Source organism: Ursus americanus, chromosome 8 (assembly GCF_024610735.1).
Source record: "Ursus americanus isolate L20-20 chromosome 8, mUrsAme1.1.p, whole genome shotgun sequence".
Classification (NCBI taxonomy): Eukaryota; Metazoa; Chordata; class Mammalia; order Carnivora; family Ursidae; genus Ursus; species Ursus americanus.
Window position 1 is genome coordinate 37,626,764 of NC_142134.1, and position 576,716 is coordinate 38,203,479.

The following is a 576,716-nucleotide window of genomic DNA, read 5'->3' on the forward strand; positions in this document are numbered from 1 at the left end:
GGTATGACATTTACTTGAATTATCTCACTGGCTTCATGACAACCCTAGAAGACACTGTACATTTGAGTGGCTATTATTATTCCCTTTTACGTATCAGAAAACTAAGGTACAAAAGGTAAGCATGAAAGTACAAGAAGAAAAGTTATTTTTTTCAAGTACATAAAAATTGGTGAAATGGGGATTCAAATCCAAGCTGGGCATCAGAGTCTTGGTATGTTTATATGTATGTATGTATTCACTTAATTATTTACAGATTTACAGATTTATTTATTTATTTATGTATTTATTTATTTATTTAAGCAAGAGAGAGCTAGAGTGTGTGCCTGCAAGGAGGGGTAGAGGGAGAAAAGCAGACCATATATATATATATGTATATATATATATATGTATATATATATGTATATATATATGTATATATATGTACATATATATATATATATATATACATATATATATATACTTTTTCTCAGCCTCTCTTATAAGATACACTCCCTGAGTATAGGAATAAAAATGGAAAAGAAAGATATTATTTCTCAGACGAGTCCTACTTACTAGACGCAATTCCACCCAATCCTTTCTCTATAGTGCTTTTAGTAAAGCATTTACATGTTAAATATTCTCTGGAGCTGTATAGGATAAAGGGAGTGGTGCAAGCGGTTTGTATGTGGTTCGCAGTAATGTGCCCAAAAGGAAAGAAACCGTGCAAAATCAGGACACACAGAAGATGTAGGTAGAAGAAAAAAGGTAGCATTTCAATTTATGGTTGAAAATCAAAACCCTGAAATCAGTAATCTATGTGACATTTAAGTGGATCAAGAGCTTAAATATTCTTACAAAACATATGCTAGTTCTACAGTCTAACAGGAATTTTAGGGATAAATACGGAGAATGCCTCAACTCCTTCATTAAATAAAACCTAATTCCATTTTATTTAAGGACACTAGAATAGATTGATATTTTTTAAAAAGAGAGAAAATATATATAATTGGAGCACTTTTTTAAAAATTTGATATTTGGTATTTATTAGAGTCAAGGTAGGAAAACTACTCTAAATATATTTATAGAAGGAAAAATCTTCTGTTCATTTCCACTAGGTGTATTTTTTTTTTTTTGATGAATCATAAAACCTATTCTCTTCTTTCACAGAATAAACATAGAGTTTTAAATTGTAATGCTTTCTTCTCTCTTATTATCCAACTGTGAAAACATGTGTTTGTCTTATCCACATAATGTAGGATGAGGGAACTTTGTTTAACATATAGTGATTACATAGTAAAACATTCTGCCTCCATTTAAACAAAAGAGTAAAGTTGCCAAGTCATTTCCCAAAGACAACCAGAGTCACTAAATGAGAAACAGCTGGGGCAGACATGTAATCATCATATGCCACCACTAGAAAAGGAGGAGACGAAAGAGGAGATTAGTTTAGAAAAGTGGTTGATCCAAAACAGAAAGGGAATTCCAGAAAGGATAGCTTACTTTTAAATAGAGAAGGGCCAGTTATGAAGACAAGAAAGCACAGGAGCATGTATATTTCGGGTACCTTGCTTAGGACACAGCTTTCCCATGCAGTAGTAGAGTTGTTTCAACATTTCAGCAATGGAATTTTTATTACTTTTGTTCTAAAATAGAAGTTACAATAGAGATTCTAACCTTACTAAAATCTACAAAAATAACTACAAAATAATATATATTTAGTACATAATTTATATTTATTTTGATTTGATTCTTTGCCCTGCTTCATATTAGGGAGTTTATAAAATTTGAAAGAGAATTTGTTACTTTCTATTTTAGTTATACTAAAGTTATATTTCCTTATATAATGGTAGGAGGCATAATATGGTATATTCCTTGGGTGTTCATTTTTCCATGCTCCAAGTAGTTATTGCCTAAAGTAAATTATGTCATCCATGATATCACAACCTAATACTACCATCAGTCACCTTGTAACAGAAAGTAGCTGGCAATGGATTTGTGAACACAGTACTCTTTGAGATGCACTTTAGGACCTCGGTCTTAGAAAGGAGCATCACATTTCCATCATCTGAGATTATTCTAACTCTGAACAATTGAAAACTTCTTCAGGTTGATCTTACTTTATTTGCTTCCTCAAATATTTTCTGCATGCTTAAGGATGTGCCAAGCACTATGCCCTATCTACATTTCTCATTGCTCTTGAACTTTTATAGTTCATGAAAAGAGGCTGATCTTATCCAATAGGCAGGGTGATAAGCATTGGGGAATATATTAAGCTACATTATTACAAGAGGATAATAACAACAGCTAGCTCTTTTGTTAAGTGCTTACTATGTGCCCAGCATGATTATTAGTGTTTAACATCTATTAACCTATTTAATTCCTATAAGAGCTATATCTGTTGACTGAAACAGTTTAAATAACTCGCCTACTTATATAAAAGGTGACAGAACTAAGATTCAAAAGGTGTCAGTTTAGCTTCAATAGATCATAAACTATGTTATATTCTACTCATTCCTCAGTAATCAGTCAAAGGCCTTGGTGTCCTATTTTGAATTTAACACCAATCCACTGTGATGAGCTATCATTGTACATACACAAAAATAGAGTAAAAACTGACCAAAGCATAAGTCACAACTTTGAAAATATATTTATTTCAATGCTAAAAAAATTTCAAGTACCTGACTTACTATCCAAAGTCTTAAAAAACAAATAGAACAGTGGAGTTAAAAATGTGGCTTATATCAAGTAAGTTAGATGCACTCAATTATTTCCATCACTTCTGATGTCAAAGAATAAAAAGAAAGCACAAGTTAAAATACAAAGTTTAATAACCCAGCTCTAGTGAAGCAATTCACTAAGAGTTTATTGATAGAAAAAGGCAGGATTTTTTTTCTTTTTTTTAGTACTAGAAAGGAATATAATAGTCAAGTTTGTAATTCTAACTAAGGATTGGAAACTCTATTCAGATAGGATAAAATGGGTGCACAGGTCTGTGTTCATTTGATTAAAACAAATTCCACTATTTATTGATCAGGAAAATGTTTCCAGACATGTCCAGTAATAGTATGATACACTGTTAGCTCAGAGTTTAGTCTTATTATCAGATTCAACTGCTCACCCAGGTGTGATAAAATATAACATTAGTTATTTTTGTATCAGTTAGGCAAGGGCTGTTATAATCATAAAATGTCCTTTTACACTCTCACAGAGTTACAGACATAACCTACAAAACCTTAATTTGGGGTAATTGTCTTTCATTGTTGGAATGTTTTAATGACAGTTGTTTGTTTATACAAGCACATGATTTTTACTTCTATGTCTTCCTGAAGACTGGGACTGCTGCCATGTCTTCAGATTGTATAATTGTGTATTTACTCCTAATTTTATTAATTCATTTTTCATTCAACCATTCTTTAACTCAACACTTGAAAACATGGTGTTAAAAACTGGTGAAACTCATATCTTGTTTTTGCCTTCTAATTATTTTATTCAACCCCACTTCCACCATTTAGAAAGAAGGGTATTAGGACCTGGGGGGAGGGAGGAGGCATAGGATTTTTTCATTTAGTCATTTAAAAAAAGATAAAAAACTATAATAGTTTGGCCAATTTAGATTGGCCAATTAACCCTTCCCACCAGTGGTCTTAATGTATTTTGATTGGCCAATTAACCCTTCCCACCAGTGGTCTTAATGTATTTTGGCTTCATTTAGATTGGCCAATTAACCCTTCCCACCAGTGGTCTTAATGTATTTTGGCTTCATCGTAATGACTCAAATATAAAGGGACAATGGAGTGCTCTACTGGTAGGACATGAATTTTGGATTGATGTTTGGTAGACCAGTCTTCATTCTTGCCTTCTGCAAAATAAAAGTACTATTCCCTGTGACTTTTTTCATGAATTACACCAGATAAAATATATGTTGATCTTTATGGTATGATATAGAGATCATATAGGCTAATCTTAGTGAATCATCAAAAGTAAGACATATAACCATAATTGGCAAAAACAACCATTACCCTAAAAGATATGGTTGGCACATTATGGTACTAAAATTATGAGACCTTTTATATTATGTACAGCACAATTGTTGGTTTTATATTTTCATTATCAGGCATGTTCATAGATACTATAATAGAACACATTAATTCATTCTTAGGGATTGGCCTAAGAGAACTTCAACAAAAATGTGAAGTGGATATGCAAAATACCTTAAATTCTTTCATAATGGCACAGAATGTACTGCTTAAAGACCTCTGATTCAAGGTGGGCACTGGAGCACATGTTTAATAGTTCTCTCTAAAAATAATGGTGAAAGCAAGGAAAATACTAAGAAAAAAGTGGAAAGAAGAAGAAAATGGAAGAGGAAAAAGGGGAGATTAGGAGAAAAAATTGAAAACTCAGCTTCACGCTGGAATAACTACCTTCACAGCTATGATAGCCTACCCCATCTCAGTGCCTCTTTAGAGAGAAGACTGCAGGTTGACATGTTCTGCTGCTTTTTAGAGTAGGCAAATGCAGGAAAGATATCTAGTGAGGAAACAAATCTGCACAACTGTAGAGGAAAACAAACACTCCAAACTCTCATCCTTTGACACACGTACAGATAAGAAGAACAAGGGAGGCGCCTGGGTGGCACAGCGGTTGGGCGTCTGCCTTCGGCTCAGGGTGTGATCCCGGCATTATGGGATCGAGCCCCACATCAGGCTTCTCCGCTATGAGCCTGCTTCTTCCTCTCCCACTCCCCCTGCTTGTGTTCCCTCTTTTGCTGGCTGTCTCTATCTCTGTCGAATAAATAAATAAAATCTTAAAAAAAAAAAAAAGAACAAGGTCCAATATACATGTAATAGGAGTTCAAAGAGGACTGAATCAAGATCATGGTAAGTAGGATAAAATAATAATAAATATTATTTATTTAATAATAAAAAATAATTTTTAAAAAATCCTGCGGTTTGAATAAAGTCTTTGCTTTTTTGCTTCAAAAAGCTCTGTGAAATACTAAGCAATGAATGTCCTAAAAACTCATATTCAACTAAACCCTAATGTTATAAAAATCAAAAGAAAATCTTAAAAATCAATAAAGATAAAAGGGAAGCTCATATGACTCAAATACTATCAACAGTAGATGCTAGAGGACCACAAAACAATGTTTGTCAAGTTCTGTTGAGTGATTTTGAACCTAGAATGTAGAGCCAATCAAACTTTAAGAATGAAGACAGAATTATAAAATTTCTAACTTGCATGTTTTACTATAATGCATTTTCAGTGTATTCTTTCAAAACTAAATTGATCAGATATACCTTCTTGTAAAATATACAAAAATAATAAAATTAGAAATACGAGACTTAGCAATAAAATGAAATTAGAAGAGGATGTCAAGGAGCTCTGTGAAGAATGGCTTCAGAAATTATAAATCATCTTGCAAGCTTAATAAACGATCTGGAAGTACAAATAAGTAATATATTAATGAAATGAGGGTACATAAGTCTTCTGATACATTAAAATGTATATTTTAAAAAGGAAGACAAAACTTTGGGAAGAAATGTGGAATAAATAGGTCATGGTGATTGATAACTTTGTCCTTATTGATATTCTTCCTACTTGATCTATCAATTACCAAAAGAAGGGTGTTGAAATTTTGTTTACAATAATGGATTCATATATTTCTCCTTGAAGTTCTGTCAGTTTCATGTGATAGATTTTGACACTGTTGTTAGGTCCATACACATTTAGGATTGTCATACTTGTTAGAGAATTGGTGTCTTTATCATTTTATAAAGCCCCTATTTATCCCTGAAAATTTTCCTTTTTCTGAAGTCTGCTTTGTTTGAAACTAATATAACTTACTCTAAGTTATTTTTGATTAATGTTAGCATGATATATCTTCCATTATTTCTTTCTTTTATTCTGAGTCTATAACTTTTAAATATATATTTTACCCACTGGGACAGGCTGTCTTTATTTGGTATATAGAGACCATTTTTGTTTTCTTGTTTCTCTCTCTTCTTTAGTTTTAAGTGAGTATTGAGTATTGTACTAGTTTGCTTGGGCTACCATAAAAAATACCACAAACTGGGTGGCTTAAACAACAGATTTGTCTTCTCAAATGGTTTAAAGAGGTTAAAGATAAGCCATAGAATGGGAGAAAGTATTTGAAAAGCACATGGTTAATACTTATATTCACAATATACAAAGAACTCTTTTTACTCAACAATACAAAACAGCACAATTTAAAACAATGGATTAATAAATCTTTACAGACATATCACTAGAGAAGATATAGAAATAGAAAATAAACATATGAAAAGATAACCAACATTATTTATAATCAGAGAGTTGCAAATTAAAACAACATGACATACTAATAAAAGGGCTAATACTGATAATACCAATTGCTGGTGAGAATGCAGAGTAACAGAAACTTTTATTCATTGATGGTAGTTATTCTAAATGGTTAAACCACTTTGAAAGACATTAACAGTTTATTACAATGCTGAGCACAGTTTTACCACATTAAGTAATTATTCTCCTGTATATTTAAATCATTTGAAAATGTAGGTACACTTGAAAATCTTCACAAGAATGTCATTAACAGCTTTATTCATAGTTACCCCAAATTGGAAGCAACCAATAAGCCCTTCAATAAGTGAATGGATAAAAACATCTGTGATATATCTGTACTGTGGAATATTATTCTTTAATAAATATAAATGAGCTGTTGAGCTACAGAAGACATAGATGCATCTTAAATGTATATTTATAAATAAACCAGTCTGAAAAGAATATTTACTGTTTGATCCCATTTATATGACATTCTAATAATGACAAAACTACAGAGATGGTAAACAGAGTAGCGGTTGCTAGTGGAAATAATAGGTAAGGGTTAAATACTTGAAGCACAGGAGATCTTTTAAGGAAATAAAATTATGCTGAATGATACTGCAATAGTCAATAAATGACATTCTATTTGTCAAAAGAATTTTAGAGCATGAAGAGTGAATCTTAATGTATGTGAATTTAAAAAATAAATTAGGATTGGGGGTAACCTTGTTTGGAATGAAGAAAGGGCAACAATCTGTTTTAAATGTTCAGCCACCTTGAAGAGGGTGGGGAAAGAAGTACTAAAATAGATAACTTTAGAAATGAGTGAAGTTTTTAAGTCTCTAGTTGATTAAGCTATTTCTCATGATGTATTGGTCTCGATGCCGCTATTGACATGTGCTGGGTACATGTGAGATGACGAGGTCAGGTTTCTCACTGCTGAAGTGGGAGTTTACAGAGAAGAAATGAGAGGAGGCTAGAATGGCCCATGAGGTAATGAAATAGAATTGGAGGTATCAGAAGGAGGAAACCACGTTTAATTTAATATAGATACAGATGGTTATATATAGAAGTATTTATATATGTGTGCGTGTCACCAGGGTAGTATATACATTTCCTTGTTCTGTCACTGGAAAGGGCCTGGAAGCAACAACACGGTAGTAGCAACAAACACACCTAGAGCCCAGAACTTGGTTTCTAATAACATTCTCCAATGAAAGGGAGCGGAATTCTTTGGGAAAATGACTGATTTTAAAACTAAAGCAGAAAATACACAAGATGAGCCCAGAGTATCTTATAGGATCAGAAAGCAAGATGATATTCATAAAATAACTCTATGTTGATGTGAGTACATCAAAGGGAAACAAAAGGCAATGGAAAGAGCCTCAGTGCCAAAGCCAGGACAATTTGAGCAACAAAATAAGGTAGTATTAGATTATAACCTATAGTTTAAAATAAATATCCATGAATCCATACTGATATAAATGCTTGAGTAATTAAATGGGGAAATAAATAAATCTCATGTGCAAAAGAATTCCACGTAGCTATTTTGCCCTCAAATTAGATAGAATGAGTTCTCTATGAGGTGCAGTCTCCTTGGTCAGAGAATTGGGTAAGGTGTTAGATACGGAAACAAACTCAGGTGACAAGGTGCCTAAGGACTCCCACAAAAGGAAAGATTTAGTCTCTGACTGGTTAAGTTTTCTCTGTTAGAGGAAACCTCCAGAGAACACTGAGGGTTCTTAGCTCCTAACTCCCCACAGAAACCAGTCTAAAGATGAGCTAATCCTGGACTTTCTTGGACCAATGTTTAACTTTGTATTGATAAAATGCTACTTTTATTTATTTACCTTTCATTGAGTAAAATTAATACAACATAAAGTTAACCATTAAGCATGTTAAAGTGCATAATTCAGAGTTGTTTGATACATTCATATGTTTGCAACTACTACCTTTATAGTTCCAGGATATTTTTATCACCCCACAAAGAAACCCCACACCCATTAAGCAGTCACTTACCATTCCTCCTTCTTCCCCATCCTATGCCCCAGCCACTGGTAACCACTAGTCAGCTTCCTATCTCTATCAATTTACCTATTGTGGATATTTAATATAAATGAAACTGTATAATATGTGGATGAACTTTTAGGTCTAATTTCTTTTACCAACTTTAATATTTTCAAGGTTCATTGACATTGTAGCATGAACCTGTAGTGCACTTCATTTTATGGCTGAATAATATTCCATTGTATGGATTTACAACATTTCATTTATCCATTCATCTGTTGATGACATTTGGGTTGTTTCCACTTTTTGGCTATTGTAAATAGTGCTGCTGTAAACATTTGTGTATATGTATTTGAATATTTCTTTTCAATTCCTTGAATGTAAACTTAGGAGTGGTACTGTTGTGTCATATGGTAATTATATGTTTAACTTTTTTTAAAAACTGCCAAACTGTTTTCCAGAGTGGCTATACCATTTTACTTCCCCAGCAGCAAGGTACAAGAGTTCCGATTTCCCCACATCATGACCAATACTTATGTTCTTTAAAAAACATATATATAGCCATCCCAGCCACTGTGATATGGTATCTCATTGAGGTTTTGATTTGCTTTTCCATAATTTGCATATTCCATAATGAATATCTTTCATGTGCTTATTGGCAATGCGTGTATCTTCTTTGGGGTACTGTGTATTCAAGTCATTTCCCATATTGGACATTTGTTTTTGTTATTGAGTTGTAAGAGTTCTCCATATATTTTGGGTATTAGACCTTTATTAGCTTTATGATTTGCTATCATTTTCTCCCATTCTTTGGGTTGTTTTTTCACTTTTTTAATAGTGTCATTTGAAGAGCAGTTTTGTTTTCAATTTTTATCAAGTCTAATTTTTATTTTTTCTTTTTCTGCTTGTGCTTTTGATCTCATAAGAATATTTTACTAAATCCTAGGTCATGAAGATATACTTCTATATTTTCTTCTAAAGGTTTTATAGTTTTAGTTCTCACATTCATGTCTTGGATCTATTTTTAATAATTTTTATATGTGGTATGAGGTAGGGATCAGACTTCATTCTTTTGCTAGCTTTGGATTTACCTTGCTTTTCTTTTTCTAGTTCCTTAAAGTATACAGTTAGGTTATTGGTTTGAAATCTTTTTTCCTTTTTCTTCCCCCCCCCCATAAATGTTTATAGCTCTACATTTCCAAATGAGCACTGCCTTCACTGCATCCCAAAAGTTTTGGTGTGTTGTATTTTTGTTTTTATTTGTCTTAATGTATTTCCTAATATCCCCTGTGATTTCTTCTTTGGCCCATTAGTTAAGATTGAATCTCAAGTGTAACCCAAGCTTATTTCAAATTTATTCCTTGCCCCAGACTGCTGTAACCATCTGTTAGTTTAAATGCTTCTGGCAAAAGCCACTTAGGAAGTCATCCCAGCCCTGGGAATGCTTTAAGTTAGGTGAAATAAGTGTTTTGTACTGGTCATTGAGAAAGGTACCAGATGTATGGAGACCCATAAACACAGTTCTTTGACAATAAGGTCCTTGTTGCTTTCTCTAGTTCTAACAGTTTGCGCTGGAAGTGTAGCTGCCGATTTTTAGTTTTTTGAGGAATCTCCGTTCTGTTTCACATGGGGACTGAACCAATTACATCCTCATTAAGGGTGCTCAAGGGTTCCCTTTTCTCTACATCCTTGCCAATACTGGATAGCTTTTGTCTTTTGGATGATAACCATTCTAACAGGTGTTAAATGATATCTCATTGTGATTTTGACTTCCATTTCCCTGATGATTAGTAATATTGAATATTTTTTTTATCCATCATCCTGGCCGCTGTATGTCTTTTTTGGAAAAACGTATATTCAGGTCCTCTACCCATTTTTTAGTCAGATTTTTTTTTGTTTTGTTTTGTTTTTTTGCTATCATGTTGAATGAGTTTTCTATATGTTTGGATTTAACACCTTATCAGATACGTGAGTTGCAAATATTTTCTCCCACTCCATAGGTTGCCTTCATCTTCTTAGTTACTTCTGGGGAGGGGTGGGCGGGATTCCATACTCACCATTTTCAGTGATGTCGCTCTTAAAATACTGTTTTTATAGCAGTACTCCACACTGAATCTAATTTCTCAGTTTGCTTGCATTTCCATTCATTTCCTCTCTCTCTCTATTTCTCTCCTTCAGTGAAGGACCTGAAAGCAGAGAAGAACACATTATTTTAGTTTGTTTACAAAGGAACTAGTCAAAAGTCAAAATGCAACACAGTTGGGAAAGGAATTTTTGATAGCTATATATCCTGAAGAATACGACCTAGCCACAAATAAATGGACAGGATAAACTAGATGCAAAGATACAGCCAGAGAGAGAAAGTAAATTACTTCTAAAATTATTCAGCACCCAGGAATGTAACTTCAGTCTTCTCTCCTTGCAAATGGCAATATAAGATAGTTAATTTTTTGAAGCAAACAAATCACCTTAATTGAACACAGTTTTCATTTTAAAACAAGTTGTAGAGCTTAAGGCTGAAGTCCTCCAGAGAAAATAGCCTTATGATTTATATCAGCACTGCTCAAACTCAAGGCAATTTGTGAGGTTGCATATGAATAATGCAGGGTGAGAACAGCACAGGAGGAAACCATTGAAAGAAAGTAAATGAAGTCCCTTTAAAATGGAATATATAGGAAACTATTTAATTTGAATTATTCACCAACACTTGTGATATTACAGGAATAACCATAGATCAGTGAATATTTCAATTTTTAAGATAGGGTCATGCTGTTCCTTTTATGTATTAAAAAAAAAAAATCCCAGAGACCAAAAATGGTAAAGTGAATGAGAAGTGCATTACAGCCTACAGCCTATGAATATGCACGGACGTGCTAGAGTTCACCTGAAAAGAGGGGAAGAAAGGCCTTCAGAACTCTGTGACACACAGCTAGAGCTGTTGACTCAAGATTCACAAAGGCAGTTTCTGCTAGCTTGAGAGAGTGTTCGATGATCAGCAGAAAATGCACCTTTTAGATATATTTTAACTATTTATGACTCTAATGATGAGCTGTATGTTTTGGAGAAATTCCAAGTACCTGAGTAGTACATTATTTCCTTTATATATGAAATAAGGATGAATGTTGCTTCTTTTTTCTTTTGCTTAATCCTAAATGTATAGTGTTGAGTGGTTTAATATGTAATTATTTCAAGAGAGTCAAACAGGAAACTAAAAGGGTAGATTGTTCAGTAATGTTGTAATAACTGCACAATTAAAATACCATATAAAGCATTTGGTATTTACTCCATTAAAATCAAATAGAAAACCTTACCAATTGTCATATCAATTAATCCTATTTAATGTTACAGATTATTTTTAGGCATAGCAGTTCTTTGGTAATATACTCACTATGTGTATTGACACTGTTTTAGAGTCACAGAGGTGAAAAGTCACCTGATCTATAGAAGTTTAAAATCAATAGTCTTAAATTTAATAGTGTAAGAATTCTAAATGATCTGGGAAAACAGCCAGCTGACCAATATTAGAGTAAATGACTAGGCCTGGTATTTATATGGAATATCTTTAACTAGAAGTCAAGTAACCATGGTTAAAATCATTTAATTCAAAGAGATGCTAGGCCATGTTTCATAAGGAGGTATGGAACAGCCTGAAACCATCTAGTCTATCCAAATATTTCTGTAAATCAATAGCTGCTGAGAGGCCCTAATGTTCCATAGCTGGAAAAATAAAACTGTAAAAAAAATTTTATCCTTTTGAGCAATATCATAGAGAATAACATGAATTTGTATAATGCAAGCTAAATGATAGAGGGAAATGAGAAACATTCAAATCATTCAACTAGATAGGGCATTTATATTCAGGCCAAGCCAATATTTGATTTCAGATTCTCGTGAACACTACTGATCAATAAGAATAAACGAAGTTCTTTCACTTTGAATGTACAAGTCTGGGCTGTTAGGATAAACTAATTTGATTTGGCTGCTTTTAGCATCGACTTTAATTTCAGGCGTGTGTTGTAATTGGCTAATGTTTGGTTAGCATTCTGTATAGGAACTTCTTCCTCATGTTCATATTTTAAGGTCTCTCTGTGTGTCTTGGTACACCCTTCCAATTCACTAGAAACTGTATTTTGTTTACCTGGATCTGGACATTTGGAGGTGGCGGGGGGTAGGGATAGGCATTGGGGAGAATTTATAGAGGACTAGTACAAAAGGACCATTATATTTTAGAGCTCCTCTGAATGCTTTCTAATGACCTGAGAGGATTCTGGATTCTCTTAGACCTAGCTACAAAACATTCTCAAATGTTATGAAAATTCTTTAATCATCCATTTTTTTCTGAGAGTAACTTCAGTTCTCTGATAATTTCCATTAACATGAATGCTGCGCATCTTTCTTTGTCCAGTAATAACTCTTGAATAGGCCACCTATGAGATATGTACAAGACTACAGAGAAGTGATATTTTTATTCAGTTTCCATCTGCTTGATATTAGCATTAAAGCAATGCTCTGGCTAGGCCAGTTGGCTTTAGCATAGTTGTGAAGCCTGGCAATTCCCCATTAGTTCTGTTTCCTATTATGTCAAAATGCAAGAAATCATGTTTAATGATAAGAATCTAAAAATGTCTATCTGTCTATCTACCTATCATCTATCCATCCACACACATGCATATATACACGCTTATTTAGGCATAAATTAATATACATATGTATATATATATTATACTTACACCTAAAATGAAAGAGTTTTTTTTAATAGATGAGATTCTTCACATATGGTAGGGTATATATTGAAAACATGATCTTTAGTACATATAGTGTGCAGAAGACATCTTTGTATACAAAATATTATATATTAGAGTGGCAATTAAATTGATAAAATCACCTTCAAATAATAGAGAATCTGTGATATCTGGATATGCTATAAAAATTAAGAATCCAATATGCTCTGTTTTTTCTTCTAATTGTATAAATCTTTCACCTTTCACTAAAGATTTCCATGGAGAGGAACAACTCTGAGTCTTCAGTCAATTTTTTGAGGGCTTGTTTTACCAGGGCTGAAAAAAAAAAAGTAAGAGCCAGGCATTAGAAACTGATTGCCCGGGTTTAAATTCCAATTCTCCAACATACTAGCAGCCTGATCCTGTGAAAAATCGCTGAATATCTGTAAAATATGATAATCATTATACTTATATTGGTGTCATTGAGATGAAATAAAATAATTCAGAGGTTACTATCACTGTGCCTAGAACATAATAAATGCCCAGAAGATGTAGTATTTTTAGCATTAGCTTCTATTTCTGGCATTGAAAATATATAATAATATTTTAAATTTTCAACAAGAATACTGATTTCCTAAATACTTTATCGAAAATTATTGAAAAGTTCTACCTACATTGTAATCAACTTGCTTTATTTATTTATTTTTTTATTACACTCATGCTTTCCACATCAGTCAGTTATGGCTCAATAATGCTACATGGCAGAACTCCTCAAAACCGCATGACTTAAGATAGCTGTCATTTGTTCTCTCTCACACATCGGCAGCTCACCTGTGCATCAGGTCACCTTGGCTACACTTACCTGGGAGCCCAGCTTTATGCTGGGAGGCAATGGGCCTTGGCTCCTCTGTATGCATTGGCCTCAAGTCTGCTCTATGTGAGGAAATTCTGAGGCCCAAGTTGAAAGGAAAACTCCTCCCAGGGCCAAGACAGACTCACAAATGCCCTACTGCACAAGCATAGTTCAAACCTTAATTTGCATCCCATTTGTTAGTGTCTCAGTGGCTAAAGCAAGCCATGTGGCCGACCCGGCATAATGGCAGGAAAGCGCACTTCTGTGAAGGTGAGGACAGCAGTAAATGTCTTTAAACAGCGTTCTAATCTACTATACTCTGTGACTTTGAAAACTATGTAATGGATCAATTAAATTTTGAACATGTTGATAGCTATTAGTATGATTTTAATATTAATCCCTGGTTTTTAAATAATCATTATCTCATAAATGTTCCCTAATTTTTTAATAATCATGATCTCATAAATGTTCACATCAGTCCTTGCAGGCAAGTGAGGTAAAATCGTGTACATTTTCTCCACAATAGTTGGTAAATATTCGAACAGAAATCTTTGGATCTGTATTAGCCTGCCTGGGTTCCCATAACAAAACACCACAGCCTGGGAGGCTTAAAAAACAAAGATTTATTTTTTCACAGTTCTGGAGGCTGGAGGTCCAAGATGAGGGGATTGGCAGAGTTGGAGTCTTCTGGTTGGTTTCTTCTTCTTCCCTTCTTGGCTTGCAGATGGCCACCTTCTTGCTGGTCATCTCTGTGTTCATGTGTGTCTAGTGTCTCTGTGTGTGTACCTGAATTGCTTCTTCTTATACAGATACCAGTCATATCGGATTGGGGCCCACTGTAAAAACAAAGCAAAACACAACTTAATTTTAACACAATCATGTCTGTAAAGACTGAATTTCCAAATACAGTTACATTCTGAAGTAATAAATGTTAGGCTTTCATTCAACACATGAACGTTGAGGAGGCACAATTCAGCCCATAAAAGTATTTTTTAAAAGATTTATTTATTTGAGAGAGACAGAGAGAGAGAGAGCACGTGGCAGGGAGGGGCAGAGGGAGAGAGTCTTAAAGAGACTCTGCATTGAGTGCAGATGCTGGCTCAATTTCATGACCCTGAGATCAGACCTGAGCCAAAACCAGGAGACGGACACTCAATCAACTGGGCCACCCAGGCACCCCCACAACGGGATTTAATTTTTATTTATTCATTCATTTGAGAGAGAGAACAGAGAGAGAGCACAAGCAGAGGGAGAGGCTGAGGGTGAGGGAGATACATGGGGCTGATTCCCAGGACCCTGGGATCATGACCTGAGCCGAAGGCAGACGCCTAACTGACTGAGCCACCCAGGCAATCCACAGCAGGATTTTTTAAAAGTGTCTTTTAGATAGATGTTAGGAAACCCAAAAGATTGATTGTTTCTGTTTAATATTAAATTGAGAAATAAAGGAAAGGTGTATATCCCAAGGGTCAGAGCAGTAGAGTGAGAAGAGCAATGATGGTGCCGAGATTGGGATTCAGAACTGTGCATCAGTCCAAATTCTATCACTAATTAGTAGATTTGTGTGGACTCAAGTAATGATAATCAGATTTTTTTAAAGTATAAGTAAATGCCACTAAAAGTGATTTGAAAAAAAAAATGGAGTATTTAAGCACAGACTTTTGTGTCTACTATCCATTAGAAGAAGGTCTTGATAATTAGGGAAGTTACTTAAATGGCTTCTTTGAGACAGGCATTTCACAACCAGTAATTGTTTTCAATGTTTATTAATCTAATTTTTCATAGTTTCCAAAGATCTCTGAACAATATGATCAATGTTCACAATTTTTTAAACAAAAGTAATAAACACAAATTTAAATAGTATTGTTTTTGGTTTTTTTCATTCTTATTTAGGGTAATATTAAAGTTTTTTTTTTCTTTTTGAGCTGTTTCACTTATTATCCCTTTTCTGAATTTAATGTTTTAAATGTGTAACTGAATCAGTTCATGTTCATGCAGTGATCTCTAGGGCCAAGGTAAAATGTCTACTACACAGTGTATGTCCAGCTCTCTATTGTTTTGAATTTCTTCCAAGATTTTGCATATTTTCAAATTTAACCACTGTATTAAACCTGTGGGTTTTCCTCTCTCATTTGCTTTTTCTGAGTAGAAAATGGGTTCCCAAACCTCTTCTGTACACAAGGCACAAAAATGATAGGTTTTTTCTCCATATGTCCATCCTTCCTTTTCTCCCTTCCTTCCTCTCACTTTGTTTTTTGTTTGTTTTGTTTTGTTTTGTTTTGTTTTTCATTCTTTTCCATCTCTACACATTTTAACAGACAAATCAAGAGGCCTGTGAAATGTTGGGAGGCAATTAGGGAATAAAGAAATTTGAGATCAGGTATTAGAAGTTAATATTACTACTTACTGAGATTATTTGCTAAAGAATTAAATAAGTATAGCATGACTTTCTTCTTTTGTCATAATCCTATCTGAAAGGAATAGTTGAAAGAAACATCCTGTAAAGCCAATTCAGTGTAATATTTTAGATGCTTAGGAGTCAACATTAAATATTTTAGCAAATGATTTAAAATATAATTCACCTAAAGTAACCTGGTTTAAAGACTCTTTGGGGAATTATAATAATGAACCATACATTTTTTCTCTTTCTCTTTGAGGGGTTTCTCATTAGAGTTTAGGAAGTTAAACCTTAAGCTATAAGAAGGTAAAATATATGCCAAGCTTTGTCGAATATTTGATCTTGAGATAATAAATTAGAAGTGACTTCCTTATAGTGTGGCCTCCTTCCCAAGTGTTCTATATCCTCTTCTCGGTATTATATCATCTATTCAAATATCATCTATTCAAAATAAAGCAAAACCAAAACTGCTGGTAGGGGGAAGAAATGTGTTTAGGTATACATTTATATACCACCCGTCGAGACATAAACATCCTAAATGCTAAATTTTTTTGCTTGTTTGGTATGTCTACAAATAACTAGTGTATATGCTGGGCCTTGATTGATTGTTAAAGGATCTACTGTCAGTTTGAAACTTTCCTGTTTTTACTCTTCCTTTGATAATGGCTCTGCTGTGCCCAAGACTATACAGATTTATAACTCAGACCCAGAAAGTCTGAGAGGAAAAATTTGGATGAAGATGCCATGCATCAATTCTACATACTTTCTTCTTTTTAGCCTAAAACAAACAAAATAAAAAGAGAGAGAGAGAAGCAAATTAGTCTAGCAATTAAAGATATTGGTTTGTTTCAGAATTAGAGAAATTAATCCTAGCTTCCATAAAAAATAGAAAAAATTTCTCTTGGCTTACGTAAGAAAGACTTAGTTATTGCTTACACAGCCTGACACAAGTTATGTGGCCTTTCTGGGTCACTTTTATGTAGCAATGACTTCAGTTGCTAGAAGTCTTTCATTTTGTTGCTCCATTGTTCCCTAGGGCTCAATGATTCCCTACTTCAGGGTAACTGGGGATCCAAAAAGATCCATTAGGCTCTTCAGGATGTTTTAAGGGTCAGGCCTGAAAGTAATATAATCCTTTCCCCAAAATTTTTATGGGAAGATGTCAGTCACAGTGCCTAATCGTTTGCAAGAGAGTCTGACTAGTGAAAAGCAGCACATGCTTTGGTACAGTCATAATCTCTGTCATTTTGGACAAATAAGAAAGCAACTAAAATGGTAATGGAGATTGAGGTCAAAAAAGATCAATGATAAGTATGTACTAAGTGCTTTCTTATATCAATAGAGGCAGAAATGACTGGGTTTAGGGCTAAGAAGAATCTTATGTTCAACTAAACCCAATTCCTTATGTAAATGAGTAAATGGATGTCCATTCATTCATTTCTTCTTTCTTCTACTTAGCATTCATTTACTAAATGCTTTGCGTATGTCAGGCTAGGCTCTCTGTTTATGTATTGGGAATGAGATGCCATTTCTGCTTTAAAGAAGTTCAGAGACTATCACTAATAACCAATGCACTAATAAGTGTATGTGCAAGGTGCGGTGGGAGCATAAAAGAAAGAGCACCACACTCTACATGCAGGTTAGGATTCGAGACCTTAGAACTAAAAGAAGCAATTTCATGCAGTCTGTAGGAAAACTCAGACCAACAGATTTGGATTGGGCAAGGGAAGAAGATATACAGGCAAAGCAAATCCCATTTTAAGTTATAAGTGAAACTGGAATAATCAGAGAAAGGCACATCTTTCACAAAGGTTACTCCGAATCAGATAAAGTGATTTGATTAAGCTCTAGGATGCAGTTTGTAATCTGAAATTCAGTGCTGTCTCTAGAGTTTCAGCCCATTTCTCCTTCTTCTTGGAAAGATATATTGTAGGAAGGTTAAAAGCCTCGGCTGTGAAACTGGTATAAATTCTGTGTTCCAGTTTTAACTGTGTAAACGAGTTATTTGTTGAGCTCTTACTTTTTTCATCTAAAAAATGAGCATAATAATAGTGTGTATATATATGCACACACATATAATACACACACACACATAAACAGCTCAACAAATAACTCCTTTACACAGTTAAAACTGGAACTATGTAAGTTAGATTAGTTCTTAGTTTACAATAATCATTCAATAAATATTTGCATACATTAATCTTACTACCTGCTTAAGTGTATAAGATATTGACTATAAGGCCTCAATGACTTAAAGACTAATTCACTGATTCATTAATTCACTAAAACTCATTACATGGAAAACTGAAGCCAAAGTCATATTACATTGGCTTGTGTGGTTTATTGGTTAAAACAGCTTTGGTTGTTCAGTCCCATGGTTGCTTTGACACTTTGTCCAAATGATCAAAACATTTTATTTTTTTTTTAATTTTTTTTAAAGATTTTATTTATTTATTTGACAGAGACAGCCAGCGAGAGAGGGAACTCAAGCAGGGGGAGTGGGAGAGGAAGAAGCAGGCTCCTAGTGGAGGAGCCTGATGTGGGGCTCAATCCCAGAACGCTGGGATCACGCCCTGACCCGAAGGCAGACACTTAATGACTGTGCCACCCAGGCGCCCCGTGATCAAAACATTTTAAAGCTATTAAGTAGAAAGTACTATATTTACCATAAATATCATGACATGGAACATTTCAAAAACATTAATTGAGATTTAGGAGCAGAGAAGCAGTATCTTTTTCTTAGTAATCATGACTTAAGAATATATTAAAAACCTATTGTTTGGTCACACCAGAGTCTTTTTATATAGATTGTGGCATATAAGCTATTAAATAAGAGTCTGTGAGAGGCAATTCTAGAAGTGAAACAGCAGTGGGACATCATCTTTACATTACAAGTTGCAGTGAACTCACAGGAAGTGGAAATCTGTAGGGAGAAGATGGTTCATAGAGCCAGACAAATTTGATTCTGAATTCTGACTGTGCTATATGTTAGTCGTGTGCTCTTAGGGTGGTTACTTAGAGTTCTGTACTAATTTCCTCCATTTTATTTTATTTTAAAGATTTATTTATTTGAGAGAGAGAAAGAGAGCGTGCACGTGCAAGTGGGGCAGAGGGAGAGAATATCCAAGCAGCCTCCCACTGAGCATAGAGCCGGACTTGGGGCTGGATCTCACACACCATGAGACCATAACCTGAGCTGAAACCAAGATTCAGATACTTACCTGACTGAGTCACCCAGGCTCAGTCACCCTAATTATCCCCATTTGAGAAACAGAACTAAAAATTCATTCCCTGTGATTTTATAAAAATCAAGTGAATGATTTCTACATTTGTTCTAAGTACATATATTTAACATTATGACATCTCTAAAATTAGAATAGGTTCTACCATAGGTAGCATGCCATATTTTAATTGGTAATGTTTATTTTTCTTTCTTACAGATAGATGAATTAATGATGTGTCTTGCAATTGATTGATTTGATAAAGTAGAAAATATGCAGTTCATCTTAGTACTTAAGGGTGACATAGGTTTTATTTTCCATTTCTTTTTTTCTGGTTCCTCTATGTCACAAATTATTTGATCGTATAAGAACATGTCTAACAGCCTGTGCAAATAAAGTAAATGAACGATCAGGAGAATTACCCAGATTTTTAATACTAAGAATACAATTTTAGAAAAATCAAGCTGTGCAGCAGAGATGTTTAGATTTGAATTATGGAGACAAAAAGTCAGTTTGCATTATGTAATTATTTATATAAAGGAGGTAGTTAACAGATATTACCTCTTTGAGGGATGTAACAGAAATGGTAACACGTTAACATTAAAGACTCCTTGACCTTCTCAGGGAAGATTCATATTGTGCCACTGTGAATGGACTTGACTTCTTTTTTCAGCTGAGGTGTGTGTGCGTGTGCACGTGCATGTGTGTGTGTGTGTGTGTGAGAGAGAGAGAGAGAGAGAGAGAGAGAGACCATACATCTGCATGCCTAGATGTTCTTTCCCAACACCTAAGGCATTGTATTTCCCATAATTTTAAGAGAATTTTTGAAGCTATAAAGTAACTGTATTATTAGGGAAAAATCACCTTTAAAGTTAAAATTGGAAGCATACTATCGTGGCATTATTTTTCCAAATCACTTATGAAGTTTTAATCAGAGAACACTTAATTTATAGAAAATTTACTCAGAAATCTGGTATTTAACATAGATGAAAGCAGAGCTGCTCACGAAAAAGAGATTGCACGATCCAGTGTCATCTCATTGGTTCCTCCCTTAAAACGTTTTCTTCCAAGAGGAACCCAGGGAAGCTGGCCCTCTGGAACAGCCAGGATACAATTTGCAAACTACTTCCACAAGATATAGGTAGGTAGAGTATGAGACTGCGTGCTATCCTGTAAAGGTGCAACGCTGTATTGGAATTTGGACACAAAGTAAGAATGGTTTTAATTTTTTTTCTTTTTTTTATGATGATTTCATGTTTCTCATTTCAATAAAGATTCAGTTACTGCATGCATTCAGAAAAAATATAAGATGTGAAATGTTTTAGAATATTGTACCAGTTAAAAGAGTTATTATTGATTGCTCATTCACTATAAATGTAGTTATACTCTATTTTGATAATTCAGAAGAAAATATGTTGACCCTGCAGCTCAATAACAAAATACATAACAAAAGCACAAGAAAAGTCATTCATTGTTGGACTGTACTTTGATAAAGTTGATGGTATTGAAACTCTGTGCTCTTGAATTTAAGGATGGTATTAATTCTTTGAAACCTTGAAGGCAATAACCATTTTGCACTGAATTGGTAGTGATACTCTCTCTAAAGTATTAACTACAGTTACTCAATATCCAGTATACTTTAAAAAAAAATACTGCTTTATTTTAGTGGTGAGATTTCTTTGTAACAATAACCCATATACATTGAACTCTAGTAGAAAACAAACATTTTTTATGGATTTTTATTTTGTATTGGTACATGCCATGCTACACTACACACAATTAGTTATTTTCCTTTTGTCTTCAATTTGAGATTACTAACAGAATATCATTTTGTAACTTACTGCATAGGTGTTTACTAACATTATTCAATATCTACCTTTCACGTGTGAAAGAACGTATTTCTACTTAACAGCTCTTTGTTAACATTAAGCATACAAATAACATGAAAGAAACTGTTAGAAACTAGACTAGCAACAGCCAGAATAATGAAAATTTTTAAAATTTGTATAATGCGCATGATTCAGAATATTTTATGAATATCAAATGTAAAGCATTGATTTTTGAAAGTAGTGTTTGATCTATATTAAACAATATAATGTGGTATACATACACATATATAAACATATAAATATAAATAATTCAAAACTAGGTATACCATCTGGAAATATTTTTAATTGGAAAATTAATTTCCTATCACCTTTCTGTTTTAGGATAAAAACAATTTTTTCCTTTTATTGAAATAACTGACATAAAACATTATGTAACAATTGTTCTGATTTCTTTATATATTGTAATACAATTGTGATTGCAGCATTAGCCCTCTATCATGGTACATAATTATCATTTCTTGTCTTAGTGGGAATAATTCAGATCTAATCTCTTAGCAAGTTTGATGATTGTAATACAATATTATTGTCTATATTCACACTACTGTGCATTAGATCTCCAGGACTTATTGATCTAATATTGCAATTTGTACCCTGAAACAACATCTCTCCTACTCTTCCACCCCTCCCAGCCCCTGCTAACCACCGTTTTACTCTGTTTTTACAAGTTTACATATTTTAGGTTTCACATTTAAGTGATACCATACAGTATTTGTCTTTGTCTGATTTATCTCACTTAGCATAATGTCTTCATGGTCATTCCATGTTGTCACAAATGGCAGAGTTTTCCTTCTTTCTCACGGCTGAATAATATTATACACACACATGGGGCGCCTGGTTGGCTCAGTCAGTTAAGCATCAGGTTCTTGGTTTAGGCTCAGATCATGATCTCAGGTCTTGAGACCAAGCCCCTGTCCAGCTTTGTGCTCAGCGGGGAGTCTGCTTGAGATCCTTTTCCTCTCCCCCTTCCTTGTGTGAGAGGGCATGTGTGTGCTCTTTCTTAAACAAACAAATAAATATAAGTTTTAAAAATATTATACATACACATTTTCTTTATTCATACTTTGATAAGCACTTAGCTTGTTTCCATTTCTTGGCTATTGTGAAAAACACTGCAATAAACATGGGAGTGAAGACATCTCTTTGAGATAGTGATTTCACTTCCTTCAAGTGTATACCCAGAAGTGGGATTGTTGAATTACATGATAGTTCTTCCTTTAATTTTTTTATTAGTAGAAGTAAATAAATAATATGTGCATGTACATACATATATAGTGAAAGAAATTTTTTTTCTTAATCTTAGAAATACTCAGATATATGATGATAGGTGGCTGTGGGTAACAGAGTAATATGTTTCTGTATTATACTATTAGTGAAAACCTATTTATAAAAATTATGTGAAATAAAAGTAACATCTTTATATTTAGTACTGTTAAATTTACTACTATTAAAATCAATAATTTAAGTATTTACATGCATATTTACATATACATAAATAAGGCAGAGACACAAGAGAAAGGCATTAACAATTTAGAAAGAACAGCTATGCATAGACATACATATTCAACAAGCATTTTTTAAAATGGATTTCAGAGTTTATAACTATAGGGATTGTTTGGGATTAGAAAAGAGGCATTAAAATAGAATATTATAAAAGCTAAATTATATGAGGAAATATTTAAAGATTTCCCAAATTACAGACTATAATACAGTTGCTTTCTTCTCTTTATATCTGGTATACATTAACAATGTGTATTCTCACATGTTAAGCATAGAAGAGTTCTTTTCCCTTTTTTGTCCATCTAACCACTAAACTTAAATATGAATGGTTGGACAAGAAAATGTGGTCCTATATTCCCAGAGATTTTTTTTTAATTTACTTTGATTACTATTTGAAATCTCTTAAAGAATTTAAATCTAAACAATAATTATTTATTGCTGAATACAATACTCTAAAATTAGATGAGAATTTTTCAGACACCAAAATGACAATTCTTTTATTTTTGGTAAAATGCTGTGCTATTTAAAAAAAATCAACATTAAAAAAAGCAACATTAATCAGTTCTAAATATTGTGTTACTTAAACATAATTGCTTCAAATACTATTTTCCTGGAATGAAGAGCAAGCTAGCTTTTTTCTGCTGTTGAGAGATGTATCATTATCCCTACATGCTGTACACAATTCCTCTCTGAAGCAACCACATTCTTGTGGAGAAGCTGACTGGAGTTAGGGCAGAGCAGTCTTTGTTATACCTCATTTACTTAATTTATCTAAAAAGGTGTCAGTAGCAACTTTCTATTCTTACAATATATGTGAAGGGTTCATTAAAATGAATTATGCTGAATTATACTGGAGAGGTCGAAGAAACATCAAGAGTTGTATGATGCCTAACTAAATCTCGAACAAGAATAATTAGTTTATGTGGTTTCCAAGTAACATCTATTGATATAAGATTTAAGGGTTAAAAATGCACCAAACTGACACCCGATAGTAGACTTCCAGCCTTCGGAACTGTGAGAAAATAAATTTCTGTTGTTAAAGCCACCCAGTCTCTGGCATTTTGTTATGGGAGCCTGAGCAGACGAAGACAAAAGGTTATATAGCACACTAGACAAAAAAATCAGACTAACACAATAATTAAGACAACTATATACTCAGTGAAGAACTTGCTTGCTATTCCATGTGGAAGGGAACACAAGAGTGGCCAGTGGAGCCCCCGGTGTCCCAGACTCAGCTGGAGGTGAGCAGGGCAGAGCAGGAGCCCACGGCAGAGCAGGTGGCAGCCGAGAATGAGGAGGACGAGCACTCAACAGCTATAAGCCCCCTGCCCAGAAGAGCATCCAGGAGATCCAGGGGGCTAGACAAGGATGATAGGAGTCTACATAAGAACAAAGATGCCCTGTTGGGCTGTGTAGCAGTGTCTGCTGACCCCAATGTCCCCAGTGTTGTGACCTGCCTAACCCTGGTGTGTAGCCTGGCCCTGGGTCCCCTGGAGCTGGACCTGACAGGTGATCTGGAGAGCTTCAAGAAGTAATCTTTTGTGCTGAAGTAAGGCGTGGAATCCTGGAGAAAAATCTCTTTCCAGTGAACCGGGAAATTGTGTCTGGTGGGAAGTACAACCAGCACACGTACAGGGAAGGTGTCAAGATTGACAAAACCAACGACCTGGTGGGGAGCTATGGGCCCCAGGTAGAGGAGTACAAGTTTCTGACCCTCATGGAGGAGGCACCCAAGGATATGCTGGCTCATGGCAGCTACAAGTCCTGCTTCATAGGTGACAAAACTGACCACTTGTCCTGGGAGTGGAAACTTACCATCAAAAAGGAATGGAAGGACTGAGTCCTGGAGGGAGGTGAACATGCCTTCAGAGGGATGAACGGACCTGTCTGATGTGCCCCACCCCTACCACCACCACCCGCATCCCAACACCTTATCAAAGTGCTGAGAGGTCTGCTCCCTGGCCAGCCCCACCCATCCCCCCTGGCCCTCGATGGTCTTGTCTTACTGCTTCTGCCTGTACTGGGGAGGGGGCGGTAAGAAAAGGGAACTTTCAGCACAGGCCTCCACCTCCCCTTCTGTACTCCAGATTCCTCCACCCGTCCTAACCTGACCCAAGGCCCTAGCTTTTCCAAAGGAATAATAGGAATCATTAGGTTCCTGTGGGTCTTTGCAGTTGCCTTGAATCCTCTTCTTTCTCTTCCTCTGGAGTGCGGTGGGGTGCACAATTGAGGCCTCTTAGGAGCCTGCCACCCTCCTGCGTTCACCTGTTCTGGGTCAGTTCATCCATAGCTGTGGGTAACTGTCTAATCACGATGCCTTAACATGTGGAACGTGTGCTGTGGGGGCTGACATGAACCTCTAATCACCCATGTCTGCATGAGCATGTGGTCTCCTCTGGTCCCTGCCCCATTGCAATCCCTGTGGCCTGGGGAGATGTGTGGGACATACTGTTCCTGCTTCCCTGCCCACCAGGGACTAACCAACCCCCTCCCCAGGCCAAGGCTGGGGGGATGGCTCCAGGGCCTTGGGGTAAGCCAAACTGTCAAAACTGAAGTATCTTCCATTCTGATCTGGGAGGCCAGGTGTCCTCACGCCTCTGCCTTCTTTGTTCCAACGGGCAACACCAGAGCCCACAGCCCCAGCAGATAGCCCTCACCAGACAAAGCCAACACTTGAGTCTTACTTGTCTATTTGGGCTTGCCAGCCTGAAGTCGTGTGTATGGCCTGTCAGTATTTAGTCCCTCCATATGGGCAGTCCTCCAGGCCCTTTGGCCCGCCACCTCTGTCCCTAGGCTCAGTGGCACTGTCCCTGGCAGGCCCTACCTGGATCTAGCCAGGACAACTGTGGGACTAAGTGCCACAGCTGGAGCCCTTCCCTATGCCTCCCTTCCTCTTACCCCCCTTGCCTAGAATGCTCAGGAGCCTGACCTTGCTTCTCCTTTTCTGCCAAGAAATAAACTCCCAGGAAGGAAGGGGGGGAAAAAAGAGAACCTTGCTATCTCGCATGAGAATAATGGCTGTTCCAAGTGTTTATTAAGTATTTATTTACACCAGAGAACTTATAAAAGAACTAATTTAGTTTAAACACACTCATGGATAAACATACTCTTTTTTTTTCTTTTTCCAAATTTTTATTTAAATTCCAGTTAACATACAGTGTAATATTAGTTTCAAGGTATGGAATTCAAAGATTCATCAATTACATAAAATACCCAGTGTTCAGGGTACCTGGGTGGCTCAGTTGCTTAAGAGTCTGACTCTGGATCTCAGCTCAGGTCTGGATCTCAGGGTCCAGAGTTCAAGCCTTGCATTGGGTTCCACCCTGGGCATGGAGCCTACTTAAAAAAACAAAAACATACAATATTCTGCGCTCATCACAAGTGCCCTCCTTAATCCCCGTCATCTATTTTAACCATCCCCTGTGCACCTCCTGTCCAGTAACCCTGAGTTTTTTTCTCTGTGGTTAAGAGTCTGTTTCTTGATTTGCCCCTTTCCCCCCACTACCTTCATTTGTTTTGTTTCTTAAATTCCACACATGAGTGAAATCACATGGTATTTGTCTTTCCCTGACTGATTTATTTCAATTAGCATAATACTTTCTAGCTCCATTCATGTCATTGCAAATGGCAAGATTTCATTCTTTTTATGGCCTAGTAATATTCCATTGTATACATGTAACACAACATCTTTATCCTTCATTAATTGATGGGCATTTTGGTTTCTCTCCATAATTTGGCTATGGTTGATAATGTTGCTATAAACATCATGATATATATATTTCTTTGAATCAGTATTTTTGCATCCTTTAGTTAAGTATGTAGTAGTGCAATTGCAGGATGGTAGGGTAGCTCTATTTTCACTTTTAGAAGAACCTCCATACTGTTTTTCAGAGTGATTGCACGAGTTTGCATTGCCACCAACAGGGTAAAAGGACTCCCTTTCCCTATATCCTCACCAACATCTGTTGTATCCTGTGTTGTTAATTTTAGCCATTTCTGATGATTGTGAAGAGATATCTCATTGGAGTTTTGATTTGTATTTCCCTGATGATGAGTGATGTTGAGCATCTTTTCGTGTGTCTGTTAGCCATCTGTAAGTCGTATTTGGAAAAGTGTCTATTCATGTCTCCTGCCCATTTTTAAACTGGATTATTTGTTTTTTGGGGGTTGAGTTTGATAAGTTTTTCATAGATTCTGTGTACTAATCCTTTATCAGATATATCATTTGCCAATATCTTCTCCCATTCTGTAGGTTACCTTTTAGTTTTGTTGATTGTTTCCTTTGCTGTGCAGAAGCTTTGTTTTGTTTTTGTTGGTTTGTTTGGTTGGTTTCTTATCTTGATGAAGTCCCAAGAGCTCATATTTGCTTTTGTTTCCCTTGCCTCACATAAGGAAAGTTGTCACAGACGATGTCAAAGAGGTTAGTGCCTGTGTTCTCCTCTAGGATTTTGATGGTTTCCCGTCTCACATTTAGGTCTTCCATCCATTTTGAGTTTTATTTTTGTGTATGGTGTAAGAAAGTGGTCCAGTCTCATTCTTTTATGTGTTGCTGTCCAGTTTTCGGAACACCATTTGTTGGAGACTGTCTTTTTTTCCATTAGATATTCTTTCCTGATTTGTTGAAGATTAGTTGACCATATAGTTGTGGGATGATTTCTGGGTTTTCTAATATTTTCTCTTGATCTATGTGTCTGTTTTTATGCCAGTACCCTACTGTGTTGTGTATATGTGCTTTATATATAGCTTGAATTATGACGCCTCCAGTTTTGCTTTTCTTTTTCAAGATCACATTGGTTATTCAGGATCTTTTATGGTTCCATACAAATTTTAGGATTGTTTGTTCTAGACCTGTGAAAAATGCCAGTGGTATTTTGATAGGGATTTGATAGGGATTGCATAAGTACAGATTGCTTTTGGTAATATGGACATTTTAATGATATTTGTTCATCTAATCCATGAGCATGGAATGGTTTTCCACTTCTTTCTGTCATCTTCAATTTCTTTCATCACTATTTTATAGTTCTCAGAGTATAGATCCTTGTCCTCTTTGGTTAGGTTTATTCCTAGATATCTATGATTTTGGTGCACTTGTAAATGGGATTGATTCCTTGATTTCTCTTTCTCCTGCTCCATTATTGGTGTATAGAAATGTAACAGATTTCTGTACATTGATTTTGTGTCCCGTGACTTTACTGAATTTGTGTGTGAGTACTAGCAAATTTTTGGTGGAATCTTTCAGGTTTTCTATATAAAATAACATGTCTTCTGCCAATAGTGAAAGTTTGACTTCTTTCTTGCTGACTTGGATGCCTTTTATGTCTTTTGTTCTCTGATCACTGTTGCTAGGTTTCCAGTACAATGTTAAATAAGTGGTGAGAGTCGACATTCCTGTCCTATTCCTGACCATAGAGGGAAAAACTCTCAGGTTTTCTACATTGAGGATGATATTAGCTGTGGGTTTTTCATATATGGCCTTTTTATATTGAAGCATGTTCCCTCTGTCCCTACTTTGTTGAGGATTTTTGTCATGAATAGATGTGCTTTGTCAAGTGCTAGTTCTGTATCTATTGAGAGGATCATATGGTTCTTATCCTTTCTTTTATTAATGTGGGTATTCATGTTGATTGATTTGTGACTATTGAACCACCTTGTAACCCAGGAATAAATCCCACTTGATCATGATGAATGGCTCTTTTAATGTACTGTTGGATTTGATTTGCTAGTATTTTGTTGAGAATTTTTGCATCCAAGTTTATCAGGGATATTGGTCTGTAGTTCTCTTTTTTAGTGGAGTCTTTGTCTGGTTTTAGAATCAGGGTAATGTTGGCCTCATAGAATGAATTGGAAGTTTTCCTTCCATTTTTGTTTCTTGAGTAGTTTGAGAAGCATAGGTATTAACTCTTCTTTAAATGTTTGGTAGAGTTCCACTGGGAAGCTATCTGGCACTGGACTTTTGGTTGTTGGGAGATTTTTGATTACTGATTCAATTTTGTTGCTGATTGTGTGTCTGTTCAAGTTTTCTATTTCTGTTTCAGTTTGGTAGCTTGTTTTCTGTTTTGTTTTGTTTTGTTTTTTAAGATTTTATTTATTTATTTGACAGAGAGAGACAGCCAGTGAGAGAACAAACACAAGCAGGGGGCGTGGGAGAGGAAGAACCAGGCTCCTAGCGGAGGAGCCTGATGTGGGGCTTGATCTCAGAACCCTGGGGTCACGCCCTGAGCCAAAGGCAGATGCTTAACGACTGTGCCACCCAGCCCCCCCCATAATATTCTTATAATTAGTTGTATTTCTATGGTGTTGATTGTGATTTCTCCACTCTCTGTGATTTCATTTACTTGCATCCCATCTCTTTTCTTTTGGTAAATCTGGCTAGGGGTTTATCAATTGTTTTTAAATATTTTATTTATTTATTTATTTATTTGAGAGAAGGAGAGTACAGAAGAAGAGGGAGAGGGAGAAGCAGACTCTCTGCTGAGTAGAGAGCCCAATGTGGGCTCCCTGAGATCTGACATGGGTTGAAGGCAGCTGCTTAAGCAACTGAGCCACCAAGGCACCCCTGTGTTTATCAAATTTATTAATTTTTTTAAAGAACTATCTCCTAGTTTCATCTGTGTTTTGTTTTGTTTTTTAGTTTCTATTTTATTTATATACTTATTGACTTATTATTTATTTATTTATTTTGCTTCTAATTTTTATTATTTCCCTTCTGCTGCTGGCTTTAGGCTTTGTTTGTTGGTCTTTTCTAGCTCTTTTAGGTGTAAGTGTAGGTTGTTCGAGATTTTTCTTCTTGAGGTTAGGCCTCTATTGTTGTATACTTCCCTTGTGTGATCACTTTTGCTGCATCCTGAAGGTTTTAGACTGTCATGTTTTCATTTTCATGTTTCCATGTATTTTTTAAATTTCTTCTTTGATATCCTGGTTGATCCATTCATAATTTAATAGCATGTTGTTTAACCAGCATGCATTTGTGGTTTTTCCAAGTTTTTCCTTGTGGTCAACTTCAAGTTTCATAGCCTTATGGTCAGAAAATAAGCATGGGGGTATGATGTCAATCTTCTGTACTTGTTGAGTCTTAATTTGTGACCTAATATGTGATCTGTTCTGGAGAATGTCTCATATGCACTTGAAAAGAGTGTGCATTCTGTTGCTTTAGGATGAAATGTTCAGAATATATATTAAGTTCATTTGGTACGGCGTGTCTTTCAAAGCCATTGTTTCCTTGTTGATTTTCTGCTTAGATGATCTGGCCATTACTGTAAGTGGGGTGTTAAAGTCCCCTACATTTATTATATTATTATCAATGAGTTCCTTTATGTTATTGATTATTTTATACATTTGCATGCTCCCATTGTTGAGGGGTTAAATATTTACAATTGTTAGTTCTTCTTGTTACATAATCCTCTTTATTATGCTATAGTGCCCTTCTTCATCTCTTATTACAGTCTTTGGCTTAAAATCTAGTTCATCTAACATAAGTATGGCTACTCCAGTATTCTTTTGACTTCCATTTGCATGATAAATGTTTCTCCATCCCCTCAATTTCAATATGCGGGTGTCTTTAGGTCTAAAATGAGTTTCTTGTAGGCAACATATAGATGTGTCTTGTGTTTTTTTTTTTTTCCTGTTTTTTTTGTTTTGTTTTGTTTTGTTTTGTTTTGTTTAATCCATTCTGACATCCTGTGTCTTTTGATTGTAGCATTTAGTGCATTTTCATTCAAGGTAATTATTGATAGATATGTATTTAATGTCATTTTATTACTTGTTTTGCTGTTTCTTGGAGATTTTCTCTGTTCCTTTCTAGTCTTTGTCACTTTTGGTCTTTCTTTCCCACTCAGTGAGTCCCCTTTAATATTTCTTGCAGAGCTGATTTAATGGTCAAGAACTCCTTTAGTTTTTGTTTGTCCGGGAAACTCTTTATCTCTCCTTCTATCCTGAATAATAGTCATGCTGGATAGACTCTTCTTGGCTACAGATTTTTCCCATTCAGCCTGTGGAATATATCATGCCATTCTCTTCTGGCCTTCCAAGTTTCCGTGGAGAGATCCCTTTCTAACCTTATCTGTCTTCCCCTCTAAGTTAGGGGCTTCTTTTGTCTTGCTGCTTTTAAATTTTTTTCTTATATTTTGCAAAACTGACCACAATATATCTTGGTGTTGGCCTACTTTTGTTGATTTTGATGGGAGTTCTCTGTGCCTGTTCGATTTGGAAGTCGGTTTCCTTCCCCAGGTTAGGGAAGTTGTCAGCTATAATTTTCTTAGCTAAACCTTCTGTCCCTTTTCTCTCTCTTTTTCTTTTGAGACTCCTATCATATGAATGTTATTATGTTTCATGGAGTCACTGATATCCCTGACTCTACTCTCATGATGCATGATTCTTCCTTCTTCTTTTGTTCAGCTTCATTATTTTCCATAATTCTGTCTTCTGTATCATTTATTCATTCTTCTGGCTCTTCCATCCTTATGGTCATTACATCCCACTTAGTTTTGAATCTCAGTTATTACATTTTTCGTTCTGACTGATTGTTTTTATCTCTTTTATCTCTGCACTAAGGGTCTCCCTGATGTTTTCCATGCTTTTTTCAAGCCCAGCGTGTATCCTTCTGTTGTTGTTTTAAATTCTGAATCAGTCATTTTACTTATATCTCTTTTGATTGGATCTCCAGCCATCACCTTTTCTTGTTCTTTCTTTTGGGAAGAATTCATTCATCTTGGCATGTTGTCTAAGTCTCTATCTTCTTCTCTGTGTTAGAAAAGCCTGCTATGTTTCCTACTCTTAAGAGTAATGGGTTTAAGATTTTATTTATTTATTTGAGTGGAAGAGAAAGAGAGAGAGAATGAGTGGGGTAGGGAGGGAAGGGCAGAGGAAGAAGGAGAAGCAGGCTCCCCACTGAGCGGAGAGCCTGATGAGGGGCTTGATCCCAGGACCCTGGAATCATGACCTGAGCTGAAGGCAGATGCTTAACTGACTGAGCCACCCAGACATCCCAAGTAATGGCTTTATGAAGAAGAGGTCATATATTGTCCAGGGCCTAGTGCTTCGGAGAGTTTCTCTGGTGTGTGCTGTAGACACTCTGCTGCTGTGTTTTGACTGCTCTATCCTTCAGGCCAGTTGTCTGCACAGGTTCTCCTTGCCTACTGGGGAGTGTTTGGACCTTGGCCAGAGTATGGCAAGTTTTAATTAGGTGTGCTCTGGTCTGCTTGTTAAATGAGACCTGATGCTACTTGAATCAGAATTAAAGCCTTGTAGAACTCTCTGGTCTGTAGATGTGGTGCGTGTGTGTGTGTGTGGGGGGGTCTGCTGGTTTTCTGGAGAAGGAGCCTGCTGCGCTGGTCCTTAGGCACACTTTCCCAGGAAAAGCAGTACCAGCAGAGTGCAGGTGGGAGAGACTTGGTGGAGCAGGTTAGGCAGCCAGTGTTGGCACTTTGCTGTTTACCGAAGTTGGTTTATGCTGAGGGGCAGGAGAGGGAAATGGTGCCAGCCGGCTCCTTTGTCCCTGGAGAGGGGTCTCCGTGCTTGCTGCTCTCAGAAAAGTATTCCCAGAAGAGTGAATAATTTCCCCTTATGTGTTCCAAGCATTTTTCAGATCGCTGTTTTCATCCTGTTTGTCTCTGGGTTTTTTGACTGCCTGGAGCAGGACAATGTACTTTGGGCTCTATCTCGGCCAAGCCTGCTGACTTTTAAAACTCAATACTTTAGGGAAATGGTGTGACAGGGACTTGTGCTGGTCTTCTTGGGGAGGGTTTTGCTGGGCGAGGACTGATGCAGGTTTCACTAATAATGGCAGTTGTGCCGGAGCACAGGGGCATGGGATTTGGAGCAAAGCAGGCTAAACAGCCAGTGTCTGGGTTTGCATCCTCAGCAGGTGTCTTTGTGCCTATGGTAAGGGACAGAGGAGGAAAATGGCACCCACTGGCTCTTTCGTCCTTGGAGAGACAACTGTGTGAAGGCCACGTCCCACAGATGCCCTCCAGGAGAGTGAACAGTCGCTCCCTGTGTGCCTCATATGATCCTCAGATTGCGCTGTCTGCCTTCTCTCCGGGCAGTGCCCTCGGGGCTCTGTCCTAGCCAGGCACACTGACCTCTAAAATTCCAGTCTTTGAGCCCCACTGGTTGCCAAAACTTATGAAAATCAGCCCCTCTGGTTTTCCCAGCCAGTGGCTTTGGGAAAGTGTTCTCCTTGTGTGTTCTCCTGTGTACTCCACTTTCTCTCCCCACCCACACAGTTCTGTACACAATAGTTTTATGTTGCAGCATAGCAAAAATAAAGTTCAGAGTAAAATGTCAGAATGTGTATTAAAATACAATGTTCTCAATTTCTTTATTGAGTTTATATGAACATATAATTCAGGTTATCTTTGTATTAATATCATTAAAGAAGAAATTCAAAATAAAGAATCTTTTTGAAACTCACATAGTAATAAGGCAACAATTTGGGGTGCCTGAGTAGCTCAGTTGGGTAAGCATCTGCCTTCAGCTCAGGTCATGATCTCAGGGCCCTGGAATAGAGCCCTGCATCGGGCTCCCTGCTCAATGGGGAGCCTACTTCTCCCTCTGCCCCTCCCTGCTCATGCTCACACTCTTTCTTTCTCTCTCAAATAAATAAATAAAAACTTTAAAAAAGAGAAATAGGGTATAAATTTAATTGAATCTATAAATATAGTTTAAATTCCTATTTAGAAATCATTGGGGGATATTTATTTTTTAGGGGAAATTTATTTTTATATTAAAATAATAATTTCAATGTCATGGAGGAAATAATTTTTTTACCAAAATAATGCATGGATTAAGCATGTTTTGTTGTGTGAATGGCTTATATGTGATATCTTGCAGAAACAGTAGACATGAAATGAATTATGATTAAGCCATAAATTTAAAAACTTTACCAGATGAGTTGCCCTTCTCAATGACAGCAATGTAAGGGACAGAAGAGTGAAAAAAAAAAAGTGTAAGGACAACTTAGGAAATTAGAAATTACATATAGCCATTGTGGACTCCCCATATTCAAACTTTGCTCTTTGGAATAATTTTGATAACATTCAATATAAATTTGATCAATGTGAAAGTTACAAAGTGGCCCTTTATATAACTAGGATCCATACAATAATACACTGTAATTATGGATTTCCTAAAAGGTACAAATCCAGTAGTACCCAGTGGTCCAGCAACATCCAAAGGCAGTTTCAGGTTCAGGACTGATCCAGCTCCACAGAGCTCTTAATTATTAGAAAGACCAAGTTACTTATTCTGGGTGTTACCTCATGTATTTGGCAAATTTTACTTATTGTTTTGAGAAATAAAGATTCCAGTTTATAGCTAATTGAGTTCTTCAGCTAATGTTCTGCTAATACACAACATAAAAATGGTGGCTTAGAGCTAAATTTTTGTTCTTTGACTTTGGATTATGTGAGTGGGAATTATCTAATGAAATAGGATTCAGACTGACTTGAAATTACTTTAGAATTGCTGTGCCCTGGTAGGAAGATCTCTTTTGAGAAATTATTTCTCCCAGCAAAAACAAACAATATATACATATTTATTAATCTGTTGAAGGTATTTTATACTAAAATAATCAAGTGCATTCTAACATGGCCATTAGTTGCTTTATGGGTAAACCACTGTATTCACTTTCTATTTCTGCATAACAACTTGCCCCCAAATTTAACAGCTTAAAAAAACACACAAAGATATTTCACAGTTTTGGGGTCAAATTTCTGGATACATGTTAACTGAGTTCTCTACTTCAGGATTTCTCATGGACTGCAATAAAAGTGTTGGTTAGGCCAAAGTCATCTCAATACTTAACAGGATGTTAGCAGAAATCAGTTCCTAGTAATTTGTTGGACTGATGTTGCCCTTAGTTCCTTGCCAAGTGGGCCTCTCCAATATGGCAGCTTATTCATTAAAGCATGTAAGCCAATAAAGCAATAGAGCGAGACTGCTAGCAAGAGATAAAAGCCACAATCATTCCTAACCTAATCATGGAAGTTATGGCTTATAGCTACAGTGGTAGCCTGTGTAGAAGTAACTATGTCTGTTCTACATTTAAGGAGAGGGGAGTACACAAGTGGGTGAATATTAAGAGGTGGGCATCATTGAAGAACATTTTCCAAATCTGCCTACCATAACACCTATCAAATTTATGAATTTTCTTTCACATGTTGATAATTTTCATGCATTTATAGACATTAAAATAATACTACATCACTGATATTGTTATTGAAGGGGTTACTGAAATTAAAGTAAATATATTGGGTGGAATTTACACCCAATAAAAATTTTGTATTGGATTTTTTTTCAGCAAAATAATATATTAAGAGTTGTACAGAGAGCTATTTAAACTAAGAAACTGTCTCTAGCAAAGGGAACTAAATGAAATAGTTATTTTTCTTTCAGATTGTGAAAATTATGGCAATATAGATGTCTAAAATCCTTGAGGGACTAAACTTGCACTTTATGTACATTTAGAAGAACTCTACTCAGATAGATTATTCTAGTAACATGGATTCTGCTGAGGTTCTGTTAATACAGTTAGCTGAACTGGCCAAAGGTGAGGAAAAAAATACAAAAGTAACATATATTGGCCTGTGATTAATGAATTTATTATTATTATTACTTTTTAATGTAAGAATCACATACTGTTTTCCTTGTTTTGCTCTAAGTATTTTATAAACAATTGATCTTATTCAAACAATAACCCCATGAAGTAGATAGTATTATTTTTTGCATTTTACAGAAGAGGAAACTGATGCAAAGAAAGGTTAATTCATTCACTAAGAAGTGACAAAGCTGGGCTTGAACTCAAGCAATATGGCTCTAGTCTCAGGAAAACCACAGATACTGCCTTCACTTAATAACAATTAACAATAATTTATTATGTGCTCAGTTGTATTTCTGGTTAATCCCAGTATCCATATGATACAGGAACTATTACTATATTGATAAAACTGAGGCAGGGGAAGACAAGGAGCATTCCAAGGCCAGCCAATCAGTAAAACATACTAGAGGAACATAGAAAAATCTAAAAATAGAGGACCTATAAAACTGAATTGAAAATGAAATTAATTGTAATTGTTCTAACTAAGCAGTTTAAATAAAAACAATAGATGTGATAGGTAAGATTATTTTGGCCTTAAAAACAATTGTTTCTGGATTTTTAACATAAAGATTCAAATAAGAGAAAGTTTGACACATATAACTTGACCTGATTCAGTAATACCAAAATAGCTTATGAATAATTAACACTTTAAGTCAGTAGAAGCCACTGTCAATCTATTTTCATTGTGTCTATAGAATTTGCTAAGATGAAGTATATTTTGGATATATAAGTAAAATCTTTAAGAACTCAGAGTAATTCTTTAACTTATATTTCATGATTCTCATACTATTTTGCAACCTTTTATTTTATTATAATTTAAACATGCAGAAATCAATAATGCTGTGCTTGAGACTTAGTTGGAGATATTATTTTATTTTACTGCTAAAAATCTAAGAGCACATTTTCTAATAAGTATGTTTTCTTATATAACCACAACTAAAATTTAATATTTGCAGAGTTCTATTATCCCATCAATAATACTTATTCAAATGAACTATCAAGTATCAATTGTGCCAGTAATATAATTTATATATTTTTTTATCTTTGTCCCAAATCCACTCTAGGATGACATATTGCACTTAGTGATTATTTGTCTTTATTCTCCTTTAGTCTGAAACACTTTTGTTTCATGGAGTTTAAAGACTATGTTCTAGTAGTTTTACAAAGTTATTTTGTGAAATGTCCCTCAATGTGGGTTTGTGTGATGTTTCTTCATGGTTGCATTTGAGTTTTGAGTTTTTAGCAGGAATACTACAAAATTGATGCATATATCTCTGTGCATGATATCAGTATGTACATGTTGGTGTTATTATCCCAACATGGGTTGTATTAAGTGATCATTTGCATAAAGCAGTAAGTGCTAGGACTTTCCACTATAAACTTATTTTTCTCTTCATAATTAATTATTTTCACATCCTTACAAATTGTTTTCTGGCTCATCTACCAATTGATGAGAGAATGGTGTTTAAAGTTTCAAAATAATATTATTGAATTTGTCCACTTCACCTTTTTGTCAATTATTGCTAGATTATCTATATCTATATCTGTATCTTCTATGTATTTTTTTACTTTTTAATGGTTTTTTAAAAGTGAAGTATAGTTGACACATTTATGGTTGATATGTCTCTCTGAAGAATTAGCGTTCTATCATTATGAAATATTAGTCTTTAGCTGTGATATACTCCTTGTCTTCAAAGATATTTTGTCTGCTCTTATTATAGCCATTCCATTCTTATGCATAATATTTGCATAGTATTTCTATTTCTATACTCTTTTACTTTATACCTATCTGTGTTTTTGTATTTAAAGAATGCTGCTAGGAAAAAGTTAATAGGGTTTGGTTTTTTATTTTATCCTGTCAGAAAATTGCTGCATTTTAATTAACTTATTCCATTAAATGTAATTATGTTTGGGTATGTTGTTCATTTTTCTGCATGTTTTCTCTTTGTTTTGCTGGCTTTTATTGCCTTTTACTTGTCTCTAGCACTTTTGGGGCTTAATTTTTTTTTCCTACTCCCATTTGAATTCTTATACTCACTTTTTTTTTCCTATACCTCTTTGTATTACTTTTTCTCATTGCTTTAGGAATTACACCACACATATTAACTATCATATGCTATTTCCAGTCAGTGTTTTATCACCGCACTTAGAATCTAAGAATCTTGTAACAATATTGTCCCCCCCCCCCCGCTGCTGATTTTTGTGCTATTGTTGTAATGTACGTATTGGATCTACCTATGTTAAGACCCATTCTGCACAGTTAACTTTTTTCTTTACCCATTATTATTTTTTCTAAGATATTAAGAGATAAAAAGTATGGTGGATTTTATATTTACTCATATATTAACCATATCCAGTGTTATCTTTTTAAGCTTGTGGATCTAATATCCACCTGACATCATTATCTTTCAGCTTAAATAATTTTCTCAAGCAATTAAGAAAAGATAATTCTAGTATCAAGTACTCCATAAGGGATAGTGGTTAGAAGTCTTGCATACTATTTTTGAATTAAAAAAAGTGGGGTATTGCCCTTTATTTTTGAAATAGGAACTAAATTCATCATGATAAAAGGGGTATGCCATCAGAAAAATATGATGTGCAGATAATTTGATATTAGGATTAAATTTTATATTTAACATTTGTGTATAAAACCTTGGTATTGCAAAAAAATAAAAATTTAAAATTAAAAAAAAAAAAAAGCCCTGAGTATTGCACTTCTTCTGTATAAATGCAGCCTCCATTCATTAGAGTACTGGCTAAGTTGTTGTAGCAAAGAAACTCAATGTACAGTAAATTAAATATTTCATGCTCCCAATAACAGCCTAAACATAAGCAACCCATGGCTGATGGGAAATATTACTGTCCTTAAGCCATGGCCTCCAAGGTTTTCTCAGTCATTGTAGGCCAACAAAAGAATAAGAAAATATAATAAATAACTTTGCCTTTCAGAAGTGTACTTTAAATTTGCCCATATCCTTTTCACAAACATCTTTGGTTCTGAACTTAGTTATGTTACATGATTACATTTAGCTATAATACAGGATGAGAAGTACAGCCTTTTATAAGGAAGTAGTGTGTCTGGTTAAAAGTCAAAGGATCCTAGTAATAAAGAAGGAAAAATAAATAATGGGGACAAACAGAAGACTTCATCATATCTCTATATTTGCAGATTCATGTATCTGACCTTCCAGTGTCCTAGATTGGTTGTATTTGGTTATTTTTCCATTTTCTGTATGTAGAAAGAAAGGAAGCCCTGTAGTACTGTGGAAGGGTAAGAGGGATTTGGATTTAAATACAAAATTGCTGGTTCTGTATATGTATGTGCTCATGAAAAAGTTACTGAAAATCTATAACCCTTATTTTCCTGATTTTTATAATGATATATGAGAATCTAACTCAAAGATTTGTTTTGAGAATAAAACGTACCTGAATTATAATGTAAGACTTGAATTACAGTACGTACTCAAGATCTTCCTCTTTCATTTCCCTTTATCTCATCTTGGCCCACTTCTTACCTAGTAAGCATTATGAAATTTTCAATCAGAGAGGCAAAGTTTGAATTAGCTAATTTTATTATCTGTTTCCTGTTATTTATTGGGTTTTGATGATATTAACTAATTATAAGATATTTCTGTATTAATTCTCTGTCAGTTTTATAAATATAGGTAATTATGCCAATTGAGCTACATTTAATAAATATGGTTTATATCATGTTCACAGTCTCATACTTTTCAATGCAATATGAACTCTGTTAATTATATATTCATATTACATAACCACCCTTATCAGCTTTCATAAAGGTGGCATTTAATGAAGAATATGTCTCTCCTCGTATTTCTAACTCTGACGTTAGTAAACACAGAAGGGAAGACATGTTTCCTCTTTAAAGAACCTGTATTTACTATGAACAGTAGTTCTCAAGTGAGATTATTTTACCCCCAGGGAAATTTGGTAATATATGGAAACATTTTTAGTTGTCACAAATTAAAGGTGATGTTACTGGTGGGTAGAGTTTACAAATACTGCTAAACATCCCACAATACACAGGACAGCTATCCATACCCAAAATTATTCAGTCCAAAATGTCAATAAAGCCAAGGTTGATAAACCCTACTATAGGAAAATGTCTTTTGTTATTCTGTAGGATATGAAAGCAGTTTCCTGAGAAATGTAAGGAAACAAGTTTAGGGAACATAAAAATGGAAAGGCTATTATACATGTTTTGTGGGAGTTTAACACGTATTAAAATAGATGTATTTAAGAGGAAGTTTGTCAAATGTTTTGAGTTACACAGTAGTAAGCATGGGTAGTGTTTGTCACAATTGATGCAGCAGCCACTTCTGTGCAGATGATGGCTCCTAAAATACTTTGAAAGTCCACATTTCACTAAGCGTTCATTCCATTTCATTCATTCCAAGGCACAGATCATTGCTGTCTTATTTTTTTTTAAGATTTTTATTTTATTTATTTGAGAGAATGCATGGTAGGGAGGGGCTGAGGCAGAGGGAGAGAATGTCTCAAGCAGACTCCATGCTGAGCATGCATCGCATTTCAGGGCTCAATCTCAAGATCCTGAGACCATGACCTGAGCCAAAACCAAGAGTCAGACACTAACAGATTGTGCCACCCAGGTGCCCCATTGCTGTCTCATTCACCATTATGTCCTGATTACCAGTTAAGTGACTAGAAGAGAGAACAACAACAACAAAAATTGATTCATCTAAGTATGAATTAGTTCATAATAAGCATAATTTTATGCTTATTATGAACAATCACATTTACGTTTCTTAGTTCAATAAAATATTTTTACAAATGGTTAAACACAAAGGCCAAGTTAACAAGACTGAGTTACAGACTCTGGAATTTTAAGGTTGATTTATTAAGATGCTTCCCTTATGCATAGATCTTTGAATAACTATCAGCTATCAAGGAAAATTACTTTTATTCCTATGACCAAAGAACTTTCCAATGTTTCCCTGCTGGTTGGGAGGTAAAGGATAGAGATTATAGCTATTGTACTCCTTGAAAACAATACTCCCACACTGGTGGCCTTATTTTTCTATTGTCTTTTGTGATAATATAATATTGGGCACTCCTGACATTATGATTGTAGAGTTTCCTGTCATTAATGCATATGATTCCTTATCATCCAATCCATTTGTCTTCAGAATGAGCCATCAGATTCATAAGATAATGTTCTGAGATCTCTCTTAGTATATTGGTCCCTACTGGTTATACCTAAAACTATAATGATTTATGAATTTTAAGTCTTTGTGACAAAGCAGTGATTTGAAATATACCTTCCAGGCATAGCAACATATCCCCTTGTCTATTTTAACATATGCTTAAGAATGTTAAATTTCCTAGCCCCTTAATATTACTGCTAAGACATTTTCTTGGTAGTGGTTAACACAAAATATATTAAGACTCAAATTGAAAGTTTCATTTTTTTTTTACATACAATTATTTGAAGCCCTTTTTCTCTGATGTAGCAGTGTTTGTCAAATATTTTTGCAAAAGGATTTTTTTTATTTGAAATAACATCTTATTAACTACATATATACAAAGGACACTATTGTATTCTATACTATTTTGATTTAAAACATAATACAATGATTATTTAACATCATGCATTGAGAATAATAAAGCTATTTTGGCATATGTAAAATTAATATAATGGATTTAGATAAAAATTCTAGTTATATCTATTTTTGTCTAATTTATTGCAATATATCAATAAAATGTTTAGATTCACAGACTATTTGTAAAAAATAAAGTGTTTTTAAATGTTTTACTTAAACATCTCATTCTGTGGCACATTGTCATTTTCAGAAAGCAGCCATGGAAATAGTTCTAGTCCCAAAAACCCCACTCCCCCAAAACTTATTTCCTTTTCCCTTGAAAATGAACAAGATGCCTCGATCACTACAATGTAGTAGAAATGATACTGTATAACTGAAGCTAGGTCAGAAAAAATGGGGTGACTTCCACATGATATTCACTGTATTTCTTGAATATTGCTCTTGAAACCCAATCACTACACTGTAAGGAAGTCCCACTTAGTCCATACAGAGTCCCATAGTTTGAAACTGAGATGGCCAGTTACAACAAGGATCTGCTACAATTATGAGTGAACAAAACTGCAGTTGAATTTAGCCCCCGGGTTTCAATTCTTCTTTATTAGGCCCATCTATTATGAACCAAAAAGCCATTCCTGCTGTTCCTTGTCTTAATTCCTACATCACAGAGTTATTGAAACAACAACAAAAAGTTGTCTAATAAACTAAGTTTGGGATGATGTGGTAATGTGTTTGCAGTCAGAAAAACTTAAACAGAATTTGGTTCCCAGAGTAGAGAGTGCCATACAAAAAACTAAAAACATGTCAGGGGTTTTCAAACTATGGTTCTGAAGAGATCATTAAATGCAGCATGATAACCCTTGAGGAGATTGTCAGCGAGTACTTAAATGAAAGTAAAAAAAAAGAAAAAATTATTGGAAATTAAGAAGAGTTTCTTGTATGTGATGGCTAAAAGTTTAATAATATTGTTGACTGTGGTAACCTAGAAAATAAAAAATGAATTAAATAAACCTAATGATCTAACCAACAAGAATAGACAGTGGGTGGAAAGAGCTCTTTGGCATTTTCTTGCTACTTATATGAGAGGAATCAGATAAATTAAAGAAAGATCTGCTTAATACAAAGGAGCCAAGAAATGATAGGTTTGAAAACAAAACTGTCTCTTTTCCTATCTCTTCAGTATTTCCAAATTAAAAGACTTCAGGGCAAGCAGCAAATCCAGGATAGGACTATTAGATTCTTTGTTAGGATGCCAGAAAGAAATGGTGTGGTTGTGCTTCAGAGTATCATTCAGTGAGACAAGGGCCCTCTAAAAATCTTAACGTTATGACTCTCAGAATTAAAGTTTGAAATCCTAGAGCATCCGTAAAGGAGGCCAAGATAAAGAAGAGCTTATCTTGGTGAGATTTGTAGGTGTAGGAATTGTGTCTAATGGTTGTAAATCAATTAATAAGAAATACCAAATATTTTTTTAAATAATTGTATTGGAGAGAGTACAATGGGAGTAGGTATTTGAGCTCCCAAATTTCAAAGAGGAAGAAACATGTTGGGAAAATAGCTTAGTTGCAAAATGACCTACTCTTCTTATGGAAAAGGAAGTATGATTCAGATGATAGACCATAAGCCCAGAGGTTGGAGCCAAGAGCTACAATGAATCATTTGTAGGCAAGAGGACTGATCATTAGTCAAGAAACTGCCAACATATGTCCATCTGAGTGTACCGTGCATATGGAGGACAGTTCAGTGTTGTTGCCAGAGGGTGGAATGTGAAAGACTGTATTTTCAGAAAAGGGTCACAGCAATATGTCTGGCTCCTCTTGCAGAAAATTGATATTCCCCATTAAAAAATAGGATCTGTTCCTCCTCTCCTTGAACCTAGGAAGGACTTGGTAACTGTTCAGTGAAGATAATATGGTGAAACTGTGTTAGTTCAGGTTAGTCCAACAAAGGCAATACAATTTCCACGTGGTCACCCATTTCTCACTTTGGGACATTTGCCTTTGGAACCCTGTTACCATGCTATGAAGAAGCCCAAATTAGCCAATGTGAAGACATCACATGGCAAAGTCCCTGTGCAGAGTAACTAAGACTCTCAGCTGATAGCCATTACCACCCATTAGACCTATGCAGAAACAAGACATTATATGATTCCAGCCCTTAATTTTCACATCATCTACCTGAAGCTCCAGATATTACGATAAGAGACAAACTATTTCTGTTATGCCTTGTACAGATTCATGACTCGCAGAATTGTTGAGCATAATAAATTCATTTTAACCAACCATGGCTTGGTTATGGGGTAGTTTGTGACTCAGCCAAAGTAACAGGGATAAACTCCTTTAAAAGTATAATCCAGAAAGTTGAAAGAGAGAATATGAAGTTTCCCCCCTAGCTTTGTTGAGATATAATTGACATGTAACACTGTGTAAATTATGGTATACATCATGTTGATTTGATACATTTATGTATTACAAAATGTTTATCACCATAGCATTACCTAAAACCTTCTTCCTGTCAATTAATTATCATTTTTTTGTGTGCACTATGAGAACGTTTAAGACCTATTAGCAACTTTCAAGTATGTAATGCAGTATTATTAGCTACAATCATAATGTATACATTAGATCCTGAGAATTTGTTAATCTAATGACTGGAAGTTTGTATCCTTTCACCAATATCTCTCCATTTCCCCACCTCTTCCAACCCCTGGTAACCACCACTCCACTCTTGCTTTCTCTGAATTTGGCTTTTTAAGATTCCCCATAGCGGTCCCTGGGTGGCTCAGTTGGTTAAGCATCTGACTCTTGATCTCAGGGTGGTGAGTTCAAGCCCTGCATTAAAGAAAAAAAGAATTCCACATGTAAATGTTATTTATTATTTGTCTTTCTCTGCCAGACTTATTTCGCTTAGCATAATGTCCTCAAGTTCTATCCAAGATGCAAATGGCAGGTTTCCTCTTTCTTCGTGGCTTGATAATATCTGAGTATGTGTTTGTGCATGTGTGTGTATCTCACATATATATCCCATCTTTCTCCCCTCATCCATTGGCAGAAACTTAAGTTGCTTTCATATCTTAGTTATTGTGAGGGATGCTGCAGTGAACATGAAGGGGCAGATAGCTCTTCCAATGAATTCATAGCAATGTGTAAAACTGCTTACATTTCTTATTTGTTAAGAGTTTTATTTGGAACAAGTAAATAGTACCATCAGGCAGTTGAAACTTTTATTGTAAAAAAACTTTGTCTTAAACTATTTATTATCTATGTCTAGCATTTCAGAGTTTAAAAATTGTTTGTTTGTTTGTTTGTTTTCAGTAATTTCTTAGCTCTAGGGGAGCCTGGGTGGCTCATTCGTTAAACGTCTGCCTTAGGCTCAGGGCGTGATCCCAGGTTCCTGGGATCGAGCCCCACATCAGGCTCCCTGCTCCGTGGGGAGCCTGCTTCACCCTCTCACACTCCCCCTGCTTGTGTTCCTTCTCTCGTTGGCTGTTTCTCTCTCTGTCAAACAAATAAATAAAATCTTAAAAAAATAATAATTTCTTAGCTCTACATTAATTTTAGAATCAATCTGTGGACCTGTATTTGTAGTTGTAAGCATGGTAATATTACTAAAATTTATTGTATCAAAAATAGCAATAAGTAAATATAATATTATAATGGGGAAAATCTTCTTTATATTATATTAACAAAAGTGGCATTTTGTTTCATTTCAAATATTATATTCATCTCTAATTTTAAGAGAACCAGAAATTTTAAATGTGAAATAGTAAATTCTGCCATATATTTTCCATATAATAACAAAATAGAAAATTTAGAAATTTGAGCTGATGTTTGAGAGATTGTCCAATTTTATTGGATTATTAAATATTCTTTTGGAAGCTACTAGCAATCTTCTCAAAAACCACTCCTAGTACTTGAAATATGTACTAATTGCTTTACCACAGCTTTTCTATCACACACTTTTGGTTCTTTTCTTGTTCTTGCATGAGCACTGTCGCTCCAGACAGATCTTCCATAGCTTGCTGAAACCTGATCTAAATAGTAGAATATTTCTTCTCTTGTGTGTGTCCCACTTCTTTTATAATGTAATGCCTCTGCTTTATTTACCTATGTGAATATAAAACATAAAATCAAGCAATCTGAAAGAATTCATACTGTTGTCCTTTATGAGACATAAGTCACATAATCTTATTCTGTAAAATAATAAGATTTTATATATGTATTTATGTCCTGGTTGTATTTTGAGACTATGCTAGTGGTATGTTCTTAGCAACCAGGAATCCTAATCTTTGTCTTGAAATTTCAACAAATCTGGATTTGGTAAAATTTTCTCCCAATTGTGTAGTTTTCTCTTACATATTCTATTATTTATTTCATTCAATACAAAATTGTTAAGTAAATATAACTGCTGCAATAAAATTGTGTGCATCACCATTAAAAATATTATTAGAAATATATCTTACATAAAAGAATACAAGCTTTATTTTAATGTCTTCACACACATGCATATTCATACATACAAAATATTTTGCTGAATATCTAAACATGTTTCACTTCAGAATGACTTAGTGACTTATATTAAGAACCTATCAAAGCACAAGTGCATTAAGAATATTTATTTTTCCACAAAAAGTTTGTAAAATTAAGAAGAAAGGAGGTTTTAATGTAAAATGTAGAATGGAAGTTTTCAGAATTTTCAAGAGGTGTAAAAATTATAAAGAATTTCCATAAAGCAATATTTTATCCTTTTACTCTTTTATCCTATTGTACAAGAATGAAAGCATGCTCTGAACATATGAACCAAGCAGATATATGTAAACTTTGGCCAGCATTTGAGTATGATGTGTATACACACATACATACTTGGGTGATAATTGTATATTTTTACATAAATGGGCATGTGTAATTTATACTAAAAACTACTGGGCAGAGAGTAACATAATTCTTAAAGTTCACATTTATAAGAATTTCAAACGGATATATGTATATATAGTAAATTAACTTATATTTTAAAATCTGAAAGAAGAAAATTACTCCCCCAAAAGCATCATATAAAGAATTTGGTGGTCTCTAAGAATTAGTGTTTATTCGTCAAGTAAATATTAATATTTATAAAAATGCAAGGACCAATAAGGCATTTTTGGTGGTATTTTCACATTATTTTAAATTTTATGTCTAAAGTCAGACTTTCATATTTTTTACAGTGCTTATTATTTCAAAAGGGAAACTGAGCACATGTTGGAAGACATAAAAGAGTATGTTTGAAGGTGTCTTCCACATCTTTTATCTATCTATTTATAATTTTCTTTAAAAAGTGAACATTCACATGTTTCAAAATCCAGAAATATAACAAGGTCTATAATGGATAGGTTCACTTAGTGCATTATCTACTCTCCGTTTTCCTCTCAATTATCTGATTCTCTTGTCTTTCTGCTTAGTGTCCACATATCCATCCCCTCACCACTGCAATAAAACATTTTAATGTTTGTTTTAAAGATTCATTTATTTATTTGAGAGAGAAAGAAAGTGCAGGGGGAGGAGCAAAGGGAGAGAGTTTTAAGCAGACTCTACTCTCAGCAAGGAGCTGGAGGTAGGACTCGATCTCACAACCCTAAGATCACTCCTGAGCCAAAACCAAGTGTTGGAAGCCCATCTGACTGCACCACCCAGGTGTCCCCATTTTTATGTTTTGATTGCATTCTTCCTTAGATTTTTATATACATATCAACACATCCATATGGATACTTTTCACCTCCTCCCTGGTCCAGAAAGATTACTTACTGTACATGTTGTTCTATCCCTCATTTTTCAACACAGTGTATCTTGGAGATCTTCCCGTATCTGTATATAGCCAGCTCCTTCCTTTTTTTTTTTTTTTTTAATCTTCTCTTTGTCATTTCTTTAGTTGGTTGTATTATAATTTACCAACAGATCTCTTGAATGATGGCTATTTGGAATAGTGTCATTTGAGTGTTCTGACAAATAATGATGCAGGGATTGGCTTTATATTTTCTGCAGTTTGATAAACCACTAAAATGGTTAGTTTTATGTTTCAACTTGTCTAGACTATGGTGTCCATTTGTTTGTTTAAACACTAATCAGGATGTTGCTTATGAAGATATTTTTTAGGTGTCTTCCTCTCCCCCTCCCAATCTCTGTCTCTGTCTTTATACCTATATCATACCATACCATACCATACCATACCATACCATACCATACCACACCATACCATACCATACCACACCATACCACACCATACCATACCACACCACACCATACCATACCACACCATATCTATACCTGTCTATCATCTGTCTATCCATCCATCCATCCTATTGGTTTAGTTTCTCTGGAGAATCTTGATGAATACAGCCATTTGGCCAGATTTAGGATTGGCAAATTCTCTTCTATTAAGTTTTTCATTCAAGTTAAAGCACCAAGAATTTTTCTGGTTTTGTTTTTAGGACTGTTAGATTAGTTGAATTATTTTAAACATCTCTGTGTATAAATATATAAAAGAAGTGCACACGTGTCAGAACAGTGATGCTTCTGGAATAAGAGCGTGACTGATGATTTTATTCCCTAGTCTGCTCGGGTTTGCCTGTCTGCATTACCAATATGCCCTCATAAACTCTGTAACTTCCTAAAGGAAACAAGTGAGCTTTTATCTGTGTTTTGTAACACCTGTGCTTGATTATTTGGATGGATTCTAAGTCTTAGACATGATATGCCCAAAGAGAAACTGATATACAGGTGCTCAAGAAATTGCTTAAGTGAAGTCACTTCCTCATCTTCATTCATACGATATCCAAAACCTAAATAAGTCTAATTCAATATGATTTTTGGAAGATCATTTGAAGATTTTGTGAATCTGTTTACTTGATGCAGACTATACTAGGGCCTCCTGGTGTCACTTTATGGTAGTGCCAGCTTTGGTCTTAAGTGGAGGGGAAGATTATAAGCAGGCTCATCTTCTAATTATAATTATTTCTAATGTGTTCTTCTGTTTCACAGCTGGTGTACGTCCCAAGTGTATCTGAAAAGGGGACAGTACAAGAGACAGGATGTTTCTTTCCAAGGAAAATAATACATTTTAAAAACAAGCAATACAATTTACAGTACAGTCATAAAGAATTTTTAAAAAGTATGAAGGGAAAGCCCCATTTACCTAATAATTATTTAAATCAAATTTAAAATGTTAAAATATTTTTATGAACATATGACACTGAAATACAAAAAAAAGAAAAACTATTAGTCACAATGGATACACTCTTAATCCACGATCATGTTTTTGGCAGCCACGAAGAAATGAATTGTATAAGCTTAGAACGGCATGAAAGTACCATTTTAAGACTCATCTGTCACTTGTATGAAAACAATTTCACCTGTGTATGCTGGCACTAGGACAGCAGTTTGATATTGTTTGAAGTACACAAGGTTCAAGTGTACCCCTAATCTTCAGGATTAAACTTGATTCTTAAGAGAACTAGATTTCAAATGAGGAATGTTACTGTTTTATAATTTTAATCAAAGTTATTGGACAGATTATAAAATTGCAACTACAAAAGTAAACATATTAACTGGATGCCTGTGTGCTTGTAACTGCAAAAGAAACATATCTGACTAGTTTTATTTAAAAACTAAAATTCTTGGGGCTTATGGGTGGCTTAGTCAGTTAAACGTCTGCCTTTGGCTCAGGTCAGGATCCCAGAGACCTTGGATTGAATTCTGCATCAGGCTCCCTGGCCCTTTCCCCCTCTGCCCTGCTCCTGCACTCCCCCGCTCTCTCAAATAAATAAACAAAATCTTTAAAAAAATAAAAAATTGAATTCTTACATAAAAATAATGAAAATTTAAAATCAAGTGAAATATTTTCCCAGAGTTCATAATAGTAATATACTGTATTTAAAAAAAAAATATTTGTCACTCGTAGCGCTTTTTTACTTATGTAATTCCTTTGTTACTTCCAAAATCCTTTTTGATATATCTCACAAATTAATTGGCTTTTATTTGGGTCCCAAAAGATTTAGTGACTTAGCTGGTGACAAAATTTAATCCACTAATAGTATAAATTTATTTTTTAAAGTAGCATAAATTTCTTTTTTCTATATATATTTTTTCTTTCTTCATGTTATTGTTGTTAAAAATGGAAGCTAAGGTTTTATTTTGCCTAACAACAACTTCTGTGTGAACAAAATTTTCAGTCAAATTAACAAGTGGAAATTTGGAAATTTTATCAAGTTGAGGGGAATAGCTCTATCACTTTAGGTATGACAAATTAAATGTTACCTATGTAACTAGTTAGCTGACGAGAAAGGTAAGCCAATTGCACAATATAGGTTTAGTGCTAAATTATTTTTAATCAAGTTTGTCAATTCCTTTAGAATTGGAATAGTTATATTTTCTGTAACTTCTGCTCTTTAGTTGAACAGGCATTATTTCCACAACTCATGAGGGATGAAGGAGTGAGAGAGAATAGAAAGTACTGCAAACTTGCACTAAATTTTAAGTTAGTATTTTAATATACACAATTTCATAATGTAATTTTGTTTTATGTTTATTGTAATGAAAGACTAATTTTTCATTCATAGCCTGAGGCAACATAGTTGTGAAAGTTCTAGCTTTATTACTCCAATAAGTAAAATCAGATGTAAGAATGACTTACATTATTGTTCCTCAGCTTTCTAAATTATTTTTAGTTTGATCATAATAAAAGAATTATAAAACACCTTAAATGATCAATATATATCAAACATGACAAATTAGCACATTTAACACACACAAAAGCATTTTTTCTGAAACACAGATTCCTTAAAACCAATATACTTTGTGCTCTAAATGTACACATTGCTTAAAATACATAGAAAAATATTATTGGAGCCATGTGATTAAAAAAATAAATGTTAACTAACCCATTTTGTTCATAATTAACTATCCTTGGCAAATTTCATACCCCAGTTATTTTGTTTTATATTGTATCATCATAATACTAATAATAGATTTTAAAAATTAAGACTTTATTGTTTTAAAGCAGTTTTAGGTTCACAGCAAAATTGAGGGGACAGTACAGAGATTTCCTGTATACTCTCAACCCCCACACATGCACAGCCTCCCCCATTGTTAACATCCCCACCAGATTGGTACATTTGTTATAGCTGATGATCTTGCATGACACATCATAATCTTCCAAATCCATAGTTCACATTAGGGTTTCACTGTTGTATATTTTATAGACAAATGGAGAATAACATCATTTTGGCATCCATCATTATGGTATCATACAGAATATTTTCACAGCCCTAAAAATCATCTGTGCTCTGCCTATTCATCCCTTCTACATGCTCCCCATCTCCCACCTCACCAACCCCTGGCAACCACTGATCTTTTAGGTGTCTTAATAGTTTTGTCTTTTCCAGAATGTCATATACTTGGAATTATATAGGGTGTAGCCTTTTCAGATTCTCTTCTTTTACCTATTTAATATGCACTTAAATTTCCTCCATATTTTGTCATGGCTTGATAGCTCATTTCTTTTTATTACTGAATAATATTCCATTGTCTGACTGGACCACAGTGTATTTATCCAGTCACCTACTGAAAGACATCTTGATTGCTTCCAAGTCTGGGCAATTATGAACAAAGCTGCTATACACACTCATGTGTGTTTCATGAGGACATATATTTTCAACTCCTTTGGATAAGTACCAAGGAGTGCAATTGCCATACATATGGGAAAAGTACGTTTAGTTTTATAGGAAACCACCAAAATATCTTCCAAAGTGATCGTAAAATTTTCCATTCCCACCAACAATGAACAAGTGTTTGTATTGCCAACATCCTGACCAGCATTTGGTGTTGTCAATGTTCTGGATTTCAGCCATTCTAATAGGTGTGTAATGCTCTTATTATTGTTTCAATTTGCATTTCCCTGATGACAGATGATGTGAAGCATCTTTTTATATGCTTATTTGTCATCTGTGTATCTTTTTAGTGAAGTGTGTATTAAGATTTTTGGCACATTAAAAAAATCTGGTTTTCTTATTGAGTTTTAAGAATCTTGTATATTTGGGATAAGTTCTTTATCATATGTGTCTTCAACAAATATTTTCTTCTAGTCTGTGATTTGTATTCTAATTCTCTTGACATTGTCTTTTGCAAAGTAGAACTTTTTAATTGGAATGATGTCCAGCTTATCAGCTATTTAATGGATCATACCTTTGGTGTTTTACCTAAAAAGTCATTGCCTTTACCTAAAAAGTCTAAGGTTCTAGGTTTGCTCCTGTATTATCTTCTAGGAGTTTTGTAGTTTTTCACTTTACATTTAGTTCTGAGATCTATTTTTACTTCATATTTATGAAGGATGTAGGTCTGTGTCTAGATCCCTTTTTTTTTTAACATGTGGATGCCCGGTTGTTCCAGCACCATTTGTTGAAAAAACTATTTTTGTTCCATTGTGTTATCTTTATTCCTTTATCAAAAATCAATTAACTGTCTTTATGTGGGCCTATTTCTGGACATTCTATTGTGTCCCATCGATCTATTTGTCTATTCTTTTGTTAGTACCACACTGTCTGATTATTGTAGCTTTACGATACATTTTGAAGTTACGTAGTGTCAAAGTCCTCCAATTGTTCTTTATCTTCAATATTGTGTTGGTTAGTCAGGCTCTTTTGTTTCTCCATATAAACTTTGGAATCAGATTGTCAATGTCCACAAAATATCTTGCTGGGATTTTGATTGCGATTGCACTGACTGTCTAGGTTAATTTGGGAGGAAGTGACAACTTGACAGTATTGTGTCTTCTTATCCATGTACATGGAGTATTTCTCCATGCACATATTTTGTTGGATTTACATCTAAGTATTTCATCAGGGAGGGTGTTGATGTAAATGGCATTGTGTTGTTAATATATTTTTATAACAGTTGTTTATAACAATTGTGTTAGAATGGTAGTAGGTACTCCTTATTGAATAAAATGAACTTTAAATATCTTTTAAACCTTACATCAGCTTTCTCTTTAAATTTATATATTATTCGCAGTTTAGACATAAAGAATGAGAGAGAGAGAAAGAGGAAATAGGAGTGGGGGTAAGCAAGAGGGAGAGAGAGACATAGCACCAGCAGCAGAGAAAGATTGAAGTCTGCATATGTCTGAGGTCATTCAAGCAATACATGGTATTATGAAATTCCAGATTCAAAACTCTTTGGTTGTAGAGTCCATGCACTGCAATGGTTCAAAGGAATACTTAAATAATTAAAAATAACAACAGCAACTTAGAATTCATTATACTTTGAGTTAATACCACTATGGTAGCCATTACTGTGATATTATATCACACAAGAATAATTTAAAATTCTTTAAGTTTTCAAATATTGGGATCAATTTTACTCCACCAAATGAATAGCAATCATTTATGTAAAATGTGAGAGCACGTGTCTCTATTAAGAAAGTCATAGGGCTCTACAGAACTGTCACTTACTGAATTTCTATATTTAGCATTCATTCAACTTATTTTGCATTAATTTTGTAACTCCTATTTTGAATACTGGAATAAAGAGGTATTACTGCCACCATTCTGGCCATTAAGCTAATATTGTCTGAAAATTAGAAAAGATATGTCTATCTTTAATTTTAGGAGCAAACTTATTATTTCAACGTGATTTGATTTTAGAAAATGTAGATTTCTGAGAATAATTGCAAGGGTAACCATACTTATGTCAGTTTCTTTATCTATAAAAGTAGATAAAGAATATAAATGTTCCCTGGTTTTTTCTTCTACCTGTAAATTTTCTTTATCTTTAAAGTTAACTAGATTTAAAAAAATAAAATTAACTGGATAATTGACAGAAATCTAATTTCTACTGCATAGGATATATACATATGCCACTTAGTGAGAACACTTATGTCAGTGCTAGAGATTTATTGTAATAAAAACCAATAAGCCAGATTTGAAGAACAGCCAAATAGCAGTTCTAAAACTAGAAAGACAATTATCATATGGTTTCTCTCATCTATGGAACATAAGAACTAGGAAGATCAGTAGGAGAAGAAAGGGATAAAGAAAGGGGGGGTAATCAGAAGGGGGAATGAAGCATGAGAGACTATGGACTCTGAAAAACAAACTGAGGGCTTCAGAGGGGAGGGGGGTGGGGGGATGGGATAGGCTGGTGATGGGTAGTAAGGAGGGCACGTATTGCATGGTGCACTGGGTGTTATACACAACTAATGAATCATCGAACTTTACATCAAAAACCAGGGATGTACTGTATGGTGAATAACATAATATAATAAAAATATTCTTAAAAAAAACAACTAGAATCCAAATTAACTAAAATTTGGAATTGAATACATCTACTAGAGAAAAGATAAGATATAAATGAAGAGGTGTTTGGTAAACATGTAGACCAAATTAAATAAATTGTCCCGAAGGTAACATAAAACATTAGAAATTGAAAACTGAAAAGGAAGTAGAATGAGGGAAGAGTAAGAATATCTAAAATGCATCTAAATAAAATACAAGACAGACACAATAAACATAAAGTACAGGCAATACTTAATTATAAAATGGCTAGAAGCACCCAGATAGGAAAGGTATGAATCTACACATAGAGGAAACACAATATGTACTATATAGGTGAAATAAAAGGTAATTAATATCTAGGAACATTTTGGTAAAATCATAGCAGGCTTAGGACAGAAAAAAAGTATTCTAAAAGACCCTAGGCAAAAAACAAAGTATTTACAAAGAACAATAAGAACATCAACTAAATTCTTTCTGAAACTACCACCCACAGCAACAGCCAAAAAAACAAAAACAAAAACAAAAACAAATAAACAAAAACAAAACCAAACCCTCAGAAGATAAAATTTCTGGACAAAAATGGTCATTAGCATGGATAGCTAAACAAAATAAAACTTTGAGATCAAGTAAGCATTGGAGATCAAAAAAATATTTTAGGAAAAATTGAGAAATGTTTCTACTAACAAAATTTTACTGAAGGAATGCATATAGAATATGCTTTAGACAGTTGGAAAGTAATCCCTGAAGGAAGGTCTGAGCTGCAAGAAATATTAATGATTAAACAAAATAGCAAAGGTATGAGTACATTCGAACAATAAGCTCAAAACTATTTTTTTAAAAGGACAAAAAACACTGGAGAGAAGGTCATCAGATTTGAGCAAAGGTCTGAATTTTTCATATGTTATGTAATGTGGATTTAATAGAGGGAAATTTCTAGCCTAACCTGTAAAATAGAAATACAATATACATTATGTAAGCAGGTAGAAAGAAATAAATGGAATGAGGCAGAGAGAATCAATACTTCAATCACTCTAAAAACATTAAAAAGTGGACATTATACATATATAATGCACAAACAAAATAATGAGATGTTTTAAAAGTTGTAAGAATTTGGAAAGAGTAGAAGGAAATGACGTAAAGATAGATGGTCTATCTATACTAATAACATGAGAATTTCAGCATTGTTAGAAATAATATGCATCACCACTTACTGATCAAAGCTGTAATCAACTACCTAGAATGTGAAAACTCATTTTATTTACCAAAAGTTTCAATACAATATTTAAATTGTTTTTCAATGTATTTCAATACAATACATAAATTGTCAGTTCTCCAAAGGAAAGATAAATTATCAGTGCTTTAGCAAAATAAGAGACTTTCCACAGATATATGGGTCAAATCAATTAAAAAACAGTAGCAAGATCAAAAACTTACATAGCCCAATTAGAATGCTTGGTATAATGGGTATCGTGCACAAAGTGAATGGAGAATACATGTTCCAAATGTAGACAGAGTATTAAAAAATGAATCTTAAACTATGAAGTAAGCATCAAGCAAGTTTTAAAAATGTAATCATATCTATTAACACTGAATATATGTAGAAATCATATATATAAATATAAATTAAAATACCTATAGAAACAAATTTTTAGAATTTTCTAAGTATTTCATATATTAATGAATAAGCAGAAAGTAAAAATTTTAAAACTGAATGAAATGGAAATATACATTATCAAAGCATACTGTTTTAACTAATTTCAAAATAAAATTATACAAAAACCTCCAGACTATAAGTTAAAATGGAGTTACTCTTCTATGACAAAATCATGAATATTGAAAATCCTAAAGAATCAACAAAAATGATACTAAGACTAACAAGTGAATTAAGATCACAAGGTAAAAGTTCAGTATACAAAATCGGTTGTGTTTCTATGCACTTTTAATGGACAACTGGAAACAGAAATTTTAAAATGCCAATTTTAATTGTACCAAAACTCAAGAAATATCAAGTACAAACAACAAAATATGTGTAAAATGCCTGTGAAAGCTACCAAATATCATTAAGAGAAATAAAATCAGATCCAAATAAATAGGCATACAGATATACAGACATACATTATGGCTCTGGACTAGAATACTCAATATAGTTGAAATGTCAATCTCCCCAAAGGGATTAGTAGTTCATAGATCCTACATAGTCCCTATCAAAATTCTAGCAGGGTATTTAAATTGACAACTGTTTCTAAAATGTATGTCAGTAGACAAAATAATTAGAAATAAAAAAAATAAGATAACTTGTATGTCAGTAGACTAAGAGCTTATAATACTCCAAGCACATTTGAGAAAGAATAAAGCTGGAGAATTCATACTAATGATGCTTAGATTCAGTATAAAGCTACAACGATGAGGACAGTGTGGTATTATCATAAGGCAATATGGTAGATATAGCTCATAATTTATACACACACACAATGTGTACTAATAGAGTAGAAATATAAAGTATATATGTTCATCTGATTTTTTACTAAGGTGCGATACAATTAAATGGTTTAAAGGATGGCCTTCTCTATAAATGGTGCTAAAGCAATTGTACATATAAAGATAAAAAATAAATTTTGACCTTAAAAATTGTACATTATATAGATAATAATTCAAAATGGATAGGTGACTTAAAAATGTAAAAAAATATATAACATTTAGGGGAGAAAAAGAGAAAATCATCAGTCTAGAGTTATGCAGAGTTCTTAGTCTTGATACCAAAAGAGCAATCCATAAAATGAAAAAAATTGTTAATTTGAATTTCATTAAAATTAAAAACTTCTGCTCTGGTAAAGCCCCATGATGAGTGTTAAAAAAACAACTTCTAAATTTGAAAAAAAAAATTACTTGAAAATCATATAACTGACAAACGAGTAGAATCCAGAATATATATGACTCCCCCAAATCAACAGTAAACATAAAAACAAAAAAAAACTATCCAATTTGGAAAGGGAATAATATATGAACTGACTTTTCACTGAAGAAGATGGCAGATAAGCACTTGAAGAAATGTTCAACATTATTAGCCACTGGGGAAACTCAAAATGAAACCACAGTGAGGGGTGCCTGGCTGGTCAGTTCATAGAGCGTGTGACTCGTGATCTCAGGATGGTGAGTTCAAACCCCATGTTGCATGTAGAGATTATAAATAAATAAGCTTTAAAAAAATGAAAAAAAGCCACAGTGAGATATCATTCATTCTATAGCTAGCTATATAGCTTTTTTTTTTTTTTTTTTTAATGGGGGAAGAAAGTAACAATTGCAAATACTGGTAAAAATATAGAGAGACTGGATCACTCATACATTGCTGGTGAGAATGTAAAACTGTACAATGACTCTGGAAAATACTTTGGAAGTTTTTTATTTATCCATTTATTTTTTTTATATAAACTAAACCTGAGACTGCCATATGGCACAGTATTTGCATTTGGGGGCATTTATCCAGATAAGTGGAAACATATGTTCACAAAAGTGGCAAACAAATACTCAAAGCAGATTTACTCCTAATAACCAAAAAACTGGCATAAACCCAGATGTCTTTCAAAAGGTGAATGGTTAAGCAAATCATAGAGCATCCATACTGTGGAATACTACTCACCATAAAAAGGAACAAACCATTGAGACATACAAAACTTAGATGGCTTTATATTGAGAGAAAAAAATTCCTAAAGATTAAATACTGTCTGATTCCACTTATATAGCATTGTTAAAATGACAAAATTATTTAAAAAATTATAAAAAAATAGAGAAGGAATTAATGATGTCTAGGGATTAAGGAAATGGGGGTGGGATACTTGAAGGTGAGCACAAAATGAAAAATCCTTGCAGAGATGCAAGTGTTCTATATTTTGCTCTATGAATGTCAGTGTACTGGTTGTGATATTTTATTATAGTTTTGCAATGTGAAACGATTGGGGAAACTGGATAAAGCATACCTAGAAACTCTCTGTATTATTTCTTACAATTGCATATGAATCTACCATTTTCTCCAAATACAATTCACTTTTAAAAAGTAAATGTAGCAAGGTTGTAGAATATAATAGCAATATATGAAAACAGTTACATTTTTGTATATTAGCAGCAAACATTCACAAAATAAAATGTTTTTTTAAAAATCCATTTTCTATAATATAAAAAAATATTATGCTCAGGAAAAGAAAAAACAGATCAGGAGGAGCAAACAGGGACTTTAATGACTCTTCAACAGTTTCGTGCCTTGAGATAGAGTGTGGGTTCACATGCAAGTTGGTACAGCCACTTTGGAAAACAGTGTGGAGGTCCCTTCAAAAGTTAAAAATAGAGCTACCCTATGATCCAGCAACTGCACTACTGGGTATTTACCCCAAAGATACAGACGTAGTGAAGAGAGGGGCCATATGCACCCCAATGTTCATAGCAGCATTGTCCACAATAGCTAAATTATGGAAGGAGCCGAGGTGCCCTTCAACAGACGAATGGATTAAGAAGATGTGGTCCATATAGACAATGGAATATTACTCAGCCATCAGAAAGAACGATTACCCAACATTTGCAGCAACATGGACGGGACTGGAGGAGATTATGCTAAGTGAAATAAGTCAAGCAGAGAAAGACAATTATCATATGGTTTCACTCATTTATGGAACGTAAGAAATAGGAAGATCGGTAGGAGAAGGAAGGGAAGAATGAAGGGGGGGTAAACAGAAGGGGGAATGAACCATGAAAGACTATGGACTCTGGAAAACAAACTGTGGGCTTCAGAGGGGAGGGGGGTGGGGGATTGGGATAGGCTGATGGTGGGTATTAAGGAGGGCACGTATTGCATGGAGCACTGGGTGTTATATGCAAATAATGAATCATGAAACACTACATCAAAAACCAAGGATGTACTGTATGGTGACTAACATAGCATAATAAAAAAATAAAATTAAAAAGAATGTGGGTTCACGGTATATATTTTACTAATATTCTTTAAACAGTATTATAGTTAGGGGCGTTTGGGTGTTTCAGTAGTTTAGTCTGTTAAACGTCTGCCTTCGGCTCAAGTCATGATCCCAGGGTCCTGGGATGGAGCTTCATGTCTGCTTTTCCCTTTTTCCCTGCTCCTCCCCCTACACTAGTGCTTTCTCTCTCTCTCTCAAATAAATACATAAAATCTTTTTTAAAAAGTATTATAATTAGCTTTATAGGATATGATATACTTCCAAAAATTATATATTATACCACTGATTGCAAATATGAGAACCCTAGATTTCTATTTTATTCATGTTAACATTTAATTTTTTTATCTTATATAAGTGCTTAGGAAAAAAGTTCTCTAGTTTTGAAACAAAAATAAGATTTTTTGCAAAGATGCTTTTGCCACTCTCTATCTGCCTTGTTTTCCTATTTTTAATCTGAATTCCATTTATTAATGGTAACTCACTTTTGTAATGATTGTAGAAATACACAAATAAATATAACTCATTGATCATTTTAGAAAGATTTCAGTTTTTGGTTTTTAATAAAAAGGCAGATGCACTGTTATGTCCCAGTGTCCCTCGCCAAGAAATGGCAAAGGATATAATCTTCTTAAAATACTTGATCTTTCTCCAGGATGATTAAATAAAGTGTCCTCATTTGAAAACACATCTGAAAGGTTTTATCAATATTTCACTTATATAAAAAATATACTACAAATGCGATTTTTTAAGTCAGTGGTTCTTAAAATTAGTACGCATATGATCAGCTGGAAGTCTCGTTAAAAAATTATTGGACCAATTCTTACAGTTTCTGATTTAGTAGATCAGATGTGGATGGGACCTGATAAGGGTTTTTTTGTAACATTTTTCCAAAAGAACAACTATCCAAGAACATTGGTGTGAGGTATCTATGATCACTGGTATGAGAGTCCATTAAAATATATTTACTTATATATATGTGTGTGTTATTTGCATATGTATATATATAAATATATGTATTTGTACTGTATATATGCATATATGTATGCTTACTTATGTGTATTTACATGTGTGTATATGCAAATATGCATAAGGATACATATATAGATACATATACAGGCATATATACACACATGTGTATCACACACATACATGTACACAAACATAAGCACGTGCATGTACCATACACACATATAAATAGTGACTCATCCAATAAGTTATATCCCTTTTGGTTAGTTTTCAGTCAGGCTAACTTAATTTTTTCCTCTGCGTGGGCACTAATTGGGACTTGAGTGGAATTTTTTATCTGTTCAAAGAATTTACTAAGAGGAAGCAACTGAATGAATTATATAAATGACTTTTATATAAATCCTAAAAATCTTATTTTTACATATAATAGTGCATTTATAATATACAGAGAACATGTAAATCTATTTGAGTTTATAATATGGTCCCTGTCTTTCTAGTCTTTACCTCACGTTCCCTTTAATTGTAATAACATGTCTACATCCTATTTTCTCATATCATTAAGCTTTTGTAGAGTCTTTCCTGTAACTAGATATTATCAGTTACCCTATACTTTTCCAATCCTCATTCAAAAAAAATTTTTTTAAGTTTCAGCATTAAATTGAACATCTTACAAAAGGGGTTTATTCAAAAAGACCAAAACCCATGTCATCAGGAACTTCTCAGATCATCTTTTGTTTCCACTTCTCAGCTGGGGCAGCAGTGGTGGAGGAAGGAAAACCTCCTGCTAGTTAAGCACCAGCTGCTGGACAGGTCTACCAGACCTACCTTGTAGATGAGGTCCCTGATATTGATGCTGGGCAGGGCCTTTACAAAGAAACCAAGCCAGAAGGGCTTTAATGAGTGTATTTATCTTATCCAAAATATCAAGTTCTTTGTAGATGGTAGGGACACTTTCATTGTTTTTGAATGAATTAATAAAATAAATTGGTTGATATATACTGACTGTACATGGAAATTTTAAAAATGAACACTAGATTTTAAAAATCTAATTAAAAAGTTTAATAGATTGCTTATGTTCCATAAATGAGTGAAACCATAAGAAATAAGAAGATCGGTAGGAGAAGGAAGGGAAGAATGAAGGGGGGGGGTAAACAGATGGGGGAATGAACCATGAGAGACCATGGACTCTGGGAAACAAACTGAGGGCTTCAGAGGGGAGGGGGGTGGGGGATTGGGATAGGCTGGTGATGGGTGTTAAGGAGGGCACATATTGCATGGTGCACTGGGTGTTATATGCAAATAATGAATCGTGGAACATTGCACCAAAAACTGGGGATGTACTGTATGGTGACTAATATAACAAAATAAAAATTATTAAAAAAAAGAGTTTAATAGATGACCCATAAATCTAAAACAAATCAACTTTTCTGCCTAAAAACAAGTGAAGTGTTCTTGATTTTACCCCAAATAGATATCTCATGTGTCAAAAATGTATGTAGGACATCATCTAGGAAATTAAGAAAGATTTGCCCTGTTGACTATTAATGAATTTATAACCTGTCCGATTGCACTTGTTACTTCCTCTACATTCAGAGACACCAACTCCCATAAGATGGCAGTGTCACAAATAGAATATGGCTAGCATTTATGCATTTAATTCCCGGAAATATAGAATTACAAGATACACAATGCCTGGGAATGGAGTAAGGTTGAGAAACCCTTAGGGCCAGGTATAGATCTAGTAAGTTGCATGATAAACATATGTTTAGACTGCAAGAGAGATAAACTGCAGAAACAGAAAAATGTCCCCTCTCAAAAAAGCTGAGCCACAATAGATGACACTCTACTAAAAACATGGTTGAGAGCTGGGATGAAACACAGGTGTGAAAATTAGCAGCTGAAATTATGGAAACCACCTTAAATTCTGCCTACTACTCAAACTAGGGAAACTTGGTATCATTTTTGTATTAGCTGGGTTAGTTTCTGATTTACCTTATAGTGAGCTTTAGTAAAACTAGGATAGAGTTTTAAGCTTCTGCTTCCCACTGAATGATCTGCCCCCAACCCCTGTTATGTAAGCATACACGTGTATAATTCAGTCCTCCCTACTCACACATATGTACACAATAAATGGAACTTTAAGAAAAATATCACGACAAATTTCTCTGTAGTACATATGTAAAAGTCATTTCTGAAATATTTACAGAATGTTAAAGGCAAAACTTGCATTTAGAATTTCATACCTGGTTACAGAATTGATGTATTTTGTTAAGAATAAGAAAAAATATTCTCAGACATGTAATGAGTCAGAATAACAACCGCTGAAAAGCCAAAAGGAATTTAAGAAACAATCTTGATAAACAAAGGATAATTAAAATCAATAACTAAATAGTAGGAAAGAAGTAGAATAAAAAATTAGATCAATAAAGTAAAAGTGTTTAAATGACCTGGTTACAACAAATACAAACTAAATGGTTTGGTTACAAACAAATACAAACTAAAAAAATTATTAAGCAAGAATACACAGAATATAAAATTAATTATCTGGGTCTAAAATCCAATTATGTCAATTAAAACATGCAGTAGGGAGCAGAAGAAACATATTAAAGAATAAGTGAGGTAATAATTTCAAATTTCAAAGTTTAAAGATATTTACTTTTTGTCTTGCAAAATCATTTTTCTGGCAATATACTAATGTATTTTTTTAAAGATTTTATTTATTTATTTGACACAGAGAGAGACAGCCAGTGAGAGAGGGAACACAAGCAGGGGGAGTGGGAGAGGAAGAAGCAGGCTCCCAGCAGAGGAGCCTGATGTGGGGCTCTATCCCAGGACCCTGGGATCACGCCCTGAGCTGAAGGCAGACGCTTAATGACTGAGCCACCCAGGTGCCCCACTAATGCTTTTTAACCATATTTAAATATAATATATTCAACAAGAATAAACATTTCAGCATTTAAATGCTTTTTGCAGACATCATCCTCCCCAGATCAGTCACCAATATTCATATCAGTGTATATTCTTCCAATTCTTTTCCCACATATTTTTCCAATGACCAATTATATAAGTAAGTAAAATATTTTTAAGTTATTATGGTGTGCTACATAAGTGCTAGATAATGGGAAATTAAGTATGAATATGAAAACTTTAGTGTCTAAACATTGTTATCACAATTCTCATAATCATTAAGAATAAAATTGATGAATGAAAAGAGAATTTTCCTATAATATCAACAATTAATAATTTCAAAATATAAAAGGAGTAGCATCACAAAATAGTTTTTTTAAACACCAATAAAATAAAAAATAAAAATTAAAAATAAAACATCAATGAAATATACAACCATTTGGAAAGATTAAAGTGAATGTAAAGACATAGCATAAATAACGAAACACTCATTAAAAATGTTATATTCAAAAAATAGTGAATATAGATACTGTTATAAATTGGAAAGATTCAAAAATATGTGCTTTCATAAGCATATCTAATTAACATTAATTCACAAAAGGGTAGATAGTTCTTATGGGAACAATTGGGGAAAATGACAAAAATTTATCTTCCAAAAATATGCAGAGTAATCAATTTTAAAGTAGTGAAGCATTGTTAAGGAGTGTAATAAGCCACTTGTACCAGACCCATTTATATAGCTTATAATAGTAGTAACAAACTTTAAAAACATCAGAGACACACAGTATTTCATGCACTCCTGCATGAACACAAACATGCACAAATACAAATACAGCAAAACTTACTCATAAATTGAAATACACATACAAAAGTGACCTAAAATATTTGAATGTAAGTAATTCCATTGCTTCAATTTTAACATCATATTTAAGAGTGATAAAGTAGAAAAGAGAAGAAGGGAGAGGAAAATAACCACTCATATAGATACTGATCATTAAAGACTATGACATTCTTGACAAAGGCTCTTTGACTTAGGAATAGAGCTACATTTCTTACTATATTTAGAAAAATTAATCACAAAAGTGTAATCAATCCATAATCAAGCAATATTTGATCATTTCCTTTAAATTCAGAAACTTGGTATGATTGATGTAAGCATTATCACTCTACATTGTTAGGGACATTTTTTTTAAAGATTTTATTTATTTATTTGACACAGAGAGAGAGACAGCGAGAGAGGGAACACAAGCAGGGGGAATGGGAAATGGAGAAGCAGACTCCCCTCTGAGCAGGGAGCCTGATGCGGGGCTCAATCCCAGGGCTCTGGGATCATGACCTGAGCTGAAGGCAGACTCTTAACAACTGAGCCACCCAGGCACCCCTGTTTGGGACATTTTTAATCACTTTGATAGTACTGGGATAGGAAATGAGATAGAATTATTAGAAAGGAGAATAACAATTATTGGTATTTTAGATATGATTGTTTATAAATAAGTTTACAAAAGTTTATAAATAAGTCAAACATTTTAGGACTAAAAGCACAATTATGCTAATGCACAAGGAGATAACTAGAAGAGTGTCCAAAAGTTTTTTAATAAAAAAATTGATGTGCAGATATTTGTATGAATGAAATTTTGAAAAACAACCTAAATCTCCAACAGAAGGAAATAGTTGAATGAATTTTTACAAGTCATTCAGCATAATGCTATGCAGCTATTAAAACATATCATTATATATTTATAGATGTGAAAAGATATTATTTGAAGAGATCGAGCTGCAATATATGTATGACTGCTGAATTATTGAAATAAATTTGTTGATATTTTGTGATGTTTCTATAAGAAATATCAAAAACTTAGCAAAATGTGGTAATGTGTCTTAAATACTATGAGGAATAGAGAAAAAAATTAAAAGAAAAGAGACCCAGTTTTTAAATGTATTTGTTATACCAAAAAAAAAAAACACCTCATTTTATGTCATTAGAATAAAAACAAATTATCAATAAATGGTGGTGTTACTATTGACTGAGGATTTAACCATAGAAGAGATTCCTGTTACACATCATACATCAAAAAGATAGTCAAACAAGATTATGGATATAGATATTTTTTAAGTTTCAATTAAAAAAATAAGAAAATGTGAGTTAGACATATTGTTGATATTAATATAAGGAAGAATCTCACAAAATTATATATCCATTAACTAGTCATTAAATATTTGACCACATAAAATGAAAAACATCTATAGGCCAAAAAAAGGTATATGAGGAAATAAATGTGTTTGCAATGCTAATCATAAACTGTCTCAATGTATAATGTTTACACAATTCAATTTGAAATTGACAAATATGCTAATTTAAACAACTTTTTAAAAGAGATGTGAAGAAGAAATAAACATAATATGTGATCAAGTTTTCTAGAATTTAAATAGATGGGATAGGAAGTGCTTGAATGGTGATGTGAGGAGTCAGCAAATCCTCTTACCAATATGCAATGATGAAAACTGGACAAACTTATCAAAATTCACCAGTTCAGAACTCTAGAAATTAATCTATACAATAAATTGAAAAACAGTTATTCAAGAAAAACTATCAAAACTTGCTCAGAGTGGTCAGTGTCTATGGCATTTTTACATAAAAATCTTCCCATCCCTCATAGCTCTCCACCAATTCTGTGGCAGTAGCCAAAACAGCCTCCCTACCACCAGAGAGGGCTGACTTCTTTGATATGAAACTCCAAGGAAAAGCGTCATGCCCAGAGTCATTACTGAAAATAATAGCAATCTCAGTGGCAACTGGGGAAGGCTGACATCATAGTTGACTGAGTGTTCAGTACAGGTTGGGGCAAACAACAGACCGTTCAAATTTAACAGGAAGTCCTGGGAAACAAAGTATCATAAGGGGCTTTGATAAATTTTCACATGTTACTTGGGATTTGGAAGGGTTCATGCATGCAAAAGACTCTGCACTATTCAAGAGAGACTTAAAAGTGTCCTAGTTATATACACATCCCTAGCTGAATATGAAACCCTGCACAAGCAGAAAGTAAAAGCTGGGTCAGACTTGTAAACTGCCTGAAATATAAATACATGCTTCAGTCTCAAGACTTGCTGGCTCAAAGTGTTTAAGTCCAACCTCTGACCAGTCACTGGCTAACCAATGTGGTATGCTTACCCACTAGTCAGTCAAGGAAGCTAGTCTAAACATTAAAAAAAGGAATTAAATAAGCAAAAACATTAATGCCTGTACACTGTAAAGTACACAGTTTCTGCAGAATTGATTCAGAAAAGTCACTAAATAAAAAAAAAGAACAATATTTGTAAGGGGAAATCAGAATCCAGTGTTGCTATATTATCTATTTAGTTATCAGTTAATAAATACATACATAAATAAAATATCTAGTACTCAACACCAACACCAACCAAATAGCAACATGCAAAGAGACAGAAGAATGTGGCCATACGCAGGAAAACAACAAAAACTGAATCATGAGAATGTCTGAGAGGATACAGTGATTCGAACTATTATTCAAACTTCAAAATAGCTACTGTTTATATGTTCAAAGAATCAATGGAAACCATGTTTAAAGAATTAGAGCATGCTGGGCACTTGGGTGGCTCAGTCCATTGAGCATCTGACTTCAGCTTAGGTCATGATCTCGGGGTCCTGGGATCGAGCCACCCCGTCAGGCTCTGTGCTGGGCTTGGAGTCTGTTTAGGATTCTCTCTCTCCCTCTACCGCTGCTCCTCTGCCCTCCATGCTCATGCACACACTCTCTCTAAAAAAGAAAGAACTAACAGCCCAAAACTCCCCAGATTTGATGAAAAATATTCATACACATCTGAAAAGCTCAACGAGCTAAACTCAAAGAGATTCACCCCTAAACACACTCAAATGAAACCGTTGAAAGAAAAAAGTCTTGAAATTATCAACAATGAAAGGACTCATTCATGATTCATCAGGTACAAGTAAACCTCAGTAAGATTTACAGCTAATTTCTATCAGAAACAATGAATGCCAAAAGGCAGATATTACAAGAATAAGGGAAGATTATGGACAAACTGGAAGTAATGCCCCAACATTATGAAAGGAATACTTACTTTCACAGTTGTTTCAGTGAGAATTCCTTTGGCTGAAATATTTGGGTTTGTTTGTTTGTTTTCCCCCTCACATTTCAGTATGAATATTCTCTCTCCCACATCTGTTTTGCTTCTTTAATAATAATGATTAATTTTGACTCTGAAATTAAATGTTCTTCTATAAAAAATGTCTTCAAAAAAATAATTAGTGCAGATTAAGATTAAAAATATCTTTATATAAATATATGTCTAGTAGTATATTTCTTAGTTTCACTGAATTTTCTTGTTAGCTAAATGTCATCAGAACATACTAGGGATGTTAGATTTGTAACGACTTTGTGTCTGTCCACCCACCTACCTTTCAAAACTCTACTCAGGGTTAACAGCTATTGCAACAATTTCCAAGACTAGGCTGATAACATCTCCATGTAAAGAGCTAAAACATGAGAGAGGTAACAAGGAATTGGATATTATACGTGAATATATGTTTAAAAAGAATATATTATTTGTGTAAATAGGTATAAAAATAACATTTCCCTTTTTTTGGTAATCATAATAGAATCAATTAGCTCTCTATATTAGACCATGGATCATACTGGGAAAAGTAATTGCCTTATAGATTGCATATAGAACACATCTACTTGGCCTACCTACATAACTTTCTTTCTTCTATTTTTTTTTTTTTTTGTATTTATTTGTTTCATTTCATACAGGTTCTTCCATTGTTTTTCCTTGTTCTCCTATTTCAAAATGTTGATGGAACTTTAGCTCAGTTTGACTATTCTTCATTCTTAATAACTCTCCAAATAAAATAATAAAATAATTTCATATCGAAATGAGGTATATTGACAAATGAGTTTCACTGCAACTGAGAATAATTTTTGTGCTACGGAGAGATAGGACTTATTGGTAAGATCCTTTAATCTTTATCTACTTTCACTATTTAAGTGAGTTAAATTTGCCTTTTTAAAGCTTTTTTTTTTACCATAAATAAAAATACATAACATTATAAAACATGCAATATAAGTAGTAAACATATTTTATGTTAATTTTCAAAAGAAGTTTAACAATTTAACTATATTTTAAGTGAATGATGTTTTTTGGTCTGACCTGTAAACATGTCAAAATAACACATTAACAGAAGTACCAAAAAACATAGGAAGGAAAAGCAACATAATCAACAAAAACTTTTTTTTTAAGTACCCTACTATATATAAAATATGGTGTTAGGTTCCGGCATATGTAGGATAATTTTTATTTCTTCTCAATACCTGATTTAACTTTTTAAACCACAGGCTATATATAAATTTAGTATGTCAAATATTAAGGCTAAACAGCCAATCAAGTTTTCAATTATTTTTAAAACATATTCCCTTCCTACAAGAATAGAAAGTTGATGTCAGCCCTAAGTCTTGATATTTTTAAATTCATGTATTAGAGAAAATTTGTATTCAGTTTAAAATGAATGAACATTTTCTTCAGCAGAGAAACTAGAAAATTGTCAGGTGGGAAATATCACTGCAGGAGTGCTTCACAGAGCTAAGTAAAGTCCACAAAATCCCTACACCACAGCGCTACTCTGGGAATGTGTCCACAGATTCTGCAGAATGCAGGATGATCACAAAACAGCACGTGTCTCAAGTCCGGTTGAAGTGAGTCTAAGTTTAGAATTTGTTCTTTGCTCATTCAGACACAGATACGCCCAATATATCCAAAAACCATGTTGCAGATATTTACACCTCCCAAACTTGGAAATAAGAGATTTATGGGCTTCCTATGATTGGATTGAAAGTTTTGCCGGCACTAGCTAGATCAACTTGGTATTTAGTGGTGTATTTTCAGCTTCAGATCAATGGGACTTACTTACCATTTTTTAAATATTCCTGTATATTTTGTATTTCTGTTTTTTAAAAATTTCAGTACCCTGAAACAGATCTAATATTAAAGGTGGTATGTGTTATGAATGCATGTAGATTTCAACTTAGATCTAAGCTTTGGCTTATTGCTCAGAAAGAAGTAAGCGCCTGTGCCTTTCTGGGGAGATGGTGGGGAAATCTAAGCAGAAGTCCACTTGTGTGGAGGTTTGAGGCTTTTGTAAGAGAACTCACAGGAAGAGAAAAAATAAAATAAAATAAAAAAGAAGGTTGTCTGAATACACAAAAGGAGAAGAGAAAACATGAACCCGAAGAGATTAGTTATTTGGACATCGCCCCTCTAAAAGGAAAGGGAAGCCTGTGAGCAAATAGAAAAAAGCGTTTCAGCAAAATGCTACATTTGAGGACCAGAGCACAAAAATTTGGTAGTTGCTAAACAGGCTCTAACACTGAAGAACTAGTAAGACACTCTCCCATTTGTTCTGCCAAAGAGCTTGTGGGTGTTTTTGGTGCACCTGTGGCGTGATTGGAGAGACAACGAATGGAGTGGCGTGCAGCAGTCAGAAGTGCCTCTGGAGGCTTTTCTGCAGTGAACTGAACCTCAGAGTGACAGGAGTAACGGTACCCCCCACAAGTGGGAGTAGCAGTCAGAGGATGACATTGTCTGGACTTGTTCCACATGCAAGACAACCTGGGAAATCGAAGAAATTTAGGTGGAAAGAGCAGGGACCAGAAGGGAGGCCGATATTCTATATTAGCCAGTGGGGAAAGGGCCTGAGAAATAGAAATGATTTCTGTTAATGGTACCCCATGGGCTGGTGAGGTCTGTGGAAACTCTCCTCATGGCAGTGGTGCTGTTCTTCATCTGTTTTGACAGAAATATGAACGCACACATACACTTCCACCTCCTCTGAGAATTACACCCTGTGTACGGCTACTCTATATCCATACCTATTTTTATTTTACTTTGTTTTGGTCACACATCTGTATTTTATCAGTTTACACATACTAAGCAGGGCTTGTTCCATGTCCCTGTTTAACCTCTGCCTTCACATTCCCATGTTATGTTTCTGTCAACAGTAAAGCCTTTTTTTTACTCCAAAAACTATAATGTCTAAACTGTATGTTGAACCTCTTGTATTCATTTCTTCCAAATTGAAATCACTTTCAGGTTGGTTTTAACTAAATCATTATTCTGAAACAGATGCAACAAAACTGACGCAGATAATAGGCATGTCTCTAAATATTTTGTAACAGTGACATTCTTCTCTATTAGAGATAGTAAATAGATCCAAGTGTTAGGCTTAATCTACAGTTGAATGTTAAAAAACAATTTAGGTACTCAGAAATTTTCTGAAACTATTTTCAGAGCATATGTATAAGTTTATATTAATAAAATCATTTTGAAATAAATATTTTTCACATGCAGTTATTCCTATGAAGTGAACTTGCTTTTCCTGTATTCCAACTAGATTGGTCCAAATTGCATATATTTGGGGCAAAACAACCATATAGGATGAGAACTTTCAGATATTTCCAAAAGATCTATTAAAATGTGTTCCTCTTAGCATACATATAATAACATAAAATATGAGAGTAAGTTATCACAGCTAAGGTTTTCTCTGCATAGGAAGTTCAATCATTGTTATTCTTACTCTTAGCAGATGTGGTAGGCAGAATGATAGACACCCAAAAATGTGCATGTACTAATTTCCAGAACTTGTGATTATGTTTCTTTGCTTGGCAAAAGGAACTTTGTAAATGTGGTTATGGGTATGGGCCTTATGATGGGGTCATTATCCTGGATTATACAGGTGGGACCAGTGTCATTACACATGTCTTATGAAGTGGAAGACAGAGGCAGAATAGAGATGAGACTGTAGAAAAAAAAAGTCACAGAGAAATGTAAAATTGTTGGTTTTAAAGATAGTTGAAGGAGACCAAAGAATTCTGGAATTCTCTAGGTGCTGGAAACCACGAGGAAACAGATCCCCTAGAGTCTCCAGAAGGGAGCATAGCTCTGATTTCATCCTCATTTAAGCCCAGTGCCTTAGACTTTTAACTTACAAAACTGTAAGATAATAGATTCAGGTGATATTAAGCCACTAAATTTGTGATAAATTGCTTTAGCAACAACAGAAAAAATAGCACATAAAGTAATTTTTATGGAAACATTTATTTTTTTTAAAAAAGAAGGTTGGTATATGTTATCATCATGTAGTAAATATCTAGTAAAATATGCTCCCCCATACCTCCATGAATGTCACTAACTTCCAAGTTTAAAGAGGTGAACTTTGGGAAATAATCTTAATTATGAGTGTACTCAGTTTGACTTTTACTTTTCACATGACCACAAATTGCTGCTGACCTCAAAATACACTGAATTTCTCTCTATTAAACTCTTAACAGTCTTTTAGGATATTCCTGCATTGTCCCCATTTTAACTTCTCTTTGCCAAATTTATTCAATTTCTTTTTTTAATTTTTTTTCCATTGGAATAATTGTTCTTTCTGCCAGAACAGAAAACCCTGTAAGGTTGGGAATATATGTGTTTTTTTAGGGAGTAAATATTACTGTAGAATGCTGTTACATTCTATTTAGGATATATTTTATTCCTATGTGGAGATTATACTGGTTAAAAGTAACTCATATTAGACATTCAATCTAATATCTTATGTAAACCTTCATTCACTACAAGGTTGAAATTGAAAACCTACATTTCCCAGACTCCCTTTCAGCTAAGATTTTTGAATGCAAATTAGGCTTCGCTATTTGGATGCCCTGTAGGTGTAACAAGATTTGAAAGGCAAGAGTTAAGCAGAAACTCTTCTTTTGTGGCTTTTGGCTGTTACTACTCTGGAGATGTGAGGGTTCCCAACAACAGTGTTGCAGGGTCCAAACTCCAACTTTCTTCCTCATTAACAAGCAGAAGGATGCAATGGCTTAATCTGGTGTTTCATCCCGGGAGAGCATCGCGAGGAGCACGTTTTCCCGCTTCATGAGTGTTGGGCTGTGTTAGCAAAGGCAGAGATTCTTGTTTCCGGCATATTTTCAGTTGTGACCTCAGAGTTGGTGCTCCAGGAGTAGGTCGATTCCGTAGATCCGGGAGTTAGTCCAGGATACCCTGGCTGAGAAACCGTTCCTTCAGCCCTGGCAGTGCTTCAGCAACCACATAATTTCCTGTATGAAAGTTCTTCGTGTTTAAAACTGCCTACCGTGGTTTCTGTTTCCTACACTGATCTTTAGCAGAAAAGTCCATTCAGGAAATCTAAAGATATATCATCCATGGAAAATTGCTGTGCTATTTGTGACAAAAATGTGAAGTCTTCTCTATTATTAAATGGAGAATTAATTGTAAGGCAATTACAGCACCTTAATTACCAGACATCTGCATCTATAAAGTTATGAACATAATTTTTCCTAGAATTTGAATATGTATATTCATTTCAGGGTCAAGGATTATACATATGCCTGTCATCATTCTAAAGAATATATTAAATGAAAAAATAATTGTTAACAATACATCAGGTATCATTCTGCTTATATATGGGGGGAGAAAATCACAAAATTGGTACATATACATATATGTAGGAATAGATACATATTATATATTAAGTAGTGATATATATATATATATTTATCTCTATATCATTTTCTATCAATGTAGATATATGGAATATTTGTATAATTAGATGTAGAATAATAGAGTGATATAGGTATAGTAATATAACAAAATAATATGTATAGATTTAATATACAATACAGATACACAGATTTATAGAGGTAAAGCTATATAGATAAGAGATATACTAAATGTGAAATGACAGTTGGATCTGCATTTTTTCCAGTTGTGGGCCAAACAATGTAATAGCTATGTCTCTAAATTTCAAGAGAAAAAAATACTAAAAGGAGAGATGTATATGAATATTCTGGTTCAATCCACTCATAATCATTTCTGCCAGTACTTCCCAACTTTAATGGCACTTTCTTCAAGGAGTTAGTCTTTTATTTTAGTGGAGATTTATGAAACCTCTTGCATGTAGTCATTAAAATTGAGACCACCTCTCACTGCAGCCCTGTCATTTAGTTTGCTTGCATTATTAGCTGGGCAAGGCACTGTATGTGGTAATTATGTTCTCAATAATGGAACCTACTCGGCACACATTAAGTTTCCATTCAGAGTCACTCTTTTTGAATTTTAACAGGAAGGAGTTTGCAAATAGGTAGGCACAGCAATTTCAAACTGCAAAATGAAGCTTTTATTGCACTGATGATATTTTTAGATCTGAAAAACATCATGCATTTAAGCAATAAACTTTTTTATACATCTTCTTCAGCCATATGTATTTTATACTGTAGCTTTCACATCAGGGACAAAACTTATTAATTTCTGGAGAAAGATATCTTTACTCCCTGAATCCATTCCCTAACATTAAGGTATTTCACAAACCTGTCTCTATTGCCTTTGGGTAATATACTTTTTTACTAAATACTGGAGAAACTTCAGCAAGCTGTGTCCTTGCAATATTGAGAAATCCTAACAGTAAGTAGACGGAATTTTTCTATGATATAGTTAGGCGCAGGAAAGGTGGTTTTCATTTTGTGAGTTGTGTTATGTTTTACAAAAATCTTTGGTCAGTAAAGGCTGTAAATTTAAAGCACAATGTATTGATTTCATTCATTCATTTCCCTGGACAGAAGTTTTATGATATCCCCTCCCCAACCTACCCTATTCACTATAACTTTTAGTTGCTCATAGCTAATAACCCTATACAACAATTTTATTCTGTGACCAGGCATAAATTTATAACCAGACAACATTCTGGAATAATTAGAAAGTTTATTTCAAGAGAGATTTTATTAATGTACTTACACATATAATTTTTGTGTAAAGATTAGCATCTGATGTCATCTACTTTTTAAATTTTTCCAAACAAAAGTTTTGCACTTAACAAAAAGTTCTTTGAGATAGCCTTATAATTTCCTGTGGCTATTTCACTGGTTCACTTCTTAGAGAAGATGATGTGAACTTCTCTTAAGTCACAAGCCCTTCATTAGATCAATTTTATAAGAGAATGCCAAAATCTTCAACAGCTTAGTTCATTTTAGGCACATAGTAATAATATTTATTAGCACCTGATATTTTCTGAAATTCAAGAATCTGCCAGAATACAATCTCAAATTTACTGCCACTCTCTACAATAGAAATTTCAAGTAAGAGAAACAATATCAATTTTCTAAGTATCTGTTATTTTGGACATTCTAAAATCTCTCTATAGATCATTCAGATTGTCGAAAAGATTAGAATCCGGTTTACCTCTTTGGCATCTTCCATTAAACCGTGGCTTACGTTTAGGAGTAGATTAAGAATTAGCCTTGGAGCCTACTTGTTACATTTACTTTAATGGTCCCTATTGAGGTTACCATTTCCATTACCTCTTTCACAAGAATGAAACCTGAGAGAATCATTCTGGTATCCACATAAGGAACACTTATATTTGTCAGCAACTGCTTATTTTTAGTTTATGAGCTAAAAATTTAGCTTATGTAACTGAACTATTACCTACTTTGCCATGGCTCTTCATGACTTTAGAACCAAATTTATGCTCCATTACTCTTTGCCATATTTTTTGCTCTAATGTCATTTCTGACTGCTATTTTCCTTTTACCTCTCTTCCTCCATTATGTTGTATTTTTTTCCCCATTTTGTACACATATTCTTGCAAACTGTCAAACTGTTTTTGGATCAATGAACATTATGAATAAATACACATATAGGACATCAAAAACAGTACTATTTTAAAATTTAAATGTATCCTATATTCAATGTATTTAATATGGAATTATTAAGAATGTAAATATTACCGTTTAAAATATAAGGTATTTTAAATTTTTTATCTTTATGATTTCTTAATTCTTCATTTCACTTAATCTAATTTAGAGTTAGTCTCCCAAAGAACTAAAATTTAAATGATCAATTTTCGATAGTATTGTACAGTATATGCACATTCTTTAATACAGTCCTTTGGGAGCAAGGATACTTTTCTATTCTGTTTTGTTTTGTAGATGGATAAATGAGGTACGGAAAGGTTATTTGTCTCTTCTGAAGCCAAAACAATTGAAAGAAATATATGGTAATTGAAATAAAAAGATCATATGGTTTTATTTTTGCTTATATGAGTGGGCTTCTGTGCTTATTTTTTATGATTTATATAAAACCAGTAACATCCACATTCTCCTATTAAAATTAGAAACAAAAAAATTTGCTTCTACATTATCAAAAGCCTGAATGAGAAGTTATAAAACATTTTCCCTCTACTTCATGTGTTTTCTAAAATAAGAACAATAGCAAAGAGTGTTCGATTTAAGACCACCTGACTAGATATAGGAGACTTCAGATGTAGTCCAACTTTAGTTATTAATACGTAATGCTTTTTCAGGCAGTTCACTTGACCATATTTATGGTTTAATTTTTTTTCTTTTGTAATATAAGTGAAATCAACTCTTTCTTCTAGCCCTAAAATTCTATGATTTTTTTTTTATTGTGGTTGAGATCTTCCAATAATTCATGCCTGGGTAGTTTTTCAAACTCAACCATAAGAATAATTTTGTATATACTTCATTTCCTTTCATATCGTCTCCTAAAGAATTAACATTAAGTGGCAGATTTCAACCCATATTGAAAAAAATTATAAGGACAAAACACAGTGGCAAGTAAAAACACTAAGTGCCAATGAGAAAAAAAAAAAATCCGTTATCCTGTAACAACTTTTCCATTCTTCTCCCTCAGCATGCATAGTTAGTATAGATACAGTTTTGTCTTCTTCTAGTTAGTTATGAGGTTATCCAATGCTGTCACCCAGTTGGTTATGTAATTTTCATATTTTAATTACATATTATTTGATTAAATGCATCATGGCTGTATGTACTGCATAACTTAATATATGACAATTAGTAGTAGTATTACAACAAACGTCTTTATGCATGTGACTGTCATTTTTTAGTTTCATTATTTTTAAAACTAAATTTCTTTTCTTTTTTTTTAAAAGATTTTATTTATTTATTTGACAGAGAGAGAGACATCCAGTGAGAGAGGGAACACAAGCAGTGAGAGTGGGAGAGGAAGAAGCAGGCTCCCAGCGGAGGAGCCTGACATGGGGCTGGATTCCAGAACACCGGGATCACACCCTGAGCCGAAGGCAGACGCTTAACGACTGAGCCACCCAGGCGCCCCTAAAACTAAATTTCTAAGTCAAGAGTAGAATGACAGTTTCTTGCAATGATTAACACTTTTTAACAAATTGCTTAGAATTATGATATTAACCTTATTAATTTACATATAGAACACTGCATTGAGAAATTTATTTTGCAATAGCATCTATTCCAAAAGACCTACTAGTAAAATTAAATAATTCACAGCTTGTAGAAAGAACCTGGGAGAATTTGACAAAATTTGGAATTGCTACCTTTTAAATATTATCTCAACATGTACTAAAAGAGTCAGACATGTACTAAGAATCATTCTTAGTACACTAGCATGTACTAAAAGAGTCAGACAACTTTTTTTGGAAAGATTATATATTAGATATTTTAGGTTTTGTGGGTGAGATAGGCTCTCTTGCAGCTACCATTGTAGCTTGAAAGCTATTGTAGAAAGCAGCTGTAGATAATGAGTAAACAAATGGTCATAGTTCTTTTCCAATAAAAGTTTACATTACAAACATAGGCTGCAGAGTGTATCTTGCCGGGTCCCAATAAAGACAATGTCCAGTTGGAAGAGATTTGTTACTTTGTGAACACTTTTATGAGATTAAGGGGAAAATAAATTTTTATTTATTGTAAATGGGAAGAATTTGGACATAAACAAAAGTATTCATAATTTTAGTGATTTTCCCTAAAATTATTTTTCTCTTTTTCTTGTTGAATGAGATTTCTATAGATTCATTAATCACTTGTTCATTCATTCAACAAACGTTTATCAAGCTTTCCTTTTTGTGCTAAGCCCTAAACATTGAGCTAAATATTGAGATCCGTGAATAAGCCATTCACAGTCCCTACCCACAAGAACTAGAGTCTAGGGAAACATATACACATAAACAAATAGAATTTATGAGCAGTTGATATTCATGATCTATGAAAACATACAAAATTGTATGGGACTAAGTAACAGGGGCCCTACTTAGTTTAGGAATCAGTGTGAGTTAATAATGATGTAATTATCTGAAACACTGGGCTCCAGTACCTGGGTGGCTCATTCGGTTAAGCAGCTGCCTTTGGATCAGGTCATGATCTCAGGGTCCTGGGATCAAGACCCATGTTGGGCTCCCTGGTCAGCAGGAAGCCTGCTTTTCCCTCTCCCTCTGCCCCTTCCCCACCCTCCTCATGCTCTCTCTCTCTCTGTCAAATAAATAAATAAATAAAATCTTTAATTTTATTTAAATTTTATTTATTTGTCAGAGAGAGAAAGAGAGAGCACAAGCAGGGGGAGCACCAGGCAGAGGGAGAAGCAGGCTCCCTGCTGAGCAAGGAGCCTGATGTGGGGCTAGGTCCCAGGACAGGATCCTGGGATCATGACTTGAGCCAAAGGCAGACACTTAACCAACTGAGCCACCCAGGAGTCCCTATATTTGTGTTTTTATACAAAAAAATACAAACAAACTTTTCAAGAGCATAAATGATTAGGAAATGGGAGTAATATGATATATCCATTGCTTTATTTATGTGACCATTTTTATTAGAATGACATTCTTCTCCAATTACTTAATTTTATACCAGTTATTTCAGCACACATTTTGAGAAATTACAAAAGACAGGAAAAATACATACCCATATTTAAATGTATATCTACACTTCCAATCTCCTTGATATTTCCATTTGCCAGAGGTCCTTTAGGTGATCTTTAAGTAGTGGGATTGGTATATCTAAGCTCCCTTTAAGCTTGTGACTGAGTCTGACTCCTTTAACTTTGAGTAGACGCTGTTTAGCTGTTAACCTTTGTAGAATGATAAGGAACAAAAGCTGGGGACAGAAGTAACTCATGAAAAATATTTTTTTTGAAATTGCCATTTGATTATGAATGTTCCAATGGACAATTAATTTATTTATTGTTCTATAAAATTCAGTTATTTAAAAGTCCACAGGGGGAGAAAAAAATCTACGCTATAATAACACTGAAATTGTTATAGCTGTTAATAAAAAATTCATACTCACTGTGTGAGAAGAGACACTTTCATTTTTAAGATGTTTGTGTTGTTTTTCCTTGTAGTTACACTTCTCTAATCCATATCGTGTAATACTATATGTATATAAGAATTGTTGGAGAATTATATAATTTTTCATTCCCGATTTAAAATGAACCATTATACTACCAATTGCCCACTTTGTAATAGTGTCCCCGTAAATGCTATTAATGTCCTTAAATTAAGCCTCAATGGATTAAAAGCCAAAATAACATGTAAAAGAACAAGAACAAAAAACAACATCAAAAACCCCTTTAACTTCTATCATCCAGAGCAACAGGACGAGACTTCAAGCAGAGTGGAACGAGAAGGGCCCCTTACAGTGATATAATATTGCTAAGCATTCGTAAATTCAATTACTGTCAGTCAAATGAGGCAAATGGGAAAAGTAATTGTAGACTCTGTTGACACTGACTACTGTAGCAAAGGAGCCACAAACACATTTCCCCTGTCAAGAGTCAATGAGAATGTTTTTTTTTTTTTTAAGTTTTAAGTCATGTACTGTTTGAGAACTATATTTACCTGATTTCCTAAAAAAACAGAGACGTTAGAAATAAGAAACATGATGTGATAAAAAAGGCAATATCAACAAAGTAAAAACTGTTTGGTTCAAGTCTTAGATTTGCCATTTGCTAGGGGGCGTTAACACAAGGTACTTAATCTCTGTTTTACCTAAGTCACTTCAAATGGAAGGAATGAACCTAAATATATAAGAAATTTTTGTAGAGACTGAATTATATGATGAAAATAAAGTAGCTGTTATTGTAATGACAACAGTAAAATTAGTAATAAAAATACTCATAAGTTTTGTATATGTAGTAAAATATGCTTATATTTTTAAAATTCAGTTTATGTAATTTTTAGATGGTGAAACACAATATATTTTCATAATTGGTTACTCTCCCAGCCATATGAGAGAATGATAACTATTGATTAATTCAGTAATATGTTTTGTTCATTGAGTATTTACCTAGCACCTACTGGGCTTCAGACACTGGTAGGCAGTGAGATAGATTAGTCACTATTAGAAACAAAGTTGAAGTTTTAGATTTATTTTCCATGGTGCCTTTTCCCAATATTTCATTATCTTTTTTTTTTAGAATGTACAAAAAATTATAACCAATCCTCATTTGCCCTCCATCTTGAATAGCAATGTGTTACATCATTCCATAGTTGATTTACATTACACATATACATACACTCACATACACATATACACCTATATCTGAATCACTATGAAAGTAGCTTATTGGTGGCCTGATTCTTCACTCAATTTTTTCAATATGCATCACCTAAAATTTCAGCAACATACCAATGCCCAAAATGGTAGCAATAGTTCCATAATATTTTCTAATATCAAATCTACATTAAAATTTTCTCCAGTGTTCTCAAACTGCTTTTCTGGATTGCATTTTTAAAAACGAGGATCAGAATTGCTAAAAACTCAAAAAACTGGGTATAGAGGAAACATACATCAACATGATAAAGGCCATATATGACAAGATACTGTGTTTGGTATTCTCAATATCAATAGAAAAGTTTTATACTCTATATATCTGAAAACTATCTTGTACAAGTTTCACTACTTATTTATTCTCTCAGCTTACCAAAAGTGTCTCTTCCATCTTTTCAAATTGTTCTATGAATAATTTTTTTCTTTGTGATGAAAAGTTGTTCATTAGGGGATTAATCTTTTCTCATATAATAGGATAACTAGTAAAAAACTGGTCATACTGTCATAAACAGCTATGACCTTGAATAAAATACATATGGGGCCCTGTTTTCAGATTTTGAACATCTAACAGTGCAAAACAATGGTTCCTGAGAGAAGAGCACTTATGAGCTAAGTCCCAGTATTCCCATAGCCCTTGACCTGGAGATAATTACCCAATCACAATGGAAATTATGAAATATTAAGGTCAATAATAATAAAAATAAAATATATCAAAATTATAATATACAACTAAAGCAGAGCTTAAAGGAAATGTTTCACTTCAAATAATGATGATATAAAAGATGAACAAAGGTGTGTAAGATCAATGACCTAAGTTCCTACCTGTAGAAGCTAGAAAAAAAGATATGAAAAATCTGGGCTATGAAAATAGCCCAGATATGAAAAATAAGTACAAAATAAGATATGAAAAATAAGTACAAAAAATTAAATGACCCAATGCAATCTGCAGATTCAATGCAATCTCTATTAAAATACTAATCGTGTTTTTCACAGAACTGGAAGAAATAATCCTGAAGTTTGTATGGAACTAAAAAAGACCCCAAATAGTCAAAACAATGTTGAGAAAGAAAAGCAAAGCCAGAGGTATTATGCTCCATGATTTTAAACTATATTACAAAGTTATAGCAATCAAAACACTATGGTACTGGGACAAAAACAGACACATGTATCAGTGGAACAGAACAGGGTCCAGAAATAAACCCATGCTTATATAACCAATTAATCTTCAAGAAAGGAGGCAAGAGCATACAATGTGGAAAAGGGTCTCTTTAATAAATGGTGCTGGGAAAACTGGCAAACTGCATGCAAAAGAATGAAGCAGGGAGCACTTGGGTGGTTCAGTTGGTTAAGCTACTGCCTTTGGCTCGGGTCATGATCCCAAGGTCCTGGGATTGAACCCTGTCTCAGGCTCCCTGCTCCCAGGAGAGCCTGCTTCTCCCTCTCCCTCTGCCAGCTTCTCCCTTTCCTTCCGCCTGCTGCTCCCCTTGCTTGTGCTCTCTCTCTCTCTGTCAAATAAATAAATAAAATAATATTTTAAGGTTTTTTTTTTTAAAGAATGAAGCTGGACCCCTTTGTTATATCATATACAAAAATAAATTAAAAATGCTTTAAAGACTTAAATATAAGACCAGAAACCATGAAATTGCTAGCAGGAAGCATAGGTAGTAAGCTCTTGGATATTGGTCTGAGCAATATTTTTTGGATCGGTGTCCTCAAGTGAGGGCAATAAAACCAAAAATAAACAAATGGGACTACATCAAACTAAAAAGCTTTTGCACAGTGTGAAGGAAACCGTCGACAAAACAAAAGGCAATGTATTTAATAGGAGAAGATATTTGCAAATCATATAACCAATAAGGCGTTATTATCTAAAATATATAAAGAACTCACACAACTAAATATCAGAAAACAAGCAGTCCAATTTAAAAATGATCAGAGGGCCTGAACAGACACTTCTCTAAAGAAGAGATACAGATGGCCAACAGCTACATTAAAAGATAGTCAACATCACTAATCATTAGGGAAATTCAAATCAAAACCGCAATGAAATATCTCCTCACACCAGTCACAATGGCGGTATTTAAAAGACAAGAAATAACAAGTGTTATTGTGATGTAGAGAAAAAGGAAACTCCATGCACTGTAAGTGGAAATGCAAAGTGGTGCAGTCACTGTGGAAAACAGTATAGAGTTTTCTCAAAAGAACTTTAAAAAATAGAAGTACTGTATGATTCAGCCATTTGATGTTTGGATATTTATATGAAGAAAAGAAAAACAGTAGTTTGAAAAGATATACACACCTTTATGTCTATAGCAGGATTATTTACAATAGCCAGAAATTCCAGACTCAGCTGTTACACACCAACAAGGGAAGCCAGCAGATCAGCAGCACCATGCCCAAGTTTCAATAGCATCTAGCACCCTGTATCAGTCCTCCATACATTACAGCCGTGGTCAACTTAGCCAACTTTAATCCAGCATCAGAGAGGGAAGGCCATTCTGGAAAATGTAGTTTAAGTTTACCAATGTTGATACAGAACAAAGCCAATACTGCCTACCTCTTGGCAACCTCAAATCCATAACCCGCACTTCTAATTTTACTTCCAAATTAAGACAATAGCAAAATTGTTCTTCTGCATAGTGTCATACAACTATCCCAAATGAAATGAAAATACACCAACAGTTTCCCCAAAATAAATATACACTCTTTTTATCCATGTTTGCTAATGATCAGTCCTGTTCGACCTGAGTTGCATTTTCCTTTAATATACTGTACTAAAATACTCAGATGTAAGGTTGACTACTATTATTATCTTATGTTAGCAGGTAGGGAAGAAGATTTTTAGAATGTGGTAGATATGTGCTCAAATGTTGTGAGGTCCTCTACATTGAAGAACCGTACAACATTTCTGAACAAAGACAAATGAACTTCTTTCACCTACTTTAGGTTTTTCACTTCTGGGTTTTTACTCCCACATGACCAGTGGGACCAGCTCTTGACATGACAGTTGACTGACTTTTCAACTTTCAGGATTCTGAGAAAAGATCATTTTTCAGATATATCGTTTCTAACCATAGATTTAAGTATCTTGCCCCTCAAGTTACACTTTCTTATTAAACTCTGCCTTTACATTTATCCTAGGTTGTAATTGTATCTATTTCTAAATTTTCTTGCATATAATCTCTGAAAGTTGAATGTAATTTTCATAGAGTTAAAAACAGTATTTTTTTCTGGTTGAGCACTACAAATCCAGAGTTATACACAAAGACTGAAACATGATAGGTTTGCAAATATTTGCTGAATGAATGAATCCAAATTCTTCTTCTCAACCTAAATTTTTTTATTTCATATATTGTAAGCTTAAAATCTACTCACTTGATCAAGCCGTAAGTTTCATGACCTGTCCTTACTTACCTTCTGACTTTAAGACTTTAAGACTTAGTGATTCATCATCCTTACTCTCTTTTATGTTTCATTTCTCAACCTCTCTCTGCTATTGTCTTAGGTCAGACCTCATTACTTCCCTCCCATTTTATTAACTGCACTACATAGCAAGAAACTCTTCACATGCTTTTCACCTAGTGTTGCATTACCCAATGGGTAAGCTGTAGGTACCAGAAAAAAGCAACAAATAATAAAGTTTTTTGAAAAGAATGAAAATATTTTCTATATTTTTTATTTGATGTATTTGCATCAAAATGTTTAATTTGGGTGAAAATTGAAGTTAATTAATTCTTGTCAATTTTTAAAAGATTTTATTTGATAGTGAGACAGAGAGCACAAGCAGGGAAGTGGCAAAGGAAGAGGGGGAGGGACAAGCAGACTCCCCACTGAGAGTGGAACTTGATGACTGAGGGGCTCAATCCCAGGACCCTGAGATCGTGACCTGAGCCAAAGTCAGACATTTAATGGACTGAGCCACCCAGGCCTCCTCTTATCAATTTTTTTCAAATGTAATATAATAATTTAGAGCATGTTGTCAGTATTTACATTGTCTTAAGTTGAGGTCCTGATTCTGCCTCCTATTAATTGTTCTTTATATCCTCATAAATTAATCCATGTAAAACATTTAGAATAGTGCTAAGTGAACATAATAAGTGGTCAGTAAGTGTTGCCTACATTTATTTATAATTATCAGATATCATTTTTTTTAATTCATAGGGTTTTACTTCAACCTTGTATATCATGGACATATTATATGCTATACAATAGTCCCCTAACAGGTTCTCACAACACTCAGAAATAACCTCTTTCATGCTACATTGCAGTTATGTCTGTTTATTTATTTGATTCTTCACTAGATATGAAAACCTTGAAAGTAGAAATTCTCACTTCAATCAGTACAGTTGCATAAATTTGCGGTTTCATCCCAAGTATAACTAGCAATTTCATTTATATGTCCATCAGGCGGGAGTAGAGGAATCCTGAGATGTAGGATGAAAAAAAAATCAAAGAGATAAATAACATCCAGAATGGGTCCAATTTAGAAAAGGGGATCCATTTTGAAATTGAAGACCATATTAATAAATGCTAAATTCTAGAAAGAAGTTAAGCAAAAGGTCAGGAAAGAAAAGATATAGTAAGAAAGGTCCTCATATAATCTGCTAAGTAAGAATGTGTTGTTTCAGTTCCGCTATCCGTCTGACCTGTCCTCTTCTGGGCTTACCATGATTGCTAAAGATATTCTCGCTAGCTTTAGATGCCCTGAAGTATTAAGAAGCATTCCATGTGTGCAGTAGATGTTCACTAAATTTGGGGAGTTGTATTACTAAGCAGAATTGTTATTTCTCCAGCCATTAATTCCTATCCATAATAAAATAGGAAATGAATTTAAACCTTGAAAGGTGTATATCTTATATCTGTAATAAATTCTACAGCCCGTCATTAATTCTTTCACATTTACTCTGCTGCTTTTTCATGTAAGTTGCCACCTGCAGTTATTGCATTTGATAATGAGGATTCATGTCAAAATTTATAAACAAATCTGGATTTTGTAAAAAAAAAAATTGGCAGCATTTTTGAGCAGATTTTTTTCATAGAAAATTAAATTCATATAAGCCATATAAATGATTCAACATTTTAAAAAATAACATAATGAGCTATAACATATTGAATAATATGTTGACATAGTTTATATAAATACTTTTAGTAAATTAAGTTTTGAAAAAATAAATATTAACCATAATTAATAGTTTTTAATTTAGGGTTTGCTATCTTTGGACAAATTTAAGACATTACACATTTCTCATTTTTTTCTTAAGCTAGCAAGCAAGTGTAATTTTTTTTTTTATCTATATCTTGCTACTGGCTGTATTTCAACAGTTTCATGACTTAACCAAAGTTACAGAATGTATCAGTAAGGAACAATGATTAAAATAGCAGGCTTTCATACATGAAAGGCTATGTTTAATGTTTACCTTAAAGTATACATAATCTAAATCCAGTGTTCATCCATATATCCTCAAGAAGAGAAAAAAAAATTCTCCAGATATTTTCAGAGTAATTTACAGAGACTTTTGTAATTTATAGAGTGTTCAATACTTAAGTACAGATGACTGTCCTGTATTAATTTTCGTCAGTCATCTCTAATGTTAAAATACTTTCACTGGGTACACATTGTGGGGCACAGTGTTTAAACCCTAGCAACACAATTCTGAGAGAGGCATGGTTCCTTCTCTCAAGATCTGAGCTGAAAAATAAACAAAAAGAAACATTATGTACATTAAGTAAAGTAAAAATGGTCCATATAGATGTGCTTAATGCAATGTGTAAGTGAAAAGATGAAATGAGCTTGCTAAGATGATGATGGTCTAGATGATATAACAGATGAGTTTTTTCTGCTCTATTGGAAAAGGAGATGTTAAAAAAATAGAGAAGAATTTACTTCTGTCTAGAAGAATGATATGATAAAAGCCACAAAGGCAAGTATGTACTGTTCCCCGGTATATACTGAGAAAAGTATGAATATCGATTTTGACGTAATAAAATTTGGAGTATTATAGAGGGAGATAAGATTGGCAATGTAAATAAGGAACATATAAAAAGCAAAAATCATTAGAAAAAAGACTTCAGCAATGTACTGAAAAAATTTAAATCAAAGATTGATGTGAGTCAAGCAATGTTTTAGAGAAAACACTCTTAAAAGTGTATTAGATGCTTGAGGTGCCTGGGTGACTCAGTTGTTTAAGCATCAGACTCTTGGTTTTGGCTCAGGTCATGATATTGTGGGTCGTGGAATTGAGCCCTGGGTCTGGGTTGAGCTCAGTGGGCATCTACCTGAGATTCTCTCCCTTTGTTCCTCCCCCCACTCATTCTCTTTCTCTCTCTCTCTCTCTCTCAGATAAATAAATCTTTTTAAAAAGTGTGTTAGATGCTAAAATTATTCTAAAATTTTTAAAGATGTATACAATAAAAGGATGTTAACTGAACTGGATGGGAAAAGTTGGAGTCAGGACTAAGTCATTTCAGTAGGCTTATAGAAAATGACAGAAGTCTATGGCAATGAGGATGACAAAATAATCCATAGATATACTGAATGAGAGATAATGCCTTATTGTATATTAGGATGAGTGAAATAAAAATAATCTATCCTTTTGAGGCTGAGTAACTAGTAATGGGTATGTCAACATAGGATCTGGATTATGGGAGAAGATGACAAATTGAATGCTAGGTAATCCTAAGGTATCCAGGCAAAATATAAAGCTGGTGAATGACGTTAAGTTATCTCCAAAAAGGTAAGATTTCAACTCATATGAATCAGTCAGCTTTATGAGCAACATATACCAATGCAAGGAGAACCGAGTGTATCTGATACCATTTCTTGAGTGCTCCATTTACAGTCAGTACTAAGTTGAGTGATTTTTGTGAATTATTGGCAAATATTGAGTACTCATTTCACGCCTTACATCATAATTTCCCATCTTTCTGACTCACAAATGTTGCTAGATCATATCAATAGGCTCTTCAAAGCTAATTAAGTTATGTATCTATTTTAATATTAGGTAAATTAGGACTCTACTTTTACTGATTGTATATACTTTCTCAACTACCCAAAATGATTGTAGTAGGTAGGAATCATTTTACAGTATCTCAGTTCAATACCCCACTTCAAATATTAATTTTATTAAGGGTTAGTAAGATCAAGCATGGGTGATGCTAGAAACCTAAAATAGATTAAGAATTACCACTACAGTGCTCATCTTGAACTTCATAAATATGTCTTAATTATTACATTTCCCTTCATGTATTTTGAATCTCTTTTACATAATTGTAATCAATAGTTCCTGGAGGGCTTATATCAAGTCTTATTCTTAGTAAGTTTCCAATTATTGACACAATGCCTTTAAAAGAGTGATTGAGCACCTTTCTTTTCTTCTTGATAGTTAAATTATGAATGACAGGGTGGTTAATACAAAAATTAGAGTAATATTCTGGGGTTCTCACATAAGCAATTGTGGTCCAGGAAGACGCTGTTTTTACTCCTAGTCATGCTGCTTTAAGTCTCCAGCTTAATTTTCCTTGAACAACCCCTGTCTCCAATGCTAAATAACCTTCCCTTGATTTGGAATATTGTTTATCTTTTTACTTGCCTCTCTGTGTTCTAATACACTTCTGGACTAGTAAAAGGAACCCGTGCACCAGAATCTTGAGTGCTTTTGAGTCAGTGCTAAAGATTGTAAACTGCCAACAAAGTTGACTAGGCTAAAATGAGAGAATCTCTCCTAGAACCAAAAAAAAAAAAAAAAAAGCATCTGGAAAGTGGTGATATCTAGTCTGTCCTGATAATAGTCTTCTCACTCTGCTACTTCATAAACGTAATGAATATTATATCAGGAAGAGGATGAACTTAAGAGAAGCTTATTTAATATTCTGTTGGAGGGAAAATCGTGTGAGCTATATGTGTTGGGAAAAACAACAACAACAATGAACCTCATGAGACACATGTTTGAGACAAGCGTAGGACCCTGGATTGCCTATGTTCTCTGAAGGTCTATTGCTGTAAAAGGACAATAAAACCATCTATATTAACAATTGCCAGATTGAGTTTAATTCCGATATATTTCTAGGTTTAAAATGGTCACAATTAAAAAAGAAAGTGACAATGTTTCTATTACCAAGACCTATAAATATTGATTGAGTGGATAGATAAATGATGTGCATTGAGGAAGGTGATGTTATCATACAATTAAATAATCAATGATATCTAAATTCAAAAATCAATGCTTCAGAATCAGTGTGGAAAAAACAATCTTTTTTATGAACTATCTTTATGGCTCTAGATACATTTAATCTAAAACATTTAAACCACTCAGACTGGTAAAAAAGAGAAAATTAATTAATTCATACTTGGTAAATTCTTACCATATACTGAATTATTTAGACATTTGATGGCGTAGCCTCATGTAACAACTCAAAAACATGTAAATTATACAATTTTTATGATTGCCAATATATCAGCTATATCTCCACTGAAATTAATTAGCCAATAACAATATCATCTAATAAATGTCATTTTAAATAATCTAGTCAATGGAGATTCCATTATAGAATTTTTTTAATTGTTATAGTTGTCTGATAATTTACAAAATAGTAATGTAAATGCTTTCAAAATTCTGGACTCAATTTAAATTACTAAAAATTTTAAGGTATCTTCTAAAGCATTTTAACTACTTTATACAATTCATGTTAAGGCAATAGCAGTTTGTAGTCACATTGAGACTGTAGAAAATAATTAATATATTTTAAAAAACAGAGAAACACATACTTTTATCTAAAGAGATATTATTTTAACTTCATATTTACTTCTAAATGTGTCACAGTTAAAAAGAAAAGGTTAAAAAATATATAGATTGGAATACTTAAATTTCTCTTTAAACTCATGCATCAAAATACAATCTGCTTTATGCTATGGTTCACCAAAATCATATGTCTCTTAATGATCAGAAAGTAAAAGTAGGACTAGTTACTATGTTCAGAAAGCAAAAGAATTATTTCCTATTCGAACATTAAATTAAGATGTATTTAAATAATGCTTTTCTCACAGATACCTCAAAGCAGTTTAGTTATGCTGTCATCACATATTTTAGATTTCCCATTAATTAGGTAGAATGTGTCCTTATTATTTCAGGGAGCTACCTGGGTAAGACAGGACACTGTCATTGGTAACAATATTTCACCACAACTGGTCCATTCTTGTGTAAAAATTATTCTTGTGTATTTGTCCCTTTGCAACATGAATATTCTCATGTTATTCATCATATGGTTCCCTAAATTTACTAGAGGTATGCTTATTTTTTAAGATATTAAATACCATGTCTTCCTGCTGAAGACTGTAATCACTAAAAGAGTTCATTCAAGCCATAAATTGCTTATTTGTAAGCAAATGGAGCAAATTCATGATTTCAATTACTGCTGTGGAATACAAACTAAATTGAACTCATAAAATGTTCTGCTTCCTATAAAATAGAGCAGTATAAGGTTATTGAGCTGTAAGAAAAAAAAAATACTATCAAGGAAACTTAGTCCAAAATGTATTACCTATGCATTTGCACATCTGCCTCAACATAAAACAGGAATTTAGAGAAGAAGGAGACTTGATAGTGACATATATTCATGAAAAGAATTTCGAAGGTCAAAACATAAGTGGGGAGGGTGGTTCAAGATGGCAGTGTAGGAAGACCCTTCCCACTTACATCAATGGATAGATCATCCAGACAGAAAATCAATAAGGAAACATGGTCCTTAAATGACACAATAGATCAGATGGATTTAAAGGATATATACAGAACATTTCATCCCAAATGAGCAGAATACGCGTTCTTCTCAAGTAGCCATGGAACTTTCTTCAGAATAGATCATATGTTAGGTCACATAATAAGTCTCAATAAGTTTTAAGAATACTGAAATCATATCAAACATATTTTCAGACCATAATGGTATGAAACTGGAAATCAATCACAAAAAGAAAACTGGAAAAAAATCATAATATGTGAGATTAAACAACATGCTACAAAACAACAAATGTGTCAGTGAAGAAATCAAAGAAATCCAAAAATGCCTTCAGACAGATGAAAATGAAAATATAACATACCAAAATCCATGGGATGCAACAAAAGCAGTTCTAAGAGGGAAGTTTATAGCAATACAGACCTATCTCAAAGAAACAAGAAAAATCTCAAACAGTTTAACTTTATTCATAAAGGAAATAGAAAAAGAGGAATAAACAAAGCCCAAAGTTAGTTGAATGAAAGAAAAAAATATCAGAGTGAAAATAAATGGGATTGAGACTGAAAAAAAAAAAATAGAGCAATGAAACTAGTTATTTGAAAAGATAAAATTGATAAAACTTTCACTAGACTCCCTGAGAAATAGAGAGACATTTCTCCAAAAAAAGTCATACAGGGGGTCAAGAGACACACAAAAAGATGTTCAGCATCACTAGTCATCAAGGAAATGCAAATCAAAACCACAGTGAGATATTGCCACATGCCAGTCAGAAAGGCTAGTATGAAAAAGATAAGAAATAACAAATTTTGGTGAGGATGTGGAGAAAAGGGAATCCTTGGGCATTGTTGATGGGAATGTAAATTGGTGTGGCCACTATGGAAAATGGAAAGATATTTCTCAAAAAACATTTAAAAAATTGAACTACCATATGATCCTGCAATTCTATTTGAGTATTTATCCAAAGAAAAGGAAAACACTAATTTGAAAAGATTTATGCACTCCTATGTTTATTGCAGCATTATTTACAATAGCCCATACACAGAAATAACCAATTCCTTTGTTAGATGAATGGATTTAAGATGTGGTATACACACACACACACACACACACACACACACATACACACACAACACACACACTAGAATATTATTCAGCCATAAAAAAGAATGAAATTTTGCCGTTTGTGACAACATGGTTGGACCTTGAATGTATTATGCTAAGTGAAACAAGTCAGAGAAAGACAAATACCATATGATTTCACTTATATATGGAATCTAAAATCAAAACAAATAAAAACCAGAAACAGACCCATACATAAATACAAAGAATAAATTGATGATTGCTGGAGGGGAAAGAGTTGAGGATGGGCAAATGGATGAAGGAGAGTGACAGATATAGGCTTCCAATTACAGAATGAGTAAGTCATGAGAATAAGAAGTACAACAAAAGGAATATAGTCAAAGGTATTATAATAGTGTTGTATGGGGGCCCCTGGCTGACTCAGTCGATTAACATCTGACTCTTGATTTCAGCTCAGGTCTGCATCTCAGAGTTGTTGGACTGAGTCCTGCGTTGGGCTCCATGCTGAGCATACAGCCTGCTTAAGATTCTCTCTCTCCCTCTGCCTCTCCCCACCCCCGCTCGCATTCTCTGTCTCTCTCTCTCTCTCTCAAAAAAAAAAATATATATATATGATGTCGTATGGTGACAGATGGTAGCTACACTTTTGGTGAGCATAGCAGAAGGTATAGAGTTGTCAAATCACTATGTTGTACACCTGAAATTAATGTAACATTGTGCGTCAACTATAATCCAATAAAAAAAAGAAAACTGGTTGTTGTATTAAAGCCACCATTAGATTTGAAGCATGACTCCTGGTTTTACTGTTTTCCCACCTTTTGATATTTGCTACAGCTGCTTTTGTTACTTTTGTTTGTTTATATGTTTGTTCCTGTTTTTTATTTTTTTTAAAGTTTCTTTTAAAAAAAAGATTTATTTGGCAGAGAGCATGAGTAGGGGATAGCGGCAGAGGGAGAGGGAGAAGCAGACTCCCTGCTGAGTTGGGAGCCTGATGTGGAACTCAACCCCAGGACCCTGGTGCCGTGATGTGAGCTGAAGGCAGATGCTTAACTGACTGAGCCACTCAGACATCCTGTTTGTTCCTGCTTCTAGTTGCCACTGTTCACTTACTTGAGACAAAAAAATGATAGAGACATTCTATGGATATCTATATATATATTCTTCCTCTTGATGCAGAAATCTGATAAAAAATATATTTGTTTACTTGTTATATTCTTTCAATAGACCTAAAAGATGTCTCCTCCCTGCTCCTGACATCTTTTTTCATGCACAGGAAGTTTAATAACTCTCTCCACCCTGTCACTCACTCTGCATAAGAGGAAAACATGCCAGATTGGTAACTTTGGGAGAACCATTTGATCACATTCAGTTTAGCTTCCTCCTTTCTTCTCTGTGGATCCAGTCTGCTTGTAGAAAAGAAAATTTTTCTCCTTTTAGGAAAGCCCTTACCTGCCCCACACACCTACCATCACACACAGGAGACTTCACTAGTCTAGCAGTCCCTGTGATTCTGTGGGTGAATTTATATAGTCGTAGTATGTAGTAACCATTTATTCACATTATAAGCCCTTTCTCTAGTACTTCAGCATCCACCATTGTTGATATTATAACCCAACTTTAACCCTTGTGTTACTTTTCATATTGTTGTTTACTGAACCTCCTCAAATATCCATTAATTCAAAATGTGTTGTTTTAGAGATCTCACAATGTGTTAGGTATTGTGCTAAACATCATGAAATGTATAAAAATTATTACAGGCCATTCAGCATGCATTTGATAAAATTCCAGTAATCAGACACTGTGCTGGGTATGGGTAGATAGACACATGCCTAGGCAGTTGAATGAATGAATTAGATCCCTAATCACATTTTAGGTGGTGGTATCATAGTCCCTAATGTGCCAGATACTGTGTGTCATGCCAGGGATAGAATGGAGTGAAGGTCTTGCCTGGAAAGAAATCACACCACCATGGGTTAGAAACTGCACATAACAGAATGACCTGTGCTATCAGATATGCAGCAACTATGGGAGTGCATCTGAGAGGCATCTAGCATAGGACGGGGAAGGGGAGTGGTTACTAGTGAAGGTTTTCTGGAGGGTAATATCTGAGCTGCTTTCCCCAGATTTATAGGTTATGAGAAGAGAGGCTAAATGGAGAGATCATAAAATACCATGAGCAGGTTGTCTTAAAAAATAAGACAGGGGCACCTGAGTGGCTGAGCGGGTTGAGTGTCCAACTCTTGATTTCGGCTCAGGTCATGATCTCAGGGTTGTGGTATTGAGCCCCGTGTGCGGTTCTACACTCAGCAGGGAGTCTGCTTGTCCTTCTCCCTCTGTTCCTCTTCCGCTTGCACACTCTCTCTCTAAAATAAATAAATAAATAAATAAATATTTTAAAAAAATAAGGCAAATGATTTTCACATGTATGCATTTGGCAGGTTTTTTTCCTGAAGAAATTGAGATTAAGATAAATTAGTACTTATTGAGATTAGTGAGGTACTAGTTAATTACAAATTCTACTTTACATTACTCTTTGAAGGAATACAGGAAAAGCTAGTGTATATATATAATGACAAGGTAGAGAAGAATCATGAGCAACCAAATGTCTGCCATGGTAGCCTAATACAAGATAAGAGGCAACACATGCCATCTGCAAGTTTAATATCTAGTAGGCAAAAGAAAACACACAGGAAATTAAATTAGTATGGCATGATTTAAATAAATGCCATCCTGTCATCTATGATTCGTTTACAAGTGAATGGGAAAGATAAAAAGTGTTTTGGGAATTCAGAGGACTAAGAAATCACAGCTGACTGGAGATGAGGCAGAGTTTCCTGGAGAAACAGAATCTCAAAGTGGTCCTCAGCAAGACCTTGAATAGTTATTTACGTCCATGAATGCTTTTGTTTGTGCAAGTTAACAACACATTATAAGTGATTTGAGGATCAATTATACTGTCTTAAAATACACTTTGTTAGTAATATGCAATCATTAAAATTAACCTCATCAAATTAATTCACTTTTATTTGATCATTTGAATCAAGCTCTTTTCTTGGGTCATTTTGTTTTCATCTGCCACAAATTTTCACCTTGCATGTATATGTTCGTGTTTTTATTCTAAAGATCATGATGTTTCTGTAGATGTAGGGAAAAAGTCAGATCCATTTTTTCTTAGGCTGTGGTAGATAGGCATGAATGCAAGAGGGCATGTTGTTACCAGAACACTTTTCAGCAATAAACTTTTTTTGAAAGATGAATTTTCCAAAAAGTTAAAATCTACTTTTATAGTCAAGAGGAGAAGAAAATAGTGCACTTTTTTCTATTCAAATTCCATTGAGTTGTCTATTTTAACACTATTTACTTCAAAAATATTTCAATTCTGTTAGCTCCAATTCCACTATTAAGAAAACATAACTTGGATTATGTATTTTGGTCTATTCATTCTTAAAGTAATGTTATATCCATATATAGACATAATAGAAAATATCATGCTGACAATAGAAATTTCTCAGTGCCTCAGGAAAGTTGATAGATTTTTATGGGCATATTACCTTGTCACACATTCCTGTGTGCTCTATTTTTTATACTACCTTGACTGAAAACCATCCTGTCCTAATTATTTACAACACTGAAGTTGAACAAGTTATTTGATAACATCTTCTTTAGAGACACTTGGTAAATCTGAATAATTATGTCCAATAAAAAGAGTCCTTGGAATTGATAATTTACCATCAGCCATGGTAATAAAGATTAATGTCAGGAACTCATTTAATCTTAAGGCAAAACTGTCATTTAGTTTTACTGACTTCTGTTCTCCTTGTATTTACATAATGAAGTTATGGGTTAAAATCTTTGTACTGCTTTTTGTAATATTTTGAATTGCAATTTTAATCTCATGTAAAATTATTTTTCCTTAGAAAAATGAGTAAAGTATTTTAAAATAACCATATTTATTAACATAAATAATATGGAAGGAGGAATATTTGACTCTGACTTTTCCTGGTAAATGGAAAATTGGGTTTACTCCTTCCTACAATGGAAACCAACTGGCTGATGAATGTTGTAAATTACATATTCTCCCCTTCCAATGAATAAAAGTGATCTCACATAACACATTGCATTTATTCTGAGATAGAGAGGAGAATGTATTATAGTTTTTATTTTATGGCTGGGAAATTTTAAGCAAAATGCTCCTTGCTGGAGTGTATAAGATTATGTAGTCAAAACACAGAAACACACACACACACACACACACACACACACACAGACCTGATTTTCTAATTTTTATTCTGAAAAAAAAAAAAAAACTCTTGTATATAGATGACTTCATTCTTTTTCCATCTTTCTCTGTGTAGCTTAATAATATACATATAATAGGATTCAATAGATATGTTATATTTGTATATGAATTTCTTTTTTTAAAAAAATATTTTATTTATTTATTTGACAGAGAGAGAGACAGCCAGCAAGAGAGGGAACACAAGCAGGGGGAGTGGGACAAGAAGAAGCAGGCTTCGCAGTGGAGCAGGGAGCCTGATGCGGGGCTCGATCCCAGGACTCTGGGATCACGCCCTGAGCTAAAGGCAGACGCTTAACAACTGAGCCACCCAGGCACCCCATATGAATTTCTAATTAATATCATTTACCTTTGTAATGTAGTTTTATGGATTTCAATTAATTGACTATATAGGAATAGATAAAACAATATTGAGAAATCAACAAATATATGATAACTGTACTTAAATCTATATTTTTAAATTATTCATATTTTTGTTCTTGAAGCATCTGTATTTATAACGGCAACCAATACTAAAGAAGAGCAATCTAATTATTCAAAGACACAAAATCCAAAAAAGGCATTACTTCTTAATTTTTATACTTGGTCTTTTTCTACCTTGTTTTATTCCTCTTGGTAAAAGGCATTCAAAGTAGAACTAATAATTTGTATCTTCCCTTTCCAAATAGTTTTTCACAGCTAAGTCTATTAAGGGATAAAACATCTTTCAGATTGCTGCTATCTTCTCATCTAGATGCAATTTGTCTTAACTCTAATCTTTTGAGTTATATAATTGTTTCTCTTCTAACTTATGCAATGGCAAAATAACTTCTTTATCTAGATATATTACTGGGAAAAAAATCAAATTCCTATGTAAAACGTCATTCAAATTCAACATTGTGTCAGCCAAGAGACCATTTGGTTTATTACCACAGCCCGTGTTGCAGAATAGGGGGTTATATAGGTACCCACGGTTTTAGGAAGTATTTCTTGCAAATTTGAACAATAGAGATATAGTAAGAATTGGACATTGCAAAGAAGTTGCATTACTTTCTTCTTTTGTGAACCAAATCTATTATCCCTCATTTATATTATATATATATATATATTATCCCTCATTTAAATATATATATATATATATATATATAACTCACTTTATTTTTGTAGAGAAAAAAATGTAAAAATTCAGATTAAATGGAGTTGTACATACAGAGTTTAATATGTTTATTATGTGACAGATAATGTTCTCAGATCTTACATTGATTAACCCCTGAAGTCTTCATAACTACTTTATGGAATAGTCACTATTATTATCCCCATCATGCAAATGAGTAAACTGAGGCATCAAGAAGTTAAGTAATTTGAGTGAGTTTACTCAATTGTGGAGTTAGGATTCAAATCCAGAATCTCTGTTTCTAGAATCTGAGCTTTTAAACACTATGCTGTTTTGAATAAATTGGAAGAAGTTTCAAAGAATATTAAACTATTCAACTGAGAAGATATATATATATATATATATATAGAGAGAGAGAGAGAGAGAGAGAGAGAGAGAGAGAATGTGTATATATATATATATATGTACATATATAGATAGATAGATCTATTTGTGTGTATGCAAATCTCTATGTCTATATGCCTGTAGATATATACATATATGTATGCATGTACAATTACAATTACACATTTTTTAAAGATTTACATAATCACATTTTTTTAATACAAATGGGTTTGTATTTAACAGTTACCCAGAACTTTGAGTAAGAATGGCTTAGGGGATATTATAAGTATTTACTCCAGGGAATTACTTTTTCCCTGCTCTTGGCTAAAATCTCAGGGAGCATCAGTGATTATCTGGTGATTCTAAAGGAAGAGAGAGACTTATAGCAATTTTAAGTGGAAAACATTATCACAATTTAGTAACTTAAAATGTGCAGTCCTATGTAATGATTTTAAAAATTTAACATGATTTAATGTTAAACCTTTTTTACTTCCCCGCTAAGGTCTTCTGTGGTCAGGAAACCTCAAGTAGGTTCTGTAACCACTTATTGGAATTATTATTCAGTAACCAGTGGTGCCTTTGGAGCAAACCCATTTTTACCTTTGTGAATGTAAATTATCATCCTTTTCCCAGGGAAAGGAGTACGATGGGATGAAAGAAGCTTTTAGCATCCACTATTTTTATTTCTTTTTTCTATTGACTGAAAATACTAAATGATCAAGCCCTTTGGTAATCCAGGATTATGCCCAAGAGAAGGCCCAGCCAACTACAAAGAAACGCAATCATAATGCAAAAAATGTGGTTTAAAAATGTGGGTTGAGATTAATTGAGCTTTATTAATTTACTTGCATGAGTCTATGCAAGAAGCTTGCTAGAAGCTAAGTAAGGGAAGAACAGCTGAACAATCCAGTCTATCCTTGTCCTGCTTGTGTTTTGGCAATGCTTGGTGGTAGTTAATTAATCTGCCTTCAATAGGAGTGGGAACAAGTTTGGTCCTATGATTAGTTAGAACTTCTAGCTACTAGAAACAGATTCTAGGAGTTTCCATTTAGTTGGTGCTGATTGTATTAGCCTATCCAAGGAGAATTGGCTAGGTGAATACTGAGGACCCAAAAATCCACATTTAATTTCCCTGTTTCCTGATAAGAGGTTCCTGCAATTTTCCCAAAGAGCATTGCCTTCCAATCCACACCCTAACATTCCCCTCCTTTGCCTTCCCAATTCCAGTAGTTGTAAGAATTTTAGCTTGTTATCATTTGGGACATGAACATAGGCAAAAGATGGAGATCAATCCTATTCAAATATATTCCTGGTTATATCTCTGTTCTTTCATTGAACTTTACAGAATGGAAATGCTGTTTTATCTCTATCAAATTGCTTTTCAAATATGACACTTCATACATACTTACCCATAAAATGGACACATTAAGGAGTATGTGTAAAGATGACTCCTTAATGTCACTACCCATAAAATTAAAAGTGATCAACACTTCTTATTAATTACTTTTGACCTAAAGAGACATTTTGCTCTAAAATGTCCTCCTAATTATATTTCTTATTTTGGTATAGACTCGGCCATGTATTCCTATTATATTCAGAGACAGCAAGTTTTCTATGAGACTACATTCACAGAGATACAAATAAAGCATTGATTATTTTGGACATAATTATTAGATAATATTAATTTTTTAAGATTTATTTATTTGTTTTAGAGAGAAAGCGAGTGTGAGCACAAGTGTGCGAGTGGGGGGGGGGGCAAAGGGAGAGGAAGAGAAGCCAGGGTGGGGAGCCTGACATGGGACTTGATCGCTGAGATCATCACCTGAACCAAAATCAAAAGTCAGACACTTAACCGACTGAGCCACCCAGGAACCCTGATAATATTAAATTTATGGGGCGCCTGGGTAGCACAATCGTTAGGCATCTGCCTTCGGCTCAGGGCGTTATCCCGGTGTTCCGGGATGGAGCCCAGCATTGGGCTCCCTGCTCCACTGGGAGCCTGCTTCTTCCTCTCCCACTCCCCCTGCTTGTGTTTTCTCTCTCGCTGGCTGTCTATCTCTGTCAAATAAATAAATAAAAAATCTTTAAAAAATATTAAATTTTAACATTATAATTATAGATGTTGAAGGGAAGGTGTTGTATAATCCCTGTATTTCAGAGTTATAGAAGGATGTTCAGTAAGGGTATATCAGAGAATCAGAATCACCATGAATGATATAAAATAAGAAATTTATAGTAGAAATGAGACCTTACCAAATTTTTGAAGCTAGTTGAAGTCCATATTAAGACTGATGCTTTTGTGTCTGATATGGGACCTAAAGTTAGCAAGCTGGCAGTTGGATGGAAAAGGTGGACACAGAGTAAGGGAGTCCAGGGAAACACTGACATTTTGGAACTCGGTAGTTCAAATGGGAAACTACGTCTTTCTCTGGCTAACTCAAATCTCAATAATATGAATGATGAGCAGGAAAAGCTTCACCATGAAATGACATACCCACTTGGCTCAGGATTTGGAGAGCTTGAATGGTGTGACTCTGTGGGAAGTGGAGGAACTTCAGGTCTGGCTGTGGTTCCCTGGCAACAAGGTGAGCCAGCAGATCCACAGCAATACATGGAACTGCAGCAACACGTGGCTCTGACAAGTCTTCCATGCAGCCGCAGCTCCTCTAGCTTCTGTTTGCAAAGAACTCTTAAGAATTCTGAAGCTTCATTCGTATATGAATTTATTACCATCTTGATAAAGGAAGCCTCCTCTGTATCCTCTCAGTGAAGCTAGTTAGTATTAGGTTAGAGAATTTATAAATAAGTCTTATACGATTAATCCTTTATAGCTTTTCAAACATCCTAAACATTTAGATACCTTCTTCTATAAAATACCGAGGAAGTTCTAGCAGTTCATCTCCATTGGTCTCTGTCTGTAGTATGTTTTGGTGACCTAAGTACAGTGCTAGAACTGTTCTCAGCCCATCAGGATAATATCTTAACAGAATCTCTGCTTAGTATGCCCATGGAGATAATGCTAAGTGAAATAAGTCAAGCAGAGAAAGACAATTATCATATGATTTCTCTCATCTCTGGAACATAAGAACTAAGAAGATCGGTAGGGGAAGAAAGGGATAAAGAAAGAGGGGGTAATCAGAAGGGGGAATGAAACATGAGAGACTATGGACTCTGAGAAACAAACTGAGGGCTTCAGAGGGGAGGGGGTGGGGGGATGGGATAGACTGGTGATGGGTAGTAAGGAGGGTACATATTGCATGGTGCACTGGGTGTTATATGCAACTAATGAATCATCAAACTTTACATCAAAAACCAGGGATGTACTGTATGGTGACTAACATAATATAATAAAAAAGAAAGAAAGAAAGAAAGAAATCAGCCCAGTGCAACATTGTATTTATTCCACTCTGTTCCAATGCTGTTAGGATTCATCCCCATGCATATTCTCAGAATTTCTGCTAATACATATTAGCTAAAGTCATACAATTCTTTTGATGCTTATTGTACATTCCCATGTGTCATACTCTTGGGTTTACCTCTTCTGGCCTGCCAGGACTTGAATCTAACTATAAGTTCAGAAACAGTAAGAGGCGATGGAATAGGTATTAAGGAGTATCAACAGTTCACTACAAGTCAAATACTTCAGAGGAGGCCATTACAGGTATTCAAGCAAAGAAGGAGTAACCTCTTCATAAGGAAGGTGAATCCATTTTTAATGGTAAAAACATTTCAGGATAATTTATGAGGTCGAAGTCCCCAGCTTCAACAGACTATGCTCATAAGGATCCATACCAATTTTGAGGGTCCTTATTCTTCCAAATCAATACCCTAATTTTAACAAAAGACACCCATGATGTTACAAATGTAATTTGCATTGTTATTTACTCACTTGTAGGATAAGATTTAGGTTTGACTTTTAAAATCTTAATTATATGGATAGAGGAGACAAAAGTTTCATTTTAGGAGATCATAGAAGGGTTCTGGTCTCTTACCTGGACCCAAAGTTGAGATGAGATTTTAGTACTAATGTTATCAGTTTATTACCCCAAACCACTAGCATATTTAGAAATCAAGCAACCCCCTTACACTCCCTTATTTTCACTACTGGATTCTGTGGCAACAACTACATAGCCATCCAAAGACTTGCCTTCTGTAGCACTTGATTATAGGTATCTCCAGATGATAATTTAAATAACTCTTTGTCAGGGCATGCCATGAACTACTATGAACCCAATTACTACTGGAAACAGTCATTAATGTTTTCAAAACTAATAAGACTGAAGAAACAATTCTGTATAACCTACAACAAATTCGGAGTACTAATTTTTAAGGCCTGATCCCTTAAAACCCAGAATTGGCACCCAATTCTGTATAATTTCAGGTTTGACCAGAGAATAAGAACCACGATGAGTGAGATAGAGTAAGAGACTTGTTATAGGGGTTAGGTCTTACATAATTATCAGAGAAGATTAAGCAATTTATTTAAGGCTGTTGCTTCTACATCTGATATTGGACTTGAAGTCAAGGTCAGGATATGGAAAGAAATATTGGATGTCAATTTGTGAGGAAAAACAGACTGTAATTGATGAGGATAACTAGGAAACTATGAGATAAACAGGAATCCATGAGGACAAAATGAAACTCATAAAAACAAAGTAACACCCACATCTGTTGCTCATTACTTCCAGTTTTAATGATGTGAGAAACCTATGCTGTAATCTGGGCACCCTTTACCAAAGAGCTGCACATGTGCCTTGGCCATGATGTGCAGAGGTTGAACCATAAGATCTATCAAGAACCTTAGAAATCAAGGGCCCAACTACTTCCCCACACCAATAAGGTAAGCTAGTGCGCTGATGAATATTTACATAAACTGCAAAAGGTCTTGGCGCTGCTTTGACCATCAGAATATTAAAAAAAAAAAAGTCAACTATTCATTTTGGCCTTGGCCTTCCAGATATCACACAAGTTTCTCTCATGGCCGGCTTTACCCAGAACCATATGAGAAAGGGAAATCTGAGAAATTAAGTTAGCAAAATTGACACAACACAAAGTTACCACATTTAGAGTGAGATTCCTATGAGTAAGTCAGGAAGAACAGAAACCAAGTAAACACAAAATTATTTTCTTCTAGTGAGCAGTATTGGAAGACCGCTTGTCTTTCTTGTCTCTGTGACAGCTAAGTTGTAAGGAAATCTGATGAAATACCAACTCATAAATATGCAATATACATTTGAGCATAGGGCTACATGAAAAATATACAAGGAAGGTCTGTAGACCAAAATCCTTACCTTCAAAGAGCTTAAAATGTACATCATTGCCCCATCTTCAGAATTATTCTTGTACTCTATTAAGTATTTCCCACCATCATTACCCAGTGGAGTTATACCAAAAAAATGGGGGGGGGGGGAAAGGTTTTGTTTTTTTTTTTTTTTTAATTATCATCACTCTTAGCCAGTTTCCACCTGTTTACATGAAATGGCATTTAATGATTCTATTGATTTTGCTTCCATTTTTTTTGAGGTGCTAAAATATGGGGAATTACCCAAGTGATACAAGGTAAAATTTCATGCTAAATTCTCTAAGAATAGGAATCACACACAAAATTTTGTATATTTAACATATACATATAATATTAATATACATGATTGCATTAGTTAATACTTTGTTGACTATCACAGTGGTTGCATTTTTCATATGCCAGATCTTATTGACAGCAAGAGATAAAATTGAGCTAGTGAGAAGCCATGAAAAATGTAGTAAACTGGAAATATCAGACTAACAAAGACAGAAGAAAGTTACAGTGAGGCAGTTAGCCAGCATATGGCTTCTCAGTTTAGAATTCTGAAAAGGTTTCATCTTCATAAATATTTATTATCCAAGAGTCTAGATTTACTTTGTGGCAAAAGACAATCGTTGAATGTATATGATTTATAAATCTTGAACAGTCTATTCTTGAATTCACTCATCCTGCACAGCTTGTAAAATTGGTTGAAAACAAGGTCTGTGCACCAAGAAAAAGCCATATTTGCCATGTTTCAGTGAAGAAATGCCATATGTCATTCACTAACTGAATATTTAATTCAATATGTCAGGCAAACAAATCCAAAATCAACAAGCAACAGATCTTTTTTAATTATTCAAAACACATAATAGTTCTACTCATGGGTAGAAGCAGTAATAACCCAATGAAAACAACCACATACTATAAAAAGACATTGTTGTTCTCAGTCCAGTTGGTTTGCTTTAAAAAAAAATCATGTTATTAAAAAAATCTTATGATTCTGCAGATTATTTTTTAATATTGAATACAATTTGAGATTTTAACAAATCTGCTTGAGCACAATCATCAAGAGTTACAAAGAACAAATTGCAGGTCAATATATCTCTGAAATATTTTTAAAACAATTTGTTTCAATTTAAGGAAAGTAGCAAAAGAGTAAGTGAAAGCAGATTTCCTCTGCTGGCTGTGATGGAGTGTCTTGTAGTAGGCATTGCTTCTGCCAAGAATAACAAGAAAATCATAAATTAATTTAGAAAAAGTTTTGATTCAAAAGCATCATAAGGTGACAAAGCAGTCAATGCTTCAGAAGCAAGATCCTTGCAAGAAGGGAGGCTCGTGGAAGGCAGGAATAGAGAATCTGTGAAAGACTGAAGGTGAAGGATCTGAGAAGAAAGTACATTAAAAGTACAGATAAGTTTTTGGTAGCCTTATGATTTGATCAGGAGGTCAATAAAGAGGGGCCATAGTAAAAACCTGAGGCTTTCTGAGAAGACTGAAACAAAATAAATGTACACTGAGCCTTGTAAAGACAAAACACCTACCTTGACACAGGCAGTCATTGACGGGTTAAAGGTGATTCTCTCTACACTCATTTTCTGAGAGAGGATAGGGATGACAATATCTTCTTAAAGAGACTTTAATTATTTTTTTTCTAAAATCAATACAAAATTACCTACTATAACAAGAAAGTACCTTGAAGAAAAATGATGATGAAGATGAAGATGACGAAGAAGGAAGGAAGGAAGGAAGGAAGGAAGGAAGGAAAGAAAGAGAGAGAGAGAGAGAGAAAGAAAGAAAGAAAGAAAGAAAGAAAGAAAGAAAGAAAGAAAGAAAGAAAGAAAGAAAAAAGAAAGAAAGAAAATAGAAAGAAAATAGAAACTTAGCCATAGAAAATGTAGAGGTGGAAAAGTTTTCCCTTACTCCCTTCCAGGTTCTTTGGCTAGTCTAATAATTGAATTAATATAAGACAGATTAACAGGAAAAAGCAAAAGTTTAAACAATATGTATACCTCCTGCATACATGGGAGAAACCCAGGAAAACCGAGTAACTCTCCAAAACGGCCATCACCTTAAATAACATTTTCAGCTAGAGGCAAAGAAGATATTGGGGGTGAGGAGTCAGTTATGGGATGTTACCAGGAAAGCACAGTAAACAGGGTAAGGTTATTAAGCAGATTTAAATCCATGTCTTTTCTATTGATAATACTCCAGAGGGACTGAGTCATCCTTCTGTCTTGGTATAGAGAGGTTGACAGACACTCTTACAAATGGAGGTCTCTTTTATAAATATAAATGTTTCTTATAAAAGGGTAATTTTTGCTCAGTTTTCAAAGCTTCACCTGTGTCTGCTCTTTCTAAAAATAACCAACTTAAGCTACTCGATATGCCAAAGAGGTATAGTTTGGGGTAATAAATTTGCTCCCCTTTAATATTATACAGACACTGAAATTACTGTATTTAAATTGTTCAAGAAAACAAATGACAAAATGCCATATTTCACAGGGAAGTGGAATCTACTTAAAAACCAAATACATACACTAGGACTGGGAAATGAAATAAGTAAAATCAACAATTTAATATATGAGTTTATCAAGTCTATTATGCATAGCTAGAGATGACAATGTTGAAGTTTATGGAAATCCAGTGTTCCCAGAAACCAGTGAAAGTTGAGAAATCTCACTGTACTTTTGTGTTCAGAGCAAAGGCTAACAAAAAGAACCACAGTGTTTTCACATATCCCAAGACCCAAACTCAATTTTTCTCATTGACTCACCTAAGGCCCACCACTATTCTTCTTGATGACGCCTAAAAGACACACTGATGACTTCCTTGTAAATTTACCTCTAAAAATCTCTAGTTCCTCCTCCCTTCATTGAGATGGTCCTCATTAATGAATATTCTCCCTGTCTCACAGTCTGAATAAAATTATCTCCTTAACTGCCTCTGTATTTTACCTTTTATTGAGAAAACTGATGAATTGAAAAATAGATTAGGAGAAAAACAAGCATAGGAAATATCAAAAAGAATGTAAGGGATATACATGGAAATTTGATAAAAAGTTTGTATGTATTTGGGGTCCCAAAATAGGAAGAACATTAGAAAAATGAGGCAATAACAATATTGATGTAAGAGCTGAAAATGTTTCAAAGTAGACAAAAATATCAATCTACAAATCTAAAAAACAACTACAAATTTGAGCAGTAAAATTACAACAAAAACAGTGTTGACTGAAAGAAAGACAGTCTCTAAGTAGGTTAGTAAATCCTTTATTTATCGTCTTACTGTAGCCTGGGAGACCATATTTCAGATTGTTTGTTAGCTACAAAACTTATTAGCTATGGGGGATTACATGTACAAAAGGGGAAAAGGAGTATAAATGCTTGAAAATAGTTCTCCAAATACTGATGTATCACAAGGTATAATTTGTTACAGTTGTAAAAATTAAGATTTCTGATTTGCACATAGACTCAAGAAAGACCCTTAGGTTCTCTTAATACATTATGTTTCTATCGTATCTGATTGTTTAAAAATATTACTTGCATGGCTCTGCTTAACTATATTATGATTCTTCCTGTTTCTGATATCTCCTTGAGATCACTTGAGATGGTTACAGAAGGCTGACATCAGTCACCTACTGCAGTTTTAGTACATAACAGTATTGAGGCATATCATATGAAACGTGAAAATGAAAGACAAGAGGAACATTTAAATGAAGCCAGAAATTAAAACATACTACAATCAAATAAGCAGTAATTATAATTTAGCTGATTTCTCAAAAGAAAAAAATATAATCCAGATGACAATTGATATATCAGTGTTTCAAATACTGTAAGAAAAAAGTTCAACCTATATTTCTACATTCTGAAGATACATTCAAATGTGAAACAAAAATGAAGTACTCATCACTAACAGACCTGAAGTAAAAGAATACTCTAATTAGTCAGTCATGTACATTATAAAGTCTAGGGTAATCACTAAAAGAAAAGTAAAGGAATGAAAATGAATATATTAATAAGGGTGGGTGGAGTAAAAATACTTGATTAATGAATATTTGGAACTAGCTGAACTCATGGTTAAGTAAGGCAACAATGCTCCAGACTATCTAGTCTGTTCAAGACTTCTGACTCCATCCGAAAATTTGAGGGAACCAAAGCGACCTTCCATTTTGACAATTGACTAGAGTGACTCACATAACTGAGGAATAAGATATGCTAATTATTACAGTTTTATTATAGCAAAATGACAGAAATTAGAACCAGCCAAAAGAAGAGATACATAGGGCAAGAATCTGAAAAGTTTCTAAACATAAAGTTTCCATTGTCCCTTGAGCTTGACTAAACATTAAATAGGTTTCTTCTTGAAGGCTCTTGCCCTTAGAAAATTGAGTTTAGAAAACTTGTAATTGCCAGTCCTTTCTCTGTTGCTTTAAAATGCAAATCTTCTCCCAGCCTATTGTCAGTTTATTGCATAGGAATGTCTTTACGAAGCACCTGGGAGACATCTCTTTAAAATAAAATCAAGAAAGTTAATGCCCCTATCTTTTAGGTTCTGTAGGAGCCTATCTTCAATACCAATTTAGCAAACAAGATAGCCTAAACACATTGACCAGCCTCTCTAATGCCTTCCAGTACTTTTGCCCTAATTCACCCAGTGCTTAGAAATGCTTCCTCCTTTTGTTTCATGGAGCTGAGTTCAATCTCCCCTATGGCAGTAGCCTTGAACAATGTCTTCATTGTTTTTTTATTCCATTTGGTGCAATTTTTCCTTGACAAGAAGGAAAAAGGAAACATTGCAAGAAGAAAAAGTTAAAGACTTATCTCTTTTAAACACAGATGCAAAAGTCCCTAAGAAAATATTAGCTAATCAAATATGTAATTTATTGAGTAAATAATACCTGATGGCCAGCTTGCATTTATTTCAGAAATATAAATTCTCCTGGCTATTTGAAAATTAATCAATGTAATTTACTAAATTGATAGGAAAAAAAGAAAAGCATTTAAGTTTAACATCTATTAATGAAAAAAAAAAAACCTTTAGCAAGAATAGAAAGGAAATTCTTAGTCTGTTTAAAAAGTGGAAGAAAAAATCACACTTCCCCTGGTTTGCATTGCTTCAGAAGCAAAAGCAGAGGCAGGCATCCAAGAGTAAATGGGAAGTAGTTTATTTAGGTGTTGCAGGGAACACCAGTAAGAATGAGGGAAATCGATATAGAGAAGGAACTCCATAAAGAGATTTTTGAACTGGCTACTACATGGGTATTTGAAGCTTAATTCAATGGGGAAACTCTGGGAAATGCTTCAAAACACATGCCTCAGGGAAAAGTACCACTGTGATTCAATAAGTAGTTAAGGACTTCTTCCTTGAGGTGTTAATTTCCTGGCAATTGAAAGCCTACCAAATGGTTAGGCTTGGTGACTTTTAATAGAATAACTCTCCCTATTAATTATACAGATATTGGCTGTTGGAATTCTAATGGACCACAATGCTAAGGGAAAGATTGCAGGATAAGGACATAGTAGTTGCAGTGCTGGTTACAAAGTTTAATGGCAAAAACAGTGACCTTTTTTTGAAGACCAGGGGTAAGAAAAACATCTTCTCTCTTAAAAAAAAAATTATATATATTTATATATATATATATAATTTGAGAAAGAGAGAGGAGCACGAGCAGAGGAAGGGATAGAGGGAGCCTGATGCTGGGCTTGATCCCAGGGCCCTGGGATCATGACCTGAGCTGAAGGCAGATGCTTAACCAACTGAGCCATCCAGGCATCCCAAAACATCTTCACTATTGATGTTTTAATTCAACACTGACTGGATGTCCAATTCACGGAAATACATACATACATACATACAATGTAAAACACAGATCAAGTAAAAACATTATTACTTGCTGATAACATTATTTAATAAGAAAATATTTTAAAATTTTATCTTTTTAGAATTAATATGAGTCATTAAGGTGGCAGAATATGATGTCAATATTTTTAAAATTAGTCACATTTTTATAGATTAGCAATAAACTATATCTTTGGTGATATCATTTCAAGTAATATATAAACATCAAATACCTGAAAATGTAATTTTTTAAAAACATATGACAGACATCTACAAAGACAACCACAGAGTGTTACTGCGAGATTTTAAATACCTATATAAATAAAATGAATCCAAGTTCATGGGTTGGAGAAATCAAATACTATAAAATCTTAATTATTCTCAAATGGATCTTTAGATTAACTGCAATCCCAAGCAAAACCTAACCTTTTTGTCTGTGGGTGATTGTAGAGAGAGGCAAATGTCTTGTGTAGTTTTTGTGGAAATGCAGTGGGCTAAGAAATATCTTGAGAACTAACACATTTGGAAACTTTATACTAACAGAAACATTTAAGATAAGTTACATAATAAACAGATGTGGTTTTATCATAAGACTAGACAGTAGTTTAGTGGAACACAACAGGGATCCCTAGAATAAGCTTACACATATATTGATAGTTGTTTAATGACAAATATTCATCATAACTGAATTTGGGAAGAATACTGTTTTTAATAAATGGTGTTCAATCAATTAAATATTTATGAGACAGAAAACTTTTTTTTTTTTGTAGAGGAAACTCTCTACAAACACAGTCAAAAAATTTCTGATGATGGAGACATTCTACATCTCTTTGATATGGTTGCCATTAGCCACATATGGTTGTTAAGCACTTGATTATGTGAGAATAATGAGACAGAAAAACTGAATTTTTAACTTTAATTACTTTTAATTTAAATAAACATAGTATCTGTGGCTACCATATTGTATGCCTCTGTTCTACTTTGCACCATAAGTACATATATATTAAATAGGTAGTACATATAAATTGGAAAGAAAAAAACCTGATAATATAATGTAGGTGCATATCTTTATGTTCTTGAGAAAGCAAAGATTTCTTAAACAGGACAAAAGAGTATTGACTATAAGAAAAGGAGTGATACGTTGAAATATATTTAACATAAGAATTTTTTTTACCATAAGACACCCTTAAATGTGAAAGTGCAAGTCAAAGATTCACAAAAATAATCTCTAAAACATACATCTAACAAATGATTCAAATACAAAAAACATGAGACCATATCAATATCAAAAAGAAAGTGAATCCAATAAAAATGGGCAAAAGTTTGAACAGGCACTTTATATTTGAAAAGATAAAATTCAAATGGCCAATGAACATGTGACATTTTGTTCAACCACATTTGTTACCAGAGAAATGCAAATTAAAACCACATGGTATTACAATCTTAAAAGGAATGGCTATAATTTTACAAGGAAGCTTTGCCATTATTGGCAACATGTAGAATAAATGGCACATTCATATACTCTGGGTGTTAAAATTGACACAAACTACTTTGGAAAATTCTGTATCTTTTTCTATTATACTAGATTAATAAATTCCCCATGGCCCAATAAGTCCAATCTTAAACTAAAATGCGTGTGTGTGTGCACATGTTCTAAAATGTTTATAATTGGATTATCCATATCAGCCTCAATCTAGATACAACTTAAATAGGCATTCAAAGTGAAATGAATAAACATATTATATTATTGTTAGACAATGAATACTATACAGAAATGAGAAAAAATGTTGCTACCTTTAATGATCTGTATAAATCTTACAAGGTAATGTTAAGCTGTTGAAATCAAACATAAAGTATGACATAATGTAGGATTCCATTTATTTATAGTTCAAAAATATGTGAGCTAACCCATGGTGATAAAAGTCAGGAAAGTGCTTACTTTTGTGTGTAGTAATAACTCACCAGAAACACAAAGGGACTTCTTGAGGGCTGCCAACATTCAAATATTTTATCATAGTGGTGGTTTCATTGGTGTATTTATTTTGTAAAAACTCATTGAAATTTGCACTTATGATTAAACTAAAGTAAAATATCATTAAATTTAACTTAGAAACAATAAGACAATCTTGAAAAACAGTTAGTGGAAGTATGTGAAAAACGAATAACCTGACACTAAAAGATGAATATAGCGATACAGTTAGTAAGTAATTTTTCTGAAGATGGATGACTACTTTGTTTCCTTTTAAGGTGTTTGAAAACAGTGACTCACTGTGTTTCAGTATTTAGCTACTTCCTTTTTTAGTGATGTCTGTGAATCTAGGGAGAACATGAAGATAGTTTTTTTTTTTTTCTTGTGAGATACGACAAAGAGTAGTTCAGATGATGTCATTTCTTTGGTGTTTAGGATATATTTCAGGTTAGGGTGCACAAGATAAAATGAAGACATTTATGTTAGCAAAGAAAGGGTAGAAGAGTATGAGGAAAGATAACCATTTTCTTTCTGATTCTCATGTCCCTTAAGGGAGTCAAAATTTCTGAAGCTCAAGATCTCCCCTTAGAGTTTCACGACAGGATGGATAATACTCAAATTGCCTCTAGAATTGAGTGTGAAATGATTTTAAAGTAACGTACCACAGACATGGATGATACTGCATGCTGTGACAAATGATGTGTCACAAAATCTGTTTTTCTTGTTGTTTGGAGATCTATTTAAACCTTCACAATGGAAGTTAGTAGCTCCTTTTAAATAATTATAGCTACATCATTAATTCCACTATTCTGCAAGTATTAGTAAACTGTTTCCTTCATGTTATATGTGCTGCCCTATGTACTGAACATAGAGAAATACATAAATTACCACAGTAGTCAAGAGACTCATTCTCCCGAGAAGTCACATACATTGATGTTTATAGTAGAAAATGGGTGTTTTTAACCATCCTGGGGAAAAGAAGATGAGGTATTAGAGGATTTCCTTTCGAAAGATGAAGATTGGGTCTTGCAGATAATTGGAGAGTGACTGAGTGAATTCTAGCAGGGAATTGATGTGATCAAATTGCATTTCTAATATCTTGCTCTGTCAACTGTAAAGATGATGAATTTGAGTGGAATAAGAAAGATACTGGGAAAGCAGCTAGAATGCAGTTGAAATGGAGAAGTAAGAAATAAGAGTCTGAGAGATGGTAGAGATAACGTGCCTAAGTGAACGAACATTCAGTATTTCTTTATGTGGTTATTTTGAGGAGATGAATCTCAAATGACATTTGTCCTCCAGCAGACTTTCTATTATATCAGAATAGGTAGAATTGCAAGATGAACAACTTTTTCCAAAAAGTGTGATATTGGCAATGACTGTCTTAGACTAATTATGATTTTTTCCCCAAGGCTAGGGAAAATCTTGTCTTCTCTGAACTCATTTATGCCTGACACCTGTGCAACACTGAGTTCCTGAGAGCTTAGAGATGGGGGCCAGGGAGGCTCTTAGATAAAGTCACAAATATTGTCTACTGTGGCACTGAAAAGTTAATAATTTTTTAAAATATTGTCCTAAACTGTAAATAAATTCAAATTCACCTCAATGTTTGAGAAAATTTAACCATTTCTTATTTAGCTTCAACCTTTTTATACATTCATACTTGGAATAAATTGAAATGGAATTAATTTCATGCATTTAATGTAAATTCATTTTATGCCCTTATTAGTCTTTAATGTTTCTCAATTTTAAATTATGTTTAAATTAATTTTTTTCTCTGTACATGACTTCAATTAGATTAATAGCTTTCTCTCTATGTCAGAAGACTGCACGATCACTTTTTAGTTAAGCAAAATAATTTATATTCTTTATCTCAAATTACATATTTCTACCAGCCTAGAATTCCTAAGATATCAAGCAAAAAATATGCATTTTATATTAGATTACACATTTCCACAAGCCAAGAATTCTTGAGATATCAGAAAAATTGAAATATTTAATGATCTTTTCTCTCTTATTGTTTTTAATGGAAGTAGAAGACTAACGTGTAGATCTGTGGTCACTCATTCTATTTGTGCACTTGGTTCATGTCAATTTGCCTTGATGCCACTGTGGTTGGAAAAAAAACTCCCACTCCAGTGAGCCACAAAATTGACAACTAACTGAAAATATGTATTTTTGCAAGCCAGGAGTATTTTTAAAGAAAGTGTTTCTGATGAATATAAAAGAAACCTATAATGAAAACGTAGTTAACATATGGCATACCTCATGGTTCATCCAAAAATGTCCCCTAATCCATTAAATTAATTCTTTCATCCCGTCATAATTAGGACACTCAGGTGTAGCACAGAGCTTTGAACAATTTAAGCAATTCTGAGAACAGCTTCCATTTAATTTTGTACTTTCCTACCTTGAAGATTTCTTTTCACATCATACTAATCAAAACAATGACCTCCCTTCACTTTCTTTCATTTACTTTGAAGATATTTCCTCAATAATATCATCAGCAGATTGCTAATAAGGTCAGTTTCTAAATTTATGGAACACTATAGAGACGTTAGTTGGTCGGGTTATTTATTGTGTGACAAAAATTACAATTGTCCCTGGGTCATATGTGTTCACTGCTATAACAAAATGGACATCTAATACATAAGTTATATCATTTTCTCTTGCTCCTGATATATGACTTATCACTGTAAAGTTTAAGTGTGAGGAGAGATAGTCATATATCTGATTGTGCCTTCAAGATGTTGCAGAGTGTTTAACCTAAAATAGCGTAGTGAAGGAGTTGAGCTATTTTTTTTTTATAAATTCACTCAGGAAAAAAGAGAGTTAACATAAATTTTAAAAGTTAGTTTTATAACTTGTATGTGGTTACCTAATAATGTATTCACATACAATAATTATACATGTATGATATAAATGATAGGAATTTTTAAACAAAAAACTAATTATGGCAAGTAAATAACATGGGGAAGTGATATGGAAGGAGAAGAATATGGTATTCTTATTTTCAAAGAAGTACTAAATATTTCAAAATTCTATTTAAATATCATTTAAAATTTTCCTGTGAAAAGAGACATTTGCACTAAAGTTAAAATATATACACACAGATAAAGGCAAAATTAAGAATTTGAAATCAGGGCAATTTGCTACATTCCATGTCTCGTTTCATTATTCATAGTTTTGTTATGTTATAAATATTTGAAGCACTACCTGTCTGGCTTTCTCTGTGTTCTGACAGGGCCTACAAGGCTTGGGGGGAGTGTTTTTCCATCAAAGTCTCTGGTTTTAATTGATGTCAGAGTATGAACCACTGATTTATGGTATTCTTCCAAAAAGATATGTGATATGCTGACGACTTAAATCTGATACTGCTTACTTCATCCCAATAGTTATTCCTGCCATTTTCATTAGTCTTCTTATATCATATTTAATTTCCTTAATAATTATCAGGTCTTGACAAGCACGGGGCAGTTCATTGTATTAGAGGCTATAAATAACTGTTTAAAATAATTCTGAAGTTTATCCACAATGTATTGACTTATTTTAATCTGCTTCTCAGGACTCAAGAGTGTTATAAGTTTTATTTGAGATATTCTTAGATACAACTATGGGGAAAAATACATGCTCTCTTGAAAACAACACAGAAAATGACTATCTTTAATAAATTCCAGTTCATTGATGAGTTGCATATGACCATTCACTGCAGATGCTCATAATTACACAGTATATGAGTGTATTAAGAACCTAAAAATTATTGTATTTTTAGCCTATTTGCAGATAGTTGTTAGCATCTTCAGAAACCCCAACCCCTCCCTATCTCCTTCCCCCAGCACTCATCCCTAGAAGTCACACAATATGAAACTCTGGCGACAGTTAAATTCTTTCTCTCTCATATTACTATAACTAAATTCTTCATTCCTTGCGCACTTTGGCTCAGATTTAAATGCATTCTATCAAGGTCAGTATACTTAATTAGTTCAACATTTTGTTTACATATTTTTTGATGTTGGGTTAGGGATTATTGTTTGTATTTACTACTTGTAGTAAATTTTCAGATTACAATCACACTGGATAGATGAGTGGCTCCCTGCCACTTTTTCTAGTAGCGGATATTAGTAAATGGGTGAAATCCAACTTCACTTATTCACAGCAGGTCATCCATGTTCACAATTAGTCAAATGTTTATCAATTTCTTAGGAAACATGGCATTCTACATTTTATTCTTTATATGGGTTTAGTAATAGTTTTCATGAAGAGAAGGAGTTTCTGCTATAGCTAGGACTTTGAGAAAGTCTTCCCATACAGATTCATTTGTAAAAGGAAAACATTTCTTCCTGGTCACTATACTTAAATTCTCAGACCTTGTTGGACAAACCATTGTACTATGTATGTGTGATTTCAGTGTATCCTTACTGCTTGTGAAAAGCTTGGCCAGGTGAGTTTAGTGGTTTCATCAGTGGATACTGTATTTAAGTCTGGATTTATATCTAACGAGAAATTACAGTTCTTTTCTTCATTGCTTTCTTGAAATTCCATTGTATTTTATTGACACAAATTTTTTTTTTAAATTTCAGAATAAGCAAATATTTGGATATTAGCTTATTTGAATGCAAATTAACAGTGAAGTCTTTCTTGTTTGCCTAGAATTTGCACAAACAATGGCATTCAAAGAAGACTGGGATAAAAAGCGAACAACATGATGTTTCCATATTTCTGATAGTGGCAAGTAAAAGACAAAGAATGATTGCTTTCTATAAATTGAGGAAATACACGAGCAATCAGAGTGGGGAAAGAAATATTAAAACCAAACAAAAAGCAATCAAGTTCTCCAGGGTTGTAGTAGATTCTAAAGAGTCAACTAGTATACATTTCTAAACTCATTTGAGAAAAACAATTCAAAGCCTTTTCAGTCATCACTATGGACACCTTTTATAGGGCTCTTTAGTAATGTTCCCACAGATGAGGATCCAGAGGAAATCACGTTTAAGATAAAGATTAAAGGATGAGCAGAAGTTAGACTTGTAGGGTTACTATATACAAATTTTGTGGGCAGGCGGGACACATGATGCAATATGGAAATATGTGGGAAGAATTCCAGGCTGAGGAAGCAACATAAATAAGAGGTAGAATGACGCAGGTCATGCTGTGAACAAAGAGTAAATCTACTAGAATGCAAAAAGTCAGAGATGTACCTTTTATATTTTGTCGTAAATCCCAGAGAGTAAAATATAAGGATATAAAGTTTGGAAGTGTTTTGTGAATATGCAGTAGAAACACACATAATTGACATTAAATAAATGATAATTACAACAATTATGTGATTTTAATTACAATAGAAATTGCATTAGGCACTAACGCAACCAAAATTTGCAAAGACCATCTCTGTATTTGACTTCCTAGGATATTTTAGATTGTTTCCATGGCTAACTTTAGGAGTTATTCCTAGGTCACTTACATGTCTCACACAAATAAAGGCACTATGACAACAGAAGTTTAAAACAAAGAAGAAACTTTTTTTAGCATATGTGTAGAACAAAAGGAAAATTCTCCTTACCTCAGATATGCAGCTGCTCATTTTTGTCCTTGTTGTCCCATAAAAGCTCTTATTGGACTATGGATATTTTGTTTGTACTTCCTCCTGGACCATGGTTTAACTGGGTAAGTTCTGTGGTAGGCAACCACTAAGATGGCGCCCTAGGATACACCCTCCTGTTTTTTACACCCAGGTATAATACTTCCCATTGAGTAAAAGCTTGACTTATTGACCAACTTTTATGAATACTATATAGCAGAAGGAATTGGATGTAACTTCTTTTTTTAGAAAATATTTTATTTATTTATTCAAGAGAGAGACAGAGAGAGAGAGCGCACGAGCAGGGGGGAAGGGCAGAGGCAGAGGAAGAAGCGGGTTCCCTGCTGAGCAAGAAGCAGGATGGAGGAGTCGATCCCAGGACCCCAGGTTCATGACCTGAGCTGAAGGCAGAAGCTTAACTGACTGAGCCACTCAGGCACCCTGGATGTAACTTCTGAAATTAATTTGTAAAGAAAAAGTGTGACTCCTATCCTGAGTGCTCTTATTTTCTTTTGAAATCATTCACCCTAGGAGAGCCCTGGTCCCATGGTGTAAGTCATTCTGTCAAGAGGCCCCTATAGCAAGTGACCAAAGCCAGCACATAATTGTATGAATTCGTTTACAAGTATGCTCTCCTAGTCAACCCTTCACATGGACCTAGAGTCTCCGCTGAGATTCCGAATGCTGCCTCCTGAGAGGCTTTTAGCCGACGGGCTCAGTGAGGCTGTGCCCAGATTTCTAACCCACTTAAACTGTAAAATGGTAAATATTTATTGTTTATGCCACGAAGTTTTGGAGTAATGTTTAAATTTAGAAATAGATAACTGATACGAAGTTTGGTACCAAGAGTGGAGTATTGTCATAATTAAAACTAAAATATAAGTGTCCCTTTGCAAGTGGGCAGCCATATGAGAACAGGGTAAGTTGAAGCCTAAAGTACCTTGAAAAAATTGTTACTAGAAGCCTCATAGTCTTTGGTAAAGTGGCCAGTATGGGATTTCCAGAAAGTAAAGAACATCATCTTAAAAACTGGAGGAAGGGGATCATTGTTAAATAGTAGCAGAAATTTTAGCCACCCTCTTGCCTCCAGGAATGAATAAGGTAGAAAATGTGCCTTATTAACAGGATAATCTGAATAAGGGGTTTTCTTTTTTTTTCCTTCTTCTTTTTTTTTAAATTTTATTTATATATTAGAGAGAGAGAAAGAAAGGGTGCACACACACAAGTAGGGGAAGGGGCAGAGGGAGGGAGATGGAGAAGCAGACTTTCCTCTGAGTGGGGAGCCCAACATGGGGCTCAATCCCAGGATTCTGGGATCATGACCTGAGCCCAAGGAAGGCACTTAACCAACTGAGCGACCCAGGCACCCCTGACTAAGTAGTTCTCTAAGCAGTAGTTCTCTAAGCCCAACATGGGGCTCAATCCCAGGATTCTGGGATCATGACCTGAGCCCAAGGAAGGCACTTAACCAACTGAGCGACCCAGGCACCCCTGACTAAGTAGTTCTCTAAGTAGTTCTCTAAGGTATTGCCTAGATTCTTTATGCTGCTTCTAGGAAAATACGAGATGAGACACATAAATTGAGGGTTAGACTGTTAAGCAAAAAGGATGCAGAACTCAATGGTTCTAAATATTCTCAACCTCTACAGATGGCAAATGATGCTGAAAATAAATTGTTTTGAAGCAAAGATTAAATTCAAGACACTCTTTGAAAACTGTGGTCTAAAGATGAGAGGAGGTTGTGACTGTAAAATCCTTTGTTGAAATCTCAGAATGATCAAAGATGGTACCTTACAGCATTGAAACAGAAAACACCCTTTTAAGGATTTTAAGGATATGCTTCGTGGGTCTTTCAGTTAAACACTAGCGCTTCTAAAATGCTTAAGGGTGCTGTCCCTCAGCTATCTCAGGAGAAGGCAAAGTAGATTTGTGTAATGGGTTTGTTAAATGGAGTGAATACCAGTAAGACTCCCAGAATACCTGAGAAGTTTTAAAAATAATTATATCAGCAGAAACACCACCAGATTGAAAGGCACAGGTAGAAGGGCAAAAATGGAAAAGGGGCTGTTGCCTGCCCTGAATTCTACCAGTAGGTCAGAAAACTACTTACCTCCACACATGTGCTATTTTTGATGAAAAAAGGAACCATGCCTCCATGCTTCCAAAATCAGAACTAACAGCCATGGAGAATAACTCCTGAGCAGAAGAAGAATTGAGTTCTCATTAACAAATATCCAACATTTTCCTTGCTAGATTTCAAATCTGCTATGGATAACTGATTCCTGTGTGCCTACCATTTCCTTCCTTTTTTAATAGGAATGTTTCTGGTGAAAATCTTAGGCCTAGTTTACTGTGATATGTTTGTGGTGTGTGTGTGTGTGTGTGTGTGTGTGTGTGTGTGTGTGTGTGCGCGTGCGTTGTATTGTCTCCTTAGTTCCTAGGTTTACAAATTGGGAGGAATGTTACCTAAAGAACTATACTTGAGAGACTACATCAAAAAGCTACATCTGACCCTTGACCTGATTTGAAGACAAGATTCTGGGCACTGATTGACCTTATAATAAGAATACTTTCTTGTAGGACTTGGAAGTGTCGATTGAGAAGGATCCCTGGGAGGTATTAATTTTCATGATTATTCTCACTGATCACCACCTCTGTATACTTGTGTGTTCCTCTATCACACCATCCTATGGTTTGTCTGGGTGAATAATAGAATGTAACAGATGTGATGTTATGTAACTTCTGAAATTAGGTTATAAAGTCATTTTGGCTTCTGTCTTGGTAACTTGCTCTTTTTCTTTCTTGGATTACACATCTGGGAGGAATCCATTTCTCATATTATGAGCAGCTCTATGATGACTCCACATAGTAAAAAACTGAGGCCTTTTATCACCAGCCATTTGGGTGAGCTTCGAAGCAGTTCCCTAAGCCCAAGCAAGCCTTTAAATAACTACCATCTCGGGGTGCCTGAGAGGCTTAGTCAGTTAAGTGTCTGCCTTCAGCTCAGGGTTCTGGGATCGAGCCCCATGTTGGGCTCCCTGCTCAGTGGGGAGTCTACTTCTCACTCTCCCTCTGTCCCCACCGTTTGTGCTCTCTCTTTCTCTCTCTCAAGCAAATAAATAATAGCTTTAAATAAATTAATTAATAACCACAATCTCAACTGACAATTTGACTCCAACCTTAAGAGAGATCTGGAGCCTGATACAGCAAGCTAAGCTGACTCCAGATTCCTAAGCTTCAGAAATCTTTTAAGATGATAAATGTGTTTATTGCCTACAGCTAATAAGTCTTGGAATAACTTGTTATACAATGGTAGATAACTGTAATAGGATAAACAGAACCAGAGAAACAGAACCAATGGTGATATATATAAAAGAGATTTATGAGATTTGACTCATATACAATTATGGAGTCTGAGATATGCCATGATATGCCATCTACAGGCTGGAGAACCAGGAAAGCAGTTAGTAAAATTCAGTCCAAGTTGAAGGCCTAGGAACTTGGGTGGGAGGTGGGAGAGGGATGCTGGTGTCAGTTTTGTAATTTAAAGGCCCAAGAACCAGAAGCTCCAATGTTTCAGGGCAGGAGAAGATGGATATCTCAGCTCAATAGCACAGGATTCACCCTTCCTCTCCCCTTTTGTTCTATTTTGGCCCTCATTAAATGGAATAAGTCTCCCCCACCCCTCAACATTGGTGAAGGAGATCTTCTTAACACACTCTACTGATTCAAATGCTAATCTCTTCCAGAAATACCTTCACAAACACACTGAGAAATATTTTTTTATAAGCTATCTGGGCATCCTTTAGCCCAGTTAAGTTGACACATAAAATTAAACATTATAATAACCATTAGGGGTACTAATATGGCCAGTTACAGGAAAGCCAGAGAAGTAGAATTGTCTTGATTTATTATTCAAATGTACTCATGCATTTAACTTTCCTTATCTTTTCTTCTATCTCTTTTCTTCCTTCATTCCTTCCTCCCTCTCCCCATCTCTGCCCACCTCCCTCCTTATACTCCTTTTTGCTTTCCTTTCCTTTTTAAAATTTCTTTCCTTCTGAAAATATTTTTTGAGCTTCTTCCATGTGTTAGAAGCAGGAAATTCAGCAATTACCAAGGCAAAGATATCTTAAGCTGCTTGGATTCTGGCAGGGGGGATATATACAGAGGGCCTTTACCCTAGTGAAGAAAATGGAAAATAATTATCTATATACAGTAATAAATAATGTAAATTTAAATAGCAATGTGTTATGAAAATAATACAACATGAAACGTTAGTTGTGGTAGGACACCTAGAGAAGAAGTTGTAGAAAGACCTATTTTAATATGTAGCAAATAAATTCGTATCTGAATAATACAGAGGGGGAAATGTGACAGCCTTGGGAGAAAGTGCTCAAGCAGAGGGATCTGCCTGATTATAATTCTCTCCCTTTTATGTTGTTGTGGTCAACAACCTCTAGGCCTTTCTTCTGGTAAATGTGATTGGTTCAGGAGTAAGAAAATGACTTAGCCTAAATGATTGGGGATCTGTCTTCTCTTGGGCATGAACAAGAAAGCACACTACCTTATTTGTTGCTAGTAGTCTTCTTCTTCTTTTTTTTTTTTTTTATAATTTTTATTTTGTTATATTAGTCACCATACAGTACATCCCCAGTTTTTGATGCAATGTTCCATGATTCATTATTTGCATATAACACCCAGTGCTCCATGCAATATGTACCCTCCTTAATACCCATCTTTGGCCTATCCCCATCCCCCAACCCCCTCCCCTCTGAAGCCCTCAGTTTGTTTCCCAGAGTCCACAGTCTCTCATGGTTCATTCCCCCTTCTGTTTACTCCCCCTCATTCTTCCCTTCCTTCTCCTACCGATCTTCCTATTTCTTATGTTCCATAAATGAGTGAAACCATATGATAATTGTCTTTCTCTGCTTGACTTACTTCACTTAGCATAATCTCCTCCAGTCCCATCCATGTTGCTGCAAATGTTGTGTAATTGTTCTTTCTGATAGCTGAGTAATATTCCATTGTATATATGGACCACATATTCGCAATCTAACTTTCAATGCCATCCCGATCAAAATACCAATGACATTTTTCAAAGAGCTGGAACAAACAGCCCTTAAATTTGTGTGGAACCAGAGAAGGCCCCGAATCGCCAAGGAATTGTTGAAAAGGAAAAACAATGCTAGTAGTCTTCTTAAAATCATAAGAGAAACCAGGCTGGGAACAAAGCCAGCATGGTGGGCAAGCAGAGGTCATATAACACAGAAAAGCAGAGGAGAAATCTTCATGGTATTATACCCTAAGCCCACATATTTCTGACCTTCTTTTTTGGGATATAACTAATCATATTATTTTCTGGAATATGTTTGCATGTTTGCAGCCTATTTCTGTAATGTGGTCAAAAGTATCTATATGCCTGACTTATTTTGGTTTCATTTATTCCACTTCTATAAACTTGACATATGAAAAGTATTATTTCTTGAAGTATATGATTATAAAAGATATAAACAGAATACCAAGAAATAATTTTAAATATCTATATAAGCAAAATAAATACAATTATGAAAACAATTTAAATATGTTTAAAGTATAAATTATTTGACTAATTATAATTATTATTATTATTAAGAGTTTATTTTTTTAGAGAATTTGAAGGTTCACAGAAAAATTGAAGAGAATGTAGAGAGACTTCTCATATACCCCTGCCTTCACACATGCTTAGCCTCTCCATTGTCAACATCCTCACCAGAGTGGTACATTTGTTACAATTGATGAACCTATATTGACACATCATAATCAACCACAGCCCATAGTTTGCATAAGGGTTCACTCTTGGTGTTGTATATTCCATAGATTTGGGCAAATGGATAATGACATGTATGGTATCATGTATTTTCACTCCCCTAATATAATTATATTTTTAAATAGTGTTTGTATTTTTTTTAAGATTTTATTTATTTATTTGACAGAGGGAGAAAGCCTGAGGGGGACAGGGAGAGGAAGAAGCAGGCTCCCAGCATTGGAGCCTGATGTGGGGCTCGATCCCAGAATACCAGGATCACGCCCTGAGCCGAAGGTAGACGCTTAATGAATGAACCACCCAGGTGCCACTTAAATTGTGTTTAAAGACAGGATATTATGCTCATAATCTAATGCTTAAAAAGAAGACACAAAGTACTATATATACACAGAGACATATACACATGCATACAAACACAAATATTGGGAAAAATATACAGAAATATTTATTAAGATGGTCCATAGGTTCTGACTAATTTTTATACTTGCTCTATTTTCTATAGTGTCCACTTCCCCAATTAGCTCACATTACTTTATAATCAGAAAAACTCAATACTATACATAAATAGAGAATACTACATTCACTAAACCTAGCATGATGTTAACTTACTATTCACCTTAATTGCAAGTATAATGGATGCCTTGCTAATAGTAACAAGTAGGCTCATTTCTAATGCTCTTCTTGTAAAAATAAAATTAACTTTGTTAATTCCAACATTTACAAACAAATGGTATTCATTTCATAATCCATCCTTTATTTCTATAATTACTTAATCCCTTTGTATTTTATCTTGAATAAGAAAACACAGTCAAACTCTTATATAACTATTCTGAACATAGAAATAAGGGGGAACTGGATAGAGAAAGAAGTGGAGGATTATTTTCAAGATTTTACTTAACATAGAAATATAAGCCATGAAAAATCTTAACAAGCTAAGAGAAAATGAATCAGCACATTTCCGAATATTATGCATATGTTTAGACCTCTCATCTTTTGGCTAGTATTAAATTATGATTCTTTAATGCTTTAATTGTCTGAAAATTCCTCCTGGGGAATTTTTGTCCCAGTTTTCTAAAATGATTTGGGAGTATAAATTTATAATTACATATAATTTTGCATATTTCATGGATATAAAAGTAAACTAAATGAGAACCTTGAAGTTAAAAAGATGAAGAAAATAAAGGCAAAGGATTAAAATGTTAATAAGCACAGGAGAAAAACAGACACTTTTTTTTTCAAAAATTCTGTAACATTTACATTTCTTTAGAATAATTATTCACTTTAAAATGGAGTGATTTAGGGTAGTGAATTAAAAGTAGCTGCCTTTCTAAAATAACTTCTATATATTGTCAATTTTATTCTCTTTGTCATTTAATGTTAATTCCACCTTTGTCACACACACACACACACACACACACACACACACACACACAATCTAAAGCACAATTTATAAAGAAAAGTGAATAATAATTCTAAAGTTGTTTGTACCACAATGCAACAGCTACATATATAAAACAGTCATTCAGAAATCAAAGATGATAGGAATAAAATGCAACTATGTTTTTCTATGACTGGTACAGACCTACTAGACAAAATTTAATATTAAAATATTCTAGTTTTTCAATCAATATATTTGATTTTATAAATTTATACATACACATCAAATTGATATGCTCTTATTGGGGCATTATTTTCCCACCACAGTTAGGTTTAGTATCATAAAGTATGAAACGTAACAAAGCCTAAAAGTTAGACCTGCTTACACTAAAGTCTATACTTGTTGCAAAAATCTTTCCTTCTCTGGGTCCCATTCAAAACTGGTAACCTTCCAGTTCATCTAGGAAATATGTCAGAACAGTATTCTTCAATTTGGAATGTGTTCCAGAACCCAGTATGGCCTTTTTTTAACTGCAAAGCTTCCTTCTTAGGGATGCTTGGGTGGCTCAGTCAGTTAAGCGGCTGTCTCCGGCTCAGGTCATGATCCCAGGGTCCTGGGATCGAGTTCAGCATCCTGCTCCTTGCTCAGCGGGGAGCCTGCTTCTCCCTCTGCCTGCCATTCCTCCTGCTTGTGCACGTTCTCTCTCTTTCTCTCTTTCTCTCTCTGTGACAAATAAATAAAATATATTAAAAAAGCTTCCTTCTTAGGAGTTAAGAGTTGCAATAATTTGTTCTGTACTTTGGAGGGGGATGTCAGGCATGCCCCAAACCACCAGACCCCTAAAAACTTCACTAACATGATGTATCTCTGAATTGAAAATGTTTATCTCCCACCTTCTCAAAAATCTGTGTCTTACCAATGCTTCCAGTGTACTTGCCAATTCTTGTACTCGGGTCTGAGTCATGGGTCAATGTGATGCTCTGTGAATTGTCCATTATAGTACAGGTCTCTTTGGATATTTTACACCATTTTCCTAGACTAAGACTGGAAATTTATTCTATTGTCCATCACATATAAATGTGAATTGTTCTTTTCATCCTTCCTTGTAGGAATGTAAAAGACTGCACATGCCAGATCAATTTCAACCTATGACATGCCAAAGGCTGTGTTAAACTGCTCTTTAAAAAGATACCACTTCTCATAAAGCAGCTACAATTAGGGCCACTGCTTGGTTAAGTGTGAAGTAGTCCATGACTTCTAACTACCAGGCTTTCGTATGTTTGTATGTGACATGAATCTAATAGGAGATCCAAATGGCCCTGGGGGTCTAAGCTAACAATGTCAAATCAATATCTTCACCTAATAATTTCTGAAAGATCTGGGTACTCTCTTTTTCCCTAATGAATGGTTACCTGAGTAAATTTCCATAAATTCCTTTGTGGAAAGACAAAGGTAACATCTTCTCAATGCATACATCATGGTATTGCAGCGTACTTCCTCAAAAAGGCCTGTTTAGTCCAAAGGGTTCCAGATTGGAGAAATAACTCAGATCTAAAACCATAGCCAGAGACAGTGACTTTTCACTAGAGTTTTCAGCTTCCTGATCATTTATCCTTGAAGTCTTTTCATTATAAAAGTAAACAGTACTCTTGTTGGCTGCCCATCTGTCTTGCCTTGGGGGATTGCAATGTCCTTTTAATGATTTCCTGTCTTTCTGCATGGCAGCCCCTAATGGCTACCCTCTGATTTTGCTGTTTTATAATATTTGTAACCACTTTGCTTCTGATAGATAAGTGCCACCACCTGGCTTCTGTTATTTAGGGCCTTATCATTCCTTTGCCATCAGGAAATCCAGTTTTATAACAGCATCTCCTATTATCAGCCAGGTCCTCCAGAGAGTAATCACCATCAAGCTGTTCAATGATACTGATATACTCCTTACCATTGTGGCAAACAGATGCTTCTCTGCTCTCTCTTACAGAGTTTTGACAGCTGATGGTTTTCCCAGCCTTCCAGAGTGTACCTGTTCTGGTATGCTCATGTCTCTAAACTTTTTGATCTCATCCTCCACCATCCACCACCACACTTATGATATTTCTACTTTATTTAGTATGGTCTATATTTTTTTTCCCAGTTCCCAATATCCATCTTGTCATCTTGCAAACAATATTTGTCCTTGACAAAGCATCAAATTCTGTTCCATGAGATTATGTTCTCTTACTGATAAACTCTTCCTTATCAATCTTGATTGCTCCCTGCTTTTTGAGGTAGCAACTTTAGGATCTAGCCCCATATATCATTTCTCTCCTCCTACTGGCACACATTAGCCAGATCCTGCAGCTATCTCAAACACTTAGTACATAAGCCCTCTTAGCAGTCCTGGCAGAGCCTGAGTGAGGCATTGAAAGTATTTGAAACTTGTTATTATTCTGGTTTCCAGGAGGGGAAGTGAAAGTCAGTGCCAGGAAGTTAACAGAAAATTTCATACAATAACTTTAACTCATTTGTACCCTCATTTGGTTTCTAAAAATAATTTCCTTGTGGTTCCCTAACTCATAACCTCAAGTAGCAAGGTGGGGGCGGGTAAATTCTACTATCTTTTGAAGGGATAGTAAGCCATATCTGCAGGCCTGTCTATTCCTGTGGAATCTGTGCAGTTAAGGTTCTCATTTCGATCTTACCAGATATCTTCAACCCAAGTCTAAGGGTTTCACATCTTCTCTGTTAGATACTGATTTTGACATCAGAGACCTGATAGGACTGAGAATTCTTAATTCTCTAAAGATCTATTACATTCAGATTTTAATCCTGAGCCTAGCCTTCTCTGCAGGAGATTGGGATTTTCTTGACTACTGCCAGGGAGGCCCTTATGCTTTTACATTTTGGCTTGAATTGGTGATAATTTCTCTTCAATAAATCTGTGTTGCTTGGCGATAGTCACTTCAAGTCAATTTTCCTTATAGGTGACATTTCCCCTCATGCCTATCAAGAGCTAATAACATTGCACCAATTGGTACATCTCTTTAAACTATTATCCCATCACCACTGATAAAAGTTTTAACAGTTGCTGGGTGTGATTCCACCTCCACTTATCAAGATGAGATCCTCACTGCAGGATGGGCAGTAAGTGATCTATCTCCAAAATCCCATATTAGATTCTATTTCTCAGGACCACTGCAGGGTCCAAATGTCTTAGACTGATTTTCCTAGAAACAGACCCTGGGACTGAGAGTCGTGCACAGGCGGTTCATATAAGAGTGTCTCAGAATACACAAGAGCAGGGAAGTGAGGAACGTAGGAGAAAATGGAAAGAAGGAGAAGCTGAACCATAATGCAGTTGCCACTGAGGCTGAAGCCAGTCCTATATGGAGCTATGAACCTGGGAGGATCCTTTAGAATTGTCCAAAATTGACACAAAGGGGCTGAGACTTTGTTTCCCTGCTCCAACCCTGTACTTGTCATCCACCTGTTCATGAGAAGGGACATAAACTTCAGCAAGACACCTTCCTGTGTCTGAAGACAATTTATAGTGAGGAAAATATCTGTCAACTTTTAGAAGGTGCTGGATGATTTTGTTGTCCCTGAATAAAAGGACTGTTTGGAATAGCACAGATATCCACTACAGCAAGGAGTTTGAGAAACTAATGGAAAAGTTGGCTTCTTAGCAAAATGATAGTAAATAAAATTAACTCAAGAAGTGGAAAACTTGTTTAGGACAACCACTATAGAAAGATTTAGAAAGCTGATTTAAAATGTATCATTGAAAGACACTAGAATAGATGGTCTTAAAGCTATGTTGATGAACGTTTAAAAATTTTTATGGAAAAATTTGTGAAGAAGAGCCACACACAAAAAAAAAAGGTTGGAAAAAGAGAACAATGAAAAAGCCTGTTTAATAAGATTTAAATTGCATTTTTATAGATAAGTCAAATATATAGAATGTCAGTAGAACAAATTAGGGAATTAAGAAATACATCCCAGAAAATTTGACATATATATATATCTATCTCCATATGTGTATGTATGTGATTTAATTCAGTAGGCAGAGGATGGATTTGAGATAATTTGTGCTGGCACATGGATTAACCAGATGGAAGAAAATGAAAATATAAACCTACTTTTAATAGAATGAAATTCTTGAGCATTAAATAAATAAATATAAAAATAAATTAAATTTTATCAGGAAAATTTGGGGAATTATATTCGGACAAGTTATCTCAGATTTAGACCCTGAATTTATAAAGCAAAAAGCATTCATCTATAACTAAAATTTCAAAAGAAAAAAAAAGGTTTTATGTTTAAATATATAGAAGGTAAAATAAGCTGTGATAACATTGGGAAGAATGTGTAATGCAGATGATAGAAAAAACAATTACCATCTATAATATAAAAAAAAGTATGTATTTCCAAGAAGACAAAAACCAAAAAAAAAAAAAAAAAACACAAGGATATGAATAGACAATCCTTAGAAGTTCAAGTTAAAAGACATAAAATAATGCATACTCAAATTTACACTTATTATTAGAGAAGTTACAAACTAAAGCAGCAAAGATGTAATTTGTACTCAACAAACAGGTAAAAAAAAATTAAGAGCCTAAATATTCTAATGATTTGGATTTTTTTTTTCTTTAACTTCTTCTTCTTCTTTTTTTTTTTTAAGATTTTATTTATTTGAGAAAGAAAGTAAGAGAGCACAAGATGAGGGGGGAGCAGAGGGAGAAGTAGACTCCCTTGCTGAGCAGGGAGCCTGATACATCCTCAACTCTGAGACTTCCAGGATCCTGACCCGAGTCTAAGGCAGATGCTAGACTGAGCCACCCAGTTGCCCCCTTTTTTTTGACTTCTTATTCAGATATCTGTGTGGAACCAGATGACTGAATGGTCTGATTTTGTTAAAAGAACTGGTCTTTTCAGAGGTATCATTCAATCTTCCTCTTACTTGTCATGTCTTAGCTCTGCTGACCTGTACTTTGATATTTTCCATGGCTTTTCACAACTTTTTGTGATCTCATTTCATAAAGAGGTGAGGGAAATAATTTAAGTATCATGCCAGTTGTTAGCATACCAGATGGTTTTATTCTGTTCTTACTTTTCCACACCCTAACATTTGTGTATTGTATATTGCAAATACTTTTTACCACACAGTCACCAATTTACAATTTTTCAGAAATAAGTAATTCAAGAAAGCAAGTGATTGTTTAGATTTCTTTTTTTGAACACGCAAAACAGGAAAACTTCTCAATATGCTTCTCATGTTTCACCACTATACTTACATTATCTTTCTATCTGAAAAGACTGATGTTATTCTCTAAAGAGTCAGAGGAGAAAAATCTATTCATTTAAATTGACTAATATTATTTGGACCAGGAGCCATAATTTTACAGAGAGTACAATTAGGTCATCAATTTAAGATGAATTAATTTAAGATGAACTACCCAAGAGGCAACTATTTCTCATCCATCATGTAGACAAAAGTTTGCTCTGCTGAGATCAAGGCAGTACTCTTCTTATTTTGAATTCTCAGTAGAGGGAACATATGGTGTACAAGTGCTTGTAATATTAGTTATATATTTACATTTTTAGCACAACAGGATATTCAAGAGAGTTGTACACTAGGTCCATGATTGCCATCTATGGTTTGTTATTAATCCAATATTAAAACAAGTATTCATTCATCAAGGAAAAAGTCACTTATGTTTAGTGTTATATTTATTATTTTTTGTTTCTATCTTTCTCCTTTAACTTCTTTCAGTTGTGGGAATCTGATAACTTGGACAATCTTCTTTAATAGTTTTCTTAATCCTTCCTTTCTGCTTAATGTTGACATCTAATTCCTTAACAAAACTGTCAAAGTCTTGTAGCAATTTCCATTAAAACAACATTTGTTTGAGCCCTTGTTGGGGTATAATAACCCCAGCTTTTTATAATAATAAACCCCCAGCTTTGTTGGGGTATAAATAACAATCCAATTGTAAGATATTTAAAGTGTATGTGATGATTTGATACACATATACATTGTGAAAGGATTTATACATCTATAAACTCTAGAACATTTTGCCTGTGATGTATCTTATTTAAAAATGCATATATGATCAGGGCGCCTGGGTGGCTCAGTTGGTTAGGTGCATGACTCTTGATTTTGGCTCAGGTCACAATCTCAGAGTATGAAATGGAACCCAGCATTGGGTTCTGTGCTGGGCGTGGAACCTGCTTAAGATTCTCTCTCTCCCTGTGCCCCTCCCATCCTCTCTTTCTCAATTAAAAAAAAAACATGCATACATAATCATATCACCCAATTATTCAATCTTCTCTAAGGGTCCCCACTACCTAGCGAAGAATGCGCAAAGTCTTTAGCATTAGAGAAAAGATGCTCTAAATGACTTGACCTCTCTTGACCTTCCCATTGCCATTTCTCACCAATCCCCATTCAGAGGAAGACCAAACCCAGTGCCACTTCACAGAGTTTTTCTCTACCCTCAAACCACTGAGGGTTTGCTTCATTGTTTCACATTAAAGCAGCACGCAACACCACACTTGCTTTCTGAGGCATTTCATCCTTGAAGAAACCTTCCCTGATGACTCACATCCCTTTCACTATTTTAGATAAATTTCCACCCCATGGCTATGCCACTCACCTATGTATTTCTATCATAACGATTGTCATAGTGCATTACAACACTTAGTTGACTTGTCTGCTTCCTCTATTAGACTTGGAATTTTTTTTTTTAAGATTTTATTTATTTATTCGACAGAGATAGAGACAACCAGCGAGAGAGGGAACACAAGCAGGGGGAGTGGGAGAGGAAAAAGCAGGCTCATAGCGAAGGAGCCTGATGTGGGGCTCGATCCCATAACGCTGGGATCACGCCCTGAGCCGAAGGCAGACGCTTAACCGCTGTGCCACCCAGGCGCCCCTAGACTTGGAATTTTTATTGTTATCTTGATAGTACTAGTGTCTGGGCACAATAGTTAGAAATTGATAAGTACTCAGTAAGTATTTTGAGTAATAGGATGAAGGGAAGAAAGCAGGGTAGCTAGTAGCACACCTATAACTTCTTAAATGTGTACCTTAGATAAACACATTTTCTTAGTCATTCTGTTATGTATTTCATATGCCTATGAAGAATAAACAAGAGAATATATTTAAAGGCTAAACATATTAATGATAATAGCTACCTTGATAATGTTGATTTTTGAACTTTTTAAATTTTTTACATCCTAGTTGTTACTACTGGCATTTTTACAGATTAGTAAAATGAGGTTCAGTGATGTTAAATGCTTAGCATAGTGCTAACCATATACACCCATTCAGAGAAATTAAGCTACTTCCCCATGGTCACATAATTAGTTTGTGTTTCAACTGGAGTTTGCTTTCACTAACTTGGAATCTATAGTCTAAGGTAAAATTTGGTAAAAGTAGCAACTAAACTTTGTTTGGATAGAAAATAGGAAGAAAATTTATATAAGCAGTTAAAGTTCTAAGTTAGCCACACTTGGTATTAATATAATATCAGCTAACTTGGGGCTAAAATTTAAAAGTTTAATAACCAGATGATTATTATTATTTTCTTACATGTTGTCCACCATTTCTGTTTTAGGCATACACTAAGGAGTATTCTCCAGGCTGCATCATCAAAAGGGAAAATAATAAAGGGAGGATTCCCTCCATTTCTAAAAGATATATGCTAATATTTACATAGGTATTTGAATAAATGCATGAAGTATATGTGTAAGCACACACACTACACACACACACACACACACACACACACACACACATAGACTTGTGAACGCATAGAACTCTCTGAGGCATAAAGAAATCCAGAACATTGTAAGTTTATCTGGAGTAGTGAAACTGGTTGAAACTTATCTCTCTTCCTCTAAAACCCAATCTTCTGGATTACAAGAATTCTTAGATCCAAATTATATACTAAAATAAATGTATTAATCACCCAGTTGACTTCTAGATGGAAAAGAATCTTTAATTTATTTGAATCTTCCTTTATAAGGGACATTAATATGCTATTTTGGTGGCTTTGAAACTAATAGAAAAAAAGTGATCAAATAGTAGAAAATAAAAAATTATTTTTGTGGGTCAAAAAATTGAGGGAAATTACATTCAGGGATTATAATAAAAAGTATTTCTCTAAACGTTTGATTTCGCTGTATACTGCCAATCTATTAATTATGAATAACATCTCGGCTCCATCCACGGTTTGGCTATTGTGGACGTTGCTGCTATGAACATTGGGGTGCAGGTGCCCCTTCATTTCACTACAGCTGTATGTTTGGAGTATATACCTAGTAGTGCAATTGCTGGGTCGCAGGGTAGCTCTATTCTTGACTTCTTAAGGAACCTCCATACTGTTTTCCAGAGTGGCTCTGCCAGCTTGCATTTCCAACAGTGGAAGAGGGTTTGCTTTTCTCTGCATTCTCACCATCATTTGTTGTTTCCTGTCTTGTTAATGTTAGCTATTTTGACTGGTGTAAGGATGGGGTAACTGGGTGATGGGCCTTAAGGAGAGCACATGATGTGGTGAGCACTGGGTGTTATACGTAACTGATGAATTATTGAACACTACATCTGAAACTAATGACATACTATATGTTGACTAATTGAATTTAAATAAGATAAATATTAATTATGAATACAACTTAATTTTTTAAGTATATATTTTAATGGTACTTCTTGTATTTTATTCTTACTGATAATATCTGTCATTTGTTGATTCTGAACATCTTTTCTTGTATTTCATTGTGGTGTACCAATAGATTATATGGAGATAAAACCTGGGGTATATTTACCTTAACTTTTCACTATGTTATCTTACTAACTCATGTGTCATCATTTTTATACAAATTCACTATAAAGTTAAAAAGTTTAATTGATATTTAGATAGAAAAAGTGAACAATTTCCAATTCAAGAAATCTTTAAAACAAAGTATAGAATAGCAGCAGATAAATTAATATACTCTTATTGTTTATTTTCTCAAGAAAATTATGTAAAAATTTTCCTGGTTATTGGCCAAATTCCAGACTCTATGTCATCAGTCAATAGATAATATTTTTAAGTTTCAAAGACAAAATTAAGCCTAAAAGCAATACATAAAGTAACTAGAGTATATTATGTATTCTTTAGGTTACTAACTCACATTGAGATTAAGATTTCAAATCAATTTATTTTTTAGGCCTGCAGTATAGATAAAATTAACTAAAGGACAGGGACATAGCCTTATTCTCCTTGAAGGTAAAACATGCCATGGTGTTAACATACATCTCAAATATTTAGAATGACATTCTAGTTCTCCTGAAACTCCTCACTATTCCTACTTTCCTGATTCTCAATGCAATCATATAGCAAAATTTGTAGTTATAGTAGTAGAATAGTTTTATAAGCAATATCTCTTTATATATTTTAGATAATTATGTTCATGCAGGCATATATTTTTTTCCTGTAGAATGTTTAAACATTTTTATGGTATAGCACACATATTGAAGGACACAAAAATCATAAGTGTACATACCTATGAATTTTTGAAAACTGAACACATCTGTGTAACCTGTACACAGATAAAAAATAAATAAAAAATATCAAAACACCTAAAATTAAAGCAATACAGAATATTACTAGTATTCCAGAAGGTTCCCCATGCCACTTTCTAGTCACAACCTTCTTCCAAAGGGAACGAACCTCCAGACATACTGTAAAAGCGTAACTTTTCTTGTTTCTGAATTTTACACAGATTGAATCACACAAGTTCCTCTTTGGCTTCTTTCATTCCCATTTTAAGATTCAACTGTATTATTGTATGCAGATGTGGTTTTTCATTGTCATTGGTATATGTCATTTAACTGTGTGATCATTCCACAATCTGTCTCATTTTCACTGGTGGACATTTGGGTAATCCCATCTCAAGATTGGGACTACTGTGAATACTGTTTGTGAATATTCTTCTGCCAGTCTTTTAATGATATTTTTGTTAGGTGTATACCGAGGAATAGAATTTCCAGGCTATAGTCTCATTTCAAACATCACCAACATTTTTTTCCAGAATGGTTGATGATTTTAAACTCCCTTTGGCAGTATACGTGAGCATTCTTTGTTTCACCTCCTCTGAACTTGGTATTTTGAGCCATACTCTTGTGGATTCCCACAATGAGTAATAAAATTTAGTCCCAGTCCCCTTAGAATATCCTGATTTGTGAAATACCTATTTAAGTATTTTGTCTATTCTTCTATTAGGTGGCCTGTTTTGTTCTTAGCTGAATTTGTAGTAGTTCTTTATATATTCAGGATAAAATCCTTTATCAGATGTACGGATTGCAAATGTCATCCCCATGTCTGTTACTTGCCTTTTCATGGTCTTAATGGTGTCTTTTCACAGTTCAAAATATAATATTATAATCTCTGTGGATAGTGTTCATTGTATCCTATAATAATACATCTTTGCTTACTTTCTGATTATGCAGATTTTCTCAGGTGCTTTCTTTTTTAAGCCTATTACTTTACTCTTACCCTGAGATCTGCAATCTATATCAGATTATTTGCTGTTTATATTATGAAGTAGGAGTGAAGTTTTTTGTTGTTGGTGGTGGTGTTTTGTTTTCGTTTTTGTTTTTGTTTTTTACATGAACATCTATTTGCCTTGTACCACTTACTAAAAAGTCAATCCATTCCGCATCCCAGTGCATGGTCACCTTTGTCATAAATCCCATAATCACATTTTATAATTCAATATATATTGAGCATTCGAGATGACTGGTTCACCATTATAGATGCTTGAGGAGAAAGTTATAAAGAGGAAATAATAATAATCCTAATGAGAAAGTCATATTAAGAAGTACATTTAATACAAGACAGACCAATAAATGTTAGAACAAAATCATTGCAAAAGTGCTAAGGAAGCACCAAAGTTATTTCTAGCAAATAAAAAGAAATCCTTTTGATGCTCTTTGATGTATGAGATGATGAGAATGGGGAAAAGCGTGAAGCTAGTTGCCCTTGATTAGGGTGCATTTCTAGCAGGAGGTAGAAGAGCCACAGGGAATGAAAGATTTGATAGCATAGATAGCAGAACACTGATGTGGTGCCAAGTCTTCCAGATTTATTTTTGTAAGCTACCTTTGAGAACTTGCAGCAGTTAAAATAATGAGAATTATGTTTTAGGGCTATTTACAGTGAATGGTAGATTTCAAAGAGAAGATAGTAGAAGTCGAGTGATCAGCTAGGAAGTTTTCCAACCAAGAGGAGTCAATTGGCCAGGGCACAGAAGTAAAATATGGAGGAACAGGTGGAATTTTAGAAGCATTTTAAGGTCTCGAGGCCTTAGTGACTGATCAGTTGTGAGAATGGGAATGATTGAATTTCTGGCTTGAGCAATTGATAGATTTAATGTCATTAACAAGAGAGCACAGAATTAAGGGAAGTGCAGAATCCCAGAAGGGTGGTGACAGGAAAATGACGGTCTCAGTGTGACATTTTAATATGAACCAAATTTGGAAGACAGCCTGTAGAGGTAGTGCAAATTTTGAGGTCATCTTCAGAGTTAATCGTAAAAATTAGAATGAGAGCACAATAGTGTAAGAGTATGCATTTAATTTCAACACGAGTAAGCACTGAATCTTTTGTTACTTTTAACCACTAAGCTTTAGAGTGGTTTGTTTTGCAGCAATAAATAAACGTAACAGTTTGTTTCTAAGGAGAGTATATTGGTATGTGTTTATAGAATAAGGTGAAGAAAGGAGCTGAAATAGAGACAGACCATACTCATCAGTGGAGAGTTAAGAGGGGATAGTTGTGATCTCACAAGTAGAATTCTTAACTTACTATTCTTAGAATTCAAGTTATTTTCCTGAATATTTAATGCTTCTCTGTACAAAAATACATAGAATTTGTGGATAGGTCTCAACATGTTGAATTGGAATCTGCTGTCATTTCAGTCTAATGGGAATTTCTCACGCTGATTCATAGCAGTGATGGAGCAGGTGCTGCTGCTATCGGCACATTAACGGATAAAAGCCTTTCTCCAATTTAGTTATGACCTTTCATTTCCATTATAGAATGACACTTAATGGGCCTATACTCTTCCTGCAAGTGGATAAAATGCAAACTTAATTTTTAAAAAAAATTAGCATTTGATCCAGTAGCTCTTGAAAGAGATGATATTTGAAATGTTCAGGATAATTATCTTTTTTCTGCTTATCACTAATTATTTCATTCTGCTTATCACTGCTCTTTGGTCTTAAATCAGTAGTTCTTGTTAGTGTCACATGAGTAAACACCATGAAATGGAAGTTGAACTTGTGACTTTCTTAAGAAATTTGAGGTAAGGGTTTGAAGAGATTTAAAAGGGAAACTGGCCTTTATCCAAGAGAACCTTACTTAAATCTGAATCATCTTTGGAACCATAAATTTGTAAGGCATTATTGTGATAAATAGGTTTTTCTGACACAAATTGTTGAACATCATGGTAATGCATCTGAGTCTCTATATATAGCTCACTTAAAACCGAGTTGTTTATTTTCTTTATTTTTCCCAAGAGTAATTTTAAAATAAGGTTTAAGTTATTTTATGCATTTAAATAAAATGTGACATCAATAGATGAATTAGAAGTGAATATTCATCCCTTTCTTCTTCCTCTTCCCTTCCCAGCAATTCAATTCAAGAGAATTAGATGGTATAAAGTAAGCATTAGTGCACGAAGGTATGGGGAGCAGAGGTGGTCCAGAGCTGGGTGTCAGCGTAAAGGCAGGCTGAGGAAATGTCTACCAAGGGGGTTTGAAGCACAGTTTGGCATGTGGTGTTAGAGCATAAGTTAGTGTGCAAGCCTTCCACACAACAGGCAGCCTAGTAGACGGTATCTGAGCCCGTGCACCATGAAAGAATATTCACGTAAAATGGCTGCCCAGCACAGGCCTCTGGATCTTGAATGGGATAAGAATAGCATCCAATGTGCCTGGGGAAGAGCTGGAACAGAGTGTAGAAGCCTGAGAAAGGTGGCGAGGGTGACAATACGGGGAAGTAAATCATGCAGGTGTTGGAACGTAATTGCGTCAAGGAGAACAAAGCATGAGCGGGGGGGGGGGGGGGCAGCTGGCTTGGCTTGTTGGAGACAGAGAGGGCATCTAACTGGTAAGGAAGTCCAGAATGGGGTGTCAGGACCCAAGGGAGGAGTGGATATCATCATGGTGGAGAGTTGGCCCCATAGGGGATCATGGAGTCCATGTGTAGTGAGGAGAGCTTTCATGGGGCAGGGGACAGCCTTATTTGGAGCATCAGAATCCAAGCAGAGTGATTAGGGCTTCCATATAGAGGACAGACTGGTGTGAGACGTCAAAACCTATTAAAGATTGTTAAAAATATCAATGCAGGGCATTAAGCTCATGCAGGTAGGAATGTCAGCTTGGAGTGTTTGAAGTAGACCAGAAAGGGGTAAAAAGGCAAACGGCATAAGAGAGGTGCCATTTCAGGAGCCAGAATCTGAGAGGTATAAGGTCATTCACACAGTGAGGCAGCCCAGTTGAGAGGGTCTGAACCTAACAGAGGTGAAGAGGTCATTCACATGGGGTCAGCTATATGTGAGGTGTCACAGTATGAGGGCTGTGAGAAGAATTTCCATACAGGACAGTGGATGATGGAAGGAAGAGCTTCACAGAAACTGAATTAAACGATCTAAGGCGATCTCTTTAGTAACGGAAAGATTGAAGCAATGCCACTTGATAGGAAGAAATAAGAAATTCCTTCCTGCCAAAGGTGTATAACCTGTATCTAAACATTGGGAAACATCAGACAAACCCACATTGAAGGACATTCTACAAAATAACTGGCTTATAATCCTCAGAAGGTGTCAAGGCCATTAAAGTCAGGGAAAGTAAAGCGCTTTTCTGGATTGATGGAGCTTAAATGCGATTAAATACAACACACTAGTTAGAACTGGATTTTTGTGATAAAGGATGCTATTGGCACAATTGGAGAGACATGAATGGAGTTTTAAGATTAGATGTTAGTAATGCATCACTGATACTTTTCTATTTTGATGGCTGAATTGTGGTTACATTGGAGAATGTACTTGTTTAAGGAGATTCACATGAAAGAAACCAAGGATGATACAACATCATGTCAGCAAATTTTCTCAAATAGTTCAGAAAAAAAAAAAAAAACCTCTGAATTGCAGTCAATCTTTTGGTAATTTTGAGATTGTTCCACAATAAAACAAATGAAAAGTAAGTAAGAAGCAGAGAAACCAAGGATAAAAATGAAATATTGTGCTAAGGGTAAAGATATTTTTAAAAATTCATCACTTAATATGGGTAACTCTCAAATACAGTTTTATTGTTCTAGCCAGAACAGAAGATGAACCTGATTGTTTAAAGTATATTCTAAGATTTTTCCAGTTCTCCTTAATTTGTCTTTGTGTTTCACTAACATGCTGTCAGTTTGTGTGAGCAAATAATATCTAATTAATTTTTCAGGAATTTCTAAGCATGTTGACTCAATGTACAGAGCTGTAATTTGTTCAGACTCTTGAATCACATTAAAGAAATAGCAGGGCAATTTTCAAATAATCCTTATATTTCTGGATAAGCAGTTAATACCTTGAGTATATAATTATAATATATGAGGGCCTCTATTCTTTATATGTTCATAGACAATCGTAGACTTAATAATAATTGATTTGGATATTTTTCTTCACTTTCATTAAAAGATTGTGATTTGTGTATAAGAAATAGGAGAGACAATTTCACATAGTAGAGAAAATACTATAGAATCATGAATGCAGATGGACAGTTAGAATCCCAATTCAGCTGTTTTTTAATTATTTTTAAATTCTGCTTTTGGACAGATATCTTATTGTCACTTAACTTTCATTTCTTCCTTCATAAAATGGAAACAAACATATCGAAATAGCAGAATTTAAAAATAATTAGCTATGGAAAGACATATACACAGATCTATAATGTGGACATGTACAAAGAGATAGATTTGTATGGAGATATTCATAGAAAGAGAGAGAGAACATGTGATGTGATGTGATGTGATGTGATGTGATGTGATGTGATGTGATGTGATGTGATGTGATGTTCTAGGGGATGAAGATATATCCACCAGTCTATCTCTGTGTACAGATATAGATACAGATATATAGATATATAGATATATAGATATATGTATCCCTTGGGTGTATCACATCACAGACTTCCACAGCTCATACTTAATTGTTGCTATTTTTAAAGGCTTGAATTCTGAAAAATACTGAATGAGACTATATGCAGAGTGGCAGAAAATTCTAAGCTATTATTAAAACATAACAATTGTTAAATCATCTCCCTGAAGTCTGTGTATAGGAAGTCTATGTACAGGAAGGTGTGATTGGAATGACTAATACCCTAGCAAGCTGCCCATTATGCTTTCCTGGGGACAGATGGACTGTGTTGATTGGAAATTGATAGTTGTAATGACTCTCAGAGGTTATATGATGTTAGGTGGCCATGTGGACATCCTCTAAAAATTATTTTGATTTATGTACAAATGAATGGTCAGAGTTGTGGATTTTATGGATAAAAATAACATTGACATTTACTTGAATATATACTTATCTTTGAAGATATATGCCTCATTTTAAGGTGAGTGTATTCTGCTAATAGGTATTAGTCAACATTTTGAAAATAGGCTTATATTTTAAATTCTGACAAGGGAGTTTGTTTTGAAAAAATTCATTTGTTTAAAGTCAATAGTAACATTTTAAAGTATCCAATGCATCACATAAATCCAGATGTTTGTATATTGAGCTCATATAAAGTGATGCAAGCCAGGATTTATTCTGATGAAAGGCAATTATTTTCAGAAGATTAGATAGATTTAGATACTAGTCAGATTATTCTTTTTACTATTAATGCATAGTGCAGTTATAAATTTTAAAACAATTGTCCATTCATTTCTTATTCATGTATAAAATTATGTATAAAATTTAATTATATGCCAGGACTTAGGGCCTTAGGGTACAAAGAAAAACTTCTCTGACTTCAAAAACTTTGCCATGTCCTGGAGAGACATTCCAGTACACAGATACATAGAATCAATACACATGCCATGAGAGAGATATGGAACATACACAGGGCGCAAGGAGAGGCTATTAGGGACATCACCACTGACCAGGGGAATAGATAGAAGATTCCAGGGAGACATGGCAGGGAAGCTTCTCCTCAAAAAACTGGTAAGAATCTCATAGAAACGAGAGAGGTTTGTAGGGTGATCCATAGAGAGAGAGCATTGAGGAAGGTGATCCTTTGTGCTTTTGCTCAAGGTGATCCTTTGTGCTTTTGTTATTTTTAGGCAATAACAAGAAGTTTGGTTTAGTTGGGTTGTCGGAAGGCGGGGATAGTGATAGAAGATACAGAAGATGAGTCTGAAGCATTAGGCAGGGTCAGTTCATCACAGGTTTTTTATGGCACAATAGTAATGATGCCATGTAACTTTTCATCCAAATAAGGACACATCTTAAGAGTAAATGGGGCACAATTAATGGTAATGTTGACATAATAAGCTTAAATCAAGACAGTCTTCAGCAAACTACACAAATGATCTCACAACCTGTTAAGAAAGTTAGGCATTATCCTAATGAGAAGTCTTCTAAAAGTTTTAATTGGGAATCAGATTTTTTTTTAAAGAGTATCTTGTCTACTCTTGAGCAACAATTATGCTGGAAATATGTGCATAGATCTTTAGACCTTTTGCAAAGTTTCAATAAACTGGGAAACATCTGGAGCAATTTTACGTGAGCAAATTCTCCAGCATCTAGAAAGCTGATGGGACTTGTGCCTTCAAATTGAAGAAAGTCAGATATGGGAAAGCTGCTTAGCCTTTCAGACCACCAGAGCAATATTGGGGAAATTGCTGCACTGAAAGAGTTAATGCAGCTTTCAAACATGCTTCAAGGGAATGTTTTGGTAGTTAGATACTAAGAAAATCTGGCCTATCATCACTGTTCTTTAAAACACTCAGACCCTAGAAATTGCAATTGCGTGAGTGAAATTGAAGAGCCCCTTGGTTTATAGTAGGGCTGTCCTATCATCACTTAATGTTTTATTCTGTTTTGCCTGCTTAGTACTGAACATTCACAAAAGGCAAACCACAAAGTCAGTTCTTCCTATGTTTCTGCCAATGTTAACTGTAAATAACTTTAAAGTTTTATTTTTAAAGGGAAGAGAGAATTAGACTTAACAATTTTCCTCTGGCAGCTTCATAGCACCCATATAGCCTGCTTCATAATTCACTGGTGAATCTTGATTTTAACTTTAAGCAATTAAACAGGTTGTGGGTCTCTCAGGGGCATTATTTGAGAAATCAGGGAATTTGGTATTGTTTTCCCACTTATTCTATAGGAATATTTATTATGGTTTTCAGATTCAGTTGGCAAATTGGTTGGCTTCCTAGCTAGACACTCTCCATAAAGAAGGTTGGCAAATTTACTGAATGTATGATCAGTAGGCGGTTTATAGATATGCCATATTCTATTTCATGTATCAAGAATTGTCAGAACTGAAACTTTTCCAAAGACTGTATGGGAAGAGGAACAGCTGGTGACCCAGAGTTCTATTTCCCTAACACAAGTGTGAAGCAATTTGAAGAAGCTTCTTCAGATGTATGTTTTTAAAGGACCATGCTGCAGATAGTTATCATTATAGGCTGTTAGAGAGAGCCCACTGTGACTCACAGGAGGAGCTGCTGAAGAACTTCTGGTAAGAGATTCTGAGATCTGTGACCCCCAGGGAGCCATGCCACTGACAGCTGTGGGAAATGTCAGGAGTAGCAGAAAGAACTAGTAAGGGAAATCAGGAATAGTTGCAGAGAACTACTGACATGTTTGCTGGAAGTGAATTAAGGGGCTGATGAAAACTGCCATCACTGAAAGAAGAAACTTAGGTAATCAACTGCTTAAGGGACAATTTTGGTTAAACACATCATAGAATCTGATGGGGTATAAGACTAGAAACTCTTATTGGGAACATAAAATAAAGTCACTTGACTCCTTATAAAGCATACAAAGACTCCTTATAAACCCACACAAAGATAGTGAATTATATATGAGCATTACTTTATCGAAATTATTGCCCAGCTTAGGAAAATTCTCCTATGTTGGCTTTGTTCAATCTAATTATGTCTATGAAATCATAGCTAAACAATCAGGCATACCAAAGAGATTCACATGTGAAGGAAATAAATCATTATTTAAATAGTGTTGTAACTCAATTTTACCTTCCAAAGAAATAGCTTTAATAACTTCAAACATATAAACCATTAAACTTAATTTAAAGTTACATCAATAATAATTCAATTATTCTAATACTCAAAAACCTTTTCTTGTCTCATGACTTTTGTACTCATGATTCTTGTGTCGAGAGCACTTTTTCTCTATACTACCTGGTTAATTCCCATTCATCCTTTGTGTCCCTGCTTAAATAACACTTCTTCGCTGAAGGTTTCCCTCACCATAATTATCACTTGGCACTCTTTTATTTCCCCTCAAAGCACATACCAAAAATATGTAATTACATACTTTTTTACTTATATTTGCTTTCACTAAATTGTTAGCTGCATTAGGCCAGGTCCCTTGAGTTTTTTGTTTGGCAGGGTTTACTTAATGCCTAGCAAAGTTGTTGTCTGACTTGGGCCTGGATAAACATTTATTTGACATATGAATAAAATATGTTCATAGAGATGCTGCAGAAGTTAAAAATCATCTTTAAAATAGCAGGAAGATCGTAGGAGAAGGAAGGGAAGAATTAAGGGGGGGTAAACAGAAGGGGGAATGAACCATGAGAGACTATGGACTCTGGGAAACAAACTGAGGGCTTCAGAGGGGAGGGGATGGGGGGTTGGGATAGGCCGGTGATGGGTATTAAGGAGGGCACGTATTGCATGGAGCACTGGGTGTTATATGCAAATAATGAATCATGGAACACTACATCGAAAACTAAGGATATACTGTATGGTGACTAACATAACATAATAAAAAATTATTATTAAAAGAAGTTAAAAATCATCTTTAGAGTTTTAGAAAAATATATATGAATGGTAAGAATATAGTGCTTTTTGGTGAAATTGAACATTCTAGACCAAAGGACTATGGGTGGGTGAAGCACGTTATAGAACAATGCTAGACTCCTCAGTCCTCAAATCCATAATTTCAACAGCCAACTGGGCTCCAAGAGACTTACCTCTAACTGAAAGAGAGAGAACCGCTAATAACTGGGCTGGACCTTCCTACGAAGACTGACCCTGTTAACTAATGTTTTACTCAAGCAGGTATGGGATTTTGGGTGACATTAATATTTTCCCTTATTAAAATCTTCTTATTCTAGCTAAGGAAGAGACAGTTGGAGGATATATGGTTTGGTCCCTCACCTTCAGCATCTTCCCCCAATATCCAAAATAAATATCACATGTGTAAAAACAAAACAAAACAAAACAAACAACAAAACTTTAATGAATTAGTTTTGTTAATTTTACTAAAATATTTAATGAAGACCTGTCTTGGGAGAGGGTGAAACAAAACATGGTATGGGAACCACCTCTACTAAAAGACAGGGAACTGTGAAGTTGTTTCTTTTCATGGGTTTTTACATTCTCTTACTTTTATTAGCACATATTTTCCCAGAAGAGCTTTGAGATTGAAACACTGAGTTGGATTTAGAACATTGAACAGCTGAGTTATTACTGAGGAAATATGATTACATTGAAACCACTAAAATAAATCATACATAGAAATGTATAAAAATGGATCTTTACATTTACATATCGGGGATGTGTCTGTGCCTGAAACCTGATCACGAAACAGTGAAGGTTAAAGAGAAGGAAGAGTGGTTTTTCTGTTTTATATTATTTTCATCCTGTGCTAGAGTTGTTGATTAAGTAATATTTTGAGACTCATTAAAGTAGGAAAATGTATGTAAACCAACCTCAGTTTCATTCCCCAGCCCCAATTTTCATGCTACTTATTTTATCAAAACACTACCTTTGTCACCCAAACAAGTTCATCACTTCCATAAAAAATAGCAAAGATCACATACTTCAAGACTTTCTTAAAAGAAAAATGAAACAAGATGAAAAAAATCCCTCAACACTTTTAAATTCTTTTTTAACATTTCTCTAATTATAATTATAAAGGGGAGTAGAGAGATAATTCTAAATTATTTTACGTTTGCTCATAAGTATAAATGTCCATATAAATGAGGTTACCGAAGAGGTTCATAACAAATCTGAAAATCATTGAGACATATTAAATAAATACAATTAATACTGAAAATTATCTACTATACTAATTATCAAGTTGTACAAAACTTTAGCCACTTGATAATATACAATCATAAATGGAAATTTCTAAATTTTGCATTAATTTCAGGAGGTCACTTAACCTAACAATAATCCAGGAAAAAAAATACCTGTATTTAAAGCTGGCTATAAGATTACTTTGAGATATGAACATGATATAAATGGTACAAATTAAATAACAATTAAATTGCATTAATAGAAGTATAATGTGGAGATTATGGGAAATATATTTCCTATTATATTTGGTAAGAATCAGCATACATCTAGATTGCTATATTTAATTTGAAAATCCACATTTTAAAAATTATACTGTATAAAAATGGGAGCAGTATGGGTGGTGAGGGTTCATGCATTTGAAGGATTCAAGAACTATTAGCTTTTAAAAGAGTAAGACTGAGGAGTGATGGCTTTTTCATTTATTTGAAGGGCCGCCATATCAAAGTGTGCAGTAACTCATTAGCCATTGTTCTGAAAAGCATTATAAGGATTGGCACATGAAAATAATTAGGAAGCAAATTTTTGCTCGAATTAGGAAAAGAAATTAAAAACCTATAATAGATTTTTAACTTCTTGAACACAGAGCCATGTCTTAACACATCATTATGTCCTCTTTAGTACTTGGCATGTTGCCCTTCACATAAAAGTACCTCAAAAATTAACTTTGAATCAATGAGTATATTAACAGACATGACTGACCAATAATGAAATAATGGGCAGTGCAAGGAAGTGAGCTTTCTACTATAGAGAGTATTGAAGCAAAGGCTAAATGACTATCAAATTGGAATGCAGTGCAGGTTGCAGTTGTAAAATATGCCTCGTTATCGTTTGTGCCTTCTAATCTCCATCTAAAACACATCTTATTATTGTATAGTGTATTATGTTGTAGAACCATTTCCATTAAGTGGGAGGTTGCCATATTTTGCTTCCCTTCACCTTAAAATAGGAAGATATATTGGTTATGAGCACAGATGTTGGCTTGAAGGTAGAGTTGGTTCCAAGGCTGGAATACCACATAAAGATGTATAATCTGCAGTCTGATTGTTTCCATCTATAAATGTGGATTATAACCGTAGGAAACTTTCTAAGGTGTTGGGAGAATTAACTGAGATTATGTTTTTAAAGTCTATTGTTCAAAGTCACTACCTCTTATTAATTACTTTCTGATTTTATGGGTATTTAAATTGTTCACTTGATGATAATATATGCTTTTTAAAATTATATTGTCATTATAAACCCATCTATTTAGATTGTCATTTCAAAGTACTTAGTAAAAATGCTATGTACAAAACAGGTGGTAATTATATGAATGGATTCATGGACACTGAACACATGGGGTTTCCAGTATGACTTACGGTAATGTAGGTCAGCATCACCAAGGACACGCTTATGTGTCTCCTCTATGCCCACAGACCCTAGCAGGGTCTGAGGATTAAGTGGACTCTTAATAAGTACCTGTAACATCAGAATTCCCTCTTTCCTCTTTGCCATTTTTTAATTAGCTATTATGCGGGACAGATTAAAAAGATGATAGGGTAAAATGATTAAAAACATGATGGGATAAAATTGCAGTAGAGAGGAGGAGAGTTTTCTCAGAACTGGAGTCAGGGTTAATAGCATACTGGAAGTTTGATAAGGCAAGAGAGGCAATAAAGTGTCAGGCCCAGTGATGGCATGCTTAATGAGACAGTATCTTAATCAAAAGAAGAAAAGGGCAGGGTAGTCTGAGTGGGAAAGGAAAAAGAAATTTAAAAAATGAGAAAGCCAAGATTGGGGGAAAATATTTAAATTGGTGAGAGAAAATGTTGGATATTATGTTTTCTTCCGAAAGCTATGACACCATTTGACATGCTATCTAAAACTGTAGGAGGAGATGAAAGTACTTTGTAGTTGTATGATATTAATAATAACGTTAAAAGTATTTAAGCAAAGCTGCTAGTATGACTGATAGTAAAGAACACTAGATTCTATCCCACCACTGTGCTAGCTGAAAGTCACAATAATGTATAATTATGAAGGTCTTTGTTATTTTTTTAATTTTTACTATTATTTTTTATTGTTAGTCACCATACAGTACTTCATTAGTGTTTGATGTAGTGTTCCATGATTCATTGCTTGCATATAACACCCAGTGCTCATTGCAAAATGTGCCCTCCTTAATACCCATCACTGGGCTAACCCATCTCCCCACTTCCCTCCCCTCTGAAACCCTCAGTTTGTTTCCCAGAGTCCTTAGTCTCTCATGGTTCATCTCCCCCTCTGATTTCACCCCCTTCATTTTTTCCTTCCTTCTCCTAATGTCCTCCATGCTATTCCTTATGTTCCACATATAAATGAAACCATACGATAATTGTCTTTCTCTGCTTTACTTATTTCACTTAGCAGAATATGGATGCCAAAATTCTCAACAAGATCCTACCCAATAGGATCCATCAGTACATTAAAAGTCTTATCCATCACGACCAGGTGGGATTTATTCCTGGGATGCAAGGGTGGTTCAACATTCGCAAATCAATCAATGTGATAAAACACATTAATAAAAGAAGAGACAAGAACCATATGATCCTCTCAATTGATGCAGAAAAAGCATTTGACAAAATACAGCATCCTTTCCTGATTAAAACTCTTCAGAGTGTAGGGATAGAGGGAACATTCCTTAATTTCATAAAAACCATCTATGAAAAGCCCACAGCAAATATTATTCTCAATGGCGAAAAGCTAAGAGCTTTTCCTTTAAGATCAGGAACACAAGGATGCCCACTCCCGCCACTGTTGTTCAACATAGTACTAGAAGTCCTAGCATCAACAATCAGACAACAAAAAGAAAAAAATGTATCCAAATTGGCAAAGAAGAAGTCAAACTCTCTCTCTTCACAGATGACATGATACTTTGTGTGGAAAACCCAAAATACTCCATCCCCAAATTACGAGAACTCATACAGCAATTCAGTAATGTGGCAGGTTAAAAAAATCAATGCACAGAAATCAGTTGCTTTTCTATACACTAACAATGTAACAGTAGAAAGAGAAATTAGGGAATCGATTCCATTTACAATAGCACCAAAAACCATAAGATACCTTGGATTAAACCTAACCAAAGAGGTAATGGATCTATACTCTAAAATCTACAGAACACTTATGAAAGAAATTGAAGAAGACACAAAAAAGATGGAAAAACATTCCATGCTCATGGATTGGAAACATAAACATTGTTAAAATGTCTATGCTGCCCGGAGCAATCTATACTTTCAATGCCATCCCGATCAAAATACCAATGGTATTAAGGTTTTTAAATTAAATAAGTTCTTGGGCAATTGTGTGAGTGGGTGTTTGTGGGCATGCTAAGTCCTGCTATCTGAAAACAGTAGAATGAGTAAATTTCCTTTATTGTTCAAAATCAGTTACTGGAAATCACAAAAGAAAGGGAAATTAAGTGTTTCTCTGTTTTAGATCATTAATAACTGTATGAGTTAAGTTTGTTTGAAAAAAAAAAGCACAAGTTTGAGAGACAGAAACTGAATGTGAACTCCTTCAGTTAAGTATTGATTGAATTGATTGCTAATTTCCAGGATGGTGATAAGTCAGAATTTACAGTTGGATTTTTTAAAATATAGCTTGCAGATTTGTATCTGCTTAAACATCATAGTTCCATAGTTTCTAAAAGTTTGGGGAATTACTTTTATTTACTTTTAGCCACTGAAAATGGTGTCAGTGAAAGGTTAGTATAGACTTGACTACAGTAAGAGTATATATCGTCCTCTACAACCATGTATTTAAAATTTATTTAAAAGAAATGAAATATACAATGAAAAAATGCTCTTCAAAAACACTCAAGATTTAGAATAGAGAAGAAGAAGGATTGGGGCCCAATCAAGGGTTCAGCTGAATTTAAAATGACTCCAAATCTGAGAAAAAGCAACATTTATTGACAGCGTTCCAGTTAAGTTTTTGCATTATGTTACAGATAGCATTTTAACTTGAGACGTAATGATAAAGATGTAAACTTTTAATTGGATAAATTTTTTCTAGCTCCTTTCAGTGGCTCCAGGAGGAAATTGATGATGCCAAACAACAAAACAGTGAGGAAAAAACTAGTGCATGTGATTATAAAATAACCATTCTTCTACTCTCTGGCTACCACTTTGAAACAAATCAGTTGAGAAGATCTCAACTAGACAATCGTCCCCATTCTGTTCTTCCTTTAGTCACAAATACAATCCATAACAGTGAGCTAATTTAAGTTAAGGGAAATCAAGTGAGGTCTAAAAAGGGCTTGGAAATACCTAAGAAGTTACTTATAGTTATCATATTGAAATGAATGCCCTTAAGCCACACATTTTGGAGCACAGTTATATAGCAAATATCACAAGGAGCATAGTTATATAGCAAATACTGACTGTATATACTTTTTCTTTGCAAATGCATAATAAAGATTTACAATTCTTACAGTGATGAAAATGTTACATAATATTTCACTTGACGCCTGTTTAATACAAACACAGAAAATATACTCACTGAAAAGAAGGCTTGTGGCATAGCATGAGGGAGACCACGGTAATGAAACAGTTGTGTTTCATGTTTGTGGTAGTGATCTCATGAAAATATGTGTGACAAAATCTCAGAAAATTACACATATACAGTTACATAAAACTAATGTGATAAAATTTCATAGAGCTACGAAATAGACACACATGCACGTGTGCACACACACACATAGTAGTGCATAAAAAACATGCACATGGAACCTGATAAGCTCTGTGGATTATACCAATGTCAGCTTCATGGTTTTGACATTGTGTTGTAATTTTGCAAGAGCCTAACACTGGGGCAAGCTTGGAGAAGAGTACATGCATCCTCCCATTTTTTTGCAACTTCCTGTGAACCTATAATTATTTCAAAATGAAACTTCAAAAAAGAAGGAGAAAGGCTTGACATGATATCTACCAGAAGCAAAATTTGAATTCTTATTCATGGCTTATTTTATATAATGGCATTATTAAATAACCAAAAGCACTTATATCTTAAAAATTAGCATCAATACCATAAAAGGAAATTAATCAATGTTAAGTTTTAACAATCACTCTCATAATTTTATTTCTATTCTTTTTTTTTTTCAGTTAGTTTTAGTCAGGTTCAAAATAAGGTCACAATTTTGCTTCTGGTGGATATTATTTTAAGTCGCCCTCTTTTTTGAAATTAAATAGGTGATGGGGATTAAGGAGTTTACTTGTGATGATCAGTAAGTATCGTATAGAAGTGATGAATCACTATATGTTGTACACCTGAAACTAATATTATACTGTATGTCAACCAACTGGAATTATTTATTTATTTATGTTTTAGAGGGAGAGTGCATGAGTGGGGAGGGGCAGAGGGAGAAGGAGAGAGAGAATCTTAAGTAGGGTCCATGCCCAGCCTGAACCCGACATGAGTCTGGATCTCAAAACCCTGAGATCAAGAGTTGGACACTTAACTGATTGAGTCACCCAGACTCCCCCACCATCTGGAATTTAAATAAAAACTCTAAAAATTTTTTTTAAATAAGAATTCTTTTCCTGGAATTAAAAACTAAATTAAATTCTAAAACTGAAACAAACAGAGGAAAAACTCCAGCCCTTTATATATTTGAAGATTCACCAAGTTCCCCTGAAGAGTCCATGTCAGTCTAATTTGAGATTAATCAGACCCACATTGATTCCCACCAATATTTCTGACATTTCAAAGCATAACTTGTTTGTGTGTTTGGAGCAGTTGGTAACAATTGAAAGATCTCTATCTCTCTCTCTCCCTCTGTCTCTGTCTCTCTCTCTCTTTCTCAGTTTTTGGCAGGTTTCTCCTGCATTTTATTTATGGACTTGAAATTTACTTTGGACATGCTTTAATTTTTTCATTAAGTTGTTTATTATTACTATTACATGCTAATTTTTTAAGTTGAAACATTGGCATCTTATTTATTCATTCTTATTCAAATGCAATTCATTGGTTTTTAATATTTTTCTTAAAAAGTTTACAATTTCTCAGGACTAAAGAAAATATTTCATATAAAATGTCTAGCCCAAGGACTACAATAGTGTGTATGGGGGGGCAATTAAGTTTCAATATACTGTGCAGAACCAGTTCTCATCAGTCTTGGACAGGTAAAGTTAGTAGGTTTGTCAACATAGAACAGAAAGAAACACTGACCTAAAATAGGCAATCATTCCTATTGGCAGATGTTATGGTTAATCTTATATGTCAGCCTGACTGGGCAAAGGATGCCCGGGTAGTTGGTAAAAGAATATTTCTAGGTGTGTCTATGAGGATGTTCTTGGGAGAGACTGGCATTTGTATCTAGACCAAGTAAGAAGATAGATGTGAGTGGTCATCTTGTAATCTGTTGAGGGCCTGAATAAAACAAAAAGCTGGAGAAAGGGAGAATTTGCTCTCTTTGCTTGAGCTGTGAAATCCATCTTCTGCCCACATTAGCCCACCTGGTTTTCAGGCCTTCAGACTCAGACTGAATTATACCACCGGCTTTCCTAAGCTTCTAGCTTATACATGACAGATCATGGGACTTCTTGGTTTCCATAATCACAGGAGCCAATTTACAGTAAATCTCCTCTTATGTATATCTCTATATATCCTATTGGTTTTGTTTTTTCTGGAAAACCCTGACTAATACAGCAGAGAATAGTAATAATGAGTCTAAACTATGTCTATTACTATGCCTTTGCTTGAAATACTAAAACTAAGTAAACAAAAAAAGATATTATTGCTATGCCTGGAAGCTCTCAGCAAAACATTCCATAAGGGTAATTGATAAAACTAAAATCTTACCAGAAGTGAAAGTAAAGTCTGGCCTTTCTTTTAGTCCATGAAAATGATAGATGCACAAAATAAAAGCTATAGCAAGGTGCTATACCGGGATATATATTCTAGTACCTCATAAAATTAAACAAACATACATCCCCATACAGTTTAGAGTTTTAGGAAAACATGCAAAAAATGGAATTTAAAGATATCTGTGGGGGAAAAAATTACTCTTCCGTCATTCCCTTTTGATAAGAGGCCAATGTATACTATGGTTGGTCTGTTTTATATATTTATTTATTTCATTTTCGTTTCTGCTGTGATTGTACTCTATTTGCTTCAGGGAAGATGAAAATAACATTTTCACCATATGAACTACAGTAGAGGACAAGTCATACTTGTTTTACTGGCGAAACATAAAGGACAAAAAATGATCAAAATAAGAAAAGCTAAAATAGACTTAGCAAACTAATTATAGCCATTGCCTTTAGCAGATAATATTTCACATTTACAATGGATTCATCTATTTATCAATATAGCTATAGATTTTGGATGACCTATGTTATTTTAATATGAAAAGATATTATTCTTTCATAAATACATTTATCACATTTCCTGCAATGCGATTTTTTTTATTGATTTTTAAATAGGAAGGACTGAGCCTAATGCTTGATAGTACATCTTGCTAAGATAGATTTTTCTTTGCATATCAGATGGATTTTGAACTGTAAGATAGGATGTTTGGTGGACTTAGATAATCCTTAAGGACCTTTTTATCATAATTTCTATAAACTTATCTTTTAGGTGGGATATAAAGAGCTTCTATCATATATGAATGGATAGCATTGATGCATTGTTTTTAACTTTTAAATGATTGGAATGATTAAGGAAATATACCGACCATGTTTTTTAACACCATATTGTGCTTATCAGGCCAAATATGAGTGAAACAGAGAAGCAGTCCCCTGTCAATTTCTTCACAGAGCTTACAGTTTAAATAGGGAGACATGATTATCCTGGAGTCCCAGGATCAAGCCCGGCATTGGGCTGCCTGCTGCAGGGAGCCTGCTTCTCCCTCTCCTCCCTGCTCATGCTCTCTGTCACTCTCTCTCTCTCTCAAATAAATAAATAAAATCTTTAAAAATTTGGGAGACATGATTAATATGCATGGATCTCTATTTTCAAAGGACATCAACCTTACCTTTCCTCCCACTCCGCAATGAACAAATAAAACTGTTTTGTGACTCATAGAAAAACAAGACATTGGGCATAAGTCTTTAATTGCCAAACAGTGATCACTAATCTTCAATGTACATCCATAAGTCACTCTCACTTTTCCCTCAGCTCAGTAGAAGAGATACATCCCTTCTTTGCCAGCCTCTTGTTGACCCCGATGCTATTCCTTCTGTGAGTAAACTTCGAAAGCATCCCCAAACATAAAATATTTGTCACTTGCCCCTTTTAGATACAATATTTTTCTTCTCTTTCAGATAAACTTCTTGAGAAAGGAGTCTATGCTTACGGAAAGACTTCCATGATTTCTTAATCAATGTGAATCTCTTTTTTAAGATTTTATTTATTTATTTGAGAGAGAGAGAGAGAGCGAGCATGAACGGTGGGGAAGGCAGAGGGAGAGGGAGCAGACTCTCTGCTGAGCAGGGAGCCTGATGTGGGGCTCCTTCCCAGGACCCTGGGATCATGACCTGAGCCCTGAGCCAAAGGCAGAAGCTTAACTGACTGAGCCACCCAGGTGCCCCAAATTAGTTTGAATCTAATAAATGGTCCCATTCCACTAATAAAATTGTTCTAACCAATGTCATTAATAAATCTGTATTGTTGAAACAAAAGGAAACTTTATAACTTTATAGTTAATAATGTACTTGCACTTTTAGTAATATGTGAAAGAGTTGACCATTCCTTTCTTGACACTCCTTCTCTGTATCCCTTCTTGGCCACTGTTATTGCCTTAATTTAAACCATTGTTTTCAGAAAACAAAATCTTGCAATTATTATACATAACAATCTAATAGCAATCTTTTCTTATGTTCCTTTAAAATTTGTATCTTCCTATTACAACATATTATTCTTCAGTATTCTCTTGGATTTCATTTATTGATTATTGATTTACAAAAACTGTGAATAGTGGAATTCTGAACTTTTATGCTGAGAATGATCTTCTCACACAGGTAACCATTTGTCTTCTAACCTTGATATATCTTATCATGTGGAAAATCGTGATATTCTTGAGTTTATCAATATTGTCCTTTATTGTTTTTGAGGTAAGTGTTCTAATTAAGGCTTATCATATAAATGAATAAATAACTAAATAAATTAATGAATTAAATAATTACAGAGGTGGATAAGCACAGTATATTAGTCAGGGTTCTTCAAAGAAACAGATCTAACAGATCAATAGAGAAAACAGAGAGAGACAGAGAAACAGAGACACACAGAAAGAAAGAGAAATTGATTATAAGGAATTAATGTAAGTTCTAGTCCGAAAGCTGGCAGGCTTAAGATCCAAGAGGAGCCAACATTTTAGTTCAAGTTCAAAGGTTAGAAAAGAACTGTGACAGCAAAAAGCAGTCAGGAGGAGAAGTTCCCTCTTAGCCTTTTTGTTTTATTCAGGTTTTCAGTTGATTGGATGAGGCCCACCTGTATTAGGGAAGGCAATACTCAGTCCATAATTCAGATGTTAAACTCATCCACAAATACTCTCACAGACATATTCAGAATGTTTTTCAAATGTCTAGGCACTTCATGAAATTAAATATGGTAAGGTTAACTATCACAAATAGCAAGTGTATATTTCTACGGCACAGCAAGTTCACATGGTCTTTCTTGGTTTAAATCTCAATTACATATCACTTATGTTCTTATAATATTTGATGTTATTTAATCTCCCTGGCCACAGTTTTTATTTCTGTAACATAAAGATAATATGAGTAATCACTATCCTATAGTCTGTTGTGAGAAGCAAATGAATTAATTTGTGTCAAGTGTCACACCTGCTTGACACATAGTGATCGATAAATATCAGCAATTATTTTTTTTTTCACAGTGATATTGTAAATTGCATGTGACAGTAACCTTTGGCAGATTAGGAAAAGCTCAAAAGTTAATTGAATACAATTATGACATGTAAAGAGCTTGGAATTGTCACTCATATCCTTATAATAAGAAAAAAGCTCAACAAATTAAAAATCAATGACTTTGTTTGGCCCATCTGAGAATGGAGGTTACAGGGCAAACCACTGTTGGGAAATATGGAGAGACAGGTGAATCTAGAGATTATAGCCAACATTTTCTTACTTAAAGCAGAAGTTTCTGGAACCATAGGCTTGTCAGAACACTTTAATAGTATTTTTGATAACCTACTGAAGGCTGAGTATAGACAAGAGACAGAGAAATGCCTGGAGTTATAGTCTTAGTGGGTCCTCATACCTTCATGAGCTTATTCCAAGATGAAGAGGCTACTATGATGAAGGGCCAAGACAGACACCCTCCAGGCTCTGGCAGTTCTAGGGAGTTCTTCATAACAAAGGCCTACACTTCAAAGGAGAAAAAAAAAAAAAAAAAAACTTTACCAGAGCCTTATTCCATTTGTGGAAAGAGCATTTCTTCAATCATTTCTAGCCTATCTGTCTCTCCTAAGTGGAGGCTGGGGGGTAAGCTAAGAAACAGTTGTCAAGGTCACAGCCTAGTGACAGTCCCACTAAAAAACTGAGATTTAATTATAAGACTGCTTTGCAACACCATAGAACTATAGTATGCTTCCCTTTCCCCCCAAGCTTTACCACATTAACAAGAATCTAGTACAATAACAATGGATTCCTTCCTCTTATGGGAGGGAGAATGTAAGAAAATGCAAATTCAACAGAAGAGACAAAAATAAAGTCACTAGAGGAATTTGGAGCCTTTAGCACCTACAGCGAAACAAATACCAGGCACAGCTGAATTAACCTCAGCTAGATTAACACACAACCTCACACAGGCCTATATACCTATGTTCCTGTTACTTGATATGTCACAATCAGCTTCAGAAGAGATTATAAGGTATAATAAAAGGCAAATCAATAAAACAAAACAGTTTTTAAAAAGATTAATAAAATTGATAAAACTTTAGGTAGGATAACATAATCTAAAAAGGAAAGAAGACACAAATTACCAATATCACAAATGATTGAGGGGTCTGTATTGCTGATCCCATGGACAAAAAAAGGATAATAAATATATACTATGAATAACTCCTTGATAATGTGCAGAAGATGGACAAATTCTTGTAAGACACGAATTATAAAAAGGCACCCAAGGAGATATAGAAAATCTGAAGATGCTCTTATCTGTGAAAGAAATTGAATAATTAAATATCTCCCACAAAAGAAAGTACTAGACCCAGAAAAATTTGTTGGTGGATTCTATCAAACATTTAGGGAAAAAATGATACTAGTTCTCAAAACTCTATTCTAGGAAATGGAAGTAAGAGAAATACTTTCTAAGTATGAGATCAACATTACCCTAATATCAAACACAAATAAAGCCATTACAAGAAAGAAAAGAAAAGAAAAGAAAAAAGAAAAGAAAGAAAAGAAAAGAAGAAAAAAAACCTAAAGGCCAATGTTTCTGGTATTAATAGATGCAAAAATCCTCAAAAAATATTAGAAAATAATTTCAACAATGTACACAAATAATTATACGCCACTAGCAAGTAAGATTTATTCCAGGTATGCGGGTCTGGTTCAACATTCAACAAATCAAACAATGTGACTTACCACATAAACAAGTTAAAGAAGAAAAAATCACATCATCAACTATTGAATCAGAAAAAGCATAAGTGAACATGACAAGTTCTCAGGATACAAGGTTAACATGCAAAATTCTGTTGCTTTCTTATTGAGTAGCAAAGAAAATTTGGAATTTAATTATTTACAATAGCCCTCCAAAAAAGAAATATCTAGGAGTAAATATAGCAAAGTATGTATAGAATCTATATGTGGAAAACTAAAAATTCTGATGAAATGTATCAAAGATCTAAATAAATGGAGAGATATTCCATGTGTATTGGAATATGCAATATTAAGAAGATGAGAATTACTCGAAATTTTATCTATAGATTGAACACAATCACTATCAAAATCCCAGCAAGCTATTTTAAAGATAATGAAAGATCATAATATTTATACAGAAAAGCGAAGACCCAGGATAGCCAATGAAATATTGGACAAAAAGAAAAAAAAATGAAAGACTTACACCATCCAACTTCAAGACTTATTATAAACTACAGTGAAAAAGGCAGTATGGTATTGATGAACAAATAGACACATAGAGTAATAGAACGGAATAGAGAGCCTATAAATAGACCTACATAAATATAGTCAATTGGTCTTTGACAAAGAAAAAGGACAATTCAAAGGAGAAAAGATAGTCTTCTCAATAAATGGCAGAACAATTGGAAGTCCATGTACAAAATTTAAGTCAAAATGACCTAAGTGTGAAAACCAAAATTCTAAAATGTGTGGGAGAAAATCTTTGTGACTTTGAATTTGATGGGAAGTTTTTAGATACAAAAAACGTATACTGAAAGTATAATCTATGAGAGAAAAAAATAAATTAAACTGTATTAAAATTAAAAATGACAGCTCTCTGAAAAATGCCGTGAAGAGACTATAAGCAAGCCACAGACTGGGAGAAAATATTTGCAAAACTTACATATGTTAAAGGAATTTTATCCAAAATACATAAAGAACTTTTAAATATCAAGAATAGGAAAACAGTGTTATTAAAAATCACTGAAAGATGTGAATAGACACCTCATCAAAAAAGATATAAAGATGGCAAAATGTATGAACATATTTCTGTCTTATTTGAATGCTCACCAAAAAGTGATCTCAGCAGAGGAGGATTTTAATAATCAAGTGCATAGGATGGCCTGTTCTGTGAATACCAGTCAGCATCTTTCTTAGGCACCCCTGTGATTACCTAGTGGGCTCATGAATGAAGTGGCTGTGGAATCAGAGGTAGAGGTGATGCATGGAGTCTGCAGTATGGACCCCTACTAATCAAAGACTGACCTGGCTGTGACTTTTTGCTGAGTGCTTAATCTGCCAGCAGCAGAGACCAACACCGAATCCTTGATACGGCACCTTCCCTGGGGTGATGAGCCAGCGACCTGATGGCAGGTTGATTGCACTGGATAGTCTCTATCATGGAAAGGGCAACATTTTTTCACCCTGGAACAGACACATAGCCCTGGTTATGGATTTGACTTTTCAGCACACAGTGCTTCAGCCAAAATTACCATCCATGATTTACAGAATGCCCTATCCATTGTCGCGATACTCCACACTGTATTGCTTTTATCTAGGAACTCACTTCACAGCAAAAGAAATGAGACAATAGATCCATGCTCATGCAATCACTGGTCTTACCATATTTCCCATCATCCTGAAGCAGCTAGTATGATAGAATAGTGCAATGGACTTTTGAAAATTCCATTACAATGCCAGCTAGGTAACAGTACCTTGCAGGGCTGGGAAATGTTCTTCAGAAGGCTGTATGTGTTCTGAATCAGCATCTAATACGTGGTACTATTTTTCCCATAGCCAGAATTCATGGGTCTAAGAATCAAAAGGTGGAAATGGAAGTGGCAGTATTCATTATTACCCCTGGTAACCCACAAGCAAAATTTTTGTTTCCTGTTCCCATGACCTTATGCTCTGTTGGCCTAGGGGTTTTAGTTCCAAAGGGAGGAATACTTCCACCAGGAGACAGAGAAATGACTTCACTGAATTGGAAGTTAAGACTGCCACTTGGCCACTTTGAGTTTCTCATACTTTTGAATCAGCAAAGAAAAAAGGGAGGTATTGTGTTGGCTGGGATGATTGATCCAAACTACAAAGGGGGAACTGGATAACTTACTCCACGATGGAGGTAAGGAAAAGTATGTCTGGAATACAAGAGATCTCCTGTAGTTTGCTTAGTGTTATCACACCCATGGAAAACTATAACCATAATAACCCAATCCAGGCAGAACTGTTAATGGCCCAGACCTTTCAGGAATGAAAGTTTGGGTCACCCCAGGAGGAAAAGAAATATGAGAAGCTGAGGTGCTTACTGAAGGTAATAGGAACACAGAATGGTTAGTGGAGGAAGGTAGTTATAAATACCAGCTACAGCCCCATGACCAGTTAAAGAAATAAGGACTGTACTTGTCATGAATATTTCCTCCTTATTTTATTATTAATACATTTGTATGTATGTATATGTATTCAATATCTTTGGTTTGTTTCCTTTTATTCTCTTATCATGTAACATAATATATGTTGATTTTATGATAGTACTTAAGTATTGTTAATTTTATATCATAGTATTAAAATTATAAGATGTCAAAATACTTTCTTTTTGGGGGGTAGGGGCTAATTTTTGATGGTAGGCAGAATAGATATATCATGGTAGGTGGAATTATGACCTTGTTATTTTCTTTAGGAGTTAAATATGGTTTAAGAAGATGTGTATGAGGGGCGCCTGGGTGGCTCAGTCATTAAGTATCTGCCTTCGGCTCAGGGCGTGATCCCTGCGATCTGGGATCGAGCCCCACATCAGGCTCCCCCACTGGGAGCCTACTTCTTCCTCTCCCACTCCCCCTGCTTGTGTTCCCTCTCTCGCTGGCTGTCTCTATCTCTGTCAAATAAATAAATAAAATCTTTAAAAAAAAAAAAAAAGAAGATGTGCATGAGTGCCAAGTTGATGAGGTGTGGGCTTTTGATGGTTAATTTTCCATGTCATCTTGACTGGGACATGAAGTGCCCAGATTAAAATTATTTCTCAGTGTGTCCCTGATGGTATTTAGCATTTGAATTGGTAGCCTGTGTAAAGCAGATGTTCTTCCCAGTGTAGGCATCCTCTAATTCTCTGAGGGCCTGCGTAGGGCAAAAAGACCAAGGAAGGGGGAATTCATTCTCTCTGCCTGTGGATATCACTCTTTTTCTGCTCTCTACTGAGATTTACACCATTGGCCCTCTTGCTCTAGAAATTATACTACTGGTTTTCCTGGGTCTCAGCTTATAGAGGGCAGATGATGGGACTTCTCAGTCTCCATAGTGTCGTGGGACATTTCCCTACAATAAATCTCTTCTATTATAAAACTGTCTTATTGTTTCTGTTTACCTCTAGAAAACCCTGATGAATACCGTAAACTTTTTCTTAAGAAGTAACCACTGAAAAATTATGGCATAAAGGATATTACTATATGTGTTCTACTCTCAAATAATTCAGAAAAAAATGTACATGAATATATAGAAATGTGTGGGTATGGTCACACACATATGTATGTATTTATAATTATATAATTACATTTATAATTTATATGTATGTATAATTTTATATATTTATACAATTATATTACATATTTATACAATTATATTACATATAATATATATGTGATATACAATAACAATTTATATTATATAATAATAAATTTTATATATGAGTATAAAAATTGAGGAATTGTTGAACCTGGGAATAGTGTAATAAAGTTATATGATAATTATATAATTATAAAAAATATTATTCTTTAAATAGCACTTGCAACTTTCTGTAAATTTGAAATTATTTCAAATTATATTTTAAAATTTAGTTGAATTTTTTGGGGTTGTTTCCCAATCGGTAAATTAAGGGTCAAGAATTAAAGTTTAGTTTTCTGATTTGGTTCTAATATACTTTTCGTCACACTTGAGTTTCTTTGTGGAATTTTCTATTATAGGAAAGACAGTCTAGGAACAATAAGGGAAATGTTTTTAAAGATGTTGATTTAAGACCAATCTTAAATTATCAACATTTTAATAGAAATGGCAAAGAAGCTCCATTAGGTAGAATAGGATGAAATATAATTATATATGTATTGAAATCAACACAGAGGCAATCCTTTAAGGAGAAACACATTTGGTTAGGTAATAAAATTCACTGTATTGTTAATTCAGCTAGGACTGAACGATTTACTGACTTAAGAGTGTTTATCTTACACCTCATGTGTATCTCATATCTCATATTAGGTCTTAAGTGGTCATGGAAATGAATAGTGATTTGCCCAAATAGTTTCAAGAGCATATATTTTTAAATCTTTTCAGCCAACATTCCATTTCCAGACAACTTGTTAATTTTGCCTAATGTTTAATGCACTAGATCAACAAGATGCATAGTGTTATAGAATGCATGAGTCTTGATCTCTTTGAGCTAAGAAAGCACATTGTTCGCTCTTCTACTCCACTGTAGTTTAGGGTAAGGATAAATAGATGGGACATCAAGGGACCTGACTCCTATTCCTAATACAGCTCCTTCTACCTGTGGGGTCCCTACATGCTCAGCTCCTTCTTTGAGATATTTTGTTAATTTGTAAAATAAGATATTAAGGCTAAAAATCGTTTTGAGTGGTCTCTGTTTTTTCTTTCTTCCATCTTTGTAAAATTATGCTTTAAAATTGTGAAAGCAAAATGGAGATCAGATTCTCAGGGCATGATCTATTTGAATAGAATACACTATCTAGGTTCTCTGGAGTGATACCTATTAATGCAAGCCTCTAAGGAAGAGGATGTTGTTGGTATTCTTGGTCTGCTTTCTGTTATGGACTAAGTGTTTGTGTCTCCTTAAAACTAATGTGTTGAAATCCTTACAACAATGTGATGATATTAGGAGGTTATTAGTTCATGAAGGTGAAGTCCTTCATAATAAGAGCTTATGTGCCTTCGTAAGCAGAGACACTAGAGTTTGCTTTCTTTCCATCTCTTTATCCACCAAGTGAGGAAACCAGGAAGAGGGTCCTTGCTGTCACCCAGCCATGCTGGCACCCTGATTTCAGAATTCGCAGCCTCCGGAACTGTGATAAATAAATATCTGTTGTTTAAGCCACTCAGTCCATGGCAATTTGTTACAGCAGCCTCAAATGACTAAGCCACTTTCCTTGTACATTTTGGGATTGTTTTTGTTAGTATAATTTAGTTGATTTTCACAGCCTTTATATGAGTTAGACAAATATATGGTTCTATTTACATTTTAGAAAGCTGAAATAACAAGGAAGATATTCCCACATTTCTCATGATCAGTGCAGCAGACTTAATCCTTATTTTCAACTAAATCAGAATGCAGTGAAATCACCTAATGTGTGTGTGTGCGTGCATGCATGTGTACACATGTTTGCCCCCATGTGTGAAACTAGGGATAGAGAGGAAAGGAAGACTGATAGAAATTCCACTTTTTTAGGGTTTATATTATAACAAAAAGCAACATTCATACAATAAGAACATTACAAGTGCCATAAAGAAAAATAAAATGAAATGCTCTAAAGTAACTGGAGGTCTATTTATTTTGGGTAGCAGGGGAAAGTTTCTGTGAGGTGATTTTAAATATTAGACACAAGGATTTAAGGGAGAAGCCATGCAAAGGTCTGGGTGGTCAGGTATGGAAAGCGCAGTATAATGTTCTATGAAGAGGGAACTGCTAAAGTTTAGGTATTAAGACGAGAATGAATAATTTGAATAGGGTTAGGAGTGGTATAAGATACAGCTGAAGAGATAGGAAAAAAACATATAATATACCCTATTCAGGATTATAACCATTACACTATATTTTAGCCTAAGTATGATAAAAAACCTTCTAAGTCTTTTAGGCAACAGAATAATATTTATTTATTCAACAAATATTTATTGAACATTTACTACATACTATATACTAACAATCAGTCTATAAATTAGGAATATAGTGATGACCAAAGTCAGGTAAAACTTATAAGATCTAATTTATATTTTAAGAGACCCCCGTGTCTGAGTTATGGAAAGTAGATTTTAGTATGTCAGGAATGGAAAAGGGAGATAGTTGGAAAGCTTTTAAAAATACGCTAAGGGTGACTAATATAATAAAATAAAAATTATTAAAAAAATAAATAAAAATAAAAATAAATAAAAATATGCTAAGGGAGGGGTGACTGAGTGGCTCAGTCAGTTAAGCGTTTGACTCTTGATTTCTTTTTTTTTTTTTTCCTCATTGAGTCAGGGATATGGAAGTAGTTGAATCTTTAAATTTTTTTTTTTAAGAATTTATTTATTTATTTGACAGAGAGAGAGACAGCCAGCTAGAGAGGGAACACAGGCAGGGGGAGTGGGAGAAGAAGAAGCAGGCTCCCAGCGGAGGAGCCTGATGTGGGGATTGATCCCAGGACTCTGGGATCATGCCCTGAGCCGAAGGCAGACGCTTAACGACTGAGCCACCCCGGCGCCCCTGAATCTTTAAATCTTAACTTTATTTTCAAACATTTGGAGAACTGCCTTCATTTTTCAGTAGAGTACCTGTTAATTTCGAAGTTCTATGCATTAGAGTTAGATTTAAATCAATCCAATATCCTCCTCATTTAGCCGATACTCCCCAAACAACCCATACACGTCCTGCAGCACATCCCTTCTTAATCTATTCTACCTTCTAACAATTTCATCTCTAGTTTGGGCAGAAATAAACATTGTGTTGGTGAATATTAATTTTTACTGAAGAGAATGGTATGTTGCAAAAAAAAATTCTTTCAGGACTGAAAGAATATTCATCTAGCTTCTGGGAATGGTTTTGCTAACCTGCAGTAGCAGTCCTCTTTGGACATTTCCTTTGACTACACAGAGTCATTTTACCTTCTTGGGATAGCCTGCTTAATATGACTGGTCTTTGTGGGGGTATGTAGGCTTGGCCCCCTTACCATCTAAGATAACTCTGAAGGGCTGGCTGTCTTATGTTTTCTTGTGGGTCACCTGATGTATTGTGACTACATTGTAGCCTAAATTTTCTCTCTGCCCAATTTTGCTTCTTTTTCATACCCCTCAGGTGTTATTTCTGAGAATATTTCTAAAAAAATACACTTATTGAGGAATCCAGATCCCAACAGCATTAATGAAGATTTTATAATAGTATATTTAAGTAATTTTTCTTCTATTTATAAGCATCTCTGTGTAAGACCTAAGGTGAAAACAGAAGGTCTATAAACTAAAACAGTTCCTAAATTATGAACTGAGATAGTACCTCTCCAAATTAGCTGTAATTTTGAGTAAGAGTCATCAGTCAAAGGCAGTAGGCTCTGAATATGTAGATTTTAATAAAAGGAAACTGGTAACCTAAGGGTTGGTGCAGTCATTCCAGCCTTGTCCTTTCTGGTCTTCTGTTTCTCTCACGTGGTCCCTGTTGACTTGCTCATTATAGATCTTTGGTCTGCATGTTTGTTTTCTATTCTTCCGAAAGGATGGCAATATTGGGAAAGTAAATTGTGTGCTTGCTTGAGACTACAACTATCCTCTTGTCATTTGATTCCAGAAAATGGATGAGGAAACTCCAGGGACAAGGCTCAGAGTGAGTGGGGTGTTTTTTGTTTTTTGTTTTTTTCTTTTTAACAAAATGCAAGATTTCTTACCTTATTTCCTGTGCCCCAGTTTCTTGGCTATTTTTTAACAAGTTACATCAATAAAATATTTGTTTTTTAACATTAAATACAAACCCAAAGTGATATAAATACAAGATATTCAACAGGAGATATTTTTCGTAACTTTTAACGTTGCCTTACTGGACGGACTTATTTCGCAGTCTTTAAGGTGAAGTTATTTCACAAAAATTCTCCTGAGAAATTGTCAAGCAGGAAGACTGAAGTGCATCAGCATATCTGAATGTACTTTGAGGTTTTCTGCTATATAGGAAAAGCTGCCAAAATCAGGGCTTAGGGGGAAAAGATCTATAAATTTAAGGCTTTAACATATACAGGGATACAACATGTGATTTGACTTTGGAATGCTGATAAAAATATACCCAAGGTAGATTTGTGCCCGCACAATTTATAAGAATCAGTGTTTGACCACGATATCCTTATTGCCCTAAATATCCCTTTAGAGGAAAAAATATTAATAAATGTTAAATATTTAAGCTATGGAGGGGGGAAGTGGTGTTATACCTAAGATATGAGGTGAGCTATTTTATATTCCATGGCAATTGAAGTTTAGTAGTAACCAGTTTTGTAAGAAATTTGTGAAATGTTTCCTTGGGCTAATTTCAATTAAACAAATACCTAATTTGTTGTATAATTATAATCAGTTAAATAATGCCACTCAATGATCATGAATAATACAGTACGTTTCATTCATATGCACTGCGATGAACTAATTTTCTCTGACTTCTCTCAATAAGCTGATTTTTGACAGCTAAGAAAATTTCAAAAAGATTATCTAGATTTTAATTTAGAAATAAGAACAATGCTGAAAACATTTATATTGTAAGGGGAAAACTTTATTCATTGTATCAGTTTTTAGATATTGAGAACAGGAGTTCTTTCCATTTTCTCATTTCGTTCACCAATTTTGTGTTCTAAAATTGAGTACTCTGATCATTTCTATGTGGCTGATCACCTCAATCACCTACAAGTTGAGATCTGAGCACTGGATAAGTTTTATGAAATGGGCAATTTAAGTCACGAGGTAATCAAAATAACTGGACTGTAAATGATTGGTCTGGTTATTAGGTCATCCTAGCAACCAGATTGGATAACCCAATCAGCAATCAAATTTCTCTGCTCAACCACCCAAGCAATTGGGCAAAGCTAATCAAGGATCTCAATGACCAATTCCATGTGCTTCATAGACACCCGCTGTGTTTCTAATCATGTATAGCAGTATCGCTTGTATTTCTCTTTCTATTCCTTGTTTTTCATGTGGTTCATTTTTCTACCCTATTTATTTTATTGTACTTTGATTATTTTGCTTAAATATATAAGGGAATGCTTTAAAAAATGAACCATTAGTTTAGTGTTTTAATGTCTTCGCATAATAGTTATTTATTTTACAACATTCTAGGGAACATTTAGCATTCAGAATAATAAAGATGACACTTTGTAGCTAGTTGAAATTTACCCACTTAAATAAGAAGCGCAACAAGGCTGATGCCAGAACAAATATTCTGCTTGCTCAAGGGAGTGCACTGACGGTGATGCAGCACTTCAGGGATCTCAGGCAACTTGATCTTTTTCCTTCATTCCCAGAAGCAAACACACTGACAACCTGAAGTGATAAACTGTTACCATCTCCACACCAGGGATTGTCAATGTGATTTATCCTGAAAAGGTTTTGCTCACTGCAACTTTAGGCACTGGCAAGGAAAATGGAAATGCATCTTATGTTCAAACTATTTCCGGTCTGCTAAAAGTATTTTCTTTGCTCTTTGCCATTTTATTTTCACAGGATACAAAGAAAAATAGATAGCAAATAGAAAACAAAAATAAATAGGTACAAGGCATATATATTCCAATGGCCTGTTTAAAAAAAAAAAACTATAACCATTTATCAGGTTAATATAAGAAAATGGTTAGATTTGCCAAGACAATGATGAGTAGTATCATCTTGTATTATTAGTTTCTCAGTACTTACTTCTTAGACTAATGTATGTATTTTTTATGTGAATGTTACTCTCCTAGTAGAAAACTTGTGTTGTAAGTAGGGGTACCTAGGTGGCTCAGTGGTTGAGCATCTGACTCTTGGTTTTGGCTCAGGTGGTGATCTTGGGGTTCCCTGGTCAAGCCCCATGTTCATCCCCAGGTCCGCACTCAGTGGAGAGTCTTCTTGGGATTCTATCTCTCCCTCTCCTGCCCTCCTCTTGCTCTCTCTCTCTCTCTTTTTTAAAAAAAGAGAAAAGTTTTGTCATAAGTAATTATTTTGGGCAGTTTGCATTTTTTCAATTCTGTCCTGTGTTGGATCAAATTTGATGAAGAGTGATCACTAAAAAAAGTCACTTTATTGATAAAGAAATGTTTTAAGAAAGTTGTGAATGAGCAAATAGCATTTTCCTATTAAAGAATTGGTGGTCTTTCATTAGTAATGAAAAGTTAAAAATTAAACATCATAATGGCTGACCTAATTGGTTCTAGAATTACTATTGCAGTGGCTAATGATTCTAAAAACTGCATCTATTTTTTTGTTTGTTTCTTTCAAGTTCTTATTTAAATTCTAGCTAGTTAACGTATAGTGTAATATTGGTTTCAGGAGTAGAATTTACATAGAACACCCAGTGCTCATCACAACAAGTACCCTCCTTAATACACATCACCTCCCCTCCAGCAACCCTTAGTCTGTTCTCTATAGTTAAGAGTCTCCTATGGTTTGCCTCCCTCTCTTTTTTTTTTCTCCCTCTGTTCATCTGCTTCTTAAACTCCACATATGAGTGAGATCATATGGTGTTTGTCTTTGACTGACTTCTTTCATTTAGCATAATATACTCTAGCTTCATCTATTTCAAAATCTAGTGATTTATTTATTTTTTATTTTTTGTCTGAAATTTCTAAGCTATACATTTAAAATGTAACAATAATATGTAATAATAATATTAAAAAGAATACAAAGAACAAAAATATTGCAAAAGCCTGAGATGAATTTGGGTTGGACAGGTTGTCATGTTTATTTTCAAAACAATTTACTGAAGCTTGCCTCAGAGATGACTACTTCTGAAGGATTGTGAGTCTGTCTATAGAAGGAAAGGGATATCTCTTTTTTTTTTTTTTTTTTGCCTATAAAGTTAGAGAATTGGTAAGGAAATAATTACCAAAATAATTAAGATAGTTCTTTAAAACATTTGACAGTTTGACTTCTCTTGAAAACAGAATTCCATGGAATATCTTGAAAATAAAAAACAATAACCCATAATAGCTGATCAATATTGATTTTTAAGAAAGCTACTAAGTTGAACATCAATTTATCATCATTTCCACTCTTTTTTCTCACCCCACCTTCCTCTGTCAAAACAGACACACATACCCCGCATGACTAAATGATCATTAATTTAAAAATAATGAGTGTGGAGAATTAAAATAATCAGAATGTCATAAATTCATGTCTTGAAAATTTGCATTCATTCTGTATATTTTGATCTCAAATTCTCATCATATTTTAATCTGTTATCATCATAGAACATTATTAAGGTCTTTTAATGCCATAAATCATAATGAATTCTTTCTTTTTTAAAGATTTATTTATTTGAGAGAAAGAGAGAAAGAAGGAAAGCACACAAGCTAGGGGGAGGGACAGAGAGAGAAGGAGAGAATCTCAAGCAGTCTTCCTGCTGAGTGCAGAGACCAACATGGGGCTCAGTCTCAGGACACTGAAATCATGACCCTGATATCATGACCTGAGCCAAAATCAAGAGTCTGATGCTCAACTGACTGAGCCACCCAGGTGCCCCTATAATGAATCATTTTTATATAACAAAGCCACGATAAAATTATTTTAATATCATCATGGCTACCATAAACACTTTGTCAGATTAGCTATGAAAAATTAGTTATTATATTAATATAGAGTCCACCAGGAATTAAAAAGTACAAGTTATTATGTCTTAAATTACTAGATGCTCTGGAAAGAATTATTGGCTGCATAAGGGGATACTTTGACACTTGTTTTCACTACTTCAGGCATTTTGTTTCTGGTCTTTTTTATTGTTGTTGTTGTTGTTGTTAGAGATGGAGAGGGGCAGAGGGAGAGGAAGAGAAGGAATCTTAAGCAACTCCACACCCATATGGGCTCCTTGGGGACTCAGTGCAAGGGCTCGATTTCACAATCCTGGGTTCATGACCTGTGATGAAATCAAGAGTGGGACGCTTAACTGACTGAGCCGCCCAGACACCCCTTGTTTCTGTTCTTTGAAGAAGACTTTTGGGACTATCTCTTCTCCCTTTAATACCATGAGATGTTTGCATAATTAAGTGACTTCATTCTATTATTTGTTGAAAGTCACAGAGAACATATTTTAAAAGATGTAAGTGTATGATACATATATACTAAAAACAAATTTAAATGCATCCAAAAAATTATGTTAAAAACTGTAAGAATTAGTCAGAAGAGTTTGTTGAATCACTTATGTTTTCCCAGAAAGGCATCCTAGAAATGCAAATTATACTATCTGGTGGAAATTAAGTGAGAAAATAAAATACATGAGATGTGAGGATAATTAACATCAGTCCTTTCTTATTAAAATACTTTCCTTTTCTTAAAATATTAAATACTCTTTTATCTCTTCTCATATAAAACTATTAGTAAATATTAATGAATTTTATGTAGATTGCCCTCTTCATTTACTCTTAAAGCTTTATCAATAAGATGTCCAAATAATGTCAGGAACATTTGAGTACCCAACAGCAACAACAAAATCATCTGATATGCTGTATCAGATAACTTCTTTGGTCATTTCTTTCTTGTAAATTCAATTCATGTTCTAATCCACAGCACGTAATTACAATCAAAGTTGTAGATTTGGATCCAGAAATTGTTTTCATGAGAGTGCATAGCCTATTCTCTTTGGTTTTGTGTTGTGACTCTAAAACAAAAGAACAAATTCTTTAATGAGGGACGGTTTATTTTTGCCTTTTTAATGGAAAAGTTAAAACATATGTACAAAAGAAAAAGAGTAGTAAAATAAAACCTATATAACCTTTACAAAACTTCAGAAATTATAAATTCACAAACTATATACTTTCAAAAGCAAAAACAAAAACAATATACTTTCCCATGTACCAACAGCCACAAGCCTGTCAATGTTATTGAGAAGAGAATGTCAGAAATTTTATTATTTTATCAACAAAGTGGCTGTCATGTATTCATAAGCAACAAAAATTGCATTTTGTACACATAACCCCAATGCTGTTTTTGTCCACAAATCAGCATGAAACAATAATACCTTATTACCAATTTTCACAATATTACCAATATTCACATTACTCAAATTGTTCATTTTACTTTTGGTGCACATGTTAGGGTTAGTTATTATGACTCAGAGTCTGTTTTAATTCTTCACATTCCCTTCCTTTTTTTTTCCTTGCAGTTTTGTTATTGTTTTTATTGAAAAAGCCACGTAGTTTTTCTTGTCAAGTTTCCCACAAGTTGGATTTGCTTCCCTATCTGATGGCTTCACATAATTTTCTCTTGATGTATTTCCTAAAAATCAGCATTAAAATCCATCCAGAGAAATGATCACTGAGTTTAAGATTTTGGCAAAATTACTTCATAGATGTTATGTATTTCCATTAGAAGGTATAAAATATTTATTTTTATGTTCTTAGCAGCCTTTGATAATCATGGTCCAAATTTATTAATCCATCATGTGGTACAAAATTCTTTCTTTAGTTATGAGGGGGAATATTTTTATAAAGAGAAACTTCCTCTCTTCAACTACTTTGCTACACTTAGATAAAGTTCATAAAGGAAAAACAAGATAAATGATTTATCCTCTCCAATAATTTGTTGGTTTTCCAAATAATAAGTTGGTTTCTTAGTATATTACAAAAGTTATCAAGGAGCAAGTGTGTGTGTGTGCCTGTGTGTATGTGATTATGAATTTATGTGTTTAACATGTTTAATGTGCTATAATCCATTGCATTTACAAACCTTATTTGTGATCAAAATGTCCCTTCTTTAGTCAGTAGGAATCAATTCTATTTGGGTCCTATTAAAGGACGTCAGAAAAGATTGAAAACATAAGGGTTGGGAAAATAACATTTCGAAACTAAATACTTGTCACAAAGACACTGCCTTAAGAAACTCTTGGAATTTAAAGATAGTAAAAGAATGCCTTAGACCACTATAAAGAAGAAGGCAGGCTATAATGAAGATAATTTAAGGGAACCCTAGATTTCTTTTTTATAACATCATTCAGTGCTGTATAACCTACAAAGTCCTTAAGAAAAGAAAGTGACCCCCAAACTGTGTGCGCAAACTATATCATTCATGTAAGAGACAATAGATATACATTTTTGGCATACAGTGGTTGCAGATGTAACTTTCCCATGTGTTCTTGAAGAAATACCTAAGGTTCAAACTTTAAGCAACTAATTTGTTAAGAAGAGCACTAAAGCAAAAAGACTGAAGGTTACCTAAAATAAGTTTAAACATAGCGTATTAAATAAGAATTTAAACAATATTAATAATATTGTTATACTTAAAAAAGTTAATGTGTTAATTGAATAAGAAGATAAACTAACTAAAAAGTATTCAGAGGAAAAGGAAAAATGAAAGTGTGAGATAGTATGATTATTTCCCCAATTATATTGCCAGAAATAAAGGTAATTTCCCTATACTGCATATCAACTATGTTGAAGAAAATTAAAGTAAAAGATAAAAAAGCCAATATAACTAAGTTTGAATTTTTCCCAGAGGAAAGTAATAGGAAAACAGTAGAAAATAAAATATACTAATTGTACCAATGCTCATACAGGAGGTTGATGGATACTATCTAAAAAAATAGAGGATTAAAAGGCAAGATGAAAAATTAGACTTATGAGTTAACTACTAGTAAAACAAACAGTAGAAACCAAACAACTTAGAAGAATAAATATAAAAATATTGAAACACAAAGGAAGTAATTTTTGTGAATTTTTTAAAGCTTTTAAAGGGGAAATTATAATAAACCTTTAAGACACATTGAAACAATGTCTACCAGTGAACAAATGTAATCTGAATCCACCTATTAAAAGTTAGCTTTCCATTTTTTATCTCAAAGCAAAGTGTCAGTTTTTCTCTGGTTATAATATTCTTCTGAAAATATTGAAAACGTAGGGAAAAGTACAGTAAGGAAATATAAAGAAGAGAACCAAAAACCAAAACAAAACAAAAACTATCATTATTCATTATCCTAAGATTGGACAAAAATAATAAATGCTTTTTAAAAAGGGCACTTTATAATAATACTTGAGGAACAATTTGTACTTGCATGGAACAGTCAAGGATATCTATGCAACATGCTATAAAGCTTTAAATTACATGAAAAAAAGATTAAAATGCAACAGAAACATATTACTAATATATTTAAAAACAACTATCATGATGCTTAATAGATAAAACAAGCTAAAATGAATAAAATCTAAAGGACATAAGATAACATAGTTAAAAGTGTGGACTTCATTAAAATATACTAATATATGCATCTCGAGAAAAGAAAATATGCTATTACATTTCATAATAAAACATTAGCAAAACACTCAATACATTCTATAAATAACATTAAATCAGAAATTACGTAGACAGCATTCTTTGATGACAATGCAGGAAAAGTGATAATTAGCAGTTGCAGGTCAGTTGTTGCCTATCTTTTATAGTATCATGGGTCCAAGATATTTTTTCTAGCCCTCATTTAGAGAAAAGAACAAAGCAAGATAAAAACATAAAAAAACAGAAACAGTGGATTTTTGCCCTGTTTCTTGGGCAGAATATCCACTTTTTTCTTGTTGTTCAGATGGACATGATATTCTTGAGATTTCTATATCCTAAGCAGAAGCTAGTATAAGCAACTATGTTCAACTTTGTTTTGAAGAAGTAGGTGACAGAAACAGTGTTTCTGAGACAATGAATAGTGTCATAATGAATTATTTTGGTTACCACATTTTTCTTAGTATGCTATTCCTACATCTATTATTCATTCATTGTGTAGTCCTCTTGTGGAGTCAGGATGACACCACCACCCAAAATTTGGATCAAGTGTCAACACTGATGATACCACACATGCACAGGAGAGTATGAAAAAGTTTATTACTCATAAAATGAGGCTTTCTGGGAAAATAGCACAGGCTTTCAAACATGTCTGAAGATGGCTTGAGAGAACAGGGAACACAGACTGACCTAAGTTATATTTTGTCCCAAACAGGGGTTGGGTTTTGCAGGTTTGTATTTGCTGACAACAGTGGAGGGGTGTGTGGGCTTTCTTAACAGCCTGTGCAGATATACAGCAAGAGGTTTTGAAGAAATAGTTTAGTCTTCTCTATATTGGCTTTTATTTTCATTTTTTAAAAACTTAAACTGAAGGACATTAAGTAAATGACATTATAAGGAGAATCTTTATAAATACTTCCAAAAACTCCTACAAGAGCTTGTAACAGTCCATTATGATATTTATCCATAAGAGAACTTGAACATTCTTCATAAGCATCTTAGGGACACCAGAACTATTCCAAATACATCTGTAAAATTTTATTGATATATTGTGCCTTGAGGGTTTTGTGGATGATTCCAGAATACTACGGGATGCCTGAAGTTCATGAAACAGTCTGTGTACTCAACAACTTAGATGATTACCATAAATTCCCATGGGGAATCTATATCCTAGTGTAATTCTGCCTAATATAGGTTACTAACTTAAGATACCTCCTACCATTCTGACATGATAGGGTTTTATGGTTAGTTTTTTAGGTGTTTAAATATAGGAATATTACAGAGACATCAGTGGTAACATACAAGTCCATCATCCGTTTTTTTTTTAAGATTTTATTTATTTATTTGAGATAGAGTGAGAGAGAGAGAGCACAAGCTGTGGAGGTGGGGAGCAGAGAGAGAGGGAGAAGCAGGCTCTCCACTGAGCAGGGAGCCCCAGGTGGGGATTGATCCCAGAACTCTGGTATCATGACTTGAGCTGAAGGCAGATGCTTCACTGACTGAGCCACCCAGGTGCCCCCATCATCTGATTTAAACCTATTCTATTTTTTAGGTTTTACTATTGTTTTATTATATATAAATGCATGTGGACCAATAGATTGAATAAATGAATTTGCCAGTTGTCATATAGATACGACTTCAATTTGCTTCTTAATATTGCTAATAAGTAAATATTACTTATTTATAATTTGTACTTTAATAGCATGGAAGAATTGAATGAGTATTTAACTTATAACCTTTGAATCACTTAAGTTCATTCACATAAGTATAACAACTACAGAAATCACTTGAAGATTAATTTCATTTATTTCCCAGGAAGGAAGTTATATTATGAAGTTCAATCAGATGGATAAAATGAATAGTATTGATTTCATCTGTAGAGATACATATGAATACAGTCATGATTCATTATAACATTGTCCTCACATTCAGAAGTAAGTTTAGTATTTTTTTCTTTACTAGATTCTTTCTTTTTTTTTTTTTAAGATTTTATTTATTTATTTGACAGAGATAGAGACAGCCAGTGAGAGAGGGAACAAAAGCAGGGGGAGTGGGAGAGGAAGAAGCAGGCTCATAGCGGAGGAGCCTGATGTGGGGCTCGATCCCATAACGCCAGGATCACACCCTGAGCCGAAGGCAGACGCTTAACCGCTGTGCCACCCAGGTGCCCCTACTAGATTATTTCTTAATCATAAACATTATTATAATTTTGGATTTTCCCAACTTCAGTATTTTAATCTTGTTTATGTAAGTATACTCAATTCTATTACTATATGGAATTATAATTTATATAAATTTCCATGGAACCAATTTATTGGAAAAAAATTTATATTGTATATCATACAAAAACACATGTTTGGGAGTCCATGTATAATTTATAGATGGGTAGTGTTTATCTTTTTAAATACACAGGGTGGGTTGTGCACTATGTAGTAAATGATAACAACATCCTCAGTGTATTCTCAATCTAAACAAAAATATGAATTTTTATATTTGTCTTGTGGCCCTGATAGATGACATATTCCAGAATGTTTGTTATCATGTGTTTAATGTAATTTTAAGAAATTGCTTTTTCAGTGTCCTTCTGTTATAACTATTTCAATGCTACCCCACTATAAATAAATTTCATCATTCATTTTGCTTTTTATTTGTTGAGTACTGCTACATATTGTTGGAGAATATCATAAAACTTAGTATTTTTTTTCAAAATAACTTTACACTTACTGCAATCAGTCACTTCCCCCTCTCCCCCAAAGTAGCCAGGCAACCTTTTCTCAGTTGTTTATCTTTATTTAACTCTTGGTCTTATTTCCTATAGAATATATTTATTCCTTTTTTATTTATTTTTATTTTTTCCTTCTCCTTTGTAACTGTAGTTGCTAAAAGTGTTGGTTAAATTCTGTATAATATTGGCTATGTGCGTGTGTGTGTGTGTGTGTGTGTGTGTGTGTGTTCATTCTGATCATCTTTTATTTACCATGCTGGCATTGGAAAGATTCCTCACCCTAAATAGTATGAGATGACCTAAGACACAACACCCTACACTGGATGAATGAGACTGGCTGCAGTTTTTTAGTTATAAATATTCATAGTCTGGGGGACAAGAACACTGCATGGCAACAGGGATTGTACTCAGGATTAGAGTGAACCAGCAGGGGTGGTGTAAGGCAAGCTTTGTAGTAACAAGGTTGTAGGGTGTCCTCTGGTTCCCCTGGGGGAATTTCATTGAGTTGTTTGAGTAACAGGGAGGTAAAGCCCATTAGATGCAGGACTTGATGAGGTATAACAGGTCAGGACAATGGAGGAACGAGCCTGATAGGGAGCTTTTCATATTGGGTGGGGAGCATATTTGGTGAGAACAGGGCAACTCGTGTTAAGTCCTTGGTGGCCTTTGGAGAAGCTAAGATGGCAGAGTAGTAGGAGGACTCTAGGCTTGTCTCATCTCTCAAACACACCTGGATAAATATCAAATCATTCTGAATACCCAGGAAATTGATCTGAGGACTAACAGAACAAAGGGTACAACTAGGGGGAGAGAGAAGGCCACATTGTGGAAGGTAGGAAGTGTAGAGACTTGGCTTGGGGGAGAAATGGATCACAAGTGTTTCAGAGGGGAGGAAGCTCTGGTCACAGAGAGGAGAGAGAGAGAGGAGAGCACAGGGACTCAAACAAGGAGCACACTTCCCCAAAGGCATTGACTGGGCAAATGAGAGGGGCTGATTTTCATGAGTTTTTATAACCAGCAGGGCCCAAAGACTGGTGGTTTAGGGGTCCACGTTGTGCCAGATATGAAGCCCTGAGGGTGTTTCTGTGTCCTATCAAGAAGGCAGGCAGGTAACCTGGGGGCAGATGGCACTATCTGAGGATCCCTGAGATGTACTGGGAGAAACCATTCCCCCTTTTTGACGTGCATCTGAGAGAGGTGGCATTGCCTCTCTGGGAACAAAGGAGCCAGTGGGTACCATTTTCCTCCCCTGCCTCTCAGTGTAGGTGCAGAAACATCTGCTGAGGTTGGTTAACCTGGACACTGGGTCTTTGCTCCAAAGCCCAGGCTCCTGTATTCTGGTACGATGGCCCTTCTGGGTGAAATCTGCATTAATCCCAGTGTGGTGAGACCCTCCCCTGGAGGCCCAAGGCAGGTCCCCACCCCACCAGGTTCCTAAAGTTTGGAGTTTTAAAATAGCCAAAGTGCACTGTGCTGCCCCAGGCCGACGAGCAACCCACCCAGACAATGTGAAGGCAGTGATCTGAAGGATGCCTGGGATGCATGGAGGGGAAATTGTTTCCTCTTCTAGGAAAGCTTCCCTGACAGCAGCAAGCAGGAACTCCCCTCTTCAGGTACAAAGGAGCTAGCTAGAACCACTTCGCTCCTCTGTCTCTCAGAATAAACTAACTTCAGTAAACAGCACAGTGCCAACACTGGCTGCCTAATCTGCCCCACCCCCCTGTGATCTGCAGGTGCTGCTTTTCTTGACAAGTGTGCCTAAGAACCAATGTAGCGAACCCCTCCCCACCCCAAAGACCAGCACAACCCCCCACATGTACCATATCTACTGACCATAGAGTTCTGCAAAGCTTCAGCTCTAGTGGAAATAGCATCAGGTTTCTTTTAACAAGCAGATCAGAGCACACCTGGTTAAAACTTGCTATTCTCTGGCCAAGGCCCAAAACTCCCCTCCGCAGGCAAGGAGAAACTCTGCAGAGTCTGACCTGAGGGATAGAGCAGCTATAACACAGCACCAGAGACAATTCTTGAAGCACTGGGCCCTGGACATTTTATGATCTTTTCTTCATAAAGCCATTACTCTCAGGAGCAGGAAACATAACAGGCTTTCCTAACATGCGAAGACAGAGACCTAGATAAAATGCCAAGACAGGATTTTATCCCAAAAGGAAGAACAAGAAAAAAATCACAGCCAGAGATCTAATCAAAACAGATATAAGTAATATGCTGATCCAGAACTTAAAGCAACAATCATAAGGATACTAGCTGTCCTTGAGAAAAGCTTGGAAGACATCAGGGAGACACTTACCACAGAGATAAAAGAGATAAAAAACCATAAATCAGAAATGAAAAATGCAATATCTGAAATTCGAAACCAACTAGATGTAGTGATTTCAAGGATAGAAAAAGCAGAGGAATTAATAAGTGATATAGAGGTTGGAATTATGGAAAATAATGAAGCTGAACAAAAGAGGGAAAGAAAAATAATGGATAATGGGAGTAGACTTAGAGAATTCAGTAATTCAGTGACTCCATGAAACATAATGCCATTCATATCAGAAGAATCCCAGTAGAGGAAGAGAGAGAAAAGGAGACAGAAGTTTTATTTGAGGGAATTATAGCTGAAAACTTCCCTAATCTGGTGTAGGAAACAGACTTCCAAATCCAGGAGGCACAGAGAACTTCCATCAAAGTCAACAAAAGTAGGTCAACACCAAGACATATTGTAGTCAAATTTGCAAAATATGGAGATAAAAAAATCCTAGAAGCAGCAAGAAAAAAGAAGCCCCTAACTTACAGGGGAAGACAAATAGGGATAGAAACAGATCTCTCCACAGAAACTTCGCAGGCCAGAAGAGAATGGCATGATATATTCAACATGCTGAATAGGAAAAATCTGCAGCCAAGAATAGTCTATCCAGCAGGACTATCATTTCAAATAGGAGGAGAGATGAGAGTTTCCCAAACAAAAACTAAAGGTGTTCTTGATCACTAGCACCCCTATAAGAAATATTAAAGGCAACTCTAAGTGTGAAAGAAACACCAAAAGTGACAAAGACTAGAAAGGAACAGAAAAAATCTCCAGAAACAACAGCAAAACAAGTAATAAGATGGCAATAAATTCAGGTCTACCTATAAGTACTCTGAATGTAAATGGACCAAGTGGTCCAATTAAGAGACATAGGGTCAGAATGAATGAAAAAAATAAGACACATCTATATGCTGTCTACAAGAGACTCATTTTAGACCTAAAGACCCCTGCAGACTGAAAGTGAGGGATGGAGAATCATTTACTATGCAAATGGGCATCAAAAGAAAGCCAGAGTAGCCATACTTATATCAGACAAACTAGATTTTAAACCAAAGACTGTAACAAGTGATGAAGAAGGGCACTATATCATAATAAAGGGGTCTATCCAACAAGATCTAACAATTATAAATATTTGTGGCCCTAACATTGGAACACCCAAATATATAAAAGAATTAACAACAAACATAAAGGACTCATTGATAATAATATAACAATTGTAGGGGATTTTAACACCCCACTCATATCAATGGACAGATCATCTAAGCAGAAAATCAACAAGGAAACAATGGCTTTGAATGACATACTGGACCAGATGGGCTTAACATATACTCAGAACATTTCATCCTGAAGCACCAGAATACATATTCTTTTGTATGTACATGTCCCATGTGTTTATGGGACATTTTCCAGAGTAGATCACATACTAGGTCACAAATCAGGGCTCAACGAGTACAAAAAGACTGAGATCATACCATGCATATTTTCTGACCACAACACTATGAAACTTGAAGTCAGCCACAAGAAAAAGTGTGGAAAGACCACGAATACATGGAGACTAAAGAACATCCCACTAAAGAATGAATGGATCAACTTGGAAATTAAAGAAAGAATAAAAACATACTTGGAAACAAATGAAAATGCAAGCACCCTGGTCCAAAACCTTGGGATGCTGCAAATGTGGTCATAAGAGGGAATTACATAGCAATATAGGCCTGCCTTAAGAAGCAAGAAAAATCTCAACTACGCAACCTAACCTTACACCTACAGGAGCTAGAAAAAGAGCAACAAATGAAGTCTAAAGCAAGCAGAAGAAGGTAAATAATAAAGATCAGAGCAGAAAAAAATAAGATAGAAACAAACAAACAAACAATAAATAGTAGAAGAGATCAATGAAACCAGGAGCTGGTTCTTTGAAAAAAAAATTAATAAAATTGATAAATCCCTAATCAGACTTACCAGAAAGAAAAGAGATAGTACCCAAATAAATAAAATCACTAATAAGAGAGGAGAAATCATAACCAATGCACAGACAATTAGAGGATAATATTATGGAATCATGGAACGTTGCATCAAAAACTGGGGATGTACTGTACAGTGACTAATATAACAAAATAAAAATTAAAAAAAAATAAAATAAAAAAGATAATATTATGAAAATTATATCCCAATGAATTGAACAATCTGGAAGAAATGGATAAATTCTTAGAGACATATAAACCACCAAAACTGAAACAGGAAGAAATGGAAAACTTGAACAGATCAATAATGAGCGAAGAAATTGAATCAGTAATCAAAAATCTCCCAAAGAAAATACAGGGTCATATGGTTTCCCAGGGGAATTCTACAAAACATTTAAAGAAGACTTAATACCTATACTTTTCAAACTATTTTTTAAAAAGCAGAAATGGAAGGAAAACTTCCAAACTCATTCTACAAGGACATCATTACCCTGATACCAAAACCAGGCAAAGACTCCACTAAAAAAGAGAACTACAGGCCAATATCCCCAATGAATATAAATGCAAAAATTCTCAACAAAATACTAGCAAATTGAATCCAACAGTACATTAAAAGAACCATTCATCAAGATTAAGTGGGATTTATTCCTGGGTTGCAAGTGTGGTTCTATATTCATAAATCAATCAGTGTGATACATCACATCAATAAGAGAAAGGATAAGAATCATGTGATCCTCTCAACAGATGCAGAAAAAAGCATTTGACAAAGCACAACATCTATTCATGATAAAACCATTCAACAGAGTGGGATAGGGGGAATTTACCTCAACATCATAAAAGCCATATACAAAAAACCCACAGCTAGTATCATCCTCAATGGGGAAACCTTAGAGCTCTTTCTGTACGTACAGGAACAAGACAGGGATGTCCACACTCACCACTGTCTGTTATTTAACATAGTACTGGAAGTCCTAGCCTTAGCAATCAGACAACAAAAATAAATAAAAGGCATGCAAATCAGTGAGAAGGAAGTCAAGTTTCACTATTTGCAGATGATGTGACACTCTATGTAGAAAATCTGAAAGACTATGAAAAAATTGCTAGGACTGACACATGAATTCAACAAATTTGAAGGGTGCAAAATCAATGTACAGAAATCAGTTGCATTTCTAGATACCAATAATGAAGCAGCAGAAAGTTAAATCAAGGAATTGATCCCATTTACAATTGCACCAAAAACCATAAGATATATAGGAATAAACCTAACTGAAGAGGTAAAGGATCTGTACTCTGAAAATTATACAACACTGATGAAAAAAAAATTGAAGATGACAAACAAATGGGAAAACATTTCATGTTCATGGATCAGAAGAACACATACTGTTAAAATGTCTATATTACCCAAAGCAATCTACACATTGAATGCAATCTCTATCAAAATACTGCCAGCATTTATCACAGAACTACAACAATACTAAAATCTATGGAACCACAAAAGATCCTGAACAGCCAAAGTGATCTTGAAAAAGAAAAGCAAAGCTAGAGGCATCACGATTCCAGATTTCAAAGCTGTAGTGATCAACACAGTATGGTACTGGCACAAAAATAGACACATAGATCAATAGAATAGAATAGAAAACCCAGAAATCAACCCACAACTATATGGTCAACTAATCTTCAACAAAGCAGGAAAAAATATCCAATGAAAAACAGTCTCTTCAACAAATGGAGTTGGGAAAACTGGACAGCAACATGCAAAAGAATGAAAGTGAATATTATAGTTTCTTATACCATACACAAAAATAAATTCAACTTGGATGAAAGACCTAAATGTGAGACAGAACACTATAAAAATCCTAGAGGTGAACATAGTCAGTAACTTTTTTGACATAGTCCATAGCAACTTCTTACTAGATATGTCTCCTGAGTCAAGGAAAACAAAAGCAAAAATGAACTATTGGGTCTTCATCAAAATAAAAACCTTCTGCACAACTAGGGAAGACCAAAAGGCAGCCTCTGGAATGGGAGAAGATATTTGCAAATGACATATCTGATAAAGGGTTAGTATCCAAAATATATAAAGAACTTATAAAACTTAGCACCCAAAAAACAAATAATCCAATTAAAAAATGAACAGAAGACACAAAGACATTTTTCCAAGGAAGACATACAGATGGCCAACAGACACATGAAAAGATGCTCACCATCACTCATCATCAGGGAACTACAAACCAAAACTACGATGAGATATCACCTCATACCTGTCAGAACGGTTAAAATTAACAATATTGGAAACAACAGATGTTGGTGAGGATGCAGAGAAAGGGGAACCCTCTTACACTGTTGGTGGGACTTGCCAACCGGTGCAGCCACTGTGAAAAACAATATGGAGGTTTCTCAAAAAGTTAAAAATAGTGCTACCCTATGACCCAGCAATTGCACTACCAGGTATTTACCCAAAAGATACAAAAATACTGACTTGAAGGAACACGTGGACCCCAATGTTTATAGCAGCATTATCAACAATAGCCAAATTATCAAAAGTGCCCAAATGTCTATCAAATGATGAATGGAAAAAGCAGATGTGGTATGTGTGTATATATACACATACAATGAAGGGGCACCTGATGGATTAGTCGGTTAAGTGTTCAACTCTTGAATCACCTCAGGTCATGATCTCAGGGTCTTGAAATTGAGCCCTGCCTCAGGCTCCATGTTCAGCAGGGAGTCTGCTTGAGATTCTCTCTCCCTCTCCTTGTGCCTCTCCTCCTGCTCACTCTCTCTATATATAAGTAAGTAAATTTTTATACACACACACACACACACACGCACACACACAGAGAAATATTACTCAGCCATCAAAAAGAATGAAATCTTGCCATTTGCAACAACGCGGATGGAGCTAGAGAGTATTATGCTAAGTGAAATAAATGAGCCAGAGAAGGACAAACGCCATATAATTTCACTCATTTGTGGAATTTTAAAAATAAAACAGATGAACATAGGGGAAGAAAAGAAGAGAGACAAACCATAAAACAGACTTAACTATAGAGAACAAACTGATGGTTAATGGAGGGGAGGGGACGAGGAATGGGTTAAGTGGGTGATTTGTAGTAAGGAGGGCAGTTGTAATGAGCACTGGGTGTTGTATGTAAGTGGCAAATTACTAAATTCTACACCTGAAACTAATATTACACTGTATGTTAACTAACTGGAATTTAAATAAAAGTTGAAACTAAAAAAAAAAAAAAAAAAAAAAAAAGACCTTGAAGACCTTTGAAGGCTGAAAGATTTCAAGGCAACATTTACAATTTCAGCCCTGATACAGCACATACGTGTCTTCAATGATCCCTTTCAGTTTGTGTACAGATGAAGAGCATGGGATTTAAATTCAGAAGACAAACTTTCATGAAATAGCTCCACAAGTGATTAGGTAGGTATATGACCTCATTTTTCATTTCAACCTTGGCTATTCCTCAGCTTGGGTAACCTGTGCTACTGGAAGAACAACACAGCTGACAAACATGGAGAATCACCTACCCTGAAAACAAACTCAGGTGTGACTGATGAGGAATCTCCATCCAATGATCTAGATAGTCTACATTCCCTCCATTTGTAATGACCACTCCCAACATGTGTCCTACTGTGTAGAAAGAATAAATGAGAAAAATGAAAAACATGTCATGTTTTGTAAACCCTCTCTGCCAGTCAGTGACACACAACACTTTTATTCCTGGTCTATTTGCCCCAGATAGAAACCTGATTCTAGCCTAACTAGAATGCAGGTAATGACATGGGGAACACCAGACATATGTTGAGCGATAAGAGTGCATGTATTGTTTTCTATTGTAAGTGCAACTCTAGAGATTACCACATCCCTATAAATGTTGGGTTTTTATCTGCTTTTTATAACATCGTATTTTGTAGAAGTTAAAATAAAACATGACGTTAGATGTTGAGTTTTTATCTGCTTTTTATAACATCGTATTTTCTAGAAGTTAAAATAAAACATGACGTTATATAAGGTTTTTGAGAATTTTCCCAAAGAATTAAACCATACTTTTTTAGCTAAGACAGACACAGTGGAAGCCATGGATCCGGAAAAGGTTTATTTCAATGGAGTGTTTAACATGAGGTTATCACTGATAATAAAAAACAAATGCTTTTTAGGGTAAAACGTGATTGGTTATTATGATGACGGTTGGTTGTTTTCCTTGACTTAATGATCATATGTTGGCTTATTTTACTGAGTATGATTAATTTTAATGTGAATATTGTAAAGAAATTTAAAACAATATTTCTTTACACATATTTCTTGTTTGTAAATTCCGAGGGAAATATTTTATCACAATGCCAGAAGAGCGAGACCACAGTAAAAAATGGGACTGTTTTCATGAAGCGGAAGATCAGTACATTTCTTGCATCTTGCTGAGAAAGCTTTGTTTCTCAAACTGATTTTAGAGTTACTCATTTATCAATTTTCTTTAATTTACCACTGAGTAAAACATCATGGCTTTAAAATATAGGTATTTGAAAGTGTTCCATTTTCATTATGGTTTGGGCAAAGATAGAGCCTCAGGGGGCACATAAAATATCACCCAAATCTTATAGTTAGATACAACTCATCCTCATACAAGATTGACAAGCATTGTGCTAAAATAACCTAAAATAAATAAAAGTCTCCTGTCACTTGCTCAATTGCATATGCTGTTTGTAAGTGGACCAACGCAATTAAGTATCCCAAATCATCAGGGTTTCAGTGCACCATTGAATGAATAAAACATAAATCTTAGTGAAGTGAGTCTTTTGATGAAACTGGAAAATTTTCCAAATATAAATCGTGTTGCTGGGTCAATTACTGCATGTTTATGTTTTCACTCAATTGCAATGCTCACTGTTTTCCAGATTAATTGCTTTATTCATTCTAATTAGGTACAACAAGGCAAATTATGTTTTTTCCAAACTTCTTACAATCATATGTACATCATTTTGTACAAAATGATTTGTATTTTTCTTGCCGTGAAATGTACAATTTAAAATGTGTGCCATCAAACTTCGCTAATAGGGAATATTCACTCTTGATAACAAAACTGATGGATTTCTAGTTATCTTCTTTCTTTTGAAGTTCACAGTCAGTTATTTTAGCCATTATAAGATTTTAAAACATTTATTAGAATGAATCACAATAGTTTCAACACTATTCACTTTGGCTTTTTTTCGTAATATAAACTTAATCAGATCATTCAACATGTACTGAGTTACTGTGTTGGTTTTATTGTATTTTCTAGAAATCTACCATGTGCCGTTAGTCAAAATTAAATAGAGACTTGTTGAATATGTGTAAATATAAGTAAATATCATTTACTTAATAAACATTTTAGGCATACACAATTTTTAAGATATTTTGCTAGGAACCGAAAATTCCGGATATGTATGGCATATGTTCAGTATCCTCAAAAATTTCACCATTTAGTGTGAGATATACTTTGCGAACAAATAATTGCAATAGAGGATGGTAAGTCGTATACTAGCATTCAGGACAAGCATTTATGGTAGGACAAAGAGTGGACATGGGATGTGTGACACTTCAGATGACACTAATTTGATTTTAAAGGATAGAAAGTAGGATTTGACCATGTTGCTGAAGTCAAGAGGTATTTTGCTCAGGAAGAAGTTACATATGAGAAATCGTAAGAGAGTACCACAGCACATTGTAGGGATGGATATTTACTGAAAATCTGTGTTTCGTCATTATTAGTTGATTTCATTGTCTCAAAAGCACCAGGATTTCTCATCCATGTTTTAGAAAAAAGTAAGCAACCTTCCCAAGATTGAACGTGTTGCAATTGCATGTGTTGGTTGGGTACTTAAAGTGCTCACTGTCTGACTGTAGAACTCCTGGTCTTTCCACCCAGGCTTCCTTCCAGGGATGACTCATTTTTTGTCCTAATCTACAAAGCATTTACAAAGTTGTTATCTCATTTAATGCTCTTAGCACCCTTTATAAGGCAATCACTCATGTTTCCTCTTCCTCTGTGGCTGCTTGTCCTTCTGCTTCTGAGGAAAGGCTACCAAATAGCCAGCAGGCTCATGACTTTTATATTCAAGGGACCTCTGTAACGTGATCTGAAATTTTCTTTATTCATGACACACATTTCCAAATTTAGGCCCCATCACTCCTGATATATTAGGCTGCAACTTAAAACAGAATTCCTCTGTTCAGCATCCTCTTATAAGCTCTGCCTTTGCTCTTGGCTTTGGTTTCTTTGCACTACTTCTCTTTCATTCTGTTGCACGGTGCCATCTGGAATGTTCAATTCATTGTGAATTTGTGAAATTCACTCTCTTAATAAATCCTACTCCTCTAACTCCATAGTACCATTCCTCTACCACTTGTACTTCATATAACTCCCTCGCAAGAGTATTGCTTTTACTGCAGCTCTGAAAAGGCGAATTATTTTCTTAAGAATCGACCAGGAGGTAATTGCAACATTTTATCTTATTTTAACTCACATTGCTACAACAAAGCTTTCTAAGAAGAAACATGCTGCCTTTTGGACATTAAGATCATCTATACTGGTTCGTATTATCTATATATTTTGTTGTTTCTCTGCACACTTAAAATAGTTTGATACATTGTGTTTGTGACTGTTTATCGACCATTATTCTCAATCACCTACTCTCCATTCATGCATACTTTTCCATTTCTAACCTATTTAAACTATATCTTCCAAATATTATCTATCGAAGTCTCCCATTTACTGGATGATTTTACACGTTATCATAAATACATTTTTAGCAGTCATATACAAATGATACCATTCATGATGTAGCTTAAAGAGAACCAGGAGAGAGATGCCTGGGTGGCTCAGTCAGCTAAGCATCTGCCTCCAGCTCAGGGCAGGATCGCAGGGTCCTGGGATCCAGGCCCACATTGGGCTCCCTAATCATCCGGGAGCCTGCTTCTCCCTCTGCTTGCCACTCTCCCTGCTTGTGCTCTCTCTCTCTCTGACAAATAAATGAAGATTAAAAAGAGAGAGAGAGAGAACCAGGGGGGAAAAATGTGTATTTGGCATTGTATATACTATATTGCCTAGGAATACACACTCTGTTTCAGGTAATTTGTGTGAAATATAAGTATTTGTTTTCTCAAAGCAGCAGAAAATAAAAGATAAAGACAGTAAAGCATGATCTTAATTTTCTCAGCATTTTGACGATGTGGTTGCTTTGTAATTCCTGATATGCTGTTCTCTGATGCCTCCCATTTTTAAAAAAATACAGCTGACCTATAATGTTGCCATTAGTTTTAGGTGTACAACATAGTAATTCAACAAGTCTATACATTTTGCTATACTTACCACAAGTATAGCTGTCATTTGTCAACATACAACACTATTACAATATCATTGACTAGATTCTTGTTCCTGTGCCTTTTATTCCCATGACTTACTCATTCCATAACTGAAAGCCTGAGTCTCCCATTCCTCTTTATCCATTTTGCCTATCCCTTGACCCCTCTCCCCTCTGGCAACCATCAGTTTGTTCTCTGTATTTATAGGTCTGATTCTGCTTTATTTATTCTGTTTGTTTAGTCTTTTTTGTTTTGTTTTGTTTTTTAGAGTCTACATATGAGTGGAATTATATGGTATTTACCTCTCTGATTATTTCACTTAACAGAACACCCTCTGGGGCCATCCGTATTGTGGCAAATGGCAGGATCTCATTTTTCTTCATGTAATATTCTGTAAAATATGTATATACACACCACACCTTTATCCATTCATCCTTTGATGGACACATGGATTGCTTCCATATCTTGACTATTGTAAATAATGCCACAATAAACATAAGGGTGTGTATTTCTTTTTGAATTAATATTTTGTCTTCTTTGTGTAAATACCCAATTTTTGGATCATGTGATATTTCCTTTTTTAATTTACTAAGGAACCTCCATACTGTTTACCATAGCACCTGTACCGATTTACATTCCCACCAACAGTGTATGAGGGTTCCTTTTTCTCCATATCCTTGTCAACACTTGTTATTCTTATCTTTTTGATTTTAGCCATTCTGATAGGTGTAAGGTGATGTCTCATTGTGGTTTTGATATGTATTTCCCTGATGATGAGTGATGTTGAGTGTCTTTTCACATGTCTATTTGCCATTTTTATGTCTTCTTTGGAAAAATGTCTATCCAGTTCCCCTGTCAATTTTTTCAATTAGACAGTGTCTTCAATGAGCTGTACATGTAAAAGAATAAAACTGGACCAGTTTCTAACAGTACACACAAAAATAAACTCAAAATAGATCAAAGACCTAAGTGTGAGACCTGAAACCATAAGAATCCTAGAAAAGAACACAGGCAGTAATTTCTTTCACACTGAATGTAGCAAAAAATTTTTTTTATCTATGTCTCCCAAGGCAAGAGAAACAAAAGCAAAAATAAACTATTGGGACTACATCAAAATAAAAAGCTTCTGCCCAGTAAAGGAAACCATCAACAGCAATAAAAAAGGTAAACTACTACATGGCACAAGATATTTGCTAATGATGTATCAGATAAGGGGTTAATATCTAAAACACATAAAGAACTTATAAACACAACACCCTCCCCCCCAAAATCTGATACCTTTTTTAATCTACTGTAATTTAACTCCCATATTGCTGTGGTTATATTATATCTGGTAAGTTCTTTAGAAAAAAAACTAATTTCTTATAAGACTTTATAAGTATCTTCTTAATAAATGCATATATTTTAATTAAAATGTTAGAACTCTATTATTTTAATTTCACTAATCTCAAGCCAAAAATTCTCACAAAAAAGGTAAACTCTCCCACTTCTCTTAAAGGACTTAATAGCCTTGTGCTACTTAGAAGTCTTATATTCTGTCGTTAATTTTATACACTATCCTACAGGACATTAATTGGTATCTTATGAAGTATTATCATAAATAATTAAGACTAATAAAAATAAATGACCAAAATCTATTCTGTAATGGTGTTTCCTTCCTTAATTTTACTGCTTTTATCTTATTAATTTTAAGAATTCAGTATTTTTCCATAAGCTTCCCAGACATTAAAGAAAATTATTCAGATTCCATTGAATACTTAATTGTCTGATTTCAGCTCCTATTTCTTGCCACCTAAGCTCTTAATTTGTCTGCTGCTCAGTTTTCTGGCTTCCTTACTGAGTCAGATATGGTAATTTCCAAAATTCTCCATTACTTACAGGAGTCTGGGGACACTATATAAATGACCTAATATACATTAAAAATGTGCTTAGAGTTGGCCAGGTAATAAGTTCTCAACAAACACTTTCTATTATAAATATCACTATATTTCATTGAAAATAGTGACTCACAAAAGAAAATAGCTTTTTCAAGGATGAAGCTGGAAATTGACAGAGATGAGATTCAAATTCAGCTCTGATTCTTCCAAGGTCAGGTAATTTTAACTAATTCACAAATATTCACAATCAGTAGTGAATATAAATAGATTCCAAACTTAGATCAAACTGGATTTATGCTTTTATCTGATATTTATGATTTATCTATTCACAAATTATGCAAATGAGAATCAAGCAATCGATTGATTTGGCCAATGTCAATCCATGTCTCAAGATCCTATATGAATGATTCTTCCATAAATAGTCCAATTGACCCCATTGCTCTATGATGTATGATTTATGTCAACATTTTGAGAATCCAATTTTTTAAAATTTTTAGCTGCTAGAACTATCATGTGAAGAAGATTTTCACATTTCCAATAATCAGTTTAAAATGCTTGTTCAAAATAATGAAAATAACTATGTAGGTATAAATAGTGATATATTAAAACAATCCTTCTTGTTAATTTTCTCAGTCACTCCAATGAACAGAATCCCTTCTAGTGTGCTTTACCAGACACACCATCTCAAAGACAAATAGACTTGTTACATAAGTAATTGTTACCTCATCTAGATCCCTATTCTAGAAATCTCAATCCAGTTTTATTTATTTAAAGTACATTTATATCTGGTTTAGAACATCCACCAACTATACAACTTAATATAAATATAATTTAAAAATGAAAATTACTTCTTTTAAAGATTTTATTTATTCGAGAGAGTGAGAGAGAGATTGAGAGAATGAGTTGGGGGAGGGGCAGGGAGGGAGAAGCAGATTCCCTGCTGAGCAGGGAGCCCGACCTGGGGCTAGATTCCAGGACTCTGGGATCATGACCCCAGCCAAAGGCAGATGCCTAAAGACTGAGTCATCCAGGCACCCTGAAAATTACTTTTGAACACATATTTTGGTGTTCAATTATTTAAGTGTTCTAAAACATTCAATGTCACATTTTTATGTACACAGGAATCTTATGAATAGAGGCTCAGAGTCGTTTCTGGCACGGCACTCACGTCAGTTTTAATTTGATTTCTTTTTATCTGGTGCAGCCCCACTGTAACTTGTCAGGAACAGAAATTTGTAGACACCATCAGGTTATCTTTGCTACTAGCATGTACCTTATTTTTAATAGACTATTTGTTCCTCAGTCTCTTTAGGACATCCAAATATTATTTCAGTTTTCTCCTATCCTAAACATCTATGCTTGTTCCATAAAAAAGAGCATTGCTTTTGAAACTGGTTTGATATTTAAAGTTCCACTATAGTCAGATAATTAGCAGCTGGCTTCCCTGATGCAATTGCATACCTGCCTGCTTGCCTGCCTGCCTGCCTGCCTGGAATCTAAATGATGCATTACTTGGCTTATGTTGGCAACACTGATTGATAATTTACCTTGCGGCTTATTGTAAAAATAATGTGTGGACATTAATTTGCAAGTAATCTAATTTTGTTTTTTGGTTTTTGTTTTTGTTTTTTGTTTGTTTGTTTGTTTGTTTCTAGCACTTTAGATGCATTGGTTTCTGTAGAATTGCTTTTAAGCCAGTAAAAATGAATAATTTATGATCCTTTATACCCCAACCTGATATTTCAAATAATAGCAAGCATTTACTGAGTACTTAATTTTGTGTCTGACTTCAACTTGAGTTGTCTAGTTGTCTTTTTTATAAAAAGTCCATAAAATAGGCAATGTGATTCTTTTCAATTTATAGATTAAACATCTGGGAACTAAGAAGGTTAAGTAGCTCAGCCAATATCACAGAGCTAGAAATATTTGGAACTTGGATTGCTATGCAGGCAGTCTTACATTGAAGTCCTCTCTCTTAAGCATTTTATTATATGGCTGCAAGTATATAGTGGGGTCCTAGCCATATCCCAAGGTATGAGAGTGATGATATAATGGGTTTAGCAATAAGGCTTTGCAGTCTATCTGTGGAAGTTTAATTTCATCGTATAAAGTAGTCAGTACTGTAAATTATCATATGACATGAACTCCATGGGTCATGTAATAACAAAGATTTCACAAAAAAGCATTTATAAAAATAAGGTTTCTTAAGAGAGCCTGGTGTTGAATAAAGTTCTGATTTTTCAGTGGAATCATGTCTTCTTTTTAATATACAATTTTTCATAGAAACATCAATGGTAACTTTATGAAGAAATATTAGAGAGGTATTTTAGAAATGCTGAATATCATTATAATTATTTGACACCCATTAAATTTGAGGCTGTTGAAAGAGAAGGAAAACAAAGTTTACTATAAATGAAAAAAAATGTGCGCTATAAAATATTGGATAAGGAAAAGCTGACATTTTGTGTTTGTCTAAGTGACTGTCTAATGTGAGCAAGGAATATTTGTCTGAAAGCGAGCTGCCATCATCAAAGCTATTTTGAATCTCACTTAAAGACCACTTATACCCCACCCTTGACATTGAACAAAAGCCAAGAAGACTGTTGCTCCTTTTCTTTTTTCTTCTCTCAACATTCCATCCTATTACTAAGTTATTATTAAAATTGTAGAAATTTAATACATGGTGCAGCTTTCCACCTTCTATGTTTTTAACCAATTGTTAAATAAGTTATGCTAGACAGGCAACTGGTGATAAGCTGATAAGCTGTCACTCATTTTGATAATCTCATTGAGGAATAAAGCCTTTTTGTGTCTCCAAAAGGACTGCCTACCATTACTGGGACACCTGGCTGGCTCAGTCAGTAGAGCATGTGACTCCTGAACTCAGGGTCTTGATTTCAAGCCCCCATGTTGGGAGTGGAGCCTACTTAAAACAAAACAGCAACAACAACAGAAGGACTGCCTACCATTACCAATTCTCAGGCCTTACCTCAAACTAGACCTAGGAGAGTTCACCCAGACATAAGCTTATATCAGCAGAGCTGAAACATGTAACCAGGATCACTTCTTCATGGCATTCCAAAATAGAGGGAAGAAAAAAACTAGTGAATTTTCCAGACGTTGGCCCTTCTCAATGGTTTAACTCCACCTAATTGGATGTCACCTAAAAAAATCCCATATTTTTACATGGGAAACAATGGAAGAAAGAAAACAGCTCCCTCCCTAAAAAGTGCAAGGCTTATACTCAACAGAGTAAGAAGGAGTTGGTATGGGGTGCCTCGGTGTCTCAGTTGGTGAAGCGTCTGCCTTTGGCTCAGGCCCTGATCTCAGGGTCCTGGGATCGAGGCCTGAATTGGGTTCCCTGCTCAGCAGGAAGCCTGCTTCTCCCTCTCCTTCTGCCCCTCTCCCATTCATGCGCGCTCTCTCTCTCAAATAAAATAAATAAGATCTTAAAAAAGGTGGGGGGCTGGTACAATATTATTTCACACATGGTTAAGTGTGCTATGGTAATAGAGATGGGATTGAATTTTGTTGCATTAGTTCTCTGAATAAGAACAAATGGACAGATGTCAGACTGAACATTTTTAAGTAACAAAGGTTAATGAAAACTAAATTATTCCTCATCTCATGAATTATTCAGAAAAGAGAAAGGGTAGGTATTTAAGCATAAGAACAAATAAGTGACTATAGAACAGCCTAAATTCTGATAAATTTACTAAATTTGAAATATTTGTTTGAGCCTTCACCACATTTTAACACAACAACTCTTACATTGAAACCTGGTAATGGATGGTAACAATGTAACTTATTATTATTATAATGGTCTAAAATAAATATTTTCTTTGTAATTAAATTATATCCTTTGTTTATTTCAAAAGGTCTTCAAATCATCTAGTCATAATGTATTGAAAAGGTTTGAATAGGAGTTAGGTGAATTGACCAAAGTAGGTCATCTATTTTGGTAAGCAGTTTTCCATCTATGAATTTAGTTCAGTATTATTCTATACCTGGAAGCTTCATTTATTATAAAAGTAGGAAGCTAAAATAATATAAAAAGACAGTCTGGAAAAAGTACATTTTAAAAAGGTGAAAAAAATATTTGAAACTAGAGAATGCTTTGTAGAAATGTAGCATGAAGAAATGCTACATAATAGACTGGTATTAAGAGTTTCAGTCATTTAATTCAAATTGGCAAACATTTTTAAGCATCGTCAGATGTCAGACGCTGGAAATTAAAAGAAGGAAATTCTCTGTGAGAAAGTTAAATATCCAGGGGGACATATAATAGATGGAGAGGGAACAACAGAAATCAGTGAAGACTCCAGGTTTCTGGTCTGAAGACTGAATAGATAGTGACCCTCCTAGAGACAATAAACATGAGGACATACATACTTGGAAGGGGAAAATACATTGATTTCAAGTTTGGAAATGGTAATCCCACTCTAGATATCTTCTAGGGAGATGTGAAATTCAAGACAGAGATGAGATCATTAATATTGGTTCTGGAGTCATCCACATAACAGTTACAATAAGTAGGAGAGAATGTGAACACCTAGGAATTAGAAGAGAAAGAATCTGTCAATACTAACTTTTGGAAGAAAGCATTGAAAATAAAACACTAAGAAAAAAATGATGAGAAAACCAAGGAGAATTGGGTCATGAAAGTTTAAAGAAAGTTTCAGAGAGGAAGGGCCAAGGTCTTCAAGTTTAAAGAGAGGTCATCTAAGAAAAGAATGGGAGAAAACATCTATTACATTTATCAGTTAGTTAATTATTGGCATTGACAGCTCAGATTTGGAATTCTGGAAAGTCTGTCGCACTGCGGTTACTCTCCAATGCAGGGTGTTAATCACTACTGTGGTTTTCTACGGAAGTAAGCCCAGTTTGTTTCTGTCTCCCAAATAGACAACAGAATGTTTTAACATTGGAAATAAAACAGAAAACGCTTTTTAACCATTTTGTAAAACTGCTGGATTAGCATTTAGAATAATGTGAAGTGGTTTTTTTTTTTCTGATAACGGCACTTCAATGTAAGCTTTGGAATAATAATTCAATTTATTCCATCTGTCCTTATTCTTCTTACCTATCAAATAGTTATGACATCCGTTCTTCCTGTTTTCCAAATGTGTTGAAAAGATTTTTTAAAATAATAATGCAACTAGAGAGTGGCTTTCAAAGGACAACTAAAATAATTTGCAATCTCGGTGGATAAAACCAAGAGTGATCGTTTCAGGAGACAGTAAAAGAACTCACCCATTCTCTTTGAAAGGTAAATACTGACAATTGACATGAGCAAAATGTCTGAAAACATAAGAATACACAATATACATTGTACTCATTTACACAGCAAATTATAGGTATGAAATCTGGTACCCTAAGAGGTATTTTTGGCAGAAAATACATGTGGAAACCATGTCCATTGTATGGTGTGCACTTGTTCCTTGGAGTTTTGTATCATGTCTGACACCTAGCTGATGGTTAATTATTATTTGTTGAATGAAATGGATGATACAATAACTGTCCAAAGAGAGTATAGCAAAATCTATCAGCTCTGTGAAAATCAGGAAGAACTTTATTATGTTCTTTACCCCAATTTTAGCAGTTCTCATAAGCTGCCTAGGACTCCCAGGTCATTCCTCATTCCCTGTATTCTCTTCCCCATAAAACTCCTCTCTCCCTCCATCCCTCCCTTTCTTATCTATTATCTATCTATCTATATGCAACCCTTTCCAGGAATGGACATTTGCTTTCTCAACATCTTATTCTACTGGCTGCCACTGCCAGTTCTAATAGCTAAACCAGTCTCTCTTTTCTTTTCCTAAAATATCCCGGGTTTGACTCTCATATCATCAGACTATACCACTCCTTACCCGCGAGTAAAAGACTAATCATCTATTGTCACCTTGGTCATTCTTCTCATCTCTAGCTCACTTTCCCTTTCTCTAATGCTGTGTGCTTTTCCTATATTCTTCCTCCGCCCCTCATTCCTGGTAAAGAGCTATATGTAGGTCTTTAATTAATATCAGTTAATTCCTTAGTTACACTAGCCAAAAATCAATGATTCAATAGCCACATTTACTAGTGGTTATTGTGGCTATATGAACTTTCTAATCATCATATAAATGTTTACTGGGTGGGACTTCCCTAAACCTTCTTATTCCCAGTAACAATATCATCCCCATACCCTAAAATTCAAAGGCCCAACTCTCCAGTTACTAAATTGTTTCTATCTTATTTCTTCTAGCAACATGATTTCTATGACATACATCAAATATTTCATTATAATATACATCATATCCTCATGTCCTGATGACCCATGATTTATCATTATAATCATACCCTTGCAAGAACCATCAAATTAATCTCTTCTCTAGTATGGTCCATCTCAGCTGGCAAAATTCAAAGACAAATGCAGACTTCTAGCAGGACTTGCGCAGCTGAACACGATTGGCTAGCAAACAAATTTTTGCAGAGTAGCTTCACATCATAATCATGACTATTAACTTCAAGTGGATCCTTTAAGCTGCTTGGAAAGTCTATTATATTTTCCAAGCCCTTTCAGTCTGCCACTTCCTGAGATGACTATTTTATAACTATTCTTTCTCCTGTCTACCCTCCTCTTGTCTTAATATGAATGACTGTTCATGTTTCCAGATGATGTCACCCCTCTGTTTATGCACTGTTTCCTCTCACTTAATCAAAGACATTGCTCCAGTGCTTCTCATCTTTCTGTCTCTAGAATAATGAATATTCCTATCAGTATAAAAAACTGAAATAAAAAACACAAAAATCAGCCTCTAAAATAAACATATAAAACCAGCAACAAATAAAGCCTTCCCTGACTTCATTTCTCTGCTTTCTTTTAAAACTTCACACTCTTAAAAAATGTTAACTGTTTCTGTCTTCCAGTTCTTCCCCTTTCATTCTTTAATGTATGCAATCACTTCTGGCTACTAGTCTACCATTTCTAGTAACTGCTCTTCTCACACCTGCTCACTACATTGCTAAATACAATGGTCAATTTGTAATTCTAATGTTTCTTAGCCTATTAATAACTTTTGATGTCGTTCATCAAGTGGAAGATTTGCATTATTTAGATTCTGGATCAAAACATTCTGTTTCTTTTCCTATTTCACCCACTTCTCTTTCTCACTCTCCATTGACAGTTGCTTCTTATGTCTTAGTCATCAACACTCTGTATTGTTCAAGTAGTCAGTCCTTGAAAAAACTCTCTTCTTTATTTTTAGTAATCCCTTAATTGTTAACATATAGACAAATGGCTTTAAATATCATATATCTGATGACAAGTCCTATATTCTACAGACTACTGGACATCTCCTAAGCATGAGTAATTGGCAACTCAAAGTTAGCATGCTGAAAAGAACTTCTGATCTTCCTCCATATTAATCCTGTTTCTCATGTAGTCTTCCACATTTTAGTGAAAATTAACTTAATTGCGCAGCATTTCCCTAAACCTCTTATTTCTAGTAACTACATTATCTCCATGCCCTCAGTTTCAAATGTTCAATTCTCCAGTAACTATGTTGTTGCTGTCTTTTTCTTCTAGTGACATGACTGTATAACATAAAACTCATGGACCAAACCAAATATTTAATTGTAGCCTACATCACATCTTCATTTTCTTGTGGACAGCAACTTTCAGTAGCTCTGGCCAAGTAGCTTAGTATCACCTTGATTCCTGCTTCCTTTGTTTTTGTCACTGTTCACATCCAAACAAGTATTAATCATGTTGGCTCTATTTTCAAAATATCCAGAATCAGAAGAATTTTTGTTACCTCTTCTGTTACTTATCATGAATAAAGCTACAAAATATCTCAACTGCATTGTTGCAATAGCCTCTTAGTCTTCATTCCTATATTCTTTCTTCCTATCCTAGCCCTCAATCTATAAACAACACAGTAATTAGAATGACCCTGCTAAACATAAATTAGGTTATGACGCTCTGCTCCCCCTCTTCCAGGGGATTCCTTGGCATAGAGTTGCAAGGACCTGTACCACTTCAAGTTGTTCTTGCTATCGACTCTTTATCTCCATCTTCTCCTGCTCTTTCTCTTCATGTAATTTCCTCCAGCAATGCTGACCTATTTGCTGTTACATGAGCATACCAAAAATATCTCTGTTTTAGAGGTTTTAAACCTGCCATCTCTGCCTGGAATACCACTTTCCTGGATACCCACATTGATTCTTGCCTCATCTCCCTCTATGCTCAAATATCATCTTCTCAGGAAGCATTTCCTAATCACCGCATTTAAAACATCAGCTCTTCCCTGTCCTTCCCATACCCACATTCCATATGCTTTATTTTTCTCCGTGTCATCTGATACATTAGATGCTATATTTATTTGTTCATTTTTGTATCTACCCCAGCCTCAGAATATAACCTGCATTGGAGGAAAAGTTTGTTTTTTCTTTCTTTTTTCTCTTCATTTAGAATCATACCTGGTATATAATAGATTCTCAATACGTCACATTTATAAATAACATAAGTGTAAATATTTAATAAGAGAAACAGAAAGCAATATAACATTTCATTGTGAGTATTAAAGCAACATGGGAGAAATCCACGTCCCTTGGCTTTATCCCTTGATTCCTTTTCCCTCAAAAAAAAAAAAAAAAAAAAGGGTTAACTTCTGTATGCTCCATAATCCTAACCTGTGTTCGTAGAAAAAATAAAATTTCTCCTAAAAATATGATCGATGAAGAGTGAGTTTCCAAATAATACATAATATTATTCTCTTTACCTTCACGCCCTTACCAGGTTAGGTTTAAGTTTCATTTAAAAAGGTGTTTTTTATTAACAAGCACAATGAGGGGCAGATGTTTGTTAAAAAGTTTTTGTTTCCTTACCTTTTAAACTTCCATTTCCATGTAAATCCATAAATCCAAGTAGTAGTCACCTAGTCAAGGATTTATTAGACATTGTTTTCAAAGATACTTTGACAGATAAGGATGATATAAAATACATGTTATATATAATACCTAGTTTAGTACATTGATATTTTAATGAACTCAAAAGGAATATATAACTTATGTTAAATATTAACATACATATGTTTATGTTTATCTTCTAAGTAAAATTTTGGCTACTTTAGAGTATATAAGCTAAAATATTTATTTTTATTGTATCTTTACCCATTTTCATCTGTATAAATGCCAAATCCTTGCAACAAACAAACAACAGCAAAAGACCCATTGTTTGCCATTGTTTCATTTTTTTATTGCTACATTTCTGGTTAAAATACATTATATGACTTAAATTATTTCAGAATGTCCTTATGACTTTCATGATTTCATTTCTTCTTAAAATTTTTAACTTTTAAACTTTTCCTCTCAAACGTAACAATTTCTGAGTAATAGGAATCAAATTGCAAAAAAACTCTGTATCTAAGCCTATACATCTATACATATATGCATATGTAATCACATACATAATTATAAGTGCTACATGTCAACGTTGGATATGAGCCTTTTGAACTAAGATGGTAGATGCATGCTCCTTCCAAAAGGAATATATATATATCTTATTGTTATACTATTGATTTGAGATTCATTTAATCTTTTTCGTCAGTATTTACTTAGATTCTTCGAGGTTTCCAGTTCCCGCTTTTTTCAATTAATCCTTACATGAATTTACAACTAATTTTTATTCCTAAATTTTCTAAAAGATGTAGAAAGATATTTGAAGATAAGAAACTTCTATTTATTATAATTTCAATGTCTTCAAATTAATGAAAAAAAGGGAAGAATCCAATATGTTAATCAGAATATGAAAAGACTATTTAATAAAATTAAGGTAGACATCTTTGTGTAGTAATAATTCTGTGACCTAGTCTTTGTCAAAGAGTCACTGTCTCTAATTCCCAATATTTTTGCTTTCCAAATCTTTAATTGTATTTATTTTTTTCTCTTTCCAGGCTTACTAATTTTTTTACTAGTAACTAGAAAAATAAATGGCTGAAAACCCGGCATCATAATAGTTATAATTATAGCCAATTACTTTGGTGACATAATGAATATTAAGATAGCTGAAATAAAGTAAAATAATCCAGTCATAATTTATTCATGTGATATCTTTGTAGAAACAATAGTGACCATACCCCCAAATGGAATACATGTCATTGTATGTGGAGCTATATATGAATATATTTATATGCATGTGTGCATGCATATGTGTCTTATAATTTTCTTCATTTTTACCTAGTTTATTCTTTCAGGTTTACTATGACAAGTTCCTCCTTCTGTTTACTTTGAATAATTGGCAATGATATTGATTAATCCATCAGAAATAGAGCATCACTAAAATATCATTCATATAGTTTAATTTTTCTGAAATTGATCCATCAGCAAGAGCAACATAAATTCATTTCAGAAGCAAATGCTACCTCCATTTACCTTAGACATACTGAGCAGATATGGGAGGTACAATCCAACAATCTGTGAAAGTCTGTATTTTAAAAACCCTTCTAAGTTGGGTGATGCTGAGGCATGCTAAAGTTTGAGAACTAATACTTTATGGAACACACACACACACACAGACATTCCATTTGAGTTGTTATCATTGCTTTCTGGGATATATTCAATCCGGATTTTCCATGGGACATATTTTTTCACAAATGTCCCCACTCCAAAAGATTCTCTTTGTCTTCTTTTTCAATTTATACCCTCTCTCTGGGAATAATTTTCCATCTTTTAACCTTAATATATTTCTTCATTTGCTCAGATGTAGAATATATAAAAGATATAACAAAATGTCTAATCCTCACTCCACTATAATGCAAAAAATGTGAATTAGAGGTAAAAAAAAAAAAAGTGAAACCGAAAGGCAAAATTTTAATTGTATAGCTAACTTTAACACTTTCAAATATAGCAGACTTCCATCATCCCTAGAAACTTCTCCTTTGTTCCTACATAGTCAGCTACACTTCTAGAGGCTACTCCTGTTCTTTTTTGTTTTTTTTCTGTCAATTTATTGTAATGTTTCTACTCTATTTTACCTTATTTTTCTTCTTATGGTGAATTATTCTTAGTATTCATTTTTACTGTTCTCTAATCATTCATTTTTTTTTTGCCTTATACCATTTTTTATTTCATTATTCACATTTTACATATTATGTTAAGTGAAATAGGTCAGTCAGAGAGACAAATACCACATGATTTCACTCATACATGGAACTTAAGAAACAAACAAACAAACAAAATCAACATAAATGGGGGGGAGGCAAACCAAGAAACACTCTTAACTATAGAGAACAAACTGATGAGGCTACTGCTGTTCTGATATTTTATTTTTCATATTGTTAGTCTTCTCCCTTTTAAAACTTTATATGACTAGAGTCACACAGTATATACCCTTGTTTTTGATTCATACCTGCTTTAGCATGTATCAGTAACCTGTTCTTTTTATCTCTAAGAAGTATTCCATTGTATGAGTGTACCACAGTTTCTGCCTATGCACCACAGTCACAAACAACTTCTGAACTTCCCTTTGGTTTGTTTTTTCCTTCTACATGTATCTCTGCAGTTGCTTTGTCTGAGTACTTTAGTGTCCTCTTAACACATGGTGAAAGTCAGGATGACAAAATGGTTAAGTGAATTCATCTGGAATAAGGAAATCTGAATTTAAACTCTAGTTCTCCAATTTAAATACTGCTGTGATTTTAGACAAGTCGTATAAGCTGTTTCTCAGATTTCTTAACTTTAAGGTAGATATAATAATAAGTGCTTCCTTAAGTAATTAATCTCAAAGCTTACAAAACTTAAAAACATAAAACAATGAAATAGCATGACACACATATATGGACTCAGATGTTAGCTATATTGTTGTATTTACTGTCTACTTGCTTGTCCATAACACTATTCTGTAAGCATCCTGTGGGTTGAGACCATTATTGTTACATAACTAGAATATGGTAGGCACCAACACACATTTGTTTAAGGAATGAATGGATTATATTATTATAGAGGACACTAGGGTAGAAATTACAGCAATTCAGTATGTATTGCTCATGTTCCACTTTTAAAAACAGAATTTAGGGATGACTGGATGGCTCAGTTCGTTAAGCATCTGCCTTCGGCTCAGGTGGTGATCCCAGGGTCCTGGAATTGAGCCCTGCATCAGGCTCCCTGCTCAGTGGGGAGTCGGCTTCTCCCTCTCCCTCTGCCCCTCCCCCTGCTCATGCTCTCTCTCTCTCAAATAAATAAATAAAATATTAAAAATATAAAATACAAATAAAAACAGAATTGATCTTAACTTATTGTGACAGATATTGCAATTCTCCCATTCTTTGTTGTGGTTAGAGAATTCCCTGAGCACACATTACCCATTTGACACTGTTTCCTAACTTTCTTTTCACCAGTTGAGGCTTTATGACTAGGTTATTACCAAAGGAATTGGATAGAATGGAAAGCACAACTTCTGTATGTCTTCTGTACAAGGAGGTTGTTTGATGTCTACTTCTGCTTTCCTAGTCTCAAGAGCTGGAATGCTGATAGGGCCCTTATGAACCCCTTTAACCATACAAATGAGGTCAATACCTTAGGGGAGGACAGAGCGACAGAAAGAAGGAAACAGGTTCTCTGGATGAACACTTAGAGCAGATTTTCGTGGGCAATTTATTCTATTTACCTACTTCTGGACTGTTCAGTGAGAGAGAAAGAGGAAAATATCTATCATGGCTGAGCCATTGGAATTTTTCTTTCATTTTGTAAGTAGCTTAGGCTATACCTTAAGTAATACACTGGTTCAAGAAAAAAAAATGAATGTAAATGGTCAGAAAAAACAAAAAGAACTCTGAATAAATACACTATTGATTCAGTTTTCAGGATGGACTTTGAGAATGATACTGCAGAATTGGGCCACCAGAACATTATGGCCTTTTCTACAATCATAAAATTACCTGTGTATTGAAAAATTGTTACTACAACTGCTAGTTTCAGATCCATGAGCAGGTGCTATAATCAGGAAACATTCATGATCAGGAAGTTCTTACTATCAAGAAGTTGGCAATGAAAAATCAAGTATCTTCATGTTGGTCTTGCATACAGAAACATTAATCAGCAAAGCATGGCCTCTTGGACACTGCAAGGAGTTTGGGAAGACTATTGAGCACTGATAAACTCAATCCCTTGTAGAGGATGTGTGTCTTGCTTCTACAACAGCTTTTTCGATTGTTTCCTTGGGGAGGTTACTGAACTCTGTGAAGCTTAGAGATAGCAGTTTTGCTTAAAGTAACTATTACCAACGGAGTGGGTGATTATTGTGTATGACTAAATTAAATGAGTGACAGAAATAATCTACAGGAGGGAGGAGATGTGAATACTCTTAGAGGACACCTGTACTATGCATGAAATGGCATATATTATTTGAAGATGAATTTAGATTGGTTAAAAGTGTATATTGGAGAATCTTAACATCTAAAATAAATACCAAATACTACTTTTATCAACATAAGAGAACATAGTCTGTGTGATTTCAATTATTTTAAATTTATTAAGACTTGTTTTATGGCTCAGTTTATAGTTTATCTTGCTGACCACTCCTCTTTCTTTAGAAAGAATTATATTCTACAATTGTTGCTTGTACTGGTCTCTTTTAATTAGTTTGAGTTAGTTGTTGGTCTTCTTGAAATTTTCTATGTATTTACTCAGTTTTCTATTTAGTCTATGAGATATTAGACTCTCCTGTCATTGTATATCTCTTGGTTCTTTCAGTTGTTAGTTTATATTTCATATATTAAGTTTTAATATTAGGTTCATCTATATTTGGGTTAATAACATCTTTTTTGTTGTTATTGACTCAATTTTACTATGATGCTTACTATGAAATACCTTTCTTTATCTCTGGTAATATCACACACACTGAAGGCTACAGTGTCCGCTGTTAATATAATTGTCCAGATTTCTTATGATTTGTATTTTCATAGACATCTTCTTTTCAATATTTTTACTTTTAATTTATATATATATACATATATATATCATATTTTAAATGTTTATCTCTTCTTAATGTCACATGGCTTTATTTTGTTTTTTTGTGTCTTTAATTGAAGGATTTAGTCCATCTATATTTAATACCATTTTTATATGATTGAAATTAAGTGTTCCATCTTGCTATGTGTTTTCTATTTGCATCAGTTTTGTTTTTCCTTTATTTACTTTGATGGTTAATTTTATGTGTCACCTGGGCCATGGGATGCTTAGATATTTGGTCAAACATTATTCTGGCTGTTTCTGTGGGGAAGTTTTTAGATGAGACTAAAATTTAAATGGGCAAAGAAGATTCCCAGCATGCGTGGGCCTCATCCCATCATTTGAAGTCCTGAATAGAACAAAAAGTTGACCCTCCCCCAACAAGAAGCTTTACTCCCCTAAGTAAAATGAGACATTATATTTTTTCCTGCCTTTGGACTCAAAATGATACGTGTGTGCTATGGGTGCCAGCTTTCAGACTGCAACTCCACCTTTGGCCCTGAAGATCTTGGGATTTGTCAATCTCCATAATTCCATGAGCCAATCATTATAATAAATCTTTGTCTCTGTCTTTGTCTTGTCTCTCTCTCTATATTTATATACAAAAACCTGTATTTATATTATATATATGATTTGATTTGATTTTAAATGTATATCTCCTCTTAATGACACATAATTTTATTTTGATTTTTCCCTTTTAATTCTCTTTTAATTGAAGTGTTTAGTCCATCTATATATATGTACACAGTTGACCCTTGAACAACATGGGGGTTAGGAGCCCCAACTTCTGTGTGGTAGAAAATCTATGTATAACATATGACTCCCCAAAACTTGACCAGTACCCCATCTTTCCTAACCTCATTTGTACTATTTGAGAAATGTTTTAGAATTCAAATTCATCTCCTTTATAACTTTATTAGATTTACTTTCTATGTATCTATTTCTTTATATATTTTTTATTATGTATTTATTTATTTTAGTAGTTGTATTGGTTCAAAACATGAATTTGGTGCATTCTATGTATGTTACAAAAACTTCTTTATTCTTCCCAATTCCTTCTTTCTCTTCCCCCAGTTTTAATCAATCTTTCCAAATAATCATATTTCCTTCTGTTCACATTTCTGGATAGCATGGAATATTAATTAGTCTAACCTTTCATCCTTTGAGCCTTTGTCATTCCAGGCACCATAAACATGTAAGGTCATTATACCCAATTGAATATATATCTCCTTTCAGAAATTCGTTATCATGATCATTTTTCAAATGTAAGCAAATTATTTGAAATTTTGACTATGCTACCTCTATTATGGTCCTCATATCCACCTACACATAAGTTTAATTCCTTTACCAGTGTCCAAGTTTAAACTTTAATTTTGACCTGGAATTTTGTACAATTATAACTCTCTAAATGTGCTTACCATCACGTACTGAGAGTTATGATTTCAATAAAACAAAATGAATTAAGTGGACTCTTCACATAATGATTTTTTGTTTGTTTTGTTTTTTAAACCTAATCAAAGATTTAACAGAGATTTCTGAAAGGTAAGTGTTATTTCAAATGACATTTCAAACTATAATACATGAGTTTTAAAAGTTTATAATAGTACTATCATCCATAAAATTCAAGTCACACAGACACATTTTTTTTCCTGTGGATAAACTTATTTTTAGTACATTACTAATTCCAGTTTTTAAAAAAATTTTTATCAAGACCTGAGCTGAAGTCAGGATTTGGACACCTAACCAATTAGCCACCCAGCCCTCCCCATTATTAACTCTATTTTAAATGTGAGGGGTCCCTGATGCCTTTTGTTTCTGTTTACTAGTAACTGAGCAGAGAAACTCTAATACTCTACTTTGTGCTTTTACATATCAGTTTTCACTGACCTCAAACCTACCATCATTTTTAATATGCTTTAATATGTCACATTAAGTAAAAAGGAATGGCAGGACCTTGTAAGTGAGGAAGTTCTAAGTTAAGCAGACTTTATCATCTCATTCTATTTTATCTCCTCTGTGTACAGCTCCTTCACCAAAGTGCTTTATTCCTCTGTGTCAGCCACACGAGTTTGCAACTCTTTCTCTAGAATTTCCTCTTCTAAAACCGTTCTATATAATGCTGTCAGCATAATCTTCCAAAGTTTCAGAGCTGATCATGTCATTCTCCTACTCTATCTAAAATAGCCTATGACACATTTTTTTTCCTGCAAAATAAAATTCCAACTTCTGGTTCTGACATTGAAGAATGTGCACAATCTTGCCACTGACTCTGCAGCATATTTTCCACTATGCTAACCCCTTTTTCCCTCTCCTGTGTTCCAGATAAACCCCCACCTTAAGCATGTTTTCCTGGATCATTTCCCTTGTTTATTTTTCCCCTCTGGCTGGAATATCATTAACTTTCTGTGTATGTTGAAAGTTAATCTTACCTCCTTTCTTATGAAGCATTAGCCTCGTCTGGAACCAAAAATTGTTGGCTTTAGGGAAAAAAAATCTGAAATAAAAAATGGGGAGGAAGAAATCAAACAATAACAATTTATTATTTCATGCAACTAAAAAATATAGCAGTTTCTTTAGCCACATCTGCCTACAGTTACAGAAACAATATTAGCAGATCAAACCTCATTGGTCTTCCTCCTCTTCTTCTTTTTATTCTTCTACTCCTCCTCCTTCTTCTTTTCTAAACTGATTTTACTTTCGGAGGAGATTTATCCTTGTGATGGATTTTTGAAATTGCAGACTGATGGTCTTATCAGTGAGAGGGTGCTTGTATTTTCTGGAGCCAGGATGGGGTCTCATTGGCTTGAATTGAGCCATGTGCTCATCTTAAAACAATGAATGTGCCTAAGGAAATACACACTGTTGATTGGTTTGGCCTTGGTCATGGGTTTATTCCTGGAGCCAGAAAATGGGACCAGGGAAGAAGAGAGTAAATCCTATTAAGACTGCATGACCTAAAAGTGGATTAGGGATGATTTCTTAAAAGAGAATCAGAGTGCTATTACTAGAAAGAAGAATATACATAGGCAAGAGGCAGATTTCATTATAGGTGACTTTTTGTATCATTCAGGAGAAATAATTTCTTTATATCTCTTAGGACTGCATTCACCCAGGTAATGCATCCCATTCTACTGCCATTTTGGTATATAATACACATTTTTGTTTTCTTCTATAATGAAAGTTCCTTTTGAAATTTTGGCTTTATTTTTTAATTGTTCATAACACTTACTGTAATATTTTTTCAAACACTTAGTTATAATATTTTATTAATTTAAAGTTTCTCTAATACTTTTGTTTAACAGTGAAGAATCTTAGCTGAAAATTATTACATGACTGTATTCAAGTTACTATTGTAACAATGGAGCACAATAGCATGTTGACCTTCATATATTTCGAGTTGAGAACTTAAGGGAGGGTGTTACATATAAGTGATGAATCACTGAATTCTATTCCTGAAACTGATATTACACTATATGTTAACTAACTGGAATTTAAATAAAAAGGTGGAAGGAAAAAGAAAAAAAAATAAGGAAGCTTAAGGAATCCTACACTTTCTTCTTTACCAATGAAAGGTAGTTGCTTCAAAGCCTTAAGGAAGAGCCAGCAATAATTATATGTTGAATGAATGAGGAAAGAGTTAACTTTATAATGAATAGCATGTGTTTCATGTGGGATTTTGTTTAATATTCGGGCGAGATAGAAGTGTAGTGACTTGTGAAAATGTGAGACATTCAGAGAACATTACGCTGAAGTGATGGCTGATAGGAGATAGTAAAAAAATGGTAACAGCTGACTTGTTTGCAAGGAAGAGTGTAGGTTAGTGGTAGGGGATCTGCATAGGATTTTTGGTTTGTCTCGGTAATTACAAACAGCAATCCTGTAACTCAAAAATGTCCTGGTTTGCAATGATAATTTATGGTCAGTCTATTTAAGCAGCACCCCAGAATCCACAAGCCACAGTGACACTCTTTGTACCAGAAGGTTCCACTTTTAAAGGATGAGACAGTACTAGACCCATGTGTATTTGACCTACATGAACCTATGTAAGCCAATACTCTAGTTCATGTGTGAAAATCCTGAGAATCTTTGTAAAACCATAAACTTTTACTTACTTAATTTTGAGCATTTTTTGGATGGGTCATTTAATTGCTAAATATTAGGATTTAAAAACAACACTCTGTATGTGATGCTATAAATTTATTTCCAAAAAAGAGAAAAGCTTCTTCATATTTTATATAATTATCTAAATCTCTCTCTTTGTGTGTGTGTGTGTGTATATATATATATATATATATATATATGTTTTCTTTTATAAAACTTCTTTCTCTATTTTTCAAGTGAAATACTAGGTCCATAAGCTGTTTATTTTAAGTGAGAATACTGATCTTGTGTCCCTAAACTTCATTTGCAAGGTTTAAAGGAAAAGATGAAAGAGATTACTCTTTTTGTAAAAGGTGATGTGGTCTAAAGTTTTATGTGAAAATGATCATTCTATATATTTAAAATATTTTATAAATTATCATTTTAGCTGACTCTTTTCAAGGGGACTGAGGGCAAAAAGAAGGCCTCATGACATTGATACAGCATTCTGCAAGTTGTCTTTATCTGTCTGTGGGCATGTGAAGTGAAAGGATTCTTCTATTTGCACACTATTTAGAACAGAGTATTTATCATAATGTTTATTCAAAAGCCCCATCACAGGAACGTGAAATATAAAAGGTGAAATGGGCTGACTGAAAGGTAAATCTCTAAGTGGAAATTGTTTTTAAAATTTTAGTGAAGGTACACAAATCATTGAAGTCTGAGAATTAATTAAATCATTGCATGTTCAATATACCTGACTTGTTGAAAAGTTTTACTGGTCATGTTGTTAATTATTATTAGGTATAAAATAGAATAATTAACCATAATCAAGTGGTTCTGGACCCTAAGATTTTTAGAGTTTTTAATAAGCAGAAATGGTGAAAAAATTAGAGTTTTGATGCAGCTGCAGCTGAACAGAGCTGCTAATGTCCTACATGCAGCTTTTTATTTAAACCTGCTTCACTAAGACTTTGAGAAAAAATTAATGTTGGACTACATTCAGCTGGAGCCAGAAGTCTACAGAATATTCCTACGTGTGGAAGAACAGATTTTCTGGAAGGGAAATTACCCTCCTCTTCTTAATTACCCTGGAAAGCCACCAATAATGGGATAAGAAAACTAAGGTTTTAAACTCAACATAAGAAAAATATTTTCTTAACTATGAATTTGGAGACAGTTTGCCCTGCCTTGGAAAGTGCGGGAGACTGAATCATATCTGTCACTGTACATGAGGAGTCTATGAGTCTGGGATTTAGAAAAGTATCAAGCCTGAGTGGACCCCAAGTGTCCATGGGGTAGTTTTAAGTCATTCCCCATGTTATAGTTCGCTTTCATTATTCCTGAACTTTCAGTAACACTCATTAGTAATTACTGTGGTATCACTGCCGTGCTGTGGGAGATTAAAGGAAAGGGCCTATCTCACACCCGGCTCAGAGACAGAGGAAGTTCCTTTATCCCTGCTCCGGATGCTGCTGTGAGGGATTCCTGGGGGCAGAACTGTCCCTGCCAAGGAGAACAGAGACTTCCTGTGGGTCAAGATGGCAGGTGACAAGCAGGCCATAGCGATACCAACAGAGAAACCCGTTCCTCACTTTCTGTGCATGCCACCATGTGATTGTCTCAGAACTGACTAATAAACTCTCTGAGGAGCGCTATTCCTGAAAAAAAAAAAAATTGAAAAATATAAAAAGGATGGAAATTTGTATTTGAAATCAGAAGTTTAAGCTGTATTTTAATCATAAATAATGAAATAAAGAAGGTAAATAATTTAAGTTTGACCAGTGAGGCAGGTGCACATTTTCATTTTGGAACTTAGTCCTATCCTGATGTGTGTGGAAATATGCTCTCTAATGTAATGTCCTATAGCATTAAAAAAGTGAGTTAAAATGTGGATGCATGATAGAGATGAAGTTCTTTCATCTAATTCAGAAGACCAGTGCAAAGCCAGTCCTTGGTGCTCTCCCATCAGAAGGATAAAAGGTGAGCTCCATCTGCCCAGATTCAAGCCTTTGGCTCTGAATACCTGGGGGAAAAAAAAACAGAAAACAAAAACAAAAAACCCTCCACCACTACTGGGCTATTAGGAGTAGTTCTCTGTAGGATGCTTTACAAGGGCACTATTCAGCCCAGACTTTCGAGCAGCTTTATGCATTGTTAAAGGAACATAGGTATTAAAAGATTAAGCTAGTGTTGAAAAAGCAAATTAAATGTCTGCCATGGGAATTTTGGGATTACGGGGATTCTGTTTCCTCCATGTGTAATATTTTCAGAGACATTTTTTTTCTCGCCTACTGCAATGAGCATTTTATACTTAGGTCCTATATGGCTGTACTTGGGCAGAAAGTGCTAAAACTGTTTCTTTCATAATGTTTGATATGGAATGTTCTAGAATTCTGTGCTGTAAACACCCGGAGGAGACCACTGGTTGATAAAATAAGACAAAGTACCAAAACACTGTGAAGCAATGTTATCTGAAAGTTTAAAATTGTGATAGGCTATCTTTTTACATTTGTCATAGATACTTCTTCTAAAAAAAAGCAGCTATGTCAATTCCTTTAATAGTCTGAGTAAAATTAAAGAATGTGACATGTGATGAGGGTGGATTTATTCTACACTGTGACAACCACTCTATAAATAATTTTGTTATGATCTGTCCCTGATTTACCTCTCCAGTCTTGACTTTTCTTAACATTCCCTTCCTTGCAGTATATCATATAGCCCCATTACACTCCTTTAAGGTCCTCGAATGATTTTTTTTTTTTTTTCATCATTTAGACTTTTCAGTTGTTTCTTTTACCTTTCCTTCAGCTAGCCACATTTAAAATCCTACTGTAGGTCTCTGGGCTTTTCTTCCTAGAAACCTTTCCTCCCCACTCCCAACCCTAAATAAAGTATTCCTTCTCTGTGCTTTTGTGATTCCAAGTAAACTTTAACATCACATTCATTATCATTTTTATTTACTCATTCAACAAATAACCAGGTACTGTTTGTGTCACGTCAGGACTATTGAAAAATATAAGATCTCTATTCTTACTGAGATTACTTTTTGTAGGTAAAATATTAATATTAAGTAAACAAAATAAATAAGACTGTGTTGAAAGCACTAATTATACAGGGATGGTTATACTATAGGAGGGGAAAAAAACAGAGCAATGAAAACAATAATAATTAGTATAATTTAGTTTGGGTGGTCAGGGAAAATGTTTCTAAAGAGCTAAAAACTGGGTGAGGAGAAAGACCCAACCATGAGAGTATATGAACACAAGTGTTACCAGTACAAGGAATAGCAAATGACAACATGTAAAGGTCCTAAGTTAAAAACAATATAGGGTATTGGTATAGGGACAGAGGGAATAGAAAGAAAGTTAGTTTGGATTGGTCTAAGTAGCAAAGAGGACAGAGAGGTAGGGGAGAGAGGTGAGGAAATATAAAGCCTGCTAGGTCATGGTTAGGAGTTTATATTTTATTGTAATTATAATAAAAAAATTAGAAGATTTGAAGCAGAGTAGTTATGATAGAGACAACCAATTGTCTCTCTCTCTCTCTCCAACCTTTTGAAAGCACAACCTCTATGTTTTAGTTGGGTGTATGATTATTCAGATTTCCTAGCCTTTCTTACAGCTAGCTTTTGACATTGAAGTTTGGTCCAATGGGCTTAGAAGGAAACATAATCTGTACAATTTCCAGATCATCTTAAAGTTCAAGCTCTTTGCTCTAAACCTTTTCCCCCCTTTCCATAAGCTGGACTAGTCAATGGAGATAAGCTAATTTAACCATGTAGATGAGAAAAACACCATAGTACAACAAATGGAGAAATCTATCTTTGAATGATGTTTAATTGCAGAATCTCTCCGCCTCCACTATGCCAATGACCTTTAACTTCCATTTTATATGTATTTTGGAGTTCTTGCCCTTTCTTTCTTTCTTTTCCTCTTCCTTCCTTCCTTCCTTCCTTCCTTCCTTCCTTCCTTCCTTCCTTCCTTCCTTCCCTTCCTCCTTTCTTCTTTCTTTCTTTCTTTCTTTCTTTCTTTCTTTCTTTCTTTCTTTCTTTCTTTCTTTCTTTCTGCCTTTTCTTGTTACGGCAGCTCAATGTAATATGTGTTTTGTTGCTTTTAAAAATAGCTTTATAATTTACGTGCCATACAATTAACTCATTTAAAGTGTACAATTCAGTGTTTTTTAGTATACTCACAGACATGTGCTAACGTTACCAGTCAATTTTAGACCATTTTCAACACTTTAAATAGAAACCCTGTGGCCTTTAGCTATCACCCTCCTCTCCTACTCCTGCCCCTCCCACCTCTAAAAAACCACTGATCTACTTTCAGTGTCTGTAGATTCCCCTGTTCTATGCATTTCATATGAAAGGAATCGTGTAACGTAGTCTTTTCTTTCATTTAGCATATTTTCAAGGTTCATCCATCATCAGCATGCATCATATTTTATTCATTTTTATGGCTGAATAACATTGCATTGTATGGAGATAATCATGTTGTGTTTATCCATTCATTGGCTCACGGACATTTGGATTGTTTCCATCTGTTGGAAATATGAGTAATGCTACTATAAACATTTATGTACAACTTTTGTGTTAATACATGTTTTCATTTCTTTTGGGTATAAACCTAGGAATGGAATGGCTGGGTCATATGGTAACTCTGCACTTAACTGTTTTAGAAACTGTCAGTTGCTTTCCAAAATGGCTGTACCACTTTATATTCCCTCCAGCGGATTATGAAGTTTCCAATTTCTCCACATCCTCATCAAACTTTGTTACTATCTGACATTTTTATTATAGTCATCTTAATGGGAATAAAGTGGTTTCTCATGAGGTTAGGATTTCCATTTTTCTGATGACTGATGATGTTGATCGTCTTTTCATGTGCATATATTGACCATTTGTATATCTTTCTTGGAGAAATGTTTATTCAGTTCTTTTGTCCATTTTTATGTTAGGTTATCTCTTTACTGTTGATTTCTAAGAGTATTTTTTAAGACTTATTTATTTATTCTAGAGAGAGAGGATGGGGGAGGGGCAGAGAGAGAGGGAGAAAGAGAATCTCAAGTAGACTTCCTACTGAGTGTGGAGCCCCACACAGGACTCGATCTCACGACCCCGAGATCGTGACCTGAGCCAAAATCAAGAGTCGGATGCTTAAACAGCTGAGCCACATGTCTCTTTCATCAATGACCCTGGAAAAACATTGCTGAAACTGTAGTAAAGGGAACATCTACATTTGTTCATTTTTGGAAATTTGTATTCCAGGCAGGAGCAGCAGCCATTTTTTTGGAGGAATGCCAGCCTTTTTCATGGTAAGAAGATTTGAAGCCACTAGCATTGTTCTTGCTAATCCAAAGTAAGAGTTCAACTTAGTCATGAAGAATATCAGTAAGTGCCATGTTATTCATTTTAAATGCATAAAATCAAAGAATGTTAGAGCAGTAATTGACTGGGGAGAGAGGGTCTAATGTTCTGTTTTCATAGATAAGGAAACTAAGGCAAGTTCCATCTTATTCATCCTGTTAATAAGAATAAGCTGTTTTCTGCCACAGTATATTGGCTTCTCTCTGTAAAATGGGACTTTAAGGATTTTACCACATTTCTTTAAGAAAGAAATGAAATATTTGAATATGTTTAATGATGAGAATTAAAACAAGCCTCACTGAGATCTCCAAAAATTATTGAAAAATTAACATGTGATTATTTCGTGGTAGAGAAATCACCGGGTGGACATGGAGGGGAGAAAAAGAATTATATAGCTTTTAGTATGTCTGTAATATATAGGAAGAAACATGTTAAATAATACTTTGTTCACTTTGATTAGGACTCACATAAAATTAAGATTCCAATTAATTTATAACTTCAACAGATGTTTATTTAGTAAGCTCTATATGTCAAGCACTATCTGGCCCTCAGAATAAAAAATCACAGGTGCTCCCAAGGAGCTGCTCTAAAGGGCAACACACACACGTATATGCACACACAAGTACACATGCATGCACATGCATCCTTTAAAAAGTAAACAAACAAGGATCATAAGCTATTATATAGTTCTTTGCCATTTGCATAGGATTTAAGCATTCTGTATTGATACTTTTCTTTATCAAAGTGTCTGGTGTCCAGATAGGAAGACCCAAAGGCTTTTACATAATCAGTCTAGCCGAAAATGATTAGAAAGTCACTCTATTTGATTTAATTTTCATTTCACAGTGTAATTTAAAATAAAAAACTATCTTTTTATTGAAAAAAATTAGTTTGATAGTATTCAATATTTTATAGTTCACAATTATGTTTTCTTGAGCTGGAATAGAGATGTACATTGTCAATAAATATGATCTGCAAGAAATATTACTATGCTAAAAATAGGCCAATGCACAGACAATAATAAAAAATGTGTGTAAAATAAATACATGAATGAGATCATGTCAGAGGCTGACAGATTTTTTAACAAAATAAAATGAAAGGATGCAATAGAAAGATACTGCGGTGGGTAAGGTGCGGTTGGCCTGGTAGGTCTGAGGGCTGAAATTTTAGATTTCATGAACCATGTTAACTATGAATTGGAAATGTATTTTGAGGCTAGCATGATAGAACTGATTCAACAAAGCGCAAACCTGGGTATCAGCATTCCAGGTGAAATATGAATTTCAAAGGCTCTAAAATGAAAAAAAAATGTCTTGTTTGAGAAAAAAATGTTAGTGTGGCTATCTCATTGAGAGTGTTAGAGGAAGAGAGTGAGAGAGGAAGGTGCCTTGAGATGAGATTGGAGAGTTTGTCATAGACCACACAGTATGTACAAGCTAAATGGTCACGGTAAAATATCAGCTCAAGTGAAATGGAAAGCCACAGGAGATGTGCCATCAGGGGAGTATTATTATCTGATACATGCTTTTGAAAGATCAGTCTGGCTGCATATGGATGTGTTTTTACTTTTCTTTCATATGGTTGATACAAAATGGCAAATGCATTCCTATGAATGCAACGTTTACCTTTTTCTCAATCTCTCTCTCTCATTCTGTGTGTGGGTGTGGGTTTGTGGGTGGGTGTCTGTTTGTGTGTTGTTTTCCTGAGTAATCTTTGCAAACTCCAGTGGAATACTTAGTAGGCACAGGATAGGCAATAGAATAATGGAATATTATAAAAATTCAGTTCAGTTTGATTTCCCACAAAGATTCCAGAGACATTCAGGGAGGGAAAATGGTATTTTCAATAAATGGTGCAGGAAAAACTTGACTTTCCTTTGGAAAAACATGAACCTTTCCACATGCTGTAGCTCAAAATTATTTTTAAAAGAATCATTAATCTAAATGTGAAATGCAAAACAATAAAGCTTTGATATAAATTATGGGAAAATATCTGTATGATCTTTGATGGAGGCAAAGATTTTTTAAACACGATTCAAAAAGCACAAACATAAAATAAACTTCATTGAACCTCAAACATTTAGAACATCCATATAAAGATAAATAAATGGAAAGATAGATGATAGATTTGACAAAGGACTCAAATACAGAATATATTAAGATTTCCTAAAAATCAGAGAAAGATAAAAGACCTGATATGTTTAATGAGCAAAAAACTTAATACATCAAACAAGAGGTTATTCAAATAGCCAATAAACATTATAAAATGTGTGAGCATCATTACTCCTCAGTGCAATGCAAATGAATACTGCAATAAGATTCTTTCACCCACTTACCCAATAGCTTAAAAAATGACAAGACTGCTGCTACCAAGTATTGGTGAATTTGTCAAGCAATTGGATTCATATGTATTGCTATTAGAGTGTTAAATGTATCAATACTTTGGAACACAGCTTGGTATTATTTATTGAATTTAATTGAATGCTTACTCTATGACTAACAATTTCACTCTTAGGTTTATTAACAAGTGAAAACAGTGCATATGTTCAGCAAAGACACGAATATAAGAATAATTATTACAGCTTTACACTTAAGAGACAAAAATGGAATAGACTGAAATCCCATCAATAGAACACTGGATAAATAAAATATGGTATATGAAATGAAGCTATACTTAGAAATAAAATAAAATTCATCTACTGATAGAAACTATATCATTGAAGAATCTCAGAGACATTATTTGCAGCAAAAGAAGCCAGAAAATAATTGGTATGATTTTATATATTTGAAGTTTAAGAACTGGCAATTCTAATTGATAGTATTATAGTTCAGAATAGTGATTAATTTAGGGCTAAAACTGATTGGCAGAGGGTAAAGGAAAAGCTTGTAAGGGTTGTGTGGCGCTATATGAAGATTTAGCCAGGGGTTACATTACTGCATGTATGTGGAAGCATTCACTGAGAACATGCACTTATGATTAGTGCACTTTTCTGTATTTTTCTGATAGTTCAATAAAAAGTAAAACAAATTCATTTGAATTTTCACTTTCTCAAATTGCAAATTAATAGATACTTTGAATAACCCTAACCGGATTTCTGTTTTGTTTTTAAGATTCTATTTATTTATTTATTTATTTATTTATTTATTTATTTATTTGAGAGAGAGAAGGAGCAGGGGGAGGGGTAGAGGTAGAGGGAGAAGCCAACTTCCCGCTGAGCAGGGAACAGGATATGGGGCTCCATCCCATGACTCCAGGTTCCCAAACTGGATTTCATATCTATGTAACAGGATGAGCTAATGGCTGAAAACAAATTAGAACAATACCAGTTCTGTTTGAAAGCCAGTACATTCCCATTGTTATTAAAAAAAAAAAAAGCAAAACAAAATAAAACAACACAAAGCAAACAACCACAAGAAAAAAAAACTGAAGAAGGACAGGTGTGACATCAGTTTTTGCCTTTGACAGGTGAGTGTGAATTTCAAGATCCAGGTTTGTTAACCACTGGCTTATTAAGTAATGTATGGTTGGAAGAACATCCAAGATCAGAAACAGAAATGACAGAAAAGCTTTATTATCAAAGGAATGAGGGAAAGATAAACAAGGAACAATATAGAAATATTCAAGATTACTCAACATCACTAGTTAATACAGGCAGAATATATTAAATTCTTGATTTGACACTCTTCAAAAAATTTTCCGTTTATTTTCTAGGTACCAAATTAGTAATCTTCCAATCTTTAAAAACAGATGCTACCATTAAGACTGTATTTCACACTGTTTTTTTCCCCCTGTATCTATGCTAGTTCACACTTATTTCCTTCAGAAATCTTGGATATATACCATATGGTCCTGGTGATTTATTGGACTAGAATCACTCTACTTGCTCTATAACTTTCTCATTTTAGACGTCAATCTTTGTCAAGGGCACCATCTGATGCTCTATGAAAACTGCCTTAGGAATAGAGATTTCCCCAAAGTTGTCTCAAGTATTCTAATATGAAAACCATTTTCTTTCTTCTACTTTCTATTAGCAACTTTTGAAATTCTCCTGAAGGACTTAGAACTCTCATTATGGTTCATTTTTTCTTAATGTGTATAACTTTCCAACTTTTCTTGGACATTTTGTGTTTTTTATTGCAATTACCGGAATTGGATAACCTTCTGCTAAACTTTTACTATTGTTTGATTTAAATAAAATCTGTACCATGCTACGTTTTAAATCCTTAAGAAATTTGAAATATAATACAAATAACAAATCAATTAAGTAATAGTAATTAGAATAACAGTTCACATCCTCTAAGTTGAATTGATTTTTTTCTAAGAAAATTTTCTAAGGTCCTAAATATTTTGAAGTTATGTCTTCAAAGCTAGGACAAATCACCAGTTTCAATTATAAGACAACTGAATAAAAATAGAACCCATGTTATCTAGGTGAAGTTATCTACGTGTTCTATTTCAATAATTATTTTAACACATTGTGTCTGAAATTTGCATCTAACTATTTAAAAAGAAAGTTCTTCATTTTTATAATATCTCCTGTTTATTCATCACCCATGTTTATAAGCCAGTGTATTTCCATTTATACCATTGACAATTATTGAGCATCAGCAAAGATTAGATATATTACCTCTTCACAAGTGACTTACATGTGTTCCTTATACTATTTAAAGTTTAAAAAATCATACACATATTTATTTTGCGTTTAGTTTAACCATGCAAGAGTGTGAGGTGTAATGTGGGTATTGAGTATTTTAATCATGATTTAACTCTCATTCCATCCTGATGGCCTACTAAATTACTTCCTGCCTGCTTTCTTCTCTTTCTGTTGATTTTTTAAAAACATGGCCATATATATCTTAGTGTAGGCCTGTCAATAGTGTTTACAAAAACACTGCATTAAAATATTAAAATGTGTTTGATAACTATTTTCAGGAACATATGGATGAAATCCAAGAGTGAATTTTACTCTTCTAGAATCCAAAGAAAACAAGCCTTAAAGTTATTCTAAATTCCAAAATGATTCAGCTCTTTTTCCCCCCTCTGTTAATAGCCAGCTTTGAAAAGGAGCCTTACTGGCTTTTGTGTTAGAGATGTTTCTACATTACCATGATATTTTCCAATTTTAAAGGGAAACACCTATGGAATGTGTGTGGGAGCTGCACAAAGACAATGGATGCATGTCTTTCCCTGAAAAGTTTGAGCACCTTAATCTCTGTGAAAGTGAGTTTAGTGAAGAGATCCACCTTCTGAAGGCCACTGTTAGTCTTAGAAGGACAAATACTGCATGATTCAACATAAGTATGATATCTAATATAGTCAGACTCATAATAGTAGAAAGTAGAATGGTGGTTCTTTATGGTTCCCTGTAAAGATATTTCTTTTTCTTCATATGAAAAGGAATATGATGGCACTGAAAGTTTTAAGGGAGGAAGTTGGTATTTTAGATTTGCATTTGTGGCTTTTACTTTGGCTACTGTGAAGGTAAAGTATTAGAAGAGGAACAAAGTGGCTACAGAGAAGGGTTTTTGTAAATGCAGATTTCTAAAATGGTGATTATGTGGTCATAAGGATGGAAATATAAGGAAATGAATACTAGGAGATAATGATCATTAGTACTTTGTGATAGACTGGGCACCTTAGTTGAAAGAGGATGAGGTGGCAATGATGACTTTCTAGTCTCTAGCTACCATTACTGAATGATGGGAGAGCCACTTCCTAAGATAAGTAAATTGGAAGAGGAACATTTTGGGGTATGTAGTAGGAGAGAGATCAGGGGTTCAGCCTTTGATGATCTGAGTCTCTTGTTGACATTTAAAGAGATATAATAGGCCATAGGACGTCATGTCCATGCCCCCAGCAAATGGGAGTGCTTGCTTCCTTATGAAATTATATCCTGTCTTATTAAGTTTCTGTTGATTCCTTATTTTTTATTACATATTACATTTGCTATTCACTTTCCTGTCTATATATTTGTTTTTATCATCTTCTTTCTTCTCAACTAGAATGAATTTGTGAAAAAAAAATTAAATTACTTCCTAAGATCCAGCTTCTTTCTTTCCTTGCTCATCCTTTCAAATGTTTGTTGAGCAGTTTGTATGGTCCAAGAATGATGCCAGGAGCTCGGAATATAGTACGTGCACTAGATGGAGTTCTGGCACTCCCGGGCTTCCAGGGACTAGTGCCATGACTAGAAACCAGGTATTTTGATTATTAGCACTCTCCCAAACACCAAGCCAACTCCTAAACTGATACAGATCTGCCTTTTAACAAAACCGAAAACCAGGAAAATAAATGATCTCAGCAGAAGTAGTGATGGCAATAATGAGTAACCAGTGGAGGCAGGGAGAAGAAGCAAGAAATTGATGAAATAAGATCTGAGGCTACTTCAAAGCTTATACAATTGATAGAGGGAACATAGAAAATTTATTTTTCACCCTCTTTGGAGAAGACCATAGATCTGTCGAACTCTGAATTGTCTGATACAATAGAAGCCAAGTAAGTTAGGGTCAGAGTCCAATGCTGAAACTAAATTTGAAGCGGTTTTAATCTATATGAATTTTTAATAAAAATTCAGTTGCTCTATATATTTTATGTACTCCAGGTGTAAGTATTTACCTATTGTTTTTTTGGAAGAGAATGATCTAGGAAAAAGTAAAGGAAAGTGGGTTATTTCCTCATTACATTTTTAAAAATGGAACGAAGAACAACACATAACTTCATTTTTAAGTGTGTGTTAATTCTGTTCTATTATTTAATTAGTTTTTTGTATTCTAAATTGTATCATAAATTATAGCTGGGTTAAAATATCTTTGTCTTATTTGATTTTGTTGATTTTGTTTCATTTTGCATGGTTTTTGTTCATGTGCCAAGACACCTCCTGAATTAGAAGAGTTTTCTGTAGGATACATCTCATTTTCCATTAAAAAAAAAAAAGAATCTTGGGATAGCATAGAATCACAATGAAATCACCTAGCAATATGTGAAACATCTTGTTCGTCCAATGGAATGAAACAAATGTCACAACATGGAATATCTGTACTTTTCATCTTCACCCCACCCCTGCCTCCATAGTTTAGGCTAATCGACATTAGACTGTGATCCTAAAAATCTCCATCTATCAAGTTTCTTCAGTTTATATTAACTTAATCATAACTCTTGAATTTCTGATTTTTTACTATATTATTTAAATAAACTAGAATATATAGGCTATTTCTCTAATATGTTGTAGTGATATCAATAATAATAATAAATATGCATCTAATGGAAGTTTTGCACTTTGAAAGGCCTCAGTGTCCAGTGGAAGGGAAAGGGAAAGAATTTTTTCTCTATCTTTACACAATGGAGTAGGGAGAGGCTGAATCTAATGTGGAAGAGAGCTTCACATGGATACAAACTGGTTTATTCATCAAACTGAAGTTTTGGATGAGAGCAATAAATAAATCTATTCACCCCTCATCTTTAGAGGGTACCTGCAGTGCACTGGGAAATGACTTCAATAATTGTATCCAGACTTTCTTGCTTCAACTAGCACATTGAATATTAGTCCCCGTGGAACTTCTGCAATTACTAACTGTCATGTGAAAATTTCCATCGTTTTTCATGGGGAGAATAGAAAAATATATATATAGCTGACTCGTTTAAACTGACATTTGACAGGCAGGTGCAAGTGAAAACGGGAGGATTTGGGCTCAGATTATGGAATCATTTAGGGGGGCATTAAAATCGGGGGATGCATAGACTTTATAAATATTGCCCCATCACTTCTTTTTTAAAACCACATTTATCATTTAGGAATAGGAATAATCACAAAATGCAATGCATTTATCAGTGGTGTTTACTATAGTATTTAGGGTTGGTTGCTAAAAATGCAATTCTTAATCTAGTATCTTTTTTTTTTTTTCTCGCCAGAAAGGAAAAGCTCCACAAAGACTTCTTTTTGGGCGGTTGAGAGTGGGTAGTGCAATTGCATTAGGAGGCCAAAATTACATTGTTTAATTTGGCAATTTAGAACTTTGATAAAGTAAACCAAACCTCCTCTCTTGTTAAATAGGTAAAAGAAACACCATTTTCTAGTTTCAGTTTCAATTGACATATAGGTATGATTTGAACCTAAGTTCTCCCGGGCACTTTGTCAGTTTTCCCAGAAACCCATTCCACTGCCACAATTGCTAAATGCATGAAATAATTTTGATGTCTATTTTTTTCTGTCAACTTTCCCACCCTTCATAAAGAATATGCTAAATAAACAAGTCATATTGTAAAAATATTTCCTGGTATGAAATGGTATGAAACCATTATGAGAAAAAATGTTGAATGAGAGGTAGCATATTTATAGCATATATATAATACTATAACCAGTCCTAGTTGACCTGTTTAAGAGTATATGCATGCATAAAGGAGAATCAGAAGTACTTGCATTTTGTATCAAATAAGCCACTTCCTTACTCTACGAACTTTGATAAGTAACTTGATTCCACTAGGTCTTAGCAGCCTACTTGCAAAATGTGAGAGAGCATAGTGTAATGGCCAAAAGCATACAGCTTGGAACCAGATTGTTTTTTGTCCAAATCAAATCCTCCTTGTATTAGTTGAATAACCATGGTAAAAATCACTTACTCTACCTTTGCTTTGACTCCATATATGCAAAATGGGAACTATAATAGTAGCTTCATTAAGGAAAGAAACTTTGTTCTTTTAGAATCAGATACATCAAAGATATAGTAAGTGTGATACTTTCTGATCTGCCTCCTCTTATTTAAGTTTACAAAATCAGAAATATTTCCAATGATGTTTAAAAATCTTGGGAATCTAAATATAAAAAATGAGTTTATCACAACCAAATTTGTCATGATTAAGCAATCTTAGAAATTGGAAACAAATATTGCATTCAAATATCTCCAGAAATAAAACTAACTCTAAAGTATTGTCAGTTACAGAGCATTTCCAAATGAAAATTAAAAATAAAATTTAACTGCTTATGTTTTCATAATTATAAATATAATTAAATTATTCAACTTACTACTGTTTATCATGAATTAGTAACCATTGTTTAATGCATTACATATTTTACTAAAGGCCTTACACAAAAATATGGAAAGAAGCAGGGAAACCTACTTCCTCAAAATTATAATTTTTCTGTTTTATTAAGCCCCTCTGTCTCTCTCTGTATCTCTCTTTGTCTCTGTCTTTCTGTCTCTGTCTCTTTCTGTTCCTTCCCTTTGGTTTGGGGTGTTTTTCATTTAGCACCAGATTTCGAACTAATTCTTGGTAATTTATAAAACATTCAGTCAAATAAATTTTCTTGGGAGCTACAACAGATAAATACCGTAATATGATTTCTACTAAGATATTTGAAAAGTTTTTCCATTGGATTGGAAACAACAATACAGAGAAGAAAATGTAAGAATATATTTCTTAACAGCAGTATCACTCAGTGACCATAATTGAAAGCATTGACCTCACAAGAAAGAGTCCATTACCTGTTTCTATCCCTGGAGTTTCCTTAGTATTGCCTGTTGAGAGGCAGGTGAACTTACAGAGAAACACAGAATTAGCTTTGACCACCCAAGGAAGAATGCGACTGGATTGAATTAGGGTAAGAAGTAAACCATACTTTAAATATCAGGGACCATATTATGTCTTCCCATTCTCATATTTTATGGCATCGGTATTACTTTGAATTGTCCTTCAGGATTCTCTCTACTGGCATCTGGGCTGGTACCAATTGTAGACAATAAAAATGACACAGAAAGCCAAATTCTGTCTCTATTGTCACTTAATCTCTAATATAACTTAGTTTAAAAATGTAATTATCATTTAGCAAAATCTTATTTTAACCTTTAAAGTCCTGATTGATAGGTATCCACTTACAAAACCTTATTTTGTATAAATTTTGAAGTGTTAAGATCTGTATAAATTTTGAAATATTATAATATATGCATTTGCGTATTGTTATTTTAATTATGTAAAACACTGGTTTTAATTTAGAGACACGTGTTTAAACTAATTAAAGCAATTTTTAAAAAACCATTTGTAGCAACAATGACATAAATAATGTTATATTTAAATTAAATAGAATATTCCTCAGGACCACATTGAGGTATAAGGAAAAAGAGACTACATATTATCTCGGGCAATTTTCAAGTTAAAGTGAAAATTTATATTTCTTGGAGGGTTTATTTTATTTCTTGATTCTTTTCCTCATGTTTTCTCACATAATGACTATGATTTTAAATACTCCCTTTTTCCAGGAGTATATATTATGAGCACAAGGGAAAATGCAGATTAAATCAAAAAATAAACAAAAGCCAATTATTTTATTCTTACCTATCACTATGGAAGTATTCAAGCTTTCTCCAAAAGTTTTGCTTCATTTGTATTTTTCTTTTTTAATCCTTCAGTTTTAAAAAATGTAATTATAATGGTAGTGAATACATGACTTTCTAAAGTATCAGTGACAGAAACATATATTTGGGATTTTTATGGCTAAATATCAAGTTGAAGTAACATAAAATAATAGTAAGTATTTTTAAAAGCTAAAATATATAAATGAAATTTTCAATTTAATGATTCTTATATATGATATTAAATATTTACCTTTAATTCAGCTTGTCTTTATTCTAACTGATAAGAGTTATGGTTAATTAAATTAAATCTGTATATAACAAACGTGGTTCCCAAATAACCATTTTATGAAAATGAGAAAGCCACAACTATTTTTTTAAATCTCACCAAGGCTCAGTACATTTTCTATCATATTTGACACTGAACATATGTTGACTATAGAATTATAATCATTTTCAGATTAAGTGAAAATGAGTATCTTGTTATGACAGAATTTAGCAAAAGCTGTTCCTTTCCCAATTTCCAGGGTTAATCTTATAATTAAAAATTAAAAGGGAAACAAAAGAGTGGCTAGGAGCTCAGATTTTGTTTATTATTATTATTTTTTAAGAGATTATTTATTTGAGAGAGAGAGAGAATGAACATGAGCGGGATTGTGGGGAGAGGCAGAGAGAAAAGCAGACTCCCCACTGAGCAGGAATCCCAACACAGGCTGATCCCAGGACCCTGAAATCATGACCTAAGCCAAAGGCAGACACTTAACCAACTGAGCCGCCCAGGCGCCCCTCAGACTTTGTTTAAATTCATAGATTGGTTCTTAGTGATTTTATAGATACAATTCTCCAAACTCAGCTTTCATCATAGTAGCAACTTGGTAGGATTTTTGTAAACATTATTGGGAAAATTTATGTAGAATATTTATAATTTATAGCATGTATTAGGTATTCAACAGGTGGTAGCTAATATTGTTTATAATTGTTGTATTATCAGCTTTCCTATCCATGAAAATAATCTCTCCCCTTACTTTGAAGTCCTCCTCTTCTGTAGCTCAGCAGTTTTATTTTTTTAATTTTCTTTAGGAACAATATATTTCTTTTTATCTTTATTTCTGGTTAGTTTATATTAAGTTTCCCATTGCAAATGTGGGTTTTTATTATGTATTCAAGTTGATTAATGTTAATATAAAGAAAATACATGGATTTTTATGTATTTATTCTGTAGTCATCTTCTTTCCTAAATTCACTACGTAAGTCTGGTTTTTTGTAGTTGTTTGAGTTTCCACCATTTTTCATCTATGCTTATTTTAGTTTTGTGTCTCTTATTTCAGTGTTAAGACTTTTGAGAATAATATTAGATGAAATATCTATAAGAAGCATTTTTACTCTCAATATAATTATAATGAAATTATGATTTCATGGTAATTTCGATATGCGCTGGTGATTTGATATAAATTTATTTACATGCTATACAAATATTTCCATTCCTAATTGAATAGCCATTTTTAAAAATCAGGGATATATGCATTTAAGACATGAAGTTTCAATACTTCATGGTAGAAAATAATTTTTGTTATCTTTTATTCCATCTTTATATGCTTCACAACACAGTGCAAAAAAACATAGTCAATACTATTGACCAACTATGATCAGTATTAATTAGTGTATATTTAATTTAGAAGTGGAAACTGTATTGATAGTTGAATCAATAGTTTGGAATCATTAACTAGACTGATTTTTTGCTATACTATGATCTACATTATTGATTATAAACTATACCATTCTGAAATTAAGCCTATAACTATGACTTTTTTATATTTTAGTAAGAAGACCTCATATTAGTCAGTGTGGGCTGCTATAACAAAATACTGTAGACTTGGGGTTTAAACAACAATTATTTATTTCTTACAATTCTGGAGGCTGGGAAGTACAAGATCAAGGTGTTGCTAGAGTTTGATTCTGAGGAAAGCGCTCTTCCTGTTGCCCAGGGCAACATTTCTTCTGTACCCTCACATTACAGACAGATCTGTCTTTTCCTCTTCTTTTATGGGCACTAATCCCATTATGGAGGCTCCACTTGCATGACCTCATCTAAACCTAATTGCTTTCCAAAATACCATATGGAGAATCAGGGTTTCAACATAGGAATTTGAGGGGCAGGGGTGGGACACAAACATTCAGTCCATAGCAGAGCTGCAAACAGGTTTCTTTATCAACGAAGAAAATTCCTCATTGCTTATCTAAATTTATAGCCATGATCTCCAGATCATGTTGAAACTATCATGTTGTAAAAAAAAAAAAAATCTACATGATAGGCTTTATTCGGGTGACATTTGGTAATAATCTGTAGTCGGTTTCGATTGCTTCCACTGTATTGGGAAGTGCCACTAACTGCACAATGAGTCATTAAGGCCAGGGACACTGATAAACATTTACAGTGTACCGGCTAGCCCCCTGCAACAAAGAATTATCCAATCCAAAATCTCAATAGTGCTACTTTGGGAAACATCATTATAAAGAAAAATAAACTATAATTTGGAGTGTCATTTTGTCTATCTTATTTGAAGATTGTATAGAAATTTGAGATTGGTTCTGACCAAGTGACACATTTTTTTTCTTTCATTTTATGTTTTTGTAAATCTAAAGAAAAACAAAACAATGGTGATTTCTATGAATTTTTATTTATTTAACTGATATTATTTAAATTCAGTTAACATATAGTGTATCATGAGTTTCAGATGTAGAGTTCAGTAATTCATCAGCTGCATACAACAACCAGTGCTTATTGCATCAAGTGCCTTCCTCAATGCCCATCACCCAGTTAGCCCATCCCCCAACTCACGTCCCCTTCACCAACCCTCAGTTTGTTTCCTATAGTTAAGAGTCTCTTATATTTTGTTTCGCTCTCTGATTTCGTCTTATTTTATTTTTCCCTCCCTTCACCTATGATCCTCTGTATTGTTTCTTAAATTCAACATATGAATGAAACCATATGATAATTGTTTTTCTCTGATTGACTTATTTCGCTCAGCATAATACCCTCCAGTTCCAGCCACGCTGATGTAAATGGTAAGATTTCATCCTTTTTTGATGGCAGAGTAATATAGTAATATTCCATTGTGTATATATATATATACATATACCATATCTTCTTTATCCATTCAACTGTCGATGGACATTTGGGCTTTTTCTATAGTTTGGCTATTGTGGACATTGCTGCTATAAACATTGGGGTGCAGGTGCCCCTTCATATCACAACGTTTGTATCCTTTGGGTAAATACCTAGTCACTATACGATTGCTGAGTCTTAGGGTAGGTAGCTCTATTTTTAACTTCTTGAGGAACCTCCATACTGTTTTCCAGATGAATTTTTAATTCCTATGACTAGCTAAATTAAACTTTCCCAACAACTGTATCCCTTTGTACTTACAGGGTATGGTGGGCCTCAGTCATACCTAGTTTACCAGCTATGGGTTCTCTGTGACTTTCCTCTGAAGGAGGTGTCACTCACATGAGGCACGAGCAGTTATTGATTTCACCTTCATATATTTTATTCTGTTACCATTTTCCAGGGAACTTTTTATAGAGTTTCACATTACACTTTATATCTGGGTTTTGCTCAAGTAGAATTTCATGGTTGGAAAGCATTGCACAGCAAACACTGAATCTTATTTAAAAGGAAGCTGGAGAAGCACATGAAGTTTGGGAGAAGCCTTCAAGTACAGTAGGTAGGGTCACCTATTAAATTATATTTTACAAACAGACTATTAAGTGCTCAAATGATGGAAACCTAGATTCTGCAACGTGCCTTATCAGGGATGCTAACTATGTCTACTTAAATAATTGCATGCTCTAGTTGGGAATACATAGGAAAAATGTAAGCTTGTAAGTGAGCCATGTTTACAATGACGGTAACAAAGTCAATCATGTGGATACTTACAAATTTCCCCTATCAGGTTTTTGGCTGTCGAAATTTAAATTCAAGCATTCCTTACAAATGAGGGCATTCCCATAATAATAAATTACTATTCTTTGATAACTAAATTATGTTAAGTTCAAAAGTTTAGAGATATAACTATTAAGATTTTTTTGCCCCTTTCAGAAAATAACACATTTAAAACAAGAAAATCTTACCAACTTACAAAATATAGTTGTCATATATCTTGGATATTCCCAAAAAGTAAATTTTTAAGCATTTTATATGGTTAACTATTTTTTTCAGACCATATGGTATTTGTATCTATAGTATATGACAAGTACACTCTGAATAATTTTATAAATTATTTTCTCCATCTGCTTATTCTTATTTTTTTTATTTTTCTGTCTAAAACATATTTTTTAGAAAATCTAGTTTTTGTAAACTTGCGTGCATAAGAAACTTAATATCTAATTATTTAACACAGTCTGCCTACATCCTTTTTTAGTGTAAACAAGTGATTAGATTTTGTGTAAAAGGTAGGACAATATTTTCTCACCCGTTAATGTTAATGTGGCATGTACCGTGTGTGTGTGTGTGTGTGTCTGTGTGTGTGTGTGTCTGTGTGTGTGTGTAGGTGTGTAGAGGTGAGCAAGATAGGAAGGAAAGATCGGTTTAGAAACTTGGCCCTTCCATTTATCTTGAAATTCATTGATGCTTTTTAATAAATTTTAATGCATCACTGCATTAAAAGCTGTTCCTTTTTTTTTGTCAAATTTATCCTCAGGTATGTTTTTGTTGTTTGTTTTTATTTTCCATATGAACATGATAATTTATTTAATTACAATCTTGCACTGAATGTTGCTGTTATACATACAATTGCCTGTTGCATAATGATTTACCTCCAATAATCTTGATAATTTCACTTACTAATGCTATATAGTTAACTAATGAGTGGTTTACCTGGAGTTTCCTATAGTGTTAACTATAAAAACTTCTTGGATATTTAAACATTTTTGCCCCTCAAAAATGGCAAATTCATATGACTTTACCATAATATATATAAAATCATATTATTTGACTTTCTGATAATAAAAAATGTGTTTCCTAATCTCTCTTTTCTACATCCTGTCTGTTTTACCATCCATTCAGAATAAAATATTCGAACCTCCTTTCCAGCTTCAATAATTCTGTCTTCTGGTACGTATAATACAATGACTAACATAACCATTTAGTTTTTACTTTCAATATTATATTTTCCATTTCTCACTTTTATGCTTTTAAATCCTCTTGGTGATTTTTATTTGCTCAATTTCTTCCTTATTTTCAAGCGTCATTTTTATATCATGAAACACAGGATTCTATTTTTATTATCAGTGACAAGTAAGGTCAATATTTGAAGCATCCATTTGTCTGACTCTGCTGACTTTCTTTCATGGTGTGCTGTTTCTGTGTCATCGTCGTCTTCTTCTTCTTGCTTCTTTATTATTATTACTATTATTATTAATTATTTACATTTTATCATGTTACCAAGACTTTTATCTAACTAAGTGTTAAAGTTGGATTTTTCCAGAGACAAATTGTGTTTTCTTCTGCCTGTCGCCTGAGAGCTCTTCTAATGCAGGACCGTGATCATCATTTCCACAATGATTTTTAGAACATATAGGTAGCATGACTTCAACTGCTAACTTATATAGTGACAGGCTTCAAATGATTGTCAAGGGTAATAGTTTTCATGCCTTTCATACCAATATCAAGACATACAAGTTTCCTTTGTTGTGGAAGTTTTATACCTAGGAGAAGGTGTGGTCCATTTGATGATGTTTTGTATTTGGGGAAAGATCTCCTACATGATAACTTAAATGTGAGATCACACTTATCTTTGTTTTCTTATTCCAAAACCTCATATAACTCAAAATAAAAGAACACACATGGTCTTCAGAGTTTGGCAGAACTCAAGGGAAAATGTTTTTTTTTTAAGGTTTGTTCTTGGGGTGCCTGGGTGGCTCTGTTAGTTAAGCATCTGGCTCTTGGTTTGGCTCAGGTCATGATGTCAGGGTCTTGGGATAGAGTCCCCTGTGGGCTCTGTGCTGAGTGGGGAGTCTGCTTCAGATTCTTTCTTACTCTGCTCCCTACGCCCCATTCCTCTCCATTCATGCTCTCTCTCTCTCTCTCTCCCTCAAATAAATAAATAGAATCTTTTAAATTTGCTCTCTGGCAATGTTCTGTCTTTCATTTGTTTTGTCTAGGCTGTATTCCTCCCAACTGGACAATTTTTTCAAAAATATTTTTTCAAAAATAATTATTTTTTCAAAAATAGTATTATTTTTACTTTTCTCTGTTTGCTTTAACTGTTTGATTGTTGAGGTCAGTTAAGTAGGGGAAACTCTCCATCCCTTCCCTCTCTCCTCCAATTGATCCCTAGTTAAATTTACCCCGTTCTACAAAACAGTTGTGTCCTCCAGACTTTGCCTTCTTAGTCTAAACTTGATCTGTCCTTATCATAAGGTAGTTTATTAAACTGAATGTCTAAAATCCCCTCAATATTAGCATGGCTGCATTCTGCTCCTGTTGAAAAGTTTATTAACACAGCAACTGGTTCATAGCGTAAGACGAATTAGGGAAGAAAAAGTCAATAATTTTATAAAACTTAGGAAAATTGAAAAACTGGGCCAAGCTGCATTTAGATGATTCACATCACTAATGACATTAACCTTGCTATATTTACACCTGTGCAAGTTATAAATAGAAGTGCTATTAGTGATATCTCAGTGATATTAAATAGGCCATGATTATTCTGTCAGAAATCATGAAGTTAACAGAGGTAACAAAACTGTTGTTTTATGTCATCAAGAAAACTTAATTCATAATGCTTCTCTACTGTCAGAGCGAAGGACACCAAGGGACTGAGTTTCAAGCTTCATCCACAACTCAGTAGAAAGCCTGAAACTGTAGACATCACTTAACTTTTCTGTGTCTCATTTGACCTCTTGGTCTAATGAATATAAAATGATGTTAATATCAGATGCTGAAAGAACCGAGTAATTCATACTCTATCTCATAAAAAGGACTAGTAGAAAAAAATGATAACAGCGGTGAATTAAAACACCTAGCTAGTGATGTTTAAATAGAGAACTTTGGGGTTGGATATATATATATATTTTAAATTCTAAGTTGAACTGGTAGCTTAATAAAAGACATTATGATTTACGATAAGCACTTACAATAGTAGTTAAATAATGTGAAGAAACAGGGGTGGGGGGGCAGGGAGCCTAGGCCGTGTTTAACATTGACTGTTACTATTAACTGCCTCATTACAAGAAATTGCTTATTTAAGTGATTTCTGAATAGTGGTTTTACTTTATGGAAGCTGATATTGTTACTTCTAGCTTTCTCCATTTGCTGTTTCTTCAGGTTGACTTAACCGATCTCTGGTATTTCAGCAGTATTATTCCAAAGAACTTGTATTTTGAACAAGTCACTGCTTGTTCAATGTACTGTATCTTTCACTCTGACTTAGTCTCCACAAGGTAAATCTTCTTGCTGCATTGCCTATGAATTGCTAGGATTTATTCATCCAATGAAACTGGAAAGTTAATATTCTTAGCAATGAAAAAAGTGAATCTTGGGATTTTTGATGCTCTTTAATCCTGATCTGTATTTTCCTCAAAGACAGTAACATTGGACAACTATATACAAAATAGGAGATGACTCTCTCTAAAGAATTAAAATCCTTAGTATCACATAATCAGTTGAAAGCACTAAAGTCGTTTTTGTGTATATTTGTTTTGTTTTCCAGTTTTGTAGTTGAGAGTTTCCCATAGGCCAAAGCAGAAGTAAAATCATGTTGCAGACCGGAAAACTTAACTCACTGATGTCAATTGGAGATGGTGCAAAGTAAAGAATTGTGCCAGTTCGGGCATATTTCATTAGCTAATACAGAAAACAGTGAAAATTTTAACAATATTTTAAGATGAAAAGAACAGCTCTCTTTTTTTTCCCCACTAAAGTCATATGTACTTTTTCTTATTTATATGCTGGTGTACATGCATTATTTATTTTACCATAAAAATATTAAAAATAATCTATAATCTTTCTACTGACATTCTAAATGACTATAATCCCTTGTGGATTTGATGTACTATAGTTTCATTATTCCTTAATGCTCACTATTTCCATTAGGTGCAATATTTAATATTTAATATTAATATTTTAATATTTAAATGGGACCATAATAAACGTCTATGTTTTATTCTACATTCTGTTTATCTACTCATTTGATGGACACTTGGGTTGTTTCCCCTCTTGGGCTACTGTGAATAGTGCTATAATAAACATTGATATATCTGTTCAAATCTCTATTGTGAATGGGCTGAATAGTGTTCTCTCAAAATCCATAAATTAAAATCCTAAACCTCAGTAACTCAGCATGAGACACAACAGGAGATTGGGTTTTTAAAGAGGTAATTAAGGTTAAATGAGATCATTAGAGTGGGACCCTAATCCAGTATGACTGGTGTCCTTATACGAAGAGGTGATTAAGACACAGACACATTCAGAGGGAAGACCACTGTGAGGACAGAAGGAGAAGATGACCATCTATAAGCCAAGGAGAGAGGCCTTAGAAAAAAAAAATCAACCCTGCAGTCACCTTGAACTTGACTTCTAGCCTCTAGAACTATGAAAAAAAGATTTTTTTGTTTATTTGTTTAAGCCATTCAGTCTGTGGTGTCTTGTTCCCACAGCCCTGGCAAACTAACACACTTAATTTCTTTGTGTATGTACCTAGGCGCGGAAAATCTGGATCATGCATTTATTTATTTTTATTTCATTTTTTAATTTTAATATATGTTTATTTATTCTAGGTCATATATTAACTATGTTTAGATTTTTGAGGAATGATTCACTTTTTAAAGATTTATTTATGTGAGAGAGAGGGAGAGAGCACGCACGTGCACATTGGGGGGGGGGGACAGAGGGAGGAGAGAGAAACTCAAGCAGACTCTGCATTGAGCATGTAGTCCTGGCCTGGGGCTTGATTGCTTCACCCTGAGATCATGACCAGTCAAAATGAGGAGTTGGTCGCTTAACCAACTGTGCCACTCAGGTGCCTCCAGGAATGATTCAGCTTTTTTTTCTTTTGCATTTTTAAAACAATTTTTATTATGTTATTTTAGTCACCATACAGTACATCATTAGTTCTTGATGTAGTGTTCCATGATTCATTGCTTGCGTATAACACCCAGTGCTCCATGCAATACGTGCCCTCCTTAATATCCATCACCAGGCTAGCCCATCCCCCCACCCCCTCTCCTCTGAAACCCTCAGTTTGTCAAACTGAAGAATGATTCAGTTTTTAATAAACATTTGAGCGTTTACCCCATGCCAAGATTTTGAGCTATGAACTTAGAAACCAGGGTGAAGACAACGTATTTCTAAGATCATATTTAAAAGATCAGAGAAATATAAAATGAGAAACCAGATGCAATGACAAAGATGTTTGAAAGATATTGAAGTTTAATTCACCATACCCTTGACAACATTGAATGATTTTATTTCTTCATCTCCTAAAGTAACAGACAAAAATGGCAATACGTCCTACAGTAGTATCTTTGTACAGTATGTTGTAAAAATCACAAACTCCCCCTCTTTTTAGCCACACTCCTATAATATGAAATTGCATGTCCTCCCCTCAAGAAATAGAAGCTACTTCTCTACCTCTTGAATCTGTTTTGGTCACATGACTTGCTTTGGCCAATGCAACCTTAGGCAAAATGATGCAAGCAGTCTTGACAAGACTGAGGCTCATTCTTTTGGTGTCCTTGAATCCCTAAGGCCACCATAACAAAAAGCCTAATTTAGCCTTCTGGAGGACGAAAGACCATATAGAAAACTGAGGCAGCCCAGTGGATACCTGGCCAACCGCCAGATATGTGTGTGAGGCTATTCAGAATCATCCAGGCACCGGCCAATCTGCTAGCTGATTACCAAAGAAGCATGAAAGAGCCCTAGAGATCACTCAGACCAACCTGATCTGAGGAACTGTTCAGCTGATCCTCAGAAGCATGAGATAAACAACATGGCTATTATTTTTAGTTGATAGAATATTAGGCAGCAGAAGTGAACATTTTGATTACTGGCTACTTTGACAATATTTCATATAATTATATTTCTTTCGTGGTTAATTATTCTTTGTCCTTTTTTCTATTACTATATCAGTGTATTCTGATCAATAGATATGTATGTACATGTTCCTTGAGGATATGGGTCATTTTCTTCAGTATTCTATCTCCACCTTTAGAGAAATTAGAACACACTAATTAAATGTTTGTTGAATAAATAAGAGAGCTATTTACAATCAATAGACATTTACTCTTTGTTATATATAATTTTATTTCTAATAATTTTTCAATAATTTAATTCATTTTGTTATGTTTCTTATAGAGAAAAAAATTTAATCTGTCTGCAATGGGTTCTATTTGTTTGCCTTTGTGAATACACTTCCATTAATCCAGCCTTAGAAAAATTATCCTGGTGCCAGAAAAAAACAGAAAGATGGATTAACCACAGGGCTTGTATCTTTTGCTTCTGCTCTTTCAGGGGTAAATTCCCTGTCCTCCCTAATGTTTAGTATCTGAAAACCATTGCAGGTATATTTTATCTAATTTATTTTTAGTTGTTGAAGACAAAAGTATAAATCTAGCCCTTACTACTCCATTTGATCAGGAGGAGAATACCTGAAGAAAAAATGCATAAGAAATCTGATGCGAATGTCAGCCAAAGTAGACTTCAGAGGAAAAACACTACTAGTGATAGAAAGGAACATTTCATAATGACATAATGCATCTAGAAGACAAAGCAATCTTCATTGTGTATGATCTTAAAAATATAACTTCAAAATACATTAAATAAAATTTGATATAACTAAAGAGAGAACAGACAAATCTATAATCAAAAGAGAATTTAACACCCTTCTAACATTATTTGATACAATGAATACCCCAAGATACCAGAAAATATATTGATGAATTGAAAACAAAACTAAAAAAGATAAGTGTGTGATGTTTATAATCAAATAGCTCCAAAATACATATTTTTAAAATACTTATGAAACATTCACCAACATAGTATATATGATGGGCCATAAATCAAGTCTCAATAAATTTACAAGATTTGAAATCATAGAGAGCACATTCTCCGATCACAAGCATATTAAGTTAGAAATCAATAAAGACAAGATATCTAGAAAAAGAACAGCTGTTCGGAAAATAAGCAACACACTTCTCCACAGTCAGTACAAATGTCACTTTAAATTCTGATATTAGTATTTGGTGTTTTTTTCCTTAATTCTCAACCTTACTATGTGTTAAACACATTTAGTCATCTTTTCAAAAATTAAATTTAAACTTTTTTGTACTCTTTGTCTTTATTTTCTACTTTGCCATTCTTCCTTTTACTTTAGCTCTAAAGTATTGCTATTTGTGTAGCCTCTTGTGGATGCTTAGATCACTGATTTTGTACCTCTCTTCTTTAATATAAGTATGCAAAATTGCAAATTTTTCTGTTATAAATCTCTAAAAACTATACATTTCCCACAAGTTTTGATATATTTTAGTATCACTATGATTCAGTTCAAAATATATTATTAAAATTTCCTCTGTTGTTGTTTTTTTCCCCTTCAATTGATGGGTTTTGTAGAAGTATGAGACTGAAACCCACACTTTTGGGAAGCACACACTGAAATATACCTGAGGATAAAGGGATACCATGTCTGCATCTTATTCTAGGAAGGTACCAATAAGGCAATTATAGGGAAGTTTCAGTTTACAGTAATTATTAATACTATTATGACAACTTTTCTGTACATCTGAAATTATGCCAAGATGAAAATTTAAAAGAAAATAAAGCTGTTAGACAAAAATATTTATTTTAGGGACAAAATAATGGTTCAACATTAAGAAACCGATAAGTGCATTTCAATTTATTAAATTATGAAAACAGAAGAACTATATGATTACCTCCATTGTATAAAACAATGTTAAAATTAAATATTTATTCCAAATGAAAGTTGATACTAATTTTAACAACTATGGAATAGAAATAAAGTCCTTGTTTTGGTAGATCACATCTATCAGAAACATACTGTATGTTATGTTTATAGCAAAATATTACAAGGGTACCTTTAAATTAAAAATATATATATATAGATTAGGATGCCAGTTACTGTAACTATTATTGAATGTTATATTTGAAACAGTTGCCAATTAAATAAGGGAAATAAAAGTAAAAAGGACACCAAAGGGCAGATATTAGAGAGGATCAAGGTTTTCACTTTCAGCAGTCATAATAATTAAACTATTAAGAACAAATAAAGTATAAAAATGGCTAATTACAAGATCAGCAACAATAAGACATTTTTCTTATACATTATCATAATGAGATTAAAGGTATATAAGAAATTCATTTTATAGTAGGAAATATGTGTCTACATACATATTAACTGGGAATGAATTTAACAAGAAATATACAAGAATAATCTATTAATGTTTACTAGATTACATAAAAGAAGCAAAAATTAAAATAATTATGTTTAATGCATGGCAAACTCAATATTTAAATACCTCAGTTCTTTCCATTCTATGCTATTAATTCAAAGAAATATCAATCAGTTTCCTCTAAGATACTTTTTGGAACCCGATAACCTGTTTCTAAAGTTTATCTATAAGACTAGATGGAGTGGGAGTGGGAATTGCAAAGAAACTTTTGAAAAGGGTATAATATTTTACCAAGCTTAGGATCTTTGTTTATGTTTACTAAACATACGGTATTTATCTAAATATATGATAATAATGTTAATTCAAACCAAATTATTAATTCTGGAACAGAAAAATGAAGTAATGGAGGGGAGGAATGAGACTAAATATTATAGTTTAGATTTTGTTAAATTTGATCTTTCAAATCAATGCATTCATATTATCTGATTATATTCATATTATATTCATACCAGTTACATGTGAATGCATAAGTATGTCCAGACCTTTAACACTTTTCTTTTCCTTAATAATGTGATTAAACTTTTTTTAATCATTATTATTATTGTTTTTCTTTATTGAACCATGTGACATGATATAAATATCTTACTTTCCTGAGTTCACTTGTCAATTTTATTTTCTGTTGGGTTTTTTTTTTTTTTACTAGATTTTCTGCATTCATATTTTTAAGTAATATTAATTTGGTATATGTGTGCATGAACATGCTCAGGCACATGCATTTTTTTTTGATGGGGAGAGGGGCAGAGGGAGAATCTTAAGCAGGCTCCATGCCCAGCACACAGCCCAAGGCAGGGCTCGATCTCACAACCCTGAGATTATCACCGGAGCAGAAGTCAGGACAGTCAGAGACTTAACCAACTGAACCACCAAGGTGCTCCAGGCACATGCATTTTTTGAAGTTGATGTTAGCTTTATAAAAACTAATTTCTAGTTTCTTTTCCTATGTTTCTTTTTGTTTTGGATCAATTTATATATTAAGGCAATTAAGTGTTCTTTCTCTTACTTTCTGAAGTACAAATTTTGGGCACAGAGACTTCATTAGGGGTAATTCTTTGTTAAACTTCTCATTGAATTAGCTCATTTGTATTAGTGTTTTAGGATTGATTTCTTCCGGGGTCAGTTTTCATACTTTTAAACTATATTGATTTTAAAAAGGATTTGAAAATGATATTTTATTGTTGGTTTTGAACATTTGGTCAATTTTATTTCTATACTGTTTTTTTTTCCTAATAAGCTTTCCATATTCTGCTTATATCTTGAGCTTTTAATGTAGCTAAGTATTTTTAACAAAATATTCTTATGATGTAGAAGAACCTCAATACTTTTTCTGTAATTCATATCATTAAACCAGTTTAAAGATCAAAGAAGTGAAAAGTACTATTAGTTTATCATCAGATAATTTCTCCACACCAAGATACCAAGTGAGTGATGTGAAGTATAAACCAACCATCTGCTGTGTTTTATGTTTTTGTAATACACTTGTTTTCCTCATCATAATGCTAGCAAAAATTCTGTGTGCAGTCATTAGATGATTTTCTGGGCATGGTGCTCTTTCCAGATGTAATTTTATGATCATCCATTTTTTGTTTCCCTTGCAATATACTCATTTAGTTGGAATTTGGTGAATATCTTCTATGCACATTGCTCTGTACTGAAATTAGTGATTTTAAAAAAGCATAAAATATGTTCTTTAGTTTCTGTCAATATTCGTTTTTCATGGACATCAAAGAAATAGATGTACATAGGAAGAAATTGTAACAGTTTAAATTTATGTATAATACAAAGTATACGAATGTATGACACAGAAAATAAATACCATAAGTAACAGAATATACTTCTAAGGACTTGATTAGAAAGATAATAAGAATCTTGGGGTGCCTGGGTGGCTCAGTTTGTTAAGCCACTGCCTTCAGCTTAGGTCATGATCCCGGAGTCCCAGGGTTGAGTCCTGCATCAGGCTCCCAGCTCAGCAGGGAGTCTGCCTCTCCCTCTGACCCTCTCCCCTCTCATGCTTTCTCTCACTCTCTCTCTCTCAAATAAATAAATAAAATCTTAAAAAAAAAAGAGAACGATAATAAGAATCTAGACTCGACTGGACATTGAATAAGTCAATTTTGAAAGGCAAAGGGAATAGAGAGACAATTGGAAAATCAGGTACATGAAATAAATATTTTTTAAAAGTTACTCTTCTTGTTTTCATTGCAATAAAATTTTGGTAATGTTGGCCCGATAGAAAACTAAGAGCTTATCATGCAATAGTAAATATATATTTACAGACCTTAATTGTTTTATAAACCGGAAGCTGTATATTGTTGAAGATTGTCTTTATTTAAGAAAAATATGCATCATTTTAATCTTTAGTCTCTCTGATGAATCATTTCTTTTTCTCTTCAGAAATATATATTGAATATCCATTTTATAACAGGTGTATATGTAGATAACTGAGCAAAGCCATGAATGAGAAAATTACTTTAGCTCTCATGAAATTTACATCCTAGCAACAAGAAAAAAAAAGATTTAGTATATATCAAATAATGTGTGTTTTGTGACAGGAGATATAAACCCAGTCAAAGGTTCATAGAAAGTCACCTGGATATGAACTTGATATGCCAACATATGCTTTATAGAACTATCACAGGATGTTTAGTGTGGAAAATAATTGGAAGAGTCAATCCTGGACACAGAAATATGTAAAAAGTTTTTGTAGAACTACAAGCAGGAGATAATGGTGATTTAAAAAGACAAGTTAGAGGTGAGTTTGGAAAATGAGTAGGCTAGGAAATGCTAGCTTTCAGTACCCACATAGCATTAGCAAAGTATGATAGAATGCTTTCCTTTTAAATAAACACTGCATATTTAGCTTGACTCTCTTTATGTAGAAGTGATCCATGAATGAATATTACACTGGATATGCTTTTATCTTGAGTGTCAGCATAAGTTTGGAGGAAAGGGAAGAGAAACACATATCTTTACCTACTGTAAGATATTTCCTCTACTGGACAGGAACCTGCAAAAGAAAGTGACTGAACCACTTTATTATACCACACACAAAAATAAATTCAAAATGGATGAAAGACCTAAATGTGAGACCTGAAACGATAAAAGTCCTAGAAGAGAATATAGGCAGTAACCTCTTTGACTTGGGCCGTAGAAAATTTTTCCTAGATATGTCTCCCAAGGTAAGGGAAACAAAAGCAAAAAATAAACTATTGGGACTGCATCAAAATAAAAAGCTTCTGCACAGTGAAGGAAACAACGAACAAAACTGAAAGGTAACCTATGGAGTGGGAGAAGATATTTGCAAATGACATATCCAATAAAGGATTAGTATTTTAAAAAATGGTAGTATTCAAAATATACAGAGAACATATAAAACTTGATACCCAAGAAAAAAATAATCCAATTAAAAATGGACAGAAGACATGAACAGACATTTCTCCAAAGAAGACATCCAGATGGCCAACAGACACATGAAAAGATGCTCACCATCACTTACCATCAGATAAAAGCAAATCAAAACTCTAATGAGATATCACTTCATACCTGTCAGAATGGCTAAAGCCAACAACACAGGAAACAACAGGTGTTGTTGAAGATATAAAGAAAGGGAACACTTGTGCACTGTTGGTGGGAATGCAAACAGGTACAGCCTCTGTGGAAAACAGTAGGAGGTTCATCAAAAAATTAAAAATAGAACTACCTTATGATCTAGAAATCACAATACAGGGTATTTACCCAAAAAATACAAAAACACTCATTTAAAAGGTTATATAACCCCTTATTGCAGCATTTTTTTTTACAATAGCCAAATTATGGAAACAGCCAAAGTGTCCATTGATTGATGAATGAATGGATAAAGTGTATATATATATACATACACACATATATATACAACATATATATTTATACATATACATATATATATTTATATATCTCTAAGTATATATATATATATATATATGTATTCCATTGGAGTCCAGTGTTACAATGAAATAAAGTAGAGGCGTTGTAATACCAATGTTTCAATAATAAAGATAACATACAAAAATAATTAAGATTATACATTGTGAGAGATGGGAACATAGTATTTTTGTTTCAAAATATTTAGAACATGCTCATTATGCTAGATTAATTATATATTTTCTTCAGAAATAAACTTCCTGTTTGATGATTATATAAGAAAATAACTTAAAAAAAGAAAATAAGTATTTTGAATGTTTTTTTCTAATTTATAAGTTACTTCTGAGATGCTAAAACCAAAATTTAGTCTTGTGTTATTACATTAGTTTTTCTATTCAGTTATTTATTTTAAGTCATCTAAGTGATATCCAGAATTTACACAAAGTTTAGTAAAACTCTAATATATGTATTGATATTCTCAGAAAAGAATATTAAAGAGGAAATTAATAATATCAGTAATTGTGTAGAACACTGGTTACATTACACTTGAAATGCCAAAGGATTGAAACAGTGATGTTTTATTTTAGGTTGGATGATCCAAAGAATTGCTTTGATCTTTTATTTCTGTTTCCTAAGCTAGATTTTTAAGATCATTCTCTATGTGGCAGGTAGGAGTGTACAGAGTGGATTAAATAAAAACCCAGGATACTGCTTGCTAAACCCGCTTATTACCGTTCTCATTTATAATCCAATTCAGGCAATCTTAATCTTATATAGTTATGTGTATATAAGTGTCTGAGCTCTGTCTAGCACAGTTCAGTTTCTCACCTCAAAAACACCCCAAAACCTTAGTTCTACTTGAGATATAATTATCGATATCACTGTCTCATAAGTTTGCTAACATTTAGACATTGATATCAATGTATAGATAAGTATAGATATATCTCTTCAAGAAAGTTTCAGTCCACAGCACCAGAAGCACAAAGAGAGGATGATTGTGTTTGTATTATGTATGTTAACAACACACAGGAATAAGTCTAGTTCTAGTTTACTGAAGCAAATCTAGGGAAGGAGGACATTCTCCTATGCTCAAGGTCATAAATTATAACTATTCTGGCAAATGGATTTGTTCTACAAAACAATTAAGATGTTACTCAGTGGATAGGTACCATTTAACACTTAAATTTTATTTTTCTCCTAACCTCCAACCATATTTTCTATTGTTTTGCCTGGGAATTGACTTGTCAATTTAGGGAACTGTCATTTTGACAGGGGTTAACGCCAAAGATCATCTTTGTGCAGGGTCATTTTACTGGAGAGTTTGAAGACAGCTGTGGTGGGATTTGCTTTATATTAAACTTAGTTTAGAGGAAAATGCAAAGCCCCCAGGTAGAGTGTGAAAGTAGGACATTTCAAAGGACTGCCTAGCCGTTGGCCGCTTTGAGCAGCTATATGCTGATATTGCTGAAGTATGTTTCTTTTCCTCTGCCACAAAAGGTATTAATTGTAAATGTTTCAGAGGCACTTTTTACAAAGTAGAATCTTCTATTACTTTTTTTTTAGTTTTCAAAATACAGAGAAATAACTAGTTTTAGTTTTATGTAACAGTACTCTTAAATGTTTTTGTGCTGTCCACAAAATCGTACAATAAAATCTCTTCTATTTCTTTTGAATATCAAAAATTATACACATGTACTGAACTATTTTCAGCATATAAGTATATACTATAGGAAAGTATATAAGCCATGAAAGTTTTAGTGTTTCCATACAATTTTTACCAATATAGAAGAATATGGATATACAGAATCTCTCTAAATTGAAAAGATTTAAAAAAATCTGTGTGGCTTAAGTAGCCGAGACTCTCAGAACCCAGATATGGAAGAATTAATCATCAATGACTAATATATATTTTGTATAGTTTGAATTTTATTAATTTGCATAATGAAGAGAATTTCAGCCTGTTGTAATCCATGGGAAATCAATCATCTCATGTTCACTTCCCAGCTTTGGAACTATAATGCCTGGAAATGATAAAGTAGTTCCCAGAATTTCAGTGTTAATTACACTGTAGTACATCACTGGGGCCCTCGTTTAGGAATAAAAGATCTTTCAGAGATCTGCATTACATTGCCGACCACTTCATATACAGTGTAATTGTATAAAAAACACATTACTTTTTCTAAGTTTGATTTTAAGTGTTTTTCTACTAACATATCAAAGGTATTTATCTCATGCTTTCTGTAAACATGTTTTGGGAAAAAAAAGTTACTAGCCCCAGTAAATACCTTAAAAGTGTTTTGGATCCCAGGGTAGTGTAATGGATATTGTGAAACAGTCCCGATTCCCTCTTCGAGGCCTTCAAGATCCCCGTTTCCCAGCTTATAAGAACAGCCAGATGGGGACCATTCACAGCTCTTCCACTGTAGTGGGAACTGCCCTAAACCACAGGAACTGCGCAGCTGAAGATGATGTCCTTGCTAGAATGCGGCCTGAGGTCCATTGCTTTCCAATGGGGGGAGGGGATCTAAGAGTCTAACACCCTTACCTCAATTTGGACAATGTTGAAGGCCCATCCCAAACCCACAGCTCCTTATAGAACTACCTGAAACTTCTATTGATACCCTATTGTTAGTCAGCTTCTCCCTCTGCTGAATCATGAATTTCTCAGTTTTTTACTGATGCATATCTCAAAAGCACTCCAGAACAAATCTTCCGCCTGCAGCCCCTCACTTCACAGTTTGTTCCGGAAAGCCCATATAACACACTTATATCCGGAGTGGTGTTAGGAAGCAGACTCTAGAATGCAGATTTGGAGCCAGATCTCTTGCCAACGTATTGGATATTCAAAATAGCATATGATCACTTTGTCTGCTACTGGCATGTCCTCTCAAGTAATCCTCAAAGTTTCCTTGTAAAACATCATTTTAAAATTAAGGTTTATGAATATTTCATATCAGTTACTCAGCCTTCTGAATAGCAGAATCCAAATGAATCTTTCATTCTGCCTGTATATAAATTCTATTGTTTGTTGTCAGATTCAATAATTTATATTTCCAGCCATTCTAAAACAGGAAATACCAACATAATGTCCCATTTCAACCATTATTTACATGTAGAAAGTATTATTACTAACACAACAATAAAAGTAATAGAAGCTACCATTTATCTTTGATACTCATTAGGAACTTTACATCAATTCTTACTTAATTTTCACCCTAATTTTGCAAAGAAATTTTTGTAATTGATAACTGATTTTCATTTATCTAATCCTCAAAGCAAATTGTGGATGACATTTTTAACAGATTAAAAAACACTGATTTGTGGAGCAGTTAATTAAATGACAAATGTCATAGAGATAATAAATGTCACAAGACAATATGAACCACCCCCCCAAAAAGAAAGACAGTGGCAAACCCAGATTAGAAAGACTCCAAAATTCAAGGTCGTCCTATATGCTACACAGCTTCTTAGAGCGTAAAGAAACTAATAGTCTAGGACCCATTTATGGAATCATTTATATAGGGAGAAAGATCACAGACAGCTAACAGAGCAGGTGAAGGAGGAATAAGACAGGGAGACATTAAAGCTCAGCACATTACTCTAGTACCCAGGGAGCCAGTGCTACCCTTTTCCCATCTAAGCCTAGAAGAAAGGCTAATGTTCATGAAGGTCATTCTCCAGGATCCAAGGAAATTCCCTGGGACACAAAGTGGGGTGGGATACCAAGCAATGGAGTGTTTTTGTGTAGACATAAACATGGGGAAAAAAAAAAAAAAACCTGAGGCATAATCTTTTTTTTTAGAATCTCTCTCTTTTTCTTTGTGTGCTCCCACTCCCTTTCTTCTAGAATACTGGTGAAGTAAGACAGAATAAAAATAAACACAGGAGCTCTCTCTACCTCAGTAGATTTTTGTTCCTATTATTTATTGCTCCATCGTAGACTGCCCTGTTAAAATGTGGCTTCAAAGAAAAATAATTTATCTTGTTCATAAAACTGCATTTTGGGCAGTGTGAAGGCTTATCTATATGTCAAGCAGGTGGCTGGAGAAGGTCAACCGGGGCTGGAAGTTCAGCTTCCAAAATGGCTCACACACAGGGTTATGGAAGCTGTCCCCTGGTATCGGAGCCATGACTGTCATTCAGGAGTCTCCGTTCCTCTCCAAATAGGAGCCTCTACAAAACTTCCTGTGCTCCTCATGGCACGGTGGCTGAGCCCTAAAAGCTAGTGTTCCAAGAGACAGAAAATGAAAGATGCCTGTTTAGGACATAGAACCAGAAACGGACACAGCATAACATCAACCCTGTACCATTGGTCACAACAATCACAGAGACTTTCAAAATTTAAGAGGAGACAGACCAAATTTATTGATGTGAGAAGGGTCAAAAATTATGACCATCAATAGTCCACAATACCCTTGGAGTGACTTTGGCATCGACTCCAAAAACCAGGCAGCAGATACATGCAAAGCTATTCTCCTGGAGGCGCTGGGGCACTGAAGCATGGCAGAGGGTGAGTAGGAAGATAGTACCCACCCTCTGAGGTCTCTAGAAAGGATTACAGTCAAGCGCTAGATGTAGTTTTAATTAGAAACCTCCCCACAGGCCACGGTCTTGATGATTAGCTAATAGGCCTCTTTCACAGAAAGGCTGAGCCCCTGAACCTATGGCCTCTTGTTGTGCCCTGGGGATGGTAGCTGTTTAAGAACTCTTTTCCATTGGTTAGTGTCCTTTGGGACCCACAAGTGTAACCCTCATTGGCCAGCACAGCCAAACAATGTAGAGGTGTCCCCTGGCAGCAGTCACAAAATCAGAGTGCCAGACAGGGTAATGAGCTCCTTTCCGGGTGACACTGATTATTATAGTCCCATGTGAACAGGAACATAAGCTCCCTGATCTCCAGAGCCAGGCGATTAAGAGGCATCCCCTGGGTGGCAGCTGCAAGAATCAGGGCACCGGATGTGTGTAAAGGCTTCCATCCAGGAGGTACTGACGCTCTGGAGCACAGCAAAGGGGAAATGTGAAGACGGCACCCACCGCCGTCTGTGCACAGAGAGTGTTTCAACAGGCTCTTAGGTGTGTGTGTAGAATTAGATGCCTGCCCTTCAGGCTGAGGTTTTATTATAAGCAGGTGAGCCTACTTCATTTTAAGTTTGGGTGCAATTCACTGCCTCTGAGTTGGGCCCTGGGGTACATGAGTTGGAGAGCATGAATCCTTTAAGAGGGCGTTTTTCAGATTGCTGCTGTCTTGTAAATCTCCAGACACAGCCCTGCTGGGAGTCTTCTGTGGGTGCCTTAGCAGGGGTGGGGTTTGTGGCAAGATTGTGTGCCAGCTTCTCCTATCTGCTTTGATGTGGTTTTCTCGTCCTTTGACAGATGTGTAGTAGCCATTCAGCAGGCTTTAGGACTTTAAGAGTAAATTGTTCCATGTGTAGCTGTAGACCCGGTGTGTCCGTGGGAGGAAGTGAGTTCAGGGTCTGCCTAGGTTGTAATCTTAACATTAAACTTTTCCATTAATATCTTCAATGGATCATGTATTTCCTGGAGAGCCGTAGGGCTTCTGCTTCTGAATGTTATGCATGTGGTCCTTTCATCATCTGCCTAACCCCGGACTACATCTAAGTTTGCCATCCCTGTTCTTGTGCTATTTTGGCCAAATTCTAGCTAGTCGTAAAAGGAATCCAATATGTTCTCTGTGCATATAATCCTTGGAAACTTGTGCTCATAGTAGGTTCCAGGATTCAGAGGACTTGTTCCTGGTAATCTCCTTCCCTGAGGATAGTCAGTAATCCTCATCCACCAGATTGACTTGGGAATCTCATCTGTTAAGAGACTTCTATAACTAAATATGTAATCCCAACAATAAGTATATAGCAAATGGTGAAAATGGTTTCTAACCAGGATTCACCAGCTTTGGTCTCAAGGTACACACATTTTCTAAATGAATCCAGATACCCAGTAATTATTCTAATAAAATCAAGATTTTCAAGATAATGGTGGACTTCAAATCATCTGATTATTTCATTTTACAGATGATAAACTTGAAGTCCAAGGAAATTAAGTGACTTATCTAACCACATACTTATGATAAAGGTAGGACTGAAAGTTAGGTATCTTATTAATGTACGGTTTTATTAGAATGCAGCTTAATATCCCACCATACCAACATTGAAACACCAAAACAACTTATATGCCAATAATCCTCCTAGCTTTTAGTACACAGTTAGGGCAATCCATTCCTCTTCACATAGAGACATATTTAGAACTAGCACAACTTTATTTGATATAACATTTAGTAGCCCTTTTTATAGTTTGTTATTTCAAAAAGAGAGTATAACTACTCTCCAAAGAGAGTACAAATTTGTTTGAGAATACTGGCATTTCCTAGAACCAAAGTAAATCTGAGAAGCGAGTGTGCGTGCATTCTTTTCACTTGAGTATTCTCACATTTCCTTGAAATCTAGAAAGCAGCTATATGGAATTGATCTATATTCTAATAACTTCAGTTGGGATCAGAGATAAGCAAATTATATCTCCTTTTGATGAGTAGCAATAGGATGTCATGTACAGACTTTAAAATCACAGAAAGTTATATTAAAACGTCGGTGTCCCTGACTACTTTACTTCTCTGCTTCTCTGGTTTCTCACCTTACCTGGTTGTTTGGGGATTAGAGGTAATATACCCAACTCAGCTGTAACATCAAAGCACCTTAAGTGGTATGTGTATTAAATGCTATCATTGGTTTTTAGAAATTTTAAGTTTACCTAAGCCGATTATGTAACTATTTTAAGAGGTTAATACAGGAATATATACTAACATTAAACCACATTAATAAATGGAAATATGGGTACTTGAACAGCCACATTATTTAGGAAGAGCCAGTCCTGCATGCAGGAACAAGATCTTTTACTTAGATGATGTCCTGTGAGGCACAGATAATGGTACTTATTAAATTGTAATGGCTTTAGAAATCACTGGAATTCGTATCACTCAGTGAGGAGGTCTTTCTCAAAGACACAAATTCTGGCTGATTCTTAAGCCCTGAGCTAATACATCAGTAGCATGATGTTCGTTGACCCGTCAGGACTTTCTAGCTTTCTAACGCTGATGTTAAGTCTCATGATTATCACTGCTATGTGAAAGTAGCAAGGAAAACCAAGTTTCTGATTGTGATTCTGGAGTCAACTTTTCATTTTCTTTATTTTTAATAAGGAAGAATGGTAAGTTTAGATATGCTTCTAATTCTAAGGGAATCTTTAAGTCTTTTGAGTTGATTAGAGCTGGATCTATAAAGTGACAATCAACTAATGACATTTAAAAATTGCTGTGACTTACATTTTTATTTCTTTTAGAGATTTTATTTATTTATTTGAGAGAGAGAGTGAGAGAGAGCCTGAGAGAGAAGGAGAGGGAGAAGCAGGCTCCCCGCTGAGCAGGGAGCCCCATGCAGGGCTTGATCCCAAAAGCTGGGGATCATGACCTGAGCCAAAGAGAGACGCTTAACGGACTGAGCCACCCAGGTGCCCCATGACTTATATGTTTAAGTGAAGAATCTTTAAGTAAGAATAACTAACAGGTTATTTCCTATTATAAGCATAACAGCCTCAAGGCGACCAAGAATGACCTTTGGAGATACTAAAACTTTATTTTAATAAAGTAGGAAAGATATTTGCCTCTTTAATAAGTAGATTAAGATATAAATTCAACTTTTTAAATGACAATATAAAGGATAAGTATAAAAGGCAATAAACTTAATGAATATTGATTTAAAAATTTACTTTTTCTTCATGTTTCTTTTTTCTTTGTGTTTCCTTTTAAGTAAGAATAATGATTAATGCAAAGTTTCAACTCTAAAAACACTTATGTCAACAGTTCCTCATACTTACATGTTTCCTACTAAACCAAAGAATTTTGGAGTGGAATTAAAGATATTTAAGGCATAATACTTCATTTTAAATGCAAGAAGGGCACATGTTGGGGAAAAAAAAGTCGTAACTACTAAATTCTAAAAAACTTGGTACCTGAGTCTAAATCCTAGCTATGCCATGTACTGTCTGGGTAAATTTATGCTAATCTATCCCTCCTGCGACTCAGTAGTCAAGGGCTATCAAGTAGGGATAATAATAATGGTACTCCTACTGATAACAATATTTGATACCTCCCATTTTAAAGATTAGCTTATATCTCAACAGGCTTTTCTAGGCAAATGTTCTTAGTTTTTACAACTGAAGTCTTTCTCTTCATTCTCCTGTGTAATTTGCTACCCTGGCCCATAGGGCCGGTGTTTACGTGGGCTTAGTTGACCTATTCTACCTAAACAAGAGAAGGCTTCTTTTTTCTTTTGCAACCTGCTCTTACAAGGCTTTAAAAGCAGAGGGACTTCTTTTATGGCAGGAATAGAATTTACTACAAATCACTCCAAATATGGAGAGTCTCAGAGATCATATATTTTAAAGGAAGGCTATATTTGAATCGTGAGTTCAACAAAAAGGGGGATAAAAAAAGAAGAGGAAGAGGAGAGAGAGAGTGTTGGGGGGGGAGGAGGTAGAATTTTTTAAAAAAATATTTAGAAGCCTTAGTATTTACAGTGATTTCTTTTCCTCAAGTAAACAATTCACCCAGAATATTTCATGATCAATTTATTCTAATAGTTTGCAAATGTATTTTGGTTTCTGGGCTTTTACTTCATGAAAACAATGGAAAGGAACTCTAACATTATACAGATACACTGTCCCTAAGGAGCTATGAATGGCACACAAATCTCTAAACCAGCAATTTTTTGCTTCAATTCGTAGTAAAGCAAAACCTTAGGAATGGCAGAATAGGCCGGTAAAGGATGCATGCTCTGGAAGAAAGTGTCACAAAACTCGTCTTTGGATCCAATCTAAAGGATCTCTGTCCCATTCTCATGCAGTTTGACATCTGGACACCTGGTCCAAAACATGCTTTCTTTTCTTTCTGCTTTGTCTTCAGTACTATGTCAAGTTTGAGTTTTCCTCCAAATACTGATTTTTTATTTTACTCTATTAATATATTTATTGACTTGGCTTTCTAGCAATTTTCTTTTCCTTTTTCTAACCATGATCTCAACAGAACTGTGCTCTAAAGTTGACTTTGACAACTTGGCATAGTGCCTTCCCTCTAAGTTTACAACTGTTTTCTTTTATGGATCTTCAGTGGGAGATGTTTCAACGGGTTTCAATGACACCTTAATGTAGGAGAATACCGACATAAACAAGCTGGTCTAATGACTAGTGAATGAATTCCTTTCCAAAAGCATTCATGAGCACACTGGGGAAACATGTACACTTGTTAATGGTGGTCATTCCACAGTATCAAGAGTTCTACAGAGCGAAGAAATCTGTGATGACTAGTAAAAGAGAAATGTCATGGATTAAAGATATTTTGTTTAATAACAGTGGATGAATCAGGCATTTCTGACCCAACTACAATGTGGAACCTCACCTGAAACTTGAAACTTCATACCAGCACCAAGCACTGTGTCTTCTCTTAGCCCTACCACATGTCTTAGTCTCTATACCTTCCTGAGCCCTGTCCCACCCTCATGCTCCATTTTATTCTAAGGCAGTATGAACAGTCATTGGTACTAAGGACTTAAAGTGTAGTGACTTCCTTTGCAGGTTGCATCAAAATGCACAGAAACAAAAGCAGTGGTGTCTCGGTGGCCATACCAAACTGCTAAATAGCTGTCCCAAATCACTCACCCGAGTGCGGGGTCAGATCATTTCCTTGTCTATCACAAACAAGATAAATAACCCCCTTCGGGAATAGAAAAAGAAAATACCTGCTCAATTTTCTTTTCATTTAGTTTTTTTTTTTTAATTCCAACAAAGTGTATATCCTTTTTTCCAGTTATTGTGACTATCTATCTCAGGTTTTAAAAATCTAGTTTCAATGCAGTTTATATCATGGAAAATTAAATTGATGGGTCAGATTAATATTTTTAATCTTTTAAACAAAAATTCTTGTCTAAATTACACAGATAATAGAGTAAAATTAACTCTCAAACAGAATTCCTTGTGGACAAACTCCTGAAACCCTCAGAACTGGGTTGAGATCATGCAATTATTTCAGAAAATGGAAAAAAAATCTCATTGTTAAGGAATACTCTGCCTGTTTTTTTGTGGGTGACAGCGGGACTCATGATCTTTTTTGAAGTAAATCATTGCCATAAGCCTTGCTTTCTGCCAACCAACCTCCAGCTGATTTCTCACACAAACTTTTTTTAATGCTTATATATATATTTTTTTTGTTTCTTGTCTGTTCAAGTAAAAGAACTACAAGCAACTCTTTTTCCTATTCCTTTGCCTTTACTTGACCTCTCTCTTTACCTGTAGAGCAATCGGAGTCTAAAGAGTAATATATGAAATACCGCATTGAATATTAGCAACACTTTTCATTCATCACCTATAAAATAGTGAAGGAAAACATCTAACTGACAGCTGACAAAGCTTTTCTTGTCTTCACTCCCATGGCACAATTCTAACAGTTGCAGTTTTCCCAGATGTATATGGATGCTGACTGTGCTAGTTGACATGCTGTTCTTAGCAAAATGCAATGTGTTCAATCAAGCTGGTAGAGCCAGAGTCCATAAATTTATCATGCAAATAGGAGAAAGCCTTCTCAAACGATGCTGATGCGCAGGAAGCCAGGTCTGGCTCCTGTTTCCAACCCTACAGATTCAGTGCTATTGTTTCCCTTGGCTGTGGCCAAGTTTCTCACCACTGCTCAAAATGCTGGTGAAATTTACTTAACATGCAGGATTATCATAAAAGTCTCTCCATTTATGAAATGAGCACGCGTTCACATAAGTTTTTCAGACACGTTACATATGCTACTACATCATTAGAAAACGTACTAGGGCAATACTTCCTGCCTTCACTATAACAGAGGGAAAGAGTGAAATATATATAAGGATGTTAGAACACTAAACCATAGTAGCAAAAACTTGAGTTTAATAATAAAGTTTATTATTAAATAATAAACGATGACTATACTGTCTTCCAGGATACAGATCTAATGTTACATTGTTTCTTTGCCAAAATTCACATTAGTAAATATCAAATTTACGGACTATAGTCTCTTAAATTTTGTATCTAAACTGCCTTAAAGATTCTAAGAAAAATGATCACCAGAATCCCCATTTGTCAGAAATTAAATAAAAATTAATTTAAAATATACATAAGTGAGCATTTAATGTATCATAGCAATATTTCTTAAATTCCTTTAGAAACATTTTGATATTTTTAAGCCAGTGAGAATTAGAGACATGATTGATTTTTTATTATGTTCAGTTAGCCACTATATAACATATCATTAGTTTTTGATGTAATAGCTTTTGTTAACATTGATATCTTGCATCTGTCGTGTGTCAGTACGAACTCACCTTTTTAAATATATTGCCATGTGTCTGCTGTTACAGCATCTGAAATGTTTTCTTTTAATTCTTCATCAGAACCCCTTGATATAAGTAATTTTATTCCCAATTTTTCTCAGTTGCTTTTCTGATTTTTTCCTCCATCATTTCCATCTGCTCTTGGGATTATCCACTAAGTTTTGTTTTGGTTTCATTTGTTTTCTCTTAACCGTGTGATGTAATTCTATTCCTGGTATTTGTCCTAGATTGTTTAAAATGTGTGTTCATGCAGAAACCTCTCCTTAAATCTTCACAGTAATTCTATTCACAATCACCAAAAACTGGAAAGAACCCACATATCCTTCAACGGGTGATACATAAACAATCCCTGCCACCTCCATCAAATGGAATACTATTCAGTAAAAAAGAATAAATTATTGATATGTACAACTTGAATTGATCTGTAAGACATTATACTGAGTGAAAGAAGTCTGTCTTAAAAGGTTATATATTTTATGACATTTGCATATTTATATAACATTCTGTAAATTACACACCTGTCAGTCTTTGCCGCGGTCTATGGATGAAGGACATGTGATTTTAAAGGGATAACACAGGAAGGTTTTTTGGGATGATGGAACTGTTTTGTATTCTTATTGTTCTAGTTGGTTACATGAATTTCTATATGTATTACAATTCATAGGAATGCATGCCAAAACATAAATTTTAAAATATGATTTAAAAAAAAAACTTGAAGACACAACAATACAAGATAACTTTCATGGAGGCTGGTAGGGAATTTTTTTTCTCCCTGGAAATGGGAAGTGTGAAAATTATAATAATCTTTAATCTTTAGATATTTGAAAGACTATCTTTTGGCTTACACAAAATTTTCAAAATTAAGAACACTGAACTTATTTAAAACCATTATTTGTTTATATAATCTCACTTATTTCACCTCGGTATCACACACTCTTATTATGCTGTTCTTTTTCAGCTCGAATTTTGTTAATTTAAAACCCAACCTTCTAGGCCAACTACTGCAATCAATACTCTACTAATTTTAGATTATTGAAAGGATCCTTAGTATTGTTGGCCATTTAGGGAGGTCACAAAGTTGAGGAAGAGAAGTGGCTGGATTCCTTTCTTCCCTCTAGTATTATAAGTCTCTTTCTGAGTTTATTTAAGTGAGTGAGAGCTGCCAAGATCTTTCAGTTTGGAAATTGGAGATACTTAATGCTTGAGCACATGGCTCAACAACATTAACATTTTAAACTTGGCATAAGCCTCAGTCTCAGAGAAAAACAGCTGCTTTGCTAAGCACTGGTGGGGGGGGGGTGCTGGGGGAATGATCATTAAAAAGTTTAAAATAAGTGGAAAATGTTATTTTACCCTATCATTAGAAAGTTTTGTGAAATGTTAGCAGTGGAAGAAAACCTTACCCCCACTTAATTAGATAATTAGATAATTAGATAATTAGATAATGTAGTGAGTGTGATATGTGAACAGTGTGTGTGTGGGGGGGGGAAGCACAGCTGGTGACCATTGTATTAAAACAAATTCATAGGGGTGTCTGCGTGGTGCAGTTGGTTGAGTGTCAGACTCTTGGTTTCAGCTGGAGTCGTGATCTCAGGGTTGTGATTTCTGGGTGGAGAGATCAACCGAGCCCCTCATGGACCTCCCTGCTCAGCACAGAGTCTGCTTAGGACTGTCTCTCCTTCTCTCTCTGCCCCTCCCTCCTGCGCATGTGCCCACCTGTGCTTTCTCTCTCTCTCTCTCAAATAAATAAATAAATCTTAAAAAAAAAACCCAGAAATTTATAATGTAAACCTAATAATTCTTTGGAGTTATTTAAAATTTGTTTCTGCACCTCAAGTTGAATATGTCAATGCTCTTTTGAGGGGTACTTAAAAGGAGACTGATGCAGCTTCCCATACGCTCCCCTGGTGCCCTTACATTTAACTGATTCATCTTAGGACATTTACTTTGAAGCATTTACCCAGTAGGTGATATTTCCTCATGTAGCTAGTAAACAAGGAAGAGAAAAGAAAGAATTATTATTCAGTAAAATAAAACTGGCATAAAATATATTTTTTAAAGATTTATTTATTTATTTATTTGAGAGAGAGAGAGAGAGCAGGGGGAGGGGCAGAGGGAGGGGGAGACAGAATCTCAAGCAGACTCCCTGCTGAGCATGGAGCCCAATGTGGGGCTTGATCCCAGGACCTTGAGATCAAGACCTGAGCTGAAACCAAGAGTCAGATGCTTAACCTACTGCACTACCCAGGAGCCCCAAGATTGGCATAAAATATTGAGATGAAGAAAGATTACTTGTCCATTTTTCCCTTCTTTCTCTCTGTTCTCTTCCTCCTCCTCCTCCTTCCCCCCTTCACTTCCTTTCTTTTCTTTCTTTTTTTTTTTTTTTTTTTTTGGTAAATTTTAACACAGAATGGCATAGAAACTCAGTCCTATAATAATCATATAAACAAAAAAATGAGGAAATAAAAGGTTAAAATGAGTTAGAGGCAAGAAATCACAGTGAAATGGTATACCATTTTCCTTGTACTCTGAAACATGGTAACTTCAAGTTGGTCTCAATAACCTTAATGATTTGGGCATAATTTTCTATATGTATTTTACATATAGATATTTCTCTGTTATTTGCTTTCTTGAATTTTACCTATGATAAAACTTATGTTAGATGAAAATAAATATAGATTTTCATCACTGAGTCAATTCATTTTCTATTTTGGCTTTGAGCATCTTACTCCACAGCCAGTTTTGTTTCATTTACATTCTTTTGAAAATGTCTAGCATTATTCAGATTCCTTACTTAAAACTCAGAGAAAAGAATGTCAATTCCTTCTCAGAATCAGTGCAAATCCACCCACTCTCAGAAAGCATATGTGGTCTGTGAATACATCATCCAAAGTTTAATCACCAGCCATTTTTTTTTAAATAGCATGTTTGCCATAGAAAAGAATAACCTTTGATAATATTTGTGTCTGAAATACCTGTTCAAAAATGGATTGCTGTGTTTAGATTTTTCTTCTTACATTTTTGTTTAAGTAACTTCTGGCAAATGATGAAAAAATAGTGTTTACAAAATAGATGAATAGTCAATATCCTCCAATTTTATGCTATCATTAGTTTTGAACATTTATCACAGTCTTAGACAATCACCTTTCTAAGGAAGGTTACTTCTATTTTTTAAATAAGATTTATTTATTTATTTTAGAAAGAGAGAGAGAGACACGGAGCTGGGAAGGGCAGGGGGAGAGGGAGAGAGAAACTCAAGCAGACACTACTCTCGGGCTGGAGCCCCACACAGGGCTCAATCTCACAACACTGAGATCGTGACCTGAGCCGAAACCAAGAGTCAAATGTTTAACTGACTATGCCACCCAGGCACCCCTGAAGGTTAATTTTATTTTTATATTCACATCAAACAAGAGCATTCTAAGGCTAAGATATTACATGTATATTATATACCTACATATATGTATATATGTATTAACAAAAAATAAATATCTCTCTATAAAGACTGCAACTGAAAAGATAATCTTAAATATTGTTTTGTTTGGATGAAGAGTGTGTCACAATAAAATAATTCTAATATTGTGCTTATTAAGTTTTTCTTTAGGAAGAAAAACAATTTCAGGGTAGTGTTCTTATTTTTTTCACTGTGTTATGTTTGGAAAAAGAAGTCAACTAAAGAGTAACTCTTCCTTTTGTTCTCCTTTGTGTGTAATGGCAACAGTAATTCAGTAATGCTGCCCTGGAAAGCTAATAAAATCTCATCCCTTTGTCTCCTCTGATCTTTATCTTTTAGAATTATACTTTAAGAAAGACAACAACATACAGAGAATTTCCAAAAAGAGTCAGGTTTCCAACATTTTTATTGAAAGGAAGTTAGTCTCCCTTATTTTCATTGAGTATAAGTAGGTTTAACACATCCCATTATGTACCTTCTATATCTAATATTTTGTGTAGAGAATGTCTCCCACTTTCTAATGATCATCTCATCCCCCTCTTCCTGTTACCACATATTAGTGAGAACACTGACCCATTAAGTTTTGCTTTATTCATAAAGAAACAAAAAAGAATGCTAATGCAAATTTTCTGGCCAGAATATTGAGTTTCGGTCTTTTCTATATTCCCATGCTCCAATTAAGAGAATTCTTTCATGATTTATTACTTTCTTAAGCTTATAAGGAAAGTTCTTAGAGTTTTTCTTTTGTTTGTTTTATTTTATGCAGTGGATAAAAAAATGGTCATAATCTATAGTACTTCCATAGATTCCATCGTTTTATGCTGTAACTATTCATAATTAATGAGTATGTAGAAATTGGTTACAATCATAAGGTAACACAATAGTAGGATCAGACTAAGTACAATTCATTCAGTCATCATTTTGCAGAAGGGTTTGAAGCTTAATTAGCTAGGGTGTACAGGCTCTTCTAATGAGAATGACACTTAAGAAAGATCTAATTACCTCAAGATGATTTCATTGGGACATAGGAACCACTGAACCAGGTAGAACTTTTGACATTAATACGGTAAGAAAATAATAATAATCATCACTATTATTATACACACATATGAACTACTATATATAGTGTATATATATATATATACTTTATATATAGTAGAATATATAGTAGTGTATATACTGCATATATGTATCTGCTATATATCTACTAAGTAGATAACTCTTTATATATACTCTATCTCTCTCTCTCTCTCTATATATATATACACTATAGTTTATATATAGATATATACTATATATCTAGAAATAGATCTATAGTTATGTACATCGTATATATTTATCTCTCTATATACACTTAAGTGACTCCTCAAGCCATTTCCTTAAGATGCTTCATATCCCCTCTATGAGATAAGCATTTTTATTCGTGTTTTACAAAACAAACTGAAGTGGCTTTAATTTGTAAAAACACAGATTTGTACTTCAATAACTGATGATGTTTCCGACATGTCAAGGTCATCTTTGCAGTTATGGAAATTGCAGTAGAATAGATGCTATGCCCTGACACAAAATCTTGACCTTGGAATTTGCTTTAAATATAAGAAAATATTACATGCTGAGCTCAGATGTATTCATTAATTTAGAAGATAGCATTTTGATAAATGTCTTCTATTGCATGCTATGGTATACAATGGATAAAATACACGTGGTTTACTGAATTTATTTAATAAGATATTCTATAATTTCAACAATCGTCTAATACAATGCAGTTAAATCTAATCAGCATATCTCATTATCTTTCTCCTTACATAGATCCACAACATAAATTTGGGATACTAAGTCCTTTGACCATGTGGACCTCAAAAATATTTTTAAGCACATAATTAACAGGTACAAAAATTATTAGTTTAATAGCAATATGTTCATATGTATTATGAGATTTTTCCACTTAAATAACTTCTGAAAAATCCATAGGAATATTATAATCTTTGCTGCAAAATTGGCATGAACAAATACTATCAAAAGATATATTACAATTTCAAATTTAATAATTGATCCTGCATGTAAAATAAATAAATTTTATTGTATGAAACAATTAATTTCTCTTCATAGATATTTATGTGTGAAATTAAATATTTCATACATTCATTAATTTTATAATTTTAGAAAGCAGCCACTCTGAGGTGCACTAATCAACTTTTCCATTTGTGTAAAAGCTAATTCTTTAATGGGCAGTAATAATTTTCTCTGCCTAATGAGTCATCACGCATGCCCTGCATATTGAACACTTGAAATAGTCTTTTTATTTTCATCTTCATCAACAATATTGTACTGTGTCTGTCAGTATAAAAATTTTGATCTTCTGATTATATATTTAAATCCTCTCCACTTTAACTGTGCTGTAAACATTAACATAATTTTACTCTTTAAAAGACCAGCTATCATTTCACGAATTCATGCACTTCCGAAAGTGCCCTTGTTTGTTATTTATTAATACTCATTAAAAGCCTGCCAAAATTTAGAAGTGGGACCAACTTCTTGAGATACTAGTGTGAAATGGCACTTTTTATGACACTTGCATATGGATGCAATAAACCAAACATAAGTTAGCCCAAATATTAAGCACAATGCATATAATTGTTTGTACACTGGCAATTTTATTATTTTTATGAGTGAGAAGTGAAGCCACTGTGATTTTGCATGAGAAATCTGAGGCCAGACACTGTAAAAGCAAATTATTTCTTTAAACTTGTAGCATATTGCTGTACTCATTTTGCAGAAAATATGAAATACGAAAGAAACTAATTCTCTATAAATGAAAAGACAATTATTTATTTTCCAGGAAAATATTATTTGTAAGGAACCAAACGAAATACATTGTAAAATGTAATTAAATGAGAAAATAGTAAAAACACAATACTTTTCTCTCAGTTAAACAAATTTTCATCCACATATTAAGAGATCCAAGTCTATTATATAATCATTGAACTTGCAATACACATATCTGACCCCCAGTTGACTCCAGTTGCACCTATATCATTATCTTTCTCTCATATAAAATGTTAAGTAAGAAACAAAGGAGAAGCAAGTCATTTATTTTTCAAGATTATTCATGCCCTTAAAAGTAGAAAAGTAGAATTTTAAGGACATGGGGCAATTGAAAGTTCAGTTTGGATTAAGAATGATCTGCAGCTAAAAAGGATGTGGACAGTGCCTAAGAACAAATTAATTTTTTCCAGGACTTTTAGCAACTAAACATTTACAGCCTTAATGTTGTCTCCATATGGATATTATTGTCAAATGAATTCTATTTTCTACCGCCTTAAATTTTGACCTGTATCAATGTATAAATTTGTCGCACTGTGATCAATCATTATGATTGTTATCAGTAATTATGTGCTTCATGACAGACTCTATTAAATAATCACCACTGATTAAAAACAAAAACAAAAATCAACTTCAGAAAACCCTATACTATTGTAGTTAATTTGATGGAGTTGCATCACTTGGACGTAATAGAGCATTATGATAATGAACACTTGCTTCTTACAGACACATAAAGTCTCAGATTTAACAAAATTTTTGGAAACTAGGTTATTCTGTAACATTGAAAAATAAATAATTTCTCTATTGACCATTATTCTCTATTGACCATAATAATGGTCAATCTTTTTGAGATGAACACATCCGTATCTCAGTAACTCTTTGGGCCCAGGAAGTATTTAGTTCATCATCAATTATCCTCATCGTATACGTCAACATCATTCCACAGATATCTGTGTGATTAGAAAAAGGATTACTAACTGAATTTTCCACAAGAAATATTTTTACGCATTTCTCTTATTCCTTCTTAAGCACCCCCCTATACTCTTTCTCAGTATGATTATTAGATTTCCCATGAACCATGTGCATTAATAGATTTATGCTGATGAAGACTTTGTCCAGAAGAACTCTTTGATTTCAAGCGCCCAACCCCACATCTCCCATCAACCAACTTAGTGTGTAGGAGTTGGGGAAGGAGAGGTGGTAATATCAGCTTTTACATATATATAAGTTAACGGTTTAATTTTTGTAGCTCTTGGCATATGTTAATTACTTGAAGGCGATATTTCTTCCAACATGGCTTCTGTCTTTCCCACTTCAAAATTCTCAACTTTCGCTCCATTAGTACTTCTCTTTTCCTCAGATAGGAACACTTCCCACCTAAGCACTTATCACAATTTTAGATGTGCTTCAACACATAATTAGCCTTTTGAAAAATAGCTTTAAAAAACTTTGAATACATTTGCAACTAAATGAACAAGGAAAAAAAAGTTATTTCTATTACAACTAAAGCAGTCTGAAAAGTGATAAAAAATCAGAAACTAGTTGTTAAAATTGCCTATTTCAGAGAAGATTAACTTGGCTATATATATAAACTTAAATTTTAGTTATCTTCTGCCAAACTGTGTTTGTATAAACTACATGAAATATCCTTCTATTTTAAAGTGCACACAGAGATACAATTGTAACAAATCCCGCCAAATAAATATTCTTATTTCCTAGTTCTACAGCTCAGCAAATTATGGCCAGTAGGCCAACCGCTTGACTTTGCAAAAAAAGTTTTATTGAAACAGAGCCATCCCCATTCAATAACTTAGAAAATGGGTGGCTGCTTTCTTAGTACAAAAGAAGAGTAGTTGCAAGAGACAATTTATGGTCTGCAAAATTTAGAATATTTACTATCTGGCCCTTTTAGAAAAGTTGCCAGTGCCAACACAAAAGTTTGTCATGACCGCAGTCTCTGAAACAATTTCTGCTATGATATATGCTCATGCTGTATTAAGAGGAACTCCTCCAGCGTAAGCCAAGCTCTTCATGTTTCTATGTAGCCAGTGCCGCTTTAAACAAGTAAACAAACAAAACAGAACAAAACAAAACAAAACAAAAAAAACTTTTTAAAAGACTTGCTTATTTATTTGAGAGAGAGAACATGTACACAAGTGAGCCAGGCAAGGGGGTGGGTGAGAGAGAGTCTTAAGCAGACTCCCTGCTCAGCGCAGAGCCAGACTGGGAGCCAGATCTTGGGACCCTGAGATCATGACTCGAGCTGAAATCAAAGTTGGAGGCTTAATCGACTGCACCGCCTAGGCAGCCCTAACCAGGGCCTCTTTTTTACGAACTCTTCAAAATCCATCCACTAACGATCTCCGTTCCAAGATTCTTCTTCCACACATCTTGCTGAGTGTGCAATGTGACACTAATTCTCTACAGCAGCTGGGTAGAAACATTTCCTCAAGCAGATCTGATTTTCTTCCTCAGGTATTAGTTATCCATGAATGCTTGACCTGTAAAGTGACCTACACTTGAAGGCGGAGGCTGTCATGTCAAGGATGCAGTCTTGAACCATATATGATATTGGACAAATGGAGAGAAACAACTACAGGGGGAAAAAAGTAGAAGTGAAAAGACACTCAAAACGGAGAAAAGACATGTATTGAAAGAGAAGAGACTCTGCCTTGATTCTAAAAAATTACTAGTTCAAGTTTTTTAGGAGTCCAACCTATTATATTCAAAGAAATTTGAAGACACTATATCCATAAACATAAAAAGAATATGACTTAAAGAATTGGGTTTTTACAAGTGTTTTGACAAGTTATAAATATAGTTGTTAAATAAAATAACCCATATGAAAATTGGGGAGATAAAGTAAAAAAAGAAAAAAAGAAGAAAGTAAAGAAAAGAAAAAAGAAAATTAAAGAAATAACGAGAGAGAGGGAAAGAAAAGAGGAGAAGAGAGGAAAGAGGAGACTTTATGGGGGGGGTAGAAGAGACATAGAGAATCATTTAAACAGGTTCAATATTTGAATTATAGGAGTTCCAGAAGGAGATAATCTAGAAAATATATAATAAAACAGATTTTAAATGGTCAAATTCACTAAGATGCATTTTGGGCTTGATCTTCCTAAAATCTGAAAATTCCTAGAAAATTCATTACGTCGGCCTCAGGTTTTCTTTGAGCTACTAACTTGCTACTCATCTTTTGGTCTGGCATTCTCTTACTTACCAAGTCCAATTAGATTTATCATGCTTAATTTAGAATTAACACCATCTTCCCAAACACACACCAATTTTTTTCATAACATTTTTGAAATTAACATTTATGTGATTGTGTGTGTTTGTTTTTACCAATACCTGTTGCCCTCATTCAACTCCGCCCTCCATGAGGATAAAAGCTATACATCAATATTCATTAGGCTCTATGTTCCACACCTTTCATCAGGCCTAACACATAGTATGCTATCAATGAGAGTTTGTTTTGCTCATCTTTGCATTCAAAGAAAAATCTGATATTATAAAGAATTAGGAATTGCTGAATGATTTTTAAATAGGAATTGCAAATAACTCTAATATACGTTTTGAACGATATCTAAAGGATGTTAACTTCTGATTGGAAAGGCCATTTCTCTTTTGTATTTTATAGTTTAAACATGTATGTAATAGAAAAAACTCAGTTTATAATTTTACGATAAAAAAATTCGGAAGCAAATCTTGCTAAGAAGATAAAAAGTTGGACTATTCTTTGCTGCCTGTCCTATTTTAAAAGCATTATTATATACAATGATCTTCTTTAGTATTCTTGGAGTATCAAAATTCTCTATTTATGTTTCTGTTTATGCTTTTCCCCCTATTAGAGGAGACAATCTGTAAGTATCAACATTGTAATGATATTTCAGATGAAAGGGGAGAAAAGGGACTACCATTGTCAAATTATTCAATCTACTTAATGGGAAAATCAATTTAGTAACATGCATGTATTATGAATACAGTTACATATATGCAAACATCAGTGCTGTCTTATATCAAATGCGTGTGGTTACATACAATTGAATTGACATTGAGAAAAAAGATGAATCATGAAAAATATATGTGCAACAATATTCAGTTACTCACATAACTGTTTTGCTGATAGAAAAAATACAGGAATGATAAAATAAAAATGGATTTGGGTACTTCATTAAACGTGGAAGGGAGTTGTTTAGAAAGATAAAAAAAGGCATTGCCTTTATGGGTTCCTTCACGGTTGCTATTATGTAGATACAAAGTAAAACAGGGCAGGACCACTAATGGGAAAAACTGACACAAAGTAAAAATATAGCCTGGTTTGATCAGGGAAACATTAGAAATAGATGCAAGCCTTTATTAGTAGCAAAAATGGGAATGCCTTTGTATTGGGGAATTTGAGACTCTTTCAGAGGACTTTGCATTTGAGGGTCTTAAATAATGATTAGAAGCTTTGCAGAGAAAAGGGTATAATTCTAAAGAGGAAAGAAAGCATGTGTATAGGAATGGGATAAAGAAATAGAGTGGTGAGGACCTTTATCAATTTGCTTGAAGAACCTAAAGGATTTGGTGAGTGTAATGTAGGGTATAAAGAGTGGGAGCGATGGAAAAACAAAGGTGAATGGCTTGGCTATGAAAACTTAGAACAAGTAAAGAGGTGCATAGTCACTCTGCAGGGAACTCCATGTTAACACAAATCCTCAGTTAGAAAAGAGTACTTCACTTTTCTTTAAAGGATAATGGCTCTAAAAACATTAGAGTGGGGGAAGGACAGAAGAAAAGAGGAAATGGAAACAGAAACATTAGTCAGGAGGCCGTAGCAAGAGTCAAGAAGAAAGTGACTGTGGTCTGACCAAGGCAGTGGCACAGCTCAGTTTAAGGAGATCCGTTTAGGAGATAAAATTGGCAATACACAATCGTCAGTTTTAGTGTCACAAAGTTAGTGTAAGTAAGCTGGGTTTTTACCTTCAAATTTCTATGGTCTTGCTGCGGTTAATGTAGAGCATGAAATCAGCCATAATACCTGACTTGCTAAAATGTAACACCGGAGGCCGCTGGGGGCGGGGAAGGTTTTGGAGTCGGGCATGGGGCTTCGGAATGCCGAGGCCTGCGTGGCCACTCTGCAATTGGAATGGCTTGGGGAGTTGCCTTCCCGAAGCTTTCTTAGCCCAAACAGCCGCCCTGTGATCGAAGAGATGTCTGCATTGTCCCTTGGGGTACGTGCAGCAGAACTCGTGGAACACGCAGATTAGCATATCGTAAATTCCTGTAAACAGATCCTCCCAGTTTCAGTAAGACCCCTTGTCACATGTCATGTGCTCGAGAAACTGCAATAAGGATTCATGATTATCCTGAAGGACCAATAAAAGTGGGAGCGAAGAAGAGCAAAGGGTCTTCATCTCTGACTGTTGACCCCCTTGCCTTCTCCTCTCTGTCACAGCAAAGTTTGGAGTCATCTTTCATCCGTTGGTACAGGGATTGTTGGCCGTTCCCGGCATGGCCTTATTAAAAACAATAAAAACTTTTCTTCAAGGTGATATAGAAACAGTCACCAAAGACATTACCCATTATCTAAAGTAAATTTACTTCACAGTTATATTTGTGGGTTTTTTTTATTATTCAAATAGTTCCTATTGTTGAAAAAAGGTATTAGTAAACATCTTTAGGATGAATGAGTAGATGGATAAATAAACTTGACAGCAAATTTCATGTACTTCCATGAAGAGAATAAATGGCTATAATATTAAATAACTGTAAGTAGGTCATATTTAATATATGTTAAATGTAAGTATCTTATGTATTATTGTATATTAAATATTTTCATATTTTGTCATATTTCATATTTTCATTGGTTGATATCACTCTCCATGCAATTTCTATTGTGATATTATTATTTTAGTAATACTTTTTCTTCTAAATGTGATGTAGAAAAAGCACTGCCAAATAAAAGAAAATAAATTTTGCACTTCCCATGGCTAACCAACCTCCATAGGTTCTAGTTTTAAACACTCAAGTACTTTCTCAAAATAACAAAAACAAATGCTTTCCTTTATCATTAACTTTTCAAAGCCTGCTGACTTTTGTGAAATCACTGCAGCTAGGCTCAAATGGTGTATGAAATGAAAATTTCCTGTCTAGCCACTGCTCATAGGAAACATCGTGACAATGTCTTGCAATCAATGTTCTGCTCAGTTATTTTCTGTAATACTGAGGTCATGGAGTAAAACTTACTGAGGAAGAGAAGAAGGGCAACTGAAACTTTTCTTCAAGTGTCATTTTGATTTACCCCCTTCTGCATATGCTTAATTGGAGATATTAGATCAACTTGAAATCAAGTGCTGGATTCGGTTGAGTAGTCATGGATGCTCCAATCCCAAATATTGCATATATATTAGAAATTTGTATATAAAAGTGTTCCCAGTTGGTAAGCACCAACCACAATGGTTATGCTGGGTTTAATACCTCCATGATCCCAGAGAAGGTTCTGGCATTATTTGTCTTTTGTGTATTCACAGTAGCAGCTTTGAAAAGTAGGCATCCTCTCTAACATATGTCTATTGCTTTTTATGTCTATTACATTTTATGTAAAATGTGGATACAAACTGACTTGGTTTATTAAGAGATACGACAACAGCTATAGACACAAAACACAGAACATAAACTCCCACATAAAAGTGTTTCTATTTCCTCTTGTAGTACTCATTTTATTTTCTTTTCATCCATATAACTAGAACCCACTGATATATAGCAGAAGAGGTATCATATTCCATTTTTAAAATGTGCCTTTCCTCAAAAAAACCCACATAGACATGCCACATATTTATTCTTGTGTTTGCACTTTTTCTTCTGAATTGCATTTACTCAATTTCGAAAGCATTTAGAGGGAGTTCATTTTTGTTAGTTTTTTTCTAAGCCGGTTTCAGTAAGGTGCAGGGGTGACAGGAGAGGGCATTCATTCACTGAGAACTTCCTGTGTGCCCGTTCCTATTTTATGCACCAACAGAAGCTAGAACACGTGGTATTAAGCACTATTTCAAAATGGTTCCTTTTTTTATTTTATTTTTTATTTTTTGCGTTTGCTAATAAATAGAGAGGAAAGATAAGCATTAGCCTATTTACTTATGAACTGATTTTGTTTGTGTTGTTTTTATTTTTTCTGTTCCGTGGACCTAGAATAAAGAACCAGGATGTGGGTAATCCAGAATCACCACACTCGTTTTATGAAAAGCCTCATTGTAAAACCATAGTCTGAAATTCAGAAGAAAATTGCCTATATGAACTGTGGCTAGGTTCTCAGACAAGCTGATAACGCCTATTTGTGGTATTATTTCATGTGATTAGTTCAAAGAGGACTAGGATCAGAATTATACAACACGACTTGAACTTCTGGTTTCCCATTTATTGTGTGATTTTGCATGACTTAATTCCTCTTTGTGAGTAGCACTATTTTAATTCCTACAGTAATCAAATATGAAAGCTTTCTATATTCTGGAAAGTGCCGTATGAATTGTATTGGTGTCCCAGAACTACCATTACACACACACACACACACACACACACACACACACAAACTGTGTAGATTAAAACAACAGAAATTTGCCTCACAGATCTGGAAGCTAAAAGTCCAAAATCAAGATGTCAGCAGGGCCACACACCCACTGAAATGTGTGCAAGAATCATTCCTTGCTCTTTCTAGCTTCTGGAAGCATTCCATTCTTCCATCTTTGTATGGCATTCTCCCTCTGTTTCTCCGCCTTCACACAGCCAACTTAAAAGGACTCAATTCATATTGGAGTAGAGACCCACTCGATTCCAATGTTCACTTCATACAGGAGGTCTCTGCTCCAATATGACCTCGTCTTAATTAATGACTACTGCAACCACCCTATTTACAAATAAGATCATATTCCAAAGATACGGACTTCAACATAACTTTTTTGAAGAGGCACAATTCAAACCATGGGATATGTATTTAAATGCTACACTATTTATTTGTAGTTAAATTCTGATAATTTATGCATAAAATTGACTTTTTAGCTTATTAGAAAAAAAATAGCACCCCTGGCTACTCATGGACATACTAAGAGTAAAGTAAAAAGATGGTGTGCCAAAAGAAACAATTCTTTGTTCCATGCCTACCAACATTAGTTATCTAATGAATTATACTTATCACTCACTGCTTTTAACAAGTAGGGTTTGTTAGGAAGTTTAAATTTTGCATTGTGCTTTTCATGTTTTTCTTACCTCATTTGATTCCTACAATAACCCCGTGAGGAAGAACCCATAAAACCATTTCAAATAAGTAAACTGCAGCTCAGACAGGTAATAGTAATTTGCTTAAAATTATAAAACACAAATAGCAAAATGGAAACTAGAACACTTTCAACTCTAACAATCTTTTCATTAAAACGGTCTTTTCTTCCTATCCCATATATACTTTCTGATAGCCATCTCCTGTTGTTCACTGATTTAACTACCAGCTTCACACTGATGGTGACTTATAAAAAAAAAAATTCTGGACTTTATATTTGTATTTCCAAAGGCTTATGGAAATCATCCTTGTGTCTGGCCAACACTAAAATGGGACATGCTTAAAAACGATTGAGTAGGAGCACCTGGGTGGCTCAGTCTTGGGCTTCTGACTTCGGCTCAGGTTAGGCTCTCAGGGTCCTGGGATCAAGCCCCGAGTGGGCTCAACAGAGAGTCTGCTTGTCCCTCTTCCTCTCCCTCTGCCCCTACCCCTGCTCATGCTCTTTCACTCTCAAATAAATAAATAAAATCTTTAAAAAAAATAAAAAATAAATGATGGAGTAATCTCTCTTCTTGCTCCAATCCCTATCCCTATCCCTTAACAGCATCACAAAGCACCTACCAATTCAGACAGTAACTTGAGATTCATCCTTGAGTTTTCATTCACCACCAGCTCCCCTGCCCCCCACTGCCCCTTCCCATACTGAAACAATAACCAAACTCTGAAACACTTTCTCAGAGATCTTCCATTAATCTACAGGTTTGCCCCGTCAAGTTCCCTGTGAACAGTTACCTAAACTAGTCAAAAGACAAACTGATTTCATTGTTAGCAACATATTTTTTCCATCTCAGATAAATGCTACAACATAGTACCACCTGAGTTATTTTACTAAACATCATATCACTTCCCATTTTAAAAATATGTATATAAATTTTGTTTAATATAACTTAATATAATATCAAAGTCCCCTAGTAAAGAATGAAACACACTTCACGGCATGGGTTAAATTCTACCTTCTTTCATATCTCATTACTTCTTTACTCCCTATCCATCTGATGCAAATGCTTGCTATTTTCTAAATGTGTTTGTCATGCTTTTATAATAATCAGATGGTGGCATTTATTATGTTGTAAACACTATTCAAAGCACTTAATTTTTTTTTAACCAGTACTCATCATCTCAACAACTCCTTCAGGTAGTAACTATTATTTTTCTAATTTCTGTCCATTAGTCAACTATATTATGGAGGAGTTAAGTAACTCACACAAAGCACACAGCAAGAAAGTCTTTGAATGAGAGTTTGCACCTCGGAGGCTGCTTCCAGCGTCTCTTACCTTAACCGCTTTGCTAACATTTACTATACTGACATTGTTTAAGCTGTATTCTTCACATCGACTTGTTTTTTAATTCCCTTACCCCATTCCCAAAAGGCTCTTCGTCTCTCTGACAAACTTCTTCCCATTCTTTAAAACCTGTTCAAATTACATTTCTTTTCCCAATCCAGTCTGTTCACAGAGCAAGCAAATAGAATTTCCCTCTTATTATAGCTTCTACAATTATGCATCCTGATAGAACAGCAATATTACAAATAATCTACTCTGTTGTCTGACCACATGTCCAAATTTTTGTTTGAGAACACACGGCCATAATAAATACAGCATTATGCCATATCCAGCTATTTACTGTATACGTTTTTCTTCTCATCTTCTGACATGATTCTTGAGAAAAATTGTTTCTTTTACTCACTATGTTCTTCTTAAGGCCTAACATGAGGTCGAATCTAAAAATTTAACAACTGATTAGAATTGAAGTGAGTGCTCTATGCTTATTCTTCATTGTAAATAAGGAACTATTTAGTCTTTATAATTCCAAGAGGAAAAATGAAATATATTATCATCTGTGAAGTAGCATGAAAGAAATATTATAAGACACAGTAAATGGAATGGTGATAAAATGGTACCTGTGTTTGCCAATATCAGAGAAAAGTTACTTTTAAAAAGTGATATTTAATTTACACTAGCCTTTGAAATGTAGTATATTAGTTGCAATTCTTATAATAACTTTGACATAGCACATTCTCATCACCAAAATTTATTGACTAATTAAACAGCTGTAGAGCTTTGATTTCCCTACTTTATACATACGGTAGAAGTGAATGAATATGCTTGTGTTTATTATGAAAACATAGCCTGGTCTTAGTACACTAATTTAAACTAAAGTTATTTGGTTGTTTTGGGATTTGGGGATTTTCTATCTATAATCTATGAATTTCAAAAAATAATTGTAGTTTTTTGCATGTCAAATACTCATCTGTGAACTCTAGATAACAGTTACACAAAATTGTAACTAGTTCATGCACAGTAAAGGCCAGCATACATTTTTAGATTTTACAATTTTAAGTCCTTTAAACAACATGAAATGTTACACTTCTATAAAGACATGTAATTTCTCAAACGAGGCTACTGAATGTTGGAATTTAAAGCTGCTTGGGAGATTTCATTTAAGTAATGGATATTTTACAATTACTACACTTAGTTTACTATTCAGGTCCCTACACAAATTTTGAAGTAGATAAATTTTCTTGGCCATCACTGTCTTCAACTTTTGTAACTTTCTATTATGCAAGCATGTGATAAATAATATTAGTTTGTAGTGACAGTCTCTTCAGAAATTTAAATAAGATGTCCTTGTAGTTCCCTAAATCTTTAATACTTAAAAGATAAATAGTGGTTTCTGATAATAATAGGAGAGGATATTTTGGAAAGAAATCACACTCAATATCTCTCAAAATATGCCACATAAATAGCTAATTGTCAGCTGCTCAACATAACCCATGGTCTCTTTTTCTAAGATACTTCTTATCTCTCCTTTACTGTTTCGCCACATGACAGACTCTGAGGTAATGGAATGAGAAAGAATGTAATAAGCATCAATTGTAGATTTGACACATAAAAACTTCTTTTCTGTTTTTCTGCACTCACTGCCACTTATAGTTAGAATGGTGACCTTGAAAACCATATATAAGGAAGGAAGATCTTCCATTAGCCTAGATCCCCCTTTTAAAAAGTGTGGAGAAGAAATACCTGTGAAACTGATTTGTCTCCAATTATTGTATATCCCCCTTGTCCTAGATGCTCCTGATAATACACACTATAGTCTTTATATTTTCAAATGTTAGTTGTTTGTCAAATGGGAAAATGGGGTAGTGCTAAAAATACCCAAAAAAATATGCAGAGACTTCATTTTGACTGCCTCTACATATTGTTTTTTTTTTAATATTTTTTATTATATTATGTCAGTCACCATACAGTACATCCCTGGTTTTTGATGTAAAGTTCGATGATTCATTAGTTGCGTATAACACCCAGTGCACCATGCAATACGTGCCCTCCTTACTACCCATCACCAGCCTATCCCATTCCCCCACCCCCCTCCCCTCTGAAGCCCTCAGTTTGTTTCTCAGAGTCCATAGTCTCTCATGCTTCATTCCCCCTTCTGATAACCCCCCCTTTCTTTATCCCTTTCTTCCCCTACCGATCTTCCTAGTTCTTATGTTCCATAGATGAGAGAAACCATATGATAATTGTCTTTCTCTGCTTGACTTATTTCACTTAGCATTATCTTCCCCAGTGCCATCCATGTTGTAGCAAATGTGGAGAACTCGTTCTTTCTGACAGCTGAGTAATATTCCATTATATATATGGACCACAACTTCTTAATCCAGTCACCTGTTGAAGGGCATCTCGGTTCCTTCCACGATTTAGCTATTATGGACAGAGCTGCTATGAACATTGGGGTGCATATGGCCCTTCTCTTCACTATGTCTGTATCTTTGGGGTAAATACCCAGTAGTGCAATGGCTGGATCATAGGGTAGCTCAATTTTTGACTTTTTAAGGGACCTCCACACTGTTTTCCAGAGTGGCTGTACCAACTTGCATTCCCACCAACAATGTAGGAGGGATCCCCTTTCTCCACATCCTCTCCAACAATTGTTGTTTCCTTCCTTGTCAATTTTTGCCATTCTAACTGGCGTAAGGTGGTATCTTAGTGTGGTTTTGATTTGAATTTCCCTGATGGCTAATGATGTTGAACATTTTTTCATGGGTCTGTTAGCCATTTGTATGTCTTCATTGGAAAAGTGTCTGTTCATATCTTCTGCCCATTTTATGATTTGTTTATTTGTTTCTCGTGTATTGAGTTTGAGAAGTTCATTGTAGATCTTGGATACCAGTCTTTTATCTGTAGTAGCATTTGCAAATATATTCTCCCATTCCGTGGGCTGCCTTTTAGGTTTTTTTTGACTGTTTCCTTGGCTGTGCAGAAGCTTTTTATCTTGATGAAGTCCCACAAGTTCATTTTATCTTTTGTTTCTCTTGCCCTTGGAGATGTGTCATGAAAAAGGTTGCTGTGGCTGATGTCGTAGAGGTTGCTGCCTATACATATTGGGTTCTATGTGTTTTATTGATTGTATAGATTAGGTGAGTCCAGTTAATATCCACTTACATTCAATACTTGTTTTATCTGTTCATTTGATATGCATATCATCATAGATACATATTTGGGGAATGGCTTTAGTTTCCAAGAGCTGAGTATTTGAAGCCATCGTCTTCCTTACTCTATTTAGATGTACCTCATTCCCATTCTTAATTTCTAAAATTGAAGCCTTCTTTGAGTGATAATATAAACATAGCTGAAAATAAAGACTTTTTAGAAGTTCAAAGCAAGTCACCTAAAACCAATCACACCCTCAGAGAAATAATCACCACAGAGTTAACAGCATTTCCCTAATTCTACTGCTTTGTCACCTTATCACATCATGATGACATTCTATGGAGAACATGCCTCCTAATCTTTGAATTACAAATTTTCTAGGGCTAATTCTCAAGTTCTTCTACATTTAAACCTGGTATGTGATCTAAGCAGGACTTAGCTTTCACCTCACAATCAAAGTTTTGGCATTTTATCAGTTACATCTTACCACAATGGTGCAACACAACTGTTGGGTTAGCCATCTTAGTATTGATAAGTTATCCTATCTTTGTGTGGCAATTGAGGAAGAATAGTACAATAAATGAAGATTCACGTGCTTCAATTGACATAAATACTATACACCTACCTAACTGTCCAGTAAGATCTTTGACAATGATTACATGGTAACTCACTCTACATGTTAATAATAATAACCAACATGTATTGATTGCTTAAAATGTGTCAGTTATACGCTAAGCATATCATGAAGTATCTTCTTTAATATTTGTAACAACCCTATAAGTTATAGATTATAATTATCCCAACTTTATAGGAGAGAAAAGAATATACTGATAGACTAATAACTTATCCAACTCAAATAAGCAGATCTAGACAGAGCTGGAATCTAAACCTAGACAGTGTGATCTCATGTGAGCTTTTTCCTATGACATTATACCAGGCTTTCCTTAAGTTGTTTAATCTAATCAGGATGTGTTTCACAATGTGCTGCAGAATTACATAGAGAGTGAATCTAATACAACAAAAATGGGTAAACAGCATGAAGACATTTTGCCGAGTAGGTAACATGTGTGGACAATAAATAATTAAATACATGTCCAGCCTTACTAATGATTATGAAAACACATAACACTGCCACAGGTATTTGCATTGCCAAAAATCTGGCAAAAAATAAGAAATCTGATGCTGTTAAGATCAACATCAACATATTCTTTTATTACTCAAAGTAGAAACTACTGCCTTTTTATAAGACAGTTGATAACAGGATCTGGGATGCTTGTTACTTCATCTAATCTCGAGAGAGGCCAGGGAATGGGATGAATGTGGAACACATGAGGCAATATAAGTTAATGTTAATGTCAATACAATATTTCTTAGTAGGTGGGCAAGACAGAATATTAACAGGTGTTTTTTGTATTATTAAAAATAAAGAATTTATTTTAAAGCAGAAATGAAAAGGCACATGAGAACCTGTTGGGGGGGAGATTTTTCTGATTCTGCAAAGAAAATGAGACCAAGAAAGTAAGAAATGGAGTGAGAGGTCTACATTTCATGGAAAGACCAATTTAAAAATCATGGAATGAATAGGATTTGGACAGACTGTGCATTTTAGTATGGTAGGGATAGTGCTAATAGTTTGGTATGCAATGGCCCACAGCCCCAAGATGAGAGATCTCATTTCATAATGCTTTCCGTACCCCAGACTTGGCACACACCATATGGGCTGGCCCCCAGTAACTTCAGCCCCATTTTCTCACATAAAGTCGAAGTAGGACCTAATAGCTTTACATCTGTACTCCCTCCTGAGGCTGTTGTACTGAAATTGGGTGAATCTCTCTGTGTGTATTAATGGTTAAGAGTGCAGGTCCTGGGGTCAGATTGCCTCTGTTGAAATCCCAAGTCTACCATTCAGTAGTGACCTAGTAAAACAGGGAAGAGAAATGTTACTACTTCATAATTTATTATGAGAATTCAATGTCATAATCCATAAAATGTTTTTTGAACATCATTTTGAACATGAAAAGTTTAATACGAATTAGCTATAATAATTTTAATTTTTCCATTATATATACACACACATCTCAAAATAGAAGTTGACACATGTTTGACCTTTTTATTGTAATTTAATTTACCAAATTACATATATAAAATTTTAAAATGTGCTTCACTGCAATCCTTGGGATTTATTTAGATAATTCAGCAGGGTTTTTTTATTTTCAGCTGTGATAAATACAAAAAAGTCATAATTTTTTTCCTAAATTTTTCAACTTGAGAGATTAAGATTTTTGCCATTTAGATTCAGTGTTACTAATTTAAAATATTCTTTACCTTATGGTCTTTTAATGATTGTCTTTGTTAAAATTACAAGCATAGTATGCTTTTTCCTACTTTATAAATGGCCATATATTTGTTTTATTGTAGAAACAACGTAAAAGCAACAAATTTAAAATAATGTTAGCCTTGCTAATTTAACATCTTTTTTTATCTTATAAATATAAGCTGATGAATCATAGCATTGTTTTCAGAAATATAATGACTTTCTTGGAGAGTATAAACATGAGGTACATAATGAAATGTAAATTTAATACTTGGGACCATGGGTGTAGTGATAGTGTCCATTTTTTAGGTAGTACTTAAAAAGATATTCAGATACTACCAAGTAACTCTGATTTTTGAGCTTATTTTATTTGTTCTTTGGGCAAAAATTCACTATTCATGGTTTGAAACAACTGTCATGTTTTCTCAGAATTGTCTTCAGACTTTATGATAAAAATATGGCATGAGAATGAACGCAGTAAAATTACATTGAGCTCCTTAGAGGTATATAAACCAAAAATAAATGCCATGAAACTGCATAGAGTACTAGAACCATCTCAGACTAACGATAATCTGTACATATGGTAGAGATTTACGGAAATCTTTTAAAGACTTCTATAGAAGATACTTTAGTATTCTGAGTATTTATCTATCTACATATATAATACGATTAATATACAAATAATAAAAATAATATACAAATAAATATGCATCAGTGTGTATATTTTATCACTTACTAAAATTTACTAGAAGACCAATTATTTTTTTATTTTTTGTTTATTGTTTTAGGCTGTCTTAAACTTGCAGTTTTTATTTGTTTTGCCAGAGCAGAAGTTAAACATGGCACATTTAAGTGTTGTTGTCATTCCTATATGTATTCCATTAGTATAAGCTTTTTGTACACAATCTCATGTCAGTGTATCCTTAAAATATTACACAGCACTCATTTGTTAGCTAGCAGTTAATATGAATGCATCCGTATTCCTGAATATTTTTTTTCCAACAAAGACATACAGGTGGCCCACAGGCACATGAAAAGATGCTCAAAATCACTAAACATCAGGAAATGCAAATCAAAACCACAATAACTACCACCTCACAACTGTTAGAATAGTTATCATCCAAAAACCAAAAGATAACAAGTATTGGTGAGGATGTGTAGCACTATTGGTGGGCATATAAATTGCTGCAGCCACTATGGAAAACAGTATGCGAAATCCTCAAAAAATTAAAATAGAATTACCATACAATCCAGGAATTCTATTTCCAGATATTTACCCAAAGAAAACAAAAACACTAATTTGAAAATGTATATGTACCCCTATGTTCGTCACAGCATGATTTACAATAGCTGAAATATGAAAGCAACTTAAATGTCCATTAATAGATTAATGGATAAAGATGTAATATATCATACAATGGGGGCCCCTGGGTGGCTCAGTCCATTAAGCATCTGCCTTTGGATCTGGATGGAGCCCTGCGTCGGGGGGGGGGGGGTGTCCCTGCTCAGCAGGGAGTCTGCTTGTCTCTTTGCCCCTCCCTCCTTATGCTCTCTCTCTCTCTCTCTCTCTCTCTCTCAAATAAATAAAATCTTTATTAAAAAAAGGATGTAGGATATACATACAATGAAATATTTCTCAGCCATTAAAAAAGAATGAAACTTTCCATTTGCAAAAACATAGTGGACCTAGAGGATATCATGTTAAGTGACATAAATCAGACAGAGAAAAACAAATACCAACTGATTTTACTTATATATGGAATGTAAAAAACAAACAAAACAAAACAGACACGGACTTATAGATACAAAGAACAAACGCATGTTTGCCAAACCAGAAGGGGGCAGAATAGATGAAATAGGTGAAGGAGATCAAGAGGTACAATCTTCCAGCTATAAAACAAATAAGACATGGGGTTGAAATGTATAGCGTGGGGAATATAGTCAATATTATTGTAACTCCGTATGGTAACAGATGGTAACTAGGCTTGCTATGGTGACCATTTCATAATGTATAAAAATATTGAATAATTATGTTGTGCACCTGAAACTAATACAATATTGCACATCAATTATTCTTTACAAGAAAAAAAGAAATATCTAACAAAGTAATAATAACTTCGTTTTATCATTCAATTATCAAAATAACAAAGTTTCATACAAGTGATTGTATGTACTCTGTGTTGACTAATAGGTTCTGACCCAAACATTCTCAAGCTCCCTCTTTTCTTTTTGGAAATATGAGAATATATGTCAAGGAATATTTAACCTAAATATTCTTCTAGGAATTAATACTCAAGAAATAATCATAGATTACCAAAAGCATTTCTATCCAATCGTGTTACATACAGCATTACTATCTTAAGGGAAGAATCGAAAGTTATTTAAATGTTTCTAATTTTTGTTATAATCACAAAATTCTTGTTCTCTAATTTAAAAAAATGTTGAAAAGTGACATAAAACACTTGGCTAATTGTTAGACATAGTTAGCAATTGCATTCTTAACATCAAGATAGTCTGCATCTATGAAATAAATTATTTTTCATATTTCATTTTTCATAATTTAATTTTTCTCATTTTACATACTCACTTTTGGTGGGATAACAAACCTTATACGGTGATCCTTCTTTATCCATGGTTTTGCCTACCATAGTTTCAGTTACCCATGGTCAACTGCAGTCTGGGAGCAGATGATCACCCTTCTCACAAATTGTCAGAAAGTCAATAGAAGCCTAACGCTGCATCATAGTACCTACACTACTCACCTCACTTTATCTCGTCATGTAGGCATCTTGTCATATCACGTCATCACAAGAAGAAGAGTAAGTACCTTACAATAAGGTATTCGGAGAGACAGACCACATTCACTAACTTTTACTTCTTTTATAGAATAGTATTATAATTGTTCTATTAAAATATTATTGTTGTCCATCCTTTACTGTGCCTGGTTTATAAATTAAACTTAATCTTAGGTATGTATGTACATAAAAAAATGTAGTATATATAGAGTTTGATACTCTTTGGTATCTGCAGTTTTAGGCATCCACTGAGTCTTGGGATGCATCCCCTAAGCTGAGGGGGACTGCTGCATGACTGGTTCCACTGAACCATGGTATCAGTGTTGTGGCAGTTTTAAATGTTTCTGAATAATTCCTGCATCATTGATGATCTCATCTTAAGGTGTCATAATAGGTATTAATTTTTTTTTAAGATTTTATTTATTCATTTGACAGAGAGAGACAGCCAGCGAGAGAGGGAACACAAGCAGGGAGAGTGGGAGAGGAAGAAGCAGGCTCCCAGCAGAGGAGCCTGACGTGGGGCTCGATCCCAGAATGCCAGGATCATGCCCTGAGCTGAAGGCAGGCGCTTAATGAGTGAGCCACCCAGGCGCCCCCGTCATAATAGGTATTAAAAGCATGAGCTCTTGGGGCGCCTGGGTGGCACAGCGGTTAAGCGTCTGCCTTCGGCTCAGGGCGTGATCCTGGCGTTATGGGATCGAGCCCCACATCAGGCTCCTCCGCTATGAGTCTGCTTCTTCCTCTCCCGCTCCCCCTGCTTGTGTTCCCTCTCTCGCTGGCTGTCTCTATCCTGTCGAATAAATAAATAAAATCTTTAAAAAAAAAATAAATAAAAAATAAAAGCATGAGCTCTAGAGTCAGATTTAGTATGCGTTCTAAGATTTGTGACTTTGAACAAGTTATTCAAACTTTCTATCATTTGTAAAATGGAAAGTATAATAAGAATCATTAAATTAATTATTGCCACTGAAGCATTTGAACAGTACCTGGCAGAAAATGGGTCAATTAAATGTACTTATTATTTTTCTACATAAGCTATATCTACTAATATTTAAAAGTGTGCTGTGTCTAAAGTCTTTTTACAAGCTGTATCTGTGTATCTGTCACATATATCTACATCTCTACTTACCTGAATGCTTAAGTTTACAACCTAAGTACAACAGATGTTATATAAATATTAATCTTACTTACTTCCTAATACTTACTATTACTACTACTAGTATTATCTTTAATTATTCTTTCAGTTTTACAATCAAAATCACTCATACTCACAAAAATACGTCATACAGTTAATAAAAGTTATAAATGACTTGAACCCATGTCTTCTGACTACAAATTCCATAACTTACCCTTCACACTACACTCACTGACCTATAAAATTAATTGGTTCTGAAATGTAGAATTTTTAGGAACATTATAAAACATCTGTAAATCTGTGAAAAATAATTGTAAGATATAGCAAACCTAGAAACAAACAAACGAATGTTCTCTTTAAACACCATAGCAATATGTGTTTCTTCAATTGAAAATATATTATGGATTCAAATGTTTTCACTTCCTAGTCCTACATAGGGTTGTGGAGGAAAAGATCATATCAGTATTAATTATAAAACTCTATAACTGATAGTCATAAACATTTCTTTGTACCATGTAAAACCTTATAAGGCATTGTAAATATTATAAGCTAAAATAATGCAAGCTGCTCTAGACTCAGAACGTGTCATTGCTAAGCAACAGGTTTGGACCAGTATTGTTGTTTGTTTTTATAGGGCGTGAGTGCAGCATTTTTCTTCAGAAAATTATGTCCATATTTGCAAAACTCAGCCAGGGTGAAGAATTTTCATATGAAATCCAAAGAAAGCCAACCACACTTCTAAGGTTAACATAATAGGAGTTTCAAAGGTAAATTTCAAATCAAAGGGTTTGAATATATCTCAGATTCTATGACACAACCTATACAAAGCAAGATCAGTCAGGAGACTCCATTCCTTACAGCAACTTTCATGACTAAAAGTTATTTTGTGGGTATTCATTCTATGTTGCCTATCTTCATGATATCATGTAGAGGGGAAAAGGGGACAGGATGATGATAAGCAGATAGTGTAAGCAGTTTTATTCTTTATAAACAATATCACCTCCTCAACAATATTTATATTCCTCTATGTGCAAAGTTATGCATATAGTGTTATGGCACAATAGGTTATGAATAGAGGGCTCATGGCACAATCTATACCCTTTGAAATCCACCATTTGGTTGAAGACTTAAGGTACAAACATTTGACAATGTTAATGATAGTAGTATGAGATAGTAAGTGAAATGCACTTCTTAGGTTAAAAAGAGTATAAGAATTACCAGGATATTAGAGAATGAAAAAGCAAGCAATTTGGGGTAGTTCGCTTTATGTTTATATGTGTATATGTGTGAGATAAGAGTTATTCTATGAGAATATACCTATAAGCATATATGTGTATATATAACATAATATTGCATATACACACAAATATACATATGTTTTTGTGATATCTATGTGTGTTCTAGTTTAGTTCATTTCAACTAAACTCAACACTTCTTGACTACCACATGTATACTAAATACTTCTTAAGTCTAAATTTGTAGTGATGTGAGGACAGGTGAAAATGATGAATAAAACTTTCAATTGTGTAAACATCCATCAAGAAAGGAAAAGTGGTGGAATATATCTCCGGCAGAGGTTAACAGACCTTTCTTTATTTTAATTGTGGTTTTTTTGTACCTTCTAATACAATGTCTGAGCTGGAGCTAGTCCTTGAAATGACATGAGAACCATTCTAACATTCAGTTTCCCATAATAAGTATAACTGGCTTTGTTGTAAAAAAAAAAAAAAAAAAGTTGTCAGACTAGACAGCTCCTCCTTGCTAAATAGTTTAGATTTCATGTAAAAGATAATAACCTATATTTTCTCATCTTTATTTTATATTTATATTTTGAATGACTATTCTTTGTCTCATATAAACAGAGGCAGCCAAATACACTTAGACTGAGATCTTTAATTGAAAGCAATTGCTTTGTGTAATTAATTTATCTTTTTTTTTCTGTAAACTTATCTAAAAAATAAAGAAAAAATTCTTATCTATTTCATTATATATTAGTTGAACTCATGCCTGTAAATGACTGTTAAGTATTATGCATATTTTATTCAGTCTTTTCAAGTTCATATCAAGACCATATTATGTATGCAATATGTAAACTATGAGTCATATTATCTTTGACTTTCTCTTTGCTTTCAACAATGTGTGTGATATTTCTTCAAGGTGCTTACTTGACAATGTGAGGATAGACTATTTTAGCCAAATACCTGTGGAGAGGGTGATGATGTCTTGTGCCTTCAAGATGGTGCCAGCAAGCTTATCATCCATCTTAATTTCTCACGACATGTTTATCTACTTAATTCACTGTGGCATGAAGGAGAGATGAAGATTGTATGCTTTAGGTAAGCTCGACAATATGCAATATCCTTTGCACCTCATTAGACCTATATATTAAAAAGAGAAGAAGAGAGCAAGGAAAAAAACCTCCGTTAAATAGCCATTTAAGAGTTCTCTTTACGAATCATGACAGCAAACAGATTTCAAGAAGAAGCTTATGCACCAGCAATCATAGATCAGAAACAATCTGCTACATGGCTACTCTGTTGCCCTTAAAACAAAAGTTTATATAACCTCATTAGTATTATTTTCACAACTCATTTTGTAATTCTGTGCCAACAAGTACTTTTGTGGGGGATTAAAAACCAATAGACACAAAAATATGCGAGAGGAATAGAAGTATGAGACTATTTTAAGTTACACTATTACTTTAAATTGAAGACTAAATAATGTTTATCCTTCACTCAGAGAAAAGATTATATACCATTTTTAGATGCTATATCTTTAAAGTCTCCAGAATTATGACAGTATCTAAATTTGTTACTCTCAAGGATAATACAAGTAGCTATATTCACCAAAATATAATATTAAAAGCCTACAGATTTATTTTAATACATTTATTTAAATAAATTTTAAATGGCATTTCATGCATGGTTTATCTACTATCAACTTCCTCATAGTTTGGGGTTTGTGGTATTGTGAATTATATTTAGTGCAATGTAATATTTTTAGGCTATTCATCTATTTCAGATGTTCACATAGTTTTATCATCTATAATTTATATTTAGTAGGTTACCAGATGCCCCTACCCTCATTCCATGGCACAGGGTTCCCTCCTCCACATCAGTACCACTCGACAGAGCAGCACTGCCTCCAGAAATAGATGTTGTTTTCAAAAGCATGGTATTGTCCAAGGCTTGTCCTAGATATGCAAGAAATAGGAACTTCCAGGATACCTTATGTTTGAGTGATACTATTTAATCAAAGAATTTTAACTTCTCCCCGGCTTTCAATCACTTGTTTTCATATACTAATTTATTTTCTGAAAAATACAATATAATCATTTACGATATTTTAAACTAAACCTAACGTGTATGAAAATGGATATTTGAGCAGGAGGGTGTGAGGACAGGGGTGCTGGGTAGGATGTCTCATACACTCAGCATGATGTATAAAAACTCTGGCTCTGGGAACTGACAGACCACTTAGTTGTAGTTCCATTTCCACGATCTGATAGCTGTGGGACCCTACAGAAATTACTTAATTTCACTTATACTAATTTCTTCATCTGTAGCATGAGGATGACTATCTATTTCAAGGAGTTCTTGTGAGAATAAGTGAGATATTGTAAAAATTGTTTATCTCTGCTCTCAGCGTAAAGTTGAATGAAGACACATTTTTCAAAGATAATTTTTTCCCAAGAGAAATTATTCTTTTTTTAAACCAGTTTTTTACAGTCACAAAAATGGAAATTCATTATTAATGTTTTTGAATCTGGGAGACATAAAGAGAAGTGATAACATGTTATTTTCTACATACCTCTCTGTCTATCAATCTGATATATTCACTCTAGATATCAATCTCATGTAAATATAAAAAGGTAATATTTTTAAAACATAGCTCATTTTTCATGAGACACTGTGTAATTCGATAGCTATTAAATTGTTTAAAAATATATATCTAGCCCTTTTCGTTATTCTCATTAACTGGCTTGTGGATTGGTGATGTTATCACTATATATGTCAGCAATTGGGAGAATTGCTTATCTATTTTTGGGCTCTATTTTGAACCCAAATTATCTAAATTAGCATTATCCTAGCATTCCAACTGTAGACAGGGATAAATTAGTTGTCTCTCCTGTTGACTAACTTGTGTAGCTGCTCTTGCACATACGAATGTAGTGTGAATTGCTAACATCAAAGCAGCCTTCTAGACAGAGCTTCTTCAGCTTCAGGGGGCAGGTGTACAAAATGTGGATTTTCTTAACAATATTTGTAAATTCGATGGGCCTCACAAACCACTACAGATGAAATCCTAGGACTATTTTATTATTGAAATAAAATTCCGAAATAGAAAATGGCCTAAAAGTTACTTTCCTTTCCTTTTTTTTTTTTTTTTTAAGATTTTATTTATTTATTTGACAGAAAGAGAGCACAAGCAGGGGGAGTAGGAGAGGGAGAAGCAGTCTCCCCACTGAGCAGGGAGCCTGATGCAGGGCTCGGTCCCAGGACCCCAGGATCATGACCTGACCTGTAGGCAGACACTTAACCAATTGAGCCACCCAGATTTCTGATTTCTTAGCTGGTTGTAAGAAACAGTAAAGCAAATGTGCCCTCTATTGTCACTATTCCCAAATATGTATTTAGACATAATTTTCTTTGATATTAAAAATATATACATATAAAGAGATTGAAAGATGCCTCTTTTTTAAAAATGCCAAGGCAGTTAACACAGAGTGTTGTATTAGTTTCAGGTGTACAATAGAGCAATTCAACAACTCCATATGTTTCTCGGTGCTCATCAAGATAAGTGTGACAGATGCCTTTTAACACTGTAATTCATAGTATGTATAGCATGTCAATCCTTATATTTTAAAACATAATCTCATCACACAGAACAGAAAATATGTTTTGATTTTCCAATATTTCATATTAGCAACATTATGGGATTTATTTCTCATATGAGAAAACACACCAATGAAGATGTAATTCCAAAGATGTTTTAGTGTCTGATTCTGTCTTGTGAAAATTTGAATTGAAATGGAAAGTAGATTGTTAAAAACAAACTTTAGAACGCTTTGTGGAAGACAAGGTAAACTTGAAAGATGAAAGATAAGTTGACATTGTTCATTATTCTGAGCTTCATTATTCTGAGCATGTAATATATCTATAGTATTCTATTATACAATTGAATTAAATGTTAATTTCTTTCTCCAGTCGCATGTCCATGTCATGAATAGCAATGATTTTAAAAATTATAATGGAGGTATTTGTAAGACACTGAACTGCTTGAGGAATGATTCACTCTTCCTGTTGGTAGTATCGTGTCTTACTCTCCCATTTATAATACCAAAATATTTCACCATGATTACTCTTAGGAGGGTGAGCCACAGAAGCAATAGTGATTTGCCAGTTATTTTTTGTTACTATCATTCAGGAATATTGCAATTTAGTACTATTACTTTTCTCAAAACAAATGAATTGAAATATGATCTTTAACAAATAAGTATAAACTGAATGGTATCCATTTCCTGTGCTATGGTTGTTTTTTTTTTGTTGTTGTTGTTTTTGGTGGTTTTTTTTTTTTTTTTCACTCATGGTAAATTGAACATTAATGACAGCTTCCAACCTGATAGCTCAGGCAAGTGATGACCTGTGTGTATTCTTAGGAAAGTGATCGAACATGTACTAGGCATCTTCTAAAATAATACCTTACAGTTGTGTTTGAATCTAGAAATTCATCAAGCTGTCTACTTTTATACCAGCTTGCTCTATACTCTTTCTTCTGAAGTTCTGGTACATAATATCTTATTAGAAATTCTTGGTAGCAGATGTGTTTAAAAATTCATAATCTCCCTAAATATTTACATGTAATACAATTCATTAAGGTATATTATATACTCTAGTTAGCAAATTGGCTTTCTGCAGGGTATACAGCAACAATTCTGAAACTACTTTATGTGCATATAAGGATGAGTAAATACATAGGGTATTGTAGATAAAGAGAACTATGTTTGTCACTGTTGGAGAAAGAAACAACAAATGTAAGTATTACTTATAATATATTTCATTATTTATATTATAAGTAATGAAAAGGAGGAGACTAGAATAATTCCTATAATACTAAATAAGATCAGAAGTATCAGTATGACACAAATATATTAAATAATATATACAAATATTAGGTATAGGTATATATTATATCATGTACTATATCATAAATATTATACATATTGATAGATTAGTATGGATGCATGTGTATGCAGTTTTGTTTGTATGTACATATACATAATTATATATATATATATATATATACACACACACACATGCTATACACACACACACACACACACACACACACACACACAATTTCTATGCTTAATCCACTCAAAGGTCCTCAAACCAATGATACCCTAGTAGCAGTGAACACAACTAGGGTCTAGATCATGGTTTCTAAATACCATTCCCCAGTGAAAAGAACCAGAGCTGCTTACAGAAGTACTTGATTCCAGAGCTGCTACAGTAAAAATACAGAGTAAGGCAAAAATATTTTGAAGTGCTAGAAACACAGCAGTGTTCCAAAAAGAGTGAGATCATTTCAAAAGGACAAAGGAGCCAACCTGAAGAAACTACCAAAGGCCAAGCTGCAATAATTTAAGAAACAAAATAAACTGTAGTATTGAATTACAACCAATAGAATAAAACAAATATCCATGAGTTTCATACTTACATGAAATAATAATTGAATAATAAATAAATGTGGGAGAGAAGGGACAGTTCTCCATTATAAAAGAAGTCAAATTTTGAAGGAATGAAGCAAATATAAAATCACTATTAAGCAACCATTAGATTAATAATTATTGCAGGCTGGGGCATCTGGGTAGCTCAGTCAATTAAGGGTCTGCCTTTGGCTCACGTCATGATCTCCAGGTCTGGGATGCAGCCCTGCATTGGGCTCCCTGCTCAGTGGGGAGTCTGCTTCTCCCTCTCCCTCTGTCCCCTGACTCATGCTCTCTCTCTCTCTCTCTCTCTCTCTCTCAAATAAATGAATAAGATCTTTAAAAAATAATAATAATTACTGCAGGCACACTCCACAGATGAATGGTAAATCAGTGACCAAAGTTTGAAAACTGGGTATCTGCATGGTCTAAACACCTCTTTACCAAGGTATTTTTAATTATAAAGGGAATAATAGAGGAAATGGCTGGGTGGCTCAGTTGGTTAAGCATCTGCCTTCCCCTTAGGTCATGATCCCAGAGTCCTGGGATGGAGCCCCGCTTCAGGGATCCTTGCTCACGGGGAGCCTGCTTCTCCTTCTGCCTGCAGCTCCTCCTGCTTGTGATCTCTCTCTCTCTCTGACAAATAAATAAATACAATCTTTTTTAAAAAGGAATCAATAGCGACTTCATAGTGGAGAAACCTGGCGGACAACTTTGGAAAGCTATCAGGGTTAACATCACTTGTAACAGACATGTCAAGATCTTGGACCACCTGATATCATGCACTGAAAAGGACATACCATCACTTCTGTTGTATTGTCAAAAATGCAGAACTTGAACCAAATCAGAAAATATCAGACAAATACAAATTTAGCAACATTTCACAAATAATTTATTGATCATCTTCAAAAATTCAAGGATCATAAAAGACAAGGAATGACTGGGAACAATTGCAGATTGGAGAAGATTAAGGAGACACAATGACTGAATTACTTCATAAAAGACATTCTTTGCAACTTGAAGAGTTACTTTATAAATCAACCTAAGTGTTCAACAGTGGTATTGAATTTTTGTAAATGAATCCTCTGAATATTGCTTGTATTTTTTACAAAAACATTTGGAAATCTTTAATCAAAGTTTTCAGCAAATGCAACTCAAGAACAATTCAGCTTCCAAAGCTTTTAAGGAAATGTAATTATTGACAGTCTTGCAAACAGGCAGACATTGTAATGTATCTCTGTAAAAAGCAAGGGAGCTAACAAATGTAATAGAGAGCTCAAAGGGTATACGGGATTTAACTTGAAATTACCAAGTTGCAATTTGGAATGTCCCAACTTCTAGTAAAAAAATATATATTTTAAAGGAGTCCATATTTCTAAATGAATAAATTTGTATTCTGTGATGGAGTTGAATAAAAATGAGAAGACTTATTTTTTGCTGCATCTACATTGAACAAAATATAAATAGTCATAGAGAAAATGGATTTATGAAATTTTTCTTATAAGAACACTTTTTGAAGAAAGGTAATTTGAATGGAGGCCAAGAGTAAATGTTTATTAGAATAAATAATTAGATTGAAATATTTACACATTTAAATATAAAAATATTATAATTAAGAATATCTTTGATTTCACAGAATATGCTCTGAGCTTACCAAGTAGCTCAGCATCAGTAGAGTATTTATCAGTTAAAACTATTACCATCAGCAGAGAACACTTAGTTAACAGTGTGCATAATATCACATTTAGTAACCATACAATTCAACTTTAAGTAAGATTGCAGGGAATTATATGAAAAAAAATATGAATATCTTGAAAATGTGCCCTTCAGAGAAACAGTATGGTATTGGTGACATAGTATTTGGGATAGACACAATTAAGAAATTTAGTGGCTATGCACCATAATTATTACACCCCCCATATTATTTTTAATGTTTGATTAATAAATGCATATGTTTTATTTTAATGCATATATGTTGTTTCATTACATTATAAAGAGTAAAAAATAAAACCTCATTTGAAACAGAAACAAAAACCCAAATGCCGTTATGACATCTAAAAAATTAACGATAAATCCATGTCAAAAAGAAAAAGAATTTTTTCTTAAAATAGTGTTTGAATAAATTACCAGTCTGTTAATTATGACATGACTCTTCCAAAAAATATCACATTTTTATGAATTTCCACTCTTAAATTGCCTCTGTTGAACAATATAGATTGTTTTATTAAAAAAGCTATTTAATAGGTATATTATTAATTCACTTATTGCAAACATGTAATCCAAATAAGAAAGCAGAAGTAAGTAGTGTTAGAGATATGGGGTAAACAGGAGAGAGGGGCATCCTGCCCGCTAGGACTGTTAGCAAGTGCAAGATGGTCAGCAAGGCCATTTGGGCAGAGCGCTGGGAATCCCGAAAGTTGAAAATGCTTCAGCTATGTGAAGAGAAGAGAAAGCATTTAGGGCAAAAAACACAGGCACAAAACCAGAAAACATGTGGCAAGCCCCAGAGATTGAAACCTTTCAAAGATTGATGTCACTGGGTACTGTGACTCCAGGGAGAGCGGCGTCTGATAAAGTCGGAGGAGTGCGCAGTGCACAGAAATGACTTGTTCTAGTCCAGGTCCCTAGGACACATACTCTATGACAGAGATTTTCACATAGGAATTTTATTCTGTGAAGTGTTCTTGATAACAAGTGTAAGCGAGACAAGCACAGCTGAGCATGCAGAGGAGTTGAATGGGCACATACTGTGCGTATGTCATGTATCATAGAGCATATATATTGCAGATCGTATGTATCCTAGGAAATGGGTTGCATCATTCAGAGAGGAACAAACTGGAGCGTCACTCACTGACTTACAAGCTTTGGTTAAAAGCAAAACAAGTCACTCCTGCCCACAGCCCGTTGACTAGGGTGGTAATTTGGCCCTAACTGCATGGGATCGGGAAAATGTGTAAGAAATAGATGGAATGTTTGGTGCGGTTATGCCCTCCATACAGGAGATAGAAGAAGTATTCCAGATCATCAGTCTCTATCTACATTGCATATTGTAGCCTAATTAAGGTGTCAATAACATTTTTATGTGTCACCACATGCAAGATTAGCATTAAACAAATAACCACGTGTATAAGTAGAAACTTAATACATATTTGTTGAATAAATAACCTCGACATTGAATTGAATAAATAACATTCCCTGTATATTCATTTTGTATCAATTTTTATTTGTATTGTTATTTCAACACTATACTCAGATTTCCTCCAAATGGGTCCTCCTTGCAAAGTTTTGTTCCTCAAATCTTGAATTAACTGAAATATATGCTTTAATCTCAGCACCAAAGTTAATAAATGTCTGAATAATTTAGTAGAAGGAAGGTGATGAATAGGTACCAGTGTTTCTGTATGATGATCATATCTTCTTTTAGAAATATTATCCACATAATATCTACTCCTTTTTTATTGTACTCAGCCTGAGTGAACTGCCATATTTATTTCAAATAGTATATTCAGAGACAGAAATATTACCAACAGCTTTCTTTACGAGCATTTTGGCCTTACCCTGAGGTAAACTAGGGTCAAATTTCATTTATCACTTGACAACTATGAAGCTTATTCTGATCAATAGATTGCAATGGCACCCAGCTCGTATATCTAAATAGCCACAGGTTCCAGAGCAAAGACTAGAAGAATGCACATCTGTTCTATAAAACAACATATTTCCTGAAAGCTATACACTGTCACATTATTTGCCTCTTTAAGTGCAGGCAACACTAATTTCAGATGATAAATCAGAATAGAGTTTTCCTAAGTGATGATGGTATAGGTCGGATTGGAGGAGAAGATGAAGGAGATCTGGAGAATTGGGGTAAGAGTCACAACACTCTGGCATTAAAAAAATGACCTTGGATTCCCAGATCTCGAGAAGTTTTTCTATGACATGAAGTAGAATGCTAGGGAGTTGCTCAAGGATATAAGTGGAAGGAAATGATGGAAATTGCTGGGAGGTGGAAAAGTTTTATATCTTACTTTAAGTGATGATTGCTTGGATATATACATTTACAAAAACTCATCAGTTGCACGCGTAAGAGCTGTGCATTTCATCCTGTGTAAATTTTTTTTTCTCAAAACAAAATACAATATAGCTTCTTTGAAAACTCCAAAAATTAAACTAGCATCAAAAATGTGAGAGATGTAGTGATAACGATTCCTACAGCATTTTCCTTTTAATTCTCCAGTAGCGTCAGTACAAGACTGAAGGTATTGAAGAATAATTATCAGACGTAACAATAGTGTCAGGATTGGTATTTTCTACTAAGCAAATTATTCCAGTCCCTGGCAGCTAGTGTTCAGTTATTCCAAAGCAAAATGATCTAGTTCTTAGCACCTGATATGCCTCTATTCTTCTAAAAAATTGATTTTTTCTTTTATTTCTCTGATAACAATCAACTTCAGAAGGAGTTTGCTTTCATCTGAAATATGTCTTGCATTGTCCAAAATTTATTCACGTAGACTTTGACTATATAACTATTTCAAAGAGTATTACACTGTTACACTGCTTTCATAATACTGAGCAAATAAGAACTGGAGCATAGAAATGGACAGGTACTCTGAATGTCTGGGTAGTCACACACATACAAAGAGGGTTAAAGATAAATTATTTGAAATTACAAAAACCTGCTGCATTAATAAAATCCTATGTTAGTATTCTAGGGCCATTTTTTCATATTCTCTCAAAATTAAAGGAAACTGTATATATCTTCTATCTACTTTCACTAAGATGTCATCTCTGGTAACTTCATAATTCACTTGCCAGTTTTGAGTGAGCCATGCAAGGAAATCCTGTATGTTGCATGCCACAGTGCAAGTAACCCTTCCTATTAGCCCTTAAGGGTTTGCTCACTCAATTGCCCTTGAGAATTTGTGGCAGAAAGAGATGAAATATGGACTCTGAAGAAAACTAGAGAAACAAAATCATAACATTGATCCGTTACTTTTGGAAGCAAAGCCATGCTCCCTTTTTTTCACAAGTAACTCTCCTTTGAGAACATTATTCCTCTCAGCAATACTAAAGGAGCAAACATGTAAATAAATAAAAGTTAGTCCAGTAGCTTTAGAGAGTCTATTTCATTGGAACAAATTAGGTCATGGTCACATCTTTAAATTAAATACAGGCTGGGAAATTAAGCATTTTGATTAGCATTTCTGAATCACATATGCCCCTAGAGTGTGAGGCAAGTACAGAGTCACCTGAGGCAAATGGAAGCCAAATCAAACATGGGAGCAAGTGAGTGTTAGCATTAACAACAATAAATTAAAAAAAAAAAAAAAAAAGGTACATCTGTCGCAGTTTTGTATTTACCTATCATTTCACTTTCTCTGATTGGTAAGACCCAAAGTCCTATCCGGAGATGCAAAATTGTGTCTGAAGTTGGAGTATGTCCTTTTTATTAGTTTAATATCTTAAAGGTTAAAGGTAAATAAACTGTACGGCAGGCATTCACAATGCTAAATGTTTAAAGAAAATTTCCGCCCACTTTTCATCCTTTTCGTAACTCTAGGCCACACTATTACTTTTTTTCTCTCTCTCTTTTTTTTTTTTTTCCAGAGAAGTGAGGAACATTGTCCACATGTGTTCTTTTATCATTTCCCCATCTCGTGTACTGACTATCTCCCTCCTCTGACGGCAATGGTGTGGAACACCAATGAGAAGGGGTCTTGTCCTCAGCCTGGCAGATATTTCAGGATAATTTGACAGGTATCTAAACACCTTTTGTAATTCCAAACACATGGAATACAATAGGGGTGGAATGTTATTGACAATATATCTTTCATGTTTTCTTTTTCTGATTTCTTGCTATATGCATCTTTAATTCACATGACTTTTTAACTTGTGGATTACTTTGAATAGTTCAAAATAATATACATGTAGGGAGAACAAAAAAAGCTAAATACATTTAATCAAAGCATAAAGATTAAAAAATTCCATCACTTCATTGAAATTTATAGAGAACAAACATAATAATTATTTTGATTATAATTATAATTGTGTTAATTATAATAATCTGTACAAATTTTTCTAAAACCCAAAATCAAACCAAGAAATATCTTGTGCCTGATAAGGTAGCTTTATTTTAACTTTAACTATTTCAAAGACATTTTCTTGTACCTTTGTAAAGTATAATTTTTGTTTGTGAAAAAAATAAAATCTCACAGGCTTCACAAACACTATAGCATGATTGCTGTACATGGTCAATTTAACAGAGAAACTTAAAATTGTTCTTTGAGGGTATGATTCTTTTTCAAGAGTTTAGGAGTACAAGATAGAAATAGAATGAATGAAATCTCCTTACTTTCATGTTTTTATACCTAGAGAATAGGTTACATTATATATGAAATCAGGCATATCCACAGACTGGTGTGGAAGCTAATAGGCAATAAGATGATAAGAAAAAGTTATTTTTAAATAACAGGAAGCTTTGTTGGTACTGAGTAACATTTATTTTAAAGAGGAAGAAACACTCTCGATTGATTTTAATAGCTGGGAGAAAGGCATGAGGAAAGGTTGCAGGAGATCAGCAGGAAGGAAATGACTGTTGATGAAGTTCGTTCATTCTATTAGGCTTAATCTTCCTTATTCCACTTCATTTTCTCAGGAACATTTTGAGGTTGCTGTTATTCAATATTTATTTCATGAAAGCTAACTCTGAGTTAAGTAACTTGCCCAAAGGTTTCAGAGTTAGAGTGGTCAGAATCAAGAAACAAACAGTGAGTGCATTATTGTATGCACAGCTAGCACCAAAGTTCTTGTGAAGGAGAGTTTTCTTATTAAGGAAAATGTTTTTATGACATTAGTTAGGGTCGAAGACCATGGCCTCTGGGAGTAGGTAGAGGCAGGATCTCAAACTGTAAAGGAAAACAAACAAATTGAAACCACAATGCTTTTCATTAAAAGAAATAAATTGAGTGCCCACTTGGACAGCACGTATACTAAAAATGGAAGGCTACAAAGAAGATTATTAGCATGACCCCTGCGTAAGGATGGCACCCAAATTCATGAAGTATTCCATATTTTCTAAAAACAAACAAAAAATAAAATAAAATGAAATAGAATTGAGGGGTCACTATTTTGGTATGCTCATGAAACGAAAGACAAAAAAAGGAAAAGAAAAAAAAAGATTAAAAACAGAGTTTTTGTAAAACTATGCTCTATATGACCTAAAATTCAGAGAAGTCTCAGGATACATGAAGAAACTTTGAGGAACAAGAATTCTGAGTGCAAAGTAAATTTGCCTTGTGTTCCTTAAATCCTCAATCAAGATTCATGAAAACTTGGTCAAGAGAGTTTTGCTATAGGGGCACCTGGGTTGCTCAGTTGGTTAAGCATCTGCCTTTGGCTCAGGTCATGATCCCAGGGTCCTGGGATGGAGCAGGGTCCTGGGATCGAGCCCCACGTTGGACTCCCTGCTCAGCGGGGAGCCTGCTTCTCCCTCTTCTTCTGCCTACCTCTCCTCCTGCTTATGCTCTCTCTCTTTCTCTCTCTCTCAAATAAATAAATAAATAAATAAATAAATAAATAAATAAATAAAACCTTTAAAGAGAGAGAGAGAAAGTTTTGCTGTAGTTGTTGTCTTGGGTTGGTGAAATGTGAACATGGGTCTAGATTTCAAACCTGGAAGACATGTGTGAAGCAAGCACACATATGTGATAGGAAAAGCCTGGAGTTTGAGGTTCTTCAGTTCGCAGAATTTTTTCTTCTTGTCAATTTACCTAGACCTCAGTCAGAAAAGGTTACCTTTCTTTTATTTGACTTGTTCTGAAATATTACTGAAAACTTTGGAAATTTAGCATAAAATAGTGAAAATCCAGATAAATATATTTTTTAAAGAAAGAAAATTATGCAGTTCTATTGGTTTAAAATACATATTTTAAATTGAAGTGTCTCTAAGTAGAGACTATGTCAGCTTGTTTCAACAAATAGATAAAATAAATTTGTAATTAGGAGCATCTGCTTGGTTATACACACACATATCTTGTAGCCCAAAAACTGAGATTATTCTCTTAAGTACCATGTTCCCTATAGTACTACTTGCAGTTTGAGTCTCTTTAGAAAAACATTTCTAGATATATATTGAAGTTCTGCATTATGTAGTGGTTAAGACTATGGGATACATAGTGAAGAGAATGTGGTTCAAATCCTGGCTTAGCCACCTCATATTAGTGTGGACTTGGGCAAATTTCTTACCTTCCCTGAGCCTTTGTGTGTTCTTCAAAACTTTGGGGTTTGGCTATTTATCCCTGCCTAAGGAACCATCCTGAGTTTACAGATAAAAACAACAACCACTTTCATAAGTTCACAATTCCATGGAAGAGGAATTTGGGCCTGGCACAAGGAGACTTTGTCTCTGATTTATAGTATCTAGTGCCTGTGCTCTGGCATTTGACTGGGTTTTAGTGGTTTCTTCATGACTATCCTGCCATCTTAATGCTCCATGGACTTTCTTGCCCTGTGTAGTATCTCATCTTTCATGATCTTTCTAAGTTTCTTGAGCTTTTCACAGTATGGAGGACTTAGGGATGATGCAAATCCTACGTAGTGACTGGTTTCCGGGAGACAAGAAGAGACAGGAAGTAGAAGTTGCTAGGTCAGTCAAGGGCTATATGAAATGGCACAGTGCCGGTCCCACTGAGTTATTTATCAGAGGATACAGAGCCTGACCACACTGAAAAGTGGAGAATAGTTAGGACAACTTGATAAGGAATGGCAAAGTCATGTTGCAAGGGAGGTATGGTTCTAGCGATTTTTAAGAAATATAATATATCACATGGGATAATGATGCCTATCTTGCAAGGGCTTTGTGAAGTTCAGAAGCTGTTTCAGGATCTAGCATACACTAAGCACTCACTAAACAGTGACAGTTTATTGGCTTGGACAGCTTAGTTTGGATTATCACAAATTCTCAAATAGTAAAATTGAAGTTTAGGACTACTTGAAAAATATTGTGATTTGACCATTGTGCTAAGTCAAAATAAAGAGAAAATTAAAATGACAGGATTCTAGTACAAAATACATAAACCCACCACAATATTTATAAAACTACTTTTACTAGCACCACACATTAACACTGTCAATTCTTCTTTGTTGTTGCTCCAGTCTCCCCAGTAAAGCAGAGGAGTGGCCAGCCCTGAAGCTACCCTACTTGGGGAATTGCTGAAGGGTCAGGAGATAGGGTGTGGTTGCAAAGGACTAGATTTCTATAGGAGAAAACTCAGAATGATGAGAATCAAGGAATCAGGAAATCCAAAGTCCTTTGGAAAGAGCCAGTTTTAGTTTTTATGACAGAAAAAAAATCCATATGCCAGTAACCAGAGACAGAAATTGAAATAGGTGGTCATGGGGTGAGCTTTTCACAGTATAGAGGACTTAGGGATATGCAAATCCTACATAATGACTGGTTTCCAGGAGACAAGAAGAGACAGGAAGCAGAAGTTGCTAGGCCAATCAAGGGCTCTATGAAATGGCACAGTGGCAGTCCCACTGAGTTATTTATCAGAGGATACAGAGCTTGATACAACATTGGCTTGAAATTAGTGTAGATACAGACATGGTAGCAGTGGTGGCGGTTGTGACGGTAGAGACAGTTGTTTTGAATAACATCAGACCTTCAGACTTACTTATACTTGATTGAAGATTAATTTCTCTCTCTTTTTTAAGACCAACAGCCAAGTCTTATGCAGAATTTGGGATGACACCTGAGCTGAAATAAGTATTTGGCAAAATGATAGCCTCAGGATTTAATCTATCATATGTATTAATATCAGATAAGCTGTTCCTTTCAGTTTTGATTTACTTTGTGACCTCTTATTGACAATTTGTCAAAAGGACACCAAGCCGAAAGAACAAAAATGAACCTGACTAATGTGAACTGTTCTAACTCACCAAAGATTGAAATGGTTGGAGTATGTTTATCTCTAAATTTTTCTGGTAAATCTGGGTAAAGGAAGGATATTTCAGGAGCGTGAGTCACGCTTGTATTTATATCAGTACCTACATTTGTACTTGCATTGGCTTGCCACAGACTTAGAGAAGTAAAGCATTATTTGTTTCCAGTTTGGTGCTAATGTACATGACTAATGCACTAATAAATATTGCAAGCCAATCAATTGTACTTCCTAATAGCAAGGTGAACAGCAATAGCGTTTTATGCAAGATCATAGGAGATTGAACACTAAACCTGAAAAGGGATGATTCTAACCCTGACATTTCATTATTTCTTGGGATTTGTGCATCTCCCTTAATGTACAGTTAATGTAATTTGAGGTTATGCATCTTTTTTATAGTCTTCCTTTATATCTTTAAAGTAACAAATCTCAAGTTGTGACTATAGCAGAAAGCATTCACAGAATTCTGACCAGGAAACTAAACTAACTCACAAATTTTCATTCTTCTTGGGGAAAATGTATAAATTCAATTTATTTTCCATGGGAATATATACTTTGGGTGAATAATGTTTGACATATATTTGCTGCGAGTAAAATTCTCAGAATCTGTCCCATTCAGTTCATTGTTTCTGCCAGGGAAGCATGGGGTTGAAATAACAAGAAAGAATAAACAATGGAAATATCGGTTTTAGTAGTAAATGCAATATGATTGATCATCTCAGGACTCTCTGTACCCACTGACTTGGATTCCCGGCATTATTTAAAATGGCTTAGCACCTGACATGACCAATCCTGAAAGGCAGCCAAAAGAGAATGGATTCTCCTCAGAGGTTTTGAAACATATACAAAGGAACATTTTCCATTCATTTAAAATCTGAATGGGACTAAAATGTTCATTCTCAGAAAAAATGTGCAGTTTTCCTTTTCACATAAAATACACAAATATTTTTCCCTGTGGTATACAGACTTATTGACATTTTAGGGCAACATCTGTGTGTGTGTGTGTTGTGTTGTGTTGTGTGTAGCCATTAAGTAAAAGAGTTCCTTTGAGCCCTATATCATTATTGTTGAAATCCACCAAAGATCAAAAGGGACACTCTTGCACTTGAGCAAAGTCAGTTTTTATTTAGCTCTCTACAGCAAGGGAAAACACACACCAGGGGAAATTGGGGGACATTTCAGGAAAGAGGAGTTGGGAGGATTTCTTCTAGGGTTTGGGGACTATTCAGTAAGTTTGTGGAGAATTTAGAGAAGTAGGGACCTATTCTGGATTGGATAGTGTCAAAAAGTAGAGAAATGTGTTGATTTGATGATTTAATAATTTTTTCCAGGAGGAAGGAGGACTAAGTCAGAGCAAAAGATGGAGTTGGTAAAAAAGTAATCATTGCCCAGAAAGAGGGATTAGTCATGTTTGCAGCTACATGATGGCTTTGACTATGTCTTGTGAGAAACTGTGTTTACGTTCTAATGATCTGATTCTCAGCAGGGCCAATCTTTACTTCTTCATGATACTGGAAAAATACAGAAAAAAATCTAGTCCACACTTTATCTCTTTCAGACATATGCATTTGTGAAGATTTTAAAAATCTTAAGAAAAACAAAATTAGAAATAAATCTGTTGGGAAACTTAGATCAAAACAAATAGATAGATAGATGATCTATAGACAGGGATATAGATAGGTGTATAATATATAAGAAAATATATATCTCTATGATATATACAGACTGTCCCCCACTTATAAAAGTTTCGCCTTGTAATTTATGATTGTGGGAAAGTGATACTCATATGGTAGAAACTATACTTGGAATTTTGAATTTTGATCATTTCCTGGGCTAACAATATGTGGTATGATACTCCGTTGTGATGCTGGGCAGGGGCAGCACTGCAGCTCCCAGTCACCCAGGTGATCATAAGGGTAAAGGACTCACACGCTGATGACCATTCTGTACCCACGCAACCATTCTCTTTTTCAGTTTCAGGACAGTAGTCAATACATTACATCAGATAGTCAACACTTTATTATAAAATAAGCTTGTGTTGGTTGATTCTGTCCAACTGTAGGCTAATGTAAAGTGTTCTTCGTACATGTAAGGTAAGCTAGGCTAAATTATGGTGTTTGGTAGGTGAGGTGTATTAAATGCATTTGGACTTGTGATATTTTCAGGTTAGGATGGGTTTATTAGGAGGTAACTCTACCATAAGTTGAGAAGCTCTGTAGATATTACATACATATAGTAGATATTGGTTATATATAAGATAGCAAATCATCTATATAAATTTATGAGTCAAGCTAGGAGCAAGGTATCTGCAGTTACAATGAAATTTACTGTTATAATACTTTAGAGATTCCCAGGACAGTAATTTGTTGCATGATTTAAACTCTGTATTTATAGGGATTTGTTTTAGAGTTATTGACAGTTAGAAAATATTATTAATTCTAAACTTAGGAATAAGGAAGTTCAATGCTGAGCCTCAGGTACAGCCTAAAATAAAATAACTCAAAGGACAATTTGAAGCTTCCTGTAGAGAGGAAGACAAAGAGAAGATAAACAGGGCTCCAACGTCATCTGCTTTGATCAACCCTCACAGAGATACATATAATAACATCTGAGGACTTCTTTTCAGACTAAAATATCACCTTCTTTCCGGGCTTATCTTTTTTCTGCTCTTCCATTTTTCAAATTCCTTTTATCCTTAGTGGTCAGATGCTGCCACTTCTACAATTTGACAGAGAAATGTATGCTGAGGCTGTGATGGTCAGATATTGGATATATTTTTAAAAAGAGAGAGGGAGAGAGAGCAGAGGCAAGACATCATCGTGATGCATGGTCATTCCAGACTGAGTTCCACAGTTGCAGGAAAATAATCTGCTTTTGTTTACCATTAGAACCTCAGTATCTAGTACAGTGCCTGATATGGTGTTGTATTCAAAGTATTTGTGATGCAAATGAATAAATCCATGATGAAGAGTCTGGGTTAATGTGTCATAATAATATACAAGATATTGCAGGGATAAAAGATCCTCAAATCTCAGCGATTCACAAGGAAAGTTCATTTCTTCTGTGTGTTATATAACTATCATGTGGACCCGTGGATCTCTTTTGCATTGACTGCTTTCAGCAATTAGGCTGATAGAAGGACTTCTGTTCTGGAAAATCGCTAAGTGATAAAGTAGAGGAAAAGAGTACTGATACTTAACAATTTTCTATGACATTTCATGTGTTAAATCAAGACCAGAATTAACAATCAGGAGGAGAAGAATAATACTACCTCAGAAAAGACAGAGAATATTTGCAAATGATCATGTAATATTCCATATTTGTCCTCACTACTACCAAAACTATTTGAAAATGCAAATCAGAAAGAGATTGATAAAATCTTGTCCTGAAAAAACTATGACTAGAAATTCATTTTAGGATTTATCTCAATACTTTCAACTACCTTGTTCTGAGAGAAGCTAAAGGATCTTATGAAGGCATTAATAGATTAAAACAAGGTTCTTAGAAAACTGAGTGTAATCACTTGCATACTAATAAATTTTGGTTTAGATCTTCTTTCATATTTGTGGAAATAAATCATATGATCCTTTTCTACATTCCTTGTAAAGACATACTAGTAAGAATGATGGCGCTTCAAAACTTCAAGTTTTAAAGGAATTTGAGGGAATGAAACTCAGCTAATTTGAAAGAAGGAAAACACAGATATCCCAGACAACCTCGTCAGTGTTCATATAGTTCAAAACAGTCGCACCCTATCACGAAAGTAAATACCTCCTAGTATTTAAAGCGTGACAGCCTGCCAGGCAATCAGCAAAATTACTGTGAATCTGACACATTTAGTAAAACTCTTTCAGTCTTTCATAACTACAAGTGGATGAGAATGAGGTTTTAGCCAATTTGAATTTTTTACTCTTGCTGCTGGTAGCAGTCATTTTCCTATAAAGCAATTTCATTGGTGACACTGGTGTTCAAGAATGAGAAGTCAATGAAGGCGCTTGAGGTGAGCTTAATTAAAGGGTCTTTAAAAATTATTTTAGTTTTCCCATTCAGAGAGAATGCATTTATGATGCTTCCCTTACTGTTAACAATAAAAATGTGGCATTAAAGAGCTGCTTCTCTTCAAATGATGTTCATCCTTAAAGACCTAAAGAAGCCTCACCTTTTGCATAATGCCTTTTCCATCCATTCTAAATCCCATCCATCTCTTTTTTCCTGCACCACACTTTAGTGGGTGAACTATTGGTTTTGTTATCTTATAATGTGTACCATCTGGAATTGTTCCCAGGGTAACCTATCTTCTACAAAAATTGTTTTTACTCTCCTCACCTTTAATGACACTGAATAGAGCTAGCAGCCACCACAAGCCTGTCGCCTACCATGAGGAATTTAGTATACTAGACCTCCGATATTCATTAATTAGTAATATATCTTGTTGAGACTTACAGTTCCAAGCACCCTTCTATTTTCTTAGAATATGGAGGCGAAGAATACAGACAGAGCCCTTATATTTATAGGTATTATTAATATTTATAGCTACAACAGCTTTGTAAGATTGGTATGATCTCCCTTTGTAGATGACATAATGAGTTGGATGAGTAGGGCAGAAGTGAGTGACTTTTTCAGGTCAAGCTACTAGTAAGTGGCAGACTGTGTTAGTTTGCTTGGGCTGCCATAACATTTGCTTTTTCACTGTGGTAAGGTTGATTGGCTGTGGTCTCCCTGTTGAGCTTTTTTACTTCCGTTATGATTTACTGCGTGGTGGCCTGTGGGTTTCTTCCTCAAGAAGGCAGTTTTCTCCTTCATTTCTTAAACAGTTTTATTGAGGTATAATTGATACACCAAAAAAATGGACATATTTAATGTATACAAGTTGATGAGTTTGGAGATATGCCTACACCAGTGAAACTGTCACCACAATCAAGGTAATAAACATTATCTACCACCTCCAAAAGTTTCCTCTTGCCCCTTTTTGTTTGTTTTTGTTGTAAGAACAATTAACATTTTTAATCAAATTTTAAGTGAATAATACTGAATTATTAATTATAGGCACTATTTGTACAGCAAATATGTAGAACTTATTTATCTCATGTAACTGAAACTCTATACCTATAGACTAACAACTCTCCATTTCCCCTTGCCCCCAGTCCCTGGAAATCACTATTCTCTCTGTTCCTAAGAGTTTGATTATTTTACATCCCTCATATAAAAGGACTCATGCAGTATTTTTCCTTCTCTGATGGGCTTATTTCACTTAGCGTAAGATCCTCCAGGTTTATTGATGTTCTATATGGCAGGATTTCCTTCTTTTTTTAATGGTGAATAATATTCCATTGGATATAGAAATCACCTAAATGTCCATTAAATGATGAATAAATAATGAAAATAGTCCTTCACTTTTAGTAGAATGGCTTTCCTAAAATCATTCTCCATTTCCACCCTGAGTCATGGCAAAGCCCCTAGACCTAACAGTATCTCCATCACTGAGGATGTGCAGTTGAGAGACTTGTTCCTCACAGCACGAGAACAACAAAAGACACTTATAGCTGATACATCTTTCTTGCTTCTCAAAACAAAACAAAATAATCTCTTAAGTTATATTGATCAAGAATTTTTAGAAGGAATGTAAACCTCCTTGATTACACATATATGTGAACAGATTGAATGACATCAGTAGCAGAATTTTCAAATAAGAATAACTATGCACAGGAGTGCCTGGGTGGCTCAGTCAGTTAAGCATCCAATTCTTGATTTTGGCTCAGGTCATGATGTCAGGGTCATGAGATTGAGCCCCACATCAGGCTCTGCGCTGATCATGGAGCCTACTTAAGATTATCTCTCTCCCTCTCCTGCTGCCCCTCTCCCACTCCCTACTCATGTGTTCTCTCTCTCAAAATAAATAAATAAATAAATAAATAAATAAATAAATAAATAAATAAATAAATAAATAAAATTTTAAAAAAAAAGAACCATGCACAGTTATTTAAGCCACTTCATTCTAATTATATACCATCATCATCATCATCATCATCATCATCACACATTGTAGAACACCCATCATGGACCACATGACAACATGTGGTCCATACACACACACACATATGGGGGGGGAGAAGAGGTGGGGTGATAAGGGAGGGGAGAGAGAGAGAGAGAGGAAGATTTTAAAGAATTAGCTCACATGACTATAGAGGCTGGAAAGTTCAAAATTGGAAGCCAGTAGGCTGGAGACTCAGGGGACAGTTGACGTTGCAACTGGAGCCTGAAGGTAATCTGGAAGTAGAGTTGTCTTTTCCTTGGGTGACTTCAATTCTGTTTTCTCTTAAAGCAGGGCCCATGCACATTATAGAGAGTAATCTGCTTCCCTCAAATGCTACTGATTTAAATGTTCATCTCATCCAAAAAATACCTTCACAGCAACATTTAGTGTTTGACCAAATACTTGAGTAACATGGCCTAATAAAGCCGACGCATAAAATTAAACATCACACAGAGCATGGTTTCAGAGCCGCGTCTGTCTCTCCAGAAAGTCTCAAGCTTTCCCATTTTAACTTGCTGACAAGCACAATACTCTGAATATGGAGGAATAGAAATACTATTGATTTGAATGCATAACATAACAGATATTCCTTTTTTTGGTCTTTTTTTACATGGTGTTATTTATTATTCTAAGTTAAATTAGAACTTCAATGTGATAGCCGGTTTGGTTTGTCTCTTGATACTTAATGAGTGTTATTTGCTACCAAGACTACCCAAGTCAAAGTGATTATAATCAGTTCCAAAGTTATATTTTGATTGCAATAAATAGATCAAATGTTCATTAATATTGAAGCCAGAGTGCTAAATCTACTGTTCTTTCCTCATTTACTTTTATTAGCATTTTAAAAATTTTAGATAAGGCCTAATTAATTTCAACTGCATTCAGAGAAACTGGTTTTATTAGAATAAAAAACAAGAAATCACGAAATGTGCACATTAAGTAGGGTGGGGGGGATGGGTCCTGTGGGAAGAAGACAGTGGCCAACTAGCAAAATAACACTCACTCTGACTCTCCCATATTCATTCTAAAACATTTTGACATAACAAATTCTCCACTGGGCCTACCTGTCTACCTAAGCCACTCCTTAAATTCTGCTCCCCTGAACATGCCTATGTTTGATTAAGCAGTTAACATAAAACTTTCATTTGTGAGAATTTCTGCTAAAGGACAATACTTAAATGTTTAATGATTAATTTAAATATATCCAGATAAATTTTCCCTTTCTGATCCACTTTATAACAATTGATGTAGAAAACAAAAACAACAAAAAATGTAGTTAAAGAGTTATGTCAGATAAATACAAGTAAACATAAGAACTATCATTTCTTCATTGGGGCTTTTACACATCACATCTTTTTTATGTAAAACCTAAATATGTTTGAATTTATGAGATGTGGTAGGTGGCTTTTAGATGAAACAACTTTAAGTTCTTTAATGTTTCTCTTTTGTTTTATTTTATCCATACTTAAAAGTTTAGTCATAGCTGAGGCCTCTTGCATACAGTCAGATTAATAATGTATTCTAATTTCTTTTAATTCTCATATTCATCTATACATGCAAATGTTCATACATAATTTCCATTTGAAAATCCTTTGTTTCCCATTTAAATAATATCATTGATTAAAGAAAAATATCTTTTCTTAGTTAAATACTTATCTTCCAATTCAAATCTATTATATGCCTTACTTCATGGAGACATTAGAAAATTATTTTAAATGTCTAATGTCTAAGCTTGTAGACATTTGTGAATGTATGCAAATGTAAGAAATACCATACTACAACCTCTACTGGCTTAGGTTGTTTTTAGAATGGTTGGTTATAAAATGTATAGCTATTCTTTTTCTTCCAAAATGGACACAAAATGTCCAGAGACGTAATCATACTTAGAGAATGACATATCCAATTAATTCATAGTTAATGCTTACCTGGGCTACTGGAAAAGAACAAACCCCCACACCATTTTATCCTCAAGAGACCATTGTCTGCACTGTTGTTGGAAGGATCATTCTGATGTGGAAATCTGATTACTTCTCTCCCCGCTTGTTCTCCTCAATTGCAATTCACTGCTCTGATGATAAACAACAAAACTCTTAACAAGATCTCAAAGCTCCAGCTAATCTCCTTCTTACCTGGTTCTTGAGCTCAGTCACCTCTTTGCCTTCTGTGCTTTATTCTCACTCATCTTCCACTAATTCTCCCCAGCCAGTGTTGAGCACACTCCCACAGGAGGGCCCTGGAGTCTTCTGTTCCCTTTACCAGGGACACTGTCATCTACCACCCTCCTCCTTCCCTTAGGTAGCCCTGACTCTGTCCAGCAGATCTCCCTGTAATCATCAGTTTTTGAGAAAATCCTCCCCACAACTCCTTGACTGGACAAAACCTTCCTATTATGCATTCCATAGCACTATTTACCTCCCTCGTGTCACTTATGATACTTAAAAGTTTTCACGTATTTGAATGTTTTGAATGCTTATTTTCCCCACGGTCTACAGGCTTCCCGAGCAGAGACATCATGTGCATTTTGAACACTAGTGTACATTTGGAATTTGCTATGCATTCATTGCCTATTAAATATTTGTGGAATAAAAAATAGTAAATGAGTAGAAGTACAAACTGTGCTTATCTGGTTTTGTGTTGTATGGAGGAACCATCAGAGAAGAATAAAATTCTCCAAAAAAAGGTTTCCTTGAGAAGTTGATAAATGTAGATTCAAAAAAATGTCAAGAATTGTTCACCTAGAGGCATAGCATCTATATTAAACATCAAGATTATATCTGTCATAATTGAAGAATAGGTAATATTTTGAATGTCAATTATGAGACAAACTATGATAGTGATCATGTGGTTTAAAAATACTCCTTGTATCAGAGACTAATTTTTCTTAATATTGATTCATTCCATCTTCCTTTTAGTGACTTGTACCATACTGTCTTACCAGCCTTTTAGGTGGGCTCATGACTGCCCAACTAAAGCTACATTTACCAACCTCCTCCAGCTTCTTGTGACCATCTAATTGATTTTGCCATTACTATGTGAACGCAACTATGGTGTGCAACTTCTGAGTCTTGCTTATAGGGTGGTTGGGTGTTTCCTCTTCCCCTCCTCTAATAGACTATATGTGGGTACAGCTGTAGTGAGCCTGTTCTGACTCTATGGATGAGGGTAACACCCTAGTAGATGGTGAAGCAAGCTAGAAGGAAACTGAGTCCCTGGATAACCTCATAGAACAGAGCTGACTCTCAGCCTTGAATAGTTCCCTCTGAGTTTTGATATGAGAGGGAAAAAAAGGACTTCTTTTTTAGGCTCTATATTTTAGCATCTCTTTATCAGAGCCACTTAGTTTATTTCCTAGCTACTAAAATACCTATTCAATTCTATTTATGTGAATTCATATGACTTTAAAGCTGTGCAGAAATAAAACAGAGTTTATAAATTGATATTCAATTTTTGCAGAAAAAAATGGACCTATAAATGTGAGGAATGTTTCTTCTCTGGGTTTATGCTCTTTTATGTATAATCCTCTTTTTTTTTTTCTAGCTAGAATGCAGAGTAGATTTAACAAAGGACCTCATTGTTATATCTAGCAAGGTTAATGGAGATGAGGGTTTTTCCTGAAGAGGGGTGAGAGAAACTGTAGCTATGGAACATGGGCTACATGACTGTTTGGGTCTGTTTAGTGATTTCTAAGTATTACCAGGACCGTGATTATTTTTGCTGTGAGTCACTACATTATTCCTTAAAGTTATAGCAGTGACATCAAGGTTATGATAACAATAAGGCAATACTGTGCCTAACTAAGATAATGTGATTTCTCAAAGAAATCACCGGTTAACATTGAATCCAGCTTAAATGACACCTTCCAGAAGAACACCTTCGCACTATTTCTTCCCTTCACCTAAAGCTAGCTAAAATCCTATTGCCTCATTCTTCTCCTAATCCATTTACTTGGCTTTCAGCTGCACCATGCAGAGCATAGATTATGATGTTTTATTTAATCTGAATCCTGCATAAATTTTAATGTCATATTTTTCCACATTTTGCTTGACTACTACAAGTATTCAAAAATATTAATCTCATTTTATAAATGTAAAGAAACAAAGGGGGATAAAAAGAGTTAAGTTCAATTGAAAATATTTTTAAAAGATTTATTTATTTATTTATTTATTTGTTTGTTTGTTTGTTTATTTTAGAGAGAGAGGGAGAGCAAGCAGGGGAAGGGCAAGGGGAGAGGGAGAGAATCTCAAACATACTCCAAGCTCAGGGTGGAGCCTTACATGGGGCTCAATCTCATAACCCTGGATTCAGATGCTTAACTGACTAAGCCACCCAGGGTTCCATCAATTAGGATTTTTTTTTTTATTCTGCTTATTTCCTTTTCATGAAATGCTCTTCTGCAAAACTTCACATCTGACTTCTTCATCAGCTAAAATACCACTTTCACAGAGAGATATTTCCTTACAAATAAGACATATTTCCATTATTCTTTATTATTATCTCTTCATTTTTCCTCAATAGCATTCAACAGTTTTTAGAATGGTTACATGTGTGTTTGCTTGTTGTTTAACTCTCTGTCTCCCCCACTGACCTATAAGGATTGTGAAAACAGGCACTATGCCTCGACTGTTCACCACCAAATGTGTAGAGTCTGATCTAGTGTCTTACCAACTGTAGGTACTCAATAGCTTTCAAACAAGCTACAGAAGGAACCCAGAAACATCTATGACCCTGATGATATGAGAATATTTTGTAGTCAACTGGGATAAAAGTCAGAAGTATATAGAATCTATATCAAGGAAATGAGTTTATCTATAAAGAAGAGTCAGAATGATACACACAAAGAGAGTAAGTGTGAGAGAGACAAGGAAGGAAAGGTGATTTCCCATTTCCCTACTACTATGTGTCAGTATATTTGATAGGTCTGGCAATGCAGCTTTCTTCATCCAATATCAGAGACTGGATTTGACTCTTGGCATTCTCTCTCTAGATTCTAGCTCTTAACTATGCTTCATCAGTGTGCCATTTTATCTGTAATTAATACCTGAATCCCATCTTCAGATTTAATTGAAAGAAATTGGGTATGGCCAAGAGCAAGGGATGTTATTCCATTTTTTACTGATAAATTGTAGCTTCAAATTATTATATAGGTCAATGACATATACCTATGAAAATCCAATTTATAAATTAAGTATTACAGGAGTGAAAAGGGTAGTTTTATGTTCTTTTCTTCTACAGCATAATCTCTTATCTTCTTGATTCTTTATCCATAAGTCATAGGAAACAGCATGTGATCGGTATTACTGTAATCTGACTTCCATATTATATCTCTACCTAAGAATTGACAAATGGCAAGCATTAAAGTAGATCTGAGGATGCTATTAAGGTTAGACTGCATAGACTGTTGATTATCTCAATTTGTTGTAATTTGGATAGTGTATGCATCTACATTTAGTCTACATGACTATGCCTTCCATTTCTCTTTCTTTTTCTTTTTTAAAAAACAGATTATTATACAAAACATCTAAACAGAAACACATCTCATCAAACTGTATATCAAGTTCTTATTTTATTGGAAGAATTTGCTTCCTGGATTTTAAATGCTTAAACTGTAGAACTGCATCTAGTTTTGGTTTTCAGAAACTAGCACAACAGGCATGCCTGCTGATGCCATATTTGATTTAGTAATAGAAACTAGTGAATATAGTTTCTCTTGGAGAACTAGTTTAATGGTATTTATAGCAACATATGAATATGTTTCTAAAAGCCTCCTGATTGATTCTTCTACACACACACACACACACACACACACACACACACACAGAATATCATTCAATATCATGAAATAATATTTTTGTAAGCCCTCTGTGTTCTGTAATTCTTTTTCTCATCTTTCTGTCACTGTGGAGATATTTGCATGAAAATAGTTTCTCTATTGCTAAGAGTTCATCTGTTCCTGCTGCTTATTTCTCACCTGAAGTCACAATTGTCTGAATGTACATCATAATCATCTCCACATAAGCCAATTTCAATACCACAAACAAAAGATTATGCCTTCAACTGAGAAATAAACAGCAGGAGCAGATGAAATCTAAAAACCAAATATCCCACTTTATGGAAATGTCCCAATTAATAAAAATTCAATTGAAGAGAAATATTTTAAGTTATATATCAGTAGAATTATCTCTCAACAGAAGTTTTTCAGTTTTCCATGATTTTCTAATGTGCTTTATACTCAGGCTAGTTAAACCTGGTTTATTCACTGTTAATTATGCCAGATGTCTTTTTATCCTTCTGTTTATGTTTAGCAGTCTGTCCCAATTCTATCGTTTTTAATTATCTAAAGCCTTTGTGCAAAGATTCATATAGAAGTAGTAACTCCTCTTTGGCATCCATTGATAGCGATTGAATAGAGTAAGAAGACAACAGATGGGCATGAGCTGCTTTGTGGACTCACACTGAGACTTTGAATGAACCTTAAATATCTGTCTATTAAAAATCATGTTCCATATTTGATCATAATTCCATGTAACATTTTAACTGCTCTGCCATGATGCCATAAATTACAACACTTCAGAGAATATCTCATAACCTTGAATATATTTCAATTAGATTTCTTTTTTGGGTGGTGGAAGTACTGAATAGAACCAAAAAAAAAGTTGATTTAGTCCCTACTATATCATTATTTCCATAGGGTCAAAACCGAGAAAAATTTACCAGTTCATGAATGTTTTCCTCTTAATTAGATTAAGTTACATTCACTCAGCACCTAAAATTTGTCTGACACTATAGTAAGCAACAGAGACACCATAAGAATAAGGCAATATCTTTTTAAGAAAGATAAGTGAGCAAATGGCACAATATTATGTTTAGTAGTTTTATGAGAAATGCATGCAGTTGTTAAAAGTTATGAAAAGAAGAACTACCTAGGAGAGACTAGAAAAGCTTCCTTATGTAAATATAGCAGGGTCTGCATCTTGAAAGATCAGTAGTCTTTAGCCAAGAGGAGTTTAGGGGAGAATAAGGGAGGAAATAAGTAAGAGAGAAAATTGTAGGCAGAGAGAGAAAATGTGAATCAAATGGAAAATCAATAAAGAAACAGCCAACTGAACAATATAGACCAAATGAACCTAAGAGACATAAACAGAACTATCCATTTGATAGCAGACAAATACACATTTTTCTGAGGCATACATGCATATTCCACAAAAAAAAAAGAAAAAAAAGAAAAAAGGAAAAGAAAGAAAGAAGAAAGAAAGAAAGAAAGAAAGAAAGAAAGAAAGAAAGAAAGAAAGAAAGAAAGAAAATCTTCACAGCAAAGGATATAGTCCACATGGTGAAAAGGCAACCTACAAAATGGGATAAAATATTTGCAAACCATGTATCTGATGAGGAATTGATATCCAAAATATATAAGGATCTCACACGACTCAAAAGCAAAACAACAAATAATCTCATTTTAAAAAATGGGCAAAGAACCTGAACAGACATTTCTCAAAATAAACACACACAAATGGCCAATAGATATATGAAAAAGTGTCCAATATCATTAATCATCAGGGAAATGCAAATGAAAATTACAATGAGATATTATCTAACACCTATTAGAATATCACTATCAAAAAGACAAATGAGATCTTTCTTTCTCTTTCTTTCTTTCTTTCTTTCTTTCTTTCTTTCTTTCTTTCTTTCTTTCTTCTTTCTTTCTTTCTTCCTTTCATCAAAAGATAATAAATATTGGTGAAGATGTGGAGAAAAGGGAACCCATATACACTATTGGATGGAATTTTAATTGGTAAAGCCATTATGGAAAAAAAAACTACCTTACGATCTATTAGTCCCACTCCTGGGTATGTATCCAAAGGAAACAAAATCAGAATCTCAAAAAGAGATTTTCACCCCCATGTTCATGGCAGTGTTATCCATAATAGCCAAGATATGGAAACCACCTAATGTTCATCAACAGATGAATGGATATAAAAAGTGTGTTACATAAACAATGTAATATTATTGAGCAATTGAAGAGCAAAAATTTCTGTCCCCTTCAAGGATCCTTCAAGCTGAACTAAGAATCAAATTGACATGAGACAGATTAATAGGAGAAAATAAAATGTAGTAGCAGATATGTGAAAAATCCACACAGACAGAGAAATTCCAAAAACAGGCAAAATGAAGTATATATGTCATCCTCAACTAAGGAGAAGGGGGCAGGGGTCTGGGACTTCAGAGGAAAGAATGCAACTCATAGGGCAATTAGAAGAGCAGATGTTTACTAATTAGATGTTTGCTTTGCCATATAGATGGGTCACTCAGATAAAAGTTATCTCTGCTAATGACCCTTATTCTGGGAAAGACCCCCAATTTAGATTTTTCCATGTAGTTAAGGAAGGGGCAAGAGTTTCTCTTGATATTGGAGGGTCTTGATTGCCTTCAGCTCAGAATAATCTTTATGCCAAAGTGGCCCATCTTGGGGTGGCCTGCCCTAGGCCCCTATAGAAACTTAAAAAAGAAGAAAATTCTGTTCATTTGTGACAACATAGATGAACCTGGAGGACAATATGCTAGGCGAAATAAGCCAGACATAGAAAGATAAGTACTGCATGATCTCACTTATATGTGGAATCTGAAATCATCAAACTCACAGAAATAAGAGACTAGAATGGTGGTTGCCAGGGGCTATGGGGAGAGGGACATTGGGAGATGTTGATGAAGGAGTACAAAGTTCAAGTTATACAAGATAAATAAGTTCTTGAGATCCTAAGTTACAGCAATGTGAGTATAATGAGCAATACCGTATTGTATACTTGGGATTTGCCAAGGGATTTTAAGTGTTCTCATCACACACACACACACACACACACACACACACACACAAAAGAAATAAAATGATTAACAACATGAGGTGATATATATGTTAATTAGCTTGATTATTTCAAGTTGTACCTCTTAAAATGTACTTTTATTTATCAATTACACATCAAGGAAAGTTAGAAAAAAATAAAGCAAAACAAACAAACAAAAAAACAGCTCCTTTAAAGAAAAGTATACAATAATGAGAAGATAATCAGTGTCTTTCAACCTTGGGAGTTTGGGCTCTGAAAACGTTCATGGTAGGAAAATTTGCAGCTAAAGAATTTATAGTAAAAAAGATCTGGAAGTGATCAATGACCACAGGAAGACCTTTATAATTACTGCATGTGCACTCAAATAAATAAAAATAGCAATAAAATTAAAAACAAATGAATTTTCTATAACAGTGGGTGTTTTAATAAAATAAAATCATAAATATAAAATAATAAGACATCAACCTTACTGTAAATGTGCAAGATCCCTATCAAGACAAAAGAAAAAAAAAAAAAAGAGCGTCAATAATAGGAAAGACCTGGATAAATAGAACCAGACCATGGTCCAATACAGAAGGACTCAAAAGTATAGAGGTAATATTCTTAACACTAATCTATACATTTACAGCAAGTCCATTAAAATTTCAATTGATTTCTTATTCTAAGATTTATGTGGAACGTTAAATGTCAAGTGAATCATGTATAAAATTCTTTGTATAATAACTATGGCAATGTGGTGTCAGCACCTAAACATAGAGTTAAGTTTATGGGACAGACCGGGATGCAGAAACATACTTACGAAAGTACATTATGATGACCGAATATACATCATTTGGAATAACTGGCTGCTATTCAACTTTTACCTCTGTGATCTTGAGTTAGTCCTCCCCACACCAATTTTTTTCTTCTATTCCCTAAAATGAGAAAAAAAAATGCTAGTAGTAACCCATAGGGATATTGTTAATGTATTTCTACAATATCCCAAATTTTTGTGAAAGACTGGAATGTATAAGCATCGTGGCTTTCCTTTAATAATATAGATTGGAGATGTTTCCATATAAATGCATACACAACTATCCAATTCTATTAGATGGATATTTGGTGTTTCATTTTATTTTATCAGGTACCTAGTGATTAATACCCAATATGTTTCCAGTATTTAGGCAATATAAACAATGTTGCAATGAGAATTTTTCACAAGCTGCCTTGTGAAATGTGTGATTCTTTAACACAGGTGATAAAGATTGAAATACTAGGTAAAATGGTCCCCTGCTTTAGGGTGGTGTTCAGTAGACCAGTTGGGAGATGTAGGCAACACAAGAGATGAGTATAATGAAAAATCCAAATGTATTCATGTTTTCATGGCCTTGGAAATTAAAAATCACTTTATAAATTATAGTACTTAAGCTACTTTTTATGACTGCCCTTGCTAATGTTGTAGGGAGCAAAAGTTGTACGGTAATCTGAATTTCTGACTTGTTTTTTAGATATAAGTTAAGTGCAAGACTGAAAAGTTTGCTTAGGAGGCAATATTTTAATACAACACATCATCTGGATTATTTTGAACATCTGTTTGGAAATGTTATAAGGACTTAATGACATCTGTTCTTCTTTGAAGCATAGAGTGAACTATTGTTTCCATATTTTAATGGCCTTAAATTAAACATTTTTAAATAACTTTAAATAACTTTGGTTAAATAATGAGTGAATGATATAATAAAAAGGAAGAAATAATTTTAACTGAAAAATACTGAACACTACTAGCAAGTGCTTTAGGAGGAAGAAGGAAGGCTTACAGTTATTTAGAGCCTATTAAATTCCAAAAATGTACGTGTGTTTACGTTTACTTCTCATCACTATGAAAACTGATGACCCAAAGTCATTCCTAACTCTCTTCATTTAACAAATATTTATTGAGCACCTAGTATAGGAAAACATTGTTCCCAGAACCAAGACACAAAGTGCCAAAACAAAAAAATTTCAAAACCTCCTGCCCTCTTGAAAACTACAGAGGAATGAGAAGATGAAAGTTATAAATAATGAATTATACAGTTGGATAGAAAGTTACAACATTTTATAAAGCAAAGCACCTACTAAGTATAAAAGCTGAAATGTAAACCTAGGTTTCCTCTCACTCTAGGGGCCAAGCCCTTTTCTACTCTATCTTGTAATTGAGATGTTAAAACTGGATTTCTCCTAAAATGAGAAGTTCCTAAAACTTTAAGCTCTGCCTTAAATTTCCAGAGTACTCATAAAAGAGCATGAAATAGAAGTTCCCTTAGGCAGGGAGCTGAAGCCTTTATAGTTTCAGCTTTGGAATAGGGAGAAAAAAGAATTCAAGATGGTCTTCTAAGTAGTTTGATTATATAACCTACCATCCAGTACAGTCTATAAAACTGAAAGTGAGACTATTCATGATTATACCTAGACAACACATAGAATTCCACAAGCTGTTCCAGACAAATTATAACTAAGAGTCACTGTATTGATCACTGAGGGCAAGATTTTGCAGACTTCTAATCAAAGCCAGAATATATACAAACATGGAGCAAACTGCTTTTAATAGTGCAGCTCCAAGGTATTCATATTTTTTTGCCCCATTTTATCATCCACCTGAAAGCATCAACCTCTTAGGAGAATAGCAATTGAGAAAGGCTTCTTAGCAAGGATTAGCAGAATTCAGTCTTATCCTGTCCTCTGGGGAAAATAAAAAAGTTAACAATCTTAGAAGCTTATACACACTTTGCACCAGACATGTCTGTTAGAGGTCACCGTGGTACCAGGTGGACTCCAGTTCACAATGCTTGAGTGGAAAATTTCATCCTAAAATGTATAATATTAATAACACTAGGATAGTGTCATTACATGGATGACTTCTTTTAAATTTCATGGAACTTTGACTACCATAAGGTCTCAGTGTATCAAGAATGACATGTAATCTTGAAATTTTGATTTGTGGGAGATGCCACCAGGCATCGTGAGCATGACACTGACCAACATCATCCCTTACCATCTCCTGTCTCATATTATTCCAGGTTTGCCCCTGACATAGACACAAGGATTACATAAACTTGAGAAATCTTTTTTTAAATTATATTTAAATTTTGTAATCAGTAATGTAATTCAGGAAAATCTTTCATAAATATAAAACTTTATCATGTGTAGATTCAAGCACAATTACATGACACCTTCTTATTTGGTGTCATATATCACCTACAGTCTCTGAATTAAATTGGAAAGCAAGAAATTGAGTATATGATAATCCTTGCTCTCAGTCAACATTCTGTGAGTTGTCAGTGATTCTGTAAGTCAACTAATATATTAATTTTCACAAATACGATTTGGATGCGATAGTCATCTAAGTCCCATATGCAGAATAATAGATCAACTGTCCTGTATCCATTGGTAATATAACTTGTTCTTGCTTCTGACCTGAAAAAAAGTGTCCATATAAAAGTGATCAATTTTAGTTGCTACCACATCGATTTTTGATTTGTACTACAGCATATTGTATAAATAAACATAGTCAAACAATTGCATGCTAAGTGAAATGTCAGACAGAGAAAGACAAATACTGTATGATCTCACTTATTTGTGCAATTTATGAAAAAGCCAAACTAAGAGAAACAGGATAGAATGGTATTTACCAGGGGCTGGAGGATGGGGGCAGTGGGGCAACCTTGGTCAAAGGGTTATAAAATGAGTACATTTTGGAGATCTAACATTCAGCATGGTGACCACAGTTAACAATGCTGTATCATATACTTTAAAGTTGTGAAGAGAGTAAATCTGAAATATTTTCATCATAAAAAAGATAAAGGAACTTTGAATGGTGATAAGTGGGTTAACCAACCTCATTGTGGTAATCATTTTCCATCTTCAGCTTATACAATGTTATATGTCAATTATATCCCAATAAAGCTGGGAAAAAGGAGTACATAAAATAAAATAGCTGAACAATGAAATACATTTTTAAGGAGCAAATATGAAATGCTTTTACGTCCCTTTTAATATTTAAGTAAGCAAAATTACTCTTGGTTATATAAATTGCTAATTGAGCTCTTTATCTGATTCAAAATAATCTGGGTTAGGCAATTGAAATGTAAAAATATATGAAATCAAGGATTCCTGTTTTGTGTATTAACACTAAGCACTATATAGATTTGAGCTCAAACATCATTTGAAGTACTACTTAATATGTAACCAACAAAATAAACAAAACCCTCAATGAATCCAACTTCAATTATGATCCAAGCATGCATTACCCTAGGCAAGGATAAGAACAATCACATGAATAATACATCAGAAATACTTTTGTCAGAAAAACCTGAAAAAATAGGATTTGTGATTTGCTATCAGAATATTACTATCTGTAAAGTTTCTATAGTTCAATATTAAAGACTAGCTTAAAAAAATGACTGTATCAAGCTAAGCAAAAAATATTTAATCCAAAATTTTTGTGTTGGTGATCCTAATAGACTGCCTTTGTAGCTTGCTAAATCATAGCAAAATGTTGTTTTTAATTCTATTTTTTAGAAAAAATTTCATTATTACCTAATTCATGCCAAGCCCCCCAAGAAGTATGCTAGAATGAGGTATGTACTTCTGAAATTATGTTATATGTGGAAAAGTGGCCATCAAGGGCACAAAATGCCTCCCTGCTTGTGTCATACTATCTTTTAACATTGTTAAATGGTATGCACGTAGACAATATTTCCACTTTTCTGAGACTCTCTAAGGATATCAACTGATATTTTAAAAAGGGTGAATGTCCAATCCACAGATTTCCATAAAAAGAATATTTGTGGTGCCTTAAAAAGTAAACAGCAAGAGCAATTAGATCTTTGTTGTTAAGGTAGTTGCATAAATATAACCTTGATTGTGTGGAGCCATTAAAATTATGATCGTGAGCACAGTAGTAACATGGAAAACATACACAAATAGGAGACCACCAGATGACAGATGCACCGCATATTCCAGCATAACTTCTTTTTTTTTTTTTTTAAAGATTTTATTTATTTATTCGACAGAGATGGAGACAGCCAGCGAGAGAGGGAACACAAGCAGGGGAAGTGGGAGAGGAAGAAGCAGGCTCCTAGCGGAGGAGCCTGATGTGGGGCTCGATCCCATAACGCTGGGATCACTCCCTGAGCCAAAGGCAGATGCTTAACCGCTGTGCCACCCAGGTGCCCCTCCAGCATAACTTCTAATTTAATTTAAGAAATTTAAAGATAGATTTCTGAATTTAAAACAATTTATCTATAAATTGAGCAATCAAACCAGACACTCACATAAAGAAGATAGATTTATTAATTGTGTCTTAAAGTAGACAAAGAAATATGTTTACCAACTATTCATTCACCTTTCCCACTCCTGTTTACTGTTCAGGACACTAACACAGCCTGTGGACATGGAAGTGGTTAACAGCTCTTTATGTATTAGTGATTCCCCTTGAAATATGGGAACATTGGATCACACTCAAAGTTCTGCTCAGATGGGTGCAAGATAAAAAATAGTGTGTCAGGGAAAGGGTGCATGGAGCTGTATCTCAGTCCTTTGATGGTGTTCTCTGTCTAGCATGGTCTGCAAAAGCAGAGGCAGCGTGTCACTTGTTCCCAACTCAGATAGAGAGCTTCCTTTTCCTTGGATCATCACTGATGACCCATTTTGAGGAGCTGGTGACTACTACTGTCTCAGCTGTTCTATCTCACTTAGGAAAACAAAATTTAACTAATAGTAGAGTTCAAACCATGCCTGTGATCTGGTCTTAAACAAATTTATCTCTGATATATTTACTCAAAAAATATCCTCCTAGTCAAATGATGTTTATGATGTATATACTTTTACCTCTTTAGCACGAAGTAATCATCTTTAAAAAGTCTGTGCTTGTTTTCCCATACAGAGGCTCACGCTCGCTCTCCTTTCTTCCCTTCCACAGGGAAAATGATCATAACCAAACTTAAAGAAATCTGGTACACACAAGGTGAAAAATGGCTTAATTACAGAAGATTCTTTATGAAGTTAGAATAAGTCTTATAGCAATGGCGAGGTTAGAATAGAATTACAGCAGACATGAAATTTGGCTTTGGAAGCCTCCAGGTTTGGATCTTGACTTTATCACTTACTAGCTATGTGAGTGTGTGTAAAGGGTTTCGTCTTTTTTGAGCCTCTATATTCTCTTTCTTAAAATTTGAACAATAATATATAATTTGAAGAGAATTACAGACAACACATATTAGGCACACTCTGCATACATGGTAAATGATGTTATAAATAAGTACCATTTTTTTTTTACTAAAGTAGACGATCTGAAGCTAATATGCCCCAGGAAGCTGAGTCTGGCAATATTTTTCTGAAGGATCTCAATTCAAAGTATGAACATCTGAAATTAAGAGATTATGATTATTCTTGATATTCAATCTATTCCCTTGTCATTAAGTCTTGTCGGTATATTTCCCTATTTATGAGTTCACCTGCTGAACAAACGAGGAAGAATTAATCATTTTTATTTTTTAAAAGACGTTATTCATTTACTTGAGAGAGAGAATGTGAGCGCGAGAGAGAGACAGAGGGTGCGAGCATGAGCTAGGGGCAGGGCAGAGAGAGAGTGAGAAGCAGACTCCTGGTTGAGCAGGGAGCCCCAAGCCCAAGGCCCAATCCCATGGCCTTGGAATCATGCCCTGAGCCGAAGGCAGGCACTCAATCAACTGAGCCACCCAGGCGCCCCAGAACTAATCATTTTTATTTTAAGGAATAACTGTTAAAACAAAAATAATATCTACAAAATGCAAACAAACAAAAGTCCAGATTAAGGTGACCCCTTTGAATGCAGGGCCTTAATCAAAGATTGCAGTTACCTACAATTTTGACATGGCATTGTGAAAACTAATGAGAGATAGCTCTTTCAAATTACTCACAGTTATTACAGAATTATTCAACACAACAAAAAATTAGAAGAAAATCAAACCCATATAAAACAAATATTCATATTAATACATAACACGTCCACAACGGAGGAGGGGTAAACAGATCAGGATATCTTAAAACCTAGGTTTATTCTTCCATCAGGAATTTGCATATAGGTTGGATCTAATATGCTAGCTCTTATCAGAGCAGGTTCCAAAACCTTCAGTCAGGCACTCCACCTCCCAGGTTTTGGAGAGCAAGAAAGCACCAAGCATCCCCATATTGGGAGCAAATATCTTGAAGCTGTGAAAGCTAAAAATAAACTTTTTATTCTAAGCAAACCCTAACATGTGAGTCCTAGACATGGCCAGTGTAAGTGTTGGTTCTGCTACCCCACCACCCATCAGTTTGAGAGTTTGAGGCTTTATGTATGTATGAAATGTGGAAAACTGAGTTGATCTGATCTTAGTAGATGTGATTAGCATATATCTCATCTTACTTCCCCCACCCAGTTGGCTGTAGGTTTTATGAGTAAGTAAACCAAGCAATACTATTTCATTGATCCTGATGAGAGGTAGTTTGCATTACTGCCGGTAGGCACCACCTGTGGGTAGGAAATATGACTTGGAGCTGAGTTTAATCAGATAGACACAGGCTGAAGAATGTCCTTCCCTGCTGTTATTGCTCACTTCTCTTACATCTCATGTCAGGTGTCCAGGGTGCAACAAGGAAGAGGAATGAGATGGTACAATTCTCATAGGAAATTGATACTCAAACCTACAGTTTCTACCTATGACAGCTGCTGTCTCTTTGTTTAGATCAGTTTTAACATTTTTGATAAAATGAAAGATTCCAAAAGATACTACTTACACATCTATGTGTCCGTCTTAGAAGATAATACAGTTGTTTCATACCCACTGTAGGAAGCAGGGAGACAGTAGCAAAGTCAGCTGTAAACTGTATGTTAGGAATTAGGCAAAATATAAGATCTGTGTGTTAGATAGAACTTTAATTTCAATATTGTTTGATATTGAATGTCTACTATTTGCCAGACGTCTTGGTAATCATTGGCTGGTTCACAAATTAATTTAGGCATAGAAAGTTAAAATGAGGACAGATACAAAAATAGAAGAGGGTCCGCATTGTGCAATATCTGTTAAGACATTGCCTTGATAATTCTTTCTGAGATAGAGCCATTATTCAGGGAAGATATCCCATCTCACAAATTTATAACCAGTCAATGTCCATTTGGGTACATGTCTATGTATAGTGTGCATTCTTGGAAAATATGGGAGAATTCCTGCAATTTGTTGCAATGTTAATATTCCATGTTTGACATTCATTCTCTCACTCCTTACACACACACATGCATCCGAATGTACTGACACATATATATACTTATACATTAATTTGTATATTGAAATGTACTTATATAAATATATATTAAACGTATGTATTTATATTTAGTTACATGTATAGATAGTCACACACATATACATATATATATTCAAAAGCATTGATTTTGTCTGCTAAAAATGTATTGAGATTATATCTTTGGCAAATATGTATTGCTATTTGAAAGAACATTCATATTTTGTGTCCCAGAATATTGGACAACTAGGATAAGACTATTTAAAATTTGACTACAATTGGAGGATCGAGTTAGGTACAGCTCCAAATACTCATATATATTTTAAAGCAACACCTCCCAGCTTCAAGAGAGTGAGGTAGTCTGGCAGTGAAATAGTCCTTCTCTGTGGTTCCCATAGTGACAGGTCTGAGAGAACAAGGATTTCATTGTCATGGATTCAGCATTGGCAGTGGGACCTCCAGACATCTTGTCATTTTCTTTTACATATCATCACATTCTTTCCTTTCCTTGGAGATCTTAATTGAATTTAGGGATAATAAGGGGGGAACTAACTTGAAATTATAGATGAAAGTTTTAATTAACATTTTAAGATCTGAATCTATTAGAAAGAACCAAGGGTTAAAGTGGTAGTGCAAATCTTTCTCAAGGAAACCACTTAGTTTAGTCCATGAATGTATGCACTGAACTTTTGAAACAGGCCTCAAGATTTATAGTAAGGATTGTTTCTCATGCTAATACATCAGTGTTTCCTTAAAAGTCATGTCCTAAGACACTAAACAAATTTCCCGTATGATTGGGCCCATGTGCAAAATTGGGAAGACTTGCACCAGGTCAACAACTAGACTTCAGACATACACTTGTATTAAAAACAGACTAATAACTTGATGGAGAACAGATTCTAAGACAGTAAAGAGAAATTTGAGAGAGAAAATCACCTTAGGAGAAGAACAAATCTTGCTGGGTAAGTTAGACTCAACATCAGATACTCAGTGCTGGGATGGAGAGCTGTAGGTTTGTACCCCTGTCTTTCCCTGAGCAGCCGTTCACCTTGCAAAGTAAAGAGCTCCGCCAAAGCCAATGTTCCTTTTTGAATATGGCTTCACGTTGAGTCCAGGTTCTTAGAAGACATGCTGTGAAACCAAGCTGACACATTCTGCTTGTTTAGGGTGAGCAATCCCAAAGGATACAGAATGAAGGAAGAAGGAAAGTGAGGCAGAGAAGGGAAAAAGAAAATAGAAGTTGGTGTCTCAATCAAACTTAGGATCACATGAAAATATGGCTGATCACTCAGTCATACTGGGTATCTTCAGATAAGGTAATGGATTACCTGCATCTCAAAAGAGTCTTCATAGGGAAGAAAAGGCAACCAATTTGTGTGCTAACTCCTTCTTTTTTTTCTTTTCATTGATCAAAGATCGCCCAACAGAGCATTTACTCAACCACACAATCAGGGTGTGACTTATATCTGGGAAAGCCAGAGCCTCTGCTATCTGACCTGAAGTTGGTATGGCTCCTGCTACAACAGATATAATAGGACTCTGTCCAAGTCTAGTTCTACCTCTGAGGGAATCTAAATATTCAAGATATGGTCACGTATATTTTCCTTTAAAAAAAAAGTAAACAGCTTTGGCAAAAGACACGGTCACTGCTTCTGCAACTGGTCCTAGGGCAATATTTAATATTCATCACCAATCTCTTTCACCACCCATTCTGGGTTTTACTAGGATGATTCAGACCTTCATTGTGATGTGCATATTACTGCAGTTGCCCATTTACAGTTGTTGCTGGACAGATAAATTCCAGGAAATAATGTAATGAAATCCTGTGTTGCAAACATACCTCCTTTCTTCCATTACATATTCACAACCCCATTCTCTCATGGTTAGCAGGGTTATTACATCAGCCAATAGAGAAATTATTATTCTACTACCTGGACTGTTGACAAGAGAAGTCTAAAGTGAGCAGGTAATAAGCACAGACTCCAATTCAGTGAAACCTTACAATACACTCTGATAGAAGTGTTGAACTCTTTGGAACATGGACTTCAAATCTAGCAGAGTATACATTTGCTGAGATGAAAAGTACAAATTCCACAAGTGGGTGAATGAGAGCAAAAATGAAAAAGGTCTATCCTATTTCATCCCTTCATTCCTACACTTGTAATTTCTCATTGTGGCAAAGATACCATAGTACATTGTCCATTTGAGCATTATCCTAACCCTTCAAAGTGATTTGTCCAAGCCACAGATTAAGCTGAAGTAAGCTTTCAGTAGGCCCTTCCAATGTTTTAATAATCCAGCTGTTTCAGGGAGGAGAACTATGTGATATACATGACATAATCCTATAGTTTTGAGTGCGTGAATCCACTCCTGTGCTGTAAATGTGTCTCTTGGTTCAGGGTAATGTGTGGGACACCATCATGATAGATCAGGTCTTCTTCTTTTTTTTTTTTTTTTAAGATTTTATTTATTTATATGAGAGAGAGACAGAGGTAACGACAGAGAGCATGAGCAGGGAGGAGAGGGAGAAGCAGGCTACCCACTGAGCAGGGACCCCCCCCCCCCCAACATGCAGCTCAATTCCAGGACTCTGGGATCATGACCTGAGCTGAAGGCAGACGCTTAACGACTGAGACACCCATGTGCCCTTAGATCAGGTATTCTGAACACCGTTGACAAAAGGCATTGGTGAAGTCACTGTGCCAGAAAAGACATTCCAATATCCAGGTTACATATCTATTCTGTTAAGGACGAATTCTCCTTGTGTGTGGAAATTATGAAATTTTAACACACTACCACCTAGTGCATTGCTGGTCTGTCCAAGGTATAATGCTATCTCGAGAGCTCAGCTTCAGTTTATATTACTAGCAGATTGACAATGTCAGGAACTAGACCAGCTGTGGTGAGATAGAGAGCCTGCATTGTTGGCAACAACCATAGTTCCATCCCTGACATCATTTCCACTCTATTTCGGGTCCATGCCCAGTCTAGGGTAAGCTGAAGAGAAAAGCTGGTGATCCTCACAGGCTGAGTCATCCTGCTCATCTGGTTTTTGAGAGCCTTGTCTGTGTCGGATGATCTCTGGTATTTATATGAGAAGCAAAGATCCACATATCCAGCTCCTTAGGTTCATTCACATAATTCTTGTCCAAGTCCCAGGCACCAGGCAAGTCATTCTCCATGTCCCAGGCATCAAAGCATATCCATATCTTAACTTCCTTTTCTTTTCATAGTATATGAACAACCAAATGTTCTGCTAGCAGGGCTATGGATTGTATCTTCCTTCACCTCTGTCTTCATGACCTATTTATTTATTTATTTTTATTTTTAAAATTTTTATTTTTTTATAATAATTTTTTATTATGTTATGTTAGTCACCATACAGGACATCCTTAGTTTTTGATGTAGTGTTCCATGATTCATTATTTGCATATAACACCCAGTGCGCCATGCAATACGTGCCCTCCTTAATACCCATCACCGGCCTATCCCTATCCCCCACCCCCTTCCCCTCTGAAGCCCTCAGTTTGTTTTCCAGAGTCTGTAATCTTTCATGGTTCATTCCCTCTTCTGTCCCCCACCTTCATTCTTCCCTTCCTTCTCCTACCAATCTTCCTATTTCTTATGTTCCATAAGTGAGTGAAACCATATGATAATTGTCTTTCTCTGCTTGACTTATTTCACTTAGCATTATCTCCTCCAGTCCTGTCCATGTTGCTACAAATGCTGGGTAATCGTTCTTTCTGATGGCTGAGTAATATTCCACTGTATATATGGACCACATCTTCTTAATCCAGTCATCTGTTGAAGGGCATCTCGGCTCCTTCCACAATTTAGCTATTGTGGACAATGCTGCTATGAACGTTGGGGTACATATGGCCCTTCTCTTCACTATGTCTGTATCGTTGGGGTAAATACCCAGTAATGCAATTGCTGGATCATAGGGTAGCTCTATTTTTACCTTTTGAAGGAAGCTCCACACTGTTTTCCAAAGTGGCTGTACCAACTTGCATTCCCACCAACAGTGTAAGAGGGATCCCCTTTCTCCACATCCTCTCCAACATTTGTTGTTTCTTGTCTTGTCAATTTTTGCCATTCTAGCTGGTGTAAGATGGTATCTCAATGTGGTTTTGATTTGAATTCCCCTAATGGCTAATGATTTTGAACATTTTTTCATATGTCTGTTAGTCATTTGTATGTCTTCATTGGAAAAGTGTCTGTTCATATCTTCTGCCCATTTTTTGATTTGTTTGTTTCTTGTGTATTGAGTTTGAGAAGTTATTTAAAGATCTTGGATACCAGTCTTTTATCTGTAGTGTCATTTGCAAATATCTTCTCCCATTCCGTGGGCTGCCTCTTAGCTTTTTGACTGTTTCCTTGGCTGTGCAGAAGCTTTTTATCTTGATGAAGTCCCATAAGTTCATTTTTTCTTTTGTTTCTCTTGCCTTTGGAGATAATGTCATGAAAAAAGTTTCTGTGGCTGATGTCAGAGAGGTTGCAGCCTATGTTCTCCTCTATGATTTTGATGGATTCCTGTCTCACATCGAGGTCTTTCATCCATTTAGTATTCATGACCAATTTATATAGGGGCAGGACTGTAGCAGTAACTTTTGTCCAGCTTACTGCCACATTACATACCAATCTTTCTGTAAAGACTCACATGCTTTCTTCTTCCATCAGCTGATCATTGAGATCTTTCCATGAAACTATGTGTGTGGCATTGCTACAAAAGAAGTTGGTGATATGAGAGTATAGGACAACTGTTTATAGTTATAAACCAACTGTGTCTTCATTTCTGCTGCAAATGATCAGGCCATTTTTTGATTGCATCATTACCACCATGCAACAGATTGCTGCTGTGTCTGCGTAACCTTATGCACTGGGGAATTGGACGACACAGATCTCATGATGGCTAGCCATGGTTGCCTAGTCAATTAGTGTATCAATATCAGAGGCTCATTCTCTACATGAGTACCACCAGTTCTCTTCTGAGGAGGATATCACCTGTTTCAGGACCCCACGTGTCTATTCTGTGACATTCCTGACTCCACATGCCATCATTATTCATCATGGATACTTTTAGCAAGATTAAATCTATTGAATCTTACATCCCAGGTGGGACAGCAGCTTTCCCCACTGTCTGAACGTTCGCAAGTGGAGTCCTGTTCTGCACGTCACTTGAAACTGACAACCATGAAGTCACCCAATAAATTATGTGGAAGAGTATAATAAAATCTCAAGTGCTGTGCCTCTGTCTTAGTGGCAGGAGATGTAAAGTTCAACTATTTGTCTTGTACCTTAAAGGGATAGCATAGTATATTTCAGACCACTAACTTCCTAAGAAGTGCACAAAGCCTTGTTTTTTTTTCTGAATTTTTTCTTGTATCTACTGTCATAGCTATGTCTTTCTATGATGTCTATAGAATTTGCCAGTTTCTCCTCAAAAAGTCCAGTTAGTATTATTCATTAATACAATGGGCCAGCATAGCATTCAAGACTGGATAGTTACAGATTGCAGGACAGTTAACATGGACTTTTGTTATATTGCTTTTCTTGCAATAACCTGTAAACTTCTCTCAATAATCAGTAATAATGGATCAAGAAGAATATTGTCCATGTACAAATAGCCCCATGCCAGGTGCCAAATTTGTATAGATCAGTTCTATTAACAATACTATATTCAGCAAAATGATTACAATGGAGTCCACCACCCGAGTGAATTTACACAGTATTCACTATGATTCATTTATGTGGTTTCTCTTTCAATATTTTTTCTTGTTCTTTTTTTTTCCCTTGAAGAAACGAGATGAGAAATGTGAATGACGTTACTGTGTTCACTATCATCCATGCAAGTTCAAGTTTTTACTTATGTTGATGATCTTTGAAGTCAAATGATAATATACTTTCAGGATTTCCAAATCACTTTGGTTTTACCATGAAGAAGGCAGAAATTCTAGATATGTTGATCCCATACTAAACAAGTATAAAGCTTCTTGATCTCCAATATTTCGCCTTCAAACTTTATCTCATCACAAGTAAATATACATGAAAACTTTCATAATTGTGTTGTCATGCATATCATGAATTTTGACCTCTACAGTTAACAAAAGCTTCACAGCAAAATTTAGCTGACTGCTCAGCAAAAATCCTCTTTCCATTCATAGCTGAATGTCAATGACCCATTACTGAAAAGTGTATGCAGATTTACTTTGTTTTACCAGAGAACATTTTCCACAGGTGGAAGAGATAGGAATTGAGAGGGTAAGAACATATAAAGACTTTTACAGGTCTGTAAATTTAAAATCACATTTGAAGCCAGAACTTTTCATACTATTCTCTACAGAACCTCTAGAGCCCCAGCCAACCTCTTTGAGGCTGTGGAGGGGAGTACCAGCAGGTGGCAAAAGCTGGGCTCTCAGATGTCCAATCACGTTTTGAAATTGAACAGCTTCAGCGTATCTGCTTTGAACATCAGACATACTTGTCAGATTTTATCTTTCAAAAGGATATTTTTTTGTTAATGTTTTTTAAACCACCGGTCCAACTTTTTAATGTTCACTTTAAGTAATGCATGTACTCCTATCTGATTTTCAAAGCTTATATGCCATAAAAATATGATATATCCAATATTATCACATACTGAATATTTCCATTAAAAGTTCTATAGTGTTTTCCTTTCTATTTTTGTTACCAAGTTTCCTTAGCCTATTCTAATTTTTTTCTTATTCTTTTTGCTGTTTTCTACCACTTCTTTATCTATACCTTTGAAAAAAGCCTAACCAATTAAATCAATAATCCTTAATTCTGGGATGGTGCTGATATTTCTTGTGTTTCAGGCAATATCATATTGGTGAAGTAAAAGGTCTGGTTATGTGATGTCTATATCTTAGTATATCTCATATCTCATTTTTTTCTTCTGATCACTAAGAAATCTATGGAATCACATTCCATGGTATATAAAAACCTTATTCTGCTTTCCAATAAAATTCATACTGTGTTTTATTCTTCTAGGAATGTTTTTAAAGTAATAAGTAATAAACGACAAATATTAACTATATGCCTCATTGCCATCCATCTGATAGCATAGAAATTTGAATAGAAAGACTGGACTTAAATTTAGGAGAAAGCCATGGGGATAACGATTATGCTTACATGCTTGTCCATATACAGCAACATTCCACAATTCAGTGAGATATTCTCCTGTCAAAGATATGCATAACGGTCTCTGTAAAACTAAGCAAAATGTGAATAATGTTGCAGGCAAATCCACGAGACTGAAGGATCAGTTTAGACTGATATGTCACTGAATTAACAGTGGGATAAGGGAGAAGGTAGCTAAATTAAACAAAGAGCGAAGCAAGGAACCCACTCCGAGGCTCTGATAAAAATAAGCAGAATTGAAAGCTTTGTAGGAACAAAATTGCAATGGACAGAAGAACAAATAGAATCTAACATTATGACTTTCTGTGGCCTAGATGTCTGTGGCTGGAAATATCAAAAGATAATGTACCAAGTTTCAGTGAAAAAAATAAAGTGGCTAAGCTTGAAATTGCTGCAAAGCAAATAATTTGAAACAAAATCAGTTAACATGGCTGAGTGTCATGGTGATTTGCCATCGTCTCTTAAAATTCGCTCCTGGTAGATATGTTAAGAGGAAAAGTAACTGAGATGAGTGTCAAATGTCACTTAAAGTTTCAGTGTTAACTTTATGACAAATAGCTTAGCTATATAACCTTCAATAACTCACTTAACCTGTCTGATGTTCTTTGTCTAAAATGAAGGTGTTGGGCAAAATGGTAAAGGTCTGCTCTGTTTTTATGTATCCCCATTAATATATATATATAATATATATATATATATATATATATATATATATTATATATATATATAAATTTTGGAAATCCGGAACAGGATGCTAGGTTTGATTCCAACTCCACCACGTATTATCTCCTTAATCTTTCTCTGCCTCAGTGTCCTTATTCATCAGTTGTGTTTAATAAAGATATCTACTTCACATGGACATTATAAGGGAAAAAAATGAAATAATGCATGAGAAGCATTTTCAATAAAGCCTATTGGAAAGCATTCACTATATGTTAGCAAGAGTTAATTTACCGAGAAGCTTATATAACTTAAGCCGTGGGACCTTTATTTGCTGGGGTTCCAATGTCCTACACCTGACTCTAACTAAAATGTTGCATTGTTTTTAAAGAGCACCCCAAACATTGAAAAGCTTCAAAACTTCACAAAACCTAAAAAGTACCAATTACTATTTATTACAATTTCAAAATTAGTATATAAAAAATGCAATTAGTTACTTACAAAATAATACTTACATTTAAAGAGTTTGGTGTAGCTAACAAGCAATGAAATTTATCATCTAGGAGAGAAGTAACATAAAGAGAGTACATGGTTTGTAAAATTGCTATTTCATTATAAAAGAGTGATTTCAAGGATGTCACTGCTTATTTTAAAGGCAATTGGTTGAGTCGACTAAGACAGTTGGTCAGCATGGCTAAATCAGTACATTTTCTCTTTTAGACACTAGCCTGCAGTTACCTTTGGGAAAATAAAAGACTAGGAAGGAAGGAATCCTCACATGCACTGGGTAATAAAAAAGTCAAGTTGTTCTAATGAAGTGCCTTTCTGAGGAGGAAGGAAAAATTGTATGCATCCTTGAGTTTGAAGTTAAACAATTCTGTCCATCTTTTACTCCTGAATTACACAGAGTTTTGTGTGATGACAGATAAAAGTAAGCTTCTTATGCTCTTAAATTCCTGCTCTTCTACCTGAAAATTCCTAGAGCAGAATTCAGAAACCTTAATTCTCTGAGGAAATTAAACACGATATTGCTCAGATAAGGAAACCTAATGGAGCATAAAGGGCAAACGGTAAATCTGGGAGATACCTAGGGAAAGTAGAACAGCCAGGGTGCAGATGTTGATGGGAAAGGCTCTGATTCCATCCTCCCTGTTGCTAGAGATTTAACACCCGCAAGTTCAGTGTTTGTTTGTTTTTATCTGTCAAAAAGTAACGTTTCCTACTCTTCCTATCTCAAAGAATTAGCTGTCAATATCACATGAGATAGTGAGGGCCACATCATTCTATTGTGAAATCTCTAAAAATCCCTACAGATTACTATGGAACAGTTTAAAATGTAACCTCTTGGTGGATCTTATTGACAGAGCTTTATTTTCTCAAAATATTACTGAAAAAACTTTCCTTTTTCACTATGTGCTTTCAAGCCCAAATATCTCAAATAAGTTTACAAAATGCATTCATTGCACATTTATCACCCAAGTTATATAATTGGTAGTGGCTTTGCTATTAGTTCATGATCTTGGGGAAGTTACTGGAAATGCCTGTCCTTTCCATGTCTTTGTCAATAAAACTAGGTTAAAATCATGGTAGATGTGTGTAACAGATTTCTAATTTTAGAAAATGCCTGTGGTAATTACAATATAGGATTTTATTTGATTATATTGCTACAATGTAATGCCAAGAGTTGTATTTAATACATAGACAAAATTCTCCCAATAATGGAAATAAAAAAGAACATTAACATTCACAATTTCCATATCCCAACAGAAAGTTTTTCCTTTTTCATGTTTATTCCAATTCTTTTTTATATTCTTTAGAATTTTGATAAATATTACAATCTAAAGTTTTGTAATTGTTTTAAAAATTAACACTATATTATAAACATTTTCTATATTTCTTTTTGATATCCATACCTATGATTAAGGGTTATAACATTTTATCTAGCATATGACAATCACATTTTTAAATCATTGAATCATTGTTTGAAATTCAGTTCATATATGTAATGAGAATACCACAGTGTGGGAGAAACTCTCAATGAATGTCAACCATAAATTTTATTTTATTATTGCTATTATCAAACATTATGCTTATTAAAATAATAATTTAATTTTTCTTCCTTCACATTATTGCCTAATACAAATTTATGACTCTGATTATTATGTCAAATAGAACATTTTTAAGGAGTATGGAATATATTGCCATATTAAAAAAGTATCATCCATTCAAATATCTAAAGAAATAAATGGGTATATGTTTTATATAACTCCCAGAATTGTGTTTATCATTGGTTTATCATTAATTTTAACTTTTAGTGATTTAATAAATGAAAAAATGAAATGATGTTGTCATTGTATTTTACAGACCCTCAGAAATTATTAAACATGTTTTAAAAATAATTAATTGACTTAATTGCCTAGATTTTAGGTTTATATGAAAATTGAACAGAAAATACAGAAAGTTTCTACATATTTTTTACCTTACCAACAGTTACTCCTATTTTTTTTGAAGGGTATGTTGAGCATATCTTTTTAATTTTAATTCCAATATAGTTAATGCACAGTGTTATATTAGTTTCAAGTGTTCAATATAGTGATTTAACAATTCCATACATCACCCAGTGCTAATCACAAGTGTACTAGTTAATCCCCATCTCCTATCACCTACTTCACCCATCCCCCCACCAACCTCCCTTCTGGTAACCATCAATCTGTTCTCTATAGTTAAGGGTCTGTTTCTTGGTTTGTCTCTCTCTCTCTCTCTCTCTCTCTCTTATTTTTCCCTTTGCTTGTTTGTTTTGTTTCTTAAATTTTACATGTGACTGAAATCATATGATATTTGTTTTTCCTCTGACTTATTTCACTTAGCATTATATGCTTTAATTCCATCCATGCCATTACAAATGGCCAGATTTCATTCTTTTTTATGGCTGAATAATATTCCATCATATGTGATTTTATTATAGATGTAATCTTTTTCCATTCATCAATTGATGGATACTTGGGCTACTTCCATATCTTGGCCATTGTAGATAATGCTGTTACAAACATAGGGGTGCATGTATCCCTTCGAATCAGTGTTTTTGTATGCTTTGGGTAAATACCCAGTAGTACTATTGCTGGGTGGTACAGTAGTTGTATTTTTAATGTTTTGAGGAAACTCCATAGCATTTTCCACAGTGGCTGCACCAGTTTGCATTCCCACCAACAGTGCAAGAGAGCTACCCTTATTTTTAGCATCTTGTATTGATGTGTATTGTACTTTTGTTACAACTGATAAACCAGTATGGATGCACTATTATTAACTAAGTCAGTAGTTTACGTTACTGTTCATTCTTTCTGTTGTATGGTTCTCTGAGTTTTGCAAAATGCATGATGATATGTATCCATCATTACCTTATGATACAGAATAGTTTCACTGCCCTAAAAATTCCCTGTGCTTCATTTCTCTCCCCTTCCTCTAACCTTTGCCAGCCACTGATCTTTTACTTTCCCTCTATAGTTCTGCGTTTTCCAGAATGTCATATAATTGGAATCAAAACAGTAGATAGACTTTCAGACTGGCTTTTTTTACTTTAAGACTTTCTTTTTTACTTACAAAAAAATTCTCAAATCAGACTTATGGAATTTTATCCTCTGTCTTTATCAGTTGATACTTTTTGCTTTTTTGAGGTTTCAGTTGTTTTATTATTATTATTATTATTATTATTATTATTATTATTATTTTGTTAGTATCATTTACATAGTTGGATTTTCCAAATATTTTTTTCTGTTTTGTCACTAATCATGAGAACATAAATTTTATAATAGCATAATGTTTTTAAAGTTTTTGAGTACCTCATACTGGTTTCAAATTGCTAATTATCCATGTAATTCAGACATGACGAAAATGCCATATGTGAATCAATTTTTATCTTAATATCTTACTTTAGAATGTAATAGCATAAAGTGCAGTAAAAAATGTCAGAAATAAAATTCAAACCACCTTTTTCAATAGCTGTAGATCCTCATTATAAATATTTTTAGATATATTCTTTCTTAATAGTAAGCATTTATATTGTAATTAGGATTGGTTTTCCTTAATGGTCTTTCATATGTAATTTTCTCAATAATATTGAATTAAACATTTTAAACTATTTTATTGATATAGTAAGTATATACCATAAAATTGATCCATTTTAAGTGCACAATTAAATAGTTTTTAGTACATTTACCAAGTTGTAACCATCAGCAACATTTGGTTTTAGAAACTCCATCAACACAAGTAACAGTTTATAATTAATCCTGTTTTGCGCAGTTTCTACTCCAGGCAACCACTATTCTACTTTGTCTCTATAAATTACCCTTTCTGAACATTTCATATTTATTAAATAATATGGTATGTGCTAATTTGTGTCTTTTTTTACTTGTAATATTCCAGAGGTTAGTCGATATAGCAACATGTATCAAGATTCCATTCATTTTTATTGCATGTAGCATTTCCTTTTATAGACATATGACATTGTGTTTATCATTCACCATTTGGATTATTGTGGGGTGTTTTGTTTTGCTTTGCTTTTGCTATTATGATAAACGCTGCTATGATCATTTAATTATCTTTGTACAAGTTTTTATACAATGAAGTTTAAATTGGATTTTGGTAAAATAAATAATTTAAAGACTTCAATGTTAAGAAAATTAATTTTAACAATGGTGATTATACCTAGTAAATTATGGCTAATTCAGTTATTTATTAATGGGCTGGAATGTTCTATTATGTGACTAGGAAGCCAATTCAAAAGCATTTTATTAACTGTGTGTTTTTGTGGATAAGAAATGATGTATTATTTTCTCAAGAATCAAGAAAAAGACTGAAAAGATGTTCTTTCCTTAAGAATTGTTGTGAGGGAGAAGTTTACAGAATACAAGAAGTAACATTTTGTAAACTTTCCATTCTCACCCTGTGAGAGTATCTACTTATCAATTGCTGGAAGGCAGCACTCCCTACAGTACCTAATCCATCAAAACCAGGTGGAAGAGATAAAAGAAAAATACAGAAATACATTTTCTTGCTTTTGCTCTTTGAACTCAAGAGAAGTCGAACAGGCAAATTAACGTCCTGAGATATTTAATGCTGCTTATATTATGGGACACTATATATGTGAAAATATATATTTCAGGTATATTCTAAAACCTTACTCCATTTTTTGACAACCTTTTTTTTAATGTAAAAAGCATCAAGATTAAAACCATACTTTAAAGGAATGAAATAGCATACACAAAGCATAGTACATTTTCCCTCCTGAAAATATTATTGCAAATGTTTACATTACTGAAAAGTAGAAACAAACACATACAAAATACCCCAACCAAACAAAAAGAAATAAAAAGGCTTCATCCTTTTGAAACATTCTAGTAGACTATTGCTTAAAACATAAAATGTTAATAGCTCATATTTTTGTTTTATATTCCAGAGACCATCTTTGTTCTAGGACTTTATATTAATTAGTTTCCAGGTAATTTTCATAACCACTTTTGAAAAAGTTTTTATACAATGAAGTTTAAATTGGATTTTTTGAAAACCTTTATAGGTTTTCAAAAAAAGAAAAAAAATTATGTAGTAAACTTTAAAGAAATCTTTCTTAGTAAATGTAATTCATGACCTGGTTACCATTAAATGTTAAATAGATAGCCTCACATATAATAAAATGTAGCATCTAAGACCCAAATAGCTATGGAGATCGTACGCTCGGTTATTGCTCCATGTATATAGTTCTTCGTCCTCTATTTCAGCTAGCTAAGAATTTGAAAATACATATTCAGGCAGATATGCTGTCCTACACACAACTTCTGCACATTTTCAGGAATATACCTAAACATATTTTAAGAGTCAGGATAGAGCATGTTTTAATGTGTGGAAGAATAACATGCAAGTATCAATGGCTTTTAATAAATATTTTCTTCTTGTTCTTGCTACATGGCTCAGAATTCTGTACTACACACTCATGGATCCTGGTGGAAATACTCTGATATCCCAGTATGTGCTTCAAGTATCCATAGAGAAGGGGAAGTGAGATCTGGGAGTTGAATAAGCCTCAAGCCCAGTCACATTTCATGGACATAACCTACTTGACAGTTATATCCAAATTCAAGAAGTTGAAAGGGTTGACTCATCTATGTACATGGAGGCAGAGGAAAACTGGATAATAGCCAGTGTCATTAATTTTATTCTCTTCATTGACAAGTCATACCTTTCTCATTTTTTACAATTGGATTTGTGTGACACTATTAGAAGAAGAAAAAGAGAAAAAATAAGAAAGTGATAACTTTGTGCTTTTCAAAGTTCCCCAGTGATAATTTTCTGGTTTGACAAATGTAATGGTGCCACCATTCTAGCATCCTCATTTGATGAGCTCTCATTCTCTCAACTTATGATTTAGTAGTTACTACATGGTGACTGAAATTTATTAGCAAGTATGACAAGTAAAGCACAAAATTTATGTCAACCATTTCTAATCATCTTTTGCAATTGGGATGAATTTTGAAACAAATACATGTTCTAAAAACCAAGTGTTAAGAAGCATGGTATATTCATTTCATCTTTTCTCCAGTCTTTCAACAATATGTTAGTGAGTGTCTACTGTGGTAGATATTATATAAGATGCTGACAAAACAAAGGTGAAATCAGATATTATCTCTGTCTCATATGGATTACATGAGTGGGGGAAGGGTTAAAATTAATCAAATGATCACACAATATTAACTGTAGGTGAATGGAAGCTAGAGATACTTTCCAGAAGAAATAATATTTGACGAAATCTAATTTATAAAGAAAAACTAACCAGAGAAAGGTGGGAGAGATATTTTATTTGACCCTATTGCAGAAGGAATTATTATGCATGTCATAAAAATGGAAGAAGCCACTGTGGATGGAGGGTAGAGAACAAAAGGGATTTTGGAGCTTGGCAAAGCTGAAATGGTTGCCACGGGAAAATGACTGGATTCCAAAGGACTAGGTAATAATTGAACTTGGGGCTAAAAGTGAAGAATCACTCCTAGGTGTAGTGGAAAATGAACTGGCCTTAGATTTAGGCAGACTTTGCTCCACCGTGTTCTAGCTATTTCCTGAACAAATGTGTTGACCTCTGGAGCATCAATTTTTTATGGATATGATGGTGATGATGACATTTACCTTGTATAACTATTGTTAACATGACAGAGAATGTCTTATGTGTCCAGCCCATTCCAGACTGTGTTAAAGATCTCCAGAAAATAGACACCAGCATGGAATATGGCTTGCAAGAAATTTATGAGGGAAAACATTGGTGAAGGATAAAAGGGGAGTGAAATTAAAAGAAGACAGAGAGAGACTGCAGACTATGATGACATCTAACACATATGCAAGAAGAGGGAAGACAAGAGAATTGAACAGAAAGAATTTAACTACAGGGCAGTTCCAAGAAATGTTCAGCCAGGGTGATGGTAGTTCCGAAGCCAAAGTTTCCCAGTAAAGGGCCCCATGTCTTGCAGGAGTAAGCTTGCAGTACCAACCCACACAGTGCTCAAGTCAGTATGTGGAAGAAGACTATGAGAAATGTGGTCTCAGCTCAAACATATGGTGATTCCAAAGAGTCAGTAGCTTGAACATCAGTCAAGCATGCTACCCGTAAGATGATTTGAATTGCATTTTTTCATGGCTGCCATTATCCATCCCTTGTGCAATGTAGATATAATTTACTCCACAAGTTTATGGAGTTTTTTTCTCTATAGTCTTCACGAGCTTCTCTTTCTAAGAGGAAAATATGAAGGAGAAGTCTTGTAGGACAAGCAGCTACTCCCTCTTTGCTATAATTGGATGCAGGATCACAACTGGTACTCATTTATCCCTCTTCTATTATTCTAAATCCCTCTTACTCTAACCCTCAGCTATCTCCTTGGCAGGTCCTGATGGCTAATATAGTCGTGTGGCCCAAACCTTCATTACTAAAGTGTCTGAGTCCTTGGAAATCATGCATTCTCAAACCAAGCCTGCTATGTTTTTACAGTTCCAATGGTATAAGTGAATACCAGGAGGCAACTGCAGGAATCACATGGGTTCCATACTTATTCTTCCCTGTTTCCATTGTGTAAAGCAGTCACACTTCCTCCTTGTGATCAAGGTCCATTACCCTTGTGATGACAGTAACTCTTCTTACCTGCTAGTCTCTGGACACAAGGACTCCAACATGCTTTAGCAAAAGCTATAGCTTGTAGTCCACGGGAGCACTTGCTGTGTCTCCTGGCAAAAGTACACCTGTCTGGGGATTAGAACTTTCAACCATATAAACTCTGAGGGCAAGAAGCACAAACCACTCCATGGGTCATTAGGACTGATGGTAAATGAAGCTAGTTCTGCTTCTACTCCTTGGCTGGTGGACCCCTACAATTGTCCATTGTGGATACATCCTTATATAAAGGTCTCTAGTTTAATGCATTATATTGTATCCTAAAGGATGTCATCCCATTATTTCAGAAGGTTGCCTTTGAGTTGGCGCTTCTGTTGTGCCATTCCAGTTGTCTATAAGGCCAACTACTTCTGGGTGGCAAAATACTTTATTCTACCAGTGGATCCTATGATCCCATGGTCATGTTTGCTCTCATATATCTCCTTCACTGTAAAGTATATTACCTGACTAGATGCTATGTTTTGTGCATTACATCCTTATGGAATAGACATTCCATAAGACCTCAAATAGTGCTGCTGATTATGGAGCTGTGGGCAGGAAAGTCATTCAATACACAAAATAGTTATCTATTGCTCTGTGTATTTTCTGTTGGCACTTCTAGTAAAGAATGTGTCCCATTATAGCCTTATTTTCTGCCACCATGATCATTTTGTTCATGTGCCCATTGTGCCAGTCCAGAGTATATAAGGGTGATGACTCATTAGTATTTATTGGCCAGTCATTTTATCCAATTTGTTGTTCAATGCCTGTTGTTTTCTGGGTGATTGCTTCTGGCCATTGATGTATGACACAAAAATTTTCACTCTCTGTGACCAGTCCCAATGTCTATCCACTGATGGACCCATCCAGGCCCTGATCAGATAGCAATTGCCCCTTGCCCAAGAGTCTCTGTCTCGGGGCACCTAGGTGGCACAGCGGTTAAGCGTCTGCCTTCAGATCAGGGCGTGATCCCGGCGTTATGGGATCGAGCCCCACATCAGGCTCTTCCATTATGAGCCTGCTTCCTGCTTCTTCCTCTCCCACTCCCCCTGCTTGTGTTCTCTCTCTTGCTGGCTGTCTCTATCTCTGTCGAAAAAATAAATAAAATCTTTAAAAAAAAAGTCTCTGTCTCTGTCTCTGTTTCTGTGTCTCTATCATGCCCTCTCCTTGGTCCACTTCCCTTTCTACATAAAGTAAATGAGTAGTGCAATGCTTGCAATTCTAACTATTGGGAAGATTGTCATTCTCCATTGTCTTTCAAGGGCACCATCTTTATTTCAGCTTGCACCTGCATAGAAAGCTAAACCATCTATAAACAAACTTTGCTCATTTTCCTTTCCTTCAGCTATTTATAGATACTACTAATTGCAATAGACCACATTTATTCTCCAGATCCTTCCACATTCTACAGATACCAAATGGCAAAATAAATGTATATATTATAGGTGTTAGTATCTCTGCATCATTGACATCTTTAATCATGGCACTAAAATCCACCATTCTCCCTTTCTCCTTCCAGGACACTTCATTGTTTTGGATTTATCTTTTGGCCAGTGTGTGAGGGGGCACAGTTTTGGAGATTTCCACTTGGGCTTTTCCCTTTACAATAGCTTTTACCCCATAGACCCAGAACCAAATGTAGCAGTTATTCCAACTGTCAAGTATATCAGTTCCCAGTTATACACTAGAGACCAGAGAAATAACCACTGGGTGAGTCCACGAATGCAGTGGGCCTAAAGTCCATGCTTTTTATATCATACCATGATGTATGTCAATTGTGTATCTAATAACGATGGTAATGTAATAAACAGATATATAAATGTTACTAAATGATGTTGTTGGTGCCTAACGAATCATAGGCTCTCAAAAATTATTGGCTTTTTTTTCCTGTGGGCAAAAATGTAACTGGCATGCTATTCTATCTTTTTTTTTTTTTTTAAGATTTTATTTATTTATTTGACAGAGAGAGACAGCTAGCGAGAGAGGAAACACAAGCAGGGGGAGTGGGAGAGGAAGAAGCAGGCTCCCAGCAGAGAAGCCTGATGTGGGGCTCAATCCCAGAATGCCGGGATCACGCCCTGAGCCGAAGGCAGATGCTTAGCGACTGCGCCACCCAGGCGCCCCTGGCATGCTATTCGAAAAGGAGGTTGATTTGATGCTTTGGGACTTCGGGTATTACTAAAATCAATCCCTGTTGCCCTCAGTGTTTGTAATGCCTGGGTATTTTCTTGTTCCCACTGTAAATACCTGGTCAAATGGCCATAGGTCACTTTGCAGTAGACTAGAGGAATTATGATAGTACACACTTGTAGTTGTGTTTTAGGGGCTTTCCTCATAGGGACCCAGATACTTCTCCAGTGAGAGTTCTGAATGTAAAAATTAGGTTTGGTCTAGGTATTGAGCAAGGGATTATGGCTTTTCATTGAGAGGACTACTTTCATCCTCCTGATCTTTTTCTCACCATTTCCTGGTTGTAGATGTTAAGCACCACCCATATATTTCACCCCTACCTGCCACCATACTCTATGTACTATTTCCATAACTTACTGTGTGTCAAGCCCCTTTGAATGCCCCTCCACCATGCCATAGTTAAAGTAGATACAGTAACCTGGCTTTCGACAGTTCAGCACTGTCACTTTTGCCACTTGGTTTCTATTATTCTAAAGCTATATTATCCCCATCAATATCATCAAACCAGGCTCCTGGCTCTCTTAACCTCAGGGTTGGCCTGCAGAGAAGAGTCACCATTGAACTTCTTCGTGATGCCGGCGCTCCGTTAATCAGTGCATTCTCATAGTCTTACTGAATGTCTTACTCTGTCCTCTAGGCTTACCCGTGGAACATTGTCTTCTGTGAGTCACATATATGTCCATCCCAGCATGTCTACCACTCTCAGCTCTTTATTATTCTACCACCTGCCATGACAAGCCAAGGGTTTATACTTCATTCAGTGTCGATCATCACTTTTTCCACACTTCAAGAGCCTTTACAACAGTGAGTCGACCCCAATTTGTGGGGTTCTTATTTCGGTATGAAATCTGATAACCTGAGAAAATGCCTCCAAATCAATAACTTCTTGTTTATCGTCTTACATTCTAGGTTAGGTGACCAGTAGGCTCTAACTAAGTCTCAGGGACACTCTTTCAGCTCCTATGAAAAATCTGTATCTAATCATTGCAGCTCTTTTGGTATATAGTTTCTTCCTTTCCTGAACATCTGCGGCTGAGTTTTCCTGGGATTTAACCCTAGTCGCTTGGAAGCCAAGAGAGAAGGTGGAGGCAACTTCTGAGCGTAGCACCTATGTGGCACTTCTCGGAGAGAGGCTTCTGTGGCATCTTCTAGCATAGGAGAAATGCTGGCTCTGAGGAGTAGGCTGGCCACTTCTGGGGGGCTCAAGACAGGGAAACTGAAGGGACCCCAGGAAAGAAAAAGTTGTTTTTGTTTTTGTTTTTCCTTTGCTTTTTTCCTGTTTCTATTCTTGCTAGGACCTACACCTCCGCCATACACACGCCTTCATGTAAAGGTCAAGGACTGAACGATTTCTTTGGAGTCTTCCAGCACAATAGATAATATCTAAGGAGTGACCAGGCAGGGTCATTATGAACATTCTCCAAGACCACTGACTCCAAATACTTTGACGCCAAGACCCTGGGATCCAGGGCATAAGTAACTTTTGGAGGACACCTAAGCATTCATCCTTGTTTTACTGGTTGCTGGATGCCTGAGAGGACAAGAACACCTGACCGCCATCCTCAATAAAAACTCCAGACCTTCAAGCAAAGACAAGACTCATGCTTCTTTTCCTTTCCGAGTCTCCCAGATGTTTGCCCCAACTGTATCTGCTCTTTCTATATCTCCAGTATACTCTGCTCTCATTTCCTGCTGGCTCGTGTTTGATTTCCATCCTGCATGAAGTCAAGGACCCTCTTTGGGCTGGTCTGCAGAACCCTCTCTGTGTCTTCGGATCTGGCCTGCCTACATGACTCTGAGGGTTTAAAAATATCTGTAAATCTAACATCTTCTGGTACATTCATCTAGATAGCTTCATCCCATGTTACTTGGTCCCAAGTTCTAACAATAAGGGTCTGACGTTAGCATAATGACCTGCTTTGTTTGGAAATTTAAATGTCACATTAGCTGTGTTATTCTCTCTGGGCCCCAGTCTGCTGCTCAGCTGTGTCTAGTCATCCATTTCAGGTGATAAGTGCCTCTTTGTAAGTTACTAAAGAGACTCCCTGACTTTCATGTGTAGCTTTTAGCTGCTAATTAACGACCTTCAGTTTCTCACTACCCCTGTACAATGTATCAACACAACTTAGCTGTAATCATGAACTTTACCATCCCTGTAGGTGTTATTTCCTTCTATGATACTGTGATTTACAATAAGAAATGCTTATAGTTGGTCTTCATCTTTTCTGGCAAAGAGCTCCTAAAAACAAGGAATTGCCTAAGTAATGGCAATGAGCAAGGTGTCTTTTGTTATGTTAATAAGGTGACTTTTGGTCTCCACTTACGGATGGGGGCTGGTAGCTAGAGGAACCAACTACGAACGTGATTAGAGGGTTGGATGTTTCAGTCCCGCCGTCTTGACCTCCAAGCAGGGGAGAAGAGCTGGCAATTGAGTTCAATCACCAGTGGATATTGATTCAATTAATCAAGTCTATGTTATGAGGCCTCCAAAAACCCAGAAGGGCGGGGATTGGAGAGCTTCCAGTTGGTGGATGCACGGAGATTTGGGCAAGTTGCGTGCTTGGAGGGAGCATGGAAGCTCTGAACCTGTTGCTCCTACCCTGACCTACGCACCTCTTTCATCTGTCTGTTGCATAGTAAGTAATGTTTCTCTGAGCCATTCTAGCAAATTAAACCCAAGGAGGGCATCTTGGGAGCTGATAGCTGATGGCTCAGAAGCACAGATAATAACCTAGGCTTGGGATTGGCATCTGAAGTGGGGACAGTCTTGTGGGACTGAACCTTTAACCTGTAGAATCTGGTGTTATTTCCAAGTAGATACTGTCAGAATTGAGTTGTATTGTAGGACACCTAATTGGTAACAGAGCATTGCTTAGTGGGGACAGTGGGGCAACTGCACCCCCAAGCACATATATTGGAAATCAGAACCGATTTACCCTTGCACCTTTAAAATCTGGAATCATCATGCCTATTAGAGAATTTCCCTCCTCGTGGACATCTTTTTCAGGTCACCAACAGTGAAATCTTTAGTGATAACATCACCAGCTGGGGCCTTGCTAACTTCATGTTAGCGTGCCTGTTTTCCCAGGCCACTCCTTGCAGTGCTTCTGTTTGTATGGTTCCTCTGAGAAGCATATGCCAAGATAAAATTAGATACATGAGTGAATGATCACAAGAAATGTGGGTTAAGGATAAAAATAAAGGAAAGGAAGAAAGTGTGGACAGCCTTTAGCTGCAAAGCTGCAATGATACTGAAAAAGAGCAGGAGAAAAGAGGTTTGAATAGAGAGTCTCTGAGCTCAGTGCATATTCAAGATAGGTTTGGCAAGACCAGCTGGGAGGGTCTAGGGCTGACGTCACTCATCAGGTAAGTCCCACATCTCAAAGAAATGCTCCTCATTCTTTGGCAGGATTCAACCCAGACAAGCATTGCCTGGGGAGTGAATGTGATGAGAATCTAGAGGGATGGCAGATATATCCCTCAATTAATTATGCAGGGCAAAGGGGGGCATTTCCAGGTCTGCTGCACAGGCTCTCCATACACAGTACCTATGAAGTTCTTAAAATTAAGCAATTTACCAGGTCCTTGAGAAGCAAGATTAGCATATTGACCATCGGTAGGTAGTAATTTAAGTAAGCCTCACTGGCAAAATGAAGTTTGGCTTTTGACATGTTTAATCTGTGCAGCTGTTTCAAATAGTTTGATCAACAATCTTGTGACCATATATACAATAGTATGTAAACATTTATTGTTAGAAAATGTTACTGCTAAGGAGAAAATCACATAGGTCCTCTAGCAAAACAATTGAATCAGCAGCTATGTACATACCTGACTGAGGTCAAATATCAAATAGTTTTTAGTGAAAATCATTTAAATGCATAAACAGTATTAAACAAGTCAGAAATTAATGTGACAACCCTTTTTCTTTCCTTAAAGATCACACTGCAGTTAAAACACAATTCCAGCAGTGCCTGGGTGGCTCAGTCGTTAAGCGTCTGCCTTTGGCTCAGGGCATGATCCCGGGGTCCTGGGATCCAGCCCCGCATCAGGCTCCACGCTCCGTGGGGAGCCTGCTTCTTCCTCTCCCACTCCCCCTGCTTGTGTTCCATCTCTCGCTGGCTGTCTCTCTCTGACAAATAAATAAGTAAAATCTTTAAAAAAAAATACATTAAGGATATGTATAAACAGCTGGAGTTAATGGATCCTATATATATTTTGGTTCATAATCCATAGCAAATTGTAGATAGCTGTACATCACTATGGCCCAGTTTTGAAGATTATTGAATCCCAGAGACCAATGATTATCTTCCTCAGTGACTTGTGTGACCACTTTGGTTTCCCACAATTCTACATACTACAGCCATATTTTTTAAACAAATAAAATCTAGATATTCCTAAATATTTGAGTAGATTCCTAGACTTTAATGAGGAACACTAAAGTTCTTGACATTACCTTCATGGTTTAATGCTGTGTGGCCCTACCGATTTCTCTAAGCTCAATTCCTTCTATTTTACCTTTCCTTTCCTCTATATCATTGGTACTGGCCTTCTTTCTATTCCTACAAATTTGTGCCATACAGTATTCTGTTATCCAACACAATCCAACCTCTCTGGTAGCTCCGTAGAGAACAGGAAGCATACTTGTTTTTTGAAATCATCTTGTCACTGGTCATTACTGTCTTACAAATAATTAGTTACTCGATCTCAAACTTTCCAAAGATAATACCTTTAGTCTACAGTGAATCAAAAATACTGAATCTTTTATTTGTTATTAGGAAACAATTATAATAGTAGAAAGTGGAGCAGGGGAAGGGACATTGCTTTTAATCTGTCTCTCTCATTTCCTAATGATGTGACCTAATTCTTTACTTCTTCAACTACACATCTGCTGAAAATAAGTTTACAGAGTTGTGAGGATGAAATAAAATGCTTTATTTTAATATAATTTGTAAATTATTAATAGAGCTCACGAAACTCTTGGGATCTTATTTTTCAGGATAGGACAGGCATTCGGTAAGTGTATATTGAAATGATCTGAATGTTCAATTCAAATGAACTGATGTAGGAATGACCTATGTGATTAAAAATCAAGAAATTTCACTTTGTTATATTTAAGGCATTTTTAATTTAGCTTATAAATCAAAACAGTTCTGTGTATTTTTTCATTGCACAAACATGTAGAAGACAGCAGTTCTTTAAATAATTGTACTCCAGTCTAATATTTCAGTGTGCTATTTTGTTATAAAATGTAGAAAGTATAAGGCTAATGAAGTAATCCTTCTTAAATATTCTGATACAAGTATTCTGTGTTTTGCTTTATTTCCTTTTGATTATTTTCTCTTAGTGTATATGAATATGTATAGTATTCATAAATTATTTTGGAATTATTCCATCATATATCAATCCATTAAAAAGGAATCCTCTTTGTATGGACCATATTGTTCCACCACATTCTGAAGAAACTCAGATGCATTTCCTCTATGTCCTCTGATGTTTTGAGATGAGATTACGGTATTTGAAATAATATCACCTAAATATGAGGTACTTGTCAGAGTATCCTCCTCTCTAGCTGCAGTTGTTGCTTGAGACTTTAGGCTCTCCTGTTTGGTGAAATGGTCTGGTAAGAAGACGACATCATCAGTGGCCCAATGTAATTTCCTGATAATCTCTCCTTCCCCAGGGTGAGGGCATGCTGGATTTCCTAGAAAGTAATCCACTGCTCTCCATGACACATATTGGACGTTTTGAACTTGCTGTGTGAAAAATGCAGCTCTTGTTTTCCCTTCAAAAGGTGTTTGATTTAGTTATCTCTTCCACAGTGTGTTCTAAGAGGATCAGAATTTTCATTTCTTTAGGGGATGATTAACTTCCCCCCTGAGACTCAGGTGGTCTGTCCTTTGAGGACCACCTAGCAAATTGGCTCCTGATATCATTTTCTAAGGACCTGATTTTTCCCACCAAATCATGTTAAATACATTTGGGTGAAGTGAAGTCTTCTCACGTACTTCCACACATCTTAAAGGAAATGTACGTCAGTAGACACCGGGCTGTCAATCACAGGAAGTAAAAATAGGTGCTCTGTACATAACCTTTTTTGTGTGTGTCATACAAAACATCATTTTAAGACGAAGCTAAAACATGCCAATATCTAGAATGAGTTGGGCGGCCTTCTGCTTTCATTTATGGGCATCTTGACTTCATCAGGAGTGATAGACACATAAATAAAAAGCAGAATTTGGCCCATTGATTTTAAAGCCTTTGATCTCCCTTGAATAAGCTGAGTTAATTCACTTTTCCTCCTATCAACACACATGCATCATTTTAAAAAATGTTTGCATTCCTCAACGATGTCCAGGGGACAGACCAGTTTATGTACTGCTGGCTCTTATTCGACTCTGACAGTCACTGACCTCATCTAGGTTTTAGGTTAAGTGCAGTGGATAGCTTTATTTGCTGGTATCATGGATGATTGCTCTAGGAAGAAATAAAACAAGGAAATGAAGCCAGGATTCTGTTAGACCTGCCTACAATTCACAGCATGTAGTCAACTGACTGATATAAACATTGCCTTTTCTCACATTTTCCAACCATTTATAGTGAGCAAATGTGAAAGTAGAGACTTTCTTTTTCACCTGTATAAGAGACCTATATTTATAGCACTAATGGTTGGTGCAGCCAAACCTTTTGAAAAAGATGATGCCATCAAACAAATCTGAACAAACTGAAAAAATTAAACTTTAGAAAACAATGTACCACTCTCTTTCCTGATTTAAACTTTCGGGAATCAGAATAACTTATTAAGGTTAAGTTGTTGGTCAGAGCAAAGCAAAGGCAATTTAAAAATCCCAATTCCTAAAGCAAGGGATGCCTGAGTGGCTCAGTTGGTTAAGCGTCTGTCTTCAGCTCAGGTCATAATCTCAGGGTCCTGTGATCGAGCCCTGCCTTGGGCTCCCTGATCAGTGTGGTCTGCATCTCCCTCTCCTTCTGCTTCTTCCTCTTCCTCCCTGCTCATGCTCTGTCTCTGGTCTCTGTCTCTCTCTCAAATAAATAATTAAAATTTAAAAAAACACAATATTTCTAGGTATTCTAATAGAACTTCTAAAAATCATCTGGTTCTTGGCGAAATTGTGTGTAGTGGTAATAAAGTAATTCCTGGAACCATAATGACTTTATAAAAATATGAATTAAAATATGCTAGCAAGGAAACAGTTCAGACTTTCCTCTTTTGCGGGTTTTCTGTATAGAAATAAAAAAGTCATGTTTTAAGTTTGCTCCTCTAATAATGTTTAAAATACAACTGTGAAGTACAAAGTGCTTACCTTAGGAAACTTCTTCCCCACCCCCACCCCACTCCTCTCTCCCTCTCTCTCCATCTGAAATCCAAATTAGATCCACTTCATTGACTAAAAATATTGCTTCTTGTGATGTACCAAAAACTGTGTTCCGAAATTTAAATTAGGTTAAGTATTTTGTAGCAGACTGCCATAATAATTTTCTAAGGCAATAAAATCAGTTATCAGAATTAATGATACATAAAATTCATTTTATGATTTTACTTACATTACCTTGTGTCTATTTTTACCTATTTTTCCAAAGAACTCCTTTAATCCTTGTAATGTGTGTTTGCCCTAGCCAGCGACCCTGGATGTGGCAGAGAAGACAACCAGATTCCACGTAATTGTTTGTATATATCCGTGTAGGTGTCCAGAAGTTGCGTGGAATGTATGCGACGAATAGGATAGACTTGGTCGCCTGCTATCTCTGTAAATATGAAATCCCCCTGAAGTGGCAGTTACCCCTCAAGTGGCCTTCCCTGGAGCTATCAGTGATGGAGTAGCTGGCATTACCTGCTGTGTGAATGCAGCAGCTGCCCCTTGAAAAATCAAGGGATGGGCCCCTGTAGCGTAATGACCCTCTCCACACGCTGCTGAAGACACAGTTCTCCTTTGCTTTCCTTGTTAGACCACGATGACAAATGAAATCCCCTTTACTTCAACTATTTAGTCCATCATTCATTCTGTCATCTAGCCAATCAGTTCTTCCCTAATTATGCAGGTATAAAGCACCTGCTGTGTACAGGCACCGTGCCATTGATGGAAGCTACAGAAACAGAAAGCTGGGTCTGTTTGCATGGAGCCTGTCTTCTGAGGAGACAAACATATAATCCTCGAGGCAGAAATTAAGTTCTACAATAGCGCAAATTAAGGAGTCTAATGATTCTACCAAAGATGTTCGCTTAGGATATTCTTCCAAGTTTCATGAAAGAATAGGGTTTTAGATGCCTGGTGGTTTGGTCGTTTGCTCATTGCTGGGAATGTATGACAGAAGAAAAACAATACAGTTGTGGTAATTGTTCAAAAATAACTAAAACATTCAATTTGCTTAGTAAAGATCGCCATCTAGGTCAAGAGACTTGCAGGTCCAGAGTGTGTAATTTTATTTTGCCTGAGTTTATAGGAGCGTATCACAAACCTCTTCGAATGCTCCCAGGATCATTGGGTATTCAAAAGGAGAACAAGCCAAAGAGCCATCAGAATAGCACGTCTGCCGTGCCGGTTCAATGTGCGCTCTGCCGCTGCCCTACTGACCATTCAAGTGTATCTCCTCTCTCGCCTGCCGTTCCTTTTAGCACCTTCCTCGCATTGTAACTTTGTCTCATTCTGTTTCAAGCCCCACAAACTTCTATAGAGCAGTGCTTCTTAATTTTATTATACCATTAATATGGACACTTAAAGATCTTCTGAAGTGCATATTCAGGGTGGGGCTTGAGATTGTTCATTTCAAGCAAATTCCTGGGTGATACTGAGTCTCAGCTCAGGTGGCAGATAATACCTGCCCAGTTTATTCTCATCTTACTCATCATATATAAAGAAAATACTTTATGTTTGCTTTTATTTAAAGATAACTAGAATTGTGAAAACTACACATTTTTCAGGCTTCCGGTGGAAGATGTTTTACATGCATAATTGGCATGATACAAAAGCAGGGAGTCTTCACCATCTTAAAAAAAATACTTGCGGACAAAGTACATTGAGATAAGAAGAGTCTCATGTATACAATTGAATGTTTGGAAATTAGATCTTACACTTCCTGTTCAAATGATCTTCTACATACCATCATTCGTAACAAAATAATAGTTTGACCATTTCAATCTTAATCTTCCTTTCTGGTTCGGTTCTGCTCCACTCTCCCACTGATCCTTAGCACTAGCCCAGTGCCTTACAAAGGATGAACACTCCGTAGTCCTTTTATCCATGAATTAAAAAACAAGCAAAAAACCACGTAACTGTCTTCCTAACCTTTTCTTCCCCCCTTCTCAGTAGGTCACAGATTCCTTAGCTAAGAGTAAGACCGATGCTGCAGATATGTGCTGGACAGTGTTTTGATAATAGAACCCTGAATTGGAAAAAACTAGAATAAAATAGAAAATATGGTGTGCTTCCAGAGAGATCAGATTAACTATTTTTCCTCTATGTAGAAATGTCCATCTGATGGCCATGAAAATATTGATTTTCTCTGGGAAAGAGAAAGGTTGCAGAGAGATAGTTGGGTAGGCTATGTATCATAAACATTTAAACTCTTAAACATTAAAATAGAGGGTTTGTCCTCGAGGGCACATTGGCATAGTTTATCATTTTGCCAAAATAGGTGAATAAGCATTGTGCGCACTCTACAGTAATAATCAGAATAGTATAATTCACACATTGATTCAAACAATAAACCCTACTGTAATAGAAGTATGTGTATTACTTAAATTGCTTGAGCCTACACTACTGATCTTAGACTGTGTAGACTGCTGCAGGTAATTTTTTTTTTAGCAGAATGATATAGTTTCTATAAAATGCTAGAGGGCAGAAGTCCTATCTGACACCTCTTAAGTGTATTCTTATCATTTAACACTATAACCGAAGCGTTCATGGTCATAGTATATATTGTTCACAGATGAGCGAAGGAATGAATGAGCTATTTCCATAAACAGGTTAGAAATAGTAGGTTAGAAATTGTGACATAATGAAGAGTTTAAATACACCTAAATAATGGGTGTTGCTTTTAGAATACATAGTCTAAAAAGGAAAAATGTTTCTTTTTGTTCAGGCTCTGGCTGAACAAGTTGTTAGATATATTTCTAAACAAAACATGCCAGTTATTTCACTCATTAAGTGTCTTAATTAGAAATACATTAAAATTATATCTTGGAACAAGTACAAATTCACCATATTTTACTAATTTTCTCCTGAAATATTGTGCAATTAGGAACCTTAAATATTACATTCATATATTTTGCTAGACTGTGGAAATACTGCTAGAATAACATGATAACTAATCAAATTTTTTATCATTTTTCTCTGTACTTAAATACAGTGAGAATAAAGTACATAGCACTTCCAATGTACTGGAAATCTTTCCAAAATAATTATTTCTGATGGAATGTTACTCAATTAAGTTTTTTTATGGATGCCTGTTCTGGCATAGTAACAAAAATTTAGCTGTACATTTCTTTACCTAGACATTTTGATTGTACTACTTTAGTTTAGAAAAATAGTCTAAGTGAAGAAATATACAGTTCCACTAATAAGATTTGCTGCAATTTTAATGCTCCCAAATTTAATTGTTCACCAAGGGAGAATTAGATAAAGAAATAAAAAGTGTGCCCATTCAATAGAATGCTTTGCATTTATTTTAAAAAATTAATCTCCATATGCTGCCATACAAGGATATCCAGGGTATATTGTTAAATGACATAAAAACGTATTAGAGTTACATGACATTTTATTTCTGTAAAAAATAATTAATAATCATTTATAATTTTCCATTTGAAAAAGTGAACAGTTTTATCTTTTACTTTATAAATAAAAGGGAATATTTGCCTTTTAGAACATATATATATATATATATATATATAATTTTAACAGCAACATCAAATCTTAGGTATATGTAGAAGCTTTGTTGTATCAACCATTTCAAGATGACTTTTGATAAATACTCTAAATATTTCTTTTCCTAAATTTGATTCAATTGTTCAGGGAGAATTAGTAACTATGAAGTATAAATTTATTAACGGAAGTGCACATATTGTTTGTTCTTGGTATCATGAACAAAATTTAAAAACAAATGTAATCCATAGAAATGAATTTGTTCCTACACGTAATAGGTAGGATTCACTAGGATTCATGTGCCAAACTTTTTTTTGGTTTGGGGCGGGGGGTGAGGTGGGGGGGAGGTAGGAGCAGAGGAAGGGAGAGAATCCTAAGCAGGTCCCATGCCCAGCACAGAGGCCAATGCAAGACTCAATCTCAATCTTCAGATCACAGCCTGAGCTGAAATCAAGAGCCAGATGCTTAACTGACTGAGCCACCCAGGTGCTATGTGCCATACTTCCTAACTTCTGGGGTTTCCTTCCCTATTTCCCAGTGGAGGGGACTCCAAAGCATAACATTACTAGCTCCTTTCTAAACTAGCTCTTTCCCTCCTCTCCTCTGTAGCCTCCCTTAACTCATTCCCCTTCAAAAGATGAGTGACTTATTTGGCCACTGAGTTTAAGAGCAGAACCTGGCACACATAGATGGCTTGATATTTCCTCTCTTTTCTCAGAAGTATATTTGATATACCTATGACTGGGGAGGAGTATATTAAATTCTGGGGTTTGGTATTAAGAAAGCAACTAACCTGTAGATAATTGGCTTTATTAGCAACAAAGTGTATTTTGGCTTCTCATCTTTACTCTTTGGGTCATATTTCTCATTTAGTTCAAACTTGAGGTGGGAGAGATGGATGTTACTAAGTCAATGACAGTTGTCTGATGGGATTCCAGATATTGAATATACAGATCAAAATTTCCCCCCAAAAAAGTCATGTTATGTTGTTCTGTTTTTGCCAGTTTTGTCTGATTATAAAACCAAAATATATTCAAAATTTTATAAAAATTAAATAGAAGATATATAATAAAATATAAAAGATTAAAATAGAAGAATGAAATAGCTTATTTTAACACTTACAAGCAGCTATAGCTAACATTCTGTCATAGCATATTGGGTTCTTAATGACTATTTAAAACATTTATGATTATCTGAAAATGTAAGTTATATGTTGGTGTAGTCAGTTAGCAGCTATGGTATAAATATTTTCCTTGTTCATAAGATGCCTGACAAGCTTAATTTTTCATTCCATTGTCAATGGTTGAGATGCATCACATCGTTTTCTTTTAAATCTCCCTTGTATTGGGGATTTATTTCTAATTTCTCACCATTATATGTAGTGTTGTTAAAAACATCCTTGTGCCAAAATCACTGTTTGTATTTCTTTCACATAGACCTCATACAAGGAAATTTCCAAATGCAAATTTACACAACAAACTCAATTTCCAAAAAAGTAATAGGAATTTAAATTTTCACTGGAGTGAAAAAATTTGCTGGTTTTTCATGAAGTTTTTTAACAAAAAAAAAAGTAATAAACGGTCATTGCAGAAAAATTGGAAAAATATAAAACCACTTGGACTGTCAGAAAATCTATATTAACTTATAAAAGTTTTGTATAACTTTTAGTTTTAATATCAACCTGGGCTTCCTGCCTAACTTTCTTATAAATGCACTAAATGAGGTAACTACGATTTTCTAATTGCTATTTCTTCATGATCAATTATTGGGACATGCATGGGATCAATTACATGTTTTACATTGAATCCTTCAGAGCGTTCATCTTAGGAACTAACATAAGTATGCCTGAAGTTGCACTAGCTTAAAAGGGAAAAACTGAGTCCAACATAACAGTTGCAAAACAGTTACTATTTTACACTCACCCCTTCTGTGGAATGTACTCTCTTTCTTCTCCCTAATTCAAATATCTCAGAGAATTCATGGAGTTTCCAGGCCACTGTTCAGCATCCCCCTGAGTTGGACACCTAGGCTATCTCCAGGAGCACGTATGGCATGTATGGCTCCCCTCCATCTGGCACATTGGGTGATATCCCTCGGTATTGCTGTCACACAAATCATTAGCTATATGCGAATATATTCAACCATCACCATGTTTCACATTTATTAAGTATTTTCAAACTACACATTTCAAAGATCTCTTTATTCCTCCTTCCTCTATAAATGTATTTCTTAAATAATATTTTCCATCCCAGAGAGACGGACTACTATCCACCCAGTTGCTAAAGTCAAACCCAAGAGATCATCCTTAATTTCTCTAGTTTTCTCTCTTGACATCCAACCCACATCATATCTTGTCAATTTTCCCCCAGAACATATTCTACATATTTCCACTTCTCTCTAGTTTCACTACTACGTCCCTGGTCTAAGTCTCAACCATATTTCCCTTAGACTCCTAGAATAACGCCTCTCTGGCCTTCCGTTTCTACTTCTGCTCCAGAAAACTCTTCTTCACTGAAGCTCCAGGGATCTTTCCAAAATGTAAATCATGTCAAGTAACCGTGCCCTGTTCAAAATCCTTCAATGTCTTTCTATTGCAAAGTGATAGAACTTTCCATATCTTAATCAAAACTGCAAGGCCCTACATGCATGAGACCCTGCCTGAAGTTTTTATTTCATTTCATAACGTTCATGAACTAAGCCTTCCCACTCTACTTTGCCCAGATCTTTGAATAGCTGGCTCCTTGTCATTTAGAGTTCATCTCACAGGACAATTTAAGTGAAAAGGCATCCTTTTAACATGTATATACAAAGATTTTCTTCCTGCTTGATGAAGCCTTATATTAATTTCATAATTAAGTAAAATAGCAAATAATTTTTTTTGCAAATTATATGGAGAGTAAATTTTCGGAGCACTTCTCTGTGAACAACTCTCATTTGCATTAAAAAATGAAAAATAAATTGGCCATATTAAAAATTCCTGGAGAATACTTTTCCTCACAAGTATAGATATAGATCCCATATGTCCTGGCACTTAGTGTTTCAGAGCAATATGAAATTAATTAATTTTTTCTTTTATTAAAAAAAACTTATATTTTTCATTTTTAATTTAAGACTTGTAAGGTATTTCCTAATTATTAAGTTTCTAAAATGTTATAGGGCATATGTAGATTTTCAGATTTGTTGATAATGATCAACACTTTCAAAGAGCATATTCTAAAAATTCATAATACCAGAAAGTCTTCTTAATATATTTTGTTGATTTTGTTTTTATCTGTTCCTCAGAAGTAGCTAAATGAGTTCCCTCCAGTTCTGCTTCTTCAGATCTATCAACTTCTCCCTCATCAGTTTACTCTTTTTATGGCTTTTTTTCTCTGTGTTCCAGAGACTTGATTAGGAGTCACAGGGTGTTGGTTTTCTATTATGTTTTTGAGTTTATTTGTAGTTATTCCTTATGTAATCTACTTCAATTTTCCACATATGTGTTTTCACATACATACGCACACACACAATATCAACGTATACACGTTTATGTGTATACATTTCTCCTTAACTTCATCCCTTTCTGAAACTTTTTTTTGCTACTTGTTATTTTTATTTAAATTCAATTAATTAACACATAATGTATTATTAGTTTCAGAGGTGGAGGACAGTGATTCATCAGTCTTATATAATACCCAGTACTAATTACATCACGTGCCCTCCTTAATGTCCATCACCCAGTTACCCCATCCTCCCACCCCCTCGACTCCAGCAACCTTCAGTTTCTTAGTCTCTTATGGTTTGTCTCCATCTCTGATTTCGTCTTATTTTATTTTTTTCCTCTCTTCCCCTATGATCCTCTGTTTCTTAAATTCCACATGAGTCAAATCATATGATAATTGTCTTTCTCTGATTGACTTATTTCAGTTAGCATAATACCCTCCAGTTCTATCCATGTCATTGCAAATAGCAAGATATCATTTTTTGATGGCTGTGTAGTATTCCATTGTGTGTGTGTGTGTGTGTGTGTGTGTGTGTACCACCTCTTCTTTATCCATTCATCTGTAGATGGACATCTGGACTCTTTTCGGAGTTTAGCTATTGTGGACATCGTTGCTATAAACATTAGGGTGCAGGTGCCTCTTCAGACCACTTCATTTGTATCTTTGGGGTAAATCCCTAGTAGTGCAATTGCTGGGTGGTAGAGTAGCTCTATTTTTAACTTTTTGAGGAAACTCCATACTGTTTTCCAGAGTGGCTATACCAGCTTACATTCCCACAAACAGTGTAAGATGGTTTCCCTTTCTCCTTATCCTCATCAACATCTGTTATTTCCTGACTTGTTCATTTTAGTCATTCTGACTGGTGTGAGATGTTATTTCATTGCGGTTTTGATTTGCATTTCACTGATTCCAAGTGATGTTGAGCATTTTTTCATGTGTCTGTTGGCCATTTGTATGTCTTCTTTGGAGAAATGTCTGTTTATATATTTTGCCCATTTCTTGATTGGATTATTTGTTCTTTGGGTGTTGAGATTGATAAGTTTTTTTTTTTTAAGATTTTATTTATTTATTTGAGAGAAAGAGACAGATAGCAAGAGAGAGCACAAGTGCAGAGGAGAAGGAGAAGCAGGCAGGCTCCCTGCTGAGCAAGGAGCCCGATGCAGGGCTCAATCCCAAGGCCCCGGGATCATGACCTGAGCTGAAGGCAGACGCTTAACCAACTGAGCCACCCAGGTGCCCCAAGTTTGATAAGTTCTTTATAGATTTTGGATACTAGCCCTTTATCTGATATGACATTTGCAAATATCTTCTCCCATTCTGTCACTTGTTTTTTGTTTTGTCAACTGTTTCCTTTGCTGTGCAAAAGCTTTTTATTTCGATGAAGTCCCAATAGTTCATTTTTATCTTTGTTTCCATTGGCTTTGGAGAAGAGTCTAGCAAGAAGTTGCTGTGGCCCAGGTTGAAGAGGTTGCTGCCTGTGTTCTTCTCTAGGATTTTGATGGATTCCTGTCTCACATTTAAGTCTTTCATCCATTTTGAGTCTATGTTTATGTATGGTATAAGGAAACGGTCCAGTTTCATTCTTCTGCATGTGGCTGTCCAGTTTTCCCAATACCATTTGTTGAAGAGACTGTCTTTTTTCCATTTGTTATTCTTTCCTGCTTTGTTGAAGATTAGTTGACCATAGAGTTGAGGGTCCATTTCTGGGTTCTCTATTCTGTTCCATTGATCTATGTGTCTGTTTTTTATGCCAGTACCATACTGTCTTGATGATTACAGCTTTGTAACAGAGATTGAAGTCTGGATTGTGATACCACCAGCTTTGGTTTTCTTTTTCAACACTCCTTTGGCTATTTGGGGTATTTTCTGGTTCCATACAAATTTTAGGATTATTTGTTCCACCTCTGTGGAAAAAAAGTTGATGGTATTTTGATAGGGATTGCATTGAATGTATAGATTGCCCTAGGTAGCATAGACATTTTAACAATATTTATTCTTCCAATCCATGAGCATGGGATGTTTTTCCATCTCTTCGTGTCTTCTTCAATTTCTTTCCTATGTATCCTGTAGTTTTTAGAGTAGAGATCTTTTACCTCTTGGTTAAGTTTATTCCTAGGTATCTTATGGTTTTTGGCACAATTGTAAATGGGATTGACTTCTTAATTTCTCTTTCTTCTGTCTCACTGTTAGTGTATAGAAAAGCAACAGATTTCAGTGCATTGATTTTATATCCTGTCACTTTGGTGAATTCTTGCGTGAATTCTAGCAACTTTGGGGTGGGGTCCTTTGGTTTTTCCACATAGAGTATCATGTCATCTGTGGAGAGTGAGAGTTTGACTTCTTCTTTGCTGATTTGGATGCCTTTTATTTCTTTGTGTTGTCTGATTGCTCAGGCTAAGACTTCTAGTAGTATTTTGAACAACGGTGGTGATAGTGGACATCCCTGCCATGTTCCTGACTTTAGGGGGAAAAGCTCTCAGTTTTTCCTCATTGAGTATGATATTCACTGTGGGCTTTTCGTAGATGGCTTTTATGATATTGAGGTATATTCCCTCTATCCCTACACTGTGAAGAGTTTTTATCAAGAAAGTGTGGTGTACTTTGTCAAATGCTTTTTCTGCATCTATTGAGAGGATCATATAGTTCTTGTCCTTTCTATTATTAATGTAGTGTGTCACATTGATTTGTGGATGTTGAACCACCTTCGCAGCCCAGGAATAAATCCCACTTGGTGATGGTGAATAATCCTTTTAATGTACTGTTGGATCCTATTGGCTATTATCTTGGTGAGAATTTTTGCATCCATGTTCACCAGGGATAATGGTCTGTAATTCTCCTTTTTGGTGGGGTCTTTGTCTTGTTTGGGGATCAAACCAGGTAATGCTGGCCTCATAGAAAGAATTTGGAAGTTTTCCTTCCATTTCTATTTTTTGGGAACAGTTTCAGAAGAATAGGTATTAATTCTTTAAATGTTTGGTAGAATTCCCCAGGGAAGCCATCCAGCCCTGGACTCTTGTTTGTTGGAAGATTTTCGATTACTGCTTCAATTTCCTTGCGGTTATAGGTCTGTTCAGGTTTTCTATTTCTTCCTATTACAGTTTTGGTAATGTATAGGTCTCAAGGAATGAATGCATCCATTTCTTCCAGATTGCCTAATTTGTTGGCATATAGTTGCTCATAATATGTTCTTATAATCATTTGTATTCAGTATTGGTTGTGATCTCTCTTCTTTTATTCATGATTTTATTTATCTGGGTCCTTTCTATTTTCTTTTTGATAAGTATGACCATGTTTTTATCAATCTTATTAATTCTTTCAAAGAACCAATTCCTAGATTCCTTGATCTGTTCTACTGTTCCATTGGTTTCTATTTCATTGATTTCTTCTCTAATCTTTATCAATTCTCTTCTCCTGCTGGATTTAGGCTTTATTTGGTGTTCTTTCTCCAGCTTTTTTTTTTTTTTAAGATTTTATTTATTTATTTATTCATTTGAGAGAGAGTGAGAGTGTGAGAGCACAAGCAGTGGGGAGATGAGCAGAGTGGGAGGGAGAAGCAGGCTCCTCATTGAGGGGGGATCCTGATGTGGGGCTCAATCCCAGGAACTCGAGATCATGACCTGAGCCAAAGGCAGACACTTAACTAACTGAGCCACCTGGGTGCCCCACTCTAGCTCCTTTAGGTGTAAGGCTAGGTTGTGTATTGGAGACCTTTCTTGTTTCTTGAGAAAGGCTTGTATTGCTACATACTTACCTCTTAGGACTGCCTTTGCTGCCTCCCAAAGGTTTTGAACAGCGTCTTTTTATTTTCATTTGTTTCCATGGTTTTTAAAAACTCTTTAATTTCCTGGTTGACCCATTCATTCTTTGGTAGGGCGCTCTTTAACCTCCATGTGTTTGAGTTCTTTCAAAATTTCCTCTTGTGATTGAGTTCCAGTTTCAAAGCATTGTGGTCCAAAAAAATGCACGGAGTGATCCGAAACTTTTGGTACCTGTCGAAACCTGATTTGTGACCCAGTAGTGTTCTATTCTAGAGAATGTTCCATGTGCACTCGAGAAGAATGTTATTCTGTTACTTTTGGATGGAATGCTCTGAATAGATCTGTGAATTCCATCTGGTCCAGTGTGTCATTCAAAGCCCTTCTTTCCCTGTTGATCTTCTGCTTAGATGATCTGTCCTTTGCAAAGAATGAGGTGTTAAAGTCCCCTACTATTTTCTATTATTATCAATGTGTTTCTTTAATTTTATTATTAACTAGTTTATATAATTGGCTACTCCCATGTTAGGGGCATAAATATTTACAATTGTTAGATCTTCTTGTTGGATAGACCCTATAATTATGATACAGTGTCCTTCCTCATCTCTTATTACAGTCTTTGGTTTATAAAATAATTTGTCTGATAGAAGGATTGCTACCCCAGCTTTCTTTTGATGTCCATTAGCATGATAAATGGTTTTTACCCCCCTCACTTTCAATGTGAAGGTGTCTTTGGGTCTAAAATGAGTCTCTTGCAGACAGCATATTGCTGGGTCTTGCTTTTTTATCCAGTCTGATAACCCATGTTTTTTGTCTGGGGCATTTAGCCCATTTACATTCTGAGTAACTATTGAAAGATGTGAATTTATTGCCACTGTATTACCTATAAAGCCACTGTTTCTGTATATTGTCTCTGTTCCTTTCTGGTCTGTTACTTTTGGGCTATCTGTTTGCTTAAAGGATCCCTTTTAATATTTCTTGCAGGACTTGTTTAATGATCACATTTTTTTTCTTTTAGTTTCTGTTTGTCATGGAAGGTTTTTTTTTTTTTAAAGATTTTTATTTATTTGAGAGAGTGAGCGAGAGAGAGAGCACGAGCAGGAGAGCACACGTGAGAGAGAAAGCACAAGCTGGGGGTAGAGATAGAGGGAGAGGGAGAAGCAGACTCCCCACTGAGCAGGGAGCCTGATGTGGGACTTGATCCCGGAACCCTGGGATCATGACCTGAGCCTAAGGCAGACACTTAACTGTTTGAGCCACCCAGGTGCCTCTGTCCTGGAAGCTTTTTATCTCTCCTTCTATTTTGAATGTAATTCTAGATGGATAAAGTATTCTTGACTGCATATTTTTCTCATTTAGTACCCCAAATATATCAATCCAATCCTTTCTGGACTGCCAGGTCTCTGTGGATAGGTCAGCTGCCAATCTAATGTTACCACCCTTATAGGTTAAGGGCCACCTGTCCTGCGCTGCTTCTCTTTGTCTCTGAAAACTGCAAGTTTCACTATTATGTTGGGGTGTTGACCTATTTTTATTGATTTGGAGGGGGGTTCTCTGTGCCTCCTGGACTTGAATGCCTGTTTCCTTCCCCAGATTAAGGAAGTTATTCACTATAATTTGCTCCAATATACCTTCTTCACACCAACCCCTTCTCTCTTTTTCCTCTTCTTCTAGGATCCCAATTGTTCCAATATTGTTTCGCTTTGTGATTATCACTTGTCTCTCAAATTCTCCCCTCATGATCCAGTAGTTGTTCAGCTCTTTTGCTCAGCTTCTTTATTCTTCATCATTTTGTCTTCTATATCTCTAATCCTCTCTTCTGCCTCATTCATCCTAGTAGTTAGAGCCTTCATTTTTAGTTGCATCTCACTAATAGCCTTTTTTATTTCAACTTCCTTAGATTTTAGTTCTTTTATTTTTATTTTTTTTCAGAAATGGATTTTCTAACTTCTCTGCTTTTTTCAAGCTCAGCTAGTATCTTTATAATCATTATTCTGAACTTTATTTCCAACATCTTACTTATATCCATACTGATTAGGTGTCTGGTAGTCAGTACTGCCTCTTATTCTCTTTTTTGAAGGAAGCTTTTCCATTTTGTCATTCTGCCCAGAGAAAAATAGATGGATGAGATAACAAAATAGTAAAATGGCAACAGTGACCCCAGAGAAATATACACTAAACAAATTAGAAGAGACCCGAAACTGAAAAAAATAAAATAAAAAAAAGAGAGAGAATATAATCAGACAGGTGGACAGAACAGAGCAATACACTGGATTCTGTGTGTGTTTTGGTCTGTTTGTTAGAAAACTAAATCCCAAAACTTAAAGAAAGAAAAGCTTATATAAGTACAAAAATAAAATTAAACACAATGAAAGAATAGAATATAACTGTAAAAATGAAAATTAAAAAGATTTTTAAAAAAGAGTTGATAAAAAAAGAAATTGGTTGAAAAAGGAAAGAGAAAAATAATTAAAATTCAAAGACTAAAGAATCGTGGGGAGGGAAAAACATGACTTCTACATACTATTTCCTCCTACCACTCGAGTTTTGTAGTTCTCTATGATGGGTAAATTTGATCTTGGCTGGATGTTCTTTCTAACCTTCTTCTTGGGAAGGGCCTGTTGCTTTGATTCTCAAGTGTCTTTGCACTTGTGATTGCACCGCCCTTGCCAGGGGGCCAGGCTAAGTTATCTGCTCCAGATCGTTCTATGTGGCTTTTGTTCCCTGAAGGCTTTCCTCACTGCTTTAGAGGATGAGAATGAAAATGACAGCCTCCCAATCTCCAGCCCCGGAACCCAGAGCTCAGGGGCCTCCACTCCTCTGTGCACCCTCAGGAGGAAAGCAGTCAATCTCCTGTCTCCCTGGTCTCTGACTGCACTCTTTGCTCACCCAGCCTGTGACCAAGGGTTTCTATCTCAGGCATGCAACCCCATTTCAAGTCTCCAAACCCTGTAGACTCCTGTGGTTTGCACCAGAGCCACTCCTCCCTGGGAAGGAAGGGGGTGGGTCTTGCGGGCGGGTGTGGGGGGGGCTGTTCGGCTCCTAGCTGGACCCCTGCTTGGAGAGCAGTCACCCTTTGGAGCCACGGTTCATAGCGCATTGCATCCACCAGCTGGGAGCCCACTCCAGGCCTCACTGTTTGCCGCCAGCGTCCTCGTTCCGATGCCTGGGAACTCTGCTACACTCAGGCACCCCCAGTCTTCCTATGACCCTAGGGATCCTGAGACCACCCTGTCCCACCTAGGATTCCACCCTTCTTAGCCACCTGAGTGCCTTTCAGGCAGGATGCCCCTCACAGAAGGGAGCCAACTTCTAAAAGTTCTGATTTTGTGCTCCTCTGCTCTATCACTCGCTGGTAGCCAGCTGATGGGGCTCCCTTCCCCCATGGTCTATATTCCTATATATTGCCTCAGATTCACTTCTCTGCACCTCCTACCTTGTAAAAAGTGGTCGCTTTTCTATTTGTAGAGTTGCAGCTATTCTTTTTTTTAGATCTCTGGTTGAGTTCACAGGAGTTCAGAATGATTTGATAACTATCTAGCTGAATTCCTGGGACCAGAGGATAATGAGATCTCCTACTCCTCCACCATCTTGGATTCCCCCTTTTGTAACTTTTTTTGTTTTATTTTTTGGTGGGGGTAGACGATCAATTGAATTTAAGTGGTTGTTTTAAAAGGCAGCTGCTAGGCTGTTTGTTTCTAAAACTATTGCACTAAATACTAAGATCCCATTAGTTTCTAATAAATGTGTTAGAAGAATATTCTTATGATCAAATCTTAAAATATCCATTATATCCCTTTTTAAGGAATTTTATATATAAAAGGCTCTTAAAATGTTCACAGTAAAGAAACACATTAACTTTGTTTAATCTTTTATTTTTCAAACTTATACTTATTCACCTTCTATTTTGATAGTGGATGTCCATTAGAAAGTCTATCACAGATATGTCATACAGTAGCTTGCCTTACTCAACACTGACTCAAGTGGTTGTCAGTGTATACAAGAAATAAAAATACTGCTTTTTAAACTCCATTGATATTAGAGTTTTGGATATGATTTAGATTTTACAAATTAGATGGGGAAGTCCTTAGCCACATGAAGTAAGAAAGGTTCCCAGGGGAGATTTTTACTTTCAGATGGAGTTACTGATGGCAAGAGAGGCAGGGAACAGACATATTTACTAGTGAGAATCCTTGCAGAGGTGCCATGGTCCTGGAAATAACAGCCTTGGTTGCAACTTCCCATCAGTCCCAACCTACTGAGGGGCAGAGGGGGCATGTACATTGGTCTCTGGGTCTATGGTTTGGTTTAGGGAATAACTTTTAGAAATTCAAGTTTGGGTGTGTCAATTTATTCCTCTAAAAGGTGCTTTGAACTCATTATCTCTTAATAAACCTAATTCTATTTAAAGTCTTTGGAAAAAATTCTGTTTTTTGTAACTTACTACTTTTTGTGTTTAGTGATTGTTACCACAAGGCAATGAAGGCAAGGGCGCAGTTTCTAAGGGAAATGGGAATCAGGAATGGTTAACTGACCTAACTGGGATTTAAGACAGCAAAGAGATTATCACCCTTAGAGAAAGAAGAACTGGTAAGACAAATACAGATCTAGAACACACTTATTTCATGACAGCACACCATTGCTGGGGTATGATACCACTGCTATGAACTGCCAGTGCAGGAATGGTCTAAAGCAGCACTAGCAGGTTTCCTTTACGAAAGTTAATGTATTGATAGGTACACACATAGAGACCCCAATAATGTGATTGAGACATTTTGGCGGATTCAAATAAATCTGTATATCCCAGACTTCTAAATTCCATGAGATTCTTTTGACAGCAGAGGCTGCCTCTTTCCAAATGCAATGAAGTAATTCATGCTCTGAAAAACTTGTAATGACATCATTTGCACCATTTACATTGACAATCTCTTCATGCCCCATCCTCTCATCCCTCCCTAATTACCTCTAGATTTACAACTATATTAAATCCTGGCTTGCACAGAAAATTGTATGCAATTTGAACTCAAAAGGAGAAGACTTACATACCAAAATAATTACCAGATCTAAATTAATTTATGTCAGTGTAAATCTTGAGCCTATGTGTGGAAATGGATTCAGAATGCTTCATGAGAAAAGAGTCTCACATTTAACTGAAACTGGCTTCATCAATAAGGACATACCAATTCTTTATGAAAGGTGCCAACACTTGGTTGTTTGACCACCATCTGGACTCAATGTTGGTCAATGCTAAATGCAGTTGAGTTGGTGGAAATTGTTTGGTATAATATTATAGAAAGGAATCCTGGCGGTCACACATGGATTTTTCATTTATCTAATCTGATTAGTAAAAGGTGAGAAGCAAACCAAATCCTCTTGTAATCACGCTAATACCTTGGCCGACTCACTAATGGCATTTACTGGCTGGAGAGTCCTTATCTTGAGATATTTCTAGCAGGTTATAGCTGATGTATCTAGGATCGTTTATGGTTAACACCTGGAATCTACGAATCTTTGAAATCTTTTAGGCGTGGCTCCATGAAAAATGTCACTTAAACTATGTAACTGTTGGAGTATAAATTGAAGATACTTCATGACCAAAATAGCTTCTATTAGAGTAACACACATTACTCAGGAACCTCCCATGTTAAATCTGGGCCGAGGAGCATCCTAACATGAAAAGCCAAGACCTGGAGAGTGGTTTTGGTAATCCAGATTTCTTCAGCTTTCATCTGGGTGTCATCTGGGTTTTGCCATTACCTGCATCCTTAAAAGTATTACCACCATTTGATACAGGGTAAGACCACTGATTCTCACTTGGTGACCTGATACTTCATATTACCTCCACATCATTGGCCAGAACTGGGATCTATGAGTCAACAGCCACTTGAAAGGGAGGCTGGAAAATATAGTCTGAATTCTGGATGCTCAGATGCCTCACTAAAAAAATAGAGGATTCACTTATAAGGAAGAAGAGAAGCCTATATATTGAGGCAGTTCTCTGTGTCCAACACAGAAGGTAGAGAGAAGGAACTCAAAGGGCTTTTTAGGGGCTTCTGAAGAAGGATAATCATGCTGGATCAGACTGACTTGTTAGACTGATAGCTTTTGGATCATAGATGGATTCCTAGCCTAAGTTTAAGGGTCTTGGTTGTGATCTTCCTTCTTCCTTTGTCTGCTTCAGTCACCATCAGGGCATTGCTTCTGTATAACTCAGACTTTGTTCAGTGGCCACACTTGAAATAGCTCTTTAACCATTTGTTTTCAGTCAGATTTCTGAAAAGTGAAAGGTAGTTTTGATTATTAAAATGTATCCCCATGGAATCCAAAATAACAAAACAAATGAACAAATAAAATAATACAAAACAAACTCATAGATAGAACAGACTGTTGGTTACCAAAGGGGAAAGGCACTGAGGGGTGGGCAAAATGGATGAAGGAGGCCACCAATATGGTGATGGATAATAACTGGGCTTGGGCGATCATTTTGTAGTGTTACACAGATAAAGGATTTTAAAGCTGTCCACCTAAAACTTCGATTAAAAAATTCTCATTATGCCCAGAATGGCTTTTGGTTTTGTTAATACAGATTTTCAAAAATTTTAACTACTGCCATATAATGTTTATTTTTAATACAAGTTAGGTTTCAAAAAAGGTTTATTCAAATTCTTTCTTTTCACCATAACTTTTAGTACACCTTAAAGTGGTTCAGTTAGATTTTAGCTCCATTATGAATTTGATTAAATGAAAGAAAAAATGCATGACAAAACTCTCTAAAGTGTTGATATAAATCTCTGTGTAAGACCATTTGGTAAGCGGGCTTATAATATTAATTTATCCATTTATTAAAACTTATCTATTAAGGCTTTTATAGTATTTTCTATCAAGCCAGGATGAAGAACCCTTTATTAAATTGTCAAGTTTTTCTTGTCACATTGTATTTGCAGTAAAACCTCCATATCAAACCCCAAAACACACCAATCTTAAATTCTGAAACATCTAGAGAACGAACAAGGTGGCTTACCAGGGTTTGTGCAGATGTGGTAACAAAGAGCCTGGAGGAAATTCACTTAATACAAGAAAGAGACTAGACCCCAAGAAAAATGTCTTCAAGACCAAACAAGGAACTATATTAGGATATGAGATAATAATTAACAATAAGTCAATAGTCAATTAAATCAATCACTATGTGGTGTACCTGAAACTAATGTAACATTATGTCAATTATATTTCAATAAAAAAAAAAGAAAATAGAGGCCAACCTAAAGACATTAAAAACATATTAATAAACAACAAATATTGCCTTTGAATTAATAGTTTATAATCTCTATTCTGAACATTAAGATTTAGTTAAAGGAAAGTGAGCCGCTGTGTTCACTCTAGGCAAAAGAGCAAGTAAGAGAGCAAATAGAGGAAGGAGCTATCTAGCTCAGGTCTCCTTTGGAACAGTGAGAATGCCATAGCACCAGCAGCTGCGGCAGGGATGCGGCAGTGCCAAGAGCAGGCGGGTCCTTCGACCCCACGTCAGTGCTTACAACATCAGGATCTGGCATCTTTCCTGGCAGAGATCCCTCGGGGTATTGTTAGAACACAGTGTGCTGGCAGTAAATTTGGTGGCACCTGTGGCCAAACAACTTCCTTTGTTGTTCATAATACCAGAAGTTATCACTGATGATGATAATAGAAAATATGCACATGCCTTTCTTTGTGCCGCATACTTTCCAAGGGCTTACGTGTATTGACACACTGAATTCTGTGGCCTTACCCCTCTCGCTCAAAGTCACATATGGTACGTGTTGAGTCAAGATTCAAACTCAAAATCTGTGTTTCTAAACACTAAGCTATGCTGACGGCTAGAGCGTATAGTTAGAGGAACATGATAGAGATTTGCAGAGAATCCCAGAATGATTTGAAAACTTTAAGGTTTAGCAGTAGTGAGGATTAGCGTAGAGAGGAGGTGGTATCACCAGAGAAACCATGTGGGGCCTTTGATGTGACCTTGTTTTCACTCCTATAGTAGTTCTTGGGAAACATAGGTTACAGATTAATTTATCTAATGTTTAATTTATTTTATTTATCTATTTTATAATATTTTATCTAATCCATTTTATCTAATGGATTCTCTTAAGTAATTCAAAGGTAAAATGTATGCCTCTGAACATGATCTTGACCAAATTTCAATTATGAAATCGAAATATTTCCATTTGGTTTTTGCAATATATCCATAGGAGAGTGGAAAAGGGGCCCAGGTTAACAGAGATATACTTTTCAACAGTTTGCAGTTTAAAATTCTCAAAAGTAAAATAGATTTTCTGAAAATCAAAACAATATTTATGTAAATAATATTGCATCTGGACACAGGTACAGATTGCATCTGGACACAGATTTTTTTCACAATGTTAACAGATGACAATAAATTCTATCAGATATAAGCTGCATTGGAATTATATTATAAATGTAAAGAATTCCAGATTCCAGATTGTATAATTAATATATTCTGTTCTTAAAATATTCAAATTTATAGACTGTATGTTAGATTTATGCTGAAGTTTTAATTGTTCAATTACAAATATTAAACTGAGTTTCCATCCTCATTAAAAGCTTTCAAAGCCTCAGCTCCAGGAGAAGTGGTATTCAAACTTAAAATCATAGACCTCTTACTAATTATTAACCACCACTAACAATATAAATCTTAAAGCAGATTGTAATTGTAAGCAATTATCCTTACATGCTATATATTTTATATGCATAGTTAGAATACTCAAAATATAGATCTTTAAAAAATAATATTTTTATCTTTCTAATCATAGGAACTTAAGAGCATTCTTAACTCAGAAAATGAACTAAAGACAGAGCACTATTCATTTTTCAATATAATGGATGTAAATCCCTATTTCTGATAATCTGATTTTTTTTCCCAAATGTTGCCAACTTCTTATTGGATATGATGAAATCATCATTTTTTTGTCTCATGATACAGCAGATAAAGAGCTTTAATTATGTGTTAATTATCATATTTGCTTTTTTGTTGTTGTTTATGGTTTTTTAATCATTGGTGCTATTTTTAATAGGCTGTTTCCTTACAGTAATGTTTTAAGGTCATTATCCAATTTTGAGACTTTAAACTAGCTAATATAACCCATAAATCATTTTATCCTGCTATATGTACACTGGATTTATTCAGAATACATTGAAAAGGAAGAAACTACTGAGAATGCCATTTTCACCTATTGCCTCATGGAACTTCACTTTCTTAGGGGTAACATCCTATTATGTACATTACATATGACCTTCTGATATATAACAGCCTTAGAGAAGGTGGCAGTCTTGAGACCTTTGAATATATATTTAATATGTTATATTGACTTAAAAAGCACATAGTTCTATTTATATATTTATATATTTCTGGGGCGCCTGAGTGGCTCAGTCGTTAAGTGTCTGCCTTCTGCTCAGGGCGTGATCCCGGCGTTACGGGATCGAGCCCCACGCCAGGCTCCTCCGCTATGAGGCTGCTTCTTCCTCTCCCACTCCCCCTGCTTGTGTTCCCTCTCTCTCTGGCTGTCTCTATCTCTGTCAAATAAATAAATAAAATCTTTTAAAAAATAAAATAAAAATAAATATAAAAACATAAATAAAATGTATATTTCTCATTTTAGATAACTGCTGTTTAGATCATTGGTATGCAATTATTTTTAGTTATCAGTAACACACAGTAGAAAGAGACAATAAAAAATAAACACATATATTTTAAATATGTCTTCTAAATATTCTGAAACACTATTTTCTGTAAGCTATGTGGTCCAACCACACTGAGCAGTTTTTTTCAGGTCTTCTGCCTAAATAAAAAACAAATAATTAACACATATTGTGCTTTTAAATTATTTGAAGTCAGACTTTAAATATCAACAGGGTATAAAAAGGATTTATGAAAGAAATGTCCTTTCTAATCATATTTTTTATTATAAATTTTATTTACTTTGAAACAAATAGGTTTTATATGTTACTTTTATAGCATTCAATTCCCACTCTCCATGTTTAATATAAAATATAGAGGGTTTTGTTTGCTGTTTTTTAAACCAAAAGTCGAGTAGCTGATCTATTCATTAAATATTGTCTGCTTGCCTACTACGAAAAGCACAGTTTACTTTGCCAATACCTTGTAAATCAGTCAAACTATCCATGGCATTTTTTCCTTTTTATCTTTTGAAACTTTTCTGCCATTTCTCCCATGCCATAGCCCCTGCCTCTAGCACCCACCAATCTATTCTCTGTATCCATGAGGGTATTTTTGTTTGTTTTATTTGTTTGTTTTAGATTCTATAAGAGAGATTATATGGTATTGGTCTTTATCTACCTTATTTCGCTTAGCATAATGCCCTTGAGGTCCATCCATATTCTGTGAGTGACAAATTTCATTCTTTATATGGCTGAATAATATTCCATTGCATTTGTGTGTGCGTATCTACAATTCCTTTATCCGTTTATCCATCGGTGGGCACTTAGGTTGTGTCCATGTCTTGGCTACTGCAAGTAATGCTGCAATGAACCTGTAAGTGCAGATAACTTTTTATGTTAGTGTTTTTGTTTTCATTGGATAAATACCCATAAGTGGAACTGCTGGATTGCATGGTAATTCTAATTTTATTTATTTTTTTTTAAAGGAAATTTCGTACTGTTTTTCTCAGTGGCTGCCCCGATTTACATTCCCACCAACAGTGCACAAAGGTTTTCTTTTCTCCACATCCGCACCAACACTTGTTTCTTCTTGTTCTTGTTTTTTTTTTTTTTTTTTTTTTAAGTAGCACTTATACTATATATGAGGTACTAAATACCTCATTGTGGTTTTCACTTGCATTTCTCTAATGTTTAGTGATGTTAAGGATCTTTTCAATGTACCTGTTGGCCATCTATATTGCATCTTTGGAAAAATGTCTATTCGGACCTTCTGCCCATTTTTTAATTGGATTGTTTTTTGCTGTTGAGTTATATGCGTTGTTTATATATTTTGGATATTAGTCCCTTATCAGATATATGCTTTGCAAATATTTTCTCACATTCTGTAGGTCGTCCTATTGTTGATGATTTCCTTCACTATGCAGAGCTTTTTAGTATGATGTAGTCTCACTTATTTTTGCTTTTGTTGCTTTTGCTTTTGGTGCCAGATTCAAAAAAATTATCACTAACATCTATGTCAGGGAGTTTACCACCTATGTTTTCTTCTAGAAATTTTATGGATTCAGGTTTTATGATCAAGTCTTTAATCCATTTTGAGTTAATTTTTGTGTTTGAAGTAAGATAGTGATTGAATTTCATTCTTTTTATAGTGGCTGTCCAATTTTCCCAACACCATTTATTAAAGATACTGTCCTTTCCTCATTGTATACTTTTGGCTCTTTGGTTGTAAATTAATTGGCCATATATGCATGGGTTTATTTCTGGGCTCTCCATTCAGTTCCAATGATCTATGTATCTGTTTTTATGCCAATACCATACTGTTTTTTTTTTTTCTTTAACATTTATTTTAGAGAGAGAGTGTACGCAAGTGGGGAGAGGGACAGGGGGAGAGAATCTTTCAAGCAGACTCCCTGCTGAGCACAGAGCCCAATGTGGGGCTCAATCCCAGGACCCATGAGATCATGACCTGAGCCAAAACCAAGAGTTGGATGCTTAAACCATCTAAGCCACCCAGGCACCCCTACCATACTGTTTTGATGAGTATAGCTTTATAATATAGTTTGAAATCAGAGAGCATGATGCCTCCAGTTTTGTTCTTTTTCAAGATTGTTTTTGCTTTGGGTTTTTTTTGTGAATCCATACAAGTCTTAGAATTGTTTGTTCTATTTCTTTGAAAAATGCCATTGAAATTTTGATAGGGATTGCTTTGAATCCATTCAGTTTTGGGTAGTATGGACACTTTAACAATATTGATTCTAACAAATCATGAGCACAAGATATGTTTCCATCTATTTGTGTCTTCTTCAGTCTCTTTCATTAAATTTATTCCTAGATATTTTATTTTTGATGCTATTGTAAAGGGTATTGTTTTCTTTATTTCTCTTTCTGATAGTTTGTTATTGGTGTATAGAAATGCAATTGATGGGATGTCTGGGTGGCTCGGTCAGATGAGTGTCCAACTCTTGGTTTCAGTTTCGGTTATGATATCAGGTTTGTGAGATCGAGCCCCAAGTTGCATTCTGCACTTAGCAGGGAGTGTGTTGGAGACTGTCTCTCCCTCTCCCTCTGCCCTTCCCCTTGCTTGTACTCTCTCTCTAAAATAAATAAATAAAATCTTTAAAAAAATGCAATTGATTTTTTTTTAAAGATTTTATTTATTTATTTAACACAGAGAGAGAGAGAGCCAGCAAGAAACAGAACACAAGCAGGGGGAGTGGGAGAGGAAGAAGCAGGCTCCCAGGGGAGCAGGGAGACTGATGCAGGCCTTGATCCCAGGACCCTGGGATCACGCCCTGAGCCAAAGGCAGATGCTTAATGACTGAGCCACCCAGGCACCCCAAGCAATTGATTTTTGTGTATTGATTTTATATCCTGCAACATGACTGAATTCATTCGTTAATTCTAAGAATTTTTTATGTAGTCTTTAGGATCATCTATATATAATATCATGTCATCTGCAAATAGTGACAATTTTACTTCCTCTTTTCCAATTTGAATGGCTTTAATTTAGTTTACTTGCCTAATTGCTCTGGCTAGAACTTTCAGTACTATGGGGAATAAACATGGCAAAACTGGAGATCCTTGTCTTGTTCCTGATCTTAGAGGAAAAGCTTTCAGGTTTTCACCATTGAGTATAATGCTAGTTGTGGGCTTATTACATATGGCCTTTATTAAGTTCCCTCTATACCCACTTTGTTGAGAGTTTTTATCATAAATGAATGTTGAATCTTTTAAGTGTTTATTATGTATCTATTGAGATGAGGTGATCATGATTTTTATTCTTCATTTTGTTCCTGTGGTGTATCGCATTGACTGATTTGCTGATGCTGAAACATCCTTGCATCCCCCAAATAAAATGCACTTCATTATATTGTATGATCCTTTTAATGTATGGCTGAATTTAGTTTGATAATATTTTGTTGAGGATTTTTGCATCCATTTTCATCAGGGATATTGGTATGTATTTTTCTTTTTTCTTGTGGTATCCTTATCTGGTTTTGGTATCAAGATAATGCTGGCCTAATAAAATGAGTTTAGAAGAATTCCTCACTCTTCTATTTTTTTGGAACAGTTTGAAAAGGAACAGTTTAACTGTTTGGTAGAGTTCACCATTTAAACTATCTGGTCCTGGACTTTTGTTTGTTGGGAGGTTTTTAATTACTGATTCAATCTCTTAATAATTAATTAATAATTAGTCTGCTCAGATTTTCTACCTCATCATGATTTAGTCTTGGTAGGTTTTTATGTTTCTAGGAATTTATCCATATTTCTGGGTTGTCCAATTTGTTGGCATGTGATTGTTCATAGCAGTCTTTTATGATCCTTCATATTTCCACTTTCATTCTAATTTTAAGTCCTCTCTTTTTTTTCTTGGTGAGTCTAGCTAAAGACTTGTCAAAAACAAACAAACAAAACAAAACTCTTAGTTTCATTAATCTTCTCTATTCTCATGCTAGTCTCTATTTCATTTATTTTTTTGCTCTAATCTTTGTTACTTCTTTCCTCGTACTAACTTGAGGCTTCATTTGTTCTTTTTCTATTTCTTGAGGTGTATAGTTGCATTGTTTACTTGAGACTTTTGTTGTTTCTTGAGGTATGCATTTATTGGTATGTTTTAAAGTCTGTTTTGACTGATGTAAATATAGCTACCCCAGCTTTCTTTTGGCTTCCATTTGCATAGAATGTATTTTTCCATCCCTTCACTTTCAGTCTGTATGTGTCCTTAGAGCTGATGTGAGTCTCCTGTAGGTAGTATATACATGAGTAGTGTGTGTGTGTGTGTGTGTGTGTGTGTGTGTGTGTTTTAAATCCATTCAGCCACTGAATATCTTTTGTTTAGAGCATTTAGTCCTTTTACATTTAAACTAATTATTGATAGTTTATATACTTATTGCTATTTGCTTAATTGTTTATTGGCCATTTTTGTAGTTCCTCTCTTCTGTCTTGTCTCCTTTTTGCAGTTTGATGATTTTCTTTCGGTATACTTATATTTCTTTCTCTTTCTTCTGTGTATTTAGTGTTTTTTTGTTCTGTTTTGTTTTGTTTGCTTTATTTTTTGCTTTGTGGTTTCCATGGGGCTTACAAATAATTTATATCTATGTCAGTCTATTTTAAGTCGATAATAACTAAGTTTGATATCATTGTAAAGCTCAACATTTTTATTTTCACCCCACACACACATGTTTTATGTTTTTGATAACTCATTTTACATCTTTTTATCTTGTATATCCCTTAACTAATTATTATAATAGTTTTTACTACTTTTGTCTTTTAACCTTTATATTAGCCTTATAAGTGATTAATACACTACCTTTACTATATATTTACCTCACCAGTGAGATTAATTTTTTTCCTGTTTTCTTATTATCAATTAGCACTCTTTCTTTTCAACCTAATAAAGTCCCTTTCACATTTTTTGTAAAGCCAGTTTAGTGTTGATGAACTCCTTTAGCTTTTGCTTCTCTGGAAAATTTTTTGTCAGCATCAATTCTGAATAATAACTTTGAAGGTAGAGTTTTCTTGTTTGGATATTTTTTCTTTGAACACTTTGAATATACTGTATCACCCCTCGGCCTGCCAAGTGTGAGTTGAATAGTCTAGTGATATTCTAATGAGGGTTCCATTGTATGTAATTAGTTGTTTTTCTTTTGCTGCTTTTAATATTCTTTCCTTGTCTTTAACTTGACATTGTGATTATAATGTGTGTTGATATGGTTCTGTTTGGGTTTCTTATTATGAACTCTTGAGCTTCCTGAATCTGCATGTCTGTTTCCTTTCCCAAGTTAGGAAAACTTTCAGCCATGATGTCTTCAAATAAGATCTTTACCCCTTTCTCTCTGTCTTCTCCTTCTGGGACCCCTACAATGAATATTAATCCATTTGATGTTGTCCCACAAATCCCTTATGCTCTATTCGCTTTTTAATTTTTTTTTTTCCTTTTTGCTGTTCTGATTGGGTGAATTCTGTCTTTTCTTCTAGTTGACTAATCTTCTGATTCATCTAGTCTGCTGTTGAGTCCTTCTAGTGTGTTTTTTAGTTCATTACTGTATTTTTTAGCTCTGTGACTTCTGTTTGGTACTTTCTTATTTTTTTATCTCTTTGTTGAAGTTCTCACTATGTTCATCTATTCTTCTCCTGGGTCAGTGGGCAGCTTAAGAACTATGACTTTGAACCCTTTTATCAGGTAAACTAAATATCATTAAGTTGGTTTTTTTTTTCTGAAGTTTTGGTTTGTCCTTTCAATATTATAATGAAAAAATACCTAAAAGTATGAAAAGTCATCCATAATGGTGGTGAATTAATCTAAATTTTAAAACACAAAATGAATTCTACTTGAGTTGACGTCTGTGATTGAGTATATTTACAGTATCCCCATCTGATTTATATTTCCTGAATTCGTCTGCATCCTCATAGGTGACACATTGTGAGTTATTTAACAATAAGGGTTTCTGTTTCCTTGAAGGTATCATTTTTTCAATTTTGAAAGCATCGCGTTAAAAGTAGTTTTTATTTCCGTTTTATGAATGGGTAATTAAGGCACAGGGATTTTAAGGTGTCACTGATAAACTACTGAGATTCTCAACTGGATCACATTTTCCACTGGAAATTAAATATAAATTCACATCACAATTATTCTATGCAGTTTTCTGGGTCTGCTAGTTCATAATAGTTGTTCTATGGCAGCTAAAGATATCACATTCATAATACTTTCCCACACATTCACCTGGCAATGCATTCATTTTCAAGCACTCTGTGCACAGTGATAAGAGGTGCTTCCTATGTCATATGCTAAGTGAGCTGCCCCTTTAGCAAAAGACTAAGTTATTTAATAGGGGAATTTGTTATGGGAGCTGAGTGCATCAAGATGTAGTGGAGTGAGAGCAAAGAGGTGGTTTCTACCAATGCCTGATGCCCAATAAAAATAGAGTTCCTTCAGAGGAATAGGAAGTTGTTCTTCACCATAAACATTAGGATAGTTGACTCTTTTTGGAGAAAAATAATAAGCTTTAAAAATGCCATAGGCCTTAAGAGAGTGGTTTAATTGTTGTTTTATCTAGGCCACTACTCATGCCTCTTCCAAGTTTATTTATAAATGTAGGGGCTTGCCTTGTAATACTTTCTCAAAGAAATGAACTTCTGTTTAGAAAAGCAAGGGGAGGACATTTCTCAGTGGGTAATACGAGGTTACAGTCATTGATAGTATGAGTGAAAAGACCAGGGCCCCTATATAACCAAAATATAATGGGCAGTATCCTGGAAAATCTCTATTTAAGGCCTCCAATTCCAATATATTGCTTTTGAAAGGCAAATAGGAGAGGACCTAACATGAGGGAATGTTTCTATCAAGATGTGTTTCTTAACGGGTGAAAATCTATTACTCGTGGTCATCAGACTTCTCAATCACTTAGGATTCATTAATTTTCAGGAAATAGATACCCACTTAAAGTAGGCTAAATAATAGAAATTTACATTTTCATGTAATAAATAGTCCACATATGGAAAGTTCCAGAGCTGATACAGCAGTTGAGCAAATTGGGCCTCTAGGTTCATTTCACTGATACATTCTTAGATTACTCCTTTTGGTTATCAAAAGTCTGTAATAGCCTCTGAAGGTTATTTATTATAACTGAAAAAAAAGGAGGCAAGGATTGTTTATCCTTATCTATCTGTTTTACTTGGAAGAAAACATTTCCTGGAAGCCCCTTACCTTACTTCCATTTATAATTCAGATGCTAGAAGTGAGTCATATGTTCATTCTTAAGCTAATTATTTGTGAGTTGGGATGGGATTCCATAACAGACATAGATCAAATACAATCATTCCCTGGGACAGGGATAAGAAAAAAGAGATAAGGATGAAATGGGCATTTGTTAATGACTAGTCAACATGATCTGGCCCATCATTTTATTTACTTTCTTTTTTTTTTAATCCCTGTATGCATTGGAAGTAACAAAAATTATCTCATGGGCTTTCGTGCATGTTTCATTAAACACCAGTTGAGTTTCTGTGCTGGATGCTACAGACATAAACATTTTTTTGAAACAGATCTTAGTCGAAGATTCATCTTACTCAGTCTAAAAGGCAAGACTTGAAAAACAGCAACAATAAAAGGTTTCCCATATGGGGAGTCTAAATAGATATTGTTCATGTGAGGGTCAGGTGAGGAAGAATAATATGTGCAGGAGGAAGAGAAGCAAAATTACAAAGGACACAACAACAAACAGCCAAGTTTGCCTGGAGGAACTGTAAGTAGGTTCATGTTTCTGAAGTGTGTAGTTCCAGGCTAGTGGTTGCTGGACATAAGGTGGTATATTGCCCTTCTTAAAACTGACATTATAGAGTTATAAATTAATGAATTATATGAACTGAATGTTTGTGTCCCATCCAAAATTCTTGTTACAACCCTAACCCTCAATGTGATGTATTTGCAGATAGAATCTTTGAAGATAATTATATTTAGATGAGGTCTTGAGGGTAGAGCCCTCATGATGAGATTAGTGCCCTAAAAGAAAAGATCAAAGCTTTCACCCTCTCCCACCCTCAACCATCCGTTCCTACTCTCTCCTTACCATGTGAGGACACATCAAGAAGACTGCCACTTGCGAGCCAGAAACAGAGCTCTTACCAAGAACCAATCAGCAAAGACCTTGATCTTGGACTTCCCCACCTACAGAACTATGAGAAAGATATTTCTGTTGTTTAAGCCACCCATCCTATGGTATTTTGATATAACAGCTGGAGCTCAGACATGAATAAAAACATTGGAATACTTGAATAACTACATAAACTTAAAGGAATCAGAAGTACAACAGAGAAGTCAATTAACATCAATCTCAGAACAGAGTCATAGATAAGAAGCAGAGCACAGAAGTCAATTAACCTCAACAAATGTCTTAAGGACCAAAGAATGAAGGAAATCTAAATGCTTTTGATGAACAGGAAAACAAGCTGCTTATATAAATACCTAAGAACCATACCATGGTTCTTAGATCACCATTCTGAGATCACTGTACTTGAATAATATTCCAGAGAAAGAGACAGAGGCCATAGCAGCCTTCTGGAAATTGCAGCAATGAAGAATAAGGGGGCCACTTATACTTCTTCTGATAGATACTATAGTGTGTTGGTTGTGCAGGGGGTGGAGTCAATGCTAAGAGATCGACAAGGTTGTTATTGGTCTCAGGGGGCATCTGAGTTTTGGTTAGAGCAATCAGATGAATGGTAGGTTCAGAGAAATAGTGAAGATTTGGGAAATTTTGTTAGGGAGCCAGATTAGGAGCCAGACTAGGGGCAATATGGCTTTCTTTTTCAGAATTTTCTTCGGTTGTTATGCTATAGATCAGGATACTCTTAGTGGAAGCTCATAGATTCTATAACCCCCTCAATTCCAGGTAACTGTGGAGTCTTGTGTACTTGCAAGAAAGAGGCTGTTACACGTAGAACAAGTGAAGCTCTGATAGCCTCTCTTAATGCAAACATTGGGTATTTCTAATCTACTAAAAGGGAATAAAATATATTTATGGTTACTAAAATGTATTTAAAAAGATTACCTTTTTTGAATATATTCTTAGGAAGATCGAGAATAAACCAAATCCCCGTCTATTACAGAACCCCAGGATGAATTTGAAGTGCTTACTACAGATTTATGTGGTAGCATTTGGACACCATGTGTACTTCCTTAAATCCAGGTTGAGTGGTATATGACCTCTTAAAACTGAGGCACATTAAGATTTTTCAAGAGGTTATTTGAACATATATTGATTCCAATTGGGCAGAACCAAATGAAAGGTAGTTAGGAGCACTCCAGAGTCAAGAGCTAAGGAAGAGGTTTGTAAGAGATGAGGAAGCCAAGCATGAAAATTACTTGATTGATTATAATTTGAGCAGTTTCTTTATTTGGGAAACCCTAGTTGGATGTTTGTAATTGGTTGCTCTTAAGTTTTACATTCTTGAATTCAAATGCATTGACTGGCTTAGGTTTTGGTTTGCTTATATAAATTACCAAGACATTAGAGCCACTTCAGTCCAATGGCCTCATTGTTTATTTACTTTAACAATACAATGCCATAAAAAACAAAAACAAGAGTTTTGTAATTTATTTGCAGAATAGTTGCAATTATAATGTGAAGATTCCATTATTCAATTCATTTTATATAAAGGATAAATATTGCAAAACTTTGAAGAACTTTATAATCCATATATTAGTTTACTTACAATGTGTTCCAAATATTTCGTTTATAAATCACAGATTAATACCAAAACCAAAGCAGTTTTACTCAAATGTAGGCTATATGTTTGCACAAATGGTTTATTTTTCTTGATTCAGTTATACATTTTATTCTGATACACTTGATATTTACTTTGTACTCTACTTTTTTTTTAACTTTACCCATTTTTAAAAATGTGTTGCTTTATTTAACCCTTGATGTGAAATTATATTTAAAAAATAATGGCATTAAATGCATTAAGTGATGTAGGAAAAACATTAGGGTTCAAAGCTGACGGCCAAGAAAGAATTCTTGAGATGTCTTTGGTGCAAAAGGTGGTTTTATTAAAGCATGGGGACAGGACCCGTGAGCAGTAAGAGCTGCACTGGGGTCATGAGGAGTGACACATTATATACTTTTCAAGTTGAGAGGGGATTAGGGATAGTGTAAGTCTCTAAGGAATTTGGAAACAGGGTTTCTAGGACCTTGAAGGGGCTATCTATTATTGGGAAAATGTCATTTCTTACTGTCTAATAAAGCCTGAGTCATGAGACCCTTCAGATGTATATCAGTGGGTCATATGCTTGGAGGACGATCGCCAACATGTATCTTGGTGGGTAGAGATAAAGGAAGTTTCCAAAAGAATGTTTATATGTTAAAGTAGACATACAAGATGGCGAGGGGTGGGGGGGGAGGGTGTCAGGCTAAGATTGCCTTTTGCCCTTAGCAAAGAGTCAACATCAAGGCAGTTGAGTCCCTAGAGGAATGTCACTATGCCTGTTTCAAGGACATGTCAATGGTCTATAGGTAGTAAGGAAATTTAGTCATTTCTCTTCTGCCTTTGTTTCCGATATCATTAAGTAGTGAAGATAGATTATTTTGTAAACAATCATTTTATAAATTACCTCTTAATATTTTTAAACAAATTTTATTTTTTCCAGCAGTTTTAGGTTCATAGCAAAATTGAGAAGAAGTTACTGATATACCCTTAACATCCCCTGTTCCCACTCATGCATAGCCTCCCCCATTGTCAGTGACACCCACCAGAGCAGTACCGTTGTCACAACTGATGAACCCACATTGACACATCATTATCACTATCACATGAAATCCATAGTTTACATTATGGTTCATTCCTGGTGTTGTTACATTCTTTGGGCTTGGGCAAATGTATAAGCACATGTATTCACTACTATAATATCAGACAGAGTGGTTTTGCTGCCCTAAAAAACTCTTAATTTTTTGTTTTACAAAATAAGATATGTTTATGCATTTTGTTCTTATTAGTGTAATTCCAACTTACTGAGTTTTTGCTCTCTGAATATAAAACAATTTAGAAAACTCCCATGCCCTTCCAGAGTGGGTAAAGACAAATTCGGAAGACTTTGTTGTCTAGTTCACCATTTCTGAAAGTATTTCTTCCCCAAAATGAGCAGGAAACTCCGGAAGAGGGAACAGATGGTGGCAGGGGCATAAACAGGGTATAACTGATTTGCATGGGACTGCACCTGGGCACATCACACCTTTGACCCTATCTTAGAAAACAGGAGAAAGGAGTTCCAGAAAACATTTTCTCTCTCTTGCTTCCTGTCATAGCATTATTAATCATCTTTCAAATCCTATAAATTAACTTCAGCTGGTTTCAAAAAGATAGTCTCTATCTTGTAACGTAGGCCATGTAAATGTCCCTAGATCAAAATCATGCTCATAGTCACTCTATAAAACTATAAAGTCTGGGCCTTTCCTCTGAAGGCCCTTTTCACTTGTCAAGGTGATAGGTGACCTGATTAATTAAAGTTAGGTCTTTAGGATAAAGGCTTCTGACTTCATTCATTGCTTTAAGTCTTGATTTAATAGCTGTCAACCTTTAAATATCAGTTTTCTAGATCTATAAAATTATATAAGTTAGACATATATCTGGCAATAATATTAAAGCTGGTGAACGTAATATGTGAGTGATTTAAAAATTAGATGCAGAATAAAAATCTGATTATTAGTGTAAAGAGTTTCCTTCTGTCAACTTACGTTATGTCAAAAGAAATTTTTGGATCTCAATATAAATTAAAATTAGAAACACAGAAAATGTCTTTTCCCAAACAAAGGGATAAATGTGTTTTTTTTTCTTTTAAGAAATGGAAACAATATAATTTTGCATCATGTTTTAACTGATGGATCACAAAGATTGAAAAATGTTTAGAGAAAGTTAAAATTTTATGCATATTTTCAGGTTTTCTTCCAATATCTAAGGGTGAAAGTCATATTATGTCTATCTAATGATCCCTAAGAATGAAGGAATAAACAGATTCTCTGACAGGATTTGTGGGGTTAGCTGACTTTTGCAGGATTACACAACATGGAAACCTCTTGAACTATGTTTTGTTTTTGTTTTTGTTTGGGGTTTGTTTACAATTTTTGTAGAAATGTTTCCAATAAAATGAAAGAGGCAGCATTCTGTTGGAGAAAACACACCAACATCAAGCTCTTTACTCGTGACATCATTTGTTCATTGGTTTTTGCTAGTGTAGTGGTTTCCTAGGTAAACATTTGGTACCTACTTTCTCTCTTCAGATTTTCAGTGTATATTTTATGTAAACATGAACAAGGCCTACCTTCAGAGTGTTTCTGAACACTGCATAAAGAAAATATGAAATTTTCATTATTATAACACTTCCTACATTTGAACAGGATTTGGTTAATAAGCTGTTATATGCTTCTACCACTAGTTCACTTCCCATGAAGCTAAAAGACAACTTTTCAAGATAAAATCCAGAACTATTTTATTATAACTGAAATAAGCAGCCTTTAAATTGCCAGTTAAATGAATTATTATGTCAGAAAAGATATATGGTTGAGAAATGTATAAACAAATGTGTTAATCTAACACAAGCTATAATTAAGGACTATATCTTAAGAAGTGTCAGCTACATGGTCTGTCTTTCTTGCAGTCAGTTAATTCTTTCTCTGTGATTCTGAAGAACTCGGCTAGCTTCTTTTCCAGTGTTGCAATTGTCCATTTGCCTTCCAGCCTCCCCATTAGATGGACTGTTCCCTCTAGTTCTAGAGTTGTGTCTTATTCTTTGTCTCTATCCCAGGGCTTACATAGTGAATGACTGAATGAGTAAAGATATGAACACATGAGTAAATAACATTAGTATAAAAAAATTGAAATCTAGGTGCCTGGGTAGCTCAGGCAGTTAAGTGTCTGCCTTTGGGGTCCTGTGATGGAGCCTTATATCAGGCTCCCTGCTCAGTGAGGAGCCTGCTTTTCCCACTCCCTCTGCCCTTCCCCCCCCCACCCCTGCTTTGTGTCTGTCTCTCTCAAATAAATAAATAAAATCTTTTTAAAAAAATTGAGATCTAATTTAATGTGGATGAGTATTCAAATATACAATATTTGTAGTGATAATTTTTTCAAAAAGATTACGTAAGTAGTAAAATGTGTATGTATGCTTGTTTTTTAATCCTAAATTGTGTGATGGGAAAGGAGCTAATATTTAATGAATGCCTTGTTAGGTTTCTTGGATGGAAAGTAGATAGATCTAATTAGTCAATGTAAAAGCAGGGAGGAGGGAAGGGGGAAAGGGAGTTTGTTAACTATAGGGATACTATTAATCAAATTTTATTAATTAGAGTTTGAATTTTAACCATAGAAACCTATCTAGCTTGTGCATTCAATAAACCTGGAAATCAGCTTCTTGCCATATTTGCTTTGGACTTTTTTAAAAAGTGATTTCTAATACTTCATGTAATAGGGTCAGAAGGCAGCCTGAACTCCCTTATCTATTTCTTGTCAAATAATTTGAAACATGAATTTGTTCTTCCTTCTCTTTAAAGTGTCTGAAGTGGAAATAGACTGATTCTTAAGATTAGCCCAAAACTGATTTCTAAAATTAAGCTCTGTTTAGTAAACTCCATCATTCTTGTAATGAAGGATAATGCAATTTTCCTACACCCATTGTGTAAAATATTCTCATGGGTTTATAGTCTGCCATTAAAGGGTTACATTAGAGGATTGGTAGGGGGAGGCACAGTGGGTGGGGGCCAGTAGATAAATGCTGGGGAACCTCTGTTGCCAAATTTTTGATCCTTATAGTTCTTTATGAAATAATGAATAGTAACTGTTAAAGCTTTTTGAGCATAATCCAAGGACACTTTTATTTATAAACAGATCATTTTAATAAATTGATGCAATGTAACAATTATGTATTTATGGGCTTTGGTCCTAGACCAGTGAATTTCAAATTTCCTACTTGTGTGGTATTTGATTGTGAGTAAATTACTTTGATTTCTCTGAAATAATCTCAATTTATATATAAAATAAGGAAAATCATATTTAACTCTTAAAGTCATCATGAGACTTATTTGAGGAAAAAATATGTAAGATGCCTTCTTCAGTGCCCAGCTCTGAGTAAATGTCCTGTGAATTGTGTATTTGTACATATCCACATTAATGTCTAGAATTGGCCCAAATCATGTTGCTAATATGCTAAGCTTTTTAACCCATGAAAATAGTCATCTTCTGCATCTGTAGGCGATTTTTCACTACTTTCCACAGGCTTCTTTAACTTGCGAATTTGAAAATTAATAAACTTGAAAATTACATTTAGGTAAGTTCTCCATCTCTGCAACAGAAATTTTTCTAGCATTTTAGATTATCACGGGTTATACAAGAATGATAACTTTTACCTTTAAAAGATAATGAAGGAAAGTTTTCAGCAGTTTACATGTTCTAGCAGTTTTTTTGTATTTTCCAATACTTGAGTTTTATTTTTCAGATCCTTAAATTATGATTATTGACCAAGTAGGAAGGTAATTATCAAATGTAACTGTGTCTTCTTAGAAGGAACACTTTAAAATGCTTCTTTAAAAGAAGTTAAGTGCAATTTTAAACTCTCGGATGACTTCATTCTTTGTTACTTCTATTTGATGGCAGGGAGGAGTGAGTTCTTATTTTCTCTTATTAGAGAATTTTGGTTCAGTATTTCTTGTGGAGGAATTGTGGTTGGAGTTTGGGCTAGAAGAAGGGTATAGAAGCTATGCTAAGTTCCCAGATTATGAACGCCATAGGAACAAAAGCAAAAGAGGAAAGGAAGAATCTGTGTTGCTTTTTACATGATTCAAATGTTCCTATAATGAAATAGAGTAATAAATAACTTATATCTTCCATTCCAGGTTGTAATTCTGAAGAGCTATCGAATTATACTTCTCCTAATCAAAAGTAAGACATATAGTTAAATAAGTAAATTTTTCTTGTCTGATATTAAAAAAATGGCTGCTAATAAATTTGAAAAATCAAAGGATTGAGTTACCATATCAACAATGAGAGAAAAAAGATAATACAGCCCACCTATTATTATGAAATAGAAATTTCTTTTATATGCAGTGTAACTCGGCCCAACTGATCTCATTTACTGAAGCAATACTTAATTTACATTAGGTTAGATAAGAGACCTAGATGGTAAAAATACAGAGAATGGAATTGTAATCTATTATCAAGGGACTTCTAAAAATATTAAGTTGGACAATCAAGGATTTTTTATTTCATCTTTAACATTTATACTACATATGAAATTATGAATAGATAATTTCAACAAAAGAATAAAACAGATGAAGGGAAAAAAACCTTAAATAGAATACTTTTTGAATTAATAATTTTAGATAAATGATTTACAGTAACACTGAGGCATAATAAGGCCACAGATCTTTTAATATGTCAATGGCACCAACAATCTGCTAAACATTCTCAAAGATTTACAAATTCCTGACTCATCTTAATATTCGATTGATAAAACTTACTGCCTTTATTATTATTACTGTCTGCATTCCTTTCTAATTCCTTGTATATATGTAACACCCAGTTTCTTTTTACTACAGAGAATACACAAAACTTCTGTAGTCAGAACATGATTATTCATCATACAGAATTGTTGATTCTATCAATTTCCTAAGTGCTTGAAAGATCATTAAGTAGAAAGCAAGGTTGATGTATGGGACCATGAGAATAGCTGGTTTTATATGGAGGTAATTTTGCTTTCCAGGCTACACCCTACCCCTTATTGAAGAATCTATTGAAGAATCATTGGGATTATCCCCATAAAAATGGAGCACAGGGATATGGGTAGTCTGAACATGGCATAAACTGACATTTCTCTCTGAAATTTCACGTTTACCCTAAGATTGAAGATCATATTTGTATTATTATAAGTAATAGTTAATAGTGGATACATGTATGAGATTTTTTAATGAAATATGTATACATATATAAAATTATTTAGATGCTAAATAGGATTTGTATGAAATCTTGCCTCAGACTTTAGGAGATAGGTGTTTCTTTCCTCTGTACTTCGCAATATATTAATCTAAATTTTTGAGAATCCCAGATGAAGCATAACTAATAATATTGTTCACTTTTATATAGCTCTCTAAAGGAAGGACACATTTTCTAACACCCTTTCCACCCCATGCTGGGCTGGAGAGAGGGACTCTGGTGATAGTGGTATATAGAGGGGACAAAAGAAAATGAATTACACATGAAAATGAAATGTTTTTGCCAGAAAAGACAAGTCACTCAAAGTGGTGTCTATAATTATTTTAAAATTAGCCAAATTTAGATGCTGCAGTATCAGTCTTTCTCAATTTATTTTATTCCAATATTGAAATATATTTCTTCAATTAAAATGATAAACTATTCAAATATTTTTTTCTTAAGCCTGAGCTAAAACAAAATGCAATGATAGAATTTTTAAAGTTTTCTCTTTGAGCTCTTACTGTTTAATCTGTTTATTCCTACAAAATAATGAAGAAATTAAATAGCTGTATTATTTTGGGAGCTTTCCTTACATTAATTTTACTTACCAAAAATCTTGAAGATTTTGCCTTCATCCTTTATGTTGACTAATAATTTTCAAATGATTTTAAACAAATTGCAACCCAAATTTAGAACACTAAAAAAAAAAGTGTAATGCTATTGTAGCAGAGTTAGGTTACTTTACAAAGTGGTTCTTCAAAGGTGAAAACATTTTCAAAAATCTAACTGATAATAGCTGAGAGAAAACATATTCTAGCACACGTAAATTTATATTATCTCAAGATTCTTTGTAACAAGTACATTGCATATATAAAATATTTTTAAATTTTGACAATTTTTACTTATAATTTGTTTAGATGCAATTTTTATTATATGTGCACAATAAACAAAACAGATTTCTACTCCACAATTTTCTCATTGACTGAGCAATGCGTTAACTAAGATGCTGTGAAGTAGCAAAACTGTATTTGTGTTGCATTGCAATTTGTTTTGAACTTTGAACTTTCAAACTGAATTTATATTAACAATCCCAATAGTTTCAGATATTTCATGTTTACCAGAGTGAACTTCCAAAAGGCTTACTAATTAATTCCATGAACTGGATGAAAGACTTAAATCATATTTAGAATTAATGCAACTGGTTTTCTCTATGAAGAATGTAATGTTAACAATATGAATACTCTTCGTAAACTTCTGCTGCAATGAGGCCAACCAATTAACATCTATCACCTCACCTGCACTCATGAACAAATAAATGAGCAGGATTATTTCAGAAGCATTATTTAAGTGAAAAGTCCTGTTTCTCATAGAGATACATGTGAATACAACTTCTACAATTGTACTTGTTATCATGTTTGAACATACTGTTAAATAACTGATTGGGTGAAGCCCACCTGCATTACTGATTTACTCATTGAAATGTTACGCTCATCCAAAAAGTACCTTCAGAACAACACTCAGACCAATTTCTGACCAACTACCTGGGCACCTTGGCCTAACCAGGCTGATACATAAAATTAACCACCGCAAGGCCACTGAATGAAGTAGGACCACTACAATAAATATAGGATGGATTTCTAAAAAGCACAGTTCATTCATTTTTTCCTATGACTGCCTCCTTCAGCCAGGAGAGTAGTTTTTGCTTGAGGAAATGGGAGGCATGGGTCTTATTCTATTGTTCTGAGCAAGCATTGGCCAACTAGGTCCTGAGGGCCAAATCTCATCAGCCACTTCTTTTGCACATAAAGTTTTATTGGAACACAGCCACATCCATTAGCTTAAGCATTGACTACAGCTGCTCTCATGCTGCAGAGTTCAGTAGTTGTCACGAGACTGTACTACCCAAAGCCTAGAATATTTACATTTTTATTTACAGAGAATGTTTTCCAGTTTCTGGCCTAGAGTCAAAACTTCCATGTATTGTCTGAACTTCCTAGAATTTAAAAAACAAATAAAGTCCAACAAAAAAGTAAAGCCAGGTGAGTTAAGGATATTTTCATTGTGCATTTACTTTGTCAAATGGTGAGAAATTATTTCAGTTGGTGTAGAGTTATACCCTCAGTAATTTTGAGGTAATTATAATGTGGGCTTGAATGAAAGAGGTATGGGAATGACTTAGTACCTTTAGAATTACAACCGAGGTTTTCAAGGGAGTACCTTTGTATTTGAGATGTTACTGCTCATTGCAAGAGCTTTACTAAATATTAAAAAAGCCACAGTTAACAGCTCTGAAGACTTGTAAAATATATCCTTGGAACAAACTACTGAATTATGCAAACTACATGGGTTTTAAAGTGTGACCAGATAGGCTGTTAGGAAATTAACTCTCAACTAGTTTTCCAGTTGGAGGCAACTTATGATTTTTAATCGCAAACTCACCACATCCCACTATATTTTGCATAGAGAATAATGTATTCAATAATTTTGGCTTCAAAGGCTAATGTGGTCATGAAAATTCAGTGTTTGTAGCCACTCAAACTAATTGTTCCATTGAAAATATAATGAAGAAGCCATAAAGGAATTTCATAGATTTTTCAAAGTGCTGGAGCAATAAACGATCCCTCATGGTTCCTCTTTGAAACGTTATTTTCTGTGCTTCACAGCTCTTACTAACAGAATGAGAAATATTCGGGGTGTATTTATGCATCAGAGGAATACGGACATTCCTGGCCAAGGCACAGATGGTGAGAATTAAAGTTCATTCCCAGGGACAAGTTTCAATATATGAATACAGAGAAGCTAATAAATGATTTAAAAAGGAGACGGTAACTGTAGAGTGTGAAATCTTTCTAAGAAACATGTAAAGCTCTAAAATACTACCAGCTGATTGTCTAAATGCATTTTCATATATTTTTTTAAGGACAGATTACCTTTATTTTTAAGGTATACAATTGTTAGGCTGGTGTTTGTACCATCTGGAAAGTAATAGATGAAATACTTATGCCAAATGTGGGTCAGGAAAAAAACAGAATTACATTAAAACAAAAGGTTGTGTTATAGTTGGTATGTTAGCTAAACTGTTGTTAAAGACAAATATGAACACTCTCCATTAAATCAACCCCATTCAATTAGAAACATCTAGTCTGTGTTTGGATCATTAGCATTTTGGTGGCCATATTAGGCAAAAGCATGATTTTTTAAATTCTGTTTTCTGATTATTTCCAAAGGTAATTTGTTAATTATTACATGAAATAATATATCATTTATACTCTATTTTAAAAATGTCTCTTTTTAAGTATATGTTACCTGCCAACCCAGTATTTGAGGCATTGGTTTTGCAAAGGAAGAATAATATTTGTGGTAAGCGGAGTTCTAGGGTGATCCCTATGACTAAGGCTATTGAATAACCCTGGTATTTAATGTGATCAGACCTCTGAATATATAGGGTATCACTCCCATATTAAGTTATGTTATAGGACACAAAAATAATAAGACATTTTTAGAGAATGGAGGAAAGTTAATTAAGAAAATAACAGTATTTTCTGAATGCAGAAGAAGAAATAGAGAAAATAGCACAGGCTCCATAACTTATTTTTATCAAATTATTTAACTTAGCTATAATTTACAAGATAAATTGTCAAGACTGCCTTTTAGTGAAAGAATTGAAGGTAAATTTTGAAAATACATCATCAAAACTTTTGCTGTATTTTGGGTAAAAGTTTAAAAAGAATATCCTATACTTAATAGCTCTAGATTTTTTTCCTTCCGTTATCAATATGCTGTTAGATTGGTTTCTCCCATGAGTGATGATAAAATAAAATGTAGACACTGTTTAGCTATAGAGTATCTGCTTCTGCTTCGTTGTCATCATTGTCATCAACACAACTTAAGTTAGATAAATTAACAGCTAAGAAGTAAGCTCATCGTTAAGACCGTAAATATTCGTATGCATACCATTCATGCAAAGGTGCAGATATACCTTTACTATGGATAATTTCATTTCAGTCGTGGAATTTTGTTTATATTGCAGAAGATCAAATAGTTGCAAGTATAACAACCATTTTCTAAGTTTATTGCCTGTATGTTTTTAATATACATTTTTATAAGTTTTTATATTTATTAAAATACAACTTTTTAAAAAGATTTTATTTGTTTATTAGAGAGACTGAAAGAGAGCACAAGCAAGGAGAGTGGCAGAGGAAGAGGGAGAAGCAGACTCCCTGCTGAACAGGGAGCCTGAATTGGGGCTTGATCCCAGGACCTGAGCCAAAGGTCACCCTGAGCCACCCAGGTGCCCCAAAACACAATCTCAATAGTAAAAATTGGGGGTTATAATTTAATTATAGCTTTTCAAATTTCATTTTCTAGTTCTTGGTTTGGTGTGTGTGTGTGTGTGTGTGTGTGTGTGTGTGTGTGTGTGTGTGTGCTTTTGTGTATGTTTTACCAAAGAATCAATTCATGATGGATAGGTTGAGAAAATCCGGTTCTTCTTCATGGATGGTTTGTAAATCAATATCCTAGATTTTAAGGACACAATTTTTTAAAGTTATATGCAGAGTATTTTTTTAAAGTCATATCCAAATATGACCCTTTAATACTGGGCTGACTCAAAGACTGAGATAGGATTGAGGTGTTAATAGGGGCCATTCATAGATTTAGTTGTGAAAAGCAGGTAAGAATGGAGTTATGAGTTATGTTTAAATTTATTACAAATAAGTCCAAAAGAAAACAACTCAAGAGTAATGAAAAATTAGAGAAATAAATATCTTAAAGTTTACTCAAAGGTTATTTTGAATAAAATGTCAAAGGGTATCCAAAGAAACACTGACTTACACAGTATGTTCTCTGTTTGGCTCCCCTTTTAAAGGGCCATTTATAGCATTTGCAAGAGAAATTCAAAGCTTTACCTAAACACCAAAAGAGGCATAATGATGTAAATCTAGAATGTTCAATTACCTTTACTTGGCTATTGGAAAAAATCAGTGAAAATATCAGTCAATTTGAAGATCATGAAAACACTGGCTCCTTGGGGATAAGAGATGCTGTTGGAAAATTCTTGGTGATTCTTACCACCGTGAGGCCCACATAACCTTTGCAGAATAGACATCAAGGTAACAGGAAAAGAAGCACTGATTCAGTTGCTAGACGTTAAAGACGCACATTTCTTAGAATGCCCTGAAAATCTAAGTCTTTACTGTTAAGGAGTCATTTTAACAGAGAAAACAGGCTGTCTCAGAGGACATTGCAAAATTTACCAAGCAGGCATCACAAGGACATCCCAATAAGATGGGAGGTCAGGGATTAGAACTAAAGTTTGCACTCTATGATAAGGATTAATAGCTGATGTGAACTTTAGAGGTGAAAAAAAAAAAAACGGTTAGAAATTTGACTGCAGATTTTACATTACGGACCACAGTAGTTGGTCTAGGAATTCTCTTCTACTCTCACTTTGACCATCAGTTCATGGCTGAATGAAGGGCAGTCCAGCCCGTTCAGGGCATAAGTGGTTTCTTTGCATGTGAAGCTAAGGGGATGAAAACCAGGGGTCACAATCGAATATGCCAAATATCAAATCAAGATGGAAAATGCCAAAGACGACTCCAGTCAAAGGAAATATATGGCCAAAAAGAGTCAAAAGAATGGACTAGAATTAGACGTAGGCAATAAGATAAAGTGGAGAAAGAGCAATAGCAACAATAAGACCTAGCATAAGTTAGTTATACATACTAGGCAGTGTCCTAGGCACTTTCAGTATATTCATTTAATCCTTTCCACAGAATTGGACCTTGTAATTACGTGTTTTTTTTTAAACAGATGCAGAGACTGTAATACAGTGAGAATAAAAACTTGTTCATATTCAAGTAGAAGTTGGCTTAGAGATATATTTACTATAATTACGCTTGGGAAGGTATGCAGGGCTCATTTCAAGGGTAAACAACGATGCAGGTAGACCAGCTATTTGAATTTAGGTTGAAAAAATGTTTGAACAGCATGTTAAGTAGTTTGGATTTTATTATATTTCTCTACTCAGTATTTCCATAACTCCTTCTTTAATACGAACAAAATAATGGCCTAGTGATTAGACTTTTTAAACGTGCGTTAGCTACCAGAAGGGTTCACGATTACTACTCTCGAACACATTCATGCAGAATGTAGAAGACGGGCAAGGATTGCTTTGGAGCGATGCCTACACCGGGTGAGATCTCCAAAGTACTTACTGTCTTTCCAACATTAGATATATGACCGATTACGAATTTAAAAAATCCTACCCTATGTTGTAATATAGCATGTATGTGGGATTTTACTAAAAATTTAGAATGAAAATCATTTACTCAGCTACTCCCAACCTTCAATATATTGTGACTTTGCTTAAAGGAACATTTAATTAATAATTAAACTGAATTCCAATGATGTGTGTGTGAAAGAGATATGAGAGATAAACTATAATTTAACTTCTTCATTTTCTAATCCAGCCAGCCATTACGGGTTGTTAAAAATTGATATATAAATTGAAAACATCTTATCTTTAGTTGTCAAAGTGCCTGGGCATCCATTTTCAAAAAGTTGAAGTTCACTGAGATAGTAACGAGAATAGATGAAACAAACTTGTTTTGTCTGTTGGGTAATAAGCAGACTTAATAGGGGGAGATAGTTGGACATTGAGTTTAGTTTTGAGTTTGCTATGGCTGAAGCATGAAGAAGTAGTTTTATTTAATAGGAAATCATAAAAAATTTTGGGGAGCATTAGAAAGATTTTAGAGGTGGAATTATGGATTTGCAGTGCCTCCGTGTATAGACGGTAATTAGGAGAGCAGGAGTGAGCTTTCCTAGAAAAAGAATGCAGGATGATATAGGACCCTGGGAGGGAACCTTAGCTAGAGGGCGTAGTGGGAAAGAGATTAGTGAAGGGCCCTTGCTCAGTTGGAGAGGTGGAGATATGTTTGAGTTATACCACGGAATCCTGGGAGTTATAATGTAAAGGAATTTGTCCCATGTCTGCTCATAGACTTACGCCATTTGAAGTTAAGCAGGCCAGGTTAAGTCCTGGTTTTACCTTTCCAGTATATCTCGTTTTAGACCACTTAATCTGACAGCAGTCCACTGCCTTTGTCTGAGCCATCAGCTCTCTTCACATAGTCCCTTCCCTGCCTTACCACTTTTCACTGTACAACCTGCATTCCACACAGGAGCTAACAGAATATTGCTAAATATAACTTAGATTTTATAATTGGTCTTCCTTAAACACTCTAGAAGCTTCCCATCTCACTCTTAATAAAGCCTGAAGTCCTTATGGTGTACAAACTACATGATCTGCTCCCCTATTCCCTTTACACCTTAATAACCTAGACTTCTACTACTTTTTTTCTATTTTAATCTCTCACCGTGTATTAGTTACACAGCCTTCCTTTGCTGTACCTTCCACTACAAATATATGCCTGCCTCAGTGACTTGTAATTTCTGCTTGCTTCATTACTGTTCTTTTCCAGATGTCTGCATTATTCTCCCCTCCTTTCTGTTAGGTTTTGCCTCAAATCTTATATAATAAACAGCAGCCCCATCCGTTCATCGCTCTCTAAAACAGCTGCTTAGTTTATTTCTGCTTAGAAATAGGAACACTGTTGCACAAGATGGTAAAGATATGTGGTCAAAACACACAGCTAGCGAGATGCTGAGACAGGGCTACAATCCAAGTGGTTTTCAAAATAGCTCTATAACATTATATACCCTCTCTTAAGTCTCAATTCCTTTGCCTGTAAAATGGGAGTGTGTATAAAATTATCTAATTCATAATGTAGTTGTAAATGTCTGCTATTAAAATTATGATCAATTAACATGTTAATATTAGTACATCAATTTACCACTCTGAGACCTAGTTTTTCATCTTTGATAGTAAATTTTTCTTTTTGCACCAATAACGTGGAATTAAGAGCATGATCTCTGGAGCCAGAATAGCAGGGTTAAAATCCAGGCTCCAACATGATGTGGGTTAGAGTCCATTTACTTCTGGACCTATTGAAAGCTCTAGCCTTACCTTTGGAGATACCCACATATCTGAGTTTGACTATCGACTAATATAAGGACAGTGGAATTTATGATGTGCTGTTTAAAGCCGAAAACCCCATTGGTGACACACTAAGCTGGTTTGTTTACTGATGGTTTTCACCTGACCTAACCACTTAATCTGCCCAGTTTGACTAGCTGATCAGAAGGGCATAAAAATACCTCACGGAAATTTCTGCCCTCAGCTATTCTGGAGCAAGAATTCAGAACATAGATCTGGGTGGTTTAATCCAGCAAGACAAAGCACGTCCATGTCTGCATAAGGACCCTGGTGAGATTTTGCCTGCATGACTCTCCTGTTTTCAAGACTTGTCTATACTCTCTCCCATTCTGTACTTTTAATTAAAAGCCGTGCTGTGGCTATGCTCTGTGGAGTTTGACGAGTCCTTTCAAATACACAAATTTATGAAATTTTTGCAAACAATAATTACCTGCGTGTTGTTGAGTAAGTTAAATTGTTTTTCTGGGCCTCAGTTTCTCCTCTACTAACCAAGGAAATAAACTGTATCTCATATATAGAAATTATAAAGGTTTAATTTAATTATATCTGTTAATTGCCCAGAAAAGTGTATGCTATATAGTGAGAAATAATAGTTGTTACTTTTATACATTTTGACTATTTAAAAGTGAACATTTCCACAATAGTTTGAGTACGTGCTGAGAATAAAGAATATTCAAGGTCAAATTTGCAGTCTAATATTGACACTTCCAAAAGTACATTTGAATGTCATCATCTGATTGGTTATTTTTATTAAAGCTTAAAAATGTGGTGAAGCATCACATATGCATGACTACAATTCCAAACTTACAACAATATATCATATTACCTACAAGAAATGGACAATGTGGAAAATAACCAATTGTGAAAATGTCAATTGACAAATGATTTTCTTTGGAAGCAGTCCCTTCTTTCAAATGTAATAAAAATTAGCAATTGTAAAATAACAGGTTGTTGAACTACCTCTCAAAATTTCACTTATTCAAATTCTGCTCGGTCCCTAACCAACTATAACTTAGGAGTATGCATTAACCTCTCCGTGGCTCAGTTTCCTCCTTTATAAAAATAGGGAAAATAATAGTATTATTTTCATAAGTTATTCTGAGCATTCAAGGAGGTAGTCTCTGTAACATACCAAATGCTGAATCAATACTGTATTTTTTCATTTAAGATTGATGCTCAGACAATTCTAGAATAACATGATTAAAAATGTGATATTTTTCTTAAAGTTATCCATTTATTTTAAATGAAGATATAGTGAGAAGTTACCCATTCTATGCTCATATTTCAATTGTTTCCAGTGCTTATTATGGGCCAGATAGTCTGCTAGCTTATGGGAATATAATATTAAAAAATAGAATAACAGTCCCTTTTAAGAAAGCAATCAATCAATAACTTAAAGTTAATTATTATGATAGAAGAAATGCCATGCAGCAGTCTCATGTGGAAACATACGCAACTGTCTGAGCAAATTCAGGAAATAAGCTCAAAGAGATCATATTTTATTTGAGACCTGAAGGATAAGTAGAAATTAATCCTATGAACTCCAGAGCTAAAAGCGTGTATAAATGACCAGAAATTTAATATGGTTTATTTCACAGATTGGATGGAGTTCCCAAATGTCTGAAGAATCCATTGATAGCTAATAGTTTCATAGCTCAACAAGGAACTAGTTGAGAATGTCTAAATATAATAAATCAATAAGTCAAGTTTTGTCATTAAAAATGTGTATAATATCCCATATTTTATCATTTCCATTATGTCTAAAGAACTTCTATTAGAAATTATTTTAAATACTGGTAATATGTATTCTTAGTTTTCTTTATATGCTATTGTCGTCATTTCTCCTTTATTCCTGAAGGATATTTTCACTAAATATAAAATTATGGGTTGATTGTCCTTTTCTTTTAGCATTTCAAGAATGTTGTTACTTCCTCTAACTCCTGGCTTCTGATAAGAAATGCTCTGTCATTCAAATTGTTGCTACCCTATAGGCTATGTATCATGGCTCTCTTTCTCTTTCTCTCCCTCAAGCTTTTTCTTTGTCTTTGGTTTTTGGAAATTTGATTATCATGTGTATGTGTCTGGTTATTGATTTCTTTGGGCTTATCCTTCTCAGAGTTTACTGACCTTCATGTATCTGCACATTTACAACTTCAACATTTGGAAAGTTTCAGTCATTATTTCTTCAAATATTTTCATCTGATTACTTTTCCTCTTTTTCTTTCTGGAATATCAATGACACAATGTTAGATCTTTTGTTTTAGTTGCTCCACAAGTCATATGGAACATGTTTTGTTGTTGTTTGAGAGAGAGAAAGAGAAAGAAGGGGCAGAGAGAGAGGGAGAAAGAGAATCTTAAGCAGGCTCTGTGCCCAGCATGGAGCCCAAGGTGGGGCTGGATCTCATGGCCCTGAGATGATGTCCTGAGCCAAAATCAAGAGTTGGTGATGGGTAGTAAGGAGGGCACGTATTGCATGGTGCACTGGGTGTTATACGCAACTAATGAATCACCGAACTTTACATCGGAAACTGGTGATGTACTGTATGGTGACTAACATAATATAATTAAAAAAAAAAAAAAGAGTTGGGTACTTAACTGAGCCACCCAGGCTCCCCTATGGAACATGTTTAAATCATTTGTTTTTCAATCCATTTTTACAGTTCAGATTGGATAATTTTTATGATATATCTTCAAGTTCACTGATTTTTTTTTTTTCCTTTTCTCATCTCCATTTTGCTATTGAGCTCTCCAGTAAGGATTTTGCTTTTGTTTTGGTTGTGTATTTTTCAGTTCTAAAATATCCTTGCAGTTCTTCTAAAGATATAATTAGAAAATAAAGAATCTTCTATTTTTTGCTGATCATCTATTTTTTTTTCCAAATTAAATCTAAGAGGTTAGTAATTGCTTGTTGGAGCATTTTAAAGAATGTGGCTTTAAAATACTTATCAGATTATTCCAACAGCTGTGCCATTTTGGTGTTGGCATCTGTTGATTATCTGTTCTCATTTAAAATGAGATTTTCTTGGTTCTTCTTATGATGATTAATTTTGTATTGTACCTTGGCAGTTTAACTATTGCTATGAGACCCTGGTTCATATTTAACTCTTCTAGTTTAGCGGGCAATCAACCTGATTGGGTTTTAGAATGCCATGTGTTCAGGTTTTGTGGGCTATGGTTCACATGTAAATTTGGATTTAAAAGTTTTGTCTCACTGTGTGCTGTGTGCCAACTGGAAGTTAATTTGAAACCTGGGCAGTGTTCCACAGCATTGATCAAAGCATTTGTTGTGCTATAACCTATGGCTTACAACCCAGTCTCTTCATACAAAATAAACAAACAACAATAACAATATGAGAGCATGTAAAAACTAGTAAAATATGAATGATGTCAACTGTTTAATAGTATTGTACTAATTTCATTTTCTTGTTTTTATAATACACCATGGTTATATAAGATGTTATCACTGAGGAAATATAAAGATAGAGTTTAAGGGACCACTGTACTGTTTTTTTAACTTCTTAGGAGTCTAAGAATTTAAAATAAAATGTGTAAAAATAAGACAATAGAAAAAATGTATATATATACTTTTAATAAATAGAGATCATCTGATGATAGATAATCATGAGGGATGGTGTTGGGGGAAAATAGGTTTTTCATGTATAGAATTATGTAATTTTTATTGCCTCTTTTATTAAACTTCAGTTAGATATAATTAAGAAAAAATTACCCTGGCTTTGGCGACAGTTCTGTGAATTTTGACACATGCACAGTCATAATCAACATCACAATCAAAATATAGAACATTTCATAATTCTCAAAACTTACCTTATTACCCTTAGTAGTTAATCCCTGTGTCTGTTCCCAAATCCTGGAAAGCACTGATGTATTTACTATCCCGATACATGTGTGTGTTCTAGAATATCATTGAAATGCAATCATGGATTATGTAATTTTTGAACCTGGCTTTGTTCATTTAGGATGATCCATTTAAGATCATCTACATTGTTTTATGTATCAGTAATTTGTTCCTTTTTACTGACTAGTAATATCCCATTATATAGATGTATCTTTTTTTCTCTCTCCTTTTTCCCCCCATTTACAACTTGCTGAACAATTCTTTTCCTGTTTTGGGTGACTATGCATAAACCTGATACAAATATTTATATATATGTTTTTGTGTAGACAGATAAGTTCATTTCTCTTGGGTAAATAGTTAGTAGTGAGTTTACTGAGTTATAAAGTAAAATGTTTTACTGTATAGGAAATTGCCAATCTCTGGGATGCCTGAGTGGCTCAGTCAGTTAAATGCTTTTGGCTAAGGTCATGATCCCATGGTCCTGGGATCGAGTCTCTCACGGGGCTCCTTTCTCAGTGGGAAGCCTGCTTCTCCCTCTACCTCCCTCTCTCCCTGGCAAATAAATAAATTTTTAAAATCTGAAAGAAAGAAAGAAAGAAAGAAAGAAAGAAAGAAAGAAAGAAAGAAAGAAAGAGAAAGGGAAATTTCCAACCTCTTTTGCAAAGTAGCTTTACATTTTGAATTTTCATCAACAACACTTGTGTATTGCAATTGGTTCTTTCACTCCCCCACATTTGGAATGTTTACTTATTTTTTTAACCATTTTAATAAGTGTATTATAATATCTCATTACAGTTTTGATTTCCATTTCCCTCATGACTTATGATACTGAACATCTTTTCATGTGCTTTCTTATCGTTTATAATATTTTTTGGAGATGTGTCTATCTAAATCCTTACCCATATTTAAATTTGGTTGTTTCTTATAATTGAGTGTCAATAATTCTTGAAGTATATAGGATATATGTCATTTATGTGTGCTATCTATATATGTGCTATGCAAATATTTTCTCCTAGTCTGTGTCTGGTTTCATTCTCTTAACTGTCTTTCAAATAGCAGAAGTTTTAGTTTTGACAAAGTCAAATTTGCACATTTTATTCTATTTACGTTTCCTGATTTATGTGTGTTGTCTAAAAAAAAAAAAAAGTCTTTGACTAACCCAACTGTAAAAACTGTCCAATGTTATCATTTAGAATTTGTATAATTTTAGATTTTACATTAGATTAATGATCCAATTTGAATTGAGTGTTGTGTATGCTTACCACAGTACCTCTGTTAGACCTGGGCAACTGGAGTTTTTGTCCCACTTAGAGACTCTGGCTCCACTGCACCATCCCTTCATCCTTTAGAGCTCCCCTCAAAATGTTTAAAGTACCCCTTAGGTGTCTGAGACAACCCGCAAGAGCCCCAGTCTGTATTTCTCCCTTTTGGGGTACTCTCCAACCATTTAACCCACCAATTAGGTCAACCAGATGCGCTGAGAAACTCTGGCACTTGTGATTATAAGTAATTCGGCACCCAATAGATGGGCCTTAATTCCAAAAGAGCAGTTAGTAAGTGGATCACTTCCTGGCTGGCACAGTATTCCTTTTACAGGATTATCTTAAAATGATCTGCCAGGATGTTGCTGACATGTTAATTTGGACTGCCTCAAATCACTGATGTAGACAAAGGCCCTGACAGACCACCCAAAACACAAAACACACATATACACACACACTACCCCCCCCCCCCAGTTCCCTGTATATACTCAGAGCAGACTTGTACAAGACAGAGGTCAAGACTGATATTTTTTTTACCTGTGGATATGTAATTGTTCCAGCACTGTTTGTTGAAAAGTCTATCAATTTTCTATGAATTCTTTGTTGAAATCAATGGAATATAAAAAGTGGATTTATTTCTGGTATCCTTATTCTTTTCCATTGATCAATGAATCTGTCCTTTTATCAATACCATACTGTTTTCTTTATTACAAATGTGTAAGTTCTTTAATTATGTAGGTGTTTACTTCAATTCTGTCTTTTTTGTTTTTGTTTTTGCTATTCTAATTCCTTTGCTTGTCAATAAAAACTTTAGACCAGGATGGTCAATTTTTATTTAAAACTTGTCAAATTATATTAAAACCTGTTGGCATTTTATTGCAAATGCATTTAATACATAGGTAAATTATTTGCATTTAACCTATAGCTTAATTAGGGGGAAAATCGATATCTTTACAATATTGAGCAATACAATCCATGAAAAAAGAATATTGCCCCAGTTACTTAGGTCAACTCTTTAATTTACCATGTGGATGTTTTATAGTTTCAATGAAAAGGTATTGTACATATACAATTAGTGTTTCATATTTTCTTGCAATTTTGTATTTTTTAAAATATCTAATTTTCAATTGTTCTTTGCTAGTATAAAAAAGTAATTGCATTCTATAAATTAATCCTATTTCTAATACCCTTGACGATCTAATTTATCAGTTATAATAGCTTTTTCGTAGATTTTTTAGGATATTTTACATAGATAATTGTGAATTTTCATGGAAATTTGTGAATAAGAATAATTTTCCTCTCTTTTTTTGGGTGTATGCTATATTCTATATTGCATATAGATATAGAATATATCTATATTCTATAATGAATATTCTATATTCATTTCAGGAAATTTTTTTTTAAAGATTTTATTAATTTATTTGACAGAGACAGAGACAGCCAGCGAGAGAGGGAACACAAGCAGGGGGAGTGGGAGAGGGAGAAGCAGGCCCACAGCAGAGGAGCCTGACGAGGGGCTCGATCCCACAACGCCGGGATCACGCCCTGAGCCGAAGGCAGGCGCTTAACCGCTGTGCCACCCAGGTGCCCCTTCAGGAAATTTTTCTTATTCCATTTGCTAGGACTTCCAGTTCAATATTTAATAAAGATTGATATCCTTGCCTGGTTCCCATTATTCAAGGAAATATTCGGTGTTTAATTACACAAGGTCATGTTAGTTGTAGATTTTTTAAGGATGCTTTTTATCTTGTTGAGAAAATTCACATTAATTCCCACTTTGCTTATAGTTTTTTAAATCATAAATTTATGTTGAATTTTCTCAAATGCTTTTTCTGCGTCATTTGAGATAATCTTATTGTTCTTCAGTCTGTAGTTATAGAACTACATGGATTCATTTTCAGATGTTAAAAACCTTAAATTTCTGAAATATGTTCTACTTGATCATCATGTATAATCTGCTCTTTTTCTGTTCCTCTGCATTTCCTCCATGCAGCCTTGTGCAAGGTTTAAAAGGTCAAGAGTGATGTTTTATCTGGATTGGATTTACTAATGTTTTTATTGACTATTTTTGCATTTACATTCATGAAGAATATTGTTTTATAGTTTTATTGTAATCCCTTTGTTTTGAGATAAGGATAATTTTTATCTCAAAAAATCAATTGGAATGTATTGCTACCTCCTCTACTTTCCAGAGGAGATGATATAAAATTGGTATTTTTCTTCCTTAAGTATTAAGTAGTATTAATCAGTGAAGTTATCTAGGCCTGGAGATTTGTCAGAAGGTTTTAAAATATAAATTCAACTCTTTAACAACCAGACAAGTTAGGCTTTCTATTTTTTCTTGAATTAATGTTGATATTTTCTATAATTCAAAGAATTTATACACTTCACACATGTAAAAATATTGGAATAATATTTTATTAATATTCCTTAGTTTCCTTTTAATATCTGCAGAATATTTAGTGGTACTCTGAATTCTCTGAATTTCATTCCTAATGATGGTATAATTTCTTTTTTTTCTTTTGAAATAATATTAGATTTACAGAAAGTTATAAGGGATTTCCTGGGTAATCTTCACCCATCTTCCCCTAAGGTTAATTTTTTCCATAACCTTAGCATGATTATCAAAACTAATAAATTAATATTGGTGCATATTATTAACTGAAATACTGACTATATTTGGATTTATCCAATTTTGCCACTAATGTCTCTCTTTTTCAAAAAGATTATATTTTATTTTAGAGAGAGAGTGCGTGAGAGAGGGGAGGGGCAGAAGGAAAGGGAGAAAATCCAAGCAGACACCATGCTGAGCAGGAGATTCACATGGACAACTTCAGGACAATGTCATGACATGGATCTCATGGTCAGTTTCACGACACTGAGATCACGACCTGAGTCAAAACCAAGAGTCTGACGCGTAACCAGCTGAGCCACCCAGGCACCCTTCCACTAATGTCTTTTTATGTAATTCTAGGATCTAATCCATAAACCCACACAGCATGCAGTTGTCATGTCTCCTTGGTCTCTTCCAATCTATGACAGTTTCTGAATCTTTCTTTGTTTTTCATGCTCTTGACACATTGAGAAGTCCTGATCAGTTATTTATATCCCTACATTTGATTTGTCTGGTGTTTCTTATGATTAATTAGAGGTAATATGTTTTTGGCAAAAATACCACAAAAGTAATGTGCCCTTCTTGGTGCATCCTATCGAAGGGTATATGTTGTCGGTATGCATTACTGGTGATGTTCAGCCATTCCTATACATTCGTGCCACACGACCAGTCACTATTTGAATTTTTAAATTTTTTAGAACCTCACCAGGGAAGGTACACGTACAGGACTCAGTTCCTAATATTAGTATTTATATACAACTATTTCTGGAGTACCTTAGAAGACCCCAGTACTTTTTGCATGACTGGAGATAATCGTGGAGAACACAAAATATAACACAAAACATACAGGAGGAGAGGTCTTTTGTGGAGCCTAGCCATGTGGGTTTTGGCCTTACACTTCAAGATTTGAATAGAGTTTTGACTTGAATGATTTTTGGTGGCATCCGGACTACAGGTTTAAGCCTTGGCCTATGTGGTATTTTGCATTTGATGGTGACTCCTGTTAATGGAAGTTTTGTCCACAGTTGAGTAGCTATGTTTATAAAAGAGAGGTACAAAAAAATACTTGAATCTTAGGGAAGATGTCCGATTCCTCAGGAATGTCAAGGGCAGATACATACAGGTGAATGGATTTAAATGAATATAAGCAAAAAGAAAAAGGGATGAGTGGCTTGAACAGGGGCTGAAAGAGCCTCTCAAATATATCACAGTGCTACAGGGATCTTAGTAAGTGGGCACAGACGAAGGGGGAGTATAATCCTAAAAACAGCAATGGTCACAGGAGACCGTCTCCACCACTGGTCCTATTGGTGGCTAAGATCGCAGTCACAGTCCCAAAGCCACCTTGCAGGCTCAGGAAGTGTGAGTTTGCAGGCTGTTGCTAGCTTGCAACACAGGTGCAGGGTTTCCTGGGACTGTTTGGCTGAAGCAAAGATTTGATTGTAAAAAAAAAAAAAAAAAAAAGGGTATTTCTAGTCTTTTTAAGCATTTATGCACAGAACAATTTCTCCTGCAGTTAAAATGTAAGGCCTCTGAGTTTGCTTGTTCTATAGAGCACGGGGGAATTTCTAGCTTTAAATTGTTAGAGCTAGGCTTATGTAGACATGACTAAATACACTGAATCAAATTCCATCCTGCATTTGGGGCCGCAGAGGATTCTGTGGAGGGATATAGAGACTTGTCCACAATCTCAAGAATGAAAAATACTCTACAAAAATATTAGAGTGTATTTTAAGGCGAAAGAATTATAGTAAGTAGGGATGCAGATACTGCCTGCCTGTGCCCAGAGGAATTATTACTGAGCAACTTAGAGCATTGAAAATAGAGGGGGAAAGTATCTTGAGCAGCACATAACTGAAGTTTGGTTCATACAGGTTCATACATACACAAAACCCCACTCCCAGCTTCTATCCACCATGGCACAGGCTTCAAGTAAAGCAGCTCAGGTTCAGAAATCTGCTGAATGTGATTCTCCAGCTGAAACAAATGTGAGAGCCTTGCCTTGGAGGCAGATTTCATAGAATGGCTGGCTTCTAGATGTGGTAAATGTATTGTGACAAAATGAAGTTCTTGTTGGGACTTTTCCTAATTGAATGTTAATGAATTCATCATGGATTCCAGACAACTGGCACCAATTGCTTGGTGTTCCAGACTGCCTGTCTATTTCTGGGCTTTGGCTAAAACCAAAGACATATTTCTGTACTCCTTTGCTTGCATAGGAATGAAACTCTGTCTTAGACTTTAGTAATGCTAAGTACTGGGTCCTGGAGTGAGTAGGATCAAGGTGGATTTGTCTCCCAAATTTGGTGATTCTGTGGCTAGTCCTCTAATGATCTTGTTTCTTAATATTTTGGTCTCTTTAAAATGTGAATGATTTCATTGTATAAATTTATATTAATTTGTGTATCTATTGACTGGTTGGTGGACATTTGGGTTGTTTACAGTTTGAGATTATGTACTGTTGAAAACAAGGAACAACATGGATGCATCTTAAAAGGGGAAGATAACAGAAACGGTATGGTAACACGCCATTCATACAAAATTCTGGAAAGTCGAAACTATGATAATAAAAAGCAGTTGAGTGGTTGTCAGGGTTCTGGGGTTGAATGAAGAGTGATACAGGGAGATTTTGGAATGATGGAAATGTTATATATATATCATCATTCTGGTAGTGATTACATGACTGTACATATTGAAAAATTCACTAAATTGTACACCTAACCTTGGCAGTTTAAATATATAATTGGGCACATTACAGACTTCATGTTGAACCAGTACAAGTCAGAGACTTTGAAGAAACTTTACCAAACAAAACAACAGAGGATTCAGCTATGGAAAGAACGTAAATAAGCTTTGAGATGGAATCTATGTGGGACTCAACAGAAAAAGGAATTGGGGAAAATAGTTTTAGACTTAACTTCAAGTTGGTCTTTGGACTTTTAAGTGAGAAAAAAGTACATTTTGAATGTAAATAAAACACTTTATTATTTTAAAATTTAAGAAACCAATATTTAATTTCTCTCTGAGAATTGTTAAAGTATAGTAATTTTGGTCAAATACTAATATTTAAGGTGTCTTAAACTTTATGATTTCGTTTTTTTTTTTTTTTTGGTATGAATTTAGTTTAGAGTATATACTGGCCTCTTAGGTTTTTTTGTTTTGTTTTTTGTTTTTTTAAACTCATACTGTCTGAAAGAGTTTGATAAGATTAGGATGAGCTGTTCCTTAAAAATTAAATGGACCTTGACTGTAAAACACTTGTACGCTAATATATTCCAAGGACCTCAAGTGGGGTTAGGAACAAATTTTTTGGATTAATCTATTCTTCTACCCAATTTAACCAAAAGTCTTTTTCTCCCATATTTGTATTTTAGGTACCATTATTTTAAATTGTTTTTATGTTCTCTTTTTTTAAATTCTTGAGTCCAATAATTTATTTTTACTCTTCCTATTTGGTAATGAAAATATTTAAACCTACAAATTCACCTCTAAGTATAATTTTGGCCATATTCCATAGATTTTGAAAATGTGCTGGCCTCATTATAGATATTTTCTAAACATGCCACAATTATGCTTTTGCTTTAATGTATGTTCTCTGAGTCCCTTTTCATATAGTTTTGTACGTTTTTCCCATTATTTTTCTTTAATTGCTGGTGATGTTTCTACTATTTCTAATGTTTCTGGATTTTTAGAGCTCTTTGTCCTTCTTGTGTTCTTGGCTTAAATTGAAATATGTCTATTTAGAGTCTCTATTCACTTTTTGTCTGCTTGACTTGTCAGAGGAGACAAATACATTTTTTCCCTTCATTCGTTTCTAACATTTTTTGTTGTTTTATGTATTTTGCTACTATTATTTTACTTTTAATTTAGTTTACTTTCTGGCACTAGCATTGTGGAAACTGTTTTCATTTGAATTTTTCAACACTTCCCTTCTATTACATTCATGCTTTTAAATCACTTGGTTTTAGGTATGTCACTTTATAAACAATATACAGTTGAATGTAATAACTCAATGTAGTTGGATTTAATTTTATATCCCGGAGTGTGAAGTTATTACATTTATATATATTGATTTGGACTAAAATTTTGGTTACTTCATCATCTTATTTGATTTTCTGGTTTTTAATGTTTCCCAGCAATTGCCTTTGTTTTCTAGGACGTGCTTTATGATTTGTACTACTGTTTCATTTCTCTTTCTTTGTGATAGTCTGGAAATTATACAATGGTTTCATCCTATTCACAGAATTTTATGTACATGTTTATGTCAATCTTTGTTTCTTGATTTATCGACCTTAGAAGCCAAGTGGAGTACTACTGATTGTCTTCATAAAAACTAAAATGATAGGGGCGCCTGGGTGGCACAGCGGTTAAGTGTCTGCCTTCGGCTCAGGGCGTGATCCCGGTGTTCTGGGATCGAGCCCCACATCAGGCTCCTCCGCTGGGAGCCTGCTTCTCCCTCTCCCACTCCCCCTGCTTGTGTTCCCTCTCCTGCTGGCTGTCTCTATCTCTGTCGAATAAATAAATAAAATCTTAAAAAAAAAAAAACTAAAATGATAATTTACTTATATCTTATTCTACTACCTTTTCAAATCACTTTTCCAAGTTTGAGATTTTCGTCTCAGACTTTTTGTATGTAAGTTGTCATAAGATTTTCATGAGATAGTGAATTTTTCACAATTTACAACATAACTTCATATCTGTAATTATCTGTGTTAATTTAACACAATTCTATTCATAATTACATTCAGTGCTACCACCAGCACTTTGATACTGTTCTGTTCTGATATTTGTAGTTTTTATTTCTGCTTATTGTTCAGTTGTCTAGAAGGTGACATGAGTAGATTCTCTTTGGAAATTATGTAGATTATGGTTAGGGACTTCTACTAGATTATGTAGATTCTATGCTTCCACAGAGAGATTGGTTAGGGACTTCTGTTAAAACTATTTAGATATTTGCTTGACTACTAGCATTTGTTTATTAATGTATCAAAATATTTATTAATAATCTATTGACTATTTCCTTTCAAATACATTTTCAGATGCTGAGTATACAACAGTGCAGAAGCAGCCAAGACCTCAGCCCTAATTGAGTTCCCATTGCATTGTGGATACAATAAACAGGTAAACAAATAAATATAAAAGATATACACAAAAAATATCCACACACTAGGTACAGGTATGAAGAGTACAGTATGTAGGGGATATGAAGGCAAACTATTGCCACAAAAATGCCATGTAAGAGTTCACCTAAAAATCTATTGATTTAAAACATTTATTGACATGTGATCATATGATAGTGGGTTTGCCAGGGGGTTGTTGATATAGGCTGGGATTAGCTGGACATGGCTCTAAGCTGCAGTTTGGGCTCAGGTCTGCCCCATATTTACTATACTCTCTGGACCATTGAGTGGGGGGTTGGAAGATGCCAGTGAGAGACCTGGACACCAGGGCATAGATAAAATTCTCACTGGGATGGAAGAAGCTCAAGAGAAACAAGAGGAAACATGTGATCAGTCTCTTGATGTTAGGCATCAAGGTTGCACACTGCATTTTCCTCACAAATGCCTGTGGTCGAAGTGAGTCTCATGGTCAAGTCCACCATCAGAGGAGCAGAGAAGTAAATTCCACCACCAGTGGGAAATTACAAAGTCCCATGAACAAAAGCTCTGAATACAAGGAGGAATGGAGAATTGGAATCAATGTAAATTTTGCCATAGTCAAATTTCTTTCATTTTATATTTTTTGTTAAAGATTCACATTTTTATTTACTTCATTGAAATGTTCTTCTTCTTCTTGTTTTTTCATTGCCTTTGTTCTTTTCAGGTAAACTAGAATATCACTATTTCAGATCTCCTTGTCCTTAATTATTATGTTCTTTATACAAACTGGCTGGCTTTCTTTGCCCTTTGTTTTCACATTATATATGATTTTCTTAAGCCTGTCCTCCATAAAACTGATTTGTCTTTCTACACTATTGATCTCTCTTTTCTGCTTCATTTATACTTGATTGCATCTAACTGTGTTGTTTCTCCTTAATTTATATCCTTAATTAGCCTGGCTCAATTTTCATCATATTCCATTGTCTTATCTTTTTTTTTTTTTTAATTGGAGTTTCTGGATGCTTTCTGTTTTGCTTTGTTTTTGTCGTTCGTAACTAAGAGAATGAATGTTACTCTTTACTAAATCTTTTCTTCCCAATTTTTCTTTGTTTATTGATTTTTACATGGCATCTACATTTTCTTTCCATTTAGTTCATTTTATTTGCATGTATCCCTTTCTTTTTCTTCTTTTGTTTGTGTGAGGTCAATTCTATACAAATCCAATTCTCAATAGTTAATGGTGACATAATGCATGGTCTTCTCAGGAGACCCCCTTCTCTTTGCTTTATATATACTCTCTTCCTAGTCTTAGACAAATTATAACCACATACCAATGTGTGTCCCAAAGGTGTATTTTGACTGAACTGCTTAGTTATGATATAGTAAATTGCCCACTTTACGTGTTAATTTTGAGGTCTAACTATCCTTATGAAATTACTATGTAAAAAATAGATTTTTTTATGTTGCATTTGAAGCCTACTTTCTCCCTCTAGCTATTCATATCATTAAATGGTAGCTTTGTCAACCCAGTTGTCAGGCATCCTCTTTTAATTGGGATTAAATAGTAGTTTATCTGGCAGATATCTAAGTTTGTAGCAAGAGGTTGTGACAATTTCCTAGCATTTAAACATAGATGACTTTTTTTTTTGTTTTTTGTTTTGTTTCATATTATAACCTCCTTTTGGTAAATTATGTTGTTTTCAAGGATAGAACATTATAATTATACTGCCTACTTTCCAGAAGTTTAACTAGTTTTTAATTGATATGAAGACAGCTATCACTCAGATTAATTCCTGTGGGAAAATCAAAACTTTTTTCAAAATGGAAAACAATCAATTAATGGCACTTCCTATAAATAATTACTCTGATTTTTCCAGAAATAATATAATTAGCTTTTTATAAATTTATAAAAAATAAACTCTGCCTGTCAAAAACCTCATCTCTGTAAAGGATCCTCACTGGTTTATTTTTGTGTGCTGCAGCTATGTTATTCGGAGGCTCTGAGCTTGTACTAGAATGGCAAGGTCAAAATAGCAGATTTCTCATAATTTTTATAACCTATTTAAATATTCTGAATCTATACAGTATTAAAACTTATTTTGCATATGATGCGTGTATTAGTTTCCTGTGGCTGCTGTTACAAATTAACATACTGAGGACTTAAAACAACAGGGGTTTTTTCTTTCACAATCCTGAGGCCAGAATTCTGAAATCATCCTCGCTGAGCTAACATATCAAGGTGTCTGCAGGGCTCCCTCTGGAGGCTGTAGGGGAGAATCCACCCCTAGTCTCTTCCAAACTTCTGGTGGCTGGGGCATTCGTGGTCTTGTTGCCACGCATTCCAAACTTTGAGGCCAGCGTCTCCATGTCTTTCTTTATTCCATTTTTACATCACTTCTCCAGAGTGTGTGTGTATGGGGGGTGCACGTGAGGGTGTGTGGTCTGGTGTGGTGTGATGCGATAGGAAATCTTCCTCTGATTCCCTGAAGGACACGTACAAATGTATTTAGGATCCACCTTTATAATCCAGGTTGATCTTCTTGTCTCAAGATCCTTAATTAATCACATCTGCAAATATCATTTTATTAATTAATTTTATTTTATTTTTCCAAAAAAAGATTTTATCATGTACAGAGTAGAGGGGATTCAGTTCTTCTTGGCTGCTGCTTTCCTCATGGCTGCCAGGATGTTGTTCAGCTCTCCTCTCTTCCTCTTGGCACAGTCTGGGTGTCCCTACCTGTTCCTTGATGAACTTGAGGGCCCGCTTGTTGTTGGAAACCATGAGCAGCTCCATGGCACGCCACTCATGTGACTGAGCTGCACATCTGTGGGGTCCTTATATTCTTCTCTGGACTGCATCACTCTCCCACCTTTTCGGGTTGTTATTTATGAATGTACTTTTTAACTTGATATAATTTTATAAAAAGGTTTTAGCTTGCCTATTTTATTTGATAAAAGATGCAAGCATCACTGTTTTTATTTCACATGGAAATAATTCATATATGATAGTACTATACTTACTGCATACCAAATATTATAAACATTTCCATTATGAATATATTTATTACTCTTAACATAATTTTCTTTGTAAATAACTTTTGATCTTTCTTTATAGTAACATGAGTGTGTATATCTGTGTATGTGTGTTTTAAGCTACTCAAATGGGTTTAAACACAGAGAAATGTAGCTTGACCATAATGAGAATTAAAAAAAAAATTATGCATGGCTGTCACCAAAGAACACACTTCTTTTCTAAAAAATGTTTCCAGTTTTATTGAGATATAATTACATGTATTATTGTACTAGTCCAAGGTGCACAACATAATGATTAGATATAGGTATATATTACAAAGTGATTGTGGCAATCATTAACAAAGTTTAATTAATAATCACCTCACATAATTATAAAATATTTTTTCTTAAAATGAGAACATTTAAGATCTATGCTCTTAGCAACTTTCAAATACACAATAAAATATTAAGTATAGCTACCATGTTGTATAGTACATCCCCAGAACCTATTTATCTTGTAATAGGAAGTTGTAACCTTTTATCTAAAAAAAAAAAAAAAAGAAAAGAAAAAAAATGAATAGATAAGAGAGCAGATTGATAGTTGCCAGACGCTGGGGGTAGGAGGTGGCAGAAATGGCTAAAAGTGGACAAAAGGTAAAAAAAAAATACATTTCTCACATGGAGTTTTGTTGCTGATTATTATTTTAGAGAAATGACTTGGAATCGTTTAATATTAGCATTTGGAAAGGTTAAACATCAGCAAATTGCTTGACTGAATCATGAATCTGCAGATAAGTTTAGTGTTTTGCAATAGAGAAAGCAAAGAAAAAGTTTACATACTTGCTAAATTTATATAATTCCCTTGTATCAAGTCCATAACTGTTCTTGATCCTTAGGTCTGTGCATTTTACCAGCCTTCACCTGTCTGGTCCAAATCTCTATTTTCTTTTCATTATTTAGCACTAACCTAACCAATGAACTGAAGACACAGTGAAAACACTGAACCTATGAGGACATTTGCCCCCTCCCACCTATTAGCATCATGTTAAAATAAACTTTATTATTAGAATTTTTTTTGGCTCTAATGATGACAAATTTGTATGAAACATAATAAATTCCAACTACTTTCTGTGAAAAGCAGAAATGCTTCCTCTGGCTCTGCTGGCAACCAGGACATGGTGTTCCCAACCACGTATAAATAATGCTTACGGAATACAGGAAGTGATGGAGCAATGCCATTCTGTGAGCTGGACTGAACTGCGGCACAGGCAAAACTGCAACATGGTCACATTGCTGACAGCGATGACAGCTGCCCCTTCAGCAATGACAACCCTAGTCATGCATTTATTCACATCCCACTTCTGGACACTGTGCAGTCAAGAAGTAGCCCCTGCTGCCTTAAAAACTTCTGGTAGTTTCCTGCACAAGCACACATCTTGTTGGAAGCCTACAAGCCCCTCCAACCGTCACTCCCCCATCATGATGCCCCATGCTTGTTCCAAGCTGTGCCCTCCCTTGCTGCAGCAAGCTCACTAAACTTTATCATCATTATTATTATGTTCCTGTCCTTATATTATATATATCATATATTATATAGAGTGTTTCTTGTGGCATTTGAAGAGTGGGATTTCACAATGATCTGTCAAAAATTGAACCTTTTTTCAACAATAAGTTGCCCATAACTTTATTCTCATTGGAACTACCTACAGCAAAATTTCATATCGCATTTTTAATACTGTTGCATTGTCATTAGTGCCATGCATACATATTCACACATTTCAATTCTACTTCTTGTCTACTTCCATCAAAGCAGAAGATACTATTGAATTTTTATATCTCCTTTGAAGTTAGGCATGTCTCCACCATTTGCTCAGGTTAATGAACTCAACCTCAATTGTGCACAGAAACTTTCAAAAATTAATTGTACTTCACCACTTCCCCTCCCCTCTGTCCAGTTTTGAAAGCCTATCTTGATACGAACCCTCTCTCTCCACAACCTTGAGGCACCGTAATGAGAAGAGAAGCTCTTGCCCTCCCTGACCCACACTAGATATGGAGCATAAATGGAAGTAAGCTGTGGACATGTTCAGCAGTTGGTAAATGTGTTTGAAACCACCATGCGTCCTGATTTATCCTGACTGATACTATGCACAACTGAATTTGTGAATAAATTTTGGTTGCGATATTACAACATTAAATTCCTACACAATTCAGAAACTATCATTCATAACTGAATTTCATTTTTACATCAATGACAAGTACCCCTATTTATATTGTGAAATCTTCCTGATGGTTCAGAAACTCATGTATTGGTCAAAGTTTCAACTGTTTTTCAATGCATTTTGTCTGATCAGTTCCACAAATGTCAGAGTCATATTTGCTAAGAATCGGTTGATGTTTATTTTTAAGCTTTGGAAAAATTTTAATTTTAAGTTTATTTTAAACTAGTATAGTTGTAAATGACCACAAACACAATTATGATAAAAAAAAGTAACTCTTTTGCATTTGTTTAGTCTAGATAATAACAGTTTGAGAGACAATGCATGTGCATTTATGTTGTATATGTGTATCGATTATAGAAATTTATACTTGAATTAATTGATTTGGTAATATTTTAGAAGATACATTAGTGAAAAATTCTAATGGAAATCTCTGTCCTTTCAGGTTACATTTATCATGAGAAAGGCATAAAGGAAAAAGTAAAAATACAGCAAAATTAAAGACAAGAGGGCTAGAATTTGAAGGTACTGCAATTTTAGTTGATATTGAGGAAGGTGATGAGCAAGCCACTGTAATAACTTTTAGTTTTATTCTTAGTATTATACAGAGGCATTAGAGTATTTTGAAAGAGAGGGATGACAATCTAATTTATGCTATATCAGCATCACATTGGCCGCTCAATTGGCAATATTTGAGCAGACTGGTAGAAAATGTACTTATGGCTACATAATATGAAAATATTCCTTTGGACAGCTAACCCCAACATTTAACCTGCCTTTTTTCATTAAGTTAAACACTGGAGTAACTCATCACATATTCCAATCAATAGCCAAGACTTGCTAGAGACTAAATATTTGAAAGAGACATCCTATTTTAAATTATTAATTATGCTTGGCTCACTAATCTCTATTGCTTTCATAAAATAAGTCATCAGAAAACATTGAATTGATCCATACTATCCCCCGAAATGTTCTTTGCAAGTTGAGAACATAGTGCTATGCTCTCAATTTTATTAAGGGTATGGAAAAATGGTCCATTTGAATAAAATTTATGAAGTTTTTGCAACATCATAACTAAATGTTCACAAAGTAGGCCAAAGGAAGGATAAAAAACACCGCAAAGCCACAGTGTTTGCGTGTATGTTAAATTGTGAAGGAAAAAGAAAAGATAAACGGGAAAGAATGCCATGAAAAGCTAGGGATAGGGGGTTGAAATTTTAGATAGAGAGGTGAGGAAAGGCTTTATTTAGAGAAAAACTTTTGAGTGAAAACCTGAGGGAAATTAGAGAGCTGGCCATGTAACTAGACGTGGAAAGAGAAGTCTGATAAAGTGGTAAATGCCCTCAGAGAAGAACCTTCTTGGATGTTCAAGAAATATCAAAGAAGTCAGTGAGTTGGAAATAAAGGAGAGGCAAAGGAGGTAAGAGCCATAGGAGTCCTGGTCATGATTAGAAAGTAAGTGGGGGCAAGTCATGTGAGAACTTACAAGACTTTGGCTTTTACTAAATTAATGGAAAGTCAGTGGTTTGGGACAAATGAGTGACATGGCCTGCTCTATACTTAGACAAGATCATTATGGCTGATCTGTGAAGAATAGATAGAGATGAAGATAACTTAACTCTCATAGCAGAGTATCTATTTTTTAATTGAGATATAACTGACTTATAATATTGCATAAGCTTAAGGGATAAAATACATTGATTTGATACATTTATATGTTGCAATATGACTACCACACTAGCATTAGTTAACACCTCCATCACGTCCCATAATTATAATTTCTGGTTTGTAGTGGGAATCTTTAAGATGTAGTTTCTTAGCAACTTTCAAGTACGTGATACAGAATTGTCACCTATCATCACAATGCTGTGCATTAGATTCCCCAGAACTTATTCATCTTCCTTTTTTTAATTTATTCATCTTCTAACTGCAAGTTTGTGCCCTTTGACCAATATCTAACATGAAACAAATAAGTGACTAGCTTTGACAACTGAATCACAAATAGGATTTTGACTGATGCTATTTCAAAATTTTCTTTCTCTGTTCCGAGAAACAGCTGACAGACTGTTTCAAACCAAAGCCAATATTTCAGAAGTTTCATGCTGGCGATCTAAAGAACAGATTTAGCCTGTAGATTTATTTTGTTTGGTGCGTAACTGTTTTTAGCCAACATTTAAAAATTGGGAAAATTCATATAAAATATGGTCTTCCAGATTATCTTCAAATGTCAGACATGCTGGCAACAGTAGGCCCAGCAACAACAACAGGAGCTGGTTAGTGTGTTCCTGATTTACACAAGGCCATGCACTTTTCAATTCCCATAATCCCTTCCCAACCTCAGTGTAGCTCTAACGCCGAGGCTGAAGGAAACCTGCTTTACGTCATTACGTTCCCCCTGTTGTTTTTCTTATGATATAGAAATATTCTACTACACACATATCTCTCTAAACAGTGACAAAATAAAAGATATGAAGAAGGTGGCCTGCCTTGATTTTTGTTTTCTCATTTGATGAGTATTTGAGCTTGTGATCACTATAGATATTTTACAAAATTTAATTATCTCGTATAGGGAAATAATTAAGACAACGTATTCAATTGAGTTAAACTTTGATATTAGGAGAAAAAAAATCACATAAAAATTCCATCACTAACAAAGGCCACATTCTAACAGGTCCTTTTTTAAGTTCTGAAACTGGTAATGAGGAAAATTATTATGGGTCTGGAGGTCTTTTCACTTGCTAGAACTATTACACTTTATTGCTTTGCCTTAAGTCAAAACTTCATTTGTATTCCCACTCTTCATTTAATTATATACACATTTTACTTAAATTCTAATTGTGTGTGTTATTTGTTTTTTGCATTTAGAAAGAAAAACGTCCATAACGATTAGTATATTTCTGAAAGAACATAGTGGTTTGATCTCTTATAACTGTTATAACATTATAAGGTATAATATTAAATTATCTATGGAGAATAAATACATGTAAGTATATATCTGCTTACCGAATACATTTGAATCCTATGCTATTATGAATTGAAAAAATGTGAAGAATTATTAGTCCCTTAAATAATATTTCTCTGGATTAGTTTTTTGTTCATGAAGGAGAACAGGGCATAATGGTTATTGCATATTTAGGAGACAGATAATCGGCATTCAAAGGATTGAAGGATGGGAGAGGAATTTCATTAAATACATTACAGCACATTATTATCACATAAAGTGATACAGAACAAGAGTTCTGGCTCTCAAGGGAGGTAGATATGGGTTCAAATCCCAGACTTGACCCTGAATATGTGGATGATTTGAAACAAAGAACTTATACACTCTGTGCCCAATTTTCCTTCTTTATAAAATGAAAGATAATACCAATAATAGTTCATGTAGTTCAATAGTAGAACATTTGAATGTTATTTTAGATGCTTTATATTTATTATCCTAAAATTTTATATCATTTGAAATTCATCCAGTGGTCCTGGATATGGTGCTGACAAATGGGAAGCAGTATGGTAGAATATTTATTTTTTGCCATAAAAATCTAGATATTTACTTGAGATTTTACACCAAAGCAAAGCAATTACATCATTATTACTAGAAGATTCACCCCCCCCCCAAAAAAAAAAAAAAAAAAACCTGACAAACTAGTAAGATGTGGATCCAGTACCTGGAAATCCAAACTTACAAATACAGGTCATGGAAAAAGCATCAAGTCCTTGGTGGTTTTGTCAGATAGTTCTGGATATAGTGATTTCTTAACATGAACCCATTTCAGTCTTCTATCATATACTAAGTCCAGGATGTTTACATGACAAACGGCCCATATAACACCAAAGAGACTTTTAAGATTCAGGTTATAAAACAGAATGTACAACATGAATCTTCTAAAGTCAGTGTTCAGGTAGCCTGGATTTGTACTTGGCTATGTGACACTGGGAAAATCACTTATTTTCTCTATGACTAAGCTTTTCCTCAATAGTAGAGTGGTGATAGTGGTGTGATTTATTTGATATTTTCCCAAATAAAATGAAATTATTGAATTGGTTTGCATAGTCACTGGTACAGAGTCTGGGCTTAGTAAATTGTGACAATTATTACTACATCAGCACAGCAAATACAAAGTATACAAAATGAGATGGTGTTATGGGTTGAATTGCATTCCCCCAAATTCATATGCTGATGTCTTCACACCTAGAACCTCAGAATGGGACCTTAGCTGTAAATAGAATGATTGCAGATATAATTGGTTAAGATGAGGTCAAGGTGGAGTAGGCTGGATCCCTAATCCAATATGGCTGTTGTTCTTATTAAAAGGAGAAATTTAGAGACAGGCATGCAACTAGGTAGAATGCTCTGTGACAAAGGAGGCATTAAGTAAGGATGATGTAATCAAAGCCAATAAACAGCAAAGATTGCAAGCAAACCACTAGAAGCTGGGAGAACCATGGAGCAGATTTCCCTCTCACAGCTCTCAGGAGGAGCTCTGCCAACACCATGATCTTAGATTGCAAGCCGCTACAGCTGTGAGACATAAGATTTCTGTTGTTGAACCCATCCAGTTTGTGTCACTTTGTGATGGCATCCCTTGCTGACTAATGCAAATGCTAAAATAGTGGTTGCCTCTAAATACAGAAATGATGAGAAATTTTAATTTTCTAATTTATGTCACTTTTGTCAAATTTTATAGCATTAATATGCAGTACTTTCAATATCAAGTTTTATATATATATATCTTCATTTTACAATTTAGAAAATAATAAAATACACTGATTATTTGTCATACAGGACTACCATATGCATTACTATTTGGACAATATTTATACATGAAAGTAAAATTTCTTTGATTTGAATTAAAGTGAGTTGGGATTATGTTATTGAGACTGAGCCAGTAGCCATGGAGGATGATGGGCACTGAGAGACCCCACAAGGAATGACAGTTCATATTCCACAATAATCATTGTCATGGCTCAAAGCAGTACCTAGCAAAGCAAAACATAACAGACTTCTTTATCCCACATGTATGACAAACATGTTAGCCTTCAGATAGGCTCATTTTGACTTCTTAAATATAAGTGTGAGAATAAGAGAGGAGAGAACCCAGGTTTTCCAGAACACATATGGATGGACTTAGCATGGAATTTGCCCCAGGACTGACAGTTAAAAAAAAAAAAAATGGTTGGACCAGGACACCTGGGTGGCTCAGTCAGTTAAGCATCTACCTTCGGCTCAGGTCATGATCTTGAAGTCCTGGGATTTAGCCCTGTGTCAGGCTCCTTGCTCAGCGTGGAGTCTGCTTCTCCCTCTGTTCTTCACCCCACTGTGCGCTCTCTCTCTCACACAAATAAATACATAAAATCTTTAAAAAAAATAGATGAACCAATGCTATTGTATTAATACGAAGGCCAGAAAACAATGAAATGAGGATATTACAGGAAATGTACATCATGTTCTCATCCATAAAGCTTGTTGTTTTTTAATCCATTGGTCTAATGGCATCATATTAGTCAATGTAACAGACACAGACATTGCTTCAAATAAATTACATATAACTTAAGTCCTACAATTGGAAATGCTATGTATATGATCACAGGTCTATAAATAAAAGAAAAAATAGAATTTTTTTCTTTTTTGTGGACCTCATGTTATTGACCATGTTGAAAACAATTTGGCATTTTAATGTGGTGATTTGAAAATACACATTTTTCTTTAAGTGAATCAGTTAAATGATGTGAAAAACGAACATTTTAGTTTTTGTAAACATGAAGAAAATATTCAATAGATGGTTATAGTAATTCCTCTTTAGACATGTTATTCATTTTAATTTATCCCATGTTTAGCGAACTATCCTGTCTGGTGTTTGCACTGTTTAACCATAAAATGTGATACATCTCTCTTTCTTAGAATTGTTGTGAAGCATTCCTAAAGCTCTTTGGAAGAGTCTCTGGTGGCTTTTACTAGCTCTGTTTTGTTTATTTTTTTCTTCGTAGAACCTCCAGCTAACAGCTGACCGCATAACCTTCTGTACTGGCTATGGGTCTTCTGAAGGAAATCAATATCGTAAAGGTTATACTACTTGGCCCTCATTTTAGCATTGCTTACAGCAAAGAAAGGAACCGAGAAATAGAGTTTAAGATTAAGGTCTCCTTACCAAACATCTCGCTAGAAAAAGCTTTGTTCAGTCTCAAAATCCAGATATGTAAGTAGTATAAGCAACACAGACTAAAATTTCTAGATCCAAAGCCAGCTTATATATTCCTTCCACCAGCTTTGCCTCAGCAGCTGAGCTGGACAAATTCGTGTTATTGAATGATTATGAAATGAAATGGAATTAGTTAATAAAAACAAAATGATTAACTCAGGGATTGTGAGTAGTCACCATGGGAGGCAGAAAAGATGAGGCGAAGGAGAAATTTTACTGATCTGAGAACTGCCCTTTTGAAGAAGTGTATTGATTAAAATAGTGTTGTCCTCCTTAATAAGTCTTCATTTTCTGAATTTTTAAAATTCCCTCAACTGTTTTTAAAGTTCCCTCAACATGCTGTTGTAATGGTGAAATGCAGTGTTACTATTACCTGGAGCTATAACATTTTCCTTCTCAAGAAAGGCCATCTTGCCCAGCAGAGCTTGAAAGTACTAGAATTTCATCTTTGTCTATTGTATTCTGACTTGTGTCACAGAAGCTAGAACATCAGTTATAATTAGACATTGCATTGTAGAGCAGCCCTTGGCCACCCATCTACACCCTTTGCTTTCACGATGACATTGCTACGTCTATAAGGCGACTCAAGTTTCTATATTATTTTAATTTGCAGATTACTTTCAGCTCTTAATTCACTAAGAGGAACTAACTGCTTCTAAAAGAAATGAAAGGAGCAAGGCACCAGTCGACAGCTCTTTCTATCCACTGGTGTCTGCTTACTTACTAATTCAGTGGTTGAGGCTGACTGGTCTATAACTTAGAAAATCCTCTAGTCAGGCTTGCCCCATGCTAGCCAATGCTCAGGGTTCAGATTACTTCTTTATTGCATTTAACATTAAGCAAACTGCTTCCAGTTATTTTATTTGTTTTCTATCTCCTCATTACCCACAAACCTCCAAGATTAGAAGCACAATGCCTTATTACACATTATATCACTGAAACATCCCCTCTCCCAAAAGGGAAATATTTGCTGGTGTTAAAATGCATCCTTGGGGCTCCATAATGTTAAATATCTCACAGAAAACTCTAAGGTTCTATTATGTGCATGATATACTCCTAAGAAAACATGTAGGGTAGAGATGAGTATTAGTTACTGATTCTTCAGATGCTATTCTCATTTCATAAATATATCCAGAAGAAAATAAAGATTCTCTGCATTTTGAGAAAAAGGATATAGTGCATTAAAACATAGTAAATCAGCATAAGAAATCATTGGTGTATATTAATCAGCCAGAGTGAGAGTTTAATGTTAGATTTAAATAGACTCATTTAGCTGGAATATTAATATAATTACAACAGGAATAATAAATTATCTGTTATCTTTAATGACAGGGAAATGTGGTATTATAGTTAATCAAATATTTGGATTAATGCTATTGTACATATCATGTTTTTTTAAATCCAAATACAGCATATTAAAAGTGTTGTTAAAATCATGCTGAAAGGAATTTAACACGAGTCAGATAACATCAAGGTGTTCACATTATCATTATTCTAAATAAATGCTGAAATTCTTGTTAATAGAATTCTGATGACTATCAGACTGGATGAGAGAGGAGTGAAGGAAATACCTGTATGTTCCAATGCTAAGCATTACAATTTCAAATCCACAATTGTAATAGCCACCTTCTTAAGTCCAGTGAAAGTCATTTATTCACTCATTCATCAAATATTTATTGAGCATCAATAATGGACCAGTTGGTTGGGTAAGAGCTATAAATATAATAGGGGACAAGACACAGTCACAATTCTCAAGAGGCAAACAGTCTAATGGGCAACTTAAGCAGGTGCACATATTACCTATCATACAAAGGGCCCCTCTCACAGCCCCGCAGTGTCATAGAAAGATTCATGGAACTGGTAAAAGGGAAAGTTGAAGAGCATCCAGGCAGCCTTGACAGCAAGGGCAATGGATCAGAACTGAAAAAGCATATTCAGAGAAAAAAAATGAAGTTTCCTATTTTAAAAGGCCATCTTAAATTATAAAATTGCTTAATTATATTCATCTTAAAATATGACATAATTAGAAAAAATTAGCTGAATGGCATGGGATCAATATCACACTATTGACGTTGAAGAAATCATTATTTGCCTCAGACCTTGTAATATCACCTACAAATAAGTTCTACAATTTTTAGAGCAGAAGGAGGTGCCTTTTGTAACTCTTGTTAGTTCCAACTCTCACAGTAGAGGTGGATAAGATGGCTCCAGCTCCTGTTCTCAGATGACAATTCCTTAATTAGCATTTTAAAGTGACTACACTGAAATGAGAAATTTAGCAAGGGCATTCCTGCAAAATTCAAAGTATTCATTCCTAAGTGAGTCTCCATACATATAAGAGACTGTGGGGAAAACTTCCTATTAGTTTGAAGAAAAGATATTAGACATATATCACTTGGCCTATGTCTTCTATCATTTATTCATATCACTTGGCCTATGTCTTCTATCATTTATTCATTATATATAAGTATATTTATATCAATTTTAAAATATATTTTTAATGTTTTTAATTATATAGTGTGGGTTTTGTTTTGTTGAGAGAGAGTACCAGCTGGAGGGAGGGGCAGAGGAAGAGTGAGGGAGAGAATCCTAAGCAGGCTCCATGGCCAGTGTGGAGCCTGCATGGGACTCGATCCCATGACCCTGAGATCATGATCTGAGCCAAAATCAAGAGTCAGACACTTACCCAACCGAACCACCCAGGCACCCCTTTTTCTTTTTGTGTTTTTACAAATATTCCCTGGTTGTTATGTGCCAGGTAGTTTTCTAGTCCGTGGACAGGACAGATCCCTGCCGTTAGGGAATGTAACACTGTGTTGGATTACAAGCTTTTTACTATGAGCCTCAGTATAGAGTTTTCTGAAGTGGTAAAATATGTTCAAGTTAGGTCAACTCACCAGTTGTAGAAGTCACATGTAAGATTATGGGGAGATTTTAAAGCAAACACAGAGAAGGGATGGTTTGTAAAATAGAGTCTGAATACTTACTTTGGTTTTGGTCATGTCAGTTGAATATTCATCAAATATTTACATTTGGGCACTAGTTGTCAACACTGAATTATAAGGGTGTTTCATTTAAAATAAAGATTCTTAAATGTTTCTTAACATTGGAAACTGACCACATTAGGCCTTTGTGATCTCATGGAACCTCTGGGCTATTACTGGACAGTAGTAGCTGCCCCTCTAGAGCTGTGGCAGAAGGGACACCTACTTTTGCTTTGTTTTGTTTTGTTTTAAAGATTTTATTTATTTATTTATTTATTGAGAGAGAGTGAATGAGAGAGAGCACGAGCAGGGTGGAGGGACAGGAGGAGAGAGAGAAGCAGACTCTCTGCTGAGCAAGAAGCCTGATGCGGGGCTTGATCTCAGGACCCTGGGATCATGACCTGAACCAAAGGCAGATGCCTAACCAACTAAGCCACCCAGGCACCCAAAGGGACACCTACCTTGAAGTGGAGCGTCACAAGAGCAAAACTCACTTGCTATTCTATAATTTGTTTTTTTTTTTTAATTTATGTTTTGTAAAGGCAATTTTTTTAGAGAAGTTTTAAGTTTCCAGAAAAATTAAGAGGAAGATACAGATATTTCCCATATATTCCCTGCCCCTACACTTGCATAACATCCCCCATTATTAACTTTACAAAACTCTCTCTCAGAGAAGTACCTTTGTTACAATTGATAAACCTACACTGACACATTATAATCACCCAATTCTCTAGTTTACATTACAATTCATTTTTGGTATTGTATACTCAATGGATTTGGACAAATATATAATGACCTGTATTCATCGTTATAGTATCACACAGATTATTTTCACTGCCCTAAAAATCTGGTCTCCATCTATCATCCACCCTTCTCCAGCTCTTCAACCCCTAACATCCACTGATCTTTTTTACTATCTCCATAATTTTGCCTTTACCTGAAGGTCATATAGTTGGAATCATATCACTTTTTAGATTTGGCTTCTTTTACTTAGTAATATGTATTCAAAAAAAAAGTAATATATATTCAAGGTTCTTCCATGTCTTGGCTTGATAGCTCATTTCTTTTTAGCACTGAAAAATATACCATTATCTGGATGTACCACATTTTATTTATCCAATCACCTACTGAAGGACATCTTGGTTGCTTCCAAGTTTTGGCAAATATGAACAAAGCTGCTAGAAACATGAATGTGCAGCTTTCTGTGTGGACATACGTTTTTAGATAATTTGGATAAATTCCAAAATGTGCAACTGGTATGGTAAAGAGTATTTTTTGTATTATAAGATACTGCCAAATTGTCTTCCAAAGTGCCTGAACCATTCTGCATTCCTACCAGCGATGAACAGAAGTTCCTATTGCTCAACATACTCACCAGTATTTGGTGTCATCACTGATCCAGATTTTGAACATTCTATTAGATGTGTAGTGGTATCTCCTTGTTGTTTTAATTTGCATTTCCCTGATGACCTATGATGTGTAACACCTTTTTTTTTTTTTCTCCCCATTTGCTTATCTTCTTTGATGAAATATCTACTAAAGTCTTTGGCTTATGTTTTAAAATCAGGTTGTTTATTTTCTCATTGTTGAGTTTTAATAATTCCTTGTATATTTTAGTAACAGTCCTTAATCAGATGTGTCTTTCCCATTTTTTTTTTTTTTTACTAGTTTGTGCCTTGTCTTCTCATTCTTTTGACATTGTTTTTGGCATAATGAAAGAGTTTTGTTTGGTTGGTTGTTTTGTTTTTTTCATAATGAGGTTCAGCTTATCAATGATTTTTTTCATGGATCGTGCATTCATTGGTATGTATCTAAAAAATCAACATCATGCTCAAGGCCATCTAGGTTTTCTCATATGTTATCTCCTGTGAGTTTTATAGTCTTTCTTTTTACATTTAGGCCTATGGCCCATTTTTAGTTAATTTTGTGAGGGTGTAAGGTCTGTATCTGAATTCATTCTGTTCAATGTGGATGTCCAATTGTTCTGGCACTATTTGCTGAAAATAACCTATTTCCTCCATTATGTATAGCCTTTGCTCCTTCATCAAATATCAGTTGACTATATTTGTGGGGATGTCTTTCTGGGCTATTTCGTTCCATTGATCTCTTTGTCTATTCTTTCACTTAAACCACACTATATTGATTACTGTAGCTTTATTGTACATCTTGAAGTCAAATAGTGTCAGTCTTCCAACTGTGTTCTTCTTTAATATTGAGTTTGTTATTCTGAGTCTTTTGCTGTTGCATATAAATTTTAGAATAATCTTGTAGATATCCATGAAGTAACTTGAATAGATTTTGATTGGGATTGTGTTGAAGCTATAAAATTGAGAAGAATTGACATGTTGACAATATGGAGTCTCCTATCCATGAACATGGACTATCTCTCCATTTATTTAGTTTTTCTTTGATTTAATTAATCAGAGTTTTCCTCATATGGATTTTCTAAATATATATATATATATATATATATATATATATATATATATATATATATGCCCAAGTATTTCATTTTGGGGCGTACTAACTTAAATAGTTTTGTGTTTTTAATTTCATATTCCATTTGCTCATTGCTGATATATAGGGAAGCCATTGACTTTTGTATGTTATCTTGTATTCTATAATCTTACTGTAAATGCTTATTAGTTTCAGGAGGTTTTCTGTCAATTCTTTTGGATTTTATGCATAAATGATTACATGTCATCTATGAACAAAGACAATTTTATTTCTTTCTTTCCAATCTGTACACTTTCTATTTTCTTTTCTTGTCTTACTGCATTAGCTAGGACTTCTACAACAATATTGAAAAAAAAATGGTGATGAGAGAAATCCTTGCTTATTCCTGATGTCAGTAGGAAAGCTTTGAGGTATGATGGTAGTGGAAGTTTTTGTAGGTCTGCTTCAACAAGTTGAGGAATTTCTCCTCTATTTCCAGTCCACTGCGAGTTCTTAATTATGAATGGGTGTTGAATTTTGTCAAATGCTTTTTCTGCATCTACTGATAAAATCATATCATTTGTCTTTTTAGTTTGTACATGTGAAAGATTACGTTAATTGATTCTTGAACTTTTAAACTTCCATGCATATTTGGGATAAATCCAACTTAGTTGAGGGGTATAATTCTTTTTACATATTGTTGGATTTTATTTGCTAGTATTTTGTTTATGAATTTTCCATCTATTTCATTAGAGATGTTGGTCTGTGTTTTGTGTTGTTTTTTTTTTTTTTTATGTCTTTGTCAGATTTTGGTTTTAGGATAATCCTAGCCTTATGGAATAAGTTAGGAAATATTCTCTCTGCTTCTATCCTCTGAAAGAGATTGTATAGGATTGGTATAAGTTCTTCCTTAACTGATAGAATTCACCAGTGAATTTATCTGAGCTTGTTGCTTTCTGTTTTGGAAGGTTATTTGTTATAGATTTAGTTTCTTTAATAGATATAGGCCTATTTTATTGTCTCTTCTATTTTTTTGAGTTTGAGCCTTGTGCTTGTGAGTCATTCAAGGAATTAGTCCATTTCATCTAGGTTATCAAATTTGTGGGCATAGGGTTGTTCATGCCTTTCCTTTATTAATACATTAATGCCAATAAGCTGTGTAGTGATGTCTCCTGTTTCATTTCTGATATTAGTAATTTGTGTCCTCTGTCTTTGTCTTAGATAGTCTGGCTAGAAGTTTATCAATTTTATTGATCTTTTCAAAGAATCAGTTCCATTAATTTCCTCTACTGATTTTCTGTTTTTAAATTCATTGATTTCTGCTCTAATTATTATTTCTTTTCTTCTGCTGTCTTTGGATTCAATTTGCTCTTCTTTCTCAATTTTCTGAAGGTTGAAACTTAGATCACTGATTTAACATTGTTCTTTTTTTCTAACATATAGATTCAATGCTATAATGTTCCCTCTGAGCATGCTTTCGCTGCATTAGTTTATGTTTTAAAGTCATGACTATTTTATTTTCTACTCCATATTCTACTTTTTTAATGGAAATATAATCTAGTAAAATTAATACAAGATTCTTATTTTGTTTCTTTAGGAGCTGCTAGCATGCCTTATGCTACATGACCCTAAGGATATAAACACCTCAGGTAAGAAACAAACTGCTAAATTAATAGTTATCTAAGCAAACAATTATGCCTAAAAATTTGGCCTGGCAGGCAGGATAATTTTTTTAGATTACTAGAAATTGTCTTAGCTCTCAACAAATTACCTGTTGCTCTTATACTGTTTCTAAGCTATCACTGGTGTCCAAGAAAATGATAAAGCCAGTTATCCAACAAGTTACAAAATTGGAAGAAACATTTGCTGCATAATGTGAAGCTCAGACTCAGAGTGTGCACAGAACATTTTAGTGTATTCTGTACATCCAGATTTCTTGGTGTTTTGGAATCTATGTCAGTGAAAGGGGACAATACAATAATAATATTGAAAATTTTGAAAATGGGTCTTCTTGTAGGAAAACATCTGTTAAGAAATCATTTTTTAGAAACGATCTATTGCTGGCAAATGTTTTTTAGTTAACCTGAAAATATGTTTTCCCTTTTGAATTGGTAGTTTTCCCAGGTACATGATTTTATATTGACAAATATGTTCTCTTGTCACTTTGATCTTATTAATGTAATATTTTATATGCTATTGATAAAAGTGCTATCAGTCTAATATTCATTTCTTTTTAGGTAATTTATCTTCTTTATTTGGCTACTTGTAGACCTTGTCTTTGTCTTTGATATTCCTTAGACATAAATTTCTTTATTCTGCTTGGAATATGATGTCCTTCATGAAATGCAGGATTTATATTTTTCACCAATAAGGAAAATTCTCACTACATTTTTAAATATAGCCTCCCTATTGTTTCCTTTATTCTTTTCGTGAGCTCAGATTAGATATATGGTATACCTTCTTACATTACTGAGTGTGCCTCTTACCTCAATTTCATATCTTTTTCTTTGGGCTGTATCGCAAATTAAGACAAATCCATTAGGTGTTTCTATATTGGTTTCTAATGAAAGTATTTGGTCCTTTTTAAAATATTCTCTAAGATTATATTTTGTTTTGTTTTGTTTTTATTTTGATGGCAATACTTTTAATTACTGGAAGGTGCAGTGGGTTTATTTCTAAATCTAAGTATGCACTAATCTTCGGAATTTTTGTTGTATCTTTTTCTAGTTTATTTAAACATTTTATATGCATTCTTTTTACAGCTTTATAATCTGTACTTAATACTTCTAATATTGAATTACTTGAGATATACATTTATTGTGTACTGTTTTTGCTAACTTGTGCTTATAGTAGATAGTCTTCTCATAGCATTTGTTACTATGGTTTTATTGTAAATTCACATTTACCAGCACTCAATCTATATAAATTGTGAGAATTTTATGTTGAGGGTTGCCTTCCTATAAGGGTTCAAGACCAGAATCCTATTCTCTGTGGATTCATTCATCTCTATACATTTTATTTCTAGAATTGCTAAGAAAGTAGAAAAGCTATGGCTTCTATATTCAATACCACTGTAGTTTTAGCTTCTCTTATTTATTCTGTTTTATTATTTATGGTTAACTTCCTCATGTCTAATGAGTTTTAAAAATATTTTTAAAAATATGTTTGCTATAATTTATCTAGTATGTATATGTTCTTATTGATTTTTTTTTCTCAGATATCTATACTACCACACTTCCAGGCATGGTGTTTTGTCATATTGATGATTTTTTCTCAAATATTTGCTTATTAATTCTTACCTACAGGAGTATGTAAAATGAAATACTAACTCAATAAAATTTATGCCCAATCTATACTACCCTGATATTTAATAAAATTTAATATTTGACTAAATATTAAGAATCAATAGTTAAATTTAAATTAAATATTAAAATCAATATAAAACTTTTATTATTGATGTTCATATTCAAGTTGTAATATATTGACATTTTTACAGAAAATATTTAAATTTATATACACACATGTTTTTACATATATGTATATATATAAATAAGCAATCTTTCTAAGTATGTAGAAATTGATTCATTTTGAGAATGAAATCTCCAATGGAATTTGGATACATATCAAAGTGTTTCTTAAATAATACATTAGCCCAGCAAGAGTGTAATGTAGAAAGATAGTAAGGTATAGCTACATTGTAACAATGAACACAACATTAGTTATTTCCTGAATGCTAAGACAAGCTAGAAGGATCCCAACCTGGTTTCCTAGTTAAATTAATTAAATGCAAGCATGGAAAAAACCCTCACGGTGGACGCACATTTATAACCTCTATAAAATACTCATATTTAGAGTCTACCTTTTAGAAGGACAGATAAAACAAGCTTTTTCAGGAATGTATCTGTGCCCTTGAAGTAGGATTTATTTAAATTCTTATATGGTTTATCAAATGGAAATTTTCTAAGATTTTTTTTGTTTGTAAATAGATATTTTTTTAATTACCTCAAAGTATTTTCCTAATATAGATAGATTTTTCTCTGTATTTTTTCATTAAATACATTATGTAATATTTTGAGGATAAATTTTTATAAAATGTTCTTGAATATAATGCAAATGTATTATGAGCAGAAAACCTGTAAGGCATTCTCCCAATTCCCTTCATTTATTGATGGAATATTAGGAGTTCTAGACAGAAATGAATGGCAATAAAGTAGTACTGTATTATAAATGTAAAATTAATTCATATGTGATGATTAAGTAATCTTAGAGAAGTGTTCACATGATTGTATATTATCATTCTAAGCTTAAGTATTCGTCAAAATTATCCTGAGTTATTCATACCTAAATTTTTCTAAAAAAAGTTCATGGTTCATGGAGTTTACTAACAGATAATATGAAGAATAAAAATTAGGTGTCATGGTAAATTCTCTCAGGCCGGAAATTGTGCCCAAAACTACAATCCACATTAAAAATAAAAACCAGAAGTTAAAAATAGAGTTATTGAGCAAGATGGTTTTGTGCTCGAAAGGATATTAGTGACCCTCTCCCCTAGTCAACATAGGCTAGTTACATTCCCCAGAAATCATGAGGGAAAAAAAGATGGTTTTCCTTACTTCCAAAATCCCCCAGAGAAGCAGTGCCACTCCAAGTTAACAATAAATAGTGGGAATAGTTACCCAAAATTTGCACTGACATGATTTATAGGTCCTTTACTCTAAAATTATCTGTCATATACTAAAATTTCTGTATTTTTCCTAAACATATGATCTTCTAATAAAAATTTCCTCAATCACAAAGTCTTATATCGCCAATTTTGCAGTTCTTTGAAGACTAAGAGCTCTTTTTGAAGAGTTGATTATTGTTGAACGTGAAATATTTCTAAGATGAACATGTAATACTTTATCATTTTTATTAAAAGGTGATATTGTTGTCAATTTATTATTTTTAACACTAGTATTTTTTATTAATTCTTCAAGGTATATATATTGGACACATTTTCTTCTATAATTTCAATACATTTATTTTTGTCTACAAATTATTTATTATTTTCTTTGTGTTTTAATTTTGTTATCTTAGTTTCTCATGTATGTGGGTGTGTGTAAAAGAAAGAGATAATTTATGCATGTCATTAAATGCTCCTAAAAATTAAATTCCTTGCTAATATTATAAACTAAAATTTTTAAAAAATATTTTATTTATTTGAGAAAGAGAGAGTGTGCAAGCACAGGAGCAGGAGTGGGGGGAGCAGGAAGAGAGGGAAAAGCAGACTCCCCTCTGAGCAGGGAGCCCAACTACACAGGGCTCTATCCCAGGATCCCGAGATTATGACCTGAGCCAAAGGCAGACACTTAACTGACTGAGCCATCCAGGTTCTTTGGCAATAGAGTATTATTATATTATATACTTTCCATTCTGTACATTTACATTCTCATGACATTTATTTTATAGCTGGAGTTTGTATCTTTTGACGCCCTTTACCACATTGCCTACCCCACACTCTCACCTCTGGCAATGGCCAATCTGCTATTCTCTGTATCTGTGATATCTAGGGTTTTATTTTTTTCTTTTCTTCTTCTTTTTTTTTTTTTTTTAAGATTTTATTTATTTATTCGACAGAGATAGAGACAGCCAGTGAGAGAGGGAACACAAGCAGGGGGAGTGGGAGAGGAAGAAGCAGGCTCACAGCAGAGGAGCCTGATGTGGGGCTCAATCCCATAACGCCGGGATCACGCCCTGAGCCGAAGGCAGACGCTTAACTGCTGTGCCACCCAGGCGCCCCTCTTCTTCTTTTTTTTTAATTCCACATATAAGTGAGGCCATTATTTCACTTAGCATAATGCCGTCTAGGAACATCTGTATTATCAGAAATGGCAAAATGCCATTCCTTTTCATGGCTGAATAATCCAGCATGAGAGTGAGTGTGTGTGTGTGTGTGTGTGTGTGTGTGTGTGTGTGTGTGATATTTTCTTTATCCATTCATCCATTGATGGACACTTAGGCTGTTTCCGTATCTTGCCTATTGTAAATAATGCTGCAGTAAACATGGGATTGCATATTTTTTCAAGTTCATGTCTTCATTTTCTTTGGATAAATACCCAAAGAATTGCTGAATCATATGGTAATTCTATTTTTAATTTTTTAGGAAACTGCCATACTGTTTTCCATAGTGAGTACATCAATTTACACCCCTACCAATAGTGCACAAGGATTCTCTTTTCTCCACATTCTCACCAACACTTGTTATTTCTTAATTATAGCTATTCTAAGAGGTGTGAGGCAATATCTCATTGTGATTTTGTTAAGCATTTCCTTGATGATTAGTGATGTGAGCATCTTTTCATGTATCAGTTGGCCATCTGTATATCTTTGCAAAAATGTCTGTTCAGAATCTCTGTACATTTTTTTAAACCAGATTGTTGAGTTTTGTGGGGTTTTTTTTCTTTTTTTGGCTCCCGAGTTGTATGAGTTCTTTATATATTTTAGATATTAACCCCTTATTAGGTATGATTTGCAATGATTTTCTCCCATTCAATAGGTTACCTGTTCATTTTGTTGGTTTCCTTTACTGTGCAGAAGCTTTTTGAATTTGAAATGGTCCTACTTCTTTATTTTTGCTTTTGTTACCTTTGCTTTTAGTGTCAAATCCAAAAAAATCATCATCAATCAAGACTGAAGTCAAAGAACCTATGCCTTGATTTTGTCTAAGAATTCTACGGTTTCAAGTATTATGTTTAAGTCTCTAATCCATTTTCAGTTAGTTTTTGTGTATGATGTAAGATCATAATCTGGTTTCATTCTTTTGCATATGGCTGTTGAGTTTTCCCAATACTCTTTGTTGGAAAGACTATCCTTTTCCCATTGCATATTCATGGCTTCTTTGTTGTAAATTAATTGACCATATAAGTGGTTTATTTCTGGGCTCTCTATTGTGTTGCATTGATCTATGTGTCTGTTTTTATGCCAATACTATATTGTTGTAATTATTCTACCTTTGTGATATAGTTTGAAATCACTGAGTATGATGCCTCCAGATTTGTTCTTTCTCAAGATTGCCTGAGCAATTCATGGTCTTTTATGGTTCCATATACATTTTTGGATGTTTTTTTCTATTTCTGTGGAAAGTGGCATTGAGGTTGTTGTTGTTTTGTTTTTGTGTTTTTTGGCATTGGAATTTTGTTACAAATTCATTAAATCTGTAAATTACTCTGGGTAGTATGGACATTTTAACAATATTATTTCTTCCAATACACAAGCATAGAATATCTTTCCATTTATTTGTGTCTTCTTCAATTTCTTTCATCAATGTCTTATAGTTTTTGTCGTATAGGTTTTTCACCTCTGTGGTTAAGTTTATTCCTAGGTATTTTATTCTTTTTTATATAATTGTAAATGGGATTGTTTTCTTAATCTCTCTTTTTGATAGTTTGTTTTTAGTATATAGAAACACGACAGATATCTGTATAATGATTTTTTATCCTGCAAATTTATTGAATTCATTTATTGGTTCTAAATGTTTTCTGGTGGAGTCAATAGATTGTTTTTTAACATCATATATTCTACTGTGTTTTGGAGATTCTTAGATACCACCAATTATCGAAAAGTCATTTACAATGTACAAATATGTTCATAATTTTAAGTATTCAATTAACCCAGTGCCAATCTTTTCTCCCAGAAAAAAAAGACTAGCATACAGTCATGTTCATATTACTTAGAATTTCTAATTTTAAATGCAAGATAAACAAAAGAATGGTAAGAATTATAAAGTGACTAATGCTTGTAGATAATACCTGCATGTGGAAACTTGGACCTATACAAATTCACATATAGAACAAACTCAGTTGTACTGAACTATATATCGCATATATATAGTTAAGTAATGGTTAAAATCCAAGCTTTTAGAGTGCCAAGTAAATGAAACCCCCAAATTCTTGATGCTAAATATCAAATTAATTAGTTGGAGATCAAACACTCTTGACCTTCCTAGTTAAAAGTAATAAAAAAAATGAAGTCTAAACTTCATTATCTTCAAGCTCTTACTATGTTCGTTCCTAACCAGAGAGGTTTCTCTGTCTGGAGAGATATGAAGTTACCTTAGCAGCTATCACTCAGAGTGCTTTCTCCCTGTAATGTCCATATTTATCTCAGTATCTTAGATTTCAATGGATATTTTATGTAACATACTTCACAGGATTCTTAGGACACCATAGATTATTATAACATAATCCACACTGACAAAATTTAGAAAGCCTGCCAACTTTTAAAGAATTTATACTGGGAAAATTTATGTTTGCAAAATCCCATTACTGGTGTTAGCTGACATCATAACAAAACTCCAAGGACTCTAAGAACATTACAGAACACAAAGAAATCAAGTCTTCAGTCTTTTCAGGATCTAGGCAATCTGGACCAGATGTTCAATGACTATCACAGTTTTCTTCCTTGACCCTGAAGGCAGGTTTTAAAAAAGAAAAGTCCACTTTATATTAATGGCTGAATTTGAATGCCTTAACCTCCATTAAATAATTACTAAAAGTTAGACTGGGAAGACTTACCAATACATTTTAAAGAACTGTGTCAGGAAGTAAAAAATGAACTAAGCTAGTTCTATAATCAAAGATTAATTTTGGTGACAGTATTTTATTTTAATAAGTTATTTTTCCTTCCCTTTTAAAACAGTAAGATTTCTTTTTTGTGATAAGCTCCTATTTCTTGTTCATGTTTTTGGGTCCATCTTTTTAATACTTTAATAATTTTGAATACACTAATATAGTCAGAGTTGATCTTTCTAATAAGAAATGGCACAGCATAGTAGTTAAAAACAAGAATGCTAGAATTTGAATATGTACCTTTAATTTCATACGTGGAAAGAGGAAATACTCCAAACTTATCTATTTCATTTTTCTCCTTTGGAAAATCAGAATATCACCAATATATGTTTGTATTTTTTGAGAATTAAATGTTAGCACATGTGAAGAACTCTGTGACAGAGGGCACAAGCATCAAAGTATAGCTATTCTATTAATTACCTTAATTACATTAATTACACAGAGGTTTGGGGGTGTCTATTTCTGTTGTGTGTTCTTTCTGCTTGTTATTTCTTATGACCGTTGTTTGGTTGATTGGATTTGTTTTATTTCTATGGTTTGTGATTTTTTTCTTTTTCTTTTTCTTTTTTTTTTTTTAGTAGCAAATTCAGGCTGTGTTTTGCTGGTGGAAAGGATCTGTAGTCTAGCCTTGAGAGTGTAGCCCTTCAGCAGTGCATAGCGTTCTCTCTGACACGCGCTGCAACAGAGTCACTTCTGACTATCACCTAGCCTGCACTGCTCGTAGAAACTGTAGCATCAGCTTGTACCACAAACCAGCAAAGTTTGTGCTGATGACTTTCATGAGCGACTGTAGTTTTACATATAAAGCATAGGTGAGACAAAGACGTGCCTTGTCATTTCTCTTGATAGATGATGTTTTATTCTATTCCACAGTTTCTCAAAAAAGATGGGGTCTTTTTAGAATTTTATATTTAATACAAGTTCTCAGCTCTCTGTATTTTGTGTGTTCCCAAGGCCTTTTCCCCAGACCTTTGAATATAAGCTTCTCAGTTACAAGGATTGATAAATGTGTCCTGCGCAGCTGAGTATCCATACAAGATAAATTCTCTAGTTTCACGCTAGCTCTTTATGTTTTGGCCTTTGGGTATTTATTTAACTTCTTAAAATCCCAGCTATATATTTAGAAGAATTTTTATATATATTTTATCAAGCCTTTCGACATGTGGGAGACTTATTTTAGATGACCATATTGCAGGTAGTAAAAATGACAATCTGACTTATCCATTAGGACAATGTTTCACACTGGTGGACAGAAGTGATGTGGCAAGAGTAAAGATAAGGGGACCAATCTGGAAGCTATTGCAGTAGTCTTAATGAAAGATAAGGATGACTGGAACTGGTTTTTCCACAGCAATGATTAAATGTGGTCAAAATAGGGATATATTTTAGAAACAGAGCCTATAGGATTCACTGAAAGATTAGATATGCGTTGAGAAAATAATGAAAATAAAAGTGATTCCTAAGAGTTTGTTCTGAAGAACAGTGTAGATGGAAGTGTATTTCAATTACTCACGTAAGAATGACAGCATCACTACAATCTCTAATAGCAAGGCTAGAGAGACAAATTGACTAAATTTGGTCAAATTTGATGACGAAAGAGTGCAGTAGTGTAGAAAGGTGAGTAATTTATATATGGTGTCCTCAGTTGAGGAAGGTTCCAATAATTAAGATCATTAAAGTGGCAAGAGGAGCAGATTTACAGAGAATGTTGACAAATTTAGTTTTAGGCATGCTGAGTTCCAGATGCTAATGGGACAATCACATTTATATTTTCAGATCACTTTTTTTTTAAAAGGATTGCAACCTAGGGTAAAATTCTGTGTAGAGATAGAGATTTTGAAGACCTATTTACATTAATTATCTAAGGTTCTGAGATATAATATTAGGCGAACTTTCTGGGACTTACTGATACATGTTACAAAGTCAGGAGCACTCATGAAACAAGTGAATAACACGGTATCACAATATCCTGAGATTCCAAGCCTCTCCTCATATTCTGGGTTTGTTTTACTTGTAATTTAGCTTTATTTATAACTTCTATGCCTTGCAATAATGAATTCTATTAATATGTACTTGAATTTTAAACCTTGACTTCAAACACTATTCTCCTGTGACAAGTAAACTGATTAAAATTAAGACCCAGAAAATTCCTTTATTAATCTGTTGTTTAGATGCTTACATTCAATTTCTTGTATTATGTAACTTTGCTTCCAGGCTGAAAACTGCAAACAACTACAGCACCATAACTGAACTTTGGCCAAAACACAGGAATTTATTTTAATGATCCCCATATTTTCAAATTCTTCACTTGAAGTATAGGGCACTCTCTAGAGAGCAGAATCAATAAACCTTGAAGAATGCATATGGAACATTATTTAAAGTAGGAGCTGAAGGGAAGCTAGCAGATGCTAAGGAGCACTGAGGGTGAACGCAGAAATCTGCTAGGGACAACAGGCACATAAATGAAACATGTATCCACAGGATGGTAACTGTGGTATAATGAGAAAAGTAAGAGAAGAAAGAACAGGGAAACTAGTTACCAGAGAGCTGGTAAGGGCCCCCTGTAAGTGCACAGCCACAGAAAGGGATAGTCCTTTATTCATTTAACCAGATGATTTTGCTTTCTGGCTCTGTGCTTGGTTGTAGGGGTACAGAGTTGAATAAGATTTAAGAAGGAATACTTCTCACTGTGGTACATTTAGGTACTCACAAGTAGCATTCAGTGGTGCTAGGGGAAGCCAGAGGGAAAACATTCAGTGCAAATCAGTGGGTTAGGAAAGGCATTCATCTCCTCCTGCAGGAGTTTAACCCTTTGAGGCTATATCGGAGTTAGGCAGAAAATGGACAAGAAAACCTTCAACGCAGAAAGAAAGCCATGAAAGCAAACAACAAATATTCGTGGAATTTGGCTTCTCCAGTGTTGTCTATTATAGAGAGCAGAGGAGGAAAGCAGGAAGAGATGAAGCGGGAAGAGTTTTAAAAACGCTCGAGATATGAACGAGTTCGTGTGCTATGCCCCAGAATTGGCATCTTAATTTGAAGGTGATGGAGAAGCAGAAGGATGACATGAAGAGACAGGCACTTCGGTGCCAGGGATTTCATGGAGGGAGGCAAAATCTATATCGGCGTTTATAAACAACACTCGCATTTAAGAGGCAATTGTACAAAGGATGCGTCGGGAGAATTTTCAAAGAAACCAACTATTGAGGGCTAAAATCCCTGAAGTGCCTTGCAATTAATCACAGGTAGTCCATATCAAGATGTTTCTTCCTAAGAAAATGTATAAATATTATCTATTGAAATAAATAGAATAACAAAGAATAATTAAATATAAAAATCAAGTGTAGTCCTGGGTTAGCTTTTTCAATGCATAGCTATAGCAACAATGTCTAATGAAAAATTTAACCCCTCAGAGAAGTCGTATATCAAAAACTGTTCCTCCATTAACTGCTTGAAAAAGAAAGGCCGGGATATGACATGTTTCGATAACTGACAGGATTAATACAGACGTTCTAAAACCTAACTTTACATATATAGAAACCTGACAGTTTTCAAAAATACTTGATATTCTGCCTTTACTTCTTAGAAACCTTTTAAGAGATGTGGTGTGCTCACCACCTTTTAAACTATTGTGTAATAGTAGTGACTGTTACAAAGTGTTACGAAGTGGCCAGTGGCAGCAAAATAAAAGAAGATATATGTTTATTGTTATTCTCTTTCTATGTCCAGTAATAAACAAATTTCCTGTTCTGCCATTAACCTCTATATTAATTATCAGACTGACATATTAAAGTTAAATATTGCATTCATTCATCTATTCAAATCATTATATTAATAAATATTTCTTGAGGGCTTTAGCAATGTCTGTTACTGAGCTAGAAATCAGGATTATGAAGGTAAATAATCCAAAGAAAAGTGGATAATTATTTAGTTAGAGAGGCCATACAAATAGAAACTTATAATAAAATACAGTCAATGCAATGGCATAGAGCAGATACATGTAAGGACACAGAGCCTTGAAAAGCCTGATGTTAACCCAGTAGGTGGGACAGTAGTCAGCACATGCTTTCTGACTAAGGTTAGTATGCCGGTACTAAACCAAAGTAAGAATATGGATTAAATAGGCAAAAATGTAGTAAAAAGAATATCCCAGCGGAATATTTACTCAAATTTTATAATGTAGACAGCTGGGAAATGTTGGCTTTTTAAGAAGAACAATCATATATTTGTTTTACTTGTGTCACTCTAATGGCATTGTGAAGAATGGATTTGAAAGTGACAACAGACAAAAATCAAAATAGTTAAAGTCCTGTAGGAGTCCAGACTAGGGGACTTGTTCAGTTCTACTGCAAGTAAGTACCAAAGAGGCTACAGGAATGCAAAGTTGGTCAATTCTGAAAAACATGAAGGCAGTTTAAAGTAGCAACAGTGGAGAGAAGTTAGATAAGGTTGAAAAATAAGGTCAGAGGAATTAAGGAATGAATGAGAGAGAAGCAAAGCAGTATAAATACAGATCCATACAGATGGCAATTCTAAACTGTATGCTGATACATTTGAAAAACTTAGTGAGATGGACAAATTCCTATAAAAATGCTGGAACAAAAATGACCAAGAAAATCTGATTAGCTATATATCAATTTTAGAATCTGAGCCTGTAATTTTAGAATTTTTCCACAATTGAATCTCAAAGCCTAAGTGGTTTCACCTGTGAATTCTAACAAAAATTTAAGTGATAAATTCTGCTAATCAGACAAAAATCTTCCAGGGAATAAAAAAGTGGCAACTTTCCACAGCTCATTTAATGAAGATTGTATACCCTCGACACCAATACCTGATAAAGATACTATAAGAAAATTACAAGCCAATATCACTCATGACTATGAATGCAAATATCCTAAACAATGTATTAGCAATACAAATCGAGAGATATATAAAAAGATAGTAAACACAGTCACCAATCATTTAAAATATTAATAAATTCAATTCATAAAATTATTATTTTTCATCAATATACATAGTTAAGAGAGAAAAATGCAATTAATTCGATGGTAGAAAGTATCCTAACCCTATAACCCATAAAAGTCACATATCTACTTTATATAAAGTATTATTTAAAAGCAATAAAAATATCAAGAACTGTTTTTTAAAAGGTTGGGAGACATAGAGTCACTTCACAGCTATGCAATTCTAAATAGCTTATAAATATAGAAAGGTGCTCAACTCTTATGTAACTACAGAAATGCCAATATATGCTCAACTGAATGGTCAAAAAAAGTAAAAGAAAGAAAGAAAGAAAGAAAGAAAGAAAGAAAGAAAGAAAGAAAGAAAGAAAGAAAGAAAGAAAGAAAGAAAGAGAAAGAAAGAAAAAAAGAAAGAAAGAAAGAAAGAAAGAAAGAGAAGAAAAATAAATAGAAAGAAGGGGAGGGAGAGAGGAAGGAAAGAAGGAAGATAGATTCTAACAAAATGGTGAGAAAAATATGGAGCAGCAAGATGACTTGAAGGAATATAAACTGTTAGAATTTCCTTTCGAAAATTATTTCACATTGTCTACTAAAGTTGATCATGCAAATACTTCATGAAACAGTAAGTCCACTTCTCATTCATGTGTATAGCTCCAATATTTTAATAGCTGACTATTCATGGGAACACTACAGAAATTAGGCCAGAAATTGAAAACAACCCAAATATCCATCCACCAAGGATAGATTAGTTAGATTGCTATAGATGGATACAATGGAATACAATGTAGTAATAAAAACAGAGGAATTATGATCAGTCATAATTTACCCATATTTAATGAGCAAAAGAAGCCAGACAGAGAATAATACATGCTGAAAAAGAAAAGAAAAAAAATACATGCAGGATGATTACATTTATATTAGTTTCAAATGCAGGCCAAATTAAGCATAGTTTTTAGTATGTATACTTAAATGTCATTGCCATAAACTTTAGAATAATATTTATCTCTGGGGAGAAGAAGAAGGATACAGAAATTGAGAGTGAGAGTGAAGTGTCTTTGGGGGTGCTAGTAACATTCCATATCTTTATCTGAGTTCTGGTTGTGTGAATTCACTTTTAGATATATCATTGAGCTCTACATCTTTGTTTCGTGTATTTTCTCTGGGCTATATTTTATAATGAAAAAATATTAAGAGCTGTTATTGAAAGATAAATAAATTCTTCCCGGTTTGGTCCTCTTTTTTTCGAATAGTTTAATCCTATTCTGTATGACCCTAAGTGTGTGGACCTAAGTCAAGTAACTTAACTGCTCAGAACCTTATTTTTCACCAAAGGAAAAGAGTAATATTGATAGTTACTCCATAGTTTTATTATGAGTAAATAACAAAATGTTTGTAAAAGAACCTGGAATAGTAGGTTTCTCTTATGTGTTAAATTCATTCTTCTCTCAATTCATTTTCTCTTCTAATTATCAGTATCATATCAAACAAATTTGCAATCATTTTTAGTCTCTTTATCTCTGTCTCCTTTGTCTCTCTCTCTGCCATTTTCCCATCTCTGCCTCTTTCTTGCTTCCTTCCCCTCCCTCCCTCTCTACTTCAATAATGATAAAAGCATATCAATTTATTATCAAAATATCTAAATTCTCCCTCAACTTCCCTATTATTTCTGCTATAATAACATCAAAAATTATTTCAATATTAAGGGGGGGCTGGAAAGTAGCATCAGATTGAAGAGAAATTACTGATATGGAAGCTGCAGTATTTAATAATCAGGAGCGAGTTCAGTAGTGGAAAATAAGTGAATGGATGGAAAAAGTGGTGTTCATTGATGTAGTTAGGAACAGACACATGCTATGCAGAATAGTTAATAAATTTAATTGGGATATTATATATTTGATATGACTATCAGGATAGAGTGCCCAGGTATGTGATGGGATATGCAGATTTAAAGGATAGTTGGACTGTATGTAAATATTTGAAAGTTATTCATAAAAAGATGGTTATTGAAACATAATATGTAAACAAGGTCAGCTGTATCCAACAAATAAGAAAAGCATAAAGCCAAAAATAAAACCAATAGCATACCAGTTTGAAAGCATTAGTCACTGGAAAAGTATTAATGAAAGAGATTATTAAAGAAAATTTTTTAACCTACTTGCAAGCTATTAAGTTAGCCTGTCATGATTTCACATTTACTAATAGAACATATGAGACTTCTGGCACAAAAAAAGGACTTTGTATTCGTGTCCATTTCCCTTGCCCCCTTAGTCCCATGGGGATGACACAGAAGCACACTCGGATGAATGTGGCAAAATTTCCATCCCTAAGAGAAAGGATAAACAGATTGTGGCAGATTCATGTAGAACCCTCTGCAGCAACAGAAAGCACATACCTCAGATACACACAACAACATAGTTGGATCTTAAAAGCTTTGTGCTGAGACAAAAGCCAGACACAAAATATTTTATAATGTATGATTCATTAATCTGACATACGAAAGCAGGCAAAATTACAGTAAGAGCCAACTTTAGTGATTGCTAGCTATTAGGGTGGGGAGTGCATTGTTTGCAAAGTTTCAGGAGAAACCTATTGGGCTGATGAATGTATTCCATATCTCGAGTATGATGGTGTTTACACGCAATGTTTTCTTTCCTAAAAGTCAAATAATTATATTTGTATGACTGGAGAGTTGTTGTATGTGTATGTTGTCAATTGAGTTGTATTCTCCAAAAGAAGATATTGAAGTCTAACTGGGAATGTGACATTATTAGGCAATAGGGTATGTGTTTGCTGATGTAATCAGGATGAGATCATGGTGGATTAGGGTATGTTCCAAATTCAGTGACTGGTGTCCTTATGAGAGGGCTACGGGAAGACGCAGGACACGGAGACATTCAGGGACAATGCTGTGCGTAAGAGAGACAGATTGGAAGGATGCAGCTCTAAGCCAAGAAGTGCCAAAGACTGCTGGCAATGGCCAAAACGTCGGAGAGGAACAGAAGCTCCACAGGAAACCAACCTTGTTGATATCTTGATTTCAAACTTCTAGTCTCCAGAACTGTGAGGGAATAAATTTCTCTGAGCCACCCAGTTTTTTGTAGTAATTTGTCGTAGCAGTCTGAGAAAATTAATATAGTGTATTTTTATCCCAGTGAAGCTGACTTTTGAAAAATGACATAAGGGCATATGTATGTAAACAATATATGTAAACAACATAGTGAAGTATTATGTCACTATAATTAGTAAAGAAAGCTTAGATAATGATAATTATTAGTTTAGAGAAAAAAAACTGGAGTCACATAACCAATTGTCTAACTGATTTTAGAGTTATTATATACAAAATCAACTTGTTTCTATTTTTTAAATTTTTTTGAGTATAGTTGACACACAATGTTACATTAGTTTCAGGTGTACAACATAGTGATTCAACAAGTTTATACATTATGCTACACTCACCACAAGTATAGCTACCATCTGTCCCCATGTAATCCCTACTACGATATTGACTATTCCTTATGCTGTGCCTTTTATTTCTGTGACTTATTCATTACATAACTTGAAGCCTGTACCTCCCACTCTCCTTCAGGCATTTTACCCCTCCTCTGACAACTGACGGCTTGTTCTCTATATTTATAGGTCTAATTCTACTTTTTGTTTGTTTATTCCTTTTTTTTTTTTAGAGTACACTTATGAGTAAAATCATATGGTATTTCTCTCTCTCAGTCTGACTTACTTCACTTAGCATAGTTCTCTCTAGGTTCATTCAGGTTGTCTTAAAGGACACAATCTCATACTTTTTTTATTTTTAAAATTAAATCCAAGGTTGTGTATTAGTTAGCATAGGCTAACTGATATCATAAGTAGGTTCCACATGGGTAACATTTTTGCTCTTCTAATAATACTGGACAGGTGAAAAAGTTGTCAGTGATCCAGCTTGATGTAGGCTCTGCCATATTCCACGGCTGTTTCCTGCACTTCCTGTAAAGAAGCACAGAGGAGCACAGGTGGGATAGCTTTATGAGCCAAGACGGGAATAGGTGCCAATCACTTTCACACAGATTTCATTGGCTGTAACATACTCACATGACCACACATAACTGCCAAGGAACCTAGTAAATTTATTCAGCTGTGAGCTAGCTCTTGGAGAAATATTGCTTCAATTCGAAATGAACAAAAATTGAGTATCCTCGGCTAGGGAATTTCCGAGAAAGTTCATTACTAATGTTCCACTTTCGACCAGGCAATAGTACGAGCATTCGATAGCGGTGGTATTTCAATCGGTCCTCATATAGCCAATGACTCTCCACACCCTAATCCAATGTGGGCATCTTAAAATGTAAGCCTCTTCATATCGCCCCTAAGCTTAATACTCTTCGATAGATATTCAATGTTGATTTAAGGGAAAGTACTTAATAGGTCCCAGGAATTCTAAAATGGTCTGAGCTCTTCTTGTATTTCCAAACTCATCTACTTTCAGTACTTTATTTATATTCTTGTCTTAAGCCATTTTGATCTTCTTACAGTCCCTAAAACTCATAGTGCTTTGCTTCCTGCATTATCGACAACCCACCATGGTTTCTCTCACCTCTCAGTGTTCACATATCTGAAATATTTGTCTTCCTTCTCCTTACCTTGTTATACTCCTGCTATCATCTAGGTCTAATCTTAAAAGTCATTTCCTTAAGGAATCTTTCTTTTTCCCAACTACGCTTACACCCTGAGGCTGTTCGTTTTCTTGGGTTTTAAACTTATATAATATCCTGCACATGTTCCTTTAGAGCACATACATGTAAGTAATTATTTAAATAAGTACGATAATTCCTTTTTTAATCTGTGTTTCCCGGTAAGAATTTTAAAAGGAACGATCGTGGCAGTTTCGTTTACCACTTCCTATTTCAGTGATTATAACATAGTAGGTTGTTAAAAGATTAATTGGTAGAATGAATGGCTTACTATTTGATGGAAGTGTATCTAATTATATCTTTTCCAGAATAGTTATTTACTTGAATTAAGGGGTACATAGCAAGGTAACCAAATGATTGTATTATTTTTGAAAACTAGTGGAATCCATGAGGTAGCAGACCATCGGTGATAGCATACAGCAGCACACATCTAACCCCACTTTGCTTCTAAATCAGGTGTACAATAAAACTGAAGACTGGAAATGACAGGGCTTACTATTTGGTATAGAAGTGATAGATTTTTAAGATTCTATTAATATTTTAAACATCTTAACTGTTATAACCACATACATTTTGCATTAAAGAACAGACATGTTTCCCAGATACACAGTCGATTTCATATTCAAACACGTTTAAAACACCTATCAACCCCTGCCTCCCCCACAAATCAATAGTGCCTGATTAGGACTGTTGGAATAAATAAATCAAAACAACAAAAACTAAAGTCTGATGCCCTAAATTGCAAAATTATGTTCATTTAAAAATTCTTCATGCTTTAAATATGCATAAATATAACAGAATGTATAAGGTAGAATATTTATTAGGTATTGCTCTCCAGAACTTATTACTTACAAGTCATAAGAAAATATGTCCAGAATGTGCATGAATATATAATGCTCATCACTGGTATAAAAAAATACAATTTATCATGAGAAATTCTACTGGGATAGTAAGAGGATTCACTATATTTATGTATTTTCTCATATATCTAATTAATGAAAAATACATTGAATAAATGTTTAAGTATCTTAAGTTTTACATTTAGAGAAGTATGGCAAGAAAATAGCATCGGATCCTTTATCATAATAATCTTGTTTGAATTCCAACTTAGACACTTAGTTGTGGTATGACTTTGGGAAGTAGCTTGACAGCTCAGAAACACACACACATATATATATATATTTTTTTTCTTTTTTAACAATAAAGTAGGGTCATCAGTAGGTGATTTATAGAATTTTTAGGGGAAGTAAATGAGCAAATGTTTTGACAAAAACTTTTGGGGTATGTAGAAAATACACCTTAGATCCATTCTTTGTTCTCTTGGCTTTTCTAATGTGCATGCCTTTATCTTATTAAATAAAGTTGAAGCAATCCTCAATATTTTTTTTACCCCTTTTATAGTTTCCACTATTCAAAATGTCACCAGAAACATTGATTTATTTTCCAGGCTTTTATTTTTTCCCCCAATTGCTCTCTTCCTTTTGCTAATTCACTCACATGACTTTATGTCATCAAAGCATATAAATTTAACTCACATCATTTAATGTACATTCCTTCCCTGTTTTTCTCTGGTGTATAATTTGGTCACTTAAATTCTAGCCTATGGACTATTTCAGTATTTGTGAAGATAGAAAGAGAGAACTAAAATAACATTCATGAACAAACTGTAGGGATTTTAGGAAAGAATATCATCTTAAATAAGAAGGTAAATTGTGACATGTTCATTGATATATTTGAATCAGGAATATGATTTATTGTGAATGATAGTAGATTGCATTGTAGATATAGTACATTTTACCCATTCCAGTGATACCCACATGAGAATATCAAATGTATGACTTGATATATAGTATTAAGTAAAGGAGGAACATCTGGAATATACATTAAAAACTTGGGGGTAATTATTACAATGAGATCCATGAAAGTCAGAGATGTGAATTAAATACTGGTTTTAAATAAGTAGGCAGTAAAAGAAGAACCAACTAAGAGATAAAAATGAACAGAAAAGGATGAATTCCTGAAAGCCCAGAAAGAAAACAATTTCGAAAGACAAATCACTGGTAGTTTTATAAGATTAAGTAAATTAAGCTCAAAGATTGACTTGGATAGGAAATGATGCATATCCTGGCAACTTTTACCAGCCTTCTTGGCAGAAATCTGATTGAAGAATAGCAGATAATAATTAAGAGATGAAGAAATAGACTCTAGACCATTCTTTCAAGTTCCTTGGCTCTGAAAGTAATAAGATAAAGTATTAAATAGAAAGGAGAAGATGTTCTAAATAAATTTTGTTTCTTTCACAAAGAGGGGTTGGAAAATGTTTGTAGACATTTGGGAAAGGTCCAGGGAAATGTGAAAAAGATAAAAACTAAAAAAGTCAATAACCAATAATGCAAAGATCAAGAGCAGATACAGTTATCAGATTAAAATGCAATAGATGCCAGCAATCACATAATTCTTGCCTTTGAGATGGGAAGAAAGGACTTGAGATTGATTGACAGAAAAGAGAGGTGGAGAAGCATGGGGAGGGCAAGTCAAGTTTTAATCCACATCCTATCCCCAAACTGGAATAATCTTTTTCATATTACCTTTAAAATTTAAGTGCCATGAGGGCACGATTTTTTTTTCACCTGGCGACCTCACTGCTAAATTCCTGATGTTAGACATACACTAACCACATATAACTCATTAATAGGTAAATATTAACATGAATATGAACTTTGCAAATATTAAATTAGTGAATGGAACTGAATTCTCCTCCTCGTTGAAATGTAAAAAGATAAGAAAGTCCTTCACTCCTGTTTGTCATGACACCAGGGAAAAGCGAGATAAAATGAAATCCCATCTATTTATGGTACTCCCAAGGAAAAGCACATGGAGGAGATACTAGAAGAAGTAGAGTGGAGACATTTGAGGACTGATCCGCAGCAGCTGGAGGTAGAAGCCAGGTCTTGGTTAGGTAGGGACCTTGCTGGGCGGGGAAAGGCCAGACAAGCTATTAAGGAGAGTAGAGTAAATCAAGACGGAAATAAGTCTAAACGATGACTAAACAAAAGAATAATAAACCTAATCCAGCAGTTAACCCCTTCCCTAAACTTTGACAAGAAAAAGACGATCAAAGCAGGGGTGAATTTCTCACTGAGGGCATAGGTTTCTACATTCTTGTAGCTTGTTGAACCTGGAGACCCACTGAATCCAAAGATGAAACCTAGGCCAAATCTCCTTCTGGCTCAAACACCGATGAAAATGAAAGAAATTAATGCTCAGAGTTGTTGCATAAGATGGGAGTTGGGCCAACTAAAGTGAAACTCAGTCTTTTTAAAGCCCAGTTTAAAATAAACTCAAAACTTGGTGAAATTTGAGTGATTTCTTCAATTAGCTGTTGGACCTTTGAAAGGAATTTATACTCTAACCATCAACAAATATGGAAAATTGGTTTTCAAATTCTACTTTTCTTCAATACAAATGCCGAGTGTAAAATATTTTTTAATATATTTTAAATTCCTTGTACAAACTTAAAAAGAAAAAAACTACGGAAGTAACACATTAACCAATATATTTGCAATGGTCCAAAATTGATGTGAAAAAAGTCATTTTATCCAATCACTGAGATGAAAACTGTTTAGAATGAGTAAGCAATCTCAGCAAAAATGATAAAATATCTTTAAAAATCAGATAAATTTTTAGAACTGAAAATGCAGTATCTGGGCAAAAAAATTGCTGGCTCAACATCAGTAGAGACACTATGGAAGGAAGAGTTAATGAACTTGAAGTTAAGTTGATAAAAATCTTTCGACTAAAGAATATAAGAAAAAAAAAGATGCTAAAACAGAAAAGGTTTTCAGTGACCTTGGGACAATACTGAATTGGAAATATACAGATTATTCAGAATCCCACAAAGTAGTAGATAATTTAACAGAAATAAAATGTTGCAAAAGTAAGTTCTAAAATCTTAAAATTTTGGGTTGACCCAAGCATAATTATTTTTTTTAAAGCCCACGATGAGGACACTAACCATCATGATGCTGAAAACCAGAGTAAAATAAAGATTATTAAAATAGCTGGACGAAAGATATATAATACATAAATATAAAGATATGTATTATATATAATATATAACGTTATCTCTCTATGTATGTGTGTGTATATATATATACATATATATATAATCTTATCATTTTGTAAATCTTTACTCAATAGAAATAGACTTCAAAAACAAGGACAAAAAACCTTAAGAAATGCAAAAACTGAGAGATATTGAGCCAGCATAAATAATATAAATGCTACTGTTTTTTAAAAAAGGTGATTTAGGGGCATCTGGGTGGCTTAGTCCATTAAGCATCTGCCTTTGGCTCAGGTCATGATCCCAAGGTCTTGGGATGGAGTCCCATGTCAGGCTCCCTGCTCAGCGGGGAGCCTGCTTCTCCCTCTCCATCTGCCCCTCTCCCCAGCTTGTGCTCTCTTGCATGCTACCTCTCTCTCTCAGATAAATAAACAAAATTTAAAAAAAAAAAAAAAGGTGACTTAAATGACTTTTTAACAAAGGTCTAAAGTTAATGTTATGGAAAAATTATAAACTTTTTAACAAGTACTAAAACATTAGATATCATTAGGGAAAACAAAAACAAAAACAAAAAAAACCTACCAACCTTACTTTCTACCAAGCACCATATATATAAAAATGGTGAATTAGGGTTCAGTGTGGGAAGGGACATGAATACCAAGAAGGGTGTTTTATTGGGAACCATTTTTGGAAACCAGATGCCACACAATCCAATTAACAAAATATGGGCCAAGACTTGAGCAGGCTTTTCACTAAAGAATCCATAAGGATAGATGGTATGTGCGTAGACGTTGCTCACAGTTATTAGTTACAAACTAAAGCCACCATGAAATATCATTTACACCCACTAAAATGGCTAAAACAATACCAATTATTGGTAAGGATGTGGAGAAACAGTTACATTCACATACAGCTGGTGGAAGTTGAAAATAGTACAAACATGTTGGAAAACAATTTGGCAGCTTCTTACAATAAAGTTTTATGTACATCTATTTTATGATCCAACAATTCCACACTGAGACATTTAACCGTGAGAGGTAAACACATATCTTAATGAAAAGATTTGTAGAACACATGTTTATACCACTTCTATTTCTAATAGCCCAAACCTGGAACAACCCAAATGGCTATAAGAGGTGAATATATAAACAAACTGTGGTATACTCTAAACATAGAATACCACTAAGCAATAAAAGAGGAAAAACAACACCTAACACACACAAGAAGATGGATGAATTTCAAATCATTGTGTTGAGCAAAAGGAGCCAAACACAAATAAAGACATACAGTTTCACTTACAGGAAGTTCTGGAACAGTGCAATGAAGCTAGGGCAATAGAAATTTGCATCAGTGGTTTGCATGGGTGGTGGGGAGAGAGCAATAGTGACAGCATATGGACACAATAGAACTTTCTGGGGTGAATGGACATTGGTTATATTTTTCTATACATTTCAAATCTTGATTAGGGTGATACATATATGTAAATGTGTGTATATGTATGTGTGTGTGTATATATACACACACATATATATATATACACACACATATATTTCAGAACTTTTAAACCATTTGCTTAAAATCTATCAACTTTATTAATGCATTTTATCAAATATAAATAACATTGATTTAAAATGTCATGGGCTCACTAGTCTATTTAATAGTCATTAAAATAGAATGTATTGAGCATCTTAAACTATATTTTCATTTGCAAACATAACTTTTCATATCGTTTTTCTTGCATGTATCTCAGTGAGACAGACATAACAGATAAAATTCTAACTGAGTCACACAGTTTTAGTTAATAAAATTATAATGAAAGTCAGAGGAAAAAATCAGGAAAGAGTATTTCCTAATTTATGGAGAAAATACCTGAATTTACTTTTCAAATTCACTTCTAAAATTAAATGGCAGTGATACAGGATATATTAATCCTTCATTTACTTACGACTGAACAGGAAAATATGGGAATTTATATAATAGTAACATATGAAGAATAGTGGTGCTGCAAGTATCTTCATAGGTTTCAAACAAACTGTAGGAAATTCTAGAGTAAGTTGTCTGTACCTATGGAGATTCTCACATTAATCGGTTAGTAAGAAGGTGACTAGCCAAAAGACAGTTTCACTTAGGAGATCATTCCAAAGTACATGGTAAACTGTAGAGTGCTGTCTCAGCACTGCCATCAGCAATGCAAGAGGGGCAGAAAGGTGCTAAGCAGCATATGCAAACAGTATAAAATGACGTACTGAAAATTACAAGGAGTTACAGTCTCCAAAAATTGAAGCAAAAACCTGCATTTCTTTTGAAGATGTGTTTGTATAATTTTACACATTATCTTACATAGAGAGAGATGATATAGATATGAAGTCTTGAGGTTTCATGTCCAGATATCCCTATGAGTCTCTTCAAATTAAAATTTTAGCATCATTGTTGAGTCTTTCTTAAAATCTCCCCTTTGGGTTTTCATAAAATGAAACTTTTAAAGCTTTGGAGTGGATAAACAATAACTCTTTGTTGTTAGGGAAGCAGATTTTACTTCTGCTTGAAAGATACTTGGGAAATCTTAGTTCCACACGTGCTTTTTCTTTGTGTTTTTACCTAGAGATTTTTTATCGTTCTATTTCTGAGAGAAAGCTTTTAAGAGCACTACTTTAAATATGTGGTGAATTAATAGATGCCTCTTTGGGGATTTTTTTTTAATGTAAATGTACTTAAATTCAGTTACTAATATATTCCACACTGCTACTGAGGCATGGAAAATGTACATGGCTCTGTGTGTGTGTGTGTGTGTGTGTGTGTGCATGTGTGTGTGTGCATGTGTGTGTGTGGCATGGTGATGAATAATCAGGTAACTTACAAATAGTATATTCTGTAGCTATACCTTAGTAGAAACATTTAATAATTTGTCTAGTCTTTCAACAGTTTTAAGCAATGGCTAGATACAGGGTTTTTTTGTTTGGTTGGTTTTTTTAAAGATTTATTTATTTATTTATTTATTTATTTGACAGAGAGAGAGAGACAGCCAGAGAGAGAGGGAACACAAGCAGGGGGAGTGGGAGAGGAAGAAGCAGGCTCCCAGTGGAGCAGGGAGCCCGATGTGGGGCTTGATCCCAGGACCCTGGGATGACGCCCTGAGCCGAAGGCAGACACTTAACAACTGAGCCACCCAGGCACCCCAAGGCTAGATATTATTTAAAGTCCATTCAGTCCAACATGAAACAGAGCCATGTGTATGGCCAATATTTTTTTATAAGAAGATAAAAAGTTAATTTAAAAAATATTTTCATAAGCATAAATAGTAAATGAGTGAAACTGACTTATGAACTTAAAAAAGAGGATTAAAATACATATTTAACTGTCTGTACTATGTGAGTAGGTAGAAATTATTAGAATTACATAATTCTCTAAAACTAGAACACACAATTCCAGCTTTATGGTGCATTATTATTTACTTCATGTTTATTTCTTCTATTGGGTGCATTTGTCCACACTGGGCACATAATCATAAATTTATCTGTCTCAGTCTTCAATTCTTTCCAACTTTGGAGATACTTAAAATTTAATTTTTTTTAATTTATTTTTTTTTTGGAGATACTTAAAAATTTTGAAGATTTTAATAGGAAAAGCTTCATCTTACTTTCACAAAAATACTTGGCAAGGCTTAATTAAACAAGAAAACTCAATGTTCACTAGGGCTATTTTGCCAACTTCCCCCACTACCCACACGTTATATATAATTTTACTTATGTTACCTTTTCCCTCACACATCTCAGGGACTTTATTGCTACTGAAAGAATAAAACCCTAAAGACTCGGTGAACGTTGACTTATTTTATTTTCCCCTAGGTCATATTAAAAGAAGCATTATTTCTATTTTGCTTTTATTCTATTTCCCTTCCCTCCTAGGAATCATTATTGACAGGAATAAAGCAACAACAACAGCAAAATAACACCTCTTTTATAATGGGAATAATATATTCTAATAATAGTAGAAATCATGAGGAAAAAATGTTTTGCATCATCAAAGACAGAATTATGTAACAGAAGAGAATTAGTAAAATGGAAATATCTGGCCACAGATAAATAACTATGCAAATAAAAGGAGAGGAAAACCTTAGTGGAACCTCGGGTGTGGTCTGTGGTTTGCAGAGGCAACCTGGGAAGTGGCTGACAAGATTGAGAAGACTATCAGAGAGATAAGCAGCCTGGAACTGAAACTCAGGAAGGGGTGTCTGATAAAGGAATTTAGGATGAAACACCACGCAATGAAAATCCCTTCTCATTCTGCCTGCAGTTAATAGATGAGGACGACACTGTCACTGGGAATTGTCCACACCCCCCCTTCTCCTCATTCCCTCCCCACTTGGTGTGTCAATAGGAGTTAGAGGGATTGTAGAGGGAGCAAACACAGAGCAATAACCCATTTTACGGTTTTATTTATGGCGGATAAACAAGGAGCACCTAGTCTAGGAGTTAAACACACCATACTCCGGAGTAACAGACGCAGCTTCACAGAGGAGGAGAAAGCACGCTCGCGAGTATCCCTGATGTCCCAGTAAACAATAAGGGGAAATACTTGAACGTCTTAGTCTTACGAGCCTCAGACTTCATTTCCTGTTCATACATAAAGTTCATACATAAAGCTAAAAAAGTGATAATTGCCCCGGGAAGGGCAGATTTTCAGTAGCAGCCTGGCTTTACCTAAACAAACAGTGACAGTTTGAAATCCTCTTTTTTTGTTGTTGCTTTAGTTTACCATCGATAGAAATGAAATGGTGACTTAGTCTTGAAAAAATAAAAGTCATTATCATAAATTCCTGCACCTCTATTTCGACTCCAAACCCAATTCTCTCTCAATTCAAGAAATCCACACATGCCAAATTTTATTGGAGATAATCTCTTGGGGATATCTAACGTGAGTCAAGGGAGATATTTTAAATTTCTATGACCAGCGAGGCCAACCTCATGCATTTCATTTAGAAATGAAAATTGTGTTCTCCCTACAACTGAAACTGCATTTTCCACTTCCTTGTTGACTTCTCTGATAAAATGAATTCTAGGCCTTGATGTGCAGAAGTAAGGAGTCAGAAATAGCAGAGATAACATCTACATTGCTTGGAAAAAGCGCCATATTCCTGGAAGCAAGAACCAGGGTCTATGAGCCTCGCCCGTTTGCTCAGTGGAGCACAGCTGTGAGCACGCTTGTGACTAAGGTGCTCACGTACAGAAGTGGAAGAGACGGGTCAGCTATCGACAGCCAGAGCTTCCAAACTTCTGAACCAAATAAACAAGAAGTTTATATGCGTTTGCAGCAACGATGAAAGCAAATAGCAAAAGATAGAGAAGCTAATCAGAGGAAAATTATTTCTGAAGTCAGAACACCATACTGTGCTAAATTATCTTTTCTGGTTGCTGCGTAATGAAGTTTAAATCAATAGTTCTAGTATACACTTATATATAAAATTTTCAGTAAATGTGTTTTACTTTTTAACATTGTGGATAAAGCTATTGTAGCAGAAAATTGCAAATGATTCAGAAATGGAAAAGAACAGATGAGAAATTCTAAAAACCTAACAGAAATAGAGTGGTAGGGTTTTGGTAGGGAAGTAGAAAATAACTCTTGGGAAGAGAAACATGAATGTTGCAGCGTGTGTATCATTCGTGTTTGTGGTATTTGAAACGTTTCTTTCCGAATTTTTGACTTTTTTGATTCACAGCAATGCTGCCACACTATGTTTTCTCCAGGTTAAAGGCAAAATCCGAAGAAGTGTGATTTTTCCTCTCATGATTTTTATTCGTATCCTCCACAAAAGGCCCCCACTCTGCAACAAGAGACTTTGTCCCATTGCTTTCCCTGGCCCTTCTAGATTTGTTTTGGGCTTTCCCTCCCTCCTAATTTTCTCATGCTGCTAAATTCTTCTCAATCAAGATTGAATGACTGGGGCTTATTAAGAAAGAAAGAGGTAAACCCTCTTTCTCTACCTATCGAGCAATAAGTAAATTTTTTACGGTTGGTTATTTGATCATTTCTTTACAAGCTGTATGTCATATGTGTATGCCACGTATGGGGAAGATGTTTGTATTTGTATGCACATGTGTTTGTGTGCTCTGTCTGTAGTTGCAGCAATCTAGTATCAAACTCACTCTCAGAGATAGAGAAATCCGCCAAATTGTTTGCTATAAAATATTACGAGACCAGATTTCTTCCTATTGTCAAAATGACATCAGTCAAATCAATTTCTTTTCTTCTCTCTGATCAGTTGGCCTATTGGAACCATTAAATTTATTCAAAGGGTCCTGGTTTTCTATCTCAAAGATCTGATTAATTAGTAGTTTTTCTCCCTTAGGATAGCGTTAGCTTCCTTTGTCTGGAGTCATTATACTTCACAAACACCCACATTTAATTGCCTTCAGTCTATTTATCTTAGAAACTGAGGTGTCCAAGCAGTCAGGATGACTGATTCCTTCATGGTTTAACCAGTAAGAACATATGTATGGGGTCATGCTCAAACTGATCCTTTTGTCTCTAGCCATGTCTTTGTACACAAAAGAGCCAGTTGGAAATAAAGCCTGTTGTTCACTTACAAATAATATTGTTATGTGACCATAGCTTCAGACAGTCTCCTAAATGCCAACTATATATTGGCAATAAAAACAGAGCGGGTACCCATCCAAATTTGTACTCTCTTGAATATGCATAACCTCTTCATCACTGAAGAGTTTGCCAGTGTTGAAAATTTGGATTCTAAAATGGCATTCAAAACCCACAAAATCATTTTTTATCAAAAAGAAAACCAAGATTGCCATTTAAATGGAAGATCAGAGTATAAAACAATGTGAGAGATTCACAATAATGAAAAAAATATGTGTGGAAAGGAGAGAATAAAGAAATGAATAGTGTAAAGTTAGAAAGCGTTTTGATTGAGATGTAAGATATTGAATACTTTATATGTATTCAAGGTTGCAGGACCATGAGCTATATAGAAATAATAGATATAAACTGAAGGGAAGTGCAATAAACTTTGAGAAGAAAATTGATGAAAAAAATCAATTGAATGATCAATCGTAAGATTGTGAAGTGAGCGCTAATTTGTGTGACGGAACTATTAAAAAGCTCTCAGAGATGAGGCGATCATGACCATGCGGGCTGCTGCGACAGGACAAAGTTTCGGGCCAATGTGGAAACCAGAATGGGCAGTACTTGTGGGGCAAACGCAGTGTGACGAGGTTAAGGAGAGATGGGAGGGACTTCTGAGCGAGGAGAAAAAGGAATGGTAGTGAGCATGTAAATTTGTTTCTGTGGCTACTGTAACAAATTGCCACAAACCAGACGGCTTAAAACAACAGAAATTTATTCTCACAGTTCTTGTAGCCGGAAGTCCGGAACTAGTATCACTGGGCCAAAAGGTGTCAGCGGGCTGCTTCCTTCTGCAGGCTTTAAGGGACAATCCATTCCTTGCCTCTTGAGGGTCCAGTGTTAGTGGCATCCTTGGTTTGTGGTTGAATCGCTATCATCTTTGCCTCCATAGCCACACTGATTTCTCCTTTGTTTTCAATACCCCCTGCTCTTGGCTTATAGGGACTCTTGTGATGCATTTAGGGCCTACCCAGATAATCTGGGATAACCTCTCCATCTCAAGATCCTTACTTTAATCATAGCTACAAAGATCTTTTCCCTAGAGATTCCAGGGATTCAAAATCTAATCTTCAGAATCTGGGGGCCATTATTCAGCCTACCCCAGCCTGACAGCTCTGGGAGATAGCAAGGAAGCCGAGCTAATTGGGCAACTGAAGAAGTTTTATTGAGGAAAACAGAAGCAATAAAACTGGATAAGATGCTGAGATTATCTTATAAATGACCCTGAAGCCCCGAATAATTGACAGCTGATAATATAATAGGTGATCTCCCAATCTCTTTTTTCCTGAATGTCCCTTTTATAATGACACATCATTCTACAAATTTCTCCTGGATATTTTTAACTTCCTAATTTTTGAGCACTTTATTATAAAAATACTTTGAGTACTAGTGTTTTTGAAAAACACGTAATCTTATGATACTGATCCTTCGTAAAACGATATATTCAAGTGATATAGTTAGAACACATCAGCCTATATGAATTTTTTTTTTAAGATTTTATTTATTTGTCAGAGAGAGAGAGAGAGCACAAGCAGGGGGGACAGCAGGCAGAGAGAGAAGCAGGCTCCCTGCCAAGCAAGGAGCCCGATGCAGGACTTGATCCCAGGACCCTGGGACCATGACGTGAGATGAAGGCAGACACTTAACTGACTGAGCCACCCAGGTGTCCCTGAAATTTTCAAGTATATGTTTAACTGCCATAATGAACATGCTTGATTTTAAATGTTATTACTTCTAGTTTATGATCTCTCAAATGCTGATAAAAATAACATGTAAAGATTTAAAAATGATTATTTACTATCTGCTCTTATTGTTAATAATATAATGAATTAGAAAAGAGAAAAACACGTTTCAAGACTACCATATAAATTTAAATATAAAAATAGTTTTGAGAAAAAGAACTGCTTTGATCTTTTTAAGTGAAAATTAAAATAAAAATGAATTTGAGAAAAGATACTTTTTTTTCATTTTGCAATATGCTATTACTCTAGCATGACCATATCTTTCTACACAGTTATAAAAGAAAAGACTTCAAAAATAGCCTTTGATATCCTCCTCATTTTATGAATGAGGAACTCCCAGAGAGAATTTGATACTTCCTGTCTATTCCAAAAACAAGTAGTCTGGGAATTGTACTCTTCTTTTTGTAATTATACTGCAATCCTTCATTTATGAACCTGTGCCTTTAAATAATCTGTGTGTTTAGATATAATTGTATTCAAATATGATGATAAAGAACTCCATGAAATGTCAACTTAATAAGATTATGACAACAGTCTATCACTTGCTCATTGTACTAAATAATACATGAGCTCCTTTATTTAACAATCACTAAAACTTAGCAATATTTGCCAACATTCAATCCTACCCAGGGGATTCATTTTTAAGTACTTGATTTCTTTGTTAGTATATATTGTATATTGATTTTTATTTTGTTTTCACGCACACTTCTATAATAGTAATCAAAAATAAAAGACATATCATTTGCTGTAACACATTTTAGGCAGTAAATGTTACTCTAACCATTCTCAAACTTTCTCTAAAGTTTGGTGGATGTAAGAAAAGTCACTGAACCAAATGTTGGGAAATCAGAAAATGCAGGCCAACTGATTTTAATTAAAAAAAAATTCCAATTAACATTATATTAATTCTAAGAGCAAAATTTCTCTGTATTAGCAATCACAACATATATCAGAAGAAAACCCCAGAGTAATTACAAACAAAAACAATAGAATTTTTCTTTGTGATATTTTGCTCCAATCAAAGAAAATGAAATGTTTTTGGGAGATGATTCTTTCTGCAATTTGAGAAGTCCAGATAATCAACATAACATTCCATTTCATGTTTGACTCTTGGGTTTAAGCTATTTGCCATAAAAACAAAAGCTATTAACTGCATGATGCAGGGCAAGGGATACTTTCAGTGAAAATAGTCTGAAGACTACAGGAAACCAGCTTAATACAGTGAAAAAAACTTGTTAAGTCAAGACAGCATTTGAATTCCAGCTGAAACGTGTGCATTTTGTGCTTTTTAAATAAGTTACCATTTCAGAGCCTTTTATAAGTATTCTTGTACAAAATATGGAGATAATGTGTTCAATTGTTTTTCGGACACTACCTTGATCTGTTAAATATAAAGAGCTAATAACTATCTAAAGCTGGTTTTGTGACAGACACTATGTAAAATGCTACCTATCACATATATTCACTTATTTAATCCCCATAATGACACGGTGAGTAACATACTAATGTATACACTATTTTACAGAGAAGAAACTGAGATATATTAAGGGGGTAAATAACTTGCCTATATCACACATTTATTAGATGGAAGAACCAGAATTAAGACTTAAGCAGTTCTGCTCCAGACCCCTTTCATAATGTAGGCATAACTTGTTTTATTGCATTTTGCTTTTTTGCAGATATTGCATTGTTTGTTTGTTTAATAAATCAAAGATTTGTAGCAACCTGCTATCAAGCAAGTCTATTAGTACCATTTTTCCAACGATGTTTCATTACTTTATGACTCTTCGTCACATTTTGGTAATTCTGTCAATATTCCAAACTTCTTCAGTGTTATTTGTTACGGTGATCTTTGATGTTACTCTTACAATTATTTGGGGGCACCATGAATCACGCCCATATACAACTGAACTTAATCAGTAAATGTGTGTGTTCTGACTGCTCTGTATACCCGCCATTCCCCCATTTCTCTCCATCTCCTTGGCTTCCCTATTCCCTGAGACACGGTAATGAAATTAAGTCAGTTAATTCTACAAAGTCCTCTAAGTGTTCAAGGGAAAAGAAGAGTCACATATCTCTACTTTAAATCAAAAGCTAGAAATGATTAAGCTTAGTAAGGAAGGCACGTCAAAAGCTGAGATAGGCCAAAAGCTGGGCCTCTTTTGTCAAAGAGGTAGCCAAGCTGTGAATGGGAAAGAAAAGCACTTGAAGGAAATTTTAAAAAGTGCTACTCCAGTGAACACATGAATGACAAGAAACTGAAACAGTCTTCTTGCTGATATGGAGAAAGTTTTGAGTGGTCTGGATAGAAGATCAAACCAGTTGCAACAATCCCTTAAGTCAAAGCCCAACTTAGCCAAAGTAAGGCCCTGACTCTTATTCCATGAAGGCTGAGGGAGGTGAGGAAGCTGCAGAAGAAAAGTTGGAAGCTGGCAGAGGTTGGTTCATGAGATTTAGGGAAGGAAGTCGGCTCCATAACACAAAAGTCCAAAGGAAAGTGCTGATGGATAAGCTGCTGCAGTCATCCAGAAGATCATGTGTGTGCCTGTGTGTGTGTGTGTGTGTGTGTGTGTGTGTGTGTGTGTGTGTGTGTAATCATATCCGGAACATGCTGTGAAGCATGTCAAAATGACAACAAAAGACTTAGCCTTTTCTATAAACTTAGTTGACAAAGCAGCGGCAGGGTTTGAGAGGACTGCCTTCAATTTTGAAAGAAGTTCTACTTTGGGTAAAATGCTATCAAACGACATCATCTGTTATGGAGAAATCATTCATGAAAGGAAAAGTCAATTGGTGTGGTAAAATTCATTGTTGTCTTATTTTAAGAAATTGCCATAGTCACCCTGACCCTCAGTAACCATTATCCTGATCTGTCAGCAGCCGTCCACATGGAGCAACACCCTGCACCCACGAAAAGATTACCACTCGCTGAAAGATCAGATGATGGTTAGCATTTTTTAGCAATAAAGTATTCTAAAATTAAGATACGTCAATGATTTTTTAGACATAATACTATCGCACATTTAATAGACTACAGTGTAGTTTAAACATAACTTCTACATGCTCTGGGAAACGAAACCATTCATTTGACTCAGTTTATTGTGATATTCCCTTTATTGTGGTTGCTGGAACCAAAGCCTTAATATCTCCAAGGGACGCCTGTAACTTAGTAGTTTGGGATCACAACAGTAAACTCTCTCCCTGGAACATATCTCATATGGAACCTTGAATACAGTACACGCTCAATACATGATAGCTATTTCTTCAAAACTTTCGACTCTCATCCATGTGTCTATTAGCTTTGGACAGTCAGTAATCCTTTCTAAGCTTTAACTTACTCACATAATTAAAAGAATGAATCTCATTGTTTCCTCTTAAATCATAAATTCTAGGATGATGCCATTATATTATGTTCATATAATTATGTGCAAAAAATAATTTGAATTGTTTTCAATAAATTAAACTATGACAATTCTCCTTCAACTATATCAGAGTATATAATTAGAAGCATTTTTTTATGGTGCATACTTGTAAATCAGGGGTAAAACTTGAAATAATTACAGTAGTCTTATGTAAAATACCTTTCACTTTTCTTAGGGCACGCCATTTAGCACAGTTAGTACTTGTCTGCAACTGAGTAACCCATATTTTTTAAGTTAATGAATTCAAAAACCTGATTCTAGATAATGACATCTTCACATATGAATAACTTGACCTTTAGATATTTTATCTCTGAAAAAATACATTTTGATACATAAAATAAAGTTCACCTGCTTCAACATTGCTCCAAAGTTTAGTCAAAACAGTTTGGTGTTTTATTTTGCTTTGTTTTTCCTGAAGTCTTCCCAGTCTAATTATAATTAAATTTAACAAATGTTTATTGTAATTTACTCTGTCAAGTACTAAACTGTGCAGGAAAAAAAAAAAAAAAGACCCAAACACTCAGTGCCCAGTGTCCAGATTCTCAGAGCAGCAATGGCATAACCACATATACATACTATACAAAGCAGAGGGAGATAAAATCAGTGTGTGTGTGTGTGTGTGTGTGTGTGTGTGTGTGTTGATTAGGAAAAGAAAGAAAAGCAGAGGTTATAAATTGCTGACAGCTCCAAATAACTGAAGATGAAATTGAGATCAATGAGGCACATTACACAGGATTTTCACTGACAGCAACCACAGGGGAGTAGAATCATGCCCAGTAATCTGGAATAATAGCATTACTTTTGGAAAGTCAAAAAAAATATTTTTAAATGAATTTTTCAAAGTTCCTCAACCTTGCTAAAACCTAGAACTATGCTTAAAAGATTAACGGGGGAAAAAATCAGCAACAAAGAACTCTTCCTTGAGCAAAGACTTTTGATCAGACAAATTTTTAAAAAACAGTTTTGAGTCAAACCGAAGTCAACTCTGACACCAGTATAAGTTCTAAAGACAGATCTGTGTTGGAGAATATATATGATTGGCTGGGATCCATTTACACATGGAGTTGATAGCTCATGATATCAGTATATTCATGCAAATTTTTGTCAAGTACAGAATGCAGCAACACCTTAGGAGACTGAAGAGTCCTTTCTTCTTGGAGAGGTGAACTGACAGTACGAAGAAGGTGATACAGTCTGCTTAACCTGGATTTTAAAGTTGCAATAGTGTTCTGAGCTTCCCAGACATAAAGTCACCTTGTCTATGGTAGTTGTTTTTATTGAGAGGGTGGATGCATTTATTAGAAATCCCAGTCGTTTTTATTTTTAAGACATTACACACGTGCTGCTATAACAGAGACCCTAAGAAAAAGTGGCTCCAATAAGACACGAGCTGGTTTTTCTCTAATGCAATGATGTGAGAGTAACCTGTGCAGGAATGTTGGGCTAGCATCATGGTGTCCTAGACACAGGCTCTAGGACTGGGCTCTGCCATCTCTACAGCACAGCCCTCGTTTATGTGGGCTGAGGTGATTTGGTGCTATACTTGCGCTCTTCTAAGAAAGAGAGAGAAAGAAAGGAAAAGATGGTGGGGCTATTCTAGGAATAAAACCTGAAATTTCTACTCACCAATACCTCTCATACTCCATTGGCCAGCACTTGATGTGGCTACACTTAGTCGCAAGGAGGCTTTAAGTATGTAGTCGCAGTCAGCTGCCATGTGCCAAACTACAGCTTTTATTTTCTACAGAAAAACACAGAGACAGATACTCAGTGGAAACTAGCAGTTTCTCCCATGACAATTCTCACATCGTATTGAAGGTGGTTTTTCTTGGTAATTCAAAGTCTCTGACGCTCAGGAGCTGGCCTGGTTTACTTGATAATTAGATGACACCTTGGAGTTTTGCCAGCAACTCAGAACCAAGCCGTTGCAGAAACGTTCACTGTTCACTTCAGCTGAGGAAATGCCGTTGCTGTTTGAGAGGAAGGGGTGTGAGTTTGATCCTTTACTATGGTCTACCCCAGGACACATTTGGAGACGTAATCACATGTACAGTAACTTTTAAAGTCATTCATGACTCTGAGGATAAGTTTTCTTCCTATAATTTTATAGAAACATAAAATATAAATGACGATGACTTATGGGAATTTTTATAGGGACTTCTCACATATTTCCCACACTCCCTCTCTGCTGTCCATTGATTGCCTTGTACCAGTTGCTTATTTGAGACCAAAAACTAACAGTTTTTAATATAATCAGAAAACTAAAGGGAAGTGTAATACCTGTGATTGTCAAGGGGCTATAAGACCAAGTGGTGGATTTTCCAAGGGTCTCCCATAACCAAGACCCAGAAAAGTAGGTGTGTTCCCATCTGAGAAGTGATCTGCTATGTAACTATACAAACATGTTAGTCCATGAAGGTCTAACTAATGGTTCTCACATAGACCAGCCTAAGATCTTAAACTAAAACCCTAATTCTGATAATTAAAATAATAATGACAAAATAAATGGGAAAAAAATCCATCAGCCTCAGCACACTGGACATGGTAATTTGGTAGTACTTTGTGGGATCTGGCCATACCCCAGGTACAAACCAGAACTAAAGCTGAAATTGTGGTCTTGCTACTTGTTAACAACAGTAGCCAGAGTGATCTTTTACTAACCAGTCTTCTCATGTCTGTCACTTTGCTAAAAGCCGGTGGCTTCTACTTCCTTTAATGAAAGCCAAAATCTTCCTCTGAGCTTCTGAGCACCGCATGTACTTTTCTCCTTTTCCTTCTCTGACTTCATCTCTCCATCTAGCTCAGTTAACTACAGCCCCTTGTTCTCCCTGCTAATTCTGGAACACAGCAGTAGTTCCTGGAATTCTGCCTCCGAGCCTTGGCAATTGTTGTTGCCTCTGTATGGAATGTTTTTCCAGGTATCTATACAACTTGCTCTCTCAGTTTATTTTGTCTCCACTCAAAATGTCTCCAAGTCAGAGAGACATTCCCTGACTAGTAATTTAAAATAATACACTCCTGGCACTCTCTGCCCACTTAGGCTGATGCATTGTTTTTTCCTTCTTACTATTCATACGTGTAATTCATTGTTCATCATTGTCTTTTGTCCCGTTGGAATGTCATTCTTACGAGAGTAGGGACTCTCTATGTCCATGGTCATTGCTGAATCCCTCAAACTGAGGATAGTACCAAATGATTTGTGGACCCTCAGTAAATATCTGTTGAATAAGATAATAAAATAATGTGGTAGAATTTCTAATGAAAAGAAACAGGCAGTTGTTGAACAAAGCTTCCCTTGATATTAAAGCCAACTGGTGGATTTGGTGGATTTGTTAGAAAAATTCATGACCTCACCCATCCAACTAACATTTTAACTTTTCATTTGGCCCTGTGTTATCCCATGGAAGGCTTTAATTATTCCTGCTTCACCCAATAGTGACACGTGTCATCCATGGCATTTTTTGTTTTTGTTTTCAAATGTGATTTGAAGCTGAACTAATTCTTGCCGTTCTATACTGATAAAAGAGAGGGCTGTATATCTAAGACCAGCATCTTTATAGAAAAACAGGTCCATGTAATTGTCAGAGTCATACAGAGCTAAGGAAGTGCTATGATAAATGATGCACCCCAATAAGAGTGGATAGATCTGTAAAATGTGCAAAGAACTATCCTATGCCAATATCCCACTGATTATCAAAAAGACCAGTTCGCTTGACTCTTCACAACCCAACCTCTCTCCGTTTGATCTGCAATGTATAACTGAAAGGCATGAGATGCAAAGACCTGGTGCTTCAGAAGGTTACATTTTTTCTTTTTTTACAACAGTGTACTTCCACTGACAGAGAGCAAGAGAGAATAGAGCTGGTGCTGCAGCAAAGAATTCATAGGAATATCAGTTGCAGGTTCCCTAGGGACACCTAGTAGAAAATTGCAAGATATCATTTCAGTAAGGGATAAAAGTAATTCCAGAAGGTAGGGAGAAGCCAGACAACCTCTTGATTCATTATCAAAGTGCCTGCAGCTCCCATTTCAAGTCAGGTAAAACAACAATAAATATTTGCAAAGTAAATTAATCTGTACCCAGAGCATTTTAATAAATAAAAGGTCAAAATAACACAGTACAGAGCTTTTAGTTCTTGCCAAATTCTGTGAGATTTGATTGCAAAGGAGAAAAAATAACATAAAGGAAATAAAAATACAAAGAGCTGTTAATGAAAAGCCGACCCTGTTCATTTTATATGCAATCTTGGAATTTGATTTGAATCATAAAACGGTCACATAATGCAAATTGCAGCGGGTAATTAGTAACTAAAACATAGACCTATGGTTCCCATTTTGATTAGTAGTAGAAAGAATAAAAAAAGATTAAAAAATGCTTAAGACCAGAGGAGTTGAATGTTTATTTTACTAAATTGCAATGGGGAGTTAGAGGAGTTTTCAGTTGGAGAAAGAATTCTTCTAGGAACAAGCTAAAATAATTTCTGTATTTCTGTTTCATCTGTCCCCAAATTGAGGAAACCCACACTTTCTTAAAAATGTACTGAACCATCTAACAAAAATATTTATTCTGAAGCACCATTTGTATATTTTTGGTTTATTTATTTTCATTAAAAAATCGAGAGAGTTTCCAAATTTAGAGTTAGGCACCAATCATATTAACCATAACATTTACCAGTTTAAGAGACCATGAAATAAAAATCTAGAGCCCTATGAATGGTTAAAAACAAACAGCCTCAGGCTAGTATATATTTTCCAGATTTGTATTGGATATCCTCCTCATTCGTGCCATCTCGAGCCCATCTTGTGTTAGAATGAATTTGTTTCCTGTTGGGCCCTTTTTATTCTTTTTTTTTTTTTTTACATGATTAACTTCAGTCAGTATTACCAAAAGCTGAAAAGAATTCTCAGTTCTCCCCTTTATACCCACCAAATCACTCAAACAATCCTGTTTATGTTTCTAAAATTTGTTTGCCCCTTTTTCTTGGTATCTAATACTATTGCACCCATTTGAGTCCTCATTTCTCACCTGGACCATTCGAGTAGCCCCCTAAATATCCCTGCCTCTGGTTAGGCTACACTCAAATGAGTTGTCTTTGCTCAGGATGGTAAAATGTGCCAGTGTCAGAGCTCGAGCTCTTTCAGTGGGACCTTATGGAGTAGAAGTCCTTCCACCTAGCATTATGTCACTCTGTGCCTTGGGCCTGTGCTCCCTCTTCCACTTTGGCCCTGCATGGCCCATACACTGAATTTCCTATGGCTTCGTAAGCATCTCACGCACTTTCTTGCCTCCTTGACTTCACTCAAATGTTTTAGGGGGTGTGTGTATCATGTGTTTGGTGCATATAATGTCTGGAATTAATAAGAAAATAAGAACAATAAGAATAGCCACTATTATAGTTCTTTCTCTAAACCAGGGCTGTTCTGAACAATATGTGTATGTAAATGAATTTAAGTCAAACAAGAGATCTATGACAGATGTACTATTATTATCCCCATTTTATAAATAAGGGAACTGAAGCCAGTTTATCCTAATTAACTTACTCAGCTGGTGCCAGGGGGAGCTGGAATATAAACCCAGGCAGTCTGGTTCCAAATTTCATGCTGCTAGACTCTTGGTTATTTCTACTCGTTGTTCTAAAGCCAAACTTAGAATTCCATGTCCCCCAAATACTTTCCATTATCCATGAGATAAAGTTAGGTGTATATTGTCTCCTCTACAGTCTTTATTTATTGAATGGATTCCACTGACATCAAAGCAAGTTGTTAGACTATAGACTCTATCAAAGATATCAAATCTGTTTCATCTAAAAGCTTCCAAGCACATAAAATAGTTGATAAATATTTGTAAAATGGAACATCCTTGTTATACAAATGTGTTTATATATAACACATTTACATCAAAATCTAGAATTAATATATCTTACTTTTCTGGGTTTCTCACTCGATAGTTTTATTTAATTGGACCAGAATTTTTTCCTGTGTAAAATTATAGTAAAAATTATAAAAATTATACCTACCTCATAACATGCTGTTGAGAAATAATTATGTAATATATGTGTTTACAAGATAAACATAATTAGTGTGTGTGTTGATTGGCTTTGCTTATTTTATCTTTATTCTAAGTAATTTTTTGTCATAGATGTCAATTACGAGTTTAAATCATTTAATTATGAAAATATTACAATATTGGTTTTATTGTATTCAATATACTTTTTTGAATTTTTTAAAAAATTTCTTCTTCACTTTGAAAAACTCAGCCTAACAAACAATACTTTTAAATTGGGGATACAGGTAATTTAGACTTGCCATATTTTGATGAGCCCCAGGAAAATTGCTGGAGTGTTTTGTTTGTTTAATCATGGTTGATATCTTAAAGTCTTTAATAAGAAAAGTGTAAGGAATCTCTTGAGAATGAGGGCATATCCTAAAATTAAAAAAAAAAGTATTGCCCTAACGGCAGAAATTATTGATAACATTATTTTTTCAGCTAAATCAAGTTAGCTCAATCCTATTGGCAGCTACTTAGGAATTTTCTAAGTGTTTAATGCCTTCCTAAGTACTTGATAGAAACTTTTCTTGTTGGAAGAGTTGTGAAAAATGACTAGTATTAATGTATGTAAGTAACATCATCTTTAAAAACATGTGCATACATGCACAACTGTGCTCACAAGCACAGAACGAAGGTGTGACTTGAACCAGCATTCCTGGACTGAATCTTGCTTCTAGCTTTCCTCACCTTCAGCTCCAGAATGTCAGCTAAGAGATCTAATCATTTTTGCCTCCTGCCTGTCAGTAAGTTTCTGGTAGGAAGATTTATTAGACTGCCTCCTTTGTATTGAAAGCAGTTTCCTGTAAAGATCACATATTTGCAGGTAGTTCAGCCTCACTACTCTCCAAAATCCCCATTTCTACATTCTTTTCTGTTTCCTTAGATCAGAGAACTCATAATTACTAATGCCATCACAGTTAGAGATACATTTTGCTTTCCTGAAAAAAAAATTTCTTCCTGATGTCCCTGTGTTTGTCCTGTGTTTATTTTTTTTCTTTTCACCTCAGGCTCTTCTGAACCTCAAAGCAGACTTTGAACCTCAGGTTATGACATCTATATTATATCACATTATTCTATTTCTCTGTCTCTCTCTTCACACACACACACACACACACACACACACACACACTGACAATGTAATAGGCAATATAACAAACATTTAACTTTTATTTCATGCTATGTTTTCAGGCTATTGATAGTCGAAAAGTGGGAAGAACACATAGAATTACATGGAATTTTGCTTGGACCTTTATTTTTTAGTGACAAATTATTATCCTTATTTCTCTTGACATTCATTCATTCATTCAAGGCTTGTATCTCTTACAATATGCACCTGCCTAAAAAACTTCTGACATGGCAATTATTTTGCATTTTTTGTCATATCATTTAAATACTTCTAGGAAAAAAATGATTATTCACTCAAAGCTTAAGTGTGTAGTGTAAGCAAACTAAACAATAGTATAGTTAATCATAGAAAACAAACCAGGAACATGCTTTTCTTGCATGTAAAAGGTAGGTTTAAAATTGTATTTAATAGTTATATATATATATATATATGTGTGTGTGTGTGTGTATTATATATATATAATTTTTCTAGTAGGAGACTGGCAGAACCATTGTTAAAATCATGATTGTGTTTTGAGTGGAAAATTAGACTCTAAGTTAGTATCAAACTCAAGGAAAAACCCTTCCAAATACAAAAACTTTCCCCAAAGAACTCTCTCTATAGATTCTAAACACATAAGATCAATTGGCTGATTTAAAATCTGTCTACCACCTACCCAGATGGATTGCATAAAATAAAACACATATACACACAAAAAGTACATTTTGGAAGAGTAGACTGCATATAATTTAAATGAGTACTTCTATATTGTCAATAACTTTTTCTGAAAGAGTGTATGTTTCCTAGAAAGTTAATTTTTTTGAAGGCACAAAATTTAGTTATCTATTAAGTGTACATGTTTTTATAAATTCTCTAGTATGCCATTTTAAGAGGAAGGCATTATTTTTCCTCTCAAAATAGTTATATGTGATAACTGTACCAAAGACATTGAAATTTAAGAAAAACAATTTCAGCATGAAATAACAGGCCGAAAGGATGCATACATTTTGTGAAAGATCTTATCTATTATTTTCATATTTCAAATTCCACTTTGGAAATATTATGCAGTATTAAATAGATATTTTGGGTCAAACACTGCATGAGTTGTTTAATTCCAGTTGTTTTGCTTAATATTCCTTGGGAAGAAAACTAAATCATATTCCTTCATATCCATTTTTCACAGATATTTGTTGTTTCTAATATTCTCAGAAACTGTAAATTTTAAAGACAAACAGGTAGATAGATTTCTCAGTATTCTAACTTGAGGTGATAATCTAAACACGTTTTAAATTTGTTGTATTGAAATAGACAAATTTGATGAAAAGTAAAAAGGTCAAAATGCACAGTTCACTGAAATGAAAAGGTAACACATTCTAAAAGATATTATTAACTAAAGGTGTATAAGGTCTTTTAATATTCAGATACTAAAAATGCCTGATTTTCTCTTTTTTGAGATAGATGAGGGATATTCATAAGATCTAGATAAAACATAGGTAATACTGTCTCAGGTTTTGGTTTTAATGAAAACACTTCTTTCTACTGGTAAGATTATTCAGTACTGCCAGAGTTTGCGATTTTTTCTCTTAATCCAAGACCTTATACTCAGCTATTTAAATAGATCCAAGGAAGTTGGTTATTTTAGAGGCAATGTATCTAACATATGTACGTTTACATCATCATTGGGTTGTCTACATTGACTGTAATGTGTTTGGTTAGGTTCTGTTTTTTATTAAATTAAGGTAACCTATATAACATTCTCTCTGCAGAAAAACTAACCATACATTTTCTAAAGCAGCCTTTGGGAAATAAGTTGGAAAACAAAATAAAATTGTAACACTATTATGTTTAAGCTTCAGTTAAATTGTATTTTCTCACCACAAACAACAGCAAAACAATAGTCTATTTCATTTCATTTGTCAAGTTTTAGATAACTTTCATCATAATCTTCAACATGAAGGATAAAAGGCTTTCTACCAAAACTGTATGAGTGTCTATTATGGAAAATCAAAGTGGCCAAGTGAACAGCTGGTCAACTTCTTGTGAATTTATTGTATGCCATTAAATTATTTTCTTCCACTAACTTGCTCCCCCATTTTATTGAAAATGTTGTAATTTCTGAATTGTTACAGTGAGCCTGCGATCACCATGATGAAATACGTCCTGGTTGTACAGTTTAAAAACCTCATCAAAGAGTAAGAAAAATACCAAAGGGAAAAACACCAGGAATAAAGATCTGATCAACAGTGAAAGTTTTGCCAATATGTTGGTAAAGGGCCCGAGATTAGCTAACCCAAAATTTCAAAAGTTATTTAAATATTTCCCTTAACCATTGTAAATCACCAAATTTATAAAAGAAATAGACTTAATTATTAAATAATATAATTTATGTCAAGCACTTTCATAAATGAAGGGCAACTGTTTTCATTAAAGGGCAAATGTTTTCATTATTCTTATTAGAAAACATTTATTAATCAAATTATTTGCCTTGGATTGAAAATTTTAGCGAAAACCAAAATAAAAGGATACTAATTTAAGGTTTGCCAATAATTTTAGCACATATTAAAAGAGTTAAATATTCCAAATACTTCGTTCATACTTCCTTTTGGAGACATGAGGAGAAGTATTTAATACGATTTTTTTTACACTATTAACTTTTCTGTTAATCATACTTATTTTCTACTTGGGACAATTTTGTTGTTACCAGAGCTCACATTTTCAATTTTAATACTTGCTACTGAGAGGCATTTCACCTATAATAGAATATTCCTTTAATCAATTATAATGTGTGTGTGCACTTTATCCTTAAATAAAAGTAATTTTCACAATAGTCTCTCAGCTCCAAACATAAACTCTCTGAAGATTTCTTTAGATAGACTATGGTAGATTTAGGGAAAATATAAAGAACATTTCTATTCATCTAGTCACAAAATTATTCCCATTAAATATGTAAAAAAAATTGAACTGAAAGTTTATGTAAAATTATTTTCATCGTGTTGCTGTTAGACTGACAATGGCTAACATCATTGATATTATGAATAGAAACCATCTAATTAACTGATTAGTTTTATTTGATATAATTTATAACATATATGTATGTGTGTGTGAGTACACGTATGTACCATTATTTTTAAAGCAGTTACTGATTGCTGCTTCAGGGTTATTCCAGACATTCCAAGAGATAACACATATACATACATAAGTCAAGTATTTCCTCATACCATAGAGATGTGGAAGATACTGGAAGCACTGAGGTAGTCTGAGCAAGGGAAGGTATCAGACTGGGAAAAACTTGTCTCAGTAAATGGACATGCTGGAACACAAATCAATCAAACAAGGTATGTTTTGCTTATTAAATACAGTTCTACTCCTAACTTGATGGAGTAAAAGGCCAAAATATAAAATGACTATGCCTTTATAAAAGCAGGTTATTCCCAGATACTTTAAATTTTTAGTAAACACAAAATTAAACTTTTAAGAGAATAAACAAGTGGAAACAAGAAGCTGGCAATTATTTATAGTAGATTAAAAATTGCTAAAAAAAGGACTTGAACTATTCTGGATTAATTAATTAATATAATTTATAAATATCCCCTTTTCTCTAATCACCAAGTTATAATATTTATCTCATCTAAGAAACATTTACAGAGAACAATTATTCTGACAGCTGCAGAGTAAAAGGTTTTACAGGCTAACTTTAATTTCTTTAGGTACCATTTGTACAAAAGAATTTTGCAATCATCTTTTCCATGTCTCTCTTTCCCAGTTCACTTTATGTTCCCAAATCTTACATTAAAAAACAAATGATGTTATTATATTGTTTGATTGATTGTCTTTGTCCATTCAAGCTTCTGTAACAAAATACCATAGAATAGGTGGCTTTTAACACTAGAAATTTATTTCTCAAATCTGGAATCTGGAAGGCCAAGATCAGGATGCCAACATGATTGAGTTCTGTTGAAGGCCATCCTCCCCATCAGATTACTGTCTTCTCACTCTGTCCTTAAAGAGTAGAAAGGAGCAAGAGATCTTTCTAGACCCTCTCTCATAAGAGCACTAACCTAATTCATGAGAGCTCCTCCCTCATGACCTAATTGCCTCCCAAAGTCCCCATCTCCTAATACCTTAACTTAAGGATGATTCACCATATGAATTTGGGGGGGACACAAACATTCATACCATAGCATTTATATACATATCTGTTGACATTGGCCAGAGTATTCTTTTTTGGACTTCTTAACTCAGTCATCGATATGTATTTTTAGTTTAAGAAACAGACTTGGACTCAGGGTAAAATTCATATAAAAAATTGTGACAATTAAACACACTTCATTGAACTACCAAACCTTTTTCTGATCAGCTACATTAGTGTTGCTCACTGAGTATGCAATAGAAAGGAAACTATTAGATATGGATGAAAGTCGTTAGCATCTTTGTTGAATAATACAGTTTGATAACAGTTCTAAAAGCTATTTGGAAAATCTCTGGAATCAGGAATTGAATAGCAAATGTCTCAGCTTTATGGACAATCAATTCACTAGTCATTTTTTTTCCAAAGAGTAAATATGAAAAGGAATGTATATAAATTGAAAATTTTTTGTTATTTAAAAAAAATGATAAACTCCACATGTAGGACACTCTAGCTTTAGGCTAGAAACTGAATACTCATTTATGAATGAGAAGGTGTGTAGTATACAACTGAACCATTTGGAAATCCTAAACATTTGTGATTATTTTCAATGCATTTTAGGATTTATCTCCATATTATTATGTAGTGATGTGTTACTTTATAATGCCTTATACTTATGGCTAAGTTTTAGGCTAAAAATGATATAAAATTTTTAGATTCAAGCATCTGTTTGCATAATTACCTAAAAGTTCATAATTACTCTTAACTTGAGGAACAATTGAAATAAAAAGGTCATTGGAATTCAATTTCAATATTAGGAATATTATACCAATTAAAATTATACACGCATAATTTTACCTAAATTAAAATTTGGAAGACTGAGACATCTTGCTGAAGCTTGGTGTTTGCTTATAATTGCCTTTAGATGATGCAAATGCTTATATTTTTAGCCATGGCTGAAATGAAAAAAAGGCAGATAATGAAGACCAGTGTCTGCCTCTACATGTAAGTATAATTGTTTGATCATTTAGTTGACCATCAAGTAAAAATTTTAAAAATGTGGTTTATTTATTATCTCTTGAGGGACTTATTTGACAAGGTATTGATCAGTTTATGCTATTCAAGATATTTCTGACACTGTCACAATATTTAATTAGTGTTTAATTAAATAAATTGTCATGGCCTGGGAGAATATATACCTAAAGTGTTCATAACCTTATTTTAATACAAGATTTTTATGATTTTTAGTTGTTGGTTGGTTGGTTGATTCTACATTGAGATGGAAGTGGGCCCATAAAAAAATTAAACCTGGTGAAAGAAAAGCTGGATTATTGAAGCTGAATATTAAATGGACAATCTTAAAATGTATAAAGAAATCAGTCATCATATTAAAATAATTCAAGATGTACTGTTGTTTTGACTGTAATGATAGCAACAAAAGTTACCAGCAGCCCATGATTTGCCAATTACTTCCAGGAAAGAAAAGGACAATTTTTACATTTTTATCCCAAAACCCACAACAAATCTCAAAGTAAGGCTTTATGGACAAACATTTTTGGTTGTGAGGCATATTTAAAAGAGATTTTATCATTTGTGCTTGTACTTTGTTTCCAATGCTGAGGCATTTGTGCCAGTTACGTTGCCACAGAAAACTGTGTTTCATTTCCTTTAAAAAACAGTGCTCAAATTAGCTTTAAAAATGTTAAAATTATAAGAAAAAAATGCAGGAAGAAAATATGTTTGATGAAGTTGGCTGCTATTATATGTTTCTCTTATGATTTTCAATGTGATTTCAGTTTTTTATCAGATAAAAGAGAATATATCTTAGCCTGCTTTAAGGAGAAATGGATACTTAGACTAAGTTCTATAAATTTATAAGAATATTTTTAAAAATGTATTATAAGAAATAAATGTGACCTTTCTGATTCTTTTTTTTAAAAGATTTTATTTATTTATTTATTTATTTATTTAGAGAGTTAGGGGGTGGGGAGGGGCAGAGAGAGGGGGGTAGAGAGAATCTCAAGCAGACTCCCTGCTCAATGCAGAGCCAGAGGCTTGGGGGTCAATCTCATCACCCTGAGAGCATGACCTGAGCGGAAGTCGAGATTTGGGCCCTTAACCTACTGAGTCTCCCAGGCACCTCTGACTCTTTAAATAGAACTCCAGTGCCCAAAACAGTAGCCATGAGGTGCATAGCTTTGTACATTCAAACTTAAATTAATAAACTAAATTCCTTTAAAATTCATTTACTCGGTCACACCAGACACATTTCTTTCTTTCTTTCCTTCCTCCTTTCTTCCCTTCTTTCTTCTTTCTTTCTTCCTCCTCCTCCTCCTCCTCCTCCTCCTCTTCCTCTCCTTCTCCTTCTTCTTCTTCTTCTTCTTCTTCTTCTTCTTCTTCTTCTTCTTCTTCTTCTTCTTCTTCTTCTATTTATTTTATTTTATTTTTTTTAATGATTTTTTATTATATTATGTTAGTCACCATACAGTACATCCCCGGTTTCCGATGTAAGGCTCGATGATTCATTAGTTGTGTATAACACCCAGTGCACCATGCAATATGTGCCCTCCTTACTACCCATCACCGGTCTATCCCATTCCCCCACCCTCCTCCCCTCTGAGGCCCTCAGTTTGTTTCTCATAGTCCATAGTCTCTCATGTTTCATTCCCCCTTCTGATTACCCCCCCTTTCTTTATCCCTTTCTTCCCCTACCGATCATCCTAGTTCTTATGTTCCATAGATGAGAGAAATCATATGATAATTGTCTTTCTCTGCTTGACTTATTTCACTTAGCATTATCTCCTCAAATGTTCCATACCCACATGTGAGTAGTGTCTAGCATATAGGATTAAAAATAGAGAAAATTTTTCTCTGAACAGATCTGGAAAGTGTCTTTAAAAAATAATGTACTTAAGAATTTCAATATAGAAAAGCTTCACATTTCTCATTTTTAAATACTTATCTTTGTTTTCCATATCACTAGGTTAAGAGAAACACTACCTAAGTGTTTTCTAGGGAAGAGAGAGCATGAATATATTTATCTTTTTTTTCCTCTTCATTCTTGATGACAGTAATACCACATACCCATCTACAACAAATAGGTGGTTACAAACTGTTTTTGTTTCTTGAGAAACTGAAATTTATGGGCATATTAATACTGATTTAAACCTCTCTATGTATCATTGACATTGAGAATTTTTCTCTCCCCCGAAACCCCATTAAAATTATAATAAATGTATTATTGGAAAAGAAAAAGATTTAGATCAACAAAGTGGGAAAAAACAGAGCAAGAGATGCTAATCACAAGATTTTGGTATCTGGCAGGTAGATAGATGAAACACAGTTGACCTGAGACTGCCTATACCCCCCTAAAGAGGAGAATTGCAAAACAATACAAATTGTGCCAAAGAATCCTCAAACATTTCAGGAAAGAGCAACAACGTTTGGGCTGAAACATTTACACATGAAAAAATTAATGAAAAAAAATTACAATTGAGAAGGGTCTCCATTATGCAGACTCTGATCTAATCTTACCAGATATATCAGAGCCAGCAAAAGGAATATTTAGCATTTTGTTTTTCAAATAAAAGTATTATAGACTAGAAAAAACGAACTATAGAAATGGCCATTTTTTCCATACATGTAAGTCAGAAAATGCAACTCTCATAAATATTGCAGTAAATAAAATGCTGATAACATATGACAAAATACATTTTTTAGAAAAATACTATAGAAATGGTATTAAAGATGTATATAACATAAAGAAAGAAGTATCTAACCTAGAACTTGATTAAAATACATGAATATGTACCTAGAGTCATTATAATACTTTTAATGTTCCAATAATTAATACAAAGATATTCTTTCTTTAATAGATATTAACATTTTTATTTTATAGAACATTTTATTTTGGAATTATATATCCAATAAAATAAAATATTGTATCAATCCATATATCAAAAGTAATACATTTCAATAATATTAGTGTTCTTTTCATTTTTAAATAGGTCCCTGATTGGACTATACATTTTTGATTACCCTTCCTCTAACCCATGGAGCTAACCCAATGTGCCACATGTACTGGTTGGTAGGTCTGTCCCAGGGGACCCTCTGAAGATTAATTACATAGGAAGTCATTTATCGTGAGTACCTGAAATAGTGAAAGGTTGACCTATACATTAGCTAGCCTTTTGAAATAACAGAGGTTTTAGCTAAGTGTTTGGCTGAAGTTAAGTAGCTGGCAATTCAAGATTATTATTGCCAGGTATAATGTTACAATTTGAGAGAAGACCTGTAATCTACAGATTTCAATAGTCATTGAAACGTGGGCAGTTGTGGTTGAGACCAAATGAATGGCAAGAACCCTGAGTTCTGCCTGAAATTTCGGCTAGTTTACTCTTAGTTTATTCATTTTAAAAATTATGACTAAGCTTCATACCCTTAAAATTGATCATATTTTATCTATTTCTTAGATAGTAGTGTCCCATGCTAAATTGATTAAAAATTAAATTTCCCAATAATTTACACAGGATGACTTATATTCTTGTCATAATTGAGCACTAAGTTTTCTTCACTATACAGGGTAGAGAGCAGAAATTCTGAAGGCAGGATTAGGACTTTCAGAAGGAAAATAATTCTGAGTTGGCTCCAGATTAAAACTCAAAAAAACCAGGGGTGCCTGGGTGGCTTAGTCAGTTAAGCATCTGACTCTTGATTTCTGCTCCAATCATGATCTCAGGGGTGTGAGATTGAGCCCAGCTCCATTTGTCCACCCCCTGCCCCAATTCGCACATCTCTCTCTCTCCCTCTCTCTAAAATAAATAAATAAATAAATAAATAAATAAATAAATAAATAAATAAATAAATAGAATCTTCAAAAACAAAACCTCAAAAACCCGGCACCACGGAGCATGAAGGGGATAACTTAGAGCAGGGAAACGTTGCATCACATACATGCTTTTAAGTTTCCTGAGTGTAACACTGGATATAATTTTTTAGCTCATTCTGTTATATAACCATGTAATCGGATGTAAAGAGATTTAGATTAGTGTGGATTGGGCAAATTGGTAGAGGTTAGTGAAGACCTCTGAAGAGAAGCAGAATAAATAATTACTATTAAATTAGGTATTAGACATGGTCCAGGACAAAATCATGGATTCTATTTCCCCCATGGTGTTTTCCTGCCACGTAGAGAAGTCACCTTACTTCTGACTTCTCAGGCACCATTACTCTGGTGTTCTAAAGCCATAACCGTCTTCTTGTTTCAAAATTTCCATTCCTTACCACTAAGGAAAACATGTTTCTTCCAGGCTCTATTTCCCTCAGGCCATCTCCTGATTGCTAAATTGGTGGTCCATTAATTTGACAAATGAAGACATCACAATGCTAACTCAAATTCATTTAAGCTTTTGGGCATCCAAACCAAGTTTATAACACATCCTATGGGGAGTATAAAGAGGAGGTGTGAATCTAATTTTCCAATGGCTAAACTAACTGGATTGGTGGCCATTCCTTTCTTCTCTCACACGTTAGATAAAGATAGAACCTGGAGGGAATGGTCCTCATTAATGTATTTTATTTAAAAGGCAAAATAACACACTGTTTCTTCTCTTAGAGTTATTGTAAGTAGAGCATTGTAATGCAAGGGTTTATAGTTCAATTTTAGGAGTCAGATTAGGCTAGGGCCTCTCTCATAAGTATTCTTTATTAAATATAGCTGTTGCTATATATTGATAATTTAATACTTGTCTTTTGTCTCTTAATGATCACACACAGGCAAACCTTCACAATTATGAATCATAATTCACAGTTTAAATAACTTTATTGTATATATAGTGAAAAAACAGCCATTTGTAGATTTAAGTAGTGATTTCTATGTGTGTATGTTTAAATACTAACATGTAAAAGCATTTAAGTGCCTGTAATTCTAGAATGAAATAATCCATAAACTTGGCATATGTAGTAGTGATAACTGTGCCTAAAGAAAGCAGATGTAGTTAAAGTAAACCATTAGCATCTCCATGGCAAATGTAACCATAATCTTCTGAATTAATTTATTAATTCATATTGTTTAGCTTAGACACCATCTAGAAATATCTTTAGACATTTGCCTAAAGCCTTTTGGAAAGAATCACATTTTGTCAATTACTCAGAAAAGCCCACCACAATTATCTAGAGCTGTTGCTCTAAACTCTGTTATGATCTGGAACGATTTACTTGAAAATTTATCATTGCCACAGTCAGTTTATGCAAAGACATATAAACACATAAGACAGAACTTTGCTCTAAGGCAGTAAGTAGCAAGCAAGCTTTTCTCTTCCCCTTTAGCACTCTACTCCAAATTGTGATTAGATGGCTAATGTAAAAAATCAAAAGATAATGTATATTTCAAATTAACGTTTTTATACAACTATCATTACTTTCTTATATACTTTTAAACATCGTAAGTCCATGGCAGTTCAATATTGAAGGGAAGAATCAATAATTCAAAGGATCTCATGAAAGCAACAAGAAATAAACAAGATTTTGTTATTAAGGAGTGACTGGGAAAATTGACCCCAATTGTCATATTATTAAGTATGGTCTAGGTAATTCATTACTTCATAAGGAATTCTAACTGCTGATCAACAAATGAGGTGTCTTGACTTACAACTTAGGAGCTTGTAGTTTTGCATTTGTTTGCTGTAGCACGCCCTGGGCGCTGCTAAATTTTGATATTGCAGATTGTTTCAATAGCTCTAGTCAGTAACCTTACATCCTCTCTCTAAAAGCAATATATTCTTGCTGAAATATAATCACTGGGCCACATCACTGGATGTTTAACCTGGAAGACAGTGAATTTTCCCATATTCTGAGACTGGATTGATCAATGGCTATTATCTTTATCCTTTCTCGTGTCCACATTATGCTTTTCCTACTTCCTGGGAGAGAGGAACTAGAGACTGTCCATGGGATTTCCTATCATATGAAATGATGCATTACTTTTAACAAATAAATTAAGCCTTCAGTTCTCAAACCTGCTGGAGTCAGCAGAACTTTAATTTTATAAACATCTTCAGTTTTTAAATTACTGTAAAATATGGTCCCAGAAGACAGAAATTCACTGTCACTTGAATGCCCTCATAGCAGCTCTTCTATTTTTAAGTATTTTTGGTGCCTTGCGAAATAATTTATTGGTGGTTATAAAAATGGGATAAGCCTTTATAATGAGCTACCTAAGTGACCCATGAGGCAAAGACAGATTTGGTGTTCAAGTCCGAATGAAATTTTAGCAAATATCCTGAGTGAGTAATTCGTATTATTTTCATCCTAAGTTTTTTTCCTCCTGTGTCTGAAGCTCAACAATGGATTCTTAATTTTCTTTTCACATAATTACCTGGTAAGAAAGACTATATCTCGAAAATTATCCACCTTAATGTAAATACTTCCTTAGAAGCTAATCTCTATTATTCTTTTGTAAAATAACATAAAGTTCCAGGATCTTTCTCTTCTTAGTGAGTGGGAAACCATGCTTATGGGGTGTACAACACATGCAGGCAGACCCTGTAGAAAGAACAAATAGCAAATCACATAAATTAGGGGACTAACACTATTGCTGAGATGAACCAACAACTTATTTTAAGAAATATATTTGACATTTAATAAGTTTCCTGAAGCCCCCAAATAAACATATTTGTTATTTTTCAAAAGATGGTTTAAACTTTGCACCCTGATTTTAATTATAAGTAACATAGTATTCTTCAGAATAAGAAATAATGACATATCATTAAATAAGAAACATAGTTCACAAACTGTATAACTATATTATTCAACGCTCCAAATATTAGCATTCCATTCCCAATAGTTCACACAATTGTACTCATTCACACACAAATACAGCATCTGCAGGAGATAGATAAGTAAGACTTACTATAAAATTGTGTGTTCTAAGATGGAACTACAATTTATAATAATTTCAGATAATGGTAGAGAAACAGTATGGATAGAATTCAGTCAAATGTCCTCATTCTGCAGGTAAAGGAAGGGGCTCTGAGAGAACTTAGTGTGAAAAAAAAGAACGGTAGATCAAACTAAAATTCAAATCCAATGTCTGCGGTTCCACCCCCATATCAAGTGCCATAAAAACATAACTTTTGAACATAATTCTTGTTGTATATTTACATCGCTTTTAAAGAAATTGGGGCATGGGAAATTAAATAACTTGCCACTGAATAAATAGCTAATAATATAATGATATCACCTTGAGGTATTTGGCTCAAAAACCTGTGATCTTGAGACTCCAGATTCTGTTAACAATGTACAAACCTAGAAAGAACATCACTTCCATATCTACAGCAGTATTAACAAATCCCTGAAAATTTGCAAATACACAGATTCACTTTAACCCACCCACAGGCACCTACAAGGAAGTGAGCATTTGTTTAAACTGGTAAATGCCCAAGCAGTAGTAAAAAAAAGATCAGCTAAATGAAGGATGAGTGTGGGATATCGAGAGAATATGAAACCCCAAGAGTTGCAGACACACTGGGAATATGCAGCCACTCTCAGGCTTTTCTCCGTATACCTCACAGAGTGTTCACAAATTGAAGGCTGAACAGAACAAGGAGAGTGAGCCCCACATAGGGTTCTACACTGGGCATGGAGCCTGCTTAAGATTCTTTCTCTCCTACTCCCTCTCCATCTGCCCCTCCCCTGCTCTCAGTCTCTCTCTCTCTCTCAAAAAATAAATAAAATAACATAGAATGCTAACAATACTAAGTTCTAGCAAGGATGTATAGCAACTAGAACTCTAATAGATTGCTGATGGGGGCAGTGCCCAGGTGGCTCAGTCAGTTAAGCCTCTACTCTTGATTTCAGCTCAGGTTATGATCTCAAGGTCATAAAATCAAGTGCCAGGAAGGACTCTGTGCTAAGCATGGAGCATGCTTAAGATTCTCTCCCTCCCCCCCAGCCCCTCCCGCTCTTGCTCTGGTGCTCTCTCTCTTAAAAAGAAAAAATAGATTGCTGGTAGGAATGCAAAACATATTTTGGAAAACAGTTTTTATTTTCTCTTATAAAGTTAAACATAAACATAAACTTATATGATCCACAATCCCACTACTAGATATTTACCCAATTGAAATGAAAATCTGTGTTTTCATAAAAAAATGCACATGATTTTTTAAAGGCACTTCATTTATAATTGTTCACATCTGGAAACAACCCGAATGTCCCTCAGTTGGGGAATGGGAAAATATACTGCATTAAACCTGTGCGAAGGAATTCTACCCAAGAATAAAGAGAAAAGAACTTCTGATAGACCCAACAGCATGATTGAATCTAAAATGCATTATACAGTTAATAAGCTAGACTCAGAAGAGTATAGACTATGTGATCTCATTGTATGACATTCTTGCAACAGTAAAACTATCAAGGCAGAAAAACAGCTAAGTCATCTTGAGGGACCCACAGTGAAGGAACTGTTTGATTACAAAAAGGTGACCAAAGCCTTAATATTCCCCTAAGCCTGGTTAAACTTTAGACCCCTTTCTTCCTGACTATATACACCTGGCTTCCCCTCTCATGGAGCTTTTGCTTCAGAAGACTTTCTGTTGTAAATCCTTTGTCTGTCGCTTTGACATGTAAATCTTCTCCCAGCTTCTTGCCAGTTTTACAACCCAGGGACATCTTTCTCTAGGACTTGGGAGCCATCCATTTGAAATGTAATCATCAAGGAAGAGCCCCTATCTCCTAGTCTCTGTGAGAGCGTAGGGGCACAACTTTGATAAACACCAGTTAGGAAACACAGATGGTCTATTCTCATTGACCAGTCTTACCCCTAGCGTATGTCCATTAGTTCACTCCAGCTCTTAAAAGCACTCCTGCCTTTTGTTTCAGCAAAGTTGTGTTCAATCCTTCTCCCTCTTGCAATAGTGCTTACTCTATTGTAACTGTCTTGAATAAGTTTTCCTTATGTGTTTTACTCTGTCCACTGCAATTTTTCTTTAGCAAGAGTAGCAGAGAAGTTTTTCAGGTGATGGAACTATTCTTTATTTTGATTATGGATGTAATTTGAAGACTGTCCAAATTTGCAGAACTGTGCACTAAAAATGGTGAAATTGACTGAATGTAACTTATATATTAATATTTAAGTATGATTTTTTTAAAGAAGAAACTTGAGTTCTTAACTACTATGCAATATTGGTTGTAACCAAAGGACAAAGATAAAGAACAAAAGTAAAGAATTTTGTTAAGAACAAAAAAATCAAGTGAGTAAATTTAAAGGCCTAATTTGTTTTATTAAGCAATTCATGAATCGGCAACATCTCATCTATCAAGTAGAGGGGAGCTCCAAGAAATTGTAGAACATGAAGATTTTTATAGGAAGAAGGGCTGGGCAGGGAAATTATTAGCAAAAGAAGGGATTTTTTGGGGGCAGGGTCATTTTCCGTTGGGAAGAGCAGGGTGTCTTATCATCCAGATTACCTTTTCTTCCTTTGGGGAATGGAGAAAGTCCATGTGACAGATTACCTCATTGGTAATGACTAGGAAATTCCTGACTGACTGGTTAAGACGTTTCTGGGGGAGGTTAAAACTGAAATTAGGTTAGATATTAAGCCCCATTTTAATGAAATGACCTTGAATAAGTGACTCCCTATTGAATCTGTGGGATTTTTTTAACCTACTTATTTTTTGCCCTGTAAAAGTCTCATCATAAGTTAGTAAACATAAAGACAATAGCAAAGGAAGAGAATAAACAGAAGAAGGGCATGGGAAATTTCCAGAGCATGTGATATCCAAGTTGAGCCCAAGTGTTAAGTTGAAACAAGCCAGAGGTCAGCGAGAGAAAAGAGTGTTCTAAATGCTTTTGAGGAACTTAAAGAAGTAAGTGTGACTGGATCAGAAGGTGGTAAGAGAATGCTGAGTAATGCCCTATTTAATGATCAAAAGGAGAGAATTCACAAAACAGAATTAGTTGCCAGAAAAGGAAGGACTATTAGGTATAAACTTGGAAGAATGAATAAATAGAACACTGAAAATTACAATGGCCCTCAAGTTCTATTTCACTCAAAGATAGTATCTTCTCTGTACTATATCAGACAAGAAATCTCCAACATCTGCTTGAATACATTGGAATAACATAAGATCAGATCTATCAAACTGATGACGTGATAATTTATTGACTGTTTGATCAGGTGGAAATGGAAGAGACTGATGTGCTATCTCATTCTTCCTTGATTTATTTCACCGATTTCTGATAGTCTAAATAAATACAAAATGTGTTGTATAAAGCCATTGTAATTAGCATTAAAATTAACATTAAAATTTTGGTAGTCTAAATAAATAGAAAATGTGTTGTATAAAGCCATTGTAATTAGCATTAAAATTAAAATTTAAATGAATGTAGTTTCTTTAAAGATGGGACAGTCTTCTTTTGTGCTTTCTGTGATGTTTACAGATGCAAATGGCAGGGAACCTTGAATGAAACCAGGAGTTTCCATGCATATTCATTCGGGTCAGCTATTTAAAATTAAATATGACTTACCTACGCCATGTAATGTTACTAAAGAGACAGTGCATCATGCTCCATTAAGGATGCCTTTGGACAGAAAATGGTCAAATATCTTTAATAACCTTGCTTACTGCATATATAGTGGGTACATGCTTTACTTTTTTATTCTACTTCCTGACTCACATTTTTCACCTTTAATGTTTCTGAAAGAAAGATCTGAAAGATTTTATAATTATGTATACATTTAATATATTAGTGTTACATTTGTATTAAATATAATTAACTGATGATGAATCATATTTCCTTGAGTTTTACAATTGAGGAAATAATGTATTTGTACCAAGCCCTTTGGTAAAATCTGGGCCTTGGTGATAAATGCAAATTGTGGATCTCAGTCTTTGTTATATTCACAGTCTTACGGACAAAAATACTGGTAAGCAATATTCTAAGTATAACCTATAACCATGAAATAAAGTAAATATAGTTGTATTAAGTATTCATTCATCAAAAGTTTATTATCTGCAAAATTCCAGTTTTACTCTAGGCCCTAGGTGCCGGGAATGGCCAGCAATCCCTGTACCAAATGAAAGATGACTCCAAATTTTCCTGTGAAAGAGAGAAGGCAAGGGAGTCAACCTTCGAGATGACCCTTTGCCCTTCTTTGCTCCCACTTTTATTGGTCCTTCAGAATAATCACAAATCCTTGTCACTGTTTCTCAAGCCCGTGATGTGTGACAGGGTCTTACTAGAACCAGGGGGATCTGTTTACGGGAAAGATACGATACGCTAATCTGCATGTTCTCAGAGTTCTGCTAAACCTTCCCTAGGGAACAATGCGCACATCTCTTAGGTCACAGGACGGCTGTTTAGGGTAGGAAAGCTTCGGGAAGGCAACTCCCTATGGCATTCCTACAGCAGAGTGGTCAGCAGGTCCTCGGCATTCCAAACACCTCGCCCTTCTCTGAAACCTTCCCTCGCCCCCAGCGACCCCTGTGTTATGCCAGGCGTGATGACCGATTTCATGCTCTACATTAACCCCAAGCCCTAGGGACAAAGTGATGAAAAAACAATATACCCCCTCATTGATAGAGCTGTTATCTAGCAAAGGAGAAAAATAATACAGTATTTTTAAAAAATAATTGAGGTAAATCAAAGTAATGACTAATGTTATAAAGAACACCAGAGGGGATAAGATGCTAGAGGGTACCTGGGGGGATGTAGAATGTGGGAAGGATCATTTAGAGCGTGCTTGGTGAAGGCTTCCATAGTGAGATGACTTTTGACTGAAAAAGATATCATATTAAGGAACTAGCGAAAGAACTGTGTAGTATGGTAACCATTAACTATAGCCTGTGGACACATCTGGCTTTCTAGAAACAAAGTTCTACTGAAACACAGCTTTGCCCGTTCGTTTACATTGTCTGTAGCCGCTTTAGTGCTAAAGCCGAGGACTTCAGTAATTATAACCCAGACTGTACGGCTCACAAACTGCAAACTAGCTAATCTCTTTCCTTTAGAAGAAAAGTTTGCTCACCCTGGTCTACAGCAGTGCCATCCCACTGAACGAAATATGATAGAAATGGTTTCCACACTGTCCTGTTAGCTATTAACCGTGCGTGGCAACGAGCTTTGCGATGTGACTGGCGCGACTAAGAACCTGCACTTCTAATTTTAATTAATTTATTATCGAAGTTGAATAGCTGCATGTGGCTTCGTGGCTACTTTATTGCACACAACAGGTCTAGAGCAAGAACATTCGGGGCATAGAGAACAGCAACACAGGCTACTGGAATGGGTCTATCAAATTCCAACAGAAGAAAGATCATGAAAGATCATCAGGGTGGCTGATGGGAAAGAAGCAAGGGCAAGAAATTGAAGTTTGAAAGGTCGATAGAGAACAGACTCCTGGAGATAATAGTGACATTTGGATTTTTATCTAAAAATGATGGGAACTCACCATAGGCTTTTAAGAAATGGTGTGAAATAACTTTCTTAATTAAAAAAATATTACTAGGGCTTCTGGATATTATAAAGAAAAATTACAGACTGTTTTAAAATAGAAAATGATAGCCTTAATGTTATCTTAGGTTCAGGGAACTTTCCTGAGGAGGTGTATGTTAAATTGGAAATAAATTTATTTAAAGATTTTATTTATTTGCCAGAGAGAGAGAGAGAGAGAGAGAGAATGCACACAAGCAGGGGGAGTGGCAGGCGGAGAGCAGGCTCCCTGCTGAGCAAGAAGCCCCATGCTGGGATCATGACCTGAGCCGAAGGCAGACACTTGACCAGCTGAGCCACCCAGGTGTGCCTAAATTGGAAATTGAGAGATGAATAGGAAGCAGAACGTAAAAGGTGGGAAAACAGTCTTTCATGTAAAGTAAGCAGCTTGTGCCATGACTGGCCCTGGGGTGGGAGAAACATGGCACATTCCCAAACCTGTAAGATCAGTGTGGCCAAAAGATAGGGAAACCGATGGAGAATAAGCAGGAGGATGTAAGGAGCTAGATCCTAAATGTCTGGACAAGGATATGAACAATACCAGGTTTATTTTAAGAACAGTGGAAAACCATTTTGGGGAGGCACCTGGATGGTGCAGTTGGTTAAGCATGCAACTCTTGTTTCGGTTCAGGTCATGATCTCATGGGTTGTGAGTTCGAGCCCTGTGTCAGGCTCCTTGTAGAGCAGAGAGTCTGGTTGAGATTCTCTCCTTCTCCCTCCACCCCTCCCTCTGCTCATGCGTGCTCTCTCTCTCTCTGTCAAATAAACAAATAAATAAAATCTTAAGAAAGAAAAAACATTTTTTTCATTAATGTCTCTTTTTTTCTCCTATGGCTGTACAATGGCATGAATATATCAGCAATTAAAAAAGAAGTCTAAATCATTCCTTTCCATGGCCACTAACCACTTGTGGCTCATAAGTGCTAGAAAGATGTCTAGTTAATTTAAGATGTACTATAAACATAAAATACACATTCAGTTTCAAAGAGTATCATCAAAAAAGAAGATATAATATTTTCTTAATAAGTTTCATACAGATGGCATGTTGAAGTGATAACATTCAGATAGCTTTAAAATAATATAAGTAATTCGAACGTTTTAAAAATGTTTCTAGAAAATGTAAACTTACATATGTGGCTCATATTTGATGTGTGTATTGTATTTCTATTAGACAGCACTGATCTAAATCCGTTGTAACGATTACCTACAGGGATGTCAGGAAAGTGAAGTAATTAAAAGGTTTGCAATCTTGGCACCCGGTTAAAAAGAGCACATGTATTAGAATACTTTTGATTCTTAATGGGGCTGAGATATTTCTCTGCTGTTCTCTAAGATGAGCAGGCATATGCCATTTTCAGATTTGGTTTGGCTCAGCTAAAGCATTTGCAAGATTGCAACGTTGCTCAGTGGGAAATAATAGTGATCTAAATAGGATGTCTTTTCTTAAACTAACTTTTTAAATATTAGGGTTTTTTTGGTAAATGGGTGTAGCGCGTGTGAGCGTGTGTGTGTGTGGTGCTCTTTTTTTTTTTTTCCAAGATTATCTATTTTGTGGAGGTAGGATTTACCTTCATCTGCCTTATCTGATCAGGTATTAGTGTTGTTGGTCAGTTGTCTCATTTCAAAAATTTATATTTCTTATTTCTGGGGCACGTTTAGCCTGATTTTGCAGGATGACTGCCTCCCTCTGTATTGCCACTTTGAGAAGCAGGCAGGTGATACCCATCTGCCTCAAATAGTATTTTCAGCCTTTGTTAGCCTCTTTTTTTTTTTATTACTATTATGTTCAGTTAGCCAGCATATAGTACATCATTAGTTTTTGATGTCGTGTTCAACGATTCGTTAGTTGCATGTAACACCCAGGGCTCATCATCACATGTGCTCTCCTTAGTACCCATACCCGGTTACTCCACCTCCCCCAAACCCCTCCCTTCTGTAGCCCTCAGTTTGGTTCCCAGAGTCCAGAAATTTGCAGAAACAGTCTGTAGAAACAGGTAATTTACAGGCAATATGATGGCACTAAATTCATTTCTGTCAATAGTTACTCTCAACATGAACGGCCTAAATGCTCCCATGAATGGCACAGGATTGAAGATGGGATAAAAAACAAGACCCATCCATATGCTGTCTACAAGGGACTCTTTTTTTTTTTTTTTTTTTTAAGATTGTTTTGATGGGTGTGGAGGCAGGAAAAAGTTAGTTCTAGGTTTCATGATAATTTTCTGACTTGATTTCTCCACCAAGACGAAAGTGATTTTGGCCCGTTTCCCCAGTTACCATCATGTGTTGCAGGTTTTGGACTCTCGTATGTCTGCTTCTTCAGCCTTTACCACATCTCCTTTCCTGTTCATTTCTGTACACAACGAGGATTATTTTATTTTTTAGAAGAGCTAGTCCATTTGATATGTTTGTTACTCACTACAAAATTTTTAGCAACTCCTTTTCTCTTATGTGTAATGTCAAATTGTGCAAAGAAACATTCCCATTCCTCCTCTGACCAACTCAAAAAATCACAAGGTCCAGACTCTCAAATAAGACAAAGTATATTTACCCAGAAAAGTACTTTACATCTCGATTATGGATCTTCTGACAATTTTCTTGTGACTGATTTTTAGTCAATTCCAAACCTTTTGGGAACTTTCCAGCTGAGGAATTCAGTATTAGCAATAATGAGAAATAATGGAATTTTAATAAACCTTGTTCATCTAAAAGACTAATAAATAGTTATTTTGCTTGTTCACACTCCTGTTCTTCATATATGACTGGAAAATTTCCAAGTGCAAATATTGTCTCTGATGCTTCTTATTTTTCTCTTTCTCTATGTTTCATAGATTGTTTATTATTCTTAATATAAATGTTAAACTTTTACATTTTGATTAGAACCTAATCCTTTAGCAATAGGTAGCAATGACAAATGCAGGATCAAGGTAAATTGTAGATCAATAGGATCAGGACAAAGACAATCTATTTTGTTTATTCACTCATCTTTCTATGGTCATTTGGGGTGTTTCCACCTTCTGACTATTGTGAGTAATGCTACTATGAACATTGCTGTACACATATCTATCTGAATCCATGGTGATTCTATGTTTAATTCTTTGAGGAAATGGCGTACTGTTTACGACAACAGTTGCACCATTTTACTTTTATACCAGCAGTGTACGAGGGTTCCAACTTCTCCACACCCTCACCAACATTTCTTCTCTTTTCTTTTATCTTTCTTTTTTCTTTTAAATAATAACCATCCTATTGGACATAAAGTGGTAACTGTAACTCATTGGGACATGTATTCAGTATTATTTGAATGTGCTTCTGGGTACTCTATTTCCATGTCTTGTGTTTAAAGATAAAAAACTTAATAATTAAATTGGCTATTAAAGCATCATCTGATTTTTATAACGGTCCACCGTATGTCTGGGGTTCGGGATTTTACTGTGTGATATGTGCTCCTGTCCTCAGGACCAGCTCCCCACTTGTGTGTCTATCTATGGGATTTACTTTCTCCTAAGTGTTGCCCAGGAAAAAAAAAAAGAAAAGGAAAGGAAAGGAAAGGAAAGGAAAGGAAAGGAAAGGAAAGGAAAGGAAAGGAAAGGAAAGGAAAGGAAAGAAAGGAAAGGAAAGGAAAGGAAAGGAAAGGAAAGGAAAGGAAAGGAAAGGAAAGGAAAGGAAAGGAGAGGAAAGGAGAGGAGAGGAAAGGAGAGGAGAGGAAAGGAAGAAAAGAAAAGAAAAGAAAAGAAAAGAAAAGAAAAGAAAAGAAAAGAAAAGAAGAAAATGATTCAATAATATTAGTTACTTTATCTTACTCAGACAGTTAACTTTTAATATCTGATATTAAGAAAAAATTAAAAGTTAGATATTGTTTACTGTGCCAAGACTCTTCTACTCACTCTTTTCATCAATACACTCCAAGTTCATAAACAAGTTCCCCCTGATCAATCTATAGCTCTGGTATATTTGATCGTAGTCATGTTTGTTGAGTATTCATTATTTTCTATATACTTGTAGTTATCAGTGAAGTTGGTTACATCCCACTCTATAAGACAGATAGTATTATTATCCTTTATTTATTTTTTTGTTTATTTATTTATTTATTTATTTATTTATTTATTAGGATTTTATTTATTTATTTGACAGAGAGAGACAGCCAGCGAGAGAGGGAACACAAGCAGGGGGAGTGGGAGAGGAAGAAGCAGGCTCCTAGCAGAGGAGCCTGATGTGGGGCTTGATCCCAGAACACTGGAATCACGCCCTGAGCGGAAGGCAGACGCTTAAGGACTGCGCCACCCAGGCGCCCCTATCCCCCTTTTAAAGTTAGTAAATTGAAAAGTAGAGAACTTAACTTGCTCAAACCACAAACGTATTAGTGGAAATTGAGGAATTTGACTTAGAAAGTATAATTCTAGAGTCTAACTCAACTAACATTTAATACTTTAACTTCATATAAACTGAATAAAGTCAATGTACTATATCTGAGTCCTTACTCATATACATCAGTTGATATCTGAATTTACCTCTCTTCATCATTATTAGTCATTAATTATTCATTATTTAATTACCCATACAACACTAAGTATTGGAGAAAATGACTGAGCCTTGGGGGAAAATAATTTAGAATATAAAAGACTTTGGATAATGTATTAAGCAAATTGCATGTTACTCAGGAAAAAGACTACGAAGGCACAATGATTGCCATCAACCTATTTTAAAAATTTTACCATCCTCTCATGGCCTGTCATCTTATCATATGCTATTTATATAACCTAGCAACTGACTTAGTCACTGTATCGATCATCAGTTTATATTTATTGTTTCTCAGCTCCAAATGTACTGTATCTTCTTCAACATGTTCAGGACCCCTAACCTTTTCCTTCCTTGAGTACTTTCCCTTACTCTCAGGGTACCATATAGAGTTTCTGTACATCTTATTATTACTCTTTTATTGCAATTAATAATTCTTATTTTAAACTTCCACTATCTAACCTACTGTATGATTTCTATTTTTTGAGTGGGCCAATACTGTTGTGGTTACAATTGCTGGTGATGTAGGAATGTATGGTAGGAGTGATGCCATGTCACCTAGCACATGGTCCCTCAGTGAAACAAGTTTGTTGATACACACATGACCCCAAATTTTATCAAATTATAGTTATATAACCTTTAATTTTATTTTGTATGTAATCATTTCCTTTACATTTGAAAATGCTACCTCTGGCTCACAATTCAAGAATCTAGGATCAGAAGTTTAAAAGATAAACTTGAGTAATAAAAGCATCTGTCAACAATCCATGATTTTCTAATGGTGAGAAAATTTGGATAAACATCTTACCCAGAACCCTCCAGGGGGTGCTTAGAAGTGGTACAATTACTTTTACTTCAGAATTGCTGCAAACTAACGAATGAACAAGTGAGGGTCATATATTCTTATTCTCAATGTACTATGTCAGATAGTAAAGAGTACAGGAAAGGGTATTTTGAAATTCAGAAAGGCAGTCTTTCCTAAGTTAACTGGCTTTTTCACTTAAAAGAACAATGTTTTAATGAGTGAGGAATAGCAGCGGAGAACTGTGTGTTTCCTTCAGGGAATGTTTTCAATTTAATTACTGTGTAGGATTGTAGATTAGGAGGCAACAGACGTAGTCCATCATCTCTTCTCAGTGGTGATGGTGACTTTCTCTGTCAGTCACATACTCTTGAGTTTCTTGGAACTATAATTTGAGATAATGAATGTTGCCGGTTTAGGAAGTTCATGGGTTATTTCCCTTAAGTCTCTAAAACACAGGGAAACTACATCAGATTGATAGACTAGTTTGCATCGAACCCACCAGATATTTAGCTGTAAGTCATGATGGTGTGGAGCATCTTTTTGGCTTCCAGATGGAAGCTTGGTGCAATTCTGGGTCTACCACATATAAACTCCTTTTGACATCGATGGTAGATATCATAAACTATTTGAATATACAGTTGGGGTCACTGGGGTTGTCAAAGTGAAATGAGGTTAAATATTTTGTAAACTCCTAAATGCCATACCAACAGAGTTATTACAGAAGAATTCCATATATATAGTGGACATTTAACTTTGTTATTTTTATAATTATAAGAAAACTTCAGAGGAAAAGAAAGTGTTAAAAGGTCCAGATAAAGCCCAAATATCATAAGCCATTCCACCATAAGTGGAAATCTCAGCAAGCCAGTTTGAGATCAGTACATAAAATGGGGAGGGAGTTTTCCAGGATGTGATACGTCCACAGAAGGAAGTGTTTGGTGTTCCTAGAATGATTCAAATGAATCAACTGAAACCTTCCTTGTCCAGAAAGTACAGATCCCTGAAATGAGAAGAAATACTGGAAGTAAAACCTATATTAAACAAAACAGGTACAATAAGGACAAAAGTAAAGAGAGGCTGCTTAAAGATTGGGGAGAAAAAGAAAGTTACATTTGTAACAGTTGGGAAAAACAACAGGAAGAACACCTCTAGATCATGAAAGTTAGAAAACTGATTTGGCATGCCCTCCTAAAAATTCAAGAACACACGAAGACTCAAGAATATTGTGGGGACAATGCAGTCTCACCTAAAAATGCCCAAATAATCATTAGCAGAGAGACTGATTGGATATACTCTATTATATTAATATAGTGAAGTATGATGCAAATGCTATTTCAACTTAAAAAAAAGTAGTGAATAATCAATCAAACTAAAAGGCAACCTTCAAAGTGGGAGAAGATATTTGCAAATGACATATCAGATAAAGGGTTAGTCTCCAAAGTCCATAAAGAACTTATCAAACTCAATACCCAAAAAACAAATAATCCAGTTAAGAAATGGGCAGAAGACAATAATAGACACTTTTCCAAAGAAGACATACTGATGACCACAGACACATGAAAAAATATTCAACATCATTGATCATCAGGAAAATACAAATCAAAACTACTATAAAATATCACCTCACACCTGTCAGAATGACTAAATTAATAGCACAGGAAACAACAGATGCTGTTTAATTTGCAGATAAAGGGGAACCCTCTTACACTATTGGTGGGAATGCAAACCGGTATAGCCACTGTGGAGAACAGTAGGGAGGTTCCCCAAAAAGTTAAAAATAGAACTACCCTATGACCCAGCAATTGCACTGGTAGGTATTTACCCAAAGGAGAGAATACTGATTCAAAGGGGCACATGCCCCCTGATGTTTACAGCAGCATTATCAGCAATAGCCAAATTATGGAAAGAGCCCAAATGTCCATTGACTGATGAATGGATAAAAAAAATATGTGGTATATGTGTGTGGGGGGGTGGCATATTACTCAGCCATAAAAAAAAAAGGGTAAAATCTATGAAATCTTGCCATTTACAATGACGTGAGTGGAACTAGAGGGTATTATGCTAAGTTCACTTAAGAAGAAGTCAGAGAAAGACAAATACCATGTGATTTTACTCATGTGTGCAATTTAAGAAATAAAACAGATGAACATAGGGTAAGGGTAAAAAAGAAAAGGAGGCAAACTATAAAACAGACTCTTAACTATAGGGAACAAACATCCCCCCATCCAGACTCCCTGGAGGGAGGCGGATGGGGGGATGGGCTAGATGAGTGATGGGGATTAAGGAGGACACTCTTTGTGATGAGCACTGGGTGTTTTATGTCAGGGATGAATCACTGAATTCTACTCCTGAAACTAATATTCACTATATGTTAACTAACTAGAATTTAAGTTAAAATCTTGAAACATAATAACAACACAAAAGAATAAAGGCTGTCTCTATACAGTGCTATGAGATGGGATCCAAAGTTTAGTATTATTTTAAAATCAGTGTGGAGGACAGTGTGAATAGTTGATGTAATGTAAGAAAGGAAGTGCCTTAGTCCATTAGGGCTGCTATTAAATATATATATATATATATATTATGAAGTGGATGGCTGAAAGAACAAACATGTATTGTGCACAGTTCTGGAGACCAGCAAGTCCAAGATCATGCTGCCTGCAGATCTGGTGTCTGGTGAGAGCCTGCTTCTGCTCATTGACAGCTGTTTTCTCACTGTAACCTCACATGGCAGAAAAAGGGAAAGGGGGTCTCCAAGGGGTCTCTTTTATACATGCTAACCTCACTCATGAGGGCTCTGTTCTCCTGACCTAAGCACCTTCCAAAGACCTCAATTAGGTTTTAACATATAATTTTGAGGGGATACAAATATTCAGTCTGCTTCAGGAATGGGCCACATATGCATATGTAAACACACATAGTTTTGCATTTTTACTTATAGGATAACAAAAGGAAAAATAAACCATAATATCAGGGGTAAAATTATCTATAGAGAGGGAGAAATTAATGTGGAAGGGTGTAGCAATAGAAACTAAATTTTTCTGAACATACTATTTTTATAGCTTTGACTTTGGAACCAAGAAAATATTTTACATGAAAAAGGTTATCTTCAAAAACAAAAAGTAAACTAAAACAAATCAACTTAACTCCGTACTGACTTGGCATACCACAGAGAAAAACTCTTTCAAGTGCCTTTGAAATATAGTAATCTAACTGTGCATCTTAGTGCGATATGAATTAAGGACAAAGAAGACTGCAAACATAACTTATGTTTTCAGAATTTGTATCATTAGTGACAGTTCTATGATTATTATTCTGAGATAATTGTATGTGCATTTTGGGAAAAGTAAATGGGTTGTGGTGGTGTTATTATAAACTAGGATTTTTACTGAAGGAAAAACAGTTATAAGATCAATGAGAATAAGTAAAAGCTCCATAGTCCTGAATTTGCACTGAACATGTTAGAAGATACTCATAAGGTATTTTGTCTTTTATATTACGTCACATACACATACATGTGTGCATGTGTGTATGTGTGCTGAGCGAGCAGCCTACAGCTCCCATCATCTTGACTGAACCATGACAGCTTTCTTCCTGAGCTACCTTTTCTTAGAGCAGTTAAGCATTTAAGAAATTTGGTTAAGACACAGCTAATATGTTTAGTTCAAGAATCCATCATGTATTCAAAAACAAAAACAAACAAAACAAGACAAACGAAAGCCTTCTTTAGTCACATTTGGTGAATGCTAGAGAAACAGTTCATTATTTTAGAAATTGGCAAACAATAGGAAATAGGTATATATGATCTCTCTAACTCTATCATCTCTGTCTCTGTCTCTATCTACCTATGTACATGTATGTGTATATCCTGGCTTAATAATTAATAAGGAAATGGGATAATTAAAATAGTATCATTTTGGGGCGCCTGGGTGGCGCAGTCGTTAAGCATCTGCCTTAAGCTCAGGGCGTGATCCCGGCGTTATGGGATCGAGCCCCACATCAGGCTTCTCCTCTGGGAGACTGCTTCTTCCTCTCCCACTCCCCCTGCCTATGTTCCCTCTCTCGCTGGCTGTCTCTCTCTCTGTCAAATAAATAAATAAAATCTTAAAAAAAAAATAAAATAAAATAGTATCATTTTGCCGGGCACCTAGGTGGCTCAGTCGGTTAAGCGTCAGACTCTTTATTTCAGCTCAGGTCATGGTCTTAGGGTCGTGAGATTGAGCCCTGCATCGGGCTCTGCACTGGACGTGGGACCTGCTTAAGATGCTCGCTCTCCTTCTTCTGCTCCTCGTGCACCTCTCTCTCTAACAAACAAACAAACAAACAAAACAAAAATAGTATCCTTTTGCAACCTCTAACAAATTAATGAGCAATGTTGCCTAAAATAATAAAAAGAGACAGCATTGAAGAATTATCTAATGAAAAGTGCAAACATCAGTACATAAAATTGGCTTCCAGAATGGCCAAGTGAGGCTCTTGGTGAACTACTTTCCCACAAAAATAATGAAAATACTGAAAAATAGCTAAAATAAACTGTTTCAGAACTCTGGAATTTAACCAAATCTACAGAATGAACTGAGAGGTGTTTATCCAAAAGAAACTACTGAACCTTGATAAGATAGCTGTGTCAATGGCACTGCAACTGTGACTACTCCCCATTCTCTCCCTCTTTAGCACGTTGTCGCAGCAGCCATGAAAATCAGCAGACTCACAGCCAAGTGAGAGGATTAATCTCTTCCAGAGCTCCATTAAAAGCTCCATCCCCAGACTGCAGTGAATATTTTGTCCAAACTAGCAACAACCTGGAAATTCTCCATTCTCAAGGTGTTGTGGCTATTTGACTCAGCAATCAGTTCATGGGGGGGGGGGGGAGGCTCTATTTCCAGGGCATTGCCAAAAATAGTAGTATTGTGCTGACAAAATTGCAGCATCCGCAGTACTAGGATCCAAGCGAAGAAATAAGGAGCAGAGGTCCAATAAGAATAATTAGATAGGTGAATATAATGGAGAGTAGAAGCATATTTTTGTTTGTTAATCTGGCTTTCTATCTGAATTGAAATGCAACTAGTTAAAGCAATAATTCAGAAACCATGTTAATGATATAGAAAATTTGACTTGTATGGCAATAATAGCACAACAGAGTGGGAGAGAGCGGAGGTATATTAGAGCAAAGCTTCTGTGTACCATTGAACTTAGGTTAATATTAAAAAGAACTAGATTGGGGCATCTTGGTGGCTCAATCTTGGTTAAGCATCTGCCTTAGCTCAGGTCATGATTCCATTATCCTGGGATTGAGCCCTGTATCAGGCTCTCTGCTCAGTGAGGAGTCTGCGTCTCCCTCTCCCTCTCCCCCTGCTTGTGCGCACAATCTCTCTCTCTCTCTCTCACTCACTCTCTCTCTCTCAAATAAATAAATAAAATCTTTAAAAAATTAAAATGAAAAAGAACTAGATCAGTTTAATTTTATATGCTAGTTGTTATCTTTAGGATAACTGTCTTAGTCTGCTTCCGCTGCTATAATAAAAATACCATATAGACTAGGTAGCTTATAAGCAACAGAAATTTATTTCTCGTAGTGCTAGAGGCTGGGAAGTCCAAGATCAAGATTCAGCAGATTTAGCATCTGGTCAGAGCCTGCTTCCTGGGTCACAGATAGCCATCTTCTCTCTGTGTCCTCACACGGCAGAAGAGGTGAGGGGTATCTTTGGCGCCTCTGTTATCAGAGCACCAAATCCCACTGATGACTGCTTCACCCTCACGACCCAAACATCTCCCAAAGACCCCACCTCCAAATGCCATCACATTAGTGATTGGGTTTCAGCATATGAATTTTAGGGGAGACACAAACATTTAATCTATAGCATCCCACCCCTGGCCTTCCAAAATTCATTTTCTGCAAAATGCATTCATTCCATCCCAACAGCCCCAAATGTCGTAACTTGTTTCAGCATCAACTAAAGTCCAAAGTCTTATTTAAATATCATCTAAATCAAATATGGGTGAGACTCAAGTTATGATTCATCCTGAGGCAAATTGCTCTCCATCTGCCATCTGCGATCTTGAGAAATCAAACAAGTCGTGTACTTCCAAAATACAATGGTGTGACAGGCATAGGATGGACATTTCCATTTCAAAAGGAAGAAAGAAAGAAGAGTGACAAGGCCAGAGCAAGTTTAAAATCCAATGGTGCAAATTCCATTACACTTGAAGGTTCTAGAATATTTCTGTTTGGCTCAATGCTCTGCCCTCTAGGCCCACTGGGGTGGGGTTCTACCTGCTGCACCCACTGAACCAGCAAGAGAAATCTTGCCCCCAGGGCTTTGCAAGGCAGAGATTGGGCTCCCAAGGCTCTGAAAAGATCTGCCCCCATGGTGGTTCTCTGACTGGGCCCTGTGGCTCTGTTGGGCACAGCCCACACTGCACTGGAGTCCACTGGAGTGGACTCCACTGGACTGCCACTCCACAGTGTTAAAGGAACACAGCACCAGAATGTGGGGAATGGAAGCTGCCATGTGAAGCTTCACTAGACAGTGTGCACTAGGCAGGGCAGACAGAGGTCCCACAGACACCAGCAACCCTTCCTTTGAAGCCACTCTGTCCCTGGGGCTTTGCACTCTGGACCTTGGTGACAGTAGCAACCCTGATGCTCTCTGAATCATCTTAATGGGAAAGGGGGTTATTCTTCTATTGTCTTCAACAACAGTTCCTGGTTTCTGTTGAGATGGTCCTTTGGGCATATTCTTAATATTCTTTCCTGAGCAGTCTTTCAAATTCATTTCAATATGGATAGGCTGAGAACATGTGAAATGTTTAAAGTCCACTTCCCTTTCGATTAACAGTTCCAACCTTAAATCATTTCTCTCTTCTCACATTATACTACAAGTGGTCAAGAGGAACCAGGCCACTCCTTCAGCACTTGCTTAGCTATTTCCTCAACCAAATATCCAATGGCATCTTTCACAAGTTCTACCTTTCACAAAGCATCAGGACATGAACACAGTTCAGCCAAGCTCTTTGCCACTTCTTAACAAGGATCGCCTTACCTCTGTTGTCCCATAACATTTCTCATTTTTGTCTGAGATCTCATTGGAATGGTTTTTACCACCTAGATTTCTGTCACCATTCTGCTCAGGACTACTTAGATTTTTCTTTTCTTTTCTTTCTTTCTTTCTTTTCTTTTTTTTTTTTTTTTTAGAGAGAGAGAGAGAGATAGCCCCAGTGGGGTGGGGTGGGGAAGGGCAGAGGGAGAGGGAGGGAGGGAGAGAGAGAGAGAGAGTGCCAGTGGGGCAAGGGGCAGAGGGAGAAGGACAGAATTTCAAGCGGCCTCCATAGCCAACACATAGCCTGGTGTAAGGCTCGATCTCACGACCCTAAGATCATGACCTGAGCAGAAACCAAGGGTTTCAGCAACATATAAGTAATTTCTACTTAACTTCTAGTTTTTTTCTCTAATTGATAAACATTTCCAAACATTTACTATATATTCTTAATTATATATTTTATTAGATACTCCACCCAAATATTCAATATTTTTTTAAACTTATTCTGAACTATTGGCCTCAGTCAATGATATTTCAGCACCAAGTAGTTTTAAAAGTGTGTTATGCAATCATATCACATTTCTTGGCAGTGTGAATTTAAACAAGTTACTTAACTGCATTTTAACATAATATTTTTGTGTTGAAAATGGGAGGTAATGGTAGTCTACCTTATTGATTTGTGGGAAGACAAAATGAGTTAAATATGGAAAGCACCTGATAAGGTCACCTGTTACTACTCTTCCTAGCTAGCTCCTTGGATCCCTTGTATTATTCCTATTGTCACTGTCAATCCACCCAACAAATATCTCAGCCCATTACCTATTACAGATGCTTTCATAGTAGAGTGCCAATCCCTGGATGTCCCTTACCTTATCTCCCTGTACCTTTTTTGCAGTATTTATTAAACAAATATAATAATAACAATATCAAATAATTTGATTATCTGATAGCCATTGATTTTCCTCTTCTGCTCTAACTTCCCTTTCTGTTTTCTCTGTATCTAATTATCTCTAACAGCCTTTTAATTTACATGATTTAGTTATACTAAATCTATCATATGTTGGACTTTAGGGCCAATATGTTTTACTTCTTCATTAAGCTTAGAATGATGGCCAAAGAAAACAATTGAAAAAAAATGATGGCCAAAGAAAACAATTGAAAAAAAATTATGAAATGTTTGTAAGCATCATTCTTGGCTAATTTACTCAGTTGCTCTAGCACATTTGATAATAGAGTAGGCAAAGATACTTCACATGTTGCATTTTCAATATATTTTATGCACATTTATTATATTTATTAGTTAAGTGGTTATTAGGTTTTTATTATTTATTTATTATAAGGAATGATGATATTTGAACAAGTCTGACTTTACGCCTGTCCTTATGGAACTCACTAACTGGTGGGGGGTTTTGCATTCAACACTAATTATACATATTTCATATTGAGTTTACACTAATGAGTAGGTTGTCAGTTCAGACTCATATAATTAGAGATCTCAGTTGGTCTCAAATATATTAATAACTTCAAGGATTCAGGCAACTAGGTAGAAAGAGGTCTGGTCATCGAGGGTGGCTCTCCTTGTCCTTCTTTCATACCTCAGACAAGACCTGCCCCAGAATGAGAGGTCTCTGTGTGAGGCATAGGAATTATTCCTGCAGATATTAGGAAACATTTAGCTTATAAAACCTGTCTATTTGTACTTCAACTTACATGACATTTCTGAGGGAGTCATGCCCATAGTTTTTAGTTTCTGGATTTTTCTCTACAAGCATTTTTTAACAAGAATCATTCTGTTAAGAATATTCAATTGATAAGTACATTCTTTCTAGCAAAAAGTAGTCTGTTTATAGTCAGAAGTCCCGTTACCACACAAACAAGGAGATTCAATCAGACGACTTGCCTCCTTTCTTTTTGCCAGCACTGTCGCCATGACACAGGGAGCAAATGGATCACAAGCCATGTATTTCAACTCTATTTTCACCTTTTATATTTCCAGATTACGTGAGGAGAAAAAAAATGTATGAAAAAGTAACAGCCACATTACTTATCTGAGAAAGAGAATATGGTTGATACAGTAACTTACACTAAAAATATATGTGTAGGTTCCTATTAAACTGCGTTGCAGACCATTTGTTCATTTTTTTCAGCAGATCTTTTCCTCTATTTGACTCAATCTATGACCATGCAGGGAATAGTATATCATTTTGGTCAAATGTATTCTAAGTAGTATTTGTTAAAAAGAAAACTTAAAAAAGGAATGAATCTTCAAAAATTTTGCTGACATGAAATGTCGGTAAATTAGGCATCAAGAGCACAATATTTTTTATGCTTTCATATTTTTGCTGTGCATTGTTTTATTGCAGAATATTTTATTGTAATAGCACTCATTTCTGAGATCACACTTACTTTTATTACTTCCATGTGATTGGAATATATTACATAAGTAAAACTTGACTTATTAGTTCAAATAGATGTATGCAGGAGTATTTCTAAGTGTCATTTTACTAGAAGTCTATGTTTTCTATAATTTACAGGAATGGGTCCCTAAAGACAAATCTCATAAACTTTCATTTGCACAAATCTTCCTTGTCAACTGACAAGATAATAGGACAGCACGTCTTTGCAGACTGCACAATTTTAAAACGTGGGAACAAGGAGTAGCTAAAGATGAACAAAACAGAAAGCCAAAGCACATATACAGGTAAAATTATCAAGGGGGATATAAATGTGAAAACAGCTAGGTCATGGATTCTCTAAGTTACTAAATCCATGATTGTGGTTTCTCATATTTTATTCATGATAGATAGGTAGATGATAGATAGATGATAGATAGATAGATAGATAGATAGATAGATAGATAGACAGATAGAATGTTGTTCAGCGTGTTTTTAATTATTATCTCCTCACTAATATTTGACTTCAGGGAATGATGCCTGAGAAACAGTATAGTATCATACTCTTTAAGAGATTAAAAAAAAAAGATCTAAATAAGCAAATGCATGTTTATTAAAAACAGGTGTTTTCTTTGTTTTCCAATTTTTGAAAAATTGAGATAAAATCCATCCATCGTAAAATTCACCAAAGTGTAAAGTTCAGTGGTTTTTTACTATTTACAAAGCTATGCAAACATCACTATTAATTAATTCCAGAATATTCTCATCATCTCAACAAGAAATCCTTACCTATTAGCAATCATTTCCTTTTACCCCTTCTCCACAAATCTACTTTTTTGTCTCTATAGAGTTGTCTATTCTGGACAGTCCATATAAATGTAATCAAACAATATTGACCTTCGTGTCTGGCTTCTTTCACTAAGCATCATGTTTTCAAGGGTGGTGCATGGTATCACATATTTCATTCCTTTGTATTGGCTGAAAAATATTCCATCACATAGATATACCGCATTTTGTTTATCCTTACTCGATTGAAGGACATTTGTATTGCTTCTACTTTTTGGGTATTATGAATAATGCTACAAAAGCTTACTTGAATTAAATAATAGACTTATACTATATTCTATAAGAGAAAAACTGAATGGTCAATTTATGTGTTTATTTATATATAGTTGTCTTTTACTCCATAGAAAAAGGCTTACTTTTTATGTTACAGAATCAGTCCTAGAGAGCAGATTATGTGCAAACTTTTATACAATCTTCATATTTAAATTATCTAAAAATCATAGATTATTTTAGGAAAAAACATTGCTATTTCTATGGCTGCAGATTTCATTTATCAAAATCTTACCATAAAATATGAATATAACAATTCTCCCCCTTTTTTAAAAATCCCAGCTAAAGTGGGAAAACAATGTAAATTTATAGAAACTAAAGACATTGACTTGTGCATTAGTTATTTTGTTGAAATAATTTTTAAGGAGAGAAAACAAATTAAGCCCTTGATACATAAAGTAATGTCAAAGAAAACTTGGGACAATGGCAAGTAAATAATAATTGTAAAGAAAAACTAATGAAACATATGGGCGCTTGGGTGGCTCAGTCGGTTAAGCATCTGCCTTCTGTTCAGGGAATGATCTCAGGCTCCTGGGATCAAGCCCCACATCGGGCTAACTGCTCAGAGGGGAGCCTGTTTCTCCCTCTCCCTCTGCCTGCCACTCCCCCTGCTTGTACTCTCTCTGCCACATAAATAAATAAAATATTTTTTAAAAAACTAATGAAACAAAGGATAGAAAAAACATGGCTAAGCAAATTCTAAATTTGTTATCTTAAGATCAACAACATATATTCTGTAAAACATATGTATGCCCAAACACACATATATAATGTGATTCCCTTCTCTTTCTTGTATCATTCCTTTCCTGTACTATCAAGTACTCTGGACGTTCTCAACTGGCTCTTTCACATTAGCATTTATGCATTCTAAAATAACTCCCATTTGAACCCTCACTTTGGTTCTGCCCTCACTTCTCCCATACAAAGCAGTTTTTACTTCTACCTCTTACACTCCTGGATGCTTCAACTCTTTCTCTTATTGGCATTAACAACATTTCTTCCTGGGTTTTATAATGACTCTTTCTCCTCTACCCAAAATTAAGTGTTAACCCAACACTTTGCTTTATTATCAAAGAGCTTAACACCCTTTAAATTGCTTGCTTAGTTATTTGCTTTTTCTGGAGTCCATCTTCTGAGGGGAGAGCCATCGTCTATTCCACTAACCATTCTTTCCCCAATATCTAGAACTCTGTCTTCAACATTTAAAAGTACTCAGTAAGTAATTGATGAAAGAAAAAAAATTGATTCAGAAATGAAATAATTATTCAGGAATAATAATATTTAAGACATTTATTTATAAAAGCCAAAATATTGATGTAATGATGGGTCCTTTAAATCACTTATTTTTGAATGCTTGCTTTTTCTAAATGCAGTCCATTTATGAGTCACCTCTTGGTCTCATATGCGATTTTTCTTTTGCACTTTAGTTGTTACCATATAGACCATGCATTTTTAATGTGAGTGATAACTCTTCCAAGTGAATGAAAATTGGCCCTTGGGCCAAAAAATTCTTAGATAATACAATGGTTCATGACCCTTTCATGCTGAACCCTATCCAACACAATTATATTCTTTAATATTTCATTTCTTTCATGAAATTTAAATAAATTTATTTTTTCTCTTTAACAGGGCAACAATGAAGAAGGTGTTGAAAACACTGATTTGAACAATACTGTACTTCTAAAACTTTTTTAATGAAAAACTTTTCAGCGTCACATTTATTTGCAGAGTGAAAAGTATATATTTATAATTCCTTATCAAAAACTCTTAACAAAATTTTATACTGTGCTTTTTAATTTTTTTAATTTTCATTTTAACTCCAGTTAGTTAACATACAGTGTTATATTAGTTTCAGCTGTACAATATAGTAATTTAACACTTCCAAACATCACCTGGTGCTCATTACAAGTGCACTCCTTAATCCTCATCATCTACTTCACCCAACAACCCACCCACCTCCCCCCTGGTGACCATCAGTTTGTTCTCTATAGTTAAAGAAACTGTTTCTTGGTTGGCCTCTCTCTCTTTTTTCCCCCTTTGCTCTTTTGTTTCTTAAATTGCACATATGAGTGAAACCATAGAGTATTTGTCTTTCTCTGATTTACTTATGTCCCTTAGCATAATACTGTATAGCTCTATCTATGTCCTTATAAATGGCAAGATTTCATTTTTTTTTTCTGGCTGAATAATATTCTGGTATGTATGTGTGTATGTGTTACAAATACCATTTCTTCTCTATCTATTCATCAATCGATGGATATTTTGGGCTGTTTCCATAATTTGGCTATTGTAGATAATGCTGATATAAACACGGGGGTGTGTGTATCCCTTTGAATTAGTATTTTTGTGTCCTTTGGGTAAATACCTAGTAGTATGATTATTGGATCATATGGTAGTTCTATTTTTAATTTTTTAAGGAACCTCCATATTATTTTCCACAATGGCTGCACCAGTTTGCTTTCCCACCAGCAATGCAAGAGATTTCCTTTTCTCCACACCCTTGCCAACACGTGTTTTTCTTGTGTTGTTGATTTTATCCATTCTGACAGATATGAGATGGTATCTCATTGTTGGTTCTTTTTTTTTTTTTTCCAGATTTTATTTATTTATTTCGGAGAGAGTGTGTGTGCACCTGTGAGTGGGGGGAGGGGCAAAGAGAGAAGGGGAGAAAGAATCTCAAGCAGACTCTGCTCTGAGAAGGTAGCCTGACATGAAGTTCCATTCCACAACTCTGAGATCACGACCTGAGCTGAAACTGAGAGTAGGATGCTTAACCAACTGAGACACCCAGGCACCCCTCTCACTGTAGTTTTGATTTGCATTTCCCTGATGACCAGTCATGTTGAGTATCTTTTCATATGTCTATTGTCCATCTGTATGTCTTCTTTGGAAAAATGTCTATTCCTGTCTTTTGCCCATTTTTTAACTGGATTATTCGTTTTTGGGTGTTGAGTTTTATAGTTCGTTCTTTCTTTCTTTCTTTTTTTAATACTAACCCTTTAACAGATATGTCATTTGCAAATAACTTCTTCCATTCTTTAAGTTGGTTTTTAGTTTTGTTGTTTCCTTCACTGTGCAGCAGTTTTTTATTTTGATGAAGTCCTGATAGTTTATTTTGGCTTTCCTTTCCCTTGCCCCCAGAATGGCAAGTTGCTACAGCTAATGTCAAAGAGGTTACTGCCTGTGTTCTCCTCTAGTTTTTTTTTTTTTTTTTTTTTTTTTTTTTTAATGGTTTCAGTTCTCACATTTAGGTCTTTAATCCATTTTGAATTTATTTTTCTGTTTGGTGTAAGGAAGTAGTCCAGTTTCATTATTTTGTGTATTGCTGTCCAGTATTCCTAACACCATATGGTGAAGAGACTCTTTTTTTTCTCATTCAATATTCTTTCTTGCTTTGTCAAAGATTAATTGACCATATAGTTGTGGGTTCATTTTTGGATTTTCTTTTCTGTTTCATTGATCTGTCTATTTTTGTGCCAGTACCATACTGTTTTGATCACTATGGCTTTGTAATATAACTTGAAGTCTGGAATTGTGATGCCTCCAACTTTGCTTTTCTTTTTCCAGGTTGCTTTGGCTATCCAGGGTCTTTTGTGGCTTCACGCAAATTTTATGATTGTTCTTGTTCTGTGAAAAATGCTGTTGGTATTTGATATACTTTAAAAAATTTTTAGGGGCGCCTGGGTGGCACAGTGGTTAAGCGTCTGCCTTCGGCTCAGGGCGTGATCCTGGCGTTATGGGATCGGGCCCCACATCAGGCTCCTCTGCTATGAGCCTGCTTCTTCCTCTCCCACTCCCCCTGCTTGTGTTCCCCCTCTCGCTGGCTGTCTCTATCTCTGTCAAATAAATAAATAAAATCTTTTAAAAAAATTTTTTTAAAAGACCATCTGCGGAGGCTAGATAAGAAATAGTTTTACAACTAATTCACAGCAGTAGAGGAACATCACATTATAATACCAAAAGCAAATTAGAATTAAAATTAGAAATTATTTTGCCAAGATGTCACTAGCTTATTCACAAGAGATTTCTTATAGCCCACTTACCTCCTCTCTCCTTCTTTGAACCAATATTCCTACTTAGTCCAATTTTTCTTCCTACTCCACATTCTTCTAAAAATATTATGTAAAGATTTTAATGATGTCTTTCTTTCTTTCTTTCATTGTTTCCAAAGATGTTCTGGGAGGCCTTATCTGCCATAATAACAGTACTTTGAGAAAATGAGAGATGATGTAGGAAGCACATTGTTAGGAGAGCTGGCAGATGGGGAAAAAGAAGGAAAAGACAGAGGGAGAGAGGGACAAAGGAAGAAAGGGGATTAAGGTCTAAAATAACTTTGAAATATTGATGTCATATCAGTCTGTCCTCAAGGAGAATGCAACTCATAGTCTTCAAAAGTAAGTATGTCTCCTGAATGAATAAGTTTATAAATGTCTTAGAAGCACTCTATTCCATTAGCCTCTCTTGGAATTCTGTAAAACTCCATTCAGTTCTTCCCTAGACCAAATGTGTGAGGTGGGGCTTTTCTGATCCTCAGAGTTTTTGGAACTCCTGAAAGAGACAGACTTCTCTAGAGATACTCACTTTAGAGAAATTGGTATTTAGATATTAAACCACTAAAAAATAATGATATACTGCATGGTGACTAACATAACATAACAAAATAAAAATTAAAATAAATAAACAAACAAACCACTAAAAAGGGCAAAATACCCAAATCAGGAAACACAGAAATAAATTTATGGTAAGTGTTCAGACCAATAGAAAGATGCTGAAAGATTTTCCTATTAGATCATTGTTTCCAGCAGAATGAAAATTGCTGCATACTGTCTATATATTAATAATGTCTATATTTCTTTTATTTTCTTTGGGTTTTTAGCAACTCTAGCTCCTTAAATGAATGAAAGAGAAGATTGGTGTAAAAACCACAAACATATTGTACCACAAACAACATTTAGACTTTCTAGTTACTAAAAGAAAATTCTGTGAAGCATGTTTATTGAAAGTGTTTACAAGAATTACTTCTCAATACAATTCACCTTTCTCTCAAGATTATTTCATACATGTACCAAGTGTGTTGAACTTAGTTTTTAACTATAAGGAGTATTATTTAATTTTAAGAAATTCAATTCTATTATATGTGTGACCCCCCAAAAATAGTATACACATTTCCAAAATTGTGAAGTTAAAAAGGGAGGAGCTTTAATTGACAGCATTAGCAACATCAACACTGCCTTTTGACCAAAGTTTGAATTTCTCAAGTTTGCATGACATATTGGATTGCCTTCATCTGTTCTCTTCATTTTCCTCTGATGGCACTATAAACAGCCAACACACACCCAAATCAAATGTGGGATAGAAGTTCTTTACTTGATGATCAGTGCTCTTATTTAACCACTCGGATTCTATTGGTTATTTATACCTGCCATTTTGAATGATGGGTGCTGTGCCATTGTGTTAGCTATTTTTTGTTTAATATTTTTATATCCTCCCCTGCAGTGGTGATATTATAACGTTACAAAATGTGAAAAGTGTAAGGTCTTTGAGAGCTCCTTTGGTGCATAATGCACTCACTGCAAAGTTGTATGGGTTAAATATAGGCAAAGATGATTTCTTCCCTACCATTTTACACTCAATAATTTATTCACTCAATCATTTGTTGAGGATGTGTTGGGAGTCAATTACTCTTCTGAAGTAGGAAAAGAGAAGACATAGTATCTATTCTTATTAAGTTCAATGCATGACGGTAGAGGCAGTTATAAAACAGAAAGGCAATTCAGCTCAGTAGGCATAGTGATAAGAGAATGCACAGCAAATTAAAGGAACAGAAAGAAAAGACACCTTGTGCAGAATGAAGAGGACTGGCTACAGAAAGAGTTTTGCAGAAGAGAAAAGTAATTTAAGACATTTTCTCCTAAATTATGAAGATAAGGAGCAACATTCTACCCAAAGAGAATGCTCTTCAACAAAGCACAGAGATGGAAGGACATGTGGTTTACAAGGAAATCTATGTCATTTGTTCTGACCCTGGCATAAGTTGGCAGTATGAGATGTGCTAAATATTACCAGACCTGGAATATTCAATATCTAATCTTTGTCTCAGAGAAATCTGAAATAATTCTAAGGCAATGCAGGAACCAATGAGTTTAAGAAATGAGTAACAGATCAGGGAATATACTACAAAATATGAGAGAAATATTCTGTGCATGTTAGACAGGTGTGAATATTGTAATAGAGAAGATAGATGGAAGGATTTAAAGAGGCAGAATCAATGAAGATTGATGTTTAATTTGATATAAGAAATAATAGAAAGAAAACATTTAATGGGACCTTTAATTTATGGGCTTGAGTGAATGTATAGATGGTGATGACTTTAAGTAAAATAGGAAAAACAGAAGAGTAGAAAGTTTGGAAATTTGAAGATGGGTGAAATAGGTGAAGGACATTAAGAGGTACCAACTTCTAGTTACAAAATAAATAACTCATACGGATGAAAGTACAGCATTGGGAATATAGTCAGTAGTAATGTAATAACTTTGTATGGTGACAAATGGTAACTACACTTGCTGTGGTGAGCATTTCATAATGTATGATTGTTGAATCACTATGGTGCACACCTGAAACCAATAAATATTGTATGTCAACTATAATTCAGTGAAAGAGAATAAAAAACAGGAAAAAAGTTTGGGAATTTGGAGTTCAATTTTAGATGTTCAGTTTTAATATCTTACTGGAAATATCTAGTCAGTTGAATATATGGATCTGGTGTGCAGACAGGGGAACAGAGATAGAGATACAGATGTGACAGCATCAGTGTTCACTGTTTCTGGTTCTTGGAACTGTGAGTTTGGTTGAGCTAGCCCAGAATAAGTGGGCAGGCAATGTTAACCAACTCATGTGTCTAGAGAATCTGGGCATATAAAGAAAACAAAGGAAAGGACATGCCCACTCATAGTGAGATGACTGTGGACTGAATCGGAACATACATGCTGTCTCTATATATGGTGACTTATTTCAGTTCTAGCCAATTTTGGCATGAAGGAATGTGGGCACACATTTTCATATATGCCAAGAGAAGTTAGAAATCAAAATTTTTGTTGAAAAATATCCTGATTTATAAATGTTGACCCCCCCAAAAAAACAAACAACCCCAAATTTGTGTAGACTTAACAAAATATTCCTGAAGAACAATTAAGCCTATAGTGGTCATCCACTAAAGTCACATCTAGTAAGAGAAAAGGACAGAAAATAGAACAAAGGGGTCACCAATACATTAAAAATCAAAAACTAGTAGAAGTTTTCTTGTTTTTCTTTGTAATAGTCCATTTTCACCTAATGACAATACTGTAATACATCCAACATGGAAAGAGACTTCTTGCGGTTCTGTAAGCAACAGTTTTCCCGAAGAAAATTTGAGATCTTTCAATTGAGAACTGAAGACATCTCTTGAAACTGTGGAGAAAAGCTGTGAGTTAAAGAGAATCACTGAGACTAGTAAGATTGGGAATGTCAATTTTCATAAATAGGAAAAGTTGTGGGATAGTTACTATATATTGATTCTGGTCTAATTTAAGTTTAGGGAAAAAATACATCATGCGATAAAGAGCTCAAGATTATGGTTCTCTCTTCTGTCATTCAAGAGTCAAGGTATAGGGATGGAGAAGTGAGACTGTTACAGAATCTAGAGATAGTTTTACATAAGAATGTGTTTCAACAATATAAAAGGGCAAGGTCATTGAGGGCATCACAGCAAGAGTACTTGATGTATTGAATTATTAGGGCTCAGCCAGAGGGGAATGAATCCAGGAGGGAACTTACTTTCTTTTACCCTAATATGAAGTTTCTATCTCACTTAAACAATACACTAGTGAATTTGTGTCAACAGATTAAGTCTTTTTAAAAGTAATATTATTTTGCTGATAATATAGAAAATACAAAAATTAAAAATTACCTATAATTCACTATCTGGAAATAAAAACATTAATGTTTTGGTACATTTTGTTCCAATCTATATAAATGTGCTTATGTTGTGTGTGTGTGTGTGTGTGTGTGGTGTGTGTGTAAGATGAAGTAGGGAGGAGAGAGCTGCAGAGGGAGAAAGAGGGAGGGAGGGAGGAAGAGAGGGAGGGAGAGATGGCAGAGAAAGAAGGCTGCATGTGCACATATATTTTATTTTGGTAATTTCCCTTTTAAATTAATATTTTATTCTGGATATTCTCTAAATAACATCTTTTAAAAAACATGCTTTATAAATGATTGCATATTATTTATAAAATGAAGCATATTTGTGTGACATTAAAATTATTATAATATTCCTTTTTATAAATATTTTAAAAAGCACTCTTCAACTTACACTTTTCACTCATTGATGATTTTATCTTTGACTTTCTAATAGGTAATTAGAAGGATTATTGTGTCAAATGTTATCAACACATTCAGGTCTTGCTACTACTCTCGAAATGATTTTCAGAGAGTTTGGAGTTTTACTTGGAAGTGAAGTGGAAAACTTAACACTGTATTAACACAACTGCTATTAGGGCAGATTGAGTACTTACATTCCACTAATTTCTCTTAGATTTTCTCTGTTTTGTTGAAGTTAGATTTTCTCTCAGATCTACTGCCTTCTTCCTTTACTTTTTGACACTTTTGACTTCCTTAATGTCTCTTAGTGAAGTTAGATTTATATATTCATTTATATATGTATTTTTACTTTTTCTCTTTTTTACTAGATCTAAGCTCCAAAAGAACAAATAACACAACGATCTAATTTAAAGTTTTATTCTAGCATCTAGTCTAGCACATAGTAGAATATTAATATTTATTTGTTCAATAAAAGAAAGAGGAAGGAGTAAAGGAAGAATTAGCAAATTTAAAAAACAAAAAGAAAGAAAATACAAATGATTACCCTCTCTATAGCATTTAATTTCTGATGTCTCTTGTTTATTTTAAGCATTGTGACAATGTAAGTCCTCCATTACCTTATTGCCAATTGTTACAAGGAGTGGCAATATGTAAAATCATGTCAAAATTATAGTAGTCATGAAGAAAGGGGTGGCAAAATGGAGGCATTAAATAATCAGAAAAACTTCTTACTACAATATACCTACAAATGCCAAATAGAAAATAACGAACATCCCTTTAAATGAATATTGGAATTTGCAATGAAGATAATTCCCCTAGAGAACTGAAAACCACAATGTTATAAATGTGTGCTGTATTGTTGGAGGCGGGGCGGGGGGTGTCTCAGTATTTTTTAGACGTAGGTTCTCATATCCATGTAAAGTTAACCAATAAGACTCTGAACCAGGGATCAACAGATTCAACCCACAGAGAAAATATGACCAGTCTTCTCCTGTTTCTCTTACAGTATATGATCTTATAATAGGTTTTACAGTTTTCAAGGGTAGCTTTTTTCTTTTAAGAGGGAAGAAAAATAATATGCAAATTCGACCATATGTGACCCTCACACAGAACCTAAAATATGTACTACCTAGTCCCTTACAGAATCAGTTTGCCAGTCCCTGATTTAGACGCAGGCAACGCTGGCGGTTGAAACTGAGACCAGGACCATAAATCTAGGACCTAGAGTGGTTGTAATCTCTGGAAACTGATGGAAGAAAGCAGCTGATCCAATAGCAGATGGAGGCTACAAGTAAGCTTGCCTACTTTGGCCTAAAACCTGGAAGGAAAAAAGAATTCCTCTTGAAAATTTCTAAGTATGGGTCTGCCTTCAGTTATCTTTGGGGCACAAGTAGGAAATGTGTGTCTATTTCTTCTTTCAGTAAAGATGCAGTAACAAGGACTAAATTTAATGTTCTGCCTGAAATAACTTAAGAAGAAAATATATAAAATTTATGTTTTATATGCCTTCGATGGCAAGCAACAAAGAGCAATGATCAGTTATCCCTGGGGGACATGAAGTAAATAAGGCAGACCCTATGGTAGTCCTACTTCAACTCTTGGGGAGAGTGTTTGGTCACCAACCAGGGAAGAGCAACCCAGTCCGAGGCTGAGCTGGGGGTCTGGAGATGGCACAGAGTATAGGAGAGGTGAGTGCTGCACAGACAGAAAGTGATCTGCAGAGGGTTCCCCAAAGTCTCCAACGGGGGGCTTACCTGTCAGGAAACCACAAGTGGCCGAGAAAGAGTCTGACTAAAGCAGAAGGAACAATCTCAAAAGTTCACATAGGACTAGGAATAGTTCTTTTGCTACCAAAAATCCATAATTAATGGGGAATTAGTTAGAGTACCCTGGGTGGGGGGTATTGCCTGAGTAATGGGGAATAAATTATTCTGTGTAAAACATAGCAAAGCTTGTATAGCAAAACTTAAAAGTAAAAATTGGATGGATCAATTTCCAAGTAACTTAACTGCATTTCAAAACAAACCTCAAGAATATTCAGAGGATTAAAACAGTAAAAATATTCAGCTTACAACAAGGTAAAATTTACAGTGTCTGGTGTCTAATAAAAAATTTCCAGGCATGTAAAGATAAAGGACAATAAAGCCGGAGATGAGAACAAAATCAGTCAATCAAAACTGACACAGGAATGGCATAAAAAATAGTATTATTAGAAAATGATATTAAAAGAGTTATCTTAACTATATTCATGTGCAGAAGATGCTAGAGGAAAAACTGAGCATGCTAAGTAGAGGAAGAAAGACAGAAAAGGGGGCCTGGATCCAACATCTAAATATGTCTAGATGTCTAAACTACATGTTTAAAATGAAAAATCCACGGTGTGATTAACAGATTAGATATTGCAGAAGTAAAGATTGGTGAGGTGGAAGACATGGTGAAGGAACCTATCCAGAATGAAACTTCAGTGGGAAAAAAAAAGACTGAAATATGAATAAAGTAAGGTGAAGTAAAGACTTTTCAGAATATAAAAGCTGAAAGAATTCATCATCAGCAAACCTGTACTTTGAATAATTTCAAAAGAAGTATTCAGGCAGAAGGGAAATAATACCATATAGGAATCTGGTTCTACATAAAATAATGAACAGCAAAAGGAAGGATCATTTTTTTCTTATTATTTAAAACTCTTTAAATAATAAACTATTTATGCAGAGATGTGACATGATAAAATTCACCTTTTTTAAAAAACCCATCCCCCCACCCTCCTCCCTTCTGGTAAACCATCAGTTTGTTCTCTACAGTTAAGATCTGTTTCTTGGTTTGCCCCCCGCCTTGTCCTTTGCTTTTTTTTTTTGTTTCTTAAACTCCACATATGAATAAAATCATATGGTACTTGTCTTTTGCTGACTGACTTATTTCATTTAGCATAATATTCCCTAGTACCATCTACATTTTTGCAAATGGCAAGATTTCATTCTTTTTTTCTGGCTGGATAATATTCCATTGTGTATATAATCCACATCTTCTTTATCCATTCATCAGTCGATGGACATTTAGGCTGTTTCCATAGTTTGACTATTGTAGATAATGCTGCTATAAATATCAGGATGCATGTATCCCTTTGAATTAGTAGTTTTGTACTCTTTGGGTTAGTACCTAGTAGTGTTGAGTAAAGGACAGGTGAGGCTAGGCAGGCTACCTGACTACACGGTGACCAGGCTCGTGGAAATCCCAGATGCAGAGAAATGTTACAGACAAGATATTAACCAGAAAGAAGGGAACGTAACAAATCCACCTGTTTGTTCCAGATATAGAGGAGATATTTTACCTGATAGTTACAATCTACCTTGTTTGTTCTAAATATACATGAAATATTCACCTGATATTTATAAATACACCTTGTTTGTGGTAAATGTTATAGACAAGATATTTACCATGTTCCCTGGTCAGTTTTCTATAAAAGACCAACCAGAAAAGGCCTCAGTGGCAACCCATTCGGGACCCCTCTTACTCTAGAGAGCTTTTTTTCCTTTCCTTTCTGTTCTCATCTTCACTTAAACTTTCACTTCACTTTACCCTTTTGTATCCATGAGATTCATTCTTTGACCCCGTGAGACAAGAACCCTGCAGCAGTATGACTGCTTTATCCTGGAGTAGTCCTATTTTTAACTTTTTGAGCTACCTCCATACTGGTTTTCACAGTGGCTGCACCAGTTTGCATTTTCCCAACAGTGCAAGAGGGTTTTCCTTTCTCTACATCCTTGTTTCTTATGTTGTTGATTTTAGCCATTCTGACAGATGTGATGTGATATCTCATTGGTTCTTCTTCTTCTTCTTTTTTTTTTTTTTAATTTATTGAAGGGGGCAGGGGCAGAGGGAGAGAGAGAATCTCCACTGGGTATGGAACCTGACGCAAGGCTTGATATCAAGACCCCAACATAAGGACCTGAGCCAAAATCAAAAGTTGGACACTTAATCAACTGAGCCACCAGGCACCCCTCACTGTAGTTTTGATTTGCATTTCCTTGATCATGAGTGATGAGTATCTTTTCATGTGTCTGTTGTCTTCTTTGGAAAATGTCTTTTCATGTCTCTGCCCATTTTTTAATTGGACTGTTCATTTTTGGGTGTTGGGTTTTATAATTTCTTTATATACTTTGGAAACTTTTTATCAGATATGTCATTTGCAAATATCTTCTCCCATTCTGTATGTTGCCTTTTAGTTTTGTTAATTATTTCCTTTGCAGTGCAGAAGCTTTTTATTTTGCTCAAGTCCTGAGTTTATTTTTGCTTTTGTTTCCCTTGTCTCCAGAGGCTTATCTAGAAGAAAGTTTATAGGGCCAATGTCAAATGGTTATGCCTGTGCTTTCTTCAAGGACTTTTATGGTTTTAGGTCTCATTTAGGTCTTTAATCCATTTAGAGTTTATTTTTGTATATGGTGAAAGAAAGTGGTTCAAGTTCATTCTTTTGCATGTTGCTGTCCAGTTTTCCCAACACCATTTTTGGAAAAGATGCCTTTTTCCCATTGGATATTCTTCCCTACCTTGTTAAGATTAACTGACCATACAGTTGTGGATTCATTTCTGGGTTCTCTATTCTGTTCTATTAATTAATATATGTGTCTGTTTTTGTACCAGTACCATACTGTTTGGTTACTACAGTTTTGTAAGATAACTTCAAACCTGGAATTGTGATGCCTCCAGCTTTGTTTTTCTTCTTTGAAATTGCTTTGTCTATCCAATGTCTTTTGTGGTTCCATACACATTTTAGGATTATTTGCGAAACATACCATGAAAACTGCTATTGGCATTTTGATAGGGATTGCATTAAATGTTTAGATTACCTTGTATAGACATTTTAGCAATATTTGTTCTTTCAATGCATGAGCAGGGAATGTCTTTCCATTTCTTTCTGTTGCCTTCAATTTCTTTCATCAGTGCTTTATAGTTTTCAGGGTACGGGTCTTTCACCTCTTTGGTTAGGTTTACTCCTAGGTATCTTATTATTCTTGGTGCAATTGTAAATGGGATTGATTCCGTAATTTCTCTTTCTGGTGCTTTATTATTGGTGTATAGAAATGCAACAGATTAAAAAAATGCAACAAATTTTTGGACATCAATTTTGTATCCTGTGAGTTTACTTACTTTATTTATCAGTTCTAGCAATTTTTGGTGGAGTCTTTTGGGTTTTCTATATAGAGTATCATGTCATGTACAAATAGTGAAAGTTTACGTCTTCCTTACTGATTTGGATGACTTCTATTTCTTTTTTGTTGTCAGATTGCTGTGGGTAAGACTTCCAATAGTGTGTGGAATAAAAGTGATGAGAGTGGACATCCCTGTCTTATTCCTAACTGTAAAGGAAAGCTCTCTGTTTTTCCCAGTTGAAGATGATACTAGTTATGGGTTTTTCATTTATGGCCTTCATTATGTTGAGGTATGTTACCTCTAAACCTACTTTGTTGAGGGTTTTTTTTTTTTTTTATCATGAATCGATATTGTACTTTGTCAAATGCTTTTTTTTTTTTTGCATCTATTGAATTGATCATATGGTTCTTATATTTTCTTTTATTAATTGGATGTATCACATTGGTTTATTTGCAAATAATTGAATGACCTGTACAACCCAGGAATAAATCCCACTTGATCATGGTAAATGACTTTTTAAATGTATTGTCGAATTCTGTTTGCCAGTATTTTGTTGAGGATTTTTGCATCTATGTTCATCAGAGATATTGGCCTGCTGTTCTCTTTTTTTTTTGTGGTATCTGTATCTTGTTTTGGTATCTGAGAAATGCTGGACTCATTGAATGAATTTGGAAGTTTTATTTCTTCTATTTTTTTTCTTTTTGGAATAGTTTGAGAAAAATAGATATTAATTCTTCTTTAAATGTTTGGTAGAATTCTCCTGTGAAGCTGTCTGGTCCTGGACTTTTGTTTGTTGGCAGTTTTACGGGGTTTTTTGTTTTCATTTTTTGTTTGTTTGTTTGTTTGTTTGTTTTTTATTACTGATTCCATTTCTTTGCTGTTTATCAGTCTCTTCAAGTTTTCTATTTCTATCTGTTTCAGTTTTTGTAATTTATATGTTTCTGTGAATTAATCCATTTCTTCTAGATTGTCCAATTTTTTGGCATATAGTTTTCATAATATTCTCTTATAATTGTTTGTATTTCTGTGGTGTTGTTTGTTATTTCTCCTCTACCGTTAGTGATTTTACTTATTTGGGTCATTCCTCTATTCTTTTTGATAAGTCTGGCTAGAGGTTTATCAATTTTACTAATTTTTTCAAAGAAACAGCTCCCGCTTTCCTTGATCTATTCTATTGTTTTGTTTTTGTTTGTTTGTTTGTTTTTGTTTTTAGTTTCTGTATCATTTCTTTCTTTTTTCTTAAAATTTTTTTTGTATCATTTATTTCTGCTCTAATCTTTATTATTTCCTTCCTTCTGAGGCTTTAGGCTTTGTTTATTTTCTTTTTCTAGCTCCTTTAGGTATAAGGTTAGGTTGTTTATTTGAGATTTTTCTTGCTTCTTGAGGTAGGCCTGAATGGCCACATGCTTCCTTTTTAGAACAACATTTGCTGCATCCCCCAAATTTTGGACCATTGTGTTTTCATTTTCATTTTTTTCCATAAGTTTTTTAATTTCTTCTTTTATTTTCTGATTGACCCATTCATTGTTTAATGTCATGTTGTTATTTAATCTTCATATAGTTGTGATCTTTCCAGGAAATTCACCTTTTAAAAATATTTATTTTACCTCAATGTGATCATTATCAGATAGTTATTTAAAGATTTTATTTCATATTTGAGGCAAAAAAATGGTAGTATCATGGACAAGATAAAATTGCACAGGTTTATTATATTTTAGTGTTAAAAGCAGTGTACTTTGGACATGGATATTGGTGAGGATAATTTTGTTACATGATAAAAATGAACCTTTCCCCAAGAAGGTACACTAAGTACACTAGCTAGTATTAGTTGCTTGGTATTCTAGCTATTGGCAATTATTTTAACATCTGAATGTCCATTGCATCACCAAACACTTCGTACTCATTCTAATCTTCATTGAGGGAAAAGACAACTTTCATGTTTCTGTTATCATCTGCAACTAATAGATGGCTAATATATCTAGTAAAGACTTGTTATTTTTATGCTACTAATATTAACACTTACATAGCATGTGAAAGACTTTTAACATCCTCAAGTATAATGTCTATTTAATAGGTTTAAGAATTAATATGGCTTAAACATCACAGTTATGAGAAAACTAGAAATTTGAAAATTACCTAGATATCTGATGGTATAAGAGATTAATTTTAACTTGGTAATGATATGATTTTTTTATAAAAATAATTTATTGTTTTGAAATTTATTCTAAAAGATTTATGAAAAAATAATAGAATTGTGGTATTTTCCACAAAAATATCTTGAGATAAAATTTAGGGAGTCTATTAAAAATTAATAATTTTTGAAACTGGATAGATATAAATTAAAGAAACAATGTTATCTACTATTGTATAGACTTGAAATACAATATATAGTTTTTTAAAGAGTTTGGCAGACATTGTTATGTACATTCTTTCTTAAGGGATTAAATTGTACAAGAACCCAAAAGAAATGAACATCCAAAAATTTTATGATAGAATCATTTTTGCTAGATATTATTGTTGCCTTAAAGGTTCAAAAGTTGTAATGCACATAAAAGACATTAAAATGTTAGAAAATTCTAATATAACATAATCTAATATGCTTTTGTCCACCATTCTCAAATATTTTGATCACTGAACAATTTTATCATCATGTTAGCAGCTATTTATATCCCAAAGAAAACACTAAGAGAAGCTTTAATTTATGATGTCTCACCACTTATTTAGCCATTGGACTTTACTGTTATCCTCTCGCATTAGAGACAAATGTGAAACAGCATGGGCTTTGACATCAGATAGCTGTGGTGTGGAAATCTAGAGACACCAGTTACCAGCTTTGTCAATTCGTGCAAGGTAAGTAATATCTCTCAACCTAACTTTCCTCTTCAGTAAATTAGATACAAAAACATATACTTAGAGAAGTATTGTTAAGATTAAATGTACTGCCATGTGTAATATTAATAATGGTAAAATTTCCTCCTAAAATGTATTATTTACTAAGAAATGTAGTTTAAGGCAATAAAGGAAATTAGCAAACTAGGCTACAAGAAAAAATCTTAAATTATTTAATTTCATTTTTTCATGTGTATAAAATCATTACAATTGACTTTCCACAATTCGATTTCGAATGTAAATGTTACATGTATGATAAGGAAAGCTAACGTGAACTCAAGCCAATTACTATCGTTTTGGTTAAGGAAGAATATATTTCTACTGGTGTATATACTCATCTGGAAAATGGAACGCTGTGTCTATTTCTAAACACAATAGTAAGTAAATAGTAAATAAATATAATAAGCTGCAATTTTTCAAAGTAGACATCTTTGGCCCAAATAGAGAAAATTGGTACAGATATGAGAAGACTTCATAGAAATGGGTAGGGCTGCCTTATAGAAGAGAGATTACAGTCAATCTGTATTACATACATCAAATGAGAAGGAACAAAATGGGATTCTTTCCTAGTCCTTTACTTTCCTAATGTGTGGTATTTCCTAATGTGTGGTATTTCCTAAATTTATACTTTAAATTTGGTAGACAATTCATACGCAGATAATCTACAAGGATAAGTCTTAAGTATAATTATGCTGTTAATTTGAAATACTATGGACTGTTAAAATAATATTGTTATTCTACCAAACATTCATTTCCCCTTACTCCCTTAGTTTAGACATAGCATGCTGATTTCACTGCCATGTCCACCTCTATCCTATACATGTCCAAAGCATAAGACCACCTCCCAAACTCAATGGATCACATTTACAAGGTAAAATCCCATTATAGTGGTTCTATTCCGTTGCGTATAAGTAATCGAGAAGGAATAAACTCAATGATGACTCCTTAAATATGTGGGTATTTGATTTAGATTTGGCAGATAGGGAAACACATGCTTGTGATTTTCTTACTCCTTTTTCTGCCTCTAGACACAGTTATGTATGAACAAGTTCTGCTTCACGCATTATGAGAGACTTCCACGCTGAGGGCAAAAATGACTCACTTAGGACACCAGACAGGAGAGATGCAGGAAACTTTGTGTTTCATGCTATTATCACTGTAGCACTAAATCAACCAGCCCTCAAACCTGGCCTGGCTTTGGAGGTCCTATTATGGGAGATACATGAAATAATGTGTGTCCTTCATGATAAGTCAATTTGACAGGATTATTTATGATGTGGTTGTTGTTACTGTCACGTGGAGTTGTGCTAACTGTGGGGAAACAACAATAACAGCACAATAATCGTAAATGTGATTTATCCAATCAGTGCATAGTTTTAGTGATAATATAATACTCCAGTTCTGCCAAGTAACATAAATAGTCACAGATACACAGTCATATTGATCACATGTTATTCTGCTAAAAAATCATAAGATTAAATTTACCAAGCCAGTCATAGTATGAAATAATTTGCTTCTAGACTATATTTTGAGTTAATGTTGAAATTATTCCAAAATGTAAATAAAGCCAAAGATAGTAGGAAAACACTCATTGGAAATTATCACAATTTACTAACAAAATAAGCTACATCAATTAGAATTCATGATAAAGTAAAAGTATGGTGTGTGAGAAAGTAACTATTCATTTTTTCCTTATTTGGATTACTATTGCCTTATTCTCTCTTATAATATCAAACTCTGTATTTTTTTTCTTCCTAAGAGATGTTTCCTTAGAAGTTCTTCATAATTCTCCAAAAAGATAGGGTGGAGAGGTACAAAGGAATACTTGGGTCTTATATTTGTTTCTCCACATTTTATTTTTAAAAGGCTTGAACTATTCATTATAAGAAGATTATTCATTAAACTTTCAACTGCCAGAATTATATAAGTTTCAACTATAGCTGCTAGGACATATTACTGAGACCAAAATTTTTTAAACTGATAATGGAAGAACATGAAAGGAATCTCTGTACAAAGTCTTAAAAACAAAATAACTTAAATTCATAGTATTCTTAAAATGAGCAGGCTTTTACAGCATCTTAATTCTGCCTTTTAAGTATCACACCTCATAATGAAGTTCAAATAAAAATTCTGGCAGAGAAAAAATAATAATGGAAATAATAATAAGAGAGTTGATATATAAAAACAAATTGTGTAAAGTATTTACATAGAGGATTCTTGACAAAAGAAAAAAGAAAATATTCATGCATAATAACATGCCTTAAAAATTGAATTACAATAACTTATAAATGTTTTCACATAATAAATGTGATTCTGTAACTATGAGCTATATGTAACTGTATTCAAAAGTAGCTCACAAGATCATTTAAAAATCTCTCCCATATGATAATATGACAATTTCCTCAAGGCAGGAATATTCATGATTGTTCTGGTATTCTTAACATACAGTGTCTATTTACTAAGTCAAAACTTCTGCTTGGCCATGATAAAAAAACAAACAAACAAACAAACAAATAAATAAAGTGAAACAAATGTTAAATTATGAATGACATATGAAATTAATTTCCCTATAGAACTTGGCAATCATTTCAAAAGAGAGAATGGGGATTTTAAAAAATTTTATTCATTTTATGTTATATAGCAAATGATACCTATTTTTCATATCAAGGAGGCTGAAAGAACGGCTATTAAAGAATTGTCTTACTCAGATGCATATTAAATTTTATCTGAATCAAAGATATGAAAACAAGATAATTATTTTGAACATGTTTACTAAATGGAAAGATAGCTGGTAGTATGAACCAATCGATTTGTCCTGGAGAATTGGCCATTCAAGTAATGGTAACATGTAGACAAAGAAAAAATCAAGTATTGTATTGCAGTGCAGGGTGTTGTTTCGTCCCCTCGCATTGGAAAACAAGAACTATGGATATGGGCAATAAACAGAGTTCTCACAAATGCAGGAATCTTTCGTTTTTGTAAGCTGTCATAGATGCTTTTTTTGATTCATGTATACTTGGACAACTGATGTTGTAAATCATTAAAAAAAAAAAAGAGGAACTCAGATATTTCTGTTTCATGTTTCAAGGAAAGCAAACCTGCTGCTCCGTGTATTTGGGAGTGGTTGTTATGGCGACACAACACCAACAAAAGTGAGGCTAATAGTAACATGAAGAAGAAAAAATGAACTGTTCCTGGATTTGTTTTTTGATTCCCCAGCAGCAACTGAATTGACCAATGCTAGGCCTTTAAAACATTCATAGAAGGAAATGCTTGCTGTTCATAGCAGGGAACCACCTATTTTTATACTTGAATAGTGCACCCAGAGCAGCATTATATGGTGTCTGTAATGTATTTCAAGAGCCACATTGTAGTTACTGTTTGTTTCCATAAAAGTATTAAATTTTATCATCATCAAGGGCTATCAACAATTAAAGCACCAAGCAGGCAACTAATGGGAACATCTCACCAATAGGCATTTAAAAAAAAAAAAAAAAAGTTTCTTCAAAAACACACACACTGGTAAAATGAACACTCTTTTTTTCATATATTTAAAGTTAAAACTAATTTCCCAAACTGGAAGAGCCTTTAAGGCAATCATGACGATTATGAAATTCTTAGATGATTTAAATTTATTCATGCCTTTAGGTTACAACTTTATATATCACTATCACTGCTTAACCACGACTGAGTTTTCTCCAAGATCTAAGCAGCTAAGAGTTTTATACTGATCTGAATTATTGTTTTTAGAATTAAAAGACTCTTGTGGCATACGGTGAACTTGCAGCTGTGGCTTCTGATCTCTGGAGCTCTAAATAATTGTTCAATAAAAATTCCTTATAGATTGATGTATTTTCTTTAGGTGTATACTATCAATTTACATTTGTCTATCTCAGAGAAAGCATTTAGTAGCTCTCCAGAATCATCAGATTTCTCTCCAAAAGCACATCTTCAGTGACCAAGAAGAGACCCAAGGAGTTCACTTAGAAGTCTGGTGAGTTCCCATGCTTACCTAAGTTTTCTATCTCTTGCTGCATCTCTTAACTTTATTAAAGACTTACGCAGATATACACCATGGAGTCTAGTAAGTCTTTTCAAATATCCAACACAATATAATCAATGCAATACTGATTTCTAATGCAATGCCATTTAAATATAAACTCATAAAAATAGGTTCATTTTCTTCACCTGGAAAATCTTTGGACAAATAATACAATAAATTATGTTAATTTATTTGTTAAAATTCTGTCTGCAAACTTCTTCTGAAGAGATAAATAGTAAATATTTTCATCATTAAAGGCCATATAGCCTGTAACTTCAAAGAGTTACTCCTAAACTCCGCTGTTAATGAAAGGAGCCATAAACAATATGTAAATGAGTGAATTGTCTTCCAATAAAATTTTATCTACAAAAACAGGCTGGATGGGCCCCCTGTAAAGTACTGTGCCCATACCTGCCATAGAGTCAAACATTATGCAAAAGTAAAATTGTAATCATTGGCTTCATATTCACTCATATTTTATATATATTCACCCTCATATGTTGAGAAAGGTAAATTCTATTTTTTTTTTAGGTATATTATGTGAAATTTTAGTGCTGGCAGGATTTTCTTGTGTTCAATGTTTACTTGTGGAAAAGAAGAGAATGGTTCTAGAAGTTACAAGTTCCAACTTGAACCTTAAATGTGAATGTACTTTTGAAATATAAGTGCATCCATCTTCTATACTTTAAATCTATAATCATATTTAATGTCAGTTTTTTTTTTCAAGATCTTTAAAACTTGTCAGGTTAATGTAATTTGTATACTAACATAGAGTATATATATCCATTTCCTCTAAGTATCTGATAGCTGCCAAAATGAAAATGTCATTATGATGTGGAAATTGACTTCTATCATATAAAATAAATTATAATATTTTCAACAGTTACCCTAACAATACTTACAACAGCCTTGTGAAAAATGACACTGATTTGATTCTTTTGATCCAGATTGCATGTGCTATCTTTATGTAATCAAGTAATATTCTAGTCTTTTTTTTTTTGAGCCATGCAATGAAGGCAAGAAAATTAAAAGAACACTTCCATGAAAAATTAAAACATATTATCTTTATGAGTCCTCAGGTGGTGAAATAAAAATTTAAAAAGTATGTTTGCTTATGTTTTTTATTCCTCTCATTTCCGTATTATGGGTATTTTTGTAGAGAAATCTTTTAAGTCTGAAGGTTTCTAAAAATCATATAGATTAGATATATAGAGTCAATAATACATATAGAGTCAACTGATACATTAAAAACTTTTGAAATATTGGTGAGTAAAAAAGGGAGAATAACAAAAGCATCCGTACATTCATGAAAATGACATAATGTGCCAAGAGAACAGATGTGAGTTATAGATATTTAAAGTAAAGATTCAGCTTTAATTAACACTAAAGAGGAATCTAGGCAAATCATCTTAACCAAATGCTTATGTACCAAGAAGTTTGTTAACTATATACCCATCATACAACTTATAATAAATAATCCATTATCCATTTTACATTTCATAATAATGTAGTTTTTATGTCAATGTGAGTGCCTAAATATGAAAATATGGAAACAAAGTACAAGCAAAAGTAAACCTACTATAAGACAGTAAACTCTGCCATTCTACAGTTTTATCTCTAACTCTTTGTATTTAATAAACATTTCACATAAAGGGCTTCTTTGTTCAGTCTTTAGATTTAGTTTTTCTTTTGAAGTAATTTATTTTGCTTCAGTATTAAATGATCTCACTTTCTTTGTCTCTGACTTTTATATTTGAAGGAAATTAATTTCTCACTGCTTCCCTAGAGAATTATTCTCTTCACCCCACATCACACCTGGCTCTTCCTTTTAACTGGTGAACTTGATTTATTTATGAGGATTCAATGATGATGAATGATGACTGACTGCCTAGGTTGAATACATGCCTTCCTCTGTTTCCTGGGGTATTATTAATGGAAATGCTTTGTTTGTTTGTTTGTTTTATGAGTGAAAAATGGAAAAATCACTGCAGCCATTCCCTGTAAAATGTACATTGCAGTAAAATGGCTCAATGTTCTTTTTTCTTTCTGTCCACCTTGGTCTAATTGCAGGTAGAGACTTGTTAAGAATAAACCAGGGTAAAACTTGAGTCCATTGAGATGCAATCAATTTGTTTTATGAAACTTCTTTTTTTTTGAAAACCATGTCAGGAAACAAGAAAGGTAGAAGAATATGTAATATCCATGTAGATATCAAGACAATGTCAAATCATTCCACAACCTTATTCTACCCACATTTACTATCAGAGGCTATATACGAAAGCTCTTTAAAAACTATTAAGACTTTCTACAAATATTTAATGAGTTCTGATTTATTATTATTACTATTATTATTTATTATTATTTCATATAGCACCTGAAGCCCTGCTGACTATGCATTTTTCATCCAAAAGAAAACTTATTTCTGCACTTCATTTGAATTGAGAGGTAAGGAATCTAGCGTCTAGAACATACTAAAAAACGTGCTTGTGGACTTGTTAACTCTTGTTACAGTCCGACACTTCTGTCCACATATTTTCAGTCATTTGTATTGCACTATGCTTTCTAAGGAAAAGAATAGAACTTCAGCTAAAAAATGTTGGTGTTCATGCCAAACAGTGGTTATGCTAATAGGAAAATATCTCCTATGTGATTCACATCTCTATGTGTGGAAATAGGAAAAGGTTCTACTAAAGACCTTTACTGTGTGAACTCTGAAGTACACCACACTTTTAAGACGAAACTTTTTGTTTTTTAAGACAAAAGAAAATATACAAACACATAGGTCATTTAGGTAATAGGAAGAGGTCTGAAAGATCAATAAAGGTAAACTTAGGGTCCCACAGTCATTCCTCCAGGAAAATATTTTTCCTACTCTTCATACCAAACACATTTCCAATAGTTCGTGCCAGATATATTTGGAGTTGTGATGCTGCGATGTTTTGTGGATTTAGAAAAGACAACGGATAATTTTTTAAATTACTAACTTAAGCATTGAAAACTGTCAAAAGTGCCTGGAGCAGTATACGAAGAACTTCACTGCTGACCTGGTTGCCTTCATGGGCTAAGATGAATGAAGAAGAGAGAATCTTACAGTAACTTTTGGTTCCCATATAAGATGCTCATAGATGCACATATCTCTAAGGTTTAGTACTAGATATTGGTCATTGCCACGGACTGAACCTTGTCTGGTGAGAAAATTAACCATTTGGAATGAAAACAGACAATAGCCTGCACCAAGTAATACTAAGCACAGTTAACTAGTTAGGATATCTTCTTTAGCTCATTGCCAGAAAATCCATAATATGATTCAAAGAACCTCCACTTTTAATTCAGGCAAAAATTATGGATGTTCAAAAGATTGATGGGTTTGATAAACAATTAGCTAAATGACTGGCTAGAGCTTAACTACTTTCGGAACGCTTTGGTCTAATAAAATTTAAACAAAACTTATAAAATTAGCCCCCCCCACACACACACATACAATCAAGCAAAACATAGCTGATATTTGCTATTTGTGATATTGCAAAGTTTCTGACTAAAAACAATATGGATTTCTTATTGGCTTCTCTATCTTAAAATGATCAAAATTATTTCAATGGACTAGAGTCTAATTCAAAAACTGTCCTAATATTATAATGCTAAATAAAAATCAACCCAGATTAGGTAACTACTTCTAACAATAGTAAGTTTTCATTTATCTATCATTTAAAAAGTTAATTATAATGTATATACAAATTAAATACCAACTTTCAGGAAGGAGGTTTAAACGTTGTTTCTATAAAATCTTACCCACAACAAGTTACAAATAAAATGTAAAAAGCCAAAATCACACAACTGCATTTCCTTCAATTGTCTTACATTTCATCCTCTGGAAGAAAAGAAACTATTGCAAATCTAAGAAGGGAATGAATATTTATTATGCACCTACATATTATTCAAAATATTTCTTAATTTTAACATGAACTGGATTTGCTTGTCTCTGATTCTTGATGGAAAAAATGAAATTCAGAGATAAACTTTGCACATTAATAGTTAACAAGTAGTTAGCCAAGTTTTGAAACCAAGCCTGTCTTAAAACAAAGAATGTTCTTCAAATGTTTTTCATGATTCACAGCCTGGGGAGGGTGATGCTCTACGTAGTAGGGACCTGGTCGTTAGCGAGTGCTCTATTTCATTTGACTAGATGTGGCCTAAGTAATGGCAATCTGTTAAAACAAAACAAAACAGAACAACTAATGATGTACTGTATGTTGGCTAATTGAACATAAAAAAAAAAGGTGACTTTAAGATGGAGATCATGATTTTAAGTTTTATTCTCTTCATCACTCCACAAGCTAATTGAGAAACCTTCAGCAATTCATTTAACCTCTCTGTTGTCAGCTTCTTACATTACACATGAAGTGTAATAATATTATCTGAAGGTAAATAATGATAAGCTAAACATACCACGAACTCCAGAGTAACCATATATATTTATTAAAAATAACTAGTTACTCAGTCAATGGAAGAGTTACAGTGGAATATTAAAACATAATCAATTGATTTAAATAAAAATAGAAAGGGGAGGAGAAAGAACAGAGTAGATAAATAATTAAATAAATATAATGATAGTAAAATTAATGATATTCATATAAATAATAATTACATAAAATGGAATACATGCTCTTCTTAAAAATAGTAATTATTTTACTGGATTAAAAAAGGAAGACCAAACTACATGCTGTTTACAAAAGATGTACATAAAATATAAAGTTGCAGACTTAAAACAAAAACTTGAAAAGTTATCCTGTGTAAACACTAATCATTAGAAAGCAAAAGTAGATAAATTTGATACTAGACAAAGTTGACTTGAGAGTAAAGAATATGAACAGAGATAAATTATTTTATGACATTGAAGGTAACATTTATCAAGAAGACATACAAATGTTAAATGTATATGTACTCATTAATGGAAGATCAAAATACAAGAAGAAAATAACTTCATAAATTATAGGGAGAAATAGCAAATCCACAATTATAGTTAGAGATTTCAAGACTCTTCACTCAGTAATTGAGAGAAAAATAAGTGGACAAATATTTACCAAGGATAAAAAGATCCAAACATACAATACTATTTCTGCCCTAACTCCTAAAATATAACAGAAGGTACTATTTCCCAATAAAAATTTGAGTTACATTTTTCCTATATACACTGAAATTATATGTAACACAATTTATTTCACCATACTTAACAATAAGCTCAATTTTTGTATGCCCTTAATGATTTAAAAATATATTTAAAAACACTTATGAATTGCATTTTTATGTTATATTAAAAAATAATCTGAAGTGTTTTAAAGTTATTCCTTTTATAAAATTCATTTTATTCAGGGTGGAACATACGAAAAGCATCTGATGAAGATGTATATATATATGTATGCATATGCATATATGTACATATGCATATATATGCATAATTTTTGTGAAATTGACAAACTGAAGAACAATATATCAAGAGGGTTCTAGGCTCTATGGCCCAGATGTGTCTGCTGGGCTCACCACTGAGTGCTCAGCTCCTAGTACAGTACCTGATCCACACAAGTATTTTACTTTTCTATAAACTGTTTCAATGATTAGAAATTAGCGCAATTGCTCCTTAAAGGATATTATTCAATAAACTGAGGGAAGATGGAGTAAAAAAGATAAGTTGCCATTCCCTGATATGGGAAATAATTATTAGTATAGAATATAAGGTTGAGATTTATTAAAAATATAAATTTGAAAGAGGTGGGATAAGATGCAGGGATAAGATACAACTGTAAACCCAAAGAACTAGAGAAAGATTTAAGAATTAAAAGGAAATGGATGATTAATATACTTATGCAATGTTAGCGAAGTTTATATAAACCTTGAGTAAGATGACAATGGAGGCCTGAAATTTCAAATATAACCCTAAAGCTATACGCTTTGAAGTATAACATTAAATAATAAATAGTTCATCAGAGTAAAACATATATAAAATAGAAGGAAATGGACAATTTAGAAAATTTTCACTTACAAGGTAAATGTCAATATTTTCTTAAGTTAAACTTACTGCAAGTCAATACGATTAGTTCCCTGACAGAAAACTGAGTAAAAAGCATAAACTGAGAAAAGAAGGAATATGTAAAAATATGAAAAATTCCTCAATACCTATGGAATCAACGCAATGCAAATTTAAATAGCGATGAGGTATTTTGATTTCTCAGATTGGCAAAGATTAGAATGAATAACTATGTACATTTTGTTGAACACGTGGGTGTCATTCTGTTCTAGCTGCCATAACAAAAATGCCATAAAATGGATTGCTTATAAACAACAAATATTTATTTCTCACAGCTCTGGAATCTGGGAAGTTCAAGAGGATGGCTGCAGGAGATTCAGTGTGTGGTGACAGCCTGCTTACTCACTGATGGCCATAGTCTCCTTGTAACCTTGCATAGCAGAAGTGGCTGGAGAGCTCTGTGGGATCTCTTTCCTAAGAGCACTAATCTCATTCACGAGAGCTCCACCTTCATGACCTAGGGCTTCCCACAGGTCCCACCTATGAATACAACCACATTGGGTATTAGGTTTCAACACATGAATTTGGGGGGGGGGACACAAACATTCAGTCCTTAGCAGTGGAAATTGAGTACCGTCAAGCACTTATTTGTTATATGTTAGAAATCCAAGTATGGAAATACATGTTGATATTTATCTATTTCCCAAAAGAAAAAGTGGCAAGGTGCAGGAAGAAGAATATGATTTCCTTACAAAATTTGCATTAACTTTGGCCCAGCAGTTTGTCTTAAGGAAATTATCTGACAAGTATGCAAAGATTCATTTTTAAAATGATCTCATTAATCACAACCACCATATTCTCTTTCATTTGTGAAACTCTATCTGCCCAGGAGTGTTCTTGGTGCTGGTGTTACCTTGATAAAGATGTATGTATAATAATATCTGTTGCTACATTATTTATAATATTGAAACAATAGACACAATCTAAATATTAACACAAGTATACTGATTATAATACATACAGGAATGCTATTCAACCACTAAATAATGATATATGTATGTACTTAAGAGAATAGAAAATCGTTCATTTAATAAAATAAATGTATTTGAATATAAGTGATGCAAATAGTGAGATCTCTTATTTTGTTAAAAACGCATTTGTGGTGTATGTACAGAAAGTTATTTTCCATATTTTTTCTCATCAGTCATTTTACTTATGAAATAATGACCAAGATTTGCTTACACGATTAAGAGAGAACTTTCCAAATAATTTAAAGTGCAACTCTTGACTCACAGCCTACTTGAATTTCTTATATTAGAATGGCTTTCACAATGATCTGTAATTTCTGTTTTTAATTAAGGGGCTTGGGCTCAGTCTCAAACTGAATTATAATTTTAGCCTGAGGACATTGTACATATATTTTTTAAAATCTGTACCTGTGATTCTAATATGCACCTCCAAATAAGGAACACTTAGTAATGGATGTAGGCAAAAATACTGTCTGCTTACTACTGTCTATTGTCGGGCATTTTGGGAATAAACACGAAGTTTTCATGTGGTTCCTGTTCTCAAGAAGTCTACTCCCTAATGAAAGACTGAGGGGAAGGTGTAGATAAATTTGCATAAATCAGGACAGACACAATATAAGACACAATTAAATTTGTGGGAATTGGCTTCCATGTGGAAGTTTTAGAAGGCTTCATAGAAATCATGTAGTGGAGACAATATGTTTTAATGGAAGAGGCCGGTATGTGAAAAGTCTAAATGAGGAACAGTGGGGAAAATAGTGGAACAAAGCAATTCAGTTTACACGAAGTACAGGACTCATGAACGTGAACACTGAGATCTAAGCTTAAAAAAAACTGTCTAGGGTAGAACATGGAAGCCTAAAATACCCAGTTTATTAATTCAAATTTCAGTTTATAGGCAATGAGGATTTTATTGACAGTTTGGAAGGGAAAATTGACATAAAGTGAGATTGATTTTTTTTTAATTATGAAAAGAGAACATTAAATAATTAGAGCAGAAAGAATTAAAAGTAGACAAAACACTACTGGCCAGGCTTTTAATATGCAATTCAAGAAGCATTCTGCCTTTATCAGATCAGTCTATTAGCATTTAATTCTCCAGGACAGCCCATATCAGACATCCGAAAATATAATGAACCCCTCCGATCTTTAGATAAATGATCATGATAAAAAGCATTCACATATCTGAATTAACTCTATTGGGTTTGAACATTTATATTTACAGGGATTTCAAAATTTTCCTGTGTGTGACATAGAGGAGGATGACAAGAAAATCGGGTCACACAATCAGTCTAAGACCAGGGTTATGAGGGAGAACATCCAGCTCTGAGAACTTGGAGAAGAGAGAAGTAAGTTTACATTTCAGCATTTAAAAATGATTTCAAATAACATATTAAGTAATGGCAGAAATCCAGAGAAAATATTAGCTTAAAATAATAGTTGTGTGTATATTTTTGTACAACCTGAGAATCAGAATCTAAACAGAAACAATGAAATGTATTGTAGTATTTAAACCAGACTTGATTTAAGAACTGTTTCTTTCTAGTCTTTGTTTTATTATCAATAAAATAAAAATACATGAGTTAATGTAGATACTTTGAACAATGTTCAGATTATGGTAATGTTCAGTAAGTGTGTTCATTAGATATCATTTTATAATAGGGTTCATACAAGCCTCATTTGTTTCCAGAATGTTATGTGGAGATATATTACATGAGCAATATAAAGTGGGTAAGAGAATGACAAACACCACAATCTAAGACACTAACACACACACACACACACACACAGGCACAGCAAGTCGTATCAATTTCTACCCACCAAATTTTCCCAGGTAGAGATAGTAATCTATACAAGTGCATATATAACAAATTGACCAGGGATGTACTGTATGGTGACTAACATAATATAATAAAAAATACTATTATAAAAAATATATATATATAACAAATTGATCATAAAATTATATTAATGAACTGCTTTATGTGGAAAAATTATTTCTTTCATTTTATAAGTATGTACCAATCAGAATCTCTGAGCACAGTGTGTTTTCACTTATTAGTGACTTAGAGAAACAGGAATTGATTCTTCTTCTAGTGGCTAAAAGTAGAGTTGATTTCCCAAGAGATACACATTTCTAAATACAAATAACCACAGAAATCAGTAATGCAAGAACTGACCTAATATAGAATTAAATATAAAATAAGCAGTAAAAACTGTAAGCAAAATAATATATACTCTGAGTTGAATAAGGGAAAAATCATTGTCCTAAAGCAGTGCAAAAATGAGTCATGAAAAGGTATTACGCGTGTTTGAAAGCTGGATCCAGTAAAACACTGGCCCCGGATTTTCCAACCTAAGCAACCACAGGAGATGCTGTGTAAAATTACAATAATTTCCAAAACAACTTGTAAAAAAGCACTTTGAGACCTGTGGAAGCTGATCAACCATATCTTAAGGTAAGTAATTATTTTATCAAACCAGGTGGAAAATACTGGATTAAACAAAGGTGCCACAGGGGTTTTAGCTTAAGGATTTTTCTTTCCATAGACCCTGAGCTATGTTTTTCCTAAAGTTGAAAGTCACATTGAGTTGTAGCCCAAGTTTCTACACATGGGACAAACGTTTTCACTTTTTTGATCAGTCCCTTAGAGTCAATGAGTATTCCTTCAACAGTTATTAAACTGGATTATAAAATGAAACTAATTTATTAACTATAATCTGGATACCTGAAACTTGATATCTCACCCCCTGCCCCCCACTTCCATCTAAAGAGTTGAAATATTTGGACTCTGTACATCACATTATGTTCGGAATCAGGAATCAGGCACATCCTTTGCTTTTTCCTCTCATTTAAATCACTTGAGTGTAATCCAATTTAAGTAGCCACACATGGGATGATTTCTTTTGCAGTCAAATTTCTTGGCGCACTGATAGATGATGAACTTTATAACACTGGAAATACCTAATGATCCAAAGAGAGGAAGGTTTTTACAACACCATTCTAATGGTCGAATTCCAGTATCTTGTGTGTGTGGAGCCGGCTGGGGTGGGCTTGTGAGGTCAGTTTTTGACAGCACAAAAGCTGAATATTTTTAATTCCTCATACAATTAAACAAAACAGTGACAAAGGAAAAACTAAAGTGGGAGGATAGAAATTGCCTTCATGAGGTATGCGACATCTCCCAACTCCGTATCTTCAGGAAAACTTAAGTTTACAAAATGTTCAGAGAGATACCATATATTAAGTAAGGACTGAAGTGTCCCAAAGTAAGAAAGCGCCAGCTGCCATCTGCGATAGGAAGACTTTCAATTCTGTGGATTCATGCAAAGTATGAAGGCCTGAATGACTCAGTCTGGAAAAGTTTCCCACTTTAGGCAAACAGTTGTATTCTTTGAGCCCCACCTTGAGCCTTTCCAAGTCTAGTATATTTCTATTTCTGCTAGAAAACCATCTTCGGTTTAGTCCCAACTGTTTTTAAGGCCCTAAGGAGAGTCAGAGATGAATCAAAATGTTTAATTTTGAATAATGAAATCTGTCATGGAGTCAGTGGAACATACTGGAAAGAAAATTAATCCGTATGTCAATTGTAGTTTCTAACTTGGAGGAATCCTCATTGGCAAATTGTGCAAGGGGAAAAGATAAAAATTTAGGTATTAAGAAAAAGGAAATAAAAAATGCACGTGAAGCCAAAATACATATTTTTGCAGTGCAGGACGAAGACAAAATGGAGACAAGGTATTGGTCATCAAGATATTTGGTTTGCCTTCTCCTTAAAAAATAGGGAACGTAAGATAAGAGGGGGGGGATTAGGTTGGGGTGGAGATAATACGCTGAGGGAGTTTCCTTACACTGTTTTGTTAGGCTCCATCAGGAATTAAATGTTTGTTTCTCCCTAAAATTTGTAAGTCAAAACCCTACCCCCAAAAGTGATGGTATTAGGAGGCGGGATCTTTGGCAGGTCATTAGGATTGTATTACCTCATAAGGGTGGAGCCCTCACTGAACGGCGCCAAGGCCTTTATAAGAGGCCGCGAGGCCTTGCTTCCGGTCTCTGGTTTGTGAAGACTCTGGAAGCAGGCTCTCTGAAACCCGGGCGGAAGAGGCGTCTCCCCAAAACTCTACTGTGCTCGCACCCTAAGTTCGGACTTCTCATCCTCCAAAACTGTGAGAAATAAGTTCCTGTTGTTTTTAGTATTTTCGTTATATGAGCCTGAAGGGACTAAGGCCCTGTTGTGCTTTGACTTAGAGGTATCGTGGATTCGAAGTGAAAAGTGTATTGCTCCGTGTTGTGGTGGAAGCTTTGTAGAGCGTCTGCCTCGGCAGTGCTAAATTAAGAAGGTTGGGAAAAACGAACGCATTCATTTTCTCTTAGAAATACCGGAGTTGTTGGAATGGCTCTTGTCGGAGGCCTTACCAGGAATTTGAAGCTAGTACCGTGTGTGTCTGTGCCAGGAGCTCAGCGGCCAGGGGTAGGCAATTAAAGCAACAAGCAAACCTGAAAGAGGCCTTTAATCACTTGCTGGGAGATATAAGCAGGAATCTAAACCTGGAGGAATGGCCAACTTCTCCCGTTTCATTTTCCTCCAAGAAAGGACATAGCAGTGGAGAGTTAGTGGGGTGGAAACGGTTCGTTGTTGAGGATGCCCGTGACTTTAAAAGGCTCTGCGGGTTTTACGGACCCTGGAGTGCTGAACTCTGGAGTGGGGGGGTGTGGGGGTGAGACAGTAAGGCTAGGAGAGGAAGGCAAGGGATACCGAGTCAGAGCGAGGAAAAGTGTCCTCGGAGTTTCCCTCCTCACCCCAAAATAGTAAGTCTTGGCAGAGGCAACTGAAGAGGCCGTGGGCCAAAGACCTGGGATAAGGAGACCTAGCAGCGAAAGGACTTGAGCTAAGAATGTAAACATGGAAGGATCAGGACCAGACAGAGGGGCCTGAGACCCTGGCAGCACTGCCCTCCCTCGGACACGGCAAAAGCCCTGGCTGTGTGTGTTCAGTGTGCGGAGGGCAGCTTTCCTGCAAAGGCCTGTCAGGTAAAGCCTTTCTAATTGCCTTTTACGGCGGGTCTGAAAAATAAGGTGTGGGTTTTTAACCAGGAGCTGAACTCCTCAAGCAGTTTTTTTCATTTGAAAAATAAGGAGATTAATTGCAATTGCTTTTACCTGTTCTATGAGAGTATTGAGAGATTTCTGAGAGATACTGCATATTGAACTGTAAGATCAAACGATAGTAAATATTACTGTTTTTGAAAAGACATTCTTAGAATGAAAGAGTCCACAAGAAAATGAAAACCTAGTAAAAATACTTTTGGTTTCATCTACCAGTAGATTAACAGGATTCCTTATTTAATTTTAGGAGTGCATGAGTCCCTGAGAAAATCAAATGAATTAATCTACAGTTGTGTTAAAGTCAAACTAATTCTGATGTATTGAGTGTTATAAAAATGAAAAAGATAATCAATAAAATAGAAAGCAGGGGCACCGGGGTGGCAGCGTTGTTAAGCGTCTGCCTTCGGCTCAGGGCGTGATCCCGGCGTTATGGGATCGAGCCCCACATCAGGCTCCTCCGCTATGAACCTGCTTCTTCCTCTCCCACTCCCCCTGCTTGTGTTCCCTCTCTCGCTGTCTCTATCTCTGTCAAATAAATAAATAAAATAAAATAAATAAAATAGAAAGCAACACGCTAGAACTATTGTAACTTTTCAGTAACCACCCAAAAACCAGAGAAACATTTACATGTTGAAGTAGTTTTCATTGAGACTGTGACTGTAAGATGAATTTATTTTCCGAGTATGTAGAATTTGAAGGAAAGTCTATAGGATTGAAAACAGTATGACAAGCTTTCAGCAAAACACAACAAATCACAATTGCCTGTTTGATTCCTGTATTCCTGGAAAGCTTCAAAAATGGATGAGAGACAGCACATGGTAAAAAGAAAATCTAAATATAGTGTGTATATAGGTTTATGTATGTAATTTGTAGATCTTCTAATAAATACATAACGGAGAGAATCCTTTCTTTGCATTTCTTCTGGATTTCCCTGCTATAACTACCCGATCTTATACTTACCTGAGGCCAACGGAAAAGCCCTAGCAGACATATGTCTTAGTGCATAGCTTAGGTTTGAAGCCAGTGAACAGAAGACCCGATGAGAAAATTTTCCATAATATATTCATATATATGTATACTAGACTATATCATCCTCAGAAAATAGACTCAAGACTCAACTATTTTACAGAGAAAATAATTTATCTAAAATTTGAGAGTAAAAGTTAAATGAACCCAGTTTCACACAAAAGATAAGTATTCATTCCTTTAGCTTCATAAATGCCTCCTCCATACTCTTAAAGTAATACTTAAATTTGAATCTTACATACTATAATGTTAGTTTTTAGATCTTAATGAATCTAACATAATTTTAAGAAAAGGAAATAATAGTGTCAAGAGTAATGTTTTGAGTCAGTGTAGAGGAAATAGCAGAAGAAAAGTAGTGTCATAGTTTATCTGAGATAATTATTGTTTAGTTGAAGGTGGAAGAAAGCTTTTATGCTGTTGTGGCAAATGTGATAGTATTTGGCAGTGCTTTGTATTTTAGGGGCAAATTCATCAAGTTCTGGAAGCAAAGATTGTATTAAATGTCCATGGACAGAAACCAAATTTAATTTGTGTTAAATGAATATAGTCATAAACTTACGTGATATGATGGAGCCACTGTTTATTAGAAGTGAAGATTTAGAGGGGCTGGGCGGCTCAGTTGGCTAACCCTCAGACTCTGGGTTTGGGCTCAGGTCATTATCTCAGGGTCATGAGCCTGTCAGGGATGCTCAGTGGGGAGTCTGCTTGAGATTCTCTTCCTCTGCCCTTCCTACCCCCACATGAGTGCTCATTCTCTCTCTCCTCTCTCTCTAAAATAAATAAATCTTAAAAAAAGAGAAATGAAGATTTAGAGAACATAACCCATTTACCATTTATTGTATTAAAGAGAAAGATGGACTTACATGGGTATTTATGCTAAATCAATAAGAGGGCAAAGAAACATAAGGAAAGCTACAATTACTTATTTTTTTCCTTTAACTGACAGTTTTCTTAAAATCCGTTCTGTATTAGAACATTTATAAATCTATTATATGGTACATAATTTTTTTTTTTAAATTTAACTCAAGCTTAACTGTTCTCTTGGTTACAAGCAAATTAAAGTGCCTATTACTATTAATATCTAGATACCTTTAAATATTATACTTAGGGGGTATTTACTACTTAAGCTGAATAAGAAAATATTCAGATGTCAACCCAACGGTGGCAGGAGTACAACTAAAGGAGTTTCTATTAAACATCTCTCTTCTTCACCAACTGATAATTTCTGTTGGAAACATCCTATTTTTGTTATCTGTGATTTGGTCCTACAACTGATGATTAAAGTCTACTTTGGCTGATGAATATTGAAAGTAATCAGGTAAAAATTGGTTTGTCTTTATTGTGGACCCTCAGGTTTTTCCCCTCTGTCAGTCTCTCTGTCCCTCTTTGTGTGTGTGTATAGACACATATGAAGACAAAATAAGGACTAATTTTTTTCATTCACACAGTCATGCCCATTGGTCCAGTCCAGACCCAAAAAGGTACATGTAAATACATGTAAAGAGATACCCTACAGGAGGACACGGTGAAGTAGCCAGATTAAAAATTAATGTAACATTTTTATTGAATGTCATACATTTGATTCTATTAGGTTCGGGAATTTCTAGTTTTTTATAAAACAACAGGGCTCTCCAAAGTGTTTACAATTTAATATCTATATGTTCTTATTATCCCCTCTAACCTTCTCTCTTAAATTTTCTCTGGTGCTTCTTAAAATCAATTTGCTCTTTCAAGAAGTATTAACTCTTCACCTACCCAGTGCCCTTGACAGTGAGACTACAGGCATGGACAGGCTGTGATTCCTGTTCTCTAAGAATATTAGTATTGTTTTTGACTTTACCACTTAATGCCTCGGTCTCTTTCTTCTTAATCCTCCAAACAATTCTTGCTCTACTGAACACTTAAATATTTGCCCAATACTTGCCTTCTATCTTTTTCTGTAGTAAATTTTCTTTTTATAAATATTATCTCCTTTTCACTCATCTACCTGACTTTAGTCATAACTTATAATGCTGATCAGTGAATCTGAAATATTTTAACTCCAGGGTAGACATCATTCCTGAATTCCAGAGTGACTTATCCAGTCAAACCTTAAATAAAATAACCATCTTTAGTCCTATACACCTAGAGAAGTAACTACCTTTGACGTTTTGATGTGTAGTTTCCTATGTAATTGTGTGTGTGGTATGTGTTTACATACAGAGAGAAATGGAAAATATATTTAGGGTATATAGAAAATATATTACATAAATGTTATTTTTAGTAAGTTTTTTTAATATAAATGTTATACCACTCATGCAACAGGCTTATTTCACTTAGTATTATGTTATACAGAGGATGACAACCAAACCAGATCACTTTTGAGAAAATAAGAAAATGTTAAAGTAATGTTTTGTAATTTAAGTATTTAGTGGCCAAAAAATTATTTTATCAATGGGCCTATAAAGCTGCTTTATTCAAACTATATTTTCAAAACCATAAGTATTTTCTTAAAGTGGAATTCTGAAGTAATATTAAAATGAGTATGTACATTAATTTTCTGAATGAGCAAAAATCTCTAACCAGAGTATTCTCGAGCATATTTATGCAATTTAACCATTTCCTTTATACATATTTTGAATATCCTATCACTGATAGTTCTATGAAAAATTATTTTACTATTAAAATTTATGAAAAATGATTTTTAAAATATGGTCTAATTGCTATTTTATTAAAATATAATTAACAGTGTTATATTAGTTTCAGGTGTACAATACGATTCAACATTTCTATACTTTTCTCCGTCCTCATCAAGATAAGTGTATTCTTAATCCCTTTTGTTTTTTTCACCTATCCCCTCACCTACCTCCCCTCTGGTAACCACCAATTTTTTCTCTGTATTTTAGGGTCTCTTTTTTTGTTTCTTTTTTTTCCCTCATGTTTTGTTAAATTCTACATGAGTGAAACCATGTGGTATTTGTCTTTCTCTGACTTATTTCACTTAGCATTATACCCTTTGGGTTCATCATGTAGCAAATGGAAAGATTTCATGCTTTTTTATAGCTGAGTAATATTCTATTATGTATGGATGTATACGTGTGTGTGTGTGTGTGTGTGTGTATACACACCACATTTTCTTCATTCATTTACAGATAGACACTTGAGTTGCTTCCAATCTTGGCTATTGTAAATAATGCTGCAATAAACGTGGGGTTCGTATAACCTTTGCATTTGTGTTTCTGTTTTCTTTGGGTAATACCCAGTGGTGGAATTACTTGATTATTGAATAGTTATAATTTTGATTTTCAAGGAAGCTCTATATTGTTTTCCACAGTGGCTGTACCATTTTGTATTTCCCCCAAAAGTGCATAGGAGTTTTGTTTTTTTTTTCTCCAGATCCCCACCATCACTTCTTATTCTCTTTTGAAATTTAGCCATTCTGACAGGTGTAAGGTAATACCTCATTGTGATTTTGATTTGCATTTCCTTGATAATTGGTGATGTTGAGCATCTTTTCATGTGTCTGTTGGCCATATGTTTATTTTGGAAAATTTCTATCCAGATTCTCTGCCTATTTTTTAATTGGATTATTTGTTCTTTTGGTGTTGAGTTGTAGACATTCTTTTTAGATTTTGGGTATTAACCTCCTAAAGAATATATCATTTGCAGATAACTTGTCCTATTCAGTAGGTTGCCTTTTTGTTTTGTTGATGATTTCCTTCACGGTGCAAAACCTTTTTATTTTGATGTAGTCCCAAAAGTTTATTTTTGCTTTTGTTTCCCTTGCCTGAGGAGATATATCTAGAAAAATCTTTCTACAGCCTTTGTCAGAGAAATTACTGCTTATGTTCTCTTCTAGGAGTTTTATGGTTTCAGGTCTTATAGTCAAGTCTTTAATCCATTTTGAGTTTATTTTTGTATATGGTGTAAGAAAGTGGTCCACTTTCATTCTTTTGCATATCACTGCACAGTTTTCCCAGCACCATTTATTGAACAGACGGTCTTTTCCCTACTGTAAATTCTTGCCTCCTTTGTTGTAGATTAATTGACCATATAAGTGTAGGTTTATTTCTGGGCTCTCTATTCTGTTCTGTTGATCTATGTGTCTATTTCTGTGCCAGTGCCATATTGTTTTGATTAATACAGATTTGTAGTGTATCTTGAAATCTGAAATTGGAGTGCCTCCAACTTTGTTCTTTCTCAAGGTGGCTTTGGTTATTCAGAGTTCCATAAAATTTTAGTATTATTTGTTCTAGTTCTGTGAAAAACGCCGTTGGTATTTTGATAGAGATTGCTTTAAATCTATAGATTGCTTTGGGTAGTGTGGACATTTTAACAGTATTTGTTCTTCCAATCCCTGAGCGTGAACTGTCTTTGTATTTGTTTGTATCTTCAATTTTTTTCAACAACATTTTACCATTTTCAGAGTACAGGTCTTTTACCTCCTTGGTTACATTTATTCCTAGGTAGTTTATTCTTTTTAGTGAAATTGTAAATGGGACAGATTCCTTAATTTCTCTTTCTGCTACTTCATTATTAGTGTATCAAGTGCAACAGATTTATATGTATTGATTTTGTATCCTACAGCTTTACTGAATTCATTTATCAGTTCTAGTAGTTTTTGGTGGAGTCTTTAGGGTTTTCTGTATACTATATATACATGTCATCTGCAAACAGTGGAAGTTTTACTTCTTCCTTACAAATGTGGATACCCGTTATTTCTTTTTCTTGTCTGATTGTTATGGCTGGATATTCTTGTACGATGTTGCATAACATTGGTGAGAGCCGACCTCCTTGTCTTGTTCCTGATTTTAATGAAAAAGCTGTTTTTCACCATCGAGCATGATGTTAGCTGTGGACTTTTTCTACACAGCCTACATTATGTTGATGTATGTTCCCTCTAAACCTACTTTGTTGAGAGTTATCATGAATGAATGTTGTACTTTGTCAAGTGCTTTTTCTGCATCTATTGGGATGATCATATAATTTTTATTCTTGTTAATGTGATGTGTCACATTGATTTGTAAATATTGAACTGCTCTTGCATCTCGGGAATAAATCCCACATAATTGTGGTCAATTATTTTCTTAAATGTATCATTGAGTTTGGTTTGCTAATATTTTATTGAGGATTGTTGCATTTATGTTTATCAGATACTGGTCTGTAGTTCTTCTTTTTCTTCTTTTTTTTTTTAAGTGTCTTTATAGGATTTTGGTATCAGAGTGATGCTGGCCTCATAGAACGAATAGAGGCTTTATTCCTTTCATATTTTTTGGAATGGTTTGAGAAGAACAAAAGTCCAGTACCAGATGACTTCACAGGTGAAATCTACCAAACATTTAATGAAGAGTTAATTCCTATGGTATAATTATTTTTATTCTCTGAATTGCCTATCATCTTCAAATTTCTATTTTATGGTTAATAAATTTGAAATTGCCAACATCTTTATTAAACTCTGCAGAATATTTCTTACTAAGAAATTATTCTGTAGTTGCTGACTTACCTCATATATTCAGAGCAAAATTAGTTAAATACAAGGTTTTCACATTTTTGTCTTCAACATAGAAATGTGTAAATATATTAGCCCAGATATTTTCTTGGGTATTGTATTTTGCCACCTTTTAGATTATCTTTCTTCAATGAATTCCTTTTTAGATAAAACTAGTCAAGTAAGTTCTATCAGCTTTGATTTCTTTTAATGTTTCACCAAAGTTTGATGTTGCAAAACATAGGCCTTCTCAAATCATTCCACGATAAATTAAAAAAAATATTAAATTGCATGTTTTTGAGCAACCTGTGTGTTCATCATCATCTTTCTTGAAATTAAAAAAATTGAATGCATATTTTTCATTTAATATGCACAGTCCGTTTTTAGCTCATTGCTGATGAAAAGGCTTATTGCAAAATAAGGTAAAATTATAAAACTATAATAAATATTTGTAGATTACCACTGTATAATAAATGATGAAACCAATTGAGTGTTCAACTGGTCTTCATAGACTTTATGGGAGGACTGCTCAGCTTTTAGTTCTTATACTTTCTCTTACACTTAAATTATATTTTGCTATATTTCCCACTGACTGTCAGTTTGTGGCCTGGTGGCTTTGTGCATCTTGCTGATTTTTAACTTTCAACAAAACGAAATGGGCTGATAAACACTATATCTGACAAAGGCAGTAATATCAAATATTTCTTCCACCACCATCTGAGAGTATATGAAAGTGTAGCTATCTCCATTATCTCTTTGGCAAGCAATCTGTTTTTCAGCTCCATATACTTACCTGAAATATTGATGGTCATTTAAATTATATTTTAATCTCATGTTAAAGTAAAAACACTATTCACTTAACATTTTTTTTTTTTTTTTTTACAGTTTAGTGAATGAGACCATAGTGTAAGTTGGAAGTATGGGGTAGAGCTCTCCCAAACCCATGTTAGCTTATTTTCACACAGCTGTTAATAATATGTTAACAATGAAATATTTGGAAAAGATTCTACACTGGGAAGGCTACCAAGACAACAGGCATAAGGCAATAATATCTCAGGCAAGTCAAATTGAATGGTCAAACATTTTACATGGATGTTTATTCCTCACAATTCATATCAAGATCTATATCCTGCTTCTAAAATATATCTCAATATTTTATTGGATAGATGTATTCAAGTTTTTTTAACTGTTTTATCATTGACCAGTACTTAGAATCCAAACTTAAGCAGTTAAAGACAATGATTTTACATGTCTCCTTGCAAATACGTATTTGCATATTGTGTATTCTGTATTTGTGTGTTGCGGATTTTAATTGGTATAGAAGCAGTAAATGGCCCTCAAAAGTGGCCACGTGCCAGTTTTTTAGTAGAGCATGAGAATCCTCTCTTCAGCACTGATAATATCAAAGTTAATATTTCCAATGTAATAATTACAGAAATTCATTTTTAGGTATAATTAAGATATAACATTATATTAGCTTCAGGTGTCAGTACAATTATTTCCTATTTGTATATATTGTGAAATGATCAGCACTATAACTAGTTAACATTGATCACCATACATAGTTGTAAATATTTTTTTTTGTGATGAGAACTTTAACATTTAGTCTCTTAACTTTCAAGTATGCAGTACAGTATTACTATATTCATAATGCTGTACATTACATCCCCATGACTTTTTTTATAAGTGGAAATTTGTGCCTTTTGACCCCCACCTTGGGTGACGAACCAGTCTGTTCTTTATGAGCTTGGTTATTGTTTGTGTTACTTAGCATTATGCCGTAAGGATCCACCACTTGGGAAGGATTTCATTCTTTTAAATGGTGGAATGATATTCCATTGTACCTATATTCCACGTTTTCTTTTATACATTCCTCTGTTTTCAGACAAAGATTGTTCACATTTGTGGTGACACAGGCTATTGTAAACAATGATTCAGTGAACATGGAGATGTATATATCTTTTCAAATTAGTGTTTTTGTTTTCTTTGGATAAGTACCCAGAAGTGGAATTTGGATCATATGATAGTTCTATTAATTTTTTCAGGAACTTCCATACTGTTTTCCATAGTGGCTGCACCAATTCACATTCCCGTCAACAGTGCACAATGGTCCCCTTTTCTCCACATCCTTGTCAACATGTGTTATTTCTGGTCTTTTTTGAAAATAGTCATTTTAAGAGGTGTGAAGCAATATCTTGTCTTGGTTTGCATTTCCTTGATGATTAGTGGTGTTGACATCTTTTCATGTACCTATTGACCATCTGTATATATTCTTTAAAAATATGTCTAATCAATCCTCTGCTCATTTTTAAATCAACCATGTTTTATGGCATCTTTTTTTTTTTGAACTGTTTGAGTTTTTTATATATTTTGGACATTAACCCCTTATCTGATATGATTTGCAAATATCTTCTTCCATTCAGTAAGTTGCCTTTTTGTTTTGTTGATGGTTTCCCTTGCTGTGCAGACTTTCTAATTTGATGTAGTCTTACTTGTTTATTCTTGCTTTTGTTGCCTTTAGTGAGATCCAAAAAGTCATCTCCAAGATTGACTTTAAGGAACTTGCCACCTGTTTTCATCTAGGAATTTTATCGCTTCAGTTCCTCCATTTAACTCTTTATTTTGAGTTAATTTTTGTGTATAAGAAAGCAGTCCAGTCTCATTCTATTGTATGTGGCTGTCTAGTTTTCTCAACACCATTTGTTGAAAATACTTTTTTTTTTTTTTTTTGCCATTGCATATTCTTGGCTCTTCTGTTTTAAGTAATAGACCAATTATGTGTGGGTTTATTTCTGGGCTCCCTAGTCTGTTTTTTTGATCTATGTGTATGTTTGTATGCAGGTGTCATACTGTTTCTATTACTATAGTTTTGTAATATTATTTGAAGTCTGTGGTTTGTTCTCCGGGTTTGTTCTTTCTCAAGATTTCTTTGGCTATTCTTTGTCTTTTATGATTTTAAACAAATTTTAAAAGTGTTCTATTTCTGTGCAAAATACCATTGGCATTTTGATAGGGGTTGCATTAAATCTGTAGATTGCTTTGGGCAGTGTGGATATTTTGACATTATTATAAAATCTTCCAATTGATGAGCATGAAACATCTTAGAGTTTTAGCATACAAGTCTCATTTCTTTATATGTATTCCTAGGTATTTTATTCTTTTTATGTAAATACAGTTTTATTTCTGTTTCTGATAGTCCATTTTTAGTGAAAAGAAATGCACAGATTTTTATATCTGATTTTGTATCTTGCAACTTTACTGAATTCTTTGGTTAGTTCTAGTAGTTTTTCTGGTTAGGGTTTTCAATATATAATGTCATCTGCAAATAATGACAATTTTACTTACCCCTTGTCAATATGGATGCCTTTTATTTTTCTTGCCTGATTTCTCTGGCTAGGACTTCCAAAACTATGTTGAATAAAAGTGGTGAGAATGGGCATCCTTGTCTTACTTAGTGAAAAACTAAGAGCTTTTCATACTGAGTATGAATTTACTATCGACTTGTCACATTTGGCCTTTATTATGTTAAGGCATGTTCCCTGTATAAACACTTCGTTGAGAGTTTTTTTAAATCATAAATGGATGTTGAATTTTGTCAAATGCTTTTTCTGCATTTATTTTGTAATGGGGTGTATCCTGTTGATTGATCTGCAGATGTTGATCCATCCTTGCATCTACAGATTAAATTGCATTTGATCATGATGCATGATCCTTTTAAAGTATTGTTGAATTTGGTTTACCAATATTTTGTTAACAGTTTTTGCATCTATCTTCATCAGGGAGATTGACTCTACAAGAAAAGAAACTTATAGGCCGTTGTCTGTTTTGGTATCAGGTTAATGCTGGCTTCTTAAAATGTGTTTATAAGGATTTCCCTCCTTGTCTTTTTTTTTTTTAAAGAGTTTGAGAAGGATTGGTATTAATTATTTTGAATGTTTCATAGAATTTACCAATGAAGCCATATGGTTCTGGGCTTTTTTGTTTGGGAAGGTTTTGATAATTGATCAATATTCTTACTAGTAATTGGTCTCTTCAGATTTGTCTATTTCTTCTTGATTCAGTCTTGGTAGGTTACATGTTTTTAGGAGTTTATGCATTATTTTTTAAGGCTTCAAATTTTTTGGTGTATATTTGTTCATAGTAGTCTAATACTTTGCATTTCTATGGCATTAGTTGTAACCTCTCTTTTGTTTCTTATTTTGAGCTATTTTTGTGAGTCTAGGTACAGGTTCGTAAATGTTGTTTAACTTTTCAAAGAATCAGCTCTTAATTTTGATCCTTTCAGTCTCTATTTCATTTATTTTCACTCTGATTTTTGTATTTCTCTCCTTTTACTAACTTCGGGTTTTATTTGTTCTTGTTTTTATAGTTCTTTAAGGTCTAAAATCTGGTTGTTTATTTGAAATTTTTCTTTTTTCTTGAGGTAGGCATTTATGACTATGAATTTCTCTTTTAAAACTGCTTTTGCTGCATAAGTTTTGGTATGTTGTATTTCTAAAGTTCTATTTGCCTCATGTTATTTTTATTTCTTTTAATTTCCTCGTTGACTCCTTGGTTGTTCCCTATCATGTTGTTTAATCTCTACATTTCTTTGAATTTTCCAGTTTTCTTCTTGTAATTGATTTCTAGTTTCACTGCATAGGGATCAGAAAAGATACTTGATATTGTTTCTGTCTTTTTAAATTTATTAAGACTTGTTTTATGGCCTAACATGATCTGTCTTGCTGAATATTCTATGTGCACTTGAGAAGAAAATATATATTGTAGTTTTTGGTTGGAATGTTCTGTATATGTCTGTTAAATTCATCTGGTCTAATGTATTTAAAAAAAACTTTTTTTTTTTTTAAGATTTTATTTATTTATTTGACAGAGATAGAGACAGCCAGCGAGAGAGGGAACACAAGCAGGGGGAGTGGGAGAGGAAGAAGCAGGCTCCTAGCGGAGGAGCCTGATGTGGGGCTGGATCCCATAACGCCGGGATCACGCCCTGAGCCGAAGGCAGACGCTTAACCGCTGTGCCACCCAGGCGCCCCTGGTCTAATGTATTTAAAACCTATATTTTCTTCTTGATGTTTATGTTTGGATGATCTATCCATTGATGTAAATGGGCTATCAGAATCCCCTACTGTAATTGTATTGCTTTCTCTTTCTCTCTTTAGGTCAAATATTAGTGCGGGTCTTATAAGTTAAGGGTACTCGATGTGTAGTTCATATCCTTTATTCCTTAAGGAGAAGCTCCAGGTTTTAAGATGCTTCTTGACTGTGAGTTACTGCCCTAGGGGTGGGTTTTATAGTAAGAATGTATCTGAGCCTCTTCTACTAACTTAGATGTGGACCTTTTCTTATTTTCCCAACGAGTAGGAGTCAGTAAGCCAATTTTTTTTTTCTTTTTTCTTTAGATGAAGTTGTTCCATATGAAGCTATAGCTGTTTCATGAATTCGTGATCTTGTATTGCCATCTTGAATTGGAACTTCTCATTTTTGTTTTCAGATGAATTTCCCATTATTAGTGTGCTTGAGCACATTTTCTATGTTTATAATTTTTGCATAATGTATGCAGTGACCATTTTACTCTTCTCAAATCTTTCTCCCTTGATTCTTTATGGTCTTTTGATAATAAAGTTGCCCTTGTGAATGAACTGCAGATTCTTAGACCTTCACGCATCTTTATTCTCTGTCAATGCACGTGTGTGTATAACCTACTTTCATTTCTTTTTATGTAATTTCTTCTTCTACAGTTCTTAAAATGAAAAGATAACCTGTCAAATGTAGACTCTCACGTTTCAGCAACAATTTTTCCTTTTAACTTATACTCCCCTGTCTTATTCATTAACCATTCTGGATTTTTTTGAAAATACCATCTCTTTGCTTGACTACCTGGGAATTCCCCATGCGTTGTCCAAACTCCACCCTTTGCGAAACTGGGTCCAAGTGAACATTGGTTTGAACTGGTAATATGACAAGAGCCAGAGCATAGACTAAACGAAAGGACCCAGATCTTTTAAATTTGCTGTCCGGGAATGCAACAAAGGCCAAGATCAAAGAAACGATAAATAAGAAAAAGCTGAGCTGATGAAGGTTGCTAGCTACTGGTTGGTTGGTTTAGATAGATTAGATAGCTAGATAGCTAGATAGCTAGATAGCTAGATAGCTAGATAGATAGATAGATGAGAGGGAGAGGGGGACTGGTGGGAGAGAAGCAGAGAGATCATCACATGAGCTAGGACACGTACTATCAGGAAAAAACCTGGAGATTTGAGAAGACATTCAATCAGCTGTCAGTGTCTAGCAGAAATTTGTAGAGCATGGGCTGGTTCAGAACTCTGGCACCTAATTAATACAAAATACTGGTCAGCCACAGAGAAATGAATTGTATCCTAGTTCAAGTTAGAACTTTGTTGGTAATGTTTATAGTATGTTTCTGACCAAGGACCATATCTAAAGTAATAGCTTTACAAAGCCGTCTGCCAGTGATTAGTAATATTTTACTAGCCATTTATAAATAAATATCCTAATTTTAAGTTAAAATAGAATATAAATTTTATAATGAATATCAAATAGTATTTGTCATTTGTGAATTCACACATTTATTGATCATTTTCTATGATACATGTTCTATATTAAATACTGGCAAATGTAACATTAGAAATAATATGTACACTGATTATAATGGGAAAGAGAACATTGCTTTAGAGGGAAAAATACAGAATGACTTGAAGTTATATAACCAGGGTTCTAATGAAATCTGAGAGGTAGGGGAGGCTTCCTCTGTGGTGAGGTTCAAGCTGGAGCTAAGAAATGAATTTCCTACATAAGCAAGGGAGAAGATGATGAGAAAGTTCTACTGCAGAAAGAATTTGTGAAGTCCTAAGACAGGAAGAAGTTCACTAACCCTAAAAACAGATTGTAACTGAAAGAAGGGTGGTGAGGAATAAGACCAGGCTTAGACCATCAGGAATTTACCAGCCACATTAAGGATTTTGGAATTTATCCCAAGAGCAAAGGCAAGCCATTGAATGATTTTAAGCAGGAGAGTGGCATCATTAAATTTGCATTAAAAATTAGTGCACAAATTGATTTTAAAGGGCAAGAGTAGGCTTTAGAGGGTCAGCTAGAGGTGGTTGCTATAGACTAGGGAAGATATAATGATACCACATTAGTTTATTTTTGTCTTCTAATATATTTTAAAAAGCTCTTTTCATTCTCTTGTTTCATTCTTCTAATTTGTCTCCTTTCAGGAATTTAATCTTTTAGATATTTACCTTAAGTAGACTTAAAATGAAAAGATAACCTGTCAATCATTAATTAATCTGTTTTAAGCCTCAAGTTGCCACCAATTTGAATTTATGGAGAAAATTATTTAATTTTAACTCTGGTCTAGGGAAGTGTGTGACTTTGAAGGGTACATTAGAATAAAATGAAGACATTAATTAATGTATAAGCTACTGGTGAACTTCTGCCAGCAGTATGATTTGAAAAAGAATGATGACTCCATTTAATAATCAATCCAATAACATAAATCTGAATTCAGTACCTAAAATGGAAAATAAGTAAAGATATTTTAGGCATAAAACAGGTAAGTTCCAGGGACATTACATTTATTTTTATGTTCTAGCTCATGTGTGAAGTCTAAATTTTTATTTTAAAATCTGTTTTTCCCTGCTAAATTCTATTTCTTCCTCTTTTTTCTTTATTCTGAAGGCATAGCTGTTGTTACCTTTTATAAATTAGTGACAAATGAATAAATGTGTCAGATATTATCACAAGACTGTGTAATTGATTATACACATAAGGCTGTTTGAGACCATGTGTTTCCTATTCTCAGTCTTTCAATATAAGATTCTACCAGAATGTAGAACTGTGTTAAATCTTTTCATACAGAAAGAAGACTTGGTTGGATTAATATGAAATCTATTGTAGAGTACTAAATTCTTTCATTAGCCCTTAGAATTTAAGTTTATTAATACATCCTTTTTTAAAGAAAATGTAAAATTGATTTCCATTTTACTTTGGACCTGAATGTCTACTTTTTCAGAGTTATTTGCTTATAGAAAGTGATATAGCCAGTGGCAAACAAAATAGTAAAACTCAAATTAGTTTTTAAATTTTTATTTTTTTATTCAAGTTTAATTGGGTGTCCTGTATTTTTTTATTAAATTAATTTTTAAATAGTACTATCAGCCCTACATGTTTATATAGTAAAATTTTGTGAGATTCTTTCAGAAGAATTAGAGGAAGTGTAATGTGTTTTTCTTGAAGTGTCAATTTTTGCTGCATTTGCAAGACCAACCCTCACTCTTCCCCACCCTGGATTCTGATTTGTGACATTTCCTATATGAGTATTTTCACATTTTTTTTTAAAGATTTTATTTATTCGACAGAGATAGAGACAGCCAGCGAGAGAGGGAACACAAGCAGGGGAAGTGGGAGAGGAAGAAGCAGGCTCATAGCGGAGGAGCCTGATGTGGGGCTCGATCCCAGAACGCCGGGATCACGCCCTGAGCCGAAGGCAGATGCTTAACGACTGCACCACCCAGGCCCCCTAACAATGAAGTATTTTTAAATTAAGGTATGTGACATTTCCTATATGAGTATTTTCACATTTTTTTTTTAACGCCGGGATCAGCCCTGAGCTGAAGGCAGACGCTTAACTGCTGTGCCACCCAGGCGCCCCGTATTTTCACATATTTATAGTTTTCTGGAGTAGAAAATGGATTTTTTTTTCCACTGGAGCAGACCAGGTATTTAAAGGGATAATGTGCAGTAGCTCAGTGTATCTTTTCACATTCAGTCAGAGAAACCAAACCACTAAGATTTGACCCTAATTTGGTTGCTGGTTAAATACTCTCTTATCGGGCTATTGTTTCCCTCTGGTGCTAGAACCAGCTAACAGTCCTCAGGGCAGGCATTTGAGAAGGGAAGATACAAAGGAACCAGGAAAAGCAAAGATACTCTAGACTCTGCAAGGCTGATTCTGAACTCAAGACGATGGATCGCAAACTGATCTTTCAGTACCCCCAAGCCTCTGACTTACATGAAAGAAAGCCTACCAATGATTTATAAAGGTGATAGAAATAGGCAGAAGCTAAGTTCATAAGTTTACTTATTACTTTAAAATTTCATTATATCTAATAGTTGGCTCAGTGACTACTTCATGTATATTAGACCAAGAGTGTTTTTTAATAATGCTGTAAACTAAAATTGGTAAAAAAAAAAAAAAAAAGAAAAATCTTACTTGATTTTGACAAAATATAATATAAATATTATTAAAAATTTAATAAGGATGATTTTCAAGTGCATCAGTTTAAAGAATAAAAATGTGAGCCAACATCTATATAGACAATTAGGTACTAAACTAAAGCATATTGCAAGAAAACGTTGTAATATCTATATAACTATATTGCCAGGGGCCAACTCCTCAACCCACAAAGATTACCAGAATAACCTGATGATCAAGTAAAGCCATATTTATGGGATCTAATGTAACAGAGACCAAAACAATCTAAATCAGTGGAGGTTTCCATCTGGGCTCATGTGGCTTAGAGTGGGTCGTTGAAGGTGTTAAAATAATTGATCGATGTTTATAAAAAAATAATTTACCTTGGTGGACTCATCAAATATAAGGTCTTGAAGTGAATCTTGATAATTAAATTTTTTAGCATCACACGTATTATTGTGAGCTATTTGTTTAGATGAGTGAATAGTTTAGATAAATTCATTTGCAGAAGTTTCCTGTAGCAAAAAGTGATCTATTGGTTTTACCATCATCTACTTGGTTGAGAATTTTCTGATCGTAAGAGCTATTATGTTGACACAAATGATCTCAATTTTCACCCCTGATATTTAAATATGTGTCTACATGGTTAAATATATAATTTATATGTACTTATAATAAATTATATAATTTCTCAGGTTATTTGTATATCTCAATATATTCCAGAATGTTATATTTTGTATAGTGTTCATTGTGTACTATGTATTATATGTTATATATTTGAATTTTTAGAGTTCTTTGTACATTTTGGATAAGACTTTTATCAGATGTCTCTTGCAAGTAATTTCTATAGTCTCTGACTTGTTTTTAGTTCTCTTGACATTGTCTTTTGCAGAGCAGAGGTTTTAATTTTAATGAAGTCCAGCTTATCAATTTTTTTTCATAGATCATGCCCTTGGTGTTGTATCTAGAATTATCATCACCATACCCAGGGTCATCTGGGTTTTCTCCTATGCCAGCTCCTAGGAGTTTTATAGGTTTGCATTTAACATTTAGGTCTGCGATCTGTTTTAATCTAATTTTTGTGAAGGATAATAGGTCTGTGTCTAGATTCAACATTTTGCATGTGAGTGTCCAGTTCCAGGACCATTTGTTGAAAAGATGGTCTTTATTCCATTATAGTGCCTTGGCTTCTTTACCGAAGATCAATTGACTGTATTTGTGCAGGCATATTTCTGGGCTCTCTATTTTGTTCCATTGATCTATTTGTCTATTCTTTTGCTAATACCAAACTATCTTGATTACTGTAGTTTTATAGTAAGTCTTGAAGTTAGTGTCAGTCCTCCAGCTTTGCTCTTCTTCTTCAGTATTTTGTTGGCTATTCTGTGTCTTTTGCCTTTCCACATAAACTTTAGAGTTAGTTTGTTGATAAACAGAAAATTACTTAGTTGGATTTTGATTGGGATTCTTTTGAATCTATACATCAAGTTGGGAAGAACAGACATCTTGACAATATTGAGTCTTCATATTCATGTACATGGAATCTCCATTTATTTAGTACTTCGATTTTATTCATCATAGTTTTGTAGTGTTCTTCATACAGGATCTTGTACATACTTTGTTAAATTTATATTTACATATTTAATTTTGGGTCAAATAATTCTCAAAGCATTAAATTTTATGAGTCCTAAAATAAAATCTGGGGGCTTATGAGGAAAATTTATATGCTTGCCTTTTTTTAGCTTCTGGAAACTGCCTGTATTCCCTGACTTTTGACTTCCTCCTGTATCTTCAAATCCAGCATTATATCATTGCAATTTCTATTTATCTTTCTCATTTCTCAGTCTTGCTCACTCTTGACTCTTACCCTCTCATCTTTTTTTTTTTTTTTAAGATTTTATTTATTTGACAGACAGCCAGAGAGAGAGGGAACACAAGCAGGGGGAGTGGGATACGAAGAAGCAGGCTCCTATCGGAGGAGCCTGAGGTGGGGCTTGATCCCGGAATGCGGGGATCACGCCCTGAGCTGAAGGCAGACGCTTAATGACTGAGCCACCCAGGCACCCCACCCTCTCATCTTCTTATATAATCTCTTTATTACATTAGTTTATTGTTATTACTGGATAATCCATGATAATCTCTCCCTAATGATCCTTAACCTAATCACTTTTACAGACTCTTGTCCTATTTGGAGCCATTGTTCAACACAATATACTAGGTCTTCTAGTTTATCAACCATTTGCAGTATCTAATGTTCTATTTCTCCTATCCAATATATTTGTCATTGCAGAAATTGTAATTTACATCTCTATAAATTGATTTCATGTTCATTTATATATCTTTGATGTTTCTACTTAACATACTCCAGTTTCTTAAACATGAAATAAGCATATATCATTTGATATCCTTGTCTACTAATTCTACTAATTTTAGCATCTATGCTATTTCTAGATTGGTATCAATTTTTTATCATTAGAGTTTGTGTTCTACTTCTTTACATACCTAATGATTTTGAAAGAATGCCAGACATTGTACATTTTACCTTGCTGTATGATATATATTTGTATGTTCCTATAATGAGCTTTATTATGGGATGCAGTTAATTTACATATAAACAGCTTGATATTTTCAGACCTTGCCTTTAACATTTGTTATGCAGGACCAGAGCATCATTTTCTATAAGGCTAATTTTGCTGTAATACTGAGTCACATTCTGTTTAAATACTCTTCAGTATTCCCTGTGAATTAGGAGGTTTTCAGTCTGGCTAATGGAAATAGGAACAATTCTCTTTCCTGTTTGATCTCTGGGTATTTTATTCTCTAAATCTTTCTGATAGTCTTTTTCTTGACTTTTAGGTAGTTTCTTCACACAAACGGGTTGATCAGTCCTCAGCTGAAGAAGTGGGAGAACTATCTTGAGGTCTCCAGAGCTCTCCCTTAATAGCTTTTTCTTTTCTATTTCATCTGCTTTGTAAACTCTAGCTAGTTTAGTCTTCATAGACTCCCAGTTCCATCTTCAAATCAGGAGGATTGACAACTCTTATTTGGCCATCCCTGTCATCTTGTTACGGTCCAGAAACTCATTCTAGGCACTCATCTCTGTCATTGTAGGTCTCATCTTATTTGTTGCTATTGCTCAAGGATTACTATCCTTTGTTGGATAATATTAAAAAAATAAACAAATAAACTTCTTCTGTATTTCCAAAGTGACTTTTTTTTTTTAGTTTTTGTTTATTTTTCTTCAGATGGAAGGGTAAATCTTGCCACCATTATTCCATCTTGGCGAGAAGTAGAATTCCTTAGAATCCTTTTGAATACCATAGCATCATAGACTTTGGGAGCTGGAAGGGACCTTCCAGAGGTTGACAGGTATGTTTTCTAGTGGCTTCATTCTGTCACCAAGGGAACTTTTTCAAAACCCATGTGTCTGAAACCTATCCAGTCTAAATTAATTAAAATAATCTCTGTAATTTGGGGGGAGGGAGGAGAAAACATTTTAAAAAGCTTTATTAGTGATTTTTTCCTCATTCCTGGTTAAACATCAAAATTTACTCCAATCCTTAATTGCAGAAAGAGGAAATTTGAGATGCTTGTCTAAAGATAAAATTACATGTCAAGTTTAAAACCCAACACATCAGTTAGTGGCCAAGTAGAGAGTAGGATACCAGATGGAATTTCTTTTATTAAAATGAATTTTTTGTATATACCAATACTATTTTATAAAACATCCGGTTATTTTTTTGTTCTTGTTGTTTTAGTCCTACTAAAGTCTGAAACTAGGGAGGTTTAAGAGAAATGAGGAAATATAAACAAAGAAACTAATATTTATCCCACATTTCTAGGGATATAATCCAAGCACACACACTCCAACTTCAGTGCCCTTTCCACTAGAATTTCTCATTTCACAGTAAGACAATTTATGGGGAAAAATTAGGGATCCCCAATGAATCCCAGCGTTTTCTCCATAATTCTTTACTGTGAAAGTGTACACGAGCTGAATTTTATGACCTATTCAGAGATGCCTTTATGCCTAATTCAGTTCCTTCCACCTAGGATTTCAATGGATATTTGTAGAGAGACCAGTTGATTTCCTAATTGAAAAGCATGCTTCCTTTTTTCATGTATTTTTTTCTCCATATTTGCAGCTGCTTTTTGTTGGGCATTCTTCTCCATGAGATGCTAAACTCAGTGTTGGATATTTCTAGTGCTTTTCTCTCAAGTTTATATACAGTGTTCAAGTAGTACTTTGAGACTTCTTTCTTATTCCCCACATCTTTGATTTCTTACCTTTAGACAAATTGCCAGCATGAGTTGAATTATGATTTCAGTTGTGAAAATTGTTTGCATTTTCCAAAGGAAACATGCAATTTTGTTCTTTTGTGTATTTAAATGGTGACTCTGCATTTTCCTAAGTGTTTTTTTTCACCCTAAAAAGCTGTCTTAATTCTAAACTGAAAGCCAATTGGCACAGATAAAAGAGCATTGCTAACAAAGAACACATCCTCATACACAAAGAATTGCTTTCACAAAAAAAACATTGAAAGAATTCTACCTGAGTAACATTGTTAGGTTTTCTTGTAAAAAGTGTTTAAAAATAGTTCATCTGTATTATAAACCAACTTTTGTTAAATAAAGAGGCAGAGAAATGTGAACAAAGTTAATATCTCATTATAAGTCAAGGAAACCTACAATAATGTTAATTTAAATAGCAATTAAAATAAATTGATTTTTTAAAAGAAACAAGTACATTTAAAGCAAGTTTCAAGCTTTTTCAAGAGCTCTAAACCTTTTATTCTCCTGTGAAGATGTTAAATTTCCAGAGAACTGTAGGAGTGATTAATTTTATTATCCTAAGCAGGAATTCTTGTGAAAATTGTGTTTCTTGAGAGAGAGAGAGAGAGAGAGATAGGGAGAGAGATAAGGGGAGAGAGAGAGAAGGGGCAGTAGGTGAGGAGGAGAATCTCAAGCAGCCTCCATGCCCAGCCTGACATAGGGCTTGATCTCACGACCCTGAGATCATGACCTGAGCTGAATCAGGAGTTAGGTGCTTAACCAAATGAGCCACCAAGGAGACCCTGAAAACTGCATTTAAAGTAAAACAAGATAATATAATCTTTCACTAGGAAAGTCCACTTTTATTTCTTTAATATTAATCAGCCTGAAAAAAGTAAATAAATATTTATGAAAGGAAAGCATGATGATTTTCTCCAAAATAAAATTTAAGTAAGAGAAACATACACTTCGTAATCTAACAAATTTATTTAGATCAGAATCAACATCTATTTTTCAGTCATCATTGAGTACCTTCTTGATACAGGTATTTTGAAATAATTGTTGTATATATTGGAAACACACAATTTCCATACTATCTCACCCAGTTATACTTCTCATGCTTAAATGCCATGCATGAAATCTAGATCAAGGAGGGGATGTTCATAAGCATTCCGTATCCTGAAAAAAGTATGGGCTCTACAGTCAGAGGAGTGGAGCTCTGATTCCAGTTATGGTATGTAGCAATTTAATGGCTGAAGCCAAGAAATCTAGAGTCAGAAGCACATAGGCTTATAATGCTTTGTTATTTTGTGTTTTTATTAACATTAGTTGAGAAAGTACAAGTAGAAAAGCTTAACATAATTCCTAGAATACACTAATTTTTCAGCATATTAACTATTTTTGGATTGGTTGTACTAGAATCACATTAGCTATATAACCATGTATATCAAGATGCTATGGATTTGCATGAATAGGTGTTTGTATTTTAATGAGTAAGGGGAACAGTGTCTGTATTCGAGGATTTTGAGAACTCTTAATGGGATAATGTATGATACATAGTTTGTGGTTTTTATACATGGGAGATAGCTCATCTCTAATTTGTGGCAATTAATACATAATTTTCAAAATCCATAATTTTGGGGGCACCTAAGTGGCTCAGTCAGTTAAGCATCCAACTCTTGATTTCAGCTCAGGTCGTGATATTGGCTCCAGTCATGATGTCAGGGTCCTGAGATCCAGCCCCACGTGGGGCTCCATGCTCAGCAAGGAGTCTGCTTCTCTTTCTCTTCTCTCTTTCTCTCTCACTCCCTCACCTCCCCTCTCTCTCCCCCTCACCTCCCCTCTCTCTCCCTCTGCCCTTTCCCCTGCTCATGCACGCTCTCCCTCTGTCTCAAATAAATAAATAAATAAATCTTTTTAAAAAATCCATAATTTTCACAATCACAGGATAAATAAAATGATAAAGGTATTTGGAAGTAATTAAGATAAAATGCTTTAACCTTAATGGTTAAAGCTGATATATCTGTTTATACATATCTATGTCTACATCTATATATCTATCTACGTGCCAAAAAAGGAAAATTTCATGGATTTATGAAAGGTCCTTCCTTCCAAAATAGCACAAACTATCAAATCTTACCTCTGTTGGCTTTATGAATGGCATTCCATTTCAGTTTGGTTATATAAAACAGGCATCTTATAAGACTAAGACTACTCAGAAAAACAAACCAAAGGAAAAAAATATAAGAGCAGACACTATTTTTTCTATTTTGTTAATAGACATAACAGTATTTTTATATTTTATATATCTGTGGTACTTTTTATTTGGATATAATTGACCTATAACATTAATTTCAGGTATATATGGGAATGATTCAATATTTGAATGTATTATGAAATGATTACCATGATTACCACAATAACTCTGATTAACATCCATCACCATACATTACAAACTTTACTTCTTATGACAAAAACTTAAGATATACTCTTAACAATTTTCAAATATACAATACACACACATAAACATACACACACATACACACACACACGTACACACACATATACACATATGTACGTATGTATGTATCTACATAGACAAGATTTTATCCATTGATGGACATTTAGGTTGTTGTTATATCTTGGCTTTTGTGACTAATGCTGAGATAAACATAGGAGTGCATATATTTCTTCAAACTCCTATTTTCATTTCCTTTGGGTGTATTCCCAAAAGTGGAATTGCTGGATCAGATAGTCAATCTACTTTTATATTTTGAGGGGCCCCCATATGGTTTTCCATAGGGTTGTAGCAATTTACATTCCCACCAATAGTGTATAAGTGTTTGCTTTTCGCCACATTCTTGCCATCACCTGTTGATGATTGCCATACTAACTAAGGTGTGAGGTGATATTTCATTTTGGTTTTGATTTGCATTTCCCTTTTGAGTATCTTTTCTCTTGCCTGTTAGACATTTTTCCAAATAGGACATCAAGGTAACATTTCAGTTCTTCTGTAGTCTTAATCAGATTGCTTGTCTTTCATTAAGTTGTATGAATTCTTTATATATTTTAGATTTTTCTTTATGCATTTTAACCCCTTTTCCAATATACAGTTTGCAAAAGTTTTTTCCCATTTCTCTCATAGGTTATCTTTTTATTTTTTAATTTGACTGTGCAGAAGCTTTTGAGTTTGATATAATCCCATTTGTTAATTTTTGCTTTTGTTGATGTTTTGGTGTTATCTAAATTAACAGTGCAAAGACCAATGTTGAGGCGTTTTTTCCCTAGTTTTCTTCAGGAGTTTTATGGTATCAGGTCTTATGTTTAAGTCTTCAATCCATTTTGAGTAATTTTTGTGGGCGTTGTGGGACAGTGGTCCAATTTCATTGTTCTGCATGTGTTTCTTCAGTTTGTCCCTGCACCATTGGTTGCAGAGGTAATCTTCCCTCTTTGGGTGTCTTGGCTCTTTTGTCAAATATCAGTTGATGATATATGATAGAATTTAATCTGGGCTCTCTATTTTGTTCCATGGGTTTGCATGTTTGTTCTAATGCCCATACCATATTGTTTTTATTTCCATGGTTTCATAGTATAGCTTGAAATTAGGCAAAATGGCAGCTCTGGAGTGTTTTGTTTTTGTTGTTGTCTGTCTTTCAGGGTTGCTTTGGCATTATGTAAAATGCTGGAGTAAAACAAAAACTGGTGGCAGAGTGGGTGGAGGTGTGGGCTTGGCACCTGGGGCCTGAGTGTGCCCATGGCCCAGTAGGCAGATCTTCAAGCGAGAGAGTTCCAAAGGTCCTTGAGTGTACCTCTTGTCTGTAGTTTTCTTCATCTCTCTTCTGCCCTTTCTATTTCCTCCTCCCAGTTATGGAGGACCCTCCTCAGAAAGAGAAATAGATCCTTTCTAGCTGCAGCCCATGTGTCCTGGAAAACTTTCACTCACTACTTTCACTGTCCACTTCCTCTGTTAGAGTGGCCACCACTGCTGCTTGCTACATACACATAAATGATTAAATTAATCAAAAATCAAAAGGACTAGCTGGATTCAGAAGCATTTTTTTGAGGGACATTTTCAATGGCAACAGTATAAAAAGTTATTAATATATTTTTGTGAATTTTTCCTGTTCCATGTCAGTGACACTGTTGCCTCCTTTGTGGTCCAACCTACCCACTTATAGATGCACAGTTGGATGGATCCCTGGTGTCCTAGTGTGCTGTGTGGAGCTACTTTGTGATGGATGTCCAGTTACTTGTAAATCAAAAGGGAAAGAAAGGAATGACTCACACTACTATGATGCTGATATCACCAGAAGATTTATGATGTATGATTCAATCTCCTTGGTGGTAATTGGTCTGTTTAGATTTTCTATTTCATGATTCAATCGTGATAGTTTGTATGTCTAGGAATTTATTTCTTCTAGGTTGTCAGATTTTTTGGTATGTAACTGTTCATGATAGTCTCTTACGATCCTTTGTATTTCTCTGGTATCGTTTATAAACTCCTCTTTCATTTTCATTTTGCGGTTTCTATTTTTTTAAGTCTAGCTGATGGTTTGCCAGTTTGAAACATAAACAAAAGAACCAGCTCTTAGTTTCATTTATCTTTTCTATTTTCTCTTAAGTCTCTCTATCACTTGTTTCTGCTATTTCCTTCCTTCTACGAACTTTGGGCTCTGTTATTTCTTTTTGTTATGTGCATGAAGACTTTTATAAAGACTCTAAATGCTCAATCCCGATTATGTTGCCCAGAAATAATGGCTAATTTTATAAAGTTCTATTTAGTACTACACTTTGTTGTAAGCCAGGCATATCCAGTAGTATCAACAGTTGTATGGCATAGTTACCATTGTGAGTTTAAGAGATATTGAACAATTTATAAATATTCAGAGTTGATAGGTGGCAAAACTGATTCTTAACAAGTTGACCTCATAGCCACATTTAAAATCACTATGCTGTGTGATCATTTGCTATAATTTTGTATAAAAAAGGATGTATTTCTGAAATTTTATATCTTTTGTGGTATTTTTTGTAGTTAATCTGTTTTTCTGTAATGATTTCAGTATCTCATAGTTTTTGATATTTTACTTTCTAATACATCTATTAGGATTTGGTGATTTCATCCACTTTCGATGTTCTATTTAGAATATTCTACAGATGCCTCCATTGTGGTCTGGCATTTAATGTTACAAAAGATATGGATGCATGTTTCTATTTTTATCTTGTTTTTAATTTCTTAGTTCTTGTTTTTGTTTTGTTTCTATACTTTTTCATGTTTCCTTTAGCTTATTATTGTTTTGGGGTTTTTTGTTTGGTTGGTTTTGTGTTTTTGGTCAAACTGTTACTTCATGGATTCTTACTAGAAATAGACTATCACTTTCTGGAACTCCCAAATTCTCTTGGAGAGAGAAATTTGCAATTCAATAAATATACAGCCTCCTATATTCAACAGGGTTGAGTGCCTAAATGTTGTACTTACGGTTTAAGAGTTTCTGATCTTAGATTATGGAGAAGCCTAGAACTTGTAAGGAGTATAAGAAAACCATATTAATTTTAGAATAAGTGAATATGAATAACTGAGTCCTAATTATGTCTGATAAATAAAAATATAGCCATTAGGACTGCAGTAAGATTTCTTTGCTTAGTTCTTTAAATAACTGACATGGAACAGGAAAAATTTACAAAAATATATTAATAACTTTTTATACTGTTGCCATTAAAACTGTCCCTCAAAAAATGCTTTCTGAATCCAGATGGTCCTTTTGATTTTTGATTAATTTAATTATTTATGTGTATGGAGGATAGTAGCTTATATTTATTCATTGATTCATTCAACAGATAATCACTGCAATCTTATTATAAGCTTACCATGGTACTAAATAATGTGAATGCAGCCAGAATTAAAACAAAGTACCCTGTCTTCATGGAGCTTATATTCATTGTGTTTGATTATTTTTTATGTGCCATAAATTGCTTTAGGCAACTAGAATATATTGAAATCAGCTTTTATAATGCCCATGAATTCTATATGTATATTCAACATTGTCATCAAAATAAAACCATCTTTGAGTATGTTAGTATTCTGTTTTCAGTGTGCCTTAATTTTCTCTGAATTAAATGATGTGATATCTAACAGTGTATTGATCAAGTTGTTTCACTATTTAGAGATTAATTTCTATCACATGTAAAACATTAGTATCCACTATAATATAAATTATATTGGAAGGGAACTTCTGTATTTTATATATATTCATCATTCAATCGGTTAACTCCAGTTTCTCATACTGTCATGTAATAGCAAAAATAGACACAATGTAACGCCTGCAAATACATTGAAGTAAATTATTCTAGCTTTATTCACTTATATTAGCAGTTGACCCAAAAGTTTAAATACACAATGATCATTAATAAACCACAATATGCATTCAAATAATTCCATTGTCACTGCCCAAAAAAATCAGATGAAAAAATCTAAATGTTACTGTAATAAAAATAGTTTACAATTGTAGAGTATATTTTTAAAAATAATTTAAATACCAAAAGAATTGAAAAAAAAGCAAATAAAACTAGAAAGTCAACAAATTATTTTGAGACAAATGCATTTGTTTTCCAGAAATAAAAATATAATAAATTTTAGGACATAGTATTTGATAAAAATACCAAGGATATTATTGCCTGGCTTAAAAAAGAAAATAAAATGAAACAGATTAATTAAACGTAGCCAAGGTCACACAGTGCTAACAGAAACATTGTAAAACTAAGGTTAGACCAATTTTATTAATACTTCTTGATTCTGCAAAGTGTCAGCATTACTAAACAAAAAATACTTTGTATGAAGAAATTAATCATATTAGAAAGTATAAACTTATTTGGATAAAAGACCCAACCATTTCTAATTTTAAACATGTAAAACTATATAAAGAGATTTCTTAGATAAAAATACTTATGAAAAATAGGAAATCTTATTTGAATATAGGACAAATTAAAATTTCATTTAAAGTCAAGAACACAGAAATGGCTGCTACTACCAATCTGAAAAATGTCTTTAAGAAACAAGTATAAAATGTTTTGCTGATAGTTTGATTTTTACAATATGGTGGCTGAATATGAACATACAAAATCAAAGGATTTTCTTGATTACAAGTGTCTGGAGGAGGAATGGTTAAAACAAAATTTTTTTAAAATCACAATTATAAGAAAATTTAAAGAATATCCAGGAATTAAATTTATAAAAATTTGACAGTTATAGGTCATACTTGAATCTTAAGAGACAAAATCTGAAAAAAAGACAACTGTATATTACATACACAAATGGTAATAGTGTTGTAAAAGCAAGTTGCAAACATGTAGTTTATAATCTTGCAAATTGATCAAAGTAAACAAATGGATATATTTGTATAGATTTCTGTATAAATATGTATCGATAAACAGAATGATATAGTAATATATTATAGAACACACAGAAAGCTGGCCAAACTGTGTCATATTGTGGGTGGCAGGTAGGGGATGAGGAATAGCTTTGCCTTTATTTTTATATTAGAATGTTTTACTCGTTTTAACAAGAATGTTTTACTGTTGTAATCTGAAAATTTGCAAGATTTACTGAAGGCAAAATCATTATAAATTATCTTGCTGAGAGTAAACAAATACAATATAAAACACATATAAAGTAATTTTTTAATGACCTTGCAAGGCATAGATCCTGATATTTAAAAAGGAAAAAAAAAAAAAGCAGTGCTGAGAACCTGTGATTTTTCTCTTCCCTCTCTTCTGAGGGGAAAGGAAATCTAGAAAGAAAAAAAAAATTTGCTTTTATCTCAAATTGACGAGTGATATACATAGTGGGGAAAAGGAGTAAACACTTGCTGATGATAAAAAAGCAAGAAAGGAAGGACTCTTTTACCTATTTCCAGTTTTTAAAGAATTACTGTATTCTACATTTTGCAAGTTAAAGTAGAATAATTGCATAGATATTCTGAGATTAGGTACTACCAGTAAGTTTAAACTTTATGATATATGTGCACAGTAATAATACAAAATACATTGCATTTTACATCTATTTCTATGTACATTAGTCATTTAGTTTTTAAAATCTTGTAAGCTTGGCATTGTTTCCAACATTTACTGCATACAATGAATAACACTAACAGTTACTGAGATTAAATGCTTGTTAAAGTACATACATTAAAAAAAATTACACAATTGGGATTTGGAATTGGCAAATTTTGAGGCTCACAGACCTAATGTTTTGAAGTCTATTGTTTTATTTAAAAAAAAAAGCTCAAAACTAAGCCCTGAGTTTAGAAAACAGAGCATTAAGTTTAACTATTTTTAGGATACAAAGCACTTGGACTATTGTTCAGACTAAAACATTTCCTCCATTACAAGCTTAATCAGCATTTTGGGATCTCATAAACAAGCTTAACAGACTATAGTCAATTCTTCCAGAACATTTTCACGATTGGCATGGTATCCTATCCAGTTTAGATTCCTGATAATACAGATATAAAACAATTATTGGATCACTTGGAAAAATAACACGATTTTTATAATACACATTTCAAATAAGGTTAAAGTATTTAAAAGCATATTAGTTTGTTTTCTAAATATGTAATAGGCCCAATAATTAAGAATGAACATAATTATAATAAACAGAAGTAGCATCTTAAATTATATATAACCCTATCGTGTGTGTGTGTGTGTGTGTGTGTATCTATATGCACTATTATGTTGTGTATGATTATTTGCTCTATTTAAATGTGATTAATTTCTTTGGAAAACAAAATTAGTTTGTCTTAAAAGTATCTAATATTTCCTTCACAATTATTGCCATACCAAGATATATGTAAACTATTTTTTCCAATACTATAAAAATATGAGAGAATATAAAGGGATTCCAAAGAATGTATTTAATATTCTTCACATGAATATAATTCTGTTGGTAGTTTTTCTCTTCTTTCTGTATGAATATATGTTTATATTTAGTTTTTTTATATGTGCATACACATTTATACATACTTGCATATATACATATTCTTTACATTTTTGAATACTATTTATGATCCTACCGTGAACTAATGCAAAATGATTTGGAGTACACAGAAATTACATAAGTCAGGTAAATTCTTTTAAAAATTGAAATCATTAATGAAAAAAATCAAATTTCAAATGTATTTTTTGCGCTGGTGAGTAATCTACAAAATTCACTGGAGCATTTGAGAATAAAATCTAATATTGAACTGAATGAAAATCACATGAATAAAAAAAGACTCCTACTTGCAAAATAGCGTCAGCTGGATAATTTTACATGACTTCACATTGGTTTTGTCATAAGATGTCAAATACTTCTGAATGAGTAAAGAAGGAATTCAGTGAAAACTTGACAAGATATGATTATTCCAGAATAAAATTCCATATTAACATTTTTCAAAGAAGAAAAGTCTCAATTCTTCTGTGTATATTTTAAATTTTTTGTTGAAATGAGTTAGCAATTTGACTAAATCTTTATCAGTTTACTATTAGATTAACAAATTATTAGTTTCTCAAAAATCAAGCCTAAATACACATTTTGTGCTTTACTTATCAGGAACCCTTAGGTTCCTTTCATACTTTTCAGTAGTTTGTTAAATTTGCCTATTCTTTAATTATATAACATAACCTTAATTTCTTTTTATGTTAATATTCTACATTTAAAATATTAGTGAACCAGAGTGAAGAAAAAAATGTGTTTTCTTCATAGAGAACAGATTTTGATAAGAATTTATAAGGTTTCTGACATTTTTTTCCCTTTTTATATGTGTTTTTTATTCCCTTTATCATTTGGCTGGGCAGGCCACTTGAAAGAATTAAAGCACAACCATCTTCCCTAATACCTAGGAATACAATATGTGGTTTAGAGTTTTCTTCTCTTTTAAAGTGTTGAAAGTGCTCATTGGCATAAAGCTTATAGATTTTCTGACCTAAAAATCATAACATCCAAGAAAATTTTAGGTTTTTTTTGCATTTTCTTTAAGCAGATTAAATGACAAAACACAAGAATTCTCTCATAACCCAATAAAAAAAGATGAAAACTCTGAAGCAAAAAAACAGACTTGGAACGTAGATCCAATTAGCTGTATATGGAAATGTAGAAGTTCCAGAGGAGACAAAGTAAATAACAGAAGACATTTTTTATAAGCCGGCAGAGAATTGATTCTCTCTTGAAATGTTTGAATTTGAATGTAAAAAAATGTCTGCACATATTCTTGTAGAATTCCTGAATTCTAAGGATAAAGAGAATACCACACAATGTGACAAGATTAAAAAAAAAAAATCTGAGGCAGAAAAAAATGAGACTGTCATCTGAGTTCTTAAATAAAATTTGGAAGGTAAAACAAGACCAATAAAATCTTATTAAAAGCAAAAAGCTTTAAAAAGAAAAGGGCAAGATTCAGCTAGCAAGAATAATTTGAATATGAAGTAGAAAATTAAAGATATACAAAGCATAAAATTATTTATAGCAGAAATTATAATATTACAAAGCTATATGTAATATTATATAAATAATAGAAATGATAACTTGTTAGACTTGTGTTTATGGATGGAAATATTTGTCTTTATATGCCTTTATTTGACTTTTTGTAGTTAGAAAAAATAAAAAAGAGACAAATTAAAAATTGAAATTGATACAGAAAAAAACTCAAATTTGTAATCTTAGAAAGGATGGTAAAATAAATAACCCCGGGTATATTTTGAGTAAGAAAGAATATAAGATGAGCAAAGTTTACAAAAGTAAGAATAAGTAAGAAGCATCTTTAAAGTAACAGTTAAACCTAATGAAGAGATTACTACATTTAATGCTATGGCAAATTATTGAAAATCTAAAGAAAACGGATGATTTCTTAGAATTTTAAGTACCTAAAATTGACACCCAAATTAGCAGAGATTACAACTAGCACAATTAGAAAACATGAGGATTACTTAAAATCTAGCCTTGTAAAGAGAACCCAAACTAGAATGTTCCATCTGATTTTTAGAATACTTTAAAAAACATAATTTCCAGTTTATTTATGTTAGTCAAGACAAAAGAAATACAACAATTCTCCAAATCATTCTAGTAAGCCAAAACAATTTTCATCCTGAAAGCTTTATAAAAATAGTATAAAAATGACATTTTTCTAACAGAAAAATGCTTTCACATTAAACACTAAGATGATCCAGCAAAATAACAGGATCACAAGATGCTTGATAAAGAAAGCATGCTTTATTCATAGTATGGAAACCTAATTAATTAAAAAAATTATCAGCATAATTCATTAAATCAATGAAATCAGATGTATTTAGATAAAAGTTATACTCCATTCACAAACAAATGGAGAAAAAAGATTATTTTTCTTTGTAATCTAGCAATAAGTGCCATTTAGTGGAGTTAGATAAAATATTACTGGCACCGTAGGGGAAAATTGCAAAATAATAATAAATTAAATATGAAACTGGAAAAAGAAAACTACAAAATCTTAACAACATGAGACAACATGGTAATAGAGATCCTGCCTTTGTAATAGGAAGATATATCATAAAAATGAGTTATCTCAAAATTGATGCAGTACTAATTTAAAATTAGAATCCCAATGGAAATTTTTCATTTAAACCAAATAAACAGCCTCAAATCTTATATGAGGGGATAAAGTTGTCCCTTCCTTCTAAATTATGCATATCATTTTCTACACTTACTTTGCTGAAGAATTGTGTGAAAAATAGTGAAAGATGTGTCACAAAACATAATACAAAGTTATTTGAAAGCCACCAATAGTGTTGTTATAAAAATTGATAAATCAATGGCAAATCAGAAATCTCATTGTAAATGAAATGTTAACATTTTAAATGGAAAAAGTAAAATTCAATGGAGAAAAGATAGATTATTTAATAATGGCGCTTGCATAATTAACTATGCATCTGAAAGGAAATTTTAAAAAGCTTCTATCTTTATCGTATGCAGAAATCTCTCTGATGGCCTGAAAACATATATTTGAATAAGTAGTTAATATTTTCCCAGCAAATGTAGAAAAAGCAGAGGAGATATTCTTTACCAAGACTAGTAACTTAGACACTCAGATACCGTGTGTGTGTGTGTGTGTGTGTGTGTGTGTGTGTTGCCTTATACTTTAGCATTAAATAGTATACTTTAGAGTGAGTTTAATTATAGTTTAATGCTAAAGTATAAGGCACTGTATATAACATCAATATGCAGCCAATAGATTTTGAAAAATCAATGTGCAAAATAAAGTATTTATAACTATAATATGCAGTGAGCTTTTATAAAATAAGAAAATATCCAATATAAATATGTAAATAAAGGAAGCAGGGGATTTTTTTTTTTTAAAGATTAAGTCCAAGTAACAAATCATATTTAAAACTGTCCATATTGATAGTAGCCAGGGAAATGCAACTTAAGTTTAAAAAAAAAATCATTACATTAAAATATAAGGGAAAAACAAAACAAACTCTAGCGTCTAATACTGGCTTGGAATGTGAGCAGAAGCTAGAGTCATACATTGCTGATAAAGGCAAACTGATAACTTCTCTATAGATTAAAAGTACCCACATATATATATTTTAAAGATTTTATTTATTTGACAGAGAGAGAAGCCAGCAAGAGAGGGAACATAAGCAGGGGGAGTGGGAGAGGGAGAAGCAGGCTCCCAGCGGAGGAGCCTGATGGGGGGCTCAATCCCAGGACCCTGGGATAATGCCCTGAGCCAAAGGCAGATGCTTAATGACTGCACCACCCAGGAACCCCAAAAGTTCCCATATATTTTAACCCAGTAAGTCCACTCCTTGAAAATCTATCCTGTAAACACTTTTTTTTTAATTAGTAAGACATGTACAAGAATATTATTGTGTGATCTATGATGTCAAAAACTAATCTGAGTGAATACCATTAAAAAAAAAAAAGGTGGACCATATTAGTACTCCATACCATAAAATGTTACAGAAAAAGTAAATATTTTATCTGTTTAGCATGATTTTCAGAGAGATTGTGGGTTGAGAGGAAAACCAACATGCAGAAAACAAATATGTATGTGTGTCTTTAAAATTTTCTAATATGGATATATGAACATAAAAATATGGAATGTTTATAAAAAGTTATCCACAACAAGAGATGAAAGGCAGTGCCTAGTAGGATTGCAGGAGGGAAAACTCTTAAGAATAAAGCAAAAACAAACAATCGTCTAAAAATATGTACTTCCATCTGGCCGGTTGGCTCAGTTGTGAGAGCATGGTGCTAATAAAAGTGTATTTCCTATTATATACACATATGAATACATATGTGTATATATCTATACATACATGATATATAACATTGTTTTGAAATTAGGAAACTGCTTATATATTAGGAAATTATGAAACACTGGACAAGAGAGGCAAAATTTATAGTCTTTTAGTCTAGCTTTTTGAATTTAATTAAATCCAGTACAGTTCCATATTTGCAAACATCTTTATTTTGACTTTATTCTGTCATTTGTTATTATCAAAATACATCTAATTAGCTCATAGATCATACGCCCATATTTTCTCAGGTGGACAAGGTGATTTCAGTTTTTATGCCTTCATACATTTATTTCTATCTCCCTAATTCTAAAAGTTCTTGTCTGTTGTTCATAGGTTGATAAGTAATTTTGTATATCCTGATGATTTGTCCAGAAAAGTGCTGCCTAGACTATGAAATAATTAGCTAATGCAAATGTGAAGACTGTCCAACAGACATGCATGGATACAATATATTTATTGGAATTATAAAGCTTACTACAGACATGTATAAATTTGTTTACAGTAAATAATGATTGCTTTAATGTGCTAGTAAAATTGTCAGATTTTAAAAAGTGTCTGGATTCAACCCAAAGCCAATAATTATTTTATTTAATTTCTGATGATAAATATTTGAGTTGGATTATTAGATTATTGCATTTCCTTACTCTTTACCTTTATGATTGATACATTGGTTCCTTCATTCATTCATTCATTTACTGAAATTGACCTAAGTATTCTGAGATGCACCTTTATGGTCCTTCATTTTATGGATATAATAACTTGGTGACCCTGAGTTACTGCCTTGTGTATAAGGTAAATTCAAGTTGTGCTTAGATAAATTCTGTGAAGCAAACTGATAATTCAAGTATTTATAACAGATGACATGATATAACATAAATTATAGTTAGATTTTATTAAAATATTTTAGACTCATGGATACCGTAATCCTTTTAATTTTTTAAATTTTAATTCCACTATAGTTAACATCCTGTATTATATTAGTTTCAGTTGTACAATGTAGTGATACAACAATTCCAGGCATCAACAAGCACTCATCACAGCAAGTGCACTTCTAAATCCCCATCACCTACTTCATCCATCCCCACCCCCACCTCCCCTCTGGTAACCATCAGTTTGTTCTCTATAGTTGAGAGTCTGTTTCTTAGTTTGTCCCTTTTTTTCCCCTTTGTTCATTTGTTTCTTTAGTTCCACATACAAGTGAAATCATATGGTATTTGTCTTTTTCTGACTGACTTCATTTAGCATTATACTCTCTAGCTCCATTCATGCTATTGCAAATGCAAGATTTTATTCTTTTTATGGCTGAATAATATTCCATTGTATTCCACCTCTTCTTTATTCATTCATCTATTGAAGGACAGTTGGCTGCTTCCATAATATGGCTATTGTAAATAATGCTGCTATAAACATTGGGATACATGTATCCCTTTGAATTCATGTTTTTGTATTTGGGGAGTAATACCCAGTAGTGCCATTCCTGGATCATGGGGTTGTTGCAGTTTTAACTTTTTGAGGAAACTCTATACTATTTTCCAGAGTGGCTGCACCAGTTTGCATTCCCATCAACAGTGCCAGAGGGTTCCTTTTTCTCCACATCCTTGCCAACACTTGTTTCTTGTGTTTTTGATTTTAGCCATTCTAACAGGTGTGAGGGGTATCTCATCATAGTTTGATTTGCATTTCCATTATGATGAGTGACATTGAGAATCTTTTCATGTGTCTCTTAGCCATCTGTATGTCTTTGGAAAAAAGTTCATGTCTTCTGCCCACTTTTAACTGGATGATTTGGTTTTTGGGTGCTGGGTTTCAGAAGTTCTTTATATATTTTGGATACTAACCCCTATCAGATATGCCATTTGCAAATATCTTCTCCCATTCTGTAGGTTGCCTTTTAGTTTCGTTGATTATTTCCTTCACTCTGCTGAAGCTGCTTCTTCTTTCTTCTTCTAATGTAGTCAAAATAGTTTATTTTTGGCTTTCATTTCCCTTGCCTCAGGAGACCTATCTAGAAGAATGTCAGAGACATTACTGCCGGTGCTCTCTTCCAGGGTTTTTATGGTTTTAGGTATCACATTTAGGTCTTTAATCCACTTGGAATTTATTTTTGTGTGTGCTGTAACAAAATGGTCCGGTATCATTCTTTTGCATGTAGCCAATCAATTTTCCTAACACCATTTGTTGAAAAGACCATCTTTTCCCCATTGGATATTCTTTCCAGCTTTGTAAAAGTCTAACTGACCATATAATCATGGCTTTATTTCTGGGTTTTCTGTTTTGTTCCACTGATTTATGTGTCTATTTTTGTGCCAGTACCATACTGTTTTGATCACTACAGCTTTGTAATGTATCTTGTAATATATCTGGCTTCTAATATATTTTTTTAAAAACTAACAGCTTGAAAACCATGTGAAAATATTGTGCCATTTAAATGAAGCAATATGTGTGTGGGTGACTCAGTTGGTTAAACATTAGACTCTTGGTCTTGTCTTAGGTCCTGATTTTGGGGTTGTAATCTCAGCTGGGCTCTGCACACAGCACAGAGTCTGCTGGAGATTACTTCCATCTTCCTCTCCCTCCCCCACACCTCTTCCCCCTACTGATACTTTACCTCGCTCTCTTTCTCTCTCAAAAATAAATAAACTCTTTTAAAAAAAAATGAAGCAACATGTTTAATTGGGGGGGGGGAGTACAGGTATTTTTATAAACATGGTGAAGTAGTCTCCCAAGATACTAGGCAGCTATTAGCACATTGCTTTGTTGATATCAACATGAATTTTAGATAGTTTCTTCTTTTTTCCCCCCAAATAGAATTTGTAGCTATTTTTAAATTTTAGCTGAAGTCTGTAAGAGTTTAGCTTCTTGAACACTTAATCTTAGGTTCTACTCTACATATATTTAAAATGCATGTAACTTTATACATGTTGTGGAATCTAATATAAATAGACCTTTATATAATTTAATCATAACTAATATTAATTGAGGGTAGAGAAAAAGAGTTGGTCAGCTAAATGGAAATATCTTGCTTCATTGTAGCAACATTTAAACTAGTGAAGAGAATGATATAAAAAATCTTTATTTAATATCCATTGTGGACATCAAGACCTGAGATTGGTGATGAGCCATCTATACTGATTTCTGATTTATATTGAACATACTTTAAATAGAGCAGTTACTGGTACATGCGTTAAATAGGCAGAATTCTAATTCTTGATAATTCTCTATAATGAGACCAGTGTCTCCTAACCAGTTATAATAGCTTTGCTTTTACCTGAGTCATTTGGTTCTAAAAAAGTGTGTGTAGAAAAACTAGCTTTTCCTATCAGTTCCCAGGAACTAGGAATAACCTGTACATTTTATTTTAATGTTTTTTTATTATGTTAGTCACCAAACAGTACATCCCTGGTTTCTGATGTAAAGTTCGATGATTAATTAGTTGTGTTTAACACCCAGTGCACCATACAATACGTGCCCTCCTTACTACCCATCACCGGTCTATCCCATTCCTCCCCCCCCCCGAAGCCCTCAGTTTGTTTCTGAGTCCATAGTCTCTCATGCTTCATTCCCCTTTCTGATTACCCCCCTTTCTTTATCCCTTTCTTCCCCTACCGATCTTCCTAGTTCTTATGTTTCATAGATGAGAGAAATCATATGATAATTGTCTTTCTCTGCTTGACTTATTTCACTTAGCATTATCTCCTCCAGTGCCATCCATGTTGCAGCAACTGTTGAGAACTCGTTCTTTCTGATAGCTGAGTAATATTCCATTGTATATATGGACCACAGCTTCTTAATCCAGTCATCTGTTGAAGGGCATCTCGGTTCCTTCCACAATTTAGATATTGTGGACAATGCTGCTATGCACATTGGGGTGCATATGGCCCTTCTCTTCACTACGTCTGTTTCTTTGGGGTAAATAACCAGTATTGCAATGGCTGGGTCGTAGGGTAGCTCAATTTTTAACTTTTAAGGGACCTCCACACTGTTTTCCAGAGTGGCTGCACCAACCTGCATTCCCACCAACAGTGTAAGAGGGATCCCCTTTCTCCACAGCCTCTCCAGCAATTGCTGTATCCTGCCTTGTTAATTTTTGCCATTCTAACTGGTGTAAGGTGGTATCTCAGTGTGGTTTTGATTTGAATTTCCCTGATGGCTAATGATTTTGAACATTTTTTCATGTGTCTGTTAGCCATTTGTAGGTCTTCATTGGAAAAGTGTCTGTTCATATCTTCTGCCCATTTTATGATTTGTTTATTTGTTTCTCGCGTATAACCTGTACATTTTAAAAAATATCTCCTCTCTGACCCCTGAAGGTGAGAGATAACACTGGTCTGTGAAATATTGGATCACTGCTTTCCTCGAATTATGAGTTTGGCAATGTTTGGAAGGTGGAGGTAGGAAACTTGAAGCTCATTTACATAGCTTTTTCCCCCAAAGGGTCAGAAAATATCATTTGCCCATATTAAAAATTGGTGTTTGTTGGAAGGCTGAAATGTCTTCCTCTGCAACTGCTATCAAGTCACTCCCATGTCACTGAGTGAGTGACATGGGAGTGTCACTGAGACCAGGCTGTTGTCTTCATATTCTCAGACCTGAAGGTTCAACTCTGTTAGGCTTCAAGAATGGATTCACATTACCCAGATGACAAGATTCTGGTTGACACGTTAAAAGGAAAATTCCTCAACCTGAGGAATGGGTTCACATATTTTTTGTATTTTAAATACTAGTTTATATCCTTCAGCATACTCCTTTCTCAGTATTTGTGTACTTGGAAAATCAAGTTTTTATCAGAATGTTGCTTAATGAGCAAGAAATTGAGAAAAAGGTGGTCTTATAAATTCTTTCCCTGTGCTGAGGCACATTTGATGACCTCTGATTATTCTAAAGATTAATGTATTAAGTACCTTATGTGTTTAACAGATTACATAACACTCCCTTATTCAATTCTATTTTATTATGGTGAGATGATGTTTTGTCTACTTACTAAAAAGCACATTTTAAAATGCAACAGAGGCAGCTCAACCCTGAAAAGATTGATATACTGTTTATTGGCAAGTTTAATTTTCTCTGTTACACAACAGAGGAGGAAGGTGTGATCAGTTATTGAAAATTTAAAGAGCTATATTTTCTTGGTTGATTCAAGTGAAGTGTGTAACTGTGAATGTAACACTATACGCATAATTCAAATCATAAAAATGTTTAAAATATTACTTCTATTTGAATCTAAAGTGTTACATAAATGCATAGAATATAAGCTTGCTAATGAAAAGCATAGGCAAAAGCAAGTAGTGTAACAGTTTGCTTTTTATGTATAAACTCTTTGCCGTGTGCTTTATATGTGCTTTTACATGGATTATAGCACTCCAGTGTGCTTCAAATTTTTCCTTCTTTTGTGCTTACAAAAATCCTGTTAGGTTTTTGAATAGGTAAAGACATGAAAGTTCAAAGAAATTAAAATAACCACATTTTTTAGCCTATTATCTCTAAGTACCTTCCTCTCTCATACATATATACACACGAAGTGTCTTTCACAAACATTACTGTTTCCCAATTGTTTTTGTAACTCACTTTTTAAAAAGATTTTATTTTTGAGAGAGAGAGAGAGAGAGCAAGCATGAGTGGGGGGGTGTGGGTGGAGAGGGGCAGAGGGAGAGGGAGAAGCCGACTCCCCGCTGAGCAGGGAGTCCTACGTGGGGCTCCATCCCTAGACCCTGAGATCATGACCTGAGCTGAAGGCAGATGCTTAACCAACTGAGCCACTCAGGAGCCCTTGTTCCTCATTTTTTATTAGTGCACATATTTGTATCAAAGGACCAACTATTTATAATTTGAGCATGTTTATGATATGAGAATATCACAATAGTGTTTATTGTGTACTTTAGTAGTACTTTTTTTTTTTTTTTTAAGAGTGTGCACAAGTGGATTGCCGGGGAGAGACAGAGGAATTGGAGAGAGAAAATCGTAAGCAGGCTCAATTCCACACTGAGCACAGGGCCTGATTTCACGACCCTTAGATCATTGACCTGAGCTGAAATCAAGAGTTGGTTGCTTAGCTGACTGAGCCACCCAGTTGCCCCAGTACTTTTTAATAGATTCAACTACTTCCCTTTAATAGGTTCCCAAAAATGTGAAGAGTGAGTTAAAGGACATGAACATATTTTCACCTTATAATGCCAACCCTTTTTGAAAGTAATAGAATAATCCATGTTGATGGAGACTTATTGAACTAAGTTTTCAAATGTGATTGATTGAGGCAATATCTGTTTTATGACTTCATATTTTTGCTTATACTACTGATTTTTAAAAATGCATAAACTTATAGGAAATTCATTAAATATATTTTCTCAGTCACTGATATATTTTTGATACACTAAAGTGAAATTATGTATAATTATGAAGTTTCTGTACAACCATAATTTTTATCTTAGACTGTTATCTGTCTCTGTAGAATTAGACAATATTTTTATTTTCCAATGTTTATAGTCTATTCTTTAGAGGAAAAAAATATAGTGTGGCAAGGTGTTAGGCTAAACATTTTTTTCAAAGTTGCTTGTCTTCAAATACCTTTTTGTGAGTTTTCTGATATTATAGTTTATGCTTTTCTAAATTACACTCACAGAAATAATGGATACCATTATTCTGCATGTGTTTGTATTGTTTATTCATGTCTTAATACTACATTTTTATTTTGGTTGAATTTACATATATCTGATAGAAATACACAAAAAGTAAGCTATTTAAACAGCTGATTCATTTTCTTTTCTGGATGAACTTTGGAATGAATCTGGAGAATCTCAAGATAAAATCTTCTAAGGTTTGGATTAAAACCCTTCTAGGGTTTGGATTAAAATGTGCTAGCCCTAGCAGTTAGCCATCTTTGCATTATCCAGTTTTCTATCCAAGGATATAATGTATCTCTCCATTTATTCAAATCTTTTTATATTACTAAATAAACTTTTATAGCATTCTTTATAGAGGTTATGTTTCTTGGTCCTATTCCTTGTTAAATATAGTCTGGCATTTTATAGTCCCTGTAGCCAAACTCTTTTTATTGTTTACTCTTGGGATCCTTCCTGGTAGATGGTTATCTGTCACAACTGGAATCACTTTTCATTGGTCTTCTGGGCTGCTCCCCACCACACACACATTGAATGAGTCCTCATACTGGCTAAATTAATCTTGAGAGCTCTATTTTTAAAGGTCTGGCATTCTCAATTAAAAAAATTTAAAGAGCAGAAGAATCTTTTGAGACTTTTAAGGAGAGATGATATCAACTATAGCTTAAAAATAAAACTTTTAATGCTATTGTGGATTTGAGAATCTGTTCAGGTTTTCAGTTGGATAACTCTTTTACTTGGAATGCTGTTCTATCCCACTTTAATTTCTGAAACCCCTCCCTTCGAACCACATCTTAAATAACATCTATGTTAGGTCTTCTCTATTAACCCTTCCCAAGACCTCCCACGCAACATCCTTAAATTCTCTCTGCAGAAACACATACAATGTGTCCATATCTTTCATTTTAGGTATTTCTATGCATTTTCTCCAGATTGGCAAAATAGTAGATTCAATATATAAATAGTTTAAGTGAATACATGAATAATGATGAGTAAGTTACGTACATAAAATGATCTCTGACCGAACTATAAATATTTTCTTAGTGAATGCTACAGAGTGGCAAAGAGGAATGCTTGCTGTGGTGGAGGCTTCAGGTGAGCTCTGTAAAACTTCCATTGAAGAAAATACTCAAGTTACACAAATTTAATTTTCCATGTCTGATTGTACCATATATATATTTCCTAAATACATATATATCCTGTACCAAATTATATATATATATTTTTAAACAGTTTATATATATGTATTTGCTTAACTCTATTTTGGGTTTTTTTTTGCACCCATTTTGCAGATTTGGGAACTGAAGGAAGAGGGTTTAAGTAACTTGCCTATGGGCACAGAGCTTCTAAGAGCCAAAATATGGATTAGAAGCTAGATGGTCTAATTCTATAATTTGTATTTAGACAGCAAACTCTAATATATGGCTTCAACACATCTTACCAACAAAAAATGATCGGTATTTCCTCTGTATAGTGTCATTATAATTGGCCTGTTAAATATTATTTGGTTAAGGCCTCTTCAAAATCCTTCGACTGTTCGTTGCTAATTTGTGATTGCTTTATTTGCAACAAATCAGATACAGTCGTGTTACTACTTAAAAAAAAAAACAAAAACGTTAAAAATCTGTCTGAGGACTGCAGGACTACCTGAAATTGCTTGCATTATATCTTAACTGAAAAAAGGTACTTAACTTGGATTAGTAGGCTATTTTTTTAAATCTCTAACTAAATTTTGTATACCTATTTTGGTTTTTTGGCTCTTTCAAACAAAGGATAATTGCAAGAATGCTACAATACTTTAATGAAATGCCGTATATATCTTTTTCAGATTCAAAAATTGTTTGCATTTTTTCCATTTGCTTAATGTGAGTAAACAACTACAATACTGTGTTTATTTATCCTTAAATATTTCAGTGTGCATTTCTTATAAACAAAGAACTCTTTCCTGAGCAAAGTAGAATCCTCAAAATCAGGAATTTATCATTGACATGATACAATTTTGAAATCTCTTGTCATCTTTCAATTTAATTTTTCTACAGTATCTTTTTTTGAGGAATAAATTTAAGGAAATGCTGTTTTATGTCTTTTTGATAAAATTCTAAGCTTCAGGAAAAATTATGAAACTATATAAGGCATTGGTAATTAACTCATATAGGTACCAGCAATTGCTTTTAATTTATTTACTAATTATATTTAGGTTGCATCCCTTGTCATATTCTTCCAGTTTGAATTCTCTATCTAGTCCAGTTATTCTAAGAGTAAGCAAAACAAGATATTAAAATCAATCCTGCTGGGGCACCTGGGTGGCTCAGTCAGGTAAGCATCTGCCTTCAGCTCAGGTCATGCTCCTAGGGTCCTGGGATTGAGCCCCACACTGGGCTGTCTGCTGAGCAGAGCTTCTTCCTCACCCTGCCTAATTATGTGCTCTCTCTCTCTCTGTCAAATAAATAAAGAAAATATCTAAAAATTTTTAAAAATAAAATCAGTCCTGATGATAGCAAATATTTAGCCTCTAATATTTAAGTTTTACCAACTAGTAGAAATGACATTAAAATCTATTTTAAATAAAACTTTCTAAATGATGCTATATCTTCAAGAAATCCAGCCAGATTTTTCTTTTCATGGTTATAAGGAACTAATCTGATAACCAGGTATGTCAGTGCATAATCAAAATATATCTGTTACTGAAAAGTTAGTTGTAAAATTTGTAAGATATAATAGTTTTATTATGTATTAGATAATGTATTCCATGCATATATTTATGTACATATACATATATCATGATTTAGCATATTTTTAAATGATGGAGACTTTAGAATTCATTTTCTTTAAAATATTGTTTATTGTTTATACAATGACTATTGCCTAAGCTAAAACACCTTTGGTTGAGTGAAAATTTAACTTGGATGACAAAGACCATAGAGTTACTTTGCATATGTAATTAACTGGGAGGTAAGACATAGACAAAATGGTTAAAGACTTTAGTTATGCACATTTGTACTTATAAAGCTCCTTTAATATCAAATAACAAATTTAGTCCAAGAAAAAAGAGGTTACTGAGCATAGCACAAAACATACTTTATCAAATTGTAAATTTATATTATTAGGGAAGTATAATTACTTTCATAATTATGTTTTTATTAAATATGAACAAACTAAAATACAGAATACTAACACTCTTTGGGTGCCTGGGTGGCTCAAGGCTCAAGTCATGATCTCAGGGTCATGAGATCCAGCCCAACATCTGGCTCCTCGCTCAGCATGGAGCCTGCTTAAGACTCTCTCCCCTCTGCCTCTCCCTCCTGTGCACTCTCTCACGCACGCATGCTGGCTCACTCTCTAAAATAAAAACACTCTTTAAGCCTATGTGGTTTTTACAAAAGTTGTTACATGCAACATTTGTACAGAAAATATAGACTAAGGAATCTTTATATGTGCTTAAAAAGCTACTCGTAATTGAGTATATATACTAGAATAAATGTTTACCAAGATATGTTAGTATATTTTTGACTTTTGAAGCTTTAAGATTATAATATCTGCAAAAAATTTCAAAATACTTAATGGTTTTCACTACATTGGTACAGGCACTCTTTAAAGATTTTATTTTTTTATTTGAGAGAGCACAAACAGAAAGAGAGTGAGAGGGAGAAGCAGAATCCCCGCTGAGCAAGCAAGGAGCCCAATGCAGGGCTCGATCCCAAGACTTTGGGATCATGACCTGAGCGGAAGGCAGATGCTTAACCCACCGAGCCACTCAGGCGCCCTGATACAGGTACTCTTTAATTTAGAATCTCTGTAGTTAGCTATTGAAACATAATCTTCAAAGTATCCTGTTTGGTAATGTTAGAAAATGCGAGGTTTAAACAGTGCAATGGAAAAACTTTAGTTGAAAGTAAGTTTGTCATCCCTCGACAGGTACAGGGAAATATACTTTCAGTTCACTCAGATATCCTAACAAATAAATTTGACAAATTTAACTTTTACATAGATTAATTTTTCAATATTTTAATCTAAATGAAAAATAAAAACTGAGGATGGGAGAGCTAACTTGAAATGTGGTTTATTAATTTAGCAAAAAGAAATCTGGCAATTCGGAGTTCTGCCTTTTCCCTTTTACAATTTCTAGGTTATTTGAAAAGTTACTTTAAGGATATATTCTCCTTTCACTTTATGCTCTTAAAGTTTTTGCAAGTCAGTTTTAACACTAACAAATTGAAAAGGAAATGAAATAATAAAATTTTAATTTTTCATTCTCATTAAAATGTAAAAATGGAATACATAGTAGAAAAACATACAATTTGTACCATAAGCACCACCTTACTCAGATGTATTTTTGTTTAAGGAGAAAGCCTTAGACTTCTAGGTTCAGGAGAATGTGGGTTTGTATTTTGCAAATTTTTTGGAGTTCCATTATTCTAGAAGTAGTTACATAAATAGTTATGAAATTAAAACATTTTAGAAGATTTCTAAATTATCAAAACAACCTCAGGGACACCTGGGTGGCTCAGGTCATGATCCCAGGGTCCTGGGATGGAGCCCCTTGTCAGTCTCCCCTGCTCAGCGGGGAGTCTGCCTCTCCCTCTGCCACCCCCCTACCGCATGTGTGTGTTCTCTTTGTCTCTCAAATAAATAAAATCTTAAAAAAAAACAAAACTTCATAATTATATCTACAATTTTTGAACACTAATATTCCAGGCTTTACTTCCTAAGTTTTTATTTCTATTTCTATCATATCTAATAGTTTCTTATTTAATCCTTGTTACAACATTTGAAGGTATCTTGTGTCCCTAAAAAAACCAGAAAACTAAAGAATATAAAAGTTAACATTTTAAATACCACATCAGTAAGCAAGCTACAGCACCAATATTTGTACGTAAATCTGTACATTTAAGCATTTTAAGCAATAGCAACTTTTAAAATTAGATAATTAAAATGAACACATCATTGTATCATAATTTGAGAAGTCAGTTTTGAGTGTTAGAAAACAGATTGGCATTAGTTACTTATCTGGCGTAGTTACTTCATGTGGATAATCATGGCAATTTTCACTTCTAGGCTTGCTCTCTTTGTGGTCTTCTTTAAAAACCTCAGAATTTCCTGTATCATTGAGAGAAAGATAGAAATTTCTTAAATAATAGGCAAACAGTGTCTAATGATTTTTCTCAATTTACATAATGATGCTTATTGTGGATAACTTAGAAGACACACTGAAAAATATAAGGTCAAATTTACCTAATGCCGTATAGCTATAATCCCTGCGTGTACATGTTGCTATCTACGCCTCCAGAAAAGAGCCGGGCTACAGAATCAGGCAACTTTGACAGGGGCTGCAGAACTGCCTTTTATATTTAAAGAATTCTTTCAACAAAAAATGTTTGATAACATTCGCATCGTAGTGAACTACACTGAATATCTCGTAGTTTGTCATCTCCAAGTGTTCTCCATGGGCTTGTCCATATCCCTGGGCAGAGGAGGAGGCACAGGCTCATTCGGGATTTGCACTTGGATACAGCAAGTCCGATGAGTCCAGCCAGGCCCGTCCCATCCTGGGTCATGCCTCCAGCAATGGCCATGCCCAGTTGTCCATCTTTCTTCATGGCCTTGTCAATGAGCCATTCTAGCTCCTTGGCCTGGAGCTGTGTCTGCAGCTGTGTTCTGGAACTGTATCTGCAGCAGCCCCCGCACATACTTGAGTGACTTCTATTCTTTGAGCAGGTAGTTCCCCAGAGTCAGGTAGAAGACCTAATCCCGCTGTTCCTCTAGTGCAGTGCCTTCGTGGATGTCCTTGTACTTAATTCGCACCAGGCACACTCAGACTGCATGCTCTTGGACATGGAGCCTGCTGCCTTCTCAGACTGAAATGTCTTCTCAAACTTCAGCAGGCCATCCACAGACACCAGCTTGTTCAGCACAGCTGAACTGTCCATGGCCACTGTCCCCACAATTCTCACACCTCGGTTGCTACCATGCTGCCGTCTCCATGACTCAAGAGTTTTCAATTTGGGGATGTCAGCTGAGTCAGAATTCAACCCAACAACATATGTATTTACTGCAAAATATAACAGGCATTTTTCTAATATGTTAGTAGAATTATTGTCTCCAACATCTGTTAAATAGTAATGCTTGAATTTTGGAGAATGTTTAGTTTGTTTAGATGCAGTGGTTCTCAAGCAAGGATGGCATCACTCTCTTAAAGGGCATTTGTGAAAGAATGGAAACATTTCTGTTCTATTCTTGCAAGTATATGTAATAAAATTTTGAGGACAGGGTCAGGAACAGTAATCGTTTTATAATAAGAGGGGCATTCCTATATAAAGAATAACATCTCACACAAAATGCCAAAAACTTTCCTATGAGAAACAGTAATATGCAGTGTACATTTTTTTTTATTTAGAAGTGCTGTGTCAAGCAAATGACAGGAGTTAGAATAAAATATGAAACATCTCCATGGAGCTATAATACACGAGGAACTGTCAAGAAGAGATAACAGGGAAAAATTGCAAGTTCTAAGTAGAGACAGTATGATGTGGAACTGCCTGGAAAGTGAACTGAAAGAAAGTTGAAGATCAAGGACTTGTTTTAAAATGCAACTTTTTTTTCTGTAATGAGGGAAAGTCAAATGACTCTGTAAACTATAATACTTAACACATAGTAACCCCTTAATAGTTGTGCACTAATGATAATAATGGTTATGGCTGGAATTGGAGATACATTTTAAAATCCACAAGGAAATGTGAAGTAATATAGTCTGCCTTTAAATGTTATATGAAAAGGCTTCTTGGACATTTTTACAATAGGATTGTGCCTTGAAAAGTCTTTGTTTAAGGAGTTGATGCATCCCTTGGGTTAATGGAATTTATCTAACTATTGAGATTGCGTGAAAAGAAAGTAGCCTTGCTTTATTGTACCTAAACCAAGAGGATTATTACTAGCTTTAACAACAACTGTGGAGAATAAGTAGAGCAGGAATACCAATGTAATTAATCAAGGACTTTTGGTTGGTTGATTATCTTAGAGTATTTTTCCCCCATACTTATTCCTTATCTGCTCCTACTGCATAGTCCCTCATGGGTTTCCATTTATCCCATCTCCCAGAGCACATCCTGATAAAGATCTTAAAAACGAATCTCAGCTTGTTGGAAACATGATCTGTTTTCCAAACTTCGTGAAGCTTTTTATTAGGAACAGCTTTAAAGCTTTGTAGAACTGATTACGGACATTCTGTAAGCCAGTGTTCCTCAGCCACCAAACTTGTTTTAGGACTGCTGTACTATGCTTGCTTTCCCAAATACTGGATAGCATGTCAGGGCTGACCAGGTCCAAAGACTTACATCTTAGAAAACAGTAGAAAATGATAATATTCTTTATAATCTTGAAGATGGAGAAATATATGCATAATCCTTTGGGTTTTTTCTCTATTATAATCAAGCTAGGGAATGTTCAACCAGCCAAGGAAGTGCAGATACAAAAGGTTATATGTAACATATGTCTTTACTTTAACATACCCAGAAACCATTCATTTATCTACGGGGCTGGCACTCCACAGAAGATAGATTTACTACTGATAAAATTAAAGAGGGGTAATAAATAAAATCCCTTTTTGAGAAAAAACAGGTTTTAACTGCTCCTGTTTGAGTATTAAGGAAGAAATATGTTTTTAAAATCAACATTGATTTTTCTGGGCAAAATCAGAGCATTGGTCTTTTAATTGAAGGACTTGACTTAAACTTTGGGGTTGAACAATTATTTTTTTTAATCTTGAGCCCTAAAAACAGCATAATCTTTGTTTAAAGTAAATGATATATCATAAAATTAATGGCTTTTCTATTGGGAAATCCTTCCTGTGTCTCTCTGATACAGTAGTGGTCACAAGTAGAGTTGCGGGCTAAGGACAAGCACATAATTCCAAAATTCTCCTACCATTTCTTCCCTAATTTTAGATTAAAATATTCTATATAGGAACAGAATCTCAAGCACTTGTTCTAACACTACCTATTTTTGCCTGGCACAAAACATACAGCAGAATGTTCTATATAGAACATTACTTATTTAAAAAGACATATTCATGGATAATATCAAATTAAACTAGAGAGGCCTATCTGGACTTGTATTTTCTAAGCCCACACATTTGATCCACAGTAGTGAAAATCCAGTCTCAATATAGTTACAAACCATTGCAATAAAAATGCAAGATCAAATTTATAAAAGCACTAAAAATTTAAGCCATCCCCTTGGTGATGCAGTACATGCTAGTTTACACAGGAAATGCCACTCAATTATTTCTCAATGTTTTATTTTTTTCCAGGTTCATTATTAAGCATTCATCTATCTTCACCTTCTGAGTTTAAAGCAGAGTGAAACAAAAACAGGTATCAATAGAATTAAGAGTTTTAGTATTGATATATTAATAAATGAAGATCCAGAACTTGGCTTACTTAAACGTGTGGCCACAATGTGCTTCCTAATAATTCAACCCAAATACACACGATCACTCAAAACTTCAGGCCTGTTATTTGCAAGGAGCAGAGTATGCCTCTGTTCGTTTATGTTGTGATGCAAAAGCACACTTGATCACCTTTCTGTGGTAATGTGAAGAATATAAAGTGCCCACCATGAACATCTATGTGGAAAAGACGTGTTAAGGTTATAAAGGAGACCTTAATCATGAAGTATTGAAAATGCTATATTGGGCTACAGAATAAGATGTCTTAATTCACATAAATAATATTGTCAGGGCACCGTTATGTACCAGCTGCTGTTTTGTTTGGGTTTTTTCTATTCTTGAGATCTAGCCATAAACTGGGCAAAAATCCTTACACATTCAGTTTATATTCTAGTGACAAAAAGGTATATATTGCATACGTAAAATAGAAAGCTCGTGTATGACAAGCGTCAAGGAGAAAAACATGAAGTTTTGTATGATGTTATGTGATATCTGCAAGGAGCGGCTGAAATTATTGCCATCATGGCCATGGAAGCTTTCACTGAGAAAATGATCTTTGAGTGTAAGCATTTAAGAAAGTGGTGGAATAAGCCCTATTGATACCTGGGAATAGCAAGTGTGAAGGCTCTGGAGAAGCAGCTTGCAGGTTGCCAGAAATAGGGAGGAGGCAAGTGTAGAAGGATAAAGTGTTAGGAAATATGTCCAAAAGCAATAGAACTAATTCATGCAGTGTCTTAGAGGACAACAGAAGAACTGGATTTTCTCTGGACGAGAAAGGAAATAACTAAATTGTAAGCAGGGAAATAACATGACCTAACTTACATTTTAATAGAATGAATTCAACTGCTATGTTGATAATAGACCAAAGAAGAATAAAGATGGAATCCAGAGACAATTAGGAGCCACCAAAAAAACTATGAGAGACATATTGGTGTCTTGAAACGGAGTGGTAGCAACAGAAATGTTGGAAAGTAGATATATTCTTTATGTAAGTCCAACAGCATTAACTGGAGGATATTTTTGAGAAAAAAGGGAAGAGAAATATATCTTTTTTAATTGAATGAGGGAGTAGCCATGCAAAATAATCAAGAAGAACAGAACTGATGGGAGAGTAATGGAGGGTAAAATAACTTTTTTAGAAAAGTTTTAGAAGCCTACTAGACACGCATGTAAAATTTTCAAGTAGTCAGTTGGGTATGTAACTCTAGAGAGTCTAAGATGCCTTGCTTAGAAATATAAATTTAGGATTCATCAATACATAGATGCATGTAAGGACATGCTATTAGATGACATCATTTAGGGAATCAGCATAGATATCAAGATTAAAAGACCAAAAACAAGTCTGGAGAATCCCAGTGTTAATAGAAGGTATAAATAAAAGTGACTTTGCAAAGGAGTCTGAGAGAAAGCAATCCTAAGGGATGATGCAAATTTAGAGTCCTGGAAGCCATGTGCAGAATATGTTTTGATAAGAACATTATCCTATGTTAAAGCAAGATAAGGATTGAAATTGACTGCTGTATTTAATAAATGAAGACATTTGTTAAGAGCCATTTTGGGGTATGGTTGTGGTTGCAAAAGTTATTTAAGTGTAAAGAGAAAAAGGCAAAATAAATTTGAAGCATAATCCAAACAACAGAAACATCTCACCACAACCCCTACTGCCAACCTAACTAACAAAGTTTGAGTAACAAAAAAGAACACTTCGGAAGACCTGTACACTGAAAACTAGGTCACTGATGAAAAAAAATGAAGGTGATACAAAGAAATGGAAAAATATTCAGTGCACATGAACTGGAAGAATTATTATTAAAATGTCTATATTCCCCAAAGCAATATACAGACTCAGTGCAATCCTTACCAAAATTCACAGAAATAGAACAATCCTAAAATTTGTGTGGAACCATAGAAAACCCTGAAGAGCCAAACCAATATTGAAAAAGAACAAATCTGAAGGCATTATTCACTAATTTCAAACTACTACAAAGCTATAGTAATCAAAACCATATGGAACTGGCATATAAAAACAGATCAATGGAACAGAATAGGGATCCCAGAAATAAACATGCATGTAAGTCAATTTATGACCAAAAAAGCCAAGGATATATAGTAGGGAAAGGATGGTCTCTTCAATAAATAGTGTGGAGAAAACTGGACAGGTCGCATACTAAAGAATGAGACTAGACTGCTATCTTACACCATACACAAAAAGTAATTCAAAATGGATTAAAAATTTAAATATAAGAATTGAAACCATAAAATTTTTAAAAGAAAACATAGGTGGTCATCTATGTCACATTGGTCCTGGCAACGAATATCTAGATCTCACTTTAAAAGCAAAGACAACAAAGAAAAACAAATGAGACATCAAACTGAAAAGTTTCTATATAGCAAAGGAAACCAAAAAAATAAAAAGACAGCCCACTAAATGGAGAAAATATCTACAAAGCCTATCTAATACCGAGGTTGATATTCAAAATATATAAAGAACTTATAAGACACAATAGCAAAAATATCTGAATAAAAATGGGCAGAGGACCTGAATAGATATTTTTCTAAGGCACATGAAAAGGTGTTGAACATCACTAATCATCAGGGAATGCAAATCAAAACCATAAGGAGATATTATTTTGCACTTGTTAGAATGGCTATTATCAAAAAGGCAAGAAATAACAAGTGTTGAAAGGGTGTGGATAAAAGGGGACCCTTGTGCACTATTGGTGGGAATGTAAGTTGGTGTAGTCACTGTGGAAAGAGTATGAATTTTTTTTTGAAAAATAGAAAAAATAGAACTGCCATATGATTCAGCAATCCTACTTCTGGGTATTTACCTGGAGAAAATGAAAACACTAATTCAAAAAGATGTGGAGTGTTTACTGAAGCATTATTTACTGATATGCAAGATATGTCCATTGAGGGTTAATGGATAAAGTAAATGTTGTATATACATACAATTGAATATTATTCAGCCATAGAAAAATGAAGCCTCACTGTTTGTAACAACATGGATGGAACTTAAGGTAATCGTGCAAAGTGGTAAAAACGGGACAAATTCCATTCTATGTGGAATCTAAAAAACAAGGCATGTGGACAAGCAAAATAAAAATCGTAGATATTGAGAACAGAATGCTGGTTACCAGAAGAGGCAATGATACAAGTGAAGGGGGTTAAAAAGTACAAACTTTCAGTTATAAAGTAAGATATGGGAATATAATGTAGAGCATGCTGACTATAGTCAGTAATACGGTAAAGCATACTTGAATGTTGCCAAAAGAGTAAATCCTAAAAGTTAACTTTTTAAGATGCCAGATGGCAGCTAGACTTACCATAGTGATCATGTTGTAAGGAGTATAAATATTATGTTGTACAAACTGAAACAAATATAGTGTTATATGTCAATTATCCCTCAATTAAAAAAGAATAAGAAGGAATACTTATGTGTCAGAAGAGCACACATATACAAGGAAAGTTTCCCAGTAGAAGAGAGAATTAGTGAATTTGAAAACAGGTCAATAGGAAATATACAAATTTCTCCAAAGCGGTGGGGGAGGGGGGAGGATTGATTACAAACAGAGGAAAGAGTATAAAAGAAAAACAGGGCACAGTGAAAATATTTATCATGTATATAATTGGAGTCGTGAAAGGGTTGAGTAGAAACAATATATGAAGAAATAGACCTAGCAATTTTCAAAACCTAATAAAGGGCATCAGCCCAAAAAGTCAAGTTATGAAACACCAAGCAGAGAAAGAAAGGAAGAAAGGAAAGAAATATATGTATCAGTAAAATTATCAAAAAACATACACAAAAAGAAAATCTCCAAAAGCAGCCAAGAAGGTAGATCAACAAATTGTAGTGTATTCATTCATATTAGTTTATATATGTATACATATTTATGTTTTACCTCATAAATATTTTACAACATTTATATTAGTAAGAGAAGGGATAGAAAGTAACAAATTTCTCTTTGTAACTCTCCTATCCTGCATTTTTTTTGCCTCAGGAGTTCTTGACAATCTGAGTATACACATTTGGGATAGTATTTCAAATGTTGTAGTTAAGGTGAGGTTGAAAACCTGTTTTGGAATTTCTACTAATTTAGGTCACAGATACAGCATGTAGGACTAGATGCATTTGGCATTCTAAGCAGGATGAAGAAGCTTTTTACAAATCAAGAAATATAGAACAGCTTTAGAGCTCAAGCAAAAACAGTAGCATGAGGGTCATATATATTGTCAGAGACATTATGACAATTGTGGTGATAAGAAATGATCTAAACTTGTATATAAAGTTACAACTTATTAGAAATAGAAGATGCTCCCTCAAGGATTCCTGTCCCCTAACGTATATGTTCTGTATAACCATTCCCCCTTGAGTTTGGGTAGATACTGTGAATCTGAAGGTATATTTACTTCCTTATTTAGGTTACATCCTTTGACGAAGCGTTGGGATAAACACCTCCATAATTATGATATATAAGACTCTGTCATAGTAGAGTTAGAAGGAATTACTTTGCTGGCCTTGATGATGTAAACTACAGTGTTACTCGAAGACCTATAAGGGGAGGGTGATGGCAAAGAAAGGGTAGTCGTTTCCTAACAGCTTGCAAGAAAACAGGCTCTTCAATACTAAAACTACAAACAAACAAACAAACAAAAACTGACATTTAGTGAGCTTGGAAGAGGACCTAAAATCTGAGATGAAAATGCAGCCAGCTTTTTGATCTAAGACTGATGAGACCCTTAACAGAGGACCCAGCTAAACAATAATCAGACTCTTTACCCAAAGATAATATGAGATAATAATGGGTTTTTTTTTAGTGCAACTGTGGCAATTTATTACTCACCAAAAGAATAGGAATACAATATAGAGGAATATAAATTTGAGTGGATGTATATATTCTCAAGCAAATGAAGTACTTCATTAGATGTGCTATGAAAGATGCAATCTTACAAAAACTCTTACTAGTTCATCAGTTTGCTCATTACACACATTTGGCAGTCCTTTTGCTTTTACAACCTAACTGTACCATATTGACTTTACAAAAACTAGCTAGAGGGACAAATCCAGCTATCTATAATGGCTAGTAACTTATGAGGTGGACAAGTATGAAAGTTTTATGTAACTGACAGGATTCATAATGGGTTGTTATAGTCTTATCCAATTAAAAAAATCTCGGTTGTTTGAATATCAACTAAATGGAATATATAAGCAGTTTTAGAGAATGATACAAAATGAAAGAATAGCAAACAGAAACAATAGAATCCACAAGGAAGCAGAAGCCTTGAAGTATAAGTGTGCTATAGAGATTAATAGAATACAAACAGTGAAGGAACTAGGTCATGAATAGAGCAACCTGCTACTGTTGGGGCATTAGACCTGCTTTCCATATTCATAATATGCCAAACACTATATAAAATTCAAGGTCTTGAGAAGTCCATCTTGAAGTTTCTTAAACATTTCTCTGTGCAGTCATTCAGTGAATCCCCTTTAAATAACATAGCCTGTAATTTGCTTTTTACAATTCAATAGAATACAACTAAACACAAATTAAACTATGGGCGAAAAGGGCAAACTAGATGATTAAGCAATTAACACAGGCAGAAACACAAATTATAAATACATGGAATCCAATCTTTTGTAAAAAATGCAAATTTAAGCAAGCATGAGAGCATTTTAAAGTTTCAAATTAGCAAAGGTGTAAAAATGATATAGTATTAAATTTTAGTAGGTGTGTGATTAGGTGGTGACCTTTATAATTCTTTGGGTTATAAATTACCAAAATAATAATTGCACATTTGACCTAGAAATTCAAAATACATGAATTGATACAAAGCGCTGAACACTCAAAGTCCTCATAGGCAGGTCAAAGAGTATGAATAGAGTGAATAAAGTGCTAGGCATAAGGCAATAGGGAAGAGTGGCAATTTCATTAATGAATCCTGACTAAAGGGATTTAGATTCAATTATAATGATATTTGGGGAATGATGTCAGTGAATGGTGAAGTAAGAACCTCAAAAATTCTTGTCATCTGTAAAAACAGCAAGAAAACTGGAAAGAAATTTGTTAAAGTCATCTTTTTAGAACTCTGGAAATTAACCAAAGACTTGCCAGAATCTGAGGCCTACTCATTCAAGAAAAACTGCTGAACCTCGTTTTCAAAAGGAAATTATGTCATTCAAAGAAACTAGATATTATTTCCCATATATGGGGGAAAAAAAAAGGAGTCAATATAAACTGTCCCTGAGGAAGCCCAGATGTTTTACTTAATAGACAAAGATTTAAACCAATTATTTTGATAATATCCAAAGAACAGAAGGAAATAGTCTAAAGACTTAAGGCAGATATGGGAGTAATATTTCAGCCAATAGAGAATATTACAGAAAATAGAAACTATAAAATAGAACCAAAAGAAATTCTAAAGTTGAAAACTGTAACTAAAATTTAAAATTTCATTAGATGTCACAGTAGCAGTTCTGCATAGGTAGAGGGAACAATCCTCCAACTTGAAGAGTCAATTGAGATTATTCAGTCTGCGGGACCAATTTTTTTTTTTAATGAAAATAAGTCCCAGAGTTCTATGAAAATTAAGTGTACCAGTAGGTACACAGTGGGAGTTCCAGAAAGAAAAGAAAGGGATGGACAAAAGAATATTTTAAAAAGTTTCTGAAAATTTACAAAATTTAGTGACACCCATTAATCTATGCATCTATAATATTTAGTGACCTATGATTAAGATATTTTCAAAGAGATCCATAACGAGACAATAATCAAACTGTCAAAGATCGGACATAGACTCTTGAAAGCACAGAGAAATGACTCACCACATTCAGGGGCTCCTCAATAAGATTTACAACTGATTTCTCATCAGAAATTATGGAAGCCAGAGGCAGTGAGATGAAATATTCAAAATTTTGAAAGAAAAAAAAAAAAGACCTGTCAACTAAGAATTCTTTTTTTTTTTAAGATTATTTATTTATTTATTTGATAGAGACAGCAAGAGAGGGAACACAAGCAGGGGGAGTGGGAGAGGAAGAAGCAGGCTTCCAGCAGAGGAGCCTGATGTGGGGCTCGATCCCAGAACGCCGGGATCATGCCCTGAGCCGAAGGCAGATGCTTAACAACTGAGCCACCCAGGCGCCCCAAGAATTCTATATTCAAACTAATTTTTTTTTGTAAAAAGAAAAAAAAAATGAGGGAGCAATTAAGACCCACCAAGATAAAAATAAGAAAAATAGTCCCTAAATCTTCTGTATAAGATATAGGGGCTTCTTTGGCTGAAACAAAAAGACACTAGACAGTGTCTCAAAATAGGGAACTAAACAGGTAAATAAACAATAGTGTAATTGATTTTTTGTTTGTAAAACTGCTTTTTCTTCCTATCTGATTTAAAAGACAGCTGCATGAAACAATAATCAGAGATATGTCTATGGAAATATAATGTATAAAGATGTAATATATATGAACATAAAAGTATAAAGGAAAGAAGAGGGAATGAAGCTGTATTGGAATAGATTTTTGTGTACTATTGAAATTTAGTTGCTATTAATCTAAACTAGATTGTAATCATTTTAAGCAATCACTAAGCACACTATATAGTAAAAGAAATGACAATTGTGTTAAATTGCTATACTAGAAAATATCAATTTATCAAAAAGGACAGTAATGGAGGAATAAAGAAACAGAAAAATCCGTAAGGTATATAAAAGTCAGTAACAAAATGACATACATAAATTCTACCTGTGTCCTGTGAATGGATTAAACAATACAATTAAAAGACAGATTGGCACACCATTCCACAGCAGCAGAATACATATTCATTTTAAGTGCACTTGGGACATTCACCAAGATAGACATTGTGAGGCCATAAAACAAATTTCAATAAATTTAAAAGGATATAAATCATACAAAATGTGTTCTCTCAGCACCAATGAATGAAGTTGGAAGAAAATTTGAGAAAGTCAAAATAATGTGAAATTTAAGCAGCAATTTAACCAATGCGTCAAACAATAAATCACAAGGAAAATTAGCAAATAAGTGTCAATGAATGAAAATAAAAACATTAATTTATAAGATGTAGTTAAATTTGTGCTTACAGAAAAAATTATAGTTCTAAACACATACGAATGTTTTAAAATACTGTAGTTTCCACATAAACTAGAAAAATTGATAAGTATTGGAGCAGAAATAAATGTATTATAGAATAGAAATAATAATACAGAATAACAACAAAACCAGTTAGCTTTCAGGAATTAAAAAAAAAATCAACAAATTGACAAAATTAACAAACCAAGCAAAGATGTGAGAAGACACAATTTCCTAAACTCACAAATTAAATAAAGGAGGTTACTGAAATAAAAAGTATTGTTAGAGAATATTAGGAACAATTATATGCTAAAAATTGTATTACTAAGATAAAATGGGCAGATTCTTAGAGACAAAAACTACAGAAATCCACTCAAAAGAAATAAAAAATCTGAATAGAACTACAGGAAGTGCAGAAATTGAATTAATAATCAAAATACTTCCCACAAAGAAAATCTCATGACCAGATTTCTTCTCTGGTGAATTCTACCAAATATTTAACACTAATATCAATCCTTCACAAATGCTTACAAAAAATCAAGAGAAGAGCACTCATACCATGGTATAAGTATCACTCTGTTACTAAAACCAGATAAAGACATTATAAAGAAAACTGACCAATATCTCATGATATAAACACAGAAATCCTCAAAATAGCAATCCTAATTCAGTAACACATAAAGGGGTTATGCAACATGACTTACTGGGATTTATCTAAGTAATGCTAAGGTGGTTGAACACACAAAAAATAATCATTGTACTATACATACTGACTAATATATGCGATCTTAATTGGTAAAGAAAAAGCATTTAACTTACACACACACACACCAAACTAGATATATAGGGGAACAATCTCAACATAATAGAGGTCATCTACAAAAAACTAACAACACAGTCATAATGGTGAAAGACTGTAAGCTTTCCTTCTACAATTTGAAACAAGCAAAGATATCTGCTGTCACTACCATACTTGAGATTGTACTGAGGATTCCAGCCAGGGCAATTGGGAAGGAAAAGAAAAAAAGTCATTCAGGTTGAAAAGGAAAAAGTAGAACTAGGTCTTTTTGCAGATTACATGATACTGTATATTGAAGTTGTTAAGAAATTCACATAAATACACATTATTAGAGCTAATAAATTCTGCAAGGTTGAAAGAAACAAGATACAAAAGTATTTCTGGGGCACCTGGATAGCTCAGTTGGTTAAACGTCTGACTCTTGATTTTTGGCTCAGGTCATGATTTTGGGGTTCTGGGATGGAGCCCTATGTGGAGCTCTGTGCTAAGTGGGGGAGTCTGCTTGAGATTCTCTTTCTCCTCTCACTCTCCCCCTGTCCCTCCCCCTGCTCATGCATACTCTAAAAAAAAAAAAAAGTTAATTGTATTTCTATACACTGGCAGTAAACAATCCACTGAAAATAAAACAATTCAATTTTAAAATAGCATCAAGGGGCGCCTGGGTGGCACAGCGGTTAAGCGTCTGCCTTCGGCTCAGGGCGTGATCCCGGCATTATGGGTTCGAGCCCCACATCAGGCTCCTCCACTATGAGCATGCTTCTTCCTCTCCCACTCCCCCTGCTTGTGTTCCCTCTCTCGCTGGCTGTCTCTATCTCTGTCAAATAAATAAATAAAATCTTTAAAAAAATAAATAAAATAGCATCAAAACCAATAAATTATTTAGGAATAAACTTAATAAAAAAGTATAAGATTTATATGCTGAAAATTACAAAATATAGAAAAAAATAAGATCTAAGTTAGTGTAAAGATATCCCATGTTCATTGATTGGAGTTACTATTGTCAAGAGGATAATACTCCCAAATCGATCTATAGATTCATTGCAATCTCTATCAGAATTTCATTTGACCTCTTTGTAAAAATTGATAGGGTGATCCAAAAGTTCATATAAAAAAGCACATAACTCAGAATAGCTAAACAAACTTGAAAAGAACCACCACGTTCAAAAAATAAAACTTCCTTATTTCAAAACTTACTACAAAGCCATAGTAATGAAGATTTTGTTCTCCTAGGATAAAGATATACATACAGTTCAATGAAATAGAATTGGGAATCTAGAAATAAAGTTGTATACAACTATGGCCAATTGATTTTTAACAAAAGTGCTGAGATGATTCAATAGATGAAGGTTTTTGTTTTTTGTGTTTTTTTTTAAGCAAATGATATTGGGAGAACTGGCTTTTGAACTGTAACTTGGGTGCCTACTTTATACCATATGCAAATTTTAATTCAATATGAATGAACAACCTAAATCTTAACTAAAATTATAAAATTCTTAGAAGA

General features: G+C 34.4%; 2 non-coding genes and 2 pseudogenes across 2 annotated transcripts; 3 read left to right on the forward strand and 1 right to left on the reverse strand.

Moving 5' to 3' along the window:
• The first annotated feature begins 13,250 nt into the window (after window positions 1-13,250).
• LOC123804107 (U5 spliceosomal RNA) lies at window positions 13,251-13,366 on the forward strand. Its single transcript, XR_006783073.2, has one exon. It is a non-coding gene; the product is annotated as a U5 spliceosomal RNA (small nuclear RNA).
• A 10,701-nt stretch (window positions 13,367-24,067) lies between these two features.
• LOC123804022 (rho GDP-dissociation inhibitor 1 pseudogene) lies at window positions 24,068-24,726 on the forward strand (annotated as a pseudogene).
• A 260,126-nt stretch (window positions 24,727-284,852) lies between these two features.
• On the forward strand, window positions 284,853-284,962 carry LOC123804112 (U6 spliceosomal RNA). Its single transcript, XR_006783078.1, has one exon. It is a non-coding gene; the product is annotated as a U6 spliceosomal RNA (small nuclear RNA).
• Window positions 284,963-563,237: 278,275 nt separating this feature from the next.
• Window positions 563,238-563,816, reverse strand: LOC148109566 (mitochondrial fission 1 protein pseudogene; annotated as a pseudogene).
• Window positions 563,817-576,716: the final 12,900 nt, after the last annotated feature.